General features: G+C 46.1%; 2 protein-coding genes and 4 non-coding genes across 10 annotated transcripts; 3 read left to right on the forward strand and 3 right to left on the reverse strand.

Annotated features, from left to right (window-relative positions):
- The first annotated feature begins 2958 nt into the window (after positions 1 to 2958).
- On the forward strand, positions 2959 to 442591 carry CACNA1E (calcium voltage-gated channel subunit alpha1 E). Of its 5 annotated transcripts, XM_064478060.1 has the most exons (49): positions 2959 to 3216; positions 96976 to 97414; positions 162659 to 162925; positions 189110 to 189215; positions 190106 to 190245; positions 244515 to 244618; positions 245973 to 246125; positions 247231 to 247412; positions 306409 to 306512; positions 355957 to 356072; positions 360459 to 360512; positions 361128 to 361217; positions 362214 to 362423; positions 363182 to 363294; positions 364899 to 365011; positions 365372 to 365503; positions 365963 to 366035; positions 367339 to 367456; positions 369157 to 369224; positions 370696 to 370793; positions 374752 to 374808; positions 375981 to 376631; positions 377031 to 377344; positions 379367 to 379526; positions 380657 to 380786; positions 381459 to 381518; positions 382264 to 382370; positions 395210 to 395306; positions 397636 to 397796; positions 398311 to 398448; positions 399302 to 399503; positions 400320 to 400484; positions 401155 to 401265; positions 404821 to 404904; positions 405619 to 405744; positions 408780 to 408845; positions 413051 to 413142; positions 413698 to 413863; positions 418363 to 418490; positions 423540 to 423636; positions 425711 to 425816; positions 426670 to 426777; positions 427333 to 427433; positions 427727 to 427833; positions 431991 to 432102; positions 434963 to 435091; positions 436095 to 436275; positions 437238 to 437428; positions 438951 to 442591. In XM_064478060.1, the coding sequence occupies exons 2-49, from the start codon at positions 96990 to 96992 to the stop codon at positions 439491 to 439493; spliced, it is 7356 nt and encodes a 2451-aa protein (XP_064334130.1). In that variant the 5' UTR covers positions 2959 to 3216; positions 96976 to 96989; the 3' UTR covers positions 439494 to 442591. The 5 variants fall into 5 exon arrangements, with proteins under 5 accessions (XP_064334130.1, XP_064334126.1, XP_064334129.1 ...); XM_064478056.1 differs by lacking the exons at positions 2959 to 3216; positions 96976 to 97414; positions 162659 to 162925 and having other exon boundaries at positions 188228 to 189215; XM_064478059.1 differs by lacking the exons at positions 2959 to 3216; positions 96976 to 97414; positions 162659 to 162925; positions 434963 to 435091 and having other exon boundaries at positions 188228 to 189215.
- On the forward strand, positions 40682 to 41818 carry LOC116148065 (mitochondrial import receptor subunit TOM22 homolog). Its single transcript, XM_031435650.2, has one exon. It carries the CDS (start codon positions 40711 to 40713, stop codon positions 41134 to 41136), a length of 426 nt encoding a protein of 141 aa, XP_031291510.1. The 5' UTR covers positions 40682 to 40710; the 3' UTR covers positions 41137 to 41818.
- TRNAD-AUC (transfer RNA aspartic acid (anticodon AUC)) lies at positions 74174 to 74248 on the forward strand. The gene has a single exon. It is a non-coding gene; the product is annotated as a tRNA-Asp (tRNA).
- Positions 76287 to 76417, reverse strand: LOC116148269 (U6atac minor spliceosomal RNA). The gene has a single exon (XR_004131786.1). It is a non-coding gene; the product is annotated as a U6atac minor spliceosomal RNA (small nuclear RNA).
- TRNAG-ACC (transfer RNA glycine (anticodon ACC)) lies at positions 263112 to 263183 on the reverse strand. Its single transcript has one exon. It is a non-coding gene; the product is annotated as a tRNA-Gly (tRNA).
- Positions 442592 to 564014: 121423 nt separating the features above from the next.
- Positions 564015 to 564087, reverse strand: TRNAI-AAU (transfer RNA isoleucine (anticodon AAU)). Its single transcript has one exon. It is a non-coding gene; the product is annotated as a tRNA-Ile (tRNA).
- Positions 564088 to 576716: the final 12629 nt, after the last annotated feature.

Raw genomic sequence — 576716 nt, forward strand, 5'->3', positions numbered from 1 at the left:
GCTGTCAGGATTACTGTGTGGAGTGAAAGCAGGGAAAGTTAAGAGGAAATCAGAGCTGGGTTTCTTTCTTTTCCTTTCCCTTTACCTTCTCCTCTTTTCCTCCCTTTTTCCCCTTCCAACCACATCCTGCCTACAACTAGATGTCAGGGACTTGTTGCCATGGCTACTAAATGGCATTCAAGCAGGCTGAATTATTAAACCAGGGTCTTTTCTTTGAAGCCAGGGCCCCAGTATGAAGTCCCACTAAGGAGCGCAGTATGGGGCATAGGTCTGGGCCCAAGAGCTCCCTTGCTGGTCTGGCTCAAGAGAGGAGAGAGTGTCTTGAGCACTGAGCCCCGGCCCTGCGCTGAGTATAGTAGAGGCCTGCGAGTCTGCTAGGATGAAGAGTCGGAGGGACACAGGCTCTGTGTGCTGAACTGAATCCCTGCATCCCAGCCTACTCCCCCCATCCCCTCTGCCTAGAGCAAAAGGCGCTGGACAACAGCCACAACTCACTCAAATGGAAGAAGAACCAAAACCAAAATGTTTGTTATGTCTGAAAGGACACCATATTGTTCTAATTAGTTGTTACTTGTAGCCTGAGAGGCAAGAAGTAAAAAGGCAGGTGGTCTGAGGGGTTGTAACTGGGGCATCTGGGATTGTGATGCCTCCTGGGATAGGTAAGGGGAGTCTGTCATGGAGCCGTCCCGTGGGTGGGCATGGCTTTCTCCCAACAAGAAGAATGGGCCATCAAGGAGGGTCTTGTTTGTGGGCACAATTGTTTTGATGGTGGAGGGGGCTAAGTATCGATGCTCTTCTTTTAAGGAGATTCCAAGCCAGGAAAACCATCAGCCTTCTGGTATCCCATCTCTTTAAACTTTTTCATTAAAAAAAGGAACCCAAACAATGTAGTGTGAATGTTCCTGCTTATGGGCTGATGGAAGGAAGGCCTCGGTGGCTAGAATCTGCCCTGAGTCCGTGTGCACATATGTTGATGTGGGGCGGGGGTCATGAAGAGACCACTTGGGGGTTAATAGAGTCCTCCTTCCCTCTAATAGATTCAGTAGATTCTGAGGTTAGTTTTGTAAAGTGGGAAAATCTCTCCCTTGTGTCCTCCTCACTTTGTGTTCCTTCCCCCCAGGGGAAGGGCTGTTAATTCCCCAGGCCCTAGGATTCTGACCTTCTTTTGTGCAGGGCTCAAGCCCTCCTCCACAAGAGAGGCTCCCACTGCATTCTGGTGCTTGAACTGAAAAAAAAAATTCTTAATAAGGGAAACCAGATCTGTAAGAATTTCCAAAAATCTATCAGCCACTGAAAAACTGATGTATAGCCTGGATTTCCCCCCCCCCCCCCCGCCCCAATGCTCAGCAGGAGCAGTTTTCAGTGTCAGGGCTAAAGGTCTGGTTTTCCAATGTCTAATTCATAGAAACCGGATTCACTTCTCTTCAGGGTTGGTGATAACTTTCAGGACTTACCTGATGTTAGGGCTGAAGTCCTGGATCTTCACAGAGCAACCCTCCCAACCAGACCTCGTGGGGGTGAAGTGGGCACGAGCCAAGGAGACTGCCCAGCCCTTGGATTTCACTTCCTTTCCCCATCCCAAGTAAGACAGAAGTAGGAGAGAGAAGCCGTTGGCCTTGTGGCCATTTTGTTCCCTTCAATGCGTGTTTTCTAAGATGTACCAGGCCCTGGGTAGGTCGGTGTCCAGGGTATAAAGTTGACTAAATAAAATCCCTGCTCTTAGCCAGGGGAAGCTCACAGATAAGTAGGAAAGGCAGAATGTCGTCGTTCAACTCTGGCAACCCCCAAAGGACATCTTCAGAAGGCTTCAGAAGATCTAGCGCCATCTTTCTGTGCCAAGGCTCAGCCTGAGGAACCAGAGCTACAAGGGAGGAACGTTCCCCTTTCTCTTCCTCCTCCTTCCCTGCTTCTGCCTTTCTGTTTCTCTTCTTGGTCCTTTCAACCCTACTGCCTCCTCCTCTCTCTCCTTCTCTGGGGACCTCTGTCCTCTGGTTCTTGGTGGAGGGTAGGCAGCTGAGTATAGCCACCTGGCAAAGCCCCCCTGGGGACCTACTTGGACTGAAGAGATGGCCTGGTGGGACCCGAGGTCTTCACTAGCGAGGGCTCTGGGAGACATTTCTACTATTCTCCAGGAAAAGATGTGCAAAGAGCCAGAGAAATGGGGTAGGGAGAGGGATCCCTCTGAGAGATCTGAGGGATTCAGGTCTAGAAAGCCTTGGAGAGATGCCAATCTGACTGTTTTTAGGGCTGTTAATTTTTTGTTGTCCTTAACTACCCCTGGGGAACTACCCCTTCCAGCCCTCAGCTGGCCCCTGGCCACCCTCTAGGTCCCTTTAGAGACAGCAGAGATGCTCCCCACTTGGGCTGGGGTCTCCTTTCCTTGGGCAGCATCTGGTTCAGGGACTGGTCTCCTCACACTTCCCTCTCTCCCTTAACTTGATCCTTAAAGCACGCCCCCCCCCCCCTTCTGTTTTTCTTCAGAGAGAATCATGCTCTTCCATCACGGTTTCCCCCGCCCAGCGGACCCTGGAACCGGGGTGAGCTCCAAGAGCGCAACCTTGGGAGGTGCCGCTCCCGCCCACAAACGGGGACAGCGTTCTCGAGTGAAAATCGCCTGTGGAAGTTTGAGGTCACTGAACTTTTCGCATAGAAACCCCGGCCGAATTTCTCGCCTCGCGGCGGTTTACTACGCGGAACCCCGCCCTCCATCCAGCCCCCGGCCCCGCCCGCAGCCCGTGTGCGCGCTCCCGCTCTCCTGGCGTCCTTCTCCGCGCCCTCCCGCCTCTCGGTGCTGCCCGGCCGCGCTGCTGTTTCTTCCTCTGTTTGGATACAGTTCCAGTCTTCTCGTCTCCTTGCTACCCCTCGTCCTGACCCCTTTGGGGTACATGTGTGCGAGTTTTCTTTCTGACTGTCAGAAATTTCTTCTCCACCGTGTGGGCAGGAGACAGATTCCCCCCCCCCCCCAACGGTCTCCCTTCTCTTTCATTTATTTTATTTTCCGTTTCTCTCCCTTCTCTCTTCTTGCCTTCCTTCCCCTCTCCCCTTCTTTCTTCTGATTCCTCCTTCTTCCCTCTTCGAATTCACCATCTCTCCTACCCCCTCTCCCAGTACCCTTTCCCCTACCCTTGTGCTCTTTTAAAGCCATTCAATGATGTCTTGGGAATACTAGCATACTCTCCTCATTCAGCCGAGCGCGGGACTCTGCGTTAATTCAAGGTAAGCCCCGGTTCTTGCTGCCCAGGAAATGGTTGTCTGCGCCCTGGCACCCGCTGCTTGCGGGGCTGCGCTGCCCTCCCCGGGCTCCGTGTCACCGGTGCTGCTACCTGTTGGGGGTGCATGGATCGTGGAGATTACTAGTTTGCCCAGACCTTCCACTAAGCTGATTCTTCCTCTCCACGCACTGCTTTTGTCTTTGCAACTTCCGTGTTAATTTCCCGGCGTGGGAAAGCCCCCGGGCGGTTGGCGTTCTGGGGTGTGAGTGGTGTGCCCCTTGCCGGGGCGCCTGGGGCTGGCACCTCGTGCGTAGTTGCGTGTTTGCTCAGCCGGCAGCGAGGGAGGCTCGTGCAGCTCGGAGAGCGCAGCCAGGCTCCGAGGAGCAGGTGCCGGCCGGCAGCGGGGTCTCCGCCAGTCCTGGCCCCGGGAAGTTCTGTGCGAGGACCACTCCACGGGAGGGATGAGCAGGGGCTGAGCAGGGGCTGAGCTTCTAGAGAAGTTTCTGGGAAGGAAACTGTGTGCGCCCTTGCAGGCGTCCCGGGATTGGTGCAGGGTAAGCTGGGGTGTTTCTGGAGCCTCCGGTCGGTCGGTCGAGTGGACCCTTTCCTGGGAGAGGGCTGGGAACTGGGGCTTGGAGGAGGAAGGGGAGTGCGAAGAAACCGAGCTGTTTAGGGTGACTTGCTTTTTGACTGGATTTGGATCTCTCAGCTAGAGGTTGGTTGCGTGTCCTTTTCCAGGGATGAATACCCAGTCCTCTGCGTCTCTTTGCACTGTGCCCCTGCCCAGGAGAGAAGGGTGGGAGACACTACCCCCTCCCCCTGCCACGTCCCCCTGAGATCGAGGCTTCCACCTAACTCTGGGGACCGAAATGGCAGTTTGGCCACTTGCCCAAGGAGGGATCTTTTCTCTCACTGAATCTGTGACTCTGGCCACTCAGAGCAGGTGGTTCAGGCTGTGTAGGTGGGTGAGCAAGATCTGGGGACTGTAATGATTCACTCTTACCTTTGGAGGCCATGGTGTTGGAACATTGATTCTGACTCTTGGTGGCCAAGACACCGTGTCACAGAGACATCATGATCAGCGGAGAGACTGGAGGAACCAAGCAGCTTAGTCCAGAGGAGAGGCTGTGGGACCTGAACCCAGAGGCGTGTTTTCATGAAAGGAAAATGTTTCTGATGCTTGAATAAGAGCATCACTTTACCTCCACTGACATCAGAGCTAGCAAAAAATTTTTTTGTTTGTTTTTACTGGCCTGGGAGCTAAGGTAGACACCAGGGGAAAACTTCTGGTCTACAGTTACAAAAGGAATTACTAATGGAAAATACAGAACTTCCTCTCCTGCAGGTGTGTGAGTCTTGTCAGATTGTGCAGCCTTCTCTAGAAGCCTAGAGGAAGATGACCTTGTATTGTCTGATTCTACTCTGCTTCTCTCTCACCTGCTAAGTCTCTGGCCAGCTAAGTTTTTTTTTTTTTTTTTACCATTTTGTAGTATTGGGTAATCATATAATTTATTGTCAAAGCCGGGACACTTTTGAGCGTAGACAGAGACATTAGTAATAATTAGATGTGGACAGGAGAGACTGTCTAGACAGATAGGGATGAATGAGTGCCCTGCGAGTTGCTACAGGGACACTTCACAAGGCAGCAGGCGATGCTTTCATGTCATTTGGATCTTGCACCTTCCTTCCTGGTGTGCTTCTTCCTGACTCAGATTGCTGATGGACTTTATTTCAGCTCCCTCTGAGAAGCCAGCTCTGAATACAAATCTCTTTCCTTTGATGAACTCCTTTTCCCCAACTCCACTAATCCCTTCCAAAATCCCACTCCCAGAATGGAACTTGATGCTTTGATTGCAGGAGTTGCAAGTAGATGGTGATTTACATGGAAATGATTAACCTGTTTCTATCCATCTGCCTGCTTGCTTGTTTTATTTATGAGCCTGGGCTCCCAGGAGGCCATCCTTTTGCCAGGACTTTTGAGTGTTATGGTGATGGCAGGATGACATACAGTGACCCTCACAGTCAGACAGTTGAGCAGTTGGATCGCTGCTATCATAGCTCCTCAGCTCTCCTGGGGCTGAGGGTGGGATGTGTGTTGGGTGTGAGAGAGGAGAAGGGAGGGGAAGGAATCCTGTATATGTCTGGGTTTCAAACTGAGAAACTCATGCTGGAGAAGCATCTTGTTGCAGGGAAATGCCCGGCTTTTACCTCCGGGCTTGTGTGAGGGAGTGGTAAGGATTCTTAGGGGATGTGTCAGTCACACCTCCATCTCCCTAGGAGCCCATGGGTCTGCTAGACAGCTAAGTCCCTGCAGGGCTTCAAAAAGTTTAGCTACCGTTTATTAAGTGCTCATTATTTCCCAGATACTATAACAAGGAGTTTCTAGACTTTATCATAATTAATCCTTATCCAACCCTATTAAGTAGGTATCCCCATTTTATAGGTGAGGCAATTGGAGATCAGAAGAGTTACATAACTTGCTAGCTGACTCCCTCCATGAAATAGTACCTTCTTGTGCTGGAGTTGATGTGGCCAGTATTTGGGTCACACACGTGGTCCCTAGGGTGATGGATGGTTTCAGGGTGGAGGGGATTGGGCAGTCCACTCATCTGTCCCACCTGCTTCTTGACTCATGTTGTCCCTGTTCTTTCTGTCAGCATTGTCCTTTCTTGGTGTCCATGAAGTTTGTGTCCCCACACCCCCTGCCTGGCTGCCTGGACCATCACTGGGGGTCTGTTGTCTCCTCGATCCCGCTCCAGTGTGAATCTGAATGCCCGGGGTACTAGGATTGTCTCGTGGGCCAGCAGGGCATATGTCACTATCTGCTATTCAGGGTCTGTCTACACCTTAGTTGTTGCAATCGGCCTCTCTCAGGATCACAGTTGACTGAGGCCAGTTGTCTCAGAGACTGACCCTGGCCTAGATTTGGAAAGGGTGGGGACACCCCTTGGGGTACCCAGAAGTAACTCTGCAGACTATCAGGAGAATCAGCTGACAACGTCTAGCTTAGGCCCCTCAGATCTTTTCTCCATCACTGGGCCAAAAATTGATAGATAATTCTAGACATGTTTCTACCAATTGACCATCCGATTTACCCTGTGGCACTGTAGTCAGACCCAGAGCAGCACATCTGGGGGAAAGAGGAAACTATCAGGTGGGCGTGGGGTAGATACAAGGGCACTGGCCTGGGAGACTTGACTTCTAGCCCCAACTCAGCCCCGTTAAGGAGCCGTTGACCCTGGGCAAGTCGTGAACTTCCCTGTGCCTCGTTAAACTTGCTTGAAGATGAAGCTTCGGTAGATGCTCCCGAGGTATTTCCCGGCTCCGGGGGTTGAAGATCCCACAGTTCAGGGTAGCTTTGCTCTCTGTGCTCCGCACATTCTAGGCAGAGCCTCGCCTTTCTACTTCCCCTCCCTGGGTGGGGGTGCACAGGGGGCTGGTGGACAGGAGTTTGATGGAGGGGGTTTGAAAGAGGCATCCTGGGGAGGAGGATGACTGCCCTAGGTCTCCAGCGGGCAGGCCTTAGCCCTGTTCTGGTCTGGAAAATGGGGTGGTTTACCTGGTTGGGGAAGAGCCTTCCCTCCTGCCTGCCTTGTGTTAGCTTGCATCCCCCATAAGTTATATTTCCTTGTACCCCCAATGAGTGACAGACAGTTGAGAAGAGCAGGAAATACAACACTGTGCTAACCAACATCTACAGCATCCCCTGAATGGCGAGCTAAGCACAGGGGGAGGGGTGGGGATGGGAGACAGGACCAGGGCAGAAGGTCGTCTACAAAAAGAAAAAAAAAAAAAGAGGGGACTTCGTCCTTACGGCACGTGCAATGCGGCAGCCTGGATCTAGGCCACTGTAGAGTGGCAGACTGTAAAGCCCTTTGGAACCAGAAATCCCGTTACAAAGCTCTTCATTATAGGACAAAGTGGATGATGTGCAAATCAAGAAACTTCCTGGCAGAAGCGAAGATGTGCGATACCTCCCTCACCATAACCTGGAAAACTTTTGTTAGGGGTGTAATCCTTATCTCTGACATGAGGATGCGAAAGGGGTCTGTTGTCTGCTGTACACGTGTGGACTTGGGGGAATTAAATTGAGTGAGAGTCTACAATAGAATTGGACTTCACCAAGGAGAGGCCTTGCCAGCTGTCTTCAGATAGTGTTACTTGAATGATGCATCTTCTGGAATCACAGAGCCTTTACAACTGTGCCTTGACTACATTTGGAAAAAAAAAAATCTTTCCCCCATGCACGCTAGCCTGGGATTGGGGTGAAGAGAGATTTCCCCAGATTCTCACTGCAGGGTTAGTGGTGGCAGCAGCAGCTGGATGGGCGCTGGGGGAGGGCGCAGGGCTGAGGTGCCGTGGGAGGAGGGCATGAGGCTGTCCTGGGCGCAGGGCAGGCAGCGTAGCCTGAGGCGGGGTGGGGCATCCCGCCCTGCGGGCTTTGGTACAGTTTCTAACCTGAGTAGTGAACTCTAGGTCTACCCTAGTGGGCACACCTTTTATTGAGAGAAGTATCGCTATAGTTGAAGAGGCGTAACCTGAGGTCAAGGCAGCTCTCTGTGTCTTCTGTCCAGCAGAGGGTCTTAGAGTTTATGCCTCCCTTATGTACCTTTTGGGGTCCCCCCTTCTCATGAGTCAAATGTGTACAAGGCCTTGTGTCAGGAGAAACGGGAAGATAAAGATAAAAATGACATGGCTCTCACTCTCAAATAATTGGTTTCTAGCCCTAAGTTCAGTACTTTGAAGAAGTCTTTATTTCTTTTCCCAAATTCTGTGTTATCTGACCACGGCATCGTGCATCTGGTCTTTCTCCAGGCCTCACTGGCTGTAGACCACGAGCAAATCACTTAACCCTCGGGCCTCAGTCGAGTTATCAGGACACAGCCCCAGGACCCTGAGAGAAGGGGCCTGGCCCCGATGCTTGCTTGAGGCCCCTTCTCCTTTTAGGAGCGATGACTGTTCGCTGATTTTGTCTCCCATCCCTTCTCTCTTCTTGTCTCTTTATTCGTTGTCTCTTCCTCTTACCTAGTCATACAATGGAATTTTTTTTGTTTGCTATATTTACTGAAGAGGAATTTTATTCTTTGTTCTTAATTTAAAAAGTGGTAGAGAACATTTTGTATTTCTACCTCTTAAAGTAAATTGAATCTCTCTTGACTTCTTTGGTCCTTGATTAGTATTTTCTTGAGTATAAGGATCCTAAATACAGACAAAGTTCCGTGCCTTCTTTAGTGAAGGGATGTGTAATGACAGGTGAACTCAGACCCAACTCCCTGACTCTATTTTTGTCGGATCTCTGACTCTGGGTTAACCAACTGTTCAGCGCTGAAGTCTGAGCCTTGAGTCCATCTGCCTCTATGCCCAGGCAAGGAAAGTGAGTTTGTCAACCTCAGAACCTGAGTGTTGCCCCAGAGTGGCCACCATGGTGGGCGGAGGGAAAGGAGCCTGGGCTGGCGGGGAAGGGGCAAAGCCCCAGACGTGAGCCTCAGTCCTGCCACTTAGTGGAAAAATCATAGCCTCTCCCAGCTTCCCCCTCCTCCTCAGCTGCTACCCTCCTTCCTTCTGCTAATGTACCCTGAGCACTTTTTCCGGACCAGGCACTCATTTGGGTACTGGAAATAGAGCAGTGAAAAGGCAGACACATTTCCTACTTTTGTGCAATTTTTATTCTACTGCAGGGAGAGAGTGACAATAAATAGACAAGTAGATTTACTTAAAAAAAATCAGACTGCAATAAATGTCACTCAGAAAATTAATATAGGGTGACATGGCACTTGACTGGGTAGCTCTTTAGACTGGATGTCAGGGAGGCTCCCGAGAAGGTTATATTTAAGATCAGAATGGCAAAAAATGGAATAGGGTCCATATCACCAATTCTCATAATATAGCCATTATGAGGAATAAGTACAATTGTAAATGAAAGTGTTTTATAGACTCTCTAATAAATGCAGCCCATTTTATATATCATTAGGCAGAATTCCTTGAGGGCAAGCATTGTGATTAATTAATGCTTGCAATCTCAGTACCTAGCATGGTACTGAGCATGGTAGTAAATGCGGGTTGAAAAAAATTATGTATATAAAACTGGGAGTTCAGAGGGGATTTTTAAGAAATAAAATAAGATGATGTCTGTGACAGTACTTTGTTGAAAGAAGTCTGTGTTCCGTCTACTCTTGCCACTCCTGGGCTTTCCTGGAGATTTCCAGCCACGATGCCCTGGGGAGAGCAAGGAGGGGTCCCAGGACATCAGTAGGGCAGAAAGGGATGCGGAGGGACAGGCAATATTGTGGGTGTAGACTTCCCGAGGAAACTCCAGATTGCTTTTCTTGCTCTTCACAGTCTTCTTAACCCAGAGCAGAGGCTAACTTCTCTGAAATTGTGAAGAGATGCGCAGGCTCCCTCTCGCCCTCCGCGTCTGGGTGCAAGGCTTCCCTTCCATCGCTTCTGAAACATTTGCCTCCCTCCAGCTCTGCTGCCTCTCTCTCTTCTCTCCACTCCAGGGCCTAGCTCATCAGGTGCCCAGGAGACCTCAGTCCATTCTGCTGACTGTTGGCAGTGACTCTGCAGACCTGCTCCCCTCCCTGCCACCCTCCCTGAGGGCTGAGTCAATGCAGCCCACCTACTGAATCTAGTGAGTCATGGCTTTTCAAACATACAGGTGTGAATCACTCAACTTGTAGCCCTTGAGATGTCTTAGGTGACAGCTGAGGAGAAGACTGTGTGCCTGTCCCTGTCCCTCACCTTCCCATTGCTGTGTCACCCTTCCTGCACTGAGAAACTAGATCTCTCCCCCCACAGCCCTTCTCTAGGGCCACAAGACCAGCTTGAGGGGGTACATATGAGTGGATATTCACTCCGATGGTAGGGGTCCTTTGGGGGAACATCCTGTCCCAAAGTGTGGTTCTTGGACCAGCAGCTTCAACATCTTCCCAGACACCCTGAATCAGGAGTGGGGGCTGGGGCTGAACCCTCCAGGTGGGTCTGAGAACCACTGTTAGAGGCGTAGATGAAGGGATGTGTCAGAAACGTGGTATATCCAACACCTCTTTGAGATGGAGGGATTGATACTCCTGTTTTACAGGAGCAAACAAAGGCCTCCAGAGTCCAAGATCACAGCAGGTGGTGGAGCTCAAATTAGAATCAAGCGGTTTGGCTCCAGAGCCAGAATTACTGTGAGGTCTAGACCCCTGATTAAAATGCAGATATTTCTGGAGACATCTGTTACACCTTAGTGCTTGTTGCTTTCCTGGCCATTCACAGTAGACTTCTGAGAAGGGAGCTGGAGCTGCTCAGTCGTGGTGGTGGTTATTTGTGTGCTGTCACTGCTTTGGTAATTTCTCCTCTGGTTAGTTCTGGCTGGGTTCCTCTTCCAGATGGGAATAAGTGACTGACTCTTAAATGTAGGTGCTTCATGGTCCCAGCCCTGGCCCTTTTCACTTCTTTTGGTACACACTCTCCTAGGGGGATTTCAACCCCTCTCTTTCCTTCAGTCACCACATCTGATGATGACTTCCGAATTTGTTTTCCAACCCAGGATTCTCTTTTGAGTGTCCGAATTTCTCTCCAGCTGACTACTGGACATTTCTATTTCAGTGCCTCATAGTATCTCAAACTTACTTCATCCCAAACTAAACCAAGCATCATTTGCCAAATCTTGTCTTCCTCTCATAGAGCCCCTTCCAGCAAGTGTTACCACCATCCATTCAGTTGCCCAACCCAGAAATATGGAGGTCACCTGTGACTCTTCTCCCTTTTTTCTGTGTCCCCTCCCCTACACCTTGTTAGTAAGGATGTTCTGCTGATGGTTCTTCCTTAATGCCACACAATCCTGTCCCTTCTCCCTACTTCCACCACCACCACCACACTCACCATTTCTCTCCTGGTCTATGGCACCTGTCTTGTCTTCCCCCAAATCCATATTCTGTACTGTGGCCATAGCCATCTTTCTAAAATGCAGATGGGCGCATCTCTTTCCTTTTGACATCACAGCATGGTTCCTTTATTTCAGAACAAATTATGTATGGCATGATCTAGAAAGCCTTTCGTGATCTAACCCCCCACCTGCCACTCCAGTCTTGTTTCTAGACATTTCCACTCACTTTCTCCCTGTACTCTGCCCCACTGAACTACTACAGTTACCTAGACGTGCCTTCCTCTCTCAAGCCTTGATACCTTCACCAATGCTACATCAACTTGACCTTTCCTAGCCCCTCCTCACAAGGGATTGGCTCACAGTTGCTTATTCTTCCAAACTCAGTTAACTTCTTCCAGGAAGATTCCCTTGATTCTCCTCAAGCCTTCACTGGGTCCTTTTCCTTTGTTCTCTCTCAGTGTCTTGTGCTGGAGTGTTGTCATTGCCAGTCGCTTCCCTAGAGTGTGACATCTTCTATAGCAGGAATTCTTTCTTTTATCCTTAGCTGCTCAGTGCTTTGCACTTTGTAGGTGATCGATAAGTTTCTTGAATATATGAACAAGTAGAGAAGCCACTCTGGAACCTTCAGAAAATCCTGACTCTTCTTCCCCCTGTTGTGGTGCCATCTTCCCTGTGACTGGGGCATGGTACTCACCATCTGTGACTGTAACAGAGTGCTCAGCGTTAGCTGGCTTTGAAGTGACTGCAAGAATCCATCAGCTCCTCTCAGAGAACATAATTAGTTAACTGAAGGCTGTGATACTGTGGACTTGTGTGTGTGTGTGTGTGTGTGTGTGAGAGAGAGAGAGAGAGAGACAGACAGAGATAGAGAGAGAGAGAGAGTGTTCCCATGAAGCCTGAAGTGGAAAAATCCAGGCAGATTCTATAGTCCTGCCAACTTTGTATATAGTAATTTTTAATTTATGAAGAGTTGGAGAAGGGTTTTCCTTGATTCCCCCATTTTTTTCCCTTTAGGATAAAGAGTGTGTTTCAGGTATAACTGTAGACCCGTGGCTCCTCAGTACATGGCCTGGAACATAGTAAGTGCTGAATAGGCTTCCAGGAAGGCTCTAGCTAATGGGAAAAGCCCTTTGAAAAGTTTTGGATTGGAAGCCTGAGGGCAGGACCCATGAATCCATGGTAGGACTGACTCATTCATGTGACTTTAAGTACCATCTTTATGCTCCAGACTCCTGTATAAGTTTACTTTTTCAGTGTAATAAGTCATCCCAAAACTCAGTAGTCTTAAAACAGTGAACATTCAGTATTTCTCACAATTCTTCGGGCTGGTTGGGTGGTTCATTTATTCTGGGCCAGCTTGGCTGGGGTTGGATGGTCTCAATGGCTTCACTTACACGTATGGATCATCAGCTGAGGCAGAGAGACAGCTGGGATGGCTGGAGCCTCTCTACTCTTGGTTTCTCATCCTCCAAAAGGCTAGCCAAGGGTTGCTCACATGGTCGCGGAAGGGTTTCCAGAAGCAAGAGGGAAGGCAGTCCCCAGGGCATGATCCTTTATCAATACTCTGCTTGGATCACATTTGTTACTGTTCCACTGCCTAAAGCAAGTCACAGGGTCAAGCTGAGATTCATTGTGGGAAGGTCCTCCAACAGAGCAGATGCCACGATCAGATTAAATGTGCAAAGATTTTATTGGGGGAAACTCCTATGAAAGTTAGTGGGGAAGGAGCCGGGAAAGGATGGAAGAGCTCTCAGAGCACCACGTAAGTCTGGCTCTGAGTGATGGGTAGAAGGAAGAAGGTTGGGCCAGTGTCCAACCTGCTTTGCAATCTCAGGATGCTCAACAAAGCTGTCCAGAAGCCCTCTAGCCAAAGCCAGCTGTCAGCGGGGTCTCGTGTTTCGCACGAGTGGCCTACCTTAGTGTCCCTGTCCTACTCCCTCTGTGCAAATTCAGTGATGGATTTCAGAGTCCAGCAGCCGGGGCTGTTGGTCAGTTAAATGCCCTGTAGTTAGATGTCTGCCAGGCACATTCTCACAGCCACCTGCCAGGCCATTACTCAAACAATTTATCACAAAGTCTCCAATTTATGCCCCCAGCTCGGAGTTCTCTTCTAAGATCTGGACCTCTATATCCATCAGCTTTCTTACTGTCTCCACTTGGCTATCTCAGAGGCACCTCAAAGTTAATATTTTCAGACGGAATTCTTGACCTCTACCCCCAAATCAGCTCCTCCAGCTTCCATGTGTTCGTGGAGGGAACCTTTATCTGGCCAGAAGTTCAAGGTCACTTTTGATACTTGCACCTCTACATGTCCTTAGACAATCCCTTATGAATGCTGTCAGTCTGATGGCCTGAATACTTCTTGATCTGGACTCTTCTCTACACCCATCCCCATCCAGACCAAGCCGCCATCATCTCTTGCTTAGATGATCACAGCAGCCTCTTACCTCATCTCTCAGTGGGCAAACTTCATTTTATGGCACTTGGCTTTATTACACTTTGCAGACACTGCGTTTTTTACAAATTGGAGGTTTGTGGCAATCCTGCATCGAGCATTGAGCATTTTTTTTTCCAAAAGCATTTGCTTATTCTTGTCTCTGTGTCACATTTTGGTAATTCTTTCAATAGTTCAAACTTTTCATTACTATTCGGTTTGTTATAGTGATCTGTGATCAGTAATCTTTGATGTTATTATTGCAAAAAGACTATGGTTCACTGGGGATGCATTTTTTTAGCAATAAAGTGTTTTTAAATTAAGCTATGTATACTGTTTTTTTTACACATAATGCTATTACTCACTTAATCGACTCAGATATAGTGTAAACATAACTTTTATATGTGCTGGGAAACCAAAAAATTCGCGTGCCTTGCTTTATTGCGATATTTGCTTTAGTGCAGTGGTCTGGAACTGAACCCGCAGTATCTGGCTTTTGCCTACCACCTCTTCCTGCCATGGCCACTCCTCCCAGCCCTCTCCCTTTCCCTCTTTTCTGCCTGCCTCCAGTACATTATGGCTGAAACGACAGGTGGGGGCATCTCAAATGAAATGTCAAAACAGGCGTTAGTCATCTTGGTGAGGCTGGCAGCCCAGGGAGTGAGCGGAACCGAGTGCCTGGTCAGGTCATCCCGAGGAAGGTGCCTGGGGAACTGGGCACACACAGCCCGGGTGCGGTGTGTGGCCACAGCAGCCAGGTCCCCTGCTTCTGTCACGCTCTCTCCCTCTGGGGGTGGGGCCAGGCTTGCTGCATCCTAGAATGGTTGAAACTGTTGCCCAGGTTGCTGTGACAGGCTTTCCTTGTGGGTGGGTGAATCCAGGGGGTGTCAGATGAGCAGTAACCAAGTGGATGGGGACTCACTTCTGTGGTGGAGGGCTTGGAGCACCAACCTGGGATCAGGCAACTTTCAGAAATGGTCCTTGCTCTCCCATTCATTCCTGAGAGGGTCTGTACAGGTGACTTATTTTCTCTAAATCTCAGCTTCCTTCAGTGTATGTAGGAGTAGAACCCACCTCCTAGGATTTGTGTGAAGTTTGAATCAGTATCAACAAATACTAGCTGGAGATGACTGAGTCTTATTTGGGATCAGGGGATGGTGCTGAGTTCGGAGGGGAGGAGAGAAAAGCCAGAATGGCAGGCAGAGACCTGGGAGGGCACTTCCGTAGTGTCTGTGGCCCCCCTCTTCCTCTGCTATCCTTTGGAATCTCAGAACCTCAAGCCCACTAGGCACCCAGTAAAAGTTGATTAAATGAATATATAAAATACTTGATGGAGGCAAACAGTGCAGATTTCCTCAGATCTCATATCCTTTGAGAAATGACTTTGGTTGGGGATGTAAAGTTGCCAGGGTTTGGGGGCTGCCTATTTGTAGAGGCCATGCAAACCATTAAGACAAAACATTAATGCAAAAACATTAAGACAACATAAATCTGTTAAAAAATACAAATTGCACCCCATTTTATTGCTTTACTCTCTTTTTTGAAGTGTTCATAGCGAAATTCTCAAAGTATAAATATCAATGAAATTAATTTGCTTTGTAAACTGTAGGGCTTGAAAAATACGTATAATGTCAGATGTTATGTGGAAAATAGCTCCTGATAGGCTTGCTATTTTGTTTGGCCTGAAAAGGGAGAGGGTGCATGAGGTCTGCATTGCTAGTAGACTGCCCTTGAAGAATTTTCACTGTTACTTTCATTGATCCTGAAACAGTCTTCTATTTTGAGGGGTAGGAGGACCTTTGAAGAAGCCCCAACAGATGTAATTATACCCTAGACCTCACCCCAAATCTGGTACATCAAACAATTGTTAAACATCTATTAGAGTGTTTCTTAACCTTCTGAGCCATAGAATTCTTTGACAATTTGAGGAAGGCTGTGGACTTGACCTGGTAAAATGGACACCCCAAATATTCACACAGTACCAGGGACCCCGGAGCCTCACGAAGCCCATCCTGCTTGGAGTTGGGGTGGATCATGCCAGATTGGGAGTGTTCCCAGCGTCATGAGTCATCCGTGAGAGAACTGGGCGGAGCTCAGGGGACAGAGATGCCAGGTGGAGAGGCAGCCTGGGCCTTGCCTTTGCTGGAACGTCTGGTGTCACGACTCACCAGGGACGTTTCTGTTCTCATTGTGCAAATTCGCCCTCTCCGAGGATGCTTCCTGCATCTCACAGGGACCGGGACCCCTTCCACAGCCATGGGCCCTGATGCCTGGAAAGCGGGCTGTGGGTCACTGGGGCCCACAGGAAGCAGTCCGTAAGGACACATCAGAGGGAGGCATGTGGGGTAGATGCCATCATTCCCAGCCCCTTCCAGCGTGAACTCTGTAAAAGGGCTTCCCCTCTGGCCTAAGCTTTTGCTCACATTACTTTCCTTCCTAAAATGCACTGCTTTCTCCCCTCTGCCCTTCTTCCAGTCTCACCTCCTACACCAAGTACTTGGTGTCTTTCTCAGCCCTTGCCCTCACCCTCACCCCCATCTCTCTTCTCTGAACCAGAGTATCGCTAAGGCCCTCACATCCTCCGAGCTACACTCCTTGTCTCTTGGTTAACTCTTCAGCTGTAGTTAGACTTGCCCGTGCAGTGAGAGGGCAGCTTTTCAAGGTCAGAGACTGCACCTTCTACCTGGCTACCTGGAGGCGCAGACTTGGAAGTTCAAGGAAGAAATCAAGTATGTTCTTTAGGAGAGCAGCCTGGAGAGGCAAGAAAACTCCAGTGAAAACTTCAGGGACTAAAGGGAGACTCTGGTGATGACTATGTTTTTAAAACTTTTCTTTCCTCCTCCAGAAATCACTTCATTTTGCTTCTTAATGCAGTACAATTCCCAAAATAAAATAAAATAAAATAAAATAGGCAGTACAATTTCTTCAAAGAGTTGCTTGTACTCTTGTACTTGTTGGGTCCAAATTCTCTCCCCTCCCCCCCCTTTTTTTCTGCTGGGTGGGGCGAGGTCATTAGGTTTGTTTGTTTGTTTGTTTAAACGGAGGTCCTGGGGATTGAACCCAGGACCTCATGCATGCTAAGCACTCACTGAACCACTGAACTACACCTTCCCCCCACCATTATTCTCTTCTTTTTAAAGTAGCATTTTATTGTGGAAAATTTCAAACATATGCTAAAGTAGAGAGAATAGTATGATGAATCCCCAAGTGTTCACCATCCAGCTTTCATAATTATCAGCTCATCACCAATTTTTTTCGTCTTAGTCTCCTGCTTTACCTCCCCACTGGATTATTTTGAAGCACTGCATCTGAGGAAGCATCCTTACACCTTAAGTCTCCCTACTTTACCTCTCCAGTCACCATATAATTCCATCCACAGGTATTTAAGTACTGGTCTCTGAAAGATAACGGATTAGAAAAATAACCAAAATAGCATTATCATACTCCCCCCCAATTAACAATAATTTCTTTGTATCTTCAGATATCTAGTTGGTATTTAAATTTATCCAATTGTATCAATTTTTTTGTTAAAAAAGCAGCTGGTTGGTTTGAATCAGAGTCCAAATAAGGGTAACATATCATACTGGGTTGAAAGGTTTCTTAAGTCATAATCTGTAGGTTCCTTCACCCCACTTGGTTTTTAGCTTTACGGTGTATTTGTTGAAGAAATTTAGTCATATTTTCTGTAGATTTTCCCACTTTCTGGAGTTTGCTGGTTGCATCCCTGCCGTGTTGTTGAATGTTTTTGTTCCCTGTATTTTCTATAAACTGCATTTAGTGCCATCTGATTCAGATTTGATTTTTTATTATTTTGTAAGATCACTTCCGAGGGGGTGGTATGTACTTCCAGCAGAGGCACATGGTGTCTGGTTGTTTCTCTTCGTGTGACATTAGCAGCCACTGAGGATTATTGCCTAGATCAGAGTTGTCAAACTTTTTCTATAAAGGACCAGACAGGAAATATTTTAGCCTGTGAGTCATGTGGTCTCTATCACAACTACTCAGCACTGCCATTGTGGTGTGGGGGCAGCCAGAGCCAATACACACATGAATGGGCATGGATGAGTTCCAATAAAACTTTATTAACAAAAACAAGCAGGCCAGATATAGGCCAAGGGCCATAGTTTGCTGCCCCCGCTGCCTGGACTGTTTATTTCGTTGGGGGCTTGCACAATGCTGGTGGTATCTTAATCCTGTCATTCCTTCTTCATTTATTAGTTGGAGTCACTTATAAAAAGAGATTTTCCCTGTACTATTTGGCTGTCTCCCTTCTTTTTGATCCTCCTTTAATGAGGCTCCCTGCTGCCCCTACTCCACCAGAATTGTTCTAAGATCATCAAGTGACCAACCTGTTGCTAAATCCAATGCTCTGTTTTCAGTTCTCATCTTGAGATCCTTGACCTACTGGCAGCATTTGGCATAACTGATCCCTCTCTCTTCTCTGAAATGCCTTACCTGGCTTTAAGGACCCAGCACCCTCTCCTGGTGCTCTTCCTTTGCCATTGGTAACTCCTTCTCAGTAGCTTTTGTTAATTTTTCCTAATCAGTCCATCTGTGAGTCTTAGATACCCTAGGCTCAGTCTTCAGATCTCTTCTCTTCTTTGTCTGTAATCACTTCTCCAAGGCTCTATACATAGATGACTTCTAAATATATAGATATATAGCTAAATATACATGTACAGTGAATAGTAGATTTAACATGATATTAAATATATAGCTCTAGCCTGGTCGTCTTCCTGCACACTGCATGTGTCTATCCAGTTGCCCATGAGACATTTCCACATGGACGTCTAAGAGACATGTCATACCTTCCTTGTCCAAATATGAATGTTTGCTCTTCCCCATAAAACCTGCTTCTTCTTCAGTCTTCCCTATCTCAGTTAATGGAAATTCCATCCTTCCAGTAGCTTGAGCCAAAAAATCTTAGCATCATGCCTGACACCTCTTTTTCCTTCACTCCCCACATCCAATCTGTCAGCAAATCCTCTTGGCTCCATCTTCAAAATATATCTACTTCTCACCACCTCTGCTGCTACCTACCTGGTTCAAGCTGTTGTTGCCTCTCTCCAGGATTGTTGTCGCAGCCCACTACTGACTGCAGCAGGTGGTCACACTGCCCTACTTGGAGTGATTCTCAACCCAGCAGCCCAGGGGACCCTTTAAAAACTATGTCAGGATATCTCACTCTTCTGCTCAGAACCTTCTGATGGCTTCCGCATCTCATTAAGAGTAGAAGCCAGAATCCTTAGTGGCCGATAGAACCCTACAGGATCTGAACCCCAACCCCATCCCTTACCTTTCTGACCTCATGTCCTGTATCTTTTCCCATGTGTCTCTCTGCTCCAGTCACAGGCTCCTTGCTGTACCCATTATGCTGAGCGTACTCTTTGCCTCTGGTTCTTTGCCTTTGCTGTTCCTTCTGCCCGGGATGCTCTTGTGCAGATATTTGCACGGCTTGCCCCTCACCACCTTTGGGACTTTACTCAAACATCCTGATCAGTGAGCCGTTTCCCCACCACACAACTATTTCCTCCACCCCTGCACTCCAGGAAAGAAGAAAGTCAAGATCTCAGCGAGAAGCCCGACTGTCTTTCCTCTGAGACCCTCATAGGGAAGCTGACCAGCTGAGACCACGCAGGAGGGTTTCCCTGCCCTTCCTTTTCCTCTGCCCTGACTCGGCACTGCAGCTGCTCTGGACTGTAGGTGGAGTTCCGATCCAGTGAGAGGAGTCCTGCCTTTCCCTCTGTCTCCATGCAAGATGCACACAAACCCTTCCAGAAAGAGGCCTCCCCCCCTTTTTTTAAAGAACAAGCTCTCTGACTCCTCCAGGTTTCTGGACTAGCTGGGGTGTCCCAGAGCTGGGGGCTAGGATGGGGTACCCGTTTTGGATTCACAGCCAGCTTTGGGGTGTTTTCTTTCCGGTTGTCACTCGCGAATCCTGCTTCAGCCTTTTATTCTGGAGCCTGCACGAGCACAGAAAAAGGCCACGGTGGCCTCCTCTTTGGGCCTTTCTTCCCTTCCGTCTGTCATCCAGGGATGAGCATGCCTTGGTTCATCTCCATGCATCTATGTGGAAATCCTGCCTGTCATTTTGAATTTGAATCCACACCTGCCATCTGGAGACTTCTGGTCCCGGAGTGGGGCGGAATTTGGGTGATGTCATGAGGTGGCGATGTCTTCAAGGCTGACCCCCTGGAGCCTTTCCCCAGCTAGGCTGCTCACCGTCCAGTCCTTGGCCCTCACTTTGTAGCATCAGAGACTCTCTACGCCAGTTGGGGCCCCAGTGATCACCTTATCTAACCCTCTGAGTCTCTTCTGCCACGTGTCTGAGAAGTGGCTATCCAGACTGCCTCCCCACTTTTCCAGGTAGCCCGTCTTGCTTTCAGATAAGTCTGATCGCTGGAAAGCACTTCAGATGTTCAACCTAACTGAGTCTCTTGTTTATCTTCTTAAAGGGCACTTTCATAGTGACTTTTTCAACAGTTAATCCTGCAGTGAGGGCTGAGTGAAGACAGAATCAATTAAGGTCCTATTTACCAAGTGGTGAGATTCTTGAAGGCAGGAATCCATCCTGTTCCTCTCTGTATTCCCAGCACTTGGCATAGTGTCTGAATATAATAGATGCTCAATAAATGTTTGTTAAAGACAATAATAAATGAGGAACCACGGCTCGTTAAGAATTTATGATGTGGCAGGCCCTCCTCTGAGCCCTTTATGTGCCTCAGAACAGCCCAGTATCGCAGACAGTGCCATTTTTTGGATGAGGAAACTGAAGCTTAGAGATGTTAAGTACCTTTCTAAAGTGACACAGCTGAGAAAGGGAGTAGTGAGGATTCAAACCCAGAAGTGTTGACTCTGGAGTTCACTCTTCTTTGTGTATTATCTAAGATTTATTTCTTTCTCTTTATTTTTTTATTGTGGTAAAATATATATAATATAAAGTTTACCATGTTAACCATTTCTAAGTGTACAGTTTAGTGGCATTAATTACATTCACATTGTTGTGCAACCATCATCACTGTCTGTCTCTCTAACTTTTTCATCTTCCCAAACTGGAACTCCGTACCCCTTAGACAATAACTCCTGTTCCTTCCTCCCCCACCTCCTGATAACTACTGTTCTATGTTCTGTCTCTGTCAGTTTGACTACTCGAGGTGCCTCCTAAAAGTGAGATCATATCATATTTGTCCTTTTGTGACTGGCTTATTTCACTTAGCCTAGTTTCTTCAAGGTTTGTCCATGTTGCAGCATATGCCAGGATTTCTTTCCTTTTTAAGGCTGAATAATATACTGTTGTATGTCTATACCACATCTTATTTATCCGTTCACCCATTGATGGAAGCTTGGATTGCTTACATCTTTTGGCTACTGTGAGTAATACAGCTATGGACACGGGTAGACAGATACCTGTTTGAATCCGTGCTTTCAGTTCTTTGGGGTACATATCCAGGAGTGGAATTGCTGGATCATATGGTTATTCTATACTTAATTTTTTTTCAGGAACTGCCATACTGTTCCTCAATATGTTACCATTTAACTCCCACCAGCAATGTATAAGTGTTTCAGTTTCTCCACATCAATACCAACATTTGTTATTTTCTGTTTTGTTTTTTTTTTTTGATAGTAGCCATCCTAATGGGTATGAAGTGGTATCTCATTGTGGTTTTGATTCACATTTCTCTAGTGATTAATGATGTTGAGCATATTTTTCCTGTGCTTATTAATCAGTTGTATATCTTTAGAGAAATGTCTTTTCAATTACTTTGCCCATTTGAAAATTGAGTTGCTTGCTATTGTTGTTTGGAGTTGTATATACTAAGTCCTTATCAAATATATGATCTGCAAGTATTTTCTACCATTTTGTAGATCACCTTTTCACTCTGTTGACAGTGTCCCTTGATGCACAACAGTTTTAAACTTTGCTGGAGTCCAGTTTATCTATTTTTCTTTTGTTGTCTGTGCTTTTGGTATCATATCTGAGAAATCATTGTCAAATCCAAGGTCATGAAGTTTTTTCCCTACGTTTTCTTCTAAGAGTTTTATGGTTTTAGCTCTTGCAGTTAAGTCTTTGATCCACTTTGAGTTAACTTTTGTATATGATGTAAGCTAAGGATCCAAATTCATTTTTTGCTTTTGGACATCCAGTTTTCCCTACACTATTTGCTGAAAATACTGTCCTTTTCCCTTTGAATAGTCTTGGATCCCTTGTTTAAAATCATTTAATCATATATGCAGAGGTTTATTTCTGGGGTCTTTAATCTATTTCATTGATGTGTATGTCTGTCTTTATGCCAGTACCACATTGTTTTGATTATTGTAGTTTTATAGTAAGTTTTGAAATTAGGAAGCATGAGAACATCTCACTTTTTTTTTTTTCAAGATTGTGTGGCTTTCTAGGCCATTTTAATTTCTGTATGAATTTTAGGCTTAACTTTTTTCTTTATGCAGAAACTGTTGTTGGGATTTTGATGGGGAATGTATTAAATCTGTGGATCACTTTGTGTAGTACTGACATCTTAAGACTCTTAAGTCTTCGAATCCATGAACATGAGATGTCTTTTCCTTTATTAGTATCTTCTTTAATTTCTTTTAATGATGTTTTTATAGTTTTCAGTGTCTTTATTTTAAAATTTCTCTTTGTTTAAAAATTCCCCCAGCTACCTAGTTCCCCACCTAGAAAATAACCACTGTTACCATTTTCTTATGTATCCTTCCATTTCCATAGCCATATATATAAGTAAAATTTTAATGTACACATTTCTCAAAACCAAATAGTAACATACATAACTTACTGTTCTGTACCTAGATATTTTTCTACTTAAGAATTGATCTTTGAGATTGTTCCAAATCAGGACACTGAAATCTGCCTCTCTGTTTTTAAAGTCTATGCATATTCCTTAATTTATTTAGCTGATCCTCTTTTGATGGACACATAGGTTTTTTGGTAATATTTTGCTATTAATGCTTTAATGAATAAACATATAAAGATGCCATTTGTACATGTGCAGATATATGTGAAGAAAATTTCCTAAAAGTAGAATTGTGGAAACAAAGAGTGAGTTTAAATTTTTGCATTATAGTCCCACATTGCCTTGCATGGAAGTGGTACCAGTTTATCCATTTACCAGCATGGTGGCTGTTTCCTTGTATCCTTGCCAACATAGTGTGTTATTAGACTTTTTAATCTAAGAGATTAAATGGCATCTCCTAGTTTAAATGTGTATTTCTTTTATTGTGATATTGAACATCTTTTCAGGTATTAAGAGCCATTTGTATTTCCTTTTCTGTGAATTGATTGTTCATATCCTTTGTATATTTTCATGTTAATATGTAGTTCTTTATATATTAAGAAAATTTGTCCTTTGTTTGTAGTATAGATGCAGAAAATAATTTCCTAATTTGTGATTTGCCTTTTGAAGTTGTTTGTGGTTTTATGGCAATTTTTATGTAGTTGAATGTATTAGCCTTTTTATTTGTGTGTTTGATTTTATATTGCTAACAAAGGCCTTCACATCTACAAAAATCACACATTAAAAGTTTTGGGCACTTTTATGGTTTCATTTCTTACATTTAGATCTTTGATTCACTGATAATTTATTTTAGCATAAGACTTGGGGGAAGGATCCTACTTAATTTTTTCCCATATGTCTACTCATTTGTCTCAACATCATTTATTGAATATTCATTTCTTTCTCAATGATCTGAAATATAATATTTCTCATAGATATTTGGGTCTCTTTCTGCAGCTTTGATTTTGTTCTGTTGATCTGTTTGTCCATTCATATGCCAGAATGCATATTTTAATTAATCAGTTTTGTAATGTGCCTTAACATGTGGGGGCTAGATATCTTTCATAACATTTCTTTGTCAGAAGTTTCCTGGATATTCTTGATTATTTATTGTTCCGTATAAACTTCTGATTAAACTTATCTAGCTCTCCCCAAAACGGACTGGTGATTTTGTTGTGAATACATTCAGTTTATAAATCAACTTTCGGGAGAATTTACATCTTTAGAGTGTTAAATTTGTTCAAGTTCTCATTTTGTATCCTTAGGTAGTGTTTTAAATGAAATATTTCTTCATACATCTTGCATATTTCTTATTATATTTATTCCTAGCATTTTAGTTTTGTTTTCATTTGTTGTTATAAGGATCTATCCTCTTAACTATTAGAGATCTCAGTGTGCTTTTAGAAATTTAGTCACTACAAGTGTCCCACCCCCCTTGTCTGGGGTGCTATAGTGTCCCTAAAGAAAAAAATCCTCCCAGACATTGCCTCTTATTCCAAATCTGGCCTGTGATTTACTAGCTGTGTGTACTTTCTGAGTAATGGGCCTCTTTCAGGCCCATTTTTATCATCTTACATTTGTCTAAAAAGCTCCTTTATATATGTGATTTCATGTGATCCTTACACTAACCTTGAGATGTTAACAAAGCGGGTATTTACTCATGTCCATTTTAGGGAGAGTAATTACCAGTCAGGCAGACTGAGACGCTCGCCTGAGCTCACACAGGTGGGCTGGACCGTGTCCCTCACCTTCCCATCCAGGTTCTTCCAATCGCTGTCCTTGTCTTGCAGCCCCATGCTCCTGTTCTGTCTCCAGGAGGAGCCTTTCCATCTCACCTTCAGGGTTGCTCATCCCAGTCCTCCCTCTTGAAGCCCAAGACTGGCTGCTCTGGGTCTGTGCAGGGATGGGCCCCAAGCAGCTTGGAGCACACCCCCCAGCCCAGCTGCGGGCTGCGGAGTCTGGTGCCGGCCTCTGCTGCTCACCGGCTGTTTACTGAGGCAGTCGCTGGGAAAGTTTGTCGTTTCCAGAGGTCGTGTTGGCAGTTTGACAACCCACATTATCTCCTGCTGCCTTGACTTCTCAGGGAGAACAATGAAACACCTCCACCCTCCTCTCCCCTTGTCTCAATGAGGGTTAAAGGCAGCCTCGCCTTTTCTTCTGCTTCAGCAGGGCTTGGCTCATGCCCTGAAGGAGGTTCAGTTTTCCCTCCCTCCCAGGGAATCCTCTACTGGGCTCTGGGAGAAGCCAGGCTGCAAGGGGCACACAGCCTCGGCACACCAGAGACCAGGCTGCAGGGGCGAGACGGAGGCCCTTGGCCCAGGGCGCAGAGCTTGGAGTTTCAATCCTTGTTCATCTCCCAACTCCCTTCCTTCCTTTTTTCTTTCTTCACTGTTTTCAGAAGGATTCCCTGCTGTCTGTCTGTCTGCTTCCTCCAGCTGCCGCCAGACCCTTTCCACTGCCATGTTTCCTGCAGACAGGCTCTTTCATTCACTCCTTCATTCAACAAACTTTTATTGACTGCTTGCTCCACGTCAGGCACAGTTCCAGTTGCTGAGGATCCAAGAGCTCAGGGAGTTGGGAGGAGATAAACAATAAGCAAGTTACCAGATGGGTAAATAAGATGGCTTCCTAGAGCAAAGAGTGCTGTGAAGAAAACCAAACAAGGGCATGTGAAGGAGGGAGACCTGGGGTCTTGGGATCTCCTCTAAATTAGGTAGTCAAAGGAGCACCTTGACTGATAAGAAGCCGACTGTGCTGAGATCTGCAGTCTAGGGAGAGGGGAGAGCACGTGGAAGGGCCCTGAGGTAGATGTGAACATGGCCTGTTCCAGCACCAGGCAGACTGAGGTGGGGACCTTGTGAGCAAAGTGAGGGAGAGAGAAGAAGAGGAGGAGGGAGAAGGAAGCAAGGGCCTTATAAGCCAAGATAAGGAGTTTGGATTTTAAGCATGAAAGGAGATTTTGGAGAGTTTTCAGCAGAGGGGCGACATGGTCTGATCCATGTTTTAAGGCTCTTCTGACACCAAGAGACCAATATCAAACTGGTCACGGCAACATCATTTGTATTAGTTGAAAAACTAGAAGCAACCCAAATGCTCATCAACAGTAGAATGAATAAATAATGGACTGCCATAGAACAGTAAAAATAAACTAGAGCTGTGCCCACAACCCAGAGGAATCTCATAAATAAAATGCTGAGTGAAGGGAATCCAACACGAGATAATAATGCAGTGTGATTCCGTTTATATAGAGTTCAAATATCCACCAAAATCAGAACAACAGCTTTTAGGGATTCGTGGTTAGGTAATAATCTCTAAGAGAAGTCACAGGAGTGATTACCTTAAAAGCCAAGAGAGTGGTTATCTTCGGCGGGGAAGGACCGGCAGTGATGGGAGGGAATGCAGGAGGCTTTTGGGGATGCAACTGGAATATTTTACTTTTCCACCTTGGTGATGATTGGAGGTCTGTTTTGATAAACCACCGAGTTGCACATTTTTGGGTTTTGCACTTTTCTGCATATGTGTTATATTTCACCATGAAAATGTATAAAGACTGCACTTTGGCTGCCATGTGACAGATGGGTTGAAGGGAACCCAGAGTGAAGGGAGGACTAGCCCTTAGCTGACTGCAGACTCCGGTGAGGGGTGAGGGTGCTGGGACGGTGGTGGTTTCAATGGAATAGGTTTGGGATGTGTTTTGGAGGTGAAGTCCATAAGGCTGGTTACCAATAGAGTGGGTGGTCAGTGGTGGTGATGAGGGAAACAGGAATCTGGATGCCTCCTGGGTATTTAGCTTGAGCATCAGATACCATTTCCTGAGAAAGAAGACTTGGGGCGGAGCAGCCTTGAAGGAGAGAGAAAGAATTCTGCATTGTTCTCTCAAATTTGAGATGCTTATTATATATTAGGTGGAGAAATCAAGTAGGCGACAGCTTTCTAAATAGCTTGTTGACCTCCAGCTAGGCTTCCTTCATTGCACTCTTGACCCCATGGTTCAAGTGATCTATTTAAAGAGTCAATGTCATGATGCTGCTTCTCTTCCCTAAATCCCCCCAATGACGATTGCCCAATCGGTGGAGGCTAAATTCCTCACAGTAGCCTGAAGCCATGATGCCCAGCTGGGTCCTGCCTCTCCAGCTCTGCCTCTCTCAGTAGCTCCTCCGTCACCCAACACTGGCCATATCACAGGACAGCAGGCTTTTGCCCGTACTATCCTCTTTTTTTTGGCGGGGGGTGGGGTTGTAATTAGGTTTATTTATTTTTTAAAAAAATTTTTTAAAAATGGAGGTATTGGGGATTGAATCCAGGATGCTAAGCTTGCACTTTATCACTGAGCTATACCCTCCCTCCTGTACTGTCCTCTTTGTCTCCAGCTTCTTTCTTCCCTCACCCCCACCCTTCATCTTGTGCCCACTCTTGAGTCACTCCTCGGATACCTGTTCCCCCAGGCAGCCTTTCCATGTTTCCTAGCCCCCAGGACCTCCTGCATGTCCTCAAACGCTCCTTCATTTGGCTCTCCTGTTGGCACTCATCCCACAGCCCTGAAGTAGCCCTCCGTTTCTATCTCTTCTGGTTGACTGTAAGCTCTTTGAGGGCAATGACCAGGTCCTGATCACAACTGCATCTCATACAGCTGCGCCACACCTCTTAAGGCAATGTCCCACAAATCCCTCTTGATAAGTTAGTGTTTAAAACACACCCTCCCCCGCACACGTTCTGGACACTTGCTCTGTCTCTTCCACCTGCAAAACTTCCTCTTGGACTCTCTCCGCCCCACGACACACTCCACATTGCTCCTTTCACAAGCATCCTGTCTTAGGCAAAAGAGCTGAGGCTCTTGGCAGACAGACCTTCAGGGAGAGAGGGTGTTGGGAGGTAGGTGGTGCCCCCTCAAGTCTTCTGAGAGCACAGATGTTTTTCTGCCTAAGAGTTTGGAAGGTCACCAAGGAGGAGGAAAAAATGTTATCTCAGAGAAGCTGTAAGAAGAAGAAGGGAGAACAGGAATCAGCTTTTCTGGTGCCTTCCCAGGCGAAATGGTGCTTTCCCAGACAAAACTGCCTTGGGGAAAACCCTGGGTCTTAAGTCTGAGGTGTGGGTTAATGCCTTTACCTTCTGCTGGCTTTTAATTGAAGGCTCTTGGGACCATGTTTCCTTCGTGCAAAGGGCTGGACCTCTACTGGTGGGAACTCCAGGCCCAAAGACTCAGAATCATAGAAGGAGGAGGAATATTCTGCATCTCTTCAGCTTGGGAGGATGGTTGGGACTTCCTGGCTCCACAGGCAGGCATGCTTTAGAGATAATTAGACCAATCCTTGGCACAATGGCCAAGGACAAGGCCTGCCAGACCCCAGGCCTCCAGTGGTTTCCTCTCAGATCCTGGGAGGAAATGACTGCTGACCCCACCTGCCACAGGACCCACAGGACCATTGCTAGGACTGCCCTGGGAGTCATTCTATGGAAGCAGACCCTGGACAGTACACTCTGGGGGCAGCCTGCCCGGTACAGAGATCTTTATAGACTTACTGAGAACACAGTCAGGCATCTAAGAAATGCTTGCTGACTGAATGGGGGCTAATCACGGAGGACCACGGCTCGTAATGGGAACTTCCCAGCCTTGCCTTAGAGTTAGAAACAAGGAAATCTTTACTCTCACAAATTCCTTTATTCACATCCCTTCTCCCCGACTTTGGAGAATGGCCACCACCTCCCTGCACAATTTCTGGGGTCACAGAAATGAAGCATCCCACAGGCTTGTCTCACAGCCTTATTTATTTTAGTTCTAACCTGATTTCTCTTAGGATTGGTCTAATTATCTCTAAAGCATGCCTGCCCGTGGAGCCAGGAAGTCCCAACCATCCTCCCAAGCTGAAGAGATGCAGAATATTCCTCCTCCTTCTATGATCCTGGGTCTTCGGGCCTCAGGCCTCGTTCACTTTGCCTGTTTTAGTCATTTGTGGGCTTGTGGAGTCTAAGCTTGAGGACTATGTCTGCTCTCCTGGGTGATAGAGTTGGTGACAGTAAGCGGCCACAGTCTGCTGCGGAGAGAGGGGCAGGGAGGGGCCTCTTCACCCCAGAGGGCTTCCTGGGTATTGTGCTTTGTGGGGATTCTGGTCAGAAGGGCTCTAAGACAGTAAATATTTCCCCTTCTTATCAAGAAATAACAATGTCCCAGCTGAAGGCATAAAAGGCCTTTTGCACAGCATTAATGATCAGTGTTGCAGGACAGCAGCTCACCTCAGGCTGCCAGTCCAGAGGCGGCTGCTCACCTGACAGCCAGGAGAAAAAAGGCAACGCTCGAGGGGACCCTACCCCGGGCCAGGCTGGGGGTGTGCGGGGAGAGAAACAGGAGCTGGGCTCTGACCCTCATCTGCTCATGTGACAAGTAGGTGACACTTGGACATTATTGAGATGGGCTGACTCTCTGTTGGACCAGCTGTTTAGACTGGCAACATCTGGTTACTGATAAGTTGGTGGCAGTTGGAGTGTGGGAGGGCATTGGGGGGGGTCACCTTCTCCAGATGCCGTCCACCCTGGTGACCTGTGGTTCTAAAGTGAACAGTGTCACCGATAGTTGTAATGACAGACTCGGTCGCACTCCTCCAAGTCATGTTTCTGGGAGGGAGGATGTTAATGCCAGGTGTGCCCAGCACTGAGCTATCTTCTGAGCTTAGATGGGGTCTAGGTGGACAGGACAGCCTTGCGGTGGAGATGAAGGGTCGTCCTTGGGCACTCTTGGTCACCAGGGGAAAGAGGGGCGTATATAACTTCGAGCTTCAGAACCTGAGATCTGACTCTCCTATGTGAGGTTGGGTCTCATCATTCCTGCCCCGTGTCTTGTCCATCCCTTATTTCACAGATTGAGGAAAACGTTCGTGATCTGAGGAGCTGACTTAGAGGGTCAGTATGGTTTGTTTGATGGCAGTCCTGCTTGTTATTATCTGAGTGATGAGCCTTGATACCAGGTGCTGGGCCCCAGATCTAATTAACCATGGCCACGCTCCTGGGAAGCCACGTGTGGTGGTGATCGAGTGAGTGTATGTGTCAGATGTCCGTGCCGTCTGGTGATTACTGCACACTCTTTTCTGGGGGATACAAGCCAGATTTCCGAGAAAAGGGCTCTTTTCCTTCTTCTTCTCTTACGTGCCCAGGAGGTTTAAGGCCGTGTCCTGATTTAGCTGCTCTGCTTGTCATTTGTGTGTGAGATGTTGATGTCTGCTCAAGTCATAAAAAAGTACAGGGCAGATGCCCTTTGGGGAGCAGCCGTGAACCTAACATCCTCATCTAACAGACCAGAGCCTGCAGTGAGTGGACATGGGCATGTGGACAGGAGTTGGGGTGGGGACAGGACCAGAACCCAGGACCCAGCCTGAATTCCCCAGCCGGTGCCCATCCACCAGCCACGCTGCTCCTTCCCTCTCCAGGGCAAGCCCCGAGAGGGCACTGCAGGTGGGCGGGGAGAGCGGAGCAATTGTTGAATGTGCCGTCACAGAGTTCGCAGATGGCAGCATCTGGGTGCTTTTGGAGACACGTGGGGAGAACAGGGAGGTGGCAGGTCTGGGCTGGCTGTATGGGACAGAGAGAAGGTGCAGAGGGACATCAGAATGGGGAATAAAGTTGGCTCTCGGTGGAGTTTATGCTCATGTCTGGGCGGGTTGGAGGTGCAGGTGCACTGTAGGGCTTGTCTAAGGCCACAAATTCAATGAAACCTGGACTGGCTTCGAATCCCCGATTTCCAAAGAGTGGGCGGTGATGGCGCTGTCACTGTGGGCTGGGCTGGGATAGGCTGGAATTCCTGAGAGGAATCTGCAGGGAGTTTGCAGTCTTATTGGAAAGATGAGATAAAACAGCTCTACACCAAAGAATTCAGGGCTAAGGTGTATTGTATGAAAACTCCAAATGCTGGAGTTGTTCCCAGAAGAGAATGAAGCCCTGGTGTTAAAACGGAAGACGATAGAAGAGAGACCTTGAACTAAAGCTTCATGGATGGGTGAAATCAGAGAGGCAGGGAAGGGGTGAGGGTTGCCAGGCCGGGGAGCATCTCAAAGAAGAGCACAGAGTTATGGGGTGACAGTGAGGAGACAGGCCTGTGCAGAAAGGATGGGTTCGTGTGTGTGCGCGTGTGCACGTGTGTGTGCATATTGGCGTGTTGTGGATGCGGCTCCAAGACATGTGTTGGAAATGTATTATCCTGATATCAGGACATTTGAATTCTTGATTCCACTCTTACTTACAGCTCTGTGAACTCAAGGAAGTCCCTTCCCTTCTCTGTTCCTCAGTGTCTGTTGTGTAGTTATCTTTCCAGACCTTATCCAGCCCTAACTCATCAGGCATTTTGAGTAAAGGCTGTCAACTCCCTGACTCTCCTGCTTCTGAGACCTTCCCTGAGGATGACAGGCAGGGGACTGAGAGGAAGAGGCTCTCTTATGAGCCTGCACCCTGGTGGGGGAACTGCCTTGGAGCTGCCAATATTTACTGGGAGGAATTTAGTGGCGCTCTCAAGAGCCCGTTGCTCTCAGGCAAACCAGAGCCTGAATTAATGCCTTAATTATCCAGGCAGCCTTCCCTGAGGCCCCATTCTCCATTTTAATTTTGGGAAACTCATGTATGTGATATTCTTCTTCTCTGGGTCTGCAATCAGTCAGGTTGGAAGCACTTCCCTGGAGCCCCCATGGAGGACGTGAGTGATGGCGCCTGGTTCTGGGAGCCCTCCATCACCCGGGGCTGGGAGGGGGCGGGTCCCAGCAGCTGCTCCTTGAGAACAGGGGAGTCCTGTGGCAGAAAGAAGAGACCCAGGGGAGCCTGGCTCTCTGGGCCTTTGAGCATCCCTCCCCTTTCCTCCCCCTCCTTCCTTCTTCCCTTCCCTCATCCCTCCCTTCATATCCAAGGGTAGGGGGGACTCAATCTAACCTCACAAGGACTCGTAGGGCTCAGCTTGCCCAGGAATGAGAGAATCTAGGATGGAATGAGCCCCCACACCTGTCATGTGCCAGCACTGACCCTGAACCCTGGGCATCAGAGCAGCTCTAGGACAACACCCCTGCAGAGAGCGCTACCAGCCAGCTGAGGGGGGAGCAAGCCTTACCACGAAGCAGTAAACCAACGAGAAGGTTCAGTGTCATGTCAGGTGGCCGGGAAAGTGTGTGTGGAAAGAGATCAATGAGGACGTGGCAGTGAAATATTAGGGCTTTTTCAGTTAAAAGAGACAGAAATTCAACTCCAGCTGGCTTACGGTGAAAAAGGAAGGTTTTTATTTCATTTATGTAACTGGAAAGAGTAAGGATGGATCCAGATCCGGTTCCACTGGACCAAGAGTTCAAACAATGCTGTCCTCCGTTTTCCCCTTGACCGCTCACCCTCACTCGTGTTTTCTCCTCTGCTTTGTTCTGAGTACTGACTGTGTTCCTCAGTATTACAAGTACACTTTGTTTGAATGGTGAGGAGGAGGAGATTTCCAGGCCTCCTAATCTGAGTGTAGCAAAAGAGAGAGCGTCTCTCTGAGTCTCCATACGTGAAATCTGAGGGGCCACTCTGGCCCAGGTTGGGTTACACACTCACCTGCTGACCAGTCAGGTCATGAGGATGAGTGACTTTGGCTGGGCCTCCGTCACACGGCCAACCCTGTGTTGGGAGGTCAGGTAGGTTCTATCCTCACCTTTCCCATCAGAATCACATGACTGATGTGGGAGGAGCAAAGCCTCTAAAGAAGACAGGGTGCTGGCCAGACAAGACCACAGATGCCCACTGTGGGTTTCAGTGGCCCAGATGTAATCATGGTGACTCAGCTCTGGGACCCAAGCAGCTGGGGGAGGAGGGAAGAATGAGACTGGGTGATTTGGGCTGAAAGGAACTCCCCTGACTCGGGTCCTGGGGCGGGTGACCAGCCTTCTACATCACAGTGTCCAAAGGGGCCCGATTACCTCGATTCTGGCCTGGGTCCAAGAGCGTCTGATGAGTAGAGGCATGGCAGCCGGAGTTTCTAGGTGGTGGCCGTGCTCGTCAGGTAGGGATGAGTGTGTGCATGTGCTGGGGCTCCGGCGGTCTGACAGCTCTCTGGTTTGGAGCAGGACAGGGCGAAAGTGCAAACCAGGAAATCGAGACAGCCTTAAAAATTATACCCAAGTGAAGAGGGAAGGCTGCTGGTCCAGAGAGCCTGTGAGGCCAACCCTGGGTGTATAAGTCCTTGGTCTTATGATGGCCTTTTTCCTTGAAGCTTCTCTGAGCTTCTCTGTCCTGTTGTGGTCTAGGCAGTGCTGAGATTGAGACTATGGGAGACAGGCTGAAGGGGCTGGAGATGCTGGGAGCTGATGAGCCTTGAAGGATGGTGGGGAGGGTGCAGGGAAAGTTAGAATAGGCATGCAGGTAAGGGTAGGACAGCACATATACCATCCAGACTGGCTTCCTGCCTCAACAGAGTCATCCTCTAAGTCTCAAACTTGGAAATGGTCAAAAATATCCCCCTGTCTCCTTTGCTTTCTATATCCCCATTTTCCCCATCCATAATCTCCACAGCTAAGGGAATTCAACAAGTGTTTATTAAGCACCTACCATTCAGTAACTGTGTTGGTGCTCAGGATACAGGAGAGAACAACACACATGTAGCTCCTGCACTTTGGGAGGGAAGCAACCAACCAACCAAACAAAAAACCCAAGTGAGCAAACAAATACATGAACTAATTATAAATGGTGGTTAAGTCTTATGAAGAATACAGACAGGGAGCTGGCAGAAGAAAACAGGAGGGGAACTCTTTCTGCTGCTGTGCCAGGAAAGGATTCTCTAAGAGGTGACATTTAAGTTTAGATTTGAGGAAGGAGCCAGCCATTTGACGAGTGGGTGAGTAGACAGAATTCCAGACACAGGGAGTGGCTAGAAACACTGGGATAACTGAAGGAGGACTGGTGTGTCTGGCTTCCTCAGTCATAAGCAGTGATGAATTAAGGCATGGGGGGTGGGGCATACAGTGCGGAGGGAACGTGATCGTCAGCCAGGACCATCTCTAGGGCTGAAGTCCCAAGACCCACAAGAAGTGTTCAGGTTCATGGTGTATCGTGGAACAGGGCGGGTAAAGAGTGGTCCCATCCCGGACTCTCCAAGACTGAGGATAACGGCCTCAGTCCTGGAGCTGCAGAAGTTAGAATTTTACTATGGAGGAAAAGTGGTTTTGATGTTGTCTCAGTTTCCCACAGTGGTTATAGCAAATCGCCATGCACTCTGTGGCTTAGAACAGCAGAAATGTATTCTGTCACAGTTCTGGAGGCCAGAAGTAAGAAGTCAGAGTCGTTGAACCAAAATCACGGTGCTGGCAGGACTGAGCTCCCTCAGGAGGCTCCCGGGGAGGCTTTGGTCCTTGCCTCTCCCAGCGTCTGGTGGCTGCTGGCATTCCTTGGCTTGTAGTCACGTCCCCTCCCATCTCTGCCTCCCGATCTCACCGTGTTCTTCTGTGTCACATCTCCCTCTGCCTCTCTCTTATAAGGTCACTTCTCATCCCATTGGGCTTCCAGGACAATGCAGGCGACTCTCCCCATTACAAGATCCTTCATCACATCAGCAGAGTCCCTTTTGCCATATAAAGTAACATTCCCAGGTTGTGGGATATCTGAACGTGGTTCTTTGGGGGCCCTTATTTAGCCTACCCCTGAAGTGATTTGAAGGAGAAGGAGGAGGTGGGGGAGAGTGAGGCAGGGTCCCTGCACCAGGGCCTGGAGTAGACGTGCTTGGTGCCTGATTGGAAGCCCCAGTGAGGACTGATGAAAAGAGTTGATTGTGTCTCCAGCTATGATAGTTTAATTTTTCATTACATCTTAATCCTGTCATTCCCAGGAGAGGATTTGATCAGCAGGAAAGAGATATGAGAAGTTTGGGGTGGCAGAAGCCGTGGGCCTTCTTTCAGTTACATCAATTCTTTATGTTTTAAATACAAAGCCCCCTGACATGGACTGAAAGGGCACAGAGCAGTAGGGAGTGACGGTGCCCAAGCGAGTGGGGGTGATGAGGATGGCGGAGGGTGGGGACTTCTGCTGGCATTAGCAGGGAGGGCTGCTTTGTGCCTTCAGTTCTGAGTTTTTATTGTTAGATTTTAAGAATTCATGGACTTAATTGCATGAGATATGATTAAGTAAATAAAAGAAGAACGCTGTATTTCCCGGATCTGTCAAAGAAACGTTAAGGTCTCCTGCCTAGACAGTCTTTCCAGAAATATTGAATTTCTTTTTATTACTTCTGAAGTTAAACAAGAATAAATTTGAATAATTAATGCATTGGTCTCTCTTCACCACCTCCTCTGCCACTTGCTAGCTCTATATTGTCTTAAGATGCTGAGAGAAAAGACATAGATCAGAGATGTGGCAGTGTGGTTTGTAGATAACAGCTAAATGGCTCGTTCGGCTTGTGGGTGGAGGTGGCAGTTTTGTTTGGAGTGTGAGGGGTCCTCAGCTCTAAACTCGTGGCGGTCTGTGTCAATGTCTGTTCCTGTTGATCTGTCTCAGTGCAGGACTCAGGTTGGTGATCCCTTCAAAATAAGACAGACTTTCTGATGGGGAAGAGGGTGGGGCTAAGTGCAGGCTGGGGTTGTCTTCAGGCAGGACTAGTGAGCAAGGCTCTGACCTGAGGGAGGACAGGACAGGGACTTGGACTGACCGGCAAGGCCCCTGTCAGAGTGGTCTCTGGGGCTTTGGTCATGCTGCCCTGGCTTCTGGACAGCTGTTTGCTGTGTTGGCTGTGCCACTGCGCTGTCTAACGCAGACCATTGCCAGCTACACGTTTTGGGAATTAATGGGACAGGTAGCTATTTGGCTTCTGCAGAACTAATGTCTTCCTCTGTTAACCTGGAAGAGCCTGCGGGAGAGCATCTCTCTGGGGTTGTGTGAAGGGCCTTCATTTATATAGCCTACGAGCAGTTAACAGAGTCTACTCTGAGTCAGGCTCTGGGGATACCACAAAGCACGGTACAGGCTTAGCCCCCAGGTAGCTTTTGTCTAATGGGAGAAAGAGTCAAGCAGCAGGCAATCATAACAGAGTGGGATAAAGGCTGCTACAGGCCCGAGTGCAGGGTGACCTGAGAACACAGAACCTGGTCTTGAGAGTTGAGGGTGGCTTTCTGTCCTGAAGTCTGAGAGATAATTAGGGATTAACCAAGCAAAAGGTGGAGGAGAATATTCCAGATAAAGGGGATACAGGACATTTTTCGCAGAACTAGAAAAAATATTCCTAAAATTTATATGGAATCACAGAAGACCCAGAATCACCAAGGCAGTACAGAAGAAAAAGGATGAAACTGGAGGAATAACCCTCCCAGACTTCAGACAACACTACAGAGCTACAGTAACAAAACAGTGTGGTACTGGCACAAAAACAGACATGTGGATCAATGGAACAGAATAGGCGGCCCAGTTTATTACTTATGGTCAGAGACTTATGGTCAGTTAATCTTTGACAAAGGAGGCAAGAATATAAATGGAGAAAAGACAGTCTCTTCAGCAAGTGGTGTTGGGAAAACTGGACAGCTGCATATAAGTCAATGAAGCTAGAACACTCCCTCACTCCATACACAAAAATAAACTCAAAATGGCTTAAAGACTTAAATATAAGACAAGACACTATAAACCTAGAAGAGGTAGGTGGCAGAGCATAAGCTTAGCATGCACGAGGTCCTGGGTTCAATCCCCAGTACCTCCATTAAAAATAAATAAATAAATAAACCTAATTACCTCCCCCCACTAAAAAGGGCTTGTGCCTATCAGAGCCTGCCCCAGAGGGGCAGCATCTGAGACTGTGGGGGCAAACCTCTGGGGTGCTGAGACCCACTTCATAGAACAGTTAATTTGCATGTTACTTTGTGATCCGAAATGTCCTGTAAGATATGCTGAGTTGGTTTAAAGGGTGCCTGTCTCTTTTTCGTTTTTTGCAGTACCCCTCTTTTTATTGGTACTGTTGGGCACCTTCTACCATGTTCGCAATCCAACTTGCATCTTCTTGTGTCCTTCTCTCTGTCATGCTGTCATTTTAAAACACAGAAGTGTACAGATTGGGAATTGTTCGTTGTCTTGTAAAAAAGAGGTCATTGTTTAGACACTTAACTGTGTCTTGTTTTTCTGGCTTAATAACACCTCCCACAGCCCACTTTTCAGGAACACGTTTACAGATGAACTGAGACACCTGTACCGGCAGGGGGTCCTCTGCTACTTGCAGTGGGAATCCTGTTACGTGATCCATACAGTGATGAGGGCAAATGGGTGTTTTTATGAGCAGTGGGCTGAGCACCTGAGCTGACTCTACTCTGCTGAGGTCAAGGACAACACTCACCTGACCACTTACTGGTCTGTGAGCAAAAGCAGGTGCAGGTGGGTCTTCTCACATGGTATCCCAGAGCTGTCGTGGTGCCCAGTGGTAGCAGGCATGTTGAAAACACGTTGCTACTCTTGGCTCACTGGCCCACCTGTGATTTCCTTCCCTCATGCAGGTGTGCTCCTGTGGACAGATTTATCAAGAATGTCTGGGGTGACTCAGAGGTGCTTGTGGCCGAGTTATTTTCCTTGAACTGTTGGGAAGTGGAGCATGAGGATGCTGGGATGGAGAAGGCTAGCGGGACTCTCTCTAGTCATCTTATTCCCTGGCTGTTGCCTTCCAAATCTGTGTGTGTGTGTGTGTGTGTGTCCAAGTTGATTATGACATCATAGAAAGTGGTTTTCATACCATCTGTTGGCTCTGTATCTAACCCATACTGTCTCCCCTTGCCCTAGTTTAACATGACTTTGTGCCTGGTGCTTGGGGTGCAAAGATAAACTCTTTGTCTGACTTGGTCCCTTAGCGGCTGGACCCACCCCACCGCGCTGCTGTGCCTGGAAGACAGGCGTGCTCTGGCCTTTGCATCACCTGCTTCCAGGCCTTGCTGGGAGAAGATATCCAGGCCCTGCAGGCCTCAGCCTTGTTTAGATTCCCCTGCCACTGCCTTCAGAGCCAGTGCCGCCTCAGAGGCTGTGCCACGCTCCGCTGCTGGGCTCCGTTCCTACCAGGGCGGCTCCTGTGGGGGTTTCCTCACCCCGGGGCTTCAGTCTGGGGGAGGCTGGCATCTCTACCCACTGATCCTCGCATCCCCCATCCCCAGCCCTGGTAGGAGCCCTTAGACACTTGCATGGCTATGGTGGACAAAATAACTGGTTGCTCACATTGGTTCTAAATATACCCAGCACAGCAAAGAGGCTCAGCTAGAGGGAATGGAGAAGTTGTACTTGGATAAACGACTGTTTATTCCTGATTATTTTTCCAATAGTTGGAGCTACCTTCTCCCAGACTGCTTCTTTGCCTCTTTTTTAGCAGCAAATGCAATTGTTTCCATTGAAGTTGCTCCCCTCCTCCCTTCCCACCTGCTGCTTCCTCACCCACCCACTGTTGGAAAGTAGTCTTTACTCTTGTTCTTGTTCCTGGATTAACCCCAATGACTCACTGAGCAGAAAGATAGGCAGGTCCCTGGGAGCCCTGGCCGATGGAGCTGGCGCCCACTCCTCCTTTTCTGGGTTCAGAGTCCCCAGAACCCCGCACGACCTCACGTTGCCATGCTCAGAAGTCCTCAGCAAGGCACTCTGGGGAGTATTTAACGTCCTAACCACTATTGATTCCCATCTCCGTGTGAGAACCGAAGTTGATGCCTAATTCTGACTCTTCTCAGGGCCCCTGGTGAGCAGAGCTGGGCCTCCTGCCCCTGTATGGGGCTCTTGCCTCGGTGGTGGGGACACCACCTGTTCTGGTTTCCGTTTTTATTTGTTTCTCATTCTGAACTAAAGGATGCTGCCAGACACCCTGCGTGAGCTCAGTTAGAGTAGGCTGATGATGGTAATTCCTAGGTGGGACTGCTTGTGGATTACCCAGAGGACACCTCCCCTGCTCCATGGGGCGCTTCAGCCCTGCCTAGCCCATCACTGTTCAATTTGAGGCTCATAAGAGGGTGTTTGGTTTTTCGTGGATTTCAAAGCTATACAGATTAACCCCTGAACAGCTGATATTTGGTATCTTCATGATCTGAGTGTCCAGCCCCTGGGGTAGCCTGGTTAGACACCATCTCTGGAATCCCTACCTCCTGATGCTATGAGGGAGGGCAGCAGAGAGGTCGATTCCACCCCGGTGAGCGGTGTTTTCCTGCTGTTCACTCATGTGAGAGAAGGGGAGGGTGGTGGGCCTCGGACATTTGCTATGGAGGGGACTGGAAGATCTGCCGGTGGAGGGCTCTCTCTGACACAGAGTGGGTGGTCTGGTCACCTGCCAAGTGTAAGGGGAGGCAGTAGAGAGGGCTTGATGTGACTTTCAGGACAGGATTGTGCTGGCTATAAAAACAGACTGTATTGCATCTGCCCACAGCTGGCTGTCCTTGTGGAGGGTGCCATGTCTTCTTCAGTGCATGGCCTGAGCAGTCCTATACTCCTCAAATTTGGCGGAGACCACATGGAAGTAGCCTTTCTTTTGTTTGGAATGGGTGAGAGTTCTACCCACTACTCGTGTTCCTTTGGTCAGGAGCTTTTTTAGAGACTTAGTTAAGACCTTGGAAGCATGCAAAGTCATGCTACAGGTCACACACTCAGTTTTGTTTTGCTGCAAGCTGCAACAATGGGGGACATTTTAAAGTGTGTTTGGTGAACTCTCATTCAATGTGTAATCGTATGAGAATTTACAAGTTTGAAGGAAGAATTTGTTTTAGATGTTAGACAGAGCTGGCTTATTGTGGGCTGGTGAGCCAATGAATCGTGGAACATTAAAGCTTATCTGTCCACGGAGATTTCTTGGAAAAGCCTAGATAGTTGCTTTTTTGGAATGAGTTGAATGTGAATATCCTGTTTTGCAAGTGTTGGTGAGTGGAGAATCTGGCCATTACAGAGCTGTGTGTCAGATCTGATTTATTCATAATGAGTTATCATTTCACATCAGTGTAAAGCAGGCTTCTAGAAACTGTCCTTCCTCAGAAGTACACCCGGCACACTACATAACGTCCTTGTAACATTTCCCCCCATATGTCTCTTCCTCAAATACCAGTCTAATGCATATGCCAGCGATGTTCCCCACTTATCACACTTCCTTACATTTATCATTTTATCAGAAACTCAAGGAAGCAACTGTGGGACCAACGGGAATTTTGCGTGACACTGGAGTATTTACATGAATGCAATTTCTGGCCATTCCTTGGCCATCACCCTGGGTGTGTTGGGTTCAAATGCTGGCTCAGTCACCCACTAACTGTGGGAATCCTTGATCAGTCTCTTACCCTTCTTGGCCTCAGTCCCCTATTTGTCTAACAGACGCTTGGCCTGATTAATTCACTCACCAGGTATTTATGGAACATCAGCTGTGTGCTCAATGCATGGGATGCACAGTCAAGCAATATTCTGCCCTTTAGTGGCGGTAGGCGGCAGGGATTGGAGGGGCTCTAGACAGAAGACAGGGACATATAAGCCAGTAAGTCCAATGCCAAGTGCACAACACGCTAAGGGGCATAGATGAGGGATGGATGAATGCTGCCTGAGAGGGACAGGAAATGACTCACTGAAGGAGGTGACATTTGCACTTGGTCTTAAAGTAGGATTTTTTCAGTGCACAAGGGGGAACAGCAGAAAGAACAGTGTGGGCAAGGACACAGAGGTTCAAACACTCATTATAGGTGTGGGGAACAGCAAGCGGTCCAGTGTGGCTGAAGCGGGAGGTATCGGCGGAGAGGAAGCTGGGTTGCATGGGCCAGTCTAAGGAATGTGGGCTTGCACCCCGCTAAATAAGCACCTTCTAGTTCTGACATTCTACAGATCTGTGCTTCCTCTTCCCTTTTGGATAAATTCCCAGAGGCTTGGGTGGTGGAGGGTTTTACAGCTTCTCATCAGCTTCCCTCGCCTTCTTTCTGAGACTTTTCCAAGATGAGGTTGTGTAGTAGTTACTTACCTCTTTTCCCAAATTTAGGTGTGCAAGAAACGTAATTTTATTTATTTCTCTAAAACTTAACTTATTAATTTATAATTTAACTTTCATTTCTTTTTTTTTTTTTTTTGATAAAGGGTATTGTCTATTTTAAAAATTGTAGTCTGTTGCAGAAAAACGTGTTACAGCTCTGTTGTGACAGCAACCTGGATCTGGGCAAGAGACCAAGCAGCACTCGGAGAGTTGGAGAACTCAGGTTTATTACACCAGAAGGCCCAGAGGAGTTAACATTACAAGCCCTGGACCCCATCTGTAGGTTTACACAGGCTTTTATAGGCTGCCAGTTTACACTTTGCAACATCATATGCAAATAAGGTATAACAAAAGTTGACTAATTAGGAACAAGCTTTGTAGAAATGGACCAATCAGGAGGGAGAGGAATAACCAGTCAGGAGTGAGCTCCAGGCAAATAAAGTACTACAAACGGACCAATCAGAAGTTAGGGAAATGGCTCAGCCATGGCTGCCGCCGCCCCTGCCGCCGGCCCTGGGGCGCCCCTGTCCCCGGACGAATTGCTTCCGAAAGGCGATGCCGAGAAGCCTGAAGAGGAGCTGGAAGAGGAAGACGATGAGGAGCTAGATGAGACCCTGTCGGAGAGACTGTGGGGTTTGACAGAGATGTTGCCGGAGAGCGTCCGGTCTGCGGCTGGAGCTACTTTTGATCTCTCCCTCTTCGTGGCTCAAAAAATGTACAGGTTTTCCAGGGCAGCCTTGTGGATTGGAACCACTTCCTTCATGATCCTGGTTCTTCCTGTCGTCTTTGAGACTGAGAAGTTGCAGATGGAGCAGCAGCAGCAACTGCAGCAACGGCAGATACTTCTAGGGCCTAACACAGGGCTGTCAGGAATGCCAGGGGCTCTACCTTCACTTCCCGGAAAGATCTAGATTGTTACTGCCATAGTTGACCTGTCTTGGTGGAAGAAGTTTGAAAATTCAGTAGTATTTGAACTGCTGATTATTGGATGATTTTTTTTTTTTTAACTTTGGCACACTGATCTATCTAAACTTGGTGGGGAGAACTCTCCCCACATTCTCATGGAGAGACTCCCAACTTGCAGATGTGCCTGCCACGCTGTCCTGACTTATTTCTTCTGTCCTCACTCTGGTACCAGAGTGCAGCAATGCAGATGGTTACTCCAGCTCTGGCCATCCCGTTTCACTAAATTACTCCTGATTAGAAGACCTCCTCACTATTCCATTGTGGGGTAGAAGCTGATGCTATTGGGAAGGATGTACCCGTGACTGTTCACGATGGTTTTTTCTTTTAAGAATAGAGATGCTGGGGAGGGACATGAACACTATAAAATACAAAATGCATTACAGCTGCACTGTGAAGCAGCCACTGTGAATTTCCACGTATGTTGGAACAGGAGGAAGGGCGGGCCTGTAGCAGCTTTAGCCACAGGATGGGGACTGTGGAGGACAGAGCAGGAGCTCATTTCCTCTGCGTATTTTGGCTGTTAGACCTCTGTGTGTGTGTGTGTGTGTGTGTGTGTGTCTAAAAGAGAAAAAAAAAATTCAGTGCTCACTTTTTGTATTTAAATATTAAAAATGATTCCAACCAAAAAAAAAAAAAAGTTAGGGAAATGGACCAATCAGGAGTGAAGGAAATAACCAATCAGGAGTGAGCTCAGGGGATCAATAGAATTTTAGGGGTAGGTTCTGCTTTCCTAGAAGTAAGCTGTTTCAGAGGCAAAAAGTGAGATAGAGCCTCTGAGCCAGGGGACCAGATGGTGCTGGTGGGAGAGTAGTGGCCCTGCCTAGGGATCCTGTGGGTCTTTTTATGGGGCTTCCCACCTCAGTCAGTTTACTATGTTGTGTCAATTTCTGGTGTGCAGCATGTTTCAGTCATACATGTACATACATATATTCCTTTTCAGATTCTTTTTCTTTTTTAAAAATTTATGTATTTATTTTTTATTGTACAGTCAGTTACAATGTGTCAATTTGTGGTACACACCACAATGTCCCAGTTATGGATATATATACATTTATTTGTTTTCAGATTCTTTTTCATTAAAGGTTATTACAAGATATTGAATATAGTTCCCTCTGCTATACAGAAGAAATTTGTTTGTTTTTTAAATCTGTATTTATATATAGTGGCTGACACTTGCAAATCTCAAACTCCCAAATTTATCCCTTCCCACCTCCTTTCCCTGGTAACCATAAGATTGTTTTCTGTGTCTGCGAATCTGTTTCTGTTTTGTAGATGAGTTCATAGTGTTCTTTTTTTTCCCTTTTTTTTAAAGATTCCATATATGAGTGATATCATATGGTATTTTTTGTTCTCTTTCTGGCTTACTTCACTTAGAATGATGATCTCCAATTCCATCCATGTTGCTGCAAATGGCATTATTTTGTTCCTTTTAATGGCTGAGTAGTATTCCATTGTATAAATATACCACAACTTCCTTATCTAGTCTGCTGTAGATGGACATTTAGGTTGTTTCCATGTCTTGGCTATTGTATATAGTGCTGCTATGAGCATTGGGGTGCATGTATTTTTTTGAATTAGAGTTCCCTCTGTATATATGCCTAAGAGTGGGATTGCTGGATCATAGGGTGAGTCTATTTTTAGTTTTTTAAGGAATCTCCATATTATTTTTCATAATGACTGCACCAAATTACATTCCCACTAGCAGTGTAGGAGGGTTCTCTTTCTCCACAGCCTCTCCAGCATTTCTCATTTGTGGGCTTTTCAATGATGGCCATTCTGACTGGTGTGAGGTGATACCTCATTGTAGTTTTGATTTGCATTTCTCTGGTGATTAGTGATATTGAGCATTTTTTTCATGTGCCTGTTGGCCATTTGTATGTCTTCACTGGAGAATTGCTTGTTTAGGTCTTCTGCCCATTTTTGGATTGGGTGGGGTTTTTTTGTTGTTGTTGTTAAGCTGTATGAGCTGTTTATATATTTTGGAAATTAACCTCGTATCCATTTCATCTTTTGCAAATATTTTTTCCTATTTGTTAGGTTGTCTTTTTGTTTTGCTTATGGTTTCCTTTGCTGTACAAAAGCTTATAAGTTTAATTAGGTCCCATTTGTTTATTTTTGCTTTTTTTCTATTGTAATTTCTATAATAAGTTCCCATTCTGCTCAAGAAGGAAAGTAATTTTACTGAATTTGGAGCCCTTTTCTTTCCTTGGGGTTATGGCTAAATTTGGGGTGCCTGTGGGGAGCTGACATATGTACTCACCCTGTTAGTTGCTGAGATGTTGACACTGCTGATGAGCCTTTCAGTCCACTGCTGAGTAGTTTTGATTTTCCCTCTCTTCAAGCCTGGCTCTCTCCATTGACTCATAGAAATTGTGGTTGTTCTGCTGTTTCCATGACTCATTGACTCACTGGGCCATGGGTACCTCCATGGGCTGTCAAGAGCCCTATCTCTGGGGTAGCCTTTTGCAGAAAGGAGTCTTGGCACTTCCCCCAAAGGTTAAGTATAGATGTGTGACTCAGCAATTTCACTCCTAGGTTTATAACCAAAAGAATTTCTGTTTTGTGGATACAGAAAAACTTGTACATGAATGTTCACAGCAGCATGATTCATAATAGCTGAAAAATTAAAACAACACAAATGTCTATCAGCAAATGAATGATAAACAAATGGTTGCCTGTTCGTAAAATGGAATATTATTCAGCTGTAAAAAGGCATGAAGTGATACATGTGATAACATGGGTCTAAACCTTGAAAACATTCTGGTAAATGAAAGAAACCATACGTAAAGGCCATATATTGTGTGATACTATTTTTATGAAATGTCTAAAATAAGCAAATCCATAGAGACAGAGAGTGGCTGAGTGGTTGCCAGGGGCTGGGGGTAGGGGAGAATCGGAAGTGACTACTAGCAGTGTGGGGTTTCTTTGTGGGGGTTGGAAATGTTCTGGAATTAGATAGTCATGGTGGTTGTATATAACATTGTGAACATATTAAAACCCACTGAATTGTAAGTTTTTAAAAGGTGAATCTAATGTGAATTATATCTTTATTTTGAAGATTGCAAAAAAAAAAAAGAGAGAGAGAGAGAGAGAAATCCACTCTCTGTCTGGATACCCTATCCAACTATTTCTTACCTGAGAATTTTTTTGCCTCCTGAGGGCTCTCCCTGGGAAAGGAGCACTCCCAGTGTTCTCAGATTGCTTACACTTGTGGGGGAGGGTGGTCCAGGACTCTCATGGCATGGGGGAGGGCAGGGCAGAGCTTATCCTGTTTTTGGGACCAACTACATCTCGCCATCCTTGCTTCACCCCTGATGTCTCCCGGCTCCCCCAGAGGGAGAAATTCTGAGCTGCTTCCTCATGCCTTTCCCTTCTGTCTGTGGTCCAGGCGCTGAGTCCCCTATGAATCCTCCTGAGGGCTGGGCTTTGAAAATTCCAAAGCTGGGAATTAACTCTTTCTTCCTCTGTGATTCTTCAGTGCTGTCCTTCCCGAGGATGGTCTTCCTGTGCATACGAGCGATCTCAGCAGACCCAGTGAGGGAAGAACAAAGCAGGATAAGGAGATATGGAGCTGGGTTTGGAAACCTCGAGTAACATTTCAGAGTATCATCCTCTCACCTGCCTTGTAGTGTTTACTTTGTGTGGAGGTCCCTGCCTGATGTAGCAGGGAAGATTCAGAGGTTCCTGGGCCAGGAGATTTCGCTGCTAGGTTTTCACATGACTCCCTGGAACTCTCAGGAATTGTCATTAGCAGGGGCTTGGCCTCAGGACATGAGAAGAGCCCTTTGAATGTCCCTGAAATCACCTCATGGAGTTGGCTGTTTACTGTCCCTCCTCCCCTGCAAATGCGTCTACCTCGGTCTCCTGCCGCTCCTGCAGATGTGCGCCTTGGTGCCCACAGGTTGACCTGAGACCCACCCCTGCTCCAGATGTATCTGAGGATGTCATGGGGACAGGAGGGGATTTCACTTGATCTTGAAGTCTCAGAATGACTCTGCTACTCACAAGCTGAGCCCCTTGGGCAAATTTCTAGACAAGACTCAGTTTCCACATCTGTAAATGGTAATTTGATAATTTAATACACTCAGCCTCTCCAGTCTATGAGTTAATTAGGATTGCTAGAATTATTAAGTGTATCTCTTACTCAGCACAGTGCCTGGCATGTGTCAGGGGCTCAATAAGTGGCTGATATCATACTGACTTATGACTAGATGAGTAGAGAGCTTGACCTAGTCATTTACCCTCTCTGAGCGCCTCCTCGTCTGTCACCTGGAGCTAATATTACCTACTTCACAGGACGGGTTTGAAGACCAGTTGTGTGCCAGCATCTGGCGTTCAGTAGCTGTCCGATGAACCTTAATCCACCTTTTTTCATGTTTTCTCCAGCAGCTTCTGGTCCTTCCTCATCAGAGACCAAAAGAAGAGGGTTTTTTTGTCCCCATCATGACCTCCCATCTCTGGGTCTGTTTTACTCCAGATTCTTTTTTCCCAGAGGTGCAGAGTCTCCTGTGTTCTCGCAGGAGCTGCAGATGTGGAAGGACTCCTTCGTGGTCCTGCCTGCTGGGGCTGTGACAGCAGGACCTCCCCACTGTGGGAACTAGTCTTTGCCTGCGCTGCTGTTCCTCACGTGGATACGTTCCTGACCTCGCCTTCACTTTATTGTTTTGTAGGTGCATGGTCTTAGGCAAGGCACTCAATCTCTCTGGACCTCAGTTTCCTTATATGTAGAATGTGGTGATGATGTTCTTTGACTCACGTGTCTTACAGGATTATTACTGGAATCTAATGGAACACTGAATGTGAAAGTATTATGTACTTTGTAAAATACTGTACAGTTGCAGGGGATTATTGTTCCAGACTCCCTGATTACCTGAGGTTTTGCCAGCCCTCTCGAAACACAAATATCTCCCTGGGACAGCTCACCTGAGGCCTGATATCAGTAGGTTACAGCAAAGCATGATGGGAGCAAGATTTAGAAGTGCACATCTAGGAAGGGAACCTGTGGAGTTGGGGAGGAAGGTGGAAGAAGGGGCAGGAGAAACCAAAGACTCTTTCGCCTGTACAATTTGTCTCCAGCTGACCCAACCCTTCACCTGGGGCCTCCCCAGAAACCCCTTTGTAAGTTCACTGAAGAGGTTGGGGGAGACTGAAGAGGTTAAATATCCCATTCCCAGGTCTTGCATCAGGCCCCCCACAGGCCCCCAAAGACCCTGTGGGGACAGTTTCCTTGGGGGACACAGCTGTGTTTCCAAGACAAGGTGAGTGGTGCAGATGCTGGCCTCTTACTGCCTTCTTGGACTCCAGGTGGCCACACCATGTACAGGAGACAAACAGACCTGTGTTTATTTGAATTGCATTCAGTGAGTCTCCAGGGCATATTTTGTGCCTCATCTGTTGCTGAAGGCGATAAGGAATGCCATCGCTGCTCTCAAGGCACTCACAATCTATTTAGGAAGATAAGAAATAGGTGAAAACTATAGCAAAACAAAACCTAAACACACCCCTTTGTGAATTCTCGCCTTAATGTGTATGAGATGTTTATTGCCGTCATTCAGGGCAGAGAGGTAGTACTGCTGGAAGAGTGAAGGAAGTAAGGAGCGAGTCCCTGTTTGGAAGCAGTGGGAATTAACTGGAATGGTGTTTTAGGTCACTTCCTTGGAGGCAGACCCTGAAGTAAAGATTGGTATGCAAGTGGCAATGAGATATCACCTCACACCTGTCAGAATTGCCATCATCAAAAAGACCACAAATGACAAGTGTTGGTGAGGATGTGGAGAACAGGGAACCCTTGTACACTGTTGGTGGGAATGCAAATTGGTGCACCACTGTGGAAGACAGTATGGAGGTTCCTCAAGTAACTAAAAATAGAACCACCATATGACCCAGCAATCCCACTCCTGGGTATATATCCAAAGAAAATGAAAGCACTAATTTGAAAAGATACATGAACCCCAGTGTTCATAGCAGCAGTATTTACCATTGCCAAGATATGGAAGCAACCTAAGTGTCTACCAACAGAGGGCTGGATAAAGAAGATGTGTACACACACACACACACACACACAAACACACACAGTAGAGTACTACTCAGCCATAAAAAAGAATAAAGTTTTGCCGTTTGCAACAACATGGATGGACCATAATACCCTGTGGAGGGTATTATGTTTACTGAAAAAAGCTGGACAGAGAAAGACAAATACTGTATATTATCACTTGTATGTGGAATCTAAAAAAAAAAACTAGCGAATATAACAACAAAAAAACCAGACTCATGGGTATAGAGAACAAACTACTGGTTACTGGGGGTAGAGGGGAGGAGGGAGGGGCAAGATAGGGGTAGAGGATTAAGACGTACAAACTATAAACTACTATGTATAAAATAAATAAGCCACAAGGATGTGCTGTACAGCACAGGGAATATATATATATATATATATAGCCAATATTTTATAATAACTATAAATGAATCTTTAAAAAATTATGAATCACTATGGTGTATACCTGAAACTTATACAATGTTGTAAATCAACTATATCTCAATAAAAAGTAAAATAAAAATACCCAAGAAAAAGAAAGTCCTTCCAGGAGAAACTAGTGTATGAGCAGGTGAGCAGGGCACGGCAGGGCAGGGATAGCACTGAGCAAGGATGCTATTCCAGGTGATAGCCTCAGCTTGGTCCCTTGGGGACTCTGGGGCATGAATGACACGCTGACTCTGTCCAAGCTCTAGGCAGGGACCTGGGCTCTCAAAGTCTCATTTGTTGTCTGTAGGCAGCTGCAGGGGACACGGACCCCAGGTACTGTGACTCTCTGCAGGGAGGTGACAGGGCTCTCCATAACACCCCAGGTACCAGCCATCAGAAACCAGGCGCACAGATTGGAGGGCAGTGCACGGGGATAGTGAGAGGGGTCTGGGTGGAGCTCCAACAGCATCTACTACAGTTGAGGTGTGGGGCCAGGGTTCAAGATTAGGAGTCCAGACTGGGTCCTCTGTTCAACTGGAAGCCCTTATAAATTCCTGAGTAGGTGACTGGCACAAGGAAACAGAAAGCTTAACCTGATGGTGATGCTCAAGGAGGTGGAGGTGGCAGAGCCTGGAGGCTGGCAGGCTAGGCACGTGCTTCCCTTCACACTGGCTATTCCCCAGTGCCTGGAATGTTCTTCCCCCAGAGACTGGTGAACCCCCTGATCTCCTTCAGATTTTTGTTCAGATGCCATCTTCTCAACCCTCCCCTGTTTCCTGCACTGTGCCCTCCTGCACCCCACACCCCCAGTCTCCTTTATCCCGCTCTGCATTTTCCTTTTTCCATTGCACTTAGGAGCTTCCAATGCACTTTGTAACTTACCTATTTATTACATCTATTGTTAATTGCCTCTTCTTGGAGTGGGAGGTGTGTGTGGACAAGGACCTCTGTTTTGCTCACCAATTCATTCCAAAGGGATGAGCAGTGCCTAGCCCAGAGCAGACCCACAGTTCCTATCCTGAGTGCTGTGAGCCAGAGATTGGATGGAGGCTGCCAGGGAAGGAGCTGGATAGGAAGGCATGGACCTCGGAGACATCTCGAGAAAGAAGTAACAGGGATGAAATGGGTCGACACCAGGGTTGAGTGGAAGGAGGGAGCAAGGTTTATGAAGATTTGGGCAAGGAAAGTAGAATGACGCTGTGTGTGGCTCTGCCCCTGGGACGGGATTCCAGGTGGAGCATGTGGGAGGAATACACAGTGCAGTGAGGGTCTAGGGAGCAGGTTTTCTCCGGAGGCGGCGCTGGGGTGGGGGAGGGGAAGTATCCTCTCTGGGATGCCCTGGGGTCTGAGTCTGATGCCTGTGCTGGGGAGAGCTGGAGGCACAGCGGGGCTATGGAGGCTTTTCCCACCCTCCTGCCTGAGGCCTCCTTCCTGCTGACAGGGCTGCTGGGATGATGAGTGGTTCCCCAGGCCTCTCCTCTGCACACAGCCCTTGACACGTCAGCCAAGTCTCCCCGCTCCCACTGAGGGGCCGGTGGGCTTCCTTCCCTCCCGGCATGGTTGGGGGAGCAGCACTGAGCACAGGGCTGGCTAATAGTGCATGTGTGAGTGTGAGGGAGGGTGGGACAGCCTCTACTGGGTCGGGGATCCCTGCCTTGGAGCTGCCTGGAGTTCAGAAGCATCAGGTACATCTGAGGAGTCGGGGTGGGGCAGCTGCAGCCTGTTGATGTGATTTGTTGTTGTGTTACTGAAAGATTAGCCGAGGAGACCTGTGCGACGGTGAACAGTCCAGTAGCCACCTCAGTCGCTGATACTTCTTTCTATCCCAAATCCAGGACCTGCGGTCTGGACAGCAGAGGGCAGGGCGCAATGGGCAGAAGCTCCAGGAGTCGTATTTGCCTTGTTGGCTAGAGGGAGCTTTCCCTCTGTGTCTAGGGGCCCTGAACCTGCTCTGGTGCCCTGACATTGAGCAAGAAGTGGTACCCCCATGCACAGGGGAGAGCCTTTTGAGACAGACACCAACAGTGCTTGCAGCCACGAACATCCTCACTTGAGACAAAGGATGAGGGGGCTGGAATGGGCAGGGAAGATCAGGACAGATGCCCTGCGGGAACTGGCTGGTGGCACAGTCGAGATGGCTCTCGGGGAATTTCCACTGTAACTGGGGAGACCCCATGGGGACCAAAGGCCTGCCAGAGCCTGTGAACTCGGGGTTATCTTTATCACTCTGACTCCACATCCACAGGCTGGTGAAAGCTGGGGGAAGGCTATCAAATGGAGCCTGGGATCGGGGTCCCCAGAGAACAGGCCCTCCCAGTCCCTGCCCAGGGACCTGGTCCTCATTTGACTATCCTCTCTGGATGGTTTGTTCCTATCTTACATCTTTTGTTTTGGTGTCAGAGGAAAGGACTGACACACCTTGCACACATTACAGCTGTTAGGTTGCACCCTCCTTGCCCCCTACCCCTTTTCTTACTACAAGGGTCTCCGATGTTCTGTGGTCCCTGTTATCAGGCCCTGGCTCAGGGCAATACCTTATTCTGGAAGCTAATTGGATCCACTTGGATTGTAGGTTGCTTGGGACCTAGTTATTTCCAGGTAGGACTCAGTAAATCTCTCCAATTGACTGATTTGATCTATGGCACTTTGAGGGTTCCCAGCATAATCTAGTCACTTTCTTCTGCTTTCCCCATTAATCCCCCCTTTTTTTCCCACCACTTGAGAGTTGAGCCACCAGCCTGCTGAGATAGGTCCAAGCCTGCAGGGGTGGCATTCACAGGAGCTGCTGCAGGAGGAGATGGCATCCTGGCATGGGGGGCGGGGGGGGGTGCTGAGGGCAGCCCGCAAAGGCAACGACCCTGCCACTGACTTGCTGTGTGGCTCCAGGTAGCTTGCCTCACTTCTCTGAACCTGAGATTTTCTCACAAAAATAGAAGAGAAAACATACGTCTTTATGTTGGGTAACTGAAGCAATGATAGACTAATAATAGTAATAGTAATTATTATCTAATGTCCCTTAAAGGCCCATTTTGTGCCGGATGCTTACCTGTCTGACCTATAATCCTCACAACAGTCATCTGTGGTACTTTTAGCTCAATTTTATAAGTGAGAGGACAATGGTTTGGAGGCTGGCATCCCTGAAAACTTACTCCTCCATCCATTATGTGATCCTGTGTCTGTGCTGAAGGAGATACCCATCTGTCTAACATGTCCTGTGAGCTCCTTTTGGGGCTACCACAGAGGTGAGCCCCACCTGGGCCTGGGACACCCCGATTTCCCAGGACAGATCTACATCCCCTGCCCCGTTCCTGGAGAGCTGTCATTCAGGAGGATGGTGGGAGCACCTTCTGCCTTAAGGGGTCCTATTGTTCTTCAGGATCAAGGCAGATTCTTAGCAAAATTTAGAATTTGTCAAAGATCTTTGGCCTGCTGCCTGATCCAAAGTGCTGCTTCAGAAACTCAGTTATGAATTGAATTGGCACTGTCTCATCTCTCCCTTCAAATTTTCTTTTTCCCATCTTGGGCTTCAAGAAGTTTTCCCTGGGTTTGTCTCAGGACCACCTGGACATTTATTTTTCTGTTGTGCACTGCAATCTTGAAAACTGTTTAGGAAGCTTACCCTCTCAAAGGGGTACCAGATGTGCAGCTGTAGAAAAAAATTAATAAAAAGTAAGTCATGAATGGACCTAGAGATGATCATACTAAGTGAAACCAGTCAGACAGAAAAAGACAAATACCATATGATATCGCTTATATACGGAATCTAAAAAAATGATACAAATGAATTTATTTACAAAAAGGAAATAGATTCACAATCATAGAACACAAATTTATGGTTACCAAGGGAGAAAGGGGGAGGGGGATAAATTAGGAATTTGGGATTAACATATACACACTACTATATATGAAATAGGTAAACAACAAGGACCTACTGTGTAGCACAGGGAACTACATTTAATATCTTGTAATAACCTATAATGGAAAAGAATCTGAAAAAGAATAGATTTATACATATAGATGTATGTGTGTGTTAACTGTATCATTTTATGTACACCTGAAACTAGCAGAACATTGTAAATCAACTCTATTTCCATTAAAAGAATCAGACTTTGAAGCTTTCCAGATGGACTTGATTTGGGATAATAATTACATTTGTACTAGTTAGAAGTGGGAATAAGTCACCAGCTGACTACTTGAAAGACTGTTTCATAAGGGGTAGATAAAATACGGTAAATTAGTTTTTCTATTTTAATTATATTCAAATGCAACAAATACAATTCTGCTCCAGAACCACAAGAAATATGCCAACTTATTTGTAATTTACTCTGCTTTCCTTGAAAATAGTGCTTTGTTTCTCATAGAGCTTTCAGAAATCCTTACCGATGCTTTTGATAGATAGCCACGTGAAGTACTTGGCAAAGAGAAAATGCATCACAGATCTGCCAGAATAACTAAAAAAGGAGATATTTATAACTAGGTGACAAATGAAAACTGTTCCCACAGAGAACCTGTGGTACAAATTTATTGTTGAAAAGATGTCCAAAAAGTTATTAAAGACATCTGAATTAGAAATAATAAAAGCTAGCTGAAAGTCAAAATTAGCCTGAAATCAGAATATCAGCTTGAGCAAGAAAAAAGTGGTTCAGTTGTGTGACAGAAACAATTTAGACATCCCTATGGGGCTTTCGTAAAAGCCGCTTTTCAAAATACGCGCTTGACGTTTTTTCCTCCTCTGTCTTGCGAGGACAGGGAAAAGCAGGTGGGGGCGGAGACAGGATCAGTGAGGAGGGTAGCGTTTCCCCCACAGTCAGCATTAATAGAGGCCATGAACCAATTCTGAAAACGTTTTTGTATAAAGAAAGCAAAAAAAAATTTTTTTTTGGTCCATCTCTATTTACACTCAATTTGCTTCCAACTCTCCAAGAGGGAGAGAAAGGAAACATCTTGGAGGCAGCCGGCGGGAATGTGTGTGGCTTCCGGGTCAAATTGCTCAGGTCCACGTCGGTGTGTAGAGTGGATCTCATAACACCTTCCCTGTGGATGCTTCAAGGAGTAAAGATGATGTATGTAAAGTACTCAGCACACAGTAGGTTCTTGTTAAATGACCACCAGGGTTTGTATTGATGCTGATTTATCAAGATGATGACTCTGTACTGCAAGAAGCATCATGAGGACGGGTTGAAGCAGAGGCTGTAGGAGAGGGTGGGTTCTTTTGTCTCAGTGACTCCCTAGTTCAGGTTGGGACATTCCTCAATCACGCAGGCCTGTAAGTACACCGGTAAATAGTTGCGTGTCAACATTTCAAACCTGGTTGGCTGCAAGATATTTCTAGCTTGGAAATTTCCACTAATTCAAGCCTTGCACAAAATGCAGCGTGGGAGCTGAGAACTGGAGAAATTACCTGGCTTGCTACCAAGGCTTTTTAATGGCAGTGTTCTTCCGGCTCTGTTTCCCTGAGCTGACTGGGCCACGGGAGAAAACGTGTATTAGGAGCCTTGCTCTCTGACTGTCAATCAAAGCTCCTGTCAGAAGAAAGGGAATTCTCCACACATTAACTAGGGCATCTGGGATGCAGAAGTCACATGAAGCTCAAAAAGCCACCACACAGAGCTTTCCAGTGAATTTGTTGAATGAAAGTGGTCCTGTAGGCCCAATACATAGACCTCAGAGATGGAGACCTCGCACCTGAAGGCGTGTCCTGAGTGACTGCTGCTGGCGTAAAGCCTGAAAAAACCCCGTAAGAGTCAAGAAGTTCTAGCTCCACAGGGCCAGGCTGTACCTGCCACATCACCCTGGAGACCTGTGAAGACCACGGGTCTCTTTGCTAATGCCACCAAGGTGCCTGAATGTGTCTTCCATCTCAGGCATCGTCTGATTAGTAGAGACAGCCTTGGTGGGAAATTCAACCCTGAATTGATTCAGTTTTTGCCCCACAAAATGAGATAACTGAAAAGAAGCCGTTTTCAGTCAGTAGAGTCTTAAAATAACTTGAAATTGCAAGTTAAAAACTTTTCCCCACTACCCAAGGGATTGGGGCTCAATAATACAAATGAATTTGGTTTTTAAAATAAAAAGGTATATTTGGGGGGGAGGGTATAGCTCAGTGGTAGAGTGCGTGCTTAACATGCAAGAGGTCCTGGGTTCAATCCCCAACACCTACATTAAAAAGTAAATACATAAACCAAATTACCTCCTCCTCCCAAAAAAAATGTCTGAAAGAAAAATTATTTAAAAAATAAATAAATTATTTAAAAAAGGTTTTTTTTTACACATCTAACTTGTGTGTATAATTTTTGCACCTTTACGTATATCAAGTAATAAAGATAAAAGACTTAAAAGGATGACTAGAGTGAAGGGAAAATAACACAGCATAGTTAGTTAAGACTGAGCAGAAAATTGGTACGCCGCATACCATAAATGCCTTCACGGTTGTAAGGTGGACTTCAGATTTGGCTCTGACCTTCTCTGCAGCCAGAATAAAAAAAGCAGCATGTTTAGTGACAGGTGTCACATCTTCGTTGCTCTGGAGAAAGTTTCCAGCCGTGGAAGATGGAGAGACCAGAAGGTGCCGAGGGATGCAGTGGACGAACAAGAATACGATGAGCATTTGTTAGTCTGCTCAACACGTGTTTATAGCACGTGCCCAATATGCTCACCATGCCAGGTGCTGGGGAGGAAACCGTGAATGAGACCTGGGCCCTGCCCTCTCAGAGCTCACAGCCCAGTTGAGTTTCAGGGAGTTGTTTCCTCAAGGTTTATCAGTGCAGATGAAGGGGCACAAACCTTAAAAGCAGTTCTGGCAAAAGAGGTTCTGTTAAGGGTCAAATTCATGTCGGTTGCATTTGTAGCTCATTAATAATCTTGTCTGCTATTTAAATTTGATGGGAGCCTCTATTAAACTGAAAAAGAATCCATTTATTTGGCCCTTGAATGTTTATTTGTGTCATACTATGGGAGACACTGAGAATACAAAGGTGAATAGCAGGTGTGGTCAAGACTTTCTCACATGGCAGTGAAGGGAACACACATAGGCAAAGACATCAGAGTGGATTATGGTGGGTGGTACTACAGAGGGGTGAACAGAGATTTCTGGGAATGTCTGATTCTTCCAGGGGGAGTCACAGAGGGGTCTACCAAAGGCAGAAACTCGAGGGCATGGATCGGGAACAACCCCAGGAACAATGGCAAATACTTGGTACTCACTTTGTTGGGAACTATTCCAAACACTGTGTGCGTATAATCTGTATTGAATTAATTCATTTTCGTCCTCACAACAGCTCTGGGAAATAGCTGCTATCATGAGCCGCATCCATTTAACAAATAAGGAAACCAAGGCATAGGGAAGTTAAGCAACATGCCATGGATTTCCTCGCTGGTAAGTGATGTCAAGCCATGAAACCCCTCATCCATCTTGTCTCCTCTGGTGACTTCTCTTGAGACCCTAGATGAGGCTGGGTTTCCTGGCTGCATGCTCTAACGGCGAGGTGTACTTTTTCTTCTTAGAACTCACCATGTTGCATAATCACACACTCATCCATGCAATTCCTATTTAATGTCTGCTTCTCCTGGTAGATTGCGATCTCCATTGGGGCAGAATTTGTGTGTGTGCATTTCTTACTATTTAATCTCTAGGGCAAGAGTTTGGCACACAGAAGGCACTCAACAAATATTCGTTGAGTGAGTGGAGCCAGGGAAGGGCCTGAGCTGTATGAAGAATGCCTGGTACAAACCCAAGGTGGCAGGGAGTGGGAGTGGGGTGTGGAGATATTTGGGACAAACCTACAAATCACGCCTGCCATCTATGTGGATGCCTCTGGTTGTTGTTTGCTTTAAAATAAACCTCAGCCCGGATTACCCACCCAGAAAGGTAAGCTGTTTACTTTTCTGGGGTAGAGACAAGAAACAGGGAAGAAGGTTGGACAGTGCCAGTTTGCATTCTTTGACAGCGTTGGGCTACCGGATGTTTCCTGAGCCAGATTAGGGGCACAGAACCTGCAGGAACAGGTTTTTATAACTTTAAACATTTTAAAAATTTAACTATAGTTGATTTACAGTATTGCGTTACTTTCAGGTGTATAGCAGAGTGATTCAGTTATATACGTATTTTTGTCAGATTCCTTTCCATGATAGGTTATTACAAGACATTGAATATAGCTCCATGTACTATATAATGAATCCTTGTTGTTTATCTGTTTTATATACAGTGGTGTATATGAATTAATCCTGTACTCCTAATTTATCCCACCTCCTTATCCCCTCTGGTAACCATGTTTGTTTTCTTTGTCTGTGAGTCTGTTTCTGTTTTGTAAATAAGTTGATTTACATTAATTTTTTTTTATATTTCTTTTTTTCTCTTTAATTTTTTTATTGAAGTATGGTTGGTTTACAATGTTGAGTTAATTTCTGGTGTACAGCATAGTGATTCAGTTATACATATATATTCTTTTTCATTATAGGCTATTACAAGGTACTGAATATAGTTCCCTGTGCTGTACTGTAGGACCTTGTGGTTTATCTATTTTATGTATGTTCAATTTTTTTTAGATTCCATATTTTTATATCTTAATTCTCTTTTCCTGCCCCATTCTCTAGGAGACAGAGGCGGAATGGACCTCATGCTGGGAGGTGGCCTGTGACTCCCTGCCTTTGTTCCCTCTTTCCCCAGCCTTTTGGGAAGGTCCCTCACAGCCTGAGGGGGGAGGCGCCGGGAAGCAGTCTCCACCCCTGGCTCCTCTCTTGCTGCTGCGGGGATGGCAGGAATGGGCCGGTGTTCCGCCCCGTGACACTGTGTCTCTCTTCCTTTGCGTCCTGAGCTTCTGCTGCCTCCTGCTTTCTATTTCCAGGGGAGGATGGCAGCAGAGTCTATATTTGGTGGGATGTTCTGCTTCCCTTCGGCACATTTGACTCAGTGAGGCTGTGCTAATTAGACAAGTTCAAGAGCCCAGAAACTGGCAACTGAAGCTTTGTGGCCTCTTTGCTACTTCTGTGCCTGCAGGGCTGCCAGGGATAATGTGGCTGTTTTGGGCTCAGTTCTTCCTGCCATTTGCATGATGAGGAGCTCAGCTTCTCTCAGGAAAAACTGAGTAAGGAAGAATTTCCTGCATGGTCCTTTAACTTGAAGGTCCCCATTAGTCTGTCCTCCGAGTCAAATTAATTTCTTTGCTCATTGAGTGGATGTTTTTCGAGTGCCTGCTAGGCAAAGAGGTCTTTACCAATTACTAAAAAAGGAAGTAAGTAGGGGTTCTATGAAAATCATGGACAGCGTTGCCAGGGCCATTGAGAGGACATTGAGATTGAGTATTTTGAGAGTGATCGGGGAGGTGGAGTTTGAGTTAGACTCTTAAGGATAGATAGGATTTCAATGAGTGTGCACTTAGGTGGAGGGGGCTGTAGAATGAAATTCCACGTGGTGGTGATTGTGTGAGCAAAGGTCAGAAGAAAGATGTACTTGGAGTCTGGCAAAAGGATCAATATTCTTGGAGCAGAGAGTTCATGTGGTGGTAGTGGTGGGTGGTGGGGAGATGAATGTAGAGACGACGGCTGGGGCTGGACAGTGGGAGTACTTTGGAGGTTGCGTGGGGAGCCATAGAAGGTTTTGTAGCAGGGATGCATTAGGATGAAACCTGAATTTTAGGAAGCATCTTCTAAAAGAAGTATCTTCTGGAGGGTGAATTACAGGGAGGAGAAATTGAAAGCAAGGAGACCAGTTCAATCAAGTGAATAATACTAGCTAACACACAGTGCTTCTTGTGTACCACGATTGTTCTATGCACTTCACATATATCAAATCATTTAATCTTCACCACAGTCCTCTGTGTTTGATACTATTATTGCCTCTGTGTTATAGGCAAGAACATGAATGCTTAAGGAAGTTAAGTGACTTGCCCGGGGTCATACAGCCAGTGAGTTGTGGAGCCAGGATTTGGACTCAGGCGGCCTGGCTCCAGTATTACATACTTTTAATATTGCACTATGTATTTCCTTTATCTTTATCAAACGCCAGCCATGTGCAAGGAGCTGCTCACAACATATAAACGTAAATAAAATTTCACATAGGTTTGTCCTTCATCACTTAGTTAAGAGGTAGTTATTTGGGTAGTTCAGATGGTAGTTATGTCTTGAACTAGGCCGATGGTAATGGGAAAAAGGAATTATTGACAGAATTTGGTGTGAGATTTGCTGTGGAGTTTAAGAACACTTAATTTGGAATCTTGGGCTGATTCTTCCTTCAATTTACTCGTTTGTAATAAGGGTGTAATAATAAGGACAGATTTTGTTTCTTGTCAAGAATGGAATAAAAGGGACCGTGTTCAGCTTACCACTTGAAACACCAAAATTCAGACATGACATATGAAATGATAGTTCATAAGAATTGGACATCAAGCAGAAAAAGACAGTAATTCTTAACGGATGAGAAACACATGAGGTGAACTCTGTCACTGTCCCAGATTACCGTCCTGAGAGAGTTTCCAGGCCACGTGCGGGGAAGGGAAACACAGGTAGATCCCAGCAGACTCTCTGAATTGAAGAGACAAAGGTGGAAGTTCAGGGAGACCAAGGCAGTTAGATTCTCAGGACAGAGTAACAGAGAAGAGAGAGTTGCAGAGAGAGGGAACTCCAGGGATTTGTAGAGAATCCTTTTTGAATATTCAGCTGAGTGCATGTCTATAAGGCAACTACCCAAGGCTGGAGAAAGAACCACCTGAAAGGATTAGAGGTGACAGTACCCAGTACTCACACAGGGCCAGAAATAGTACCTATTCTCAATAGGTGGACTGGAAACCTCAAGATTTGAGAGCCAGTGCCTTCGACTGTGTGTGGGAGAGCCCCCAGAGAGGACTTCCTCAGTAGTGAAGAACTATGAACTTTCGAGCAAACACTACTCTGATTCTGCATAATAAATTTTAAAAGCAAGACACAAAAGCATTGAACAGTCTCTGAGGAACTGCATCCCAGAAAAGAACTCAAACATACTTATGGGGAAAATTTTTTCAGCATCCAATAAAGTAAAATTTACAGTTCAGCCATCCAATCAAAAATTATCAGGCATGCAAAGAAGCAGGAAAATACAACCCATGATGAGATGAATTTATGAACTGAAACTGACCCACAGCTGACCCAGATGTTAGCATTAGCAGACAGAGCCATTAAAAGTAGTTATAACTGTATTCCATATGTTCAAAAAGATAAGAGGGACATGGGAGATATAAAAGTCCATCTTCTGAAAATGAGAACTACAATGTGTGAGATGAAAAATACACTGGAAGACACTAACAGTATGTTAGACTTTGCAGAAGAAAAGTTTAGTGAATTTAAATTCCTAGGAATAGAAGATATCCAAGATGAAACACAGGAACAAGAGAGAATTTTTTTAAAAAAGAACAGAGCATTCGTAAGGTGTCTGCAACTTTGAACGGCTTAACATACATGTAACGAGTCCACAAAGGAGAGGAGGCAGAAAGGACAGAAAAAATATTTGAAGAAATAATGGGTGAAATTTCCAAATCTGTTGAAAGTGATAAATCCACAAGTCCAAGAAGCTTACCAACCCCAAGCACGAGGAACCTGAGGAAAACTATACCAAGGCACATTGTCATCAGATTGCTTGAAACCTTTGAGAAACAGAAAATACTAAACGCTGCTAGGGGAAAGATGCACGTTGTATAGAGGAGAAGAAAGGTAAGGAAGACAGCAGATTTCTTTTGGAAACAATGCAGATGAAAGGTCATGGCTCATCTTTGAGGTACTGAAAGAAAAATGTCCCTGTCAATGTAGAATTTTATGTCCAGAGAAACTAGCTTTCAAAAATAAAGGAAAAAATAAAGACTTTTTCAGACATGCAGACGCTGGAAGAATTCATCACTAGGAGAACCACAGTACAGGACTTGTTAAAGGGGTCTCTACAGGCAGGGGTACGTTCCCAGATTGAGTGGGGAGAAACGGAAATGTGCTGTTGTAAGTACATCTTACACTGTGTGTGAGTGGTGTGCTGTCACTTGAAGGTAGACTGCCCTAAGGTAACTATGTATACTCTAAATCTTCAAGCAACTGCTAAAATAACAAAACCAGGAGTCACAGCTGATAAGCTAGTAATGGAAATAAAACAGAATCATACAGAATATTCAGTTTATCCAAAAGAAGGCAGAGAAAGAGGAAAAAGGAGTTAAAGAATAGATGAAACTCAGAGAAAAATAAAAATAAGATGATAGATTTAAACCCAACTGTATCAAAAACAGCCCAATTATAAAGACAGAGATTGTCAGACTGGGTGGAAAAGCGAGACCTAACTACCTACAATCTATAAGGAACACACTGAATATAAAGACACAAACTTTTTTTCCCCCAATTTTCAGTTCTCTTAGGTAGAACTGTTACAATTTGACTGCACGTTATACAATATATAGCATGTAAATACGTGTATAAGATATTCTGCACATATTTTTTAGTTTACATATATGTAATGATCATTGCTTCTAAGAACAGTTTAGAGCACTTTATAGCCTTGAACACCTATATGAGAAAATAAAATTCTCAAATCAATGACTTCAGCTTTTGTCTTAAACTAGTAAAAGAAGAGCAAGGTAAACCCAAAGTAAGTAGCTGAAAATAAATAATAAAGATCAAATAAATTTTCTGTTATACAGAAAACAGAAAAATAGAGAAAAATTAATGAAACTAAAAGCTAGTTCTTTGAGGTCAATAAAATTGATAACCCTCTAACCAGACTAATCAGGAAAAAAAAAAAAAAACGAGAGAAGACACAAATTATCAATGTCAGAAATGAGAAAGGTGACATCATCATAGTCTATAGATATTAAAAAGATAATATTATGAACAATTTTCTGCCCATAAATTCAACAACTCAATTAAATTGGCAAATTCCTTGAAAGAAACAGACTGCTAAAGCTAATTTAAAAAGAAATAGATAACCTGAATACCTGCATAGGTATTAAAAAATAATTTTGTTTTTAATGGAGGGACTGGGGATTGAACCCAGGACCTCGTGCATGCTAAGCATGTGCTCTACCACTGAGCTATACCCCAGCCCCACCAAAAATAATTTTGGATTAAAAATATTTCCACAAAGACAACTCCAGGCCCAGATAACTTCACTGGTGAATTCTCATTTAAATAAGAATTCCATACAAACTCTACCAGAAAACTGAAGAGGAAGGAATGCTTGCCAACTCATCTTATGGAGCCAGCATCACACTGATACCGAAACCAGACAAAGACATCACAAGAGAAGAAAACTATAAACGAATATCTTTCATGGATATAGTTGCAAAAAATCTGAACAAAATTTTAGCAAACTGAATTCAAACAAGAGGCAACTGAGCCCATAAAAACCTGCTGAACATCATCAATCAGTAGAAAAAGGCAAATTAAAACTTTGGCAAGGCACCACTGCAGGTCTATTAGAATGGCTAAAATTGAAAAGACTGACGATAGGAAGTGTTGGTGAGAATGGAGAGGAGCTGGAACTCTCACGTGCTAGGGGTGGGAACATAGAGGGGTCTACCACATTGGAAAGCAGTTTAGTAATTTTTTTAAAAGCTAAACATTTATCTAAAATATGAAGCAGCCATTCCACCCCTAGTTATTTACCCAAGAGCAATGAAAGCTTATGTCCATATAATGACTTGCACACAAGTCTGCATAGAAGCTTTATTTGTAATAGTCCATACCTAGAAACCCCAAATATTCATCAACAGATGAATGGACAATCAAACTGGTATATCAATACAATGGAATACTACTCAGTAATAAAAAGGAACTAGTGATCACAAGCTACAACAGAGGATGAATCTCAGAATAATTATGCTGTGTGAAAGAAGCCAGACAAAAATGAGTATATAATGTATGATTCCATTTTTGGAAAATTCTAGGAAATGTGTGCTAACGTGTAGTGACATAAAACAGATCACTAGTTTCCTGGAGAGGCTGGAGAAAGGGGGAGGGAAAAGGGAGAGATTACTAAGGAGCACAAGGGAACATTTTGGGATAATGAATGTGTTCATTATCTTGATTTTTGTAATGGTTTCAAATTTATTGAGTTCTACTTCAATAAAGCTGTTAAAAATAATAATGACCAGTTAAATGATTAAGAAGAGGACATGTGAGGGGCGGGTATTGCCCAGTGGTACAGTGCATGCCTAGCATGCATAAGGTCCTAGGTTCAGTCCCCAGTACCTCCATTAAAAAACAAATAAATAAACCTAATTACCTCCCCCCAACAAAATTAAAAGGAATAAATTAATTAAAAAAAGAAGAGGACATGTAAAAGCCTTTTATGTATTGTACAATACTACAGAAAAGTAGTTATTAATTATATATAAGGAATTCATTAAAGAGACTGGGTGATTATAAGCTTAGGAAATGGGAAGGATGGTGGTAGAAGGAGCAGAAATAAGGGAGAAAGGAATAGGAACTGGTTTGCAAAAGATAGTGATTTCTGCTTTCCCAAACATGACACCCAGGAGCTGGCTGGGAATGTCTAAGTGCAGCTGCAGAGAGGTGGGGGCTGCCACAAATACATGCCAGCAGGCTCGGAGGTGAGCTCTGGAGGCCGGAGAGTGCAGGAGCTGTCTGGAGGGACAGCATGGGGCAAGGGAAGAGGAGAAGTCTGGGACACTCCCAGCAACTTTTATCACAATAGTTGGGGAGGGCGGCTGTTTGGGATAGAGCGATTAGAGGTTGTCTGAGATGGCGACATTTCAGCTGAGCCAGCCGTGTGGTCAAAAGGAAGAGTGTTCCAGGCTGAGGAGTGGCAACTGCAGAGGCCTTAAGATGGGAAAGACCTTGTTCTCAGAGCTGTTTTTGGACACCAGTGTGGCTAGAGTTGATAAGGAGGGAGGAGGTAGCGTAAGGCTTGGTTGGGCTGGAAGGCTGCAGTGAGTTTCCTTCAAGGACACCCCCAGGACTTCTCTTCCAACTGGGAGTGTGTACCTTTTGATCATCTTTACCCATTTTGCCCATCCCCTTCCTCCCACCCCTCCCCCAACCTCTGGCAACCACCCATCTGTTCTCTGTATCTATGATTTCATTAAAATTTTTTTTTAGATTTCATATATAAGTGAGTTCATATAGTTGTCATTCTGTCTGGTTTCATTTAGCATAATGCCCTCAAGTTCCATCAAATGGCAGGATTTCATTCTTTTTTATGGCTGAATAGTATTCCATTGTGTGTATATACCACATCTTATTTATCCATTCATCCATAGATGGACACTTAGGTTGTTTCTATGTCTTGGTCAATGTAAATAATGTTGCAGTGAACATGGGGCTGACAATATCTTTTTGAGGTCGTGATTTCATTTCCTTGGAATAAATACCCAGCAGTGGCTTTGCTGGATCATATGATAGTTCTAGTTTTAATATTTTGAGGACACTTTATACCGTTTTCCATAGTGGCTGCACCAATTTACATTCCTACCACACTGCAGAGGGTTCCCTTTTCTCCACGTCCTTGCCAACACTTGTTACATCTTTTGATAATAGCCATTCTAACAGGTATGAGGTGACATCTCATTGTGTTTTTGATTTGCATTTCCCTGATGATCAGTGATTTTGAGCACCTTTTCATGAACCTGTTGGCTGTTTGTATGTCTCCTTGGAAAAAAAAGTCTGTTCACACTGTGCCTGTTTTTAAATTGGATTATTATTTTTTTCCTATTACATTTTATTAGTTCTTTATATATTTTTGATATTAACCCCTTATCAGATACATGATTTGCAAATATTTTCTCCCATTCTGTAGGTTGCCTTTTCATTTGTTGTTGGTTTCCTTTGCTGTGCAGAAGCTTTGTAGTTTGATGTAGTCCCACTTGTTTATTTTTGCTTTTATTGCCTCCCTCGTCAATGTTGATTCAAGCATCTCCACATCAGGTATAAATGATGGGGTGGGGAGCAGAAAGAAAATAAAGGGCATAAATGGATCAGTTGGGAGTGCTTCGAATTAGGAAAGTATGTGTGTGGTGAAATGCCTTTAGACAGCTATGACTCTGAGCAGAGCCTGACCACTGTCTTAACTCTTCCTTGTTTAAAATTTAAAACAGCCTATAGGGAGGTATTCTCCTTTTAGGTTCACGTGTCTAAATTTATTACAGAACTCAGTTGGGAAATTAAATTAGTTTTTCATTTTAGAGATTTTTGAGAACGAATCCATGGCACAAACTGGCAAAAGCCCATTTCCTCTTCCTCCTGGGTGCTCAGCTTGACTGCGTTCCCCCGTCCCCCTTGCAGTTAGGTGTGGCTGAGCTCTGGCCGGGGGACTATGGGCACAAGTTTGTATGGCACCTCCAGGCCTGGCCCCAAAACTCCTGCATCATCATCTAAGCGCTTTCTCTTCCTTGCTTGCTGGCTGCATGCCAGAGACCCAGTGGACAGCATCACTGTCCAGTGGAACTGTCTACAGTGATGAAATGTTCTAACTCTCTGCTGTCCAGTATGGTCGCTGTGTGCACGCTGAGCATTTAAAAGGCAGCTAGTGTGACTGAGGAACTGAATTTTTAAATTTTATTTACTTTTAATTAGTTTAAATAGCCACAGATGGCAGTGGCTGCTGGATAGCATAGCATTACATGGAAGAAGTCTGGTTCCTGAGTGACTGGGTGGAGCAGAGTTCTAGCCTATCTGCATTGCCCAGTGAGGAACATGAGAAATAAGTATTTACTGTGTTAAGACACTGAGATATAATATATCTTCCATAAAATGAGGAATATTTGATGATTCACCCGCATTCATACAGTGTCCATCGTTAGCTGGGCAACAAGGTCGCTGGACAAACCCAATATGTAATATCAAACCCCATTGTCTTATGTCATTTTTAATGGACAGTCCCATTTTCCTTCACCTCTCCTGAGCTCCCAGTCTTGCCCCACTGTATTTTATCTGGGGGGAATACGGAGCCCTCGAGGCAAATACCATGTCCTCCCCTTGCACAGGGTAGCAGAGAATGCACCATCCTAGCTCACAGGGTGGACTTGGCCGTGTCAGGTCGCTTCTCCGGTTATTGACTTCCTCGCCTATAAAGTTGTGATATCTGGGTTTGCCCCCCCACCAAATGCTTCCTTTAAATATCTGCTCTCACATGGGTGGGTAAACAACATGTGGTCCATCCAAACAACAGAATATTTTTCAGCCTTAAAAAGAGAGGAAGTTCTGACTCATGCTACAACACGAATGGACCTTTGAAGAGTTACGTTCAGTGAAATAAGCCTGACGCAGGTCAAATCCTGTGTGATTCTGGTTATGAGGTACCACAGCTGTCAAATCCGTATGCCACAATGTAGACTAGAGGTTCCCAGGGGCTGGGGCTGGGAGTTACCATTTATGTCTGGACTTTCAGTTTGAGATGATGGAGAAGTCTGGAAATAGTGTGATGGTTGCATAGCATGATATATACTTAATATCAATTTTTGTTCCTAAAAAGCCACAATTAAAAATAAACAAAAAATAGAAAAAAAAATCTATTCTCTTCCTGCACCCTGTTTGTCCTTTGAAATTGTTCTCTGTTGCGTGCTACTGGCTCAAGCCCCTCTCCTGCCCTTCCACATTCTATTCTATGCCTCTGTTTTCAGCCTCAGCACTCTTTCCTGATTCATTGCTTTTTCTTCCTTTTTACCAATGATTGTGCCCGTACCTTCGATCACTTCTGCCTCATGCCTCACTCACCTTCAGCCTCTCCAGGCCATCTTCCGCCAGAACTTCTTTGCTGAGCTGGCTTTTAGGAATGTGGCTATGATGATTGTCCATTCAGCTTCAAAAGGGTGGGCTCTGGGGACAGGATGAGTCTCTTTTGTCTGGGCACTTAATCTCGTCACGTGGCTTCCCCCCCCCCCATATATTCTAGACTCTTACCTCCTACACTCCCTGGGCGTCAGGAGAATTAAATGTTTGTAAATTGCCTTGAGTTCCTTGGTGATAACTAACAAGTGTAAAGAATAGAAATCATTTCATATGAAGCTGTTGAAACATAGGCAGTGAACTGATTCGTAGTCTCCCCCATCGAGCTATGATTATGAGCGTCTCAGATGAAATACCACATTTCAGCAAGACAGGCGATGCCTGTGTCAGGCTGCTAATTGTAATAAAAAGCTTAATTTGTGCTTCTATTTCTTATTCTACTGGGTTGGAGAGTTGGGGGGGGTGGCGAGCGTGGGGCTATTCAGGGAGGCTTTACAAGCCTGCCCTTGAGTCAGTGATGGGAAAATAATTGGTCCAGCATTGTACAGTCAAAGCGTGGTTGCTTGGTGCCACTAGCTCCCAACTATTTTGTTAATAACACCATCATTTTTCCTGTCTCGTTGGCAGAAACTTGACATCCGTCATTTACTCATCTGCCTCTTTGTCTTGTTTTTCTTACTTTCATTTCCCTCTCTCTCCCTTCGTTCCTCTTCTCTCTACCCCTCTCTCCTCTTGTTCCTTCCTTCCCTCCATCCCTTCCTTTCTTTGACCATCATTCCTCAATAATTTTGATCTACTCTAATGAAGAGACTGGAGATAAGGTGGTGAATGACATAAACAAGGTACCTTGTCATTGCAAACTACAATGATCAACAGTGATACAAGGAATTCTGACAAATAATTAATTCGTTCATTCAGATAATTACGAAGCGCTAACTGCGAGCCAGGCAGTGTTCCGGGTACTGGGACGAATTAGTGAACAACTGATAATGGGGCTGTGATGGGCAGAGAACAGACTTCTCTGGGATTGCAAAGCAAGGGACTTTGTCTCATCTACGGGTTCAGGATGGACCCCAGAGAAGGGGTGCTTTGATTGAACCCTATAGGATGAGAAGAAACTAGATTGGCAAAAGGAATCAGGGAAGCGGTTCAGCTAGCTGCTGGGGGGTGCCGCTTGTGAGAAGGATGGAAAGACGCTTGCTCAGTACGTCTGGTGCATGTGGCCTGTGAGGCCAGAGTGACAAAAATGAGTCTTGAGAGCCGGGCAGGGGCTGATCCTTAAGGGCCCTCTAAGCCCCGGTAGTGAGTTTGGAGTTCATTCTAGGGCATCTGAAGGATGCTGAAGCGGGTAAGGACAGTTGGGATCAGAGCTCTCCATTAGAGCTTCCTTTGATGATGGAAATCCTGCTCTTGGCCAGTATGGTAGCAACTAACCACAGTACTTGAAATGTGACTCTGTGACTGAGGAACTGAGTTTTAACTTTCAATTTTTTGTTTAAATTAAAACAACCAATTGTGGCTAGAAGGTACCATATTGGACACACCTAAACTGTCTGCTCATCATATCCAGAAATATAATTGAATTTCTTCTGCAGGACCCCTCTGCAGACCCTCCTCCTCCTCTTAAGCGCTCCCAACCAGAGGCCTGGGGTACTCGTCAAGTCTCCTGGTTAACTGGGTCACCATTTTCTACCAGTTTTTAATGTGTGTTCCCTTCCTCTTCAGTGGGTCTTACACACTCAGGGTGGGGCCTGCTCTTGGCTTTTGTTTTCTTCCCATGGCAGGCCTCATAGCCTGTATTCACTGCATAATTTTTGTTTCATTGGTTGGCTCCTGTTTTCCTTTGTGAGCTGCTGGGTAGAAAGCTCTAAGGATGCTACCAGCTTGTGTCCGCACCCCCACGAGGTACACAGAGGGCCTCTGCCTGTGAACCACATGGCCTCAGGAACCCCTTCTGGGAGCCCCGGAACCTCTCGCTGCCCCATCCCTAGGACACTTCGGTGCCGTGAGTGAAGTCGGGTGGAGGACTTCTCTGTTTCCTCAGGGAGAGGCAAGGTGTCACCGCGTGGGACCTTGTCGCCACCCTAAAGAACTGTGGGACTGCTCCTCTGAAAGCCTATGGTGACAGGAAGTTTGCTTTCCATTCCTGTACTTTCTCTTGACAGTCAAATCACTTTCCCACCGAGATTTACAGTTTTAAAATGATTGGGGAAAAGGTCTTATTTCCACGCTTATGTTTTCAACTCAGCTTGAGGCATAAAAGGCAATGTTCTTATGGTAATTGCTCTCAATCAATCTGAGGATAATCAACGATCTGCCACTTTCCTGGCCTCCCTCAACCATCAGAGCCAAAGATGGTGGAGCTCCTGCCCTGAGGGAGAGCCATTCCTGTGTGCAGGTCTCCATGTGGGAGCACGAGCCCGGTGGCCAGGGCTTGTCCTCCTCCCTCTGGAAGTGCACATGGAGTTGGCCCCTTTCCAGAGGACATGGAGGCTGGAGACGTGGTGATTTTAGGAAAGGAGCTGGGATTATGCCCTGGCAGAATCTCGGTTCCCACTTGAGGAATTTATCTTCACAGAATATCAGACTCTCACATATCCTTTAGTTTGTGCTTGCATTTTCTCCGTGTCTCCTCTGGTTGTTGTCACCTGCAGTGACAGGGACCTCATTATGACATAAGGCTGCCCTCCTATCCATAAGTCTTTATGCCACTGGAACACACGTTGGAATACACGTCACTGGGCTGAGCTAAAATCTGCCTTTGTAGCTTTCACTCCTGGATCCTGACCATCCCCTGGGGACCCTAGAAACCCAGCCTGATCATCGCCCCCTCCACATGAATACCCCCAGATGTTTGATGATAGCTGAATCTTTCCTCCTCCAAGTAGGCTCCCAGAGTTCCTCTATTTCCTAGAGGGTAGGGTGTCAAGCCCCATTGTCATCCTGGCTGACAATCTTTAGTTCCCCCCCCAGAGTGGAGCATCCACAGCTAAAACTTCACAGTCCACTGCTGGAGCTCTGAGTAGAGCACATAGAGTAGAGCCACCTCCTTCCTTATTTTTGATGCTCTCTTTTGTTAACACCATGGGAGTGACACAGCCTGAGAGACACAGAGCTCCAGTTACAGTCAATCCTTGTTATCTGCAGTAGTTATGTTCCACAGAGTTGCTGAATTAGCAACTACTGAAGCATCGTTCCTAGGGGAAATGCAAGGTTAGGATTCCTGTGAGCATCTGGTTACAACTTTATCATCAACCAATCCACACATAACCTTGTTTTATGTGTGTTTCTGTTTAAAGACACCTTTTTAAATACACATTGTTGATTCATTAGCATTGAACTCACACCCAACAGTGCTATAAACTTATATCTGAGTGAAGTGTATCTCTGTAAGTCGTATCACTGCCTTCTTTTGTTTTGGGATGTCAGATAGCACTTTAGCATTAGGAAATCATGAACTGGAAGCACAGAAAATGCAAAAACCATGGCACTAAAGAGGCAGTGTAAAGGACTTGTTTACAGTATGAATGGAAATGAGAAGGCAGAGCATAACTTTGTTCATCTTTAAAGCATGCATGTGGGTGATGCAAAATTTTTGTCACTGTGTGTGTCTGTGAGTGATTGCAGATTGCTTCGAGTAGTTATTTTGGGGTTATATGTACATTTTCATGAATAGGTGAATTCATAAATATGGAATCTGTGAATTATGAGGATTGACTGTATCCTAAGCATGAGGAAGTAGGGAAGAGGAAGTCAGCTTTATGCACAGATGTGGAGAGTGAGTGCTCTGGGCAGAAATGGCATGATGTCCTGGGCAAGAATGTATCACAGGGAGCTGCAAGAGCACTGCTTCGGCCCTTAGAGTGAGTGAGTCTTACTGTTGTCCCGTGTCCTTGGATGGACCCAGCTCGGGGAGGACATGCCTCTCGTTTGCATTAACACTGTCAAGCATAGTGTCTCACCTGGAGTGGGCACTTGGTGACTATTTGCTATTGGGGCTGTGGGGATGTCGTCAGTGCTGGTTCAGAGCAGAGGGACCAAGGAAGAGAGTGAAACAAGACAAAGGATGCAGGTAGGACCTAAGGAGCACTTACCTGGAGTACAAAGAGGTTAAGATTGATTCAAAACATAATTGAAGAGGCAGTAGAGGGACCTGCAGGAGGAGACTGAAGTGGCTGCAGTCACAGAAAGACGATTTTGGGAGAGGCAAACTCTGCATTGGGTGGGGCTGGTGAGAAGCTGAGTGCTTATTGCTTTCCGTTTCCCGGGGAGGAGTTACCTTCTTGAGACTTACCTTCCCTTCACATAGAGGATAGCTGCTTTTCGTGACAGCTCCCTGAGACTGGGCCGGGCTGTTATGCCTACTGTTCAGATGAGCAAAGGGCCTGGGGTGGGGGAGGTTCCTGCTCAATACCTTCCCAAGGGAACAGGATCAGTGATTGAACCTGGGCTCCCACCATCACTGACCTGACCATGGGGAGTAGCTGTAGCTGAATTCAGTGATGGCCAGAGAAGAGAAGACACCACCTTATTTATTTAATTTATTTAATTAGAGTATAGTTGATTTACAACATTGTGTTAATTCCTGGTGTCCAGCATAGGGATTCAGTTTTATATATATACACACACACACACACACACACACACATACATACATACACATATATATACACATACACACACACACATATATATACATATATACACACATATATATTCTTTTTCATATTTTTTCTGATTATATGTTCTTACAAGATGTTGAATCTAGTTCCTTGTGCTAAACAGTAGGACCTTGTTGTTGATCTGTTTTATAGATAGCAGTTTGTATCTCAGAAGTTAGGAAAGTGCAGGAAGTTGAGAGAGCTAATGAAAGAAGACATGCCATTCATGCTGTTTGGTGATGTCAATCTGACTCAGTTCCACAGTCATTTGTTGAGCCTCTGTGTGTCCTTCCTGCTGGAAAGGAGGTGGAATCTTGGGCTGAGCAGAGATGGAATCTGGGCTTGTAGGTCAGTGACAGCTGCCCATCAGCAGGGGGCTGGGTTTAATCTGTGCGCTGGGGAAGGACGTCAAGGACTGTTAGCAAGGGCTCAACGTGGTTGCTGAAAACCACATCTTTATGTACAGCAAGGGACCGGAAACTTGGGATCTGCTGCCTAGGGGCGATTCTGCTCTATTAGGCACCAGCTCGGTGCCTTGTCTTATGGCTGCACATCTGAGAGCCCTAGGTGCTGGGGAGGTCACAGAGAGGAACAAGACACAGTGAGCTGCAGCAGTTACAGTCTAGCGGCGGAAGTAAGTCAGATGGACCTACAGCTCTATAATTACATCTTCCCACCATTGTGTGACTACAAAGGAAGGAAAAAGTACGCCCTACTGGAAGGGCTGCTGGATGCGCCCTGAAGAGAGACGCTTTGACGTGGTATTTGACCCCCAAACTGCCTCTGCCCTTATCTTCCCATCTCTGTGCTTCCCACCCAGTTGCTCCAGCCAAAAGTTTAGAGGAGTCATCACTGATGCTTCTTTTTTCTTCATCCCTCGCATCCAATGTGTCGCCAGTCTGCTTAGCGTCTTCCTCCAGCAGAGAGTTTGAGTCTCACCTTTATTTCTGGTCACTGCCAAAGCGCTGGGCACAACCACTGTTGCTGGGGCTGTTGGAAAGAGCCTCCTTGGGGGTTTAGCATTCTACCCCACTTCCCCTCCTATCAGTAGTTTTGGCAGCAACCAGAGTAATCATTCCAAAGGATAAGTCAAGAGCCTGCCACTCCCCTCTTCAAAACCCTTTTCACATTCCTGTATTGGCAGTGAAACAGCTTTAGGTATTTCCAACAGGGAATGTTAATACAAGGATTTTGTTGCATAGAAACAAATAGAAGATGTGAGGCAACCTAGCGCAGGAAGCCACTGCCAGGCTGGAGGGACACAAGCTTAGAACCCAGAAGCTCCTCAACCACAGTGGGTCCCCTTGGTGGCAGTTGGGACCTCGGAGCAGGGTGCTGTCTGTTGGGAAGCTGTGATGACAAAGGAAACAAGGCTGTTGTCAGAAAATGCCAGCTGGAGGCAAGAGGGGGAGGGAGACATGCTCTGGCTTCTTCCTTCTCCCTATCTTCCGGTCTCTCACTGGGGTTTCCCAATGGCCAGACTTTGCTTGAAGATGGTTGTCAAGGGAGCCTGGGAAATGCTGAAGGGGGAAGCAGGTTGACAGCAAGTGGGTGAAGACTGTGGCCCCCCTGCCCCAACTCTTCGCCAGGCAAAGAGGGGATTCACACCATCTACCCCTGGCTCCCTGGCCACCCTTCCTGGTACCAACCTACCCTTCCTCCTAGTAGGCCTGCTCTGCTGGCCCACGTTCTAGTCCTGGGGCTCATCCTTCCTCACCCCACTGGACAATGCTTTCTCCTTCTGGGAGTATGCATCCCTTAGCTGCCTTCCTGGCTGGCTCCTTTGCATCCTCACTCTTAGCTCAAACGGCACCTCTGCAGAGGGGCCTTCCGGGATCACCCCATATATGATAGTTGCTCCCCTCACCTTACTGTTGGCTGCTCTGCAATAGCACCCTGGCATCTCTTTATGATTTCTATATTATCAAAATGATTTTTTTCCTTTATGTATTATTGTCTCTGCTCCTTTCATTCAGGTCTCTGCTCAAGTGTTGCCTCCAGAGAAAGGCCTCCTGTGACCACCATCACATTCTGTTTCATTGCACAGCTTTATATTCTAATTTCTGTACAGCTATTCATTACAGGGCAAACACACACACACACACACACACACACACACACACACACACACATTTATCTTTCCCACTAGACTATACACTGCATGAAAGCAGCTTATGCACCTTGTTTGGTTGAAAGGAAAGCTCCATGAAGGCAGGGGTTTTGTGCACCCCATTCAGCAGAGCGTGCTGCTGTGAACATTCCCAGCACGCAGAGTGATGCCCGACGTGGCACACACCCAGTGAATACCCGAGGCAGGAATAAATATGTAGTGTTGAAGTTGAGTAGAATCTCAATAAACCGTGATAAGAGAGAAAAAAGGACATTTCAAACAGTGGAATAACAAAAAGACAGGCAGAGCTATTGGAAAGTGTGTATTTTGGGAAAGATGAGTACTTTGGTTTGTTGGAGTGTAAAGAAGGTGGTAGGTGGTTAAGTAGGAATTAGGTCAAGAGAGGCAGATTGAGGCCAGATCATGGAGGACCTTAAAGGCTATGTTAATGAGTTTATTCAGTTAGGTAATAGGGAGCCATGGAAGGTTTTTGAGTAGGGTCATGACATGTTCAGAACTGTACTTTGAAGGATGCATAGAAAGTGTCCAGGGGCAGAGGGTATAGCTCAGTGGTAGAGTGTGTGCTTAGCATGCTTGAGGTCCTGGGTTCAATCCCCAGTACTTCCATCAAAATACATATATACATACATAATTATCTCCCCCACCCAACCCCCCCCCCAAAACGTGAAGAGTTTATGGATGAATAAATCAATATTAAAAAAAGAAAGTGTCCAAAGAATTTCTACATTTTTAACGCCAGTGACTATTTTATAACTATCCTAGTCACAGTTGGTTTAGACAGAGGGATGCCATTAGCAAAACTAGTGAACCTAAGAGGAATTCTAGTTGGGTTAATTGATTGAAGCATTTATTCATCAAGGATTGAAGTGCCTGGTAAGAACCAGGTTCTTTTCTGCCCCTGTAAGAGGAGAGACATTCAAATGTAAAACAGGGTGTAAATGTGAAAACAGGGTCCCTTCCCTTGGGCTCACTGTCTAATAAGGGAGATGAACCTGTAAACAGATGATTACGATGCAGTGTGATGTGTGCTAACAGAGCTCTGCTGCAAGGTGCTGGGGACCGAGCGGGGGTGCAGCCAGCTCTTCCCGGGGGTGTCACGCAGGTTGCTCACAGCTGAGGCCCAGCTTGAAAGGTGAAAAGCAGTGAAATCAGAGGGGCAGTTGCAATCCAGAGGGGTGCAAGAGCATGGCTGTCTGGAGGGCAGGAAGCAGCAGCTCTGTGGGCAGAGTGTGTGGAGGTGGGGGGTGGGCAAGGGGCGGCGGACATGATGAAAGGTGAGAGGGCAGAAGGATGCGAGGGACTGAGTGCTCAAGGCCCTTCTACACCGCGTGAGGAGTTAGAAGGGGAGGACTCTTTTCTTCCGCTCCCTGACTTACGCTCTTAGCAGAAATGGCCTCTTTGTGGCCCTGACACACCCAATTTTCTCTCCTTTGTTCATTTTTTCCAAAAAAACTTTAAGAAGCTTCTATTATATGCCACAGACTATTCTATGCATTGAATATATGGTGCTGAATAAGGTAAACAGGCCTCCCTCATGGAGCTTATAGTCTAATGGGGAAGATAGATGTGCATAGATGTCTGTGTATGTATTATGTATGTGTATTTATTTTTTGCCAAGTAATGATTATTTTTATGAAAACACATTTGTGTGTGCATATATATATATATATGAGTTAATGACTAGTTCTATGAAAAATAAGACTCTATGAGGAACTAAAATGTGAGGAGAGAGGGTTTCTATTTAGCTTGGGAGATCATGGAAGGTCTTTCTGTTCTGTGGGAAGTGACATGTGAAAAAGACCTGAGGTGGGGAGCAAGCCATGTGAATATCGTGAGGAAGAGTGTTTTAGGTAGCGGGAACAGCAAGTGCAAAGGTCCTGAGGCAGGAGATGTTCCAGGGAGAGCAAGGAGGACAGGAAAGCTGGAGTACAGTGAGTGAAGGCAGGGGGATGGGAATGGAGGAAGAAGTCAGGGACCGATCAGGGTGGCTTGTAAGCAACAGACAAGATTCTGGATTTTATTCTAAATATGTTGGGGAGGGAGTAGGTATAGCTCAGTGATAGAGTGCATGCTTATCATGCATGAGGTCCTGGGTTCAATCCCTAGTACCTCCCTTAAAAAAAAATGTGATGAGGAGTCATTGACGAGTTTTGAGCTGGGGAATTGATGTGATGTGACCTACATTATACAAGAATCACACTGCTTGCTTCTGAGAAATAGACTCTAATGGGGCAGGTAGGAGAAGAGGGATGAGTTGGGAGACAGTTGAGGTGGTCCACGTGAGAGAGGATGGTGGCTTGGGACAGTGTAGCAGCAGTGCTGTTAGTGAGAAATGGTCAAATTCCACACATATTTTGCACGTGGAGACAGTACAATTTGCTGATGGATTGAACGTGCTGTGTTAGGGAAAAGAAGAAGTCGAGGGTGGGTTCCTAATGTTTTTGACTTGAGCAACTCAGGTAGAGAGCAGGCAAATGAATTTTCATTTGGAGAAGTCTGTCAGACCCCTAGGTGGAGATGCCCTGTGGGCAACTGGATGCATGAGTTGGGAGTTCAGGGATGAAGTCGAAGGTGGAGGTAGACATTGGGAATATCCAAATATAGATGGCAGTTAAATGCCATCTCTGTGAGTCCTGACCACCTTTTCAGGAACAGAATCAGTGCTGCTTCTTCTGTGAAGCCTTCCTTGACTGCCCCAGGCCTTTCCTTTACCTCCCTGTCATTTCCTCTAAACTGAAGCCCCCCATTTGGGTTGCTCAGGGAAGATGTGGCTTCCGCCTCTGGTTTAGATCTCTTGGGGCCTCACAGAGCCTCGACTAAGTAGGTGGGCCTGGCTCTCTGTGGGGTGAGGATACTCAGCTTCTATGTGTGAAGGCAGGTGGGCCATGTTTCTCAAGACTCCACGTGGTTGGTGTTTTGGGTCCATCAGGCAAGACTCTTCTTTGTCATTAGAGCCTAGACCCTCAGGGTTCTCAACATGCATAAGGATGGATTCAAAACACCATCAAGGAAGCCAAAGACCAAAGGACACGTGCTCTGTTTATATAAAATATTCAGAATAGGCAAATCCATAGAGATAGAAAGCTGATTAGTGGGATGGCTTGGCCAGAGACGCCTTGATGGGTACAGAGTTTCCTTTGGAGAAATGAGAACGTCCCAAAACTAGGTAGTGGTGATAGTTGCACAACATTGTAAATGTGCTAAATGCTGCTGAATCGTAAACTTTAAAATGGTGGATTTTGTGTTACGTGTATTTTACCACAGTGCAAAAAAAATATAGCAAGAAATGGCATCAGAGACTGATGACAGGGCTTCTCATGCTCTTCTCCCTTTTGCAGCCTCCCTGCTTCCACTGGCTCTCTCTGCTTGGGGTGGGGCTGGAGGCCAGGGGCCCGGCACTGGGATGGGAGGGGTTGGATATTTGCGGCTGTTGGCTGGCACTGACCTGCTTCTAGGGACAGTCTGTCCATTTGTAGGGAGAAGCGGAGGAAGGTAGGGTTGGGATTGCTGAGCAGGGTGGATGTATTCCCACCTAACCTGGGTCTAGGGTGCATGTTGGGTGGGATGTGGGTTGACCACCATGTGAGAAACAGCTCAGCTTAGGGATCACTGTGTAGGTGGACACTGAGGAGACCCTGACTCTCAGGGGGCTGAGTTGCAGGTGAACCGAGCTGTCCCTCATATTCTGAAACACCCGCAGGGGTCAGGACATGTGTGGGGGCTGTGGGCCCAGGCAAGTGGCCCGGGAGCTGAGCTGTATCTTGGAGGAGGGGGTGAGGTAAACTCTTGGCTTATGGCATCTTAGGTGCTGTCTGAATTCTTTATGCAGAATGGGTTTGACTCCAGGGTGGAACAGAAAGCTGCTGAGTTTGTTTGTCAGAGAGTGTCATAGCCTAGGAATGGGCTATTCAGATTTCTCTGTGTGAGTGTGTGTGTGTGTGTGTGTGTGTGTGTGTTGTGTGTGTGTGTGTTTGTTGTGTGTGTGTGTGTGTGTGTGTCTAGTGGACAGACATATCTTCTGGGCCAGGGGCTGAGTAAGTGATGGAGAGCCTCTTGTTGGCATCTTACTGACCCTGGGACAATAAGCACAGAATATTATTCTTCCTTTTTCCTGTATTTTTTTTCATTAAAAAAAATTGAAGTATAACTGATTAAAAACGATGGTTAGATACCACGAAGTGGGTGGCAATGCCTTAACTGTATGCGTGTTGTCAGGCCCGAGGGCCTCCTCTGTCCTTGTGGGAGGTGGGGGAGTGCTAGCCTTCTCTCCTTTCATACAACACCAGAATATCATTCTTGAGAGAATTCTGTGGCAGATCAGCAGAGAAAGTGTGCAACACAGGCAGTTTGGCACTTCCAGAATATGATCTCAGTGACTTTTCATTTGGCATTAAGGCCTTTTAGGATTTCATCCAAACTTCTCTCTCATGTTTCTCCAACTGGAATCTTTTCCCTGGTACTTGACTAAGCCTTACTAACTTCCACCTCCTTGCCTTTGCATGTAAGATTCCCTTTGGCTAAATCCTATCCAAGAACAGCTCAAACCTCACCTCCTCCACGAAGCCTTCCTGATTTCCTCCAGCCTACAGGGATCTTTCTCTCCTCCTGAGACTTCTTCAGAGGTTTTAAAGTTGCTTTCACTATTTGGTTAAACCATAGCTTTTCCAAAGAGAGCTATTTCAGAGATGCCACCACAATAGGCAGGCACAGAGTGGGTGTCTGACCAATATCTGGTGAGTGGAAATGTATGCAATTCTAAAGATCAAGTAATCAGTGTTTAAAAGAGAAGAAGGAAGAAAAGTGAGGCAGGTGGAAGTGTGTGTGATAAATGATTAATGAGCCCCCTAAGAGATTGCTTTAGGAACAAGACAGAGCCGCACAACCACTGGGAAGCAGATGTGAAACTGGTGCTTAGGAGAAGGGAGGCTGCCCTTAATTAATGAGTAGATGGAAAAAGAAAAGACAGAGGTGAGAGAGGCTGAGATGGGGAGCAGGCTGAGAAAGCTTAGTGTGAAGATACTGAGTGATGCTGGCAATGTGGAAATGTTACATTTAGCCATGAATAATAGATGGCAGCTCTAGCGGAAAATGCAGGGCTGGTTCTTTAGGAAAGGAAGAATGGGGTCTGTAAAATGATAAAGAAGTTAACTGTGGATAGCTGTATTAGAAGATACAATGTCAGTTTGTTTACTACTCTGTCTGTTGTCCGTGCCCATGAATGCGTTTGCACTGGAGAGTGCTGGAGCTCTCAACAGCCCGAGGTGCTGTTTACGTGTTCCACGTGCTCTCATGCTGAAGTGTGGGGTATCAGTGAAACACAGGCTGTGGGGATAGGCAGCCTGGGTTTAAATCTTGGCTCGATTACTTACCATTTATAGTCCCTTAGGAATGTGACCGAACCTCCCTGTGCGTCTGTTTTTCTCATCTGCAAAATAGGGTTGTTAATAGTACCTTCCTTACAGTGCTGTGTGAATTAAATGAGGTGTGATGTACGTAAAGCATTCAGGAGCATCTAGCATGTCCTAGGAGCCAATATAGTGTTGGGATTACCATCGGTTGTCAGTGTCTTCAGGGCTTTGAGGATGGTCTTGACGGAAGAGCTAGTGTTCTTTTCTGACAGAGGCAGTGACAAGTCGTGGGCCAATGTGTACTTCTCTGGACTCCAAGGCCTGGAAAGCCCTGATAAAAACTGGGAAAAATGTTTGCAAGGTTAACAAGTGAATACCAGAAACCTCTTCCTGGATTTGTGAGTTGGAGGGCCTGGGGCTGGCTGTGTGACTGTCAGTCACCATGTGTCACTGGCGGGATGGGTGCCTGCACATGGGGGCAGGAGGAAAGGTAGAGAGTGGCAGCTGGTCTCCAGACAGGACCCTCAAGGGATGCCATCAGGGCTTGATGCGGTGGATTCTCTGGGCCCAAGACAGTTGTGTCTCAGGGGACTGCAGATCCCTGACCAGCCCAGGGTGTGGCGGGTGTTTGGTGGAGGAGTGGGGAGAGCGGTCGGGCCTCCTCTGCGGTTTTATGTCAGACCTTGTTCACAGTGGGCCTTGTCTTCCCACCACTTATGTGATTTCAGGAAGCCACTTAACCCCTCTGAACCTTGGAACACGGGAGGAATAAATAAGATAGTGCATACAGAGAGTCTGGTGCACGGTGAGACTGAAAATTGTTCATTCCCTTTTCCTTGGTTTCATCATCTGTAAAATGTAAATAGTAAAAAAAAAAATCTTGTGAGGCTTTTGTAATAATTACAGATAACAGTTGTTCATTATTCAACAAAATTTTTTTTAATGTTGACTACATGTCAGGCACCGCCTTAAGGGCTCAGGGCAGACCAGCGAATAAAATAGCAAAGATACTTGCCCTTTTGCAGTTTAAGTTTTAGCAAGGGAACATAGTCAGTGAACATAAATGCATAAAGTTTCTAGTGTGGTAAAAGATGTTAAGTGCTGTGGAAGAAGAGAAAAACACCAGTAGGATAAGGAAGCCTGCGAATGCTGGGGTGGGGGGCAGTGTGCCTATGACGTCAGATGGCCAAGACAGGCCTCGTGGACAAGGTGGTATTTGAGCAAAGACTTAAAGAAGATGAGGAACTTAGTCATGATGGTATTTAGGGGAAGAGCATTCCCTGCAGAGGAAACAACAGTGCACGTGCTGTGGGGGTGTGCCAGCCATGTCCCAGGACCGGTGCGGAGGCCATTGTGGTGGAACAGAGTGAAGGGGAGAGAGGGCGTGAAGTCAGGGAGTAACAGGTACACGAGGCTGCATCGGGCTTTGCTGGCCATCGGGAGGGCTTTGGTTTTTACTCTAAGTGAAATGAGGACATACTGCAGGATGCTGAGCAGAGAGGAATGAGGTGAGCTGCCTATTTAAGAGAATCACACTGCATACTGGCTATTGTGTCCAAAATTGACTGCAGAGAGGCACTGGTGGAGAGAAGGAGAGCACTTAGAAGGCTCCAGCTATGTCCAGGTGAGAGAGAATGGTGGCTTGAACCAAGATGGTAGCAGTGCTTGGTGAGAAGCAGCAACTGGATCTTATATTCCGGAAGATAGAGTCAATAGGATTCACTGATGATTGGATGTGAAGAATAGGAGAAAGATAGGAGTCAAAGACAGTCTGAGTAAGCAGGAGGATGGAACTGCCATCAATTCAGAAGAATGTGGAACAAGTTTGCATGGGAAAGATTTAAGAGTTCACATTTGATCACGTTGAATTTGAGCCATGTAGCAATATGGAGCTCCCTGGAGACCCTGACCAGAGCCATGAGAAATGTTTGATTAAAGATGGTGTAAGAAAGGGTGGGCGGAGAGGAACTGAGACAATCAACATAGACAGCTCTTTTGAAGAGTTTGCTGCAGAGGGGAGCAAGGAAATAGGGTAACAGCTGGTGAAGGAAGTGTTTTCACTAAGATGAAAGAAATAACACTATGTGTGTCTGTGGATGGGACTTGTCTGACAGAGAGTGAAAACTGATGATATGGAAGAGAGAATTAATTACTGGAGCATTGTCCTTGAGTAGGAGAGAGAGACAAGAGCTTGGGTCAAGGAGTGGTGGACATTAGATCAAGGCAGGTTGGGTTCATCGAATAATCAGGAAGACAAACTATGTGATAAGTGGGCAGATGTCGTTGTGGGATTTTGTGGAGTTGTCTTCTGATCATTCTCTTTTCCTCCGTGAAGTGGGAAGCCAGGTCATCACGTGGGCTGGTTAGATGGTATACATTTTTAAAAACTGTGGCTTTGATACCTGTGATGACTTTGACGGTGGAGGGTAACTGTGGCTGCAGTTAAGTCACCTTCCTCACAATTCCTTTTGCCTTTAGTCAAAAGGTAGAACTCAGGTTCTAACAACTTGTTCATATAGTGGAGCAGCTGCAAAGTCAAGGTACTTCTTTGTGAATTAACAACAAAACGAAGATGCATTTAACCCAAAATAAACAGTTTATGCTAAAGCAGGCAAAATCTCCTACCAAGTTCATATATAGACAAGAGGTAGCCAGTTTCAAGAAAAAAAATTTACAGGAGAGACAGCTTAATATGGAGGAAATTCTTTCCATTAACTTTCTTCTTCTGGGAATTGGGAGAAGACTGGGGTCCATTTCAGGAGTAGGACATATCTCGTCAGCCTGAAGGTACCTGATTGGGAAATCTCTGTAGTCAACCTAGCGAATGACTGGCTGAGGTTTTAGGGTAGTTCAGAGCCCTGAAGATAGTCAGGCTTTCTGTCCCGGGTGAGGGGATTATAGAGCTGACGGAACAGACCACTGCTCAGTGCGGGGACCTGCTGGAGTTCTCAGCATGTCTCTGAAGAAGCAGGGCCTCCCAAGCTCCCAGCAGGCCTTATATTACCTGCTCCCCTCCCCTTATTAGATCTCAATGGAACAGACAGTGGTTAGGACCCTGCCCTGGACCACTCAGCAGCCCCACCTCCGGCCAGGCCAGGTGACTTGGTCTCCCCTTGAGCCTGCTAGGAAGGCTCTAGGATGAGGGAGGGCAGAAAGAGAAGCTTCTGAATGGGCCACACGGGTGGTGCTCAGACTCCAGCTTCAGGACCCAGCACCCCTCCTGCTGCCTTCTCCTCGTCCTCCCTTTCCCCAGCCTGGCTCCTTGGCCCCAGGAGCTCCAGGTGCAGGCCTGAATGTGAGGTCGCACTTGCTTCTCTTGTCCTGCAGGCGGTTCCCATGGGCACTGTCCTGGTTCTCAAAAAGCCCTCGTCCCATTGGCTGGGGCAGAAAGTAGCCTTGGAGATCCTGGATGCTCTCCTAGCAACCATGCCAGAGCTGGTGGCCACCTCATTTTTGCAGAGACAGATGCTTCTGTAAGAGGAACAAATCAATTAGCCAGCCCGATGCTAATGCCCCAATGTCGCCTATCAAGCTGGTACTTGGCTCAGAGAAGCTGCGTCTTCCTCCCATCCCTGCTCTGGCACTCAGTTTTCCATCGTTGCATCAACCTCCGGCTTCTGGAGGACCCCACGGGCCACAGGATTCCTGCAGTGGGCTGGCTTTCGACCTCTGTCTATTCTGAGGTCACTTGTAAAATGAAACTGCTGCTCTCTCAACATCTGTGAAGACCACAGGCTCTGCCCAGATGCTTCGGCTGAGGGGAGGGCAACTTAATTCTCATGTCTCATGCTGCCTTCGGAGTGTGAGGAACAGCTCTTCTTTTCCTCCCCATTTCCTGAAAAACAGGAAAAAGGTGTGCTAAAACTTTAGGTTAGATCATAACAGTAACACTTTCCTCCAAAGCTTTACAGCTTAGAAGGTGCTTACTCACTCTTCATCTTGTTTAATCCTCTTAAGTCCTTTGGCGGCAAGCGTATTATCTCCATTCTACAGATGAGAAAACTGAGGCCCAGAGGGGTCACTGACTTGCTGACATTAAGTGGGTCAATGACAAAGCCAGGGATAGAGGAAGGAGAAGGAGGACCAGAAAGGGCGATTCAAGGCAAAGGTAAACTCCGGAGGAAACCCTCCGGGCAGCACGAGCCGGGCAGTGCGGAGGGTGCTTCCTCTCCACGGGTGTTGCTGAAAGAGCCTGGGGTTCCTGGAGCATCAGCATCTCACCCAGCCTGGGGCACCTTTCACTGTGGTGACTTTCCATTCTGTCTCATTTTCAGGAAAGATGTCTTAGCAGCTGGACCGCTGGACCTACTCGAGTATCATTATCTAGCGTCCAGGGGCTTTCATTTCGTTAGGTACAACCAAGCACCTCTTTGAAATCCGTGGCCGCATCCCTACAAATCAGCCTTTCAGCTTGATCAAAGCGCTAAAAGCAACAGAGGGCCAATGAGAGACAGAAGTCCCTTCCTCCCTTCCAGGTGGTCCTGCTGTGCAGAATGTCACTTCAGAAATTCTTTCTACACCAAGAGGACGTAAATGTTAGGAGACTCCCCTGCAGATTCTAGGTGAACCATGATCCTTTGGTGAGCCCCCTCACCCCGCTCCCCAAATCCCTTAAAGATTTGCCCTCGTGCTGTGACCTTTCTGCCCTTCTTCTGAAGTTGTGGGAGCTGACTTTTCCAGAAATAACCTGAATCAAAAAGTCATGGCTTGCAGGAAAGTTACAATTAGCTTTTCACTGGGAAGAGAGCTCAAGGAGATTTCTTTTTAAAGGAAAAAAGGTGGAAAAAGAAAAAGGAAGCAACTGAAAAATCCTGTGGTCTTCTGAGTCAGTTGAGAAAACACTGAATTATTTTTGTGGAGAGCTCTTCCAACAGAAGACACACTGATTCCTGGCTTCTCTTCATTGTTTTTATTGCTGGTTACATCCTCTTTTTCTTGGTTGTCAGCATCAGGTAGAGGTGAATGAATTACTCTTTCTCAGGGTTCATTGATTTCTGTGTTGACACACATCGATTTCGGCTCAGAGTAAGAAAGAAAGATCATCCTAATAGAGCTGTCTCAACTTGGAAGAGTTGCCTTGGGGGCAGTGAGATCCTTGTCAATAGAGGTGTTCAAACATAAGCGGAGTGACTGTGCAGGGAACATTTAGAGCTGACTCAGGCAATGACTTGGAGGACGGCTTGGGCGATCCTTAATGTCCTCTGTCTCATGTGTAGCATTCACCACATTAGGTAGTGCCTGCATGTCTCTCAGGACAATGTTTCCCACGTGGTATTATGCTAGAGGAATCTCACTGATGAGGAATTTACCATTAAAAACAGGAACCATGTAAAGCAACAGTCAGATACCACTACATGCCTATTAGAATAGCCAAAACCCAGAACACCGGCAACACCAAACGCTGGTGAAGATGTGGGGCCACAGGAGCTCTCAGTCATTGCTAGTGGCAATACAGAATTGGTGCAGCCATTTTGGAAGACAGCTTGGCAGTTTCTTGCAAAACTAAACATATTATTACTATATGACCCAACAGTCATGCTCAGTGGTATTTACCTGAAGGAGCTGAAGACTTATGTCCGTGTAAAGACTGGCACACAGAAGTTTCTAGCAGCTTTATTCATAATTGCCAAAACTTGGAAGCAAGATGACCTACAGTAGGTGAATGGTTAAACTGGTACATCAGACAATGGAAAATTATTCAGTGTTAAAAAGAAAGGAGCTTTCAAGCCATGAAAAGAAATGGAGGAACCTTAAATGCATGTTACCAAGTGAAAGAAGCCAATTTGAAAAAGGCTGCATACAATATGATTCCAACTATTTGGCATTCTGGCAAAGGCAAAACTATGGCGACATTAAAAGAGTCTGTGGTTACCAGGGGTCAGAGGGGCAGGGAGGGATGAACGGGGCAGGAGGATTTCTAAGGCAGTGAGAACATTCTGTATGGTGCTCAATGGTGGCTGCGTATCATTATACATTTGTTCCAACTTACACAATCTAGGACAACTAGAGTAAACTCGAATGTAACTCTAGACTTTGGGTGATAATGAAGTGTCAGTGTAGTAACAAATGTACCGCTGTGGTGGGGGATGCTGACAATCCGGGAGGCTATGCTTGTGTAGGAGTGGGAGGTACATGGGAACTCTCTGTGCCTTCGTCTCAATTTTGCTTTGCACCTAAAACTGCTCTAAAAATTAAAGTCTTAAAAAAAAAACTGAAGAAAAAGGTAAAAATAGAATTAGCACATCAACTCATGATTTTAATGGATATCATTGCCTAGTATGAAGCTAAGGCAGTCAGTGCCATGGTAACCCACGTTACGGTTGCACAGATTACAGGTGGGGTCCTAAGACATGACCTTGAACATTTAGAACCTTCATTGCTGAAGTTTAGCCCTAACTGTTCCAAAGGATGAATAGTACGGATGATTCAGATAAATAATATGAAATGGTAGTTAACAGTATTTCTATGCTTTATCTCAGTGGTCTTTTCAGTGGTACATTGTGAAGCAGATTGGAATTTGCCTAGCCACAAAACTCAGAAATATATATATATTATATATAATAATATATATATATAGTTTCCATTATTTTCAGAAACCTGTTTGGTTTCTGAGTCCCCAGCCACTGAATGGAAAACAACTTGATCTTTTCAAATTCATGTTTTTCCTTGGTTCTACTCAGAGATTTTCCAGTTAACTCATGATGTATCATTCTTTTGATTAAATATTACAGTTTACTAATAGTCTGTCTCCTGCCCCTTCTCTCCTGGAGCTTATATGGCCTGACATTGGGGTGGGGTATCTGGCGGTGACTGGAGGGTGTCACTGACCCCCGGCAAGTAGCTGTTGGTGTCAGTACATCAGCTGCTGGAGCCTCTGTGTGCCCTGCTGCCAGGACTTTAATGTCCTGTCTCTTCCTTGCCCAAACCTCATGGCCCCTTCGGGACAGTGGCAAGATGCCCCCACTCCTCTCTGTGGGTAAGAGTGTGTGGTGAAGACAGGACATCTTCAGAGATTCTCCTGCACCACTCAGAGGGCACAGGAGCTTTAGGGGGGGCCATGGTGGTCTCAGGCCCTGACCTCTGTCTCTCCTCAGTCCTGCCCTGCCCCCACTTTTCCAGCAGGAGGCATGTTGACATCCTGCTGCTCAAGGCACTTCACATGACCATCTCTACACAGGGTTCCAGAGATGAGGCAGGCAGGCTCATTGTATTATGCTATAATGGCTTCCAACAATTATAATCTCTCAGTCTCTTTCCCTGCTCCCTGTAGTCTCTTCTCAGCAACAGCCGAGTATGATTGTGTCATGACTCTGCCATGCCCTCCAGTGGCCTCCCATTTGACTCAGAGCAAAAGGCAGATGCCCCCCCACTGTGGGCCCTCCACATCACCTCTCTGATCTCTTGCCACTCCTGTTCCAGCCCCACTGGTCTCCTTCCTGCTCCTGGAATGCGCCAGGCACGCTCCCTCATTGGGGCCTTCGCACTGCCTTTTCTGTCTTCCTGGCGACCTGAACTGCTCCCTCCTTATTTCCCTTCAAGTTTGCTTAAATGTCACCTTCTCAATCAGGGCTACCCAGACCAGGCTATTTATACTGTCACCCATCCCACTCTCTCACCACCACCCCCAACACCCTGTGGCTGACTCTTGCCTCATGTACAATCCTCAGCTTAAAGAAGTATCTCGTCCTCCAAGCAGCCTCCCTGACTCCCCGGCGCCTTCTGTGGATTCCCTAGGCTTTTATCCCCCCCATCTGAGCACTTATCTCAGTGTCATGTCAGAATCTGTTTACTGGTCTGTTTTCAGTCCTGATGCCTAGCCCAGTGCTTGGCTTGGCCTCTGATAGGTGTTCGTTATAATGTGTGGAAGAAATAAATGATTGGATGAATGTGTGAATGACTCCGTTCATTAAAAAAAGGAAAAAAAAAAGATTGTTGACATTAGCTAGAAGGCTTGTAAAGCCTTCAGTATGGGGCCTGGCTCAAAATGAGGCAATTTATATTTATAATTTACATGCTAAGGGAGGGCTTCTTGCCACAGAACTTCCATATTGTGTATAATTCAACTCGTCCCAGTGCAAATGGCACTGATTTTTATAGAGGAGACATCAGACTGAAATGTTTGGAAAATGTGTGTTGGATGGAAGGGGTTGTCCTCCGTTTCTACCGCATCAAGTTTTCCTTACACAGGACGAGCAGAGGCCCCTCTTCTAGTCTCAGCTCCCGTGATCACCACCTGGCTGGCAAGCAGCCTAGCTGCCCTGAACTGGCACCTGAGAATGCGCTAATGTAGTTAAGTGATTTTCAGTTTACCTCTAAGGGCCTGGGGCTGGGAGAACTTAAGTTTAAGGTGGAAAAACGAGGTAGAAGAAAGGCAGGATGGACCATCTTGGAGCATGTGTGTGATGCCTACATGATTCAGCCTTTCTGGTTGCTTCCCAATCTCAGATAGTTATATATTTTCCAATATAGGTAACTATATGGGACATTTCTTATATATAATTTTGCAAATCAGAAAAGAAAAAAAATCTTTTTTTTTTTTCAGGCCAGTTTTAATTTTTAGATGGAAGAGTAAGGTTACCATACATGAAGAAGTTTTTTGGGGGAAGATTATGGTGAAGACAGTCAAGAATTTGGCAACAGTCAGAGTATAAGGACCCTGGCAGCTGGAGGGTTGGGGGTACAAGGTGGCAAGAGAGAGCCCAGGGACCAGGAAAGGAGGTGGGAAGAGCTGGAGGCTCGTTTTTTGCCTTGTTTCATCCCAGAGCAGAGTTACTGCTTGATTTTTGTCAGGTGAGGAGAAGACCACAAGGCATGACTCCCTCCCTCTTTTTCACCCCTCTGGGGAGTCCCAAAAGTCTGCTCTGTGATGGTGCTGCATCTAAACAAGGGGTGCTTGTTTAGAAAGTGCCCCTGCCCTGGGCTCTGCTGCTTCGGCACTGTGCTGGGTGAAGACATCGAGCCAGACCTGGGGGGGGGGGGGCCGGCTAGAATCCGGCACAAACGTGCAGGAACTTATTACTCATTACACACACGTGTACATGCTGGCCCTGAAACATGCAGATGGTCTTGGATCCAAGGGACAGGACCATTTGAGGGCCCACACACTTTCAAAGCACAGCTTTCCAGAGAGAGGCTGGGTGAGGAATTAGATATTGAATTCCAGGTTCAGTGTTTACTAACGATGTGACCTTGGGTGAATTTCCATTTTTAAATGAGAATAGTAATAATACTTATCTTATGGGGGGGTTAATAAACATGAATTTATGGCCATGAATAAGTGTTCAGTAAGTGAAAGTTCTTGTAATGACAACATTATTGTTGTATTATTGCCATTCTCAGAGCCCAGTGCAACGCAGGACATTTGGAGTCAGACGTGAGTTAGAAGCTGTACACTTAAAGACTGTGTGACTCTAACCTTGGGGTATTACTTAACCCTTTGAAGTCTCAGTTTTCTCATTTGTAAAACCTAGTTAATAATAACAGTTGCTTCATAAAATTTTTTTCAAGAATCTAAATGAAAGCTTGAAGGCTCTATTGTATGAATGGCCCTTAATTACAGTATCCAGCATTTAAAAAAAATTCAATGAATATTAACCATTGTATTTATTGATAATGATAATGAGGATGGTGGTGGTGTCTGCTAAGACCACCACATCTTTTTATACTATATTTCATTGCAACAAGTCCTTTTCCATATAATTCAATTATAATGTTCCCTTCTCCACCTGAAACTTACTGCTTGCTCAATTGAATTCAACTTTATTCAGTTAAGTTGAGTCATTTCCCCACCCTAGAATCCCACTCTCAAGAATTTTATGCAAGATTGAAGTCCCAGTGTCTATGTGTAAAAGAAGAACTACAACCAAAAAACATACAGAGATGTGTGAGGTGACTTCCCCCGTGCCGTGACCAAAATAAGTCCATGGTCTTGTAGGCTTGTAGGGTAGTTAAGTCTTGTCATTGTGCCGGTGGGTATGGGGGCTTCTGCAGTTAGTATGCTTTGGGATGCAAGTGACAGAAAATCTAACTCAAATGAATGGGCTTCAGCTACCAGGAGCCATATTGTCTCATACTGCTGGTGGTCTAGAGGTGGGATGGCTCCCAGGCAGACAGACTCTGGTGACTCCATTCTTGTGGGCTGCCTCCTTCACGTGGCGGCTTCGTCCTCTGGATGACAGTGAGGTGATGGCAGCAGCTCCGTGGTCCACATCTGTGCAAGGCACTGTCCAGGGGCAGTTCCTTTAAAAGCCTTCCTTAAAGGCTGGGAGAATTTTCCCCACAACCCCAGTAAGCTTTACCTCTTACTTCATTGGCCCTGAATGGGTCATGTGCCTGTCCCTTAACTAATCTCTGGCAAAGGGTTAGGTTACCTGAACTTGCTCTAGTCAAGCTAGAACCCGCCCTGGTGCTGGAGCCCACTGCCCGGACTAGATAGAGACTGCATGAGGGCAGGGCATGGAAGCATCTGGAAGACGTAACTGTAATGCCTACTCCACTTTTTCTTTTCAACTTGTTGTCGATGTGCAGGCACTTTTCAGTTTAGCTGTAATTGTTGGTCTAATCTCACAAGTGTCATAGTGCACATCTCCAGGGGACACCAGTCTGAGTTGCACACCTGGAATTGCCAACACTGTGCACCGTGTGTACGTACTGAGTGTAAAATATTCAGGTCATATTATCCCTGGAAATGCAAATTTTGTTCCCAATGAATTCTTTGGCTTAAAAAACAGGTTAATTATAATACCATTTTTGGTAATTATGTAGTAGAATACACCATAAATGACCAGAAAGAAAAAGTGTAAATGAGCAGTCAGAGAGCACAGAGATGAAGGTGGGATGAAGGAAAGAGTCTAAAGGCTCTCAGAGACCAAAATAGCTTGGAAGATATAGGTATGTCCTTCCATTTCCATCAGTGCCTGAGTATCCAGCTTGTAAGCTGTGACTTTCCCACCTGCTGGGAGGCTTCTCTGTAACTTCCCACGTATCTGATCACAGTGAGAAGGTAGATGGACAAAGGCTGGGTTGTGAGACCTGTCTGACATCTGGACCTGACCCACAGGAGGGGCCAGCACTGGTAGACAGATGGGATGGAGCTTAGCATCTGGAAGAGATGGTCACCACCGCAGGGGTGCACAGCTGGCCAAAATGCAAGGCCCTTGAGGGCTGTGGGCTTGTCCCTTTTCCTGGGGCCACCTGGTGGAGGCCTCGAATGCCAGGGTCGTGGCTCTGCACTGGATTCACTAGGTGGAGATTCAGACCAGCTCTCCCAGTGCAAACCACGCTCCATGCTCAGAGTGCAGAGTGAGGGGCTGCTCCAGGGCCAGTGCCTCTGAAAGCCTGCACTGGGATCGGGATCCTGCTCAGAGATGAGATACCGTTTGGCAGCACACTTGGTGCCGTCTCCCACCCATCACTTGACTGCAGCAGTAACTCACTCCTCTTTCAAAGACAGCTTCCGGGGAAATCAGTTCAAGTCATCTTGGTCTGCGTGGGGAGGAGGGATGTTATCAGGCACTAGTTGGAGATCCCTGGTGTTCCTGGCATTGACACTTGAGAAGTATTTGATGGAAACAAAGCTATTGGAGGAGTTTTTGCAGCACTGGGGATTCAGTTTTCTGAGCTTGATGCTGCAGTGGTTTGAAAGGATGCCTTTCAGAGAATATATGCAGTCTCCTGAAGTTAGTCTGCCAGCCCTTCTCTGTCCCAGGCCAGACAACTCTGTTTCTGCAAGTCCAGGTGGTGATGATGGTTGTTTTCTTTCCAGCTGTCACCAATCCTGACTCCTTCGAGAGACTGTCCAAAGAACAGTATTCTGTCCTCAGATTTCTACTTGCCCTAAGGTCTTTGGAAAAATTACACATTCCTTTTTAGCTTTGCCTGTCTGTCTGTTCAAGTCTGGGTACTTTAGGGAAGTAGAAAGAGTAACAGAAGTAACAAATTCTGGAAAATCTCCAAATGCTCAAGGAATTTCAGGATACTCTTGTAGAAGTAACCTTTGGTCTATATTAAAAAGCAGTTGCGTTTAAAAAAAGTGTCTAGTCTGGGCCTAACTGCTTGAGTTTCTTTCTGGATTCTGTTGTGGTACCATAAAGAGTTTCCAGTGCCTTTATCACTCCCCAACACGTAGCAGGTGCTCCATAAATGTTTGTTGAATGACTCTATGGTGATTTCTGGCAGAGTGGTGTATTAAGTAAGTCTCTCCTCCCTTATGAAAGAGTCTTCCTTCCCTTCTCTAAGTCAGGCAGGTCCTGTGGAGATTGTCAGAAGCTTCTTAAAGCAGAATCATAAAGGTGAATATTCAAGCAGATTGGAAAATTTCAAGCAACAGCCCCTTAACACCACTCCTACCCACTCAAATGTAGTTGTAAAGATTTCTGCAGAAGCCAGCTCTTGAAGAGGACAAATTTACCACAATAGCAAGATTATGGCATGGGAAATTGCACATTGCCTTCCTTCTCCTCTGCCTCCCTTCCCTCCTCGTTCCCCTCCCTTCATTCCCTCCTTTTATAAATGGTTATTGAATGCTTACAGGGCGGGGTGCTAGGGATGTGGTGCTGAATACGGCTGCTGTGGTCTCTGCCTGCTTGGAGCTTGAAGGCCAGTGTGTGTGTGAAGGGGCTGTCATTCCTCTAAGGACTGTCCAGCTGGATGTGTCTGTGGGGTGAGCCTACTGCGTAATTGGCGAGGACCCACCTACACTTTGCATTGTTGAGGTCTTGTTTTCCAAGTCATCAAGATCCTTTGGTGAATTGACTGTCACAACATGTAGGGTTTCCCCTTTTTCTTTTACATAAAATATGTCTGTTTATCTCTCTCTGTGCACGTTGTGATGTGGCTAATTTTCAGCAATTGATTACCACCCCACTGGACTGGCTGATGTTCCATGTATTTGATGGATTTGTGAGTGTCTGCATTTTGATTCACTTTTGTGGTTATACCCCAGTCCCAACAGTAGTAGTGTGATGCAGATTATGAGTGTTGGTTTTCTCCTCTTTTTCTTTGGCTCCCAGCTAGACTGCATTTCTGCTCTCCTTCGGTTAAGGTCGGGCAGGAGACTGAGTTCTAATGGAAGAGGTGGGGAAGTGATATGTATCATTCCCACATCTGGCCTTTAGACCTTTTGCAAGATCCCCCAAGTGCCTTGTCTTTTTCTTTGTCCCCAGGCTGGAGAGAAGACATCTAGCAGAGGACTTGGAGGCTCTAGGCTCAGGTGTTAACTGCCTGTTTTTGTAAATGAGGTTTTATTGAAACAGCGCCATTCATTTATCTGTGTATTGTCTATGGCTGCTTTTATACTACAAAGGCAGAGTTGAGCAGTTGCTACTGAGACTTCTGCCCTGCCAAGCCTAAAATATTTTCTTTTCAGCCCTTTAAGAAAAAAAAAAAAGCCATCCTTAGGAGATGACAGAGCACTGCATGAAAGAATCTGGGTCCCTGAATGACTGTGTGGAGCAGAGTCTCTCTTTCCCATCTTCTGGGCCAACTTGCATTATTGCTGCGACATGAGAGAAATAAATCTTTCTGTTTTGCGGTTGTTTACTAGCATTGTTTACTCTAACAAAATATGTCATTCACATGATAAAAATGATGGCTAACACTGACTGGGCATTTTTACACGTACTGTTCTACATGTTTCTGTATTCAGTTCTCAAAACAACCTTATGAGGTATCCACTCTTAATGACATTTTAAGGATGAGGAAATGAAGGACTATGTCATGTGCCCAGAGATACATCTGGTGAGAGGGGAGCTGGCTTCAGCTGCTGGCTCCTAACCTCTGTTTTGTCCTCCGTATTTACTTAATGCACATCTCCAAGTTCTTTCCCAGATGCTGTCTTATTTGATTCTCACCACACACTTCTGTAAGACAGCTTTTATTATCCATTCTAATATATTATATGATTACATAATATGCACTTATCATTATATATTGTATAATGTAATGTAAATTATAGAGTAATTATTATCATCATTGTTCAGGAGAGGAAACTGACCTGGAGAAGAGAAATGACCTGCCAAAGCTTGCTTGACTAAGAATTGCCAGAACTGTATCCCGAGCCCTGAGCTGCTGCTTTTTTTTTTTTATAATTGAAGTATAGTCAGTTACAATGTATCAATTTCTAGTGTACAGCATAATGTTTCAGTCATACTTATACACAGATATATTCACTTTCAGATTCTTTTTAATTAAAGGTTACTATAAGATATTGAATATAGTTCCCTGTGCTATGCAGAAGAAATTTGCCTTTTATCTATTTTTATATATAGTAGTTATTATTTACAAATCTCGGACTCCTAGTTAATCCTTTCCTACCCCCTTTCCCCCAGTAACCATAAGATTGTTTACTATGTCTGTGAGCCCTTTTGTTTTGTAGATGAGTTCATTAGTCTTTTTTTTTTGTCCCCAAGCCCTGAGCTTCTGACACCGGATCAAAGCTTTTTTGCCTCCTCTACCCCGACAGACGTCGTGATCATTCTACATTTGAAGCCATGTTTTTGCCTTGGGTCTTAATTTACATTCAAAACGCACTAGCCTGTCAAACTGCTGCTGGACATTAGCCCATCCTTGAATGTCACCATAACAACGCAGACATGTGGAGAGGAATATGGGATGGGCAAAAGCTGACGCCAGCCTGCGGGGGATGGAGTTTTGCAGGGAGTTGGGGTAGGTCAAGGAACTCATCCTGGATGTTTCTTGGCACCTTCATTTCATGGTGTAGCCTGAAAATGGGTGAAAGGGACACTGGCCTACCTACGGGGCCGTTAACATCCTAATGCATCTGGGGCATTACTTCTTACCAACTTAGCACCACCTCTCAGGATGAGACACTGCTTTCAGGACAGTGTTTCTCAAGACATGATTCCTGGGGGTGGGAGGAGGTGCGGTGGTGCTTATTATATATGCAGATTCCTGAGCCCACCCAAGATCTGTTGCATGAGACTCTCTGGTGGGGTTGGGGGCATTCCAGGGATCTGCACTTTAAAACCAGCAATGTAGATGCTTCTGATGTACACTGAAGCTTGAGAACCACAGCCTAGCTGGTCATGGCAAATGAAATAATCCAGCTTTCACTCCTCTTCTGTGGTATGGGAGCAAGGTGACTCAGATGAGAATCCCTAGATGAATACTTACTACTAGGCCAGGAATGTTCCTCTCTGAGCAGGTGGGTGAGGGGAGGAGCAGGGTCATTCCCTGCCTTCCCTTTTGCTGGGCAGGAAGCACATTGACTGTATCAGTTCTCTTCCCTAGAGCATCATTTTTAGAAAAGAACTGAGTGGTATCTCAGTTGTGTAGTATCTTATTTTAAAAAGTGTTTCCCTCTTGTGATTTTTCATTTCTGACAGTTGGGAATTGGGACCCTCCTGCCTTCTTCTAGGGCAGACAGAGGGCACAGGGCCAGCTCAGGGACACCTGTGTGCCCACTGCTCACCTTCCAGTACCCACCAGTCCCAGTTCTATCCACCGTCTCCCAACCTGTGCCACTTGCTGGTGTGCGCAATGGAGACCTTTTTTTTTCTGAAATCAACTCTGTCAGGGTATAAAGGCAGTACATTCACAACAGCATGAGCTTTGCTGACTTCCTGGTGTACCCATTTCTCAGAATGTGGCTGGAAGAGGCACATGTTCTGGAAGAGTCAGAAAGTGAGGGGTAGGAGTGGGCTTGGCTTGAACCCAAAGAGAGGAAGATGCATGTCTTCACCATGGCGGACTCACCTGCTGGGCCTCAGAGGCACTGATAGGCCAAGGGGATGCATGAGCCATTATTTCTAAAACAATCAAAAACAGATGAGTAAAATTCAAACTCCTGATAGGATATAAAGGGAAAGATGGTGCAAGGAGCATAACGTTCCTTTGTGCAGGGAGATCTCAACTTCGGCTCTGGAAGAGGGAGGGGAGAGGGTTTCAGAGGCAGGCAGAAGTGTGATCACTGGCTCAGGCATCTTTGGCAGTGCAGGGTGCTTGGGACAGGAGTGGAAAGGAGAGACCTTATCCTGCTACCCCATGTGGCCTGACAAGCCAGGGAGGAGTTTTTAATGGAGCTGTTGGGTTGCAGATGTGTCCTCTTCCTCCTCAGGGCCCCCAGTGCATTAGCCAGATGAAGCAACAAATAAGAAGAGAGTTGAGTGGAAAGCAAGAGTTAGAGAAATAAGACAGGTGCCCTTGGAGCTTTCATGAGCTCATTCTTGGGCCAGTATCTCAGAGCAGCCGGGCCTGTTTCCTTCTCCTGGGGACTGGGGGTGGGACCACGGGCAGCAGCTTTGCCCTCGGGAAGCTTCTCCCTGGGTGTGTCCACCCTTGATTCTGCTTTGTGGCTCACCGTACCTTCTTTTTTGCCTGTTGCTCTGTAGAACCTGCTCCCGTGGGCACAGACTGAGTGACAGTGACGGTGTCCAAGAGATGCAGTTGAAAGGGCAAAGTTTACAAAAGTGTATAAATAAAGTTTTATCAGAACACAGTCACACTCATTTACATATTGTCTAGCTGCTGGCATGCTACAACAGCAGGATTTGAGTAGTTGCAACAAAGACTGCATGGCCTGTGACATCTGAAATATTTACTCTCTGGTCCTTTACAGAAAAAGTGGGCCTGTCCGTCTGGATGTAGAGATCTTGCACTGGCAATAAACGCTTAGCCCTGAAGTGACTCTCTGGCCAGCGTGGTCACGTGACCCTGCTCAACCACGGGGGCCAGGAAGTGCGTCCTACTCTACACTTCCAGGAGGGGGACAACCAGAATAGTTGGCCAACAGTACCAGTGACCACCACAGCGTCCTACTGTGTGTTGAACTCAGTACTAGGTGCTGGGTATAGAAAGAGAAGACAAAACCCCTGAACTCAAGGTACTCAAGGAACACCAAGATTTGAGGGCTGGGGGTGAAGCTCAGTATAGAGTAGATTCATGTGTCCTTCCCTGGAAGACGTAGACTCCGTCTTGTCTCAGTCGCCTGAGATGGAAGGCGTTCTCTCAGTTTGATGACAGGCAGACCTGGGGACTGGCCAGCTTGGCAGGCAGCGGGGGCGACAGATTCTCCTGATGAACATTTATATCAATAATAGAAGGGTTGTTTAACAGGAATTCTTAAAGGAAAGATGAGATAATTTCATGTTTTGATATTCGTAAAATTGATTCCATTGCAGCGGGAGTGCTGCAGTGCATATTTTTGCTGCTGTAATTTTGGCAAAGATGTGATTCAAATTGGCAAAGTGTCTGGGAAGGGGAAATCCAGTAAAGAGGGAGAGGGAGGGGTAGGCCTGGAAGTGGAGGCAAGGAGCCAGGTCCTGGTGGCCTGGTGATGGCTGGGAGGGTGGCCCACCCTGGAGGGTCCCCAAGGAAAAGGAGGCTGCAGGCGACAGAACGCAAGACTGCTTGGGTTTCTGACGGGGCTGAAGCCTGCGGAGGGAGTGGGAGGGGTGCGTGCATGTGTGTGGTGAGGGAGAGACATTTAAACATCGTAGGAATGGAGGATAAATTTAAAATCCATCAAGCAGAGTTGAGACAGAATGACAACGTGAGGAATATGAATCACTCTTTCGAGGGACCCACCCAACTGCTGGCAGGACTTGAAGTGTATTTTCTCCTTCACTTCTCTCCACCAAGCTTGCCCTGGACCCTTTACCTCCCCTGCCCTTGCCCCCTTTAGTGGCTGAGTATCTAGCGCTCAATGGCACATCCCCAGCGCCCGCAGCCCAGCATCACTGAGGCATTGGGTGTGGTGCTGGCAGGGCTGGGACGACCAGTCCAGATGCTGAAAATTCAGGAAGAGACGTATGAGGAAGATACCTAAGTGCCTACTCTCCAGGGAAGTCAGGGTTTATTTAATGTTCATATCAGGCTTTATCACTTATGTACTAAGATCATCCTGCCTTTTTCTTTTCCGCCAACTTCCTTGGTGCAATGAGGAGGGGGCTCAGGAGGCATCTGTGGATTCTGTTACACATGGTAGAGGAAGCGTGATCAGAATTGTGGGAAAAAACTGAGTTAGGGTTTGAAACCTGAGCCCTCTCCCAGCTCTGCATTTTATCAGTAGTGTGACCCTGGACAAGTCTCTCTGCCTCTCTGGACTTCAGCCCCCCTCACCTGTAAAATGATACGGCTAAACCTTTAGGACTCCTGCCCATTTTAATATTCTTTGTTTTTGTGATTTGCGATTTGACCTGCAGTCCAGATCAGGGAAGGCGGGGGCGGGGTCTAGAGGGCAGCATTCTGGGAAGATGCCCAGCACAGGCTCCTTCCAGAGTGTAGAGCAAATGGCACTTTTTGGAGCCACGGTGGCATATGTGTGCCACTTGTGGTCAGGAGGGGCGTGGCTTGGAATGTGGGTGGGTAGGAGGCTGGGAATTCAGGTGTTGGCCTCTTGGCTGGGAGGGAGACAGTAGTAGAGATCTGGGAAGGTGGTAAGACCAAGTTCTCTCAAGTCAGGACTCTCCCCCAGACCTCAGACTGGATATGGGAACTCTTTCTGACTCCGTCCGGTTCTGTAAATCCTGTCTGTACATGCTCTTCCTTTTGTCTTTAATCCTCTCCCTTTCCTCATCCAGCAAGCTCTGTTTAAACCCAGCCTCAAGGTTGTTTCCTCCGCAAAGCACCACCCCCAACATCCCCAAGTGGGCCCAGGTGCCCCTCCTATGAGCTCACATAACACTCAGGCTCACCTCAGTCATCGTGCATCGTGTTGTGAGGTCACATCCATGCTCTGCCTATTTCTCCCACAAGGAGGATGTGGACTAAATCCAGCTCATCTTGGTGTGCCCAGTGCCTGGCACGTGGTAAGCCCTCAGTCAGTGTTGATTGAATGAGTCTGTCAAGCTGCAGATCCGGCCACATCCTCCTTGGCGTGGAAAAGGAAAACCAGGCTCAAGGGAGCCAGTGAGGCATCTGATTCCACACACGCTCCCGAGCCTGTGGCGGATGTGAATAAGGAAAGGAGGAGGAAATCGATGTGGGGGACCCGGTTCTCAGGAATAGCCTGCCTGTGGCTGGTTCTTTGGGAAAGAGTGTGACAGTTAGGGCAGCAGGTGGTGTGAAGGACCTCCACAGAGGAGCTGGGACACTGGGGAGAGGGTTAGGGGGATGCTTTCACCATAAAAGGGAGAGAATAGCCAGCTAGCTGTGGAGGTCGGGGCAGAGAAGGACAGCCTGGGTGTCCTCCTCTCCTCAAAGCTGCACCCTGGGACATCGATCACGGTTGTGTGTGATTATTTCCTTCACCTCTGTCCTCTGCACTAGACTGAAGTTCCTGGAGCGAAAATCAAGTCCACGTTGTTTAACGCTGGATACCCAGCACTTGGCACCCAGCCTGGTCCACAGTGGATGCTCCTGAGTTCTACGATCATTTACTGAGTTCCTACTGTGGGCCAGTTTCTGGGCTGGGCGGGAAGCCTTGCCCGGGAGGACAACGTCATTAACCTCTTTCTCTTCTCTGTCTCCCTCGTGCCCACCCCTACTTTCCCTGCCCTCCCACCCCTCATCTCTCACCTACCTCCCCCCGGCAGAGCAATGTTCTGTGATGGTGCCCGAGATGCGTGGACTGAGCCCAGGCCGCAGGCTGCCCGAGCCCGCCCTCTGTCCGGCTGCAGGCGGGAGCCCTGAGGCCAGGGCCGCGGGCCGCCGCCGCCGCCACGTCCTGGCCCTGCCCGAGGAGGAGGCATGGCGGCCCCAGCACTGCGCCCTGCTCGAGGCCGACGCCTCGGACGAGGCGGGGATGCTGCCGGCCTCCCCGCGCGCCGCCGCCGCCAGCGGCTTCGACAACTTCTTCCCGGTGCAGGAGGGCGAGGGCCCGGGCTGGGAGGGCGGCTCCAGCCCCTTCCTCCCGATCAGCCCCGAGGTGATGAAGCGGCGGCGAGGGGGTCTCATCGACCAGCGCGACATCATCAAGGCCCACGAGGCGCACAAGATGCAGAGCACCCCGCAGGCGCGGCGCAAGGAGTGGGAGTGAGTACCCGGCGGGGGCGGGGCGTGCGGGGCCCGGCCAGGCCGCGTGATAAGGGAGAACTGGGGCGGTGTGGGGTCGGCGTCTGGGGTCCCGCTGGGAAGGATGCGCCCAGCAAGGCAAATGCATCTGCTTCTGCTGCCACCAAAGAGGGGATTGACTCTCGGAGTGAGATCCCTGCGGTCAGCCCCCATGCATCTCACTAACCAGCTGTAGGCTGCATGGAACCTCACTGAGGTCTAAGGCTGTCCTCCCAAGCACACCTAATTTACTAAGGGCCTGTGCAGAAAGCACAGGGTCTGATTCACACCCTGAGCTTCCAAGGAAAGAGGAGCTCTATGAAAGCATGGAACGTCTATCTCACCTTTCCCTCCAGAATTGCTGCTGACCCTCCTCTTTCTAGTATCACCCTTGAGGGAATGATTACATTTGGGGCAACTCTTCAGTGGATGGAAGAGATTGACCAAGATCTGAGCCCCTCCTTCCCCACTATGACTTTATTTCTGATCTTTCTGTGTAGAACAAAAGGATTTATGTTCTGTCTTGAGCCATCTTTCCTCTGAGTCCTGCTTATTGAGAACTTGGGCTTTTATTCCTAGGAGTCATAAATTAAAGGAAGATAGGATTTCATTTAATTCTCAGTCGCCCTGGATTTGCACCATACTCAAGGACTCTGATTGTCTTCTGGATGCCAGTGTTGACTCTGCATGTCTGCGTGTCCTGTGGTCTGTTTGTCTGTCTCTCCTCTTGCCTGAGACCCTTGAGTTGTTAGATGTCATCAAGGGCAAAGAGACGAGCAGCAGGTGTTTCTCAATGATGCTGGTCATGGTGGAATTTACCTACCTGGACATCCTGGATGGTGTATACAGGAGTGGGTTAGCTGATCTCTGGTGGTCTTTTCCTATGGATGTTAATATGTCAGTTATTGATTCAGTGAGCCCTGACTTGTGCCAGGCTCCTGGGATTCAGAGAGGAGTTGGGCTCCCAGTACTCAACAAACCTTCTCTCCTGTTGATCGTTTCCCAACGCTGTTAGTCTTCAAAACCTTACACAGCTCTACGTACCAGCAACATTCTAAACACCTTACCTATACTAACTCATGTTAATCCTTATCATTATTACTATGAGGTAATATTTATTGTCCACATTTAACCCATGAGGCACAGGGAAGTTAAGTGACTTTCCCAAGGTCCCTCTGATAATTATTGCATTGTAAGTGTGATGTGATATTGGTTAGTGATTTGTACCCTGGAAGTCTGGTTCTAGAATCCATGCTTCTAACTGCAGTGGCACAGTGCCTCATCTAGTTCCCAAGTACTTAACTTTTAATCTCACCTGCCCACTGGGATGCCACAGCAGGGGCGCTGGCTTCGGGGCTGACAGAGTTGGGCCTGATTTCCAGGGTGACCTCACTCGTGCTAAGTTATCTCATCGTGGCTTCAAAAAACGAGTGAGAGGAAGTAGATGGCCATTTGAATACCGTGCAACTTGTTGGCATTTCTTCATGTTCAGAAGTATTGCATTTTTATGCACCTCTTTCTTGTTTTAAGAGGATGCCGAACAGCTTGAAGGCAGAGACAAGCTTGCACATTCTTCGTGTCACTCAGTGCTGTCACATGCCCTAACTCAAGAATCCCTACAATGCTCACTGAAATACTAGCTTCACCATGGCTCGCAATGTGTGACTAACTCTTAGGTCTTTCTCTAAGTTAAACTTTTGCTAGTTGGAGGATGAGGTGGCAGTGGGGATGGTGGGAGACTGTACTTTCACCAGGGCAGGTCCATGAAGCGGTGGAACAGGGCAGACACACCAATAGCATGGGGGATGTGTCAACCTTTAAGAGTAGCTGTAGAGTAGGAGCCCACAAAGGAGGTGAGAAAGGGTGGCCAGGGCGGTAGGAGGAAAGCCAGAGAGTTCAGGGACCAAAAAGCAAAAAGCAGAGTGTGTTCAGAAGGGAGGCGTCGTTTGTGTAGGATGCTGCTGAGAGGTCCTATAAAATGAGGATGGAGAAGGAACCACTGGTTTTGGCAATATGGAAGTGACTTTAATGGGAGTGGTGTCAGTATGGTGATGGGGCTGGGTCCCCAATGGAGTGGGTTGAAGAGAAAGTGGGAGGTGATGGAGACCGTGACATTGCCCCACCCGCTCTGCTCCCCAACACTCCCAGCCTCATCGCTGCAGTCTGCTCAGAGATCTCCGTGGTCAGTATCACCAGGCCCTTTTCCTCACCACAGACTCCCTCCCCACGTGACTCTGTGCATGGCTTCGTCTGACCCACTTCCCACTCCTCCCCGGCTTCCCAAACCCTGAGAATGCACTGTCTAGGACTCATGGTCTGTCATCAGCAAGGTCCTTCTCTGGACATCCCCTTTACCTCCTGTTCCAGCTGGACCCTGCCTCTCCCCTAAGATTCTGCCTGATCTGCAGCTGTCTCATGTGGTGACTGTCCTCTCCCCGACACTGGCATGCACTCTTGAGCCTGGAGGTGGGGTCTGTGCCCACTGGCTCCTCACTGTTGCTTCCAGACCATTATTCCTCTTGCCTGTCCTAACATGCCAGGTGGCGATGCCATCCGGCATTGCCATCTACTTCTTCCTGCTGCAGCCATCTACGGACTCCCAAGGCCACTGCCCTTCATCCCAGGCAGATTTTAGCTCTTGGTTTACTGCCTCTCTCCCCATCTCTTCTCCTGCCTGCAGTTCTTGTTTACTGCCGTATCCACTTAGATGACCCTTCCTGCACCCTGGTCTCGTGGTTCCTTAACCTCTTCTCCCAGATAATGTTGCCTCCATGCTCTGACTGAGACCGCATTTCCTTGGCCAGTCTGGACCATGTCATAATTGCACTGCTTCACAGTCTGTTTCCAGCTTCCCACTGGCTGACCACCACCTCTTTTCTGCCCAGTTCACTCTTTCCGGTGCTCAAATCCGTATTTTTTCATCTTGCCAGCATCCAGAAGACACTGATCATGACACTTAGTCACGGCTTCTTCCCCAACTGTATTCTCCCTTCCTGTCTTATAAAATTAAATTCCACTGAAAGCACCGAAAATACTTTCTGGAGCAGAATGGTGACGTTTCTCTTGAGGTCTCCTCTTGCCCCTCAGCTCTTTCTCCTGCCAGCTTCTAGGATGGAGCCCATCAGCAGCTGAGGGCCAGGGTGCTGGAGGCCCCCCAGCTTGGTCAACAGCCTTTTTCACGCTTCACCATCGTTTTACTCACTTCCTTGTTTTCACCCTCAACTTCCTTGCCCCTCCGGTGCTCCATTATACTGGTCTGGCAGAACTCCGGCTCTGCTTAAATCCTGCTGGCCACCTCTTCTTCCCCTGCACTGGGGCAGCTGAACGTCGCTAGAGCAGAACTCACAGCAGTGCTCACTCTCCTGTAAATTTGTGACCCCCACCTCCAGTGCCCCGCTTTGTCCTGCCTGGAAACTCTACAATTTTCCCCTTTTCATCCACCCTCACACACTTTTAAAGATTATTTCACACACCTTTCCCTTAATTCTCAAAACCCCAGCATCTCCTGCCAGCCTAATCCTACCTCATGACCGCAGTTGTCTTCCTACTTCACCGGGAGCTTAGCAGCAAGTGAAGAGGTTTGCGTGAGCTCCCGCCTGCACTGGCCACCCACTGCGTCTGGACCCCTGTTCCAGGCCCTTCCTCCTGTTTCTGTGGCCTGACCTCTCATCACGCTCCACGTGGAGGGCTGATGCACATGGAGAGTGTGATGTGCCTCTTTGTCTATACGCTGTCTCTAGTTTTTCTCCCGCAGTTCCCCCGGAACCCATTCCAATCAGGCCTTTGCCTAGTGCGGGATTCTTTGTGTCTGTCTTCTCTGACGTGGTGGCAGCAGAAGCAGCTGCATTTCCTCACTGTCACCCTCTCCTGAAACTCTTTTCTCGTCCCACCTGATCAGTCACCCCTCAGTCTCTTTGGCTATTTCCTCTTCCTTTTCCCAATCCCTAAACATAGGATGGCCCAGGGCTCAGTCCCCACCCCTGTTCTGTTCTCACCAACACTCACTTCCTGTTGGTCTCATCCAGCCCCAGACCCTTGGTCACCGTAATATGCTGGTGACTTCTATCTCCAGCCAAGGCCCCTTCCCTGAATTTTAAATGCTACCCACGAAGTCAGCATTTTCCCTTGCATGTCCCTAGGCATCTCAAGCACAGTATGTCTAACAGCAAAATATCAGCTTTTCCTCAAGCCTGCTGCTCCTGTGGCCTTTCCTGCCTCAGTAAATGGAATCTCCATTCTTTCTGTTGCTGGGGCCAGGAACGTTGGAATCACCCTGATTTCTCTCACACTGACACCCAGTTCTTGCCAATTCCTGTCGGCTTTCCCTTCACAGTGTAGCAGATCACACTATCTTCCCAGTCAAAGCCACCTTTTATGTTAATTTTTTATTGCATAAACACTTATCTGGTCCTTACTAGATATCCCACACTGTTCTAAACACTTTAATTCATTTAATCCTTGTAACAATACAGTGAGGCTGGTACTATTTTTATTGTCTGATTCACAGTTGAGCCACAGAAAGTTTGAGTAACATACCCAAGAGGGTGATTGCAACCACCTCTTAAACTGGCCTCTGTGCTACAGCCATCCCCGCCACTGTGGTTAGGGGTCCTTTTTAAATTTTTCTTTAAAGAAAGATTTACAGAGGAGTTGAAAGAGTGCATAGAGTCTCCATGAAAGAATCTTCAGAAACATATCACATCAGTTCTCTGTTTGGAAGCCTCTAGTGACCTCTCACCTCTCACAGAACAAAACCCAGCCTTTAGCACCATCTACAAGGTTCTGTGTGACCTTCCGCCTCAACCTTGACTTTGACCTCTCCCTCATAGATGCACAGGCGTCTTTGACTTTATCTCTTCATCTTTCCCCTAGTCATCTGCTTCAGTGGCGCTGGCCCAGGGCCAGCCCTCAAACCCACCTTACCGCAGGGCCCTCGCCTTTGCTGTTCCCTCTGCCTAGAGTGCCCTTCCCCCCAGATCTGCATGCCTCCTCCCTCACTTCACTGAGGTCTCTGCTCCGAGAGACCTTCCTGATCACCCTCTGTACAGTAGCCTCCACTCCGCCCCCGCACCACGATCACCTTCTCTCTTTACTGTGCTTTATTTTGTATCATATCCTTTACTACCATTTCCCCAACACACACAGGTGCACACACACACACACACACACACACACACACACACATACTTTGTGTGTGTATATGTTTGTCTTCCTGGACTGAAATGTAAGCTTCTTGAAAGCAGGGACTTTCTCTTATTTTCAGGGTATAGAACAGTGCCTCATACATAGTTGGCTCACAATAAGCATTCATCGAATGACTGCTGAAATGAGTGTACGGAGGGGAACTGATAGCTATTCCAATCAGCTAGTTTCTAGGGAAAGAGGCGGCTGAGTTCTCTGGGTCACCTGTGCAGTTGTGCAGGTTGCTGACTGCACAAAGCCTTCTAATTGAACAATCAGCAGAGGAAGTAGGGAGTCTGTTCTCTGCCCTCCTTCAGGGCTGTTCAGGACCTGTGTCTACTGTGCACCTTGGAGAGATGGATCCTTCTCTCTTCTGTCTCCTGCATTCTGGCTTCTCCTGACTTAATGTTCTATAGACAGGATCCTCCTGGCACTAGGACAGGGCAGCCTGATCCTCTCTCAGGGCATGATTTGCTGCAGTAGGAAATCAGGAAGGATTCTCTGTTGGTGGTGGCCCTGCCAGCTTCCTGCTCCTCCCTCAGCTCCAGCCCCTCCCTAAGCCCTGTCCACCGCCCACACAGCTGACAGCCCACAGCACACACCACCAGCTTTACAAATCCTGCCTCCTTGGCACTGACTCAGGACTCTGGTGATGCACGAAGCAGACGAGAGACCAGCCTGGAAGGTTTCCAGCATTTTTTTGCCTTTGCCTGGGTGAGCAAATGCAGTTAGCGGAAGGAGTCAGGAGGGGAGGGTCTCCCCAAGTAAAGGGTCCCCATCTTCCTGTGGACAGACTGTAGGTAGTTTGGATGGAGCAGATTTTCTTGTGCAGAATGTTATTTCCCAAAGAACCTATTAAAAGGTTTCCTCAGGCCCAGGATACAGGTTGTGAGACCTTTGGGTTAACACTAAGTATTCCGTGTGAACTAAGTTTTGTAGCTCTAGTGAGTGCACATGAAACCGTGTTTTACTGATGCTATAATAGAACTACCTCCAGCTTACAAAATGTTTTCACATACACTATCTCACCTGAGCCTCACTGTGACCCTGTGAACTAGCTACTGTTTTTCGTAATTGACAGAAGACAAAAATGAGCCACAAAGTTAGAGGTGGTGCTAAGTCAAAAAGCCCAAGCCTTAATTACGACGGCCACTATCTTTTGAGCACTGGTTATGTGCAAGGTGCTTGGCATGTGTTATTTATTCTAATGGAAATCATAGATACTGTTGTAAAGAAGAGAAACATTTCATATGGGACTATTATTGCATATGGATTTGGAAGGAAGGAAATTATGTGTAACTTTAGAGTCTGTGTAGGTTGGTACAACTTAAAGAGGGAAGCAGTCTTTCCGTAATCATAGTGCTTATCACACTGTATTGTAATTGCCTGTTTACATGTCTGTATCCCCCACTAGACTGCAGAGTGGAGAAATCTGTCCGATTCTCATTGTGTCTCCATCACGTAACACAGTGCCCGGCACATAATAGACTCGTACTGGACATTGGCAAAATGAAAGGGGGAAAAAAAAAGATGTGATTCGACATACTAGGGAGCTCAGGTTTGATGGGATTATGTTAGCTGTCCAGAATCACAGCTAATGAGGATTCACACCAGGCCCTCTGACTTCAACGCCTATCTTGTCCCACGGAGGCATCCTGCCCACTTGCGTATCCCCCGCAGTGACTGCACAACACAAGCAAATGACAGGAGCCCAATTCTGACTAGTTGGGTTGATTCTTGTAATGTTACTTGTAAACTGTGGGGCCTGGGGCTGGTTGTAACTTCTCTGCATTTTCAGAGCAGAGGAGAGCAGTAACACTGACCTTGGCGATCTGTTGTAAATTTGGACCACATTTATTATGTCACATATGCTGGTGTGGGTCCTCAAAACGCTGGTGAGCACCAGGGTTATCCTGAGCCTTTCCTCTGCCCACCCAGTCTCCCTGGGCGACCTCAGCCAGGTCCACGGACGTACAGATGACTCCCGAGTGTGGATTTCTTGACTCTTGAAGCCAAGGCTGGCCTGGAGTCTTCACAGTGTGGTCTAATCAGCGTCGAACCCTTGACATGGCCGAAACGGAACTCCTGATCCTCTCGTGACCCAGCCTGCCCCTCAGCCCTCCCCATCTCCGTGAGTGGCACCACGTCTACGTGGTTGCTGGAGCCCCAAATCCTGTGATCCTTTGTTTCTCTCCTTCCCTGTTCTCCCACTTCCAACGGGTCAGCGAGCCCTGTCAACACATCTCCCAAATACATCCCAGCTCTGAGCGCTTCTCCATGCCCACAGCTACCAGTCTCTTCCGTACCACTGTCACTTGGACCATTGCAATGGCCTCCCCATTGGCCTCTCTCCCTCATGTTTGCTTCTCTGTAATCAGGAATGTATCTGTTCACCCATCAGACAGGGACATTTTAAAAAGATGCAAACCAAACCATGGTTCTGTGACGTAACTTCCCTTTGTACTCAGAGTAAAATCTGAGCCCCTTTCTCGGGCTCATGGAGCCCCACACAACCTGGTCTTTGGGTGGCTTCTGGCCCCATCTGTACAACTCCCTCCCTTCCTCTCTATAGTCTTGCCCACCTGCCTCCTTTCAGGCCAGACCTATGCCTGCTTATGTCTCTGCCCTGGCTCCTCCCTCTGCCTGGAGTGTTCTTTCTCCAGAACTTAACAAGGTTGGTCCATTCTTGTCATGTTGACCTCAGCTAAAATGATACCTGCTCAGAGAGGTTGCCCTTCACCACCTAGTCTAAAAGAGACATCTGGTAACTCTGGGTCACATCACGCCCCACAGCTGACTGCCTTCCCCCACAAGTGCCACACATCCTTGTCTGCTGCGCAGCCGCAGTGCTGGGAGTGATACGTGACACCCAGGCTCCTAGTGAGTATCTGTGAGTGAATGAATGCTCAGCAAACAGTCGATATGGTTGTAATTATGCTCTGATGCTCACCCGGCCTCTGACAGCCCCCAGACATGTTGTTGAATCTAGTCCAGGGGCTCTGAGTCTAGACTGGGGTCAGCCCCCTGGTGAGGAGCCTCGCAGGCTGTGAAAACCCAGGTTGGTTAAGTTGCAGGTCGTTTGGGCATTGTCCGCCTTCACACCTTTGTTTGATCCCCACTGAACCATGTATTATTCAACCTTGGGAAAGATATTCAACCTTTCTGAGCTTCATTTTCCTTCTTTGCTGGATTGCAGGTGAGCACAATGACCTCTCTAAATCCTGAAGAGCATGGAAGGCCTTAGTCCCGTGTTTGCTGTTTTTCCCCTAATGTCGGGTTCCTCACCCTCAGGAGCCATCCCTTGCCATCCTATGAACAGAGGGCATAGAGGTTTGTTGAAGTCTTTGGCGCAGAGGGTGCAGTCAGGGTTGGGGCCAGCTGTATACGTCAGTGGACCCCAGCAGCTCTCAGGTGATGAAATGAGGAAATGCACAGTGCCCGGCACGTGGTGGAGAGTCAGTGCATAGCAGGCATTTGATCATCATCACCATCATCATCACCGTCTGGTCCGGCTGCCTCACTGACAGACGAGGAAAGTGGGGCCCTGAGGGCTGGGTGACTGCTGGGACCTTACATGAGCCAGTCTGCTGATGGTCAGACTGGTGGGCTGTGGTGAGTGAAGAGGCCTGGTGGGCCCAGCCCTGTACATCTTCCCCACTTCTTTCCTCACCTGCAGCCGTGCTCTCCTGGGAGGCAGGGCTGGGGCAGCCAGACTGGGAGAGACGGTAACTCCAACACCCACCAACATTCTCACCAGCTTTCATACCACACTCAACATCCGTGACAGATTCTGTGAAAAAACAACCAACCAACAAAGATGTCTCAACCTTGAGGCTTTCTGGTCGAGTTTTTAAGCCCATTGGGCCAATTTTTCTCTGAACTCTTCAAAGGCAGCTAACCCCATGCAGAAGGAGTTGGACTCAGTGGGGACATCATTCCATATGCTGCCACTTGCTGGCAAAATCAGGCCTCATCTGGGTTGGTTCTTATAATACTGGAAATCTGTAGGCATACCATTTCCAAAAAGGCACTGGGGGCAGAATTTGTTCAGCTGATTTGAAGTGCTTTGTTGAATGATCCGATATCTTAATACAATTGAAATTAGTGTGCTTTGAGGAGGGGCAGGAAGGCCTTAGGTCACTACACTCCCCACCCCTCCCTACTGCCTCTGACAGGGCTGATTTACTCCTGTAGGGGACTAGCTTTGCCCTGCAGACACCTGAGCACGCAGCCCTTCGAAGTCCCCTTGCTCAAAGAGGAGGCATTTCAGGCTCTTAGGACTGAGTATAAGAGACTCACAGAAACCAGAACGTATGCCAGCAGGACCCAGCCATCGCGAGCCTACCACACGCTGTGTTATGTCACTAGCCAGCCACACATTTGGAAACCACAAGCCAAGTGGGGACCTACTGCATTCCTTCTTGGAATTCTGAGCAGCATGGGAGGTCCCCCTCGAACTGACACCATTCTGGTGACTCCTGGAGACTGGCTTTATAGCTGGGCCCTTTGGAGGGACTTCAGCACACATCCTTGAATTTTATTTTATTGTTTTTACCTGTCCTCCAGGGATTAAAAAAAAAAGTCTCTTTCTAGGTCTGTTCTCTAGTGACTTTCCTTTCCCTACATTTTTTTTCTTCTTCAACCTTCCAGCAGCTCTAGAAAAGCTTCCCTTAGAGAACAGGCGGTGAGGGTACCGTGTGGGGAGCGTGAGCAGTAGGGGTCCCCATGCAGACACCCCGTCCCTCGAGCAGCGCCTGGTGACCCTCACCCCTCACAACCTCTCTGCTCCTTCGCGGAAGCCACTGGAGACCCTGCGGGAAAGCAGAATTTGTCGCCTTCTCCAGACACTAGGTGATTAATTAATTAATAAATTAACGGTGATTCTCCGTTGTCCTGGTTCATCCCTTCGAGGCCACGCCAGGAAGGAGGAGGCAGGGGAGAAGAGTGTGTGACCCTGCAGCCCAGCCCTCAGTCAGGTGCCCCAGGTGTCCGTCCAGTCCGTCTGGGCTTCCCTTTGTGGCGCCATCAGAGTCTTGTCAATTTTAAGCCAGTTTCTCTTCCCTGCTACTCCTCCCCACCACCCCGCCAGCATGGTCCATGCCTGGGTCTCTTCAGGAGATGTTCAGCCTCCTGAACGGACAAAGATACGAATCGGTTGTGTTCCGAGACATCTTTTTGGAGAAAATGGGAAAAGGGGCGACCTCTAGTGCCTGCTGTGCGATTTGTCACACTTTTCCTTTTTCTAAAGATAATTTTTTCCTGTTTTATGGTGCCCTCAAGTGGTCATTTCTGTGTAGTGCAGCCATATTCTCACTTGCAAGCATTTCTCTGCGCCGTGTAGCAAGAATGGGCGGGAGCAGCCTTGTGGTCACCCATCATATCACAGGTAAGGACACCGAAGCCAGAAGGCAGAGAGCCTGGCAGAGCTAGGTGAGCACCCAGGGATTCCGGCTTCACTCTGGGAGTGCCCATCTCCCTCACTGCCTTGCACTGCCTTTCCACTCTCAAAGGCTCACCTGGATGCATGGTTGCAGACAAGTCAGGGGTGATTTTCTCTTGGAAGCAGCAGCATGGATAAAGACACACATAGAAGAGGAAATACTCAGTGCTGAAGATCACACACACACACACACACACACACACACACACACACACACACACACACACGGCAGTATTCCAGGCACTGTGATAAACAAGACGTTTAAAAACATCCCTCATTTAATGTTCAGAAGAGAAAGCAGACACACAGAGACAGAAGCGCATCGCCCTAGGCCCTGCGGCCAGTCTGCTGTGAACTTCGGCCTCTGTGCTGTTTTCAGTGGCGGTGCCTCCTCTCAGCACAGGCCCCCATCGCGAGACCTGCTCCTCGACCTGCACCACCCTCCTCCTCTCTTTGTTGTTGGCTCCTCTCACCACCTCGCTCTTCCTCTTTTGCTCTCCAAAGCCCAGAGTGGAGAGGGAAGGAAGAGATGCAGGGTTGGGATCATTTTTTTTGCTTTTCTCCCTTCCCTCCACCTCTTACCTGAGAAGCCCTGTGCAGACCCTCTGCAGCCCCGTCCACATCTCACCACCCAGCAGCACTGCTCATCACCGGCTGATCTCAGTGATGGGAAAGCTGCATACTCCCTGAATTTATAAAGAATACAGGGAGGAGTTAGGTGAATATCCTTTTTGTTCTCAGAGTTCAGAAATAATACACAGAAATACTTACTTGGGGATATGCTCTCTGGTTTGGTGCGTGGTGGCTGGACATGCCTGGCTTAAGTGTGCTGGGGTCAGGTCCATCTTCACACCCCCCACCTCGGCGCTCCCCAGCTGTCATCCAGTGTGGTGGCTCCCTTCCCTTTATTTCTGTGCTGAAGCTAGGAAAACTTGTCCTTCCCTTCTGTCATGAAAATGCAATCGTATTACGGTTCTGCATTTTACTTTTATTCTTTTGCTTTTTAAAAATTAACACTGTATCTTAGATATTGTTCTTTGGCAGTTTCTAGAAAGATGACTGCAATACACAATAGCTCTTTCATGCTGCATAGTATTCCTTAAATGCAGTTTCCTTAAAGCCACAATTTATTCACTCAGCCCCTCTCCATGGGAGTTTCTGGTCACCTGCACTCCAATGACCCTCCCTGATCCAGCCTCTATGACATGTACTTTCCTTCCTTCAGGAGCAGGTCGGTGGAGAGGGCTTTCCCACACTGTGCCCTTGGCCCCTGAGAATGGATGCTTCTCCCCAAATCCCTTCTCTCATCTCAGTCTCAGATTGAAATGTGAACTTTCCCCGTCTGTGTTATCTCTCTGGCCCCAGCGGAGAGGTGCGATGAATTAATAATATGCCAGCAGGAAACAGAGAGATGGAGTCATTAATTGTCAGTCAGTGTGCCCAGCCTCTCTGCTTGCTAATTAGCATGCTGACAGCTTCGGTTTTATCCAGAGCCAGACTGATGCTTTGGGGACGTTTGTGGCCCAGCTTGTGGCATCCGGCGCAGAGTGGGGAACCCTGGTGCCTTCCTGGGTGGAGTGGGGGCGGCCTTGCAGGAGGCTGGCTGAATTCAGAGGTTCCTGCAGGGAGCCCCGTGTGCCTCCTGGTGGGGGTGGGGATAGAAACAGGCCGGGGTAGGGCAGGATTGGGGGGTTAGTGTCCTGTTCTCAGGCCCAGGTGGCAGGTTTGAGCTTCTGGCTCTCCTGGAGGTAAGTGACCCAGCCAAGCTGTGCTGGGTGTAGTAGTCTCAGGGAGGATTCTTGCCTTCAAACCACAAGCTCCCTCTAGGGGGAGGTGGCCCAGGAAGATTCCCTCAGCATAAATACTGTTCTCACCCTGCCATCCTCCTTCACAGCACGTACACTCCGAGGGGGTGTAACATTAAATCTGGCCCTGCCACGGTGCCAGGCTTGTAGAATGTCGCTGAAGAAATGTTTCTACGTTATGAAGTACACCAGAATTAACACAACGTTGTAAACTGTCTATACTTCAATCAAAAAAGAATGCAAAAAAAGAAAAACAGAAATGTATCTATAAAACAGACTGTCACCAAGAAGCTGTGTGACCCTGGCCAAGCCTCTTTACCTCTCTGGGCTCCGTAATGTGGATTAGAGGTAGCCTTTGCTTGCTGTCTGAGGCGGTGTGGTCCGATGGTTCAGAGCACAAATTGTAGGACCAGACTACCATCCAGACTCTGGCACCTGGAAGCTGGTGGCTTTGGAGAAGTCACTTCACCTGTCTGGGCCTCTGTTTCCTCCTCCCTTTTTTACATAGAGCTAATCTCAGTTTGATATTGATGTAAATCCCAGTCTGATGAAAATAGTTTTTTCCCATGTTTGTGGGCTGTTTGACAGATGGACTCCAGATGAAATCTTTTCATCCACCTGGCTGGGACTAAGCCTCTTCCTTCCCAGCTCCCATCTACTCCCCATCTTCCCAAGTGGGCTGTGGAGCCGCTTGGGGGCCACGTAACCAAGACAGAGCTTCATCTTCTGGGCTGGGATTGCAGGTGTCACCTCCTCCTGCACTTGGCCCTGGCTTGGCTGAAGGCCAGGCTCTGTCAAGCCCATCCTTTATCCTCCTGTTCCCAGGACAGCCACCTTTCCTCCCACGCCTCTCTGGGGCTCTGCTCCCACGCCGCTGCAGGAGGGTGAGGCTGCTTGTTGCAGACTAGGTTCCAGGAAACAGACTCTGAGACGGGGATTAACGTGCAGGATGTTTATATGGGGGGGCGGTTGTGGAACAGTGCTCTTGGCATTGACACCTGGGGAAGGAAGGGAAGGAAGCAGAATTGGGCGGAGGGAAAAGCTCGGCTGGGATGCATTTCAACAGAGGCCTCAGTGACTTCATGGGGTGGGACTCTAAAGCTTGGATGATCTTCCACAGTTGTCCTGAGTTGACAAAGAGGGCCGGCCTTTCTCTTCCCTCATGGACCAGACACTGGCTGTGGACTGCCCCCAGGAAGGTGTCATGACCTTGGGCCAGGAGGCCAGCCACAGCTAAGGCATTTCCCGAGGTGGGCTGACCACGCAGGCTGTGTGCCAACAGCATCCCAGCAGCTGGGAGCCAGGGCCTGGAGTCCTGAAGGGAGATGGGGCACCTGACAGCGCACGCTACACTGCCTTAAGGGCCCCCACACCACACAGAGGGCGGTGCATCCCGCCCTCTGCCCAGCGCAGACTTGCCTCTGAGCAGAGGCACAGGGGCTGGCCAGAACCTTCTGAACACCAGCCTGGACCTGGTCTCACATGGATGCTCCTCTCTGGCGAGTGTCTGCCTCTGCTGTGACCACTTGCCACACCCATGGCGATGGCTGGGACCTCTTGGGGGAGAGTCATCTGTCCTGGGGTCTGGACTTGGCTCCACCACCTCAGCTCCTCTCGAATGCTCCTGGCAGCAGCCCTGGATTAGGCAGACCTGTCTCTCACCCAGCAGCCCAGCACATTGTGCCTCCTTTCTGGGGTTAATGACAGCCACGTCTCGGGGTTGTCTCTGCTGTGCTCTTTCCTTGCCCGGAAGCCGCCTGCTTCCTGCTGTTCTGGGGAAGGGCTTCGTCTCATTTCACTCGTGTTCGTTATGAGTCTTTGGCTCGTCTGTCTGAGCTGCTCTAATGAAGAGCTATGGCCTGGGTGGCTTTTAAACAACAGGCGTTTATTTCTCACAGCTCTGGAGGCTGGCAGTCTGAGATCAGGGCACCGGCATGGTCAGGTCCTGGAGGGGGCCCTCTTCTGGGTACAGACGCCAGACTTCTCGCTGTGTCCTCACGGGTGGAAAGACAGTGAGCTCTCTGGCCTCTTCTCATAAGGGCACTGACCCCATTCGTGGGTGCTCCGTCCTCATGACCTGGTCACCTCCCCAAGGCTCCATCTCTCAACCCCATCACATCAGGATTAGGGTTTCAACACACGAACGTCAGGGGAGCACAAACGTTCAGTCCGTGCAGTCTTTCTGGGTCCTGCTTCTCTTTGGCCACAGCCAGGAAGCAGGACCGCCATTTACACAGTGAGCTTCAGTGACCCGCCTACCCCATTCCCAGTTTGTTTTAAAAAGTACAGGTGTCTGGATGCCAGCTCTGACAAAGATTCAGATGCAGATACTCTTAGGTAGAGTCTTGGCATCGCTGCGTGTGTCTGTACATGTGTGTAGGCATGTGTGTGTGTATGTATTGATACACATGTTTCCTCCAGCTCCTCAGGTGGTGCTAAGGTGCAACCAGGGTTGAGCGGTATTGACCCTGACCTGTGGCTGCAGGTGGGCGGGCACCTGGGTCCAGCCTTTGTCAGGAGCCAGTCCCTCGGTCATCCTTCCTGGCACACAGTGGGTTGTCTGAGACTGTCTCCTGAGAGCCCCACTTTTTTTTTCCTGGGGGTAGACTGCTCCTCCAGGTCCTTTAGAAGGCAATTGGAGCATTTCTGAGGGGTTCTGGGCCTCTGTGCATGTAAGATGAGGGGACAGGGCTCACTGGGTAATTTATGTCCTGTTGTCTGAGCTGTGGGATAATAGGGCGGTGGAGGCTTTTCTGAATTTGAATCCGGTTTGAATGCAGCAGTTCTTAGTTGTCTGATCTTGGGTAAATTACTTAGTCTTCCTGAACCTTGTTTTCCTCGTCTATAGGACGTTATAATACAGCATTATGTTTCTAGGATGTTAACTAGTTGACAGAGCACGTTCACTGCCTCATCTAATTTGAGCTTTGAATGACCTGGTGAGTTGTTATGGATAAAAGAAAAGGCTCAGAGAGATTAAATGTCTTACCCGGAATCACACGGCTAGAGTTGGAATTGAACCCATATTTTCACTTCGCTGAAGATGGACCTTGCAATTTCATGTGCCCGTAAGTAAGGAAGGTCCACAGAGAGCTCGGGGACGAGACTGCTAGAAAGGGAGAAGGCCACTGACACCTGCCTTTCTGTCGGTGCAGCTGTTGCTAGTTAGGCCTGGAACTGTGCTGGCCTTTTCAGGGCTATGGGCTCCGCCAAGCGTCCCGGGAAGTCTGTGGACTCTTCCCCACCCCAGAAACACACACTCATACTTGCCTGGACAACTTTGTCTACAGATTATTATAAGTGATTTATTTCACATACATGAAGTAGAAAATGATATTTCAAAGGGTTACACCTCTTCCTCAAGTTTTCATGACCATTTGCTAAAAAGATTCAAATTGTACAAGTAAAACAAAAGATAAGTTTAAGTTCTGCTTAAAAGTAAACTTCAATGGGAGGTTGTCGTTTGCCTTGGCTAAGGGGCTGAAGTTGTGGAGTGATTTTTGATGTGGGAGGGTTACGTCATTTCTGCTCTCTAGTTGCTTTTGACTTGGCTTTGATTGCAGCCTACTGACCCTGAAACTCGGAGGTATGTCATTTCATCATTTTGAAGACATCATATCTCTTGAATTTCCAAAAGGGGCTCCCCAAGAAGGAACTCTTCTGAGATGGCATTGGTGTATTCTAAGCCAGTGAAAGCCAAGGATTGACTGAATGGCTCCATCTCAGAGTTTCAGATAGCTGCAAGTTGAAAAAAAAGGGACATAGCTGTGAATTCCTTCGTGACCTACTTCAGAATGCTAATAAAAATGCCAGTGACCCTGGGTGTGTGATGTTACTTGAAAGAGGCATCAAATCCATTTTTTCCATCAGCACTGAGCCACAAAGCAACTCAGCCACTTCCAGGAAGGTCCCTGGAGCTGCATTTGGCCTCTTTTAAAAGTTTGGCAATTGTAGGATTTTTCAGGACAGGGGTTTTGCTTTGGGGCACCTGAGATTTGGGGAAATTCCTACCTTTTAAAATAGAGTCTTTTCATAAAAATCATTGCATACCATGTGATGGACAGATAGAAGATGCATTTGTATCCTCCTGTTTTAGAAATTGAGTTTGCCGTTTGAGTTCAATGACCTGAAGAACAAACTGAGGTTTTATTTTTCTCATTACATGGAGTCTGGAGGGGCAGCCTGGGGCTGGCGAGGCAGTTCTGCGATGTCATCAGGGTCTTTCCATCCAGCCATCTTTAGTGTGGGCTTGTTGCCTCATGGTCCCAAGTGGTAGATCTGTGTCCAGCATTGTGGGAAATACAGGCAGAAAGAAAAGGAAGGGCAAATGGCAAAATGAAGTCAACTCTCTCTTGAAGAACTTCTCCCCACAGCTCCACCTTGTAACACCAGATTGTATTTCCTGGGTCAGGTTTGTGTCACGTGACTTCCTCTAGGTGAAGAGGAGGCTGGGAAATGTAGTTTTCTTAGTGGACTACTCAATGGTCTTTTATAAAATTGGGGTTCTGTTAGGAAGAGGGAGGAAAATGGCTATTGGGTTAGACAATTCATATTCTCAGCTATGAGAATCTTGTCAAAAGCGGGAAACAGTGCAGCATTGCCTCTGTATGTTTGGCAACGAAAGTAAAACTGAAACATACGTAAGCTTTGTTTTACTGTAATCTTCCAACTTAAGCTATATCCAGTGTAAATGAAGACTACCCTAAACAAAACGGCCAGATCGAGTTTAATTTTTATCAGAGAAAAACTCTTCCAGATCTCATTCCATGGTGATGGTTTTGACTGGCCTCTACCTGATGGTCTGTAGAATGTTGCACACCACGCTACACTTGCTTTGGGTTGAAACAATACATGAATGATAGCATTAAAATTTTTTTTTTTTCACGAAGACAGTTTTCTAAGTAACAGAAAGGACATTGGGGACAAAAAACACTTTGGTTGTTCTAAGTTTACCAAACATCAGATGGTGACAACCTCAATTTTCCATAGAGAAACTAAATATACCACTTCTGTGTCCCTGGAGTCCAACACGGTGTGTGTGTTGGGTCAAGAGACAAGAGGACTGGATTGGGTCGTAGGAACCCTGAGGCTTAGTCTCACCTCTGTCTCTAACTCGCTGGGTGGTGTTCACTAAATAGCTCTAGTCACTCAGCCTCTCTAGCTTCAGTTTGGACATCTGTAAAAAGAAAGACTTGGTCTCTATCAGTGCTGTGAAATCAAAATATTATTTGAGCCACGAAGGTAGGCCACCTGTTAGAAGCCACATTTAAAGAGTAAAAAAAGAAAGAGTTGAAATCGTTTTACTATGTTTTTCCTGCTAACCCTCTGAAATCAGTGTATATTTTATGCATATAGCACATCTCAGCGCGGACTAGCCGCATTTCAAGTACTCACAGCTATGTGAGGCTACTGGCCACTGTTTTGAACTGTACCGCTCTGGGTGAGCTCCAAGTTCTCTCAGCTCTGACCCTTGGGGATTCTCAACTTTCCTTCCTGACTCAGTCCCTGAATGTCACAGCTCCTTCTGCCCGATGGCCATGCCACCTGTGATATTTTGATATATAAGAAAAATATACAGCTGACCCTTGAACAACACAGTCTGAACTATGTGAGTCCACTTATAAGTGGGTTTTTTTTCACTAAATACATACTACAGCACTACACAATCCACAGTTGGTTGAAATGACACAGGCAGAACTGTGGATAAGGAGGGCTGACTGCAAAATTAACACATGGATTTTTCTGTCTCCCTAATCCCCACCCAAGTTGTTCAGGGGTCAACTAGATGTTTGGTAATCCACGTGACCACACTTTATTTCTCATATATATTTGAACTTTGTCCAAGGTTCCTGGCTCATGATGGGTGTCTGAAGTAGGGGTGGGGGACAGTCTTATAGGACTGAACCCTTAACCTGTGGAATCTTAGGCTATCTCTGGGTAGGTAGTGTCAGAATCGAGTTGAAGTGTAGGGCACCCCCACCCCATGTTAGAGTTGGGTCTGGGACCCTAAATGACTACTCTAACTTGTAACATACCTCCCTCCAGTGTCAGGGGCAGGGACCAGCCCTTGAAGCATAACCTGTCCTGTCACCTTTCCTCACCACCCGCTCTGTCCTGTGCTTGCCTCGTTGTAACCACTTCTCTTCCTGCTTTTTCTCAGGTGAAGCACCTGGGGCCTCTTCCTGCATGTCTTGTCTCAGGTTGGCCCCGGAGAAACCGTATTTACAGTCTCCCAATCTGGCTTCTGTGGGCTGTTTAACATTCTACCAATTTTGCATCCCATTGCCTTTAAAATCTTCAACCCTTAAAAATACTGTAATGATATAGACTTTTTTCCTCGCTACAAAAGACATGTTCATTGGAAAACAATTGGGAAACATGGAAAAATGTAAAGAAAAATATGAGAATCACTCATCACCCAATCACTCCAACCTAAACATGGCCAACATCTGGTCTTTTTCAAAGCATTTTAAATACATACCAATGTGTTTTTAATTTCTACCCTCCCCCCCCCCCAGCAAATTGAGCTCCTACAGAATATATAGTTTTCTGTCTTGCTTCTTTCACTTTTCATTATATTGAGAGTATCCTAATAATACCATTAATTATTGTTTGAAAATGCACTATCTAATGGCTAATGATTGAAGTTCACGGAAAGATCTGGGGGCTCTTGTGCTGCTGTTAAGCTGGGGACTCAGATAAACTTGGTTCCTGTCTTGCTTCTTATTCTTCCTCCTGGAAGAGCTCTTGACCAAGGGAACTACAAATGGGAAGAGCAGCAGCCAACTGTGAAATAAGAACTATTTCAACAATAGCTCAGGAACACTTGGAAGCGGCACTTGGATTCTTTTGTGCTCATTGGTCTAAGTGAAGTCTCCTGATCCCCCTTCCTGGAACCTTAGATGATCTAGGTGGACCTGTGGAGCTGACTTGGGCTTGGCTGACTTACTTGGCTCTGTGTGGCTTTGGGCAGATGACTTAACCTCTCTGGGTATTTCCTGGTCTGTGAAATGGGGATGACAATAGTGCTCACCCCATAGAGTTTTGTACACATCAAGTGATGTGAACAAGTAACATGCTTATCACAGTACCTGGCAGATAACAAATGATCAATAAATGTTAGTTTTACTGTTTCCTTATCATTGGGCATTTGTTTTAAAATTTTTCACTATTATAAACTAATCAGTTGATCGGTATTCAACAAATATTTATTGAGTACTTACTCTGTGCCAAGCCTTTCCCTAAATGCTGGGAATTACATGGGGTAACCATGACTAGACAGGTGTCATCTTAAGGAGTTTAAGTTTTAGTGGAGAGACATGACAAATCACTTAAGTCCAGGTGGTGACAAGGGCTGTAAATAAAATAAAACAAGATGATGTACTAAACCAAGGGGTGGCAACTTCAGGTAGGGTGGTCAGGGAGGACTTTTCTGAGGAGGTGACCTGAATGGAAAGAGAAGACCTGGAAAAGGGCAAGTTGAAAGACGCTGAAGTGGGAGTGAACTTGGGGAGTTCAACCAAAATTCAGAAGCAGTAAGTGAGCAAAGAGGGGAAGGGGGGTGGAGTCTGAGAGGAGGGCAGGGGCCACCTCATTGTGGAGAGCTTTGGAGGACAGAGCAAGGACTGTGGACTTTATTGCAAAGTGTGAAGGACACCCTCTGGAGGGTTTTGTGCCGAGAAGAGACACACATTCGGTGGTGTGAGCTGGGCTTGTCTTCTTTTGGGCTTGTGAGAGCCGATTATGCCCATTTCTTCCCGACTAATTGTTTAGTGACATCATGTTGGTAATTTAAATGGCCGTGGTGAGAGTATTTACCTGACAGAAACTTGTAGCAGATGCTGCAAATCAGGGCTCTCATCCTCCAGAGACCAGTTGTTTAACATTTGCCAGCACACCACTGGAACCAACTGACCTAGGTTTTCAAAACCCTTCTTCTGCTGCTCTATGGAGAATGAATTATATGTAGGTGATACTGCGATGAAACATTCTTGAACATATCATTTTGACTGTAGTTCTCCATATTTCCTTAGGAGAAATTACAAGAAGTGAAATTACTGCATGAAATTATCCAATTGCTTCCTGCTGGAAGTTTTCACCAATTTATACTCCACCAGCAGTAAGAGACAATTTTCCTGTATCCTTACTGATATTGACCATTAACAAGGAAAAAGCTAAATTTGTTAAATAAAAAATGGTGTCCTATTTGATCATTAATGATCAGATGTTTATTGCTCATTTGTTTATCTTTTTTGAATTATTTATTCATGTCCTATGCTCCTTCTAAAAAATAGGGTGTTTGTATTTTTCTTATTGATTTGTCACAACTCTTTATACATTAAGAGTTTTAATTTTTGTCATTATGTTAGAATTTTTTCCCTTAGTTTATTCTTCACTCTTTTAGTTTAGAAAATATACAGAAGTTTTTCATTTCTATAGAATAAGATCTACATTGTTTCTTTTAAACTTTTCCATCTTGAAATATTTATGTTTTACTTAGGTTTTTAAAAAAATGCATCCTACCCTGCCATTTTTAAATTGAAGTATGGTTGATTTACAATGTTGTATTAGTTTCTGGTGTACAGCATAGTGATTCAGTTTTATATATACATGTATACATATATACATACACGTATTCTTTTTCATTACAAGTTACTATGTGCCATTGAATATGGTTCCCTGTGCTATACAACAGGACCTTGTTTTTTTTAATCTGTTCTGTATATAGTAGTTTGTATCTGCCAATCCCAAACTCCCAATTTATCCCTTCCTCTCCCCTTTCCCCCGGTAACCATAAGTTTGTTTTCTATGTCTGTGAGTCTGTTTCTGTTTTGTAAATAAGTTCGTTTGCATCATTTTTCTAGATTTCACACATAAGTGATATCATATGATACTTGTATTTCTCTGACTTACTTCACTTAGTATGATAATCTCTAGGTCTATCCATGTTGCTGCAAATGACATTATTTCATTCCCTTTTATGGCTGAGTCATATTCCATTGTATATATATGTTTTTTTCTTTATCTGCTCATCTGTTGATGGATATTTAGGTTGATTCCATGTCTTGGCTATTGTAAAAAGTCCTGCTATGATCATTGGGGTGCATGTATCAAAAATACATCTTTAATCCACCTGGAATTTATTTTGGTTTAAGGTCTTGGGTAGTATTCATTTTCATTTTACTCTAAGTGGTTAACCAATGTTCCAGCACTATTTATTGAAGAAGTATGCCTTCTCCACTGGCTGTTAACATTACCTGGATCATCATCTGCAGTTTTAGGTACAGTAGCGCTTGTTTCTGTCTCTCCTTAGTTAGACTGATCTGTTATTTCCCATTATCATGCTGTTTTAACTTTTAGCTTTATAATATATTAAAATACCTGAATAAGTAAAGTCCCCCTCAGTACACTTTAGAATCACTTTGCAATAATATAAAAAAATTACTAATTTTCTTCATTTGCTCTCAATCTCATCTCCTCATCTTCCTGCATTCTCCCTCCACCAGATCATTTCCACCAGTGTAAATACACGCTATGTAATGTACCACGAAACAGGAACAGACTCGCAGACATAGTAAGCAATCTCATGGCTGTTGGGGGATAGAGGGTGAGAAGGGGTAAATCTGGGAGTTTGAGATTTGAAAATGTTAATTGCTATATATAAAAATAGATAAAAAACGTTTTTTTTTCTGTATAGCACAGGGAACTATATTCAATGTCTTGTAATAACCTTTAATGAAAAAGAATATATGAAAATGAATATATGTATATATATGCATGGCTGGGACATTGTACTGTACACCAGAAGTTGACACATTGTAACTGACTGTACTTCAATAATAAAAAAAATAAAGCCAGCCCTCCCTTGACACCAGACCCCTCTTCATCCTCTGTCCCATTTGTCTGCTGTCCTTTACAAGCAAAACCGCTTCAAAGAGTTGTTGATAGTTGTCTCCACTTTCTCATCAGCTGTTCCCTCCTTAACCCACTCTAGGAGGCTTTTGTCTGCTAAAACCACTCTTGATAAAAGGGTGTCCTTGTTACTGAGTCCCAAGGCTCCTTCTCTGCCCTTATTTTATTTGACTTCTCAGAGTGTTTGTTATAGCTGACGACTCTCTCATTCTTGAAACATTGACTTCTCTTGGCTTTTGTGACAGCATTCTCTTCTAGTTTCCTGCCTAACTGTGGCTGTTCCTTATGGTCCTGTTGCTGGCTCTTCTCTCTGCTATATCCCTAAGTAGGTGTGCTCCAGGGCTGGGTTCTGGCCCTCTTCTCATCCCCTAGGATCTCCTCCATCTTACGGGTTTACGTAGATCTGTATGTGGATGACTTCCACATTTAGAGATCCAGTCCTTATCTCTTCTCTGAGCTCCTGAGGCTTAATCCATCTGCATCCTTGACATCTTAACTCAGGTGTCTAGTGGTCTCTTCCGCTTAACATGTCTGAACCAGAACTTTCAACCTAACCCATCCTCCAAGCTCTTCCTCCTCCATGTTATCCCTGCTCCACGAATGACATCGCCATTTATTGTGTGGCTCCGATCCCACTTTGTGCTAAAAAGTTAAGGAAGGTGTGTGGTGGGAGTAACAGCCGTGTTCCCCAAGGGCACTGTTGCCAGGACTGTCCTCTCTCCGATCTGACCCTCCTCATTTTAGTCCATGTCCTAGAGCCGATGTCTGCAGCCAGCTCTGCCTCCCCGCCACTCCCACTTCTTGTTCCTTCTTCTTAGGAGTTTGAGACTCATAATAACTCTAGAAGCAGAGGTGCTGAAGGCTGGAGTGGGCAATGGTATTCTCTCCTCTCAAAAGTTACACGTGTGCAAGAGAAGGTTGGCTTCCTGGTTTTCTGGGTGGTACAGCCCCTGCACCCCATGATGTGCAGCAGGAATTGTGGATGAGGCGTGGTGCATTTATGGAAATTCTTTTGGACCAGTAGGTTTGTTCTTCTCCAGTTCCATTCTCAGTTGTTTTTTTAAAAAATGTTATTTATTTTTGTCCATTTTTTTTCCTTTATCATCATGGGTATTTTCGTGGGGAGCGGGAGAGTCTAAATCAAAGACAGTCAGTCAGGTGGTTTCTAAGCTAGAAGAACCCAGAGAAAGGGAAATATAAACAATTATGAGAAACTTCTTTCTATCCATCAGAATGACGAAATTCAGAAAGGGAACAGTACCCACGTTGGCACTGATACGGGGCAATGGGAACTTTTCATGGGCTGTTGGTGAGCACATAACTGGTACAATGATTCTGGAAAATAATTTGACAGAGCCTAATGAAATGACACATGTGTCTGACCTGTGACCCAGAAATCCCACTCAGGTACACAGATCCTGGAGAAATTCTTAGCGTAGATCCAAAACACCGTGTGCAAAGATTTCATTGTTGTGTTGCTGGTAATCGCAGGGAGTTCATGGCACCTGGGTGCCCGTTATAAAGAGAACAGATTATTCACATGCAGTGGAAGCAGCTGTGGGACGTGCAGTAGAGAAGCCAGAGCCCACACGCTGCAATACGTGTGAGGCTTTTTTTAAGACTCTTTCTATTTCTTTTTTAGCTTTTAAAATTTTTATTTATTTATTTATTTTTAGCATTTTTTTTTTATTGTGTTATTGTCATTTTACAGTGTTGTGTCAAATTCCAGTGTACAGCACAATTTTTCAGTTATACATGAACATACATATATTCATTGTCACATTTGTTTTTTGCTATGAGCTACCACAAGATCTTGTATATATTTCCCTGTGCTATACAGTATAATCTTGTTTATCTATTCTGCATACGCCTGTCAGTATCTACAAATTTTGAAATCCTAGTCTGTCCATTCCAACCCCCCAAAATTTAAAAAAAAATTTCATTTATTTCTTTAAGGGAGGTAATCAGGTTTACTGATTTTTTTAATTGTTTTTTTTAATGGAGGTACTGGGGATTGAACCCAGCACCTTGTGCATGCTAAGCATACACTCTACCACTGAGCTATATCCTCCCTCCCCCATTTTTTTTATAATTTAACTTTTTAAATTTGTTTTTTTACCAGGGAGGGTTATATTTATTTATTTTTAATGGAAGTACTGGGGATTGAACCCAGGACCTTGTGCATGCTAGGCACACACTCTACTGCTGAGCTGTACCCTCCCCGCAATGGGTGAGTTTTAAGAATAGTGTTGAGTGAAAACAGTGAGAAACTGAATGAAATTCATAATGTAATGTGATTCAAGTAAGTGAAAAACCTCCCTCCCAATATCTCATATTTCATAGATAAATGAATATTTCAGATTGTATGCTAAATGCATCAGAGGGGGTGTCCCTGCTGAGGGAGGGGTTTGAAGGTGGGAATTAGGGATGAAGAGGTGGAAGCCCCGTTGTCGCCTGAGGCATTTCAGAGAGCGGGAAAACCAGCACGCACAAAATCAGACAGAAAGTTCAGATTTGAAGTATTTCCCCCGTGAATTTCAGAAAGCCAGATTTATGTTTCCCAAACGTCATATTTGGGTTTTGTTTTTGGTTGTTCTTGTTTTTTAAAGAACCATCTGTAAAACCAAGACCCGTGACTAGTGCAGATGAGGCAGGCCTATACTGACGGCCATCGGGGGGACTTTGGCTCCTTCCTGCCCCCAGACTGCTCCACTTTGCAGATGGTGTGAAACCCTCTGCAGGTCAGTCACCCTGTTGTGTAGAGGATGGGCCCTGAGGGGCAGGGTCTGCACTGCTCACCCTGGGCTCTGCAGCACCCAGCTTAGTGACTGGCAACGAGCAGGCTCTCAGCACTTGTCAGACACTTTGAATTGTAGCACGTTGTTGGCAACTTTCCTAGTGTACACGCTTGCCTTGCAAGAGGCTTATCCGGGCATTCCCGCCACCAAACAAAGGACTGTCACCCGCAGAGACAGCACAGACCTGCCTGCGGAGAGAACAGCATGCCATGTGGCCACAGGTAAACAGCATAAAGACAGGCTTTCCCGAACGACGGCCAGATCTGTCCCCACAAGGACACAGCATCTTTCCCATTTAGGTGACACCTTTGTGGAGCTCTGTTCAAGTTCGCCCAATCTCACAAATACACACTGAATGCCTACTAAGTACGAGGGGATGGAAGGCTTGGGGGCAATTCCAACGGGATGACCAGGACGGACTAGAGGGAGTGGTAAGTGGAGTGTGGTCCGTGGGGTACAGTCCTTTATGCAATAACAGGAATAATGGGAAATAATCAGGACTTACATTTATAGAATGCTTCATACCTTTCAGAAGCCCTTCCATGCCAATTATCTCAGTGTGGTGTGGCAACCAGAATCTCAGGTAGTGCTTGTGTTCAGGTAGACGGTTTCTTTGGAAAATGGTCTCCAGCATTGGGCCACCTACTTTTTCGGGTTGCGTGAGTGTGTGTGTGGTGGGGGGAGAAGGAACTGTCATATGCTTCTATGGAAGGAGATGAGGGAGCCAAGCCTGAAAAGTTTCCCGTCCCTGAATCCTTATGTCCGTGATTCCCACCCCTGCTTACTGATTCCCCAGAGGTGTCCTGAAATTCTTCAAAGGAAATTAATTGTCATTCACATCAGTTTTTGAAATAACGTATATGCCGTGCAGCACAATGCTATTCAGGGGAGGACTGGGGGGTGGACTGGAAGTTGTATGTGTGTCAAAGAAGCTGTTGATCAGCCAAAGAACAATCGGCAGCTGAAACTCCCCCGAATTTGGGGGAGTGATTGGTCTGCGTTCACACCTGCAGGGCTGGCAGAGGCAAAGGCGCTGGTGTTACTGGAAAAGTTGACGTAACTTGTTGGATGACTGACTGATGTGACTCCTTGCTCTCCACAGAAGATGCCCTGGCTGGGGCCACAGCTGTTAAGATGCTCAGCTCTTCCCAGAGTCTGGAAAAGCGAGCTTCCAGGCCCCGGGGGAGGATGTCAAATCTGCATTGCCCAGTGGGTAGTGAGGCCTTAATTTACCATTATTATTTTTAATTGGCTTAATTAGTAATTCAGTGCTTTTGATGTTTGTTTATTGATCCCAAGGAAGTGCTGTCGGATGGCTGCTTGGTTTAAGAACACTGTGGCGTTGGTCATTCTTTTCCTTCCGTCCCAGATTGGAAACGCCAGGTTTGCTCCACTGGAGCATTGGGTTATGCGGACGCGTGGATCACTGTGTGTCCTCAGAACTTAGAAGGGGTCCTGTTGGATGGGGAGGAGCTCACTGACGCCTGGGCCTCAGAGGAATGGATCAAGTGCAGACTTTGCTCTCCTCCGCCTGCCTCGCTGGGTTTGCAGTGGCAAGTGGGATTCGTGGGATTCGTGTGTTTGGGCTGGAGGCACACTCTTGTGTGTTCTTAGCCTGGTTCCACACAGCACGGCAGGAAAGGGGCCAGAGAAAGTGGCCGGCAGTAGGAGAGCCTCGGTTTGGGGAACGTGAAGCCGCCTGGGAGCGGGTGATGGGAGGGAGGACGGCGGGGAGTCAGGGAAGCCTTAATTCATCTCATCTGACAGCTCGGGGACGGTCGTTGTGTTGTCAGAGCAGCCACGGCATTCCAGAGCCCTCGTGGGCCTTGGACTCTGACATGCTCCGTGATGGCTGTAAAGATAGCAGCCTCTTGTTTTACGGGGGGTGGGGGAGACGTGGGTGCGGGGGTTGGGTTTTGGGAAGAAGGCACAGGTGTGAAGGGCTTCATATTTGCCCCCCATGTTGTTGTCAAGCCTTCTTTTTCCAGCTGGTCGCAAAGAGCTCCCCAGAGGTCTGCCTTCCCACTTCCTCTGTTTGGAGCAGGCTAGCTGCCTGTCACCCCAATGTCCAGGGGCCAAGGGCCTCTTCTAGCCTCTGAATGTCTGGTTCTCTAAGATTCTAGAAGAAGTATGAAGACTTGATTACGTCGTGGTTTATAGTCTTCAGATAGATGTCCTTAATTCTCAGTCCTTCCACATCTTTCTGTCCCCTTGCTCTCTCTACCCCTGACCAGAAGGTGGTGAATGTAGAGGGGAGGGCAATGGGCTCAGCCCGTGATGTTTCACCCTACATGAGAGTGAGTGTCCTAGCCCCACGGTGTCCCGCCGTCCCATCCTCGGCCCTTCCATCAGCGGAAGGTCTATTTCTGCAGACCCGCTCGGCCCCGGGACCGCGGCTCACCCTCCCCCCTCTGGCTCGTGGTGACTGTTCTTTCTCTCGGCACTGAGGGGGCAGGGGAGGATGACTGTAAACCAAGAAGAAGGAAAGCACAGACAGAGATGAGCCCGCCAAGGGCAAAGGGGCAGCCCGACGTAACAGGAGACACGCCAGACTTGGGTTCGAGTCCTGGCTCTGGCTTTGTGTAAGTCTGCACTGGTCCTTTCTGTTTTTAAGACTTCATTTCCTTCTCTGCAAATCATCTCTACTTTCTCCACCTTGCAGAATTAACATATAAAACATGCAAAAGCGCTTTGCAAAATGTTAAATACTAGATGAAAGTAACGTGCTGGACAGGCTTGTACCACCTCAGGCTTCTCAACCAAGACTCCGGGTCCGCGCCTCCATTGGTCAGGGCTTAGGTCCCGTGGTCCCAATCTTAACCTCGCCCTTTAACGTTTATCTCTTCTCTGGATTTTCCCAATGGATGGAAAAATGTGCTCTTCCTTTTTTCTGAGATATTAAAGGAGACTAAGAAAATGGCTTGAACACATTTTGAGTCCTGTCGCTTTAAAACTCAGTCAGTTGCCGAGGAAAAGTATGAGGGGTGTTGCAGGTTCACAACGAGGCAGACAGCCTGTTGCAGGCAGGACCACTGGTCTCATCATCTCACTGCAAACTCACGAAGACAGCAGCTCCTGAGATGGGGTGTCCTACAACATCTGTGAAGGCAGGATTCTTATTCCTCCGGTGGATGTGAGAAAACTGAGGTTCCGTGGGCAGACAGCACTCACCCCAGCGGTAGGTGGTGAAGCCAGGATTTGCACCCAGGTCTGTCAAATGCCAGAATCCACCCTCTTCCCGCTGCAGCCCAAGGTACTTGACTATGCGTGTGATCCGAGATGTGGCAGCTCTCACCCTGCACCCACCTCAAAGCAGGACTTAGCACTTTACGAATCTGCAGAATAAATCCAGCTTCCCAGCACACTGGTGAGAAGTGGGGCTTTTCCTGAAGATGTTCTGGGGCCGGATGAGGAAGGCATTTCACATTGCACATCACTTCAAAAAACTCTCTTGAATTCCTTGAATCCTTTTTTCACATCTCTCTTCTCTCCTTTCCCTCGGCTCTACTTTCAGGGTTGGTCCCTCTGTTTCCTCTCGCTCTTTTCCTTTGGCCCTTGGGTCCTCCCTCCATTGTTCTAGGCAGTTCGTCGCCCACCCTCGCAGCATCCCAGGGCAGCCAAGCAGAATCTCTGCAGTGCGTTGAGCTGACCCCTTTGACCGCAGTCCAGGGAGCATCTGCCATGATACGGCCATGTCCCCAAGGGGCTTGTCAGCATATTCACCCGACGGAGCTGGTGTCCCCCAAGCATAGGGAGGACTATACTTTGAAAAAAAATAGGATTTTTTCTCTATATTGTTTCATGTAAGAGAGTGTGAAGGACAGAGGGTTCAAAGAGAGGGCTTAAGCTATGGGAAAGCCAGGGCAGGGAGGAGAGGAGGAGACAGGAGACGCTGAAAGGTGGAATGGCAGGACGTGAGGACTGCCTGGAGAGGCAGAGAAAGAAAGGGAAGGATGACTCGCAGGACTTTGGCTACAGCAACAGGGTGGTATGAGATAGAGAATTCAGAAAGAGAAACAAACTTGAGGTGGGGTGGGGGGAAGAGGAGTTTAGGGAAGATATTGTAATTTCTGAATGCAGGGCGTCCTTGCTGTCTGCTTGAGATGCTGTCTCCTGGGGCCCCAGCTGTCTGGCCCCAGAGGATGTGCTCGTCCCCATAGCCTTGGGTCGTCTGCCGGGGGGCTCGGCACCAGTGGGGGAGATGAGAGGAGCTGGTCCAGGAGTTTGGCGTGCAGTTCCCCTGTTCAGCTCCTTGAAGCCGACTCTGCTCGGAGGCCCCTGCAATTGCTTCCACCTCTAGGGTCTCCTCTATCATTTTTTTTTTTCCTGGCCATAGTTCCTCTGTCTTTTGTCTCTCTGTCAATTTGTACCCAGGGCTTTAGATTCTTTAGAATTTTCCAACACCTCTGGTTCTCTGATGGCATCCTTGTTTTCCAGTCCTAGTTAGGGATGTTTTCTTAAGCAAAACAAAATGGAGTGAAACAAAGGGAGACGTGTGCTTAGACTGTTCTCCTGATCAGTTCTCCTGAAATTCTATGTTTTTGTGTCCTGTTCCCCTTCCTGACTTTGAATTCCTCGAGGGCAGGAAAAACGGCTTATTCATCCTTTCGTTCCTAAGCTCTAGCCAAGTCTTCTTTTGCATGCACTGGGGAACTTAGTATCCGAGGAATTGTATGTTTGCTTCTTTTGTAAACAACAAAGGGAGGAGATAAAAATGCAATACAACATCTTTCAACTCAGGATTTTATTTTCCCTTGTATTTTCAATTTAACACTATTCCTGAGGGCTGCTTCTGTGTTTAGCATGAATTTAATCAAACGTGAGAAAACTATGAACACCCCAGAAGACCTGAAGCCTTGAAGCTGTTTCCCATGCTCTAGACTCTAGACTTCAGGCCTGGAGCGGAGGAAGGATGGGTGATGGGGAAGAAGGATGGGGTGGCGAGGATGAAGAGGTGCGGTGTTTCTCTGGTCTGCAGGGAGTTCCTGGTGTGGCTGTCTGAGGGGTGGGTGAGCTTGCCCCCCACCCCTCTTTATTGCACACTTGGCCTGTGCTTGGCATACGCCAGGGGTGTGGTGTATAACAGATGATGCTCCACACAGCGGCCCTGCCCTCAAGGAGCAGAGGGATAAGCCTGACACACAGCCAGCAGTTGGGGAACTTTCCAAGTTAGTTAAAAATGGCAGCATTTAACAAATCTGGTCCCAGCCTTACCTCACTTGCTAAATTAGTGCCGCCAAGATCATTCGGGTTCCAAAAAGGGAGACTCGTTGTGGGAAAAGCATCTTTGTATCTTTGTTTATGGCTCCTAAGTTGGTTCAAAGAGAATCCTCAGTAACCCCACTGTCGGGAGCTGATTGCTGTCTCAGCCCGCCACCCTGAGCACCCAGCCCCAGCATTCGTGGCAGAAGAGGAACATACGGATGCACGCTCATTCTTCTTCCTGCAAATGACTGTCACTAAGTCATCCTGGAGCCCACCTGATAGTTAGTTCTCAAGGTAAAATAGCATCAGGCTGGCTCCTTAGATGTTCACCAACAGGGCCGGCCTCAGAGTCTGGGGCAGTCTTACTTATCTTGGTAGACTATGGTGTTCTCTGGAGGGACTTCCAGGCTGGGAGAGGGAGGTCGCAGGGGCCACTGGACCACGGGCCTGAGTGGGGTCTCCCAGCATCTGTGAGGTCACCACACAGGCACCAGCCTGGCCTTGAGCACAGCCTAGATTTTGCCTCTGCCTATGATAGAGGATGAAATGAATCTCAGCCACAGGACACAGGCTTGCTTGATGCCAAGTGCTGCACTCTGAGCACGTCAGTGTGCAGCGGGCCTAATGGATGAAGCTATGACAGATGATCTCATTAATACAGCAGACCGCTGTTTCGTTACGGGGTTTGCAGACCCCCTCCATACACGCTGCTTGGAGTTACTGCCATCAGCTGCTTCTTGTTCCTGGCGTTCAGGTGGCTAATGCACTAGATGAAGATTCAGAGGCATTTAATAAGATGATCAAATGTCATGCTGGGTTAATATTTACAGCTTCTTGGCTTGGGCTCTCTAAATCTAGAATTACTTGGGACAGAGAACGAAGAACTTATCTTTGAAGCACGTGCCCTTGGAGACTCTTGCACCTTGTCGTTTGGTTACAGGGCAGATTCTAACATGATGGGAGACGTGAACTGTTCCATACATGTCACCCAGAAAGCTCTTCTGGTGGCTGGTGGGGCTGTGGCTTCTACTGGATCATTGTGTTATTTCCAGATACCATGTTTGGTGTAAATGGTTTCTGGTTTGTTTTTTCTCTCCAAATCACACCATTCTTCTCTTCTCTTCTCTTCTTTCTTTCTTTCTTTCTTTCTTTCTTTCTTTCTTTCTTTCTTTCTTTCAAGTAGAGTCAATTTACAATGTTGTGAAAGAAAGTCAATTTACTATACTGTGTTAATTGCTGGTGTACAGCATAGTGATTCAGTTATACATATACATATTCCTTTTCATATTCTTTTTCATTATAGGCTATTACAAGGTATTGAATATAGTTCCCTGTGCTGTACAGTAGGACCTTGTTGTTTATCTATATTATATATAGTAGTTAGTATATGCAAATCCCAAACTCCCAGTTTATTCCTTCCCACCCCCTTCCCCCTGGAAACTATAAGTTTGTTTTCTATGTTTGAATCTGTTTCTGTTTTGTAAATAAGATCATTTGTATCATTATTTTAAGATTCCACATATAGGTGATATCATATGCTATTTTTCTTTCTCTTTCTGGCTTACTTCACTTAAAATGATGATATCCAGGTCCATCCATGTTGCCACAATGACATTATTTTATTCTTTTTTATGGCTGAGTAGTATTCCATTGTATAAATATATACCACCACTTCTTTATCCAGTCATCTGTTGATGGACATTTAGGTTGTTTCCATGTCTTGGCTATTGTAAATAGTGCTGCTATGAACATTGGGGTGCATGTATCTTTTTGAATTAGAGTTTCTTCCTGATATATGCCCAGGAGTGGGACTGCTGGATCATAGATAGGGTGAGTCTACTTTTAGTTTTTTAAGGAATCTCCATTAGTTTTCCATAACAGTGGCACCAAACTATATTCCTACGACAGTGTAGGAGGGTTCCCTTTTCTCCACACCCTCTTCACCATTTATCGACTTTTCAGTGATGGTCGTTCTGACTGGTATGAGGTGATACTTCATTGTAATTCTGAAAGTCACACCATTCTTAAAAGTATTCTTTGAAACTGTCCCGGTTGGAGCCTTTCTTACTTCCAGAAGAATCTGGGCCATTGTGTTTTAAGCGGATGCTGTCATCCTGTGCTGTAGGGCGATTTGGTAAGATGATACTCCCAAGGCTCTTAAATTCTTCCCAGATTTTGTGCCTCACTTTCTGGCGGACACCAGGAGGTTTAGAACCTCAGGGTTCAAATATCCAGAATACCTAGGCTTCTCTTAGGAGGCATTAACTGAATAGAAGAAAACCTAATTGTTATTCCAGTTTGGGATTGTCTCTCCTATCAAAATGGAACTCTATTAAAAAGTTAAATCTGTATCTACATAGTGTAATGTATTAGTTTTTCTATTGATGCCAAAACAAATTACCACAAATTTAGGAGCTTAAAAACCCCACAGATTTATTACCTTCCAGTTCTGTGTGGAAGAAACCTAGTATTGGTCTTACAGACTAAAATCAAGGTCCAGCAGAATGTTCCCTTCTGGAGGCTCTAGGGGAGAGTGTGTTTCCTGCTCATTCTGATTGTTGGCAGAATTTACTTCTTTGCCGTTGTCGGGTCATGGCCTCCGTACTCGTGCTGGCTGGAACCTGAGGGCTGTGTCCTTCTAGAGGCTGCTGCCTTCTTGGATTTGCAATCTCCTTCCTCCATCTTCAAAGGCAGTTGGTAGTGGATTGAGTCTTTCTCATGTCACATCTCTCTGATCCAATTTTTTTGCTTTCCTCTTCCACTTTTAAGAGCTCATGTGATTAGATTAGAGGTCATGTGATTAGATTAGATGAGACCATGATAATTCAGGTTAATGGCTCCAGTTTAAGGTCAGCTGATCAGCAACCTTAATTCCATCTGCAACCTTAATTCTCTTGATTTACAGGTTCTGGGGATTAGGATGTGGACATCTTTGAAGGGATATTATTCTGCTTACCATATAGTTTCTTCACAAAGCCCAGAGTGCATTAAATTCTAGAAGTTACAATCAGGAGGAGGGGAACTAGCATCTATTGAGCACCAACGGTATGCCAAGCACCATGCTCAACCTGCACATGTATTATGTGCATTAATTAGGTAAGTCCTATCCTCATTTTGGGAATAAGTTAACTGAGATTTGGGGAAATTAAGTAACTTGCCTAAGATCCAAAAGCTAGTAAATGATAGAGCCAGGATTTGAGCCCAAGAGGGTAAGACTTCAAAGTCTGAATGCTGCTTTTCCATCATTCCATATCGTTTCTCCTGGGAGCTCAACCAAGAACTGCAGAATGAGGCTGGTTTAAATATAAATGTTTCCTCTAGATTCATTAAAGTCTGTTTGAGGTCTGAGCTTGAGGTGGAGTGTAGATTACTCATTCTGCTCGATTTCTGTCTCAGATAAGCAGCAGAACCAATTTTGTATCACTTGGACCTGGGACAAGAAAGACAATTGAAGAAAGTGAGAAATTCTCAGGGCCTTTGGCTGGACCAAGCTCAAAATCTTTTAAGAATAGCTTAAAGTGGAACCAAGAATCTTGTCCCTGTAGTGTCTGACCCTGTGTGTTGGGAAGCTGGTTGAATTCCTTCCTCCGTTCTGCTCGTCTCGGACGCCTGGGGCCCTGCAGGAGGCTGGTCTTTGGCATGCAGTGCCTGCCCCCCCAGTGACCAAAACTGAGGGGCTGGAGTGGCCGTGTCAGCTGCACCAGAACTGGAGGAGGAGCTCTGCAGGAACTGCAGGGACAGAAGGGACGGGGTGGGGCAGAAGGGCGTGCCAGGTTTGGTGTGGCTGTTGGCAGGTCCGCACCTGGAGGCCTCCGGTTCTGTGAGGCATCCCCATGGTGTGGTCGCTGATGTCCTGCCAGTGCCATTGGTTTGGATCTGGGTAGACGGTCGATGCCCTGGCACTTTGGAAGCTCACAGTTCAAGCCAGAGATAATTTGGTTTCTGCCGCAATTAGAAAGATCCTCAGAGGCACACAGTCCCATCCCCGAGATGCCTGCCACAGTGCAACTAGGGGAGGCTGTGGCTATTTCAGTCTCATACACACACACATATGTACACTCACATATACACTTTAAATAATGCCATCAGCTTGTGTCCTGCTTCAGTATTCTTGTTTTTCCTTCGCATTTTGGTGCTGCTCTGACAGGCTGGCAGGGCACCATGATTCTGTCTTTGCACAGTGATTAAAGCGACTCTGACAGATCAGGATTGCAAGTTGCTAACTTGCTTCTGAGTTCTGGCTGATGAGGAACTTACAGGGTCTATCCTAACCTCTTCTCGCTCTTTGCTTCTGCATCGAGAGTCAGGAGCATTGTGTGAAGTGTTGCTGGTGTCTGTTTGCACCCAGGAGGGTGGGAGCCTGGGTAAGTGGACATCTGAGCCTCTTTCTGTAGATGGCCCATTCCTACCCAGAGACCACCTGCAGGTGAAGATGCTGGGCTGTAAGCTATTTTGTTTCATTTCAGCAAACACTGATTAAACATCTACTTTGGACATTCAAAGACAAAGAAAATGACAAACCTCTCCCTTAATTAAAAAGGCAAATGCAATAGAGTGTTATAGATGCTATGGGAAACAGGGAGGTATGGGGTGTTATGGGGACACACAGGAAGGTGTCCAACTCGATCTTGGCAGTGGATGGGCAGGAAAGGCTTCCTTAAGGAATTGACATACAAGCTGGACCTAAAAGCAAACTGGAGATTTTCAGGTGAGGGAGGAGAGAGAGAGAGAGAGAGAGAGAGGGAGAGAGAGAGGGAGAGTGTGTGTGTGTGTGTGTGTGTGTGTGTGTGTGTGTGTGTAGGGGGTGTAAGTCAAAGTAAAGAACAGTTCTAGGCAGAATAAATGATGTCGTGGGCAAAGAAAGGCCCAGAGTCCAGAGAGAATTAAGCAAATGAGAGAATTAGAAGCAGAGATGATGGGTGGGGTTTGAGTGCAGTAGGATTACGGATAGAAAGTGGAGAGAGATTTGATTAGTGGGAATGGGAAAAACTAGGTAATCTGTAGACCAAGTAAAGAAATTTGTGTTTTAACCTCAGGGAAATGGAGAGCTACTGGTCAATTACAAAAGAGTAGTTACAGAAATGAATTTGGCTTTACAGGAGATTATTTTAGCAGTGAGTGACTTGGAGAAGGCAGCGCCAGAGTCAGGAAGACTTGTTACAGTAGTCTTAATGAAAAAAGCTTTATCCTGACTTAAGATCTGGGATGGAGAAGGTGGGTTTATTTGAGGAATATTTAGGAATTGCAAAGGATAGGACTCAGTCATGAATTGGTGATGAATTCAGTGGGGTTCAGGGAGAGTTAGTGGCAACAAGAATTTACCCAGATTTCTGCCTTAGGCAACCGTGTGGATAGTATGGCCACTCATGGCCACAGAGGGAAGAAAGGCAGAGCCCACGTGGGAGGCTGGGGTGGAAGTGATGAGTACAGTGTGGACAGGCTGAACGTGGGAGGCTGTGCAATGGCGAAGATCGAGGTTTAGTTGGTGTTGACTCATTTGGCCAGGTTCATTATTGAAATATGAAATACTTCTGTGCTGCTGACAAAGAGCCACTGCTCTGAGCAGCCCCTTATCCGTGGTCCCCCCTACTCCCACCACTTTGCTTGCCCTAACTCACCCAATCACTAGGACCTTCCCAAGAGCTAGAAACTAAATGGATAATGTGTAGCAGGGCAGAAGGTCTCCTATTCTGATTGGTTAGTGCCCTTGCTATGGCAGTTCAATATTTTTAACATCTCTCCTTGGATATATCTAAGTGTCCTCTGGGCAGTTAATTATAAAAAGTCAGAAGCTCATGAGAAAGAGAGGTCATGGCCAGGAATACAGTCAGCCCTCCATATCCGTGGGTTCTGTATTCTCAGATTCAATCAACTGGAGATTGAAAATATTTTCAGAAAGTTCCAAAAAGCAAAACTTGAATTTGCCTTGCTGGCAACTATTAACATAACATTTACATTGTACTTACATAGTGTTTACATTGTATTATGTATTGTAAGTGGTCTAGAGATATTTTAAAGTATACAGGTGGATGTGTGTAGGTTATATGCAAATACTCTGCCATTCTCCAAATGGGACTTGAGCATCTGTGGTTTTTGGTACCCCTGGGGATCGCGGAACCAACCCCCAGCAGATAATGACAGATGACTATACTCTTTTTTGAGGTTGTCAACCTAAAAGTGGAAGCCTTGGAGCAGGTAAGGGTCAAGAAAAGTGTATGGAATAAGAAGAGGGGCCCCTTGGGCTAAGGAATTGGGACTTCATACTACAGAAAGTGAGAGGCAATAAAATATTTTTAGCAGGTGCACGAGGCACCTCGTGGAACCCCCAGGACGAAGAAGAGTGCCAAAGAAGTCCGATGGGTTGCTGCCCTCAAGGAACTTATGGTCTAACCGGGGTAGGCAAGACAAATACTGTCCTTTTGAAGGAAACTGGTTTACCACTATCCCACAGGAAGCAGTTCTGTCTCACAACATAGCCCGGAGCCCCCAGTGGGAAGGCTCTTCCTCCACCCGATGGTGAGGGTCAGCTGAGTGTTTGGCCAATCAATTTACCTTTGTCGAAATCCTCAAAGTAGAGATGGTGCCTTGGAACTAAATGCCGTCTGAGTTCCCTTTCAAAGCCTAGATTCTCGAATAAGTGGGAAGGTTCTTAATAAATGTAAAAGCACTTGTATGCATTTAGCAGTTTGGTATGTATTACCTCATTCATCCTTTTAGTGGGGAAGTTAGAGGATATTGCAGGGATAAGGAACCGAGGCTCAGAAAAGTTTGAGGTTAATAAATAAGTAGTGGAACCAGCCTCAAATCTGATCCAAGGGTTGGCTCTCTCGGACTTCTCCAGTGGTTTGCAAACTGTGTTCCACGGAGCCCCTCGGGGACTGCGTGGGCTTGCAGGTGTTGGGAGGCATCCGGGAGGCCGGCTCAGCCCCCGCCTACCTCGGCCAGGCTGTCGGGCATTTGTCAGTCTTCTAGGTCGGCCTTCGTGTGAAGCTTTCTCCCAGAGCAGCATTTCCCAGTGCAGGGAACCTACACTCTCCTGTCTTCAGGACTTCCCTGGGCAGGCCTGCCTGTGAACCATCCTCCAAAGTCAGTGTGGGTCACTTGTTCACCACGCACACGACCTCGCAAGCCACTTGCCTTGTTCTACCCTTAGGCCTTCAGTCCCCCTGGGCCCAGGCTCTGTGGTGCCCGTTCTTCCCAGCGGGATATCTGTTTGCTTTCTGTCTCCCTGCTCCTTCCTGTGGATTCCTGGCTCTCCAGACCCTGGAAGAGTGAGTGTAAAAATTTACCAGCTTGCATTCTTTCCTGGACATGCATTGTTGCGGACCCTGTGACCATCAGCAAGATGGTTTTAGAGTCTTCAAATCTTGATGGACTCGTGTTTGGACACTTCATGGCAGTGTTGGCCTGAAACCACTGCCTCTCATGCATTTCAATTTACCAATTTCCTTGTCCTCAGAAAATGCACCTGGGTTAAAACAATCCTTTTTCCGTCAAAACATATATATATTTTTAAAGGCTGCAGTTTGCCTGGAGGTACCTTAAGTAGCTGTGAGTTAGAGGGTAAAGAGAAAAAGCCCAGAGGCAAAGAAAATCATTTTACTTCCTGATTATACAGCAAAATGAAGGATTAAAATTTTTGTTATTTCCATTTCTGAGAACTGTCTAGAGTTGAGTGGCGACTTCTTGACTCATAATTTGTGAAACAGAAACCTAAGCCTTTTTCTTCTTCTCAAATACTTCCTCAGCACCTACAGTGTAGGTGCAAAGCTTAGTTCTAGGCTCTGTGGAGGAGACAGATTTTAGGAGATGGTTTCTTCCTTCAAAGGAGTGAATGGTCCCAGCATGGACTTAGTTAAATAATGCAAGGAGGAGGCAGGAAGGGATGGATGGAGTGAGTCCTGAGGGTGACCTGAAAATGGAAGTAACGTATTTCTAGGTTCTAACGGAGAACATTGCTGTTATGACAGGTGACATGTTTACCTGTGTGGGGTTGATGGCAGAGCTCTGCTGGGACAGAGGGCAGGAAAGGGCCACCAAGGAGAGCTGACACTGATAAACCAACTCCCAACTCTTGGTGTGGTTGATGGTGGAGTGTTCTGGACTCAAGTGAGATCCTTGTGCTGAGACAAACTCAGGATATTTCAATTGTGTGTTTTTGAAAATCCATGTGATCACAAGTGGTTCTTGATTTCTTAGCCCCGGACAGACTGGAGCTGAGGGAGACAGGACCGTGGAACAGCTCACCCACCAGATCCACCCCTGGGAGGACACAGGCTCTGGAATCAGTGACCTGGGTTCCAGTCCATGCTGTCCTTTCCCACTCTGCCGTGTTGGTTGCTTACCTTCTCTTGCCTCAGTTTCCTTACAGTGCAAAGGAGAAATAACGTCTGCCATGCTGGGCTGCCGAGAAGGTGGAAGCTAGCGTAGGGAAAGTGCTTGGCATATAGCAAGTGCTCAGATACATAGTGCTTCTTCACGACTCTGACTGTGAACCCGAGGGCTTCATCGTGGGCTCAAGGGCCCCAGGTGGTGCTGGCCTAGCACAGAGGTTACACTTTACTGTCACAAGTGTCGGGACAGCCACGCTGCCTGCTGGAGTGAGGGTCTAGCGATCAGGGTCCTCTTGGATAAGCCTCTTAAGCTTTTCTGTGTGTTAGTCCTGTTTGTACACCAATAAAATGGGAGTGAAAAAAATCACAACCTTCAGAGTTGGAGAGGATTGTCCAGCACAGTGTGCAGTAAGAGTATTTAACAGAAGAGGCGAAATGGCCCCCCAAAGCAAAGCAGAGAACTGGGCTCTGTCTTGCCTCCCAATACAATGCTTCTCCTCTACTTAGTTGCTCTAAAAATTGGTGACAGCTCAGGGGTTTGGGAGCCCAGTTCATTCAGCATGAACGAACGGTCCTTTTGGCTGGACCACCCGCACCTGTCAGATGTCTCATAGACAAGTCTGTTTTCATCTGCATCCTTCAAGGACTCACAGCATGAAGGTAGCAAAAGGTGGGGGTGGACATGTGCTCTGCTCCCCTCTGTTCTTCCTGCTCAGCTCCTTCCTTAGCTTTGATTCCTTAAGTATTTCCCTGCTCTGACCTGACATTTACTCACTCGGTATTCATTCCATGTGTACAAGCGCTGTGGGGGATACAGAGAAACATAAGACAGGACTCGAGGGTCTTCCCATCCAGCACGTAGAGGAGACATGCACGGTCAAAAAGTTAGATAAACAACAGGAGGGAAAATAAAACTAAGCAAAAGTGCAATGCACAGTATGATCGCGTCAAGGGAGAAATCTCTGCCTGCGGTCCCAGTGCTCATTCATGGGTTGGTGCCTGTTGATGGCAACGTTTTCATCAGTTTGCTGTGCAATGAGAGAAATAGGGCAAGTAGTGATGATTGTATAAGGCTCAATTTACAGGCGCACCTCATTTCACCATACTTCGCTTTTTTTTTTTTTTGTGCTTCGCAGATACTGTGTGTTTTACAAATTGAACGGTTGTGGCAACCTTGAGTTGAGCAAGTCTATTGGCACCATTTTTCCAACAGCATTTGCTCACTTTGTGTCTCTGTGTCACATTTTGGTAGAAATTCTTGCAATATTTCAAATCCTACACCAGCAAAAAGATTACAGCTTGGTGAAGGCTCAGATGATGGTTAGCATTCTTCTTAGCAATGAAGTATTTTTTAAATTAAGCTATGTACATTGGTTGTTTGGACATAATGCTACTGCACACTTAATAGTCTACAGTATAGTGAAAGTATAACTTTTATATGCACTGAAAACGAACAAATTTGTGTGACTTGTTTACCGCAATATTTTTTTGCATTGCTGTGTTGCAATGGTCTGAAATGAAACCCACAGTATCTCTGAGGTGAACTGCGTCTGTTTTACAGGATTTTATGCTGTTATATGCTTCTGAAATTTTACTGTGAAAGTGCTCTTTCTTTTATAAAATGACGGGGCATGAATAGTGTCAATTGTTTTTGAAAGCCCATAGTTACAAAAATGAAATATTGGCCACATAATATGGTTCTCTTTGCAATTTTGCTCATCCTTGAAATCCAAAAGCAGGGGAACCTTTGGTGTGCACCCATGTCCAGAGTCATGGGCAGGAGCAGTTACTGAGTACTGGAGTGTTCAGGGAAAGCTCCTGGGACAAGGACAAACATTGATTTTGTTTGATGGAGGGTTTGCTAAGTGGAGGGGTATATGGGATCTACCCCTTGAGGGAGCAGAGCTCTGGGGGTAAGATTGGAGGGTTCATTTAGGGTAATAATAGGAGGAAGTTTGGAAGCCTTGTTCCTTTACCTGCTGTGCCCATAAAAAATTCACCCAGCTGTTACTACAATAAAAGCAGATCTCTGGCTCCCTTGAATTAACCAAGTCACTGTCCTGAACCACTTACTTGCCCCAGTCACTGAATCGATGACCCAGTCTACCTTGTATTCCAGCCCTGGAATACAAGCCCTACCCTCTCACGGCAAAGGTGCTGATTTTTGACTGTGCCTTAACACTCACATCTGGTGAGCAGTAACTCAGTTCTGGTTCTGACCTCTTGCTTCCTTCCCTGACTGCAATTTGGACTCATTCTTGAGTTGAACAGACCTTGCTCATTCTGACCTTGTCCAGAGATATATACCCTAGGCCATGCTCTTGAGGGCAGCACCCATGCTGAGTTAGTCTCAGCTCCCGAGGAGGGCCTGGTGAGCAGTGGTGTGTAGGATGCATTGCAGGGCAGACCAAGAGAAAGGCAAAAGTCTCAATAGGACATGGGACTGGGTGGAGAGGGAGGAACCAATGGCCGAAGCCTAGGGTCTAGGGCTGGGATGGTCATCATTGGTTAAAATAGGAGGAGAACCTGATTGAAAGAGGAAAAGAATTTGGTTTCAAAGTAGCGGAGCTCAGGGATGGGAAGGGAGACAAACGGAGGCTGGAGGAGAAGGACCAAGTCCAAATTTGGAGCCAAGAAGGATTCATGACCAAGAGCTCCTGGAGAGACTGCGGCATCACGGCTGTGGGTCCAGAGAGCATGGAAGATGAGGAGACTGAAAAGAGTGCAGCCTCCCATGAAGGCTGGAGTTAGGGCAGGAAGGGCTGGGAAGATGCTAGGGGGCTGGGGAGCCTATGGAAGTCAAGATGAGAAACACCTCTCACCCAGTGAGCATAAACTTGGGTCTTGGCAAAGACCCACGCTTTCTGAACTGGAAGTCACCTGTCACCATCGGCGAGCAGCCTGAGGATGAGGGAGAGGCGTGCTTGCTTGGCGAGCCTCTGTGTGATTCGAGGTGTTCCCTTGACACAAACCTCCAGCTCCTTTGCTTGATGTCTTCATGCCGTTCCCTGCCTCCTCCTCCTCCTCCTCCTCCTCCTCCTCCCCAGGAAAGAGGTCTTTGCTTCTGGGAACTGAGTGGCTGCAGGGCTGGGCAGGGCAGCGGCTGAGGGAGTCAGCCTTCTGTAGTCTCCCTCCCAGGCTGCTGAGGCCGGGCACCTGTTGGCGCTTATGTATGTGCCTGGAGCCCATGTTTTGCTTCTTCCACCAGCTTCCCACGCTGCCAGGAAGGTGCTAAGCAGCAGAAATTCATATTCCCCTCCCCACCGCTCTCTTTCACTCTCTCTCTGGGATTCTTCAACTCCAACGGGAGCTAATATTTACCTGCTGCAATAGCTGTGGGGCTGTGGGATGTGATAGCTGGAGGTCGAGAAGACGTTCTTCTCCCTTCCTCCTCCACCTGTCTTTACATAGAGGTTTGAAAAGGGGAAAAATTGTAATTGTAACCTTCGGGACTGCATGGTTGAGAATTCAGAGATTGCTGGGAAGAGTCAGGGGACTTGTGTTTGCTTCTTTATTGAAAGGCAAGGAGGGAGGATGAGTTTGCTGGGCAGATGGCTTTGGGGAGATGCCTAGAGATTGGGTCAGGTGCTGGGAAGCCCAAGAAGGGGAGTAGCTGTCAGTCAAGGGGCACTTTTGGACAGGTGAGGGACTCTAGAGTTGGGGACTAGAGGGTGTGGATGATGGAGTCTGAGACATTCCTGTGATGGTCTCAGTTGGTGCTGCCCAGCGTGGACCCTCCTTCCAGGGGAGGCCGAGCCGACCTCACGTGGCTGCGCACATAACTGCTCCCTACTCTGAGATTCTGCCAGCTGCTGACTCAGCCTGCATATTCACCAGCTCACCTATCAGGGGTCGAACATATGTAGTAAGTTGAACAAATGTCTGAGACCAGGAATAGAAGTGTCTTAGCTCAACATGGCTTGTGAAAGATAGAAAGATGAATAACTGGCGATGTTCTAAGACTTTGATACGTTCCTGCCACGAGAAGGGTTTTCCCAGAGATGCCAGAGGAAGGGACACGCAGCGGAGATGGAGTAGGGATGAAAAGAGGAATCTCAAAGTTGGGAGCGGGTGGGGATGTCATCCCATGTAGATTCTGGACACGATGTGGGTTCATCTGTGTCTGTGAGCGGGCTCCCCACAGCCGACCGGTGCCCCCCTCCACTCACTCCTCCAGCTGCCTTTTCCTGCCTTTCTAGCAGTTTACCAGAAAGCCCGTTCGTGTTCTTCAAACTGCTCTTTTGAATTATGTGTCTTGATTTTCTCTTGCCTAAATTTGTCCTCTCGTTTCCATGGTAGCTGGCTAGGGGTCGCCAGCTGGCTGGGGGTGTCCTGCTGGAAGGGCATGGAGGCAAAAGACACAGGTGATCACGGGCTGGTGTTTCTGGAGCTCCTCGTGCTCCCAAGCCCTCTCTTGATCTCCCCCACCCCACTTTCCTGCAGGTCCCACAATCTATGCATGCCAAAAGGCAAACACGAAAGAAAAAAGGGAAACAGTAGTTACAGTTTTCTTTTGTTCTGGCCTTTTCAGAAACAGCCTGGCAAGGCTTGGATTGCCTTTCTGGGTAGAGCTATGGGAGAGCTGAGATGGGATGGCTGTTTGGGGAAAGAACCCCAAGGGGGGACACGTTGGGTCTACTTGTCCCATCCACAACTAGGAATAGAAAGGAAGGCCGTAGAGAGAGAGCCAGCATTTAGCCTGTAAAAAGCCACTTCTAAGAAACATGTATAATTTGATGTGCTGTGGGCCTTTGATCTCTGTGACCTAAGCAGCCCCTAGCTGAGAATCTCAGAGCCCATGGATACACAAGTTTTCTTATGGATTCTTGGCTTCACTTTTGAGGGTCCTGTATGTTAGCCTTTCTGTCTTTCACTTGGGTTTTCTATCACATCATAGCTATTTTTCACAAGATACTTTTTAAATCACTCATTTACTTATCCATCCATTTATTCATTCATCCATCCATTCACTCATCCATCCATCCATTTATCCATCTGTCTATGCATCCATCCGTCTCTTCAACAATTATGGGAGAAATAATTCTTGAGTACCAACTATAACCATGAACTGTTTCCCCACCACGGGGATATAGTGGTGAACAAGGTTGACAGTATCTGCTCTGAACTAGTTTACATTCTTCTGAGAACAACAAGTAAACAAGAAAATACCAGAGAGTAAAAAGTGGAAGGTTAACATAGGGTGATGTCATACAGGGTCTCTGGGTGGGTGGTCCAGGAAAGTGTCTGAGAAGGTAGCGTATAGTTTGATATTGGAGCACCAAGAAGCAGTTACTGTGGGAAGATGGGGGAGGAGCACTCGCAGCATGGAACAACTAGCTTAGATGCCCTAAGGCAGAGGCAAGCTCGTGTGCTTAGAAATAGCAAAATCAGTGTGAGGGGAACGAGGGAGGGAGAGGGAGGTAGGAGATGTGGTCAGAGCCTGTTTCAGCCCAGCTGCCACTGTAGTGATTGACCAACTCTGTGCATGTAAAATTCAGTAGCCCTTCGCCTCATGCTATGCACCTGCCACCTCTTACCTAGAGCTTCCCTATTGATACTGAACTGTGAGATACTCAGAGCTCTCTTGGGCTGACTGAACTGCCTGAGTGATAACTTTTAGTCAGCAGGAGACCCAGCAGAGGAATTCTCCTCTGACGGACTGTCCGGAGACACAGTTATCTGAGCTTTTAGCAGCGACCAGCTTAGTAATACACCCCTCGTATTGGGTCTCTTTTCCTCATGCCTGTGTCCATGTGATTGCATTTAAACCCTTGCCCTGAGTTTCAATTCCAGCTTGAACAGTTCCTGGTTATGTGGCTTCAGTCTGAGTTTCTCATCTGCAGTATGGAGATTAGTAACACCAACTGCCTGGAGTTGTTGCGAGAATGAAATGATTTAGGTGTATAACCTGCCAGGCACAGGCTCTTTCTGCCTCCCCTTATTGCTTTCATAATAAATCAGTCCTGTGGCAGGTGCAGTTCAGTGAGGTTGAATGCAGGTAGGGGGTCAGCCTTGGCCCCCATCTGGCAGACCCCTTTCCAGGGTTTAGCCTGGAGATTCTGGAGTTTGTGCCTTTAAGGGAGGGAATAGATCCTTACAAAATGTTCCCCTAGTGATATGTAGGAGGCTGGAATCTAGCCCGTTCTTCTCAGAGGCTCCAGGCAGCATCCCTCTACAAGTTACCTCGATGGTGCCCCGTGAGATAGTTTGAGACAAGTGTTGTTCAGTCCATTTTGTGGATGGAAGGTGCTAATACTTTCGGCAGCGTGCCTTCCCACTTTGCAATCAACCTCAAAGGCACTTCCCCCTTGGATACTGTCTTCTTCACTTGTTCAACTAAAACTAACGTTGGCTCTTGCAGAATAAATCTTCAGCTAACAGTGGCTGATGTGAACAACCCTTAGACCCGTCTCAGACATCATAATGTGGCTTTTTTGAAATTACAAAAGTATTTTACGTTTATTTTAGAAAAGATGAAAAAGCACAGAGAAGAGAATTTATGTTATCCACAAGCCCATCATGTACTGTTAATCACTAACATGGGATAAATATTCCTTCTAAGGTTTCTGCCCTGCTCCCACGCATGCGTATACACTCACATACACACACCTTCATGCACTTTATTATACTAAGTGTGGATTATAGTGCACACGTATTGCTTTTGTAACCTGCTTCCCTGACTAATCATATACTGTGAGCAGTTTCCTGTGTCATTAAATATTATTTTACCATATGATTTAGCCTATGATTTTTAATAATTGCAAACTATTTCATTATATGACTGGATGTTATGTTAACCAGCTCCTTATTGTTGTGATTTGGATTGTAGTTTTGCATATTGGCATTAACAGTCCAACGGACAATTTTATAAAGGTGTATCTGTGTGCATGTTCCATGATCTCATAAGGACAGAATTCTTAGAACTGGAATTACTGGGGCATAGGCAATGCATGTTTATGACCCTTGAGAAATACTGCTTCCATCTCCCTCTGGAGAGTTTGTACTAACTACTCCTCTGCCAATAGTGGACGAAACTGCTCAGACCTCTGCCAACTCCTTGTATTTTAATTAGGAAGACGACCTCCTGAACGTCTCTTACACACTTTTTTGAATTATGATACATTTCAGACATTCAGTATAGAAAACAATTCAGAAACTTCCGTAGACCCACCACCATATGAATGGATCGTAATATTTGCCATATTTACTTTATCTCTCTCCCATTTATAAAGAAATTAACTGTTACAGGTGTACGTGCATACTATCCTTAACCCTTGCTCCAGAAGTCACCACTTTTCTGAAACTGGTATTTCACAACCACGTGCGTTTTTGTAATTTTACTGCGTATGCATGTATTCATAAAATATATATGTGCATTTTTGTGTGTTTTAAAGTTTTATGTAAATGATGTATGGAATGTGCCCTCTTGCAGCAAAGCGAACACTTGTTTTTAAGATTTACCAGTGTTATTACACATCCACTTAGTTCATTATTTCACTTTCTGCATAGAACTCCATGGTATAAATAAATCACAGGTTGTTAATTTTCTTCCCTTCTGAGGGGAACTAGGTTGCTCCAGTTTTGCTATTATAAGTAGTGTTAATATGATCAACCTTGTCCACGTCTTCTTGGGCACATGTGTGAGATTTTTCTCTAGGGTAGGTGCAGAAACGTGGAAGCACTGAGTTTTAGAATGCACATTTCCAGCTTTATTAGGTGTCACCACATTGCCTTCCAGAGTGACTGTACCATCTACCCTCCTACCATATGCGGAGTTCCCATTTCTGTCTATCTTCCAGAACACTTGAGACAGTCAGAATTATTAAAGTTTGACAATCTGACGGGTATAAAATGAAATCCAGTTCTTACATTAATTGCACTTCCTTGTTTCCCCCTGATTGCTAGTGGAATTGAGCATTTATTGGCCATTTGGATTTCTTCTTAGATAAATTGTAGGTTCATACCCTTTCCTCATATTTCCATCATGTAGTGTGTGTGTTTTTTCCTTCTGATTTATGAGAGTTCTTACATGTACTCCAGATATGATTTGTGGGTTATAAATATCTTCTGCTTCGCATGGCTTGTCTTTCTCACTTTGTTTATGGTGGTTTTTGTCACACAGAGTTGTTAATATTAGTATGGTAGAATTTATCTGCTTTTTTCCTTGATGCTTTTTTCTTGATGTTTTGTTTTGTTTTATCTTGTTGGAAAATTCCTTCCACATAATGAGTTAAGAAAAAGTCATATGTACTGGTTTTAAATTAAAATTTTTAGTTTTGCTTATCTCTTTTGGCTCTTTTGATTCATCTGGAAATAATTTTTGTGTAAAGCGGTAGGCTCTATTTTCTCTCTTATCCCCCACCCCCACACCCATGCCTTGCCCCATGATTAGTCTTTTGGTCCAACACCATTTAGTGACTAGTCAATTTGTTTCCACTGTTTCTGGGCATCTCATTCCATTCCACTGGTCTAATGGTATATCTCTTTCACCCTTGTCTCACTGACTTAGTTTTTATAGCTTTGTAGCTTCGATATGCTAGGATAAATCCTCCCCACACCCCTGCCAAGTTGTCTTTTGGATATTTGCCTTTAATTCATTCATACTACTTTTAGAATAAGCTCATCATATTTCATTTTAAAAATGGGATTTTGATTGGAGCTGAGTTTATAGTTTTATTTGAGGGAGGATTGTAATCTTCAAGCTGTTTTTCCAACCCCAAACATGACATGTTTCTTCCTAGGCTTAGATCTTCTTTAAAGTCCCTCAAGAGAGTTAAAAATTCCTCTCTGCATCTTTGACTGCACACCTGTTGTTTGATTTGTTTTTAAGTGCCTTACAGTTCTGATGCTTTATGTGATGTTTTTCTTTAATCATGTATCTTCTGGTTCTTTGTGGTAGCTGTATCAGAGCTTGTATTTCCATGTACTTACTTCGTGTCCAGCATCCTGGTAGAACTTTTATTACTTTGAATGCCTTTTCCCCTCATAATATGTCATATTTTGTTTGGAGACATTATCAGCTGTAACTAATGACAGCTTTGTTCTTTCCTTTACAATCCATATGCCTTTTCTTTCTTTTTCTGTACTTATTACATTGACTAGTACTTTAAGTACAAGAATGAATAGAAACATTTTTAATGGGTGTCTTAGTCACATACCTCACTTCAGAGATATGGCTTGACTTCAAGTCTGTACTCCTCCTGAACAATACCTAACCTCTGGTCACCCTCCCCACCTTACACAGCACTGTTGCCTAGTGATATGGCTTCATCTTATGTGTGTGTGTGTGTGTGTGTGTGTGTGTATTCACATTCACAAATTAAACTATCTTATGTGTCATTTATCTGTGTGTCTATTTATTTATCTTTATTTTAGGTTTGCCTTCATATTTACCATTATCTTTTGCTTATCATGCCATTTTCTTGCATGGGATTCTTTTCTTCCATTTGCATTTCCTTCTTGAGGAATGTTGTACAGTAGTTATTTCAGTTGAACTTGAGTGGTAAAACTTTACTGTTCTGAGAAAGCCTTTATTTCACCTTCAATTTTGAATAACAATTTACTGAGTATTTTTAGCACTTGAAGGTGTTGTTCCATTATTTTCTAGCCTCTATTATTATAGCTGCTAATCTAACTATTGTTTCTTGTAGGCAAACTGTATTTTTCTCTCAGGATGCTTTTAAGATTTTCTCTTCATAATTTTAGAACTTTCAATATTTCACTAAAATGTATATAAGTTGGATTTATCGTTGTTCATTCTGCTTAGAACTCTTTGAAATTCTTGACTCTGAGGATTTATGTCTTTCATTAATACTGGCAAAATCTAATTTTTAGCTCTTCAAATACTGTCTTTCTACATTATCTCCTTCTAGAGCTTCCATTTGATGTTATTTGGATCTTTTTGTTCTGTTCTCCCTTTCTCTTAACTTTAACCACATTTTCCACCTGTCCCTCTCTCTGTGCCGTGTACTCGGGGGTTTCCTTGCTGTTTACTAATAATCTCCTTAGTTGTGTCTAACATAATAGTTAACTTATCTACTACTGCTTTTAATTTCAGTGATTAGATTTTTCATGACAAGAAATTGTATTTGCCACTTAATACTTTTTTCATTGTATCCTATTATTGTCTTTCATTATATACCTTTTGTATTATTTCAAGCTCTAGTGCTTGGATTCTCTTGTTTATTATATCAGCTAACTTTTCCTTATGGTAGATTGTTTCTCTGTGTGATTAAAAAGTTTTGATTGTGAGCTCATGTCTGATCATGGTTGTTTTTCCCACAGAAATGCAGCAGAGTCTAGGTTATAAGAGTAGCCTCCTAGAATGGTTGTATTAATTCTCTTACTTAATTCAGGAAAGTTACTAGGGCTGTTTTTACCTTTGGCTTAAGGAGTGACCTGAACTGTCCTGAACATGTAGTATGAATTCAGCTCATAAATCAATGTAACATACACAGTCTTGGGTTTTGATTTCTCAGGGTTTTGCTTTTCTTACTCAATCAGAGATAAAAGCTTCCTTATAATCTTTTTTTGTTGTAGAGTTGAGTCCTTCAAGTGTCCCAGCTAAATGTAGAGTCTTAGTTTCAACCTCTGTTCACATGTACTCTTAAGACCTTATCTCTTGCTTTTGAATGGGTGTAAAACCCATCCGTGAAATCTTCTAAGTTACCGGAACTGATCACTGCCCTGTGGGGCAGCTGCAGTCTCAGTTCACATGCTTAGTCCTGTGTTTTTCATTTCCTCCTAGGAATTTCCTTTTATATTTTCTAAGTTCAGCAATATATGTTTTAAAATATATTTGAAAATATATTCCTGTACTTTATCTAGCTTTCTAGAAATTTTTAGCAAGAGGTTTTTCTTATTCTGCCATCTCACTAGTACTGAATCCTTGAATGACTTTTACAAAGAGAATTCTCGGAAATAGGAATGCATAAGATATTTCCTAGGGGCATACACAGAGTCCTCCAAGACTTATAAGTGTGATTTTCCTAGTGGAGAGGCTACTTAGTGCTGGACTGAGCATAGAAGAAGATTTGAGCAAGACAGTGGGGGAGAAACAGCAGTGCATTAATGAACAATTACTTTCTGCCCCCTCAGATGGTACACAAGTGCTTAGCTAATGGCAGTTCACTTAGAAAAGTGATCATTGACAAGTCCTTACCAGCAGCTTCTAAAAATATCTTGCCTGAAGTGATTGAGTCTTTTTAGGGAATGAAAGATCAGAATCTGGAAGCAGGGAGATGGTTCTCAAGTTGTAGTGAAGACACATTCTAGAAGCAAAGTGGGAACCGCGGAAGGTGTTGGTGAAAGGCGAAATTGAAGGACTCAAGCTCTCCTCTAAATTTAAAAATGAGAAGAGGAAGCAAACAGAAGGAGAAGCTGGGGTGAGGGTGTAAAGGACTGAATTGAAAGCATGAGTGTAGGAGTTTTCACTGAAGACAAAGCCAATTTGAGGGGGAAAACCTATTCTCCACAGGGCCTGGTAACCACATTTCTTAGCATCCAAAGTATCAGGAGAAATGCTACTTGACTGAGATCCAGTTGCTAAGCCTTAAGCAGATGATATTGGATTGCTATCACTCGCATGCTTCAGCCTGAGTTCTCCCTTCTGTCTCCGCTAAGAATGTCTCTTTTCATACCATGTAGGGCTCTGAGGCCATTAGAAAACCAGACCTGCAGCTCTGAGTTTGCTCCGGCATCCAGAGGCCATGTCTTATCAGATATGAGGGAGGGAATTGAAAGATAGGGCTGGTATTGCAAGAGCATTCTATGGGAGTTACTGCATTTCTGGTTATGATGCTGACGAGTTGTGTGATCTTGAGAAACTCATTTAATTATTCCATACTAGTGATCTCAACTAGGGGCAGTTTTGTGCCCCGCACCCCACCCCTTCTCCAAGGGACATTTGGCAATCTGGAAACATTTTTGATTGTCATACTGGGAGGTGCATCTGGTGTCCAGTGGTAAGAAGCCAGAGTGCTGCTAAACATCCTGTAATGCACAGGACAGCCCGTCACGACAAGGAGTTACCTGACTCAAAAATGTCAGTAGTACTGAGGCTGAGAAGCCCTTTTCTCCATTCCATTTTTACATGCCTTTTCTCATCCATTAAAAGGAGGGGTTAGATATGTGTGTGGCTAGATTAGGTAAGCTCTATATTCAATTTACACATCTATCTAACACAGACCACTTCTTTCTGCTCTGTTTGTAGACCCATGCATCAAATGAAATGGGTTGAAAGCACCCCTCCTTTTCTACCAAAGAACAAAATTGTGTTCTCCAAATAGTACAGATTCACAGCAACCACTGTGTTTGCCTCTGCACAACAGGTCATTCATCTTGTCAGGTTATGTTTGCAAGTTGCGTTTGTGCCTGTGACGTGAGAGTCGAGGGTTAGCTTCTTTGAGCTGAACCGATTGTCTCCAGAACAGGTTTATCACTTCTAGCTTTTCCCATACAACTTTCCCATCATGGCACAGATCCTAAGAGGTCCATGTCCTGGCTGTGTCTGGTTGTCTTTGCATATCCTTACCATTCATTCATTCAATAACGTGTGTGTAGTATCCACCATGCCCAAGGCGGTGCATTCGTTGTGTGGACAGTAAAAGGCTGGATACATTAAACCCCTTGCAGTGTAGTGGGGAGAAGCGAGCCATACACCCAGTACCCCAGGCAGGAGGACACGATGTGCCAGCGGTTCTCCGAGGAGAAAGAGATCACAGGATGCTTCGCTGAGAAAGTATGGTGTGAACCGGTCTGGTTTTTTGACAGGTGGATACGGAGGAAGCGGGAAAGAAGGGAGAAAGAAAATGAGAAATGATATGCAGGAGGATTTGCGTTTGTGGAAAGTGTGTTTTTGTGTATTTGTGGACTGGTGAGAATCCTGCTTCATCGGAGCAGGTGGTGAGAGCTAGCCAGTAATAGGAGATATTGCTGGGTGCACAGACGAGGAGGGGGCGGGGCTTTGCGTTCAGTCCTGGTTCTTAAAATAAGGGCTTACATGGGATGACATTTAAGTTTGCTTCTGACCCTAAGAGGATAAGATCGCCTGGTTCCACAGTTATATTTGATAGGCAGTAGAAAACTCATTTATTCATTCAATAAGTAAATTTAATGTTTTTTTTTTTTTTAAGCAGGCACTGCGCTAGGCACGGGGGATGCAACCTTGAACATGCTCTTGCATTCTGCTGCATAGCAGGCTGGGGTTAGGACCAGAGTTGGGCTGTGCAATGAACGGTTGTGGTTGAACCTGGAAGAGGAAGATGGGTTGTGAGGCTCTTCTTGGCTTCCGAGGAGGAGGAATAAAGCTCTGACCTTGTGAGGTGGTAGTGCAAATAGGAATGCAAGGAAAACAGAGAAAGTAGAATAGAAAAAAAAAAAAAAAGTGACAGGACGCAGGGAAGGGTTGGTGGCGGAGGTGGGCGGGAGGAAGGATCCAGGATGAGTCCAGAGCTTCATACCTGAGTCAGTGGGACACTGTGATATGGCCACCAGAGTTAGAGACCTGGGGAGGGGGTGGTTTGGAGGAAAAGATCAGGAGCTGACTTTTCTTTTCTTTTTCTTTTTTGTAGGAGGATGTAATTAGTTTTTTTCCCCTTTATTTTTAGAAGAGGTACTGGAGATTGAACCCAGGACTTCTTGCATGCTAAGCAGGCACTCTACCACTGAGCTATACCCTCCCCCGATGAGCTGGTTTTTTTAAACCAGTTGATTCACAGCTCTGCCAGGCCATTCGGGTGGAGGAGCCCATCTGAGCAGTTGTGAATGTGGGACCAGACCTTAAAAAGGACAGGAAAAGATTTGGGAGCCCTCCAGATAATAGGTTTGGTTGAAGCCATCGGGTGGATGAGATCACAAGAGAGAGTGTGTACACAGAGGAGACGGTCGGAAGCAGGCTCTGAGGGATGTGCGCATTGAGGAGGGGAAGGACAAGGGCAGAGGATGAAGGCACAGAGAGAACAGACTGGAGATGCTGGGGCTAGGCAGTGGAGGGCGGGGGAGGCTGGGAGGCAGGGAGGCCAGTTCCTGCAGAGCCCCGGATGCAGCAGAATGTGTACACACCCTAATAGCCTCCTGGGAAACAGACTCTGGTTTTAAAAATCCCCTGGAATGTAGTCAGCTGTGAAAGTGGTGAGCCACCTGATCATTTTATCACTTTGCAGCGCCTCAGCCAGAGGGTGAGGGGGGAGAGGAGGAGGAGGAGGCTCTCCAGTGAGTCATCCCTCCCGTGTGTTGGGAGCTGTGGGGAAGACGTTTGCTGTGAGGGAAAGCTGCTTGCTTTATTGGATGGGAGGTTCCCGGAGCGGTATGGCAACCAGAGGACTTTAGAAGCGACAGCCTTTGGCCTGAGAGGTAGACCACCCCCGGGAGGACATCTGGGGACTGTCTGTGATTAGTTTTGTCTCTGCCGTCCTGGTCTGCACAGCCTGGGCAGCTGCGTGGCCGTGGGGGGGATGTGTAGCTCACGCAAAACCTTCCAGTTTCCAGGAAAAGGGATGTTTCAGTTTTTTATTTTTGGTGGGGGAGGAGGCTCACTGCCCGAGCCCCCCCTTAACTCCGGAGCTACCCTGAGCTCTGCCACTCCAGGCCGCTGAAACCATTCTCGAACCTCACCATGCAGGCCACGCTCGCAGTGCGGGGCTGGGGCAGTGCGTGACTTCTGGCCTCAGACAGGTCCAGGTCCAAGTCTAGCTCTGCCATTTACTGGCTGTGTGGTCTCAGTTTAGGGACGTCGTTTCTCTGATCTCAGTTGCCTCATCTGAAAAAATGGTTGAAGCCTCTGGAAATTCTCATGCAGATCAAACGAGGTAACGCACACACAGTACCTCTTAGTTAGACCTTCCGCAAATGGGAGGTGGTGTTACTGCTTTGAAACTTTTCCTTTCCTTCTTCTGCTCCCCTCTCTTCTTGTTGAATTGTTTTCAGAATCTCTTTCCCTTTTCTCCAATATTTTTGAAGAAAATTTAATTTGAAGAAAATTATAACCTCACACCCCTTAGCCAGCTCCTGTCTGGCTCCCTAGGCAATTGAAGGGCCTTGAATGCTTTAACTGTGCTGGCATCGCTCCCTTTTGGAAGTAGGGAGGTAGGGAGGTGCCTTTGGGCATCACCTGTAATGCCCAGTGTCTGTCCCTACAGCTGTCATAGTGATACCTCCCTCCGTGGTGCTGACACTCTAAGTGTGCAGGGCATTTTCACACATATCATCTCAACAGGCTCCCCACAGTTTTGGGAGCTGGGTCTTTTACCTCAGAGATCTGGAGATTGTCTTCAGTTTACAGGGGTGTGTGTGTGTGCTCGCGCGCGTGCGTGCGTGTATGTGCATGTGTGAGCTCGAAGGATTGCTTCTTTTCTTTTAACACAAAAAGCTAAAGTTTCAAAGCAGGTGGGGTGTGGGTTAAACACTGTTCTAAATGGCAGGCCTGCTGTTCATGGGGAAGGAAAGTGGCCTGAAAGTTTAAAAATAACCTGAACAGGATAGACTCCTGTGAGTTCTACAGCCCGGAGCACTGTAAGTCTGTGGGCGTCTTACCTGCTGGAGCCCAGGCAGGAAAACAAGTTGAGAGGCAGGAGGATTTAAATGTGCTGAATCCCTCAGTGGCACGCGTTGGCAGCAGCAGCATTCATTAAAGAAAAAAAGTTCCAGCCATACCGAATGATCAAGATCGATATTCCTGAATGGTAGGAACAGCACTACCCCAGCTTTGCTGAACACGGAGCTCTGGGTAATAGCTGGGCCCGCCGTGCGGCGGACCCTCCTTCTCTGCTGCCGAACATCGTCTCCTCTCCTTTCCTCCCTTCCCTCCTTTAGTGACCCCTCCAGAGTCTGGCTGATAACTTTTCCAGGTAGCCACCTAGACTGACCCCCACCAGGGGGCTCGGGGGTTGGGGCATTTGGGGTAGCTTTGACCATTCATTGACTAATAAGCCAATGGGTTGATAAAACCATGTTCATCGTGAGCAGACTTTGCACAATAATATACACTTTGGATTTTGAGAAGTTTTGAAGAGTTTCAACAGTTTTCGAAGCAGGACTCAGTTCTCCTTGCTTGGTTCGTGCCTGAGGACGTGGCAATGCAGAAATGAGGCAGCAAGTCAGGCTGATAACACCAGCATGGATTGGAAATCAGTGCACTTGAGAGTCTGTTGTCATGGTTGGTCTACCAGTAGTCTCCTGCGAGTTAGCCGGCAGCTCTACTGCTGTCATGTTTGCAAGTGGGGCAATAAACCCAACCAGGACTGCGGTGCGAGTTCGTCTTTGTCCCACACTTGTGCTGGTGTCCTTCAGCTCTGGCTATGGTGTCTGGACATTTTCTTGCCTCTTGGAATCATAGGTTCATCATGAAATTAAGTGACTACCCAGATCTCTATTAATGGTATCAGTGAGAGGCCCTGCAGTGTGGTGGTGAAGATAACCGACTTTGGAGTCAAACAGACCTGGGGTTGACTTTCTGTGTGATGTCATTCACCACCCGTCTGACCTTAAGGGAAATTATTTAATGTCTTTCAGTTTTGCTTTTCTTGTGTGCCAAATGCAGACTGTAACAGTGCCTACCACATGGAATTATTCTGAGAAATAAGGAAAGCGAAGTGCTTAGTACAGCACGTTGTGCACAGTCTGTGTTTAACACCTGTTACAATTAACCTGGTTGCCTGTACTTTTCCTTGTAATAATTATTCTTTACTTGTTTGATACATGTCTGTTTTTCTTTTTGTTTTTTACAGTCCTCGAATTTGCCATATGAAATTATGACTTAGTGGAGAACGGATATTATTTTAACAAAGGGAAAACAGCATAATAGGAAGCTTTGGGTGATTATATTAATACATGACCACTTTACAGCCGGCAGAATTTCTTTGGAGAATGTGGATGAGTGATGGAGTGATTATGTGAAAAAGCCAAACAAAAACAAGAAGGGGAAGGGCTGTATCCTGAGTGTGACTGTGTGTGTGTGGAGAAGGGACTGGCTTGTTAAGGGCTTTAGGAGTATTTCACAGATTCTCTCTTTGGATTGAGAATTACATTCCTACTTTTCCCATTTTTAAATGGCACCTTGGGAATATTTAGAAATCTTCAAAAGAGCTTGTAATTCTTCACCTTTGAATGTACTGTGTTAAGCCTGTCTGAAAGCTCCCAACAGCTTAGGAAGATTCCTTGTATATGTTTGTACACTTGACTGGCAGAACGTGAGATCAGATCAGAAGCTAGAGTGTGTCTGCGTACAGTCAAAAGTGTCTGTGTCTCTTTCCCGTGTAATTCTTCACAAGGGAAAGAGGCATGAGGGTGACATTTGCCTTTTTTGCAGAGAGAAGAGATAGAACCGATTAAGACGGGAGTTGGTTTTTTTTTAAAGCAGAATTTTATTCTATGTTTCATTTTCTGTGGAAAGGGATCTGAAAGTATTCTCTATGCATGGATTGGAATGTCTCTTTTAAATAACTGATTCCCCCAACCTTAATTCAACTACGTTTTTAAAGAGCAGGCGATATTCCCCAGAGGAGAATGAACCCTATAATTTATGATGGATAAAATGAAGGTGAGGCTGTTATTATGCTGGAAAAGCTTCCCCTGAGTTAGAGTCACCTGATCTCCTCCGAGAGAGGTAAGCATCCTTTCTCACTAAGGGGAGGATGAACACTCAACCCCGAAACAGCTGGAACTTCGGACAACAGCGCGGAGACTTGGAGGCACAGCGGAATGTGGCACAGGAGAAGGGCAGCCCCTCAGATAAGGGCCAGCTACCTGGTTGATGCCAAAGCTTTTTTCACCAAAAGGAGTTGCATGAGGCTCCAACATTCATCGGTTGACTATGTATTTAGTAAAGGCCTGCTACGAGGATGACGCAATGGAGGCTCTCTGGGTAATAACAAAGGGGAAGTTACGTCTTCTGCACTGGAGAAGCTTATACCACAGTGGAGGAGACAAGGTGTACCTACCTGAAAAATTAAAGAGGTGTGTACTGGTGAGGTTACACCCGTGACAACAATGGCAGTGAGTAAACAAGGTGCTATGTATGAGCGATCCAAAATTTCTGTGAGTTTTTAGGAGGTAGCAATCAAAGTCGGAGTTGGAGAGGCTACAGAAGGCTTCATGGAGGAGGCAGAACTGAAGGGACCCACACCCCTTGAGGGATACCAGGAACTGGAGCAGCAGAAAAGAGGAAGACTGTGCTAGGTTCAGTCTGAAGCAGGAGCTGTGAGCAGGAGTTTGGAGGCAGGTGTGGGTCTGATGTGTTCTAACTATGTTAATACTACAGTACACGGGAAGGTGGTGTTGGAGAGGGAGGTTGAATTCAGATTGTCTTGAATTGTCAGGCTGAGGAGTCTGGCCATGTTTTAGGCTGCGAGGAGCCACTGAAGTTAAGTGATTGGTTGGGAGGATGATGTCACCTGGATAGAAGGTGGAAGGTTTGGAGGGGGAGCCTGCTTTGAAGGAATTAGAATGAATTCACTTTTTTAGAAGTTGAAGAATAGTAAGTTTACAGTGTTGTGTCAACTTCTGGTGTACAGCATAACGTTTCAGTCATACATATACATACATATATTCCTTTTCATATTCTTTTTCACTATAGGTTACTACAAGATATTGAATACAGTTCCCTGTGCTATACAGTAGAAACTTGTTGTTTATCAGTTTTATATATAGTAGTCAGTAACTGCAAATCTCAAAATCACTTTTAATCACATTGAGTTTGAGATGATGAAGAGATGCCCAGTTCTTAACTGCACATTTAGGAATGAGGTGAAAGGGTTTAGAGCCTAGATGTGGAAGTAGTGGGGATAGTTGAAACTGTGCGTAAGGACATGACCCCAAAGGGAGAGAAGTCAGAGAGAGGGTCAAGGGGCTGGGGACAGACCCCTGAGGTGCTCCCACAATAAAGGGAGTTGAGTAAGGAAAGGACCAGACAGTGAGAAACTGGGAGGTGTGGAGATTGGGATGCTTAGAGGAGGGACCTCTGGGAAGGAGGGGAGGTCAGTGGTGCCGAACCCTGCAGGACAGCCAAGGAGAAGGAGGGGAACACAGGGGCCACAGAGGGTCGGTGGGGTCTTCGTGCAATTTCTGGGGCTTGGCAGGGGCAGAGCCAGCATGGTCTGCCCGGATGCACATTTCAAAACTGGCCTTAAGTCCATATCATATGGGACTGCCTTATTCACTCTGATTATTTTATACCAGGTGGGTGTAACCAGCTGCTCGGCGTAGGAGAGAGTGGGAGAGAAAGGGTGTGGTGATGGACAGGTGGTGGCTTAATCTGCAGATGATTCCAACCCAGAGTCCTGCGAGAGGCAAGCCTGGTGGGCGGGGTGGGAGCGAGTTCTCTTCCCTGGGCCGGCAGGGTTCCTCCAGGCTCTCTTTGGATGTGTGCTGCTTTTCCTGCTTCGCTGCAGGGTGAAATATAGGGGGAGAGTGGATGGAGACCGGCAAGTAAGTGCAGGATGCCGCCGGGCACTGCCTCTCCACCCTGGCACCTGACGCCCGGCCTGACACGTGGAAGGTGCTCATTCTATGTTTACTGAATGAATGAATCAGCCGGAGCCCACCTAGGCTGAGCAAGCTTTGCAATGTGTGGGCTGTGTTTTGTTTTCTGAGTCAAGAGGCCAAGCGGGTGGCTGGATGGGCGTATTTCCGTCAGTTGTTCTTACCCTCAGACTGCGATGCTCTGTGGAGCCGGCCTTGGCTGGGCAGCAGGGCTGGCCCCGGTGGTGGGAGCTGAGATACACGGCGATGGGGCGGGGCGCCTTTGCCGTCCAGGGCTGGACACTGACCCCCCAAACTGACTTTCCCAGTAGGAGTTAATGTCTATTCAGTTCAACACATCTGACTTTTGTCCAGGCTGAAAAGTGACCTCATCTTATGGAAAACAAGGGATCGAAGTGGTATTGCTAGGAACTTTGTGATCCTGGATATACTGAGAGAAAATTAAAATGTCGAGTGGTTGGTTAATTCATTCACTGCCTTTCATACCCTTTGAGCCCAGACACTCCTGTGCTTCAGTGCTTCTCCAGGCCTCCAGCTCCGTGTCTTCAAGGAGACCCCACTGGTTCTTCTCTTTCCTGGGGAAGGGGACAGGACCGTCTTGGTCTGTGGCTCCTCCCCCCGCCCCGCCCCTCCCCACGTGCGCTCTCCGGGTTCACACCGCTTTGTGCCTCGTGTTAGGGGTCTTCATGAGGGGGTCCTTCCCTTTCTCTTAAACTGTAAGCACTTAGAGGCCGTGACTGTGTCTGATTTATCCTTGAGCCTCAGAATCCTGGAGAGCAATGCCTGGCACGTTAAAAGGGGTCAATGAGTATTTGTTAAATGGGTTTATGAACTGATGACAAAGTAAACCAGCACGTCTCTCCTAGACATCAGAGCCTTTGAGTTCTTCAGACTCTGGTTTCAAATATTTTGCTTTTTCTTTTGCGTTAAATGGGCTTATTTTATATATTTTTCAATTTAATTTAATTTTTTTACTGAAGTGTAGTTGATTTACAATGTTAGTTTCAGGTGTACAGCAAAATGATTCAGTTATACATATACATACATATTTATATTTTCAGATTTTTTCATTATATATATATTTTTCATTATACGTTATTACAAGAAATTGAATATAGTTTCCTGTTGAATATTTTGCTTTCTTTTTCCTCATTATCTTTCTGACCAAGTCTCAGGCACTTACATTTCTCTGCTCTTCTGTCCATCCTGCACACACCACAGCCAGCCCTGGGCTGCACATCTGAAGTCTGCTTTCAGAAGCAGAAAGCTGTCAGATATGCAGTGTTTGCCTGTGTTACCGTGGTCACAGCTATCATCACTGAAATGTGTTGAAGAAACACTTATGTGGCACTTACTGTATTCCAGGTACTGTTCTAAGAGCTTGACACATATTAACTGACTTAATCTTCACAACAGCCCTGTGGGACAGGTGGAATGCATTCTTAGAAATTTAACCCTCTGGGAGTCTCTCTGGCTCAAGGTCATGGCTTACTTCTCCAAAGTCCAAGATCTTGCCTATGAACAGACTCTTAAACAAGGAAAACATTGCTTGGACATGCAGTATGTAAAGAGTGGCCACACATTGTAAAGAATCCTGATGTTAATATCAGGAGATGCAGCTCTGCTGTTTCCTAGTTCTGTGCACTTGGACAAGTCCCTGAACCTCTGAGCCTCAGATAATAGAATGTGTCTCCCAGTCCTGCAGTGAAGATGCAGTGAGGTAACATTACCACGGTTGGCTCCCGGGAAGTATTGAGTTGTCAGAAATGAATGGTTTTTAAAACTTTTTTTTTTTAAGCAAAATTTGCACATCTGTGGTTGGAGCTGTGGGGTTTCTCAGGCAGAGGTTTGAGAAATGCTGGTTCTAGGGACAGATATTACATAAGGACGTGAAGTTCTGTTTTCATCCAAATCAGGGCTGTAAGGTATTGTGGAAGCCACCAGACTCCCAAGACGTCTGCATTGCCATAATGCTCCTCTGCTCTGCTATGAATTTGCACGTGGTCTCCTGCCAACTTTTTCCTTAAAACCCACTCCCAATTTCTCTCTGCATTATGTTCCTTAGAGCACTGCTTTGCATAAGATTCTATTTCCTGGGAAAGCTCAACAGGGGGGAAAAAAGAACAAAAGGGGCTCTGATCGCTTAAGTTGAGTGGAACTGGCAGGGTAGGGGGAGATGAGGGAGTGGGGCGCCCTCTTTTGGATGAGGCTATGTTTGAAGGCTCCTCAGTGATGGGCTGAATTCTCCTCTGACGATGGCCCAAGGCCTGACAGATCAGGGAAGAGCTTTATGAATGAGGTGAATAGGCTAAGTGCTTCTCCATCCTTGCCACTCACATCTCTCCATTTTGGTACAAACTCCCATGGCCTGCCTGGTCCCGGGGAGTGTGGCCACCTTGTTTCCCTCCGTTCCCAGAGGATGCTGGAGGGCCTTTCGGCCAGTTGCCTCCTCTCCTGCCTGCTTGCGCTGTGGATGTTAAACTGGAGTAGAGGGGCTATGGCATGAAAGCTTTGAAAGTGAACTATCTGCATGGGGTTCCTACTCTAGGAGTTTTCCCCTTGCTTCCTCAGATCCTTTTGGGTTTCTAGTTTGCAGGTCACTGCTAGCAGGAAAACATGTAGAGCATTGTGTGCGTGTATATGTGTGTGTGGTGACCATGTACCCATGTGTGCCTAGTGTGTGGGGCTGCACATTACTATAAGATGGATGGTTGCATTGTTGGTGAAATTTTGGACTTGGGCCTCAGCAGAGTACCATAGGGGACTAGAGGGCTGATGACAAGAGGTCACCTCTTTAGGAATGTCTAGGCTCTCAGATGTGCCTGAGGTGCTGGGCTGCCAAGTACCCAAGCTCACAGCGATGTGCTCACAAATGACCAGTAGATGGCGTTCTAACAACACGAAACTATGACCACTGTCCCTTGTGGGCTGGAAGGGACATGGAAAGGATTTTAGGAAACTGACTTCCAATCAGTTATGACCAATTGCTGATTTTCTCCATTTCCATCTGCGGATCTTTAAGAGGACAGTGGAACTAGGGACACGGGAAGGAGAATGCCCACCAAGTTCCATTAAGAGGAGGACTACGGCAATGACGAGACTAATCTCAGGTTTTTTCCTGAGGATCCTCTAGGGATCTTGAGGACAGTAGATGGGTTCCTAGTTCAGCATCCTCCCAGTGTGGTTCCAGGAGCATGTGGTCACTGATCAAATTCAACTTGAGGATGGTAAGCAGAGCATTCCCATAGGCTTAGCATGATTGTATAGTTTCCTCTCGACGATGGGACAGTTTGGGCACTATTACTACCCAGAAGAAATTGGCCTGAGTATTAGAAAGAGCCAACCAGTGAAAGGCAGATCTATTAAGAAGCCCCAAATCTGCCATTTGTTGGATGTGGGCAAAGTACTTAACATTTCTGAAGCTCCAATTTGTCCACCAAATTGTGGTCATAATACATATGTGGCCAGGCTGACCTCAGAGGTTTAGAGTGAGGTTTATGTAAACTGAAAACTAGGAAACACACAGTCATTGAAATTGTAGCCCTCTGGGGACTGGGAGTAGGCGGGAATTGGAGAACATGAATGAAGTTCACAGATCTCAAAGGTCTCGGGAGCTGTGACAGCGAGGTGGGGGTGAATATGAGAGTGTGCCTTTCTCCCAGCATTACTGCCCCGGGCCAAGTCCATTCCCAAAGCTGTTTATGCTGTCATGTTTGCCTCTGTCCTGGACTGTACCCTCCAGGAATTCTCAGCTTACAACTTCCCTCCAGAGGTGCTCACACTTCCCAGCACACTGTACATTATCCCCAACACAGGCATTTGTGACCCCTGACTCCTCATAAGGCAGGAAGGTAAGCCTTGACTCCAGTGGATCCTCACATTTCCATGTATAACATCCTGTCTCGAGGGTTCTAGGTATCTGAAGAATTACAGCAGCTGCAGAGAACACAGGACACTGTAGAGAGCAAAGGGAATTTGTACCAGATCTCTGCTGAGTGGGTGACATTGAAGAAAACAAGTCAAGGGTTCCTGATCTTCCAAAAACCTCTTCCAGGAGGTAAAAGATTGGTCATCCCTGCTTGCTCTGAGTATGAACAAGCAGGGCCACCACCCTCTAGCCCGTTAAGACCAGGACACAAAGGAAAGGGGTGAAGTTCCAGCACAAGAATGAGGTCCATCAGGCATTCCAGCCAGTAAAGTTATAGATCTAATTCAGTCTAGGAAGTGGATACATAATTTTTGTCATCACCTGTGTTGTTCATTATTGTGTCCTCAGATCCTAAAACAGTGCCTGGTGCTCAGAAATATCTGTCAAATGATTTGAATGAATTTTGTGCTGTGTGTTATGGTCCTACCTCTGAAAGCATGGATTTGATCATTTCTGAAAGTCTTTTCTAATCCTATCTACTTTACAGGAATACTAAGACAGCCACTTGTGACTGGTTCTAAATGGCTGCCAGGCTGATGGGACCTCAGGGTTCATAGTACCACCTTCCCTTTCACTCTGACTAGGGATTCAGGCAGAAAGGACCCTCCAGTTAAGGGAGGCAGAAGGACAGAGTAAGGCTGGAATATGAAATCAAAATGCTAATTAGAGCTGACTCACCTCAAATAGTCATTTGGCTGAAAATGGACTCCCCTGAATGGAAAGTTCAACATTCCACACCCAAGGGCGGCATTGCCTGCTGGGGGTGGATGTGTTGGGACCATTCCTTTGGTTTTCCAGCACCAGAGACCTTCCCTTCATACATACACCTCACACAGCAGCCCCGTGTCAGCGCTCACAGGGCCTTGCCCACACACAGTCACATCCACGGAGGAACGCACGAGCCTCTCACTCAGACGTCACATCAGTTCCCTTCTCACCAGTTTCTCTGGTGCAGAGACACTGCCTTTCACACGCGCGAGGCCACACTCACCCCTGATTTCCAATCTCTGGTCAATCTCTTTGTTTCCTTTCTCTGCCCCCAGGCTGCGTTTCTCCCGTTGCTCAGGTGGGAAGGATTTGGGTAGGACTTTGAGTTCAGGCCAAAGCAGGGGGCAGCTGATACCTGTCTTCAGTTCAAACCTCTGCGCCACCTGTGGGGAATGGCTTGGTTGCTAAACCCAGAGGAGTCCACCTTTCCCAGTTCTGCAGCTCAGATACGAATTGTTTTTTCCTTCACTAATGGGGTAGGTTTGAAGAAGTCAGTGGAGCTGACTTGAAGATAAGATAGGGGTTGGAGGATCTCCTGGATTGTTAAGATTTTGAGAAGGGTAGTTTTAGCCAAGAACTCATCATCTAGGGCCCCAGTATTTATACCACCCTTCCGGAAAAGGACGCGCGCAAGGCTCTGCTAAAGCAGAACCCAAAAGGCCGCCCCAGTTCTTATTTGGAGAAAGAAGGCAGAAGCTCCCGCCGGAGCTGGCTCCAGTGCCAGGCGCGGAGCCCCCAGAGGTCCTAGCGTCCCTCACTGGGCCTCCAGGCTGTTAAGTGGGGACATGGGCAGAAGAGGGTGCTGCCTTCTCCGCGTAAATCGTGAGGAGGCGCTCTCGGAACCTGCGAGGTGCGGAGGAGCGGCAACCGTGCCCTGGCCCAAGGCGCGCAGAGCGCAAAGGCTTGGACTCCCCGCTAGGGCGGCGGCGCGCCGGGCACCGCTCGGGGTCCAGCCCTGGCAGGCGCCACTCGGAGAGGACGGAAGGCGCGAGAACGTGCGCGCTTGCGTGTGCGCCCCCGCCGGGCCTCGGATCCCAGGCGGAGACTCCGCCGCGCCGCCAGCTGTGCCTGCTTCTCTTCTCTTCGCATTAGTTAGGATAAAGCGGCTCCTGCCTGGATCTTTGCAGAGGTGGCCCCTACCCTCTGGTTACCTCAGTCAATAAGCCAAACCAGCCTCGCGTCCCAGGAACCTCCTGCCGCGGTTGGCCGGGGTCCTTCCGGCTGCATCCCGCCCCGCCCATCCCCGCCGGCCCCGCCCCCGCCTCGCCTGGCACTCCAGTGCGCGCCTCGCTGCGCCTCTGCGCTCCGCTAGTTCTGCCCCTCCTCGCCTTCCCCCTCTCCTTCCTCATCTTCTCTGCTCCACGGAGAGGGGCTGCCAGGGTGGAAGAGGAAGACAGTCATTAGTGAGCAAGTTCGGTCCTTGGATCTAACTCCCGTGCCAGGCCACCGCTGGTCTCGACTGCAACCTGTTCCTCCCTCGCCCAGGCGCTCGCCCGCCCGCTCCCGCCCTCTCCCCGGCGCAGCCGCGGATCGCTGTTGCATGCTGATCCGGGGAGGCGGCGGCGGCGGCGGCGGCGGCGGCGAGCGCTCCGGGCGGATGCTGGCACTCGGGTTTCGCTGCTCTCTGGATGCTGCTCAACTTCTCTCCCAAGCGCAGAAGCTTTGAAGTCATTTGTTCCTCTCCGGTTGGATCGACTTATTATTTTGATATTTTGGGCGTTGCGGTTTACGCAGGAACCTCAATACTGCTCTCCCCCCTCCCTCCCCCTCTCTCTACCAACCTTTGGATGCGTCTCTGCTGGCAGATTTAAAGACCCAAGTCTTGGCTGTGGAATTTCTTAGATGGACTTGCAAGGGTTGGCGTTATAAAGCATGTCACCATAACCTCGTCTTTGTCTTTTTTTTTTTTGAAAAGTTCTTTTGTTTTCATTTTCCCCTCCCCCCACCAATAAATTACCAAACTGTTAACCTAGCGGGCCGGTGGCTGCCTCTCTCCCAGAACTAGGTGGTGCGTCTGCCAGAAAAGGAGCTATGTTTGAAGAGCAGCCTACTCCACCCCTCTCCTCTCCAGTCCCTGAACGCCACCACACACTGGCATTTTGAAAAAAAAAATTACCTCCAGAAACTGAGCACCCCCAAGCCCTACCCCCTTTTTTTTCCTCCTTGAGGAATGGAGCTTCGCAGAGGTTGTATTTAGATTCAACAGTTCAGAGCGGCGGGGTTGCTGCTGCCGCCTCTCCGAAGAGCTCGCGAGGCTCTCCGGAGGCGGTGGTCCCCGTGCCTGTCTGGATGCGGCTCTGAGTCTCCGTGTGTCTTTCTGCTTGTTGCGGGTGTTCGGCCACGATCACCTTTGTGTGTCTTCTGTCTGTTTAAACTTCAGGATGGCTCGCTTCGGGGAGGCAGTGGTCGCCAGGCCAGGGTCGGGCGATGGAGACTCGGACCAGAGCAGGAACCGGCAAGGAACCCCCGTGCCGGCCTCCGGGCCAGCGGCCGCCTACAAGCAGTCGAAAGCGCAGAGGGCGCGGACTATGGCTTTGTACAACCCTATTCCCGTCCGGCAGAACTGTTTCACCGTCAACAGATCCCTGTTCATCTTCGGAGAAGATAACATTGTCAGGAAATACGCCAAGAAGCTCATCGATTGGCCATATCCTTTCTTGCCCACCATAACTCCCCTCTCCCCCTTTACATTTCTTCCGGTAAGAGGGGAAACCTAGCATGGAATTTACCCCCATCCCCTCCCTGGTGCCGATTTGCCCCTTTGCTGAAGTGCGCTCTATACTTTGGTGCATCTAAGAGGCAAGCTTGGTGCGGTACAGACCGGTGCGGGCACTAGTGTTTTTCAAGGTAAGACTTGTGATTTTTAAAATTTTTCCTACGTGGAACTCTCCAACATCCCTGGGTGCCTGGTGTTGCGGTGTCTGCCCCTTTCCCAGCTGGGCTTTATTTGATTCCTGGCCCCCTAGTCCCTTCCCAGCTGCACTCCACATAGAACAGGTTGCCCCTAATCTCAGGGTTTTCTTTCATACTCAATCCTTCCTCCTCTTCCCTCCCTTTAAGCCATCCCCTTTGCCCCCATCCCCACCAGCTGGGGAGACACCTACACTATCCGGCTGTAGGAAAGTCAAGGCTCCATGAGGGGATTTATCAGTTCAGAGGCTTCAAGAGCTATGAGCCAAAAACCCTGTAGGCAAATTGACAGATGGGTGAATAACACAGGCATTTGGCTTGGGACCCAGCTTACTCTGGGGACTGAGTTTAAGTTCCACTGAAAGTGAAGTGAATGAGTGTGTCAGGGGAGGCAGTCTCTAATGACACAGCCCAGACAGCTCAGAGTTGGGCTTCTCTTCTCAGCCACAAAAGAGCAGCTCAGTAGGGCCCATCCTTTCCTTAGTCCTCAGTTGGGTACTCCTGCCTCTTAATGCTTGGTCAGCTGGGTGCTCTCCCAGTACCCAGGATCCAGGCAGATATGCTGGGCCTGAATTCCTCAGAGGAGGGCTGCATCAGCTGAGCCCAGAGGTGTGCAAGCAATCTGTCTCCCCCTAGCTCCAAAGGAACTGCTCTCCACAGGGAGCTGGTGGGGGCGACTCTGATGGTGGCGGTGGTGTCAGGGTGAACGGGCATAGAAGGAGCTTCCTTGCAGGTTTAATGAAGTGAGTGCATCAAATGCTGGTTGACGATTTGGCAGCGCACTGCCTCGTTCTTCACTAAGAATATGGACCTCTGGCAAGGTTTTTAGGAATTGGGGGTTGCTGGATGGTGAGGGGGATGCGTAGGGAGCAAGTCCGTGGGATGGTGTTAAATATGGGGGTAGGCTTGGAGACATGGGACTTTGATGATTGTGGAGAGAGATTTCTTGGGAGAGATGCACCTGCAAAAGAGGCCCCTCCTCTCTAGCCTCCCTCCTCCCCACCCCCATCCTCCAGGTGTGCAGCAGGGAGACAGCTAGAGCCACTTTCGGTCTCTAGTATCAGTGAGGCATGAGGCTCAATCCCCTCAGAACCTGGGCATCTCCCTGCTGCCCCCACCCCAGTCTCTGGCCTTCCCCTCCTTCCTCCCTAGTTCCCTGCCTCAGCAGCACAGCGATTGGCTGGCGCGTGGTGCTTCTAGGCAGCACCCCTCATTAGAAACGGAGGAGCATCTCTAAGCAGATATTCTTCCTGCTGCTGCTCGCGTCCTCCCACAACCACCCCTGGCAGGGCTTCCTCTCTCCTCCTCCCTGCACTCCCCTCCCCATTCCACCCCCACAGAGTGATCCTGGGACCAAACTGTGCCTGAGTTAAACCTATCTGGGATGAGGGGCACTGGGGAGGGGGAAGCGTCCAGTCCCTGCAGTCCGGCCCGCCGGTGCGCCGCACAGAGCGGCAGCTCTCATTGTGTTGCGTGCTGCGGCTGCGAACGCTTCTCTAGTCAGGTCCCTACCGATTTTCCCAGCAGGCACCACCCCCCCGCCCGCCCACTCACCCACCTTCCACAATTTCTCTAATTTCCCACCCACCAGGTGCTGCTTTACGGTCCCCTCTCTTAGGGGCGTGTTTACCCAGACAGGCGTCCTCCCATTTCCTGGTGGTAGACAAAGCCGCCCAGCCGCCCTGCGGGTGGCAAAATGTGCCCGCAGCCATCGATGGCACCTCGGACAGCGCCACCGAAACTCCCCGGCGGCCAGGGCTCCACCGAAACCCGCTTTCAGCACCTCGGGCACTTCCGGCCGGGCCCAGGCTCGCGGGCGGGGAAATTAAGCACGTTTCCTACACCACGCGGTCGTCGCTTTTCACCACGTTTTCTCTTCCGCTGCAAGGACACCGCCTTTCTGGCCGGCGTTGCGAGCGGCGCACGGTGCGCCCGTAGGGGTTCGCTGCGCTCTTTTCTTGTCTTGGGGCAGAATGCACCAAAGAGAGAGACCAGGGACTTGATTTCAGCATCCTACTCAGTTCCTTGGCCGTGAGCCCCGTCCCAGGGGTCTCTTCATCCCCACAGTTGGAAGTTTCGCAGTGGTTCTACAGCATGAAGGCTGTTTGTAACCGTGTTCCGAGAACATCTGCTAAGGTGTATAGAGGAGTCCTGTTGGCAAATTAGAAACACCCCACGTTTGCTTTTTATTCCTGGCTGTACAACGTGGTTGACTAATATGTGTCCCCTCTGGCGGTGACCGTGGGGAAACATTGCGCTTCTGTATACAGGTTCGGCGTTCTCTCTGATACCGCAACTAATTTACTTTCTAATTCTTTTCTGGAATTACCTTGCTTTTTCTTACTGGGAGTCAGTGTGAGTAGTGTTTACCAGTAAAGCTTTGGAGCTCTGCTGTCTGGGCTCAACTCTCAGTTCCCTCACCAGCTCTGTGACCTTGAAAAGTTACTTCATTTCTCTGACTCAGTTTCCTGATCTGTAAAATGAGGATGATAATAATGCGTTACCGGGAGAATTAAATGAGTTAATGTATGTCAGGTTCCTGGAACACTGCCTAATTACCCAGTAAAAACTAGCTATCATTACTAATAGAGTCCTTCAGTAATTTCGGCATAACTGAGAGGGATCTTAGTTCTAGGTGAACTAAATCTCCTAGGTTTTTGCCTCCCAAAGACAGCAAAGAGCAACATCTTCATCACCTGGGGGCTTGTTAAAAACTCAGAATCCCAGCTGCAGAGAAGAAACTAGTGGTTCCTGCAGTGGGGGGAGGGGCAGAATAGGTGAGGGTGATTAAGAGGGACAAACTAGCAGTTATAAAATAAGTGAGTCTCAGATATGTGATGTACAACACAGGGAATATACTCTATATTTTATAATAACTTGGTAGGGTGTCTAATCTATAAAAAATATTGACTCACTTTGTTGCACACCTGAAACTAATATTGTAAATCTACTTCAATTAGAAGCAATTCAGAATCCCGAGCCACACCTCAGATTTACTGAATCAGAATCTGCATTATAACACAATGCTCAGGTGACTAGCATGCACGTTGAAGTTTGGGAAGTACTTCTATGCTCTGTGTAAGGGCCAGCTTTTCACAGAAAGGAAGGTTGTTCAGAACACATGTAAAGACCTGCTTTGAACTGTTGTTTTCACATACAACGTGCTTGAGGATTTTGATTATTTGTGTAGCACACTTTTTGAGACATTGGCATCTCTTCCTGGCTGCAGAATGGCATGTAGAACTAGGTGGATAACGTGCACTTCTGTGTGCCGTGTTAGTGGCTTCTTAACACGGAATGTTACTGATCTTTAATCAGATTGGCCTGAAAACAGATGAGTTAAATAAATAAGGGATGATTTAATTTATACTTGTAGGACTCTGACTTGGGCTGGGGGGCTGGTGGTAACCTTATCCAGTTGTTAATGGGGAAGGTCTTGTTCTTACAGGAAGAAGTGCCTAAGATAACCCAGGTTTGGCATGAAGGATGGTGGAAGTGAACAGCCCACTCTGAATGTGTTTCATTTTTCTTGGAAGCTGCATCTGTGTAGGGAGATAATTTTATTTTCTTATGGCTCTCTTCTGCAGTGGATACCATAACCTTTTTGAAAATGCTGATCTGATTTAAAATGTAGTATTACATTTTATAAGATTCCTCCTTTCTTGCCCATCTAATAGATCTAACAAAAGGGCTTCTCTTTTTCTCAGGGAACTGGCTGTTCTGAATGTCATCCCAGGTTCACTGTGCCGTACTTAGCAGCTCTATTCCTTCTGTGCCCAGGGCCAGTGGCTCTGTGGACCTATAGGGTCTCTGGCATGGCTTGTGAGTTGCCCACTGCATGTTTGCACTTTTCCAAGTTAGAGGATAAAGAAAGAAATGGCCTGTCTGACTTGGAGACTCTGCTGTTGATGGGCAGTGGGAGGTTTCTGCCCCGCTGATGGTGTGGGTCATCTCAGCAGGGGACCACATGTTTCATGTGGAATCATTAGGGTCTAAAGTAGGATGATCAAATGTGTTTGTAGCCACGGAGCTGATGAAGCCCGTTATAATGAACCTGTGGATATTCATTCGTGATTTCTTGTTGCAGAGAATTTCATTTTAGCCACAGAGGACTCCGGCTCTGAGTCAGAGGTTATATGGAGAATTTCCCGCTGTAAATTGTCCATTAGTTTTTGGAGGATTTTGGTGAAGATTACTGAAAGCTTTAGTTCCCAAATCTCCCATTGTGGTGTATACTTTTCTCCTGCTTTGGTTGCCCGTAAATATATTGTACCTTGCAAGATAGTAGACTGTAGTCCTGGCAAGAATTTCAGGTTTGATGTAACTCTAATGGCTCATGAGTCAGAGCACCTTGATTAGGGCCGAGGGTGGCTGCTAACAAGGATGGGATCTGTGATTATATCCTGTGATCAGATAATGCAGAAAGCCTTCACATCTTCTGTGTACCTAGGCATGGATTCAGTGAAACGGATAGTGATTGTAACTGGCACTGGGGCTGCAGGATAGAGGTGTTCATTTTCTGAGGCTCCCAGGACAGTCTCCACATTGTCTAGTGGCTTTGCCCTTAAAATCAGGCATGGGCAGTGGTTCCTCTAGAAACCAGGCTGTGACTTGTCATAGGGAACAGTTGTAATTGGGCTGCAGCCTGGAAAGTGAGTTGGAGTGAAGGAGTTTGATAGAAATGGAATGACTTGAGGATGGCGACCAAAATATCTTGGATGTGATCGTTTTGTCTGTTGGTTTACATGCCATTATTTCTCCTCTTTCCTCCACTTGATTTCTCTGCACTAGGTGCAGTGCACACCATGAATTAGGAGGAGGAGGAGGAGAAAAATAACGAGAACAGGACTTCTTTTTATCTTCTTCTGAAAGATCCAGCCTCTGTGATTAGTAGCTCCATCCAAAATTGCTTATCTCTTTTTAGCTGCTGCTGTACAAAATGTAGGTGTTTTTTTCCCCTCAAACTCTACTGCATTTCCCCCTTTGTATAGGAACATCTGGTTTCTTTCCATCTTCATATTCTTAGTTAAAATAAAACCGAGTCAAGATGTGCTAGGCTATCAGAACTCTCGCAGACTTTCTGGCTCTGTGTGTTCCATCCGCGCATCAGCTGCCTCCCTCTTGTCATCTGCAGGGCTGCCGGGAAGCCGCAGCTCCCCAAGCCCAGGTGTGTGGTCCAGCCCATCAGAGGCAACTCTGCTGTTCTAATTTGGCTTATCACTGACCACAAAGACATGAAAGGGGGCCCCTACCCATGACTGTAATTAATACGCTTTTATTCAAAGAGAGAGAGAGACCAGGTCCTTTTCTTCACTTTCTCTTTCTGCCCAGCCCTCTGCCCTTTTCATCTTTCTATATTTCTCCCTCTCATTTTTAGGTTCAGCCTTTGTGAATAATTCATTATATGTGTGGGTTTTTCCTAGGATTTTCAGAGAAGGAAGGTTATTCGCCTTCCTCTTGGTTCTGAGCAAGATCTCTTGCAGAGGGCCAGCTTCCCAAATCAACTTGTTCCTCCGAGTCCTCTGTGTTTTACAACGGGACTAGGACACAAGAGCAAGGTAGCTCTGGGGGTGGGGGGTGGGTCTTTTTAATGTGGTTTTTTTCCCTTGCTGTTTCTGTAACGATTGCCTCCTACCCAGTCCTGTTGCATTTGGGTGACCGATAAACGTGCAGCTACTCCCCTCCCCTGTTCAGAGAACATGGTTAACCAGAAGATAGGTCCATCCCCAAGCACCTGTCAGTCTGAATCCGCTCGTCATCCTAGGGCTTCACGCTGATAAGTGCTGAGCTGCTCAGCTAAGAAGCAGGCTTCCGTTACGTTCCCGTGTCCACTCACATAGGATTGGAGCAGGCACTGAAATCAGTGTGTCACACCCCCCCACCCCCTCCGCAGCATGTAGCTTCTAAAGCCGTCCCTCTCAAAGAGGGATTGAAGTGGTGCCAGGGACCTGTATCAACACTTCTCTTCCCAAACATCCTAAACCTGCACAGAGAGGGCTGGTCTGGGCTCACCAGCCATGTTACCAGCATCTCTCTCTCTCTCTTTTTTTAATTGAAGTGTAGTTGATTTACAGTGTTGTGTTAGTTTCAGGTGTACAGCACTGTGATTCAGTTATACATATACATATATATGTTCTTTTATAGATTTTTTTCCATTATAGGTTATTGCAAGCTATTGGATATAGTCCCCTGTGCTATGCAGTGGGTCCTTGTTTATCTGTTTTATATATAGTAGTGTGTATATGTTAATCCCAAACTCCTACTGCATCTCCCCCCTCCCCCACCTTTAAGAGTGATACCAGCATCACTTGTAATTAAGGACAGAAAGTACAGCACAAAGTTTTTAGGCTCCTCCGACCTAGTGGTCTCTTATCTGTTACGCCTACTTCAGGGAGCTGTCTGTGGTGTATTTTTGCTCACCTAGCACCTCATGTATGTTTACTGAGTTTTCCATTCCCTTCATCTTTGGCTAGAAACTCTTAACCCTATTTATAAACCCCCATACCCCCATCTCTGGAAAGCAAGGAGCAGCCAGAAAGTATGTTCTTAAGAGGCAGAAATGGGCCAGATTAAGGAGAACAGCACTGAATGACTTCAAAAAGTGTCCGTTATCCAGCCCGTCGCCCACCCTGTTCCTGGCAGTGCAGTGGGTAACCCCTTAGGGGCTTCTTTCCTTAGGTATGCTGAGCTCCAAGTTTTTAGGACTGAACAGTTCCACTCTTAGCCTTCTTGATTTTTTTTTTTTTTAAAGGCCTGTAGTGAACCCGTTTGTAAAGGAGTTCATCTCAGAGGCAGGTGGATGGAGCTTAGAAATGGGACTCCAGGCTAGGCTCCTGTGGTCCAGCCAAGTGAGTGGCTTCAGGGAGGGGCCCTGCCTGGTATCTGTGCAAAGTGTGGTCTTTTTGCCTGTGGGTGGTTGATTTGAATCGCTGTGGCAACTCTGCATAATTTTGAGGCTTTTTTTTTTTGGCTGCATTTGGTCCTGCTGCATTTTTGCTGCATCTGTTCCCCTACATCGCTGGAGAATTTGGAAAGCCTGTTTCAGATGTATGCATTGGCTTCATAAAAGGCTTGTGTTATTAAAGCCAGAGGGTGAAGGTGGGGGTGGGGTGGGGTGGGATGGCGTGTCTTTTTCCCTCCTCCCTTTTAGGGGAGATGAAAGGGATGTGGCCAAACAGTGTGGTAACAGGTTAGAGGGGAGCCTTAGTCAGTGTCAGGAACTGAGGTTTGCCAGGGATCAGACTCTGGTATCGTTTCCTTAGCCAAGATGTGGGGGGGCCATGCGTGGCCTCCCAGGCCCAGGGAAGAGGCTCTGCAGACCAGCCACAAAGTCAGTCCTCACAGGTTGTTTCCAGCCTTCAGCTGAGTTGTTGGTTTGCAATGTTTCAAACTTTCTGTGCCTCTTTTCTCACTTTCCACACCCTTGTCTCATGGGGCTGGTCAGAGTCAAAAAAGCATGACGTGGATTTTCACCAGTCCCTCACTAACGTCCTGGCCATTTCCAGCTTTGTGCTGTGGGGAGTGGTCTTGCTCCTGTTGTCAGGGACGTTTCTTTCCAGCAGGTGATTCCCATCAGCATCAAGGCTAATTCTGCAGGTAGTTTCTTTGTGTTGAGGGCACATGTGTGCACTCTGTTCCATCTCCTCAAACTTGAGTGTGTCTTGGGGTCTCTTGAAGGGCTTGTTAAAATACAGATTGCTGGACCTTAGTCTGGGTTTCTGACTCAGTAGGTCTGAAGTTGGGCCGGACTATTTGTATTTGTCTCAAGTTCCCAGGGAACACCGATGCTGTTGGTCTTGGAACCGTACTTTGAGAACCACTACTGTGCCTGGCGGTACCTTTAGAGGGGACCAGTCTTACAAACTGCCCATCCTACATCTCTCTTTCTCCTATAACAGCCTGAAGCCTTGCTGCTAACAGGGATTCTCTGGATTCAGGTAGTGAATCTTTGAGACTTTATCATCTTGGGAGCAGGGACATAGTAAGCTAGTATATGACATTGTTATCCTTCTGACCTTGTAACTAAGAGCAGGCTCTTCTGAGAACAGGCAAAGGCCATGCCCCATTTCATTCCAGCACCTAGCTCAATGCTGGCCCTCAGCAAGCATTCAGTGAACTGTTGTGGAAGGATCTCATTCATCAGTTACTATCGATGAATAGCAAGCATCATTGAAGTGCCTTTGATGTGTCTCGTATTGTACTGACCTGGACCTGTAGGACCAGGTGTGGCCTTCGTAGGGGGAGAGAAAGCTTCTAAGAGATGATGAGGGCACTGGACGGCTGGCAGGGAATTGAAAGATCATTACGTGGAAATTTGGAGGTTGTAAAAGAGCTTTACCTACTTTTCAACTGTGCTAAGGATCACTCCAGCTTTTGTAATATACAGCACAGGCTGTGAAAAAGGGGCACCGTGTCTATTGTTATCTGGCATTTTGTTGTACAGAGCTCTTTGTTAATTGGCACCCAGACATCTATAGTTTAATGACAATTGAGATTTGTACTGATGGCCCCTAGGCACCGCAAAATGCTGTACTGCATTCTGAACATCGCCAACAAAGCATTCATTACGTTATGTCCAACATGGTTCGAATGGTGCGTGTACTTTATTGTATTCAGAGCTTTTACAAATTAGAATCCATATTGATTATATGAAGTAGTTTTTTATCACTTTTTTTTGGTTAAATTAACCAAAGTCACCTTCTTCAGCTACAACAGATAACAGAGAAATTGCTGCATTGTTCTAGAAATGAGCTCTTTTAGTTCTAGCAATACTGTAGGACCTGGAGATAGATCCCGGTACAATGGTCAGAATGTCAGGTGGTGGTGAGGACAGAGTCATTATTTTTTAAATGGATTGATAGCTCAGCAAGCTTTAGATTTACTGGGCAAGTTCTCCGGCTGACAAGCTGGCATTGCGTCTAACTGGGTGTGCTTGGTTCTGTAGGCTCACACTGAAAGTGAACCCCCAGGATTTCCAAGACAGCCTCCAATAGGCATCTTAGCAAGAGGTTGACAGGTGGTACCTTCCCCAACTTGACTGAATTATCCAACGTTTGTGCCTTGGGCTGTTGCCACGCTCTTTTATACTCTTGTCTCCTTTTTTCTTAATCAAGGTTGGAGGATGTTTGGCTTGAAACTGTTCATTGCAGGGTGATGATCTTTAGGTGTGCAAGGCTGTGGGACTTTAGAGTTGGGAATGACCTGAATGGCTGTCCAGATGACATCTAGATGGCTGTTCTTGAAGTCTGGGGACTACTGGAGATTCCTCCAGTACAGTGTTTGCTTGCTTTTTGTATTGGGATCACAAATCCTGTTACAATCTGAGTGATGCTATGGACCTTTCTTCCCAGAATAATACACATACAGTTTTGCATTAAATTTCCAGTGGGTCCATGGCTCACAATTTAAAAATGCTGGCTATGTTAGAAAATTCCCACATTCTGGGATGTTGGGATTCTGGGCCATCAGAAATAGGGACTCCCAACCCAACATTGCATCCCTTGGATACAGGAACTCCACGCGGAAGAGCTACAGCCACGTGTCTGTGTGCGTACATCAGCCATGCTGCCATGATAAAACACAACATTCTAATGGAAGAGCATCAGGTCGATACAGGAGTTCTTTCTGCATTACCCTGATGCATGGCCATCCAGCTTCCAGTGGCAGGGTGCTCTTCCATCATTAGAAAACTTAAAGTGTAGAGAGTTGAACTGTTTCTCCCTATAGTTTCCACCTGTTTGGGGTCCCCCCCCCTCGTTTCTGTTCTGTAAAGCAATACAGACCCAGTCTACTTCTCTGTAACGTAATGGTGCTGTGGCAGTGAGCGGTGCTGTTGGCTAGAACTTTCTGTGATGATGGATTTGTTTTTATCTGTGCTGTCCAGTACTGTAGCCACTAGCCATGTGTGGCTCTTCAGCACTGGATATGTGGCTATTGTGACTGAATGCTAAATTTTAAATTTTACTTTAATTAATTTAAGTTTAACTAGCCACACGTGGCTCATGGCTTGAGTACGGGGCAGCAGAGGTAGAGAGGTTTGATAAGGAGTTGGAAAGTCTAAGTTCCTGTCTGTGTTCTGTCATTTATTAGCTCTGTAATTGGGCGGGTTTTCCTTAGCTTGGTGTTCAGGGCTTCTGATGATTCCCTCTGCACGGGGCACCAGCCTGTCTCAACTGCTTGGATCCCCTTCTCTCCAGCTGTTTCAGGGGGCTGCTGAGGCCCGAAAGGACCATCCTCTCCCATGTCTCTGTGCCTGTGTACTTGCTGCTCCCTCTGCCTGGAACACCTCCTCTCTCTCTTCTCGACTTCCTGGCTTTAAGACTGTACTCAGAGGTCATTTCCTCCATGAAGCCTTCCTTGATTTCTCTCAGCAGAGTAAAGCCAACTCCCTCCTCCTGGCTCCCATACAGCTCCTGGTTTATTACTTCCTTGTAACACTCACTTACCACATAGCTTTAGTATTGGTTTAAAGTTCCAACTATTTATTAGTTTTTTAATAACCATAACATAGGGTGGTGCTTGTTAACACCAGTATTTAACATTTATATTTAAATTAAAAATTTTTTTTAGTTTTTTTTTTTTTTTTAAGAAATGTTCTATTTTTGACTTGACTTTAGGTTGTAGTCCGTTTAAAACCTTGGATCGTTTACTATGAATTGATGGCAGAGTTGATTTTCCCTTGAACTATTCTCATTCTGTTTAATTTCTGAATGTAAGTTCAGAACTCTGTTTATTTCAAGTACATTTTCTGTCTGTGCTTTTGGTCCCACAGTCCATCCTGTAGAGCTCCTTTTCAAGTGGGGACAGGGAACAGACAGTCATTGAATATCCATAAACTTCAGACTCTACATTTAAACAAAATGACAATCCAATGAGCAACATGTTATTATCCGCACTTTATATATGGGGAAACGGAGGCTAAAGATTAAGTCGCTTGCCCAAGGTCATCACCAGGGAACTTGAAGCTGGTGGTCTGTCTCCAATGCTTAGGTGGTTTCCGTTACACCTCATCTCTAGACGCTGCTGTGTAACGAGTAAGCTCTTCACTTTGAGCTCTATGTCGTCTGCAGACAGGATAGCCACGTGGTTTATGTTTTCACTCAAGTAATTGATAGAAATAATGGTTAGAATTGGGGACCTCCCTCCTGCTTACCACTGGTGCATTGGTCGGTGCTCATGAACTGTTCAGCTTTCCTCACATTTTCTGAACTGTGTTTTCGTCAGCTGATCTCTGTTTGGTCTGTAAGGATGTGGTGCAAGATATCCTTGTCGCATGCTTTGCTGAAATCAACACACACTTCTATGCCTATTTCATGTCTCTTTTAGGCTAGAATACAGCATCTTGCTACCTCCAAAGTCCACACTGGGTATTGTTTTCAGAGACTCACTCTGATAATATTTTATTTCTTGACTCGACAGTAGAAGCGTCAAACCCTAGAATCTCAGGAGCTGAGGGGGTGTTAGACGCCAGCTAGTCCAACGCCTTGTTGATGAAAGCGTCACCTTGGAGTTCAGGATTTACCAGTCCCTGCTTGGAGGCTTAAGTGTGGCATAGTTAAAAGCATGGCCTTTGGATTCCCATCTTGGTACCATCTCCACCACTTCCTAGCTGTGTGCCTTGGGGAGCTACTTAACCTTGCTGTGCCTCAGGTCCCCAGACTTAAGTGGAACTCAGAATTTTACCTGTGGGGGTATCTTTCAGGGTCTTTGTGATGATCAGACGAGATAACACATGTAAGATGTTAGAACAACATCCGGCACACAGTAAGCTATGAATACATCTTAGTTGTTAGTATCTGGTTAATTTTGTCTTTTTTTTAAATTTCAGTTTTGTTTTTTTTTAACAGAGATACTGGGGATTGAACCCAACACCCCACACATGCTAAGCACATGCTCTACCACTGAGCTACACTCTCCCCCCATGTATCTGGTTAATTTTGGATGAATCAGGATTAAATGTCTGCAGCTAAGTTTTCATCTTCCAACGATACCATCTACTTTCTCCTGACTCTTGTCAGGCTTCTAACCTGCTCACTGCCAGAGGATGCTTATGTGACCTCCTGCTGGTTTTGTGTCCTCTCTGAGCCTCAGCGTCTTCAGGTGTGAGGTGGAAGTCACCTGCCCTGCTTTGCCTTCCTTATGGGACTCTTGTGAGGCTAGCATCAACTAATATGTGTGAAAGCCCCCTGCAGACATGTGAGATGACTAGTGTTCATGTCAGCGGGCCTAATAGGTAGCTAACGTTTTATTGAGTATTTACCCTGTGCCAGATTACTGTGCTCAGTGTGTCCCATGGATTGTTGCATTTATTCCTCGTGACAGTCCTGCAGAGATGGGCATGTTTGTTTTCTCCGTTTAAGCTGGGAGGATGACAGCGTGGACCAGTTAACTCATTTGCCCAGGATGACACAGTGAGTCAGAGCTGGATGCCTGGATCGGAGTGCTGGGTGGTCGTTCCACCAGCCGTTTTTTGTTCTTCTTCTTGAAGTTATCTGGTTTACATTTTTAAGGGTACATTTCAGACTGTCTCCATCAAAACCCGCCTTTCTTCCTGGGTCTCTGATGCTGATTTTACACCGATATTGTCTCTAAGGACATGTTTGGATTTACAACCTGGAAACAGTCCCTGCAGGAGCAGTAATGGTGCAGAGTATTCCCAGCAAACTTTTGATGGAAACAGATAATATATTCAAAACCATCAGCCTTCAGCAAATTCACTCGATTCTGTTTTTGGCCTCTGGGCAGGTTTTCTTCTCAGGGGTTGTGGGTCTTCTAGCTGACTCCTCCTCATCTGTTTGGGTTTCTGAGTAGTTAGGGTCTCCATCTTGGTTCCATCAGAGAAGGGAGTCAGGACTGGACACCAGGACCTGTGGAAGAAGCTTCTCATGGGTTAGACTGAGGTGACAGAGAGGGGACCTCCATGGCTTGGAGCCTTTGGACATTTACCTGAAGGGCTTGGGGAGGTCGTCTGACCAGGGCACGTGAGGACATTTTACCTGAGGGAACTGGGTACTGGTGCAGATGTGAATGGAGAACTAAGGGGTACCACTTGGCTTCTGGAAATTAGGCAGAAGACTCAAAGGAAATTAGGGAGTGGGCCTAAAACAATTAGAGGAACTGCCTCTTCTTTCTGCTAACTTTGGATTGCTTTTGCAAGGGAGTTTGTGTTTGTGAGGTAACTGAGCCATATGGATGTACAGGGATGCATGTGTTCTCCTGGTCTGCTGATACGAGGAGCAGTTGAAGGGCGTGGGCTTGTCTGGAGGTGGGGTGGGTGGGTGGAGTAACATGATGAGGGGCAGGTCTGGGGAACGTGGGCCCATGTAAATGCAGAGGCTCTGGGCTTTCTGGCTACATCACGCTCCCTTCCTGTAGATGGTGAGGTAGGTAGGTATTTACTTTTGAGATCACCGCCTGCCCCTCCTTCCTCAAAGTTCTGTAGTTAATAAGGATGCTACATCTTCTCTGGGTAACCTCTTTCCCTGGTGGTGATAAGAGTAACAAACAAATGGCCACTCCTGACTGTCCTGGCTCAGAAGGGTGGCGCTCAGTCCTGTCACAGCCATCAGGAGATGGGCTTGAAGGAGCGAAGCGAAGGGAGAGGTTCTAGGGAGTGGGAGCTGTGCAGCAGCTTTGCACACCTCCACTGGGAGCGAGGCCGGGCTCAGAACCACTCTGCGCAATTACGAGGTTTGTCATCTCTTATTTTCCCCTCTTACCTTCATTTATTTTTATTTGCATGACAAATTATCTTCATATCATTTTGTTAACATTCTGTAGGGACCATGATCCAGCCTGGAGAGTCATCCCTTCCTCAGTACGCATTCCTTGGAGTGTTCAGAGGGACTAACCTTTAGTAAGCGCCTGTGGCGTAAGCTGCAGGGACGTACGTCATTTTACCCAATCCTGTGGGAAGTGGATATTACTGTTCTCATCTTGCAGATTATCAGCCAGGGTCGCAGGCGGCTGTGGTCTGACTGACTCCAGTGGCTCTTCTCTGCCCACTGGAGCACGCTGCCTCAGGGCGGGCCAGGCAAGTAGCAAGTGCTCTTCCCTGACAGAGCATCTTTTTAGGATGACACTGTGTGAGCTGCTTGCCTGTACTGGTAGCAGCCACTGGGTAGGAGGCTAAACCCATGGAGGAGTAAAGGATCCACAGATGGAAGAGAGAAGAGCAAGGATCTTTTACCCATTGTCATGGACATCATGACATGGATGGAGACAGCTTTCCCTGTGTCAATGGAAGGTGAGCTTCACTGGGAACTGGGGCTCTGCTCTTCTGTCTTCTCTTCACCAAAAGCACCATTGTCGTGCTTCCTTCATCACTCTACCAACAACCTTTGAGTTTGAAATGCCAATTCTCCTTCTCTTTTGATATAAAGTCTGTTTTCTTGTTTTTACAGCCCTCAGAAAGTCTACTCTCGGCCCTCCCTTTCCCACAAAACCTGTAGAGTGAATGGTAGCATGGAGGAACCAACTTCTAAGACTTTTTTTGAACTTTCAGCGTTTCCTGAATGCTTCTGCCTTTGCAGCTTGTTAAGGAAATAGGGGTTTTGGGGACAGAGAGGCTGCAGGAAATACTTTAATACCTCAATAAGGAGTGTAGAAAAGACTTACCATAGATTGATGGAAAATCTGCCTTAAGTTCACCTCCAGGCCACCATTCTGAGGATTCTGACTTTTCATGAACTGTCTCTTAGAGCTCTTTTTAGCCAACCCAGCTTGTCATGGAGCTGTTGTTATTGAACATTTAGAAATGTTTCTGCTGACTTTAGACACTTGAAAGGTGTTCCTAGGCGTGCCGGGGTTTCTGCTTTGGGTGTTATCGTTGGATATCCTTGTTCGCAGCTTTGCCAAAAATGGCTTCTCTCAGTTGTAATAATGGGTGCTCCTCCTTTCTGTCTCATTCCTCTTCTTATTCTGTTGCCTACTAGCACCACAGAGTAGTAGATTTTTAGAGTTATGGGGACCTAAGGGAAACCCTAATCCAACCCTCATTTATCTATAATTAAGCTGAGAGCCAGAGAGGGTAAGTGACTTGCCACTGGCCTCTCAGTAAGTGACAGAGCCGGGACTAGATTCCAGAGCTCCTCTGAACACATTTCCTCTCTTCTTTCCTCAATACTCTTTCTCTGCACAGTCATCTTCCTTCTGTCCCCTCATCCTCTCCTGGGATATTTTCATCCTTTTGTTAGTTAGCAAGTGTATGATTTTAGTGTTTCTTTTGGGTTGGGGCACAGGAGAGTGGATCATGATTAAGAAGAAAGGACTTAATTAAGAAAAAGTAGGAATGGACAAGAGAAGGTAAATTTAAGAGAAGCCAGTGAGAATGGGAGACAGTGGTTCAGAACAATGGTTAATGTTTTCCTCTTCCAGAAACATTGCTGGAGAACTTGGTGAAGTGATAGGACTCAGTGGGCAGTGGGCTTCTACCCAGGGTGAGGACCAAGGTCACATCTCAGCAGATGGGAGGATGGATGCTAGGCCAGCAGTCATCTCAGAATGTTTTCTGGACTCTTCAGCAGTCCTGAGAAGGGTCAACCATCCAGACCGTCCCTTAAGGGATACACTCTTGAGAACAGTCGAGTAGGGACAGAGCAAGTAAAGTCGATCAGAAGCTCCCTTTCTTTTGGAACCCTGAGTTCAAGCCAAGAAGCCAGGGAGTTGTATTTGGTTGTTCTGATCATGGGACCCTAAGCTTTTCAGGAGTCCAGAGAGCCTTCCAGTCGTACTCCTCCTCCGGTTTCAGCATCTCCCTCTGTAAAATGCGTGTGCTGGAATGGGCAATGGAGCTGTAAGGCGCCTTTCAGTTCTTACTGTGGTGCCTCTGGGATTCTGATTTCCCCGTTGTTGTCTCCCCTGAGCTGAGGACGCCATTGGCCATCATGGTCTCCAGCACTGAAGGCGCCGCTCTTTCCCCTGGCTGCACATTAACATCAGCCTGAGTCCTTCTAAAATGCTCATGCCCAGACAGTGGCTGAGGCAAATGAAATAAAAGTTTCTGGAGATGGGATACCTGTATCCTTAATTTTTAAAAGCTTTCCAAGTGATTCTACTGTTTAACCAAGGCTGAGGTCCACTGATCTCCTGGAATGAGAGGTGAGCCTTTTACCTGATTTGTTTCTTTGGACGGTGCTTTTAATCACGTGTCTTGGTTGGTTCCTCTCCGTTTTCTTTTAGGCTACAGTGAAGTAGGTGTTCCCAGGCCTCCAGGAATTCAGCCTGAGAAAATGGGGTGATTAGTCCTCATGTTTCATGGGGCTGGCAGAACGTTCACCTGGGGCTGCTCCTGGCGCACATCCAGCTGCACAGGTACCAGCTTCTGTGATAAGGGCGATGCTTCAGACTTCGTGAAGGCAGGTCTAGCTAAGGGGGCCACTTGAGTCTAAGGGACAGATTGAGTCATGCTGACCCAGAAGGCCTTTGAGCAAGTGACTGAAGATAGACTTTCTTCCTTCCCATCTGTTAACTCCTTGTGTGTAAGAGGGTTGATCTGGCTTGACGACTGTCCAACACAGGAATCTCTTTCTCAGTGTTCTCGACGGTCTCCCGGAGACGTGGCCCTTGCAGTGAGTGGTGTGCTGGAACTGGCTAGTCCCAGCTGGTGGGTTTCAATTGTGTGCCTCTCTTCCCAGCTCCATGTGCATTGGTGTCAAGTTAGTAGCTTGAAATTGGCCATGGAGAGAGTCTTTATGCTCCGGAAATTGGCACATGCTACACATCAGGGCTTTTTCTTCCTTCAGAGAGGCAGTTGTTAAACATTTATTTGTCCAACACTTAGTTTACTCCTTAACAAAGTAGTCCACTCACTTGTGGAACGGTGGAACTTCTCTGTGTCACCCCAGATCTGCCTTTGGGTGGGCACCAACCCTGAGGTCTTAGCTTTGCCCTTCAGAATAACTTAGACAGCATCTAAGCCCGCTGCTACAAGCCTCCGATATTTGAAAACAGCTATGACGTCTCTCTCGAGTCTTCCCTTTCCAACCTGGGTATCCTAGTGTTTATAAACACTTTCTCCTGCAGTTTGGAGGCCCAGTCTTTGAACCTTTGGGGTGTGGTTGCAGAGTTTTCAAAGGAAAACAAAAACTCCTTCCAGAGATGATCTGTGGGCTCTTTCACAGAAGGAATCTCTGCATTCAGAGTACTGTGTGAACCCCAGCCACAGAGCGGGTGTGGATGTGGAGTAGGCTACAGCCTTGGGTGTGGTTGCTGATTGCAGCCCACGTTTTTTCCCGAAAATGCACGTTGCTGCCAGAAGGCGTGATGGGCTCGGATTCGTCAGAGTGTCATCAAAACACGGGTTCTGGTTTCTGAAACAGGTAATTTTCCCACTGCTGTTTTGTTTTCCATCCAGAAGCTTTTAATATTCCCCTCTTCTTTCTTCCCTTTTCTGTAGTGTTCAATCACTTGTCTCCTGATCACCAAAACTGTGTGTCGAATGACAGCGTTTTTGAGTCCAGGATTCAGTGAGATGCACAAAAAATGAATTTGTTAAGACTTACTGGGTCGACTGTAACTGAGGCAGAAGAGAGGGGGAGCGGGTGCCCGACTGTAACTGAGGCAGAAGAGAGAGGGGAGCGGTGCCCACTGATTTCTGCAGAACTGCCACTCCCTGTCCTTTTGGAATTGGGGCTTGGTTGGGTCCAGAACTGACCTCAGCACTGGTTAGCCAAATTGGCAATAAGATGAACTTCCTTTCCATCGTTTTATGTAGAGGGCAGGGACATGGGAGTCAGATGGGAGTTCTTTGGTCTAAAAGCAATAAAGAATTTGGTGCACTACACAGCCAACATTGCAAGGGTAATGCTAGGGATCTTCTGTTTTGAGTAACCGAGTCCATTGACCTCCCTATGAGAGCAGTGGGATTGTACTGGCAAACAGAAAGCCTTTTGAGGGGTTCTCTGCCTCTGCTATATTCTCACCATTGCTTCCTTTGTCTTTCATTCATTAGGACTTAAGACTTTAGGAGTAGGTGTAATGGCATTTCCATCTTCTTGACAGAGGGAGCGGGAGAGAGGTGTGTTCAGGACTGCCTGTCAGATGGTGAATTTGAACAGAGGCAGCTGTTGTCATGGTGATGGGAGGTTGCATCCCACCACCATGGAAACCAAAGTTAAAAAACTGATGTTAAGGCTAGAAGTCACATGATACATTTTTGTTTTGTTTTGTTTTAAAAAAAGAAAAGGGGTTTGGTTTCTCAATCTGTTTTTTTTTTTTTTTTTTTAAGACCAGTTGGGTGGTGAGAAAAGTTCCAATAAGGAAAGCAATGAGATGATGAAATGGGGCAGCACGAAGTATGCAGAGCCTTCCACTTCATTTTTCATTTTTCTGCTTCTTAAGTGTGTTTCTTCTGCCACGGGGGTGGGAAAGGAAGAAGAGATAAAGGGTGGATTTCCGGATTTGCAGCCAGAATTGTGTACTGTCATGTGGAGAACCCAGGGGATTATCACTCCTGCCCTTGGGTGGCGATGTGTGGTCCACCCTGTGTTGGTGAGCTGAGCACAGAGACTGGAAGCCTAAAAATAAGGACTGAGAAAAAAGATAGAAATGGAGTCGAGGGTGTGACTTGTCCCAGATATGAGAGTGGTTCATACATTGATAAGTTCAGATGCTTAACATTGTTTCTCAGGAAATTGAAACATTTATCTGTGGCCCCTTAGAATCACAAAGAATCCCATTTCTCTGTTTAGTCCCTTTTCTGAATGGGTTGTCTTTGGGCACTCTGTCCTGCTGGGCCAGCCACAGGAGCAAGCTCATAAAAGGAGACTGTCAAGGGGCACTTTAGCTTCTGGGTTGAGACTCCTTGGACCATGACTTTCCTCTTAACCCGGGCAGGGCCGGGCTGAGAGGCCCCGGAAAGCCCTCTTGAGTCACTGTCTTTTTATCTCCTCCTCCTGTTTCATTCCACCATCTGGAGAAAAGGTGAAACCTCCTTCCAGGAAGGAGAGCTGGCCCTTGGCCTACCAGGGCTGATTTTAATGTTCATTTCTGTCTGTGAGGCATTGAAGACCTGTACTCAGGGCCTGTGTGGAAAGGCTAGGAGACAGCTCTTCCTGGGAGAATGTCAGCCCCTAGGGAGGGGTGCAGACACACTCCGTGGTAACAGTGCTGCTGGCTCTAGCCATGTCTGGGTGTTAGGCACCAGGTCCTGTCTCTTCCCTATCACTGGTCCCTCCAGGACAGAGTTATCATCCTCCGCAGCCCAGGCGAGGGGGATGTGATCTCATCAGCATGATCTCACTGCATTTCCATCAGGGTCTGCAGGAGCCAGAGCCGGACTCCTGTGGCAGTTCGACCCCTCCTGCTCTTAGCCGTGGCCTTGGGTGTGATTAATATCCTTCTGGTCATTGGGGGAGATTGCATCAGAGCCATCAGCTGCATAAATCCTCTGGGGACTGGTGTTTGGATGTGCTTTCCATATTCCCAGGAGGTTCGGGGCCAAATGTCTTTGCTCTCTTCCCAGAGGCCCATTACCATCATTTTCTTTTAAATCCTTTATTGCGGTGGGTCTCTTCCATGCCAGCCCATGGCTGTAGCCAGCCGGCCCGCTCCTGGAGGCTGTGACCACTAACAGATGCTCCCCACAAAGCTTCGAGCCATAGCAGATGCTGAAAGATTGATTTAGTAAGATAATAAAAATGACTGTGCATTTGTGTAGCACCTTGCGGTGTTCAAAGGGTTTTCACATTCACGTGTCATCTTAGACTTTGATCCTTCTGGCGTCCTCACTTGGCTCCATGGGAGCGGATGGCAGTGGTTTTCCCTGACGTGGGTTCCACGTCGGGCGGCTTCTGCATCGAGAGCCCCGGCTCAGTCTCCATTGCCAGGCTACGTCTCTTCCATCGTGTTCCAGGTCTCGAGAGAGGTTCCGATTCTTCTCGTAAAGGCAGCATGGAAGTCTTGCATGGCTCTATTTCACTGTCATTTATATTTAAAATATCCCTGTGGTGACATGTTTGAGGGAATCACAGACGAGGCAGGGCCCCTTCCCTCTGACTGTCTTTGAGTCAACATTCTACTTGCTAGAGTGGTATTTCTGTGCAGGTGAGGGATGAGTGGCAAGGCGTGCACAAAGATGCCCAGGGCATCTTGGAGACTTCATCTCTTAGCTTTTGACATCCCCAGACAGGAGGCAGGGATGAGCAAGAGGAAAGAAGACGGACCTTTCCGTGGGGAGAGTGTTCTGGGCCTGGGGCGAGGGGCGGAGATGGGTCCTGAGGCCGAGGCCTGCTGCCTGCCCCTAGATGGGGCTCTTGTAGACTGCCCAGGGGTCTACAGGAAGTGCCTCCATGGCCACAGGCTGCCCAGACAGAAGCATTCTCCATTAGGCCTGGAGTTGGGGAGACAGCACAGCTTTCCATCTGCCTGCCTGTCCCTGATGAGCACTGCCCCTCTGAGCACAGTCAGTCTCCTTGCTGTTCCAGTGTCACACCTCTGAGGGAGGCAGCTGAGGGTAGGTCTAGGGTCAGCATCCCGGTGGTCCTGGAGGTGCATGTTTCCCCGGAACCACCCCATACTCGGCTGCCCCAGGCCTAAGTCCTGTCCGGTCCTCTTCCCGCTCATCAGTCCCTGAGAGGTGTTGATGGGGGAGCCCCTGTGGGGTGGGCAGCGGGAGGGCTCGGCTCCCCAGCCGGGTCCCCAGGGCTCTGTTGACAAGCAGAGCTAGTGCCACCACGGTGGCCGGTAGGGCGGTCCTCTCTGCCCCTTGCCTCATCTTTCTGGCCTTCAGGAAGGAGATGAGCAAATTGCAGGTGTGCAGGCCAAGTCGTGCTGCTCAAATTAGCTATGTTGCTAAGGAAACAAGTCAACCATTTGAAGGAAGGAGCATTGGCTAAAGGAGATAAATCAATAAGACAACCTATTTTTATCATTTCCTTAATGATTGTCTTGAAGCCGCGAGATGGGAAGGGGAGACTTGGAGTGAGACAGGTCCTCATTAGCGGGCTCAGAGGGAGAGCGGGGTGGAGGGGTGTTTGGGGAGATTGCCAAAAAGTTTATAAAACGAGGCCCCTAGCGAGCCGACAGACAGATTCAGCGAGGAGGCATCTTTGCAGCTTTCAAAGAACTTCAGTGGCCGTTTCCTCATTCGGTCCAGCCCCTTTGTTCTGCGTTGGATGCTCTCAGAAAGGTTGTGCTGATTTCCATGACCCTCAGCTTGGGATGGGTTTTGTGTTTGGTTTGGTTTCTTTTCAGAGTAAATATAGCTTTAATTGGTTGTATAAACAAATACATGCTCATTTTAACACTCAGACAATGCATAAAGGAGTAAAGAAGAATGTGAAAATAACCCTGCCACCCCAGGACAACTCATTAGCCTTCTAGCAAGACAGAGTTTTTCCCTTTGCTTTAAAAATTTTTGTTCTTTTTTTTTTTTTTTTTTACATTAAAGGGATCTTCTAGGCCTGCTGGGTTTTTTTTTTTTGAATAGCTAATGCGTGTACAAGGCACACAGCACCGAAGGTTCAAATGGGTGTAGTATGCAGAGGAAGCATGGGTGGCTTTCGTGAGGGTAGCTCTGGCTCTGGTTTTCTTAGGCTGTTCACTTGCCCACTGATTAATTTATTAATGAATTAAAGCCAATTATGGGGTGCCCACTGCGTGCTGTGCAGTCAGGCAAAGCCCCTGCCCTCGGGCTCCCTCACTGCTCCATCAGCTCTGTTTGATTGACATCTCAAAGCCCAACAGTCTGGACACCAGGGAGAGACATGTTCTCCAAAACATGTTTGGTGTCAGGTGCAGAATGTGCTGGGAGTCACTGAATTCCTGGGCAGAAGGCATCGGAGTTGCGGACAGACTTCCATTCTGTTTCATGAAGGGCATTGTTTTTTGAGACCTTGACAACATGGAACTTCCTTTGATCTTTCCAGTCGCATCATTGTCTGGCCTGTGAGGTGCATTCAGTTGCCCCGGGCTGTTACTTACAGTCCAGGCTCTTCGCCTTGGAGATGAAGCAGAGCCCTGGTGATGGGGCTTGAGGTCGTGTTGCGGGAAGACAGGGGAGCAGCGCCCCTGCGTCAGCTCCTGAAAGAGGGAGTGACCACAGCCTGGTCTTTGTGACGGTTCCTCAATGGGGCTGCTGCTCCTGGACGGACAGGGATGCCTCCCTTTCGTTCCCGCCTGCATTTCACACCCAGTGAGCTCCCGCTGTGGACCAGGAGCCCTGCTGAGCACTGCCAGGGGAGAGATGAACAGCATGTCGCCCCAGGTTTCGAGCTGTAGTTTCTTGGAGATAAATATGAGGAGAAATGATAAAGTTGCGCCATGCAAAGAGCTGTGGGGCAGGGAGAAACCTTTACGGGCAAGGTGATATTTCAGCTTGATCTTGATATATGACCAGAAAGGAGGAGAAAGCCCATTGCAGGAGGAAGCAAAAGCATCAAGGTGTAAGTGCCCATTCTTTGTGCTTTCTTCAGGGAGAGAAGCGGACAAGAGGTTAAAGGAAAGGGCTGTAATGGGGAGAGGGAGCAGCTGGGCCTGGGCAGAACCGGATGTTCCCTCCTCCTCGCCTCTCCTAAAATTCCCTTGCCCCCATTCTCTCTTTCACTCAGTCCAGAGATACACAGAATTCCCAGTTTCACTTTTACTTCTGCATCAGAAGTTCATCTCCGATTCTTAATTGCTCTAGACGTGAATTCATCCCGAGGTTGGGTTGCTCTCTAAGGCCTAAGGGGACATCATTCTCAAGGGTATGTGCATTTGAACAGTTTTCAAAATTTTAAGCCAAAGGATCACTGCTCTGAATGGGTCCTCAGATTGTCAGACCATAGGCAGAGGATTTGGATCAGGAGGATGTGGGAATAGGGCCTTCTCAGAACCTGTAAATTCCCAACCCTCACTTTTAGATTCTAGCCTCATGGGCCTTAGGTAGTACCATTTGTTGAGCCCTCATGAATCCTTAGCCATCCAGACACCTGGCTGGTCACAGGAAGTCTGGCTCCTAGCATGGAGCTGGATGCTTAGATGGTCTGGACAGGAGAATGCAGGTGTGAGTGTGGGAGGGAGGAGTGGGGAGCAGAGGGGCTGCAGTGGTCCAAGCAGGCGTTGCTGGGTGGAGAGCCTGGGAGGTGCACGGCCACCAGAAGTGGTCAGGCCTGTAGGTCGGCAGCTAAGAGCTCCTTTACTTTGAAGTCTGTGGTTATCACTCTAAGGTGTTCAGGAGAAGCAGCCCGAACTCCCCGAGCAATCATCGACCCACAACTACCGATGAGAGCTCGAGGCACCTGCAGCTGGAGTGAGAACAGGCATGTCCTGTCCCTGGTCCTGCTTCCCAGGTCGCGTGCTGGGCTCCTTGGACCTGCCAAGCAGCCTTCTGAGTTTATGTGGGGCCTTCCAGCTGTGAAGAAAGGCCGGTTGAGCCCAACACTTTGTGAATGTTTTTGTGAGAGACAAGGGCAGTGCGTGAGGCGAAAGAGGTGTTGGTTTCGCTCCTGTCAGGGCCACCACCCTCGTTCCTCCACCTCGGGGAATGGCAGTGCGATCCGCCCTGTGCATCAGGGCTCCCCAGGTGCACTCCTCTGAGCACCAGCCCCAAGAGAGATGCTCTGACAGAAGGGTTATGTGGTGAAGCAGGTTGGGGTGCTGTGTGCTGTTCCCAGCCCCCTTTGGGGGAGGGGGTGCACTCTGTATACAATAGTATTAAAGGCTCCAAGAGGCCTCGCTGGGAGGAAACCTGCTCAGCTGGACCCAGCGCAGGCTTTCCCTCATTCCTTTGATCGCAACTTCCCAGAGCACTGGCATTCCGAGGCCTGCATTTCGGGAACATGCCCTAAATGCCGGCCACTTCTGTTGCCATTTGTCCGTGGCTTGTTGTCATGTCCTCAGTTCCCTGTCTGGACTCGTCCCCTGGGGGTGTTCTCAGGAAGCGGCATGGGTCAGGAGCACCCCTTCTACCAGGTTCCCATCTTCAGTTTACCATTCGGGTCTGGGGAATTCAAGGTGTCTGAATCAGGCCCGGGATAGGCTAGCTGATCTGGAGGGTGTATGGCACCCCGGGTCGTGGTGTGGTTTCTCGTCATTCTGCACTTGTTCAGAGCTCCCCTAGATGGGAGGGTGGGAGGGAGGGGAGGTCCCCCTGTGATGGGGGGTGCTGGTAGCCCTGGGTGAGCTGTGTGTGGGGACTTGTTCCAAGAAGGTAGGCGTGTCAGTGAGGCGGGTGTCTCTGGTGTGTGTTTGCCGGCATGCTTAGCTCTCAGGGGTCCAGCTTGGTGACTAGAGAGACTGAAGGAGGAATGGTAAGGTCTGCTGGGGGACTCCCTGTGCAGTGAGGCTCCCCTCTGCCTGGGAGCGGTCCAGCCAGCACAGGGGAGTGCAGAGGCAGGAGGCTGGCTATGAGGTCCTGGGAGCCCCGTCCACTTTTCAGATCCGGTGGCTGAGCCCTGTAGGTCAGCAGAGGCCAGCAGGGCTGTCCTCAGGGGCTGGGTCCTGTGTGATTTGGGGTGTGTGGGAAGGGAAGATGACCAACTGCTGGAGGATGGGCTGTGACTCAGGGATGCCTGGGGGTGGGGAAGGGGGACGAGATGTGCAAGGAGAAGGAAGAGTTCTCGAGGCTCAGAGGCAGCTGGCCTTCTCACCGCCTGCAGCCGCCATCCCAGCCCCGGGACCAGAGCAGGTGGGGCGGCTCACACCTGCATATCCACCTCTTTCTGTAACACGCTGTGCCCTGCTCCTCTCAGATGCCACGAATACCCCTTAACCGGAGTTGTTCACGACACACGTCTCCCGGAGGGGACAGGAGGCACTGGGGGCGTGTTTATGATGTGCCCTGCTTGTGTGCTCCCTAGGGAGGGCTCTGGGCCCTGCATCCTACACAGCCAGCCTGAGTGTGTGGGGAGACGAGATCCCTTCCCTTCTCTGCCCTCTGCTTTGCCACATCTACTACTCATCTCTCCTGCCTGGATTCCGGAAGCTGCCAGATCATAGGTTGCTCAGCAAGACCAGTGGCAACAGCTCGCTTCTGTTTCTCACAACAGTGGTTGGAGAATGAAATCCCACATGCGGAATGGCTCTGGAGCCAGTGATTCCCCTCGCTCTCTTTTCTAGCCATGCCCTCCCGCCTTCTCCTGGGCTCACAGCACAAACTTCCTGCAGGATTCCGGGTGCTGGCACTAGGATCATAGTCCTGTTTTTCAAAAGGGCGCAGGGAGCCCCCTCACCTGTCTTCAGAAAAATGCAGTAGAACAAACCTGAACTCATCATCCCTTCACTTGTAGTGTGAATCCTAGAGGCCCCGGCTTCACTGTCCTGGATGTGGACTCCTGATGTGTCTCTCTGTTTCCTGTAGATGTAGACGCTTAGGAGAAAGTCAGGTGAGACAAAGCTAGCTTCTCCTGGCCCTGTTAAATCTTTTTTTTTTATGAATTGGATATTAAAGCAGAAGGGAGCTTGTGGAGAAAATTGGTCATTTTCCACGGGCTCTTCTTCTGGTCGGCTGAGCAGAGGTTCTAGAGGAGAGCACCCCACAGGTGGTTCCCGGAGACAGCCATGAACAGCCACGGCTGGGTCCTTGCTGTAACATTGTAATGTGGTCCAGAGGTTTGAAGACTGAGAACCGGGAGCCTGCGATGGCAGCATCAGTGTTCTTCCTCCCTTCATCCCATTTTCAGTCCTGGTTAATTCCTGGATATGTCGCTGAACTCACCAAGTATCCAGAGTGTCTACCATATGTCTAATATATTACTTATTGGCTACATACTTCCTTTCCTTGGAGAAGATGCTTTGTGTTCAGAGCCTAATTGGAAACAGTTATAGGTCCACATACTTAGAACCATCCACTGTCCTGCCTGCCTGTTTGCTCAGATAAATCAGGCAGACTGCACAGACACCACGTGGGCTGATAAAGTTTGTGTGCTGATGTGCGCAGCCAGCTTGGAGGCTGTGTCCTTCCCTCTTTGGTGAATCTGTTTCTTAACTCCTTCTTTCCCACGCCGTTTGAGTACATGATCTTGGCCACCATCATTGCCAACTGCATCGTCTTGGCCCTGGAGCAGCACCTTCCTGAGGATGACAAGACCCCCATGTCCCGCAGACTGGTACGTGCCTCCCTCTTTTTCATCTCTCTTTCCCCTCGTTCTTCCTCTTCCCTGGTTCCCTTCTCCTTTGCTTCGTCACCTGGCCCCCTCCCCTCCTTTCCTACAGTTCTGTGAGTTTGTTCTTGGCTGCGGGACAAGTTGGTAACAGACCCTATTGGGATTCATAAGGGGAAGAAGACTGACCTCTTAAACGCCTGCTCCCGGAAAGTTCTGAGGGCGCTGCAAACACCTGTGTATACACTGCCCGGCAGCCAGGGAAGAAGGAAGGGAAAGCATGGGGTCCACTCACTTTGCTCCTCCTCCTAAGGGACTTTGGAAGTGAGAGGAAAAGGGAGGGTAAAGGAGAGAGGATGAAGGATGCTCAAAACCTGTGTGCATTCACGGTTCTGAACTTCCTAAATGTTTGTCCATCTTCTCTATAAAGAAATCATCCACCTGTCTAAAGTATTCCCCACTAAAGAGAGCAAACAAAATGCTTAACATCCAGATGGGTGGGTAAATGGCTCCAGCCTGATTACATGTGGATGAGAAGGAACTCTTAAGCTTCCAACAGAAGTGAAGGCCAGCAGTGGGAAAGCCAACACCTTCGAGGCAGAGCCAGCACCATCAGTCATCTTCTGGGAAGACGACTGGTCTAGGGTGTGAGCCCCACATCCATCTGTTTCTGCATCTGGCTCCCCGGGCTTTTCTTGCTCTTGTGCACCCCGTGAGTCCTGCAGCACCCTCACTTCCTGCCTGTGTATGGGGCTAGCCCAGCACAAGTGTCCAGGTGTCCTGCAGGAGAAAGGAAAAGCCAGAGTGGAAGAGGTAGCTCGCCAGGGCATGCCTTGCCCTGTGTCTGACGAAGCACGTTCCCCTTCTCACCAGTACCTCTCCTCCTCATCCCACAGGAGAAGACGGAACCGTATTTCATTGGGATCTTTTGCTTTGAAGCCGGGATCAAAATCGTGGCCCTGGGGTTCATCTTCCATAAGGGCTCGTACCTCCGCAATGGCTGGAATGTCATGGACTTCATCGTGGTCCTCAGTGGGTGAGTCCTCTTTCTGTCTCTTTGTGCATGGAGGGGTCTGTGGGGTCGTGATGCGGCTGGTGCAAGGAACCTGGGAGTGGGAAGATAGAATTCTGAGGATGTGGTGGAGAAGAAAGTTCAAAGATAAGATTCCCACGGGCTTAACCATAGGTGCACCACCTGCCGGGGAGGGCAGGTACTCTGGAGATTCACGTGGCGTTTGGCAGAGGCCATGGAACCGGGGTCCGGCTGCTGCTGCTTCTGGTTTCCGTTCTGTGGTTGGCTAGTGCTGAGCACACGTGTCCCAGTGAATCTTTTCACGGTAGCAGGCAGCTTGCCCTAGCCTGAAGGGCACTCCCCAAATGGGCCAGAAGTTGCCAGCAGGTGCATTTTCTTTTGGAGGCTGGAGAAGACCTCAAGCATAGTTTCTGAACTGATCACTGAGACTCGGGTTCTGCCAACAGAAGTTTTCTGGATTTACAGATTTAGTTATTTATGGATTGATGCACATCGATCATACTAGGTGGCGTGAAACTGCATCACGTGAAAACGTCTGATAACACATCCCTTTGGAAACTAGTGTAGTGATACTGCGTTGTGGCTGATCCAGCGTCATAGGCGGTGTGTGTGATGGCCGTGCGTTTATTTAAATACTTTCTTTTGGAAATGAACATGGTATGCCTACATGGGGGCTGGCCCAGCACGGCTGGCAGCGTATGTGATGGGCCTTGAGACCAGCGATGATGGGTGTGCCCTAGAGGGCTTCTGTGGCTTCTTGTGTGTCTTTTTGCCCTGGGTGCCTGCAGGGGAGAGGAGCGGTCCAGACACCCCCCCCCCCCCAGTCCTGTGTGGGTGTGGCAGCAAGGGATGTGGCCTGGAAATTCCCTTACCCCGCTGCCTGTTGGAGAGTAGTTCAAACCTGTGAGGACAAGATGAGAGTGGAGTGGAAAAGTGAGGAGGGGGAAGGGAGCTACCATCATGATTGACCAAGAGGAGTGGGGAGCAAAGAGACTCCCCTTTCCCAGGGAACAGCCAGAGGGGTGGGGATAGGTGAAACCCAGCGGGAGTGAGAGCTTGGGAGTGTCTGCATTTAGTCGTTTCCTTGTGCCCTAGACCTGACTCTCATATGTTTACCCTTCATATCAATTGTGATTAAGTGAAAGGGGGAAAGTTGAAGGGCTGATGGAATAGAATGTGTAAATGGAAGCTCACGAGCATCGGACCCCTTAACACAGGGAATGGGTAAGTACATAGAGATGACTCTTGGTGTTTAAAAGCATCTGTTGCCTTTACAGAAGGGTTTTCTGAGGGTTACTTTTCTAAAGGAAAATTCTATGACTGCGTTTAAAATGGGATTTAGTGTAGAAAGATACGGTATATACACAGTGTTTCAGAAGTAGATGGTCTTAGACTACAGGATGCCTGGGTGACGGTTTGTGCTTTTTTCTCCAGCTGTATGAAAGTGTGACTGACAGGTAAAAATTGTATATGTTTAAGGTGTACAATGTGATGTTTTGTTATATGTATACGTTGTGGATTGATTACTGCAGTCAAGCTAATTAACATCCATCACCTCACATAGTTACTGTTTTTTTCCGGTGGTGAGGACACTTGAGATCTACAATTTCTGCAAATTTCAAATATGTAATACATTATTATTTACTGTGGTCATTGTGCTGAATACTAGCTCTCCAGAATTTATTCATCTGTAGCTGAAAGTTTGCACCCTTTGGTCAGTGTTTTCCCTTTTCCCCACCCCTAGCCCATGGTAACCATCATTCCTTCCTCTGTTACTATGAGCTTCCCTCTTTCTTTAGACTTCCCACATAAGTGAGACCAGGCAATATGTCTTTCTCTGTTTCACTTTGCATAATGTCCTTCAGATCCATCCATGTTGTGAATGGCAGGATTTCCTTTTTTTTTTAAAGGCTGAATAATATTCCTCTGGAATGTGTGTGTGTGCGTGTGTGTGTTTGTTTATATCACATTTGCCATTCATTCATCGGCGGACATTTAGGTTGTGTCCATATGTGGCTATTGGGAATGATGCTGCAGTGAACCTGGGAGTGCAGATACCTCTTTGAGATAATGATTTTTATTTCCTTTGGATGTATACCCAGAAGTGAAGTTGCTGGATGATAGGGTAATTTTGTTTTTAATTTTTTTTGAGGAACCTCCATACTGTTTTCCACAGTGGCTGCACCAATTTACATTCCCACCAACAATGCGTAAGGGTTCCTTTTTCTCCACGTCCTCACTGACAGTTGTTATCTTTTGATTTTTTGATAATAGCTGGATAATGTTTTAAATGTTCCTAAGATAAATAGTATACACTATATAGACAGTCCCCAACTTATGACAGTTTGACTTAGGATTTTTTTTTTTGACTTTACAATGTGTGAAAGCAATACACTTGGTACAAACTGTACTTTGAATTTTGAAGTTTGATCTTCTCCTGGGCTGGCAATAGGCAGTATGGTCCTCTCTTGTGATGCAGAATTGCAGCTCTGAGATCACGACGGTAAACAGCTTACACACTGACAACCATTCTGCACCCAAACAGCCATTCCGTTGTTCACTTTAGGTACAGTAGTCAATAAATTACATGAGATATTCAACACTTTATTATAAAGTACACCTTGTGTTAGATGATTTTGCCCAGCTGTAGACTAATGTAAGTGTTCTGAGCATGTTTAAGGTAGGCTAGGCTAAGCTATGATGTTCCGTAGGTTGGGTGTATTAAATGCATTTTTGACTTACACTGTTTTCAACTTATGATGGGTTTATCAGGGTGTAACCTCATTGTAAGTCGAGGAAGATCTATATAGTAAAGGGCCTAATTGAGTCTGAGTCATTTAGAGATGTTGTGATTCTGTCTAAAAGAAGAGTACTGTGAAGGGTATGTATTATATGTTAAAATTGTGTGAATCTTGGTCTCACTGAGTCCTAGATGAATCGGAGGGCCGTTTGAAGTTTTTCATCTAGTCCATTTATTTCTACTTTAAATTATTCTACATTCATTAAAGAAAATACGGAAAACACGGAAACGTCAAAAGGAGAAAAAACAGTCACTAATTAAGAAAAATTCCCAATTATTTTGTGGCTTTTCCTTCCAGCCCTTTTCATGCTAAGCAAGCTGTCTTTTCAATGCTTGTAATTTTGCTGCCTTTTCTCAGTGTACTCTGGGCATAGTACATATTCCTCCTTGTTTTGTTAAAACTCTGTCATGACTGAGCAGTGGTTTGTTAAATAGATGTGCACAGCTTGCTTCTCCATTTTTGTGGTTATCAGAGACTTAGGTTGTTTTCTGGTTTGGGCTGTCGTAAATAATTATTAAAGACGCTCCAAAGAACATCTTTTGGATGTCACATTTTAAGAGGTACTTTGACAGGTTGAAGTACTTCTGAAAGAGAATCTGCTTTTCTGTGGTGGGGCCTGGGGACTAGGATGCGGAGAGAAGGTGGAAGAATGTTGGACAGGACGAGGGAGGGCTGGTGGGAGCCACAGGCACTGCCTTCAGATGTAAGTTGTGTAGTTGAAGGAGCAGACTGGTAGCGGTCAATGGGATCCTCTGTCAGCATGGCCAGAGGACCTCTTTGTCCTCCGCAGCAGGTCTGGGGGCGCACCCGCATGGGTGCAGTGTTGAGCCCTTGGCCAAGTCATTGTCCTCTCTTCTCTCTCTCCACCCAGCCCCGGCATCTCCTGTTCTTCGTGGCTCTTCAGACTTTGCTGAAAGGCCACTGCTGTCCATTGGAACCAGTAGGGCTTCGCCCCTGTTCTTCCTCACTTACGCATTTCTCTCCAAGGAAAGGGCTTGGTACTCTTGAGATCCACGCTGAGGGTTGCAGTTCTGTCTCACAGGAATGGCTAATCAGATTTTGTCTTCCATTCACATGGTGCTTTCATCTACCACATCACATCGCTTCTAAAATGCATATTTCTCTTGCTGGAGCATCTCTAAAATCAGCCTGTGTCTTACAATAATGACGTGATATAGTTTAATTGACAGCATTTGTTTTTTTTAGTGGTAAATAAAACCACGCGGCATCTTAGTCGGGGTCTTCGTTGCAGTGAATGTATTGTAATTCCAGCGCAGGGGGGCAGGCAGACCAGGCTTTAGGTACGAGTCGTCCAGCCGTCAGAGTGAAGTGCTCAGCCCAAGACCACCTGCTCCTTGAGAGCAGATCCAGGGGTTGAAACCGTGCCCTTTGACCCAGGGCATGTGCTTCACCCTGCCCGGTGCAGCACCCTCGCCGGGCTTCCTGACATCTGCCCCCACAGCAGCCCACGCTGGTGGCTCTTACTTCTCACTTCAGCTCCAGGTGTCACCTCACATTTGCCTCCAATGCACAGGAGGAGTGACAGGTGCTGGAGCACAACACAGCACCTCGGGCTGAGGCTGTGCAACCTCTCAGCTCTCAGAGTGTAGCGGTGGGGAGGGATGGGGTGCTGGGGTGCCAGACAGCTGGCTCGGCAAGAGACCTTCCATCACTGCCCTTTGCTCAGAGACGGGTAGTTGGGTGCCCTGGGCCACCACATTCTGCCTGTGCTTCTGACCTTCTGACCTTTAGAGTTCTTAGGTCTGTAAGTTGAGGGAGTTCATGGCTCAGAAAGTTAATTTATGTGCATTATTCATCTAATGCTCATAATCCCCCAAATGGGATCTTGTTATCCTGGATTCATAGACGAAGAAACCGAGGTTCAGAGAGGATGTGACTTACTAGGAGGTCCTAGATCTGGGATTCGAGCCCACATCTTCTGACTCCAAGTTCCTTCTTCAACACTCACTTTCCCACACCGTCGGTGACCTCACAACCCCATGGCTCCGTGAGTGCACATTCCTTTGGTCCTTGAGCCGACATGGGATGGGCCCAGGGAGGGACATAACCAGGCAGATGGCCCTGACCCAGAGCTGAGGCTTCACATGTGACCTGAAGAGGACCCAAGGCCCATGTGTCCACCCCAAGACTTCTCTCCATGGATGTGGAATAGAACTAACTCCCTGCTGTGGGTAAGAAGGCACATTTCTTAACTGTCATGGTTTGATGCATAAAAACTAGACCAGAAATTCCAGCTTGTTTCACTAATTGGCTTGTTCTTTCTTTCATTCATTCATTTATTCATCCATCCATCCATCCATTCATTCATTCAACAAAGCTCATGTTGTTGGATATTCAAGCAAATTCTGGGCTGAGAAACACCAAAGTTTATGTATTCTCATTTCTTCTAAAAGACAGTGGATTCTGCTATTTTTTGAAACAAATTATTACCTAACATAACTTGAGATCTCTCTTGGTTACAATTCGGGAGATGCTATTTCTAAACAGTTGTTAGGCCACCTGGAGAATCCTAAATTATTTGAAGTCCTTATTATCTATTAGTTTTAATAAGAAGTCACCATACCTGAACTAGATGGGCAGTGATGCACTCAGAGGCACTTCTACACCATGGTTAGGAACAGGGGGGTGAGGGCCAGGACCGTGTCTTTGAAGCCCGTTCATCCGCAAAGCCCCTGTGCCTGGACTGGAGTAGGTACATTATAAATGCTAATTGAATTGAATCACTTGCTCCATCCCAGGTTCTTCGGTCACCGATAGGATACAAAAGAGAGTGCTGGCGGAAGCCTGGGGCTGGGAGTAGGGAGTAGGGAGGGGTCGCCCACCCCCAGTCCTTCCCCTAGACCTGGCTGAGACAGGCAGTGTCTCCATCTCTCTGCTGTAGCTACGACTCGGCCCAGCTGCCCACATCCTGATCACTCTGTCCGAGACGTGAAAGCTGGGAACTCAGTCTCTGGGTTAATAACAGATTAGCAGGCTTCCCGGCTTTTGGGACTACTTACTAGTTTCTCAGTGTTACCTTTTGGGGATTGCTTCCTGGGTGATGGGGTTGGGGGTGGGGTCAGGGCTGAATATCCAAGACCCAGCCTCCTAGAGGTGGCTGTGGGTGGGGGGAGGGGTGTGGAGAGAGCAACAGTATTGCCTCACCTGGCATTTGCCATATAATGAAAGCTGCCATTTGTCAAACCATATTTCAGAGATGACGTTTATACAAATACTTAACCTATCTACCTGTCTGTCTATCTGTCTATCTATCTACATCTACATATATATAATGCAATATATATATATATATGTTTATTCATTGCTCAGAGCATGCTTTTCTATCAGTTCTGTGAGCTTTTCTGTGGGAGATGATTATTTTGATTACTCTCTTAACTGCAAGTACATGGGTACAAACTTTAAAGAGTGGACAGGTGTATCTGAGCCCAGGACTCTGCCTCCTTTGTCTGCCAAGGTCATCACCCGAGGCCAGGCCCAGGCAATCACCTGTCCCCACGCCCCTGACTTCCTTTAAGTCCTTTTCTGAGGACCCGCTGTGTGCCGGGCATGGGGCTAGATGTGTGTGTGGGGGGGCAGGACTGAGTATCCCCACCAGGAGGCCACATGTCATGAAAATACAGAAGCAGGACATCCCACCTAGTTCTGGGGGGCTGGGGAAAACTTCCTGGAGGAAGTAACACTGAAATTGGGATAGGAGGGTGCACAGTTAGGAGTTAGAAAGACAAGGATGGAGAGGAGCTTTTCTGGGCAATAGAAGGCTACGTACAAATCCTTGAAGCTGAGAGAGAGATCGAGCAAGCAGGGCACTTCTGGGGAGTTGGCCGTGGAATAGTGAGTGATGCTCCCCGAGACGGCAGTGGGGGCCAGTTGAGACCACTCAGAGGAGCTGGTACTGTAGCCAGGAGGCAGTGGGGAGCCACTGAAGGCTTTGAGCAGAGGTGGAATGATGGTTCTAACTCTGCACTGGATGCTGCGCAGGTCTTTTTTTATCCTGGCACGAACACTGAGAAGAGGGCACGGAAAGGAGAGGGGCGCCACCACCCTACCCTTAGCTGCAGTTTGAGAGGATGTGCATGACCCAGCAGAGAGCGGAAGGATGAAGGGAAAAGGGAACGGGGAGGAGATGCTGCAGCCTTGCTGGGAGCCACCATTGTACGTGCCCAACTTCTCACCAGTGGCACAAGCGGAGAGGCTCAGCCTGCAGCCCATCAGTAGGAGGATGGTATCTGGAGCTAAATATACATCAATAGGTATTTTTAGAGGGTTTCTGTAAGGAGGCTGCCCTAATACATGAGTTTCCTGAGCAAAGATCGAGGAAAGCACAATTTTCCTCCCAGAGCACTGATTCTCCAGAGCTGAGAATGTGGGGGAGGTGTTGCAAACGCAGTCCCGGGGCCCCCAGCCCAATTTAAGTCTCAGTGTAATAGTATGACAACACTTGGTGTTTATATAGCATCTTCATGCCGGTGAGCCTGGCGAGATTTTACAGACCTGTCTTTCACTCATCCTCTCTGCTCTGAGTGGGTGAAGCAGGGAGGTGGGGAGCAAGGAGGAGATGGGTAAAGGAGGAGGCATTGGCCCTTGTCGTTTTGGAGATGGGGAAACTGAGGCTGAGTGAGGAGATGTGAAGGGCTGGGGGCTACTCAGAGGAGCTGAGTCCGTAGGAGGAGCTGAGGTTGGCCGAGCCTTCATGCTGGTGTCGGGGTGCTCCGCTCAGCTTCCTTCTCCCTGCAGAGTTGGTGGCCGCTGGTGTGAAAGATCTCCATCTGCTGCCCGGCTCCTTGGTCATTTCTAGCTCCACTTTGGGGAAACACAGGTGCCACTCATCACGTCTCCTTTCGTCAGTACATTATTTCTCTCATAATTGCATTTGCCTCCAGATGGGTGCATGATGGAAAAGATAGTTAGAATATGGCACTTTGATTCAGGGAAGAGGTGGGCAAAAGGCAAAAGGTGGAGCTTAGTGGTCTCTTCTTAGTTCTGTGCTAAATATAAAGCCAGTTCTCTCCAGGACACCCCAACTGAGTCCCAGGTCATAGTTGACAGGCAGTTGAGCTGGGATTGCTCCGTGGGTGGTAGCCAATGTCTTCTTATATATGTCCTCTTTCTCTGTATTGAGATTAATCTTTGATTCATTCAACAGATGTTTATTGAGTATGTACTAGGTTCTGGGTGTAAGACATTGCTGTTGGGATGGTTTCTCTTTCCTGAAAGGCTGCTACTTGTCACCTCCACTGGTTGACAGAAGCTCAAACTGGGGAGAATTGAGTGGGGGCCTGAATTGGCCTGAGGATCAAGAAAGAGGAGGAAAAGTCGGAGGGAGTGGAGGAAGCTCCAGAATCCCCAGGTGGTTTGGTTTGGGTATATTTTTCTGTCTTTCTATTCATTCAGGGTAACAGAGAAAGAAAGGATGGCAAGGTGCTGTCGGAGCCAGACCGGCACCCTGGGCCCGGCACTGCCATTTTAAGGCAGTTTCATGCATGCGCTCTTAGGTGTGAGCGTGAGGGTGGGTGGAAAAGGGCAGCAGGGGTGAACATTCCGAGGCAGGATTGCAAAGCAGAGATGGCTACAGCATAAATGTTCATTCTGTAGATCTACAAGATAGACTGGTTTACGAGATAGACTTGAGAATTACAAGGAGTGTTTACACTTCCATTCTGTGGGTGATGTTACATCTCCGCCTTTGAGGAGAGCTTTTGTGCACGTCTGTCTATATTGTCGATAGAGTCCACAGTTAAGTATATACGCATCAGTGTGAAATGCGAAAGTAATACAGCAGTGCTATTTAATGTGTGTTTCCCTGAAGTCAGGAAATAGCAGATCTGAGAAGTGCTGAGTGGTTCCCAAAGGGAGCAGTGCAGATGCCGAAAGGAAAAGGAGGGTGTGCTGGGCTTGAGGAGAGCGTGCAAAAGAAGGTTAAGTCCAAGGGCCCTAAAACGTAACCGCGAGATTTTAGACCTGGGGGAATGAAACATTTGTCCCGCGTTCCCTTATTATTTTTCACAGAAGAGAAAGCTGAAGTGTAAAGAAATAAATCAGATTTTTTTTATTGGTTGGCTGGAATACATGTATGTGCGACTTACATGGAAACAGAGTTTAATACAGTGGACTAAATGATTCAGGGGCCCTGGGTCCTGGTCCTGACCCTGCTGTACCCTCTCTCTCTCTGATACCCAAGTGTGATACTGGGTGATGCCCAAACCATCCCAGCTCTCCTCCGTGAAATTTCATTTATGAAATGCACCTGCACTAGCTCCCGCACCAAGTCTTTGACAAGCAAATGCGATCGTGACGATGAGGATGCTGGTGGTGGTGGCTCCCATTTTACCAGGCGCCTGCATGTCTTGTTTTAAATAAGAAGCCTTCATATACTATCTCAGCCCTTGCATAAATCATTTTAAGTATAGAAACATAAAGCAAAGCAGATATTATCTCCATTTTACAGTGGAGGAAACTGAAACTCAAAGAGGCTAAGTCACGTGCTCGAGGCCAAACAGTTACTAAGGGGAGGGGTTGGCATTTTCAATGTATTATCAGCAATTCTAAAGCACATGCGTTGTCTGGTGTCCGCGGTACAGCACAGCCGTCTCAGCAGAAGCGTTTTGAAAGACAATGAAACAAAATACGAAGTCAGAGAGCACTAATACTTCCCCCTGGCTCAGAGATCGTATGAAGATAAATGTTAAAGCACATATAAAGCATCTTGAGTACCTTAAAAAAAATAGATGTTTAAAAATGGAAAATGTTCAAAATACGGTCATTCTGTAGGCCTCATACTCATTTATCTCCATAAAACTTGCAGCCACGGAAACAAGTTTCACAGTCACCTATGGCTTTCAAGGCTGTGGCTAATTAAAAATTTCCCATTAGTTGTCATTTTGTTTCAAGACAGAAGCTTCCTCCAAATTGAACATGTGATACAGCTTATTTCCTTTTAGAAAGTATCTAATTTTATCAGAACTAGTCAATTCCTTCTATGGTTATTATCAACAGCAAGGAAGAAATTCCAAGTAAAAGTTGAAACAGAGGCTTTCATTTTTAACCTTATCAACAATGAAAATATTACTACTTTTTTTTTTTTTTAACTAATGTCCCCTTTCTTTGTCTTCGTCCTCTGGCCTCACCCCCACCCCCTTCACACAAACATATGCAAGGCAGAGGCCTCTGGATGCCACAAAGGAGGGCTGAAGAGAATGCCCTTCCCCCAGGAGGAATGTCCAGCCGGAGGGACGGTGCACAGAACTCTGGTCCTCGCTCTGAGGAGAGCTGACAGGAAGGGCTGAGCTCTGAAGGCCTCCCCCTTTGGCTTTCATTTCCTTCCGTCTCGGCTGCCACTCTTCTGTCAGGAGCCTGGGCCTTGGTGACAGAATGGTTAGGAGAGGGGTTCAAGGTCATGGCTTTTCTTTCTGGCCTCAAACTCTGGGACAGTGACTGGGAAGCAGAGTGACAGGTGTGGCTGCTTCACACTTGAGATTGTGTTTATAGTGAAGTCTCATGATGGACGTCACCGTGGTGGGGGGGGGGGGTCCCACGCATCCCCCACCAACCCTCTAGGGCCAGGCTGGTCTTTCCAGAGTCCTTCCTTAGTCCAGGACCACACGACTGGCCCCGGGGAGCTGAAGTTGGTGTGGGGTATCTTTGCTGTTGAGTCTTAATCAAAACTCTTGCCAGGAGGGGGTAGCTCAGTGGTAGAGCGCATGCCTAGCATGCACGAGGTCCTAGGTTCAATCCCCAGCTCCTCCATTAAAAATAAAGAAAGAAATAAACCTAATTACCTGCCCCACCAAAAGGAAAAAAAAAAAAAAACCAAGACACCAGGGATAACCAGAATGGAGCTTCTCTGGGCCCCGGCCCACTCAGGGCTAGGCACACCTAGCATCCATATCGGAAACTCCGAATTATGAGGGAAGACATAGGAGGAGCCAGGAGAAGACAAGGATGAAGAAAGGATAAGGCACCCGGTGTTAACTGAGTGCCTTTAGGTTCCAAGCATCGTGCTGACCTGACTGTGAGGGATACAGCCCCGGACAGAGATACAGCTTCTGCTGCCTTAGAGCTTACCGTCTAGCAGAGAGGACGGATATTAAATCAAACTTAAATTTAATGGTGTAGAAAGTGCTGCCAAGGAGAAGTGTGCCGCGCTGAGAGGGGTTTAAATGGGGGCTCTAACCTCATCAGAGGGGAAGCGGGTCAGGAGGTTGTAGCTGATGCAACCTGGAGATGGCGTGGCCCTTAGCTAGGAAGTCTTCACTGGAGGAAGGGAAGAGGATGGGAAGAGGGTAGGTGGAGGGCAGGGCAGGTGTGAAGGGCTGGAGACAGGAGAGGGCGTGGCAGGTCTGGGGAACAGAAAGAAGGCAGTGGAGCCCAACAGGTAGTGACTGAGATGACGGTAACCTGAGCGGGGTTGGTGGGGGAAAGGCCCCCTTGGCAACACCAGTGGTGTTCAGTGGGGGGGGCCATTGGCCAGTTTGAAGCAGGAAAGTCAACATATTTTCAGGAAATGAATGGGGATGGGGTGATGCTTGCTGAGAAGATAGAACTTCCCTGAATGATTCCAAGTCTGCTCAGAATTAGGGTAGAATTAGTGTCTTCAAAGAGTCCCTCCCATCTCTCTTGCCTCCTCCTTCCAACACTGGACCTCAACTATAATTTTGTTTAACCTATTGGAACTGTACCAAAACCCAGTCTCTAGACCTTGTAATCTAGCCCAGTCTGTGCTAAAGATCTGTTAACCCCTGCCTGGAGCATGGACATGGTCCCTGCCTTCTGGGTTCACCCTCTGAGTATCTCCTGCTGAGTCAAATAATGGGTGAGAATTGATGAGTGTGTGGGCTTCTATTTTTGATGTTCAGCCGAGAAGTTATTATAAAAATGCTTTTCTGAGAACATTGCTGTATGATTATTATGATTTTTATTTTTCTGATAGAACAATAGTCAAAAGATCAGGCCAGCCCACATGCTTGTTTATGGGATGTTTCCCTTTTTCCTGCTCTCCAAGCCTGTGACACATCGTGAGGCTGAATCTGGATCCTAGTTGAACTCTGGTTAACAACCACCATAAATACACCATTTTGTGATTTAGGGACCCCTTCTGGGAGGGAGCTCAAAGTACTCTGTAGTTCACTCTCTTCCCACTTCTCACTTGGGAAAGCGAAACAGAGGCCTCCCTCCTGGTTCCCTTTCTGCATAAGTGTTGTATTCTCTGCTCTAGAGACAGGTCACCCAGATGGAGGGAGGCTTCGCAGCTGGGCTCTGGTGCTAGAGGTGGGGGTGTGCTCTGCTTACCCCAGGCTTTCCCGCTGAGTACTTAAATTCACATCCTCTCTTCAGGTGAGAGCAGTCAGCTCTTTAATGTTCTGACTTCCTCCTCCCTGCTCTTTCTTTGTTCTCTTCTTACTCTCCCTAACCTTTATCTGTTTTCATTTTTCACCCTGGTTCCGAAAGAAAGACTGGGTGAGTTGGAGGCAGGTGCCAGGGAGGGTGGTGTATTTGTGTGTGTGTGTGTGTGTGTGATGCTAGTTTTGACAGACTCCTTCTCAGAGCTCTATTAGAGTGACTGACACTCAACCCCTCTTCTCCAACCAACAAATCCAAGTGTGAGGTGGGTTCTCCCTGTTGGGCATCCGAAAGCTCAAAGCTTGACCAGCTACTGCTGCAAATAAAGGAGGAGGAATTTCCACGACTACTTCAACTCCCTGCAGCTGTGACCCATTGTTACAGATGAAGCGGCTTGGAGAGCTTGAACTCCACCGTATGCCTGGTACCCTTGTCTCTGGTACCAAACCAAAGCTAATGACCAAGAAGTCGCCCAGGAATTCAAAGTTTAGGACCAGAGATAGAAAGTTAAAGCAGGAGTAAACCTTAAGAGTCCCTCGTCATTCCAGTCGTTTTCAGTCTGTGGCTACCCCTGAAGTGATCGCCGTGGGCACGCAGACCCGTGGCCGCACCCAGCCTCGGCTGCTTCCTAAATAGTGTTTTCCACAGATATGTACCGCAGTACCATTTTTCTAAAAAGTGTGTGGGTGGGGTGCCCTTATAATTTATCACATGTAAATACATTCAGGAGCATTGTTGAATAAATAGTGGCATTTTTTTTCTCATTTAGTCAGTACAGCATAGTCGTTAACAGTTTGGGCTTTGTAGACAAGCAAACCTGAATTCCTATTTCTGTGCTGCTGTTTACTGGGGTTGTGTGTAAGTGATTCGGCTTCTGTAAGCCTCAATGTCCTCATCTCTGTAAAAGGAGGGTGAGGTTAGTGGTGGACAATGACACCTACTTAACAAAGTTGTTACGAGGCTCTATTAATGAGATAACTCCTTCGGAGGGTAGAGTGGGTCTTGGATTTTTGACATTAAAAAAAGAGCCTCATGCTTGAAAGGGTAAGAATGGCCGATGCAGTGTGACGCATTGTTACAGATGAAGCGGCTTGGAGAGCTTGAACTCCACCGTATGCCTGGTGCCCTTGTCTCTGGTTGGAAGGGCCCTTGCCTGTAGCTAATGCCTGATTTTGGTCAGCCTGGCAAATTTCTGGTATGCAGTCTGATGGTGTAGATGTGGAGGGGAAGCAGAAGTCGAAGTTAGACACAGTGCTTGCACTCATAAATAGAATGGTTTGACAGGAGTAGAATATATATGTGTGTGTGTCTTTATATTCACATAAGGGAGCTAGGCGCAGTGTAGTCAGGACACAGCCTAGTTCTGGGGTGGGTGGTTCAGCCTCTAGGAGTGGCTAGGAGGGAATGATGTAAGTTGGGCCAGTGACACCCAGACCTCTATCCAAGGTTAGGCATCACATGGTCAGCCTTTGGATTCTTGGTCTTTTCGCCATTGATCCAAGTTAACTTGGGTAGTTAATGCTCCTTTGTGGGTTACTTGGCCATCTTTCCTTGACCTTGTGTGTATATGTACTTTTTCTTACTGCCTTGAAAGAAAATGTATCTTTTTTTCACACATTTTTAGCTTGAATGTAGATCTTGATTTGATTATTGCTTGATAGAGGACAGCAATGTTAGCTCTTTAAATCTGCTCCCTGAAGTTCACCAGTGAAAATTTATAGATTCATAGTAAGGCTGAGAAAGACTTTGTGGGGGAACCGAATAGGACAAGAAGGTATAATCCAGAGTCTGTAAAGAACTCTCAGCATCCTTGGCCCTTGCTGCAAGAGGGTGTGGGATGGGGGAAAAGAAGTTGTTGATCCTTTTTGAAATCAGATTTCTCCTAGTGATATGTCTTTCCCATCCATCCATCTATCCATCCATCCATCCATCTATCCACTAATCCACCCACCCATCCATCTTTCCATCCACCCATCCACCTATCCATCCATCCATCCACCTATCAGTCCATCCATCCATCTATCCACTTATCCATCCACCCACCCATCTAACAAACCACCATGCATTATTTATTAAGTGAGTATGGAATGCCAGGTACTATATTAGATGCTGACTGTATCAGTAATGTAAATGTTATGGTCCATTCCCGCACGGAGCTTACCATCAATCCAGGCTTAGGGAAGAATACAAAAGCTCAGCCTGACGTTGCCTGGACTGTACTTAGTAGTAGGGGGAAGCAGTGGTTTCATAGATGGGTACCCATCCATTACCAACATCAAATCATACCTTAGTGCAAAGACCGAGGACTTCAGTGTTAGGCAGACCTGAGCTTGAACTTCAGCTTTGCCACTCAGATGTTACTTTTGGCAAGTTATTTAACCTATTGGAACCTCATTTTTTTAAAAAGTCTAAAATACCTCTGTTGTAAGATTTATATGCTAGACTGAGCAACACTAATTGCTCTAAGAAATAACCCCCCCGATTTCAGTGGCTTAGCACAGTAGGTTTATCTCTTGCTCCTTAAATAGGCCAGAGTGTTCTTGGCTTTCCCTCTCTTGGTGATTTACAGACCCAGTCTCCTTCTGGTTGGTGGCTTTGCCGTCTTCTAGGCTCTTTTGGTTTACATCTCCCCAATGGAAGCAGGAAGAGAGAGTATGAAGAAGGCATGCTCACTTTTTACATTCATTGGCACAGAACAGACACACATAATCTCTACTAACACCCCATTGGCAAGGACTAGCCATGTGACTCAGCCTGGGTGCAGAGGAGACCAAGAGATCTAGTCTTTGACTGGGCAGCTGCTTCCCAGTAACAACCGTACACTGTGGGAAGGTGAGGATCAGTTTTGGAGGACAGGCAGTGACCTCTTCCATTGTCTATATGAGGGTTAAAAAGAAAATATATATAAATTGTTGGATGTGTTGTAGATATATGATAAATGTTTCTTCTCATTATTAGTAATACCCATTGATTCAGGGAATACTTAACTATGCACATACAAAACATTTTACTAAGTATTGGGACTAAAAAGGTAAATAAGGTGTCTGCCCTCAAGGAGCTTTCAGTCTGATACAGAGGTAGCATCTGTATACTGATCATTTTAATTTGCGCTCAGCACCATTTGACCAGGAGGAAAGCTTGCAAATCTGTTTTGTCCATTCAGCTTTCCATCTATCCGTCTCTCCACCTTTTATTAAATGCTTACTGTGTACCAGGCCTAGTTGTGAGCAGTAAGGGGGACGGTTATAGAGTTAAATGAGGAGGAGATGGAAGGTCATTTTGCTCTAATGCCACAACTGGTGACCCCCAAATTGGATACCGGTATCGGCAGCCCTTGAACACGTTTGCCACCTCTTTTGATCAGGCTTTGAAGATAAGCGGGAGAAGCAAGTAGTTTATTTCATTTTATTTTATTTTTGTGTTGTTTTTTCCTCTTCAAGATAAGAAAGCCCAGAGGTAGTCAGCCAGCTGAGGCTGTTTGTATAACGTCCATGTGGGCCTGGGCCTCCTTGGTGGTTAACATCTGTCAGACTCCGTCTCCTGGCCAACAGGATGGAGGATCAGGAGCCAGTGTCAGAGGGAGAACCAGCGTTTCAGTTTACCAATGTCTTTTCCATCCTTAGTCTGTGCAAAGAAGGTTGAGCAGTCAGATATTTGCTAGTGAACTACGCATGACGACAACAAAGAAATTGGAGTCCGTAACAAACAGTTGTGGGTCTTTAGGGGAGGACTGTTACTGCAGCCAGAGTGATGGAATGGTCCTTGGGGATGTCAGTTAGGTTGCTTGCTTTCTGCAGCCTCTGACATGCCTTGTACATGTGGGTTAGCTGAGCAGATCGAGGAGAGCTGTCTTTTTCCAAGACAAGGGAAGTGGCGAGTTTGGTCTCAAGTTCATGACCCTACGGAAAGGAGTTTCAGGAAGGAGTTGCCCAAATTACTCAGCTTCCTTGATATTCCCTGTGTCCAACTCTGGAAAAGGGCGCCTTCCTTCAGCACTTGGCCCTTGTCATAGCCATGACCGGTCAGGAGGCAGGGAGGGGAAGGCAGGATGGAGAACTGGGATTACCCAGTCATTCAGGACTGCTGACTTTGTTGGCAGCTGACAGTCTTTGCTAGGCATGGCATTTAACATTTTAAATGGTTTTTCTCCTTTAATTCGCTTAACAACCCTATGAAGTAGATACCATTATTATCACCACTGGATGAGGAAACCAGTGCTTAACTGGTTCTGTAATTTCCCCCATATTACACTGCTGGATTGAAATGAGACAGTCTGATTCCAGAACTCATATTTTTAACCATGATGCTACACTGCCCTCCTAATATATATGGAGGTGGTGGCTGCCTACTCTGATTTTTCACTCTAGCTACACTTTAACTAACAAAGGTAAAGGGATGCATCTTGATAGATCAGAATCCATCCAGGGGGATGTGAAACTCACTACTGCTTGGCTTTAGTTCCTGGGAAAATGTCTTTTAATGAAGAAGATGAAAAGAACAATAGATTATTGAATTTTCTATATCACTTTGATCTTGAAATCATTTTAGACGTATTACCCATTTAGCCCTTTAAAATAGGTTAGTGTTGTGATACAGGGCAGCCTGGCAGGATGGAAAGAATGAAGGCTAAGGATTTACATCATTCTGCATTTAAAGTCTGAATCTGACGCTGTGACCCTGAGCAGTACTGAACAAGTTTTGTAACCTGGCAGCCTCAGTTTCCTCACTGGGAAGTTAAGAGGTCAGGGTATTTGAGAGTATTTTACGAGCATCGTGACATGATGTCTGTGAAGCGCTTTGCACAGTACTTTGCACACAGTAGTTTTTCAATTAATAGTTTCTATTACCGTTTGCCAGTTTATTGATGAGGGAAGGGAGGCACAAAATTAGTGAATGCATTCCTGGAAATACTCTAAGCCCCACAGAGATTCTTGATAGAGCCAAGATGAAGTCGACGTCCCTGTATTTTCAGTCTGTTTTTATTTGCATTGGGTCATATTAACTTCTAGCATGTAATAAATCTTGGGTGGGCCTCAGGGTCCTGGAATCATTTTGTATTTGATTTGTATTCACAGCTCTTGGTTTACCTAGGATATGGGTTTCAAATTATAGTTGAACAACTATACTCATCTAATGATAGTAAAGCAGGTCTGTCCCTAACTGTACCCAATAAAGCGCAGTAACTGTTAGCTCCAGATAATGGCAATGCTAGTCCGATGTGTATGGAATTCTTTTTCTCTCCTTAACCTCCTTTTTAAAAAAATTCTCTTTCCAGTTCTGGTTTTAAATTTACCTACTGTAAGAAATCCCTCCGTTTCATTTCCTCTCTAGTTCCTTGTTTGCTTCCCATCCCTTCATATTTATATAATCAAAATCTCACGATAGCTCTGTTTTCTGTGTTGCTTTCCCATTACACATCAAAACATTAACATTTATTGTAATAAATTATTTGTTTGCTTTCATTTATGTATTTGTTATTCATAAGACATCATTATTATTTTTTCATTTTTGTTTTCCTTATTTTTTTATCCTATGTTGATCAGAATCTTTTAATCAGTTTCTTGCGAATATCGACCAAATTATGAAATTCTTGTGGTGGAGAAACTGCTTTTTACCTTTTTTATTTTATATCCCATCACTTCCCCCGCTTCTTTGCAGGCTGTAAGCATGAACACACACACAACGCTAAACTCGATGTCGAATTTATAGTCGATGTTTAAGACTTGTTGTATCACTGACAGTTTGACAGTCAAACGCAGTTAATCCCAGTGAGAGACTGTGTGTTGCAGTGGGAAGCCCAGGCAGATCAAAATTGATTCAGTCCTGGTGCTGGTCCTTGTTGTTGGTATGACGGTAGGGCTGGTTCGTAACCATCCTGAGCCTGAATTTTCTGCTCTGCAAAGAAAGCAGTACTAGCCTTCCACAGGTGGTGAGGGGATGGAATGGAGCGGCACGTGTGAGGGTGTCTGGTACCTGCCTCGCTGCCACGGCAGCCTTCGCCTGCATGGCTTCCTCCACGCCTTCCGCACGAGGAGGCCCCGTACCTAGTTATCTATATTCAGGCCATGCTGCTGCAGAGGAAGGAGCCCATTAAAGTTTGATGGTGCTTCTGGGCGCTGCTGGACCAGAGAGGTGAGATGGAAGAGAAGAGAAAGAATAAGAAATCGTGCAGCTTTTGAAGAAGGTTTCAGGCTTATGGTTTCTGATCTGTCCGTGTGTGAGCCTGCCGAGGGGTTGGGTTATTCTTGCCTGAGGTCGCATCAAAGTACACTGGCATCTCCGCTTTGATCTGTGTCCTCCATACCATACGTTATCCTAAGGGGAACTCTTGAATGCAAGCAGCATGGCAATTGTGTTCTAACAGTTTGCTTTCTTTATCAGAGATTCTGTTAAAAGGATTTCAAAGCCTTTTCTTTCCCATTTTTAAAATATATTTTTAATTGAGATAACATTGATTTATAACATTACCCTACCTTGTTTCTATGAACTGCTCTCGGGATGGATTCCCCTGCCTTTCTGAAAATTGCTTCAAAGGGATGTCTCTTTCCTTCTCCCCACCTCAGTAGTATGTCCACCCCCCAACCCTGACCAGTTTGGTCTTGTCTTTGCCAGGAGGACCCAACCCTAAGAATTTACTGGGAATAAACTCCCCTAGGTCAACATTTCTGGAATGCAAATCCTGGGCTTGCACAGACATTCGAAAATGAATTTGTCACAGCAGGGACAGTGACTCAGCCCTGACTTCTCTCAGGGTTCTGGCCTGCTGTTTGAGAGCAGACCCATTTCTCAACGGGACAAGCTGAGAATATCTTTTCTGTGTTTGTATGAACAGAGGGAGGAAGGAACGCCTGCTAGACGATTTTTGAAGGGCAAGTCTCCTCCAGATTTAATTGTGCATTAGAAACAAAAGGTCAAAGGATTTGGAAGAAGGGTGACTTTTTAAAAGATTGAGTTCAGAGACATTCCAGAAAGGGTAACTTCTCACACTGTAGTTTTTCTTTAATTTTTTTCTACCTCCTGGATTTTCCTTCTTGATTGAACTCTTTCCTACACAGTGGCAGCATTTCCAACATCACTGTTTCTATCAGTGACGTCGGTAGTCCATGTGGTTACAAGGAAAAGACCCTGACGTGTGTCAGGAATACTGCTCCAGGCACTGCCAGTCCCTTCAGAGCGACAACCCCAGGTGCAGCGGATTCACGTGCAGCCTGGAAAGCTTGCATAGATGGGCATTAGGGGTCTTGAATCCCCTAAAATGGTATTCTAAGTTAGTATATATGAACATTTTTCCCAGGGAGAGGGTCCATAGCTTTTATCAAAGGAGCCCGTGACCCCTATTTTAGGACCATTCTATTAAATAATCTCTGAGGAACCTACAAGCTTGAGAATTTATTTGGGTTTTATTATCGTTCCCATCATGTGGACTTCTCTGTTACATTTGACGTCTGCATCAACCCAAGACCTCCTGCCCATTCCCGCTGTCTCTCTCCTCATTGGGATTATCATCAGTGGTTCCATTCCCTACAAGGGCATTGTAACCTGACTTCTGGCCACAGGTTTGCCTCTGAGCTCATCTGTTACCACGGGTGCTGTTGAATCATTTCTTTCTTTGTACCTCTCTCCGGATCAGGACCTTTTGACAGACTTGTCTTTCCTCTTGGATATGGAAAGGCAGCTCTTTAGCATCGCCTCCCCGACGTCCATCAGCTGACTCTCTTCCTTCCCTGATTCCCACTGCCCTTCTTGTGTCATTCCTGTCACCAAGGGCTCCTTCACCCCCACAGGGCAGACTCGGAGGTGCCTTTCTCATCTCTACTTGCTGTCACCTGCTTTGTTTATACCCTGCCTGCCTTTTTCTTTTTCAAAATAATCTATGACATGAAGTTCTGTGGGAACCAGCTGAAGACCTTGAGTCCTCAGGAAGGTAGAGCCCCTTCTCCAGACTCCCTCTGCTCTTATCTGCATTTTCCCTTCAGCAGGCACTTTGTTTCCTCTTTGTTATTCCTGTGGTTCCCTTGTCTCGACACTGAGATGGAGGGTGGGGTCCTGTTCTCCTTCCCTCTTCACTAGGGCAACTTGGGTTTTCTCAGACTCATAATACATGCCCAACAAAGGCAGGATGAAGGAGGAGGTTAAAAGCAAGGGTCTGTTCATAGCTGTCCATGAAGCTGAGTGAGGAGGAGCGGGTAGGAACCATGGGTCCAGCTTAAGCTTTGTACTCCAGCTTCATGATCTGCCCTGGTGTGTTTCCCCATCCTGAGTCCATGTAGCAGGGACGTAAATATAGGCCATGACAGAATCTTAGCTCTGGTAGTGGTGTGTGAGGGATACTCAGCTCCTGATCCAGCTGAAGGTGGAGATCAGGGTGCCATGGGGTGAAGTACTTTGATCAGGACTCTGGGGGAAGGCAGTGGTTTCTCCCCTTCTCTTTCAGAGGCAGCCCTATCCCAAGTGAGTTATCCAATTAACTCAGAGGATGCTGTTTTCTTTCTCCTTGTGCTTTGTTGTTTTTTTATTTAAAATAAATGATTAATACTGCCAATTGTCAGATTGGGACAGATTCCTTTCCCTTCAGTCTTCCTTACCCCTTTGCCCTGCCTTCCTGGACAGTTAGCAAAGTGTTTGGTCTTTGGTTTGGATGAATAATTGATTCAGAGGCTTTGTTAATGATTCATGGCCCATATGGTGGGGCAACAGGGTGAGTGTGAGTGTGTGTGTGTGTGTGTGTGTGTGTGTGTGTGTGTGTGTGTGTGTGTGTGTGTGTGTATGAACAGCACCTCATACAAAGGTCATAGGCTTCTCCCTGACTCGGTGGAGGGGATAGTGCAGACCATCCCCAGGGCAGAACAGACTGCATGTGATCTTTCTCTCTGTGTTGTATTAAAGGTGAGAGGGTTGGAGCTTCTCCCAGGAAAGCAAGGATCTCTATGGATGTGTGCATTTCAGTCCTTCTAGATGAGTGGTTCTGTTTTTGATCAGGTTAATCACTGAATGGGAGTTTAAATTAGCTATTCACTCTTCCCAAGATGAATGGCTAATTTGATTTTCAGAGCATTTGAGAAAAGGGGATACCTTGCTTTCCTTCCTTTGCTTTACTGTATTTCACACCTTCCTAGTCAAGGAACATTTTTTTATTCACCTACAGCTTAACCTAGATACTCCCTGCTACAACACTAATTCAGTTTCCTTGAATGTCTCCCTCACTGGAGAAAGAACACCTGGTTATCATTTGTTTTATAGTTCTTCCTTGTCTTTGAAAACTATCTTTAAATACTCGTGTGCATGACACAATAGGACTGACGCCTAGCTTGTAGGAGCGTGACATTCCCTATTATAAACCCTCTCAGTTTTCATCATTTTATAGGGAAAAATTGGGACTCCTGAATACGCTGTGACCTTTGGAATCCAGCTAAGAAAAAATAATTTTGTTACCCAAACAGAGTTTATTTTTTTCTTAGTCAGTTGGACTCCACGTTTTCTTATAGGCAGCTGAGACAGAGGCAGTGTAGAAGATGCAGGACTCTGTGTAGCTGTGGCAATATGTTTATTGGTCATTTGGGTTTTACAAGAAAGTCGTAACGATATTCCCCTGTATTTCCTAGTACTGTTTTAAAATTACACTTCTTGTATTTAAGTTCTAATCCTTCTTGAATTTATTTTTGTGCTATTATGTGAAGTATGAAGTATACCTATGTGTTTTTCCATAGGTTACCAATTTCATTTAGTGAATAGTACATGTTTTGCCTTCTGACTCTGACGTCACTTCGCTTTCTACGCCAAGTTCCTTTATATGCATTGTTTTTAGGCTCTCTTTTCTAGTCCATCAGTTATTATTTGTCTATCCAATTGGTGACTATTTATAATGCTCTTTGATAACTGATAGTGCTAATCATTTCCTCTCCATTTGTCTTTAAAATGAGTTAATCTTGGGCGCTGTAGTTTCATATGAATTTAGAATTAACTTGTCAAAATCTTAAATTTTGTTTGAAAATGCAATGTACTTAGTGATTAGTTTGGAGAGAATTGACATTTTTACAGTATTGAGTCTTAACCAATATCTCTTCATTTATTTGGGATTTATTTGAGGTCTTATAAGAGTTTTGGAGATTTCTCCATTTAGGATTTGCACATCTTTTATTAGAGCTGTTTGTATGTATCTTATAATTTTATTGTTCTTGTGGCTGAATTAATTTTTTGTACTTCTAATCAAACATTGCTAGTATAGGAAAGTTACTGTTTTTGTTTGTTGGCATTACATTCACCAGTCATGTCAAATCCTTTCATTAATTGAAATAATTTATTTGTAGATTCTCTTAGATTATTTATGTGGGAAATTGTATCAATTGCAAATAACTATTATTATATCTCTCTCTTTCCAATTCACGCACTGTCTGTATTTTCTTATCTTCTTACACTTGCTAGAACTTCTAGGACAGTGTTGAATAGTGGCAATAATAGAAGGCTTCCATATGTTATTTCTGATGTTAAAGGGAATGTTTTTAGAGCTTCACCATCAAAACAGGTAGTTGTTATAGTGTTACTGTGGATACCCTTTATAAAGTAAGTAAAGAGTAATGGTTACTTTCACAAATAGCTCAATGTTTTCATTTAATTTATAAACTCAAAGGTTTTGGAAGTTCATTGTGTAGAAGGCTAAACATTGAAATTATTGTGAATGCTACTGAAAATTTGTTTTAAAATTTTAGCATGAACAATAAATTTACTTTTGGAGTGATAATATGCATATGATTTTGGTGCAATATAGTGTTATTGTATAAACAAAGTTTTTTTTTTTTACTAAATTAAATTAAGAAGCCTATGGAATAGAAATTCATGGAGTTCTGAAGGATACATAATTCTTAATCCCAGCCAGCAAAGTCTGGTATTCTCTAAGTTGAAATAGAAGCTGTAGGCAAATAGAACCAGTAAATAAAAAAGGTAACAAAGAAAATTCAGAAAGTCCATCAGAAAGCAAGAAAGGACAGAAACAAAACAATTAACAAGACAAATAGAAAATATGAATGTAGGGAGATGTGAGTCCTAACTTAATAGCAATCAGAATGAATGTAAATAGGTTAAACTTACGTTTTAAAATAGAGACCCTGTGATTTATTTAATTTTTTCCTTATGTTTAAAAGATTTAGCTAAGTAAAAATGATTTTAGCGAGCTGAAAAATAGAAAGGGTGATAAAAGATATAGCAGTCAAGTGCCAATAAAAAGAACTGTAACAGTTTTTAAAAAACACTAAGGTGAAAGCATTAAAGGGGACAATGATGATTATTTCATTATGATAAAAGGAAAATCATTCAAGAAGATGTAAAAGTTATGTCTTTTTGTATCATCAGCATAAATGTAAGTTAAATATTCAAGTGTAACTGACTAAAGAGATTTCCAACTGGTTTTGAACAAAATGCAACCAAAATTTCTTCTTTCCAGAAAAATTTGATTCCATTTCAACACACACACACACACACACACACGTGTGTGAGCGTGCATGCGCGCGATCAACGTTAACCCATCCTACCATTGTCTTTTATCCTTTGTAATTGATGACAATTCTAGTACCAACTACTTGATTATTTCTTTACAGAACTTTAGCATTTTCCCGTTATTTTTGGTGTTGTGAAATTCACTAACATGTGACTTACGTGATGGTTTATATTCATTTATCTTTCATGCCAGTTTTGGGGACCCTTTCAATCCAAAGATTCATGTCTTTATCGTTTAATCCTGGGAAGTACTTTTGAATTGTTCTTTCTTTCCTTCAAATTGCTCCTTCCTGTTTTTCTCTTCTAAGAATACTGTCTTCTCTCCGTTTTCTCTATTCTTTGTTTCTAGCATTCATTATATGTAATGTTGAGGCTTTTCTATATATTTTCTGTATTTCTTCACTTTGCTTTTTTCATCTTTTTATTGCTCCGTGTTGATTTCTGGGAACATTTCTCAGTTTTATTTTCCAGGTCTCTGATTCAGTGGTCTACTTCGCCATTCAGTGTATTTAGTCATTTAAAAAATTTTCTATTATTGAAATATTTATTTGCACTATCTCTAGCAATATTTAAAAATGCTTGCAATATTCTCACACTTACCCCTAAGCTAGTATTCATTCTCCTTGAGTGTAAGTTCTTTGATTGTTGAATTCGTTTCCTCTCTTTGTGATATTGAATTTCCTCAAGTGTTTGGTGATTCTTGATTGTAACATCACCTGTCACATCTGTTTGTGCAGACTGCTTGAAAGGGACATTAGAATACGAGACTGACAGTCTAGTGAGAGTGTAGGAGGAGTGCGGCCTGTTGCTGGGTGGGTCACTTTGATGGCCGGTTGTCTGTTCTTTTCAGGCATAAAAAGGAACGAGGGCACTGCCCCATTTCTCACCCAGCTTCCATGCCCATTGCCCTGGCTTCTAGGCGGATATTCCTTTATTGCTGCCTGGTCCAAGGAGGTGAGGAAGGGAAAGAAGGACAAGGAGGACGAGTGAAGTGCTTGCTTAGTCTTACTGCGACTACCCAAACTGTCACCCTTTTGGTCACCCCTGGATCCCTTCAACTCCAGTGTCCACCATCTGCAGACAGGAGCCCCTGTGGAGTCAGCCCACATTTAAGGCCGTTGCATCCTCCTCTGGGGACTGGGAGCTGTGTTTTCTTTTAAAAATCAAATTGCATCTATTTCTGTCCTAAGGGCATTCATTACAATCTCCAGTCTACCAAGGGTTTCCCTTCTTACTTTCCAGTGTGGTTATTATACGTATCTGTAAAATGATTTCCAGGAATTTGAAAGAAGAGGCCACGGAGTGTGCTCAGTCTGCCTGTCTGAGAGAGACGCTGGGGCAGCTTATTCTAAGAACCTCGTTTTCTATGTTCAAGATGAGACGGAGATGGTGGTAGTACTGGTGCTGGTGATACTTAGTTAATATTTGAAAGTATAATATATGTCAGGCATTGTTCTAAGTTCACACTTTACATGTGTAAACTCATCTAATTCCTCAACAACCCTATGATATATATTATTGTTGCCATTTTATAGATGAAGAAACTGAGGCACAGAAGGACCAAGTAATTTACTCAAATTAGTGGCTACCTACTTTATAGAGTTAATTTGAGAATTGTTGAATTAATACATATAAAGCACTTAACGTGGTAGTTGAAATGTATTAAAATCACAGTAAGTGGCAACTATTATTCTTACCAGAGCTAACAACAGACCTGCCTGGTAACGGGCACCAATAAATACATGGTGAATGAATGAAAAGATACCAAGAAGTTACATTCCACTTGATCTGCAGAAGCTATTGGAGAGAAATCTCTGTCCTAGTGCTTTCTTTTGTGATTTTTTTAAAAATGGATTTTTGGACATTGGCCCCTTGGTTCCTGCCCCACCAGCTCAGCCTTTTAAATTTGTATTTATTGAATTCTTAGTGCTTGAGACCATTTTAACTTTTCTGCTTTGTCATAGGGTATGATCACAAGTATGTAACTTGGTTAATAAGTTAAAAAAAATCAATCATTTGCAATTTCTCATATTCAGAGTAAAGAAAAAGATACTAACTTTTGCTTTAAGGAAACTTACACACTAGTTTCCTTAGACATATGCATTACAAACACCTTTACAAATACTGCGTGAGAAAAATTCCCTTCATTTAGTAGTACTGTATTGAAAACCAGCATCCAGCACAATGTTTGGCACAGGGAAGATGTTCGATAAAGTACTGCAGAGAAAATGAGCTTGTAAGTATGTGTAAATTAAGTACAAGTCTCTGCCTCCGTGGGACCCACAGTCTAGGAAGTGAGAGACTTGGAAGAGGTAATTGGAGTGCATCTGTGCAGTGATGCTCTGTAGAATGTATCCTAGGGGCACAGAGGAAAGAGAAGGTCAGTATGTTTGGGGAAAAAAAGCACAGGGGAGGTGATGTTGATTTTGGCTGGTTGTTGAAGATGGATACGGAGTTGCCATAGAGAATGTGGGGAAGGGCATTCAATCAGGGAAAGTGGAGGATATTACCCAGTATAAAGCAAACTGAATTGCAACCCCTGAGAACCTATAAAATGAAATCTGGTCAATGATATGTTAATCTGAAAAGACATCTGTTGAATTTTGAAAGAAAGATCTTGCAGAAGATAATCACCATGGATTTTCAAAGTGCAATATGATTCTGCAACTCTTTGCTTAAAGCCTTGCTTGCAATGGCTTGCTGTTGTCTGGAGCAGAGTACAAGAGCCATTCAGGACCCTTCCTGACCTGACCCCATGCAGCCTGCCCTCCAGCTCTACTGGACTACTTGCAGTGCCTTGAATTTTGTGCTATTTCATGCCTCCTGCCTTTTGAACATGCTCTTTCCCCTGCTGTTAACACCATTCTTGCCTTTTAGCTAGTTCTTCATTTCCCTCCACCGTCCCTTCCTCCCTGGCTAGGCTCACTCTGAACTTGACTCCCATGATTGACATTAGTGTCTCCTCCACTAGATGGGTTGCTTGATGGCAGGGGTTCTAGCTTATCCTTTATCTGAATTCCTTGTGTCCCTGGGACTTAGTAGTCATTCAGCAAATATTGCTAAAAACAGATGAATAATGGAACAAGCTAATGAATGAATGAATGAATGGCAGATATGAAAGGAGGAAGAATTTAAAAAGGCAGGCAAATGTTACAAGGATATTCTTAAGGCCAGATGAAGAAATGCCAGGTTGATCGAATCTTTGTCCAAGGATCATCTGCATGGGAGGAAGAATTTATCATTCCCTGTCTCTTTCCCCTTCTCTAATGGTCCTTTAATGTTACTAATGCTGCATGAGCCCTTCCATCCTGTGTCTTAAAGTGTCTGAGACCCACTGAAGCCTTCCTTGAGCTGAATAAAAGCAACCTGAAAGAACTGATAAGCTTTCTTCTTAGTTAATAGACATCCTTCCTCAGGGCAATAACCTCTGAGTATTAGATATAAAACCATTACATTACTTAACAGATAAAACGCCTGTTAAAATTCACCTTTTCTCCATAGAAGATAGATGCAGAGTCTAGACTTGGCTCACAGTCACTGTATGTAAGAAGTGGTATATGGTGAAGTCATGTTATTTGACCAGGGGTCTTAAGTTCAAATAAGACAAAAGTGAAATTAGAAACCAACATTTCTGACTTCATGTCCCCTGTCTCACAACAAATAGAAATGTTCTCTATATAGTCCCTGTTTGACCTCCATCCTTCTTATCATGACTGTCAACAGATACTCATTGAATACCTGCTGTGTGGTCACGATGTCCTGTTGCGTGCTAGGGACACAACGCACAGTTGGCTCCTGTTTACAATGAGGGAAGTGAAGGACCTTCACAAAATCCACATTAATGTGAACACGTCTCCTACGTACCTTGTGGAGTTGGTCATAATGACGTGCACACGCACAGTAAGCACCAGAGGTCTTTGATTACGTGCTTCTTCATCGGGAATCTCCCGTCTCCTCATCCGACTGCCCCTGTGTTCACCACCATGGTCTCCAAGCTCTATGGCAAATGGTGTGTTACATGATTTTATAGTTGGTAGTTTTCATTCCTTGTGCGCATAGCACTTACTCATTCAGCAACATTTGATGAATATTGAACAGGCTAATGAATGAATGGCAGAGATGAGAAGGGGGGGAATTCAGAAAAGCAGGCAGATATTTTAAGAATGTTTTAAGGTCCTAAGAATCCTAAAATTTAACATGATTTTAGGCAAAAATATTATACTTCTGATTTTGAAAGGAGCTGAGATTTATACTCAACATTGTATTGCTGTAATAATAGCAGTTAAAGATACTCCTAAAAAAGATGGAGAGCATTTCTAAGGAATAGGATTTTAGAAGCTAGAAGCTGTAGGAGTTATGAGTCTCCCAATTAGTCAGGTGGACAGTGAAGGGGGGAAAAACAGGGAGAGAGGGGCATGATTTGTAGGTTAGTAGTAGTTGGATTGTGGAAGCGTAAACAGAAGTAAACTGATGCTCGTCTCCCAGATTGGGTAAGGGCAGCCTAATTAGCTAATGATCAGTTCCAGCCCTGTGTTCTGAAGAGCTCGGCTTCTGGGTGAGCTGCAGTGCTCAGCGCAGCTGCAGGAGCACGTGGACACGCTCACACCCAGCAGAGGAACACTTGCTGGGTTCTGACCTGCAATGGCTGGTCTTTTCTGAGTTAGCCATTCTTAAAGGAGTACCAGAAAGCGTGTTGGGTAAGATTACCAGAGAGGCAGCAGGATGGACTGCCTGGGGTCAGCTGCAGCCCAGTCACTTACAGCAGAGTGATTCTCACCTCCTGGTCCTCGTGCCCTTGTGTAGTCACCTCCCACCTTGTGTCAGGATTGATCTCTGTGACCAAGAGAGTGCGGCGGAAGTGAGAGTGCAGCTCTTGAGGCTCAGCCAAGAAAAACATTGCTACTTCTGCACTGCTGCCTTGGACAGCTTGCTCTGGGGAGAGCCAGCTGCCGTCTTGTGAGGACACTCAATGAGCCCCGTGGAAGTTTGCGTGGTGAGGAACTCCCGCCAAAGCCACGTGAGCGAGCCATCTTGACCCAGAGGGATCAGTCCTTCAGAGAACTAACTGTAGCCCTTGCCCACAACTTGACTGCAAGACCACGAGAGATCTGAGCAAGGACCACGCAGCTCCGCTGCTCTCAGACTCCTGACCCGCAGTGTGAGATGACACATCCTTACTGTTGTTGTCAGCCACCAAGTTTTGCTCTGCAGCGAAAGACAGTTGAAGCAAAAGACTTTGCAAAAAGCTAGTTTAAAGGATATTGTTAACAACAGACTTGATTAGGTAAGGAAAAATAGGGGCACATTCCTTCATTTGTTTTACAGAATACTTAAAAAATAATGTTTCCCAAAATAGCTTCTACGGACCAGGAGTCCTGCAAAGTGCTCCCTGTACAAGGGGTTTGATGCTCATTTAAGTTCGGGAAATGCTGCACACTGGATCTCCTTTTGGAGATTCACAAAGCTCATAAACATGTTAAAGAATCTGAAAATTCTGAGTGAAGGATTTTTTGTTTGTTTGTTTAGCGCAATGTTTCCCAAACTTATATTATCAAGAAATTTCTTTATCAGAAAAACTCGGTAAAATGCAGTGGAACATACTGTTAAGAAGCATCATTCTATAGTGTTGATTCTCAGACTTCAGCCTACAACACAATCACTTGGGGAGCTTGCTAAAACGTTGATTGCTGGGCCCTCCTTCCGGAATTTCTTATTCAGGTGATCTGGGGTAGGGCCTGAGAATTTGCATTTCTGATATGCTCTCTGGTGACGGTGATACTCCTGGTGTGTGTAGGGGCAGGGAGGGGAAGGAAGAGACCACACTTTGAGAATCTCTGTAAATTGTGGATTCCAGGCTCCTTGGTAAAAGCTTTAAAGAAAGAGTAGAGAAATGGCCAATAAACACAGGAAAGGATGCTCAACATTATAAGCCATTAAGAAAATGCAAATTACAACTGCAGGGAAATACTCTTCACACCCAATAGGATGGTTGTAAGAAAAAAGACAGTACCAAGTGTTGGGCAGGAATATGGAGAAACTGGCCCTTAAACACTGCTGGTGGGAATGTAAAATGGCACAGTCACTTTGGAGAACAATATGTCAGTTCGTCAAAATAGTTACCATATGACCCAGCTGTTTTACTCCTAGATGTATTCTTAAGAGAAATGAAGACATGTGCCCATACGAAAAACTGTACATGACTGTCCGTAACAGCATTATTCAGCATAGTCAAAAAGCGTAATCACCCGAGCGTCCAAGAGCTGATGAATGGATAAACAAAATGTGATCTATACTCTATAATGGAATACTATTTAACTATGAAAAGGAATGGAGTACTGATCTTGCTACAACATGGGTGAGCCTTGAAAACATGCTGAGTGTAAGAAGTCCTTCACAAGAAGGCCACATATTGTATGATTCCATTTAGATGAAAAGTTCAGAATAGGCAAATCCATAGCAACAGAAGGTAGAACAGTGTTTCCCAAAGGCTGGTGAGAGGCAGGGTGCGGTAGCAGGTAACTGATGAACGGGTGTGGGATTTCTTTTTGCAGTAATGAACATGTCCTAGAATTAGACAGCGCTGATGGTTGGACAACTCTGAGTGTACTAAAAACCACTGAATTGTATGCTTTAAATGGGTGAATTTTGTGATTGTAAATTATAACTCAGTAAAGTTGCTGTAAAAAAGAACGTATATAGCCTCTAAATTAGGATAGCAACAAAAACACAAAATAGCCAATTACAGTGTACATTACAACTCTGTGAGAATCCGTAAGGTGCCAGAAACCTACAAATGGAGGCAGTGGTGGGCTGGTACAAACAGGACGTGTGGATCAGGATGGCCCTTTAGCTCTCTTCTGTTCTTCCTTTCCCTCATGAATGTTTACTGTTGTTTTATTGTGGCTCGGAGTGAGCTGTGGGAGTGATGCGGAAGCAGCAGGCTGACCCCAGACAGTTTGGAGAAAGTGTAAAACCTGCCTCTGATCTGTCATTCACATGGGACAATAAGTGACAGCAATTTAATGAGTTACCCTTCCCAGAGCTGGTTGGTTGGTTTTGGTCATTGTTGCTGTTTGTTCTAAGAAGGCTTAAAGCTCTCAGCCAAAAGAGTGGCTCTCTCGAAGTAAAGCTTGCATTAAGTAAAGTATGCATTGAAATCCCCTGGGGCCCTTGTTAACACAGTGGAACTCTGGCCTTGCCCTGAGAGGATCAGGGATCCACATGTTAAAGGGGCACCCATATAACCCTGCTGCGGATGGTTCATGGACCCTGTTGAAACATCTGAGCTAGAAAAACACCCAGACTACATTGGGAAAGTATAGAAATCTGCGTGCGACTGATAATACACGCGACTCCAGGACAGGGCTTACTCTAGGGAAGTGGGGGAGAAAACGGGTTGGAGTGGAGTTTCAGCTGTGTCTGCAATGTTCATATCTTTAAAAAAAAGAATGATTCGAAGCAAATATCAGAAAACGGCAACCGCTGTGAAATATGGGACTGTGTACGACTACGTCATGTTCTGAGTGTCTGCAAATCTCGTAACAAGAACGAGATCAAAGTACTTTATCATCTTTGGAAGTTTAGATCAGGTTCCTGTGTTCTGGAGGGCTGGAGGCGGGGGCAGCTCTCAGCCTGGAGGCTGCTGGTGGGCCTGGCCCTGCCCACCCCCTCCCACAGGCCTCCTGCAGGGAGGGTTCCCTGTGACCACTCCTCGGTCCACACAGGCTCCATCAGGGCAGGTCGCAGGAGCTCTCGAAGCCCCAGGGTAGAATTTCTGCTGACAGCACAGGAAAGAGCAGGACAAAGAAACCGCAGCCTGCCTGCTTGGTCCCAGGAGACAGCTGTTCAGGGAGTTTGGAAGGATGTCATATTTGGATCAAAATAGTGGTCATTTTTTTCCCTTTTTCCCCTCCTAGGTTTCAAGACCCCTGCCTTCCCACCACTGCCAACTCCCATCTCCAGGAGGAAAGAATTTTTGTTTCTTGGTCAAAGGCGACCTCAGGGGCCCCTTGGTTGATTCTCTTCCTTTGCTGTTTTCTTCAGGTGTATCTCCTTGGTCCCCTTTTACATGGCTGTGCACTGAGGTGCAGACCAGGGCACCGAAGCCCACTCCAGCATGGCCGCTCGCTGGGGAATGGGGCTCTGAATGTGAAACAGCTCTGTCGGGGGCGGGAGAGGCTGCAGGAGGGCTGGGATGGCCAGCCTTGTGGAGAGGGAAGTGGGGGCTCTGCTGAGGGGCGCACGTGCTGGGAGGCAGTCAGCCGGCCTTTGACAGTTTGGTAAGTGGAGAGTCTACCTCCAGACGCAAAGCTTGCTTGGAAAGGGGATATATGCCAAGTCATCAAGTTTTAAAGCAGTCTCAGGCCAGGTGGGCAGCTGGCCAGCGTGTGCCATCCCCAAGGAGGAGGGAGGGCTGGCAGAGAGTGTTCTGGCCCGAGAATTAAGGAACTCAGGACCTTGGCAGCTCCTTCTTTCCCTGAACCTCTGCCCTCTTCTCTGAAAGAGAAGGGCCTCCGTCTACCTCGGATGAGAAGTTAGGGCGCTGGGAAGACTGCTGAAGTGAAATTTTGTAGTTGCTAAAAGACCTGACATCTACCACTCTGCTCTCCTTCCTCCCAACTTCCCACCACCCATGGTCTCCCCACGTCAGCCCCTGCTGGGGCTGTGCGCCCTGTTTTCTGTCTCAAATTGTCCCCTCCCAGATCTGCTCTCCTCTATGTCTGATGGCTCTTAGGAGTTCTAAGGTTACGTGAGGGATTATTTGAGGCTCAGAGTGGCTCTGAGTGAATAAACACCTGCTGACCATCATTCTGTGCCGAGCACCGTGCCGGCCGGTGGCCGTGGGAGGTGCAGTGTTCGGCGGGGCCTCTTCTCCGTAGGAGGGAGTCTGCAGGGCCAGTGCACGCTCACTGCTTCCTGTCCTGCTGCTTCACGCCAACTGCCCGCCTCTCGGGACGTGAGATGCTCTGGCTGGAGGTGCTGGGCTGTTTCAACCTCTGGGGATTTGGGGTCGGGTGTTCACCTGCGGTCAGAAGTGGAGGACTCATTGCTTTTCTGCATCTTGCACACCTGGGTTTCCCAAGGCTTATCTATCCTTTACAGATAAGCCATCTTTTCTTCCTTTCAATGTCATCCTTCCGGCCAGCCGCCCACATCCTCATCACCTCAATGGCGGGGATGATTTAATGGCTCGTTGGTTGGCTCCTTGCCTTCATTTCATCCCCGGTTTCAGTCTGTTGATGTCATGAGAGTCTCCCTACAGCCCCTTCCACGGCAAGGCACGCCGCTGAACAGGAAGCTAGAACGGCTGCCTATTCCCTGCCGTCTCAGGTCTGGCCTCGTCTGCATGGCCCGTGATCCTTCCTCGGTTGGTGATGCTGTCCCCACCCCTGCCCTGACACTGTCGCCACCTGCTCAGCCGTGTTCTCTTAAGCGCACCTACATCCCTCTGGCTGTCATACCCTAACTCAGGATCTGCCTTCATCGGAAATCCCTTCTGTGCGCCTCCTCACTCATCTCCTGTGCACCCTTCTGCCATGATGTCAGCGGGTTCCTCCGCATTCAGAACCACACTTCGTCTGAATTGGAAGGGACCTTGGAGAGCCTTGAGTCTTGCTTGTCTCCCGAGGCCTTGAGAGGGAAAGTGACTCGCCTGTGATACACACCGGGGGATGCCGGGTCCTAGTCTCATCTCCGGTTCAGCCCTCCTGCCATCACACGCAGCCTGTCGATGGAGGGCAAGTGTTGTCTCCCACAGCTAGCTGGGGTGTCGTCATCGATGGCCACGGAGATGCAGTGGAGATAAATACCAGTATCTGCAGAAGATTTCTTATTCACCGCCATTTCCACGCAGTTAGTGCTTCGTTAGAGCCTGATCCCATTCGTATTGACAGTTCTACACATCGAGCCCGTTATTATATCAGAATATAACGCTGTCTTGTTCACTAATTACTTTATGCATGGAAGTCACAACTGTCTTAAATATCTTTTGTAGCTTATACCATGTTGCACAGTTTCAGGCATGGAATAGAACTCACTATTTGTGGATTTGCCAGGTTTCCAGGACAATTGCAGGCAAGGGTCACATTCAAGCTGTCAGTTGTGAGGGGGATCTGCCCGCCCACCCACACCAGTGTTGGCTTGGCCTGAACTCTTGATCTGAGACTTCCCAGAACCACCTGGTTAGAATTATGTGCTTCCCTCCCCTCTGTTCTCATAGCATTTTATTAGTGTCTTAATTGTGGCTTAAAACACATGGATAATTATGAACAAACCCCTGCCTTCTCCTGGATGCTGAGCAACCAGGGACATTAAGAAGTTGCACTTCCTACCTGGCTGTAGCATGAAATATTATGAATAATGACACAGTTAACACCATCTTATCCACATGTGGTCTTTCTGCACAGCCCAGGGCCTCTTTCCTCACTGTGGCCAAACCCCAGGCTGGGATGCAGGCCAGCCCAGGAGGGTTTGGGAAGGTTTCCAGATGGGCAGAGGGAGTTGTATGTCTCTGAGTTTCTCTAACCGCCTCTCAAAGTCAAATACAGAATAAATTACTTTGGTTTTATCCATCATGGTTGTTGGCTAAGTCTCTTCCTCCCTCCATAGGCCCGGATAATGAAGAGGTGACATTTTTATGGTTTACTCTGTGGCACGGAGACTAGAGGAAGCTCCCAGTTAACAGAGCACGGACAGCATTTTCTAAGCACCCAAACTGCAGTGGTTTGGGAAGGAAAGGTGTGTCTAGGGGAAATGGAAGGGAAAGCTGGACAAAAAGAGGATTCCAGCTCTGAGGGCTGGAAGGTCTAACCTCATTTTACAGGGAAAGGAATGGAAAGCCAGCCCAGAGTCCCAAGGGTGGGGCAGGAGGGGTGAGTTTCCCCTAACACCATGGCCCCACCAGGTTAGCAGAAATGTCACACAACTGGGTTGTCTCGTGTCATGAGAACGTTAAGAAAGGAATAGAAGTGAATGGATTAGAGTAGACATGCGGGGAGTCATGGGGTTGAGGGGTGGGAAGGCGGGGAGGTGGCTGCTGGAGGAAAGGGAGGAAGAAGGCTGAAGAGAGAGGGGCGAGTGGTATCTGCTTCTGATTCAGGACACTTCCTGCCTGTGGGAAGGGGAAAAAGGAGAGGAGAGAAAATCATGCGCAAATCACCAGGGTGGGAGGTGTGTTGGGTGTAACAGCTCACCTCTAGGCTGCTTCCAGGTTCACCTGTCTCCTTCCCTTAGAATGGTTCTGCCTCCATTTTAGAGCATTCTGGAAACTTTTGGGAAGTGAATCTGTCCCAAGGGGGAGGAGGGAAGAGGAGGAACTGCCTTGGGTTCTCATCCTACTTGCTGGAGTAGGGGTGCCAGCAGACCGAGGGGTTGATGAGTGGAGCCCCATGGGGCTGGATGTGTATCTTCTAGGGGTGGGAGGAAGGGAGTAGATAATAGTGATTAGATTTCCCCAAATCCCAAATTAAGTAGATCCACAGTCCTAAATAAATGACATGGAAAGGGAGAGTTGTAAAGTCCTGAATTAGGGTTTCATAGTTGAATAACTTGAGAACCAGAGAGCAGAGCTGTGGCTTTCCAGCAACGCACATGAGAAAGAGTAGTGTTCCATGGTTTAACTAATGTTATCTTCATTTGCATGAGTAGAAAGTTCAGGTTCAGAGGAAAGGCAGCCATCATATGTGTGTTCTCTTGACTTCACTCCCCGGGTAAATGATGTGTTAATTTGAGGTGCTTACTACATAAGGGATGCTGACTGTTTGGACTACCCCCAAGGTGAGGGGAGCAGATTACCCCCAGATGAGGGTAGTATGGAGCTCTGGAAACCAGAGTACCTTTCTGACAGCTGTTTTTAAGTGCTTAGTAAATGGCAAAGCGTGTGATGAGTTCAGGACACACAAAGATGGAAGACACAGCCCCTTTCTGCAGGAGTCAGAGCATCCTGGGAAGTTAGACTTAGACTCCAACCATTACAGTAAAGGTGGTGATGCTCCAGGAGAGGAAAGTACAAGGTACTCAGGGAGCGTGAAGGAGGCAGCTTCTAGATCTGCCTGGAGGAGTCAGGGGAGGAGGCCACACCAAGGAGCTGTTGCTTGAGTGGAGACTTAATCAGAAGGGGCTCGTCCGTGCTGTGTCGGGGCTGGGGAAGAAAGGCACAGAGGTGAGAGCAAACATGCTGCATTCGGAGAATGGCCTGCACAGAGTCTGCCGGGGCTGGAAAGTAGGGAGGACGAGCATGGTGGTTCCAGACGTAGCCCAGCGAGCAGATGGGAACTTGAGAACTTGTGTACCATGAAGGCACATTTGGATTTTATTATGAAGGTAACAGAGGGTCATTAAAGCGTTTAAAGCAAGAGAGAGAGAATCCCTGGATAGGTAAACCTTCCAGCTCTCCAAGGCTTAGATTCTTGTCATGGTGCAGGTGAGTGAGTGGTGATGGTTAGGGAGGAAAGGGTAAGAGTCAAGCCCAGAAGACCAGTTAGGGGGCTATTTTTTTTTTACATATTTTACTGTCTAGGAAATAATGAAGGTATGAACCTGGACTGTGTCAGTGGGATCGGACAGGAGGGTACAGATATAATCCAGGGACCTTTGCGTTTAGGTTATTAGGGGGAGGGAAGAATGAAAGCTGAGTTCTAGGTTTGGTGGTAGAGGGAGTGGTCCTTCCCTGAGAGATAACAGGATGCTGGATGAGGAGCAATCTGGAGTGGGGGGTTCGCAAGGATGAGTCTGTCTTTGTTGGGTTGGATGTTTTTGGACCACTGAGTGTGGCACTCTGGTAGAAAGGCTGGAGGTCAGCTCTGGGGTCTGTGTGGACATTTGTGGTTCATCAGTGTGTGGTTGACATTTGAAACCACAGACGTGTGTCACATTGTCCCCAGAGAGTGGCAGAGAGACAGAGGCTGCGGATGGGATGGACTCCAGGGGACCCTGCATTAAACAGGTGCGGAAAACATGGGTGACTCAGAAGGGAGGCTGAGAGGTAGCAGGCAGAGAGCAGGAGACAGATTAGTGGAGACCCTTAGAGGGGAGGAGTTGCCAGAAGAAACCAATGGTTAACAGGGTGAAATATGAGAAAGCACATCCCTGCTGGAGCTTGCTTGAGAAATCCTGACCTTTTTTTTTTTTTGCTTCCTTGCTAGAAATAAGTGCCTTGTCTTCGTAGCAGGAAATAATATACAGGGACCCTGCCCCTGTGGAAGGATTGTTACTGTTCTATGTCTTAGATCCCATACATAAAGTCTGTCTGGGTCTAGGCTTTCGTGAAAGAGTGGAGAGCTGTCACCCTTGGGAAGTTTGCCCCGGGAGGCAGAGGGAGCCGCGTGCGAGGGATCAGTGCCTTAATTTTATCAAGACTCTGAGCTCCTTGGAAGGCAAGCTTTCTTTCTATATAAATAGAAAGTATTATCATTACTACATCTTCATGCTGTATCAGAGCCAAACACTGGAGTCCTCAATACTGTATTTATTTCTCTGGGCTTCTGGAGGGTGGGGAGGAACGGGACATTTAGGTTGCTAAGTGATTGTGCTTCTAAAAATAATGAAATTCCCCAGTGGCTCTCTCTCCCGTTCTTTTGGTTAGAGTAAGAGGATGCCAAGGTCAAATTATGGATGACAGGCTGTGTCTGGAGGTGGCCTCAGGGCAGCCTGTTGGGGAAGGACGGGAGAAACTCTCCCTCTCCAGTCCTTCCTGCATCCCCTCAGGGCTCTCACTGCTTTAGGGAATTGCAGGAAAAACTGGGCCTCCCTCTGCCTGAATTGAAATGCCTTGTGAGGTAGTCAGCCTCTGTGGTTGCTATGGTGATGGTGGGCGGTTGAGGGGAGGTAGCGATGCTGCAGCGTTTGGCCTGTGTGGCTGAGGTCCCCAGTGCAGGCTGTTTGAAGCCTAGGCACCTGATGGTCTCCACAATTCATTCGGGGTTCCAGAGGGTCACTTGCTGTGGTGTTGAAATCTTCAGACAGGCCAGCCGGTTCAGCCAGCTGAATCCATCACTGTTGAATATATATGTCACAGGCCAGCCTTTGGCACGTGTTCATGGGATTAGGAGCTCCACAGTGATCTTGGTGGAGGAAGGGGTGTATGGAAGAGAGCTCTGAGCAGGGCAGAGGGGCTGGAATCTGAGCCTCTGAAAATTGACAATGTCCTTTAAGACTAGTTCATCAAACTCTTTAATAGCATCCCTGACATCTGGTCACCAAGCCCCTGCTTGGACTCTCCCTGTGATGAAGAGCTCACTACTGGGCAGGGTACACGATTCCAATGTTGGACAGCCCCTCTGTTCTGCCCCCACCTTCTCCCTCCCTCCCTCCCTCCCTCCCTCCCACCTTCTCTTCCTTCATTCCTTTCTTCCTGTCCATCTTTCTGTTTTTCTTGGCAAAATCTAGCCCCTTCTGATTTGACCCACTGGCTCAAGCCGTGCCATGAAGAAAAGCAGTGTAAGTCTTCATCCAAGCAATAGCCTCTTGCTACCAAACAGAACATTCCTACTTTGCTCAGCTGCTTCTCACCTGACATTTCAAGACCCCCTGTGCTCCTTCTTACCCCAGCTTCCCAGTTTTGCTCTTAAAAATATGACACCCAGCACTGAGCCTGGTACTGCACCCATCTGACCCCTGCAGAGAGCTGGCGGGTGATGCCACATGTCTGTGAACACAGTTGGCCCTTACTTTTCAGCCCCCTCATCACGCCACTGGCTGATGTGAGACTTGTGATGGTCTGTCATTCTCAGATCTTTTGCATATGAACAGCTGTCACCGTCTTGAGGTTTTCCACCTTTTTGCCACTGTCATCTAGGCTGTTGATGAACATGCTGTAATGGACAGAAATACTGATAACAGAGCTCAGTGGCACACCGCTAGACACCTCCTTACAGGTTGAAGTTAATAACATAAGTTAATAACATAATTACATTAATAGCTAATGTTTGCTACCTATCTGGCTCTCTGTCTGTTATCTATCTAGTCAACCCTTTTTGATCTTTTGAGGTGGTTGCTATTATTATCATTATTTTTCTGATGAGGAGGTGGAACCACAGAGAGGTTAAGGCAGTTACCTAAGGTCTCACAGGCTTTGAATAGCAAAGTCAGTGTTTATTCACTGATCAGTATAATTTGGGCAAGATTTTTCAAATGTTAGCAACTCACCCGGTGGTACTCTTAACCATTCTGATAACGTAAGAGGTTTTATCAAGGGGCTGGGTGAAATACAGGGATACCAAATCTTAAGCATTTTCCTAATCTATTCATCCAATAGCCTATTAAAAAAAAAAAAAAGAAACAAGGTTAGCTTAGTTCAGTGTGTTCCAAGCAATTCTGTGCTAGTTCCTGATAATAAATAGTGATGATCGTGGTTGGAACAGTCCTCACGTTCTCTGAGCCCTCCCCACCGGGGCCAGGCGTGAGCTAAGCTTCCCAGGCATCATCTGGTCATCTTGCTTTTTCCTTGCTCACAAACTCTTCCCTAACGTATTGCCGAATTTCTTTGGAGTTGACAATGAGCTTATGTGTTATCATTCTAGAGTCTTCTTTTTGGAAATCAGGACATTTGCTCAGGTTTCTAAAGCTGCTGTTTTTATCCCCAGTTTCTCACAAGCAGTTTGGATGTTCTTTTAATGCTGAATCTAAATGAGCATTGAGCTGGGAAGCTGGAGACGAGGTCCAAGTCCAGCTCTCCTCCACCTTTTAATCTGTGGGACTAACAGCAGATCACTCGCCCTTCTTGAGCTTTGGTCTCTTCATCTTCAAAGTAGGAACATTAATCCCCTGTAGACTAATTCTAGGGATTTGGCAATGCCCCTGTCAGGGAATGTTTATGCTTCTCCAACTTCAAAGTTCCAGACATATTTGAGCCATTGTTGTTATTTTAAAATGGTCACTTTTCTCTTAACAGAATTTGTCCTACTCTTGTTTAGTTGTTTTATGTATTTATAAGACACACAGAGGTGTAGCAGAATATCAGTCACCAGACCCAGAAAGAGGTACCCAGTAGCCATCTTCCCCACTGATCTGGCCTGAGGTACAAGACCTGGGGTGGCAGCCTCAAGGAGGGAGAGGCTTTCCTGGCAGAATTCTCTCACCCAGATTAAAGCTTCTGCCTGTCCCTAATCAGCAGAGGTCCTCAAAGAAGCAAATCACATTGATCCTGGAAGGAGGTGACCATATGCATAGATTTTCATTTTTCTCCTTTTCCTTCCACCCTCCCCTGTGTCAGCAGGATAACCTAGTCACCCCTGCAGTTTCTTCCACTGTTACTGTGGGAGGGAGGGTTGCTTACAGGGAGTGTCCAGCTTTTCCCCCCTGTGGCACCAGCAGCCTTGTATTCTCATTGGGAAAACTGAGGCACGAAAGGGTGGGCTTACCTGGTGTCATGACCCCAGCAGAGCCAAGGGCTGCCCTGTTCCATCCCTGGCCTTGGCTCTTGGAAGATGCGGTCCACTATAGATCATTAGCTCTAAGCTCTTGAGCATCTTGCTTGCCGCTGCATCCTTGTCTGGGACCTGATACATGTGGAACGTCGGCATACATTCATGCAGGAGGAACGAACAAAGGAATGAAGGGAGGACCATTTTCTATGGAGACTGCATCTTCTGTGGGACATGCAGCCTTCTTCAGCTTTGTGACGAGGAATCCCAGAAAGCAGTTCATCAGGAAAGCTCCACTGATCTTTACTCTTTAAATCCTGTCAAAAAGAATGGAAATGTTCCGAGATGGTTGGAAACATGGGTCTAGACTAGCAGATGATCTTGAAGTGGTGTGGGAGTGCTTGGGCCACTGTCACCAGTGAGGGGCACTGCAGGAGGGGGTTTCTGCTTGGAATGCAGATTCACTAGAGGGTTCCGGGTGTCTTCTTACTGGATGTCTTGCAGGGTAGCATCAACGCCCCTCCTCCCTCTGGGGTGGAAGAAGGGGACTATACCTTCATGCAGGGTTTACACTAAACACTAAATTCCCAGGACCATGAATTCTCATCCATTTTCATTCCACGCTGTCCCTGAGAGAGAGAGTCTTTCTTTCTCTTGTCCCCATAATGGCCACTTCTAAGCAAGACTCTAGATAAGAAGCAAAAAATCAGGCTCCCTCCACAGTCACAGCAGATCTTAACTGCTGGAAGGGACAGAGAAGGGGACACATGTGGGTGGAGCAGCCCAGTGCATCTCCCCCGGACAGCTCAGCCCCCGAGAAGCCCTGCGGGCACTGGTCTTTCAAGTGCACTTCTTCCCATAATAGTGTCAGGACCTTTTCCCCCAAAGAAAGGTCACCTGGAAGAGCAGATCCACTTCCTGGATTGCATTTGCTGGGCGGGTGCATGGCCTCAGGCCACGCTGTGGGGCTGGTGGGCAGAAGTCGGGGTGGATTGGGCGGCAGGGGCACTGTGGTCACATCGGGGAAGTGAAATATTCAAGCTTCTGGGTTGGATGGGCTCAGATTCCTGGTGACTAGGATGGAGACCAGAGTGTGTGCAGCATGGCTGCTGCTACCAAGGGGTGTGAAACGAGAATTTGGAGGGAGAAGCAGAGATAATTTGCTCGTTCACAGGCTTTGTCACAGTTCACACAGAATTTTCAGTTCCCCCTGCTGCCCTGTTCCCCATGTCTTTTCTTTTAAATGTGTCAGAGATGGTGAGGTCAGGCAGGACCATCACGTGGTTTAAGGATGGGGAGGTGCGGCACGCCCCTCCTCAGCTCTGGGAGAAGGGGCTCTGGGAGGGCTGGGGGGTTGTTTTGGGTCAGTTCGGGGGAATGTGGGGTCGACATTCCTGCTGCTCTCCTCTCTGGGATCCTGGTTGCTGGCTTCTGGAAGGGCCCAGCCCATTGGCCTTCAGCAGGGCTTTGAGGGTGTCATACAGGGCCCTGACGGTGTCATACAGGGCCCTCCGATGATGAGGCTGTTGAGAGGAGCAAACAGCAGGCGTGGGGGGACCAGTAGACAGGGGCTGCCCGCAAGGCCCCTGTATTTTGTCCAGGAGCACCTCCTGACTTTCCTGTATAGCCTGTGCTTTCCCCCAGGAAAATGGCATTAGCAGCTCTAACCTTACTGCGGTCACCCTTTGCCATACAGTGGCTGCTTCAATTCTTTCTGACAGCTTTGGGCATTTTAATAGCCCTTCTGCTAACAGCCGTGCAGAGCAGGCATGTCCTGTCCGCATGCTGGGTATTCTGGGAAGATGGGGATAACGAACTTCCTTTTTACCCCAGTTACTGTGACCAAGTTCACAGCCTCCTGACCTCGCAGCCGGGCTGAGGCTGAGCCTTCGCCTTGCTCCTCTGCCCAGGCGTCTCTCCTCTCTCTGGCTACTCTCTGGACCGCCTTCTAAAGGCCTGGGTCTCACTTTGCTCATGTTGTCCCCCTGGTCGAGAATCATCTGTGGCTCCTTACTCTCCAGAGAGGAGGACACAGAGCTGGCTAGCAGCGCGTTGTGGGAAAGGACTCAGGGTACGTGAAGGGAGTGAAATGGTTGCTGAGAAGGGGGTAAGGCTGCCTTGGGGGAGTGCTGCTGCCCCTCCCGTGCGGGCCCAGACAGAGGCTGGGGTGCTCTCAGCCCAGGGGCACTACCTGGTGGCTTGGAGTTTGGGCTTGATGTTTTCTGAGGTCGTGTCCAACTTGAGGCTGATCTCGTCCTCTTCCCTGCAACATGCATCTGTGGGGTGCTTCCTGTGTGCCAGGTACCTTGTCATAGACAGTGTGTCCCCCCAAAATACACATGTTGAAACCTAACCCCCAATATGATGATATTTGGAAGTGGAGCCTTTGGAGGTGATTAGTTAATGGGGTTAGTGTCCTAGTAAGAAGAGGCCCCGGAAAGCTCCCTCACTGCGTCCTCCATGTGGGGACACAGCCAGAAGATGGTAGCTGTGAACCAGGAGGCGTGTTTCACCAGACACCGAATCCACCGCCTCCTCGATCCTGGACTTCCTGGTGTCCAGGACTGTGAGGAGCCACCCCGTCTGTGGCATTACATCATGGCAGTGCAAACAGACTAAGACACACCTTGTTGCATATTGTACTGGAACTCTGGCCCAGGGCTTGCTGGGGAAGACAGATAAGGAAAATGAATTCTTAGATCGAAGACCGGGTGGGGGAAAGGGTGATTTGGGAAGATTTCCTAAAGGAAGTTCACACTGAACAGAGTTTTGAGGGAAATGTTTTGGAGGAGTAGGTCTTACCCAGACAAGGCGGGGTGCCTGCAAGGAGACGGGCACGGGAGAGCCTGACGCCTGTAGGAGACGACAGTTCATTCAGGCAGGTGGTGTGGCCCTGGGTGTGGGTGTGGGTGTGGGAAGAGGCTAGGCTGTATCATAGCATTGTGTGAAAGTCAGTAGGGAGATACTGGAGGATTTAAAATGCAAAGTTGCATCTCAGACTTGAATTTCAGAAAGATCATCCTAGTAGTGGTCTGGGGATAGGATTTTGAGAGAAGGGGACAGGGAGGCAGAGAGAAACCACTAGGTAGTGATGTGAAAAATGATGACATTGCAGTGGGGAATAGGGAGATTAATGGAGACAAAGCTACAGGAATTGCTGTAAGACAGTATCTAGAGAAAGACAGAAGAGGTGGCATTTAGGTTGAGATCTGAATGATGAGGGTAGAACAGCCATGTGAAAATATGGACTGAAGAGAGTTCCAAACCAAAGGACGAGCAAAGCCCTTGGAACAGAAATAAGTCTGAAATGTTTGAGAAACAGGAGACTGGTGTGACTGGATCAGAGAGGGTGGTGGTGGAGATAACAGAGGGTGATGAGGTGAGAGAGGGAGGAGGGCTCAGATTGTGCAGGACCTTACTCTTGGGAAGGTTTGGGGTGTTACTGTAAGTGTGAAGAGATGCTGGTGCATTGTAGGCAAGTTGATCTGATCTATCTACACCTTGGAAAGGTCCCCCTGCTGAGTGACGAAAGCACTGTAGAGGGTACGTGGAGGCCAGAAGCCCCATAGGAGGTGGTGGGACTGCAGGGTGGAAATGCCCAACTGGGGACTGGGGATGCCAGGAGAGAGATCCACCCTGGAGGTAAAGACTGGGGAGTCATTTGCATCTAAGTGACAAAAGCTTGGTTTCACTGAGGCCACTTAGGAAGAATGTGTGGATCAATAAAAATGGGGAAAGAGTGCACGTAGGAAACCTTAGGAAGCATTGCTTTTCAGGGAGAGTGGAGGGAGAGAAGTGGCCAGAGGGCAAAAGTGTAACTCAGAAGAAAAGGGAGGAATTTCAAGGACAAACTATAAGGACAAAACTGAACAGTAGTTGCTAGGAACTGGGGCTGGGCTGGGGCAAGAGGATTGACTATAAATGGGCTTGAGGGAACTTGGAGAGTGAACGAAATATTCTGTATCTTGATTGTGATGGTGATTAGCTGACTACATACCTTTGTTAAAACACACAGAACTGTATATCTAAAAAGGATGGATTTTACTCTAAGTAAATTATATCTCAGTAAACCTGACTTCCAAAGAGATCAGAGCCCTTAGAGTTTATTTTTCAGTTGTGGTAAAACATACATAGCATGGCATTTACCATCTTACCCATATGTAAGTATACAGTTCTGTGTCATTAAGTGCATCCACATTGCTGTGCCACCGTCACCCCCATCCACCCACGTAACTCCTCATCTTGTAAAGCTGAAGCGCTGTACCCATTAATCACTAACTCCCGGTTCCCGCCTTCCCCGAGCCCCTGCCAACTACAGTTCTTACTTCCCGTTTCCATGAATTTCACTACTGGAGGTTCCTCCAATAAGTGGAATCACAACATTTGTGCTTCCGTGACTGCAGCGCAACGTCTTCAGAATTCATCTGTGTTGTAGCATGTGCTAGGCTCTCCTTTCTTGTAAGGCTGAGTAATCCTCAGACTATCAGATAAATAGAATCACTTAGTATGTTGCCTTTTGACGCTTGCTTCTCGCGTTTAACAGAATGCTTTCGAGATTCATCCCTGTCGTTGCATGTGCCGAGAGTTCCTTCCTTTTTACTGGCTGCCTGGAATTCAGTTGTAAGAGGGTATCGCAATTTGTTTATTCACCGTCTGAGGGACAGTTGTGATGTTTCCAGGCTGGGGCAGTGGTGAGTCTAGCTGTGACAAGTAACTTCATTGCGGGCTTACAGAGCAAGTGGATGTTTAACTCTAAGCAGCCGCCAAACTGTTTTCCAAGAGGACCGTGCAACCCCCTCATCAATATACAGGAGTTCCAGTTGCTCCACATCGTTACCAGCATTTGGTATTGTCAGGCTGTTCAATATTCCGTTTCATGTTTTGTTTTAGCCTCCTAGTAGGTGTGCAGTAATGACTACTGCGGTTTTAATTGGCATTTTCCTAGTAATTAATGATGGTGCGTCTTTTCCTGTGCTTATTTGCCATCTGTATCTCTCTTTGGTGAGGAGTCTAATTCACTTCTTTTGACCATTTTTTAATTGGGTTGTTTCTTTTCTTCTTATTTAGTTGTGAGTGATTTTTAAATTTTTTTTTTTTACTGTCATGAAAAATGCTTCAGTGAACAACATCATAGTAAAACTTTGCCCTCAGTTTGGAGCGTGTGCTTAAAATAATTTCCTAAAACTACTGGATTACACAGAGAGTGAGCGTTTTCAATGTCCTCACATACACTTTGTTCAGTAGCTTTTTACTGTCTTTCAAATGGTGGCAATTTGATAGGCAGAACAGGCTCTCGTGTTGTTTTAATTTGAATTTCTTTGTAGTTCTTTGGAACTTTTTCATACAATCATTAAACACTATGTGTGTCTTCTTTGGTAACTTGTCCCCGGCCCTGCTGTTCTCGATGCTAGACTGGCGACATTTCTCATGGTCTGTCTTTGATTATAGAGGATGTGAAGCTCGGTGCCAGGGATGGTGGTTTACAGTAATTTCACTTTCCATAAAATATTAACCAATCTCAGCCTGGCTTCTTTCATGCTCAGAGGCCACGAGCCAATTTGCATAGCTGGCGAGGTAAAAATAACTTCGGAGCTGAAAAGGAAGTTCATTGCCGTCGAGTTAAATTTGGACCCTGGGTGTCAAGCACTTGTACAGGGGACAGCAGTCCTTTCGTCTCGACTCCGTTATTAATGGGCACACTCCATTGTTCTTTAGAAATAGAAGACGGTGCTCTCTTCAGTTCCCTTCCTGAGAAAATGCCCATGCCACTTAGTTCTGCTGGGAGACAACCTCGATTCCTCTAACAACTCAGCATTTTATTTATTCACAGCGGAACTGCAGTTAAAACAACCTACTTTGTGCTTACATACACCATCCCATGGATTTGGGTAACACATAAAGCATTCCTGTATAGAAGCACAGTTCTTTTGAATTATTAAAATTGCTTATATTTTATTGTCTTCCAGGTAGGTGGCATGGGATGTGATATGACTCAGAAGTACTGGAATGAACTTTGGTTTAATGAGTCTAAAAAGTAAAAAGCATTTTGTTTTCTCTGACAGATCGCAGTAGTTCACTTGTGTTCTCTACAGACAAGTGATGTTTTAGAACAACTTCATAGCTGCCTCTTGGTCATGCACTATGACTGTAGGTCTGTCTTCTATGCGAATATGGGAACTTATCTGGATTTTTTTTTTAATCATTGTCATCCTAGAAGACAGAAGGCCTATTCCTGTCATGCAAATCAATCTCTCAGGCTTTGTAGGTAGAACTGGGAAAGTGGAACAATGGACAGATATATATTTTTAAATAAAACTTATGGATCCATGATTTGTCTGAAAGAGTCATTGATTTGAGAATATTTTATAAACTCAGACAGATTCTTTGAGCCATATATTTCCCAGACACTCCCCCTAAAAGGCTCCTTACCCCAGTGCGCTGTAAGAAAGTAGAGTTTTACTACTTAAGCTTTCCTTTCCTCCTACTTTGAAGGACCCCTTCAGGCAGCCCTCCGCCCAGTGCCCACCTGCGCTCATCAACACTTGACACCCTGGGGGGGGGCCTTTGACTCTTTCCATGATCATGAATGTAATTTTTCAGTCTTTCTGAAGCTGAAGAGGAAACAGCGCTTCAGTATCTTAGAAATTAAGCCACTTGCTAAGGTGACATCAAGCAGAAAGCTTGTACATCCTCTAATTGGTTTATTGGCTCCCTACCAGGGGCATGTTTCTGAGTTTTTCCTTGTTTTTCATGTATCTTACCTAGCTTTTGTCTGACCTTGCCAGTTACATCAGCCTCTTCACTTTGGTTTCTTATGCAGATGGTATTGTCTGGACAGAACAGGTGAGTGGGTTACTGTGAGTGACACACATCAAACTTGAACTAGTTTAAGCAGGGAGGGGCTTTTCAAGGAAGGGCTGTCTTACAGGACCACCAAGTTGCAGAAATGTCAGGAAGCAGTCAGGCCTCAGGAACTGTAGGATCAGGGTGCTCTCTCCAGCAGAATTCCTTTTTTCCTTCACTCCTCTTACCTCCGTGGGATCAGCTTTATTCTTCTTTCTCCCTGCAGCCAGCTTTGTTCTGTGAGAGAAAACACGGGCAATGACAGCTTTTTATCTTATGGCTTATATTTTATTTTATACCTGCTTTGGAAGAGTTTGACCAAACTGTGGTCCAAGTCTAAACATCCCAGGGAGCTCCCTGGCCCTGAACCTGTGAACCGGCCAGCAATGTCACATAAGAACGTTGTAGTTTTTGAAAAGAACTGTAGGGTTAGTGTGGTGGTGTTGGAGGCAAGGGAGGTATTGGCTGTACAAACCACAGGCGGCCACTTGGCAAGGGCAGTGCTGAGTTATACTGCTGGGGAAAAGGGTCTGTACTCTGGTATTGGAGTTCGTTAGCGCATTCTTCTGCCGAGGCTGTTATTAGAGGCTTGGCCCCCAAGTGGGTAATTAGCTAGGTTCTGTTCCTCAGCTGGGCTCTCTCCCTGGCTAGCCATCTCACAAATGCTTGTTCCTGGTCCTGAGGGAGACCTGGTGAGAGAAAGTGTGTGGGTGGTAGATCAACAGAAATCCCTCAGCACTACTAGCAAAACAACTCAAAGAACATGTATTTATGTTAGCGAGTTCTTATAATGTGGGATTTCCCTCTCCAGCAATTCTCCTCCTTTGCCAACTCTCCGAAGCACAGTTTTGGTAACATTCATATGATGCTGCGATCGCAGGACACCGTAAGGCTCTGCAGAGAGGCAGCTCTGTGGTCGTCCAAGAGAAGGGCATTTGTCAAGTAGATGTGCCTTTGGGATGTATTTTGAGCTATTAGCCATTATCTTTCGTAGCTATGGAAAAGACTCCAAATTTGGAAACTAAATTTCTGAGTTTAAGTCTCAGTTTGACCAGGTACCTTGGTCTAGCCAGTTTCTCTCTGTGAGCCGTAATTCTCAAACTTAGAAGATGGGGGATAATGGTATCGTTATGGAACAGGGCTGTGTGTGCTGAGAAGTAACCATGAGGGAGGTTTCTTTGTTGTTGTCATCATCAGCTGGTCAGGACAGTCAGAGTTTCTACCCATCGCTTGGCATCTCTCCTTGCTGTGTCTGAGTGGATAATCAGGGACTTTCTCATAAAAAAGAAAGAAACCCAAGACCATTGGTAGGAACTTAACCTTTGTTTCCACTTCACTGAGGTTAAGCAAATAACACCCTCCCTTGTACATTTCTGTGTTCTTCACCTTGCATCATTTGGGGAAACTTTTCTTTTGATTTAAGGCTTCTTTCAGAGACAAAGAGGGGTTAAGCTCTATGTATCCCCTAGGAGATGCTTAAAGATGAAAGCAGAAGGGAATTTTCATCGATGCTGGAGGTCACTCAAAATTACGACTTGTGGCTGGGGGGACATCCTGGCAACCTCTTCATTTCTGCTTGAACGGGGCTGTGTGTACTTCTCCTGGAGTGATAGGAACTGGTTGTGAATCAGGCATTGCCTTTGGTCAGCCTGTTGCTCAGCTTGAAGGAATTACTGTCTGAGGGGCTCTCCTACAGCAGGGTTCCCAACCAGGGGTGCCCTCAGAGAACATTTGTCAGTGTCTAGAGACGTGCTTAGTTGTCATAACCTGAGGAAGGAGGATGGAGGAGGGGATGCTGTTGGCATCTAGTGGTGGAGGCCAGGGATGCTGCCCAGCCTCGTACAGTGCCCAGCACAGCCCCCTACATCTTCTGGTCTCAAATGTCCATACAACTTCCTCTCCTTGCTGTGACGCGGTTTGATTATTGACCTTTCTTTGAGGAAGAAAAGAGAGAATTTTTAGGCTATGATTTTTCTGCTCATCAAAAGGCATATTTTGGGACTCCTTCATATCCACTAAAAATCCTATGAAACTTAATTAGGAACCCCTTTTCAAAATCCAGAAAAGGTTGCCTTCTCTTTATTAAATACACAACAACTTGTTCCCTTCTGAAAACAGGTCTTCTCTATTGGAAAGGGGCAACTTGAGCCTGCCCTCCTTCCCATCCTCCTTAAGGAATATTAGGGCTTCCTGGCTATTATTGATTATCTGTGGACTTAGAAGAAAGTCCATGCTCCCCTTGGCCATAAATTTACTCCAACCCAAGCCAAAACACAGAGCAAACAAACAAAAACAACCAACCAAAAAAAAAACCAAAAAACCAGAAACAAATGGGCTGCCTCAGGATGGTTTTGAAGTCAGCATGTGTGTAAGATCGCCCATTCCCGAGGGCAGCAAGATGCTCTTGCTGCTTCAGGTGCTAGAAAAGGGGAAGGGTCTCTCCTCGAGCCCTGTGTCTTTTTCCAGGTCTTGGAAAAGCACAAAACCTTTCAAGGCAGATTGTTTTATTGGTCTGGGGAAACACCAAGACTGGTGTTATTCAAGCAGCAATTCCTGTTGGTCCATCTTGTCCTCCTTAGAACAGTCTCCTTAGAAGGAGCGTGTGTTTTGGCTGCTCTGTACATCTGGGTTTTTCAAGCTGTGGACCAACCCCATTAGAGGGTCAAGAAAGCAATTTAGTTGATTGCAGCCAGTATTATACAAAAGGAAGAAAGGGAGAATTGAAGATAAAATATGAATGTATTACACACAGAAAGAGTATTATTTTATGAAGCATTATACAATTATCTATGCAGACGACCCCAGCTTATGATGTAAATCATATTTCCCAGTGTAGGCAATGATCAAAAAAGATGTGAAAAGCCTTGCTTCATATGCTTCTACTTTTGTTCTAAGAACACGGGTCAGTTGGCGCCCCACAGCGTATTGTCCCTCGCACTCCAAGGTGTAAGCGTCATTACTTGCCCACTCCTAAGCCAGTCACTACTTAGGACAGTTTGCTCAGACTAATGTGGGTGCACCCTCTAGGGCTGGAGAGGGGCCCAGGTTGGCACGACCATGGAGTATCTCTGTTACATGGGAGGACAACCGTGAGGGAGGCACGCCGCAGCTGCTGCCCCGGGAGGAGCCCGTGGGGCTAGGAGGTGGCATGCATGCAGGTACGGGGACCACGGCAGACACCAGTTACAGCAGCTGGGGCGGGGGCGGGGGAGAAGGTAAAAGACCAGCCGTTAAATCGGAGACGTCCGCTGGAGCTCAGAGTGGCGGCGTGGGAACCCTGATGCCCCATCGCTAACTGTAAGCCTGGAGCTTTTGAGCGCTGCCAGACTTGGTGCAAACCTCTAACATAGCCTGTAAAGTCTTCTTTGACGTTTTTCCAGTCTCTGCAGCCTCTCCACTCTCCTTTCTTCCCTGGATCAGTAGGTTCCAACCACAAGACCCCTTGTTTGAGTTTTCCAAGTATGCCAATCTCCTCTTCTGCCCTTGCGCCTTCCACGCATGCCTTTTCCTGCATGTGTGTACGTGTAGGTACTGGGGCAGTCGTCACCTGCTGGTCCTGAGGGTGACTGGTGACACGTCTGTGGGGGTTGGCCATTTGTGGCCTTGGGATGAAGGAGACTCAAGTTCACTCTCTTGTTTGGGGACCAAACTGTGACCTTGGTGTTTTTAGCAATGCACTGAAATAAGGAACAGTGGAGCTGCCTGGGACCAAGAAGGCATTGCCTGGCGTGATGGCAGAGTGAGAGATGGTTGGCTTTGATCTCACGAGAGAACTGACTTTAATACCTGGTCTTGTCATTTATTAGCAATTTAACTTTTTTCTGAGCCTCAAATTCCTCCTCTCTGAAATGGAGACAATAGTAATATCAGGAGTTTTTGGAGGATTTAATGAGATAACATGTTGGAAGATGCTAGAAGGTGGTAAACACGGGAGTTGTCACTGCAGGGTTTCCCATTCTCACGGCACTTTGTAAGCACCTCTGTTATGACACTCTTCGTGGTGAGTTGTGATCATTCCATTTCTGTGTCTGTCTCCTTCTACTGGACTGAGGCCCAGGCCTTTTCTTACTGTTCACTTTTCCCAGGCCTCCTGCCCAGGGCCTGCTCCAGACAAGACTCAGACGTGTGCCGAACTGGGTGCTCTTTAGTACTTGGGGTTTGCTGGGAGGCATCTTTGAATTTTGAGTCTTCCTCCTTCCCCGCCCTCACTGAAGACTGGGCAGATCCTGTCCTGTGGGATCTGCTTGCGAGCAGGAGTCGTAGCAGTCCGTTGGAAGATTCATAAAATCGTAAAATGCTCCAGTGCACTCCTGGGTGCTCAGACAGGCACGTGTTTGAGTGGCATATCAGCTGTGCTATCCTGATCTTTTCATTGACAAATTCTAGGGTTTCTGCGGGGTTTCCGTCCATATGATCTCTGCTGCAACACGTTTATTACTTCCATCAGTGCAGTTCCATCTGTCAAGCATTTACTGAGCACGTTGTACATGCCAGACCCTGGGCGAGGTGTGGGCACTTCTAGATGAGGAAGATAGTATCCCCAGTTGAGGTGTTCCAGGTCTTATCAGGGAGAGAGGTGAGAAAACAGAGACTTTCTCTAGGATATGGTATGGGCAGCGATGGCAGTGGGCATAGCGTTTTATAGGTGCTCAGAACAGGGCCCTTTTTCTTAATTATCTTTCCCCCCTAAGAATCCCATTGCTCCTGTTTCTAACAGGTGGATGGGGGAGTCGAATTGTAATTCCTGCCTGCAAGGATGAGTTGAACACTGGCAGACACCCAAGGGCCAGTGTGCATCAGTCAGAGGCCCAGCTGACAGCCCTCCTGCACTGGATGAAAGAAACAGTTCCGGGGGCTGCAGGTGCAGGGCCCTGCCTGAAGTGTGTGGGGCTCAGAGGACCTGGGGAGAGGGGTTCGGCCGAGGCTGCACCTGGCGGAAAGGGCACGGACATTTCTCGTGGCTGGCTTTGCCCAGCCCCGGTGCCAGATTTCTGCTGCTTTCTTTGGAGTGAGCTTTACTTTTCTTCCCTCCCCCGTGTGACTGTTCCTGTTTCTCTGCCGTTGGCTTCTCCGTCAGCCTTCCTTTCTTATTTCCCTCCTTGCTTTCATCTCCATGTTTCCTGTCACTGCTCCCTCCCCATCCTCTCCTTCTCCTCCTCCACCCCCTTTTCTTTCTCCCTACACTTGTACCTTCCTGCCTTTTAATGTGGTCCTGGGGCTCCCACCTCCGTGTTCTGAAGTGTACCTGGTTCATTTCAGGGTTGGGGAGGAGATTGTCATTTTCAACGGCCCTTTTTATGACGTGAAAGTGCATCTCGTGTGTATCTGGGTATCCTAGGAAACAGAGCTCTGGTTTCTGAACAGGACAAGTGTCTATCCACTGTGTTTGTAAGACAGTGAACCAGAGAGAAAGCAGCCTCCCCTGTGCCCTCAGAAGACTCAGGGTACTGGCTCCTTCCCCTGTTACAGGAGCAGGGGAGCAATGACCCCGTGTCCCTGGGGTTCTGATTCTCTGTCAATACACCCGTCCTTGAAGCTTCTCTTTCTCTCCTCTTTATTTTTTTCTATTTCTGTCCTGTTTTGTGGTCCTATTTTCCATGTTTCTCCTTGCTCTCTCTTCTCTTCAGTTTTCCCCTACTCCTTAGAAATTATATCACTCCCCTCCCAAATTTCTCTCTTTGACCTCGGAAGATAGAGTCAAAAACAGTGTCAGAGACTCCGTTCTCCTCCAGTCCCTCCTTTTCAGATGAGCATATGGAAGTGTAGCTTGGGAGAGACCGAGGAGACTTGGAAAGCTTGCATAGCTCCTGAAATTCTTTATGAGAGAAGGGTTTCTTTCTGGTTCTTATTTTGAGGTCGGACCAACATTGAATTATAGACTCCGAAAGTTGAAAGAAATCTCTATTGATCATTTAAATAACTTTCAACCCAGTGTTGGAACCCTCTTTACTTCCTAAAAGAGAGTTCTTCTGTCTGTGCTTGGACACTTATATTGTCAGGAAGTCACTACCACATAAAGCAGTCTACCTGGTTGTTGGCCAGCAATCTTCGTTTCAGAGTGACTTCTCAAGACGGGAATGTTCTGGACCTGTGTAATTTGTGCCTACTGATCCCATACCTGCCTGCTGGAGACAATACAGCATAAACCTCTCATTCAAGTTTTTGTTCACACATTGAAGGCACTCTAAGTTACCTTCCTCCATCCTTGAAATATTTCAGAGAGGTTCCACTAAAAATAATTAAATGAAGTAAACCATTCTTGTCACCCTTTGACTATATAGAAAATTCAGTTTTCTGAATGACTCATTCCCCAGTAGTTCCATAGAGCTGAAATTGTCCTGGAGGTTGAAAGGAAGAAAAAGTGCTATCCTACAGGAAGGCAGCTAAAATTAGAGCTGTAAAACCAATATTATTGATGTTTGTGTTAGACATAATATCTGTTTTGCACATTATAGTTTACAGAACACTCTTAATGTTCAATACCATGTCATTTTGTTTCTGTAAGTAGGCTGTGGTACTTCCCCAGTTTGTACATGAAAGCAGTGAAGCCCACAGAGGTTGACTTGCCTCAAGGCACCCAATTCTCAAGTGCACGAATCGGGACCGAAACCCAATTCTTCTGACTCTCAGTCTTCTGCTGTGTCTCTCATAAGTACTTAAGTGTCTTTGTCTCTCCAAAGTACCTGCAATGTCATGGGATTATATGAAATAAATTGTCTCCTCAAGACAAGGTATTTGGTGTACATGATCTAATAGGATTGTTATGGATTTTGGGTGTATGTGTATGTGTTTCTGGATATGGCTGTAGAAGTGGAAACCAAATCCCGGTCATGCAGTGACTTGGGGAGATTATAAAAATACTGTATGGGGACCAGTGAAGTTATTCCCTGATTATAAGCATCAGTGTGATTGATTTGTTTGGTTAAAAATTCTAAGTGTCAAGATAGAGAAGAGTCAATTACTCCTGTACTGCAGTTAACTCAGAGAGATTTCCTGAAGGAGATAAGAGGCAGGGGAATCTTAAGAAAACTTTGAAATTAAAAAAAAAAAAATGCGAGGGCCTTGGTAGGTTGGAAAGGAGGGAAGGAGGTTGGCAAGGGGCAGAGAGCAGAGTAGGGGATGTGGTTTAGGGGAAGGAATAAGACAAATGCTGGGGACCTTGTGTTTTACTGATGATTTGGAACTAGGATTCCAACGTGATGACACGTCTTCCTCCTTTGCAAAGTGAAACCCAGATGTGGCTAAATTTAATTCCACTCGGAACCACTGGTGATTCACCCGAGCTCAGGTGCGCCCACACACAGCTGGCATCAGCTCTGTGCGCTTTCCAGGCTGATCATCTTTAACCCAGCTTCCCCCATGAACAGGGGGAGAAAGCCAGACTGCGGTAACCTTGACCCTTCTGTATCTCCATCTGCAGCATCCTGGCCACTGCGGGAACCCACTTCAACACACATGTGGACCTGAGGACCCTCCGGGCCGTGCGTGTCCTGAGGCCCCTGAAGCTCGTGTCAGGGATTCCTAGTGAGCACCTGCCTTTCTTCTTTCTCCTCTGCTAATAGCTTTACTGATGTGTCCTCAACCGGATCCAGGGTCTAAGAGAATTTGGGATCAACATGAAATAATCTCTTTTGGGAGGAAGCCCCTGCACTAATAAATAGAGGAGATGCAGCAATCTGGCATCCCATTTCATTTTCAAATTTAGCAGATTTTCTCCCCCAGATTTTAAAGTTAATGAAAGATCTTCAGAGAAAGTTTGGAAAGTAAAGGGAACAATACAAAATGAAAGTGAAGAGCGCCCCTTACCCTGTCACTCAGAAATAACTTTGGTCAACATTTTAGCATTTTTTTTGGGTAATTTGGATGCTTTATAAATCATATTATATAATATTATCATATTGTATTTCTATTAAAAATACAGACGTGAACTTGATTAAGAAGTTTATAATCTCAAGTGCAACAATCATCAATGTTTACGATGCTTGGTATTTTTAGATAGTTAACTGTCTAAATCCTCACAACTCCCTGTATGTAGGTTATTAAATCACAAATATAGTAAAGTGGCAGGGAAGGAATTCCAAATGTGGTCTTCTAAGTCCGGTATCCTTATCACCATTAGCATATTTTTTATTCATTTTTTTCTACTGTGCATTTTCATGTAGTTGGGATATATTTGCTTTTGGATTTCACCATAAGCATTTGATTTTCCTGACATTAAAAATTCTTCAAAAAATATGATCTTAGAATCTGTATTATAGTCTGTCTTGTATGGGTCATAACTTATGTAGTCTTTTTCTATGCTTCTGTTCATTTAAGTTATTTCTTGGTTTTTTCCTACCTAGAAATAGTGCTGCAACAGACATCTTTTTACTAAATATTATTCAAATCTCTGATCCTTTTTTAGGCTAGAAGTATAATTTCTGCCTGAAAGGCTGTAGTGTTTTATGAATAGTGGTTGTACTAATTGTGCTCCCCCAGCAGTGGGTGGGAGAGCTGGATTGGAGCCAGAGTGGTGGGGAAGATGAACTTTGTCCTAAAGGGACATGCCCTTTAGGAAAGAAGCCCATTCTAATAGGTTTCATCTTTGAGAGGAATCCGGAAGACAATGTGGGTGAAATAAATGAGGGAGGGGTAATGGGCATGTAAGTGATCAGGAAACGGTGAAGAGGAGGAAGGGACTGGTCCCTAGGGGAACAGGTGATGGCGGTCTTTGCCTTGTCCTGGTTATCCCTTTATGAATTGTCTTTATCATCTCAGGACCAGTGGTGTTTTTCCCTCACAGACCTGCCCTTCTCATTGGAAAGGGTGCCCTGAGCCTGCTGTACCCGGTGGTGCTCAGCGAGGGCTCCGGGGGTCACTCTCTTTCTTTTCCTCCCAGGCTTGCAGATTGTGTTGAAGTCCATCATGAAGGCCATGGTGCCCCTTCTGCAGATCGGCCTTCTGCTCTTCTTTGCCATCCTGATGTTCGCAATCATTGGCTTGGAGTTCTACAGTGGGAAGTTGCACCGAGCATGCTTCATGAACAATTCAGGTAGGGTCGCTGTTTCCTGACCTCTGCTTCTTCCCTTCCTTTCTCCTCTGGTCACTGGGGTAATTTCAGGGCATTTGGAGGCTGGTTGGAGAAGTGTGTCCTATCCCAACCCTAGAATTAGAATCAGAAACTTCCTAGTCAGCAGCACAACCAGCCCAGACGAAAGATCCCCCTTGGGCACTGATACTGCAAAGCAAAAACCTCTTAGGTTTACAGTCAGAGGATTTCAAATAGAAGGTCTCAGCTCCCCCATCCCACAGTACATGGCTATCAGAAGGCATGTAGGAAACTATCTAACTGAAGAATTACCCTTTGTACCATGGCCTCTTTGGCACACAGCCAGGGAGACCCAAGGGTCCAGAGTCAGACTAGGGGCCATCCAGATCTTGGAGACATTTCCCCTCCATGCTCCAGCTCTGACCTCCCCCTCTCGGCTGTGACGCCCCACGCAATGTGGGAGAACTGAGGGAGCCCTGAGCTTGGCTTGGCAGGGTACCTGGGAGATGAGTGGTACACAGGCCCCACATTCTTGTCTCTCTGTATCCTATGTGTTCTTTTCACGTTGAGTAGAGTGCCCTGGGAGGACAGGGCTTGGGGGGAGGTTGAAGGAGCCCAATGAGGTACCATGTTTTTATGAAAAGAATCTTCAAAGGACACCTTCCACATTGGATTTTTATTTTTTACTTTTGTCTCATTCAAGACCAGGAATTTAGGCCATAAGGACAAGGAGTTAAGACCCACAGAAGGGACTGTTGTTTAAAATCGTCCCCAAAGAACTCAGAAAGATCTCAGGGTCTATCCTGGAATCTGAAGTTAGAGAATCAGTGAGATTCTGCCTTGTCAGTTCCTGTGGTACTCAGGAGAAAGTAGAAGATTTGGCCTGCAGAAAGTAGAGATGGGGACATGTGGAGAGGCTCCATTGTGAGAGGAGTTTGGGATATGTTGGGTTGAACACATGGTATGTGAGGAGTTGGAGCCTGAGACAAAGAAGGACAGACCTTTCTGTGGGAAATAGAATTTGTGTGCTTGTGGCTTCCTGGGATCCTTTCCAGCCTGCGCTAAACATCACGTGGTTTATTCCCCCACCCTCCAAATGTGTCTGTAGGTATTCTAGAAGGATTTGACCCCCCTCACCCATGCGGCGTGCAGGGCTGCCCAGCTGGTTATGAATGCAGGGACTGGATCGGCCCCAACGATGGGATCACCCAGTTCGATAACATCCTTTTTGCCGTGCTGACTGTCTTCCAGTGCATCACCATGGAAGGGTGGACCACTGTGCTGTACAACGTGAGTAGGGCTGGCGAGGGGCAGGGGCAGGAGGGAAGGGTCGTGGGATGCGGTCTGGCGTTGTTTTGGGCTGGTTAGTCTCGGGAAGGGAAGGCTAGGATGTGTGTGTGTGTGTGTGTGTGCGCGTGCGCGCGCGCACAGACTCAAGAGTGGTAAGGCTTAGAAGTTCATATCACTCTGGTTTTTGGCCTCTTGTTAAGTATACAGCTTCTTAATATGGTTAGGAAGTTGCATGCCTTATTTGCCGGGTGAACAATGCTAGTTAAATCAGATCGACTCAGCACTTAGAGAGTATGTTCTGCTACTAGTTCACCCTGGTGGTGGGATTCAGTGAGGGGAACCAAGAGGCATAGGTTTCTTGGTTGCTGTCTTCAAAGAGCTTATCATTGGCCTGGGAAGATATTACAGTAGTTCTCAACCCTGGCCACACATTAGAATCAGCTGGGAGCTTTAAAAATTTACACCACCTGGGCACAACTCCAGACAAATTAAGTAGGAATCGCTGGGGGTAAAGGCTTGTCATTGATTTTTTTTTTTAAAGCTTCCCAGCTGATTTGAATATGTAGCCACTGTCAAGAACCAGTGCATGACATGCACACGAGAAACATGCTTAATTGTAAGACTCGCTAGGAATGCTTGTGAAAAATTCTGATTCGCAGGCCCTTTCTGTAGAGGCGTTGATTTCGTGCGGCTTTGATGCATTGGTGAGCTGTAATTTTTTACATATGCCTCTGGTGATTCGTATGATCAGGCACATTTGGAAGGTTCTGAGTTGGTGCACAAGGCAAGGCTGTCTGACTGTCAGGGATGTTAGGGGACCCCTGCATGGGGACAGAAGTCAGACAGGGTGACCACTGAGGTGTTTCCCACCTCCCAGAGTCTGATCTTAACAAGTCATAAAAGTCGTGGTCCAGAGTCTAAGTTCTAAAATGACAGGACAGGGAGGTGTGTGGTTTGATGCGTAGGAGACCTAGGTGGGCAAAGCAATTTGGCAGGTTGTCTTTGTCTAATAGGTGCTTACAAAGGTCTGTTCCCTTCTGGGCAGCCCACCCCGAGGCAGATACCTTTGGGCTTATTATCCCCCTTACTGGCACTCCCACAGCCTGCTTTTACCCGATGGTGGCTTGGGTTTCCTTTTGGCTTGATTCCATCTGGATCAGTGTGTTGGGTGGGACACAGGGTGGCTTAAAAAATGCCTCCTTTGGAAGGACTTCTGGACATAATCTGTACTGGAGGGGTAGGAAATGCTGTCTCTGGAGACACTCAACCAGATTGTCATCCCCGAAGAGCCAGGGTTTGCGTAAGGCATGGGCAGTTGCTAGTAAACGTCCATCACTGACTTGGACCTATTCCCATGCAGCTGGAGCTTTGCAGCAAAGACCTAGAGGCCGTTACGCCAAAGCTCTTCAGGGCAGTGATGAAGTCCCATAGACCAGCTTATGCTCAGCAAGCCCAGGAGTTGTGTGTGACCTAGAAAAACCTTGAGGACACTCTGGGATTCTCACCGGTTGTGGGGGTGGCAGGAAGGAGGGAAGGGAGGCAAGGTTGCTGAGCCCAGTCGCTCCTCATTTGAGATGTGAAAGTTGTCTTGAGGCTGTGTCACTCAGGTTAGCCGGGCACCTCTGGGAATTAGAGCACCGGCCCCACAGTGGCTGGTGTCATTTGTGGGGCTTTGGGAGTGATGTATTTCAATTATATGTGAAGACTCACCTAAGTGATGTGATAAATGCAATGAAAGCCTGAAAGGAGAAGTGTTGCATTTGAAGATACAGGCGAGATCTGTTGGTCCTCTGGAGCCAAGGCTCAGACCTACTGAGATAAGCAGGAATCGCTCATCCCTTGCATTGGTTCCTTTGTTCCTTCCTTCATTCTTTCTGTTCAGTGCTGAACACTGTGCTAGGCACTATGGGAATGGGGAGCAAAAAAGTTCCTTGATCCCTGCTCTCCTGGTGCTTCTTCAAATTCCGGTCACTTTCTGGTTATCTATCCAACATGAGTGGGGAGGGGGGAGTCACGCAGAGACTGTGAACTTGCTCTCTCTAGGTTTGTTCTACCAAGGCAGCAGGGGGAAGAGGTCACTCTGCAGGTCCTCTGAAAACTTTCGTTGCATGGACTCCCAGGGCCACAGACTCACAGTAACTCTGACTGTGAAGCTGATCAGTCACTGAACTTGAGTTTCCCGAAGGCCCCCTACTGCCTACCCCTGTGGCTGGAACCAGGGTTGAGGGACCTCACTGAGCTGTAGGGCTGGTTTCCAAAAAGTGGATGGCTGCTCGTGGGGCAGAATGAACTCATGTCCACTTTGAAATGACATCACTTTCCAAAGCCTTGGATCTTGGGAGAGAGTGTGGAGCCAGGAGTCCATGGGCAGTGGTGAGAGTCACAGTTAGGCGAATAACTACCCCTTAATTCAGGAGAAGTTGGATGAAAAGAGGCATCCAAGTTTCAGCCAGTGGAACAGGGACAAAGTCTGGCTCCATCGGAAGAGAAAGAGCCAGCAAAGCCCAGGCTTCAGTTGAGGGACTGGGGTGTGACATGTGGCCCAGGCAGAGCTCTCTTAACGGAGCTGGACATACATACATCCAGGAGTGAGGCTCGTCTGCTACTGGAGGAAGGTTCAGAGCAGTGGACTCTTCATACTGGTGGGCACAGGGTTTTCAGTATATAGTGGAGTCACATCATACCAACTTTTGTTAACAAAACAAAATTTAACTGAGTGAATTTTCAAGATGTTACTGACTTTATTCAACCATTTGTGACTTGGGTAGCAGCCTGTCTAGCAGCTGGAAAGGAGCTTGGAGGAGCTGTACAAAATGAAAGGCAGAAGGGCGCAGGACCAGCAGGTTACACTAGTCAAAAGCGGATTGGCTGTGGCCAGGTCACTTTGCTTTAGGGCGTGGCGGGCTTTGGTCGGGCAGGTGACCTCACTGGTGCTGACCAGGCAGTTCCTATTCTCGGCTTTAAGATCCCATTTGTGGGAGAGGCCAACACTGTAATTAAGTTTTGGTCTGGTGACATGGGGCTTAGTATAAGTGACTCTGTTCTGGGCCTGTTGTCTTGTTTTTAATACTTTTAATTTACCCAAATTCAGCCATTCACCTTGAACAGGAAAGAGGATCTGGGAGAAGGAAAGTAACAATTTAAATAGTACAGACTGATTCAGCTGCCTCTCCGCTCCCGCGTGCGCCCACTGCAAGTGTGAGATGAGAGATCGTGGCTGACAAATGGCGGATTCTGGTATCCCATGTCAGCAATACCTGAGTATTTCTTTTTCTGCTTGTAATTTTAACTCAAGATTCTGTAATGGCAACATTTTACATATGTATTAGAATGGGTTGCCCACCATTGAATTAACTACGAACAACTAGTCACTCTAAGTACGTCCACATATACGTATCTTTGTACCTAAAGAAAAATTACCCATGTGCCTTTATTACCACCACTGCTAATAAGATGCGCAGGTAACTGATTTCCCTTTCTACCCCTCATTCTGGGTAGGCCCAATCCACCCAGCTGCTGTATTTCCTCACAAAGGCCACAAAGAAAAGGGAAGTCCCCGTTTCCCAGTCCAATGCCTCTTCTATTCAATGGTCGCAACAAATAGGTAAGATTTATTGGCGCCAGTTACGCCCAAATGATCAGGAGAACCTTCAGGTTGACTCTACACAGAAGCTCTCTCACACATGCAGACTCAGTTTAACCTTTTTCTGTGTGACTTTAATGCTTCCCTGGCATTTGCATCCCTTGTCTGCTGCACAGACTCTTCCTGAAAGCATCCTGTGACCTTGCATTGCTCCGCCATTGATTACTAGGAACTTGATATGCATGTAGCTTCTCTCATTATCATGCAAGATTGTAAGGGGTGGGGGCTCCCATTGTCAGGGCAACCTGGAGTCCGTCCTGCAGGCTCAATTTAGTCTCTCCCCAAATTTCAGCTCTGCTTGGTCACACTCCAGCTGTGTCTTGGCTTCCCTCCCTCTGCTGGTAGAAAGAGGCAGAGCAGTCTGCAGTCCTGCTGGCTGTTCTTCCTGTTAGGACTATCTCTGCAGAAGTCTCTCAATGTGCAGACTCTCCCTTATTCTTACTAGTTTGATTTGTTTTCTTTCTCCTCATCTGGATAGGCGTTCCTTCTCCAGTACAGTACCTTCTCCCTCCGATCAGTGCTGTTCACTCTGCAGGTGTTACTGTGGTTCCGGTGTCAATTTCTAACCTTCTTCACCTGGGCTAGACATGGCTCTGAGCTCTGACTTTCTCCTGATTCTGGTCTGAGTCTTCTCTGCTGTCATTCTGGGTTTGTGTTATCTGCTGTTTGCAGTATCGGGACTAGTACACAGATAGCAGGGGTTCCGAGTCCCTGTCTGCAGTTACTCAGATCTCTGCTTTTCAAGTCCAGTATTTTGGACCTGTGTGTCTGTTTCATCCGTATTTTGCATCGAGCTATCTCTTGCTTGGTGTCGATAAGTCATGCAGGTGCGGAAATTTCTCGAAGGCGTGCTGCTTCTCCAGCTTTGCGGGTACCTCGGTTGCATCGATTATGACTGCCTTGGTGCTCTGTGCTGCTGTGGTGGAGAGATTTTTATACGTTTTCCTGGCTTTGGGCAAGAAGAGGCAGCTTGTGGTCTGGATGCTTTCTGAGAGTCTTCCTCACTCATCAGAGGTCCCTTGGTGTATAGTGGTGCCTATAGCTTCTTCTAAGTTGCCTCCTCCCAGCTACACATAGTTAATATTTGCTGAGTGGTTAACAGCTCTTCAGTTTTTGCCTCGTTGACATTTTGCTTATGTGTATTATGCATAAGCATGTTGAAAGTATAACGCCATTTCCCAGGGTTGGTGGAAGACTGCCATCTCCAGCTTCCGGAAGTTTCTCTGACTCTATGGTATCTACAGAGAACGCATTTGGTGCTGAGTTCCACAAGACTAAAGGATGTGTCTGCTCATCTCTGCTCAGTCTTCCTCACCGCCGCCTCCGCATGCCCTGGGAACAGAACATCCTCAAGACTCATTTGACAAATAGGGGGCAGGAACCTACCACCATCTTCTGGTGTTAGAGCAAGAAGATGTACCAGCTGACCTCGACTAAGCTATTAAGCTGGTCAAATCTGTAGACTTCTATAACCAGGATCACCCATGCTCTGGAATAAGCTGTTTTTTCCCCACGTCCCTGTCTGCACAACCCTGTGGCCATGTCCTTGCAGGAGTCTGGGACCCTGTGATAGAGATAGGACCCCTGGAATCTGATTGTGTTCACCTGTGACTTGTCTAATACACAGAGGACTTGATAAGTAGATCCTGGAAGTTAGTCTGCTCCCTTCCCATGAAGACTAAGAGGTGATGTTGATTGGGAAGAGGATAAAGAATGGGATTTGGACATGAATGGAGAATTTGTGATGCTTGTTTTATATGGTGGTGGAAGGAGAGAGCCAGATAGATGAATTCAGGGTAGAAGCCCAGGCTGGAGACAGAAACTTGGGAGTTTTCTGTGTGTCGATGGCATTTAAAGCCCTCAGGCTGGATAAGCCATCACGGAAGGGAGTGTCTAACTATAGAGAAGTGGTGCCAGAGCTGAGCTCCAGTGTCCCAAGCTGTTGGTGAGTTAGGGAGTTATCAGCGAGAAGACTGAGGAGGAGCGGTAGAGAGGAAAGATAAAAATTGGGGAGCGTGGTGTCCTGGAAGCCAAGTGAAGACAGTGCTTCAGGAAAGAGGAAGTAGAGGTGATCGCCCGAGTCGGGTGCTCCCTCTGGTTTAGTAAGTAAGATAAGGACTAAGAATTAATCATCAGAGGCCAGGAGCAGTTTGAGTGGATCCGGAGGGGCGAAAGCTGGATTGGGGAAGGTTTGAGAGAGGATTGGACACAGCCAGACAGACCCTTGTGTTGAGTTTTGTTTGGTCGGGAAAGCAGAGAAAATGGGGCAGGTGGAAGAAATGCCATTCGTTTGCTAATGAGGATGAACCATTCAAGATAAAAATCATTGCTGATGAAGGAGAGAGAGAGGACAGTTGGCAGAGCAACTTTGTAAAGCAGGTGAGGGGGTACTGGGCTCCTGGCCATGAGAGCGCAGGTGGAAGGCTGGGCTCGGACGCCAGCGTCACGGTGCATCCAAGGTTCCAGGAGGGAAGGCTGCAGAGGCTGGACGTGGGTCATCCTGGTGACGGAAGCTTGTGGAAATTCTCCGATTGCCTCTTTTCTCAATGAAATCAGAAGTAGGGTCATCAGCAGGAGGTGGCAGGAAGGAAGTGTTGGAAGTTTGAGGGAAACCGTGAACAGTTTTCCAGGAGAGTGAGGGAGTAAGTGGAGCGGGGATCTGAGCATTTAAGACCCCGGTGGGGTCAGCGGTGCTGAGGTTCAGGTGAGACCAGTGAATGTGCTGTTTTCCTCCGGTCACACTCAGCCACTGAGGTTCAGGCTGGAAGTAGGTGGAGTGTTGGCTTTTAACCAGAGTACTTTTGCCAGGTGAGTTCAGTCAAATGAAGGTTAAGAGAATGACCTTAGCAGAGGGATGGAATTTGAGCTGGAGAGGGAGGAAAGAGGTGGGAGAGAGACTGTCAAAAGGGAGTAGAGGAAATGGATTCTAGGCCCTTTGTCAAATGTTCTCTTGAATCCCCTGGACAGATTCAGTCTGTGGAATAAGTTGAGAAACGTGTGTCATTGCATGGAGGAAGTAGGAAGTGAATTTTGAAACCAAATGTTCTGATTTCTAATTTGGTGCTCGAACTGCCCCCAGCAGAGGAGAGTGAGTGAGTGAGGGGTGTGGGTGCCCATGTGCAGAGTAAGCTGTCACTAGAAGGAAGGGGTGGCACACCTCCCGTACCCTCCCAGACTTCACGCCTGGGCGCCTGGCCCCGCTTCAGCCCAATTCACAGTGTTGACTTGGGAAACATTTGGGGACTGGAACCCCCCTGGCCTGCCCACCTTCCTTGCTAGCATTCTGCTCTGTCATCTCGTTTGCCTCCTTGGAGCATCTCTTTTTTAAAACACACAGACGTTGGTAGCTTCTGCTGCTGCCTTTGGCCGCATGTTCTCTGTGTTTGTCACTTGTCCTCTCTCTACACCCTGCAGAGCCTTCCTCCTGCGCCCTGACTGCTGGGCCAGAGCCCGGGGTCTGCAGTTTCCACTCGCTGGCTCCCTCCATGGGAAAAAATGTGCTTTTCTTTCTTTCTCAGCAGCCCCCCCACACACACATTCTTACCCAGAGCTGCTTCCTCCTTGAAATGATTCCTACTCTTTCATATCCATTTTGATCTCTTAATAATTTGTCAAACCCAAGATGTCACCATGTTTGGGGCTGATTCCAGATATGCTAAGTTTGCCTCCTGATCAGGCGCCTGAATTTCACACCCCACACCAGGCCAGTCTCCAGGTCTTTTGTCTGTGCAGAGCCATCAGGCTGGCGCTGCGCCCCTCGCCTCCCTTTCAGCCCCCTCTAATACACAGTTTGCTTTCTGATCCCTGGCCAGAGCCCTCGGCTGTGATCCTGCTGTTCTGAGGCAGTGCCAGCCTTAGGACTCAGGGGCAGGAGTCAACTGGGGGTGATGTGTGGGTGACTCAGGGGCTATTTCAGGTACTTTCCACTGGGTCACTCTGGAGGCCAAAATCTTATGGAACCGCGGCCAGACAGGGATGGCCCCAGGCCAGCCTCTGGCACCACTGGGCAAGCCATAAAAGTCTCTCTTCATTTTTCCCTCAGTTTCCCACTCACTGGAAAAGTAGTTATTGAGTCGTTTCTTTCAGTGCCCCTCAGTGTGGTCCATCCTAGAATCATCTGGGGGCAGTTAGTATAATTACAAACTCCTGGGCTCCACCTGGATCTAATGAACCAGCAGCTACAGAGGTAGGAGGGAGGAATCTGTATTTTTAAACAAGTTCCCTCTTGGTTCGGAGGCCACAGTGAAGTCTGAGAGGGACTGATGCATAGGACGGTAATAAGCAGGCCTGGGGAGGGTGAGGTGGGCTGCAGAGTGGGCGGGTACTGAAGGGAAAGCCTTCAGCCTGTCTCCTCCACTACGTGGATTTCCACGAGGTAATACTGTACTCAGCATGTGTCTGATATAAAGTGATTGACACACAGTGGGCTCTCAGGAAAGAGGGCCAGAACCGTTGGTGTTTCCATCCTCCCCAGGGCACTTTGCTGGCTGCCTCCCTCTCTCCCCTGCCTGCTGGGTCTCCCTCTCCCTCCCCCATCCCTAGGCCACTGCCCTTTGCCCTGAATCAGGGACTTGTCAGCTGAGATCCATAGATGGACTTCAGTGGCTTCTACAGAACTGTCAGATTTTGTTTTTAAAATGTATCTTTTGACTATCATGCTTCCTTGAATCTAAGCTACGTACATTGATTAGAAGATCTACTAAAAATTTAATAACACCATTTCAAGGGGGGGAAAACCCTACTACATTCTGTATGTTACATAGTCCTATAGTCTGAGTTCTAAAACCTTCCTCTGTGAAGAAAGGTTTATCTTAGAATTGAGGAAGAAGAAAATTACCCCAAAACCCCCCTACTTTATAAAGTCACACATAATCGATGTGTCTTAGACCACATTTTCACGCTTGGAGACTACCTGTGGCCAGGCTGGCTTAATTCCTTTATGTGCAGATCTTGGTTTAAAGCTTCCTTTGCTGTCTCTGTGTTCATTTGGACTCTGTGTAAGTGTGCTATTGATCAGAAGGCTTGTGGTTCTGTGTTAGTCTTTTTAAAAAATTCAGGCCTGAGCTTGTTTGCTCACAGAAAGTGATGTAAGTGAGCACATCATTACTTTTCTGTATGATTCAGGATTTTCTCACTACCGTGAAACTGAAACAAAATACAGAAATAAATTGGATGCCAGAGCTGATTCAAGACTGGAACAGTCATCTCGAACCCTAGCTTCAGATTCTTCCCCCAAACCACCTCATGTTTTGAGTGATTGATTCTACATTAAATACGTGTTTTGTACTATAAATACCTATTTGTATTAGATAGAGAAAACATTACATTTATGCCAAAGGTTCCTTTCTGTAAGTCTTCCTGAATTGATGTTCTGACGACAATCCTGTTTGAAACAGCGATTTCTGATATAGAGGTGGTGTAACAGTGGTTAGGATCCCAGTCCCACCTTTAGTACCTGTGGGACTTGGGCAATTTGGTTAACCTCTGTGCTGCATTGTCCTTATCTGCGATGTGAGGATAATTATGGCACACCCCTACCCCCTCTGTCACCACAGAGTTGTAGTAAGAATTAAATAGATAACTCGAATAAAGCCCTTGGCATGAGCCTCGCACCCAGGCAGCACTAATGGTGGTGTATAATTATTTAGAACATTTTGTGAAAACCACTCACATAAAGGCAACAAGCAGAGCATCTCCTCCCACTGCCCACTCACTGTGCAGACCTGCGCCTCTCCGACTGCTCCCTTCCTGCCTCTCAGCCTCTCCACTTTGTACCTTTCACGTGCGTCTTTGCCAATCTTGCACCCATGTTCTTTGTATTAGTCGTTCCTCTAAACTTTGGCCACCTCCTCCACAGAGCCTTCTGTGACCATCCCTAAAAACTCAAAGGAATGGAATACTATTCTGCCATAAAAAAGAATAAAATAATGCTATTTGCAGCAACATGGGTGGGCATGAGATTGTCATTCTAAGTGAGGTAAGCCAGAAAGATAAAGAAAAATACCGTATGCTATCACTCATATGTGGAATCTAAGGGAAAAAAGAAGGCCACTATAAACTCATCTACAAAACAGAAACAGATTCTCAGACTTAGTAAACAATCTTATGGTTACCGGGGAAAGGGGGTGGGAGGGGATAAATTTGGGAGTTTGATATTTACAAATGTTATCCACTATATGTAAAAATAGATTTTAAAATTTCTTTTGTATAGCACAGGGAACTATGCCCAATATCTTGTAATAACCTTTAATGGAAGAAAAATATGAAAACAAATATATGTGTGTGTATACAAGACGGGAACATTGTGCCCTACACCAGAAATTGACACATTGTAATTGACTGTACTTCAATTTTAAAAAGCAAAAAAAAAAAAAAAAAAAAAAGAGAAAACTCAAAGGAGAAGAGAGCTTTCCTCTGAGTCCTTTGCCCCAGACCTAATTGTCAGTAACATTCATTTGGTGCTTTTTACCAGATTCCCCTATTATGAGTTGTCTTTTAGGTGCCTCTGTCCCTTTTCTCTTTTGAAACACTGTTCTGTCTTCTGGCATCAACCACAGTTCCCTAGACATGGTTAAGTATTCAGGAAGTATCCAACGATGGACTGATTTCACAGAGTGGCTCTGTGAACCTACCAGGGGTGCCGTGGCTTCCAGACTGCCCAGCAGTCCGCATGTGCAGTGCAGGGTCTGTGTTTAGAGGCAGGAGCTGCTATCGGGAGGGAAACCACTAATGCTTGACAGCGGGCTGTCACTGCAGTCTGCTTCTCCTGCCGCACTCCAGATCAGCACCCTGCTCCCTTCTCCTGTGACAGGTAGAAGCACGCACACACACAAGACCAACTAGAGAAAAAGCAGGGGGGCCGTAATTTATTGGAGTGTTTACACAGGGTTTGTGCGTAATTAGTAGTTTATTTCTGTGACACAGTTGGCCTTCCTGGCTAGGAACCTGGCTCTGAAATGCTCTTAAAGAGACCCGGACCTAAGAGATGGCAATCTGAGAGAAGGGCAGGGTTTGGGAACAGAAGGAAGAGATGAAACGTGCCCTGCTTTCTGTGATGAAACGTGACCAAGAACAGCCCCTAAATTGAAGACTCTCTACACACACACATACACACACAGACACACACACACACACACAAAAACACACAGTTTCTGGGATCACTTATTGCTGCTGAATCCATCTTTTACAAGCTCCATTTTTTACCTTTGTGAACATCAGCTTGGGACTCGATGCTTACTCTGAGGATAGGGGAGCAGCCACTGGACTCCCTCCTGCCACCAGCCCCATGTTTGCAGGCAAAACACTCATGTCTTTTTGTAGGTGTCAGATGAATAAACAAGTGTGGGTTCATCTTCTTGTTAGTGACACGGGGCTAGTACCACCTGCTGTTCCTAATCTCAGAAGAGTCTTGTATCGGTTACATGAGATAAAACATAGGAACGTGCTTTGAAAACACCCTCATTCCTTGCTTTGTGAGTGCTCCTGTTAGGATACTTATAAACTTATAAGTGTACTTATAAACTCGGTTTTGCTAAGTGAGCAGTTTTTTTTTGTTGTTGTTTGTTTTGTTTTGTTTTTGCTTATTCAAAGAGAGTATCCATTTACTGCATAGGCACATAAGGGGCACATAAGGCGAATTCTCATGTTTCCTGATCCTTAGCATCTATTTGCTGTACATCTCTAGTCTGTATACTAGGTGCTCTCATGGCCGGTGTTTTTGCTTAGAAATATAGTGTTATTTATATTATTTCCATATTAAAAACATACCTGTGTTTGATGCAAAAATGGCTTCTGAATACCTTTTAAGTGTTCATCCTAGTTTTTACTAACTTGCATTACCTCTGAATAATTGACATTACAGCTGCTGCTAAATTCTCATACCCTCTAGGACTTCCTGCACTTCGCGTTAGGTCAGACCCACCATTTATCTATAGCAGTGTTCCTGAATGGGCCGGGACTCGGCCCGTGAGGAGGTTTGTACCAGTCTGACATAATGAGAAAATAACAGCAAGTCAGTTTTTTTGTGACACTAAATTTATTCGACTTGAAATTGAATTTTAAAAGTTAATGTCTTTTCTTGGCAGAAGAAAAAGTTAACATCCCTCTTGCAAGCCCGTATTCTTTTGTGTTTGTTTTGTGAAAGTTCTCTGATCTGTGAAAGCTGGGGAGAAAAAAAACAAAACTATGGCAATACAGATTTTATCTACATAATAGGTTAACCTATTAATATAATTACATGGATATAAATAATCGTGCATGTACAATACTGCTGATCAGCAGCTTGGCACTTGAGTTTTCTTTTCTGTTCTGGTGACATTGAGCCATTTACGTTAATTTTAACAGGAATTAGTAGTTGCTCACATCACCAGAGAACGAGTATTTTAGAAAACCAGTTAGGCCAGGAATACCATAAGGAAGAGGTACTAATAAACATTGGGTTGTACTCGGAAGATCTGGGTTCGAGTTCAGGGTTTTTTTTTTTCTTTCAAGCCCCTCCTCCCCCACAGCATAATCTTAGGCAAGTCACGTGACCTCAGAAAGACTCATTTGCCTCTTGTGTTCCATTGGAACACTTAGGTCCTATTATGGTTGTGAGAATTAAATAAGAATATATGTGTGAAAGTGCTTTGTGCACTGAGATAGGCTTTATAAATTTAAGGTATTATTAAAATAGTTTAAGGTTATGAACAGTGATGTTCGGAGGCTTTCTATTATTGAGTTTCACAATGCAGATTTTTCACATGTCATCTTTAACTGTGTTTTGACAAATATGGTCAGTGGGGTCCCGTAGAAGCAAGGCAGGATATACAAAATATTGTGAGGATTTTTCTCTTTCCTTTGTGCACAAAACATCATAATACCATGACCTTTTCCAACTGTTTCCTTGATGATGTAAAACAGAGCCACCACTCCCTGAATAATTTGTATAAAAACAGCAGATGAAGTGAAAAAGGAAGGGAATTTGGGAGTGTGAGTCCTTCCCTGGGGGAACCCTTGCCTTGATCTGAATGACTGGGGTGTGCCGCCATCCCCCTTGCTGGGGGGCTGCTGGTTACAGCTGTGCTGTTGAATCAGAGCGGCTGCTCTTCATGATTTAGAAGGAAAAGCAGGACCCAAAGGGAAGCAGGTGATACACACATATATATGTATATTCCTTTTTGTATTCTTTTTTATTATATGTATAATTGAACCACTATGCTGTACACCAGAAACTAACACAACATTGTAAACTGACTATACTTCGCTTAAAAAAAAAAAGGGGGGCAGCAGGCACGTGGACACACAGGTGATCACGGCACTCCCTCCTCACTGCCGGTCGTGATCACATTTGAGTTCTTGGCGGCGCACGTCCCCCAGACCCAGGTGGGGCTTGGGTTGCTGGCCATGCTGGTGCGTCTCTGTCTCAGCCTCCCTTTCTCCCAGAGTTTCCAATCGGGGCTCTCTCTCTTCACCCTCCTCACCTGCTCCAGATGGCAGATTTCTCTTCCTTAGTGGGTTGCCTCTGAGTGGCACGACACAGCCCCTCAGGGGAGCATGTCACCTGAGCAAGTTGGGAAGGAAGAGCAGAGAGGCCCCCAGGGCTAACTAAGTCCCAGGACCACGCTCCCCAAAGAGTGGGTGGCACTCCAGCCCCCTGGGACAACTGATTCCGTGGCCTCGTCCAGCCAGCCGTCTCGGTGTACCCTCGAGGACTCACTCTCCCCAGGAACACGAACCCTGCCTGTCATCCCGCGCTACTAGAAGCAGCCGTGACTATCAGCACGCCAAGCCTGGGGAAGGTTACCTCCCAGAGTAAATTGCCCATCGTTAGTCTGTGTGCGTGTGTGTGACAGTGAGAGGGAGGGCGCGTGCCTCTCTTTTGTACCCGAGTTATTTATTGCATTTGTCTTGACAATTTCCACGTTGAGCTAAACAGGCTGCAAAGTAAGTTATTTAAGCTCGATCTCGGGTGTCTTCAGCAAGTGGGGAAGTGGGCGGCGAGAGGGAGAAAGATGGGAGATTGGGTCAGGGAGATTCAGAGAGAGGGGCCAAGAGAAACACGCTGTGGCTTTGTCCCTCGGTTCAGCTGGGTACAGCCTGGGTGTGCTGCGGCTGGTCTCCCAGGAGCCCCTCTGCTGGAGGGTCTTAGAGGGCCTTCTCTGCTCAGGCATTTGAGAAGCAGCCTCCCCAAGTGAATGTATCTTGATTTACAGTTTATGAATGAAAAGACTAAGGCGTGGCCTGCAGATTGCCGGAAGTCTGCAGTGAGCTACCCCACCTGGAAAAGTCACTCCCCACCTCTTTGCCCACCTGACATGATCACATCCCTCCCTTATGTGCCCTGGCCTTGAGCAGCCTCACCGAGGCAAGACAGGTAAGGGAGAGTGTCCTGGGGTCATATTATAGTCGTTGAACCACATGAGGATTTCAGGGGTCTCGTCTGCACAGAGCAGTGTCCCTCCCCCCATCACGTGCTCCTGTGTGTGCGTGTTAAGGCCCCGGCCCCCTGCTGGCCTGGGGCGCTCTTTGTCATTTCAAGAGACTCTTGGTTGATCAAAATCACTCACAAGTTCTCTTTTGCACAGATTTGATAAAGGGTCTTTCCTGAGTACCAGAAGTACTGTACATAATTCATAACACGAAGCAAGATGAAGTAGAAAAAGCAAAAAAAGATAATAACTGGGGAATTAAAAGTTTTAAGCTTTGTTACAAGCCGGGAGAATGAGTCAGCAGCGCATATGCCTTGAGGGAGAGCTTTACACAGAGCTGATCTGGGGGGTCGGGGTCTGGAGGTTCAAAAACGGAGGAAGAAGGATGTCCCAGAGCCAGAAGTAGGGAACGTGGAGGAGATGGGGTGAGGGGCAGGGAGGAAAGGGGCAGATCGTGAGTGGGGGTGAGTTCCAGCCCTGGCCTGCCTCTCTCCCTCGCCTCGCAGGAAGGGAATATCCTGGGGCCTTGATCATCTCCCCATCTCTCATTTCTCTCCTGGTTTAATTAAATTCCCGTTCTAATTTGGAAGAGCTTGCATATTCTTTCCTGCAGTGACAACTGATCTCTTTTATGAGACCCACCCTGGCCCCCAGGAGCTGCGACCTCGGTGGGGACTTGGAGCCTCTGTGGCTTTTGCAGTCACGGTCAGTGCAGTGGTGGGCAGAGGCCGGCCTGCGGGGAGGAGGGGTTACTTTGCTGTGGTCAGTCATCCTCTTTCCCACGGCTTCAGTCTGCCACCTCCCCTTAAACCACCCGAGTGAAGCCCCTCCCATCCGTGTGTCCTGAGGTCTTTCTCCTTGTGATAGCTCTCCTTTCGAAGTACAAAACTTTTTTCCTGATCTTGTTGGAATCCCTTTGGGTATTCGGTAATGCTGAAAAGAGACATGAAAGACAAGAAACACATGGGTCATCATACTAGGTACTGTGTACCGTACACCTGATGTGTGCCAGGCACTGGACTGGGCCCTTTCCTTGTATGACTTCTAATTCTTACAGTAGCCTTGACATTGACTCTGATCAGTCCTCATTTTACAACTGAGGCATAGAGAGGTTAAGTGACCTGGCCAGGGTGCTTCAGCTATTCAGACAGAAAGTCCTGATTGGAACCTAATGATCCCTAACTAGAAAGCCCAGGGTCTTTCCACTACTCTCAGCTGCCAACACTTAGAGCAGATTAAGAGAGGAGATGGTGGATGATGGGGCGATTCAGTTCAGCTTAATTTACACAACAAACTGAAGATGGCCTTCTGACTGCCAGGACCTATGCTTGGTGCCTGTGCTTGGTGTTAGGCAATAGAAGATATTTTGTGTCTGCGTTTGAGGAGAGGAGAGAAACTTGTGTTCGCTGGATGCCGTGATAAAGTGGTGTAACCCTTTCAGCATTGTGTCCTGAGTGCCGTGGGGGCTTGCAGACGCTGTCTCAAGAAGACTTCATAGAGAAACCTCACACTGGCTTGCTGGGCACAGTAATTGGTGGGTATAAGGAACAGCAGGGGGCTGGAGCAACCCAGGAGGGCATGGAGGGGGGAGGGATCAGAGAGCCAGTCTGGGCCAGACCACACTGGGCCTTGTATTTTTTTTTTAAATGTTGGTACTGAGGATTGAACCCAGGACCTCGTGCTTGGTAAGCACGTGCTCTACCACTCAGCTATACTCACCGCTCATTGGATTTTATTTCACATTTGATGGGCAGTCTTTGAAGCATTTTGAGCAGATGGTGATATGATTTGATATATTGCAGGATCACTCTGGCTGCAGTGTGGAGAACTGGCCGTGGTGGGCAAGGTGGAGGGCCTAGAAGATGACGGTGGTGAAGTCTGGGATGGCCATGCTGGTGGTGACGAGGAGTGGTCAAATTAGGGTGTATTTTGAAGAGAAAGCTGGTAGGACTTGCTTGATGGATGGAAGGCGGGGTGAGAAAGGTAGGCAGGGTCCAGTGATGGCTCCTCAGCTGCATTCATGTGTTAACAATGGTACCATTCCCCGAGAGAGGGAGGCTTAGAGAAGGGGGAGGTTCGCTGACCAGGGCCAGGAGTTCACTTGCAGAGTGTGTTAAATAGGAGATGACTACTGGAAGCATATTAGGTATCCAAGTGCATGGTGTCATGATGAGTGAGTAGCTGGGTATCTAAGCCTGGAGCTCAGAGGAGAGGGCAGGGCAGGAGATCACATTTGAGAAGCATCAACGTACTCATGATTTTAGTTCTGGGATTGGTTGGCTGGTGGCCCACAGGGAGAAGGTATAGAGAGAGGAGAGGGCTGAGCTCCGGGAGGAGCTACCACTCAGTGCGTGTTAACCCAGCAGTGGGTCTGTTTCTAAGGTCCTGGGAACTTCAGGGCTTTCTCTTGGAGCTATTTCTTTTGGAATGTAGCCCAAATTTAGTATTATTACTTCTCCTAGGAAGTTACCAGGATAATAGTATGTCTAGAGACAGTTTACTGATTAGGGCAGAGTCTCCTTTGCCATAGGGAAGGCAGATAGGATTCCCACCGCCAGCCGGTGAGCTGGCTGAGGGCAGACACCGTTTCACGTGTGGGCAAAGCTCTTCAGTCCAAGTCTGTTCTGGTTTGGTTCATTGTCCTTTTGCCTGCTCCTCTTCTCCTATGAAAACTACACCATCCCTCAAGATGAAATTGCTTATGAAGCTTGATTTTTATTTCCATAACTGTACTCCTTTTCATTCAGTAAACGTTTGTTGAGGACCTACTACGTGCTGGACAGTGTGCTAAGTGCCAGTTTTCAGACACGGCGCTCCCCTCACAATTCCTCTGTTGCTCTCAGAGGCATCCGCTCTCTCCGAACTGGTCTCCACTTGTTGACATTCATTACATTTCTCACCTGGACATTGTTATTCAACCCTGTTCCATCATGTATTATTAGATACGGAGCTACCCAGTCTCAGAACCATTCCTCTCTTTTTGTCTCATACCCCACGTTTAATCCATCAATTATTCCTGTTGGCTCTGCCATCCGTATTTCTCCGGATTCTGACTACCAGTCCTGACCTGCAGCGCAACACCCTGGCCCGAGTCACAGCATCTCTTAACCTGAGCTACTGCAGTGTCTCCCCGAGTGCCTCCTTGCCCCACTTCTGTCTGTCCTCGTGTCCCTGGCACATGCAAATCAGAGCATGTCTCTCCTGCGGGGAACCCTCCAGCAGCGGCTCCTCCCTCACTGAGTGAGAGCCGAAGCTCTCGCAGGGGAGCCAGGGGACCCTGCACGACCTGCACCCCTTGCCCCGCTTCTGCCCCTCTCCACCTCCCGCATCACTCATCTCCAGCCACCACAGTCTTGTTTCAGACGCATTGGGCGGGTTCCTGCTGGGAGCCCGAGGTTGGGCTGTCTTGCTGGAATGCCCTTCCGCAGTGGTCAGAGCAGGCTCACTCTTTCCCCTCCTCAGGTCTCTACTCAGTGAGTCTTTTCGCCGCCACCCTATTTAAAGTTGAATTTTCCCTCCCCAGTACTCTCTACCTGCTTCCTGCTTTCTTCTCTCCGGAGAACTTAACCTATTACCGCAGCGAATGTTTTGCCTGTCTGTGTGTCCGGAGGCTAACTCATCCCGCTGAAGTAAGCCTCATGAAGGCGGGAGTTTTGTCTCGCTCACTGCCTTGGGCAGCTGCCGGTGAGATCAATTCCTGGCACAAGGTCGATTTTTGGTAAATATTTGCTGAATGAATGAACAACAGAATATGAGTTCATGGGGGAGGGGGCGTGGTCAGTGCGCTCTGTTAGTTGCTGTTACTCCCTGGCCATTGCGCCAGATCCTCTGGTGGCCGGTGGCGGGCATCTGTGAGATGGTCGGCTACCGTCAGGGACCTAACCTGTGCTCTCACAACATCATTCCCAAGCGAGAAGCCAGCTGGCTGCCATGGGCTTGAGCCAGGTGACCTTAGTATTGTTAGCACTGACCCTCCAGGTTTTTTGGGATTAGATGAATCCACAGAGGGGCTCACTGAGGTCATATTTACAAAAGTAAGTCATTCATTTGAGGGTTCATGAGGTCCATTTTTCTACATGAAGAAAACTGGGGGGTCTCCGGCAGGGAGGTGGGGAGGAGATCGGAATTCCCAAGGGAGTCATCGTGACGCCTCTGCTCAGACACCACCGGGTAGAGTTTGAATCTGTGAATAAAGTGGAGGAAAGTGAACTTTAAAGCCAGGAAGGAAAACCTGCTGGCGTTAAGAATTGGGAGACATCCTGTTTACATCCTTGGGGATATCTAGCGTTGTGGATGGACCGGGGTGAGGCATCACAGCAAACACTTCTGTAGCATATGCTACATGCCATGAACTGTTCTGTGCACTTTGTTGATGTAAATTCACTTGATTTTCTCAACAACTTTTAGATAGGACCATTCCACCCCCGTTTTACAGTTGAGAAGACCAAGGCGGTCTGTTCCCAGAGTCTGCGCCCTTAACCATCGTGCCACAACTGTCTCAAAATAAGTGTGGCTCAAGGGCCCTTTAGGAGAACAGAGGGGTGGTTTAATGTGCTTCCATGTTATGTTTTGATTTGTGATATTGTTGTAGGGAGTAGCCGTGTGTGAGAACTGACATGTTTATGAGGCATGCCTGTGCAAAGACTGTAATTAGTATTTCCAAGAGAGAACAGGGTTATTCCCCCACTGCGCCTAGCTGGAGACATGGCTCATGACACATTTTTTTTCCTTCTGAATTTTCATAAGAGAGAATGCTAAAGTAGGGCTGTCCTTTTGATGAAAGTCCTGGAGGGTATAGGACACTTCAAGACTGGTCAGATGCTATTAAGCATTTTTCACCTTTGATCCTCTGTACTAAGGAATCCTTAATGACCCAGGAAGGATTCTGTAGTGATCAGAGGAGCCAGTTTCTTGTCCTCTCCTGTTTCAGCCTCTGCCCTCCCGCCTTCCTATCCCGATGATGTGTGTGTTGACTCACCCTCAAGTGGCCAGGCCGAGGGGGTCAGGTTTGAAGCAGCCCACCTGTGGACCTTGAGGGCGGTTCAGGCGGCAAGTGATGGTAGAAAACCAGCAACCGTTGGTGGAAGTGGAGCCTGGGGAGTGCCTTCCGCCCCACCCCCCTCTGCACTGTGCCCTGCCCTGTGGGTGACAGCCGGACGATTCGTCTTAGTCTAGAAGCATTGGCTTATTTTAGAAGCTGGGCTTGTGTTTGCTGGGCTCATCCTGATTTGAAAGGCAGGCCCTTGTGATTCCCAGAATGGTTCCCAGATGTCCAGACTTCAAGTCCCGTTGCCTTCTGGGGCCTGAGCAGGTGCGGAGTTCCACCTTGACCCTGTCTCAGACTGGGGCCCCATCTGCCACCAGAGTGTGGGCCTTTGGGGACCCTGCCCCACCTCGGTTGGCTTTTCTTTTCGGGGAGTAATCAGGACCCTCAGTCCCCACTACCACCTTCCAGACATCTGCGTTCAGCATGTCCCACCTGCCTTCCAAGGCAAGCTTGAGACAATGCCTTTCATGGAGCAGGCAGCCATGGGATCATCTGGGAAGAGGAGCCAAGGTTGCCGACCCTTTCCTCGGGATGACACTGGGAAGGAGGGGCACGGACTGGTTGGGCCTGGGCCACGGACGCAGTATCCCCACCATGACCAGTAGCTTCTCTCTGCGCCGCAGCAGGCCTCACACTCACACAATTGGGCTCCTAGTGCCACTTTCTACTGACAAGGGTGAGGCTGCTGCCAAGTCGCTGGAGATGAAATTGGGTCGCCTGTCGTGATTCCTGGGGGACGAGGTGGAGCTGTGCTCACTACACGCCTTGCCCTGCTTTAACCTCCAGCTGGATCTGATCCCGTATCCCGGCCGGAGGGAGGCGAGGAGGCCTCCCCGGGCCGCTCTGATCTCCTCGGCATCGGGACCTGGTCCCGGTTGCCTCCCTTAACCTAGCACGGGCTTCCTTAATGGAGGTCAGGGTGAATGTTTTATCTTTTCCTATATCCAATTTGTAGAGCAAGGTGATGACAGTGACCCCGAAGCCCTCCCGGTGTGGGAGAGATGAGAAGGGCCCTATTCGTCATTCTGAGCGTGGAGGTTGGAGCGGGCAGTTATTTGTCTTCTCTCCAAAAGCCGTGCTGTCTCGTCGAGATCTTGTCTGAGGATGGAAGTCAGGAGGGCTGTCCAGAGATTCAGCGAGCGAGGGAGGAAAGGGGGAGAAGAAGACATCACTTGGAGTGCTTCGACATCCGTGCATTTAACTTAGGAAGCAATTGAGGGGGAAACAGAGAGAAACTTGAACAAGCAGGAAGAACGCTGGGGTGGGGAAGGAGGAGGCAGATCAGGGACAAAAGGAAGGAGAAGGCAGCATGGAGAGGCAGTGAGAGGCAGACGTGGGGGAGGGAGCTCAGAACAGGGGCAGGAGGCGGTGGGGGGCTGGGAGTGGGGGGTGCACACTGGCTTCCGGAAGCTGGCACCACTTTTTCCGGAAGCCAGAGCAGTGCCCCACGCAGCACTCAAACCTCAAGCCAAATCACACGCAAGAAAAGAAACCTTTTTTTATTGTGTTTTCTTTTCTTTATGTCTTAGAAACAGGAATAACAATCAAGGAAGAAACACAGGGGCCAAAAGAGACAGGGAATAAAAAACATCTGTCGTGGAGGTATGAAAATTTCATCGACACCCCATGTTCTTAGCGGTTCGGGGTGAAGCACAGATCTTATTGGGTAGGCAGCTATTTCTGTCACCTCCCAGGGGCCCTCAGAGCAGCACCCGCCAGTGCCCGGAGTCTGGAAGACGCCATCTGGGACTCCATCGTCCTGGCCTCTGTTGTGGGCGGAAGAGATGGTGATCTTGGGACGCTTCCTGCACAGGGAGGTTTCAGGCTTCACCTGCTAGGTGTCTATGCATGTGGAGATTTTAGCACAGACTTTTCTCCTGAGGTGCTGGATATAAACTCAGTGTCACTTGAGCGTTCAGAGCCTTCGGCGTGTGGACATGGACCAGAGTGTCCTAGTTTATAGGCTGCTCCTTCCCTTCCTCCTGAAACTCATGGCTTTAGGGCCATGACATTATCCTGTTTCCTTCCTTCTTTTGGTGGCTCCGTCTCCTTTGGGCCCTCATTTCTCCTCACATACTCTTTCCCTGGGGGATCTTGTTGAAAGTCCCTTGACTGTACGCTGATGACTTGAATTTATATTTCTAGCCCACAACTCTCTCCTGAGCTCCAGGCATGTATATCTAATTACCTACTGCTAGCACCATCCCTAAATCCCTCAGATGCACAAGCCTTAAACGGAAAACTTGACCCCCCCCCCCCACCGCCACTGTCCTTTTTCTCCTGGCTCCCCCATCCCAGTGTAAGAGCCCCCCCCCCACCTATTTAGTGGCACAAGCAAAAGCCTCCTGTCTCCCGTGTTTCCGCCCACTCCTTCACATTCTGTTTCTCATCAAACCCAAGTCCTACGAGTGCTACTCTCGGAATCCATCACAGCCCCCAGGTGTCTATCTCCACTACGACCTCTCTGATCCAGCTGCCGTCTCCTTTCCCCCATCACTGCTGTCGCCTCCTGACTGTCTTCCCACTTTTCTCTCTTGTGCCTCTTCAGTCCATTCTCACTCTGCAGCCGGAATGATTTTTGAACAATGCATGCCCCTCGTGTCACTTCCCTTTCCAAACCCTTTATTCGGTTCCTATTGCTCTTGAAATACAGACAAAAATCTTTAACATGATCTGCGAGGCACATGGCCCCTGTGAGCCTTTTCAGCCTCACTGTACTCTTGTACACTGTACTGTGGCCACGCTGGCCTTTGTCAGAATCACACAGCCCCCAGCTGCACCAACCTCAGGGCCTTTGCACATGCTGTTCCGTACACAGTGGAATTTCTTCCCTCAGAGCCCCTTCCCTTTCTGGTCAACTCCTGCTCGTCCTTTAGGTCCCATTTGGAAGGACATACTCTCAGAAAAATGTTCCCTCAGCATGACCCTACACAGTCACCTCTCACCAGAAATCTCACTCATGACTCTTTTCTGTTTTTGGAGCACTCACCACCATTGTGCTATTCTAGTCATTTTGTAATATTTTAAGTCATGCCATTCCTCCTCCTAAGTGTAAGCCCCGTCTGTCCTGTGCACTGTGGTGCCTCCAGGAGATAGCACCTGCCTCACCCATTGTAGAGGCTGAACAAAATGAACGAATCTGACTTGAACACCTGAGCACCTCTGTGTCTGGGGCTTTGATTCAAGCACAGTGGGGGGGTGGGGCAGGATGTTCAGAAGAGTGTTACAGAGAGTCCTTGGCCTTGAGGACCCTTCCTACCTGGCCCTGTCTGTTTTGTGTTATCAGCTTGTGCACATATGCATTTTCCAAACAAAGTTTGTGTACTCCTCCAGGACTGTGTCTTACACTTTGTGGACACACATTCAATGGGTTTTATTTTCTTGGATGTTGGATATGCATAGATACTTCCCAGCCTCTGTCTTCCCAGATGCATCTCCCTGTATCCCTTCCCTACTGGCCTGTATCCCTGGGCTCCCAGGGCATCCTGTGGTCCAAACCGCCTCCTTTAAGACAACCTAACAGCTGCGTGTTCTCCGCCATGTCTCTTATTCTCTAGAAGCTTCAGCTCTCTGCAAAATGCGAATGAGATTATTAATGGTAATAATACCTTGTCTATCTTTCAGGGTTGTTGTGAGGAAAAGATGAGTTCATTTATGTCAAATACTTTGCAGATCAGCTCCAAAAGAGTGTTGGAATTAAGTAAGGGTGTTGGGGAGTGACGAGAGATGAGCCATCACTCTTAACTGCAGTGGAAAGGAAAGTTTCTTGGAGGGGGTGGGATTGCGAATGAGGCTGGAAATATGGTGTTTCCGGCAGGATCCTGACGGGGAACAGAAGGCACCTTCAGCTGGGGTTGGAAGAGGATTTAATGAAGGGCGTGTTTAAGAGAGCTGGCCAGAGCCAGCAAGTGACGTTCAGATCCCAGGGACAGCTCCAGTGGGACATCATTTCCACCGCGGGGTCCAGAGGAGCAAGACGAGGACTGGGGGTGATCAGAGCCCAGTGAGAGCTGGGAGCAGGGAGGAGGGACCTGTTCCAGTCAGAGTGGCCGCACCAAAGCCCGAGGGTGTTGGGAAAGCCTTTCCTGCAACTCTCTCCTGCTGCTGGTGCCTCCTGTGAGAAGTGAGAGGGCCAGGGAGCCAGACGACGAGCCTTGAAGGGTTACCCTCCCGGGGCAAAGAGAAGGGCCAGGAACAGATGGGGAGAGGCAGGCAAAGGGGGAATAACTAGCACCAGCGGGTATAATTTAGGAAGATGGGAGCAAAGAGCAGTGAGAATGTCCAGGTGAGGACGATGCTGTAAGAAAAAAGCAGAAAGGCTGGAAAATATTTACAGATCAGCTGAAGAAATCAACGGGAAGTAAGACTTGAGAAGTAGGTAAAGTCGACGAAACCACTGCTGACTGTTAGGCTTCGGAGGTTGGGTTTTATCCTGCCAACAAGGGAGGTGAGAGAAGCTGTTTCAGCAGAGAAGATCCATTATGAAAACTGCGTTTGGAGAAATGTTTTAGGCAGAGGTATGTGGGTGGAGGGAAGCCAGGAGGACTGGAAGGCTGCTGTAATGGGACCTGCTGCGAGGGGACAGGGACCTGGACTGAATGACAGCCAAGCAAGAGTGGAAGGAGCTGGGTGAACACGAGGACCATTGGGAACGGATGGGACCTGGATGTGGAGGTTGTCAGGGATGCCCACAGGAGACCCAGGGGCACAGAGAGGCCCCCAGTCCTGCCATTTCTGGGTGGGGACCCTTTGCTCACCCCTCTCCCTCTCTCCCCTCTGTCTGGTCCCAGGCCAGGGTTCTTTGTTTCCAGGGCTCAGGGCACCTCTGTGACAGATGCCTGCTTTCTTATTTCTGGAGGCCTCTTCTGCATCCTGATCCCTGACTGTGCATTCTTACTGTAGGACTCAGGAAGGATGGACTGGGGGTCCTGAGTCTGTGGGATCGGGCGGTGGGGTCTCCTGACTGTGTTTCAACCCTTGGCCGCAGCTTGGACCAGGCAGGCGGCTTTAGACTCAGAGGATACAGTCATAGGTGGAAGTGAGCCCCCAGGGTCTGCAAACTGGGGAAGAAAAATGAAGAGAGGCCACTTGTCTTCCCTGGCCTTTTCCTCAGCACCTGAATGCATGCTTTCCCCAGCAGGGCCACCTCCTGCCCATCTGTCCGGTGCCATTTCTTTATTGTGATGCCAACTCTTATTTAACATCTGCTAAGCGTAAAAGATGAATCAGTGCCACGTGGATACAAAGTGAAGTGCTGGCAGTGCCCCCTGGGCTTAGGCCTGAAATAAGACAAACAAGAAAAGAGAGCGTAGTCCCGGGAGAGGAGGGCCCGGGGGGGAGAATGGCAGTGGGGCTGGCTTGCTGTCTGGCCCCCTCTTCTGTTCTCCTTCCCTTTAAAACCTCTTATTTGAGAGGTGTTTGTGTTTTGTTTGTTTGTTTCTGTATTTGGGTTGGTGGGTTTGGTCCATGGTAGGAGGAGAGAGGCAAGCTGTTTGGAAAGGATGGATTTGGTGGGGGGATGCTAGACAGAAAACAGCCGGGTGTGACGGGAAGGCGTGAGGAATAATCACCCCGAGTGTGGCAGGACAGAAACAGGACGAGGAGAACAGAGTGGGCAGGTTAATGGGGCACCCCGGATTCAGGGCAGCAGGAGGCGCTCCAGGGCAGGGTGGGGAGTCAGTGAGCACTCTGCCTGGGTGCTGGTGTGCAAGTTACAAGAAAATTGCTAATGAGCCAATACAAATCATGATGATCATTTATTCATCATGTCATTAAGCGCTGTATTTAGCTCCTTTATGCATAATGTTATTTAATTCTCAAAACAGTTCTTTGACATGGAACTACTGTTCGCTTCAGTTCATAAATGACAAGGCTGAGTGCGAGGAGCTTGCCTAGGGGCACACAGCTGGCAAGTGGTACAGGTGGATCTCAGGCTCGCGGGGGCAAAACCAGGAGTGTCGAAGGATTGTTCCACCTGGACGTGGGTCCATAGCAAGAACTCTGAACTGGATGGATGGAGTTAGGGAGGAGTTGCCAGGACCAGGCACATCTCCACCCTTGCCCCATCCCCTCCTGTGTGCCGGGAACTGGCCCAGCGATGTCCACACAAGTGTTCATTAGATAGATGATCAAGAAAGGCTGGGAAAAGCCTCATCACTTTGGTGTGTAGAAAGCATCTTCCTGACCTGGAGTAGATCCTCTTTCTCTAAAAGCTGTGATGGTTTGTTCCCCGTGTTGTACAAGAAAAGGGGGAAACCTTTTGCCTCCAGCACCACAGCGAGGTTCTGTGGCCTGAGCAGACTTCCTGAAGGCCAGTCTTCTTACAGCCCCTGCACATAAGTACCAGTTGGCCACCTTTTCCAGCCATTTGTTTTACCCTTATCCCAAACCACAGACCAGTAACCTAAGTGTATAAGGTTGAGAAGAAGTCTCCTTCCAAACATGTCTTTGGGTCATTGGGCGATCTGCAGGATGTTTATGAGGGCTCGTTGGGAGATACCCAAGAGTGTATCTTTCTCTACAGTACTGCTCTACCTTGTCTGTTCTGCAAAAGACAGCCAGCCTCAGAGTACAATATTGTGCCTCTTTGCTTTTGATGGGCCAGATATTCTAAATCATTCTTTGCAACAGAGCAAAAAGCTCTGATACTCAAGTATGCTTTCTCATACTTGAATCACTGAAAGAGCTGGTTGCAGGCCTGATGAACCTTATCACCTTAAGTCTTGCTTGCAGCATTGCATACTCACTCGGGTGCATTATGTCAACACTTATGTTCTGAGGCTCAGAAAAGCCCTACTCCCACAGTGGGGTGCTCCCTAGCCTCAGTGGGGCACCCCGGCCCATTCCAGGGCGGCCCTTCCATGGCCAGCTCTGCCCCGTGCACAGCAGTGTGCCGCTTTGCTCTGATGTAAATGAAAACAATGGAAAATGGCTGTTCTTCTTTGAACCCTTACAATAGGCTAGGCGCTGCGCTGAGGGCTTGAAATCCATTATTTCCGACTCTTACAACAACCGTGCAATGGAACATCATTACCGTTTTTGTAGATGAGGGAACTGAAACTTTGAGAGGCTGGTAGTTTACCAAAGTCACACAGTGAGTAGGCGTGTCTGACGATTCTTGGTCCATGGCTTTTAGCCTCTATCCAGGAATGAAAGACCTGCCTCCTGCTGCACAGTAGCTCCTCTGGGGCATCGTTCACATGCTGATGCTTTTCCATCATCATGCGCACAGAACTGGACCTTGGGAAAGTGGGGAGGTGTGTCTTCTAGCTGCCAGCCGTCCTTTCCTTCTCTGTAGGAACCTTTTGTAAAACCCCCCCACCCCCATCACCACAATCAACACACTTTTGTCTCTCAGTGTCTCCCCATCACATTCTCTTCCCCGTTCATTCTTCATTCCATCAGCTGATGTTTACTGCGTGCCTTCCAGGTACCAGGCACTATTGTGGGCGCTGCTCTAAGGAAAAGTGCTGATTTTAGTTAGTTACACTTTGGATTGATTTCAAGTCAGTGCTTTCTCTTGGAAAACAGTTCACGCTAAGGACTTACCTCTAATCAGAAAACAGAAGATCTTGTTAGTTATCAGCAGGCAAACAGTGAGGTGTCTGGGCAGGTGCATCCCTGCTGTCAAGCCAGACAGTTGCCTTTTTTCCTCAAGGATAAGAGAGACTTGAGGTACACAGAGATGAGTCCACACATGATTTGGATCCACCTCCTCCAGCTCCAGAGGCTCTGCCTCCCTTGATGATCTGCGGATTCAAAAGAGGCAGGGTGTTTCCTCACATGGAAACCAACCCCCAGCCCCTGGCTGCATCCCTGTGTTGGCGGCTGGAAGGAATCAGCGGCGTCACGTTTACTGTCAGAGTTACTCTAATGTGTTAAAAGCCGTAACATTGAAAGACCCTGTGGTTAGCCGGGTTTTTATTGGGCAGTTGGCTTACATTATAATTCTGAAGTGAGGACCACTCTGATCTGGTCATTCTAGTAAGCAACCAGCTCTCTCTGATTAACTTTGGTTGCGGACAAATTCTTCCCTTATTGTTTACAGAAGGTAAAATGAGGTATCTAAAAACACCCAAATGAGACTAGCATCCCTGTGGCCCTTAGAGGCCACCTGTGGAAACAAGGGGAAGAAGAACCCTGGAGGAAAGCATAGGTAGGACCCATCCCAACATCTGTAGAGGGAAAGGCGCTCTGCCCAAGGGCTGAACTTCTGGGTCTGTCTCAGGCTTATGCTCTCTTGGAGGGGAGTGGCTCATGCCCCTGACCTTTCATGTGACCCACTGTCCTTGCTCTGAGAAACACTTCGGTTACAAATTGACTTCACAGGTAGCTTGCTTGTAGGAGGGTGATAGGTTAACCTGAGCGTATGTGGCTCCCGGTTCTTGCATGGTTTGTTTGTCTGTCTGTCTGTCTGTCTGTTTGTTTATCATTGGCAAGCTTAGTGAGTCTGTCCCACAAAACAAATTAATTCCTGGGGCTGATGAATCAGGGTTGTTTGTGGTTTGTGGGCAAGCCATGCCCAGGGCCAGACTCTAGAGTGTGTGGAGTTTACTCAGGGAAGTGTGTCGCTGGAGGCCTCCTAGAAGGCTGTCCAACCCCAAGGCCATATCCTTGGCACTGTCTCTTTCCCAGTTTGATGCCACCAGCCTCTGGGCCTTCTTCAGTCGCAGTCAGTTTGGACCCGGCTGTGGAGGGCAGCCTCGCACACAGGTCACATTTACAACTGTTCCTTCCTGAATGGCCATCACAATCTACAGGGCCAAGCAAGATACCTCCTCGTTCACTTTTTGAGTGCACAGAAAACTGCCCAGTTGACCGAGGAACTTTTCCAATCTCAAGGTCATAAAGATACGCTCCTGTTTAATTTTCTGGACATTTTATTGGTTTATTTTCCACATTTAGTTTTCAGTCCACCCAGAATTGATTTTATATATGTTGTGAGTGGGAGTTAAGATTCCTATTTGTCCACATGGACATCCAATCGGCCTATTTATTGAAAACACTGTCCTTTATTACTCTTGTCACCTTTATCATAAATCAAGTGACCATGTATGTATAAGTCTGTTTCTGGACTCTGTTCTGTTCCATTGTGTCTCTCTGTCTTTGCTCTAAATACCAGGTTCTTAATAATTGTAGCTTTATAAGAAGTTTTTGTATGTGGTAATATAATTCCTCCAGGTTTGTTCTCCTTTTTCAGTTTTATCTTAGCTGTTTTTTTTTTTCTCATAGCATGTTCGTGTATACTCTAGAATTAACTTGTCAATCAATTTTCGTTAAAAAAATTCTTTCTGGGATTTTGACCGGAACTACATTGAATCTGTAGATTATTGGGAAGAATTGGTATCTTTACAATAGCACTATCTTTACAATACTTTACAATATCTTTACATAGTATGTATTATATCTACTCTAATTTTTCTCAGTAATGTTTTCTAGTATGTTGTGTCGAGGGCTAATGCATCTTTTATTAAACAATGTTTTTAATGTTTTGTTTGTAATTGGTATTATTTTTAAAGTTTGTCTTCTAATGTTTTGTTGCTAGTGTATCAGCATACAAATGAATTTTGTTTATTGAACTTTTATCCAGCTATCTTGCTAAATTCACTTATTTATTTTAATAGTATATCTGAAGATCCTTTTGGATTTTCTACATACATACCCATGCCATCTGCAAATAATGGTAGTTCTATTTCTTCCTTTCTCAGCCTTGTATTTTTTATTTTTCTTTCTTGTCTTACTGTAGTGGCTAGGACCTCTGGTACAAACTAAATAGAAACGATGAGAATGGATGTTCCTCTCTTGGTCACAGTCTCAGTGGAAAAGCTTTCAATATTCCTCATTAAACAAGATGATTGCTCTACGTTTTTCATATATACCATTTTTCAGGCCAAGAAAGTTCTGTTCCGAAATTGCTTAAGTTTTGTTTTTGTTTTATCATGAACAGAGGTTAAACTTCCTTAAATTCATTTTCTCTATTTATTGCACCAATCGCATGATTTTTCTCCTATATATTTTTTAATACAGTGAATTACACTGATTTTCCAGTGTTCAACTTTCAGCCCTAGACTAACACCAGTTTTGTTATGCTATGCTTTTTTTTTTTTTTAAATATCCCTGGGTTTGATTTGCTATATTCTGGTGCAGGGTTTTATTATCTATTTTCATAATAGAAGTTAGCCTGTAATTTTCTTTTTCTTGAAATGTCCTACTTAGGTTTTGATACCAAGGTTAGGCTTCCCTCATGAAACAAATGATGTTCTCTCTCTTTTTCTGTTTTTGGGAGAATTTCTGATATTGAAGAATTGTAATTATTTCCTTCCTTAAAATTCATCCATGAAGCCATTTGGTCCTTGCAGGATTTTATTTTTTTCCTTTTTTAAGTTTTATTTTGGCTTTATCCAAATTACAACTTTGTTTGTTTAGTGGTGGAAAATCAATCAATGCAATTCACTATAATAAGAGAATAAAGGAGAAAAATTGTTACCAATGCAAACATAACTAATATGAAAAAGAAATTTAGTAAAGTTGAAGTTTTGGGGTTTTTAGTGATTTTTTAAAATTACAGACAATTTCTTGGCTAGACATTAGACTATTAGCTTTCCTATTTATTCTTGTGTCAGTTGTTTTAAGTTGTGTTTTTAAAATAATTTATCCACTGCATTTTACTTTCTAAATTTAGTTGCATTAAGTTGTTAACTGTACATTTTATCTTATTTGATGTTCGTAGGGTCTGTAGTGATGTCCTCTTTTTGTTTCTTCATTCCTGATATTGGTAATCTCTGCCTTCTGTCTTTTATTTGCTTATTTTTTGATCAGTTTTTCTAGAGGCTTTATCAGTTTTATTAGTCTTCTCAAAGAACCATTTCTTGGTTTTGTTTTCTGTATTGCAAACTTATTTTTCTGTCAATTTCTGTTCTTTGTTATTTTCTTCTCATTTTGGGAGGGGATTAATATGCTATTCTGTTTCAGCCTTTCTCTGCATCTTTGTATCTAAGGTGTATTTTTAATAAGCAGTTTTTGTCTTTTAATTAATGTCTTTAGTGTCTGTTTTATTCACCATGGTAAATTGTACCGGACGGGTACCTGGCATATTCTAAGCGTTCCACCAGAAAATGTTGAATGAATGAGTAAATGAGCACCCGGCTCTTTGTCAAGAGCAGGAGATTGGTTCAGAAACAGTCAGGGATCTGAGTTTGTCCAGCCACAAGTGATTTAGTAGAACTCCTTGGGCACCTTGTTCTCTGTTTAGTTTCCTCTGGTTTAGCGAGCTTTTCTGCTTATCTGTTTCGTGCCTGTTCCCCGATCAAGGACTTCTGCTTCCCTTCTCCTCCCGCTCCATCACTAACAATTAAAGCAGTGAGAGGTGCCGCGGGCTTAAGTATATAGTGTGTTCTTTGCCAGCATTCCCGACGGTCCCTCCTTTTCAGTGTTCTCCCGAGGAAAGATTGCCTCCCACACTGCTCTCCAGTACAAAAGAACCCAAATGACTCTGGGTATTTTAAGGGGCACAACGTTGTGACAGTGACAGAGTGATGTGGTATTAGCACAGTGAGTCTGTTGGAAGTGCCATTAAGGGCTTTTTATGTCATCGAGGTGACTGCTGCTTTGTCTACATTCAGCTGGGTGAGTCCCAGAGCTGAGGGAGTTTATTTTCAGTGTCGGAAGAAAAGCTTCTTGGATCTGGATCTGTGTGGTAGCTCCCTTTTTTTTTTTTTTTTTTTTTTTTTTTTAGAGACTCCAAAATTAGTATGGCTTTTCCCCACTTCCTTGGTCCAGAGGCTCAAAGCTGCAGACAGGACAGTGAGTCCTTGCATGGCATTTAATTGGCCTACAATGGTGTTTTGAATGTAAGAAATCAATCAACAATGAATTGGCTGGGTGTCTGTATTTATATGGATATGTGAGACAGGGGACAGTGTGAACCAGAGAGAAACATTCTTGCGAAGAGTAGGAAGATGCCTTAGAAGGGATGACAGTGGTGTGACAAATAAGGTTCATAGCAGTAGAAGGGACATCAGAAAATCACCTGGTTGAGTCTTCTGTCCTTGGGCAGGTGAAGCATCCTCATCTAAATTTTATAGACAACACAGTTGATATTCAGAGATATTTCATTACTTGGGTAAGATGTTAAAATCTCACTGCAAGATTATAAATTTCAAAGACTATATTTGCTTTGATCTCTCTTATATCCCCATCACCTAGTTCAGTACCTAACACATGGTAGGTGCTCAATAAATGTTCACTGAATGAGCACCAGATACATAGCTGCTGCTCATAAAAATTCCTTCAACGTTACTCTTTAAGATGTACTTCAGATTATCTGTTTAATCTGGTCTTAATGTACTGACTTCAAGATTATCCACTTTTTTGATTCAGAGATACACAGTAGTAATAGGTAAAATAAGTGGCTTTCTGTTAAGTAAATTAGATTTATTAAATGATGCAACACATTTTTATTGAGCATCTATTACATACCAGCCACTGGTTTACGTAATAGGAAGATAGCAGGGAGAAAAGCATTCCAAATCCCTGCCTTCGTGGAACTCATATTCTAAAAAATTTTAAAAGCAAATTAAATAAATAAGCAATATTAGTAATGTTACTATTAAGTAATACATAGTGTGATAAATGGGATACAGTCGGGGGGGCGGGCATGGGCAGTTTTGGTCGGAGGGCCTGGTGGGGTCATTTTATGTAGGATCATTAGGAAAAGCCTCAGAGAGGAGTTGACTTTTGAATAAAGACCTGAAGAAAGCTAGGGCTTAAGACACGTGGGTATCTGGGGGAACAGGCATTCTGAGAAGGGACAGTATGCGTGAAAGCCGTGAGATTGAGGAGGAGCTAAGAGGACAGTGTGGGCGGAGCTTACCAACAGGAGCGCGATTGGGGAGATGAGGTCAGACCTGGGAGCCAGGTCCTGGAGGGTCCTTGTGGAGCCTGACGAGGCTTTGACTTTGGCGTGGGGTGAACTAGGAAGCCTTTGGAGAGCTTTGAAGAAGGCAGTGCTGTGATCCAGCTTACGTTTTACAGGGTCACCCTGGCTGCTGTGCTGAGAATAGACTGAAAGAGGCCATAATCCAAATGAGACATGGTGGTGGCCTGGCCCAGGGGTGGTAGCAGTAGGCACGGAGAAGGAGTGAAATTCTGGACAGATTTTGAAGGAAGGGCTGATAGAGTCACTGATGGGCCAGAAGTTGGATGGAGAGACAGAGGGGATTGCTAAGGGTGATTGCAAGTTTTTTGGCCTGAGCAACCAGTAGAATGGTGTTATAATGACATAAAATGGGGAAACCTGTGTGAGAAACAGACTTGTGAGGAGGATGTCAGGAACTCAGTTTTAGACATGGGGAGTTTGAGATGGCTGTTGGACCTCCCCAGAGGGTCTCGAATAGATGGCTGGACATGTGACTCTGGAGTACAGAGGAGAGGTTGGTGGCGAACATATATATTTCTGGGTTATGATCAGATGTAATAAAAAATTTATTATTATTTATTTTTTGTTTTATTTTTATTTATTCCTCTTTTGTATTTATTATGACATTATTTATTATTGGAGCATCTAGATGGCCATGGACATTTGATGAGAACAAAGCCGATACTGTGTGCTCATTAGTATATGGCCCAGAGAGGTTTTCTTATCTGGGGGGCCATCGATTCGTTTCAGATCCACTAGCCCCAGTGAGCTGTGTTGCAGAAGGGCATGCTACCTCTGCAGGTGACGTGGTGGCAGAGGGGGATGGATCACATCAGCCAGCCTCACTCCTGGGAAAGCAGCCTCACGCGGTTGAGTCAGCCGTGTCACCGTCTTGCTGTGAAGGGAGCACATCCTGATTGCTGTGACAGATGTGCAGATCCCAGTCACCTGGCGAATGGCATCTCACCGAGCTGACACCCCTCATGTTGAGTCATGGGCTGATATGTGCAGTGGAATTCCTTTCTTGTTTTCCTGAGGCTTCATTCATCTCAGAGTGAGACTTTGAGGTAGAGTTGACAAGTGGGCCAGAGACAACGTGGGTCAGAGCCTGCTCAGGACTGGTCAGCAGCAGAGAGCCCGTGAATCTGAGGACAGCTGCTCCCGGCTTGTTGTCAGAAGGCGTCCCCTTCCAAGGAGTCCCACGGGGACGGCACTACATTCATAGCAGTGTGGTGGGGACTGGGCGTGCAAAGACGTAGGAGACTTGGAGAGTTTCCTGAAGGGACTTACTATCTGGTGGACTAACTGGAAAGTTCAAATAAGAATGCAAGACAGAGGGCGCTAGAAGGCACGGGCATGGTGAAGGCAAGATGTGTCCTGAGGAATAGAGAGAGGAGAGACCCTTGGGTACCATGGAGTCAGGGGGCTCATTCTCACAGGAGACGGGTCTTGAGTTGGCCTTTGAGAAATGAGGGACTTCAGGGAGATGAGGTTTGAGCTGGCCATGGAGAAATGGAGGGACTTAAATAAACAAAAGAAAGGCGGGGGGGAAGCCTCCCCTTCGTGGTTGAGGTAACACAAACACAACTTTCAGTGGTACCATATATATCCTAATCGTGTGTGTCATCGTCGGCCTCAAGACAGACATTCCAGGAGGGAAAAAGAGCCTGGACAGAAACAAAAATCGATGCTCGTCAAACATCCATCTCCTTACTCAGTAGATGTTTACCGTGTGACATCAGGGAACAGGCCCCACTGACCACAGTGGAAGATTCACGTGGGAAAGTGGTGACAGATACGCGTGGTTGGTCCTACATTACGTGAGACTGTCAAGCCCAGGCGTTAGAACGGCGCCCTGTAGGCCGTCACTAGCTGACTAGAAGTTTGGGGATAAGAGACTGAATGTTTTAAAAATAGTGTTCTGGAAAGATATCTCGACAGCAGCGTGCAGACTGGCTTGGGTTGTGAGCTGACTGGTGGTGGGAAGTGAAGGGAGAGTATATAGGCCAGGAGAAGAGTTGAGAGTGTTACAACAGTGCAGTAGGGGTTGATGGAAAGACATGGAACCATTTCCAAGTGTGAACCACATGAGCCAGAGAGGTGCACGCAAGGTGCTTCCTGTGTCCCTGCTGCTCTAATACATGTAAAGGGGAGACAGGAGAAGAAACACTGAACATATGGCTCTCTCCCTCAAATGCTCAAAGTCTAACTGAAATAAAATGCATGTCCGCATTGCAAGTCAATCTGCCAATAAAAGAGGACAGAATTTAGCTAAGCAGAAAGAGCCATGGTAAGTAAATTTAACAGTTGTCCGCTCAGCTAGCGTTGGTGGGGCACTGTAATGGCTTAAAACGTGACCATGTGTTATCACACTTGATTTTCACTCCAACCCTGTGAGATTGGTGTTCTCATTCCTAGCTGGTGGTCAGGAAACCAAGATGCCGAGAGGCTGAGTGGCCTCTCTGTCACCCCGCCCGGAGGTGGCAGGGCATGTCTCCAGCGCTTGGCGGCTGCTCCAGAGGTGCTTTCCTACTCCCATGTTGCCTTGTGCTGCGTCTTCTGTGTCTCCTTTGTGGCCACGGAAGGCCCTGTAGAAAGTGTAGGTAGGACTGTGTGTGTGAGGAGTGGAGGGGGACTTTCCACCACTAGCTAGCTCTGTTTTTCTCCCCTCCTGGCCTTTCTCCCGGATGAGTCAGATCAACAAGGGCTCCCCCACCTCTCCTTGGCACTGATCTGTCAGAGCCGCCTCAGGCCCATTTCTGTTCTCAGGTTGTGCTTGGTGAGATCCTCTGCTTCCTTCTCCTGAGAGTCTTTCTTCCACAATCACTTAGAACTCTTAGAAAGCCAGCCCTTGGCTTGGTGGAGGGCTGTTCTCTTTCAAGGAGTCAGGTTTCATTGTTGAACCTTCTCTGATTAAGGAAGCAACGTTCGGGTAGTTGGGAGGTCTATGTGTTTGCTAGGGAGCTTATGCCACAGGCTGGGCGGCTCAAACAACAGAAACCTATTTTCCCACAGTCCTGGTGGCTGAAAGTCCAAGGTCAGGGGGTCAGCAGCGTTGGTTTCTCCTGAGGCTTCCTCCTTGGCTTGCAGATAGGCCCCTTCCTCACACACTGTCCCGTGTTTGTGCATCCCTGGTGTGCTTCGTGTGGCCGTATCTCCTCCTCTCGTGCGGACACCGGTCAGGTTTAATTAGGGCCAACCCTAATGGCCCCAGTTTTAGCATAATCACCACTTTATACCTTATCTCCAAACATAGCCACATTCTGAGGGGCTAGGAGTTAGGACTTCCACACGTGAATTTTGGGGGACACAGTGCAGCCCGTAACAGTGGGGAAGCTTTTACTCCACGTTTCATCCTTCTTTTGTCTCTAACCCCTCAACATCTTTTCTGGGAGCCCATTTGGGCTGTTTCCAGAGGATAGAATGGTGAGATCTGAAGTGGTTGCTTAAAAACCCTGTGTAATAAGTTCCTCCAGGACAGGGGTCACCCTTTATGTCACTTTTTCTGCAAGAGTTTAGCAGAGAGTAGGGTAGGTTCTCAAATGTTTGCTGGGTGATTACATGGTTAGGGGGCTTGTATGAAACACGGGTATTTCTTTGGGTCCATAAACTTAGAAATTTGTCTTTAACCAAATATAGTACTTAATAGACTTACGTAGATTTTTCAGATTATGAATTTTGAGACAACCAAATGGCAATAAAATACATTTTAAATTCAAACAATATAGATCTAATCTCATCTTTCTTAGATGTGTGACATAAAGCAAAGGACACTAGAGCTAAGTTAGGGAGTTCTGCCTCCTGCTCGGTCCCTCATAGGCTTTTGGACCCCAGGCAGTTACTCAGCCTCTCTCAGGACCTTTTACCATCTGCACAAGGGGTGGGTGGAACCCGAGACGTCCGCGAGGTTTCACACTGCATGCAGTTTTCAGCCGATGGGTGTGACTGCCTGGAGAATGATTCTGAGATCATGTCCAAACCCATCTTTGAAGAGAATGTTGAATGGTTAGCCATGTCTACCAAAGGCACAGGGAGGAAGGAGAGATGGCATGAATGGAGATGTTCTCTGAGGTCACTCTAAGAAATAAAGTTCTATGAGTTTATGATTCAGGAGAAAGCACTTCAGAAACTTGCAGGGCCCTATAGTCATCACCAGGAACATTTGCTTGCATTGTACTGTTGATACGTAGGAGTGCTCGTTGGCAGAGATTTCTGGTCAACCAAATGCTGGGTGAGCACATAGTAAGTGACTTGATCTAAATTCAGGAAAACATGCACAGGGCGTAGGACTTCCATACGTAGATTTGTTAAATTGCATTGATGTAAAATGTGCAATTAAGAGGGTAATGAGAGTGGTTATCTCTAGGTGTTGGTTATGGGTAATTTTTACTTTCCTGTTTATGCTTTTTGTACTTTTTAAATGTTCGTGCATTACTTTTATAAGCAGAACAAAATTTCATTAAAAAAAAAAAAGAGCAGCATCCTAGCAGGGTGAAAGAACAATGAAAAATCTCAAAGTCAGTTCATTTCAGCCAACACCCATGTCATTCAGTAAATCTTTATTTAGCGTTTACAACATGACAGGTACTGTGAGGGCGACGAATAATGATGATTCAAGATGGAGAGCTGTTCACAGGATGAATGTTTCACAGAAGAGAGAGCTATTGAACGAGGCCTCGTGGGAAGAGTTAGCAGTTGATGGACAGAGTATGGAAGGTGGGCATCTCTGTCAGAGGAAATGGCATCTGTGTCTGGGAACTGTGGTGTTCTGTGGAGGGACTGTGAAAGGTCGGGTTTAGGTCTGGGGGATGGATCCTATCTGGGAGTCGGGGGAGACAGATAGATTGGGCCCAGCTTGCTGTGCTCATGGCCTCTAATTGGTGACCAGAGTGTCACCAGTGGAGAGTTCTGAGCAGAGGCTCACAGTGGAGCAGATGTTGGCTGCCAGTGGGTGGGAGGAACTCATGGGGCCAGCACAGCAGTTCAGGTATAAAGTACTGTTGTCCAGGGATCCTAGCTTTTGGGAAAGGCCTTTCAAAATGGCGAATACTTCTGTGAGCACCAGGCTTCCTCCCACTGTTCTTAATTATTACCAATTAGGGAGAATAAGGTTTAAGTTATGTCACTAACATGTGTATCCAGTGGGTGAGGCTAAAGGTTGCTAAACTTTTTGAGATTGTGATACAGTAATTTCATTGTTTTAATGTCGTGTCTTGTCAACCCACCTCTGCTTTCTCTGTCTAGCCTTCTTCCATCCCTGTTGGTGACATTTAGTTCAGATTCATTTTAGTACTCAAGTGAGTGAAATTACTTCTGTGTTATGAAATTCACATTTGAGATCATTAGAAATTTTCTGTAATGCTGTAAGCTAGAATCATGGGACTGGTTGAGTCATATTTTTTTGAAAAAAAGAAAAAAAAAAACTAACCAAGAAGCTAGATGGCAGGTTGAGGGTTTGAGATGGGCTGTGTGTCCCCCAGGCAACTGGCCAGTGTCAGTAACCTTTGAGCCCCATCCTAGGTGAAAAGCCCACCTGTTATATTGCAAACGTATGTGTCCAGCTCTGATCCTGGTGGTAATCTCAGGAACCTTCTATCTTCTTAGATTCTTCAGCGTTCTCCAGGAATGGAAACACTCACTCTCAGGGCACACGTGAGATCAAGTCAGGGAGGCATGTCCACAGCACTTTACAGAGAGGAAGCTAGGACTCTCTTTCTGAAGGAGGACTCTGGGTAACCAGATTGTCTCTCTTCTAGTAAAAATTTGAAGTCCTTCCTCCCAGCAGCTCATGGCCGGTGGCCTGCTTTGTAGTCTTAGAGTCGATTAAAAAACATGTCGCTTCTGGAATATGCAGGCTGGATGTATGAATGCTATCACACGAAGCTTTGTTTTTTTTTTTAATCATAGAAAAGTCTTTGGGTGGGGTGTTGATGTCAAGATTAACTCAGAGAAAATTGGCTGCAGTTAGGGCTGAATGATAGTGATCGTTCCAAAACTCATTAAGAGTCTGAGAAATGAATATTTAGACTTTATCCATTTGTCCAAAAAACCACGTGTCGCGGAGTGAAACATGGTAGCTGGAGAACGGCGGCCCAGCAAGCCTGAAGCGTAGGCGGGCCTTTCTTTATGAACCAGGCCTGTTCTTGAAATTTTGTGTGTCAATCAGCTTTTTGTAAATGAAATCTTTTTTTTCCTTTTCATTAACTTACCCTGTAATTTCAGCAATGTTTAACATTCATTCCTGATTGATCTTGAGTTGGCAGTTAACTGCGAACATTCAGCTTTGGATTTTAGTGCTTCTTCCTCCATTCCTTGCTTTTCCTTTGCTTTCTTTCTTTCACCAGCTACTTAAGGAGCAAATACTGTGTGTTAGGTACAGTAACAGGTGTCGGGAATACAAATAAGAATGATGGGTAAATAACTACCAAACGAGAGGTAAGCATAATGCCGAGGAGCGCAAGGAGGCCCGTCATAGCAGCGTCCTTCTGTCTAGGGAGGTGAGGGGGGAGGAACGGATGCTGCCTGAGCTGAGTGTGGAAGGAGGTGGAGACATGAGGAGGGGCTTGCTTGGGTGATGCCCACCCCACGGTGACCAGATTGGAGGCAGGGTGGACTTTGGTGTTGAGTGGTTTAAGCGTCAGGACAAGCAATCAGCTGTTGACGGTCTTTGTTTCGCCTTCCACATGGAGTGAATATTGGTAAAAAGTTGTCTGCAACCTTTGTTGACCTAATGGTTGGGGAGGGGTTATTTTTTACTATTTTTCTCTTGACTTTTCTGTCAAGCACACGGAGTCTGCAGTATGAACTGCCATCTTTCAATTTGTAAGTTCAGTCTGTAAGACGAAAATCTTAATATTCATGGAGCATATTCATGGAGCAGGGCACCTCCAAGTAAAATGGAGGGAGAAAAGAATGTGAGTATTTTAATTTCCGGTGGAAACTCAAATACTTGACTCAGCAACTTTAAGAAATGATTATATAGAAATGACAACTTTTCTGTGGTAAAAGACACCATAAGTAACGTCAAAGGACAATTGATAGACTGAGAAAAATAACACATGAAACAAAGTTCCAATATAACTGATGTACAGAGACCCCCCCAACAAATTTATTAGGAAAAGATAAACAACCACATTGAAAAAAGAACAAAGGATATGAGTAAGGAGTTCAAAAAAAAGGAAATCCAAACGGCTAGTAAATACCTGAAACGATGCTGGTATCCAGAAAAATGAAAAATAAAGCAATGAAGAAAACCCATTTTTCATTCATCAGATGGGCCAACATTTAAAGATCATAACAGCCAGTACCTGTGAGGATGTGGGGGAAGAGGCATTCGTGAAATGTTGGTGGAGTGTTTGGTGGGCTGCTCCAACCTTTCGGGGAATTAATACTGAAAATGTGCATTCCCTTTGACTCTGTAAGTTCATTGCTAAGGTGCCCACCTATTGAAATTAAAAGGCCAGTTGATAAGGATATCATATATAAGAGAGAGCATTTCAGCCTTATTTTATAGCACCAACAACATAACCAAGTGTTAGTAGGGAGATCTGTGGAATGTTGGTTGTGTGGCTATGGTTCTGTGTATGTATATGCCTGTGTGTGTGTGTGTGTGTGTGTGTATTTTAATGAATTTAATCTGCATTTGTCCTAGAGGGACATTCCTGTGTTTTACAGAAGAAAAGCAAGTTACAGGGTAATGTGTGTAGTATGATCCCACTTAAAAAAATAAATAGCAAAATGCTGTATGTGAGTTTGATTGTGCGTGGAGATAGGTGGGGAAGCCTACACGTCAGGACAGGAGCGCTGTGTAAATAGCAGGATAGAGATGGAAGTGAGGGGAAACCAAACATTTTCTTTACACATCTTTGTATTGTTCGGCTGTTACTTATTCCTAATGCACATTGCTTTTGTAATTTAAAATTTCACAAGTACTTATAAATGGAGAACTGATCAAGGCACTTTTCTGCTCCTGTCTTGACATACTGTTGTCCAGACTAGCTGGAACACAGTTCCGTGATGATGCCAAGCGAGGTGAGCGCGCTCTGCCTCCTCCTGGTGGCTTGGGTATCACGCGTAGAATGGAGCAGTGTGAGTGACACTGCCCACTACCCCTCTTTTATTTCAGCCTCTCCACTTTGAGGTCCTATCATTCATTCATTCATCAATTTCTTACCTTGTTATACTTTGAACACACACACACACACACACACACACACACACACACACACACACACAATTGCCGTCTGTCTGCCAGGCTTTCCGCACGCACTGGCTCTGAGCCCTGCTCACCTTCCGAGTGTTAGTATTTTTTCCAGCTCTGACCTGATTCCTCTCAGTCCAGGTGGGCTCGCACCTTCTGGAATTGTGCTCGGGTAGCCAGAAGGCCTGACTGGAAGGAGCCCGGTTTGTCCCCCTCAGCTGGGCGGTGCCTTTTGGAGGCCTGCTCTCCAAGAACAAATCAACCCGGCCTGATGCCGCACAACAAGGGCGCTTGTGGGCCCAGAGCCCAGGGCAGCAGAGCTGCCAGTCAGGTGTGTGATGCTGTTAATGAGGTGATCGTCTGCTGTCCTCCGGCCCCAGCTGGGCGCTCGTGAGTCTGGGCTGACGCCCCTGGAGACCTCTGGCTGAGAATGGACTTCCTCTGTCCAGAGCTCCCATGTTTCAGGCCCCAGGATGACTTGTCTTTGGAGAAAGTCTAATAGGACCACTCAAGCTCTCAGACCCTATCCCTCTCTCTGAGTCTCTATCTTTTTTTTTTTTAATGTATCGTTTATTATGTCTTGATCCATTGCACTTTCCAGTCTCCCTGACTGCATCTTAAGCTGCCTGACTTCAGGGAGTTTCTCTAACCATTTGCTCCCAGGCCCCGTGCTTTGGGCATCGGGGCTGTTCAGTAAGCCCAGAGGTCTAGAGCGTCTGAGGGCGATTCTGGGGGAGGGCCTGCAGTGGTGTTCCCAGGGGCCCGCACAGCAGGCAGGGCAGTGGGGATGGACCTTCCATTGCCGGACCTCCTGCCCGCCCCTCCGCTGGATGGTGCCCCTCAGAGTGAAGTGGACACCCGAGGGGATGCGGAGAGGGAGAAGCGGGCATCTGGGCCTCCGGGGAGCATGCTGAAAGCTTGCTGTTAAAATGACTGTTTTATTCCCTTTTGCTGCCAGCCTAAGGGAGGGTTGAGGAGTCCCAGGTTTGACGACATTTTCTGCTGGGTGGCTCTGGCCGGCCCCGGGGGAGACACTGACCCACACAGCCTTTCCTGGGGCCTCCAGTCTGGCTCCACAAGCCCAGCAGGAGCAGACCCAGCCCTGGCATCATGCAGGGATGGGAACACTGGATCTCCAGACCCCACTGGAGCTCAGACAGAGGGACCGAGCAGCGGGTCTGTCTGGGAGTCCCAGGGGAAGAGCTCGTCCTCCTGCAGCCCCTCGGACTTTAGACCGAACCAGAGTCACCTTGAACTGAATGAGCTGATGGGATACTTGCAGCTACACATCCCTGCCTGAGATGTCTTTTCTCAGCCTCCCCCCATCCTGCAGCCACTACAGGAATATCCCAGAGGAGCAGGGTCAGGGTAACCTGTTCCATGGCCCTGAAAGAGCCAGTTTGTGCATTTCCCTCTTTCTTTTATACCTCCATTTCCGGAGAAGCCAATCACAGAGGGTATGGTGTAGCCCAGGAATACAGGTTTGGGAATAAGGGAGCTTGCTTCTATTCCAAGCGCTGCCGCTGGCTTTTCTGTGTCGCCTTGAAAGGAGGTGGGGTGGAGGGAGCCTTCGGCTGGGGTCAGCCGTCCCCCACGGAGCGCAGGCCTCTTTCCCACGGATGCCGAAGGTCAGCAACACCTGTCTTTACAGATGTGAGGTTTGTTTAATATTTAATAATTAATTTTTAAAGAACGAATAATAGTAAGAGTTCACATAACCTACTTCCCCGGGTTGATTTGTGTGGCCCATTTTTGCAAAGTTATTCTGTCGGAGAGATTTCATTTACAAAGTTCCTTAGTGCTGAGACTCCGTGTGTCCCGGTTATGACCATGTATGTCACCATTGTGGAGCTGAAGTCCATACCCCCGGACCCATGCAGATTGATTTGATTCTGGGCCTAAGAGAAATATAGCCAGTGTAAGTCAAATATGTTTCTAGAGGATCTGCTGTCCTGCGGGTGCCTGGAGGAAACATAAAGACATTTGAGACACAGTCCCGTTCCTTAAAGAAATTCTATAAAGCTTCCAGGAGTCATGTGTACAATATCATAGCCTTTTGAGTTTGAAGACAATCATAACTGCTGTTATCAATTACTCTTTACTGAGCACTCTCTAAGATGTAGATCCTGTCTCGGGCTTTCTGGAAGGCAGCTCTGCACTGGAGAATTGTGTGCAGAATGTTGATTAGGGTGCGCTTTGGGGATACACTTGAGGAAGTGAGGAGGCCAGAGGTGGACCGAGGAGAGGCTGACCCACACCAGCTGAGCTCAGCACCCCTTCGGGGTGCAGGGCAATTCCCAGTGCGGGTGCAGCTGTGAGCGGTCAGAGGCAGATGGTCCCAGCAGCTGGGGGCTGGGCATGTCCTCTCCCAGGAGGGGAGCTGATTGGAACACATGGCAGCCACTTGTCACATGCTTTCTCCCTGCTGTCCCTGGAGCTGCATTATTTCTAATCCAGCCATTTAAGAGATGAGGCCATTGAGGGGCAGAAGAACTAAGCAAGGTACCGAAGATGCCACAGCTAACACATGGTGGGGTGTGGTGGGGTAGGTGGTAAGTGTCAGACTGTACTCCCCACTTCATCTTCCCAGCACTGCTTCCTGCGTGATCGGGATCATCATCCCCCTGATACAAGTGGAGAAACCAAGACACTGAGGGTTGAACTGTTTCGCCCAGTGTCATGGAACTAATAAGAGGTGAGGCTGGTGTTTTCCAGCTGTACTACAGTGTCTCCCAGGGGAGACACCAGTGGGAGACCCCCAGTTCTGGCTGGACAAGGCATCACGGCCCATGGGTAGCTTACAGACCACCAGTTCTCTCTGTTCCGTTACTGTGGGCAGAATTATGCCTTCATTGTGGGTAAAGGAGCATGGTGTTTGAAGTCAGGTGGAGGTGGGTTCGAGTCCCAGTATTTGATTGATGCCTTGCCTGCTCCATGACTTCCCCGAGCCCAATATTCCCATCCAGAAAATGAGGGCCGCGATGGTGACTTCGTTGGGTCATGATGAGGACTAGAAGGGATCAGATAGGAGAAATATCTCAGCACATTCTCCCCTACTCCCCCTCTCTCCCCGCAAAGAAAGGATTCAGGGCTGCACGAGGGTTTTCAGCAGGCAGGTCCCTTGCACAAGTGGTGGTTTATCGATTCAGCTTTTCCTCTTCGGCTTTCTTCTCTCACGCGGAGACAAAGCAAGACCAAGTCTTCCATGCCGTTTGCTCAGAATTCCAACACTAGCCTGTTAGTCTAATCATAACACAGTTCTTCTTGGAAACAAACATAGCAACAGCAATTATATCTTACTTTTACCGTCTAATTGGCTGTAAACTCGCTTTCCCAAAGTTATTTCCATCGAGCGTATGGAGCATGGTGCGTTTTGCCTGTCTCAGTGTCCTCCTGCAGCCTCTGTCTTGCCTTTATTAGGGAAGCCAGCTCAGTGTGTTTGCCTCATAGGTGCCCTGGAAGCTCCAGCTGTTCCCAGCAAAGGGCCTTAATGGTCTCTGGAACCTTCTGCTCCTCGTGACCCCATTGTTCTCTCCCCAGAGCCCCTGGCCTCAAATCGTCCTGTGAGCTCTGCTCCTAGCTCCCGTCAGCATTTGGTCCCCTGCCTGGGGTTCTGAGTAATCCTTCCCTGGGGTCTGAGCCCAGCCCATCCTGCACTCCCAGCCGTGCAGCACCGTGGGCTCTCTCCTCTCCCCTTAACCCACTCATCCTTCCTCACAGCAAGTCCCGCAGGACAGCCGAGCCGCCCTAGCCAGGCTGTGTGACAGTGTGAGCCGGGGCACCTCTGCACGGCTGCGTCTTCACCGCCTGTCGGGACTGGTAACAGCCCTTAGGAAGAAACGGTCTTGCTGGGAGCCCCGCTGGGGGCCGGAGCCCATGTGTAAGCTCTCCTCTCACTGTGCTTTTCCAACTTGCTGAAGTTTAAATCGCTCTGCAGGGCTCAGTGTAGATGTGTCTCATGCCCGGTCATCCTGGGGAGGGGGCGGGGAAGGCACTGGGCCCGTTGCTATGGCATCACCCAGCCGAGATCGTGAACCCGTTTCATTCCCAGGAGATTTTGAGGTGAATCAATCTCTCCTTCTCACCCACCCTCCTTCTCCTCCCTCTCCATATCTCCCCACACCCTTCTGTCATCCTCTTTCCTCCCCACTCAACTGCAGACTTTCTTCTTTCTCAGATCTCTCTCTTTTTTTTTTCTTTTTTTCCACTCCTGGATACATCAGCATAGCAGCTGAGGCTACTGATGGCAGACTTCTTTTTTTCTAGTCTAGTAGTTCTCAAACTTTAGCAGGCATCACACGAAGAGCTTGTTAAAACACAGATCGCCGAACTTCCTGAGAGTTCTGATCCAGAGGTCTGCACCGGGACCCAGGAACGTGCATTTCTAATAATATCCCCAAAGCTGCTGATACTGGCGGGCTAGGGGACACCTTTGGGAACCACTGTTCTAGACCATGTTGGTCCAATTTGATACTTATGGCTGGAGTATTGCTTTACATTTTGATCCTAAAGGATTTGATTCGCTTATTCACCCATTTGTACAACAGATGCTAATTGAGAAGTATTCAGAGTTCTTAAGCAGGTCCGCTCTACAAAGAAACACAAAACCCTGTCCTCCAAGATTTCACAGATTTGTACAGAAGACAGACAAGTAAATCAGTATTATGTGGTGTGATAAATGTTACAATCACCTGTAAATGATGAGAGATTTAGAAGTAGGCACCTATCTCCTTGCACAAGGCAAATAAAATATTTAGATAAGATAAATATAAATCATAGGGATTCATTCATTCATTCTTCCCTTCTTTTCAAGAGTTAAGGGGAACCGTTAGCCTACGTAAATAATATTAATATGTAATGTGTGTGGAGCATTTTCTGCATTGCACTTGTCAGACTGCTGGCTCAGATTTTAGTCGTGTCACTGCCTGTGCAACCTCAGGCTGGTTACTCAACCACTCTGTGCCTCCGTTTCCCCATCAAAGAAAAAGGCTACAGGACTAGTATCTGCTTCAAGGATTCTGGAGAAGATTAAATGTGCAAATGTGGGCAAAAGGTATGCAGTATTTCTCCCCCAAAGTGTTAACTCTCATCATCCACATTGGGTGACCTCCTATTGACTATCAAGTGAATTTGCTTAGAGGCATGTGCACCCTTCAGACTAAATAAATCACCGGGGTTTAGCCAAGAGAATGGTTTCGGACTGGCTCTGAATGTGGGAATTAGAGGATCTCAGAACAAGTCTGAAAAGCCCCTGGAGCACCAGAGGGCCGATCAGGGCATCGGTTCACCAGACAGGGCATAAGAAAGGCCTTGAAGGATGGCCAGGATTTTTGATGGTGCAATTTTTTTGTTTTTTTTTTTTGTTTTTTTTTTTGAGAGAATGAAGGGGAATTGTCAAGATGGAGGCTTGACAACATTCCCAGCTGAAAGAACATCTCTACCCCACAAAGCTTAAGAGGACAGAACACAGAACCTTCTGGCTGGGATATAGAAGGTTTTAAACTTCACTCTGACATTGAGAGAACCGGGGTCACCTTCCCTGAGACATGCTTTCTTCCCCATCACCTTCGTACCCAGAGGCAAAGACGCTGTGTTTTTGCTGCTTCCACAAAGGGGCTGCTCTCTTCCCTCTTAGTTAACCACCTGCACACACACCCTGCAACCAGTCGCTGAGAAGTGTGCTTCTCTGTTCTTATTTCAAGGTCAGGGAGTGGTCCCCTAATCTCTGCCTGGGACCCTGCAGGAGCCGCAGTCCGCATTTGTGTTCAGCATCATCTGTGTTCTCTGCCTCCCTCAAACCCAGCTTTACAGCTGAAATTGTAGCAAAATCTACCAGTTTTGTTTTTAATTCTTCCCTGAGCTCATCAGAGATGAGACTGATAGAGCCTTTCTTCTAGAAGATGGAGAGGATTAGAGACTGAAGTCCTTCAGAGGCAAGAGACACCTGGGAAGGGCTTTTATAAAGAGATAATCTCTGATAAATTCCTTCTAATCATCCCGTGACTGCCCTCTTAGTGATGAAAAAACCTCTAGACATTTTATTAACTCTTTGAGAAATCCTCTTTCTCATCATTGTTCTTTATTTTCTCTCTTTTGCTTGCCTTAGATTTAATCAGAGCCATACATTCTGCTTATTACCTTGGCTCATTTGTTTATTCATTCACTTGACAAACACTTGCTGAGCACGACTGAGAGCTGCCCTGGGCTCTGGGGCAGATAGATAGACAGGTAAGACCTCCTCCTCCTCCGTGAGCAGTAACAGGTCTTACAGAGACTGACGTGCAGGCAAGCAGTGGCTGTGGTATGGAGTTCAGTGGCGTGCTAGCTCTCAGTGCAGGGAGTAAAGTGAGCGACTGACTCTGGGAAGGTCTCCTGGTGAAGGGAACGTTCGATCAAGGCATGCATAGGGGCTTTGCAGGTGGAAAAGGCGGGGAAGGTATTCTAGGCAGTGGGGACAGTATGAGCAAAAGCACAGTGACATGAAAGAAAGAACATGGCATACGAGGAAATTGCAAGAAGTAGGGTGCGGCCAGGTGACTTACTACACGGGGAGGCAGGGGCTGTGAGATGAGCCAGAGAGGTTGGGCTGGGGTTCACTCCTGGTGGGGGATTTGGCAAGGGGCAGTGCTTGGGGGGTTTTGAGCAGAAGAGAGACAGAGTGAGATACATGGGTTAGAAAAGACAGCTTTTCCCCTGCTCTGAAGACTGAGGCCAGCTGTGGCTGGGAATCTCTTCCCACTTTCCAGGATCACCCTGGCAACAGAGCAGCTGTTGCCCTACCAGCCAGGGAACTGCTGTGATGGTCCTCCACCCTCATCAGACCTCCAGGGCAGAGAAGCCACTGAGCTGAGGTGTAGACGTCCGAGGAGCTGGAACAATAACATTCAGATAGGATTACAGTACACAGTTGGTCAGAAACTATTCCTTCTGCAGCCGTGGCTCTTTTCTCAAAGATGTTCCATGTGAAAACATTTTTATTTCTACGTGTCTCTCCCCATCCCCCACCATACAAGAGACAACTCAATGTCGTGTCTTGAGAGGAAGTCAAACATGGGTTTGGATTTTGGTTCTGCAATATACTGACTGTAGGACCTTGGACAAGTCCCCAGCCTTTCTGAGCTGGTTTTTGTTGTTGTTTGTTTGTTTTTTATATATATATATATATAATATGAAATATATTATAATATATATGAAATATATAATATATGAAATATGTTATATATATGAAATATAAATTATATAGGAAATATATATAATATGAAATTTACATGATATATTGTATTATATGATTATTTCATATATACATTATATGAATATATGTTATATGAAATTAAATTATGTATGTTATATATTATATGTGAATAATATGAATTATATATTACATATGAATATATATATGAATTATATATGCATATATGAATATGTTATATATTTCATCTATTTCATACTTCAATCATATATGTGAAATATATATATAAGTTGTATATATATGTATATATATAAGAAGTATAGTTGATTTATGGCACGTTAGTTTCTGGTGCACAGCATAGTGATTCAGTTATACATACATATGTTTTTAACACGTGAAGTTGCAATTGCACCCCTCTTACACATGGCTGTGAAGGTTAGAGTTAATATGTTACGCACCTGGCTCGGTGTTCAGCGTAGAGCAGATGCTTAATTAATTGAAGCCATGATTCTTTTTCCTTCTCAGTTACACCAAGAGCCTTAGGGTATAAGTCACAGGAAAATATGTAGATAAAAATGTTTTAATCAGGTCTTCTTAGTCTTTCCAGAAATAGATCTGAGTGGGTCCATGTTGGAGTTGCCCTCCAACGTCTTACATGGACTCCTGTATTAGTCACACAACAGTTTGTTGACCTCAGGAACACTCCACCCTAATGTACAGCAACAGAAGTTGGGCAAAAAATGAGAAAAGCCAAAAGGGATTTTTTCTAGTGGTTCCCAGATTGGGGAAGTCAGGAAGATTATTGCTTTATTATCTGTATTCTGTTTCAGCCTTGTTATACTGCCCAACTAACGAGAATGCTCAGTTGGAATGAACTGTGTGTCTTCAGGGGAAGAAGAGGAGCCGAGATGAATTTTGAGGAGGGCAGCAGTAGAGTGAACAAGACAGGGGAAATCTAGAGATGAGAAAAGAGAAGGGGATGGGGCGAGCGGTAGAACTGAAACCAGGAATTAGAGTCCATGAGACAGAGGAGAAGCACAGTAAGGAATGTGGGTCTGAGTGGGCAGGGACCCCATATCTGTTGTCTGATGTAGGCACCTACTCAGGCGAGGAATTCCCTCCTCAGTGTCCCTGACAGATGGTCGTCTGGCACAGTGATTCCTATTCTTTTTCACATCATGGCACACTTAGAAAATAATGTTTGTCTAGCACTGGGGTGATTGGACGAGGCTGCCTACCAGTGGAGGTGGCCGTGAGAGGTGAGTGGAATGATGCTTTGGGCACACCTGTAGCCCATGTGCTTTGAGAAACTCCGATCCAGCAGGACCAGAGTGGAGAGCCTCACCCAGGTACTCTCAGACCCTCAGGTGATAAACAGGCACCCAGGACTGGCCATTTCATTATCAGCATTATCAACACTGATGCAGATTTATTGAGTGTGTTTTCCAGAGATATGTCTAAAAGTCTGAAGACACAAAGACTTAAAAGCCAGGGTTTCTTGCTTTCAAGCTGTCCTTACCAAGGGGTAGGAGTGGTTCCTGTGGCCCTGAGATGAATAAAACTAACTGGCCTGGGGCTTCTTCAGGGAACCAGCTGGGCTTACCAGCCCTCCACAGTGTTCGACATGCAATCATTAATTAAAACAGGGATGTTCAATGATAAATTAATTCACCTGCTCAGAAGCCATTGCAGAGGGAACGAGAGCCAAGAAAAATGACTACCTGAAGCTCTTTTCTTGAGTGTTTGCTCTTATGTGCTGTGTTGAATATTGGAGTTAGCTAAGTGCACTTGCTATATGTCAACAGAGATGCCATTTTACAGGTGATGTATTTATTTCCAGAGAAGGAAACTCACATAGGCCTGCAAAGCAGAAGAATGGTAGTGGTGTTAAAATTGCCTATTAGTCAGCAGCGTTATTGAGGGTCTGTTGTTTGTAGAATAAAATTCTAGGCACTAGTAGAGTGAACAGAGAAATAAAAGATGCAGTTCTGTCTTTGAGAAACAGTCAACCTTAGTGGGAAGGGAGGACCAATGTGTGAAGGAGACGAAACACGTATAAAGAGGGGCTGTAAATAAGTGCAAATAAAGACCCAAGTGCAGCGCTCAGTGTTCTGTTTTCAATTGTGGGCACTTACGCTCATGACGTAGCCTTCCTGTGGAGACCAAGGCCCTCGAGGACTGCTTTCCTTTCTCATTCATCTCATGCAGAGTACGCCCTCAAAAGTGTTGAGTGAATATGGATTCTATGGAGTGCGCCTAAGTGCTGGGGAATTCTGGAGAGAAATGGAGCGATGTGCTTAGGGGGAGCCTTGTGGGAACTGAGTGGTGTTTTCCAGTATGAGAGAACTCGTGGCCTGGCAGAGAGAGGAGACGGGAGAGGAAAGGAGAAGGGAAGAGCCCATGGGGATTGAGCAAATCTGGGCCAACATCTGGACCCCCATTCAGAGTCCACAGCCTGCTCCTCCTCGTCTTGCTTTGCTCGCTACTGCCAACAGCAACTCCTCGTGGCCTCAGCATTCCCACTTCTTTCCCTCTCTCGGCCTGTCAGAGTGTCTTCATCCACTGATTGGCCAACCTGCATCCTTCTCCTGCTTCAGGTCCAGGTGAGGGCACCACCCCAGGAAGCCTTCCAGCACGTTTCAACCTGGTTCCTTTGGTCATTGAATCAGATAGCCATGTTCTCAGCTCCGTGCTCTGAGCCTTCAGAAGTGAGACACATCACCACGACCTTCAACTTCAGGTAGCTTCCACGTGACATCGTGAGGCTAGACTAACTACATCCGAAATGACTAGAGGGATCAGGGCCGTGCGTGCTGAGTCTCAGTGTTAGAGTGTGTGGTACAGGAGAGAAGGGCTGTTGCAGAGCAGACCAGAGTTCAGAAGGCCTGCTCCTACCTCTGTGGTCAGCTAGTGGAGCCTCCTTCAGCCGTCACTTCGTTTTTTGGCCCTTGGCTCTTCATCCATAAAATGAGGGGTTTGTGCAAAATGCTGTGATTCCTTCTAGCTCTGTAACCTGCATGATGATGAAGGTTACAGTGCTCATGTCAGACTGAATGGAAAAATAGCGACTGATTAGCTGGAGGGGACGGGGACTCCTAGAAGTGGAATAAATGATGCTAACTAGAAGCGTTGATCCCTGAGGACCGTGGGGATAAAGCAGGGAGCCAGCTAGGGACTGGCCGCAGACCTGTTACCCTGGTGTCATCAGTCCTCCTGGAACACACCGGACCTGACACAGACATCTCACGGTGCAGAGGGCCTGTCACGCCTCAGGCACCCTCTGTCCCTGGGCTTCAAAGGCAGGGTCTTCGAAGACTCGTGCCTTCCCTCCTTCTCTGAGCTCTTTCTGGTGCCTGACTTTCTTGCAAGAGAGCCTCCAGTCTCACATCAGCCAGCTGCGAGGAAGAGGTGACAGGACCAGCAGAGGAAGCATCTTCCTTCATTTCCTCTGTAATAAGTCGCCTCCTTTGGCCAACCTGCATATAGTGGCATCAGAACAACACAGTGACCTTTTCCCAGAGCAAAGGAACATCCCGACCTGGAGGGCTCACCGTCGGGTCCGCTGTCTGACTTCCCAGTGGCCCCGGGAATGTGGGCCTTCTCAGCACCCTCCTGCCGCTGCGGGCCAGGAGGACCTTCTTTTTTGACTTTCCCCCCAGTACACAGTACTCTTTATTTTTTTTCTGACCATAAGACAAAGTAAAAACCACTTAGATACTGCAGAAAAGTTGCAAAGTATAGGAAAGTATTAAAAGATTCTTGTAAAAAAATCACTAATTTCTACCCCTCCAGTTATCATCACTGTTAACATTTTTCAGTGTTTTGACTAAAAAAGGATTTTTCTCCGGAAATCCACAAATGACTCTGAACCATATAAAGAACCTATTCAATTTTATTTGGGGAAAATGTAAAATCTTGGATTATAGAAATTTCCAGACATACACACAAGTAGAGAGAATAGAATTTTGAGCCCCTTGGTAACCCAAACCCAAACCCAGCTTCCGCAGCTCCAAGACCCAGGAAGGCTCTGTTAGCTCCGTTTTGGGCTCTGGGGCCAGAGCTCAGAATGGGAGGTGACAGGATAAACCTCACATTACAATGAGGTTGGAATTAGGATTTAGCCGAAGAGATTTTAAGCCCAGCAGGGCCCTGAGCCGGGCGGGTTTGGAGGCTCTCCCGGAGCGCGGACAAGGTCAGGGCAGCCTTCCTGGTCAGATGCGGCACCGCTCACCCTCCCTCACTTTGACATTTACTCTTGAGTCGTCTTCCCAGGCGTGTGGATGGATTTTCACAGACACGCAATACCTGTCTGCCCAGCATGGGTGTGCTCGTTGCGCACGTCCAGGGCGAGGCCGTGCTTGCTGGTCCGTGATGCTGAGCACAGCTCCCCAGGGTGGTCTCAGCGGCGTCACACTGCTGCCTGTGGACGAGGGTGGGCGTGCTGGGTTTTTCTGGCTCTCCTCGTTGGCAGGCTGGTTCTGCTCTGCTGTTCTACTGGTCAGGGGAGGGGAGGAATAGGCGGTGAGATGCCCAGTGGGGAGTCTCGTGGAGGGGCTTTTGCATACGGAGTAAGCATTGCAGCTTCCTCAGTGCCAGCCGCCGACGGTCCAGGTGCGTGGAGACAGGGGCTGCCGGCACTCAGGTCTGGGGGGCCCGGAAGGACCAGGATGCGTGGAGAGCCTTGATTACTTACCACGGGCCCCTGGCTAAGCCAGATGCTGCCTTTGCAGCTTGCTTGTGTGGGGAGACTTAGCATATTTATTAAATATGCTCCGGGATCTGAGACATCATGAAAGGCTTCGCCTCCAGGACTGGTGGGTTCAGCCTCCGTGCTGGGTGGCAGCAGGCGGCTGTGTCTCACTCGGGGCACTCTGTCCTCACTCTCTCCCCCTGCTCCCCCGCCCTTCTTTCTTGACTGGGGGCTGGGACGACAACTCTCCTGTTCTGGCTGCCAGACCCTAGTGTTGGCTTTATTGTGGTTCTCTCGTGGAAGATGGTAACACTATGGGTAGGATTGCTTTTAAGAGACTTGGGATCAAATGAGATATGGAGAATCAAGTGTTCTTAAGAGACTGATCCTCCTCACACCCAGCAAAGTTGACCCATTGTGGTTCCAGATTGTGACCCCATCACTTTGCTTGTCTAGGCCTCTGTTTCCTTTTCTACCCAATGATGGGTTGGATGGTGGGTTCTCATGATCTTCCAAGACTGTGGCTAGGATTCCTGGTGTGCAGGAAACCAGATTGCCTCGTCCACAGGCCTTTGGTTGCCCAGGGTTGTAGGGTATGCTGTACATGATGTCCTTTCCCTGAAATGTGGGCGTGGTCGAAGGGCAGTGGCTCTGCCCTTAGAAACACCGTCCATCCATGTGACTCACGGGTGGGGTGTTACCTGCTTTGTAAGACTGATCAAAACCCTGATGAGAAAGGGATTTAAGGCCTTAAGTCAGATTCCCTATTCCCTGACTCTGGGACAGAGTTCTTGTGGCAGTGATTTATTGACAGACTGCTTTCAGAAGAAACCCGCACAGATAGGAGGGAAGTAGGTCAGGAGACAACACTAGACAAAGACGTGGTTTCAGACATTTGGGCCTCAGCCTGATCTCCTGTGAACTGCAGCACAGAGCTTGTGCCACGCGGAGGCAAAGGGGCTGGGCCATCGATACCCCTGCAGCAGCCAGTTACCGGTTATAGGTCACTGCCCCCATTGGACAGGCATAAACTCCCAGAGGAGGAGGGTCCTCCTCTCATCAGCCAGAGGCCAACTTCTGAGAGGGATTCAGGTGTCAACCATTAGCAGCAGCCAACACTCATAGCTGCTAGGGGATGGGTACACCTGCTGGTAAAGGAGACCTGTTGGAGGAGCATGGAAGCTGCCACATCCCAGCTGGTGAGAGCTGGGCCGGGCGCTCTTCTGAACGTAAGTCCCTGAGCAGAGAGGGAATGTGGATGGCTCAGGATATGGAGGGAAATGCTCAGATGTGATTTCCCAATTAGGCCAATGTAAGTAATGGTTACAGAAGTCAGGATAATGTTACACTTGAGGAGAGGGAGACGGTGCCTAGGACAGGGCCTGGCGGAGGCCCTGGGGTTATCTGGATGCTGGCTGCACAGCTATGGACACTTCGGAAAAATTCACGGCCGCCCTTGTGACTCATGTGTGTTTCAGTGCAGCAGCCACACGGGCCGAGTGACACTGTTGCAAAGAGGCAGGAGTTTATTCTCAGAGACCATTCCCTGCCCTCATTTTTCTTTTCACGTGTCCTCTACCTCTTGGCACTTCTTCATCCCAACCTTTTCCTCCTTTTTCTTTCAACTCGATAACAAACCTTTTCTCTGCCTTTCTGATCTCCGCTGCCTCAGCCAATGTAGTTTCTTAGACGGTCATGTGATTCTTCTCCCCGAAATCTTCAGCAGATCCCTTCCTGACCTCCTGGGCCAGCGCCCTGTGTGGCCCGGTCACCACACTCACCTGGCTTTCAAGGCGTGCAGGTTGTGTATGCTCGCTTGTTTCATGCGGTCTCGCCATCACACGGGCTCACCAGGGCCAGGACCTGAGACTGTCCGCTGCGTCATTTAACCCCAGTACCTAGGAGAGTGTCTGTTACATAGTACATGGTCCACCAATTTGCTGAACAAAATATGACATTTGGGCTCTGAGACGTGGCCTCCAAGTCCCAAGTCCTCTGGGATAGAAAGGAGCTGCCTACTTGGTACTGGAATGCAGCGGGGGCCCAGGGGAAGTAAGGCGGCCGGGCAGTGCCAGATGCGGGCGTGCTGCCCTCAGGGAAGGTGGTCAGCAGGTAAGTCCTCCTTGGCCTCTGTCCCTTTCCTTTACTCCTCTCTGAATGTCTCTCCCGGGGGTGGTCAGCAGAGGCCATGGACAGATCCTTTGCCGAGATGAATGGCCTGCCTCTTTGAGAGCCTCAGGCAGCTGCCCCAGCCTTCCCTTGACCTGAGCTCAGATGGGAATTCCAAAGCTCCCGTCTTGAGACAGAGCCTCTGGGCCAGCTTCTCTAGTGGAAGCCGTGTTTGCCCCCCAGGGTGTTTGGCAATTCTGGAGACACTGTTGGTTGTCACAGCATGGGGAGTGCTCTTGGCAACCAGTGGGTAGAAGTCCAGGGGCCCTGCAAGTGCCCCGCACAGGACAGCCCCCCAGCAAAGAGCTCCCTAAGATGCCGGTGGTGCGCTGGCTGGGGCGCCCTGCTGGGGGCCAGGCTGGAACTTACCTGGGAAGTAGGTGTGCCCCAGAGACCTTTTTTCCCCCAAAGGACCCCAGAATCAGCATCCCCTTTTCTCTCAGTCCCAACTCACTGTGCCTCGCCACTCAGCTGCATGTAGTTTAGCCTCACTGGTCGGAGCTGCTCTGTGAAGGTGGGGACCTCCAAGAGGAGGCCCTCCAGCATGTTATCTGCAGAGTCCTGTGGAACCCTGGCAGAGACCTCCTTCCGGGATTGGGGGCCTGGCCCTGCCTTTACAGCCTCAGGCCAAGAGGACCACAGGGCCCCCTTCCTCTTGCCACCTTCACCGCCATCTTTCTGTCCAGTCCCACTCTTCCCACTCCTGCCTTCCACCGTCTCCCCATCCCTCTGAGATTAATGTGATAATTGCCACATGTGCCTGTTTACACAGGGAGTGGGTGTGCTCACCACCCCCGATCAGGCAGGTTCCCGAAGGAACACATCCCCACTGTGTCAGGCCTGGTACCGCTGAGCACTCCCTGTGCAGGTGGGCCACCACCCCCGGCTGCTTTCTCTGTCTGTCATCACCCCCGTCGTGCACACGTGTGCGTGTGTGTCACTTGGGGAATCAGCAGGTGAGTGAGACGGAGGGCAGCCAGCCTGCCAGTCTAGGGGCTCGACTGAGTCGGTGGGAGGAGAATCAGCGTCTTGAATAAGAGGACACTGCCCCCAAGAAAAGCGCTCTTCTGCACTGCCAGCCCCAGAGCAGGTGTTCCGTGAATGGCGTGGAAGGAGGCGGCTGCCACTCCTGGTGCAGCCTTCTTTGCAGCGTGGGGCCTGGTGTACACTTCCGCGGCTCCACAGTAGTGTTCTGGGCAGGGAAGCTTCCACTGTGGGACTCTCCTTGGGCCAGAATCCAGTGGAACATGTTTGGAAAGCTGTGGGGCTCCTTCCCCAGGATCTTGCTCAGGGCACTTAGCACGGCCGTCCCCTGTCCCTGAAGGAAGAGTCCCTAGGGCGCACCAGGTGTGATGATGCCTGCATGCAAACTGCTTGGGAGAGTCACAGAAGCCGGGGCTGCGGTGGAGAGAGAAGGAAGCGGAGAGATTCCCCGTCTCACACAGCCTGCCTTCCCCTCTTCCTCCTCCCGCTGTGTCCCAGATACGCATGCCCACCTTGAGAGGGAACTCTGGGGCGGAACTGGCAGCTTTCTGTTTGGCACCCCTGACCCCCAGCTCATGGTGTCAGGGGACTTCCTGCCTTCGGAGTTGTCAGTTACTTTCTTCTTTTCTTGTCTCAGAAGACGCCTCAGTAATTGTCTCTCCTACACTGGACAATCTAAAGGTTTTGGTAATGATGAATCAGGAGGAGACTGAAGCTCTCATGAGCGTCAGAAAGAACCTTGCCATTTTGAAGGAGGGAAGTGTGACGTCCTCGGCGTGCCCCTTTCCTGCTCAGGGTTGTCCCCTTGTCCCGGTGGACTGTGGGTCATTGATCCACTGGCAGGCACGAGAGGTGGGGGTGTAAGGTGCACCTGGAGAGGGAGGGCGAGGAAGAGCTGAGAAGAAACCTGCAGGAGAGGAGGAAGGTGTCGAGATGGTGCAGCAAGTCTATTAAAAGGTTTGTGAATAATCTCGGGAGCTGTCAGACCGCTTTCTCCAGAAGAACCTTTTAAGCTGTCAGTCATCGTTAATGACCCCCTGGGGCCCAGCACCGCTGACGCTGGGTCCTCCCAGGCGGTCTCTTCTCCTTCTCTTCTGTTTCTCTTGTCTTTCCCATCCAACAGGCCCCACTGCCATAGTGGATGATTTTTTTTTGTAAAGCGATTCAGACAAAGCTTGGAGGGTAGTATCAGAACGAATTGGAGGGGGCGTATTTTGAACATGAGCATCATCTTACTCAGATTGTGGTCATCTGCTGGCTGAGTGAACATCTATGTGTTCCAAACTCTCTGTCAGGTGCTAGACACACAAAATGAGCAGACAGGGAAGGTTCTTGCCTTAATGGAGGTTAAAGTGAAACCAAAACCTTCTCCCAATACACTGAGTAAAAAGACACTCTTCTTCACCAGTATTTTAGAGAAGAATTAGGAAGCACATTCCAGACTCTGGGCCTGTGTCCTCCGATCCCTGTATATCCTGATGTGTTCATAGATTTCCATTGAAACAGAGGGTTTTGTAATCAAGGAAGTGTATGGAATGATGGACTAAAAGTTAGTAATGTTGCTTTTGGTGGGTCTTCTCACAGGCTAAGGGGAAAATATAATCTGCTGTATTTCCCAAGCTTCTTTGGTTCCAGAAGCTCATTTTCTACAGAATACATTAACATCTTAAGAGATCTCTAGCAATGGGAATGCAAGAACACAATTTGGAAAATGTTCTTCACTCTACAGCATCTCTGGCAAATAGTCACCCAAACGAACCTGCTCTGGCCATTCTCAAAATATAGCATCACTCCTGGGACAAAAGACACCTTAAAAGTCACAATTTTATCATCATCACTGCTGACACCAATTAATGTTTGTCAGCAACTGAGCCCTGATCTGGGTGCTGGGAGCAGACTCCGTTCTTGCTGCCAAAGAATGATGAGGGTGGGGTGAGGACTGTTTAAGTCACAGAGTAAATGAAACATGTTGATCTGGAGAACCATCAGAGCTAGGCAGTCTTTACAAAATGTCGTGTTTATAATCATGAATTATACAAGGATCATTCATTCTGTTCATATCTCATTCATTCATTCATATCTCAGAAGAAATATCTCCCCATGTTCATTAAAACTCCCTGTGGCCCTTGGCATCTAGTTCTTCTGCATCTTCCTACTGATGATCAGGAGCAGTTTTCCCTGAGGTCTGGCCCGCAGCTTCCCTGCTTGCATGTGACTGACCACACCTGGTTGTACCAAAGAACTAGAAATTAGACATTGAAATTGGTAGGTCTCCGCTTTTGTTCATTCAGTTCGGAAGGTGTTTGTTTTTAACTTTTATTCTGCTTCATTTGCCATCATACCCCTCTGAACAGTGCAGGGGCAAGACAGAAAGACGCAAGGTTGGTGAACGAGGTTGTCTCAGAGGCTCTTTTGAATGGAAAAATCTACTGTACAGTGACAGCTGCCACGGTCAGTGGTAGGCTGTCGTCTGCGGACCGACATGTTTGAAGGGGAAGCAGAAAGACAATGAGATAATTTGGGAGAGAAACAAGACAGAACGCCATAGAAGTCCACGGGAAGCAGGAAGACAGTGAATCAAAATATGTTTGGGAAGTTTAGTAGCGGGAGGGAGAAAAAGGTACATCACAGGGACAAGGAATACTTTGCCACAGAAGTCCCGAGTTCAGATCTTAATTCTGCTAATTTAGCGGGCAGATTTTAGGCATGGCATTTGATTTTGATGGCCTTGTTTCTCTAGTAGATTGGGCATAAAATATCTTTCCAAAAACTGCTGAATTTCAAACAGATACTAAAGTTTGTTTGTGACGGGGTTGGGGTGGAACGGGGGTGGATTTCAAAGCCCTATGTATGTCAGATGGAATTGAAGCAGACTAACTAGGAAGACCTGTGGTTGGTATCATGGGGAGAGACGGTGAAGGCAGAGCTTAGCTGAAAGTCTCAAGTGTTAGAGAGGACTTCTCAAAACGCTCCAAAACTGTTTCAAGGTCCTCACGAGACATCCTGCCAAGAGTTGCTTTTCTGGGGCTACGGCATGTAGTGGAATCCCCCCTGAACCCCCTACCATTCAGGGACCTCACATCTCACTTGTGTAAGAATCCACAATGTGCACTTCTGTGCAGTTTTCGGTTTACTGGGTGTCAGCATCAGAGAGCGGAGAGCGAGGGGTCACTCTTCCAGTCTCCATCTCTGCCTCGTTTTGCTGGAGCCTTCCCGGGGCCAGCCCTAGTCTAGCTCTGCACTGTCGGACCACGATGGAAGGAAGAAAGCCAGAGCCTAGGGTCAAGAACTGAGCAGGATGTGGGTAACACTGATTTCTCCCAAGCAACCTGTCAAAGCCTTGGCCAGTGTCCATGGAATAAAATGATGGGCATGGCCTGCCTCCGTCTTCTGAGAATTTGTCCACTTTAGAGTGCAAAGGCTTCGAACCCACATCACCAAACATGATAACACCAGTGACTGTTTAGAAGAGGATTTGACCTTTCTGGGTTCAGTGATCCATTGAGTGAGGGCTTTAGGTTGTTCCAACTCAGAATGGTAGGTGGGGCTGACAGTGTCCTTCACAGTGTCCACAGGGGGATGTGAGTTCACCCTCCAGTGACGCCGAATTGGGAGTGAAGCGAGGCCGCGTTTCACTGTGTTGCCCTGTGCTGGTTGCATTGCCCTCTGTGTGAAGCTGCGGGAATGGAAGCCTTTTCCTGGCAGAGGGTCTGGATGGAGTATTAAGGAACCGTTTTTCTTTCTTTCAGACCAATGATGCCTTAGGAGCCACCTGGAACTGGCTGTACTTCATTCCCCTCATCATCATTGGATCCTTCTTTGTTCTCAACCTCGTCCTGGGAGTGCTTTCCGGGTAAGCCAGAGCATTCTCTCTTCTCTCCTTTCTGACTATAAACTAATGCCCCTGACCCCTGGCAGATCCATCCACATGCCCTTCATTTTCTGAGCAGCCCCTCTGTGCCAAATACTGCTCTCGATGCTGGGAATGCAATCAGGAACCGTCGTTTTAATCATCTTTATTATTCTTAGGAATTAAAAAATCTTTTGATTGGTACAACATTGAACACGGTATCTAGTGAGTGTCCATTTATCCATCCAGCCTTTCATTTCATCACTCCACAGTCAGAGACCTTCTGTGTCATACATGGTGCTGGTTGTTGGGCATATAAAGTTGAATAAGATACAGGCTTTACCCTCAAAAGATTCTTACTTTGTCATGTATTGGACATCACATTCCATACCTGTGGCTTGAATTCGTGCCCATCAGTTAACAAGCGTGCAGTGTCCAATGCCATGTGAGCACCGCAAGGAGCACACAAAATACAAGCCATGGTTTCTGCCCTTAAGAAACGTATGTTTTGTTGAGAAGACAACACAGACACTTGAAGCAGGGAACGGGAGTTCTTTGACTGACTGACTGATACAGGATACAATCACTTGTTTGGGGGAAGGCGCGGATCTATGTAGCCTGAAATGATCAGGGGTGGTTTCATGAAGGGTTGGGATTTTGCGTGGGATGCAAGATACGTAATAGGATAAAACAGAACCTATGGGAGTGGCTGTTCCAGGAAGGGGGCACCACACCAGAAGCAAACGTGAAGAAATGGGACTTGTGGAGAGGGAGGAGATTTTAATGCGACCTAATTTAACCTGCATGGAAGTTTCACTTTGGGAATTAAAGGGATAAACTAGGAGGGCTAAACCAGCGTCTTAGAGGGTCTTCCATTTTTCTAAGCAAAACTGAACATCGTTTCTTGTCTGAATGGCATCAGCTCTTGAAGTAGAAATTTATAAGGTGGTGCTTCTGTTTAAAACGTTGCAGACCGAACCAAGTTGGTCACCTCTTATAACTCCACTAACAGAGGAGATAAATTTTGAGAAGGACACAGTGACAGAGAGAACACGGGAGGAAATGAAAACAGATGAGAGATGTCAACAACATTTTTGAAGCCAGTAAATGGTAACTGATGTAGTGGCACGGACACTGAGGTTCCATTGCCTACAGCGAGGAATGCCAATGAGAAAGCAAAGTGAGAGCCTTAGAAAGGCCCAGGAAAGGAGGTGTCTGGTATGGCCGAGAGCTGGGATTTGGGGGGTGCTACCACGAGAGGAGTTTTCAAAAGTGCTTGTAACGAATGCTTGCAGGTGTTCTCCCCTGAGACTGCCCATAGGTGTCTGCCCCACCCATCCCCTAGTCCAGCCAAAGTCAGAAGGCTTACTGTCCGCAGAGGCTGAATTGGAGACGCTTGAATGGTAACATCATGTGCCTCTGAGGGTGGGGGTGATATTTTGTAATGAGAATGGGGGTGTTAAATGAAAGTCCACGAACTGAAGGCATCCTCCCAGCCCACTCCTCCTGCTTGGCCCTCAGCAGTGCAGCAGTGTGGCAGGGGCTCCCAGCATCCATCTGTGGGTACACTGTCCACCTGGAGAGAGAAGACCTATGCCCCCTGATATTTGAGGGGGACCAGAGTAACAATTCCCACCCGTCGCCTTCAGTGAGGCCCACTATGGTGGTTCCCTGTGGCCCCCCCAACAAGTTACTGTGAACTGGGTGGCTTAAAAGTGTGAGAGAAATTGTCTCAGAGTTCTGGAGGCTACCGGTCCAAAATCAGGCAGGGCCAAGCTCCCTCCAAGGGCTCTAGGGGAGAATTGATTTCCTTCCTCTTCCAGCCTCTGGTGGCTCCAGGCATTCCTTGGCTGGTGGCTGTGTCACTCCAGACTCTGCCTCTGTGGCCACATTGCCTCCTCCTCTTCTTTCTAGAACCTCCCTCTGCCTTTCTCTTATGAGGACACTTGTCATTGGGTTTATGATCACCTGGGTAATCCAGGATGACCTTTTCATCTCAAGATCCTGAACTTCATTACATTTGCAAAGATCCTTTTTCCAAATAAGGTAACAGTCACAGGTTCCAGGAACTAGGATGTGGACGTGTCTTTGGAGGAGGGGGCACCAGTACACTCACCTTCTACAAGCCCCAACCATTCGCACAGGAGTTTCTCATAAGCCTTTGGTGCCTTGCTCTTAAATATGAACACACATCTAGGGGTCTTCAGCATTCAAACAAAATGTCCAGCACAAAAGACAAAATCAAAATAATAAATAGAGAAAAGCAACTTGGAGGAATATGAATAATGCAGGGAGCCGAAGATAATGTCTTAAAAATATAATTTATGTCAGCAGAGATAGATGAGCAGTTATTTTATCCACAAAATAACAGATTGCTATTAAAAAAAAAAGAGAACATTTAGTAGCTAAGAAGAGCTCTTGGAAATTAATGTAAAGTAATTAATGTAAAATTTACATTAATGTAAAGTGAATTAATGTAAAAAGTGTAATAAAAAGATAATAAAGCTGGTTGGAATAAAAAGTTGATGGAATCACCTAGAACATAGAACAAAAACAAGAAAATCAGGATTGGTTCAGCATTCAACTAATAAGAATTCCATAAAGAAAACAGAGGACTAGAGAGGAAGAAATCAACGAAGAAAAATTACCCAGATGTTCCCAGAACCTATTAATGCACATTGCCAGTATGGAAGATGTGTTGAGATGTGGGCAAGGATGTTCTTTCCAGCATAATTTTTAAAGTAGGGATGTGCACACCTACAACAGTAGTTAGGTGTCTGTTGGATGCATACATGCCATGCCATACTGTGCAGTGCTCAGGAGAACAAAGACCACGTACACATTAAAAACTGAAAACAAGAAGGAAACAATATGATATAATACCATCTACAGAAATTAAAAATTAAAAATACATGTACATAGAATACGCAGTTTGTAAAAATTCATTCAAATAAAAGGTGTCCGCTGCGTATATTGTAATGGTTCTTGGTGTGTCAAGGAGATCAGAGGTGGGTGTGGAAGGAAAAGGGAACAAATGAATTAATAATGAAAATGCCCACTAAATACTCCACACAGCTAATAAGAAGAGACCACACCTTGAAAAGACATTCACCCCAATGTTCATAGCAGCACTATTTACAATAGCCAAGACATGGAAACAGCCTAAATATCCATCAATAGATGACTGGATAAAGGAGTTGTAGTATATTTATACAATGCAATACTACTCAGCTATAAAAAGAATAAAATAATGCCATTTGCAGCAACGTGGATGGACTTGGAGATCATCATAGTAAATGATATAAGCCAGAAAGAAGGAAAAATACCATATGATATCACTGACATGTGGAATTTTTAAAAAAGGCACAAATGAACTTATTTACAAAACAGAGACATACTCACAGACATAGATAGCAGACATACAAATGTATGGTTGCCAGGGGAAAGGGGGTGGGGAGGGCTAAATTAGGAGTTCAGGATTTGCAGATACTAACTACTCTATATAAAATAGATAAAGAACAAGGTCCTGCTGTATAGCACAAAGAACTATATTCAGTACCTTGTAATGGCCTATAATGAAAAAGAATATGAAAAGGGAACACACACACACGAATCACTATGCTGTACACCAGAAATTAGCATGACATTGTAAGTCAGCTATATTTCAATTAAAAAAATAAGAGACCCCACCAAGTTAAATCATCATGAAATGTCACAGCATCTGAGTAAAATAACATTCTGAAAGCTTCTTGTGATTAGGAAGGAGATGAGTTGTATCTATAAAGAATCAGGAATTAGGATGGCTTTGGACTTCTCAATGACACTGAAAGGCAGAAACCAATAGAGAGGTTCTTAATACTTTCTGGAGGGAAAAAAATCATTTCCAACCCAGAATGCCATACCTAGCCAGAACAGCAATTACTTGCAAGGACGGCAATATTTTTAAGACCCTCCTTCTGAAGACGTTACCAGAGAAGGCAAGTCACTGAAAATAAGGAATTCACTGAGGAAAGAGAAGGGCCCGAGACTCATGGCCACAGGGGACTCAGTGGAGAGAAGGAAAGGAGGCTTCCAGGATGACGATGGTAACTGTCCGACGGCCTCGGGAGTAGCAAGTCCAGGTTTCAGCAGAATGACGGAGGGCTCTAAAAATGGTATCTTTAAGAAAAAAATGAAACGAATATATTTCCCAATGTGTATTATTGTATTTAGAAGAGTTTAATGGGTTTCTTCAAAATTACATGTATGCATACATAAATGTTTGTATGCCTTTGCACACACACACTGATGTAGGCAATTAATTCACAAAAGACGAAAGTGTTACCATTGAAGGAATAGAAGCACAGTGAGGCCTCTTTGCCGCTCAGCTGTCAACCAACCAGACTTACCCTGTTAACGCTGGATTTTGAGACAGCCCCTCTGGCGCTGTAATTGCCTTGAGAGGATGGGGAAGGATAAATACGAGAGAGAAAAAGAAATGGCAAAGGCTAAAATCTTAGGTCCCATGGTAGGGAAGTCTTTCAGCCATATCTCAAACTGAAAGGTAAAGAAATAGCAGGTGTATAAGTGTAATGTTTAGAAAATTGGAAATAAGTACTAGAAGGAACAGGTAAAAGAGTTACAAGTGGTCACCCCTAGAGAGTCAGATTCAGGGGTGAGGGGAGGTGAGGCAGCGGGCTGCTCTTTTTTTCATTATAAGCTTTAAAAAATGTTTGACTTTAAAACTTACTGTGCATTGCTTTGAGAAAAATAGAAATGAATTTTTTAAATTGTTGCTCAGACAGAAACGTATAGGACGAAACGAATGTTTAAGACCATTCGTCTAGCATCATGGGGAAGGACTGGCAGGGAGGAGACCGGATTCAGCAAGATTAAGGAGGAAACAACCTTGTGGTACTGAGAGCTTCTGGTGACTTGTAAAACGGTTGTGAAGAGACAACAGGAGACGTTGTGAAGTTCTTAATAGTGTGTATCTTGAATGAAGCATCATAGGATGTGATGGGGTTTCCTGTGTATTTATTCATTCAGGGAGCATTTACCGGCATCCTTTATGCCCAATAGGTAATTCTCTCTGCATAGCCTGTAGCTGCAGCTCACATGCTCTACCTCTGTGACCACCTGTGGGAGGGACCTGACCCCAGACTTCTTTCTTCTTATATTTCTACCGAAGGGATAATTTCTTGTTTGTATAAGCTTATCTGAAGTTCTTTATCCTTTCTTATTTCCAAAGCGTGTCCATATTCTAGTTTAGAAAATTCAAATCAGATTCTCACTGTTGAGTACCAAGTCATAGATGTTCCAGATAAGGTTCCAGTGTGGGTTCAGGGTGTGTCTTAACAGAGCTGGAAACGGGACAGAGCACTGGCCTGCAGGGCAGTTCCTGTGTCTGACCACGCCCACTCTGGCGGACTGTCTCTGGTTCTCCTCCATCCCTCTCCAGACGGGACAGTGTGGCATATTGAGAGAAGCGTGAGCTCTGGCATCTAGCGGTCACGGGTGAGCCCCTGCCCCTGCCCCTTATCAGCGTTGTGCATTTGAACAAGTTACTGTGAGCCCGCCTCCTCCTCTGGGACACGGGACGGGACGGCAAGGGCTGTCTCCCAGGCAGAGACCCCGCCCAGGTCTGGCACGGAGTAGCCATTGGCTCTTATACCTTTGATAATATTGATGTTCATCTTCTCTACCTGTTAAGTGCAGGTGGCTGTCATCTGAGTAACAGCCTGTGACGCTGGGCATGAACCAGCTGTGAGGCCAAACGCTCCTCTCTAACCAGGAGACGGCCTCCTCAGCCTGGGAGATGAAACAGAAGTGGAGTGTCACAGGCCTCCTTAGCGCTTCTGGGGAGGCCGAGGAAGTGGCCGCAGCAGCTGGGAACAGCTGGTGTGAATAAATTCCGACATTTAAAAGAGCGATAACAATAGGGGCCTTATAGGCTGGGACAGAAACGCTTCCGCTCTGGTTGCTTTTTCATGTTCAGATGCTCAACGCATACGGTGTGTACAGAGGGATCGGCAGCAGCTGGTTCTGTGCCCCGGGTGGGGGCGCGGGCTCTCCCTCCTGCCGTGTCTGGCTCTCACACGGCCCCGGAGGGGACGGAGGCATTCTCCTCGGAATGAGGGGTTGGTTGGGAGTTACACTTGAAAGCTAGGGAACAGCTCAGAAGGTTTTATCTCTGAGACACGTGTTCCCAGTGACCTGCAGGCAGTTTGAACATTACGTACCAGGTCTTCCTAAAGCAGAGAGAGAAGGCAGTGGGAGGAGGCGCCCCTGTGTGGGGCAGGTGATGAGAAGAGTCTGATGAGAAGGGACAGGTAGCGCCTACCTGTGACTGAGGCCCCCAACACAGAGGGAGGGGCCTCGGTGGGAGGGAGGCTGTAAGGTGTGTTCATCAGTTTCAGAGTATTTAAAGAGGAAGTGTGGAAGGAAGCTTTGTCACATTTTTACTTGTCTCAGAGGAAATGGGATTTGATGAAAACCATTAGCTTAGGCTTGAAGAGAAGCAGAGCTTCCGGTCTCCATGGAAACAAACCAGAGCTGCATAAGCACGTCCTGAAGCGCAGAGGGGGACGACAGGGCCGAAGGCTCCCGTAAACAGAGAATGACCTCTACCCGACTGCCTCTACCCTCTGCTCCCAGCGCTTCTAGGGAGGGAGGCTTGGGGGAGCAGTGGTACTGCGTCCAGTCAGGGGCAGGGACAGCCAAGCCAGGGACTGCTTCCGTGTGCACACAGGGAGGGGTATGTAAAACAGGTCAGTTTCCTGAGCACCTTGGCTTCCAGGCTCTTACTTGTCCCTTATAACGACTCTCTGCAGTAGGTGGACACTGTCTTTATTTACTAATGGGAAGAGGGGGAGTTAGAGGTGCTAACCCCCAAAGTAGTTGCTGGTAGAGGTTTGGCCAGAGGGTACAATTTCCCACCTTCTAGGGAGGGACTTATTTTAATACAGATACACCAGGTGGACTCCACCCAGGAATTCTGGCGGGTGGGCTGTCAAGAAGGCATAAGGGGCCATTCTGAGTGACGGGAGTGAAGCATGTCTAGGGACGTGGAGGAGATGACACTAGAAGTATGGGCAGTCTCTGTCTACGAATGGCTCCTCCTGTGGGCGGAGCTAATGAGTTCAAACCTGATCCCAGAAGCTCTCAAGTTTTAAGCAGGGAAGACAACCAGTTTGCGTGTGAAGATGACCACCCTGGAGAAGCAAGATTGGAGGCAGAGAGACACGTTGGGAGCACCAGTTGAGGGAAGAAGCAGAGAGGCAGTGAGGCGTAAAGGAGTAACAGTTGCGTGGTGACGGAGAGGATGGACCAGATCCAGGAGGCGTTGGTGGAATGGGATCTGCATGACCTGGTGACTGTGTGGGTGTGTCTGAGTGTGTCTTGAAGGTGAAAATAGGGAAGTCTCTTGGACTGCTTCTAGATTTCTGAGCTGAGCCACTAGATGGCTAGGGGAGAACACAGGACAAAGAGATTTTGAGGAAAAGAGTTTAGGTTTTGGACCTATTGAGTTTGAGACAGCATAACATACTGTGTCCCTTTTGGCTAGCTCACAGCAGTAGGGTAGGGTTTTTTGGGTTGATTTTTTTAAGCTGAAATTATTGAGACTGTGCTGTGTACCAAGCACTGTGCTAACCCCAAGAGATGCATTATTTCATTTAATCAACACAATGACCCTTGAGTTACTACTGTCTTTTATAAATGGGATAGCTCTAACAGGAAGGTTTGGTAATTTGTCTAAGTTCACAAAGCAGCAGGTTCAGAATTGGGATGGAGGTCTGGCCAGACCCAAACACATCTTGCATATAGTTTAAATGTCCTTTTAGCAGAACTCAGTGGAAATGAAGGGGCCCTGAGTGGCTGGCGGGACGTGTGGAGCTCTCCAGTCCCACAGACAGATTTCATGTCAGACACCTGTAATGACCAGAGTACGGTGGGGTTCCCACCTTGCCTGGGGGGACACTCCTGGAGGAGGTACGTGACCATGGGGGTCACACATAAAGCTATGAGAGTGTGGGAAAAGTCTGCGTTTACCCCAGGACACCGTTCTGTGTATCAGTTGTCAGAGTTGTATCTTAGAGTGTGATAAAAATTATTTGAGGCAGAAGGGACTCTAAGTGTAGTTTACTCTTGGCCTCCATCTTACAACCGAGGAAAACTGACCAGAGAGTGAAGTGACTTGCTTAAGTCACACCGAGCTGTTTAGTGGCCGATCTTGACTGGAACCTGGTCCTCTGGCTCCCTGCCCAGAGCCCGTGTTTACTCTGCACAGTGGGTCTGGCTTAGTAGTGAAATACAGACATGGGTTTGAATCCCATGTCCATCACTTGTTGTCTGTATGACGTTACACATGTCCCTTCACATTTCTACAGCTTGGATTACTCAGTTGCAAACACGGTGGAATATTCTAGTAGCCACCAAATAGGATTATTGAGGAAACTAAATCAGCTCATTCATGTTAAGGGTTTAGTACCTGGGGGAGAGTAAATACTTAATCATTGTCAGCTCTTGCTAGTGGATTTCTTCTCTCCAGATCTCTGTTTACAGCTCTGCAGGTGGGGCTGGGAAAGAGTCATTTTTTTACCTGCCGTGTCCCCTCATTGAGTTAGTTAGCATGAACTCGGGTGTTTTCAGATTCCACTGGGAGGGCTGACCATCCGTGACACCCTGTTCCCTAGAGGGAAGAGTAATGAGGGACCGTTGGCTCACACCCCTGTGCCTCCACACGTGGCCACCACTCTCTTGGACGCTCTGTCTCTTGCCCTTTCTTGGAAATGCCCTCCCTTCCTGCCCTCTGCTCCTGGGTCTGGAGTAAGCCCCCGCCCCTTAGTTTCTCCTTGTTGAACTCCTGCTCATCCCTCATGGCCTGTTTCAACTCTGACTTCCTTCATGAGATCTTTCCAGAGCCATGCCCCCTCTCCCATCCTGCCGTTAGGACTGAAGTCTTTCTCCCATATGCTCCTACAGCACTATGCACCTGCCATTAGAACCTATTATTCATTATAACACTATGCAATTTTGCTGTAGAATTTAATAACAATAATGCTAAAGAAAAGAGCTAACATTTATTGAACGCTCGTTATCTGCCCAGTACTATGCAAAATACTTTATATACATTATTTTGATTAATTTTTAAAACAGCTCACAAGTAAGGTACTGTGCTTAAACCATTTTATAATAAGTGAGGAAGTGGAGGCTGAGAGACTTTGAGAGTCTTGCCTAAGGCTGCACAGTTAGCAGGGGGCAGAACTCTCCTGTCTCCCCCAGGATGCACTGTCTTCCTTGCATTGGAGTCATGAATGTCCCTGTCACTGTTAGATTTTGTTTCTTATGTTGGAGATGGCTTTCCCCAAAGTTGGACCTCTCCTAACATTCAGATGCCTTGTTCTTGTGCTCAATACATGATTGCTGAATTGAAGGGAAACCCAGCAACACCAGCCCCCTCTTAGGGGGTTCCTTACCCTCTTGTGACCTTCTGGAGGACAGCATTGCAGAGGACTGAGGAAGAGGCTGGTTTCTTAAAAGTCAAGAGCATAGTCAGTAGCGTTGGAGGAAGTCCAGGTGAAGGCTCCCAAGAGGCTGTTTACTCTGCAGAGTAACGGTCCCCATTTGCATCTAACAGGTGTTACAGACATACAATCATCACACGTTGAACATTTTCTTCCACTTAGCTATTGATTTTGTTTCTTTTAGTTAATTGCTCATATCCTTTGCCCATTTTCCGCTAGCCATATTTATCTTTTTCAAATGAACTTGAAAGATCTATTTGTATAGCAAGGATACTCATCCTTTTACATTACCTGTGGCAAATATTTAGGCAACAATCACTTTTAAAGGATAAAGCTGTCATCCTAAGGGGACTTGCGGGTAACAAAGTCTGTTGGGAGCCCCCCCCCCCCAAACTAAAGCAGTTACTCTTTCTTACTGTAGAGCACTTCCTTTAGAAAGCGTTTCACGTGTGTTCATTCACTTGATTCTCATAGTGATTCTAGGAGGTGTGTTGTGCTTTTACAGATCAGGAGATGGAAGCTCAAAAGGGAACACGTGACATGCCCTCAGTCATAAATCTAAGGCCGTGGTGTCCTGCCCCTTCGTCCAGGTTTCCTTGTGCACAAAGCACTGTTTCCCACTCCGGAGTTGAGTGTTACTGCTGGAATCTTTGCTGCTCAGCTTCTGCTGAAAACGTAGCGGTGTGGTTTGACACGCATGCACCAACACAACAAGGTGCTCTTTTGATTTAGTTATTAGGTCAACAGATATTTATTGAGCACTTACTGTGTGCCAAACACTGTTCTAGAGGCTGGAATTGAATGGTCCCACCCCTCATGGGGCTTATATTCTGGTATTGCCCTCATAATCTCTATTTTCTAGAACATCACTCCCCATTTTAAGACGTACCAATAGGAAAGGAGCATAATCATTGCCAATCCCCTGACATTGCCCCATATCAATAACTATACAGGCTGAGTTTGTGACTGTGCATGTAATGCTTTGGGGAGACAAAGGCTCTAGGCCCCTTTTATTGTTTAAAATTCTGTTCCCTCTCAAAAATCAAGCTTGTAGTGCAGGCTTTTAGTTATCTGGGGGAGCAGGGGCTGCACCAGAATAGGTGGTTCCGGGGACCTGGGCCAAGGTGGGAGGGTCATTGTCTGAAAACATGTCGTGGGGATGGAGCGGGGAAGCCATATAGGATCATACCCAGAAAGGTCAGCTCCGAGAGGCAAAGTCAAACGTTTGGGGAAAAGGAATAGAGAAGTCAGTGAGTAAGAGCCAAGTAACCATCGGCACTGTTTTACATGGACTCATCCCTTTTATAGAGAAATCTGAACCAATAGACCAGGAGTTCATTACGTGCCTTTTTGGTGACAAAGACTACAGCAAAATATAAAAATGCTTCCACTCTCTATAAAAGGATTCTCCTCTAATACACTGATGCCTTTGTTTATATTTGTGTGTACACACATACACACCTCTGTATGCACATGTGTATACTCATTTATATGCACATGCACATACATACACATGTTTCTGCACACGTGCGTGATGCTTTATAGTCATGCTCCAACTGTAGTGCCTGTAACGCTGCACTCCAGTATTTGTCCCTCTGTTAAGTACTTAAGAAACCCAGTAGATGGCTGTACCAGTCTCTGAATTTGCCTTGCACAGTGTGCACTGTATTACACACTTGCGCACTATATTCAAACCTATTTCCAGAATGTTTCCATCTTGAAATCCCATTTAGGTTATCTGTTTTTCAGAGGAGGAACTAATTTTTACTCAATAGAATAATATAATGGGAAGTCATGTTTAAGAAGATGGCTTTACTAGCAGACTGACCTGGATTTAATTTACTTATCTGCTACTAAGCTCCAGAGGGTACGTTTTCACTTGAGTATCCCTTAGATGTCTCAAACTTAGGATGCTCTGTACCGAGTCCATTGCCTCATTCTCTGACCCCACCACTGAACACACCCGTTACTCTTCCGTATTCCCCCTCTGTTATCTTTCATCACATTCATTATCCATGATAGCAACCTTAGTTAATCTTAGTGCTTTCATTTCATGTTTCCTCTGCATCTAGTTGCTCCTCAAGACCTACTGATTCCATCTTTGAGAGATTTCATAAACTGTGTCTTGGACTGTAGAAACTGCCTCTTTAAATGCTCTCCCTGCTCTAATCCAGCCTATTCTCCATGACCAAAGCCATCTTTACAAACTAGACATCTAATTACATGATCTGTGTACCTTAATTATTTATAATGGCTTCCTGTTGTCTAAATAATAGAATAATTTATGTGTTCACTTGTTCAGATTTTCAACAAATAGATATTGAGCTTCTACTGTGTGCCAGAAAGTGCTTGGAGTTTGGGAATATAAAACAGAACAAAACAAACAAGAAGTCCTGCCCTCATGAAGCTTGAATTCCAATACGGGAGAGTCTAAGAGTTGTATATGCTCCTGTAGGTAAATAAGAAGACAAACACTCTTCTTGAAAAAGAGTGCTTCAAATGACAAATACCTGTTTTCCCTAGTTTCATCTCTAACTTCAATATTAATAAACACAAATGAGATTTTTACTTTACTAAATGGAAATGTATCTGAAAACAAGTATATAAGAATATCTGGGACATTTCTTAGAACATTGAGGAACAGGGACTGTCCTTCAAGTAGTGAAATACATTCTAAAGCTGCAATAATCGGAACAGTGTGGTCTGATGTAGGAATAGGAGGACTGGCAGGAGACTCAGATTTACAGTATTTGTGTCATTTCAAATGAGTGAAGATGAATTATTCAATGAATGGTGTTGATAACTGGCCAGTCACTTGGAAAGAAAAAATTGGATTCAATCCCCATCTCTCATATCCTATGCCAAAATGAATTGCAGGTAGAAAAAGTACACATATTTAAAAAAATTAAATTATAAATAAATATTCAAAGAGGTTATGGACAATTTTAAAATCTTCAAAGGGGAAAGCCTTTCTAAGCACAAAACAGTAAGCCATTAAGGAAACAATTGATAAATTGAATTTGTAAAATTGAAAATATGCTGACTACCATAATTCATTAATAAGATCGAAAGACATGAGTTAGTTTTGAATTTTAGATTGAAGGTTAGGGAAGGTGGTTAAAAAAAAAAAAGATTGATTAGTCATAAGACTGTGAAAAAGCACTAGCTGATAGAAAGTGAGCATCTTGGGCACTAATGGTTGAAATGTAAAGGGAAGGCAGAGATGAAGATTTTAGGTGGTAAAATAGTCCCACAAGGGAAATGACTGAATGTAATGGGTGAGAGATCGTGTAGGATGCCTAATGATACACCTGCAGGTGTCTCGGAGAGCTTTGGTTTTCCATTTACTAAGACGAATAGTGTAGGAAGGAAAACAGCTCTGTTCTGGGAGGACGATGCATTCAATTTCAGACTGAGAGTGTTTGAGGTTCAGGAGGGCCAAACACGGAGATAGGATCAGCCAATATCTGTGTTTTAAGAACAGAAAGAGAAAAGATGTGACACTGTCAGAACATAATAGAGAAAATAGATAAGGGGGTCCACGGAGGGCACGTAGAGAAGAGAACAACAGAGCCAAGGATAGAGATTTCTAGAAACACTAACCATTAAAGAATTAGAGTATCAAGACTGGTCAAAAGGATATCGCAAAAGCATCGTGTAGAGGACAAAAAAACACGGTTTCAAAAATGAATGAGAAAATCCCAAATGCTGAACGAGTCATAGAGATGCAATACTAAGATGACTGAAGAATAGCTGCTGAAGTTGTCAGTGTGGAGGACCTGGCTGGCTTTTTGTTTTGTTTTGTTTTGTTTTGTTTTAATTTTGAAACAATTATAGAGTCGCCAGAAGTTGAAGGAAAAAAAAAGCACAGGGAGGACTTGTGTCCCCTTCACTTGATTTCCCCCAGTGATCACATCTCACACTACAGCACAATACCAGAACTAGGAAACTGACATTGGTGCAATCCACAGAGTATGCAGATTTGACTGGTTTTACATGCACTCCTGTGTGTGTGTAAGTGTGTGTGTGTGGTTCCATGCAGTTTTATCAAGTGTAGATTTGTGTAGCCACTGCCATAATCAAGTCGCAGAACTATTTCATTAGCACAAAACTTCCTCATGCCGCCCATTTATAATCACACCCACAGCCTTCCATCCACTCCCCCGCCCCCTCCAGCCCCTGGTAACCACTAATTTGTTCTCCATCTAACTTTGTCATTTTTAAGAATGTTATGTAAATGGAATCATGTGGTGCATAGCCTTTTTAAATTCACTTTTTTCACTCAGCACAATTTCCCTGAAATCCACCAGTCATTGCATGCATCAATAGCTTATTCCTGTTTGTTTCTGAATAGCATTTTACAGTATGGATGCACCACAATTTGTTTATCAATTCACCCCTTGGGGGAGGACATTTGTGGTGTTCTGAGTTTTGAGCTATTGCAGAGAAAGCTGCTGTGAACACTTGTGTACACGTTTTCGTGTGAACATAAGTTTTATTTTCTCTGCTATAAATGCCCAAGAGTGTAATTGCTGGGTCATAGGGTAAGTGCATGCTTAGTTGTATAAGAAACTGCCAATCTGCTTTCCAGAGTGGCTGTACCATTTTACATCCCTGCCAGCGAAAGGGGGAGTTCTGGTCTTTCCTTTTCCTCACGCCTGGTTTTAAAAAATTAAATAATCATTTGCAATGAGCATTAATAAGTATCACAATTAGGTTGAAATTTTAAGGTAGAATAAATCATGTAGACTGATGATTATTAGATATATCACATTTTTAAACATTATGGACCAGTAACTTCTCAGAAAAAAGAAAATACACCAGGACAACAAAACCAACATTGGGTGAGTTGGAAGGATGAATATCGAGTTAATACTTTCTACTTTTAACAGTTGAAGACTTTAAAACATGGTAATTACAAACACAAGCTTCAACTGATAGCTTCCTTATTCATCAATTTATTAAAGAGCCTGAAGAAATGGTCCTTGTCCTGAATGACCTCTCAAAGCTTAGCCCATCTATTTTTTTTAGCCTCAATCCTACATTCCCTCTCCTTTAGCCTTGCCACACACTTGGCATTCCTGGGTTCCCCAGTACACACACCTCCGTTCCTTTGTGCCCTTAGCCTGGAAATACCCGCTGTATCCTCCTTCACACACCTGCCTTATTTGACTAGAGAACTCTAACTCATCTTTCAAAGTCAAATTCCCCTTAAGTTTCCTCATCTGTGTTTTTCTGGCACTGTACGTAATGTTCTGTTAGAGCTCTGGCCTCATATTCTAGTTGTTTGTGGAGGTCTTTGCCCCTTTCACAGGTCTGTGAAGGCAGACCCCATGGTGGGTTCACCTTGGCAAGCGTACTTCACAGGCACTCAGTAGGCTCCCAGTAGGTGCCCTCCCGTGAACAAATCAAAGCCTGTCTTCCTATTTACGGGATGTCTGTATTCGTCAGAAATTTTCCTGAGATTTGGGGCACTGTTTTCTGTGGGTATAATTCCCCTGAAACCCAAGTTGAATATTAGTTGAAGAGCACAGCTCACTGTAGCAGAACTCCATTGTTTTGCTGGTGTTGAGGGCCAACTCTAAGAACTAAGGACAACCGTGCTCAGAACTTACCCATCGCAGGGAGGAGGGAGCGCTTGTCATTATCAGTATGATGGACGTGGCCCAGTGTAATCAGATTGCTGCTGTTGGAGGGGCTCTTTCGTGTTACTGTTGTTTGCTGACATAATTTATCCCCTGTGCTCATTTCATTGTGGCTTGTATGCCAAAATCTTAATCTCTTCACGATTAGGTTTTTTTTTTTTTTTTTTTGCTTGAACCCATGTCTCTTTTTCTGGTCTGTGGCATCTCATATTAATTGATTGCACCACGTGGAAATTCATAATCGTGTTAGAGCCTCACTTCATTCTGAGCTTATAGCCCGTAGTCAAGCCCCTATAATTAGGTATGTTTTCTGTGCGCTTGCAGACGTTGCACACCGAGGTGGCTGAAATAATACGCCCCAATTTCCCCGGCTGATAATCACAGTCGGTACAACTTGGTTATATACTGGGTGCTTGGCATTTCTAGCTGTTGCGTTCCAGTGCTGTTAGAGTTGGAGTCGGGTTAAACGTTCTTTATTCTCCCCTCGGTGTCAAGGGCACCCCTACAGGCGCAACACTCAAGTATCGCTGCTCCCAGATAGTCCCCATTCAGCAAAAACACTGAAATTACTCTTTCCTCTTGGGGAAGCGGACTCCGGTACAGAGGGAGGACATGGAGATGCCGTGCTCCTGTTTCACAGAGAATCCGGGCAGTGATCAGCTATTGAGAGCATTTGTGAGAATAGGAGGGACCCCAAAGCCTGTTAAAGGGGCCTCATTACTCTCACCATATTAAACTAAACTGGATAACTAATCTCTTGACCAGTTGACAAATCCATAGGCTCAAGTTGACCAGACCAGAGGAGACCCCTTAACTCTCACCAGAGTTGACTGAAATGGCCAGAAAATGGAATATGATCCTTCCTCACTCCTCCCATGACCCACTGTGCTGTACACACAGAAGTATCTCTGACATCAGCTGGCGAACACATTCTCACCTTACTCCCTTCCTTTAGCTCAAGGTACCCGGTGGTCAAAGGTAATACAAGGGAGGGATGACCCTATTAGCAGACATCAGTGCCTGAGCCAGCAGACATCTGAGACCAAGAACTGAGGGAAGAAGACACGAGATTTTGTTTTAAGTACTAGAAGAAGGCAAGGAGAAGAAACCCTCGTTTGATGATTTAGGAAGATACTTTTTCAGCAAATGTTTATCAAGCACCTGTATGCTGGCCACTCAGAGTTTAACAGTAGACAGGAAGATGCGGTTCCTCGCCCGCATGAACTTCATGGTCTAATGGCTAAGACAGAAAACAAGCAAATAACACAGTCTTAATGGTAAATCTTAGGAAAAAAATGCACAGGCTATGAATAGCAGCTCTGGCTCAGCTGAGGGTGAAAAACAGGTGCCAGACCCGGCCACCTGCCTGGGGCTGACCTCGGTGTCAGACCTGGGAGCGTGCTTTCCTCAGCTCCCACGACTGCACTTTCTCTCTCTCCCACTGGAGAAGTGGCATGTGTTTTACTCTCGTAGGACAGTGTCCATTATTCTGAAGATGTCACTTCCCAACCATTGACGCTACAAAACATCACCAAGCAACAGCACCGTGAATGGGTTCCTGAAGCTGTGTGGGACACCCCCTGTTCTGCACTGCGTGGGGTTGAAAAGGGTGCCTCTGTGTTCACCAGCAGTGAAAGAGGTCCCAGGGGATCAAGCAACTTAATATTCCTTCCAGAGATAATGCGTTGGCCTCCGGGACTAGGCATTTATTGCTATCTCTACCCTCTGTATTCCCTCTGCATGCACCTATGAATAGGAAAAAAAGGTCTGAAACAGTCAGAGAGAACCTCAAGGCCAAATCATGTCCCAGATTGTCTGCCCCCCGGAGAGGAGGTACATTTTTCATTCAGTCGCTCATTTCTGGCCCCTTTGCTCAGCACTGTCCTCAGAAGCAGTTGCAAACAATTGTCTCTAGGTTGGTCATTTTTTTACAGTTTAGCAAAAATTATCCCTTCTTTCTAGGAATGTCTTGTCCAGCTCATCATTCAACCCTGGTCAGGATCTGGTCCTGGCAAAATCTGAAAACTAGGCATTGGTACTTGAGATCACATACCTTTGTTCTCCCCCAGTTTCACGTCCCCCCTAAAGTTTCCCCATCCTTTTGTCAGGGAGGAACATGATTTGATGGATGAGCCATTTATTCACAGATGGCTTTTTGGTCTGGGTTCCCCTGAAAGAAGACCCTAAGGAAAGGACTGGGTCTAGGTGGTTTATTTGGGAGGTGACCCCTAGCTGCAAAAGGGAGTGAAAAGGGAAACTGAGACAGAGAAGGGGAAAGAGCCAAGTAGCATGCGTTAATTGGGAGGGCAGGCAGAACCGATTGCTGAGGCTTAACCCCTTGGGAGCCTTCTGGGAACAATATAAGATATATTTCAGAATTTTCCACTGAGGCCTAGGACGTTGGATATATAATTTATTTATAATCTCCATTAATTCCTGTCCCTCCTTGAGTGATGACACTTTGGGGCTGCCCTGCTTGTGGGCTGATCAAGCCTTTGGGGGACTGAAGAAATCCCTCAGACGGGGAAACAGAAAGATGCTGGCACTTGAGGTGGGAGCGGTCACATTTGTCAAAGGCTCTGTCCTTGGCAGATGCACAGGGTCTGTCCCTCGCAGCTTCAGGACAACTCAGAGGTGATCTGAGAGGGTATGAGGTGGGGCATCCCGGCCGTACACTGCTTGCTGCCCATTCAGGGACTATTTCCTTCATCCAGCATACGTTGAGCCCCTACTGTGTACCAGGAACGGTTTTTCCGAGGTTAGTGTCCAGCTGAGTGAAAAGAGGCAGAGTGGGACTAGAACTGAGGCATGGAGTGGGCTGGGAGAGCAGGTGGTCCCCTGCCCAGAGCGAGGGCGGGCGTCCGTCAATGGTCCAGGGGATAGACGCTCCCTGGATAGGCGTGCTGCTCAGAAGCCATGGGCTGGGCACTCCAGTCACAGCCCATAAGGACTGCCCACGTCCTGAAAGTTGAGGTCACCCTGACCCCCCTCCTTCCATACAGCCTGGTTTCCTCTCCCCAGCCTCATTCATCAGTCTGCACCCTGTACCTCTCCTGCCAGCTTGAAGTCCTTACCCATTTCTCTCTGCCTTCGCCTCTCCCCAGCACACGCACCATTCCACTTGATCCCAGTGTGTGCTGGTCCTGCTCAGCCTTCCTGCCCTTTTCCCTCCCACCCGCCCGCCCGCGGGGAAGTGCAGGTTTCCCATCATTGTGATGTAGTTCCCACGTAGCGACAGCTAATCCCATTAAGGGCCCATTTAAGCAATGCTAGAGTCTGGCGCTTTTATGACTTAAGCAATTGGGGATCTCCTTCTGTTAATAGTGATGAATGATAGACTAAGTAAGCAGAGTCTCAGTTAAAACACTCATCCATCATGTTTCATGTCACAGAGTCTAATCTCTAACTCAGTAGGTCTGTAAATTAAAAATACTGAGTTTCAGTAGCGAGAGGGTCATTCAGTCCTAGAGCCTCAGGACGCTCCCTGTAATCTGGGTCCGGTCCTGTCTATCAGTTTCACAGAAATCCTGTGTTTTCTGGCCCCGTCGTCTTCCCTCTCCTCAAGGAGAAGAGTGGCAGAGGCGTGAACTGTCAGGAAGAAGGAAGAAAGTGGCTGTGCTTGTCCCAGGAGCCAGAGCAGAAGTCCTTGGGGTGCGAGCTCCTTTGGCAGCTGTGTGGCCCAAACACTGGTGTCACCCGTGAGGGGCCTGGAGCAAGCAGCCGCCTCTCTCGGCTGCCCTGTGCTCAGTGTGGGAGTTCAGGCTCTCTTCCCCCCTGTTTTGGTTTCTTTTCCTTCTTTGTCTCCATCTGATTTTTGATAGCAAAGGTTAATGTTATAATTAAACAATCAATTTAGCAAATTTCTTTGGGGATCTCCTTTCCTTTCCTTTGGCAACTGCAGCGCCTCTGATCTCCAGAGATCCCCTGCGAAGCACATCTGCGGTGTTTTCACTTTCCCTCCTCTGCAGTCGTTGCTGTTTTTTTTTCTCTTTTTAATGCTGTTTTCAAGGGCTAACAAATGATAAATAAGACACAGCATGTTCGTGGCTTATATAAACAGAAAGGAATAGATCTCCTTCTCTCTGCAGGAGGAGAGACAACAGGGGCAAGCTGATGGCTGTTACCCAAGGCCTCGCTCCCAAACATCACAGGATTTGAAGCCTAAGAATATTAATTGGATATTGTGAGAAGAGGGGCAATTTCAAATCCCCAATAGGGACACGCTGTGCTGAAGTGAGGTGTGAGTGAGAAAATTTACCTGGCGGTGATATTGGTCATATTTCCTTCTGTGCTTTGTTTCTCTTGCAAAACATATACGTGGCCAGAGATGGAGGGGAGGGGGGGAAGGGAGTTCGTGGTGGGGAGAAGAGGAGGAGAAATAAACTTTGAAAATCCTGGTTGCCACGACAACGGAAAGAGCTCCAAAAGCGGCATCTCTGAACTAGTTTTGCATGGGAAGGCACGGGAGCCCAGAAGGAAAGAATTAAAATCTCACAAATAATAAAACAGTGATCATGAGGCCGAGGGCACTTCGGAAGAGGCTGTTGGCACGTCTTGCCACTCTCTGGGGACCCGGGCTGTTGGAGCTGCTCGCTCCTGGCTGGCCGTGGCAGGGACTGCAGGATTGCTGCTCCGTGCTAGAATGCGTTTTGCAACCTCCTGGGCTCTGGACAATGCGAGGCTGAGCGATTCTGATGAAAGAGACCGCATTGGGTGTGGAGCCTCTGGTGCGGGAGAAACTGGGCTCTCCTCCTGCTCTGCATCTCCTCCCCACCCCTCCCCCAAACCCCCTCCCTGCTCTTCCCCCAAACCCCCTCCCATTGCCCAGCATTACCCCTGGCAGCCAAGTGCCCCAGAACTGTGTGGGGTTTAGACAAAAGACAGCAGCATTGAGAAACATAAAATGTCAGGGCCGAGATGGATTGTAGCTGATTGTTTGTCTGCCATACTCAAATTGGAAATGCACCTGAAGCATCTTAGAACCGTTTACTCTTAAAAAAAAAAAATGGGTGTGTTTCATTGAATGGAGAACTCCCTTGGTGCTCCCTTGTCCTTGTTCATATATTGTTCGTTTTTTTCCTCGTTAGAATAGCTATGGACATGGCAATACACCTCCTGCCTTCATAGAATCAGCGTTGACCTGACAGCATTTTGAACCAATCCGTGAATTAACACACTTATTCTTAGAACTGGGTGAAGTTGGGGATCCTGCTGCCACCTTGTGCTTGCTCGATATTGGTACCTATTAGTCTGTAGGCTCCTCTGTCTCTACCACCATGCGCAGGATCTGGCACACAATAATTACATAATATATGTTTGTTGAATGAATGAATGAGTGCTTGACTCCAGGTCAGATACCAGGTCCTCCTTATCATACGTGCTCTGGCTAGACTCCAACAAAGGGCCGTGTGACCATAATCCACATCAAGCTCAACAGATGACATGCAGGTGAACCAAGACCCCTAAGGAGGACAACAACTCTGCTGAAATAAGCAGATCACTGAGTGAGTTCTTTGGGTCATCAGAAACTAACCTCCTAATCTCCCTTTCAGATATTAACCAGTCATGTTGTTAGTATTTCCTATGTTTTAGACCCGAGGGGAACCGCCATTTCCTCTGGCTTCATGTGTCCATGTAGAGGAACTTCCTCCAGAAAACACTGGGTTTCTCTTCCTCCCCTTCATTCATTCCTCCTGACTTATGTCTGGTGAGCTTAGAAGAACTGGGTGTGCTTCCCTCAGCCGCTTTCTCCTTTCTAGAGCCGGCCTGCCCTCCAGGTATCTGTGTCCTCTCCTCCTTTTGCTCTGAGCTTACCAGAGCAGCACCCTGCAGTAGGGCGGGCTTGGAGTCATAGGTCGTGCCCATGACTGGGTGGCTCAAAGTGCTGGTGAACATTAGGGAAGGAGCTGAAGCTGTGTTCTCTACTGGGCTGGATCAGAAACAAAGCTGGTATCTTTGTCCTCTTGTATCTGCCTCCTGCATATCCTGTTTCTCTCAGCTGCTTCCTGAATCAGGAAGGGAATAAATGTGTTGATCCCCATAGTACTGTTAGGCTTGATTAGAAAGTCATCTCTTCCTTTAAATGTGCAATTTAAAATGATACAGTACAATCTCAGATGTGATTTTTGGCACATCCAAGGAATCCAGAAGTTTCAGTGTGCATACCTGAAATATTTATATTGAAGGTCAGTTGGAAAAGCATAGTTACAGAACAGAAATTATCTGTATAGCACACTTGACTAGCAGCTGACTTTTTTTTAATTGAAGTATAGTCGGTTACAATGTGTCAATTTCTGGTGTGCAGCACAATGTCCCAGTCGTGCATATATATACATATATTCATTTTCATATTCTTTTTCATTAAGGGTTATTACAAGATTGAATATGGTTCCCTGTGCTATTTTTATATATAGTGGTTAACACCTTCTTTTTTTTTTTTACATTTTTTTTGATTTATAATTATTTTACAATGTTGTATCAAATTCCAGAACACCTTCTGATTACCAAAAAACAGGAGAATGCAAAAGAATTCTGAGAACTGGTTCTTCCTCTTGGGAGTCCTGGCCTCCCGGGGAAGCTGAAACCTCCATTCTTCCATATTGGCCGTCACCGTAGTAGGCATTCTGTGACTGAGGATCAGCTGTGGCTTCTACCAGGGCAGCTTTGTGGAAAACAGGGAAGATTTGAGCTGGGCTTTGAAGGGTGGCTGAAATTTAGGTAAGCAGGGATGGCATGGAGCGGGACTGGGGGAGAGGACATTTTAGGCGGGAGGAGTAGGATGCGCATCAGCTTTGAGGCAGGTCCCAACCTAATTTATTTGTGGGAGAGAGAGGATGTTGCGTTTGAGAGCAGTGCAAACAAGGTTGGCTTGGATGGGTCTGGCCAGGTGATGGAAGGGCTCGCAACAGAGGGGTTAGGCTTGATCCTGCAGGCAAGTGAGTTACTGTGCTTACTGGCTGGAGGATACAGGATGACCATGCAGAACAGAGTATATTAGGAAGACGGACTTGCAGACCTGTCCTGTGGAAAAGAACACCTGCTTATCTAGTTCCTTTGCCACCTCCCCAAATCTTTAATCTTCTGGGAGCTCTGAGCTGCCCCTGTCTGAGGGCTCTGGCTGTGTCCCTCTGTCAGCCCCTCTGAACTGTGACAGCCATGCCTGGCCCAGAAGGTAGACTAGGCTGCTTCTAGAAGAACTGAGAGAGCATTCATTCCACCGAGAATGTGACTTTAAGATTTGAGATTAGACATGAGGATGCACATTGTTTCAAAAGAAAGACCTTTTTTGAGATCAATGAAAGATCAGAAGCAATAGTTACCATTCATCAGCAAATGTACACATCTGGGAGCTGTGGCAGAGGGCTGTATGTAATAACAGTAATAGTAATAACAAAGCCTCTGTTTATAAAGTGTTTCCTGCATGTTCTTAACTGTGTTTGAGCATCCCTAACGTATGTATCTCTAACAAGGTTATACTGAATAGTCATTAGGATTTTAAAGTGCCGGGGTCGGGGAAGTGAAGAGAGAAAAAAAAAAAAAGCAACCCCTTACCAAAGGGGAGGAAGTCCAGTGTAGTGGTTTTGGAATTGGAGAGCTCAGGCTTAAATCCAAAATCTTCATTTTACTGTTGCATGACCCTGGGCAAATTTCCCAACCTCTGTTAGTTCCAGTTTCCCAATCTTTGAAATGAGAATCACAGTACTTCATGGAGTCTTCTTGGTGTTGATGAAATGAGACAATGAATGCAATGAACTTTGCACAGTGCCTGGCACATAATGGATGTTCGATAATGGGTAGCTATTAATAGTAAGGGCTTCCTTAACTCACCTCCTGTGGAACCATAATTGTTCTATTATCCAGTGTATCTCTGAATTGAGGCTTTCTAAGAGCCTCTAAATAACTAAAAATGTGATATGTGGTGAAAGTTACACATTTTCTCCCTCATGCTCCTTTAAACACCTTTGCATGATTCATTTATTAGCACCTTAGAATAACAGAGCCCAGAAGAGAGGTCCCCAGGCAGGACAGGATCATTTTAATAGCTAGGGAATGGAGTTGTAGAAGATGGAGTCTGGGGGAAAAAAATAAGAAAGTTAACAAGATAGAGTGAGTAACCACAATAGGATGGGAAAATTTTTGTCTTATCTATTTAATCCTCACAACAACTCAGAAAGGTAAGCTGTGTTTCCTCATGTCACAAATGGGGAAATCTGGGCCATGAGAGATTAAGTAACTTGCCCAAGGAGCCCCGGCTAGTGAGTGGGGCCAGGATTTGAACTCAAGTCTCTCTTAATCCAAAGCCTGCATGCTTTGCCCTATACTCTCCTGGCCCTCAGAAAATGCACAGAGCAGTGGTGCCTGTTGGAGGAAGGCAAACCCAGGGAGCCAAGGGTCCTGGGGTAGCCAAGGAGAGACTAAGGGCCTAATGTAAAGATGCAAAGAGGTAAACGTGTTAACAGGAAAATGGGAAAAACATGGAGGAAAGGTGTACTTTCACCGTTTCTCCTTCCAGGGTTCCTTAGGGCTGGCTTGGTCTGGGGGAGACACAGACTGAGCCCTGACCACGCTCCTAAGGCTCATTACCTATCAGGACCGCTTGACAGAGTTGGAGGTTCTCAGGGGACTGTTCAACAGCCGTCTCCTCTCAGTGACTGGGCAGAGAGCACGCCTGACAGCAGTGGCTGGGGGAGCTCAGGCTAGGCTGGCCATCTGTTACCCAGCGTAACAGCGTGCACAGTCCATGGACAAACCCATGCCCAGAACGGGACCAAAGTCAGAGAGAGGGCTGCTCTTCTAAAGCTGGGTCCCAAGTCTAAGGAATTCCGGAGAGAGCAGGAGTTAGGACACAGGCTGGGGGGCCCAGTGGGTGGGAGAGGTCGGTGAGCAAGGAGAATCACCATGAGCGGGGGGAGATGGCCCCAGGGAGGATTCCCTGGGTGGATAGTGGGCTTTTGATGTGGTTTCTGTGTCCTTCTTGTGAAGGCGGACTGGGCGCTTTTCAAGCAGCCAGGTGTGATGAGCTGTGATGCACAGACCGTCCAGCCAGCAGGTGTGATTTGGGAGGAGAGCACAAATCGAGGGTGTGACAACCCAGGGGGCTTGAGCAAGTGGGAACTGCCACCGTGAGATGTGTAGGCTGCCTGCCAACCAGCAGGGCCAAGGCAAGTCAGGGAACCCTGTATTCTCTCACCACCCACCCTGTTCCCTAATTCACATGCAGACCAGCCCAGCCCACCCTGCTGCTAGGCTCCCTGCCTCCCAGAAGGAAGAGCCAAAAACAGAAGACTTCCTGACAGGCGATTTCCACTTTTCCAGACGTAGGTCTGCTTGCCTTCCCCCCACCCCGTGCCTGTCTCTGGTGACCCCCAGCGAATCCCCGTTGCCACGTCAGTGGTCTTCTTCGGTCATGAAACTCTTCTGCGTCTTTGCAGCATTTGAAAATGTTGATGCCTTCATGGAGACCTTGCCTCTCACGTTTCTCTTCTCCACTTCCCAGATTTCTGACCACTCCCTCTCAGCGATGTTATAGGTTATAGGTTATAGGTTAACTTCTGTGGCTGAAACCCCCCAGATCTCAGCAGCTCAAAACAATAACAGTTTATTTTTGGCTCAAGCAGCAAGGTCAGAGTTGTGTATCATCGATGCCTCTCAGAGACTGCGGTTACACTTACATGCTTTGGCACAGAAGTGCCACCTAACAGTTCTCACATTTCATTGGCCAGAACTGGTCACATAGCCTTGCCTGCTGTCAGAGCTGGCAGAAGAGCAGCCCTGCACGTGCCTGGAAGTCCAGGAGACCCGTCAGGAACATCTCCCTCGCTCTGTTTGCTGATTATCTTCTCTAGGTCCAGGTGAAACACTGGCTCCCGACAAGGAGCCGTTCTGAGCCGTATTGTCCTGCTCTTCCTGGAAAGTCTCATTTATTTCCACAGCTTATACGCCTCCCATGTCCTTCTGACCCTTGGATTCACATCCCCAGCTTTTGGCTCTCTCCTGTGCTGCAAAACCATGTTTTCAGTTGTGTGGTAGATCTGAATGAATTATTTTAAGCTCATTGCAAACCAAATGAACTTCCTATCCCCAAATCCCCACCTCCTCTCTCTACTAAGACACCCACTTCACCATCTTGGGGGCCTTTGAAATTTCTGGCTCTCCCTTATCTGGTCTACAGATTCCTTTTTATTCGGTGACGTGTCTGTTGGCCCATCCAACTTCCTTTCCATTGTCAATATTGCTGATCATGTCAGGCCCAGATTCTTGCCGGCCTCCCAAATAGTGCCTCTTCCTCATCTTCAGTCTTTGGCCCCAGCATAGCTGCCTTCCTAAAAATAGATCTAATCATGTGGCTCCCTCATGTAAAAACCTTTGAGAATTTCCTCCAACCCACAGAGTAAAGTAAATCACGTCCTTGGGGGAACGGGGTTGTACTTGAACAGAGCCCAACAAGAGTTTGAGTCCTGGCACACCGCCTACTGGCTGTGAGTAAGTTATTTAATCTCATGGACTCTCAGTTTTCCAGCCTATAAAAAGAAGATAATAATACGCACCTCGCAGGGTTGCTTTATTTTCTTGCTCAGGTTGCACGTCCATCACCCAGTTGGCTGGGGGCTCGTTACTGCGCTCCCTCTGGAGCCGGAGCTGATGGAGCATCACTCTCTGACCGCATCACCTCCCACGCCCTCCCTGCCTACGGCACTGCAGCCCTTCCTTGCGCTCTGAGGAGGGGAAAGAGAGCTCCAAGGGCTCTTATCCTAGCAGTGAAGGGTTTGGCCTCAGACACTTTTGCCATATCCAGCCTCGGGGGCTGAGAAGGCAGAGAACCAGACTTGCATGAGTAGCATTAACGACCCCTCTGTTACCCTATAGCAGTTACCTCAGACCCTCGCCCTCTGGATCACCTCCTGGCTGCTCAAGCTCTGACACACAGACTCCATGTGACCACCACTTAATCAGCCTGGTCAGGTTTTTCTTAGCTGCCTTCAAAAGAGCATGCAACGCGTTAATAGTTTTAAAGATGTCAAGGACTTGAAGGCGAGAACTGACCTTCCGAGATGCTCTAACTTGAAGGGAGCAAACTGTCTTTTGGTCAGTTCTACTCCCCACAGATGAAGATGCTGAAGGACCAAGAAGGGCAAGGCATCCCCACCTCGTGCTCCCCATGCCTTAGTCTCAGCATTGTCCGTTCTGAACCTGCATCATCCCTGCCAGCACATCCCACCCCTGTGTTTTCTCAGTGGCTAGTGTTACTATTTACTCTCTACTTATCTTTCAAAACACGTCTTCTTCCCTGGACACCTTCCCTAGTTCCTCCCATAGAACTGAGCCTGTCTCTTCCCTATTTCGTCCATGTCCCATTTATAGCATGTGCCATCTTTTATTGTTTTACTTGTCAGTCTCCTGGGGAGATTGGATTTACTTGAGTACCAGGATGGTATCTTATACATCTTTGTGTTTTCCAGTCTAGCAAGCAGCACTTCAGCCAGTGCCACTGGACACGAGTCTGTGTCTGAATGATTGGAGGGGGGGTTAAAAAAAAAATTCCCACACAAACAGGCAGAGTTGATACCAAAACCTAACACTCCTGATTCTTGTTCCCAATCATTTTCTACTGAGTTTTATTCAGCTTGTAAGTTTTCAGCCTCACGGAATTGTATCCCATGCTTTGTGCTTGGATTTAAGAGACTGTTTCTTATCAGATTTTTTTCCTCTTTTTAGGATTGCTGATTTATTTTATTTCTCATTTGACGATAATACCGCTTTCCCATTCTAGATGGAGGGTCTCCCTAAACTAAAGTTTTTCTTTTTTTTTTTTTTTTTTGCCTTTAGCACATTGATCGCCATGCCACCCAAATCTGGGTGACAGTTGTATTTCCTCAGGGACACCCAATCCACTGTGGGTGATCAACATGTTAATCATGCTACATACATACATAGAGCAATCATATATTTTTTTCACCTTTAGTCATGCAATAGGAAATAAATAGCTTGATTCTAATTTGCAATTTGACAGACTGAATTAAAGGACTGTATATGACTTTGGGGGCTTAATGTTTTGCAGTGACTGAGTTACTCCTGAGATACTCTGTATGAAGTTTTTTTTTTTACCAGCTGCAGAGCAGCATACTATTACCAGTAGTATACCTAACATTATAATGTTATACTTAACATCCAGCATCATGTCTGGGGCGTAATAGATGCTGAATGAGAATTTGATGAGCAGACGAAGACTTTCCCCCAGGTGCGTGCTTACAAAGAAAATGTTTCTGTGCCTAGCTGGGTTGCACATAGCTCACTTGAGCTTTTCAAATCATTTTTATATCTGTGATTTCGTGTGGCCCTCCCAACAAGCTGTTTTGCAGCCTCAAACTGTACCCCTCCAGTTAGTCAGTGCTGTGTTCTGAAGGCCTTGTACAAGTCCCTGGGGGAACTGAGCTGGACACTGGATAACTAACCCAGTGTACTCTTTCTACCAGCGGCAGCCCAGTGCACCATCTTCCTCCTTGGGGGTCAGTCAATGCACCCCTACTGTCTCAGACCCTCTTGGATGCCTCCTTTTTACTTCTAGAAGGGTCCCAGGTCTTTCCCATCATGTTCCAAAGGGCCATGTTTGAGGCAGGTGTTTCCACTTGTGAAAATCACATCAGGAAACCCCTCTCCAGAGGTTCTCAGTCCTGGGCTCATTCATTCTGTAAGCATACATAGTTCCTACTCTGAGCCAGGTGTTGTGTGTTCTGTGGGGAAAACATGCATAGACCTGCTCTTAAGAGACCTTCTCAAATGTTGTCTACAAGACTGCTTAGAATGATTCACCTGTATCTCACAGTGTTATCCTGGTTTCCAAAGTTTACTCATTTTGTACCCTGAATGTTTTATTTTTACATTACGTGGACTGCCTCCTCGTATTCTTCATCCCCTGCATCCTAATTCTCTAAATTTCGCTTCCTGGTAGCATCAGATGTGACTATCTTTGGGCTTCATTTGAGTTATAGCCCTGGGGTGCTCAGCTAGCAAGGCCCTTAGAGAAGGCTTCACAGCTGAGGAAGAGCTGCCTCCACCCCACACATCGTCTTGCCTAAGACCTGGGAGTGGTGAGTGGCCGAGTGAGGCTGGAGTCCAGGTCCCTTGATGCCTAATCAGGACTCACTGTCTACCTGTCTTTGACAGAAGGACCTTTTGATATTTGACCTTCATCCTTGTCAGCCCTTTCTCTTGGTTTGGCACTGAAGACCACAGTTTTCATCCTTTATTAGATCGACTACAGAGTCTTAGAGGCCAGTAGGCCAAGTGATGGCTTCATGCTTCCGAGTGCTGGCCTTTCAGGCCGATGTACTATGGCTGATAGCAAGACGATGAGCCTCTTTAAGTCCTTATTGCTATCTGGATATTGCAACTTGGATTGCAGCTAATCAGAATTATAAGGCCCTCCTAATCCAGTGTACGGGCCAAGGTGGGGGGGCCAGCAGGACTTTCCTGGTGAGAGTTCTCCTGTGTGGAGGTGTTTGGGAAGCAGGCTTGTGGGTGGGAGGCAAAGAGAATTCTAAGAAGACTCTACAGGGGACTTACCTCTAGTTCAGCTCAAAGAGGAGCAGAAGTCCTTGGGTTGCTGGTTTTTATTGCTATGCCTGCTGATGCTGTTGGTGTGTCTTTTGCCGTTTCCTTGGCAAGAGAAATGTAACTGGCTTGATTGGGAACATGAGACAGAGGGGGACTTGCAGCAAGCTCCCTTGATTCACAGATTTCAAGAGAGGTGGATGGTGGGGATATAGAAGGGCTCCCACTGAAAGAAGTTGCATGTCTAACCTCCTGTAGCCAGATGGGAGCGGGGACCCTGGAGTGATCGGGGCAGCAGGTGCCAGGGCAGGGAGAACAGATGGCACTCTTGCACCAACCTTCACAGTCTTCGGTTGGGATTTTCCTGTTTTCCATCTTGATCTTCAGTGTCCTTTAATGAGCCCTGGAATCTGTGCTCTGGAAGATCACTCAAGGTAATACGCTGGGAAGTCAGATTTGTTGCTTAGGGACTTGAGAGGTCTTGGGGTCTCCTCGCAGCTCCGCTGGCTTGTCAAGCCCACCCCTCAGCAGGCTGGATCTCAGCCCTTTGAGAAAGCGGTTACCTGCAGGCTTGGGAGGAAGACACGCCAGAGGGTCTGTTCACATGAACACAGGAAGCTGCTTCTGACAACCCTGACGCTCACCCCTGAACTTGGTGGGGGTAAATATTAAGGTGACTTCTGACTGCTTGATAAATTTTTGAAAGAAGGAGCATGGGGTCAACAATGATAAAAGGATGCAGCTGACAGACAACATTTCTTGAACTCGAAGAAAAATTATTTCCTGCTTGTGTTGTCAGGGCCTTTATGATAGTGTCTGACATTACCATTTCCAGAGCACCTTCGTGTATATTTTATTTTCATTCCCGTTATAACTTCAAGAGAAATTACTATCCCCATTTTGTAAGAAAAAGAGGCTGATTGGTGACTTAGCCAGAAACATATAGTTCCTCTACTTCCTCAGTCCTTTTTTTCTTGTTATTCAAGGTAACTCAGCTCCCTCCTAACCATGGAGCAGTGTGTTTTCATGACTCATGGTTCATTGGCTCACAAAAACCCTTCTGTCTGAAATATTTCATATACACAAAAGAAAATGTATGTATGTGTAATTTTAGATAAAGTCTGTACCGTGTATGTGGTGCAATCATAGATGCATATCCCGGTATTCATAGGGTAGCTTGAGAGGGCGTGGAGCCCAGGGGCCTTTCTCCATCTGCTCCCCCCGACCTCCCCTCAAGGGTAGTGCTTCTTATTCCTTTGCTTTTCATTAGTTTTACTTCCTAGGTATGTCTCCCTCCATAATAAATCATTGTTTGGTTATATTCACTGGAACACGCTGCGTGTATTTTTATTCATCTTGGTTCACTGCTGTGTGGAATTCCACTGTGTAAACACACTGCAAGTTGTTTATCTGTTGTTTCTTGCTGGATCCTTCTAGTCTTTTGCTAACGCAAATATGTTGCCACAAAGATTCTGAAAGTGGTTTTCTGGGGTTATAGGGCATAGGCAGATTCCACCCTGAGAGATGATGCACAAAATTACTTTTTTTTTAAATTGAAGTATAGTCAGTTACAAGTGTCAATCTCTGGTGTAGAGCACAGTGTCCCAGTCATGCATATACATACATATATTTGTTTTCATATTTTTTTCCATGAAAGGTTATTACAAGATATTAAACATAGTCCTTGTGCTATACAAAAGAAACTTTTTTAAAATCTGTTTTTATGTATAGTGGCTAACATTTGTAAATCTTAAACTCCCAAATTTATCCCTTCCCACCCACTTTCCCCAGTAACCATAAGATTATTTACTAAGTCTGTGAGTCTGTTTCTGTTTTGTAGGTGAGTTCACATACACTATGAACACAATTTTTTTTAAAGTGATAGTACCAATGTACCATGTCACCAGCCATTCATTATAAGAAAGCCTGTTTTTCCCTTTCCTTGTTAACACATAAACTTTTTAACTTCTGATTTTAAGTCAGCTTGATGTGTATAAACAGCATCTCATGGTTTTAATTAGCATTTCCGTGATTACTAATGCAGTTGAGCATATTTTCAGATGTTCGTTGCCCATCTGTACTTTACCTGTTGTCCATCTTATGTCTGTATTTCTTTTGGATTGTTTGGCTTTTTCTTTTTCTAGGAGTTCTTTATATACTCTAGGTAAACATTACTTTTTTTGTTGTTAGTTTTTTTTTATCCTTAAGTAACTCCTCACAGTTTATAGTGTGTCATCATTTTGTTCTGTGGAGTCCTAACTATGAACAGGAGTTTGAAGTTTTAAATTTTTTTTGTGCTTGTCTTCTTTTTATGGTTTATGTTTTTTAAATCTTGTCTTAAAAAATCCTTCTCTACCTCAAGGTTATAAATATGTGCTTATATTCTATTCTAAAGTTTTTGTAAAATTTTGCTTTTTACATGTAAGTCTTTAACCTACTTAGATTTCTGTGTGTGTGTGTGTGTGTGTGTGTGTGTGTGTGTGTGTGTATGATTTGGGGTAGGGACCCATTTTACCTTATTTTCCATATAGGCAGTAAATTGCCCAGCACCACTTCCAGGAAAACAACTAACTCTTTTTGGTGCTTTTCTTTTCCATATGAATTTTAACATCCTTTTCAGGTTTCAAGAAAATATCCATTAGGATTCTTATTGAAATACTTTGTATGCTCTGGCGTGATTTAGGAAGACTGGCATGTACAATAGTAAGTCTGTTTACCAGCATATAGATATCTTCATTTATTTCTGCCTTCTTTAATGCCTTTTAATATAACTTTATAACTCCAGAAAGGTCTTATACATCTTTTGTTAGATGTATTCTTAGGTACCACATGATTTGTGTTGTGATTACAAATGATATCTTTTTATTGTTAATTTTCTAATTGCGTTTTGGGATTTGGGATATTGATATTTTTATTCATTGCTGTTATTATACTCTGTTAATTCTATTAAAGTATATATAGATTCTTTGGGGTTTTCAATACATAGTCTTATCATCAGAGAATCACATAGCTTTTTAATTCTTTTTCCCACTTATTTTAATTATACCCTCTATCAGATTTGAAGTTAGCATTTTATTTCTTTTCTTTCAGTGGCTAAATTTTATCTTTTTCCAGGCATTCTAAATTAATGAAATTTCTCTAAATTCAATACCTTAACTCTTTTTAAAAACTGTTTTCCTTCTTTCTAAAGTACAATCTTGAGAGTTTCCTTTAGCAGAGATCTTTTGGTTCAAATTCCTTCAGTTTTTATTTATCTGAAAATATCTTTACTTTGACCTCATTCTTAAGCTTGTTTGTCAGGATTCATAATTCAAAGATGACAATTATTTTGTCTCGGCATTCTAAGGATATAATCCCTGTATCCCAGCCTCCAGCACTGCTCATGGAATCTGTCATCCCTTAATAAATGATATATTTAAAAAAATCTCTTAGGCTCCTTGGAGACTTTGTCTTTGGTATTATAATGTTTTACTCCAGTGGTTCTAGTTACGGATGTCTTTTTATTTATCCTGCTTTTATATGTATGTGCTTACTATATCTATATGAGTATTTGATCAATTCTGAGAAATTCAGGTATCTTTTCAAGTATTTCCTCTCCTTCTATCTTTTTTCATGGAACTCTGACTTGACTTATTTAGATCCTTATCCTATCTAACATTTGTATTAGAATGCTGTGTCCCTTTCATCTTTCCCATGTCTTTATTTGATTGTGCTACATTAAAAAAGAAAATCTCACAGTTACACTGACATTTTTTTCAGTGCTATCTGCTTTGCTATGTAACTTACCTTTGAAACTTAAATTTCAAAGAAAGAGACAAAACACAAATTATCAACATTGGGAATGAAAAGGGGGTCATCACTATAGACCTTACAGACAGTAGATACTAGGGATATAATATGAATAATTTTATGCCAGTAAATTCAGCTACTTAGATAAAATGGCAGGTTCCTTAAAAACATTCGATTTCTTGTAATAACATGTAACAGAAAAGAATCTAAAAAATATATGTTATGTATGTGTGTGTGTGTATGTGTATATATATATATATATACATATATATATATGTATATATAAAAAACTGAATTTCTTTTCTGTATACCTGAAACTAATATTGTAAATCAACTACACTTCAATAAAAAATAAAATTTAAAAAAACCATAAATTGCCAAAACTTATACAAGAAATTTAAAATTTAAATAAACCCGTATCTGTTAAGGAAACTGAATTTGTGATACAGAGCTTTCCCACAAAGAAAACTCCAGTGCATGTGGCTTCAATTCTATCAAACATAATACCAAACCTTCATGAACTCCTTTAGAATATAGAGGAGGAGGGAACACTTCCCAGCTCATTTAATGTGGACAGCATAACCCCAGGACTTAAGCCTGATAGAAAGATCATTAGAAAATTATAGAATAGTATTCATCATGAACACAGATGCAAAATTCCTCAACAAAATATTACCAGTCAAATTTGGCAGAGTATAGAGGATAAGGATGGTTCATCCGCTAATTCAGGGTTGGCTTAGTATTTGAAAATCAATCAGTGGAATATACCACATTAACAGTATTAAAGGGGAAAAGCACATGTGACAACTTGATAGATGCCCAAAAAGAATATGACAAAATCCAATAATCCTTTATGATAAAAACTGACAGTAAACTATTGATAGAAGGGAACGTTCTCAGTCTGATAAACAGGTGTTTGAAAACCTACAACTGATGTCATTATTAATGGTGAAGTAATCCCTTTTCTCCTATGATCTGGAAATGGGCAAGAACTTTGATGACTTCTGTTCAACACTGTTCTGTAGATCTGAGCTATTTTAATAAAGGCAGGAAAGAGAAATAAAGGGCACACATCAGAAAGGAAGAAGTAAAACTCATTTTTCACAGATACTATGATTGCATATTTTGAAAATCTGACAATAGAGTCTCACAAACTACTAGAGCTAATAAGTGAATTTAGCAAGGTCACAGGGTATAGGTCAAATACAAAAATTTAGTTGGGTTATATATACTTGCGATGATCAGTTTCAACTTAAATGAATTAAAAATGAATTTAGAATTTTGAAAGTAAAAACAAATCTAATATCTAGGAATAAATCTGACAAAAGATGAGACTGGGGACGATATTTACATAATAGATATCTTTTTTTAAATCATTTTAACTTTAGAGGTTTCTGTTACTTTCCTGTAAGCTGAGGAGTGCATTAATTACTGTGTGTGCTGTAATTTATCCAGCATCTGGGTTTTTTGTGTCAAGGATATTGCAGAACAGTAGTGTATGATTCAGCCAGAAGTGGAAGTCACTTACTTGACTTTTCAGATTATCTGTAAAATACAGCAGTTTTCCGAGCAGCATTAGGTGGAAGTACAGTTCTAGAATCAGAATAAGGTAACTACCCTGTTTCACACTTAAGCAGAATTGCGTAGCCAAATCCTGTCTAGTTACCCCTTCAGACTATAGAGCGTGAACTTACTCCTTTCCCGGGCAGGACGCATGACTGCAAAGCAGTAGGTTCATCTCTGGAAGTAATGTTGGCTTGGTACATGTTTTCAGGTGTCAGCTTTCCTGTAAGTGGGGCTCTGGCTATCCACGTGTCCTTTTGTGTAGACCCACTGTGTGCATGTACCTTCTCATGACTGTGGATGTGGCCGCATGTATGCATGGATCATGTTTTCAGATAAGATTGTGTTTTCAGGTAAGATTGAAGATTTGGAAATAAATAATATTTTAGCTGAAGCTTAGAATTCATTGTACTATTTGGATGCAAGATATCTGGAAAAATGATTAGCGTTTATTAGCAGAGCATGTTTAACTTGCAAAAGGATATGGCTATAATTTATGCTCTTGAGAATTGGTGCTTTTAATGAGAATCCATTTCTCTTAACTATCATTTAATAATAAAAGGGCAATGTAAATTTGCTACTCTCTGTACACGATGAGAATGTGAATTTTATGTCTCCTTATGGCTTCAACCCCTCAACTGCACAGAGCAGGGTAGGGCAGAACCCTGTAGCAGGGTTCAGGGGCTTTTGCGACTTCAGGCCCTATCCTTTGGGTTGAGTCCATCCTTGGGGATGGAAAGAAGGGAAGACAGAAAATAAAAAGATGGAAAAGAAGAAAAACAAAAAGCAGAGGAGGAGGGCACACAAAAAGAAGGAAGAGAAAGATATGGCAAAATGTACCAATATATTCATAAGGGCATCAAGTGACACCAGTCTCCTGGCTTCTCATTTGCCTCACTAGAGCTCTCTGTGATCAGAAGAATATTCATCCTGTCACGGCTTCATTTTATGAGCTCAAATAGTTTTTTTTAAAAGCATCCTTTGCCCTCTTTTTCAAAATGAGGTGATACCACATCTTTTCTGTTTTTTGTAAAAATTAAATGATATAGTGCTTATAAAACACTTAGCAGACTTTCTGGCACATTATAAACACAAAATAAATGGTAATTGTGATTATGATCTCAATACCACATCTTCTAGTTGCAAAAAAAAGAAAGAGAGAGAGAGAAAGAGAAAGAAAGAAGGAAGGAAGGAAGGAAAGGAGAAAGGAAGGAAGAAAGGAAGGAAAAATTTTCTCCCTGACAGTGCTTCTCCAACTATCTGTAGTGGAAAAATCACTTTTTAACATTCCCAGTCAAGTGTGTATTGATATTTTTGTGAAATGCAATTGTAACAAAAATGGATTACCATAAAATGAGATTAAAAAATACACAGAGACATAAATACAAGCCTTCAGTTTTTATTCTTATCTTGACAAAAATTTCTATCAGATTGTTGTAGAAGTTACTCAGCAATTTTAATTTCTGAATTTATCTTGACCATGAACTAGTAACAGTGTGCAGATGGGCAGTGGTCCATGGACCGCACTTTGAGTACTGCTGCTCTGTGAGGAGCAGATCTGCTGATGACTGTAAATACATTAGGATGGTCTTTGGTAAGGGAAGGGCTTGGAAATTCTTAGAAGTCTATGCTGGGGTGGGGCTTATGGTCTAAGCTGGCAGCACCCCCCCCCCCAATACATTGGTTTATGTACATGTCCCTGATTGTTCCAAACTCTGGAAAGTCTTCTCTAAAGGAAATTCTCATCAGAAGCCCTGTGCACAAGTGGTTACTTCTGAAGGTGGCAGAATTATTCACAGATCTATGAGGTGAGCAGTTAGGACGGAGAAGTAGCCAGATCATCTACTAATATTTGATAACATAGACTTGGTCAAAAGCTATGCTTTCCTCCTCTCTGAATTTCATTTGTGTTCCTTCCTTTCTGGTGTTGATGTTTATTAACACAATCGTGGCCCAATTACTTGATTTGGGTTAGTATCCCAAGGTGATAAAATAAGAGCCATCCACTCACAGCACTTTGGGCTTGAAGAGAACAAGCTACTTTCGGGCTTCAGATTCAACTTGTGTACATGTAAGATGCACCAGGCTAGCACCATGATCAGTGCCTTTGCTCTGTGAGCCCACCGACACAACAACTCAGTGCCATTTACTGGGAAATCGAGCCTCAGAGAGGTTAAGTGACTTTCCCATGGCCTGTGATTCAAAGCTTGGTGTACTGAGTCTTAATACAGCTCCTTTTTTTTTTTTCACTATACTACATGTTTAGTTATCTCTTACAGCATCTTGTCTCTTTAGTTGTGTATGTATTATTGCCGAGTCCTCAGTGGAAAGCGGGTAACCCACAGTAGTCCTACGCAGTAATGTCCAGCACACGCCAGTCTGTCAGGCGGAGAACGTCTTTGCCTATATATCACCTGCTTTTGTAGCATTTGTCTCTAATAGATGTTGAAGCTTTCAGCAAGGTAATAATCAATTACATTTTAATGAAGAACTCCACTTAACTGTAAGACAAGCTGAAGAAGTTGGTGATTTAGTAAATATCCTCAATTTGAGAAAGATTTCTAAATAAAAGATGATAACCTTCAACTTAAGTGAGACCGCGGAAGGATGAGGTCTCAGCTGTAGTGCAAAGTATGTAAGTAGAATACACGAAAGAATCTCCTGCCATGACGATGCTTTGGAGTGGTTTTGAAATTTCATGTTCTACGAAAAGATGCAGATTTTGGTTTTACGTTGGCTTGGCTGAGAATTACTTCTTGTTAGTAGAAGTACTTACCACGGTACCAGTAGACAGGATCGGCCCTGGTCATGACTCATAGCGGGAACTCAACCTCCAGAGAAAAGAAGATATCATTCTGAATGCTCTGTTAACCTTTATTCATTCATTCACCAACTATCTGTTGAGTTCCTTCTAAGTACCAGGCACTGTTCCGAGCACTGAGGATTTAGTGGTGAACATGGTAGAAAAGACCCTTTCCTCATGTAGCTCACACTCTTATGGAAAGACAAAACCCCAAATAGTTGCACAAAGTAATCTTTTAGCAACAGATGTCATTGATTTGACTAAAATGGGTTGTTGTAGAGTGTGACACGTAGTGGGATTATTCATTTTGATTCTGTGATCAGGGCAGATCGAGACAGACAAGGGTCAGACTCACTCTGGATCTCGAGGACAGCTGTGGGAGGCCAGCTTATAACATGACTTATTTTGTATTTAAAAAGCCACTCCTTCTTTTCCTTCTTTGAGGGAAATTGGGGGACTGGGGCAAGGGTAGAAACAAGAAGTGAGTTAGAGAGGTTATCACAAGCTACTGAAGGCAGGAAGCATCCGGGCAAGAGACCAGAGCAGCGTGGCCTGGGTGGCAGCAGTGGGGTTGAGAGGCAGCAGGAGGACTGCTGGGAGTTGCTTACGGATGGGAGCGGGGCTGCAGGGGGAGAAGGGGAGGGCTTGAAAATGACTCCTGGCTCGGTGGTGTTCTCTGCTGAGGTGGGAGAGACTAGAGGAGGAGCAATTTGGGGAAGAAATCAGAAATTCTCTTTGGGCTCTGTTAAGTGTGAGGTGCCTGTTTGACATCCAGGTTGCTGATCAAAAGTAGAATGCATAAATCAGTAGTTGCATAAATGGACGTGCAGCTCATTGGTGCATTGGGGCTGGAGATCTAGACTTGGCAGTCTTTAGTGTAGAGATGATGTTGATCCCGGGGCCTGTATGGGATCACCTTGGAGAAGGGAGAGATGAGAAAACCTCGGCCTGGACGCTGGGATGCTCCATCGTGTCGAGGAGAAGCAAAAGAGACCAGAAAAAGCCTAGAGAAGGAGCTTCTTTCTCCTGGAGGGATAAGCTAGAGTCACATGTCCATGTGTGCAACCCCCCCTCCCCCGCACACTGATCCTGCACATCCAGGACCCAGGACTGAGGCACAGGGCATGTATGTGCCTGACGCATTCCACTGGGCCCGGTCCCGCCTCTTACTGCAAAATCCACCCCTGCTCTTGGTCCGGTGGTTGCCCCTACTGTGTGCCGTCGTCCATTACTTAGTAAATGAAAGTGAACTGTGAATCAGCCCATCTGTGCTGGGACCACGGGTGTAACACTGAACGAGGACAGTTCGACATCGTCCCTGCCCTCACAGAGTTTATAAGATCGTAGGGTCACCGACAAGTAGGCAGTGACAAGGAACAGAAATGGTTGAGGTCCAGCTGCTTCTGGAACAGACTGTGTGACCCGGGCAAGTACAGTTGCTGCTCTAAGCCTTAATTTTCCATCTGAGAAATGGCGCTCGGGTTGAGGGGCCTTCTGATGTACCCTGAGGAGGTGACTGACTGGGTGTGTGAATGAAGACACCAGTAAGAGAGGAGTTTGCAGAGAGGCCGGGTCCGCCTCGGTGTGTGGTGAGCTCACGCTGGGCGTGTCCGTCAACACCAAGTCCCAGCTTTCCCTTCAGGTGTCTCCGCCCCTCCCCACCCATCACCAGTCCCATTCTGTCATGCTGGGCCCTCTCTCTGCTTCTGCTTGTCCCTCCCAAAGCAGAAGAAAGGGTTTGTTTTAACAGGGAAGAATCTTTGGCTGCTCGACCAGGAGGCTTTTACCTCCCTGAGCGGAAGCTTTACTGTTGAAATGATCTGGGGAAGGTGGAACCGAGGCTTCTGGGAAATTCAAAGCACGTTACACAGGAACCACGTGCCCACACGGTGTTCGGTGTGCAGGGGTTGAGGCCGGCAGTAAACGCACAGCCACGCCTGGGAACACAGCCGCACCCGCTCCTCGTGCGCGCCCGGGAACCTCTCTGGGAGGGACCGCTTGTGGCAGCTTCTCGGAGGAGTGCAGAAAGTGTCTCTGAGAAGAACACAGCCATTTGTTCTCTGTGAAGATGCCCCTTTCATACTGTAATTAGAGGGCGCGGGGGTGCAGAGGGGGGAGAAGGGAGACTATGAAATGCTCTTACTCCCCGCCCCCCAGGCTGATTCTTCCCACACCCCAGGGCTCTGAACCCACTGAAATATTGTGACTGAAGTGCACACTGTTATATGTGCAGAGAGAGAGAAGGCCCTGAGTTCCTGCCTCCATGGTGTCTGTGTGCCAGAGGGGAGTGCTGGAGACTGGTGGGCGGCTCAGCAGAGCAGGGAGACCAGAATATCCCGCCTTCCCACCCTGCTTCTCCCAAGAGTCACACTGATCCTTCAGGCCTTTATTTTTCCAGTCTGCAAAATAAGAACAAGCATGTGGAGGTCCCTGAGTTCCCTTCCTAGAAGGTGGTAAGGACAGGCTGGTGAGAACTCCACACTTTCCCCAGTGTTCATGGTACCCGCTCTTCCGTGATCATCTCTGCTGACAGAAGGAAATGATAAAGCTCTTGGAGTGAAAGAGGCCAACATTCACAAATATTTGCAGGGGGTTTGGGTTTTATTTTGAATTGTATTTGCAGCAGCAGCAGCACTAATTTCTTGATTATACTTTGCTGAAAAGTCAGTTGATGTCTTTCTAGCCCCTGCTGGCAGGGGACGAGGAAGCAGGGTGTGGGGACAGTCTAGGTTCGATGTTTCATTCAGAGCAGATAATCCTTGAAGCAACTGGCTCATCTCATGTGGGTAACAGAGAATCGGTGCTATTGGGTCCAACGATCTTTAATATAAATGTGTCGGATATCCAGCTGACTGAACACACAGCTGAACACCGGAGCTTCCTCCCAGAAGCTACTCTCCCCAGTATCTTTTCCATCTCTGGCAGCTAAAAAACCTTGTGGTTGGCAGGGGAGTGGGGGAGGGGGGTCAGTCATCTTTGACTCATGTCTCTCTTGAACTGGACCACATTCAAGGTGTCAGCAAGTCCTCTTGCTCTCCCTTGCAATATATCCAGAATCCTGGTGTTTCTCAGTATCCCGACTCCGGCCACTCTGGCCAAGGCAGCCATGATCTGGAAATAACCTGGAAAGTCTCCCTGCTTCAGCCCTTGGCCCTTGTTGTCAGTCTTCTCAACAGGGAAGTCAGAGGCATTCTTTGAAAACTTAAAGCAGGTCTTGTGACTCCTCTGATATAATCCCCGCCCCATGGTTTCTAGGTCACATCAAGTAAAAGTTACGTCATTGCCCGTGGTCTGAACGGTCTAGCCCCCACGTCCACTTGGACCGTCACCTACTCTGACCTCATCTCATTTGTTTTTTCATCTATTCAGTCCACTCCCATTCGGGCCGTATTGGCTTCTTTGTATTTTTCGAAAACTCCTCCAGCATGTTCCTGCCCCTTAGCTTTGCCCCGGGTGTTGCCTCTTCTGGAATGTTCTTCCTCAGGTAACCCGTGTGGCTCACTCCCTCACACCTCTTCTGTCAGTTCTCAAGGCTTGTCAGCAAGGCCTTTCCTGGCCCCTCTGCCCCACATCCCAGACCCTCTCCCCATACTTACCATTCCTCTTCTATGCTTCGTCTTCCCCTCCGCACTTGTCAATATATGACATACTTTAGATTGCACCTAACTGTCTTGTTTATTGTCTGTCTTCTCCACTGGAATGTAAGCTCCACGTGGCCGAGGGTTTTTGCTTTGATGTTTGCTGCTGTATCCGCATACGCTAAAACAATGCCAGCCACACAGTAGGCACTCAGTATACTGTATTTTGGAAGCAGAATGAGTAGATAGATAGATAGGTAGATAGATAGATAGATAGATAGACAGACAGACAGACAGACAGACAGACAGATAGAGTCTTGATAGTAGGTTGTGTATATTTTGATACATTCTTGAGTGTCAGCAACACTTAAAATAGGCACTTGGAACACCCACTCTGTGCTCGATACTGTACTTTGCACTTTCCATCTATCATTTAGTTTAATCCTCACAATGCCTTGAGAGAGGCGCAGTGTTTATTCTTATTTTTCAAATGAGGAAACTGAGACTCAGAGAGGTTAAGACCGTGCCCCAGACCCCAGCCTGATGGAGCTGTGATTCAAACCGCGTTTGGTCACATTTCAGAGCTTTTAATCATCACGCTCTAACAGCCTGGATTATACCAACTTCAAGGTGAAAAAGCAAAACTGGAAACACACTCCAGCTCCTTCATTATCTCCTTTATGTTAATTGCCAGGTCTTCCCCTGCATCTACTCAAACAAATAAATAAACGAGATCTCAGTGTCAAGAACAAGAAAAAAAAAAAGACTGCAGATTTCGGGAATGGCCTTGGGGATCTTAGATCTTAGTGATATTCCCACCACAGGCCCTCTGACCTCTGTGCCTGGGTTTCCTTGCATAGAAAGGGTGAGACATGGGGAAGTGATTTGTCAGGTGGGTGAGACCCTGGCCTTTCTTTGCTGTGGGTGGGGTGGAGGAGTCGGGGTGGGGTGCAGAACCCTGCCTGAGGCCGTTTATTTGCCTTCACTGCTTTAGGGAAGGACTTCTGGTCCTCAGAGGAGCCCTTCCAAAGCCCCTTGTCTCTAAGGAGAAGTGACATCCTGCGACACGGGGCCTGAGTCAGTGCATCCTCACACCCTCCTGGCTGCCCATCCATTCTGCTTATTGGAGTCAACCCTGGATGGCATTTAGAGGACTGGTTGCTGTTTTGGCCTGTATTTATTGACAACCTAAGCCTCCTTAAATCCTTTTTGGAACAAATCAAGGGATAAGGTGTAAATAATGGTAATACAGCTGAACTGTGTGACCTTCAGTAAGGTGTTTACCTTCTCTGGGCTGTGTTTGCTCTTTTGAAAAATGGGAGAAAAGGCTCCCTTGGCTCCTTAGCACACTGAAAAACTGTTTTATGCCCACCCACCCCCGCCCATGCCATTTTACAGTGAAACTGAAATTAAAACACTGCCAACACACAATTGCCTATTTGACTTCCCCCAGTCCTTTGTTAGTTTCAGAGTGGCTAGAGCCAGAGTTGTTCTTGTTTTTGTTTTTGTTTTTGTTATTTTGATGTCTAACTCAAATTCCTCCTCCCTAAAGCAAACATCTTACAGAAGACTGGCAGGGTTCCGTTGGGGACAGTGAAGCACTTCGCAAATACGGGCTTTGAAGATTAATAAGAACGTGACCATGTGGCCGTTTATGTGCTTGGCAGAGTCTGCCTGCATATGCTTTTGCGTGCCTGTGCGAGCATGTGTGTATCGTGCGCGTGTGTGTGTGATGAAGCGTGCAAGTGTGTACAGGAGTGCGGGTAGACAGATCTTTGCGTCACACGGGCCAGCGCATCCTGGCGGGCTTTGTCTTCCTCTTGGTTGCCATGACAGCAGCGAGGGCCTCCGCATCAGTAAACAGAGCTCCCAGTGGGGACTGAACCGGGAAGATGGGTCTGGAACTAGAGGCCAAAACTGGGATCCATGTCATCCTCCGGCAGAGTGTTTCTCGTCACAGCAGACCTGCCAGAATATCTCCCCTCCTAGATAAATATGGAGACACCTGTCCAGCTGCCCGGTGACTCCGAGGCAGCACAACACAGACAGGAATTTCAGACTGGAGCACGGTTTCAGTGAACCTCACTCCTAGTCCTGGCAGTTACTCGCTTCATGATAAATTCTAGCACAGCGAGTGGCCAAAACCCCTTCTAGCACCCTTTGGACTAAAACCAGTCACTTTCATTTATCAATATACGGATTAGCCGCTTTGTGAATTATCTATGGCAGTGGCTCCTTTATGGGTCCAGAAGTTCATAAAATGTAAATCAGTTTTAATATTAACCTAATTATGACTTGAAATACAGCTCTGCTTCCCCCCAACCCCAAGTCACACATGATAAATGCTTTGGGTGTTAACACCTTGTCTGAGTTTATCTATATCCTCCTTCCACCTGACCTAATTGTGAAGAATATAGAATGGGCTATGTATGAATAGTTGATTTTTTTTTACCAATTTTGCCTCTCATGTAAACTGCTAAAAAACAAAAGCAGTCACAAATGTAAATTCACTAACTCGGATGTAAGAAGAAAATTGTGCTTAACCATGTGGTGTAAGATCAGACTCCTTAAGTTCTTGTAACTGGAATTTAGAACCCAAACTTTGCGTACATATGAGATGACCAGAAATAGTGTCTCGTCCATGCTCACCTCTAAGTCATCTTCCTTCCACCTGTGTGAGAGCTGTTTCATGAGGAGAATTGCAGGTTATCCTCCCAGAAAAGTAAAAAGGCAGCAAAAAATTATAGATAACAGAGTTGGGCACACAGAATTGGGTAAGAAGTATCAGAATGAAATGCAGTGGATTTCCTGCCCAGTTTTATTGAGATATAATTGACATATGATATCATATTCGTTTAAGATGTATACCATCATGGTTCAATATTTTTGTATATTGTGAAATGATCGCAATAGGTTTAGTTAACATCCATTACCTCCCTCACATAGTTACATGTTTTTTTCTTGAGATGAGAACTTTTAAGATTTACTCTTAGCAACTTTAAAACCTACAGCACAGTATTGTTAACTGTTGTCACCATACTAGGCATTACATCTCCAGAACTTATTTATCTTACAACCGTAATATTTACCTATTGACTGCCTTCACCCATTTCCCCCTACCCCTTACCTCCTACCACCAGCAACCACCAAACTGTTCTCTGTTTCTATGAGTTCAGGTTTTTTTTTTTTTAAGCTTCCCCATATAGGTGAGATCATACAGTACTTGGCTTTCTCTGTCTGACATATTTTACTTAGCATAATGCCTTCAAGGTCCATCTATATTGTCCCAAATGGCAGGATTTCCTTCTTTATTATGGATGAATAATACTTCATTTTATACACACACACACACACACACACACACACGCCATATTTTCTTTACCTGTTCATCGATTGATGGGCACTTAGGCTGTTTCCATGGCTTGGCTGTTGTGAATAATGCTGCGATGAACATGCAGGTGCAGAATCTCTCCAAGATGGTACTTTTAATTCCTTTGAATATAGACCCAGAAGTGAAATTGCTTGACCATATGGTAATTCTATTTTTATTTTTATTTTTTGGAGGAACCTTCATACTGTTGTATATAGAGGCTGCACCCATTTACATTCCTGCCAGCAGTGCACGAAGGTTCCCTGTCCTCCACATCCTCGTCAGCACTTGTTATCTCTTGTGGTTTTGATGACAGCTGTTCTAACACATGTGAAGTGATAACTCATTGTGAGTTTGATTTGTATTTCCCTGATGATTAGTGATGTTGAGCACCTTTTCATGTAGTGGTTGATCATTTGCATGTCTTCTTTGGAAAAAATAATCTATTTAGCTCCTCTGCCCATGTTTTAGTTTAGCTTAGGTTTTTTGTTTTTGTTTTTGTTTTTTTTGCTATTGAGTTGCGTGAGTTCTTTATACATTTTGGATATTAACCCCTTCTCAGAATGTGACTTGCAGATGTTTTCTTCCTTTCTATAGGTTGCCATTTCATTGGATTCTTCATTTTACAATTTCTTGTAAGAATCTGTCAGGACTCCAAGACTAAAACATTTATTCCTGCCTCTGGTTATGAGCAGGCAGTTTTTGTGTCCTTCTAATGTCAGTGTTGACTGAAGAGGAAACTGAGGCAGAAAGGCTCAGTGCCCACTTAGTGGTTAGGTGGGTGCCTAGCTCTGAGAACAGACTTGGTAGTATTTATGTTGCATCACATGGGGATTTAGTTTTACTTTCCTGGTTTAGAATTCTGAAGTCTAGACACATCCCAGCTTGAGTCCCATTACATCTACAGGTGTGGAGACGCTGGATGGAGCAAATGAAAAGGAGCTGATTACCCATCTTCTTACCCTAAGCCACAGGCTGATGCCAAGTGGCCTTAGAGGACATGAACACTCTTCTGATGTAAGCCAGATTTTCTCCTTTTAAACTTCCTGTTGCTTGAGCCAAAGAAACTGGTTAGATTGAGATATTCATAGAGTCACTCTTTGGGGCACCTTTCAATAAGAAGTTTGGCAGTGGTCATCTGGATAACTACTGGATACCCAGTCACCTGGATAATGGTTACCATAAGATAATGACCATATACTTCATCTTTGCAAAAGTGTCATCGTGTGAATAACCCCAGGATGATCCTCTGTGAAGAGGAGAAAGTGCTCTGGTCCTCAGGGAGGAGAGAGACCAGTGGGAGGAACGCACTTCCCTTACCTAGGTCTGGCCACGTCTACATTCATGAGACTAGCAGGCATGTTGAATCTGAGGTTAGAATAGTCACTTGTTTTTGGCAGGTAATGGAGCTAAATCCTATTTAGCCATGTGTTCTCTGGAATGCAATGTGCATATAAATAAATGGTGACTGTGGTACAGACACAAAATCAAGCAGCACATCACTAGTCTGACTCATGCTACGAATTTTATCCTGGGTCCTTATCAACCCGACACAGAGCAGTGGAGTTTTGTGCTGCTCTCTCAGTTAAAAAGATGGTCCTTTTAGGAAAAAACCCCAGACTCTGTTTTTATGTCATTATTTTCCTCAACCTCTGGCTGGAAAATAAATGCCTTTTGTAGATTTTATTTTAAATGTTGACTGCTAGATAGCTTGGAAGACAGCTGAGGCCTTGTAGAAACAGCCCTGAATCTGGAGTCAGAAGACATGAGTTTGAATTCTGGCTCTGCCTCGTGCTAATTTGGTCATCTTGAGCAAGTAACTTTCGGAATCTCCCAGCTTTTCTTTTTTTTTTTTTTTTTTTTTTTTTGCAAATATGAATGAGATAACATCACGTGAAAGTGATTTATAAACTAAAAATTTTACAGATGTGATTTGTGAATATTAGCTGTTCTTAGTATTTTATCTGCTGTGGAATCTGCCATGATACAAGGCTGGGGATTAAACTTCCTGGGTCCTTGTTGGACTGTGATACGTACAACGCAACCTCTACTTGGCCTCACCGAGCCTGCAGACTAGTAGGAGCCATGGGCACAAACACCGGGACAGCAAGGGACGGGGTACGAAATACCATGAAAGACACTGGTGCCAGACTTTCTGCCCCTGGCTCCCAGTGGAAAAACAAAACGAAACAGAAAAGGCAGCTTGATAAACACAACGCAGCTCTTCCTCCCCCACTGATGTGCAGAAGCTGCTTGGGAAGTGTCCCCATTGGTGCACACTTTTTTCCTTACTTCTTTTAGCCAAGAGGCTTCTTAAAAAGACCAAGCCAGATTTGTTGGGCTCCGGGCCTCGGAGCCCCAGCTAGGATGCCAGGTGGGAGGGTGGGAGGAAACGGGGGCCTGCGATGGCAGAGGAGAGTAGGGAAGCCAGCTGGTGAGACTGGAGCCCGGAAACTTCCAGATACACAGGGAGGTTAGACTGTGATTTCTTGGCCTCTCCCACCGGAAGTCAAGCCATGTGGTCATTCTAGGGGTCGGATAGAGGTTTCCCAATACATACTTCATAGACTTCTTCTACAGAGACTTTAGGGGACCCAAACAAAGAGAAAACGGTGGTAGCAGCATTCAGGCGTTACCTAGCAACGGCTGCGTTCCTGCTAACTCACCTGGATCCTTTTGGGTCATTGCAGAGATGGGGGCGCCCCTTCATGTAAGCCTTTGCGCAGAGCTATTAGTGTGGTCGTCAAGTCAGTCCGGTTGTTTTTAATTTGGGGGGAAGAAACCCCATTGAACAAATACTGTGTGCCAGGCCTAGTCTAGTCCTGGAGGATGAGAAGTTGAAGAAGGCACAGAATGTTTTCACCGAAAGCTCGCACAGGGGGACAGACACTCACATGTACAACTCGCCACTGTAGAGGTCTGGCTGTCAGAGGCGCTGGCAAGAGAGAGAGGGAAGGTAGAATGAGGTCAGAAGACTGGAGACGAGGAAGGGGAAGAGAAAGCTAAACATTAGAGGTGACATTTCAGCCTGGCCTTGAAGAAGGATTCTAACAGACACAGGCAGATAAGAAGGGATTCTGGGCAGAGAAGCAGTGGGAGCCAAGCCCTGAGAGGCCGCGCTGCTTTTTCAGGCGTTGTGGGACGTGTGCTGGGGCTGCAGCCCGGCCGTGGTGAGGCAGCGGGTAGATGGAAATGATGGGAGGTGAGGTTTGACGGAAAGTTTCGGATCCAACCGTGAAGGACGTTGAAGGCCATGTGACATGTTTACCAGCTCCTGGAGGAGGGGGGCATAGAATAGAAGATGGAATGGAGATCTGAGGGTCATGGCTCCTCTTAGTGGCTCTGTGTCATGGGACACTTGTCCTCTCAAAAGACCGCAGAATGCCCTTTAGATTCAGTTTTTTGAGCTGGAAAATGGAAATGTTGGTCCTGCTGCTCACCCTACTGCTTGGAGCTTGCCTAAAATTGTCCTTTTTCAAGGTCTTGCTCAAAATATTGCCTCTTGCTGAACCCTCCTGGATTCCCCTCGAATGTAGTGGAAAGATGAAAAGATAATGAAAGCGGCATATAAATCTGCCACCGGGCTGGGTGCGTAGGTCGGGCATGGGGAACTGGGGCCTTTAGAGCAGACAGGCCTGAGTTCCAAACCTGCCTCCGTCTCTTACTGAAGCAAGTTGTTTAACTTTGAAATTGAGGTTGAAAATACCTGTTCTAACCTTCTTCTCAGAGTGGTGGTAAAAATTAAATGCTCAAAATGTGTGAGGGTGCTTGGCAATTAGAAAATGGTCCACAGAGGTCACTCACTATGGTGGTTATTTTAGGTTTGGAAGTGGTCAGATTCAGTGCATATTTTAAAAAGGTAACTCTGATAGCTGTGGAATGGATGAAATGAAGGGAGGAGAGACAGGTGGTGGAGAGACCAGGAGGGTGCTCTGGCGGTAGTCCAGGCAGAAAGGATGAGGCCGGACCAAGGCAGCACGGGTGAAGAGGGAGGGTGGGTCCAAGTGCTCTTGCAGAGACAGAGCCAACAGAACAGTGGTGCTAGTCGGACAGGGAGGATGGAAAGAAGACAAAGAACCAACGGTAAGAACTTTGGTAGGTGGTGTCGCCATGAGCCAAGTGGGCTCCTTGTTACTTCCTAATTGCTGAAATCCAGAAGAGCAGGTGAGAAAAGGAGGTGCCTCAGGGCTTAAACTCTATTACCCTGGCTCTCACTGCTCCTGGCTGACTCTTCATCTCTCCTTCCACTGTACCTGTCCCCACACACTTAGCCCGATTGTGACCACTGTCAGGTATCTGTGCCCCAGGAGTCCGTCTCTCTCTTGGAAGGAGGGGCCAGATGAGGCACAAACCGGTGTCTCCCATGATGTGGCAGACTGACACCTCTCTCTCCCCTGCACTGGAAGGGGACTGACTCGTTTCCTCCTCCCTGGACCTGGGGAGTAGCTGGCAGGACCCCCAGCGGGTGCTGGACTCTCTTGTCTTTAGCCTTTAATGACGGGAGCACCTGGAATAAGCAAACAGCTTCTTGGGCAGCAGGAGGTGCGTGAGCCATGGCTGGGGGCTCTGCACTAGCAAGGGGTGCTCTAGCTGGGTGCGTGCGGGGGGTAAGAAGGGCAATGGCGTGCAGGTGGTGTCTAGAGGGGCCTATTAGCAAACGAATGTTTCTTGATCCCCATTTCTCATTCACTGAGTTTGATCATCATCTTTGCCAGGGAACCCTCATACCTCTTCTCTCTCTTTCTCTCATGGGGTTTTAGGTTCCTTTTCTTTTTTCTTTCATTGTCTTGTGCCACAGAGTGGCTCTGATCCCCTCTGCCCATTAGCGAACTCTGTCTGATCCCTGACCCTCATGCCGGCTTTTTCCCCTCTGTCTCCTGATCCCCTCCAGCCCGCCCCACCCCATCATCCCATTGTCTTGCTCCTGGAGCCCCTTGCCCTTCCCATGTCCTTTCCTTTCTTATTTAACCTCAAGCGGCCATCTTCAAACAGCGTTTCAGCCCTTCAGGGCATTGTTGTCATTGGTCTTGGGGGGCAGCCCGGACTGGACACCACAGGGTACAGGACCGCAGAGCAGGCACCGCGGGAGTTCAGATCCTAGCAAGCGACCTGCCTCCTCTAAGCCTTGGTTTCCCGTTTGTCAGTAGGAATTTTAATAGTGCTTGCTTCACAGGGTGACTGTGAGGATGAAGTGAGCTGATGGGTATGAACGGCTTCCTATAGGGCTGGCACTTCATCATCGGTCAACATACGTTAGTCTCTGTTGTTATTAAAAGCATAAACGGTAGCTGGGCCCCTCAGAGGGTTAAGGACTTCTGTTGTAGCTGGAGGGACCTCACGTAGCATTTTGGAACCGAGCTGGTCAGGTGACTATGAAAGTACCTTTCAAAATAGAGCAAACGGAGGGAGTTAGTGCTGAGTGGAGTGACACTAGTCCGGGAAGGCTTCCTGCACGTGGCTGAACAAAGTGAGTATCTGTGCAGCACTTCAAGGAGATCGTAGTTGCAGCCTGGGGCAAAGGCAGGGGGAGACGGGGTGAACACAGTGCTGGCTCAGCCACTCTCTCACTCCTACTTGCTTCACCCTTCCTTGTAGTCATGGCACTGCCCAAACCTGGTGCATCTTCTCTGCCCTGTCCGCAGGGAATTTGCCAAAGAGAGAGAGAGAGTGGAGAACCGGAGAGCTTTCATGAAACTGCGGCGCCAGCAACAGATTGAGCGCGAGCTGAATGGGTACCGCGCCTGGATAGACAAAGCCGGTAAGACCCGAGCGGCTGGTGATGGGCTGGGGGCACAGACATCAGGGACCACCCCCTCCTCCCTGCTTCTCACTCCCAGCGCTTCCATTCCAAGGGGCAGCCTCGACCAGAGCAGAAAGAAGCTCTCGATGACTCGTTCACTTCCCGAGTCCCCTGCTGGTCCTGTTTCCTCCCTCTGGAGTCTGCCCCTGTTCTTCTACAGAACCCCTTTCGCGAAGCAGGCATTTTAGCAAGGCAGACTGAGTGAAAGGTGCCGTGGCCCCGCGCTAGGGCCGAGCTTGGGGTGACGCCCTTTTACACGGCTGCCGTTACTACTAACACTCGCAGTCCGTTCAGTCTGCAAATAGTTATTTATTACTTATTTTTAATTTTGGGTGTAGTTATTAGATTTTTATTTATTTTTTGAATGGAGGTGGTGGAGATTGAACCCAGGACCTCGTGCATGCTGAGCACGTGCTCTACCAATGAGCTATGCCCTCCCCCCTTGCAAGTATCTGTTGAGGTCTTCCTTTGTGCTAGGTCCTGTTCTAGGTGCCTGGGACTCATGCGGAGCTCATTATCCTGTAGCTGGGGGAGGCAGCCATGAACGAAATAATAAATCACGTGTGATAAGGTGATAAGTACAATGAAAACAGATCAAGGTGGGGCCGGGGGTTAGGGGAAGTTGCAGTTTTAAGTAGAGGGTCAGGATAGCCGTATTTGAGGAGAGACTTAAAGGACATGGGGGTGAGCTGCAGGGAGATCTGGGGGAAGGAGACCCCAGTGCCCAGGGAGAGCGGGAGCGGGCCAGGAGGGCTCCAGGAGCAGCAGGGGTGTGAGCGGGGGTGGGGGTGGGGGGGCGGCAGGAGGCAGGATGAGTGCAGCCAGGGCAGGAGCAGGCAGCAGGTCAGGCCTAACCTTGGCGGTCTGACCTTGACGGGCTGTCGTCATGTTTGGCGCTTTCCTGTAAGTAAGGCAGGAGCCACTGGAGGGTCTTGAGCAGAGATAAGATGTGTTCTGCTGAAGATTTTGGAGGAGCACTTGGTGGCTGCATTAAGAACAGGCAGCAGGAAGACAGGGCAGATGCAGGGAGACTGACAGTGAGCCCACTGCACCAGTAGACGCTGGTGACAACTGGTTTTCCCTATTCCCTGAGTTGTCATCGGCCCCTTGCTCTGTGGCTCGACCTCAGGAATACTTCTTGACCAGCCCCGAGGATTGGTCCAGATCTATCAAGCTGTCATGAACCCACAGAACCACCAGATTCAAGTCTGACTGTGGCTCTGCTGCCTAGGAGGGGCATTGACCACCCATATCTGTCAGTGTAAAGGATGCATTTGATTTCCTTATTATTTTAAAGATTACATTGCATTAGTGCTGTATATCTTCATTTTCTCCCTGAGCAAAGAGTAAATTTTTTTTAATAAAAAAAATGCACATGACAGTCAGCATCTTTTCTCTATTCCTGGTAGAAGGAGCACAAAGAGGTCTCGCAGGGAAAATCTGGAATATGATTTGATACTTAGTGGCTTGAACCTTATTCTTCTCTAAGCTTAGGAATGACGCTGTGATTCTGATTCCAACCACACAACACACAAAAAGGCTCTCTGTGCTCCTGAGTCAACTTTTGATTGTCTATCAGGTGAGGGAGCGTGTGATGGAAAGTGCGTGTCAAAGCCAGATAAAAGGCAGATAGAAACAAGCCCTCATTTGGGACTGTCTGCATTTCTTTGCTGCTTCTAGAAGCAAGAGCCATGGGAGTGGGGACCGCACTTGAATTTGACCCTTGCTGCTCTGAGGCTCTTGTGTGGAGGTGAACGTGGACGTCCCCTGCCTCCTCCCAGGAAGGTGACTCAGCAGATTTGCCTCCAGGCCGGGCAGGCAGCGTGAAGTTCCCAACTGTCCTTGGCGTCCTGGGCAGCAGAGCCATCTGACAGCCCACCTCAAGGAGCGGGCTGGTGGCTGAGCCCAGAGAACCCTCCCCGCCCTTACGTCAGGGTCAGGCAGTACAGGATGCTGCCCTGGGTGGCTCTGCTTCTCAAATACACGCAGGATTCCAAGGCTCTACTTTCTTCCAGTTGGCAAAGCCAGCTCTCTTATCCTTCTAAGAAAAAAGACGCATTGCGACGTCAAATTGTGCTTCCTGGCCCTTCCCTTTACAAACGGAGCATGAGTGAATCAGAGACATATGGGTTATATTTCCCTGGAAAGATGCTCTCAAGTTCGAAAGCGAACTTGGCAAAAGGCATTGGGGGAGGGGGAGGCGGTTTCAGCACATCCAGAGCCCACGAGCGCGTCCCAGAGGTACTCAGCAGCACCGCACACCCTCCCTCCGCCTTGGGGGTCCTCCGATCTGCTCACCTTGAAGCCCAGACCCTGCACAGAGTGAAAAAGACCCTCCGGCTGCGGTCATTCTGGCAGCTGTGAGGTAGTTTAACAAGAACCTGACTGTAAAAGGATGCTCTCCAAACAGCGGGTGCTGTCAACGACTTTGAAACCCTCCGTGTCCGCGTAGAGCAGCATTCCACCAGTAACACGTAACCTGGTAGCTTAGTTTTGCCAGAAGGCTGTGCTTACAAAAGAGAGCTGAACGTTATGACTTGGTATGAAGGCCATCCCACATGGTCCCCTCCGAGCCTCAGAATGTTCCCCTCCCTGCAAAATACATTATATACTCTCAGCCTTATAGGCAGGTGGAATTATGGTGATGATTTTACCCTCTTATGTTTGTCCTTTTACTTGCTACAAGTGCTTAAGTTAAACCGCTGCTTAGTAGGGCCGGCTGCGAGCTTTTCCCCCGCAGCTGGGATCTTAGGGGATGATGGCTGAGACCGCCAGCTCACTCGCCTACGGCTGAGACGGGGTGGGGAGCAAAACTCACCCACACCCCTTCCAGGAGGGGGCTCAGAATCTCACCAGACGTGGGACAGAAGGGCTATTTTGTTGGTAAGTTTGGAAGGATGTTAGTAAGACGTATTCTAACAAGTCTTAGCAAAAACTAGTCTCCTGCAGTGATGACACCTCTGTGGAGTGCAGGGCCGCTCCCGGGGAGGCCAAGGGACGGAGGGGTTGCTTCCCAAACACCAACACCCGGATACACTGTTCCCATGCCACCCCGTCCTTCCACTCTCCGACACCAGCGGGGTGTCCAATAATTCAATTCAGTTCTGAAACTAAACACCACCCAAAGTGAGGGCAGACCTCCCAGCTTAAAGGCTCAGTGCCACAAGCCTGCCTCTCCTTCACACGCCAGCCACGGTGGGGTCCCCGGGTGACCTACACTTACAAATTCAGGGGGTTCCAGGACTGGTCATTCTCAGAATGACTTGCAGAACTCAGGAAAAACTGTCACCGGTTTATTATGACAGATACAAGTCAGATACAAATGGAAGAGATACACAGGGTAAAGCATGGGAATGGGGGTTGGAGGGGGCACAGAGCCTCTGAGGCCCCTCCATGTGCATCAGCCTCCCAGCACTGGGACGTGCTCACCAACTCAGAAGCTCCCTGGATCCCTTCATGGAGGGTTTTCATGGAGATTTCATTACACAGACGAAATCATTGGTCGTTGGTAATTGATCTATCTCAAGTCCCTCTCCCCTCCTGGGATCTGAGAAGGGGATGAGACTTCTAATCATGTGGTAGTTTGGGGGGGGATGACCAGCCCCCAGCCTTACACTATCTAGTCCTTCTCATTAGCGTACAAAAGACAATAAATTCTGAGGGTTTTAGGAGCTCTGTGCCAGGAAGGTGGACCAAAATCAATTATTGCTTTTTTTCTTTATATCACAAGGACAAATTCACAAATTCAAATTCTGCTCAGCGAGGCAGGACGGAAGTGGTTGGGGGACAGGAAGCAAGCCCATGAGGCCTGCTTCTCTCTTTGTGGGGGGCTGTTAGCATCTTCCTCTGCCCTTCCCTTAAAGAAATAGGCTAGAACCCAAAACATGGTCTCACCTCCTGAATGAGGAGGGTGGATGTTATGACCTAGGAGCTGCAGACAAGAAACTCAGGAAACTCCTACTGCTGGAAAAGGTTTAGGGAAGCTGGAAAAAAGAAAAAGCAGACGTGGAGATTTTTTTATTCCTATCAATTTAGGGGATTTCAGTTAAAAGAGTAGCTCTTCCTCTCAGGACTAACCCCCTGAACAGTGTATCAGACACAGATGAATTTTGCCAGTCCCCCTCCAACACCCCTGAGCTAAAGAACTTTTTGCTGTTTGGATTTGTCTCAGGAACTCCCTCCATGACCCTCATGTCTTTCTGATGCTGATGCCCGAAACTAGCTCTGAACTCTTTGCTCTCTCGCCATGGCCCTGAAGCCAGAGCCATTCCTGAGGGCTTTTTTTATTTTGCAGAATGATTTCTCATTTACCAATAATTTACTAAACCATTTATTTTCATATAGAGGAAGTCATGCTTGCTGAAGAAAATAAAAATGCCGGAACATCAGCCTTAGAAGGTAAGGAAGGGCTCCGAGGCCTTTTTCCTTCTGCACTTGCCCCCTCCGATGCGGCGGCAAGCTCTCTTGATCAGAAGAAGAGGAAGAAAGAAAAGAGGGGCGCTCTGGGATTTGCAACGCAAGTCTCTCTGTCATAAAACCCCTCATGCTTTAACAGTGAAGGGAATTGAGTCGTGGATTTAAATGCTTTTTTAAAGTGATGCAAATGAAATCCAAGAGTTGCTTTGTTCCAGGGCGTGTGACGGATGATGTGCAATGAAAAGGCCATCCTAAGACCAGTGGCGTAGAAAGGGATCTTCTCTGGCAGTTGGTGGGGATCATCCTGGGACCACTTTTGTTCCCAGGAAGTGACATTGTCTACGCAGAGCCAGGGCCAGTAGAGATGGAGTGCCTGCGTGCCTGCCGCACGTGGGTCAGCTCTAGCAAGGCGCGGGCGCCCTGTGTGTCAGGGGTGCTACTGACCACGGGAGCCAGGGTGCTGTAGACATTTGCGACTTCTCTCACCCACGCAGTCGCCTGTGTCACAGGGGCCTCTTGCCCACAGTCCTCAGTTTTGACCAAAATGGTCCAATTGTCCTTACTCCCTCTCTCTGGCCTCCCCCCTCCCTGGTGTAGTGCTTCGAAGGGCAACCATCAAAAGGAGCCGGACGGAGGCCATGACACGAGACTCCAGCGATGAGCACTGTGTCGACATCTCCTCCGTGGGTGAGTGGAGGCAGTCAGGTCTTCTCCTCCTGCTCTGAGTCGCCCACGAAAGGGAATATCCTGTCTCTTGGGAGACACCACAGAGAGGAAGAGAATCCAAAAAATCCAGAGCTTTGGGATGTCATTAGGAAAAGGCATTGGGATGTAATGTGGTTGACAATGACTTACAGGAAAAAACAGACCAGGGGATACTGTTTTTGTGAAACATGGGGTTCAGGGCCAAGAATCCAATGCAGGTTCTTCAAGTGTGGCAGATGTATCCTGTTTTATATACATTTGGTCTCTCCTGAATGTGATCATGAGGACACACTTTGGGATGTTGTTCAAAGGATCCTGAGAACCTGTTGCTTCTAAGTGACCCCCATTTGAGAGCCGGCAATCATTTGCTTAATCACAGTAGCACCTCCCTGCTTCCATCACCTGCTTCCACGTGACGTTAAAACGAATTCCCACTGACAGCCCTTTCACGTGACTAGTGTTCAGTCCCAGGTTCTCACAGAGATTCTGGCTGATGGCAGATTTTCCCTACTCAGAAGAAAGGGAAGGGTCTGACTTCATCCATGACAGCAGAAGAGGCGTAGAGAGCTGATTGCTGCTTTAGGCTGCCGGTGGTGAAAAAAAAAAAATCACAAATGCGGCAGAATATTTCCGGTGCCTGAAGTATATTTAAAAAGAAAGGCCAGAGAGAAGCCCAGTCTGTTCCAAACATAACCAGGATCCTATTAGGATTCAGGATAGTGGCTGTATGCCTGGTGTCCTGCCCGGGTAGTCGTTCTGTTTCCTAGGACTGAGAGTGCCCGGAGGAAAAGCGGGCAATCTCGGCTGTGCTGTGGAAACTCTTAGCCAATAACTTGGGGATTCCTCGGGCCTGCAATGTGGCAGTCCCCAAGCCCTGGGATTGAAGCTGCTCCCGCTAGTCCTTTGAATGCCCCGTTGCCATTGCAGGGTGATCTGTTTTGCAGCCTCATTCTTCCTCCTTCCTGCTCCCCTCCACAGGCACACCTTTGGCCCGGGCCAGCATCAAAAGTGCAAAGGTGGACGGGGCCTCCTATTTCCGGCACAAGGAGAGGCTTCTGCGAATCTCTATTCGCCACATGGTTAAATCCCAGGTGTTTTACTGGATCGTGCTGAGCCTTGTGGCTCTCAACACCGCCTGCGTGGCCATCGTCCATCACAACCAGCCCCAGTGGCTCACCCACCTCCTCTGTAAGTGAGTGGTGACTGTTGGCTCTCACGGTGGTAGCTTGATTGGGGTGGGAGTGTAAGGAGAGCGAGGCAGCGTGTGGGCCCGGCGGTGGTTCTGCCTGCCCGGAGCTCTGCCCCTCCACCGCGGTGGGAAGGAGCCCAGAGCTGTCATCAAGGGGTGGGGGTTATCACGTGACCAGCCCCAGCTGTCATTCATTATGGACTCATAAACAAATCTTTACTGATGAGTCAATAAGATAGCATTACACCTTGGGTCATCTAAGGCCTTCATTTAGTGTCTCAGTGGTGTAGGGAATCTTGGTCACCAGAGTCCTAGGGAGAAAGTCCTCAGGGAAGTGAATACCTTCAATAGACCGGAGAGGAAACTTACAGTCCACTGGGTAAGGCCGCCACTGGGTGTGAGTGAGGGCCCGGAGGCGGACACGGCTGGTATGTGGGGTGAATCCAGTTCTTCCGTCAAAGCCACGGGGAAGCCCTTTCTGTCTCTCCTGAGAGCCAGCTACCATTCAGGGGACAGTGACAAACCCACCTGTCAAAAGAGGGCAAAGAATGGAGTGTGCCTGGGACTCATTCTGGGTCAGAGCCTGTTCAGACATCAGTAGGTTTTGCCTGGCACCCACCTGGCGTGGTCATCGAGCGTCCTGCATGGGCAGGTCCTGCTGCCATCAAGGGCTCCTCCATAGGTGGGGCATTAGGCTGGGGAGGACTGGAGCCTGGGCCGTCCATGGAACAATTGGTTCTGCTTTTAATGCTTTCAGACTATGCAGAATTTTTGTTTCTGGGACTCTTCCTCTTGGAGATGTCCCTGAAGATGTACGGCATGGGGCCTCGCCTTTACTTTCACTCTTCATTCAACTGCTTTGATTTTGGGGTAAGTGGCCTCCCATCCTTCTGCGTCGTGTGGATCTGCTGTGGTTTGAAATAAGCAGCTCGCACCATGGCTCAGCATGGAACCCTGACATCAGAACTTATAAAAAAATAAATGCATAGGATTAGCGAAAGGGAGTTCAGGAAGGAGTGACTCCTTGCCATACTAGGGTTTGTTTGGGTTTTCTCAATGCTCTTTTATTTTTAATCTTTTTACCGCAGTAGAACGCATTAACCATAGAGTATACACTTCAGTGTAGCTCAGTAAGGTTTACAAAGCTACCCACAGCCCGAGTTTTGAACCACTTAATTATCTTGGGGGAAGCCTGGGAGAGAAGGACAAAAGCCTTGATTCTAGAAGGTGGTTCAGTAAAAAATGAGAAACCTGTATGTTCATTTTTTTAGTTTAGTTGAAAATTGGGAAAATTTCTAGCTGTCCCCTTAAACAAGCATTCACACACGTACGCACACACGCATTTATACTAGCAAGTCCCCACACAGACCGCTTCATCCAGTGTCCACGTCCTCAGTGGCATGGATGTGTACAGGCGGGCATTACTGACAGTCTTCCAGGTGTTTTCGCACACATTTTTGTCCTCCGTTCTCTCAGGAGTCCTGGCCCCTGTGTTAAGTGGTGGGAGTTTGGCTACCTGTTGACACACGAGTAAACCAGGGACACCGTGTGCAAGTCCACACAGCCAGTGAGCAGCAGAACTAGGTTGCAAAACTTTGGGTTCCTGAACCACTTCTCTTTCTGCCAAACCCACTTCTTTTTCTGCCAGCTCTTCAGTTAGGTGCTAACGATTTTGGGCACTTGCCAATCTGCATTTTAACTTGGAACATATGCTCCTGGGTACAGGCAATTTTCAGGCATAACAGTGAGTGAAAGACCATTTTAACCTCAGTTGCCTTACATGCATACTTTTCAGCATCGCTGGGAGGATAAATTTTTGTTGTTTCTCCTAGGGCAGTGTGTAGGATATAACAGACCTTCAGTAAACATATAATTAAAACAAAAAAACAGACTGGTGAATTTGCCATTGCTACTCCCTATAGCAATCAGATTCCATACCCCCAAGTGGTACCCTCACATTGGAGTATGTGGGATGTGAGTGTCTGAAAGTTATTTCGTGTACAGGTGACTGAAATATTCTTGTTAGCAGTGAATTCTAGGACAATGAATGTGGACCTTCTCTGAGACTTTTATATTTGAGCGCAACCTGTGTTAATTTCCATTTGTTTTTCTTGTTTGAGGACCACTCTTCTGCCTGTTTGTTCATCTAAGAACAGTATGGCTGTCAATCTGTGCAGAAGTGGTGAATGACTGTTGCAGCGTTCACGAAGGACAGAGCAGCAGTCAGTAAAGCAACCGACAGTGTGAAGGAGGAAATTTAGCAAGGGGAGTGGAGAGCAGTGGGGAGAGAGGTGGTAGAGTCTCGTTTTCGTTTGGCAGCCTTCACACGTAGGTGGTCCTGCTGGAGGTGGGCTGGATGGGGAGGCGAGAGTTTTCATTTCAGAACAGCCCAGTGAGAACTGTTGATTGAGGAATACCAGATTGCGTCTCTCCCCCTCCCCCTCTTCTCACCGTGGCTGGGTTTGGCTCTCTAGGTCACAGTGGGCAGCATCTTTGAAGTGGTCTGGGCAATCTTCAGACCTGGTACATCTTTTGGAATCAGTGTCTTGCGAGCTCTTCGGCTTCTGAGAATATTTAAAATAACCAAGTAAGTGACCAGAATCTGAGCTCTTCCCAACCACCTTGGAGAGTGGAAGCTTCTCTCTGCTTTATTATTATTTCCTCCCATCTCCCTCCCCCTTACCATGTGACCCCCTTCCCTACCCCACCACCCCACTCTGTTCTTCAGCTTCTCCTCCTTCTCCAAAGATTAAAGCAGAAAAATGCCCACGATGCCAGAATCCCATGCCACATTCCCAAGGGGAGCCACATTATTGCTGGCATCTGTCCTTTCTACAAGTATACAAATGTAGCTTATCTCATAGACCACCAGGCAGATGCCCAGCTGGGCTTGGGGGTAACTTGACATTCACTGTTCCCCGCCATAATGCTGTCTGGGTTTCTGCAGGTACTGGGCATCCCTGCGGAATTTGGTGGTCTCCTTGATGAGTTCCATGAAGTCCATTATCAGTTTGCTCTTTCTCCTCTTCCTCTTCATCGTCGTCTTTGCTCTCCTAGGAATGCAGCTGTTTGGAGGCCGGTAAGTGCCAACGAGCTTTCCATCCAACAGAGCCTCAAAACCTAGTCTTCAGCCTATGAGCACCAGGGTCACTAATTTAATCACCATGTTACCATCTTGTTTGTTCGTGTCCATGGCTCCAGTTAACCACTGAGTGTATGTGTGGAACAAACATCTCTGTACAGGGCTCTTGTTGTGAGGACCCTTCCTTTAGAGCTGTCCCTGAAGGGTACAGCATGGGACCTTGTGACTCAGGATCCGCCCAGGCAGCATCCCATTATCCACCCCCTTCAAGCGCTCAGTCCCCCAGTAGAAGTCACTAATACCATCTTCATAAGTTACTGGAATGGTGGGGAGTGTAGGGAAGGAGGGGAGGTGGAGATGGGAAAAGTAGTGGTGAAAATGGCATTATCTTGGGAAAGGGGAAACTTGGTGTGTGAGATTTTCCTTTCATTCCTCTCTTGGAATTTCCTTTTTCAGGTTCAACTTTAATGACGGGACTCCTTCAGCAAACTTTGACACCTTCCCTGCAGCCATCATGACTGTATTCCAGGTATGAGGCTGTTAAAAAGTGCTATGTGGTCCATCCACATCACTGCAAATAGAGATGATCATATTGAGTGAGGTTAAGTCAGACAAAGACAAATGTCATATGGTATCACTTGTATGTGGAATCTAACAAACAATGATACAAATGAACTTATTTACAAACCAGAAATAGACTCACAGATGTAGAAAACAAACTATGGTTACCAAAGGGGAAAGGGATGGGGGAGGGGATAAATTAGGAGTTTGGGATTAGCATATACACACTACTATGTATAAAATAGATAAACAAGGTCCTACTATGTAGCCAGGGAACTATACTTACTATCTTGTAATAATCTATAATGAAAAAGAATCTGAAAAAGAGTATATATATGTATACGTATAATTGAATCACTTTACTGTACACCTGAAACTAACACAACATTGTAAATCAGCTATACTTCAATTTTAAAAAAAAGTTCCGTGGAGTCCCTCGGTGCACACACTACAAGACAATGGTGTGTGAAGAGAACCTGCCTTTCCTCTCCAGGCTCCTCTCAGGCAGCTGCGTGCTCTTGCTTACTGAGAAGTCATCACCACACTAGTTGCTAGGACTTTTGTAGCTCTGTTCTTACCAATAATAAAAGAGCTCTCTCGTGATGACCTCATTGGCCTTCTCCCTACACTTGTGAGTTTGCAAGAGGTACTAAGTCAGAGACATCCAGTGACATCGCATTTATGATTTTAGGAAATTAGAAGTATCTTCGAACCCACATGTCCTTTTAATAAAGTATCTTTTTCACATACCACCACACCCCCCTCCAAAATTTTTTTAAATCATGGGGGAGAACTCAAAATCGATAATGTCTAAGAGGTAAAGGAAAACGTTACTTAGCCAGATACTGAGGCTGAACCAGAACCCAGGTTTCCAGAACTGGAGCCCACAAAGCATTTTCCAGTAATGCTGCTGTCTCAGGAGCTGTATCTTGGCAGCTCCTGGAGGTGGTCAGGCAGTGAGCAGTCCGCCCACTCTGTGTGACTTCCACAGGCTTGGCCAAGCTGGGGTTTGGAATGGGGGGGTTCTCTATATTTTGAAGAATAGAACCTTTCCTTTCAATGTTCTACCTCCATTTTCAATGCCTAAAATTTTTCAGTATCAGAAGGATGTTTAGGATTATTTACAGGAGTGACTTTTTTTTCCTCCCTGGCAGGATGGTCAAGCAAGGGGGTAGATGGAAAAAGACCCAGGCCCAGGATTTTCCCCTTTACGTGGAGCCCATTTTCTCATCCAGCCCAGGTCTCTAACTTGCCTGTTGTTTGCTGTGTAGATCCTGACGGGGGAGGACTGGAACGAGGTCATGTACAACGGAATCCGCTCCCAGGGCGGGGTCAGCTCAGGCATGTGGTCCGCTATCTACTTCATTGTGCTCACCTTGTTCGGAAACTGTATCCTTCTTAAAATGCTTCTCTTGCACGGCCTGCCTGGACCACCCTGTGAGGAAGAGGAGATGCTGGTGGCGGTGGTGGTGATGTGGGTGATGGGAGAGGTGGGGGCGGCACTGGGGTGGACACTGCTGGTGTGCTAAGAGAAACAAGGGCCTTGATCTTAAGGAACCTGTGCACTAGCCTGGTACAGAAGATGAATATAAACAAGGGTGTGTCATCCAAATTATCAGTGTGCACCAATAAAGACATACGAGGCTCTTACGTTAAATGGTTAGATAGACTGTGAGCTGGGGAAATACGAGAGGAAGAGATCACTGTAGGCTGAAATAGTGACCAGATTATAAGAATAATGAGTTAATTACATGTTAATATAAAGCAGAGCCTTCAGTGCAGTAAGATCTCAAAAATATTAGTATTATGATTAACGCTGTTACTGCGCACAGCTAGCACTTGGTGGATTTGTGCTATTCGTGAGACCCTGTGCTAAATGTTTCATAGGCACCATTTCATCTAATCCTGACCTTATAAGACTTAGAGGAAATAACTTGATCAAAGTCAAACAGTTACTAAATTGTAAAGGGAGACTGGAAACCAAGTGTATTTAATTCCAAAACCCGTGGCTGATCACAAATTCTAGACCAGGAAGACTTGGGTTTTAATCCCAGCAACCTTGCTTACCAGCTGTGTGGCCTTGGGAAAGTCACTTAATCTCTCTGAGCCTCTAGTTTTCACACCTGAAAGAAGGGAATTTTATCTGTGTCCTCTGTTGGTGGTGAATAGTAAATGAGATAATTTGCTTGAATGTACCTTACAAACCACAAACTTCTATGTGGCCATTGGATGTTTGAGGGGAGTGGGATTTGCCTTGAATTAGGGTTGGTAGAGTGAAAGGGGATAGAGAAGAGGTGTTCCTTTAACTTTTCTGCCTTAAAAACATCTAGGGGCCAGAGTGGACTATAAACACGAGAAACCCATAAAAAGCAAGCTAAGCAGTGAGTCACAGAAATGGAAGTCCAGTTTGTCACAGTGGCATCTTGATTTTCCTGTTACTCTGATGGTAGTCAGACCTGGACTTTTGGGCTAGAACCAGTTCTGTGTTCCACAACACATGGGCCTCAAAGATCATTGGAAAATTGGGACTTTGGAGGTTAGAGCTTGACATAGAAATGATCTTGTGTGCCCTGAGACAGTTTGTTAAATAAAATATGGAAGCCTCCCTGGAAAAGAGTGAAAGATGTTAGCATCTCATTAGTGATAAAGCTGTGGAATCTAATTTTGCTTCATCTTTAAGGACAGAATTGCATGATTGGTCCAGGTGGGCTTCAACTCCAGCCTCCCAGAGAGGAAAGACGAACTCCTACGTTAGGCTCCTTATCCGTCTCATCGTTCAGTGGTTCTCTGTATTGCTGGGATTAGAGGCCGTCGCTGTGTGAAAGTCTCCTTGCTCCATCTTGGCCCCCTGAGTGGTTCGATTCGTATGTTTCTTGTAAAAATATATGGAAGGAGAGAAGATATATTCTCCTTCAAACAGAATTACATAACATCTCTCTTCCTCCTCCCACAGTCCCTGCTTAATTAACCCTTTGGGGTGGCTTCTGTTCCTGCAAGCATCCCAGGCAGGAAAGACACGGAGATGCCCTCTCAGCCTTGCTGAAGGCTTTTGGTTTTCTTACTTGCCCATCCTTAACTCATCACCCCAGACACGCTGCTGAATGTGTTCTTGGCCATCGCTGTGGACAATCTGGCCAATGCCCAGGAACTGACCAAGGTAAGCAGTGTTCTCAGGGGATCCAGTGATTCTCTAATGCCTTTGAATGCCTGCTAGGCATTGGGACTGCCTCCCGAATTCTGCATTGCCTGCCTTAGGCCTGCCAGGAAGGCCCCTTCTCTGTGCTTGTGGACACGACCAGGAAGGAAACCCGGTTCACTCTGGTGAGCCTCAGACCAGCCTGGGTGTCTCATGGGATATAGAAGATAGGCACTTAATTGCTGCAGACCCCCAGAGATGTCCTTTGCAGGATGATGACCTGGAAAATACAGAGAACACCAGACTCCTGGACTTAAATCCGACCTCTGCTCTTGTGACCTCGGGCTGTGTGACCTCAGTTGTGTGCCTTCACCCTCCTGGGTCTGGGTGTGAGAGGGGACAGGGGCATCACTGGTCCTAGACTACTCCAGTGGCCGTGATCATCCTGGGGAAGTTTCAGTGAAGCCAGACACTCCATTTCTCAAAGAACTGTTCCTTTCTTTTCTCTGAGTCATTTCTTAAGTGGTGGAGGGAATTCTGGTGGCAGTGGGACAGCCTAGGAGATGAGTGAAAACTTCTCCCCACACTATGCAAATTCGGTTTCGGATTGAGCCCACAGCATCCCGGTGATGTCTCCAAGCCTTTCTCGCGTATTCTCTGATGTGTTGCCCGCTCTTCCTGACATCCTCGGGGGTCCTCTTATCTGCATAGCACAGTAGGGAAATGTACCAGCTCTAGGAGCTGGAAAGCTGGGTGTGAGCCACACACCCACCAGTGCTGGCTCCTTTAGCTGGGGCCAGGCCCCTCATCTCCATCAGCATTGCTTCCTTCACCTGTAAAATAAGAATGAGAGGTCTGCCTTGCAGACCTCAGAGGAGTGTGGCAAGGATCAAGTATAAAATGATCATGTGAAAACCAGAGCAAGCTGTGAAGGTATATGTGTTTTGGTTATTTTCCTTGAATGAGCTTTCCTTGGTGTTAGCACACAGAGGGACATTTATAAGCAAGAATATGGGTGATGGGTGAGGGGATGAGGTCCCTCTGCCTGAGCACCCAGAGTGGGGTTGCTTAGCTGTGCGGGGAAGAGGGCGTGATGGAGGCATGACCCCAGCACTTTGCTTCAGGGGCCCTACCTAGAAGGTCCCTGCTCCATCACTTGCAGACCCTGTGGGATGTCTAGGAGGTGTGGGCTCTGGCCTCTGAGCTCTGCAGCCGTGGCCAGCTCCACTGAGGGTGGGGCTTAGGGTGGGCTCCACGGCTCTCCAGAGGAATTGCGGAGCAGCCCGAGGGGCAGGGTGGAGGAGGCAGCTGTCTTGAGGGGCCCGGGCTCTGGCCCCCTGAGGTCTCTAAGCCAACCTCAGCTCACACTGCCTTGTTTCACCTCTTCCTGGCTTTCCTTACTTTGCTTGGTCTCTAGAACACCTTCCAGGGAGAGCCCCCGGGGCTACTCCTTCCCAGATCCCAGGCATAGCCACCTCTGCTTTGTGTCTAGGATGAACAGGAAGAAGAGGAGGCCTTCAACCAGAAGCACGCGCTGCAGAAGGCCAAGGAGGTCAGCCCGATGTCTGCGCCCAACATGCCTTCCATCGAGTGAGTCGGCTGTCCCCCCACAGATCCCTGGGCTCCTGTGCTAACAGCCAATCACTCAGCTCCGAAAAGCCTTACTCTCGGAGGGCGCCCGCTCCAGGAGATGCCCCATGAATACGTCAGTGAGCAAGACAGGGTCTCTTCTTCCACAGAACTCCCATTTCAGTGAGCAAGATGGATGATAAACAGAAATCGTTTTAGATGGTGATCATTGCTATCAAATAGATAGGGTAGGAAGGCAGAGGAATGAGAAGAACTGGGTGAAGAACCTCCAGGCGATCTGGGAGGGCTTCTCTGAAGAGGTGATATTTAAGCAGAGACCTAAATGTGCAGAAGACAGACATGTGACATGAAGGCAGAGTGCTCCCTAGCAAGGCACAGTGTGGCGGGTGTGAAGGGAGCAAGGAGGACGAGAAGGAGACGAGGCCAGGGAGATCCTGACAGCCCAGCTGAAAGGTTTTAGCTTTTATTCTAATTGCAACCATAGGAGGGCCTAGAGCGGAGGGACAGATATGATATGCTTTACACTTTCAAAAGGTCACTCTGCTCTGTGGAGCATGGATTGTAGGGACCCAGACTGGAGGCGGGGAGACAGAGATTGGCTCTTGGAGTAGGTGAGAGTTGATGGTGGTTTCGACCGTGGGGCAATGGAGGGGGTAAGAAGTCTGTATTTTGGAGGGAGAGCCAGTAGGGTGATCTAATGGAGTAAATGTGATGGAGACAGACGAACAAAAAAAGAAACAAATGTTTCTCCCAGGTTTTCAGGTTTGAGGCCTAAGCAACTGGGTAGATGATGGTGAAATGTACTGATAGCCTAGAGACAGGTGGAAGTCCAGTCTTGTTTGGGCCATGTTAAAATTGAGATACTTACAAGACATCCAAGTGAAGATGTCGAATGGATCACGTGGGTCTGAAGCTTAGAAGTTAGGGTTAGAAATAAAGATGGGGGAGGGGGGCATTTGCACTTGGGTGACATTTAAGGGATCAGCACAGGGAGCTGACCAGGGAGAGTTGGGGTGAAGGAGAAAGGGGCTGAGGAAGAGAGGCTGGAATGCTTTGTGCGGAGGGCAGAGCTCAGGACTGTTGAAAGATCACGTAAGATGAGGCCAGAAAAGGGACTATTGGGTTTGGCAAAATAAAAGCTGTTGGTGACCTTCCTGAGAGCAGTTTGAGTGGCCCCGTGGGAACACAGTCCAGCTGGAGTGGATTAGAGGGAGATGGTAATAAAGTAGAACAGCAGGTATAGACTCTCTTTAAGGATCCAGCCTGGACCTGTGGTTGCTGGTGGAACTAGCAGCGCTCGGGCTGCTGGTGCTGGAGGGGGTGTCAGAGGAGAGGCTGGAGGGAGGGGGCGGAGGAGAGGCTCAGAAGTGACTCCGGAAATTCAGAATTCCTGTTGTCGCTTCTGGGCCTGCGTGAGGACTGTGTGAGGGATCCTGGGGCACCACTGGGGAAGGTCTGAGACCCCTGGGAGCTGGAACTGTATCCTGGCACCAGACCCTGTCGTGTATTACTTGAAGCTGGTCAGGGAGGAGCGCTTCTCTGCCCAGAGCTCATTAATATCCTCTGCCTCGCCTCGTAGGGACATTCTAGAGCTATGTGCAGGGCCTCTCTCCCCAGCTTGGCCATCATCTTGTTCTCACTTTCTACAACTGATGGCTTGACCCCTGGGCTCATCCTCTGTGAGGGAGAAAAACACCCCCCCCCAAATGCATTAAAGATTGATGGAGAAAGGCAGAAACACCTCCTTCCTCTCTAGAATGTTCTCTGGACCTTGAGTAGTTTCTACCCCACTTCCCCTGCACTCATGAGTTTGGACTAAAAATACATACACACAGGTATCCAAACACGTGGGTGGGCAGGGCTGGCTGTCACTTAGGAGTGGGTGGTTCTATTTACTGAGATGAGGCAGGCAGGAGGAGGAGTGGGTTTGGAGATGTGAGGTGGGAAGGATGCTTGGCCCAGAGTAGAAACTCACTATTTATGGGATGAAAGAATGAATGGAATGCTGGTAGGCACAGGGCCGTGGGGACTGAGTGTGTATCCAGGCACAGAGAGGCGGGAGAGGTGCTGTAAGCACCCAGGATGAGCAGAGACGCAGGCTTTGCTTGCTGTCCCTGTGCTGCAAGGCAGGTGCTGCTGGCAGGATGACGCCAGCGTGTGTGTGGACCGCCTGGCCTGCAGGCGGGACCCCTGAGTTCCAGGTGACAGCGTGACTAAGTGAGAACACGGTGGCCAGGGAGAGACATGGGAAGAACGTTGTTACAAACCAAAAGGCCAGAGTGCTGGTCATCGTTCTGACACTCACATGCTGTGACCTTGGAATGAAAGCCACTTAGCGTCTCAGAATCCCTGTTTCCCCGTCTTTGAAATGGGAAGAGCACCAACCACCTTTCCTGATCCACAGGGTTCTTGCAGAGTGTGTGTGAGCTCATAGACACGTGAATCGGAGAGATGCCTCTCCGTGTGGTTTCAGGAATGAAGATATGGTAATGATTCTGACGGGATGTGAATCTGGATCTTTGTCTGTGTGAGTGGCCAAGTGAAGAGGAGTTTGAAGTGTATATCTGATTTGTGTGGAAATTAGAGGTTGGTTCTCTCTTTCACCTGACCTGTGTGTGTGTGTATGCGCGTGTGCACACACGTGAGCAAGTAAGAAAGAGTTCTTCCATGTGCTTACGTTCCTCCACGTGTGCTTCTGGAGGGCTGGTATTTGGATGTTTGAGAATTTGCAAATTGGCGGTGGGAGGTGCCTTTCCTGGTGGGCGCGCCCGCTGCCCGTCTAGAGCGTGTGCTTCGCTTTCTCTATGCTGCCCTTGCTTCTTGGCATGGCCGCCCCGTGCACATCGCGCTGACAATGCAGAGGGCTGCATTCAGTTGGGGAGCTCACGGGCATCTCCACAGTGATGTCTGCATCCCTTCTGTGGGTGCTGGAGTGCTTTGCCCCACTTACAGATGATTCTGAGTGAGGCTCAGACCAGCAGCCTCTGCTCCCAGAGCCCACAGTGAATCTGGCTTCTCTGTGGATGTGGACGTGGCAGTTGAGCCATGCTCGTTTGCCTGCATGCTGTCCATGCATGGGGTGCATTTCATCGGGGAAAGAGCAGCAGGTCCAGACAGGGCCCATAGGTCCAGACTGGGTCCATCAGCCCAGGACCTGGGGCAGGCTCGCTCCATCGGTGTCCCAGACATGTCATCCAATGCCTGAGCTTTGACCTGAGCTGACAGCTTCATTTTTCCTGTTTGCCTTTGTGCGTGATGCCCCACCCTACCACTCTGACCTTCCATCGACCTGGCCTGCAAGGACACAGCATGCATGTGTCTGTGGAAGGGATTTTTCCCCGTGCAAGGCTAGGAGAGTTAATACTGTGCTGTGCCCAGCGGAACAGGCGGGACGGTCAAGGCCTCAGGCCAGGGCCACCCCATGGCACACATGCAGGGGGCACCGCTCACACACGGAAGTATGTGGATGGCAGCCCGTGGAGTGGTGGCCCTGCCTTTGGTCATGGGTTATTTGGTGGCCTCGATGGCGCGCATGGCAGAGCTTCCGTTCCCTGCATGTTGGGTGAGATTGGAGTGATGGGCTGGGGATTCACACCTTGTGAATATCGTAAAACCTCTTCATCCAAGTTTACAGGGTTTCCAAGTTAGGTCTCTGATGGACATTTAGGTGAAAGTGTGAGTGCTGGTGGGGCCCAGTGACTGAGCATCTGAAGCTGTTCCCTCTGCAAAACAATAGACCCTTTGCACCCCTGCATGTTTGCTTGAAAACTAGGTCGATGTGTTTGCACACAGCAAGGAACCAAGCTCACTCCCTTGGAGAGCTGAAGGTTGGGCATCTACAGAGGGCAGCAGGCACGTAGGGGATTCTGTCCCTCTCCCTGGAGGTCGGCTGGTGGCCGTGGGGCTTGCGGGTCCTAGAGGTCGGGGTGAACTGAACCTGTCCGTTTTTCTTCCCCAGAAGAGACAGAAGGAGAAGACACCACATGTCGATGTGGGAGCCACGCAGCAGCCACCTGTATGTGTGTACCGGTTTGCGTGTTTGTGAGTGGTTACGTGTGGGTGCGGGGACACCGTGTCTTCTTTGTCCTTCCCATGGACAGAGTGGTACGGGGCGTGCACTTCCGTGTGTGCCGTGGCGTGTGTGTGTGTGTGCGTTCTGTGCACATGGTTTGTGGATCTGCTCCTCTGCACCATTCGCCATGTGCCTTTCTCGCTGTGCGTCTAAGGTCTGTGCCCCGTGCATAGTTTGCTCTCCTGTGTGACCTGTGAGCGGGCATGTGTCGGCGTGGGTAGTTAGTGCCCGTGGCTGTTGTGGCTGCGTGGGCCTCAGTGAGGACGTGGGTGGGCACATGTGAGTGTCCCCCGCCCGGGCTCTGGGCGTGCGCCCACAGGCACGTGCAAGGGCGGGAGTAGGCGTATACCCGCACTCCCCACTCCTGTGAGCCCGCCCCGTGGGCCCCTCTCCGTGTCATGCTGGTGTGTTCCTGCTGCCCCATGATGCTCATGCAGGCCCCCGAGCTGGGTCCACGGTGGTTTGGAGTCTGAGCCGTTGGTGGTCCCTGGACATAGAGTCCTGTGGTTTTTATTAGTGGCTGTAGAAGAAACCCACTGCGCCCTGATTTCTGGGGGTGATGCTGAGACTTTCTGTACTGTGGGCCCACTCGCCACTGTCACCAGTCGCCCTTGGATAGTGCCTGACCGTTGCACTTCTCAGCCCTGGCTCTCCCAGGGAAAGAAGAGGGAGAGTGGGAGGGAGAAAGGCCTCTGATCTTGAACTCAGGGCCATTGGTGGGCACAGGGTGGGTCTGGATTGATGCCCTGAAAGCAGAGGGGAACAGGGGAGTGGAAACCTGGTAAGCCTGTGTACCATTGCCCTGCAGGCCGTGGGGACTGGGACTCAGTCCTGGGCTGACCCCACGCCATCAGCTACCGCAGAGCAGGGATGACAGTGGAAACCCCATGGGCCGGGGGTCTCCGGTCCAACTTATGCGTGGCCCACCCTGCCCCTCGCATCCTTCTGTGCTTCCTGTCTGCAGGTCCCGGGCCCTCCCGTTTGCTCCCTTCACTGTGTGTCCCTCCCCCGCCACATCCCACGGCCCCCGAAGGCTGGCCCGGGCCCCTGGGGCCGCCCTCCCTGGCCCTTGGCTGGCAGCTTGTGACGTGCCCTCACCCTCTCCCCTTTGGCAGGAGGGAGCGGAGGCGCCGGCACCACATGTCGGTGTGGGAGCAGCGCACCAGCCAGCTGAGGAGGCACATGCAGATGTCCAGCCAGGAGGCCCTCAACAAGGAGGAGGCCCCGCCCATGAACCCCCTCAACCCCCTCAACCCCCTGAGCCCCCTCAACCCACTCAATGCCCATCCCAGCCTGTACCGGAGACCCCGGCCCATCGAGGGCCTGGCCCTGGGCCTGGGCCTGGAGCGATGTGAGGAAGAGCGCGTCAGCCGTGGGGGGTCCCTCAAGCGGGACGGGGGGAGCCTGTCGAGCGCCCTGGACAGCCAGAGGAGCCCCCTGTCCCTGGGCAAGCGGGAGCCACCATGGCTGGCCAGGCCCTGTCATGGGAACTGTGACCCCACCCAGCAGGAGGCTGGTGGTGGAGAGACCGTGGTGACCTTTGAGGACCGGGCCAGGCACAGGCAGAGCCAGCGGCGCAGCCGGCACCGCCGTGTCAGGACGGAGGGCAAGGAGCCCTCCTCCGCCTCCCGGAGCAGGTCTGCCAGCCAGGAGCGGAGTCTGGATGAAGACGCGCCTGCCGAGGAGGAGAGGGACTGTGAGCCCAGGGGCGGCCATGGGGGCAAGGAGCCCATGATCCACAAAGAGCGATCCCAGGACCTAAGGAGGTAAATTAGACCCCGGAGCACGCTGGTGTGAGGGATTCTTCAATATAAACCTTTCTAAGCCTCAGTTTTCCCTTTTGCAAAATGGGCATGATGCTGACGCATCTTTGACAGGGTATGGGTAGATGTGATGGCAGTGGGGTCTGTCCCCCTGAAAACCAGGGTCTGTTCTCCCATTGGGAGTGGGTAATGGAAGGATGGATGGGAGTAAGGCAGTGAACACTGCCTGCAGATCTTAGCTCGTCTGCCTGGCTGGGTGGGGCGGGAGGCAGCAGGTGCCAGGTGCCCTCCAGCAGGGCTGCCCTGGCTCCCCTCACCCTTCCCCCTTGCCAGGAGCATCAGCCATTTTGGAACGGCTTCTTAAGAGCTGAGTACCAGCTGTCTTCTCCTCTCCCTCTGTAGAACCAACAGTCTGATGGTGTCCAGAGGTTCCGGGCTGGCAGGAGCGCTCAATGAGGCAGACACACCCCTCGTCCTGCCCCAGCCAGAGCTGGAAGTGGAGAAGGATGCCGCGCTGACAGAGCAGGAGCCAGAGGGCAGCAGTGAGCAAGCCCTGCTGGGGGACGTGCAGCTGGACATGGGCCGGGTCATCAGCCAGAGCGAGCCCGACCTCTCCTGTGTCACAGCCAACACAGACAAGGCTGCCACCGAGAGCACCAGCATCACCGTCGCCATCCCCGACGTAGACCCCTTGGTGGACTCGACCGTGGTGCACAGTGAGAACACAGTCCTGTCCCCCGTCACCTGCACCACCCATCACAACCAGGGCTGGGGAACTCATGGCTCTGAAGTTGTCCCCATTAAATTGCGTGGAAAACCCCACCTGTCAAACGAAATCATCCTTCAACATGTAAAAACAATAGCGGCACTTTTATCCTAGCTTGCAAGAAAAATAAGTTAGAATTTTCCTAATCTCAGGTTTTGCCCATAAAATGTCCCTTGGCCTTTGACCCCAGACCCTGGAGTCTTCAGAGAGATCACATGTGATTTTATGCCATGTGTATATTCAGCTGTTTGATTTATTGTATGAATATCCGATGGCGTTCTCTGCGACCCCCAGGTGCTCTGCCACCTGACAAGTTAGGGGACTGATGCTGGCACGGAAGGTGGCAGGAGGGCTCGGGCCAGCCCAGGCTCTGCTCAGTGTGTGGCCTCCAAAAAGCCCTGTGTCTCTTGAGGCCTCACTTTATCGTCTGTAACGTGAGGGCGCTGAGCCAGATGAGCTCTGAGATCTTTCCTTGTACTAACATTTTATGAATCTTTCACTCTTACCGACTCTTTTTCTCCCCGGAGCTGCCAGCCATGCTTTCCCTCACAGTCCCCTCAGGCAACGACGTTCTTCTGGGAGACCTCAAAGGGGCACACAGCCAACAGGCACCCAGCCCACATCCATCTCTGCCCGACCCCACTCCTGTCCCTGCATTCATCCCACCGGCCGCCCCGTCGTCACGGAATTGTGACCACAGGATTCCACTCTTGCTTTTTCCCCCTTTCTTTTCCCAAATTTTTCTCTTTTCACGGGACAGTCTTCTCTCCCTGTTTTTCTTTCTTCCAGTGCTCTGTCTCCATGTCTTCACCTTTCTCAAAGTGAAGACTGCTTTTTAAAGTATTCTTCAAAGTGTGACTGCCACTTTAGAAAGGGAAGCCTCGCTTGTCCGGGGCCCACTGGGGCTGACATGGGCGGCCGTGTCTCCAGATACCAGACGTGTGCATCTCCTAATGTCTTGTTTAATTTTATGCTCTTAGAAGCAAGATTTTGGACCTTATTTTATAGGGCACAACTTTAAGGAAGCTTGACCCTCCTCTGTCCCCACTCTGGGGCCAGTCTCTGGCCTTGGTCGTAGGTGAGAGCATGCTGTCCGAGGGCTTGTGGGCACCTTGGATGACTTACCTTTTGGAAGGACCTGGAAAGGGGCAGGACCTCAGAGGTTTGCTGCTTACACAAGGTTCCAGGGCAGAATCAGTCACTGAACTGAGAATGTAGGAGAGGTTGCCCAGATCCCTTGCCCCACTCTGATAGCCTCATCCTCTGTGCCACGTAGCCCGCACTGAGACTTGTGTTTGGAAGAAAAGGGCAGCATCCCAGGAGCCCCACTTGGCCTCTGGTTTCTTCGTCCTCCCAGTCCTGGAATGCAGTCCTGGACCCATATTCGCATGAATATTGCATTCGCATTTCTACATCCATCGTGGAAAAAGCCCAGCCAGAAAGGCTGCCTCAAACAGAGTAACGGCTTCTTAAAATCTTCCACGGCAGTGTGATGTCATTGAAAGGAGATAGGACTTGAATTGGGAGCCCATGCTAACTGTATAACTTTCGGATAGGCCCTTGAATTCCCAGAACTTCAGTTGTCCCATCTGTAGAAGAGGAGTAAAAACATACGCCGTTCAGAGTGTACTGATGTGAAGAATTCAGTAAATGAAAGTATACGAATAATTTGATTTTAGATATAAGTAAACTTTGCAAACTTGACAACAGAAACAACTATTCTGTTTAACCCGAGAAACATAATTATTATCTATATGGCAAAAAAGGCTCATATGGAATTAGGGTGCAGGTAAGGCTAGGAAGAGAGCTTGGGCTTAACTCAATGTCATCTAGCAAACACCCTGAGGTTTGCAGGCATCTGGCCAGGCACATCCCTAGCTGCCTCTCCCGTCTCCTCCATCCCATCCCCAGTGGGAAATGCAGGGCACCATTCTCACATGGTTCTGAAGATGTCCATCTGTTCCTCTTGCAGTTAGCAACAAGACTGATGGAGAAGCCAGTCCGTTGAAGGAAGCAGAGATCAAGGAGGAGGAGGAGGGGGGGGAGAAGCAGCAGCAGCAGAAGGAGAAGCGTGAGACGGGCAAAGCCATGGTGCCGCACAGCTCCATGTTCATCTTCAGCACCACCAACCCGTAAGGCGCCCTCCGTCACCGCCCGCCTTCGGTGCTGAGGTCCACAAGCAGGGTTTGAGTCGGGGCGGGGTGAGGAGAAGGAGGAGGGACGAGGGTCTGGTCTTCCTCCTGACCCTCCCTCGTGGTACATGGCCAGACATCTGAAGCATCCAGGGTACTCGTGAGTTGAGGTGGATCATGGAATTTATTAACAGACTCGGAACTCTGTGCCCAGAGTCTAAAGGGTAATTTAAGGCAGGACAGCAGGAGAAATGTCGTAAGGAAGACCCTTCACCTGCTCTTTGGTCAGTAGGTGCCTGGGGTTGGGAAGGAGAGAAACCTACTTAGAATGTGTCGCCCGGTATTCCAGAGGTGGGCGGGGCTGAGCACGGAGCCTGGGGTAACTAGACCAGCCATTGGCTGCCCTCTGTGTGAATTCCAAAGTGGGCGTGTTCCTCAGAGCAGAGGCAGGACCATGAGATGGGGTCGGCACAGAAGAATCAGGAAGGTTAGATTCAGGAAAGATGGAATTTTGAAAGGGAAGCTGCCTTCTGCCCTGGAAGTGAACAGGACATCCAGGTGGTCCTGGAAGACGGGAGGGCTTCCAGTGACCGTGTGGGCAGCATTCGGCCAAGGCCCTGGGGGGAAGGAAGGAACCTAACAGGGTACGTCAGGCCAGCTGAGAGTGGGGTGCGGTCTGTAGTGACTTTAATCAGAGTCCCCGAGGCTCATGGAAACCTCTTGCTGCTTTCATCGGAAATCTTAGAATCCACGCCTGGTTTTCTGTGTCTTGGTTCTTCTGCTTTCCTTGCTCTGCCCCAGTTTCTGTGCAGTGGGGGGCGTAGACCTTGAGACACAGTGGAAGGTACCGTGTGTGTAGTCTGGTGCTGCTGCTGCCCACACAGCTCACAGGCACTTGCAAGATAATCTATCTTGGCTTGCGTACCGCGGCCTCTAACCAATCTGATTACCTTCCCCACTGGGGCTTTAAATCAAGGGTGGTGCCTCAGAAATTAAATTGCTCTCCCCACGGCTTCCTCCGGCCAGGGCCTGGCTGTCTGGGAGAGGCTAATGTGCTTGGGGGTGGGGAGCGAGGGCGGGGATGGGAGGGAGGGGGCCGGCTCAGCAGGCCCCTCCGCCCCGCCCCCCAGCATCCGCAGGGCCTGCCACTACATCGTGAACCTGCGCTACTTCGAGATGTGCATCCTCCTGGTGATCGCAGCCAGCAGCATCGCCCTGGCAGCCGAGGACCCCGTCCTGACCAACTCGGAGCGCAACAAAGTGGGTACTCAAGGGGCCGTTTGCCAGTCTCCTTAGTGCCCTGGTACCTGCTCTGTCCCAGCTCCCTCCCATCCCGGCACTAGAGGGGAACTAAGGAAGGTTCCTGGGGATGAGGAAGGCTTGGGAAATTGCCCATCTCTGTTCCTGAGGGCAAAGTGTGAAGCATTTCAAGACCAGCCCTCACCCCAACCCTAACTCCCCAATATCACTGCTTGCCTTGGTGCGTCAGCAGCGGGCTTTACACCCAGAGCCAGTCAGGGCTTTGGAAGGGGGGGTCTACGCCCATGCCTGGGTTGGAAGCGGGATCCGACATAGCGTGGTGGGTGATGTGAGTGAAGATGGGGAGCTGAGACATCTCTTGGAGGGCTCCCGGGGGGATGTTGCGAGGTGTGAGAGAGGTGGGGAGGATTTGAACTGACAAGGATTCCAGAAAGGGAGAGATTTGTGGAGCAGTTCAGCCCCAGGATGTTAAGTTCTGACCCCGGGGAGGGAAGGACCAAGTCCTAGCCACAGGGTTGTGCGGCCCCCATGGTTTCCATGGCTCCTCTCCTCCCTGCATCCAACTAGCAGTTAGAAGCTTCTGTTTGGAGGTAAGAATGCCCATGTCTGTGGAGTGCATGGAGCCCACGGTCACATATGGTCCTCTTCCTCTTCCCTTTGTGTGTCTTACAGGTGCTGAGGTACTTTGACTATGTTTTCACCGGCGTGTTCACCTTTGAGATGGTTATAAAGGTGAGAGCCTGTAGGGCAAACCTGGGCGCTGGGGGTTTGGATGGGTCACTGGTCACCTTCTCTAGTACAGTGCCCTTGCCCAGGGCTATCATCTCCAGTGACAGTGGGGCCTCTGCTGACCCCTCCTCTGGCCTCAGATCCGGGTCACGTCTGTCGTGTCATGACATGACTGCATAGATCTGTTTCGAGGAGGGCGTGGCCCGAGGAGGAGGAGCCAGGCCCCCCCTCAGGCAGGCGTCAGGAGCGCCGCAGGGGTGGGGACCGTTCTCACTTCCCTAGCGTGCTTCCTGGTTGGAGCCTGGGTACCTGCCACAGCCAAGGGTGAGGTCGGGCTGAGTCCTCCTCGCCTGCATCTAGTCCCGCCCGCACTCACCGCCCTCCACTGTCCCCCACCGCCCGAGCACGCCGCACGTCAGTGCTGTTCCCAGTCTCACCCGTCTGGGATTCCTCCCATCTGTGCATACGTGGTGATGGTGGTGCTCGGAACCACTCGTGAGAGGAGGGGTGCGGCAGGGTCCTGGGAGCCAAGCTGTCTAGTTGAACCCTGGTAACTGTGAGAAAGTCCTCAGCCTCGCAGTTAGGTGGAGGGAGCCCGTGGAACCCGTCCTCCTGCTCCTCAGGCCCCTGGGTGGGGTTGGTTGTAGAGGCAGTGGCGGTGGAGTAGTTGCCACAGGGAGCCCAGAGCTCAGGGCACGAGTTGCCAGCCCCTCCTGGGCTCATTGGGGGCCGTTCTCTCCTCCTGCAGATGATCGACCAGGGCCTGATCCTGCAGGACGGGTCCTACTTCCGGGACCTGTGGAACATCCTGGACTTCGTGGTGGTGGTCGGTGCGTTGGTGGCCTTTGCTTTGGCGTAAGTAACCCCTTTTTCTCACTCAGTTCCCTTCCTTCCCTTCCTCCTGAGACTGGCTGATGAGAGGTCTTCTCCAGGGCCAGTCTGAGAAATAGTTCGCTCAGTGGTGCCAGCAAACGCTGCCCTGGGGGCTGCTTCCCTGTGGCCCTTGGCTCAGCTCCTAAGAGCCGGTAGCTTCAGCTCACTTGCCCTGAGGGGTAGGGCTGGTGAAGGAGGGGCAGGGAGAGTCTGTAGGGAGAAGTCAAAGCCCTGGAGTTCCCTCCTGTGTGATGAGGAAGCCTGGGCAGGCCTCCCCTTTGTGGGCAGTACCCCCACAGGCTCAGGGAGGGACCCAGGGACAGGTGACAGACCCTTTCCCAGCTTGATTCTGTCAAACAGAGGATCAGCTTGAAAGAAGATGCAGAGGGTAGAGCAGAGCTGAGGATCATAGAATCCTGCGCCTGGGGAGATGCCCTGTGCATGAGCAGGGGTGCCCCAGCGCCATTCTAGGAACGTAAGAACCAAGTTAATATGTTAGTAAGCTCTGGAAGGGAAGACTTTCCAACCTTCCTTGGTAACACACTTAGCAATATCGTCTTAAACCATTCGGGAGACTAAACCATGTTTATTACATTAGGGTTTTTTGGTTTTTTGTTTTGTTTCTTTGTTTATTTTTCAAACATTGATCCAGGCAAGGGCTCTCTTAGCCCTCCGGGATGTAGGGAGGAAGTAGGCCTGTGGTCAGGGCCTTTTCCCTGAGCTAGTGGTTATAGGCCCCAGAAGATGAATGACAGCCTTTGGGGTCTGTCTGTACCTTGTTCCGCCATCAGAGCAACATCACCATCTCCCGGGGAGAGCACAGCAGAATTCCCTCCAGCCTCTCTGAGCACAGAGGGAGCCGTGTCTTCTAGGCAAGGCTGGCTACACCATGTGATGGGGCAGACGGCAAGTGTTCAGGAGCTGCCGTCATCGCTGCAGCTACAAAAGGGAGGAACCAAACACCGCCATAGATTTGACCGTCCCGGATCCAAGTGGTCAAAAAGGGACCATCCATCCCACCTTCTCCCCAGACACTGTCAGCTTCCATCCCTGTCCCTTCTGGTGGAGAAGGAAATGGGGTGAGAGTTAAGGAATGTTCCTCTGTGGCTGGGGGTGGGGAGCCCTCTGTCTGTAAGAGAGATGAGGGGTTCCCTGCTATGTGAAGAGTTTAAGATCTCCCAGAACCCGAAAGTGGACGTGTCCATTGCTGCACTGGCCATGGGGGACCCCCCCCCCAAGAGGAGAGCCAGGCTGGGTGTGACTCGTGACCCTGAGCTGGGCTGGCAGTCAGGACAATTCTAGTGTCCTGTTCCTTAGGCCCACCAGTGTATTAACCCATTAGAGTCACAGGGAGTCACTGTGCCCCTCACGACAAGGAAGCCTCTTACTGGGCGCGGCTGAGCTGTTTGGGAGGAAATTACACAAAAGTATGGACTTTTTCCCAAGCATCTGGATCCTGTATGGACTCTCATAGCAGGGTAAAAATAAAGGTGATTCTCACTCTCCGGAGGGGACTCCCCCTCCTCTTCCTCCTCCTTCATGGAAAGAAGCATCAAAGTTGGCCTTCGTGAGGGAGGGTGTAGCTCAGTGGTACAGCGCATGCTTAGCATGCATGAGGTCCTGGGTTCAATCCCCAGTACCTCTGCTAAAAAAGAAAGAAAGAAGTAAACCTAATTAACCCCCCCAAATTTAAATAAAATGAAATACATTTTTTTTTTAAAAAGAAAGTTGGCCTTCGCCCTGAGAAGGTCCACCTTTTTGGTTAGAGAGAAATCTTACCCCGAGCTTTTAAAGTCAGGGTCCCTTCTCATTTTACCTACTCATTTGCATACACTGTTCACCATACTTTTCTTCTCTGTTATTTTTGATCTCAGTAAAATAAGTTGTCTCTCTTTGAAGAAATAAAGGACAAGGGGAGAGAAGCATGTAGGAAAGAAGCCGCTCCCTCTGGATGAAGAATAGGGCTCGCTGGGCTGGAAGGAAGGGCCTAGGCTGTGGAGTCAGGAAGGCACTGGCTGGAATCCCAGCTCCTCTACTTCCCAGTTTCATGGCCTCGAGCAACATCACAAGATACTAACCCTCTTAACCTCAGTGTCTCATCTCGGCCGTAGAGACAAAATACTGTGTGTCGAGTGCTTAGTCCAGAGTCTGACACAGTGTGAGTGATGCAGGAATGTGAACTCCCCCTCTTCCACTCCCATTCTCCATCACATGGTGAAGTCTGACTAGGGAGCAAAAGGTGTGTGGAGGCATCAGTGGAAGATGAGCACAGGCTGGTTTCCACGCCATGGCGGTTGTGTGTCCAGCACACACCTGGCCTGGGTTGGTGCCGGTGGGGAGGAGGTGTGTGTGAGAGGAAGCCTCTGCGGGCCTGCCCGGGTCTGCAGTCCAGCCCTCTCTCCTCAGATCCGGGGCAGTGACGCTGGGCTGGAGGGCCGTCACCTGTCTTGTTCTTTCTTTGTGCCTTTTGAAACTTGGCGGTGGTAGCTTTGGTGCTGGCGGCAGGGGAAGCCTTAACCGCCCGGAGCCGAAGCCTCTCTGTTGGTGCTCAGACCAGGTACAGTGCAGGGAACCCCAGGAATCCCCTGGTCCTGGGGTCCACGCGTATGTGATGGATTGAGAGTTATGATCCATCACTTGCTTTTAGTCACTTGAATGTTTTTATTCATTTCCCTCTGAGGTGTAAATGGTATTTGCTCATCCTTCTCCATCCACACTCTCTTTTGTTAGCATCCTTCTCAGCTTGCCATGCGCATTTCCTCTCCCCTTTCTCCTGCTCCTGGAGTGGGCTCCCCCCCCCTCCCCACCCCGCTCCTCTGGCCATCCCCACGTTTGCTGAGGTCCAGGTAGTGCTTTCTCTTGCTCATATGCTCATGCTTCCTAACTCTGTTCTCTCCCTCTCCTTATTAAGGGCACAGAGAATTCAGCTTTCCCATGACTTTGGTAGGGTTAGCCAGGGTCTCCACTGCCAGCAGAGCGAAGACCTAGCCTGGGGCAGGTTGACTTCGGAATAAGGCCTACGTCCCACTGTGGGGCACTGCTCAGGGGCTCAGGCCGACAGGAAGCCACATGTGAGTTTTCCTGTAGGCTTGTCAAGGACCTCCCTCCCTGTGGACACAACTTGCATTGTCATATCCCATATTTCTGCCCCTAGGAATATCCACCATTCGGATAACCTTAACTCCTGTCTCTCTCTCTCTCTTGGAAATTGAACCTCACCCTACTGAGGCTTCTGCAAAGGCTGTTGTTCAGTTTGAGCAGAATTGATGGTAATTGCCATGGTAACCCCTTTGCATGGCTCCTCAGGAATCAGAAGTGTCAGCCAGAGCCTTCTCAGAAACCAGCCCATGTCCTGAGAGCAGCACCCCTAACCAAGGGGAGAAAACGGCCTCTAGCTGAATTCTCAGGGAAAGCTGAGCCCTCTTCCTGCAGAGGTCTGCACCTGCCGTCATGTATGTCTTCTAGAAGCATATATGTTGATTGTGTAGTGGCTGAAGAGAAAGCTCTCTTCTCTGTAGCTGCATACATACAGCAAGTGAAGGGATTCTTTATAATGTAAACCCGACAAACCCCACGTGGGGACTTTATTGACTGTTGAGAAGGAGGGGAAGGGGGTTTATTTTCTCTGAGTGTGGGCACACCAGGGGGCAAGAAAATAAATGGAAAGATACCCACATTGCACCTTTCCTGTTCTCGCCAGCCCACTTTTACATTATAAAGCATTTATAAGAACACTCGGGTCTCCCCCCGTAAGCCCAGTACCTGGATAGAGGGGGAGAGTTTGGGCAGAGGTTGGCTACGACTCTCCCGCACCCCACTGCCCTCCCGGCACCCCCCTTTCTGGGCCATATGGAGACACGGAGTGTTTGCCAACTATAAATATCCTGACTGTGCTTTTTCCTCTCTGAGGTTTCAAGAAAAGTCTGGTGAGTGACTGGATCTATGAAACCTTTCTCTTTTATCTTTTTCTATCTGAAAAAGAGGAATTCTTCTGTTTGATAGTTATTTTCCACTGAAAGTGCAGAACCTGCTTTTCCTGATTTCCTCACACCCCGTTGCCATCGCTCCTGCTTCCCGGCCTGCTGAGTGGGAAAGCAGAGATGGGCCAGCCTTGGCATTTCTGGGTATGTGCACATCGGGCACATCCCCCCACTTTGGGGCACCGCCAGAGTCAGCTTCCTTGTGGGGGGGGGGGGGGTCATGTGGCCCTGCTGCAGGTTGAGTTCATGAGCCTTACGGGAGCCTGCACAGTGATGGCGATGCTGTCTGGCCCTCAGGTTTCCTGTCTTCAGTGCTAAGTGAAGGCTTCCAACTTTGGGGAGGTGGGTGGGCAGGGACAGGAGGGACCCCAGGGGAGGACCAGAACGTGTGTGGTTCTGACTCCAGCTCAGCACCCACCCCCCTTCTTTCCCATTGCTCTACAGCATGTTGTTGGATTAGCTCAAGTCAGGTCGCCAGGTGAGCTGTCCCGGGTTGGATTCTAAGTGGTAAACTGACAGCTTATGATGGTTTCTCAATACCAAATGGTTTAAAAGAAAAATACCTAGCAATTCTGCTCCCACCTCCTCCCCAACGTGGGTCTGTGCCTCAGTCAGAATCACCCAGGCTCTGGGCCAACTGATGCCACAGCTTCCCAGGGCCATTTCCCACCGTAGTGGGGCCCGAGGGAAGTTCAGGACTCCCTGGCCCGCGGGGCATCTGGGTCACAGCCGCACTTGGCCATTCATTGTTCAGTCCTTAGCCACAGAAGGGAAACATGGGGCAGTCTGCCTCTTGATGCCAGAAGGAACCGGAAGCCCCACATTAGCCTTCATTACATTCTGTTCGTTGAAGTATGTCACTTTCCTGACACTTGACGCTCTGCCCTCGACTCTAAGATGCGTCAGGTCTCCTGAATGCATTCAGGACCAGCCACAGCGGCAGAGCTGCTTCTGAATTCATTCAGTGAAATACGCAAACACAGACAATTTTAGATTTGGAAGGTCCCTAAGGAGCCCCAGAATATGGTACTCTGGTTCTGGTTTTGCATTTGAGCTTTGTGTTTGCGAAGGTGGGAATGTGCCCATGAGAAGGGAGTCACTGTTTAGAACTGAAGTGCCGGTGGGTGCTCACACACGGCAGAGCGCGGTAACAGTAGAACCCACATCTCACCTGACACCTGCCTGACCCTTCCTCCTGTTCTTCGCTGCCTGCCTGTGTCTAAGGCAGGGCCCGCAAGCCTCAGGCTTTGCCTTTGGGGCTACTTTCTTGACAGCCCCCGTTCTTTTAAAACTGAAGGGGGCGTCTCCCACAGGAAGCTGTGACTACACATTAATCTTATGGGGAAAAACAGTGGACGAAGTCCTGCTTCATGCAAAGAAGACCCATTTAGCACCGCGCCAGACAGTTCATCCAGTTCCACTGCTCTGTGGAAGAGAATGAAAGATGAAAATTAAATTTAGCCATCAGGTAGCCCATTAACTGTGGATTTAGGATGCTGGCTGGGCTGGGATTGGAAATTTCCAGCAGCGAGCACACAGAAGGATGTCACTGCTTGAGACTTCAGCCTTAGGGGTCACCTTGCTGGTGAGGATGACTTTATCTGGCTTTGTGCCCAGGGAGGGACTCTTGGGGTTCCCACTGCTGTATTTTATACCCTAGCTGCCTTGCAAATGGGGTTTGGGAGGGAATAAGAAGGGTCAGAGTGGGAGCCTCATGGAGAGAGTGTCTGAAAGGAAGAGATAAGTTCCCAGTCTTTCTGCCCCAGTGTGCATGTTTTTTGATGGACACTGGAAAAAGCATTGTTTGTTACATGTGCCATTGGTTCTGCTGGGGAACCCCGTGTAGAATGTACACTCAGAAACCTTTATCTTATGGAGATAACAAGTGTGAACGCCCAGGGATTGGCCTTCTTTTAACAAGCACCAGTTTGAGAGATGGTTGGTTATCAGTAGGATTTCAGCCCGTGGCCATAGAACCAAACAAAATGAAAGGGTCCAATCGGAGAACATGGCCCCATCCACATGATAACCAACAATTTGGCTAATCAGATTCATATGCAAAAAGCACCCTGCATAGAAGGCGAGGCTTTGCCGCCGTGGGAAGAGCTCTGTCCTGCAGGATTAGCAGAAACCCGTCACTGTGCCGTCCAGATTTAAAAGAAGGTTTTAGAGTAATTTGGGTCAGAAGATTTCGTGATGGGACTTGGGAAGTATCAGCTCAGATCATGTGGACTGTCAGCCATCTGCTTAATCCACACTCGCAGAGGCACAGCATTATGAATTAGTCTCCAGCTGGGGGAGTGTATTGGCTGGACTGCAGCCGGCACCATGGCCTTCTTAGAAAGATCAGCAGCTGAGGGGGTCTTTGGGTATATTTAGAATATGAAGACTAAGAAGCAAGACAAATCAGGTGACTGTTCACCAGAATGAATAACAGTACTGCTAGGAGACAGGTGCTTTGCTGTCTCTTGCTGTTTCTTAGTGCTTGGACAAAAATACCTTCCAGTAAAAGTATAGTGCTGTGTTTTGCAAAGGAGAAAGTTTGCAAAGGCAGTGATGAGTGTGTACCAGGAGCTCGCTGAGGTCCATATGCAACAAGCAAAGGACTGTACACTAACCACTTAGAATAGAGCGAGTGCTCCGGTCCCAGAACAGGGAGAGATGGCAGAGTTCTAAAGGATTTAGGGCTCATGGGTGGCCCCAAGAGATGCTGGGGTATGGGTCAGGAAGAAAAATCATCCCCACGTCAGCAGCCAGCAGTGACAAGTTCAAAGTGCCGGATTTAGATTCTTCACACAGATGAACTAGCCTTGCCAGCGGGTCCTGAAGAGTTCTGTTTCCAGAGACAAGCATTGCCGGTGCAAAGGGGAAAACTTCCTCCTCACCTCCATGGGTCTTTAGAACTTTTAAAGTGCTTTCACGTTCTGTATTCCACTTGGCACTCAGCAGTCCTGCTTTGCAGGAGAGAAATGGATTGCCCGAGGTTTGACTAGTTTGGCTCATTTGACTAGTTCAGTAGAAGAGCCAGTTCTTAGACCACCGGTAAGTTTGACTTCAAGTTCCAGGCTTTCTCCATTACATTAAGCTCCCTTCTGCCCCTGACGTTCTGCTGAGTTCTAAGTGGCTCACCTCTGTAAACTCAGCGTAGTGGCTTGGTACGGACCTATCCTCATCCTGCAGTTCCTCTGTCTCCACCTGGAGACAGACAAGTCCTAGGGGCCAGAAGGAGAAGGCGTCCTTGACCTTGGTCATCTTGTTCCATCTGTATCTTTTTCTTCCCATGAGCCCTCACAGACCCTAGACTGATAGAGGATACTGATAGATGGGCAGTTGAGTATTTGAGCTCGGGAGCTGCTGGTTTCTTCTGCTGTTTCCGTCTTTGGTTAAAACCCTCCAGTGGTAGGGAGGAGGGTACAGCTCAGTGGTAGAGCACATGCTTAGCATGCACAAGGTCCTGGGTTCAATCCCCAGTACCTCCACTAAAAACAAACAAACAAATAAATAAACCTAATTATCCCCCCCCAAAAAATAAATAAAAACCCTCCAGCGGTGCCCATGTGAAAAGGCTTTGTAATGTTCTAAATAAGAGCCTAGGTTTCAGAGTAAAGTAAACTCAGCACTATTAACTATTAGCTGTCTTATCTCTCTGAACCTCTACTTGCTCATCTGTAAGTAGAAATTAAAAATAGCTGTATTTTGGTCTTGTAAGAATTAAATAAGCTAAAACATACTCAGTGTCCAATATAGTCCCAAACACTTAGTAAGTGCATAAGGAATGGGAGTTCTTCTTGACTACCAAGTCATGGTCCAGACACTCAGCGATGCTCAGGGCTCCTCACGTCATAAGCCCTCCGCCCCCCTTTACAGTCCAGCAAGTCTGTCCTTTTCCCTAATGCAAGAGATTCCTTCCCAGCCCTGTGCTGCTCCCTCCCACCCCGGGGCGGGGGGTTGGGGGGGAACCGGTGGGGGGAGGGCAGAAGGTCATTCCACTTACAAGGAAGGACTCTTCACAACCCAGTGTTCTGGCTCTGTCCCCCATGGAAAGAGAATCAGTTCCCAGCAGAAATCAATTTGAGAGCGTGTCCTTTGAGAAAGGGGGGGCCTAGAAGCTGAAAAGAAAGATTACAGTGAATGCTGAGTGATTACACATGAAAGATCTGGAGGGCAACTCGACAATTGAGCTGGAAAATTCTCATTTTTTAGCTGATGAGGCATAAGAGAAATGTGGCATTTTTCTTCCTGGAGAGCAGCCAAGAACTTAACAAATAAGTAGAAAATAAATGGGGAAAGGGCGAGCCCAGTGGAGCCCCATTAAAGTGGGGCCAGTACAGCCGCGCCTGTGAAATTATTATCCTCAGGTTTTAACCTTAGAATCAACTTGTAAACCTGATAAAACTTCTCTAATTAGCTAGGGAGTGTAAAAACAAAATCTGGTTATATGTTTAGTAGCAAAGACTAGCAAAGTGTTATCAAATGATTATATTTAAATGATTTGTAAAAAGCTCCTGAATTTTTTCTAAATCAGTGTGCCTCAGTTGAAGTCCTTGAAGAGTTTGTCCTCTTAGTTGGAAAAAACGTCTCCCTTGCAATCTTGTTGACTTGGATAGTGGCTTAATGACTCTTGCATGCGGGGGTTTGGGAGAGGACGTCCAACCTAGCCCATGTGTACACTTAGGATATATTTTAATTAATGGGGTCCAAAGCGTTGCAGCTTTTCCTGACTCTGTGGCTTGGTTATCCAGTATTCCATTCGTTTCTAATGGCAGTTTTCAAATCTGTACTGAACATATGTTGGAGAAAATTGAGAGCGTAAGCATTTTCTTTTGTAACCACTCAAAATCATGGCTTTTCAGTGGCCCCTCTGCAGTAAGAGACCTGTTTGAAAGATGCACAGAGCAGTGACTAATTTTTATTTTACTTTTGGCCTGTGTCTGATTACTATCCTGGGCTCAAATCTGTGGGGGTCTGAATGGGACAAATAGCCCCCTACCCCGTACGTTGCCAGCCACAGTCAGCTGTTAAGATCAGAGTGTACCATCAAAGAACTCCACTTTCCAAAACAAGGGACACACACACACACACACAATGGTCAGAGATCCCCTTTGTTCCATAGCATTATATTTTACGAGGCTCCCGGGGCAAAATTAATTGTAGAGAGCAAATTCTGGCCTTTATCCAGGTGTGTCCTTCCTTCCTACGGTGGGCATCTGTGAATGTGAACCTCTGAGAACCCACTAAGATGCTACTGGATGTCAAAGTTTTGGGGTTAAGGACCCAGGCTCAGCAGAAGCTGGACGCCTGGTATGTGTGACCCCGGATCACCTGCCCATCCATTGATTCCACTCTGTTCTCTCATTTCAGGGATATGGAAAGGTCTCCCTTAGCCTTTCCTTGAGATGAATGTAGCCTGGGGAAAAGAAGGTGACCTGTGTAGTTGTTTTGGTAAAATTTTCAATCAGATAATTTCGTTTTTTTCCCATGGCATTTAGCTTGCAATTATACTTTAATTTGTTTGCTTGTTTACTTGAGGCCTGTCTTCCCTACTAGATTAGGTCAGGTCCAAGAGAGTAGGGACCTCATTTGTTGTATCCACAGCGGTGTATCCAGCACCTAGAACAGTACCAGAGACATACCAAGACTCCGGCAACGCTGTTACATGGAAGGGTGAAGCTAAACTGGGCTGGCCTACCACGTGCTCAGTCTCATGCGTAAGAAGACCCTGTTGTAACTCGGCGGAAGATAGGCCCTCTGCCTTCTGCATATTTGGAGATTATCATGTGAGGGACTTAAGGTTTATAAAGCCTTGGGTTTAATTCTCAAACCATCATTCATTTGGCATTTACAGTGAAAGTTAATATGATTTTGAATGTGGGATCATTCGCTGAATAAAATGGTCATTAGAAAGGAGTCTTTGCTGTGGCATATGTTGATGTAACATAGGTTTGTGGTATATTAAACCGTGTAAGGAAAGGAAGGGAGAAAAAAAATACCCTTTTTAGCTACAACCAAAAGCTAAGAAGTGAAGCCTGAATTCTAGTTGCTTCCGAGCAGCAGCCCGTTCACACGTGGCACTGCAGCTTGCGCACCGTGTGATGCACGGCACATCTTCCTGGGGCCGCAGTTTCCTTTGCCCTTAAGTGGATGTTGGGGATCCCTTCCAGCTCTGGTATTTGGTGATGTGTTTGGCAGAGCTTAGAACCAAAACCTGCTGGTGCAGAAGCTTAGTGGTGTGGAACAAGAGCTCTGAGCAGCCTACAGATCTGAGTTCAAGTCCCAGCTCGCCCTGCCTCTCAGAATCTCATCTGTGAGCTCGAGACACTGGCACCTTGGCCCTAAAGTTATCAGGAGGGCCACATAAAGAGTTGCACTAAAAGCACTTAACACAGAATACATATTTTAAAAGTTAGCTCTCATGCTTTCTATCTCAGATGTTTTCTATTTTTGCTCTCACCTTTGTTTTTGTCCTGGGTAAGCCTCACCAGTAGAGCTGAGATGGTATTTCTTCAAGCCGCATGAAGGACAGATGGTCATATAATTTATCAAAGGGCATCCCTTTGGGTGACATCAAGACCTTGACAAACAGCGCCTCCCCCGTATGTCAAGGTGGTTTTATGCCGTGGCCCGTCCACGCTTTTGAGAGACGTCAGAGTAGCCCTCTCACGGTGGTTGCATGTCCCCCCTTCAAATGAAGTCCTTCCTACACGTAGATACTCCGTTAGGACTGGAGACGCCTTGCCCAAGAGGTGGTTTCTGGCCCAGAGATGGCCTAATTCCTCTTGCCTGGTTCTGTATAAATTCACTGCAAACAAAGAGTTCCTCTGAAGACTACCAAGGAACTGGAAATGAAAGCCTACATTTAGAAAACGTCCGTTACACCAGGCTCCGTGGAATAAATGGGGAAATGCCATCTAGTTAGAGGCAGGGTTCCCATGCTTGACTAGGGGCTTTCCAGGTTGGAGGGGTGGGTGTGGAGCAGAGGGCGCGGGCCCTTCCCCTCCCTCAGCGTGTGGACTGTAAGTGCCAAGGCTGTAAGCGGGGTCTCTCGGGCACCTGGGCTTCTCCGGTTTCCCGTTGTCCTTTTCGAGTTCTCATCTCTCCCTGAAGTTTACTGACTATCTCCTTTCTCTCCACTCCTTTTTTTTTCCTAACCTGCTTTCTGCTTGGATCCTCCGTAGGAATGCTTTGGGGTAAATATTTTTTCCTTCAATTTTCTTTGAAGTAAAAAAATATATATATGGGGATGGGTTGGAGGAGGGAGAAAGTAAGATTGGGAGGGAAGGAGCTGGCTCGTCAAGAAGGGAGGGGTGAGTTTCTATGAGTGGTGTGTTTCCATGGCTGTCCAAGAAGAGAAAAATCAGGGGTCACCAAGCCTTCTTGGGAAGCTGATGACTCTCTCTGGTTTGGAGATATATTTGGCTTGGCTGATGCCTTTTTAGACAGGTAGATAGATGAACTTAATAGAGTAAAAGAGTTTTTTAAATATACAAAGCCCATGGATGCAAAAAGCCACTGATATCAACGTGATACTTTGGATTATCTACATGCAGATCTAGGGCTGAGTAAAAGTGACTTGTCGGCCATGGCCTGTAACCATTGAAGAGGGTCTTAAAATTCACGTTCTGGGGAAAGTCAGCATTCTTTGGTTACATTCAGTGTCTTCCTACCTTGCTTTGTATGAAAGAGAAGAGGGCCCCTGAACTCCCGTCGGGGAGGTAGGGATGGCAAGAAGGACAGGGTCAAAAACAGGCGGAAGCCTTGCATCTTCCATCTGATGTCCTGGACGGCTCGCATTTCCTGGGAGAGCTGGTGTTATGGTAATCGGGGCCACCATGAGGACAGAACCAGAGCCTGAGCTCACTATTTAGACTCTCATTTCCTACCATCTGCGTCTTTGACAAATTGCAGTTGTTTGACTTGAATGCGAGGATCTCGGGATGCTCACGGTGGAGAGAGAAATGCAGGCCGATTTATTCATTTCCTCCCTAAAAATAGAGAGCAAGTGTATTTTATCTACTAGGAGAAACATTTCTGAGGGGCTGAATAGGGAGGGTCGTTAGCTGCAGGGCAAGAATGGAGGTGGGCAGGGGCTGCGGTTCGGGCCTCTTCCCGCTGTAAGGCTCTCTGCAGCTTGTGCTGGGTACAGGGGGCTGGAAAAGGGAGGGGACCACAGGGAGAGCCAGCCGCACAGAGAATCTGGGTGTGAGCCAGGTCCTGGCAAGAAGCCTGCGTGACATGCTCTCCCTGGAGCACGCAGCCCAGCACAGCACGAGTATCCTGTCCCCCACCGGGCTTCCTCACCCTGCTCTCCCCTGACCTCATGAACTGTGCAGAGGTGACAAACCTAGAGCCAAAGACAGGACTAGGTTGAGTCCCCTGATGAGACTTGCTCTCCACCGTAGCTCCCTGTTCAATTCAGACATCATTTGGGAGCCTCGGTGAAGACTTCCTAGACCAGGCACCGTGAGGCTCTGCAGTGTGCCATGGTCGTGTTCCCTAGTCCACCTGCCTTGCATTTGCACTTGGCCAGTGTGGTGATGGCTGTTAGGGAGAGGACGTGTTGATTACCGTGTGCGCACGGGTGCCTCTCTATGTGCCTGTGGGTGTATGTGGGTGTGTACGTGCATGCAGGGGTGTGTGTGCATATGAGTGTGTGCACCCTGGGAGTCACTGAAAAATTTTTCTTGGAGTGTGTTTTTTTTTGGGGGGGTCTCCCTAAATGAGTCTCCTCTGGCCTCTTGCCTACCTCTCTCACCCTCTCCCCTGCCGTTGTTAATGCTGCAGTGTGACTGTCACTTTAACTCTCCCCTGTCCTGTGACTCCCCGGGGACCTCTCCCCTGCAGAACCAACAAGGGGCGTGACATCAAGACGATCAAGTCGCTGCGGGTGCTCCGGGTGCTGAGGCCACTGAAGACCATCAAGCGCCTGCCCAAGCTCAAGGTGACGTTCACCGGGGGTCTTCCCGTCGGCCCCCTTCTTCCGTCCTCTCTCTGCAGCCGCGGCTGGCCTGCTCTGGGGGAAGGCGTCCTGGGAATATTCCTTGCGCTTGTGCCACTTGAGCTAAAGGCCTTAGTTTGAAAGGAAAATAACCAATATCCCAGATCTACAAGGAGGTTCTTGCCTCTGAGTCCAAACCCAGGAGGGGTTATACACGCTGCGCCAGGTCATCTAGGAGGAACCCTGTGTGGCATTGTCCCAGCGCCTCCTGTGTCATTTAGGTGGACCCAGAGCCGTGAAGTGGGGGCGGCCGGAGCCCTCCATGGGAGTCTGCACACGAGATCAGACCAGGCATCCTGGGAGGGTTTCTTTCCTCATAATTCTGTAAAACGAAAGGATCTTCTGGCCCTGACCCTTTGTATTTCTGAGGCACAGATAGGTCAATAACTGCCCAAGGACACAGTCATTTTTGGCCGCTGCAGAGAAGGGAAGTAAGCTCACATGAACAAAGTTCTTGTTGCCAAGACAACGTTATCTTGGTTCTGCTCCCAGCCAGCGCCCTCCCTGCTCACCCGCCCCTGGGCGCCTTCCCTGAGCCCCCTGCCCTCAGAGGGGGTGCTTTACCATTCAAGTTGGCTAGCACATTGAACCCGCCTCCCCCCACATCACTGATAAGGAAGCTAAGCCTCACAGGGAAAAAAGTTCCTCCTCCCCCAGATCCTGTGAATGAGAGCCAGCCACCACCAGGGAGGGACCAGGGGCCTCTCCGTGTTCCCAGTTCTTCTTTCCCATTGGGTTTGCACAACCTCTGATCCTCCCCAGCAATCCCTCCCCACCGCCCCTGCCGCCCTTAAGCCCTCTGTTTCTACAGACAGGCGGCAAACCAGCTAGGTTTACCAAAGGCATCAGAACGCAGGAAAGTCACTTTTGAATAGCCCCTCACTGGCTGAGATCTGGCGTCCGCTCAGAGCCCAGGGCCCTGGCCGTCTGCACGGAATTCCGGGGAAAGGTACTTGTGCGCCAAAGGGGGTGTCCTCACTGCCTGCTCTCCACCTTCCACCCTGGATGAGGCATCTCCCACAGTATGGGGGGCCCAACGTAGAGCCTGGCCTGGGTCAGTGCCCATGGATGTCCGTTCCTCTCTGCCTCGCTCCCAGCAAAGTATGGTCGGGAGGCCTGGGGTCTCACCACTGCCGTTGCTGCAGCCCAGGTCCAGTGGTTTCGTCTCCTCTGAGCTAGGCTGGGGCCCCCAGAGGAGCGTGATGAGATTCGTTAACAGGTTGGAGAAGGCGACTCCACCCTGGTTATTTCCAACTCATTAGGAACCACGGGCCCCTCTCTCTGCAGCTCCATCACCTGAGGGCAGTGTCGGTGGCTCCAAGAATTCCGCAAGGCTGCGTGTCACTCGTTCACTGCGATGCTGAACGAGTTAAACGGGCAGTGTTCGCCCAGCGCTGCGAAGAAGCAAGCACACAAGTGTAGCACCACTGTGGGGCTAGACTCGCCAGTGAGCTTAAACCTAAAAACCTAGCAAATAACCTAAAAATGGCTTCAACTGTGTTGAATTCCCACGTAGCTCTCAGCGCTTAGGGCCTAGGATAGCTCGTGCAGCTGGAGTCCCACCGCCTTGACCTGAAGTGCAAGTCCCTGATCCCCCCACGTGGTCCTCCCAGCTCTAAGAGGGGCGGCTCTCACCCCGCTCTGCTGCCACCAGTTGAATCTGTACCCTTCACAGCAGCTTGAAGCTAGAGAACAGTTATGTGAACTGTCAAACATAATTGGAGGAAGTGTATGAACTTGTTACAAGATCATCATTAAAATGAGCAAAGATGATAGTTTTATTTAATTACTCTCTGATCCATTTAGAAAGGCAAAGGGAAAACAAAACCTACTCAGTATATAAATCAAATCTAAGACTATCACCACATACATGAGGTTAAGGATAAGCTATTTAATGCCTGAAAAAGGCTAAAGGATTTCAAGGACCCCTTTTTCTGCAGTAAATGTCTGTGTTTCACACTAAGTGGAGAGCACGTAATGGGATTCCACAGAGGACTCCCTCGGCTGCCTGGTACCATCTGGTCTCTTCTGCCTTGGATTTCCTTTCAGATTCAGAGCGTGTGTTCCCCTCCCGAATGGTAGGTTCCTACAGTCAGGACCAGCTTGGAAGCCGGGGCTGAGGCCCCTGGGTGTCCCTTCTCAGTAGGGTGGTAGCTCCTGGGGCACCTTCTCGGTGGGGCTGGCTGGTGGTGGTCTGGCTCCAGCGCAGCTCCAGGCAGAAACACAGGCCATTCCGGAGGCTCACAGGCCGGGCTTTTGCTTCTGTCCACAGGCCGTCTTCGACTGTGTGGTGACCTCCTTGAAGAACGTCTTTAACATCCTCATTGTCTATAAGCTCTTCATGTTTATCTTTGCTGTCATCGCAGTTCAGCTCTTCAAGGGCAAGTTCTTTTACTGCACGGACAGCTCCAAGGACACCGAGAAGGAGTGCATGTAAGTGCCACCAGCACGGACTCTCACTTTCTGTCATGTGTGCTCCGATGAGGTCCGCTCGACCCTTTGTGGACAGTCTGTTCTTTCTGTCTTCCCACCTTCATTGCTCTTTTGGGGAAAAGGCAACATAAGAAGTTGTTGAATTCTGATTGACTGCCTCTTTTGTGTCAGACGGGGTCCATGGCATTTTACATCGGTTTTTAATTTTAAATCTTTGTAATGACCTTTTGAGACCGGTTTCATTTGCACATCATAGTTGTAGAAGCTGAGGCTTGGAAAGTTGAAGGAAGTTGCTCAGGGTTGCAGTGGGATCACTGAAGGATTAGGATTTTATCTTCCATGCCTGTGAGGCACCAAATCCCATTTTTATCCCACAGTAATACACTGCCTTTAATGAAACTCCTTCCTTGTGTTTGAATGCCGATGGTGACTCCCATCCGTGATCGAAGTCCACAGAGTTTCTTTACTCTTCCACGAGTGACAAGGTCCTCTTTCATTCCTGTGCTGGTTTTAGAGGCAACTACGTCGATCATGAGAAAAACAAGATGGAGGTGAAAGGCCGAGAATGGAAGCGCCACGAGTTCCACTATGACAACATCATCTGGGCCCTGCTGACCCTCTTCACCGTCTCCACGGGGGAAGGGTGGCCTCAGTGAGTGCGGGGCTCGAGCTGGCGCGCTTACCCGGGAGCTGGCTGGGGCCAGCTGCTTGCCTTGAGGAGCTGATTCAAGATGAACAGGGTGAACCTTTTGTTTTTGTTCCAGGGAAAGTGAGTGGTTATGAGCAGGCGAGACAGGCCACAGAGAGGAAGAATGAAAATCCTTCAGGCAGGAATCGAGAGGGAGATGGCAGAGACAGGGAACTATTTGAAACCCTTAATATTTCAGCCAGTGATTGAGGAGTTGAGTGAAGCCCTCTGGCTCCTCTAGAACAAAGGTGTTTCGAACAGCTCTGTGGACCTTAGGAGAGTCCCTGACAACTGTGAGAGACTGATTTATCCTCCAAGTTGGCCCTGGACCTGAGGATTGAGGGTTAAAGAGGAGCTGGCAGAACCCAGAGATGCTTTCTGTGATCATACCTCATATGAAGAAGGTAACAGAATGCAGTTTCTTCTGCTGCCTGTAGCTGCAGGCTGAGTTTTTCAGGGACTTGGCCATTACTTAGATGCCACTTTCTGGTGGCAGCATACTCTGTTGGCAGCAAAACGCCAAGTAGAAATTCAGGAGTCTCTTGGTACTCATTATGACAACCTCAACTATAAAAAAGTCACTCTGGTGCTTAGGAGTTGGCTGCATGGTGGCCCGGGGGCTAGAAAGAGCAGTGGATTGGGTGTCACTGGGCCTCCACCAACTTGGTTATGGAACCCCAGATTCATGGAGGGGCCACAAAGTTTAAAAAGCCAGATAAGGAAATACAGTAGGGGGTACCGCTGCTAACGGAGCCTTGAGTCTGAGCAGCTGCCGAAGTTGCCGATCACCATCCGCACCCCCTCCGTCTGTCCCCAGAGTCTTGCAGCACTCCGTCGACGTGACCGAGGAAGACCGGGGCCCGAGCCGCAGCAACCGCATGGAGATGTCCATCTTCTACGTGGTCTACTTCGTGGTCTTCCCTTTCTTCTTCGTCAACATCTTCGTGGCTCTCATCATCATCACCTTCCAGGAGCAAGGGGACAAGATGATGGAGGAGTGCAGCCTGGAAAAGAATGAGGTAGGACAAGTGGCCTGGAGCGTGGGGCAGCTGGGGCTCTGGAAAGGACTCTCTGGCCAGCCGCGTTAGGAGGAAGACGGAACGTTCTTAACTTTCTTGTCAATTCTAGAGAGAAGATGGGACTAACTAATTAGTCCTTAAATAAACTTTTTTTTTTTTAACTCCTCTGTGTAATGCCCTGGTATGATGCACAGAGACCTGGAAGGGACGTAGGTGTTTAAGATGCAGTCTTTACCTTTATGCAGCGCGAGGTCTGGATGTGGGGGTAAAAGATGTCAGTCAGCGTTACAACATTAAGACATCCGCTTACCTGGCCGTGCCCCTCGATGGCGTGTTTTTCCCGTAAGGGCAGGGAACTTGCTTACTTATTACTGCTCTTCTAGTAACAAGCGCACGGGCACATTGTACTCTGTTTTTATAGTAGAACTGAACTAGACGTCGTTAGAGGTAAGAGAAGTGCAAATAAAATGTTACAAGAATGCACAGGGGCCTAGAGTGTTACTTCTGACTGCAGGCGTCTCCCTGCCTGAATGTCTCAGCCACATGCTGTGTAAAAGGACATTATTAACAACCATTAAGTTCTGACCCGGTGGGACAGAATCCCTCTAGTGTCCTGTGTGTTCATTTAAAGTGACGTCTCACCTGTAGTTTTGTCTGGATCTTTTCTTTTGCCCCTTTTACTTCTGCTGGTCCAGCCCTAGCCCTCCTTCCTGCCCCGTCCTCCGCGTCTAACCGTCTAGCAGAGAGCCCGCCTGCTCCAGAGCACAGGTGGGAAGGCACTCTGAGCTCAGGCTCACAAGTGTGATTCCCCTACAGAGGGCGTGCATCGACTTCGCCATCAGTGCCAAGCCGCTCACCCGCTACATGCCCCAGAACAGACACACCTTCCAGTACCGCGTCTGGCACTTCGTCGTGTCTCCGTCCTTTGAGTACACCATCATGGCCATGATCGCCTTGAACACCGTCGTGCTGATGATGAAGGTGAGAGGACGGTGGCTGGGTGGCGCTCGGGCAGGCTGAACCTCGGTGACTGTTCCCTCGCCGAGCACTCGTGTGTGTGCCCGAGATGCTGAGAAAATACTCCGACTTACCAGTCTGTTTTCTCCTCACCTCCTCTGCCATTGTGGAATCTCTTTTTGATCCTGCCTGCTGCATCCGCCCAGCCTCTGGGTCTCTGGGGCAAAATGCAGTGAAATAGGCAGCAGCGGTCCGGTAACTCTGAAACTGAAGGTTGGTGATGACCGGCAGATTCTGACAAGGGCGGGGATCCCAGGAGATGTGGGTGATCACAGGGTTCTAAAAGAGGGTCATGAGAGGTTTGAGTTACTGACTACAAAATGGTAAGGAAATTAACTGTAGAAAATATTTATGCCCTTCCCACCTTCATCTCTAGGAAGACTGGCTGTTTTCCTAATAAGTGACCTCAGTGGGGCATGATCTGGGTTTTCCTGTCTAGTTTTGTTTTGTTTTGTTTTGTCCTGTTACCAAGGACGTGTTCTCCTCCTTAGCGCTCGGTGACCATCTCTCCTCCTCCGTCGTGCACCAGCACGCCTTCCGAGGGCCGGGATGAGAGACGGCCAGCCTCTGTAACGTGGACACCCTCTCACCGTTAGGGTTTGATTCTTTCTCTCCTCTTTTCTCTTCCTGGTAGTACTACTCTGCTCCCTGCACCTATGAACTGGCCCTGAAGTACCTGAATATCGCCTTCACCATGGTGTTTTCCCTGGAATGTGTCCTAAAGATCATTGCATTTGGCTTCTTGGTACGTCATGGAATTTATCCCAGCATCGTGCTTGTCTTCCCTCCTTAGGGGGGTACGTCCCCAGCCTTGTTGGAAGAGGGGGGTGGTTACCACTGTTCCAGAAACGGTTCACACACCTGCCCATCTAATTGTGGGCTTGTTTCAACTGCTCAATAAACCGCTGTAGAGACAAGACAATGTGTGAGGGTGTGATGAGAAGGGGCAAAGGAAACCAGATCCCCAGCCCCGTACTCATGTAGCCATCAGCTCTGTTGCTGCCAAGTTCTGTCAGTGGTCGAGGGGTGACAGTCACTGGGTCTCACTAGAACTTAGGAAGGTTTGTATGTTGGTAAAAGGAATAAGACAAGGATCGGACTAATCAGCCTTGGGTGCTACTTTACTGGTAGAAGACTGAAGATTTTATAACTCAAATGGGAAAGTATCTGTCCTCCGTAGCCTCGCACATAGCAGATGACAGCGTGTACCTGGTTGTCCTCTTCCCTGTAGTTACGTGAAGAGTAATTTCTGCCAATAAAAATGAATATTTAGTACCTAAGCTTACAAAGGCTAATGACGTCTGAAGTGCGTAAGTGTGTGTGAGAGAGAGGAGGAGGGACAGAGAGCACGAGGGGGGGTTTCTGGAATTGGGTTCCAGGGGCGTTGGGCTGTGTTTCCATGCCGTGAGTCCTCCTTTTACTTCTCCTCAACTACTAACTATAGTTGTTTGGCAAATTCTTGCATCTGCCACCGAGAACATTAAGCAAACCTAGCCCTTTGCTTCAGTGTCCTGGAAACAAAATAATCCTCTGTCCCCAAACCCCTCAACTCTTGGCTCAGCGTTTACAGTGAGATCAGCGGGATGCAGATAAACCCGCGTGACAGCTGTGTCACACCTACTCAGTGTGTGAGCTTGAGCTCCCGTTTCAGATTAGATGTGTGTGTGGCTTTCCCTGCGAGAAGAGAAACTTAGCCTGTTATCTGATTATGGGTTTGTCCGGCGGCAGCTTGAACCAGGACTCTGGCCTGAGGATCGTAAGGGCTGATGGTGGGGCTTGCTCCTGGTCTCCTGGTGGTTCTTTGAAAAGTCACTGATTTGATGGCTTGAGGAGCTGAAGGGAGCCCATTGCTCTGGCTGTATTGTGGGTTGTTGACTCCCTTTTGAGTGTTTTGAGACTTGGGGAAATGACAAAGTGAAAAGAAACCACACCATCAAGGAAGCCTTTGTAATAGCCTAGCCCTGGGCTGGGGTGCAGGGGAGGGGAAGCGGTGCCACGAGGGGGAAGTGTTTCTCTGCGTCTTGATGACGTGGCTGTCGTATTGACAGTTGTCTGTGACTTAAGTCCCCAGTTACGTGTCTGATGATGGCGGCTGCTGAATACATACTCAGAAGCTTAGCTAGATGATTCGGCCCCAGAGTCTGCCTCCTTCCCACCCTCACCCCCATATTTTCATTCAAGGTCTACATGCATTTTCACACCATAAAAGGCACCGCTCACCCTGAATTTTCACTGATACGGCGCTGCAGGACTTCAGAATTCCCTGACGTGTACCGTGCTGTCAGACGTGTTCAGTGACTCTGAAACAGGCCTGGCGGAGACTGTCATTATTTTTGTTGTTGTTGTTATTTTAAATGAGGACATTGACGTTCAGAAAAACTTGTGTCGCTTTTTGACGATTACACAGTAAAAAGCAGTAGACCTGGAAAGTGGAATGGGAATAAAAAAGGAAGGAAGAAGGAAAAAGAAACAGGGAGCGAGTTAACACACATTGGTTGTCTCCTAAATACCAAATGCTTTACGTATGACTCGTTTTGGCTTCATAACAACTCTGTTAGATGGGCATTAGGTGCTTTCCTCCTTTGTTGGTGAGCTCGGGCTCAGGAAGATTCAGTGCTTTGCACAAGGTCACAAGAAGGCAGCGCCAGGGTTCAGTTCCTGGTCTGTCTGACTTCAAAGCCCTCACATTGTCCACCGTGATCTACTAGTCTGGACTGCACTGGGCTGGGCTCGGCCACACCCTATTGTCAAGTCTTCTCAGCTGGGATCCAGGGCTTCTGTCCTCTTGAAGTCTAGATTCATATTCTGGCTCTTGTATTTGGATCTATCCAAGAATTCGGACGCTCACCCCAGGGTGGGATTAGGAGAGCCCTGAGAATTGGGGACCTGGCCCCACTCCTGAAGGAGTAGGTCTCCTCTGCAGAAGTGGGTCGTGAGGCTGTGTGCCTGGTTTCTCTCCATGCCTGGCAGGTGCTCGTGGCTTTGGAATCAGACAGGCGTCTTGAAGCCTCAGTTTTCTCATTCATAGAAGGAGGGTAACAGGGCTGCCCTCTAGCCTTAGATACCATGTGTGTGTCCAGTCAGGGAACATACCAAGGCGTCTGGTCCTGCAAGACGCTCGTTAAGTGTACGTTCTCTCTCCCTACACTCCTTCTCCCTCTCTATTGTGTATCTCTTCCCACTCTTCTTGCCACTCCTACCACTCAGTATTTTATGAGCATGAGGTATTTATCACTACCCACTTGGAGGATCCATGGGAGGAATAAATGAACTGAAAGCATGCCAGGGAAGGACCTGGCCCAGAATCTGGCACACGTAGTAAGGACTCACTACTGCCAGTTGTCAGGATGGGAGAGGGTGTAAGTTGCACCGTGCTCAGAGGGTCTCTTATGGGAGGTGCTCCCCAAGGGCAAGTGGGTAACGTTTCGGGTACCCAATCGTCCAGTTTCTTTTAAGGAATGTAGTCTAAGGTCTGTGTTTGCCTGCACCCTGGAGATGGGAGCAGAGTCCCCCTTCTCTATTAAGCGGGACGTTACCTGGTTGGTGCATCATCCAGGTCCTGTATTTCTCTGTCTCCTTCAACCCACTTGTCTTATTGCCTCTTCCTTGCGTTTTATTTAGTTACACCTCCTCAAAAGGTGGAGCAGAGCAGAGAAAGAGTGGAATGGAAAGATGGGTTTGTTCATCTCATTGCTGATCAGCAGTTGGTTTGAAAAGGCTCAGCAGAGTCAGGAAGAGATTTTTGGTACATCTCTGATTTTTAGTCACTTAGGACGCCTATGTGACTTTTATTGAAAGTTGCAAGTCAGAGCTGTCTATGTGTAGGGTCACACGATACTATATAAATAATTTAAAGGCCACCGTTATGGAAAACCTTAGAGTAATGTTGTAAATCATTCTACTGTCTTGTGGGTGACAATGATGATTTTTTCTTTTTTGGGTGTCATAATGTTCTAGGCCACACATCCCTTTCTTACATATTTTTATGTAATATTCCATTTAAAAAAATCTTACATATATTTTATGTAGCTTTTTAGCGACAGCTTCAAAAACAAGATCTCCGAATAATGACGCAACACCTACCCAAAGGAGAAATCTCAGATTAGTTAAGGAGAAACAGCATTTCTGGTGAGAAAGAGGATATGAAAGCCAAAGCTAGAAGGAACTTGTACTTGAATTGACAAGTTTTAATTCCAAGTGACAGAGTTATGTAATGAAAGATGTCTTTTCTCCATTTTTCCCCCTTGTTTTCTTTTTTTTTTCCTCCCCCGATGCTCCCATGACTGAATCCCCTTCGCAGAACTATTTCCGAGACACCTGGAACATCTTTGACTTCATCACCGTGATCGGCAGCATCACAGAAATTATCCTGACAGACAGCAAGGTGAGTGGCGCCTAGATCCCTCTCTTTAAGCTCGGCCCGGGAGTGGCATTAAAAAAAATCCTTTGCACATTCAGCCCATTTTTAACTCCTCAAACCAAATGCATAGCCCCCATGCACTTCCTAAGCTTTTGCCAGAAAATGCAAATATCCAGGTGGCGCTGGATCTCTTGGAAGGCTTGGTTCCAGTTGCGTGACTCAGGTAGCAGCCCCTAAGGCGGCGAGTGGGACAGAGGGCGCCAGAGAGGCCGAGTGAGCACAGTGCTCTGCTGGACTCTGGGAGGCACACAAGAGGCACGGGATCTTCACCCTCAGAGTGGTGAGACCTGAAATTGTTTATCCTAAAGAAGACGCGGATTGCTCATCACAGCTCTTTGAACATTGGAGGGGTTCTCTGGTCTGCTCTCTGGCATCCAAGTGCAGAGTGAGGACCGCTTACAGAAGATGAGGGAGCCCGGTCTTGTCAGCTGAGTGCGGGGTGCCCTCCCAGGGCACTTTCATACCTTCCTATCTGAGAACTGAGGGCAGGCTTGGGAGGCCTAGAGAGATGGTCCTCCCGGGGGCTGTCGGCTGGAGATGGGGTTAGAAACGAAAGATGGAATCTGTGTTCAATTTTATGATCTGAATGAAGGATAAATGCACAAATACTAGTGCTTAGATTTTCTAAATGACCATAATGTCACTTTTGTAATTATACGTTTTCTTTTGGTCCACCAGCTGGTGAACACCAGTGGCTTCAACATGAGCTTTCTGAAGCTCTTCCGAGCCGCCCGCCTCATCAAGCTTCTGCGCCAGGGCTACACCATCCGAATTTTACTCTGGACCTTCGTGCAGTCCTTCAAGGTAAAGGGCACCAGCTCCTCCTCGCTGAGGGTTGCGGGGGCCCTGTCGTGTCAGACAGCACACAGGCCACGTGGCATCACTCCACAGGTGCCCTCGTCTCTGCACGTGGGTGTTGTCAGAAGCATCCAGTAAACCCAGCAGTCCTTCATTACAGCACAGCTCAGCCAGGCAGCGGGCAGCTCACAGCTAATTGGCTGGAATCTCGCTCTCGAACACCTCATCTGTGTAACTCAGTTGTCTTCTCTGTCCACTGAGTGGGAGCTTGTTTTATGAGGGCTGTTCCCTCTCCGGGTGTTCCAAGGTGTCCTGAGCAACTCCGTCCACGGGCAGAGCCAGCCACCTGGAGTCACACATCCTCTGCGTTTTCAGTCCGTGGCTTTATTCCACAGAACAGCATTTCAAAGGACTCCTTGAGTTGTGTTTTATAGCAGGATTATTCATACCAGTCCCACTCATGTCTTCATTAGTGTGTCTTTCCTGAACCACTGAATGTATGGCATGCTGGTGGTCACCTCTGTGTCCTGCAAACTAATAGGACGTCTGCCCAAGGTTAATATGGTGGGCTTCTTTTGAATGGTCTCATGGGGCCATAAGAGGTATATATGTAATAAGTATAAGTTAAAAATTGGTACCTGAGACCCACGTTAATGGCGGAGACTTCCAGTAAAAGGAGTTTTCCAAACATATTTAAAAATCTTCGCACTCTAGCAAATATTATAATTAATTTTTTTGTAATTAGTTTGTTTTTAAGGTTTGAGGGGCATCAGTGCTTTTTGATAGCCTAATATTTTCCTCTTATAAAAACAGGTTTTCAGAATGTATTTTAAAAATACATTTGGTGAAATTGATTCAAAGATGAGAAGTCATGAGTTCACTGACCTGCCTTCTTTATTTTAATTATTTATGTATTTTAATTACAAATTGAACTAAAGAAGGCAGGTCAGTGAATTCATGGTTTCCCATCATTTGAAAGGGAGTACACCCCACACCTTCATCACTGATTTACTTCTCCATCAAGGTCTGTGGGATTTGAGAGGTGAGACCGGTTGCAAGGATATTCAGGCTCCTATGAGCAATATTGACATTTTTATTGTATTCAGAGTAATTGTTTGATGTGATGACTCCCACAGAGGCCTCACCTCAATGAAAACTATTTTTTCCAAAGCTAAATGACAGAGGAGAAGTCTAAAACCATAGCAGGAATTGACCATTTGAGTCTCAGGAGAATCTGGTGTAGAATTTGAAGCACAAGGTGCTCTTGGACCATTTTTTCACAGCCTACCCAACAAGTTACAGTGCTTAGTGAGTCTCTGAAGAAATCTGTGTCAGCTTGTCATGTTATCATGATCACTGCTTCTCTGTAAAACTGTATACTATTGAGGGCAAGGAAAAGCATGTCAAAAATTGATGGCCAAATGGCTTATTCCAGTAAACAGAGAACAGTGGAGACAGGTGTGAGTCTGCCTCCAGGTGACACTGTGAAGCGTGGGTGTTTCCTTCTCGGAACAGCCCTGGGGCACAGTGTGGACGTTGTTTTCTTGAAGTTGGTTTAGCAAAAGCTGCCCCTGCAAACACACAGCCGAGAGTCGCACAGTGCGAACAGCACTGCCACCGCCAGTACCGCACGCCCCAGGCACCACCCAGTTCTCCACCACTGACCCCGCCTCCGTTCCTCTCTCTCTTCCTTATTTTGTGTTGGAATTTATAACATGACAAGAAAAGAGATCAGGACGAGTCTTTGGTCCTCTCCCCAAGGCTGGGGGTAGGGAGAGACGTACTAGGGGCTGGGGCCGTTGGGGTGGAGACGGTAGAGTAAGGGCAGGAAGTAAAAGGCAGAAGGTGGCAGAAGGGGCGAGGCCTGCCTCCCTGCCCTCTCCTCTCAGCAGAGGGTGTCTTCACGGCCCCTCAAAATGCAGCCACTCCTGCCACAGGCCTTGGGAGTCAGCACGTCACAGAAGACAGGGTCCTCCCGCGGCCTTTCCATTGCATTTTAAAGTTACTCCTTATTCAGGTTGTAGAAGTCTCCAGGGCTCTTCATTTAGTTAGCTCTGCTGATAAGCTCTGCCCTGCTCGCGCAGTCTGCAAGCCTTCAATTGCTCTCCTGGGATTTGTGTTGTGCACACTCAAGGTAGAGTGGAGACTCGGAGTTGCACCGCCTGCCAGGGAAGCTTACCGGTGAAGAATAGGGGCTTCTGTGTCAACACTGAGGTCACCCCAGAATTAGAGTGGCCATGCTGGCCCCCAAACCAAGCTGCCCTATGTCTCCATCCTCCCCCAGCCACCAAGGACCACTCCGCGCCCTCTATCTCCTGCATGGGCCCCCTTCACCTCTGTCATTCATGTGTTATCATCCCCGAGTGGAAGTTAGCTTGCACAGGGTGGAATCTGACACCACGTGGCTTTGTGGCAGGGTTTTGTGGTGGCTCACACTTTGAAAGGCCTTTTGGAATTTTGCAGGACACATAATAAAAGGTCAGGAGGCTTAACCATTGGGAAGAGATGTTTCATCAGAGTTTGAAGGAAGACTTCTAGGAACTGACCAACAACTGAGACCCCAGCTGTTTGATTTTTTTGCCCAGAGGCTCTGTTATGAGCTTCACATTGAGCGAGGGAGTGGGAAGGGTGACACAGGGACTTGGGAGCCAAAGCTTGATGCTTGCTGTGTAATTTGCATCACAGTTGCCCAGGTGATTAACACTCTGCATGCAGAGTGGGATGAACCCCAAGCCCAGGACTTTTCCCCAGCTCTCCCTTGGAGGTTTGGGCTCTGCTTCTGGGTGAGGGAATATTCCTGACAGATGAGAATTTACAAGCCTCTCTGGGGCCAACAGCTTACATCTCTGTCAGAGGACATGGACATCTAAAAAAAAAGCATGGAACCATGAGATAGAACGGCCCCAGGGAGCAGAGTCCTGGCCCTGTGTTTAGCTCAGCCTCAGGGCAAGAGCTCCTGTACTGCCTGGGACTGCAGGTGGTTGATCCTGGAACTGCCTGCCTTGGAGTTCACGGTCCGCTTGTGTCTGCTCTCCTTCCAGGCCCTCCCCTACGTCTGCCTTTTGATCGCCATGCTTTTCTTCATCTATGCCATCATTGGGATGCAGGTGAGCGGGCGCATCGGGGGCCTGGTGGGGGACAGTTGTTGCTCAGATGGTGTCTGGCTTTCCAGCCTGAGCACACAGGATTGAAGGTGCTTTAAAGAATTCCTTCTTGCCCAGTGGCATGCTCCCAAGATCTTGATGCAATGTGACCTTGGAAATTCACGTATGCAGGGTTCCCCGCTCACCTGCCCAGGTGTTCAGGGTGGTCTGATACAGGGGCTGCCTCTGAGGTTGGCAGATCATGGCACTGCCTCACATGCAGCTGGACTTCTGTGGGCACAAAGCAGAACTCCAGCCAAGGTGACACCACTGTTCTTAGCCAGAGGGGTCCCCGGGAGACTGAGGAGAGAGTGAAGCCCTTGACGATCCGGATCTCAGGATACCCCCATGTGTGAGTAACCCTGAAAGATCAGGTGGTTGTTCTCCTGTGTATGGCAACACAAATGTGTGTGAGTTATGTCTCCCAAGGCAGAGATTTATGCTCTTAAGTCCCACCACCGGGAACAACTCAGAGTTCCTGGCAGTGTGCCCGACCCTAAGGAAACCCACCGGCCACATTCCAGCCAGTCCATCTCAAAGGAGTTGCTGGACAACTCCCCTTGGTTACCACACCCTTTCCAGTTGCGGAACTGAGAAGTAGGTAACCAGAGGCCCACTGAGCAGCAGAGGCCAAACAGTCTTCAAAGGCAACTGCCATTTGTGGGGGGTGAACTCCTGTAAAGAGCCGGCAGCACATCCTACAGGCACATCCTACAACTATCCTAGGCGGATACATAGGCTCTCTGCCGGGCACAGGGAGGCAGACTCTCTGACTTGGAGATGTGGAGGCTAAACCCCAGCATAGGGCCTCAGCCAAGTGGCGGTCTCCTGCAGTCAGGCTGCCTTTGGGCTGCCAGCTGCCTTCTCAATGGGGCCTGCCATCTGGAGCCACTGCACACACACCCACCCCCCCCAGCCGCCGGCTGGCTGTATCCGCAGCCCTTTCCAGCGCCTCTCTGAAATGCCTTCTTTTTGCTCCTCTATCTTGCCTGCATCCCCTAATTTTGTTCATTTTCTAATCCCATTACTGGAGGGTTTGGTTCTCCAAAAATACAATAGAATGTCACATGTCAAAGTGTGCGGCTTGGTTGAGAAGTAATGAGTTCTCTTTCACAGAGGATATTTCGGTAGAGATTTAACGATGATGTCAGGGGTGTGTAGCAAGCTGAATCCCAGCAGAAGTGGAAGATTGGCTTGATGACTTCTATTAAGTCCCTTCTAACTCTCAAATATTTGATTCTAGAATTAAAATGTTCTTGAACAGCCAAATGAAACTTGATTAAATTAAGGATTTTTTGGATCCATGCTTAAAATGGTTCTTACCCCCTTTTCATCTTCAAGCAAAATAAACTAGAATAAAACCAACTCCAATACTAACCTGTTCCAAATACTGCTGATAATGAGAATACTATTTACAGTAACTTGAATTCCTGAGTGTCCCAGACACTGTGCTAAATATATGTTCTTACCCACTCCTGCCTCCCTTTCTCTCCCATTCTCTCTCTCTCCCCCACCCCAAATATATGTATTATACACACACACACACACACACACACACACACAAATATGTGACTAACGTATTCAGGAGTGATGTGAATGTTTATAGGTGGGTTTCATTGTCTCCACTGATGCTTACTTGGTTAAGTAACTTGTAACACACTCAGGATTTCAGATAGTAAGTGGGAGAGCTGAGATCTAAAGTCAGCCCTGCCTGCTTGGCAGCGCACGTTCCTCCTGTACTATGTGTTCTCTGTGCTGTCTCCCCTCCCACCCACATGCAAACCCAAGTATTTCTTTGACCCTTTAGTGGGAGGTGGGAGCTGTTATGAAATTGCAATATTTACAATAACTGTAATATGTAATACTTTATTGCCCTTAGACTTATTTCCAAAAAATAAGAGCACTCCTATCCATTCCAACAAGACATGACGGGTGTTCCCACCATGACTTACCTTAAGCTGGCCATCCTCAGCCTGGTCTGTGACAGAGACCCCACACCACGCACAGAGCAGACACCTAGCTTGTGACTAGAACGGCTGTATCTTGTATAGTCATGACAAAGCCAAGGGATCTATACACAGAAAAACAAAGAGAGAGTAGACATGCATTGGAAAGATGTAAGTGGCAACTGAAGTATCTTTGAGAAGAACCCTTGTTCTGAACTTTCTAGGGCTTCTTGGAAGAAGAGAGCTTTGCAGAGGAATCTGAAGGTAGAAGAAAGAAGTAATTTGCTGGGTTTGGTAAAGAGCCCTGGGGCGACAGGTCCTTAGCCTGAAAGCCTCACCTCCAGCACTGACCAGCTGCACAAACTTGGTCAAGTCACTGAGCCTCTCTGGGCCTTAACACCATCGTCAGTGCAGCAAAGGAGCTGCATAGATAGCTTGGCAGGTCCTTTCCAGGTCTAAAGTTCTGTGATCTCAAGTGAAAACGGATTTAAGCCTATACTTCAATTAAGTTTTCTGATGGGTCTCAGCAAACCTTCTTTCTCTTCCATATCCTTTCCTTTTGATGTTAGAGATTTGGGTTAATGTCAAGGACTGAGTGAAAAAGCTTTAAAAAAAAAGGTGAAAAATTTAAAGACCACCTTCATAATAAATGTACATTTCTGGCTTTGGGCTCCTTGACTGTTACACATGTACCTTTGGTAAAATCCCATTGCACCCTCCAAGCTGCTTCATGACTGGATAAGGTATTTGAGACAATCATGACAACTAATGATGGCTTCAGGAGTGTCACAGGGAGAAAAAACACTAAGTTGTGTATATGTGATGAATCAAGGATGAATCATGGATTCTGAGTTAAGAGGGTGAAAAGACAGACGCAGCTATGAAGACAGGCAAGGCTATATGACAGCTTCCACCTGGGGTGTCCAGAACCAGATTCGATGGTTTGGGTGGGATTTTGTCGGCGCTGCTACCTGTCTGACCGGGGCCCCTTCCTCCTCCCCAGCTCCCCCAGTGCTGCCAAGTTTGCCAACTCCATTCTCCCTGAGAGACAAGCAATATTTAGGCTTTGAAAAATAGCGTTGAGAACAAATTCCCCGAGCAGGTGTCAGTGGGAGTTATTTGAGCAAAAGAGCAGAGACTGTTCATCAATTGCACATTCTAAACACTGTTGGCGGGGGGGAAACGTGTTCCATTTAGCATATATTAGAGAAACTGAAGCGTGTTAAACACAGGCTGAACGTTGTCTCAACAGGCTGGAAGGGTGACCTGTAAGCCTTCAGTTGACGTGTGAGAGTAGATCCTGAGATCTGAAATGTGGCTGGGGAGGCAGGTGCACATGTAAGGGCACCCGTGCCATCCAAAGACCCGTGGTATCGACCTTGGCTCGATGAGTATTCACTGCGTATAAAGGTCTCTGCGTTGTCCCTCTTTTTCCATGTGAACTTGCACAGTGACCGCATTCTAAGCCCAGCAGCCAACAGCAGATTAGTTAGCACACTATAGCCAGATCTGCCCAAATCTGTTTTCTTTCTTCCTTTTCCAAGTGTCCAGTTTTGCTGACTTTCTTCATCCTGTTGGCCTGGACTTGGTGGTGTGTTCATTCTCATGGACTCTGGATTACCGCTGTTCCAGACTTCTGAGCTGTGAATCCCTGAATAGGAACACACCCCAGGAAGGCAGAGATGCCCCCTCTCTGACTTAAACTGCTTGCAAATTCCAGGGCAGCATCTGCCTAAGGAATAACTCACATCTTCTGCAAATACAAATGTTCTCATAACCTGAGACATCACATTACCACCCTAGGCAGGGAGGCGGGGGGCAATGCATTCCCTGCACTCCTATTACAGGCTAATATCTCTGACAGATGGCTTTAGTACCATGGTCAGCACCGTGGTGAACAGCTATCATGAAGATAAAAAGACCAGATTAGGAGTGGGAGGAACGACATATAAGCAGGCTGACTCCAAAGATCTTGCCTTCTCTGGTCCCTGCAAGCATTCATCCTCTTTGCTTCGCTGGAAAATGTAACCAGTCCTGCTTATCAGACCAAGAGTGTGGAGTCCCCCAGCCTCTCTGGGTCTGAGTTGTCTGCTTCAGAGTTGGGCCGTCGGGAGGAGCCATGCGTGCAAATTTGCCAACCCTGCAGGTGCGTCTCATACCGCGTGTTGGGCACGTGACACTGCTCAGCAGTGCTCATGGCTTTCTGTTGTTTTCCTCACGCAGGTGTTTGGAAACATCAAATTAGACGAGGAGAGTCATATTAACCGGCACAACAACTTCCGGAGTTTCTTTGGGTCCCTCATGCTCCTCTTCAGGTACCTGGATACGTGACTGCGGTGGCTGGAGCGCTCCTGCCAGAGGGACGCAGAGCTGGCCCACCTCTTCCTCCCATCCGCCTTTGTCTCTTCATTCTGCTGGCTCTGCTCCCATCAGGGTAGATGGTAGGGTGTGGGGGCAAGGCCTCCAGAAAACTGCTCTGATGACACTAGAAAGTTTCTGCCACATCTTTGACTCCAGGGTCAGTTTGTAAGTTGCACGTCAGCATGTCCCACGGGGCTCTGAGAAGGGGCAGGTGAGGATGGATTGCAGACCAAATTCCATTTACGGGCTGAAACCCTGGGTGGCCAGATTTGTGTGGGGTCTTAGAGACCCACCGCTCTTTCTACCACTGCCAACAAAAGATGGAGAAGCGGTGGGCGAACCGGCAGAACCCAAGAGAGACCTCATTGGTGCTCCCCGTCGTGGGGTGGAAAGCACCAGAAGGAGGCTGACCGGGCACAGAAGGCGCCTAGGGCCAGGGTGGGAGAGGGGGTGGGCGAATCGGGAAGGGGAGACCTGCCACCAGTAACCGAGTTGTCTTTTGGGCTCAGGAGTGCCACCGGGGAGGCCTGGCAGGAGATAATGCTGTCGTGCCTCGGGGAGAAAGGCTGTGAGCCGGACACCACCGCGCCGTCGGGGCAGAGCGAGAGCGAGCGCTGCGGCACCGACCTGGCCTACGTGTACTTTGTCTCCTTCATCTTCTTCTGCTCCTTCCTGGTGAGCAGCACTGCGCTCCTGGCCTGAGAAGTGGCCCAGCCCGCCCCTCTGCCAACCAGATGGGTTCCCTTCGGTGTCCGTTCAGTCATACACTCCAGTCCATGTTTGAAAAAAAAGGTCTTCCTCGAGAGAGAGCTCTTGGAGGCCAGAAGGCTTATCAGATGCGCTGGCTGGTGACGTTCCGTGTCTGGGAAAAGCCTCTGCTGCTTCTAGGGAGGGGCTGTAGGAGAAGAGATAAGAGTCGGGGAGGGTTCAGTGAATGGAGCATTGAATGTCACACCGAATCAGTTGTGACCCAGAGTAAATCTTTCTCTTCTGTACCTCCAGCATTTTATCTTACCAACAGGGCTAAGAATATCTTCTCTTTTAGAGGCCTTTGAGCTGTTTGAGAAAACATACCTTGAAAATATAAGGGGCTGATAGCATTGGTAACGGTAGAATCATGATAGCACACAATGTCAGAGATGCGATTCTCTCTTACGCCTCCACGTTTGGCGGCCTTTGGCCAGCTGGATAGACTGTAAGGCTGGGACTGCTTTGGGCACTAGCCAGTATTGAGTGGTACCTGTGGGGCGCACCCCACTGTGAAATGGTAAGAAGCCTCAGGGGCCTTCTTAATTCTTCCTTTGGGAGGAAGCATGACTTAACACACCAGCATCCAGAAATCTCTCCCCTGCACGATCAGCTAGTGGGTCCCTAAATGGGCCAGTCTGGTGTTTCCGGCCACCCTGACACCCTCAGCTCAGCTTCATGGCTAATGCCACTGGCTGCATAAAAATCTAAAACTGAAGCAATGCCACTTAATAGTGGTCAGCGTCTTGGCTGTGCATCAGTGAGCTGTCTCATGTCTGGGTATTTCTCCCTCTTTAAAGTGAGCCCAAGGGGACTGGCCACGTGTCCGGCTGTCGGGCGTGGGCAAGTGGCTTACATACAGACTGCTAAGCATGGCGGCCGGTCGGTGCAGCGGGGGTGAGCGACCAGAGGCACGGGGAGCCCGCACTGTGGCCTTGGCTTTGCTGTGGTTCTAGCCTTGGCCAGGACACCTTCCCTTTTGGGCTTCTGTGAAATGGGAAGAAGAATGACTTAATGATAAGAGTGTTATCTGTCCAGTGAGTTGATACATTTGCTTTAATACACTTCCTTCTCATAGGTGTGAAAGGTTTTTTCTTTTTTTAATGAAAAAAGAACACAAAACCTTATTTATAAATAGGGGAGTGGAATGTATACTGAAAATAACTGAGAGGAAATTTAGAATGATGCTATAAATTGGAGTTTTTTGTTTGTTCATTCCTATTTTCAGCACACTTTTATTGGGTGGCCATGAAAAGGCTTGCACTGACTTAGGCACTGGGGTCAAGCTGTCCGTGAGTCTCAGTCCCTCTGTCACCTGGGATTGTAGGTGAGAGTCATCCAGGAATTTCGGCACTTGCCAACGGGGGACGTGGGGCGTGTGGGAGAGCATGTAGAAATCTCACTTTTAGCCTACATCATTTAAGTGTTTAATGATAAATATTTTAAGAGAAACCAAAGCTATAACTGGAAAATTAATTAGAGACTATAAAGGGACTTTTAGAAGTTTGAGATGGAGGGTAATGCATAATTCACATTGATGTTATTTTTAAAGAGGCTATATTCAGTATGGGAGGATCTGCTTTCAAATCTCAGCCCCACGTTGACTCTGTGACCTTGGGCAAGTCACACCGCTTCTCAGCTCAAAGCAGTCACTCTAGAAAGATTGACCGGTGCTCCCCGATGTATGTGCCCGGGGCCAAGGATACAGAAGCGTGTAGGGAGCACTTGTGTCCTTGACAGGCTGCCGGCAATTAAACCTGCCGCACAGAAGGTTGGAGCAAGCATTAAGATGCATGATAGGCATGAATGCGGACACAACTGTCAAACGCTTTGCAAATATCAGGCAGTAATAATACAGGTTTTGTTAACATTAATCTAACAGGTATCCTGAATGGAGTATAAAGAAAATGTGTGGATGGTTGGCCTTGTTTGCAGATTCTGCATCTGTGGATTTAACCAACCAACCTCACGTTGAAAATATTAAAATAAAAATTCCAGAAAGTTCCAAAACCAGGACTTGAATTTGCCTCACACCAGCAACTATTTACATAGCATTTACATTTTGTTAGGAACTATAAGCCACCTGGAGATGGTTGAAAGTACACAGGAGGTTGTGTGTAGGGTATATGCAAATGCTGTGTCATTTTATGTAAGGGATTCGAGGGACTGCAGGTTTTGGTGTCTGGGAAGGTCCTGGAACTAATTCCCCGCAGATACCGAGGGATGATTGTATATGGAAAACCCTTTATAACCCAGACAGTGACTGAATACATTCCACTGTGGCTCCAGTCTCCACAGCAAAGGGAAGAGCCCATGATGGGATTAGGTTCCGCTGCATTCAGTGGAACTCCTCATTTAACAGTGGCTTAACCAAGAGGGATGTTTGTCTTCCTCCAAGGTCAGTACAGTCTGGAGGAAGGCAGTGCAGGCTTGTTCTGGTGGCTGCACAGAGTGGCTAGGGCCCCAGACTCCTTGCTTTCTGCTGCCTCACCTCCAGGCAGTGACCCTCAGCCTCATGGTAAGAGGACAGCTAGACTTCCAAGCATCCACTCATGTTCTAGGCAGTAGGATATAGGAAGGAAGGAAGAGAGGAGGCTGGTTATGAGGATGCAGCCAGCAGTCTCTCTGTCTTGCAGAGAAGACTCCCGCCAGGGCCTTCCTGCAGACTTCATCCTGTGTATCCTGTCTGCACATCTGGCATCTCCACCCACCCTGCTGCTTGACCTGGGGACCGTCAGTCCTCTCTCTCTCCCCCACAGCCAGTTCATCTCCGTCAGGCAAGCTGCTTTCACCTGCAAGTGACAGAAAGTCCAGCTGCGCTGGACCTAAGCAGACCGGGATTTTGCAGGCTCATGTAAATGAAGACGCCGGCAGGACAGGCTGACGCAGGCTTGATCTGGGGCTCAGATGCCATCCCCAGGACCAAGATTCCTTCCCTATTGACAGATCTCTTCCCCAGCCTTCTCCATGTGAGCTCTTTCTTCATCCTTCCCAGCCCGTGGCTCCAGTCAGCTGCAGCAGCAGCTCCAGACCTCAGTCCCCACACATCCAAGACTGATCAGGAAACCAAGTCTCTTGCTCAGAAAATTCAATGCCATTTTCTCGGCCTTCATTGAATCACCAGTCACTGTGGCCCAGGGGGATGAGATTCAATGGCCGGTTGAGGCCCGGGTCATGGCTGGTGCCCCGCTCAACCATATTGACTGGGAATAGGCAAGGGTTGTGTCCCCAAGAGACCGGGAGTGCAGTAAATGGGTGCCGGGCAGCCAGGAAGCAACAAAGCGGTGCTGTTCACTGTGCTCAAGGCTTGACGAATCCACCTCCTTTTAGCCTCCGTCTAGGCTGGTGTCCTGCCGTCAGCTTGGCTTGGGAGCACCGCAGACCCCTCTCCCCTCTCCTGCCCACCTTCCACAAGGGTTCTTTATGAATGCAGGTAGCCCTTGCTCTCTCTCCTAGTTTAAACCCCTCTAACGGTTCCTGTTGTCTACAGCGTAATCTAGACAAGCGGTCAGCAAGCTATAGCCCACAGGCCAATCCAGTTTACCACCTGTTTCTGTATGGCCCATGAGCTAGCAATGGTTTTGACAGTCTTCAATAGTCGAGAAAAAAATAATCAGAAGATAAGTAATATTTCATGACATGAAAATTATATGAAATTCAAACCCATACTCCTTTCTGTCCCCACTGTAAGCTGCACATGCTTCTTTTATGGCTCTCAAAAAAAAAAATCTGTAACATTTGTATGTTTCCAACACATCCCTGTCTCTACTAACTACTAAGTAAGTTTCAAAGAATATTCAAGTAAGGACATCTAACCAACCCCTATGGTGCTTTAAGCAACGTGCTAGGCATGGAGACAGGACTTGGACCGGAACTTTATCTCCCATCCCCAGCACCTGGGTCTCTCTTTGGAACACAGTGGGTGCAGAATAAATGTTGAACAAATAAGCAGGAGCCTAGGGTCTTGGAAGCATTTAAGGGCCGTGAGCAGCTTCCTGGGAAGCCCCGCAGTCAGCTCAGAGACCTCTCAGCGGTTCTCTTGCTGGCTGCTCTGGTGAGCATGGGCTGGGGAGGGAGGCCGGGAGGGAGACTGGTGTCTCAGGTCCTGACTCCCTCCAGCCTTTGAGACCCTTGTTGCTGCCACTGCTCCCTCTGCAGCTGCGGTAACAATGAAGGAAGTTGAATGGCTTACAAAAGCAACAGGAGAGGACTTCACCCATATAAAGGGGCCTAGGAACGTGAAATAATAACGCTGGTGCGGTGAAAGGTGTGGTGCAGATGATGGACATGCGTTGTGTTCAGCAGGGCCAGCGGTGCTTCGGTTGGGAACTTCAGCCTTCCCAACTCCTGAATTCGTTGTTTGCCTTGAAGCCTGTTTTTCCACTTTGGGTGTCCCCCTCACTCCTCTTCTCCCTCGTCCCCTCCAGATGCTCAACCTGTTCGTGGCCGTCATCATGGACAACTTCGAGTACCTGACTCGGGACTCGTCCATCCTGGGGCCTCACCACCTGGACGAGTTTGTCCGTGTCTGGGCGGAGTACGACAGAGCCGCGTGGTGCGTAGGCCGCGTGGCCACCCCGCTGGGGCCCGTCCCCGGGGCCTCTGCAGCTCTCAAGGAGGAGGCTGGAACTGGAGCCACCCAGCGCTTGCCTGTCACAGAAGGAGAGGACCTTCCTCTTGGCTGTGGCCCATGGAAGAGGCTTGATCCTCAGACACTTCTGGGATCAAGCCATCAGTTACCAGCTACCTAGCTTCCCTGTCTTCCTTCCTCCCCACTTTCCTTCTGTGACAGGCTTTTCCCTTCCTTTGCCAATCTTAGCACACAGTCCTCACCTCAGAGCATTTGAGTTCAGTCCCTGGAGGAGCTTCCAAAATCGTTAGTGGACTCCTCTGAGTCACCAGGGGGGTTGATGGGGTTTCTGGGCCGGCTGGACATCCCGCCACCATGGGCAGTGACACCAGTCTTTTATGTCTCTCATCCCTCTCAAAAGGTACAGTGCCAGGTAACTCTGAAATTCTATAAAATAATCAACGTTTCTCTTCCACCTGACCCCTGAAACACTTGCAGACTTTTGTGGCGTGGCACTGAGGAAGTGGCAGGAATCTGGGGTTGACCTCGCCCAGGTCCTTTTCACTTTGCAGTAGTTCTCCAGTGACCATGTGCCTTCTGGACTTTAGAGCAGAGGCTGGCAAACTATAACCCGTGGGCTAACTGTGGCTCACTGTATTTTTGCAAATAAAGGTTTATTGGAACACAGCCATGCTCATTTATGTATTGTCTGCAGCTGCTTTCACACTGCAAGGCAGTTACAAAGTCGTGACAAAGGCGATCTGGCCCTCCAGTTCAAAAATATTACCATCTGACCCTTTACTGAAGAAGTTTGCCGGTCCCTGCTTTAGAGTTCAAAGGCAGGCTTTTGGCCCTCACTGTTGAAGGTGGGGTGGGAGTCCTATGAGCCCTCACTCCACAGGAACTGTCCACTCCCAAGGCGTCTGAGTTTCAGGATCTTATCTCAGCAATCTATCCATTCTGGTCCCCCTCTGAAAATACTACCAGAAATGCCATCCTTCACAGGAATGGACCACGTTGCTTCCACCTGGAGCCACTTCATAATCTAAGACCCTCTCCCAAATCTGTCCTCCTATGAGGCTGTTGAACTTGGGTCACTGCTTCAGATGCTGGAAGAGTGAGTGAGAGTTCCTCTTCCTCTCAGTAATTATTAATGACCTAGAGCACAGGGTTTTGTAAATCCATTCCTGTTACAATGGCTGAGCAATGGCTGTTACTTTCTGGGCCTAATTTCTAGTCAGATAGGCTGCTTAAACTGCGGTGGGCAGCGTGTTACAGGGGAGAGCAGCTAGCCTGCTCTTCATCAACTCTGTGGCCTTGGGCAAGTCACCTTACCACCCAGAGCTTCCTCGTCGGTGTAATTGTGGCAATGATCCCACCTACCTTGTGAGGTGTATGTTAAATTATATATGTAACTGTTGTTATAATTAACAGTCACCATATGGGAAGGCAAGTAGAAAGCATGGAAAATTAGCATCTGTAAAGCTGGATGGCCATGGGATCAAGAGACCAAAAAGGGGCCTCCTCACTGACCTGAGGGAGGAGAAACCAGCTGCTAGCCAAGGGGTTCACTGCTCACCTAGCCTCACGCCGGTGCCCTTGGCTCTCAGAAACCCCAGCTTCCTATGGCTCCATAGTATTTTGGGGCCCAAATGCTGCTCCCCAGTCTTTCCATCGGCTGGGAAGAAATGATTCCACGGGGACTAATCGTAAGACTCGGACACACGAGCTGTAAAAGAGCAAAAACACCAAGGAGCACCTCTTGTGTCTGCTTCGAAGTTCGCAGTGTAACTTGCCCTGGTTACCGTCTCCCTGGCCTTCTCTATGAGATGAGACGGGAAACCAGCAAAGGACCAGTGAGCCAGCGTCTTCAGAAAGGAGAATGAGGCAGGTTGCAGAGCACACCAGCCCACAGACAGCAGTACCAACTCACCCACATCCCAGCTGCGATAAGAAACAAAAGAACACGTGGTTAAATGAACCTCCTCTCAAGAGTCAGGAGACCTGGGAGTACTGGTGAGCCGCTGTTTGGAAGAAGAGGAAGAATCAACAGCAAAATCAAGAAAAGAGGAGGAAGAATGAAGCTGGGGTGAAGTTGCAGTCTCGACGCAGCTGGTGAGGGTTGGATGCTTGCAGGTGGAGGTGCCTGCTTGTAATTTCCGGCGGAGGCCCTGGTGGGTACCAGGATGTGTCTAGACCTGCAGACCCCTGGCCATTGCTATTTGGCCCCTGATGGAGCAGATGCGGTAACCACTGAAAATGAATCAACTGTTGCTTCTGTCCTGCCAGGATTCTCCAGCAGGCTCTGTGAAAGGGGGTTGATAAGATAGGTCACATTGTTCCTGGAATTCTGACTGCATCTGACCAGGCTGCCTATGGGCTGGGTGTCTGGAGCAAGGCTGGGGGGAGAGTGTGGCGGCCCCCTCTCAGGCTGCTGTCAGGGCACAGATCCCAACGGGCTCCGCCAAATAGAGAAGAGTTTGTCCAAGCGGGACTCGGGGAAAATCTGCCACAAAGAGAAACAAAGCCCTTTGCAAATCACTTCATGCCAGCTGTGCCCCCTGCCAATTAGCCTAACAGGAAATTTCCCTCTGGTCGTCTGTAGGAAGACGCTGACTTCCCACTGCCCTGACGAGCGGGTCTGAGTAACTGACTGTATTCAGTGTCTGTGAAAAGCAAAGTGTTCTGCAGTCCGCTTCATGGCATCCTGGTGTCTGCTGTTGACTGCAGTCAGAGGCATTTGTGAACTGGTGGGCTTTGTTCTTTGAAGTCTAGCTTGAGCCAGGCTCTGTTTCCTGCATCTGGCCAGGTATGGGCCAGACAGGTGCTCGTGGTCACTAGGCATGGAACGGGCTCTGATTTCCTTAGAAAATTGGGAGGCAGTGCAGTTTGCAAAATGATGGTTCTGATGCTTACTGTCCTCCGCCTCTCCTGGCCTGGCTTTGCTGGGCCCAAGGAAAGAAGCTGCCCTTTCTCTTCCAGCTGTCCCCGTCGTGGCTAAGCTGTCATTTCTCTCCTACCCTTCTGTGAATGTCCTATTAACCCACCTGTGCTTCCTTTACAGCGGCAGGATCCCGTATAAGGATATGTACAAATTAGTGCGGGTGATCTCGCCGCCTCTGGGCCTGGGAGAGAACTGCCCCTACAGGGTGGCTTGCAAGGTTTGCCTCCGGTGCCCAGCCGTGACCGTGACCATGACCGTGACTGGCGGTGGGGTGCAGCCTCCAGCCCCCCTCCTCTCCGTTCTGCTCCACCACCACTGCGCCACATGAGGGAACCTTCATGTTGCTTTCCTTTGAGTTTAAAGAGGTCCAAACCCTCCCAGAACCAGCAGCTGTTACACAAGGAAGAAGGGCCCCCTTTTCTGGGGAAGGCAGGAAAAAAATGAGTCAAGGACTTAACAACAGAGGCTGATTTCACCTCTCTCGGTTTACTTCACCTGCACACACTCATTCGTGAACACACACTCTCTTTCTCACTCCACCATAATCTGTGGACTTAACTCAAGGGACCTCTCCCTCCTCCAGAAAAATGCAGAAGTCTTGTTAATCCAGCAGAGTTCTGGTTTCTTTTCACTGGAGACAGAGCGCTTCTTTTTAGGAAAATTGTATGCTTATCCCATATATGATGTAGAAAAGTCTGATTCTAGCCACCCTGGCCTCTGCCCCCACCCCCCAGCTCCTGGGTAGCTTGGCCACAAGCAATTATAAAAGCTATAGGACAGAAGGGAGGTAAAAAGCAGTTTTAAAATGAGAGCAAGAGATGAGGATAAGTAAAGAACGCACAGAGGACAGAGCTGGTGTTGTGGGGGAGGATTTAGTAGCTCAGGGGGTCTGGGAAGGTCGCATGGATGGCGGGGGGCTCTGGACCAGATTCTTTGCCTGAGGGTCCTTCTGTATATTGTTGAGGGGGCCAAGGGGTCACTGCTGAGTCACTGCTTATTTGTGGGACCAAGGACGTTGTTCAGGGCACACAGGACCTCACTCTCCAACTTTGCCAGACCTTGGGGACTCTTAACCCAGTGACTCCACCAAGCCCCTGTCCGAGGCCACACCCACAAGATAAGGAAGCCTGTCCAGGCGCACAGGAGGGAAGCGGGGCTCCCTGGGGCCGGAATAAGACTTAGGCCCAGGAAGCTGCCAGCCAGGGCGATGGAAAGGAGCTGGCCTGGGGTGGTGACAAGTGATTCCCGTACTCGGGAGGCCAAACAGCTGCCTCTGCTAAGACTCTTTAAACTCCACCCTGGTGAAGCCGGCAGCCGCATGGGGGAGAGCCGGGGAGGGCAGCATGGCATGCGAGATGCTCTTCCTCCTCCTGGTTTTGTTTCTTCTGTCCCTGGCGTGCCTGCCGTGGCCCCGGGGCGTGCCGAGGCACACAGAGCCCTCTCCTCCGCAGAGCCAGGTGGAAGCAACGGGCCGACTCTGAGCAGCAGCCACAGCCGCCACTTGCAGCGCCAGCCACCGCCTCCGGCTGCACTCAGCACCGAGCGGGATACACGGCGCTCCGCCTGTGGGTCAGAGCAGGAGACAGGCCTGACTTCCAGGCCAGGGCCCACCCCAGCCGGGGCCAGAAATCCGAGCCCACGGCTGGAGCGTCGTCTATCCGGTTTATACCGCCCGCACACAGCCCTGGGAATGGAAGATAAGCTTGTGTGGTGTGGGGGACGGATGGCACCCACAGGAAAGTAGGGTGATGCTAACCCAGGAGGAGAAAACCAGTCCCTGTGACAGCTCACAGGAGAGTCGGTGGGACCAGAGGTGGCCGCCACATTCGTTCCCGGGTCTGTGTGGGGCGTGATATAAATCCGCACCAGGATGGAGACACGTGTACGATTTTGCCTTGATTAACAGGTTTCCTATTCTTTTCCTGTTTGTCCTTTTTTGTTGTTTTTCTTTTCCTGTTTTCTGTATTCTTTTGTTTGTCTATTTGTTTTGGCTCCGTGGGAATGCCTGTTCTCCTGCCCCCTCCCCGTCTGCATCCTTTCCCTGCCACCCCGCCCCGCTCCCACCCCACTGACCTCCCCGCCATGAGCAGTGGCCGCATCCATTACACTGAGATGTATGAAATGCTGACTCTCATGTCACCACCGCTAGGCCTCGGCAAGAGATGTCCCTCCAAGGTGGCATATAAGGTAGACCACCCCTTCCTTGGTTCTGTTGGGCTAGAGACCAGCAGGAAATGGGATCCAGCTGCGGGGAGGCCAGAATGTGGGGAGGAAGCTGGGCTGGGGAGGCGGAGGAGGGGGACCAAGGGCAAAAGAAATTAGATGAGAGGGTCAGGAAGGTCTTCTGAAAGGATAAAGTCCTGAATCGATACATGAGGTGGTTTGTGATACTATTCAACGTGAGGTTTTAAAATATGTTATTCTGTGTTTAAATGTGTGGTTTCTCGTGAGTGGATCACTAGAAAGACGGGTTAAGTAGCACGTTTCCTTTCAGAGGAGGCAGAGTGGTGGCTGGTGGGATAGTACATATGGGCAAGAAGGAGGCCCTACAGCAAGACAGCTCTCAGAGCTTATTTAAAAAAACCACATCTTCAATCAGAAAAGCTAAGGAAATAATGCAGAAATTCCTCTAAACATGGTTCAAAAAGAAACTTTTAGGAGAGAGGAAAACTCTTAAATTTCTTCATGATGTAGGAAGGAATGATGGCATGGTTCCTTCTAGGTATCAGAAAGAAAGAGGAACATGACTTCTATCCCACGATACATGATGAAGGATGCAGCTCCCTTTCCCCATTAGCCCAGCTACCCATTTTCTCGCAGTACAAGGGAAAGGGTGACCATGGGCACCTGTTGCATTCAGCATTAGATTTGTCTTGTTGGCGTGGCTGAGTTATGGGTGGATTCCCCTCAGCTTGCTTAGAGCAGTGTTGTACCTCGGGTGCCATTAGGCATTGTACCTGCCATTAGGTTGCTCAGAGCCTGGGGGCCTGAATCTTTTCTCCACAGTTACTTACAGCTGCTGTTCATTCCCCATTGCTGTTCAGACTGACCTTGAGCTCTGGAGCTCTTTCATGGGAATTCACTATAACAATGTTGCCACTTCTCCAGAAGCTTAAAGAGAGATAGAACTCAGTCACAAAATGGCTTTACACTCTAAGACACCATGTTTGTGGAAGCACATTAGGCGAGATGCTGCAATGGAGTCTTAGAGAGCCTGCCTTGGGAAGAAACACTCGCCTTCCTGCTAGGCTGGTGGTTCTGCCGGAGGACCTTCTGCTGCTACCTCTAAGTCAATAGCTCCAGAGAGCATCTCATTGCAACGGGGCCCATTGGGGACCCTCACCCACCCCACTACAGGGCTCCTTCCATGCAGTGTAGGGGCTGGCATCCTTTTTGCTCATGATGCCACATCCCAAAGTACCAGGTGGTGGAATGTGGCCCCGAGTTCTTTGACTTTCTGGGGTGAAGCTTGGTGGGAGAAGGGATGTGGGGATTGGAGGAAAAGTTAAAGAATTCCAAAAAGCAAGATACTCTCTGGAAAGTGGATTTGGCCATTTCAGTTTGATCCCCTTCCTTTGGGTGAGGGGCACAAGGCCTGCCCACTCTGCTCCTGCCTTGATCACCCTTCTCTCATTCTCTCTTCTCCGCTCTCCCCATGCCTCTCCCCCTGGACCCTGTTTGCACTCTCCTACTCTTCCATTCTGCTCCGCCTCATCCTCTGGATAAGCTGGACTTCTGCATGTTCAACCATGTGCTGGCAAACTTCATCTTTTAAAGACTCAAAAAGGGGGCATCAGGATGCATCTTCCAAATCAGAGAAGCAAAACAACAATCTCCCCCATCACCATCTTTCCACCTGAGTTTGGGTGAGGGGGCGGTATTCATGGGACAAATGGAAATCCAGGGCATCCCTGAAACAGGGAATGGAGCCACCTCGCAGAGCTGACTCCTTTGCCTGAACCACTTTTTTTCTTTTAAGGATCCCTGTTAAAGACATTCTTAGGACCGTGGAGGAGTCCTACAGAATGACTAGTCCCTCTTCCCTTGGAATTTGGCATCATTCCCTAGGAGAAAAAACAAAACAGCAGCAAATGAGCCTTAAGGGACAAGTAGGGAGAGAGCAGGATGGGGACGGGGGAATCCTTGCCCTTCTTTTTTGTCTCTGCATTTGACCTCTGCACTTACTTTTCTTCCCTTCTCACCAGGGTTTCTTTTGATCTGTTTTTCTTCTCCTGCTGTTTCTCTTCTCTCTTTCACACAGAGACTGGTCCTGATGAACATGCCAGTGGCTGAGGACATGACCGTCCACTTCACGTCCACACTTATGGCTCTGATCCGGACAGCTCTGGACATTAAAATCGCCAAAGGTAGGTAAGCTTAGGAAGGAAAAAGATTCTGGAACAACTCACAAAGAGTGGTGCAGGATGGAGATGTTTGAACTTTCATCCATCTGCCAATGCAGTGACCAGGCAATCAGATAGTGGGGTCCCCGTTTGTCCTGTGAGATGCAGCAGCTATAATGTGTGTCCTTTCCTCCTGATGACGTGAATGGTTTGATAATCACGAAGGCTCCTTTCAGCGTTAGCAGTAAATGATCTTTGGTGTCTGGCACGTGGGAGGCATTTTAGAAATATCTGCTTGTTGGACAGGTGAGTCTTAACTTTGTCCTCTTCTCCTCTCATGGCATCTTACTGGCTTGGAAGGCTCTGGTGGCAGGTGCCATCAAGGCAGCACTTTGTTCTTCTTGATTTCTAGTCCAGTGGTTTTAAGAAAGAAAGGGTTTACTGCTTCCAGAGGGACCTCCAGCGTCCTGCTCTTGCCTGCTCCAAATCCTTTTAAAATCGGGTCACTCCGACTCTGGGAAGAACTGATAATACGTCTAATGAGACAAAGGCGGCCCTCCCTGGCTCCCTTCATTTCCCCTCTCATAGAGTGAGCCCCTGGGAGGTTTGCTGAATGAATGAGGAGGCCGATCTGGGCCCCAGGGCTCAGATCTCTGTGGCAGGATGTCCCTGAGCCACTGAAAATGGGAGCCAGACCGTGTTCTGCTTCTTCAGCAGAAAGGCCCAGAACTGCCAGCTCCACTGTGCCTAAGCGCCAAGATTCCTCGGAGAGCGCGAGAAGCGCACGCTGACTCAGCTCCTCGCCCACCTCCCCCCTCGGTCCTTGTTATTTCCAGGTCTGTTCTCTTTTCATTACGAGCCGTTTATCTGATCCTAGGTGGCGCAGACAGGCAGCAGCTAGACTCGGAGCTGCAGAAGGAGACCCTGGCCATCTGGCCCCACCTCTCCCAGAAGATGCTCGACCTGCTCGTGCCCATGCCCAAAGGTGTGGCGCCTCCTCCCGGGTACCCTTGTCCCGGTGGGCCCAGCGTGCCGGGACTACATCTTTGCGGGGCGGGGTGGGGGGGGGCACGGAGTGATTAAAGAGATAAGGGGCACGCTTTCATTCTTAGGAAATGAAAGTCCTTCGCTTCCTGAGCCCCTTTTGTCATTATTAATTGAAAACAGTGTCTTAAGAGAGGTCACTGTGGTTGTGGGTGAAACTTCTTGGGTGCATGACTGTCTGTCCAGCGTAACACGGGTCCACAAACCTTCAAACGGCTGGGGAGAAAGTGGTGTTACAGGAGCGGGAGTCCTGGACCGGTGTGGGTGGTGCTTACTAGCGTGATGCTGGCCACCAGTGTCATCCCCCTCGCCGGGTGGCCGTGGCGCTCCCTGAGGTTGCTTATGGGGACCCTCAGTGCCTGGCCCGAATGGAACCCTCTGTGAATGCTGGAAGGATGGGTGGTTGAAGGGGCAGGCTTGCTTCAGAGGGGTCCTCACTCTCTCCCTCCCACCTGTCTTCTCCCTGGTCCCCTCCATGCCACATTTGTGTTTCCAGCCTCTGACCTAACCGTGGGCAAAATCTATGCAGCGATGATGATCATGGACTACTATAAACAGAGTAAGGTGAAGAAGCAGAGGCAGCAGCTGGAGGAGCAGGTGATGGTCAAGGACATCATGGCGGGCGGGTGGGCCCCTGAAGGGACAGGCCTGTGCATCCCTGGGGCACGGCACCCTGCAAGTGCACAGAAGCAGAGGTGAGGAGTTGCAGGGTCCAGGAACTTTCTAGGATCGGGGGATTGGAAACCCAGGGGGAGCAGAGGTTCAAATAGTCAAACAAGGCATCAGTCACGTTCCTGTTTTACTCAAGTAAATGGTATTGCCCCCCGCCGCCCCCAGCAGACCCCACAGTCATTTGAGTTTCTTTTCTCTTCTTTCCACTTTTAACACAGAAAAACGCACCCATGTTCCAGCGCATGGAGCCCTCATCTCTGCCTCAGGAGATCATTGCTAATGCCAAAGCCCTGCCTTACCTCCAGCAGGACCCCGTTTCAGGCCTGTGAGTATAACAGGGCCCTCGGGGGCCAATGGGTCTCCCGCTGGCCTCGCCACCCATGCCAGTGGGCAGGCCCAGGAAGTGCCCGGGAAATACTCCTAACTCTGAGATTCATGAATGATCCCTCCTCTGACCTTGAGAAGACAGCATTTGGTACCTTAAAATGGTCATTCAGCAGGGACAGCAGAAAAGCAGGCTAAGCCTGTGTGGTGCCTTGGCCAGCTCAGGAGACAGCGAACTCTGCAAACGGACAAAGGAGGAAGGGGGTGTATTGGCATCACCACTTTACAGTGAGGAACTAGAGACTCAGAGAGGTTAAACTAAGTTGCCCAAAGCCACGTGGCTCATAGGCAGCTGAACTGGAATTATTTCCAAGCCCAGAATCTCCCTGTTACATGGTGTTATCTGTGGTGAACAAAAGGAACCTTAAATCAGGCAAAACAATTTTTTTTTAATTTTCTATATTGAAAGTAAAAAAAAAAACACCTTAATTAAGGAATTTGCCAAGGCCATTAGCCATCATGCAGTCTCCGTTATAATATACACACCTCACTGTAGCACTGTCCTTCTATTAGCAGCGGCATGTAGGGAGTACCCAAAGGGCGTGAGTCCCTCCGCCCAGCGTACATGACTTTTTGTGATTGGTGACTGCTTGCCAGTCCTAGCTCTCATGGAAGCAGTCACCACTCAGTATCACAACTTCGGTAATTATCAGAGGAGTGGAATCCCGGGCTCAGGAATGAGGCTTTGGTCAGAATACCGTTTGGAATCTCTCGCACCATGAATTTCTGCCTGTGGTGTTGAAGACCTGTTTTAGAAAAGCATTGCTTTCAGAGGCCACAATCCAACACAGAAGGAAAGGACCAGAGTCCTGACCAAGGCTGTTGGTCATTTTTACAAACCTGTGGTGTGACAAGGTAGCACGCTGTGGATGCTTTGTCTGTGGGAAGCAAATAGATGATTCTCTTTGATCTGTGCAGGAAGGAGGTCAAAAGGGAAGACTAGAGCAGGACCACTGCCTCCTTGGAAGAGTTCACAGTGCTTTTCAGGGGTCTTTGGCTTAGAAATAGAGGACACCCTCCCCCATCGAGATCTGTTTTATCCACAGCAATTTGCTGTGCAAATTAACACCCACCACTGGACCATCCCAGCGTCTCTCCCACATATTTATTGATTCATTTACTCATTGATTTGACCAACAGTTACTGAGAGCCAATGTGACCCAAAAGCTGGTTCAGGCACTGGGGAGTCAGTGGCCAACATGATCGCAGTCCCCATGGACGCAAGAGTGAGAACAGTTAAAATGTGGAAGGGTAGGTATTGTGATGCCGTGTAAAGGAGGCAGCAGTTTGAGGACGCTTCCCTGAGGAAGTAACACTGGAGCGAGACTCAAAAGCAAATACTTCAAGAGAGGTGAGAGAAAGTGTTTAAGGAACCTAAAAACTGTCAGAATGGTTGGTGCAGAGAGAGATCGGGGGAGATGGCAGGTGATGGGTCTGGAGAGCTACCTAGGGGCCAGGGTGTAGGGACACAGAAGTTTAGTTTCATCCAAGGATAACGGCTGACACGATCATCAGTGACATGATCAGATCTGGGCTTTCTAAAGACCCCTCTTTTATCCAGAGTGGACTCAGTGGATGGGAGGGAGGCAATTTGAGAGACAGAACACCATTTCGTAAGTGACTGCAATTGTGTAAATTACTAATAACTGTGGCTTGGACTAACAGGATAGAAACAAGGAGAGACCGTCAGACTTGAGAGGTAATTAGTGCATAGAATGGACAGGAGTTGGTGATTGATTTGCTACATGGCGTGGAGGAGAGGGAGGAATAAAAGATGACCGCCCGTGTTTCTAGTGCCCTGTATCACTCAGGTAGAGAGTTCACCGGGGGTCCTGTGGACAGGGCTCCTCTCTCATCGCGTTTACATCTGGTAGACATGAAACAGAATTATCAGAAGAAAACTTGTCATTTTTGATGAGTTAGTTACAGTTCTTCTAAGTGCTAGTCTGACCTGAGTGCATGTGAGCAGGAACTCTGCTCAGTTCTGGTGGGGAGAGATGTCAGGATTTCCTTAAGGAAGTCACTTGATAAGAATTTTAAAGGAAGAATTCAAAAAAGAAAGAGCTTGCATGGGCCAGGGAAGTTAGACACATTCTGTACTCTGGGAATAGCCTTTATTCAAGCCCTGAGGCAGAAAGAAGCCCGTAAGAGAGTCCAGCACATTGGCATTCAAGGAGTCAGGGAAAGGGATACAGGATACAGGAGAGGCTGGCAAGGTGGTACCCACATCATGAGAAGGGCCAGGGTCAGGTCTCTGGACTCCATCCGAACAACAGTGAGAAGCCAGACAAGGTTTTCAGAGTAAGAGTTCACTCAGGGTTCCAGTTATTCAACTCTCTGAGGTCACTCAGTGATTTATAGAGCCCTTGCTACCTACTGGGGACCCTGCAATTACTCATTTTCTGTAGGACAAAAAGGGACCCATTTCTTGGAGAGCAGTACTCATCTTCCCAGTGGTTCTCAGGCGAAGACACACTGAGGAAGGTGGTTGTGATACTGACATTTAAGCCGACATTTAAATATCATGTTGCTCTCTTGCAGTTGTAAAAACCCAGCTAAAGCCCTCACTGGCAGCAAGGGGACAGGTTAAGGGAAAAACTTCAGCTTTTTCCCTGTGATCCCAGTCTAAGTAAGCTTGGAGCTATGGATTATTTTTAAGTAACTGGAAATCCTTGCTCATGCCTCAGATTCTCCACTGGATTCACAGTCACTAGCATTGGACTGTGCAGTGGCGCTCTCTGGGACACTGGCAGAGACGGTGTCCCATCTCGCTCTCTCAGCTCCACACCCACTGAGAGCTGCTGCCCAGGCACTGATCCCTGTGCCCACTCCCAGGATCAGGAAGCTGGGTCTGCATTTGTGCCTTGGTCAAAGGGTGCCTGTCCTTGTAGCAGTGAGTGGCAGCAGCTGACAAATACTCGGGAAGGACTGGCTGCTTTTTTTTTTTTTTTTTCCCCCTAACCAGCCCAGTGGATCCCATTGGCTAGGGGTGTCTGCAGGAACCAAATAGTGATTTAATAACAGGTATACTGTGATGACAGCTCTCCATCCTTTTCATTCAAAGGCCTCTAAAATGCCGTATGATATCACTTATATGTGGAATCTTAAAAAACAAAAAGGACACAAATGAACTAATTATTTATAACGTAGATGACTGATTTCTTGAATATGTGCAAGCACATCTGACTGTCCTTTATGACTGGAGTGCTGCGTTCTGTTGATTCTTATTTTGTGGTTGGCTTTATTCCTTTGATAACTAGGTAAGTTTAAAAAGCTAAAGCTCTAAACTGTTCTTAGAAACAATGAAGAGTACATATATGTAAATTTTAAAAAATATGTTCAGTATACGTATGTATTTACATGCAATATATTGATATTTGCAGTCAAAAAAAAAAGTCCTCTAAAGGCTTGGCTAACTTGGTCCCTGTCCTTTTACCGCATCACCATGTAAGCATCCCCCTGCCTAGCCATCAACTCCAGAGGCTGTCACCTCAGCATCACCTCTGAAATCATTCCACCCGGTTCATAAGCCAACAGACACAGCGCCTGGTACAGAGTAGTCCCTTCAGTAAGTGTTCATGGCATTGAATTGTTTAGTTTGGCCAGGGATGTTGGCACAATAAAACCATATTCTTACTGAGAGTGGAGGAAAATTTTTAAAAGACCATGACTGCTTAATATTTAAACAAACTGTTCACTGTTTAAACCCTGGCATTTTTCCGCCAAATGGAGAAACTGAGCAGAAACTGGTTTACAATCTAGCACTGGTCTTCCATATGGCTGAGTGTGACAAATGATGTCATTTGTCACAGATATGCTGGTCGCCAGCAGAATGATGAGTGGTTCCAAGTGCAGGTTGAAAACAGTGGTTTCTCTTTTCCAGTGATGTTTTTTTTGTTTTTTTTTTAATTTTCTATTCTAGGGCTAGCCACCTGTAAGTTACCAGGCTTACAAGCCAGCCAAGGCTAAAGGATGTTGCCTTTGCTGGGAAGGAAGTCTTGTCTGGGTGGGAATTAGTAGCGGCACCTACGTCATGACTGCTTCTCTCTCGCTTGCTCTCATGCACACATCACCTCTGAACCTGGCATTGCTTTGCAGGAGTGGCCGGAGTGGATACCCTTCGATGAGTCCACTCTCCCCGCAGGAAATATTCCAGTTGGCTTGTATGGACCCAGCCGATGATGGACAGTTCCAGGAACAGCAGTCTCTGGTGAATGAATGAGTTACATGACCTCAAAAATACTTCCTTGGTTTCCTGATCCCTCCCACTCTCATTTTCAAATTTTATTTCATAGCCATGATCCACCAGAAAAAGCCTTTCTGATAGTTCAACCAATTACCCTGGGCGTTAGCTGCCACCTGCCCTTTCATAGCGGAGTCTCATGTACTCTGACAAATGCTCCCTCTTCAGATCCTGCTGCCCCAGACCACCCTTACCTGCTGCAGGAACTCATGATGCTTCAGGTCAAGCCCTCTTGATTTACACCCCTGTGCATTACATGGAGGAGCAGAAGCCACAAATAAAATCTTGCCTTTGATAAGGAGCCTTAGGATGAATCACAAGAATGAGTGGCACCAACCGGGCAGCTTCACAGAGAACAAAAATGCCACCCGCCAGCCCCTTAGCTCCGCCCGCCTCCTGGAGAACTCAGGGGTAGCATGTAAGAATCTCGGTCCTCTACTCAGTGTGGGTTCAGGCAGACTGGCCCTTTTGGTCCTAATTCTAAAAGGTCAAATACATTCTGAGAGTTCCCTGAAATCACTCTCTGGAGTCTAAAGATTTTCATGAGCAGAAATGGTAAAATTCCTGAGAACTCTCTTAAATGGAGTTTAAACTTAGAGACAAGAGGGCAGATGGAACTTTAGATTTTGCTAATCCAAAGCCAAAATGTGATTCCCAGAGATGATGGACTTTATTATTCTTAGTTCAGGAGCTAAGGAATAAAGTTCCCTCCTGAGCTTAGCGTCAAAGCCCAGGTGTTCACCGGCCGGGAGAGAGAAAGGGTAAAACCCGATCTTTGCAATAGAGTGTGCAGCCTGCTTGTACTGAGTGAGTTCCATGTCATTTTGATTCTAATTCATCTGTGTTCTTCTCTCCCCTTCTTTTTTCCTGACCCCTCCCCACTGCTACTGTGTACCCCAGAGCCTTCCTGAATGGGCGTGTGGGCGTGGTCTGCTTGTGGGGGGCTTGTCTGATGGAATGGGTACCCTTCAGAGGGGAAAAAGCATTTCAGTCGCCCCAGCAAATGAGTGATTCCATGTCCTGTAGCTGACAAGACAGGGACTTGTGCGTGGTCATGCTGGGGAGACAGACCAGACCCCTTCCCCACCTCGGATGTGAGTAGTTACTTGAGTGCGTTCTTGGTAAGGTGGATAAGAGTCCTTGGAGTAAGTCCCTGCCTTCCTCTCTGCGGAACTTAGCTCCAAGGCCCAGGGACTAATTGGTACAGACAGTTTAATTCTTAACAGGGCCCCTCAGTATTTGTTGGCTTGCCTGGCGATGTGTCTGGTGGGATAAGCCTCAATAACGTGTCCTTTCTCTCACAGGGAGGCTTTACTGCCTCATCCCTTCTGCGGGCTCCCCAGGGCTGAGCCGTAGTGCCAGGACTTCTCGGCTGTGTGTTCATCTCGTTGTCAGTACTGGTGTCTGTAGTTCAATCCCGGTGTCAGCCCGTGCTGCACACTCACCGCTGTGTACTCCTGCCCACCCCCTGGCCCCCTCTCCACGTGCTGGGCCACGGCCGTGGCGCGTGTGTGCGTGGGTGTCTTGTGCCACCTCTGACACCACAGACTGCAGCGTTGTTACCGCGTAAACTGCAGTGTCGCACCTGTGTCGAGTCGCACCTGTGTGCTTTATAAAGCATACACTGCAAACACTGTACCTTCCTCAAGTGCACACATCACATGTCCTGTGAAGGGACTCCTCCCGTTCACGCCAGGAACCACTCAGCCAAATGGTCATGGATGGGTGCCGAGGGGATGTCTCAGGCACCCTTTCCTTTAACAGTCCCCTAAGCTTATGCCCATGTTGCTAGGCTATCATTTCCTAAACATAAAATAGCTTTTCTCTGGTATAATCTCCAGATGGCCAAGATATTCCTAGGTCTCTTTGTTGGGTGGCCATGTACACGTTTTTAAATCAGCTCTATTCTATGGAGTGACACTAGCTATCTAAATAGAGCATGTACATTTGCCAAACTAACATTATTTAGCCAGGAAAATTAAATAATTTGGGTAGGACCTTAGAGATTTCCAATCCAGCCTACTTAAAGCTCTCAACTTGCACAGACCACCAGTACAATAGCCATTGCCCAGATGTGGTGACTGAACTCTTGAAAAGTGGCTAGTCCAAATTGAGCTGCACCCTAAGTGTACAATACATTCCAGTGGCAAAGGCTGGGTACCAAAAAATGCAGCTCATTAATTTTTTTAATATTGATTACATCTCACCATGAGAATATTTGGATAGATTGGGTTAAATAAAATCTATTATTAAATTTCATGTTTCTTTTTACTTTTTAAACTATAACCACTAGATGATTTAAAATTACCTAAGCGGTTTGCATTCTGTTTCTACTGGACTGCACTAGTCCAGAGCATTCCTGGAAGATGGCCACCCACTCCCTTTTTTTTTGGATGCTTTTAATCATCAGAAACCTCTTAAGAATCACGTCTTAAGGTTTGAGAACATATATTGGACATCCGAAATTGGTGACTTCCCTTAAAAAATGGTTTCTATGTAATTGGCAGATGGCTTCTACAGATTAAAAGACTAAACCCAGCACTACCAACTCTCAAAGTAAGTTTCACAAAGCTGTAAAATCTAAAGCATTGCTTAGCGATAAATAAGGTCCTCTCAGACCTGGTTAGGGCTTTCTGTTTGGGACATCTGGTATAGCAGGCATATGCACACCGACACAGACAGACATACATACAACCGAGACCTTAAAGGCGCAAGTCTCTCTTCTAAAAGCCACTCTTCGTATGGAGGAGGCAGAATCACCCACTGGAAGTGAGAAGCAATGAGATGGAACCAAGTCCCACAAGCTTGGCTGTGTGTTTATTTCTAGGAGCCAGAGGTTAGTGAATTAGAAAGCGCGCAGCCCTCTAACCATGGCATCTACCTTCCTTCGGACACCCAGGAGCATGCGGGATCGGGGAGGGCGTCCTCTATGCCACGCCTGACTATGGATCCCCAGGTAAAGAGCAACCACCACCTGCCATGTGCAGTGGCATCCTGGGCTGCATGGAACTGGTGGGTTATGAAGAAACAGCTGACATTTTCAGGTGATCCCTTGACTTGTCCCCAACCCCCTTTGCTATAAGCAAAACCTGGCTCGTGGGCCTTCTCTCCAGAGCCTGCTCCTCCCCATTAATGAGGCAAAATGGCGTCCCTCCCTGCAGATGGGCTTAACATCAAGATTCAGCCAACCATCGCAAGAAGTGTTTCCCAGGACTTTCCCCTGTGTATTTCCCCCTCCTTTTCTCCCCTCCTGGCTCCTCTAGCACGTAGGCAGTTACTTACACACACAGCTCTGTGTCAGAACTGTCTGTCCTAACCGGTGCAGGCCACGCCTCATTTCTTTGTCTGTTTTCCTGGCTTCCTTTTTTTTCTGTCTGTCTGTCTTACGTCGAGTTTTGACAGAGACAAGAAGTTTTTGTGGATCTGTTTGAACATCTGTGGCAACTCAAAGTGCCAGAGTTGAAGGCGGAGCAGGGGTGGGGTGGGTGATGGAGGGACAGCAGTGCGTCCTCAGCAGCTGTTCAGTCAGTTACACGCTCGCCGCAGCTCTAGCGCGCCAGGGCGGGGCCCTCCCCGGGGAGGGCAGACTGCAGAAGGCAAAGCCGTGCTCGTTTCTTGGTGTAGACATTTTGACAGCTGCCCTCACTTAGTTCCAAGTGGCTCCAGGTTCACAGCAGGTTCTGGCCAAGTCTCTGTGGTAGATGGCTCGATGGGGGGCTTGCATAGAACACTCAGCTGCTTGCTTTCCTGAGCCTGAAGAGATGCCCTGCACCAGCCCAGTGACTCTGTTAACAGACATTTTCTGGAAGCGCCTCCCCAGCTGAGGTCTGAGCGAGAGGGACTGGAGGGAGGTTACAGTTTGCATCCTTCAGCAATCCCAGTCCCACTCCTCCCCGACTTTTAGATCCTTTCGGTAATTAATCTGGACCTTGTGTTCCTCTGGGGGGCTCCTGTTTCAGGTGGTGACGGACCCTAGCTCCATGAGACGCTCATTTTCCACTATCCGGGACAAGCGTTCAAACTCCTCATGGCTAGAGGAGTTCTCCATGGAGCGAAGCAGCGAAAACACGTACAAGTCGCGCCGCCGGAGCTACCACTCCTCGCTGAGGCTGTCAGCCCACCGCCTGGGCTCCGACTCTGGTGAGGGCCTCCCCCCTCGCCCCTCCTGGGGGCTGCTTCCCTGGCGGGCTGATTCTGGCAAGAACCGAAAATCACTGGGGTGGAATCCAGATCAAGACCGGGTCGCGGAGAGTGAAGGCTGCTCCTTCACAAAGGGGGTACTCTCTCTGACTCCCATCCTGAAACAAAGCAACAAACCCCCCATCCTCATCACAGAGGCTCCAGAGATGCCTTTCCTCCAGGGGAGGGCCACAGAAATCATTAAAACGGGCAGTTTCCAGCGGCAGTCTACAAAACCACGGGCCACGGTGATGCTCCCAGCGCCCCTGGCGGGGGCTGGGCTTTGCCACCAACGCTACTTCAACCCAGACAGCGCTGCCTGGGATCGCTTTGTCTTTGAGTTGTTGTTTTTTTTTTTAAGGAAAAGGGTCATATAGAAAATCATGAGTCTGGCTCAAACTCTTTACTACATGAGGAAACAAAGATAGAAAAGCAGTGACATGCCCCATGTCACAGCGCCCATAAGTGACAGAAATGGGACTAGAAGTGAAATCCTTTGACTTCAGTCCCAGGGCATTATGGTAACTGTGTCATTCCTTTGTTCGTAGCAACTTCTTAATTCCTTTCTACTAGTGCCATCTTCCACCCCAAAATTACACACTCATGTTTAGGACCCAGAGAATTCCTGGGCCACATTGCTGGCAAAGAGTCTGCTTCATGGTGTCTAGCATAAATGGAAACACAAGTGAACAGTTGCATCACTGGGTGCATGAGTCTCTCCAGTGGCAACCTGCACACTTCCCTCGTCACAAAAGGGTAATATTCCAACCTTCCTCTCCTGCCCCGCTTTCCAATCACTTGTTGGCATGTCCGCAGAGGCCAGGGTCCTGGAGGGGCCTAGTCCCAGGCCGTAAGACCTGTCTTTCGGTTCAGCGGCCAGGGTGGGCAGAGCTATGACCAGCTGCTTTTGTCATCTCTCACAGGCCACAAGTCCGACACCCACCGCTCAGGGGGCAGAGAGCGGGGACGATCGAAAGAGCGGAAGCACCTTCTGTCCCCTGACGTGTCCCGCTGCAACTCCGAGGAGCGAGGGACCCAGGCCGACTGGGAGTCCCCAGAGCGCCGTCAGTCCCGGTCTCCCAGCGAGGGCAGGTCACAGACCCCCAACCGACAGGTGAGCACGGGGAATAAGCGGCGTCTCTGCAGAAAGACAGGAAGGCACAGGCTTTTAACATTAGGTGCAAAACCCGGGCATCCTGCACCCACACAGACCTCAGTGTCCAGGAGACTACGTCCACTGTGCAGAGAGGTTAGCTACTTAATGCCTGTGTGCTCAGAAATACGAATTCACAGAAAAGCAGAGCCCCCCAAGAAAGACAGTGGTGTCTAGGGGAGCATTTCGTCTCTGTCCTCAGATCCAGAGGCACAAAGTCACAACAAGTAAGCTCACAAATACCTCAGGCAGATTTAAGAGGAAAGCTTTGTCTTTTTCTTTTTTCTTTTTTTTTTTTTTTTAGCCAGGAAAGTCTCTTTGACCTTAGTATTGGTTGGAACAGTTTTTCATCCCTCAACATAGGATTCCTAAGTCAGATCTATTTAACTTTTGGGATGGCTGGAAACTAGACAAATGAAAGCCATCTCTCCTTCTGGCCTGTGGCTGAAGCAGGAGCCTGTGTCTAAGAATAACTCCCAGAGCGGAGTGCAAACATTCTCTGGCTCTGTTCTTTTGTCCCCACTGCCATCCCTGCCCGACGTCTCAGAGCCCAGCTGGGAGGCCCCACTCACCTGTGGTGAGCAGTGGGGACGAGTAGCCGACACTCAGAGGCAGTTGAGACGTTCACTTCCAGAGCAGTGGTGTCGAGTTTTAGTGCAGCACAGAGTCACCGAGGGCCTGTTGTCACTGCACATTCCTGGGACCTCAAGGCTTCTGCTTCAGCAGTGAGACCCACTGGAGAGTGGAACCCACAAGTCTGCACTTGGAAAGACCCCAGCATCTCCTAGGCGATCTCGAGCAGGTGGTTCCTAGGTCACACGCGCACCTTGAGAAAACACCGTCCTGGAGGTCCATGTACCCACACCCGAGTCAGGGGCCCTTGGGAATAGCTGAGCAGGTCATGTAAGGCCTGAGCTGGCAGATGAGTGTGTGTCGTCGAAGCTGCGTTAGCCTCAGCAAGCGACTGGCAACACAGATGCGAAAGGAGAAGAGGGAAGCCCTTTGCTGCTCCCTTAGGTCCAATTCCCAAGAAAGTTCCCCAGACAGAGCAACTCTAGAGCCTTCGATCACCTTTCACGTAGCTGTCTTGCCCCAAGGCTGAAGGCTTTCTTTCGGGGTGCCCTGTGCTAGAGAGGACGTCCACATCCTTGCTGCTCAACTCAGCGCGTCTGGCCCGTGGTCCAGCAGTCCCTGGGAGCTCATTAGAAATGCAGAATCTCAGGCCCCACCCAGGTCAGACTGTCTGACCCGCATCCGTGGTTTAACAAGACCCCCCAGGAACATGTAAGCGTATTGAAAATTGACGTGCCCTGGTCTCCATGGCACTGGCTCCTCAGTCTCTTTTAATCTCTGCGTCCCTGAGCGGATGTGAGCGAGGGGACTCTGGTGGCTCTCTGTAGGAAGGGTTAGGAACCTTCACACGGTCCCAAGTAGGGACAAAGCCAAACCCAGTCTAACATGACGTGTTTCTCCCGCCGCACAGGGCACGGGGTCCCTGAGCGAAAGCTCCATCCCTTCCGTCTCTGACACCAGTACCCCAAGACGAAGTCGTCGGCAGCTCCCCCCTGTCCCTCCCAAGCCTCGGCCCCTCCTTTCCTACAGCTCCCTGATGAGACACAGTGGAAGCATCTCCCCACCTGCTGATGGAAGCGAGGGTGGCTCCCCACTGGCCTCCCAAACTCTGGAGAGCAGCGACGCCGGCCTGCCTGAGTCTTCCAATCCGCGGCACGCGCCGCAGGGCCTGCGCCCCTCCCCACAGCGCTACATCTCCGAGCCCTACCTGGCCCTGCACGAAGACTCGCACGCCTCGGACTGCGGCGAGGAGGAGACGCTCACCTTCGAAGCCGCCGTGGCTACCAGCCTGGGCCGCTCCAACACCATCGGCTCGGCCCCGCCCCTGCGGCACAGCTGGCAGATGCCCAATGGGCACTATCGGCGGCGGAGGCGCGGGGGGCCTGGACCAGGCATGATGTGTGGCGCTGTCAGCGACCTCCTGAGTGACACAGAAGAGGACGACAAATGCTAGAGGCTGCTCCCCCCTCCGATGCATGCTCTTCTCTCATGCGGGGAAAACCAAGACCCAAATTGGGAAGCCGGTGCGGCCCGGGGGGGAGGAAGAGGGAGGAAGGAGACGGATGGAAGGACACGGTGCGCTATCAGAGAAGAGGAAGGAAAGGACGAGAGGAACACCAGTCCAGCCCACCGAATCGCTTTGTTTCCCTGTGCAGGATGGGCACTGCCATAGTTCTGCCTCTCTGCTGGGGAAAGAACACACAAGAACACGGAGGGTTAGTCCCAGGGGAGAAGGGACACAAGGATGGCTTTGCTTCCCCTTGCCCCTGCCCACTTTTCTACAGCCCTGGCAGGGCCGAGCCGGCCTGCGTCCACGCCCATTGCCCTGAGAAGCCTGGAAGACTTTGTGACTCTTAACTGAGGAGTCGTGAAGACGCTAGGAGAGGAACCTTGTCCCCCACCAGCTCGTGTTCCTCAGCCAGTGCCACTGCCACCAGGGTGACTGCAGCAGCATCTCATGTGTGACCCTGGGGCTTGCTTCCCCCAGAGAAGCACAGGCTGAGTTCAGGATGCCAGGGATAGGAGGCGGGGAGGGAGGAGGAAGGAGAAGGCCTCGGGCGCTGTGGCGGCAGCAGCGAGGGCTGGTCTGGATGAGCAAAGCCATAGTCCGGCAGCCCACGCCATAGAGGAGGGGACCAAAGAAGCAGCGAGCTGGTGGTGCTGGGCGGGGCCATCCTGTCAGCCACTCAGGCTAAGGAGGGCCCCTGGCGTCCACAGAGGTGCCTGAGGCTCTGGTAAGGGTGATACTGTCAAAGGATTTAACAACCTGTGTAACCAGGCCACCAGCTGATTAGAGTGGGGTCCAGCCTCAGTGCTGGGGTGCCATGCCACGGCGGGCCTGAGCCTTGGAGACGCTGGCCGTGGAGCAGCCTAGGGTAGGGTGAGGCCGTGGAGCAGCCTAGGCACTTAGGGGGCTCCAGGCAGAGTCTGTATTCCAACCAGCAGAGAAGTGGTCCAGTGTGTGGAACAGCATCAAGGCCACCCCAGTACACGCCGGCTGAGTGTCAGCCCAGACTCTGGTCCAGGAGGCAGAGGGCCTCTCTGCCAAGTGGCAAGGCCAGTGCGGCCGAGTGCCCATGGCCTGGCGACCCCCCAAGAGGGCAGCACACATATCCAAGGTGGACTACGCACCACCTGGTAGGGACTTCCATAGAGATGGGAGAGGCCAGCAGATCGAAACAAGAGAAGCTGCAGTGAGAGAGGCGGTCTGCAGGGAGGAACCTCGGTCTGGCAGCTTCTGCAGCTGGTTTGTGGTTGAGGCTCAGCAGGTCAGGGGACTGCAAGGTGATTAGTAAACATACCTCAGCATAGACACCGGCTGCTCTTCTAGCAAAGCTGGCTTGGATGGGCTTCAGCGCACAGTGTGACAGACCTGGGCCTTATCCCTGCCCCGAGTAGGCGCTGAGCAGGAGACAGCCTCAGGACATTGTTCCTAACCCCCAAAACTCAGATGCAGGGAGAAAAAGAGAGCCCTTCCTTGGCTGATCAGCGCTCCTTTTTTTTACATAGATTGTCCGCTCAGTAGACACACACCATCCCCTAGGTCCCTCTCCTTCCCCAGCACCGTCACTGAGGTGGAAGGTTCTCCTGGAGCAGGGACCAGGCAGGGCCCCCCTTTCCCAGCCAGGAGCAGATGGAGCCCGCCTCACGGAGCCCTCCCTGGGGAGGATCAGAGGTCCCCGGCCTGACCTGGCAGGGGATGAGCAGTCTGTACCCTCCTCCAGCCCAGACTCCACCTCTTGGGTAGAGGCAGTCAGTGGCCGTTATTTTTCTAAGAAGGAGCCTCTTTTTTCTTACAAAGTTGGTTTTTTTGTTTTGTTGTTGTTGACATAGAAATAAGGCATAGCTGCGTCAGCTCTGAAAAGTCAAGTTCAACCCTATGGCTGCAGAATCCTTTGAGTTGGCCCTGCCTTCTAGACATTGATGGGGCTGAATTCAGGACCCACCGTCAGCCCCCAAACCAAAGTTGTCCTGGGCCAGGAGACCAGGCATGCAGAGACAGAGGCCTCCTGCTCTCAAAGCCTCTTCCCTTTTCACTTTGCCCCCCGACTCAGCACACTTGGGGTACCCGGGAATGCGGTCTGTGACACCTGAGCCTAACAGGCGTAATGGTTGCACAAGACTCAGCTTCTGGGCCTTGTACTGTCTCAAAGGGTCCCTCTGCTCAGCGTCATTTCACGCCAAAGTGCTGCTTCAGGCTGCTTTGTGTGCGCAGAACTGCTTGCTTTCACCTCGGAAATGCAGCTTTCCCAGGGGACAGGCCGACGACAGGGGGGCCGTTCTGCGCCGGCCAGAGTCTACCGCCTTGTGTTCTGAGCGAGGGAGTGTGAAGTGACACCTTACGCCGTTGCACCAGGAGGAGTTCAGGCTGGCAGAGCAATTACCAGAAATGGAATTTGCCTGCAAACAACATTACAAACATACTACAAACACAAAATTTACCACGCCGGGAAAGCTTCCCGGACACCTGAACTCCTTAAACTCACGCGCGCCGGGGTCCTGAGCAAAGCGGCAGGAGTGTGGGTGCAGCCCTCCGCCACCTGGGCTCCTCTAGCGCTCGTGAACCTATGAACTCATCTTATTCAACTTCCCCTGACCAACAAATCAGGTTTCTTATCCCTTAGCCTGCATTACCCTTCTATTAAGGCCAGAAAAGCAAAGGCAATTTTCTGTTAAGTCACGGAACTCATTAGCATAATCTTATAATGGTTTCCTTCCGCCTCTGAATAAATAGGAACCCCGAACGCCCCTCTAATAGCCGACTGCGAGATCCAGTCCTAGGCAGGAGGTTCTGCCTTTTTCCCTTGAAAAGAGGCCCCCTTAAAACCCCAAAACCTGTGCTTCTCTTTGGATTACAAAGTGTGGCAGCAGCTTGAGAAATTGCAGGCGAAGTAGGACCAAGTACCAGGGTTGGATCTCACACTGAGTACCGTAGGCCCCCCTGAAGAATCTTTAGCTCCAGGCCCAGTTTCCCTTGCTAATATGAGTCTTCAGAGTCCCCTCAAAACCAAACAGAGGAAGGTGGTGCGGAGGGGAGGGGAAAAGAAGGGGGGAGGGGAGGGGAAAAGAAGGGGGGAGGGGAGGGGAAAAGAAGGAAGGAGAAGAAAGCAAGGCAGAGAGACGTTCTAACTAGGTTTGTGTTTAGACAGTCCTCTCTTCCCTTAAGCCTCCGTTCGGACTTCTGGGGCGGGTGGGGGGCATCCATCTTTCTTTCTGTGTATGTGTGTCCCTCTCCCTGTCTCAGTCCCCGCGGGACAGAGTGCCAGCAGCCCTTCAGACAAGGGGGGAGAGCTCCAGGCCAAGGTGCCCTGTGAGCTGGGGTCAGGGTACAATTACCGCCACTGTGAAGGAGCGGTACCCTTGAGCACCCCCCGGACACAACTGCCCCAGGTGGGGCTGTGTCCTTTCTAGCAGGGGAATCTATTTCTGTTGTGAGTTTCACATCTCCCCATGAGGGACTGAGAGCACTGATGCCACGTCTCTGCAGCTGAACTCCAGGTGCTCTGGATTTTGCCTCCCCTTGACTCTGGGACCACAAAGAGCAGACCCTGTGTTCCCTGACTCAGCCAGCACACATCCTGGCTCACGGCCTCCCTCACATCCACTTTGCGATGCACCTGAATGTCCTCTGCCTTCTGTCCTCCCAGCACAGCCCTCGTTTTTGCTGCGTGTTAGCAATGACTCTGCTCCTGAGATGGTTAGATCCACCCAATCCAAGCTTACCTGCCCCGCCTTCCTCTGCTGGGCGCTCTGCCATTGCAGGATGCTTCATTCTCATGAAACACCACTGGGGACTCGCGCAGTGACACTCACAACATGACCTGAAGCGGTGTAAGGTGCAGGACTGTGGCCGAAGTGTGTCTGAAGCGTCCCCATGCTCACTGAAAACCCGCTGCAGGGAAGTTAGGGCCCTCCTGGCATGATGGAACAAAATGGAATAATTTTGGTTTTTTAAAGAGAGTTCTGTTTCTCATTACATCCTGATTGCTAAAGCCTGCTCTGGATGTATTGTTTTTGGACAGAATATTTCTTTAGTGGGTCAAGCCGGGGAGAAGTTGAGAGATTCTTTAATTTCTCAGCTCAAGCTCTAATATCTCTGATGAGGTTGTACTGAAACATGGCAGGTGTGTAACAGGAGGGGAGCAGGTAGTCAGGGATCTTAGGAGACTTGAAGGTTAAGGAACTTTCACTACTATTTTCATCAGCTTCATGTCTGCTATGTTTTGAGATCCTCAGAGGTCTAACGCCAGGGCGTGCAAAGATTCGTGGTGAGGCGAGGCGTTCCCTTGCTGTGGGGCGGAGTCTCACTTCTCGCCCATCCTTTCTGTCCTTCCCGCCTGGATTCCAGAGCATTGAGCACCGTCCGGGAGTTTGAGGAGAGGACTTTATGCTGCAGGAAAGGAGGAGGACCCGGGCCTCTTGCAAGTGGCCAGTGAGGGCACGATGGTTTAACTCCAGGGAGGAAACCGCAAGGAATCAGGTCCAGGTTTGGATAATCATATATCCACGCTGAGACTCTATTTTAACAAAAGCCGCGCGAGATTAACTCAGGAGTTAAGACCTAACCTTGCCATGCGGTGATCAGAGGAGAGTCTTAAACATTAATACACAGCTCTGTCTTTTTGATTTTTGCTCTCCCCTCTCTGGAGGCAGGCGTAGCCAGGTCTAACCTAACAGAGCTGCGGCCGATGGCTTCACTGCTGGCTGCGGGGGCGGGCTCGGTGACACCCCGCTAGGGTGATTTGTCAGGTGCCATGTGCTACCACCCACCCAGTCAGAGAACAGGGACGGACCACTCCGGGGAATAAAGACTGGTAACAGAAAGAACTGCCTTTGGCTTCTGATGGCCATCTTTTTCTTCTCTTGAGCCCTTTCTGCTTTGAGCCTCTGAAGCTTTTGCATCCCAGAGGGATCACGCCAAGCCAAAGATAACAGATTCATTGATCACCGCAACACCCCTAAGGGCCTGGAGAACTGCTGTTAATAAAATCCAACCCAGTTAGTTGAGAAATGTGAGTAGGACTCACAGGAGGGTCTAATCACATTGCTGGTGAGGCTGGGGTGCCCCGCAATCTGCCCTTCTATTTTGCTAGTCTTGTTTCCCCCCGCTCCCTGCCCCCATGCTAAACAGAGGGGGAGGGTGGCATCTTGACCTTCTAAATGCAAGGGGAGACATTATAATAAGCTGTGCTATTATGCAAATATGTTATTGAGACTGAATTCTTATTTCTGAGGCTTTGAGAGAGCTGATTAGATCACGTAAAAAGAGATAAGGGGATTTATTTCTGTTCCTTTTTATTTGGATTTTTTGGTTTGGTTGCATTTTTTGGTAGCAGACCTGCTCTAGAACAGCCAAGAAGGAGAAATGTGGGTTTCTGAATTAGCTTTAAGAATTTATTTCTGTCCAATTTAATGATGTGATATTTGAGTTAAAAAAAAAAAATCTGAGATTACACAATAACAGCTCCGTCTTCTCTCTCTGGTTTCCTTTTTGTCTTCTTTCTCATTCTAAGTCAGCCACAGTCTCTTGTTTCTCTCTGTCTCTTCTCCGTCTTGGGACTTAAAATAGAATCTAAAATAATGAAAAACCTGCCTGAAAATAGCAAACGCAAAGGGAATAACAGAGTGGACATAGAATTTTTAATGGGACATCTTTAACTTATAAATATAAAAATTAGGTCTTGATGAAAAGACAAAAAAAAAATTTTTATGGAGTGTGGTAATTTGATAAATGAAACTTGAGAGTTAAAAACAATAAATTCTGCCCCAGCCTTCTGTCCTGACCTGTGCCTCCAGCAGGGTATTGCATCTCTATTTTCTTTCCCTTCTTAGGAAAATAGAAATACTAATGTTTGGCTACTTCGTGGGTGTCGCAAGTATGTGCAAGTAAGTTAATAATGCATTTAAAGCGATCAGTCTCCTTAAACCAGTTTAGAAAAATCTTCACTCCCTCAATCCCATTCCGGATCTGTGAAATTCTTGGCATTGCTGTAAGCAGTTAATTTTTTTTTTCCTTCATGTGTAAGGAAACCTGAATCCAGGATGTGTTTACATTTCATACTCTGTTCTCCCCATTTTCCCTTCCTCTTCTTCTTAGCTTTCTAGCAACAACAACAACAAAAAGTCCAGGCTTTCTTTTTCATCCAGGAAGGAAGTTGAGCGCTCATGCTCGGAGCTTCCCGCTGTCGTCTCTTTGTAGACCCTGAGCCAGGGTTAGAGCAAATGCTTACAAGCTAACACGTAGGATCCTCACCGAGACCCCTTCTCCTACTCGGCACTGGAAATCTGGGAGAGTCTTCTCTTTCTCTCTCTCTCTTCCCCTGTTCTGCCAGTTTGTCCGAGGTAAGAATGGCTTGTTGTCTAAGTTCTGGACCCAGATCCCAGCATATGTACCAGGCAGTACCACCTCCTTCTTGGGTCACAAAGATGAGGGCCCCCAAACTAAAAGGAGACTAAATCAAAGCTGCCAGATACAACCTTGACCTTGTTCGGTGACTCAGTTTTCTTTCCAGTTCTCTAATTTCTTACAGAGCTGGCCTGTACCATTCAAGGACCGCCACTCAAAGCAAGTCTGTTAGAAATCTTTATAAGGGATGAGTGGGAAAAACACACTCCAAAACTTCAAAGTGCCATTAATCAATTTTAAAAAATAAAGGTAGCAGGAAACGAGGGCTAACAATGTAATCTAACTGCCAATTCAAGTGCACAGTAGTTCTGGTCTTCGCGACATTTGCTATGGAGCTGTATGACATCCAGCAGACCCCAACAGATTTAGTAAAAACATAGGTATTGTAGCTTAATGACTACCAGTGGGGATATGTACTTAGCCTGCGGGCCGAGCTTCCATCAGTGTTTTTCTATCCCAGGGTTTTGTGACCAAGGCAAAATTTATACAAAGCCACCCTTGGAGCTGCAATTGCAGAGGAACTTCCCTCCTGGTGACATTAGACAGCCGTCCAACTGCACTCAAACCGAGTCCAAGATTTGGAACTCACCCAGAAAAACAAACAAATGGAGGAGAAAAACCTAAAACACCAAGCACGCGTGGCATTTCGTAGCTGGGACGTGGCGTAACCACGGTGGAGGCGAGGGAGACGAGCTCCAGAGCAGAGACAGGGTGAGGGCGGAAAACACCGGCCAGTCCCAGGCAGAGGCTGCGTGGCCTGGGGTCCTCATTTACACCAGGTCATGGGTCAGCTTGTCAGCGTGATACTGGGTACACAGGGGTTCTTCCCACTCTAGGTAGTGGATTTGTGGGTCTCGGGATTAGCAGAACCCTGAGAAAATACTTGCCAGACTTGGGAGATGGAGAGGAAGGAGGGTCTTGCTTTCAAGCAGCCTGAAGGCGGTCTCAATGACTGTAGCAGCTCTTCAGTACAGTAGTGCCAGTGGCGGGGAGACTTCACTGACCTTCCTAGTGGTCCAAGCACCTCGGGAGGGGAGGGGAGGGGCGGTGGGTGGGACAGGAGATGAGCTTTGTCAGGAGTGGATTTCAGGCGCCACAGGGTGCGCCAGTACTGGCCTCAGAGGATAGCATTGCGAGGAAGTGGACGACGGGGTGTCCAGGCCTCGCCCTCTGTCCTTTGGGACCCAAGGTCAGGCCATCCCCCATCCTCGTTTGCTCCTAGAGGACAAGCACATCAGATGGGATCCAGAGGGAAACTGAGTGCTCTGCCTCAGGCTGTGAAGACGCTGCCACCCGCATTACAAAACACGCGTGAGTCGAGGCGCTTGAAACGCTCCCTCACAGGCAGCGTCCGCTGCGGTGTGCCAGCCTGACGCCCCGTTGGGGCCGCGTTTGACTGGCAGCCAGTGCTGGCCCGCCCAGAGTATCGGTGCATCTCTCCCAAAGCCAGAGTGCAGCACTGCATGTTGACCAGGTGGATATCCTGTAATATAAATGCTCGTTTGGATCCAAAAGGAAAACCATTAAAAATAAAAGAAAGATGAACAACTTTAATGTTTTTTTTTTGAGGGGGTGGGATTCAAAGAAAAGAATAAATAAAACCTTGTTGTAAAGAATTAATCGGCCTGATTCCCCTCATCACTTAGTGTGTTTCTATGCTCCCACGGAAGAGGGAGATCGTGGGGGTGACGCCTTGCCAAGACTCTGGGGGTAAGTGGGCAGCAGTTTCTGGAGGTTGCTATCTGCTCAGCTACTTATGAGGAATTCCAGAGTTTCCCAAAGTTCCAAGGACATCCTGGTCCTAAAAGATTTTCTTTTATTATAAATGTTCTTTGTCTTAGAGAAAAACAACAAAAACAAAAACAAAAAAAAACAAACCGGTTCCCTAAAAGTGAAAAAATTGAGCAGATTTTTCTGATCAGGAAAATACTATCTCCGATCTCCAGGGGCGGACTTTAAAAGTAGGCATCTCTTTAAAAGTAGGTATCATATCTCTTCATGGGACACAGGGTTTCTAGTCATGAACCAGCCTCCCTCCCGGAAGTGGGGGAAGCTTATGGGACCCCAACTTAGCTGCCAAGCTCAGGACGGAGCGGACTCGCCAAGACTTTCAGAAAATACTGTTCATTCTTTCCTTATGCCCGTATCACTCATTTAACCATCGTGGCTTCCTAAATTAAAAAAAATCAGCCCCTGGGCCAAGTGGTCCCTTTGATTCTCCATCCTGAGAACAATTTTTGTCCCATTCTCCCTGGGGGATCATCATCATCATCTTCTAACTCTAGCATTGGGTCTATTACTTTAATCTGAATAATCCTTTTTATCAACTAAATAAAAACCAGAATTTTAGGATAGGATCCCCTTTCTGCAGCTCCATCAAAGATAGCTTCCCCAGCCCTAAGACACAGTTTGGTTAGGTAAGAATTACTGCACCACATTTTTGGGTGGTTTGGATCGTAGGAAGATGGTCTAGGTCCTTGGAGGCTGTATTGGGAACTTCTAAGATCTTGTCTAGCTCTCAGGTGTGTTATCTTTCCAGTCACAATTTCCTTCCCATGGCCACCATCGCCATTGGAGCCAGAAAGAGACTGAGCAACAATTTTCCTTACCTTCATACTTTAATGGGATGGCTAGTTGGTTTGTTTTGGCAAAGGTTGGTTTGGGAGGAATTTTTACATGGATTGATAGGGTTTTTGTTTGTTTGTTTGTTTACTTTTAGTCCATAGTACTTCATGGGGGTAATGGCACTAGGAAATACATATAAAGGAAAACACACTGCTCTGAAATTCCTTCTGGCAGCTCTGCATGACGTGCCCGAGCAGCTGGTGGTCACCCCGACACATGTCATTTAGCCTAAATTTTGCCTCTAGGACATTACAAACTTGTCTTTGCTTGTATACTATGCTCCTTTGCTAATCAGCTGGGAAACTTCCCAAGGACCAAGATTTCAGTTCCTTAAACAGGAAACACGGGGACTAGTCACAGGCGTGTGTGGCTGTTGAGCACCTTTAAGAGAAGAAGCAGCAAAGAGGAGAGAGAGGCTATAAATGCAAGTGCTGGGGCTGCGGCCAGCGGAGCTCAAGGCCGGGCACCACCGTTCATCACCCGTGTGCCCTTGGGCAAGCCACTCCACCTAAATCTTTCTTCATCTTTAAAATGAGAACGGTGGCAGCCATGACCTCATAGGGTGGTTGTACGGAGTGAACAAGTTACTGCACAGAAAGAGAGGAGCCAGTGTCTGCCCTGTAACAGGCATTCAATAAAAATTCGGTAACACCATCCTTGTCATCATCGTCGCATAAAAGCACACTGGCCAAGCCCCCTAAACCCGAGGAACTGAACCCTTCAGAGACATGTTCTAAGCAGGGGAGTGTGCCAGGTGGGTGTTCCCCTCCTGCTGGAAACACAGAGGACAGTCTGATCCTGACACAGGTTTCCAATGAGAAGAGAGTCTGTTAGCTTTAAAAAGCCAGCAAATCGTTATTCTATATCTGTTTTTAAATAATGCCTCTACTCTTGTCTGAGAAACAGGCCCTAATTTGCTTATGCTTGACTTCTAACTTCTGTATTCATTTAATAACAAAATAGGAGAAACATTAGTGGGAGATAGTAATTGTAAAAGTAGCAATCAAGTCAATGGCAACGTTAAAACTACTGTACATGTATAAACACAGCAATATTCAAGGCAATTGGAAATATCAGGCAACTCACGAACTAACAGCACATGTAAGAGAATCATTTATTCAGCGCCAATGGCCTGATCCTTACTCCATTCAAAGAAAGAAAAACATCAGAGTAATTCTTTAAAAACAAAATCTTTCCTAGGTGGTCAGTAAAAGCTGTCAGTTCATCAGGCATCAGCTCTGGACGTAATTAACTGTGCTGTGCTTTGCAGGGAATGGTGAGGAGACCAAAAGGGCACAGCGATGTGATTTGACAACTGTGACTCCCTCCCAGGAAGGGGCCTCCCATGCCTTGGGACGTTGCTTCCAAATCTCTGGCCTCTGCTTCTTCATGCAAGACTACACATGTGCATAAAAATACCTGTAGCCTCCATCTGCTAACATTTAAATGATTCTATACATGCAGGAATCATGGAACCAGAATTTTAGAGCAGGAGGGAGTCTGGGTGTCCGTTCTGGCCCAATCTCGTGCATAAAGGAAGGGATATGAGATTTAGAAAAACTCTAACATGGATTTTCTGGAGGTCCCTGAGATCTCCTGTGAATCTGGGCAACCATGCATGGTAGGCCCTTTGAAGTGGCCCCAACAACCCTTGCACAACATTCTCGAAAAAGAAGAGGGAAGAAACCAGCAGAGAAATAAATTCCCAGGAGGCCCATTTGCTCAGATGTCAGAAGACTTCTTTGGGTTCTAATGGAAGCTACGGATGCTTTCCCTTGGAAAAAACACCATACCTCAGCCCCACCCCAGAACCTGTTTATAACCCCTGCAGCAAGCCCGGGACGTATTGGGGAAAGAGCAGGCGCAAAACAGAGCTACTCGCATCAAAGGAATTCAGAGGAAGAGCTGTGACACCGAACTACTCAGGCCTGGAAATAAAGGAGAGAGTCCAGGCCCGGCGCCCAGGCATGTCGGGAGCACGGCTGTGCTGGGCCTCCAGATCTGATGGCTGGACCCGGATGGGAGCACAGTGGGAGTGGCTGGGAGGGGCTTGAGGGGGGAAAGGGGCGCCTCATATAAGCACAGCTCAGTAAATAGGCCGACACAAAGCAAGAGGTCAATCTGGGCCCAAATTCCAGTTATGCATCGAGTAGTGACCCTAGTCATGTTACGTAGGCTCTGATCCTTGGTTTTCTCGACTACAGAATTAGGATAAGAAGACCGACCTTACGGAGCTGTATTGAGGGTTAGGAAGTACAGTTAGCCTTTGAGCAGAGCACGGTTCGGAGGTGCTGACCCCTGAGCAGTGGGGAATCTGCAGACCGCTGTCTCTCCCTCAAAAATAGAGGAATCGCTCACCGACCCCACCACAGGCAGGAAGCTGGAAGAGTCTGGCTGAAATCAGGAGTCAAACCTCAGTTCTTTTGATCCCAGATATCGTGATCGCTAATTGAATGCAACCTTCCCCCACACTTAGTTACAGATCTATAAAGTAGAAATACAGCTACTATATTTATTGAAAAAAATCTGCACGTAAGTGGACTCTGGGCAGTTCAAACCTGTGTTGTTCAAGGGTCAACTGTATACACACACACACACACAGTACCTGGCGTGGTGCCTCTCACATAGCAGGCATTCCATAAAAGATGACTGCTCTCATGATGAATCCATTCACCCATTTGTCAAATGTAATCACACACCGCGAGGCCAAGCCCTAGGGTTTTGATAATGAACAAGCCAGGGGAAGCAGTGGCCTTAGAGCTGTCCACCACCTAACGGAGTTACAGACAGCAAATAAGCCACTGCCCCACAGTGTGGTCCTTGTCGGGTGGGGAACTTTCACGACCCTATGGAAGCCCCTAAGAGGCAGAAACAGCTTCCTGGGAGAGCTGGTGTTTGAGCTGAGGTCTGAAGGGTGGCAGGGGTTAGCTGGGCCACGAGGATGGGGAAGAGAGTGCCAGGTAGAGGTGGGGAAGGAAATAGCTTGCAGTAGTTCAAGGGCAGAGCCTTGAGAGGGCGTGTTAAGGGATGAGGCTGGAGCCTTAGTGGAGAAAACATAAACCATGTTCAGAGCTCAGCCTTCATGCACCCACTGTGCTGGCCAATAACAATGGCAAGTATTGAATTATGAGAATTCTAGACACAGACATCGCACGGGTAAGCCTGACTGGGTTTGCTTACCTAAAGGACAGAGTCAGGATAGTCAGTAGACACAGAAGAGAAATAACAATGTCCTGCAAGACAGTCAGAGACACAGTCTTCTGGCCACGAACTTTTGCACTGAGAGTACAGAGCTGACGATGACAATGGAGTGTGGGTCGCATCAGACCCTGTGGAGGCTGAACCATCTCCTACAGGTTGCACTCCCAACATGACGCTGAAGCCGTTCTCAGGGTACGTGAATCTGGGACGCTGCCAGGGGGCATCTCAGCTGGTGAACCTCATCGGTCTTGAAATCACACCATGACGACAAGCCTTGCACACGGCAGAACCCTCAGGCTGGAGGACAGCTCCCATTTATCACCCTCAACTCCACCCCCTCTCCAGCCGTGCACAGTCCCGCGCAGGTACACCCCTCAGTGATGTGCTGCAGAACCCAACAGGGGCCGTCTCCCAGGGGCCTCTGGCAGCCACGATAACAAACCCTCTGACCTGTGCCTGTTTATCCCCAAGACTTTATCCTGAAGTCAGCAAGCAGCTGGTGGGGGTGGTTTGAAGCAGAGGAATGACATGGTCTGATTTGTAAAACCAAACCAAAACAAAAACACTTGGCTGAAATGAGAAGGGGATTCAAAGGGGAGAAATCCATTGCAGGGGAGCAGGTGAGAGGGGCCCGGGCAAGGATGAAGACAGCAGAGATGGAAGGGAGCCTGCTGAGGGGAGGATTAGGCAGGCTTTGCTGAGCGGTTGCAAGGCACAGCGACACCCGAATCAAGTTTCCAATGGGGAAGCGAGCAAGTTAGTTAAGATCATGTATGTCTCCTTCTGCTACTGCAGCAAATTACACGAATTGTGGCTTAAAAGCATACAAATTTATTCTCTTAGAATTCTAAAGGTCAGAAGTCCAAAATCAGTTTCCCTGGACCAAAGTCAAGGTGTTAGCAGGGCTGGTTCTTTCTGGAGCCTCTGAGGGAAAACTTGCCTCTTTCAGCTTTGAAGGGCCACCTGCATCCCTTGGCTTGCGGACTCTTTTCCTCCCTCTCCAAGCATCACACTGCCTTCTCCTCTAAGAAGGCAAGTCCTCACCCCTCACGTAGGAAATGCTGTGAATACATTGGTCCATATAGATTATTATACATTTATTTGAAAATAATGCCTCCAAGCCACAGAAACAAGCCCTGGTTTGCTTATTCTTCACTTCTAATTTCCATATTCATTTAATGACAAAATGGGAGCAGCTCTGCCAGACCAAGGGACTAAGAGGGGGTTTTCAGGCATGTGATTGGTCACCTGCAGCTAGATTTCCTTGAGAGAGGGAGAAAGGTGGGATAGGAGAGGGAGGAAAGGGAAAAAGAATAAGGAGAAGTATTAACACAACCGAAGTGCAGCTTCACCGTCACCCAGCATCACTAGCTAGTCGCCAAATGTGGCAGAAAGGTTTCTCTTGTAATTAGAAAAATCAGCGGGTTAGTCATACACTAATTGAGACCTATTTTTGCTTGAATTAGGTCAGTCTTCGTTAAATGCCTCTCTAGAAACAGGCGGAGGTCGAACTCCCCACGGGTGGTTTGCACTGATGCAGCAGAGATGACTCACGTTCGCTCTTATTACAAGCTGTACAGATGGCTGGGAGCGGCTGGTGGGAGCTGCCCTGCCAACTCCCCCAAGACTGAAGCCCACCCTCCCACCATCCCCACTGCGGGCAAATGGACTGCAGAGGGGGCCGCGGGGGGTTCTGAGCCGACCTTCACGCCGGCGGGGCACAAAGGTTACGCGACCCTTTGCTAACCGAGTGCCGGGGACTGCAGTTTCAGCTAGCTGTGTGTTTGTGACTGGCACAGGGAAGTTCCTGGCATCCTGGTGGACTGGTAGTTCTCTGTAGTGGAATAAATAACCACTCTAGCCAGGTCCCCATGGGGTGACCAGCTCGTTTCAGCTTGCCTGAGAGGCTGGCGCCCTGTGAATCCTCCTGCTCCTGGGTAAACCAACCACTGGCCAGCTTTTTCATAAAGGGTAAGATTCAGGAGCAAATTTGTACTTGAAAGATATTCCAAGGTTCTCCACAGTGGATGAAAAATCATTAGATGAGAAAAAGATCAAGACGAAAGGGCTGCTAGTAACCGCCTGCCTCAGCGGTTCTCAGACCTCAGGGCGCATCCGAATCCTGGAGGCTGGCTACTGACAGCGCAGATTCCCGGGTTCTAACCCCAGAAATCCTGAGAGAGTAGTTCTTGGCGGGGCTCCGTATGTTGCCATTTTATAAGCACCCTTGGATGATTCAGATTAAGGTGGTCCCAGAAGCCATGTGTGAGAAACAGGGATTGATAAGAAATCTGTACTGTGTGAGGCCACACAGTCGGCCAGTTGCAGCCTGGCCTAAAATAAACACAAACACATTCCCTTCCAAGTCCAAAGTCATTTCCATTTATAGCACGTGGGGGTGACACGGTCCTTTCTTCTTGCAAAAGTCTGTTTATACTGTCCTTCCAGAAAATATCATCCACCCGAGAAAATATTTAACACGAAGGAAAACTGAGACTCACTGGATGTAACCGTATTTATAGGGCTTGGCATTTCTTTTCTGTTAGTAGCTGACGTCAGCTTCAAAGGAAAAGAAGTTACAATGTTTTATTTTCCTTCTTGAGTTGTTTCTTAGGAGCGTCAGCTGCTTTGAGCCTGTCTGCCCCTGTATACAAGAGTTGAGATCTCTCACTAACTCAGCCAGGGTAAGCGATGTGGACTATAAAGGTATCTGGGATTAGATTAGACACACACTCACAGAAACCTTAATTCAGGCTCCCAAATTTGCCCTTTGTGGAATCGGACCCCAAGGCATTTCCTGTCAGTGTGGCTCCTCTCCATACCATGTAGAACCAGTCTTTAAATATCAAAGAGTAAACTATTTGGGGGTGGGGGGGTGGGGGGGAATTAAGTTTATTTATTTTTAGAGGAGTTACTGGGGATTGAACCCAGGACCTCATGCATGTTGAGCATGTGCTCTACAACTGAGCTCTACACTCCCCCCTCAAAGGGTAAGCTTTTGAAAGTAGTACTTGAAGGTGGCTCTGACTTAATAGGTGGCAATTTGAGATGAGCCCCGTTCCTTGCCATTTTATTCCCTCTCTGTGTAACTTTCATCTATGACTCATAGACCTGTCCCCTGGAGCTACCTAAGTCTAATTTCTCTCCCAGAAAACAGGTTTTCAAATATTTGAAGATAGTTATCAAGACTTAGCCAGGATAAACATCCCTACTTTATTCAGGTGTCCTCTTTCCAAATTCCTCATTCTCCTTGGGGTGTGATCTGGGGTACTGTTGTCACAGGGGAGGGTGTGGCTCAGTGGTAGAGTGTGTGCTTAGCATGCACGAGGTCCTGGGTCCAATCCCCAGCACCTCTAGTTAAATAAATAAACCTAATGTACCCCTCATCAAAAAAAAAAAAAAAAAAAAAAAAAGAATACCGATGTCCTGTTAAAGCGTGCCATGCAGGGCTGAACCCAGTTCCTCAGCTCCACCTTCTTCCCTCACACCAGCAGCCACCGTTAGAACTGGGCGAGAGAGGTGAAGGGAGGTGACACATCTCACTTGGAGGCTTGAAGATTTCTGAGACTAAGAGGAATTTGTGAAAAGGGACCCACAGGGAATGGAAGCGGAGAGCACCCATGCTCCCACCTGCCACGTATGGACTGGGGATTGCTACAGCAGTGGTGACAGTCACCTGAAGTCACGTGAAGATGTGGACATAATCCATTCAAAATATTGGCATGACCGACTCCCTGAACCGTATTTCCTCCAGGCTGGATTGCATATCATTCAAACAAAAGTATCATGTAATTTTTTCAGTAGAATGCTGTTTATTCATGAATTGCAGAGTTTGGGTTTTATCTTATTTAACAGCTTCAGTGAGATACAATTCACATACCACACAGTGCCTCCACCTACAGCTACCTAAGTCTAATTTCTCTCCCAGAAAACAGGTTTTCAAATATTTGAAGATAGTTATCAAGACTTAGCCAGGATAAACATTACAGTTCAGTATTTTTTTAAAATTATATTTAGAGTTAGACAACTATCCTCACAATCAATTTGCGAATATTTTCATCACCCCCAAAATATAATCAAATTTTAAAATTATCTTAATCAATTTATTTCCTAATCAATTACGAGACCTTCACTCTACGCAGTGACGCTCGATCTTCTAGAGAGGCACTGGGTATTATAAGCCTCAGTATAAAAGAATGAGAAAAAAAAAAACACAGGGCAACGCACTTCTTAGAGACTACAGGACGTGGCTGAGCAACATTAATTACCACCTATTTCACAGTTTTCTACAGAAACTAAGAACTAAGTCTCAGGCCAAACGGGTTGGGTTCACACCCTGGCTTCACCACTTACTGACCTCGGGAGCATCAGTTCAGATGTAAAATGAAGACAGTATTTGTTCCCGCCTCATATGGTTCTTATAAGGATTAAACAGACTAACAGAGAAAGCATTTAGAACAGAACCTGGTTCTGCACCCCCACTTGCTAATCTAATTATCATGCAGATAAGTTGCTGGTATACAGGGTAACCCTTTGTGATGCTACGGGTCGTGAGATTTCATATTTGTAAATCTCACTTGTTAGCAGTTCAGTATGTATTGGGAATCTGTGGTTAGCATTAAAGTCCCTGTGAAATTATTGGTTATTGGGAGGAAAATTAGGTAGTCTAATCTTGTTACATGAACACAAAGAAATTCACACAGCTATGGAATGGCAGTTTCTGGCTTAAAAACACAGTCTTTTAGCTCTCATTCCAGTTTTTCAGTGTCCAGAAAAGGACACAGTACATAATAAGCACTAAAAATGTCTTATTAAAAAAAATGAATGATTCACTTAGAATGCACTAGAGCGATCAAAGAGAGCCACTGCCCTGCTTTAGATTGCTTTCTTGCAGCATGCACTAAGACGCTCATCTCAGGAAGTGAACACACTCTTATTTACCTGGAAAATCTTTCCTGACTGTATTTTGCCTAGCTTCCAACTCAGCCTTAAGGAGGAACTGAAGCTGGGTTGGGCACCTTTCCTATATATTCCCACAGCTCCCTATCATAGCAAGATCAACAATCACCCCAAATCATAACGTGTCAGGGCACTCCACTAGAACGTGGGCTACATGAGGGCGGAGACTGTGTTCATGCTTCAGCAAAGCTGATTCTTGGCCCAAGGACCTAGCACATGATAGTAGTATTTTTCAGATGAACTACTATGTATAAAATAGATAAACAACAAGTTTCTAGTGTACAGCACAGAGAACTATATTCAATACCTTGTAGTAACTTATGGTGAAAAAGAATATGAAAATGAATATATGTATGCTCCTGTATGACTGAAGTATTGTGCTGTACACCAGAAATTGACACAACATTGCAAACTGACTATAATTCAACAAAAAAATATTTTTAAAAACCAAAACTTTGGAGGCCAGAAGACAGTGGGCTGATATAGTCAAAATGCTAAAAGAAACCAAGAATCTTTTATCTGGCAAAACTGTTTTTCAAAAGTGAAGGACAAATTAATATATTCCCAGATAATCAAAATCTGAGAAGAGTTTATAACTGCTATATTCTTTTCCACAAAAAAAAAATGCTAAAGGGAGTCCTATGGGTTGAAATGAAAAGACACTAAGAATATACACAAAAAGAAAGGAGAAAGAAACATAAATATATCATTACAAAAAATCAACTGAACACAGAAGAAAACAGTAATGCAGAAAACTAGGGACAAAAAGGCTGTAAGGCATAGAAAAGTTAGCAAAATAACAGGTGTCATTCCCTGCTTAGCAGTCATTACTTTAAATGTAAATGGATTACACTTTCCTATCAAAAGACAGATTAGCAGAATGAATTAAAAATGACCCATGGTTTGAGAACAATAGGCACTCTCCAGTCCTTGAAAAAAATTTAAAATATATATAATATATGATATGTAATTATATAGTATATATTATATATCATATATACATATTACACATATATAAAATTATATATTATGCTATATTGTTTATTATATATCATAAAACATAATTATATTATATCATATTATACTATATGTTATATATATTACATAATATCATATATATTATTTCAATATATTAATATTATGTATAATATAAATAATATTAATATATTGATATATAATATTGATATATAATATATAACACATATAATATAGCATATATTATATGTTATATTATATATTGTATATATATCATATTATATATATATAAAACCCAAGTATATGCTGTCTACAAGAGACTTGCTTTAGATCCAATGATACAAATAAGTTGAAAGTAAAAGGCTGGAAAAGGATATTATGTGCAAAGAGTAACAAAAAGAAAGCAGGAGTGGCTATACTAAAATCATAAAATAGACTTTAAACCAAAAAAATATAGAAAAGACAAAGAAGGACATTATATATTAATAAAAGTTTTAATACAGCAAAAAGATACAATGATTATAAACATACACTCAATAACAGGTTATCAAATATATAATGCAAAAATTGACAGGATTAAAGGGAAAAATACAGTTCTACAATAATATTTGGAGACTTCAATACTGTACTCTCAATAACGGATAGAACAACCAGACAGAAAACAAAAAGAAAAAAGAGGACTTTAAAACACAATAAACTAACTAGATCTAACAGATATATACAAAAAGCCTCTATCCAATAACAGGATACATATTCCTCTCAAGAGCACATGGGATATTTTCCAGGACAGACCACAGGTCAGGCCACAAAATAAGTCTCAATAGATTTTAAAAGATAAATTCATACAAACTGTCTTTTCTGACTACAACGCAGTTAGCAATCAGTAACAGGAGAAAAACAGAAAATTCGTAAGTTTGTAGAAATTAATGTATTCCTATACAACCAATATATGAAAGAAGAAATCACAAAAGAAATTAGAAGATGCTTAGAAATGAATGAAAACAAAAGCACAACAAACCCAAGAGAATGGAACACATGAAAGCAGTGCTCAAGGGGATATTTATAGCTAAAATGTTCACATTAGAAAGTAAGAAAGATCTCAAATTAACAACCCAACTTTACAAATTATAGAAGAAAAAAAATCCCAGAAGTAGCAGAAGGAAGGAATTAGAAAAATTAGAAAGATGATTCACTAAACTGAGAATAGAAAAATAATAGAGAAAAATCAATGAAACAAAAAATTGGCTCTTCAAGAAGATCAACAAAATTACTAACTTTATATGTACTAAGAATAAAAGATTCAAATTACTAATATTTGGAATAAATGTAGGAACATTACCACCAATTCTATAGAAATAAAAATAATTACAAGAGAGTACTATAAGCAACTGTATAACAATAAAATGGAAAACGACATGAAATTGAAAATTCCTAGAAACACAAGTCCTATCAAGAATAAATCATGATGAGGGGAGGGTACAACTCAGTGGTAGAGTGCGTGCTTAGCATGCATGAGGTCTGGGATTCAGTCCCCAGTACCTCCATTAAAAAACAAACAAACAAACAAATAAAAAGCATAATTACCCACCCAAAAAAGAATAAATCATGACAATCTCTAGGTCCATCCATGTTGCTGCAAATGGCGTTATTTTATTTTTTTATGGCTGAGTAGTATTCCACTGTGTGTGTTACATGTATACCACAACTTTATCCAGTCATCTGTTGGTGAACATCAGGTTCCTTCCATTTCTTGGCTACTGTAAATAGTGCTCTTATGAACATTGAGGTCTATGTTTCTTTCTTTTTTCCATTTTTCAGCTTTATTAGGGAGAATTATAAGTTTGACTCCACATATACAATGTATTGTATGTAAATACATACACACAATATACTGCGTATATTTTTAAAATTTACATATATGTACTGTTCATTATTTCTAAGAACATTTGGAGCTTTAACTTTTCAAACATACACAGTTACCAAAGGAACAAAGCCAACCAGAAAATAAGAACTAATTTAAAAAGACACATACACCCCACCGTCAAGAGCAACGCCATTCACAGCTGCCAAGATATGAAAGCGTCCCAAGTGCACGTCAAGAAGTGAGTGGGTAAAGAAGATGCAGCGTACATGTGCAATGGAACACAACTCACCCATAACAAAGAAGGATATTTGCCATTTGTAGCCCTTCATTCAGTTTTTTTTTTTTTTTTTCACTTAAAAGCCAGAATTTTATAACTGGAGATGCACATATTTTTTAAAATTTGAATTTTCTCTGGATATATGCCCAGGAGTGGGATTGCTGGATCATACGGTAAATCTGTTTTTCATTTTTAAAGTCATCTCCATACTGTTTTCCATAATGGCTGCACCAAACTACATTCCCACCAACAGCATAGAAGGATTCTCTTTTCTCCACACCCCCTCCACCATTTATCTTTTGTGGGCTTTTTGATGATGGCCATTCCGACTAATGAGGTGATACCTCACTGTAGCTTTGATTTGCATTTCTCTGATATTCGGTGATACTGAGCATTTTTTTCATGTGCCTATTGGCCATTTGTATGCCTTCACTGGAGCAGTGTTTGTTTAGGTCTCCTGCCCATGTTTTGATTGGGTTGTTTGGTTTTTGTTTTGTTTTGTTTTGTTTTTTACTGAGTTGTAGGAGTTGTTTTTATGTTTTGGAAATTAAGCCGTTGTCAGTCACATTGTTTGCAAATATTTTCTCCCAGTCTGTAGGTTGCCTGGAGATTGTCATACTAAGTGAAGTAAGCCAGAAAGAGAGAAAAATACCGTATATCATTTATATGTGGAATCTAAAAAAATAAGACAAATGAACTTATTTACAAAACAGAGTCACAGACATAGAAAACAAACTTGTGGTTTCCGGGGGAAATGGGGTGGGTGGAGGGATAAACTCGGAGTTTGGAATTTGCAGATACACACTACTATATATAAAATAGGTAAACAGCAAGGTCCCACAGTACAGCACAGGGAACTATACTCAATCTCTTGTAATAGCCTACAATGAAAAAGAACATATATGTGTGTGTGTGTCTATAACTGAATCACCATGGGGTACACCAAAGACTAACACAACATTGTAAATTGATTATACATCAATAAAAAACAAAATAGCCTGAGAATCTATATCCTTACCAGATATGAACATAACTTGAAAAGGGATAGGAATGGTTCGTGTTGACTGCAGACTTCAGGTGTGGGGTTTAGGGGCGCCGACCTTCTGCACTGTTGGGAATTCACATATAACTTGCAGTTGGCCCTCTGTATCAGTGGTTCCTCCTTAACTGCAGATTCAACCAGCCAGGGAACACTCAGCACTGCAGTATTTACTGTCGAAAAAAAAGGGTGTGTAGCTGGACCCATGTTGCTCAGGGGTCAACTGAATTTCTTTTCACAAGTTAAGAAGTTATCATTGACGCACACAGCAATCCTTGTGAGTTTAGTTCACGTACAGCTACCCCCGAGTAACGAACTCGCTCCCAGAGACCCTAAGTCATTTCCTGGTGCTTAAAACTGATGACCAAAATCCAGACTGAGGTGAAATCACCTGATTAAATGGCAGCCAGTCAGCTGGCCACCCCTGATGCCACCTGACCTTGTGATGGGACTTTTAATTTTACGTAACAAAATGTGGCAAGGCATTTTGTGTCTTTTACACAATAGTGTAAGCTCTGCCTATAACATAAGCCTAAAACCTTCTCCATGGGGTTGTTGTGAGGACTGAGCAGACAGCAAGGATAAAGGGTCTGAGCATCCTTAGTGTGGCAGGCTAGGTGCTCACCAATCCAACTCCTTGTGCACAGAGAAATGCTGCATTTCCCAACCTCTGAAATTAGATTGAGGCCACAGATTCTGGCTAATGAGGGTAGACGTGATGCCCATCACTTCCATGTTGGTTGTAAAGGTCCCCGCACAATATGCTCCCCTCCCTCTTCTCTTTCTGTGGTGCCCTTGGGAGCCACATGTTTAAACAGCAGTTTCATAAGACACAAAATGTACTGAACCCTGCTGTTACTGCCAAGCAGAGAGCCCCCAAGGAGAGCCTGTGACCTGCCTTAGATAAGGACATAAGCAAGAAATAAAGCTCTGTGGCCTTGAGCAGCTAGCATGAATTCCTCTAACACAGAAATTGGTATCTTGAATTGGGATGCTACTGCAACCAAAAGCCCAGAATCTGTGTCAGGATCTAAACACATCAGCACTGAGTGGCCAGCAAACCATTGTTGGAGGCTAAAAAGATTACCTATTAAACAGTGCCGTACATTTGATGAAACACTAGAACTTGAAATAGGATGCTATAACCTGGATGTCAGATCATGAATCTAATGACTTCGTAGCTTTAGGGGAAGGATTTGGAAAACAGGACACTACCAGTGCGTGCTGGATACTCTTGGTTGCATCTGATGAGGTATTACACAGAAGAGGAGAGCTCAGAAAAGAGGCAGCTTGTTTGCAAGCAGAAATGAAATGAATACAAAGTCCAGAAATTCAGGGCTTTGTGGGATTGTAAAATCTGGCTGCTTCTAACTCTGAAGTGTTAGGGTGGAGTTTTCCAAGCCTCTGAAGACAAAACTCTTGTAAAACTTCTCATTTGATGAAAGCAACGAGGGAAAAGTTCAGATTAAAAGATCCAGGTGGTTTCATGATAGTCATATTTCAGCTGAGAGAGAGAGGCATGAGGGTGAGGAAACAATGATTTTTAAAAGCGTATTTGAGAACTACGGGTATGAGAAATCTGGGTATGATTACTGGCATACGAAGTGGACTGGAAATAGATTAGATGCCCACTATGTTTTTGAGGGAACTATGGTACCAAAGAAACCATGATTGTGGATTTTAAAAAGAACTTGATTGTTCAAAATTTAATCCTACTTCCATGAACACAGCAGACTTTAAAGGCTGCATATATTCCCCCACCAAAGGGCACTTTATACGTTTAAGAAAAATTACAGACAGGAGGAGGCTTCTCAAAGGACCAGGAGCCACCACAAACAACGGACAAGAGAACTGTTCCCAGATGGGTATAATAAAGGAACCACCCCAACAAGGACGGGCGCCTTTATGACATCTGCCCGACAGGTCATGGACCAGCTCCAGGCGGGTGCTGTATAGTGTCTCCACTCTTCCCCTCTCCGAAGGCGTGTTTACTGTGAGTCTCCCAGCCCCGTCCCAACAGTGCACTGTTTGTGTGGGCGGGGCAGGGATGGGCTGAAGCATATAAATTTCTTCTTTCATCAACTGCCAAACTAAGAAAACGTACATCTGGACTCGATGGAAAGGGCTGCATAACATCTGGGCTCCTGGGCTTTAAGCAGGATACAGGGACTGAGTGGGGCTTTGAGTGGCCTCCTCCGTGTGTGTGTGTGTCCTGTGTGTGAAAGCAGGAGAGAAAAAGACTTCCGGGGTCAGACTGGCGGCCCTTGGCAGAGGCTTGCTCGATGCTCACCCGTCTTGTTCTCCTCTTCTTGACACCGAAGACTGCGTTTCCCAGGGTACTTGTTAGGTTCGAGCAGCAAGAATGGGCTCTGGTCGGCGGGATGTGGACAGATCATACTTAGCCCCTGTACTGTCTAATAAGGTGGCCACTAAATTGAAGTTTACATAGAATAAAGAATTCATTTTCTCAGTCACAATACATCTCAAGTTCTCAGTAGCCACATGTCTGGTGGACACCACATCGGCTGCCAAAGGTTCCGAGCATTTCCTTCATCACAGAAATTCTATTCAGCAGTGCAGTGACCTTGGCAGTGACCTTGGCAGTCATTCCCCACGTGAGATGAAGGCTCAGAAGGCTCAAATAGTGGGGAGAAAGGTGACTCTAATGATTAGGACAAATTGTATAGATTTAAGTCGCAATTAGAAAGAAAAGATGCCTCTAGTTAAACAAGTGACCAGTGGGTGAAACAGCCCTATTGCTGCCCATAGCAGAGAATTGAGGACAAGGGGAATGATGTCTTTTGCTTTAATAACAATGTTATCTTCCTCAGCATTGAAGGAACATTCAGGATTCTCTTCCTGAAATATGTTTGTATATTTTAATTGCTTATGGTATTTGCAAAGTGCTACAAAAATAAGCTAACAGATTGTCCTGACTTCTAGGCTGATTACCCTCCCAGAAACCTTGTTAGCACACTGGAATTACGCTCTCTATGAAGGGAGAGTTTGTAAACCAGAGGTAAACCTCAGGGCTTGCTGAGACATAACCCTAATCAATAAAGTCCTGGGGTACCTGCAAAAATGCTTTTGGAAAACTGAATATTATCTAAATTATGATTAGGGCCAATGGCTGCCTGTGTGGCCGAAAGATTCCCTGTGAAGTCATATGAGAATTCTTCCCACTCCTCCACCCCAACAGAATCAGGTTCATCGGAGCATTTTGTGAAGATATTCAGAAGGAAATGGATTTGTTTTCTTAAAGAAAACAGAATCCGCTGTAATTTCCAACCTGAATATATTCTCTTTCCTGATTTGGTTTCTTGAGCATTTCTCCAAAAGAGCCTACTGGTAGTGAGCATCCTTCGTGCCCTTAGCTTTCTCTGATGACTCTGACAAGGTCACGTGGCCGCTGTTAGTCTGAGCCACAGGTGCGGTCCATTTGTTTTTCGTGCATGAGTATGTGTCTATATGTACCTAAACGTTCCACCCCTTTGTAAGATTTTGCCTTTCTGCATACCTACATTCAAGCATGTTCCTACACAAACAAACATATCCCACCGGTAGTATTTTGAGGGGAAAGACAAACAGCATGATTCTACCACTATCTACGTGACCACAGGCACAGCCACTTAATTTTTCAGGACCTTGTTTCAGTCTGTTCTCACATGCGTAAATGAATGAAATAACCTCTAAGATCCATTCTTATCAACACACATTATTTGTGACTTTCATGTAAAGGAAAACCAAATAAAAAATACGTCAAGAAATCTCCTACTTAAAATTTCATTGTCCGGTTTAACCATTTATTAGTTTTAAACTTTGCTTAAATTTCCCTAAGTCGTCTTGAATTCACAAGAGCCTTGGCTGTAAGGGCAAACTCTCCCACCAGTAAATGCCAGGATAGAAGGGCTGACCGTGCCGGCTGGATAATCCAGATGACATCTGCTGTGAAGCCAAACGTGTGTTTTTGTCCTATAAATTGAAACCTTGTCCTGCTGACATCGTTTATCTCATGTGAGGCTGCATCCATCCAACTCTGAGTCACTGTAATCTCCCAAGTATCTTTTTTCCATTAGGTACTTTTTAAGCACTGCAAGTAACCATACAGAGAAAATACTAGATCCTTGTCAATGTCCCCTAAGGCCTCCATAGGAAAGGAAAAGGCTGCTTAGTCAGAAGGCAGGGCTACAGTGTGGAAACAGCATCACACTGGGAACCAGAAAAACGAAATTTGAGCTCTGGTTTCCATTTCACATTAAAAAAAAAAAATCATCGAGCAACCACTATGTCCAAAAATGTTGGGCTGGCGTCTAGAGATACAGTGGGGAGTAAGACACAAAAACCTTCCTAATTTTAGGGTGAAGGTAAGCATTAAACATGTAACGGCAGGTGTGACCATCATTTCCAAGGGGGATAGAAATAGTACCACGGGAACATAGAAGAGGTGACTTTTTCTAAGTCTAAGGGATAAGCTGAGATCAGAAAATTAAGTGAGAGTTGTCCAGAGAGAGATAAAGGGGGATTCATCCAAAAAGTGTGGAAAGCACGTGCAAAGGCTTAGAGGCAAAAGAGAGCATCATACACATGAGGAATTAAAGGCCGCTGAGACCAGCTGGAGTACAGAGAACGGGGGGAACTAGTCTGAGATGAAGATGAGGTACGCACGAGCCACAGCGTGCAAGACCCTGGAATGGAACTAACCAGCTGTGATCTTGGAAAGACGTCTTTGCCTCCCCAGGCTGCGGTACTCTGGGAGGCTAGTGGAGGTGGACTGTACAGAACCTTCCAGTTCAGAGGCTGAAAGAGTGTACGACATCTAATTTCCATGTCCCAGAGGTCCACCAGCTTAAATTCAAGGGTTGGGAGAAATGCAGCTCTTTAGAGTGAAACTTAGCCTGATGTTACAAGCGATTATTCACTATTCCGTGGATTTTATGGCCGTCTCTGGATGTTGTCAGGGGAAAAAGCATGAGGGTGTCATGCTGTGTGGTCTAGTCACGGAGTGGAGACCCTGAGAGTCTGAGTCTTCGGTCCTGCTTTGGGTCCGTTGCTGACCCACCCAGCCCAGTCTGGGATGATTATCTCTGTCCACCTTATCACTTCCATCCATCCCTCGGAATTCTTATGAAGTTACTGAAACTGCTTCTCCTAGAATAGTCATGATTAAATTGTATAAAATATTCTAAGTTCCTGGAATGAAAGGTATTGCCAATATAATTGGTTCAGTTCAGCCCAGACAGACAAGTCACCTGAATTTCAGCAACATGACATTCCTTAATATTTTTATGTGTTGGGTGAAGTAATTTGGCCTGGGACAAAGTTTTGGTCAGCAGATTCACGGAGGGAAAACAGTAACTGCCAGGACTGTGTTCCCTGTGAAACTAGGAAAATGTCTTTTTTTGTTCTGCTATATTTAAAATGCTTAGACAGCATCAGGGCCATAGCTCAATAAATATTTATAGAATATGCAAATTAATCAAGGTCTAGTTTATATTGGTAAATTTGCTATTGTTTATGTTGACTCAATTTACTTGGATGGCTATGTGGCAAGAACTCATAAAAATTATCAAGGATACTTACCCACATTTCTGAAGCTAATCCAGTCCCTTTCCTGTTAACCACTCTGATCTGCTTTGTATAACTCTTAACTTCCTTGATTTGCCAACCTTAGTTTGGCTCAGTGGCTCAATGTTAAATTTGCTCTAATGCAATCCTGTCTTTGACAGTCCATTTTGAGCTTACTACTCCAGCTTAAATGGCATCTTACTTTGTACCCAAGGCGAATATTTGACCTTTGGAATAACATACAGTATGACAGAAACCTTTAATTTAATTCTGCTGGTGACACAGAACAAGCCACCTGTTAAAGCCAAGGTCCGTCCATACATCACTAGGAAGCGCTTTATTCCATTGTGGCAAAAGTTGCTTCCTTTAACTTCAAGTCATTTAACTTAATTCTTCCTCTTGGAGAAACAGAACAATAAGTCTACTCCTTCTTTCAACATGACAGTTATCCAAGTAAGTGAGAGTTAGTGATCATGTTCTTCCTCAAGCTCTTCGTCTCTAGAAACTCTTTCAACCATCCTATAGGACATGGTTTTGAAATCACCTACGTTTCTGATCAATCTGAGTACACAGAACAGAAATTGCATGGCAAAAGCCACAATAACCAAAGGCAAAAGGGAACTGCCAACCAGGAGAAAGTATTTGCAGGATATATAACAAGTAAAAGCTAATATTCCTAATGTGTAAATGACTCATAAAAATTAAGAAGAGAGGCACAAACCTCTGATTAAAATATGGGCAAGATATGCAAAGACAATTGACAAAAAATATATATAATGGTCCTCAAGTATATGAACAGACATTCAATCTCACTCATAATTAGAATTTAAGTGGATGAAAATTAAATTACACTGAGATACCATTCTTAACTATCAGAAGGTGAAAAAAAAAAACAACAAAGACAGACATTTTGTCGGTGGTGCTATGCAGAAACAGGCACTGTCACACACTGATGGTGGGAATACAAATGAGTACAGTTCTTTGGGAGAAGAATTTGGGTTTACATAATAAAAAGTATATAAGCACTTACCTATTGAAACCGAGTTCCCTAAAACCGACTTCCTCTGCTGAGTTTATGATAAACCTCTCTATCCAAAAGTTTATTCCCTTTCTTGTCCTGAACCTGTTCCCCTCAAGATGGAGGAGTATCAGAGCAAAGGGGCGTCTGAAACCACATCCAAGTTCCTGTTTCCCTGTCCTTTGAAGTAAAAGGCTTTTGCATTAGTCTCCCGGGCCTCCCCTGAATTTCAAAAGGCTGGCTCAAGAGTTAACGATGGGAAATATGAAGATGCAGAAACAAAGAACACCTGTGGGACTGAACTGGTAACAATTTGGACTATAAGCCAGCCGCAGAGCAGAGTCACTGAACTCTCGGTTCCCAGAAAGATACAGACAAAGGTCTGACACATATTCCTAAATTGTTTTTATGGGAAACAGACTCCTATCAGATGAACATTTCTGACCCCGAGCACGTAGACCCCAGACCGGTTGAAATCAGAAGACCGGTAATGCCTGAACCTTCACCAAAAGCTAGGCCGAGGCCAGGAAGGATCCTGCCCTAGAGTCCCCAGAGGGAACACGGGCCTCCTGACACACCTTGACTTCAGATGTCTAGCCTTCATCACTGTGAGAGAGTACATTTTTATTTTTTCAAAGGAAAGAAAAAAACAAAGGAAGGGAGAGGGCAAGGAAGGGAAGGAGGAAGGAAGAAAAGGGGAGGGGAGGGGAGGAAAGGGGAGGGGAGGGGCGGAAAGGGGAGCAGAAGTGAGGGGAGGGGAGGGGAAATGAAAGGAAGAGAGGAAGAAAGAGGGAAAGATAGAAAGAAAGAGGAAAAGAGGAGAAGAAAAGAAAAAAGAGAGAAAAAGAAAAGAAAGAAAAAGGAAATGATGAGCCTGAGAGAGAGACTGTGATACACAACAAAATGCGGGTGGATATAGCCAGCTGGGAATGGGTTCAGGGGAGCGAGCTATCATTATTTCATGTGGATTGAGCTGTTGAAATGTGCGGGTCTGATGCGTCTGTAAGTACACCTGCCCAAACAGCAGCCAGGTATCGCTCTTTTCTCTTACCTGGATCCATGACACAATGAGGAGAATTAGAAGTCATTTGGGGATACCCCCTTTTTTCCCACAAGTTTGGTGAAGGTGAAAAAAAAATCTCTAACTGGAATTCTAGATGGGAAAGTGATAACTAAAGTGTTGGGATAGTGAGACAAGCTGCTGTATTTCCATCCCAAATTAGAGTCCTGACAACAAGAACAGCATCTGCTGAAGCACTCGCCCAGGCAAAGTTACAAGGGACACCAGTCTCCAGGTCTCAGACTGCACACTGGCAGGTGTGGGTCCTCTCCTAGGAGATGTGTTCCTTTCTCTATTAAAATCTATGGACTCCCTGGAGAACCCAGAGGTTTCCTTGTTAGGTCTGCCTCTGGTTGGGTGGTGGTGCACTATGCCATTCACTGACCCTCAGTTGTTCAGTCTGCAAAATAGAACATCTAATGTAATCAACCTATCTTCCTCAAAGGCTAATGGGGAGCTTTACTAGTAACCAGGAAGTGAGAGGGCAACTTAGAGAACAAAGCAGGCAATTACAAAGACGTCCTAGAATCTTGCACTGAGGGAGAAGAACGTTAAGACTGACTATGCTCTAGGTTAGACAGAGAGCCACAGCAGAAGGAAGGAAGTATCTTCTAGTTTTGGGCTATGGAGGAAGGAAAACAGAAATTCCCTACATTGTATTGCTCATTTGACTTTGGAAAGTCAAGATATTATTTTTCCCGTGGTTATTTTTTAGCCTAGCAGAGGCTCTCAAGCTCGGTTACTTCTCAGACACATTGGTTATGCCTAACCCAATACCTACTGAGAGCGAATCTCTGGGATTTCCACTTCTGGCTAAGAGTAACAGGGACCATGTTTACTCTTCCATTGGAAACAGCCAAAAAAAAATGAGCAAAATATATAAATCAATGGTTTGCAAGATCCCGGACATAAGCAAACAGAGGACAGTGATCTCTGAGTCCCAGGAAAGAAACGAGATTAAGTCTTGTGATCACCCCATCCTGCAGATAGATGGTTTCCAGATTCTGGTATATGACGGAGCACTGTAGACTACTTGAGCTGGGGAGGGAAAGCTGAGATGCTGGTGAAATTAAGTTGGTAGAATTCTCAGGACAGAGTACCAGAGAGAGAGATGCTATAAAGAGAGAGAGTATGTGCTTTGAATAGTTGCAGAGGACATCCCATGAGTATTCATCTGAGTATTGATCAGTGCGTATGTGTAAGAAAACTACCTAAAACCAGGAGGGAAAAAATCTGAAAGGATTAAAGGTAACAGTGCTCAGCACTCATAGAGGGCAAAAAAAAAAAGTGTCCCTTCTCAACACCCTGAATGGAAAACCTCAGGATTCAAGAGGCAATGGGTAGATTAAACAAAAGGTGGGTTTTTGTTTTGTTTTGCTTCAGTGGTGGGGAAGAAGTAGCCTTTAACTGATAACTGCTTCAGTGCTGCCTACCAAACCATACAAGCAAACAGGAGAGAATTAAAGCGTATCCAGGTAACTGTTTTCCAGAACTAAGCCCAAGACTACAGAAATAACCAGCACTCAATAAGGTAAAATTCACAATGTTTGGCATCCAGTAAAAAAAAAAAAAATATTACTGGGCATAAAGAGAAGGAAGAAAATGCAACCCATAATGAGGAGATAAATCAAATAATTGAAAATAACCCAGAGCTGACATAGATTCTAGAACCAGTAGGCAAGGACAATGCAGTCATACACTATATTCTATATAATTTAAAAGTTAACTAGAGATATGGAAGATATAAAAAACAGCTAAAGAAAACTTATAGAAATAAAAACTACGGTGTCTGAGATAGAAATCCACTAGTTGGGAATAACAGCAGATTAGACATGACAGAAAAAAAAGATCAGCAAATTATGAAGACATAACAATATAAACTATTCAAAATGAAACACACAGAGAAAAGATAATTTTAAAAAATGAACAAAGCATCAGTAAGCTGTGGGATACCTTCAAGCAGCCTAATGTATGTTTAACTGAAGATCCCAAAGCACAGGAGGGTGTCAGAATAAATATTTGAAGAAATAATGACTGAGTTGTTCCCAAATCTGATGAATACAATAAAAACACAGATCCATGGATTTCAACAAAACCCTAAGCACAAGAAACTAATAAAATCACATCAAGATACATCATAATAAAACTTCAAAACCAGTGATAAGGAGAAAATCTTAAGAGCAGCCAAATGAATAAAAGACACATTATTTGCAGAAGAATAAAGATAAGGAATAAAACAGATGTCTCATTGGAAACAATGCCAAGCGAGAAGACAGTGGAATCACACTTTAAAAAACTAAAATAAAACAACTGTCAACCTAGAATTTTAGGCCCAGAGAAATTACCTTTTAAAAATGAAGGCAAATGCTTTTTCAGACTGGAAAAAAAAAACAGAAAGGCTTTTTTTTTTTTTTTTTTGGCCAGCAGATCTGCACTATCATAAATGTTAAAGGAAGTCCTCTAGGCAAAAGAAAAGTGATACCAGATGGAAATATGGTCTATAAAAATGTATGAAGAACTGTGGAAATGGTAACTACATGGATAAATATTTATAATTTTCCCTACAATTTAAATCACTTTAAAAGACAATTAACTGTTTAAACACAAATGATAACAATGTGGTGTTTAGTTTATTACAGTTTTATACACATGGAAAGGTAAAATATTTGACAAATATGGCACAAAATTGAGGAAGAAACATACTATTGTAAAGGTCTAGCATACGTGAAGTGGTAAAATATCATTCAAATGTGGAGTTTGATTAGGTAAAGGAGTGTACTATATACTCTAAAGCAAACTAAAACAACAAAGCAGAGTTATAGCCATTAAACTAACAAAGACAATAAAATGGAATCATAAAATCTCTTCATATATTCTGAAAAAGTGGCAGGAAAAAAAAGGAAAAGAGTACAGGGAACAAATATAAAACAAATAACATGATGGTAGACAAATGTAATCATATCAATAATCATAATGAATAGGAGGGTCAAAATAACACACTAAAAGGCAAAGATTGTGTGGTTGTATAAAAAGTAAGACCCAACTATATCTTGGCTGCAAGGAATACACTTAAAATATAAAGACACAAATCGCTTATGAATGAAAGAATGGAAAAAATATACCACGCTCACAATAATCAAAAGAAGGCTGGAGGGTCCAAATTTTATAGCAAATAATATTAACAGGGATAAAGAAGATTTCAAATATAACAACAATTCTAAATGTTTATGAATCTAATAACAAAACTTCAAAATACAGAAGCAAAACCAGACTGAACTTCAAATAGAAAGACAAAGCGTAAATACAAAACAGAAACAGACTCACAGACATAGAATACAAACTTGTGGTTGCCAAGGGGGTGGAGGGTGGGAAGGGATAAGATGGGATTTCAAAACTGTAGAATAGATAAACAAGATTATACTGTATAGCACAGGGAAATATGCACAAGATCTTATGGTAGCTCACAGAGAAAAAAATGTGACAATGAATATATGTATGTTCATGTATAACTGAAAAATTGTGCTGAACACTGGAATTTGACACAACATTGTAAAATGATTATAAATCAGTAAAAAATGTTAAAAAAAAAAAAAGAAGAAAGACAAATCCACAGTTATACTGAGATATTCCAATACTTTTCTCTTAAAAACTGATAGGACAATTAGAATGAAAATCAATAAGAATGTAGAAGACTTGAACACTATCAGCCAACTTGAACTAATTGACCTTTACAGAACATTCCACTCAACAATATCGCAATAAACATTCTTGTCAAGTGTATAGGTAATTGTTACCAAGATAGACCATACTCTGGGCCATAAGGTAAGTCTCAATATATTGAAAAGGAATTAAGTCATACAAAACATGGTCTTTGATCACACAGGAATTAAATTAGAAGTCAAAAACAGAAATATATCTGGAAAATTCCCAGATATTTGGAAACTAAATAACACATTTCTAAATGACCCATGGGACAAAGGAGACATCAAAAAGGAAATTAGAAAGTATTTTGAACTGAGTGAAAATAAAAACATAACAGACCAAAATGCATAAAATGCCACTAAAGCAGTATATAAGGGGAAATTAAATGCCTATATTATAAAAGAAGAAAGAACTTACATCAATGATCTCAGCTTCTACCTTAAGAAGCTGTGAAAAATGAGGGAGGGTAGAGCTCATGGTAGAGCACATGCTTAGCATGCACGAGGTCCAGGTTCAATCCCCAGTACCTCCTCTAAAAATAAACAAATCTAATTACCTCCCCCCTAAAATAAAATAATTAAATAATACAATAATTAATTATTTTTTAAAAAGAAGCTACAAAAAGAAGAGCAAATGAAACCCAAAGTAAGCATGAGATAGAAGATAATACAGATGGGAGTGGAAATTAATAAAATAGAAGGCAAAAAATTGAAAAAAATCAATAAACTTAATAGCTTATTTTTTGAGAAAATCAATAATGCTGATAAGCTTCTAGACAGACTAATCAGAAAACAAAACAAAACAGAAAAGACTCAAATCACCAATAATAGAAATGAGAGAGGATACCTCACCACAGATTCTACAGCTATTAAAAAGATAACAGAAGGATATTATGAACAACTTTATACCAATACATTCGAAAACTGAGATGACATTGACAAATTCCTTGAACATAAACCAACAAAACTCAATCAAGAATTAAATAATCTGACTAGTTCTATATCTATTAAATAAACAGAATTTAAGGTTAAAACATTGTTATAAAGAAAGCTCTGTGTAGGGGAGTGACATCAGCAAGATGGCAGACTACCAGGTCCCAAAGCTCAACCAACCACAGAAACAACAATTAAACAGTTACTCACCAAGAAAAAGAACTCTAAAACAGCTCCAGAGTACAATGAAGAAGCTGTAGCAAACGAGTGAGGCAGAAAAACTGAAGACAGCTGTAGAGAAAATCATACGAAGCATTTCACCTCTGTCACCCCATCCCTCAGTCCAGCACAGCTCAGCATCAAGAAGATTTCCTCAGCTATGACTTTCCCACATGGGGGAAAGGAGAGCAGGATGACCCTGAGCAGCCCCTGCCATTGCTGCAGATGTGTGTAGCTTTCACACAAAGTACCCCCCAGCCCTGCAGTCTTTTCCAATGTTAATCCGAGCTGATGAAGCTGCCTGGAGTCCACATCACTGTCCCCCCTCACCAGGGCCAGGGCCTTTGCATCATCCCCAGCCTCAGTGCCTCTACCCTATGCACACCTCACACTCCAGCTTGGCAGCTACTCCACATACTCATGCCCCAAGCCCCATCTGCCACCATGTACGTGCAAACACAGCAAACTCTGGCCCTTTCACTGCCACCTGCACATGTGCATGTATGCCCTGGACCCGAGAACCACCACTGCTAGGCATGTACCCATGCCTCTGTGCTGCTGCCATGCACACGACTACAACCAAGACACTGGCATCAGGAAGGACCCCTTCAGCTGCAATATCCCACCCTGGGGGAAAATGAGAACATTAGGATCCTAGAAGCCTTCACCAGTGAGTTTCCCAGCAGCCTTCACCAATACAGACCAGACGGCCCTTGCTGATGGTGTAGACACCTGCAAGCTTGGCTGCTGAGGATCCTCATGGTCTTCACTGAATCTGACCCCAGCTGACAAAGCTGCCTGGTGTCTATGTAATTTTGCCCTGCTCCTCACAGAGCTGGAGCCTCTGCGTCCCACCCAGCTGCCATTCTCACACCTACCCACTGGTGAAGGCTTTTCCCACTGACGTCATTCCATAAGATCTGGAAGGGGTGACTGCTCCTTCAAATGTGCAGACATCCACACAGATCTACAAGGATCTCTCTCTCTCACACACACACACACACAAACATGAAGAAACGTGAAATCACCAACAGAACAAAATAACTTTCCCATAAACAACCCCAAAGGAATGGAGATCTGTGAATTGCCTGACCAAGAATTCAAAATAATTGTTTTAAAGAAGTTTAGTGAGAGCTATATAAAAACACTGATAGACAACTCAACAAAACCAGGAAAACAACATATGAACAAAATGTTAAGTTTAACAAAGAGACAGAAACCCTAAAACTAAACAAAACAGAAATCCTGGAGCTGAAGAATACAATAAATAAAATTTTAAAATACAACAGAAATCTTCAACATTGAGCTTCATTAGGCAAAGAAAGAATCTTCTAACTCAAAGAAAGTTCCTTTGAAATTATCCAGTCAGAGGAAAAAACAAAAAGAATTAAAAGAATGAAGAAAGTCTACAGGATTTATGAGATAGCATTAAATGAATGAATATATGCATTATGTGAGTCCCAGAAAGAGGATAGGGAAGGGAGCAGAGCATTTATTTAAAGAAATAATGGAAGAAAACTTCCCAAATCACAGGAGGGAAATGGTCATCTAGATTCATGAAGTTCAAATCTCGAAACTGGATCATTCCAAAGAAGATTACACCAAGATACATTATAATCAAATTGTCAAACTCAAGGACAAAGAGATAATTGAAAGCAGAGAAAGCAGAGAAAAATGACTGGTTATATATAGGGAAACCCGTATAATACTATGAATGGGTTTCTCAGCAGAAATCTTGTCAGCCAGGATAGAATGAAATGATAAATTCAAAGTCCTGAAAGAAAAAAAGCCCTGCCAACCAAGAACAATATACCCAGTAAAATTATCCTTTAAAAATGAAAGAGAGATAAAATCTTTCCCAGACAAACAAAAACAGAGGGAGTTCCTCACCCTAGACCCGTCTTACAAGAAATGCTTAAAGGAATTCCTCAGACTGAAACAAAAACTAAAAAGCAATGTGAAAGCATATGAAAGCATAAATCTCACTGGTAATAGTAAATACGTAAACAAATGAAGAAAATAATAAAACGCTGTAATGGTGATACGTAAATTACTTTTAACCCTAATATGAAAATTAAAAGACAGAACTTTATTAATGGATACACAATATGTAAAGAACCAAACCACAAAATGTAGAGATGAGGAGTAAAACTGTGAAGTTTTCATTGCAATTAAAGTTGTTATCAACTTAAAATAGAGGATTAGAACTACAAGATATTTTATGCAAGCTTTGAGATAACCACAAAGGAAAAGCTATAGCAGCTACTTTTTTTGTGTACTAAACTCACTAAGCAGAAGGCATAGAGCAGCTGAAAGGATAATCAAAAATGAAGATCCAGTGATATGCTGTCTACGTGAGACAGGAGTTATATTTAAAGACACACGTAGGTTGAAAATAAAGGAATAAAAAAGATGTTTCAAGCAAGTGGTAACCAAAAGAAGTCAGGGATGGCTATGCCTATGTCAGAAAAAATATACTTTAAGTCTGTCTCTAAAGACAAAGAAGGTCATTATATAATGTTAAGAGAATAAATTTAATGGGAAGATATAGCAATTATAAGTATATGCCCACAACATCAGAGCACCCAAATATATAAAATATTGACAGATCTGAAGGGAGAGATTGACAGCAATGCAATAATGGTAGTGAATTTCAATATTCCACTTACAATAATAGGCAATACCCAGACAAAAAAATTTATAAAGAAGCAACTGACCTGAACAACACTATAGACAAAGTAGACCTAACAGACATAGAGAACTTTCTACCCAAAACTGAAGAATAAACATTCTTCTCAAGCATAAATGAAATATTCTTCAGTGTAGATCACATGTTGGGTCACAAAACAAGTCTTAACAAACTTGAAAAAAGATTGAGATCATTCTAAATATCTTTTTCCAAATACAATCGAAAGAAAGTAGAATTCAGTAACAATAAATTCAGAAAATTCACAAATAAACGGAAGTTTAACAACACACTCTTGAACAACCATTGAATCAAAGAGGAAATCAAAAGGGAATTATAAAAGTATCTTGAAACAAAGAAAAACACAACATGCTAAAACTTACAGGATGCAGTGAAAGCAGCACCAAGAGAGAAGTTTATAGTAATAAATGCCTAAAATAAAGAGGAGAAAGATTTAAAATAAACAACCCAAATTTACACCCCAAGAAGCTAGAAAAAGAACAACAAACTAAGCCCAAAGTTTGCAGAAGATAGAAAATGATAAAGATTAGAGCAAAAAAAAAAAAAAAATAGAATAAAACTGAGTTGGTTTTTTGAAAAGATATTCTTTTTCTTCAGTATTGCTTTGGCAATTCTGGATCATTTGGGATTTGATATAAATTTTAGGGTTATTTGTTCTAGTTCTGTGAAAAATGTCCTGGGTAATTTGATAGGGATCATATTTTATCTGTAGATTGCTTTGGGTAGTATGGCCATTTTAACAACATTAATTCTTCCAATCCAGGAACATGGGATACCTTTCCATTTTTTAAAGTCATCTTTAATTTCCTTAGTCAATGTTTTACAGTTCTCCACATATAAGTCTTTCACTTCCATGGTCAGATTTATTCCTAAGTATTTTATTTTTTTGGATGTAATTTTAAAAGGGATTGTTTCTTTGCTTTTCTGATATTTCATTGTTAGCATAAAGAAATAGAACTAATTTCTGTATGTTAATCTTGTATCCTGTTACAATACCAAATTCTTTTATCAGCTCTAGTAGTTTTTGTATGCAGTCTTTAGGGTTTTCTATATATAGTATCATGTCATCTGCATATAGTGACAATTTTACCTCTTCTCTTCCAATTTGGATCCCATTTATTTCTAATTACTGCAGTCTACCCAGGCAATAGAAGTAAAATAAAAAATAAACAAATGGGACCTAATTAAACTTATAAGCTTTTGCATAGCAAAGAAAACCATAAGCAAAACAAAAAGACAACCCACAGAATGGGAGAAAATATTTTTAAAAGATGAGACTGACAAGGGCTTAATTTCTAGAATATATAGACAGCTCATACAACTTAATAAGAAAACGACAAAAAACCCAATCCACAAATGTGCAGAAGACCTAAAGAAGAAATTTTCTAATGAAGACATACAAATGGACAATAGGCACATGAAAAAATGCTCAATATCACTAATTACCAGAGACATGCAAATCAAAACTACAATGAGGTATCAGCTCACACCAGTCAGAATGGCCATCATTCAAAAGTCCACAAACAATAAAAGCTGGAGAGGGTGTGGAGAAAAGGGAGCCCTCCTACACTGCTGGTGGGAATGTAGTTTGGGGCAGCTGTTATGGAAAACAGTATGGAGATTCCTCAAAAGATTAAAAATAGACTTATTATAAGATCCATCAATCCCACTCCTGGGCATATATCCAGAGGGAACTCTAATTCAAAAAAATACATGCACCCCAATGTTCATAGCAGCACTACTTACAATAGCCAAGACATGGAAGCAACCTAAATGTCCATCAAAATATGACTGGATAAAGAAGTTGTGGTATACTTATGCAATGGAATATGACTCAGCTCTAAAAAAGAATAAAATAATGCCATTTGCAGCAACATGAATGGACTTGGAGAGTGTCATTCTAAGCGAAGTAATCCAGAAAGAAAGAAACATACCCTATGATATCATTCATATGCAGAATTTAAGGAAAAAAAACAAATGAACTTATTTATAAAACAGAAAGTGACACACAGACATAGAAAACAAACTTATGGTTACCAGGGAGGGGAAGGGGGTGAGAAGGGATAAATTGGGAAATCAAGATTTGTAGATACTAACTAATAAATATGAAATAGATAAACAACAAGTTTATACTGTATAGCACAGGGAACTATATTTAATATTTTGTAAATACCTATGATGAAAAAGAATATGAAAACAAATATATGTATGTATATGTATGACTTAACTATTATACTGTATACCAGAAATTGACACAATATTGGAAACTGACTATAATTCAATTTTAAAAAATGGATTTTTTTGTGTGTGTAAATACTACATAACTTTTAGAAAAAACAGGAGAAAAATCTTTGTGTCCTTGCGTTAGGCAAAGATTTTAAAAATATGACACCAAATGGACCATCCATTTAGTAACAAATGAATTAACTGGACTACATCAAAATTGTTGAAAAAAAAAAGGTTCTCTTTGAAAGATATTGTTAGGAGATTGAAAAGTCAGGCCACAGACTGGAGGCAGAAACACTGGAAGACAGGCCAGATGGGGGGAAAACACTTATAAAGTATATATCTGATAAAGGACTTGTATCTGGAATATATAAAGAACTCTCACAATTCAATAGTAAGAAAATAAACAACCCAACAAAAATGGGCAGAAGATATGCCCATTTTACCAAAGGTATATAGATGGCACATAAGCACATGCAAAGATGAACAACAGCATTAGTCATTAGGGAAATGCAAGTTAAATCCAAAATAGATACCATTATATAACTTTTAAAATGGTTAAAACTTCTAAAAAGTTGCCATATCAAATATTAGCAAGGATGTGGAGGAGCTGGAACTCCTATAAACTGCTGATGGGAATGTTAAATGGTGCAACCATTTTGGAAAACAGTTTGGTGGTTTCTTAAAAAGTTTAAGAATACAACTACCATATGATCTAGCTATTCCATGCCTAGGTAATTATTTACCCAAGAGAAATGGAAGACATATGTCTCTACAATGACTTACACATGAATTTTCATAGCAGCTTAATTTGTAATAGTCCCCACATTGAAACAACCCAAACATCCATCAGCAGATGAATGGTTAAATAAACTCCCATATATCCATCCAATAAAATACTACTCAGTCATAAAAAAAATTATGCTGAGTGATAGAAGACAAAAACAATACATACTGATATAATTTACACAAATTTTTAGGACGTGATTAGTATATTGTGACAGAACTCACATGTGAGGTTGTCTGGTAATGGGGTTAGAGTAGTGGAATGGACTAATTACCTAGGGGCAGGAGGAAATTCTTGGGAGTGATGAACGTGTTCACTCTCTTTCTTATGGTGATGGTTTTATGGGTGTATACATATGTCCAACTTACCAAATTGTGCACTTTTAGTGGGCTTAGCTCTTTGTATGTCAATTAAGCATCAGTAACTATTTTGTCAAAAAAGAGAATTTCTGGGATGGGGGTCTAGGTATACATATTTTTATTATTTTTAAATTAAATTGTAGTTGATGTGCAACATTAAATTAGTTTCAGGTGTACGAAATGGTGTCTGCATATATTTTAAATGTTACATTAACGAGAGGCAAGAACCACCCATTTAAGATGGCGGGGAGGTTGGGAGGGAGAAATAATGACCCTCTTGGAGAGTTTAACTGGTTCCGAACCATGTTACAATGGCAGCCTGGCGGTGTTTTTTTGCCTCCAATGCAGCTCTGAGGATCAGCTGCAGTCCCTTGCCTGGAACCCTGGCAATGCCTTGCGATTTTTTTTAGCATAAAGTTTCTCTGTTTGTTACACTCTCAACTGTAACTCCCCAATTTTAGTCTGTCATAGAACAGTTGCTTAGCTACCTATCCAGCTATCATCTATCCTCTAAACATACCCACTGCAACAGATGACAATACATGTCGAATTGTGAAACTACAAAAAATATTTTTGTGGGAATATCCCGTAAGGCCATAAGATAGGTATCTGCTTCCTAACCCCAGCCCTCACTCATAATTTTCAGGGAAGGAAGATATTGTTTCTTCAGTGGAAACTAGAAAAACAAACCAGTTTACCACCTCGTGGTAAAGATGTAGGCTTCTTTTTCCTTTCAAAGCTATTAAGACAAATATTTGGCCTCCAGTAAGTCTTCCACCAAAATGATTGTAGGAGGAAAGTGCTACCTTTGTGAAGTGTGTTCGGTGTGACAGAGTGCCTGTGAGACCCACTGAAGCCTCTGTGGCCTCCAGCTCCTGTGATTCAGGACTGCAGGAATGACTCCCCTGGGAAAAACTTAGGGACCCATATGTAGGTTTTGTGAAGTTCTTGGGCAAGAAGCCGAAAGCCCAAGGAGTCTGTGAAGAGGGTGTTCGATATGATGAAGCCTGAGAAGCAACTGGCCAGCTGCATCTGTACTGTACTGATTGGGATCTGGGCTTTCTGATCTGAATTTCCAGCCATAACTGGACCCCCAACTGCCCTTCTCCCATCCTACAAGCCTCCCCTCAACAGTATATGAATTTCTGTCCTCCATCCCATGGGAACTCCCTCTAATTCTGGTCTCCAGATCTACGAGGAGCCTGCCTCGTTATTCATTCTTTCCTACCTGTCTCCTGTTACAACAGATGGGGAGGGGTCTCTGGATCCTATGCTACCTCCTTCTCAGACATTTGTACCTGTTGATTACTTCTTTCTTCCCTTGTATCTTAAACCATCCCTCTCTACTGAGTTTCTTGTAGTTCACATTTAAAAGAAGTCAATTCTCTTCCATCTTAACATACAAACGTAACACAGTCTCCCTTTGTCCCTTCTCATTAAGCTGCTATCTTCTTACCTCCTTTTTACAATTAAACTACTTAAAAATAAACTTACCATATGATCCAGCAATCCCACTCCTGGGCATATATCTAGAGAAAAATATAATTCAAAAAGACATATGCACCCCAATGTTCACAGCAGCACTATTTACAATAGCCAAGATATGGAAACGACTCAAATGTCCATTGACAAATGACTGGATAAGGAAGATGTGATATATACATAAATGTATATATATATATACATACACACACATATACACACACATACATGTACATACACATACATACACAACGGAATACTACTCAGCTATAAAAAAGAATAAAATAATGCCACTTGCAGCAGCATGGATGGACCTGGAGAGTGTCATTCTAAGTGAAGTAAGCCAGAAAGAGAAAGAAAAACACTATATGATATCAATTATATGTGGAACATAAAAAAAAAGGACACAAATGAACTTTTCTACAAAACAGAAACAGACTCATAGACATAGAGAACAAACTTATGGTCACCAGAGGGTAAAGGGGGCAGGAAGGGATAGATTGGAAATTGGAAATTTGCACCTCTTGGCGAGTGATGGAAATGTTAGCTGTCTTGATTGTGGTGGTGGTTCCATGGGTATATATATCTAATCAAAATTAATCAAATTGCACATCTAAAATATGTGTAGTTTACTGTACAGGAATCATACTACAATAAAGGTGTTTTAAAAAATCCTGTCTCCTATTCAGTTCTCTACTCAAAGATGCCTTTATACACCAGACAACTAAAACTCCTCTTACCAAGGTTGCTAGTAACTATCTTGTTAAATCTAATGAGGACTTCCCAGACTCTGCAGACCTGACCTTTGTAGTGTGAGACAACATAGTAAGCATAGAGGTTAAGAGCATGAACTCTTTATTCAGAGAGCCTGAATCTAAATCATGACTCTTCCTTATGCTAGCTTTGACCAAGTTATCTAACTTCTTGGCTTTGGTTTCCTTATTATAATATGAGAATGATAATAACAGATTTATTATATGGTATCATTGAGGGGATGTGAGGAGCTGTATGCATACAGCACTTACCACAGTGCCTACTGCCTGGTGGATACTCTGTTAGTCACTATTTTTGACCACTCCCTCTCTTGTTTCTTGTTGTGGAACAAGAATAGAGAGCCCAGAAATAAATGTATGCATATACGGTCAATTAATTTATGACAAAGGAGCCAAGAATATATTATAGGGAAGGGACAGTCCCTGGACGACCACATGCAAAAGAATGAAACTGGACCACTAACGTACAGCATATGCAAAAATTAACTCAAGATGGATTAAAGCCTAGAATGTAATAAAACTCCTAGAAGAAAACATAGATAGTCAACTCCTTGACTTTGGTCTTGGTGATGTTCTTTTGGATCTAAACCCAAACAAAAGGCAACAAAAGCAAAAATAAATAAGTGGGACCGTATTAAACTAAAAACCTTCTGCATGGCCAAGGAAACCATCAAGAAAATTAAAAGGCAACCTACAGAATGGGAGAAAATATCTGCAAATCATACATATGATAAAGAGTTAATACCCAAAATATATAAATAACTCATACAATTCAACAGTGAAAAAGCAAACAATCCGATTTGAAAATGGGCAGATCTGAATAGACATTTTTCTAAAGAAGATACAGAGATAGTCAACAGGTACATGAAAAGATGCTCAGTATCACTAATCATGAGGGAAATGCAGATAAAAACCACAACGAGGTATCACCTCACACCTGTTAGAAGGACTAGTATCCAGAAGACAAGTAACAAGTGGTGGTGAAGATATGAAAACGGAACCTTTGGGCACTGTTTGTGGTAATCTAAATTGGAGCAATTACTACAGAAAACAGTGTGGAGGTTCCCCCCAAAATTGAAGACAGAATGACTACGTGATCCAGCAATCCCACTTCTGAATATTTATCCAAGGAAAACAAAACCATTAACTTAAAAAGATACATGCACCACCATGTTCACTGCAGCATTACTTACAATAGGTAAGACATGGAAACAACCTAAGGGTCCACTGTTGGATGAAGAAATAAAGAAAATGTGGCATATACATATACTGGAATATTATTCAGCCATTAAAAATGAAAGTTTGCCATTTGTGGCAACATGGATTGATCTTGAGGGCATTATGGTAAGTGAAGTAAGACAGAGGGAAAAAAAATACTCTATAATCTCACATAGTTGTGGAATAAAAAAAAACAAAACAAGCTCATAGATACAGAGAAGGTTTTGGTGGTTGCCAGAGGTGCAGGATGAGAAGTGGGCAACATGGGTGAAGGGGGTCAAAAGATCACAAACTTCAGTTATAACATAAATAAGTTGTGGGGATGTAATTAAAGCATGGTAACTATAGTTAACACTATTGTATTGAAGATTTGAAAGTTGCTAAGAGAGTAAATTTTAAAAGTTCTCATCACAAGAAAAAAATTGTAACTATGTACAGTGCAAGTCAATGTATTAACCAGACCTACTGCGGTGATCATTTTGTAATATATACAGATATCAAAGTATCATGTTGTACAACTGAAACTAATATAATATTACATGTCAATTATACCTCAATTTAAAAAATACATATTTAAAAAGTAGGCTCATGTAGAAAAGGACTGCTCTTCCAATCATATTTCCCATCCTTTATAAGAAAAAAGACAGAACTTAAAACTGTATGAAAGTAATCAGAACACACCACCCCCAAATATACTTTGGGGTGGAATACTGACATGTTAATTTGGCATATAGATTATGTTCAGCTTGAAGGCAATTGAGAAACAGCAGATGCAGGAAGGGCTCTCATAACTCCCCCCACCTTCTACCTAACAGCAGGTCATACATTTCCCATGAAAAAGGTATTGTATGCGTATCAGAAAGAGGAGAGCATTCTTGTCACCAGAGATGAGAAGTCGATACCAAGATGAGTCTGTACGAACCTTATTAAAATAACCTTTAGCTTCTATTCGCTTTCCCAATTAATTCCTAGTCATGTTCCCACAATATGCCACCCCTAATCCAAACACCTCTTTCCTTTGTCTTTTCTTGGCTTTATAATGTATCACTCCTTGTTAAAATGGTATATAAGTCCTTGGGTCTACGTCTTTGGGGTTTTCATTCCTATGAAGTCCCCCATCACATATAAAAATATTAACACCCAATAAAATGTATATACTTTTTCTCCTGTTAATCTGTCTTTTGTCAGTTCAATTCACAGCACCCCCTCAATACAGAACCTAAGAAGGCAAAGGCAAAGTCTTTCTTTCCCTGCACATGTGAGTTGAGGAGCTATGAAAGGCTCAACATATTCATGAACACTGCCTTCAAATACAGATGTTCCTTACCAGTCCTGAGCTTCTGCAATTGTGGCTGTCAGGTCCCTTAATCTAAAATCAAGATGACTAAGAGAGTGACAGAAAGCAACGGGTCTCAAATATATTCGCTGATTGATCAAGGATGTTACCGATTGATTGAGGCTGCTTTCTTAACAAAAGGCTGAGTGGCTTTCTTACTCCTGTTAGTGTCATATAGTTTGGATATGGTTTTCTCATTCCTGTTAATACTGCATGGTTTGTTTATAATTAAGTACTGATTTTCCATTTTTCTCAATTCCTTGGAATCCTATGTGGAACAGTGAGGAAGATTCTTCATTGAGCAATTGGGCTTCTCCACTCTCCTTGGGGGAATTAGATTAGTGCAAGGGTGTTTAATTACCTTCCAGTTCCTCTAAATAGGTGTGAGATTCCAAGCTTTATGATCCTTGATAGTTGTAACCAGCTTATGTAAAGCAGCTTAAAGTAGCTCCTATGGTCTATTTCTTCTTTCCTTTCATTTTGAAGTTTTCTGAATGCCTCTAAGAGTCAACATTTGCATACTCAATGGGTATCGAAGTGGTCCAGAACATGCCACCGCCAAATATGCCTCTATTTAGCATAAGGATTATTTTGAACTGAAGGCAATTGAAAAATCATCAGATGCAGGACAAGTTCTCTGCCCTTCCCTCATCTGCTTAAAAGCAGGGTATACATTTCCCTTTGAGGAAGTTGTCCCCCCTCCCACCTCCGAAAGAAGTGCACTCTTATTACCAGAGATGGAGAGTTGACAATGAGATGAGTTTGCATATGCAGATCTTTCTAAAATAACTTTTATTTTCCATTAGCCCCCCTATATTATTTCCTAGTGACTTCCTCAGAATTTATCATCCCTTGGAGAACAAACCTCTTTCCCTGTGTTGAAACGGTACATAAGCCTCCAAGTCTAAACACTTCTTTGAATTTCACTTCTATTTGGTGAACCCCTGTGCACATAATTGAAAAAAGTTTTATTATTAACCTATTAATCTTTCTTCTGTTGGTTTATTTCACACGGTTGAACCAAAGAGGGTAGAGGGAACGATTTTCCACCCTGGCAGTATGCTCAATCCTATAACTGTGATGGGTGTGATACAGTCCACTCAAAGCATGATCTCTGCCCTTGGGGGTGAATTAAATGAGAAACCAGATGTAGTGGAATATTACACTGAGCAGGTGCTCAATAATAGTCAAGCGCAAACGGAAAAGAACTATCTTGCCTTTAGGCTTGATTATTGGGGACCATCTCTAAATATTGGCTAGTTTTCAGTAAGTATAGGTATTGCCAGTGAAACCAATAAAGACAGCGAAAAAAAGCACCTGTTCTCATTCCTTAATCTGGGCACTCCCCTCTTTTTCCCAAAATACTTTGCAGGTCTTGAGTATTCCCTGGAGAAGACAGGATCACAAAGAGTAGGCATAGTCCAGTGTAGTAAAGCTCACGGATCTCATTCGTGTAGAATGAGCAGAACCCTGCAGGGCCCCTCCAAGTACAAAGGCCCCTCCATTTCTCCTGCCTCTTGTTTGTGGAAATGCTGAAATCTCCCAGGCCTCCCTGAGTTATAAAAGAGCAGGCTCAAACGGTCAACAACTAGGACAGTAAAATCATTCAGCATTTGATGCACACTCCTGAGTTGTTTTACAAAAACTAACTGCCGCCAGAGGGAAAAAGCAAACCGCATGATGACCAGACTGCAGCCATGACATAAGCGGCTCCATCTTGGACTGTACCAAACCTATGGCCAGCAAATTCCAAGCTCTGGCCTTAAGAGAATGGAATTAACACTGTTGCTCATAATAATCTATATCTTTGAGGGCATCAGAATTGTAGCTTGTTCTGCCCATATACGTAAGCAGGCAAGTAAAACTGTCAACAGAGGGAGGCTACAGGCCAACATCTTCTACTCTAAGAATATGGCACCCTATGTCAGCATGAAGAAGTTACAGAAGACGGACCTTCACCCCTAACCCCATGGAAATGGGATGATGTTCTAACACGTGGGGCTTTGCAAGCAGCTTTTGGCAGGAAAGAGCTCTTTGCAGGAAAGAACTCTCGGCAGGAGGCCTCTTTGTCTTATCACTTCAGCAAAGCGACCCTGTAACTGAACCTAAACCAGGCACCCCCGTGCCTCGTCATCTCCAACCCAAGCACACCTTTCACATTTTTTGATCACACAACACTCTGCCTAGCCTGTTGGTTCTTTCTATAGATCAAAGAAGTAGAAATGAAGAATAAGTAATTAACAGAGGACCAGATCTTTCCCCTAGCTTCCCCTTCAGTAATCTCATGAATAAACTGTGTGAACAAAACAACATCTAAAGAAAGATCATAGGGAGTTCAACAAGTCTGCATGCAGTAGGAGACGGCTATGAGACTGATGCCCTGTCTCAGGGATTAACTGGGATTACTTCCCCTTTTCCCTTTAAAAACTTCCATGGCTAAGCAGACTCTTCAGAGACGGTTTTGGGACATGAGTCCACCTTCTCCCCAGATTGCCAGCTTGTCTGATTAAAGCAACTTCCCTTTCTACCAACACTTGCCTCTCGAGTATTGGCTTTTGAGTGGCAAGCAACCAAACTCGAGTTTGGTTAACGCATGGGGCATTTGAGAACAAGCAATCTGTCACATCTAACACACAGACTTGGAGATAGATACCCTTGCTCAGCACTGTTTACAAGAAAGTGGATAATTCATTTTCACCCTATGAAAATATATTCCATAAAATAAGACCACAGAAGCCAGACTGGTCAGTGTGATTCCATGGACACCTGACTGGTTGGTCAGCAGACTGATTATTCTAAGAGAAGCCTTTCTCCTGAAGGGTTTCAGGTGCTCCTGATATAACTTAGAACAAATAAGGCCACTTGATAGGAATATACAGCATTGGAACTGAAACCATTTGAATGTTGTGCATTCCTTAAAGTGTAATAATGTCAAAATTCACAGAATTTGTGATCATGTGCAAAGTTGCTATCATGGATTCTCAATATGGTTATACAATATGTTTATATAGTTTATGACATTGTAGGAACCAATAACAGCCACTCATACTTGTTGAGTGCTTACTACGTGCCAGGCAGGGTGATAAGCGCTTATACATCTTACTTAATTATTCTAACAATCACAGAGGGTAAAAAAATTTCCCCTGTTTTACAAGTAATGATGAAAACATAACATTTAATGAACATTTAGTAGGCACCATTCTAAGGGTCTTATGAGCCTTATTGCATTTAATCCCTTTAAATAAAATGATCTAAAACTTGGAAATAAGACAAAAAGATGACATCATGAGTTTTCCAAGTCTTATTGAGCAGTGTCTAACAACCTGACTACAGGTCCTATGACTTTTTAGGGGAGGTAACTTTGACTTCTGATTTACTATGGACTATGGAAATGGACATGTTAGAAATGATTTTTGCAAACTGTTTTTTTTCTGATAGAAAAGATAACCCCAAAAGTCATGGTTGCTTTGGGATATTAACCAGTTTTGTGTCAAATGCTGCAATCTTATCGCAGCATTCTTTCTCTTTTCCAGTGACTATGTATCTGTTTCTTTATTCTCCTTTAAACCAGTTTTGTCATCTTCCTAGTTGCATCAAATAAACCTCTGATATAATCAATCTATCTGTCTAGACACACACACACACACACACACACACACACACACACACACACACACACACACACAAATGCTTTCAACTTTCTGGAAATTATACCTTGACAATACTCATGGTGATCCTGTGAAGGACTTACTATAGTCATTAACCCTATATAAAGTTGAGGAACCTGAGACACAGAGGAGTTAATTACTTGCCCAAAGACACACACACATAGTGTCAGGATGCAAACTTAAGCAGTATGAGAACAGAGCTCACACACTTAAGAATTTTTCCTAAGAAGGCTGAGACATTAGAAGAGTTAAATAACTTCACTAATAAGACCCTGCTCTGTAAGTGTAAGAATCTGGATATTCTGGCTCTGACCCCATGTGCTTAAGATCTGTGTTCTGCTGTGTATCATGTATACATGTTTCATGGTCTAAAGGAGGTGATTCATAAATAGGGTGAAGGGGGATTAAAATAAATCTTAATTCATCTCATCTTTTTTGCTAACTCCATCAGGGTTACATCACAAGAAACCAAAACCAAAATAAGCCAACGAAACAAAAGGACAGTCCAGACACCATGAAAGTGACAAAGTGTTTTTCTCTTCCACATCAGCATTTTCTCCTTTGCCAAGTCAACAAATGAGCTTGCTAATTGCCCAGAGTTCCAAACTCTTGGTTTTGCATTCATTCTGATTTGCACTTTAATGCCATTAGGGAAGATGGCTGGAAATTAATTTAGAGGATGAGACTACTGCCGGTACATATGCCAGTGAGAAAGCCAAGTTTACTACCTAACCAAGTGAATCAGTGTGAGAAGTAACTTACTGGCAGTTACCAAATAGAGATTTCTAGGTATTCAGGAAACATATGCCTTTTAAAAATACTTCTGCTAGCCTGAAAGTTTGGGGGTTATTTGGGAAGACAACGGAGTAGAATCTTTCCACTCTCTACATTTGCTGACCTAGAGAGAGAGAATACATCTTAAGCCAGGGTTTGCTAATGTGAATGCACACTGGAAGGTAAGAAAAGTAGTCTGAGAATTAGGTAGAGATTCTGGGGCGCCTCTCTGATCAAAAGCGGTAGTCATTCCTTCATTCAGCTGATTATTGTTGCATGCTGACAAAAGCCCAGGGTTACCACACTATCCCATTTTTAAAAAGAAACCCAAACTTCAGATTTTTATTTAAAAAAAATCTTGTAAATGTTATAAATGTTGTAAATGTTGGCAGTTATTTCCATTTTTATCACTGTGCCAGCTAAACGAACATACCTGAAGTTCAAATATGTAGCCTAGAGGTCTCTTAACTCCTGATTTAAATAAATCTATTACGGGAAAATATCTAGATTTATGCAGATGTAAAAAGGGGGGCATAATTATTGTTTTAAAAAGACTCATCATGTGTTCCTTTGGAGAGCAAGTTCTTCTCTGCATTTGAAATACTACGAGGTTCAGGGAAACTTACTTGTGGACTCATGTTGAATAGCACATCGATTATGTAAAACACCTTTTTTGCAGAGACGACCAAATCCTGCTTGGCCCTATCCTCCTCGTTCTTTGAATTCAGAACTATTTTAATTAAACTTAACACTTCAGCCATTCAGCAGACATGTATAAGATGGCCATTTGGTGACAAGAAATTCTGAAAGTGCTGAAAATACTTCGGTAGACAAGATTTGGTCCTGGAAGAGCTTACGTTCATAGGAGGGTAGTACATACGGTGGAAAGATGCGGATGCCTTCGGAACTGATGGATTGGATTAAAGCCCTGAATCTGATTTTTTTTTAACTCTATTACCTGTTACTGGCTCTATTAACCTTTCTCAGTTTCAGCTTCCTTATCTGTAAAATGAGAAATAATTATACCATTCTAAGATTTCATTAGGGATATGTGAAAGCTGTAGGCAAATAGTAGGTGCCTAACAGTTAACTAAATTAAGTCTTCTTCAAAATTCATATTCTCTTCTTCTCTTTTAATAAAGTAGGAAATTTTGTTGGAAATGACCTAAGCCCAATTCAAAATGACAAGGCAAAAAGTTGAGTTTTCTGGGTGTGTGTGTGTGTGTGTGTTTGTGTGTGTGTTTAAGAATACAAAATATATCCTGGAAGCAAAAGAAGAGCCATAACTAAACCATAGTGGGGCCAGGAGTGCACCAGGGCTGTCACTCCTCCTCTGTTCTTTCACTGCTTTTCAAGCTCCTCCACACGACAGTGCAGATGCAGTGGACAGTTCCCAAGCTCCACGTTTCACTGCTTTTATTCCAAAGAAGGTTCACCTCTTTTATTTTAGTGCCAGTTCAAAGAGGGCCAGGGAAGGACCCTGACAGGCTTGGACCAACACCCGCTTCTAAAGCAATCATCCGGAAACTGGTTGTGGGTGACGTGAACACGTGAAGTTCCCGATAACCACGTGAGCATCTGGAGAAGAAACAGTTCCGAGAGTAAGGCGAGATGCTGATCTCATGAGGAGGAAAGGCTGTTGGACAGATACAATGGTCAACAATCTCAGCTCCTTAGGACTGGGTTCAAGACACAGGAAACTGGATGCCTCTCCGCCAAGAATATCTACCGTAGGGGAGAACGAGCTCCCCTGAAGAAAATGAAGGTGACTTTAGGAGAAGGGGATGGTTTCTGGATGGTCAAGTGACAAATAACTACCAGTTATTTGATCTCAAATTATGTTCCACATTGATAAGTTGGGTCCAGGTTTTTCACTCTTAGCTATTATAATTCTCCAGTTAACGTGCCTTCTGGAAGCCCTTTCTCTCCCTGTGTTCCCTACTTAACTCTAGGAGTTTCCACCTGATAAGCCCACCAGGCCTTAATCACACAGTCTTCACCTCCTGCTTCACCCGTGCATCTAATGACATCTGACATCCAAGTAGTTATCAAATACGTTCCCAAATTATCTCATCATCTGCTGCTTACAGTGCCTCCAAAAGGAGCAGGATAAGTACTACCATCCTGTTTTATAACTGACGAAATAATTCCAAATCGGATCACAGAATGGAACTAAGACTCAACCTACTACATAATTTTTATATTGAATCATTATATATTGAAGCTGACTCACTTTTCCCACTAGACTCGTAAGTTCCTCTAAGGACTAGAATACCCTTGGCTTTAAACCATGTTCCCATGAGCAGTGAGCAGAGGCCTCGACTGGATGTGTGTCAAGGTAACCCGAGCTGTCAATAGATGATCCCACAGACACCTTCTCCACCTCAAAAACAACCCCAAGCTGCAGGTTCAGGACGCTCTGGAGATGCTCCCATGTGATGCTCCATGAATCCAGAACCCCATGAACCCAAGTATGAGGATAACACACTGACCACCATCATTTCTAACTGTGCACAGAAAAAACATCCCATGGGGTACCTCTCCCAGGCATTTATAACAGTTTAACTGAGATAGAATCAACATGTGATCAACTGTACACATTTACAGGGCACAACACGGTGTTTTAACATTCCAGTACTACTACAACATCAAGCCATTCCAACAGTCAAGAAGTGAAGCCCTCCCTACAATCAAGATAGCAAACGTATGTTTCACTCCTCAGAGTTTCCTCTTGTCTCTCTGTAATTTCTTCTCCATGTCCTTCTCCCCATCTGTGTCTCCAAGAAAGCACGGCTCTGCTTCTGTCACTGCACCATCACTTTGCATTCTGTAGAATTGTACACAAACAGAATCACACTGTGTGCGCTCCTCTGTTCCTGGCCTCTGTCAGCGCAATTATTTTGCGGTTCACCCGTGCTGCCCTGTGTATTAGCGGTTCACTCCTTTTTATTGCCGAGTAGCTCCCCTTGGTATAAATATGCCATAGTTTGTTCTTCCATTCACCTGTTGATGGGCATCTGGGTTGTTTCCACTTTGGGGCTGTTGCAAATTAATCTGACACGATCCGTGAACAAGTTGTAGCATGGATGTAGGCTTTTATTTCTGGGGCAAATACCTGGGAGTAGAAGAGCAGGATCGCATGGTAGGTATATGTTTAGCCTTTTCAGAAACTACTGTATTATTTTCCGGGGTGATTATACCATTTTACATTCTCACCAGCGGTGTAGGAGAGTTTCAGTTCCTCTGTATCTTTGCCAGTACTTTGTATGATCAGTCTTTTCCATTTTAGCCATTGGAAAAGGGTATGTAGTGACATTTCATTTGGTTTTTCATTTGCATTTCCGTAATAGCTAATGATATTTAGCATCTTTCCATGTAATTCAGTGCCATCTGTGTATCTTTTTTGGTGTCAGTGTCTGTGCAAATATTTTTCCCTTGTTAGTATTTGGTTACTTCTTCTCTTATTAAGTTTTGGGAATTCTTTATATATTCTAAGTACAAGTCCTTTATCACATGTGTGCTTTGAAAGTGTATTTCCCAAATGTGTGGCTTTTTTTTTATTGCCTTAACAGTGTCTTTCAAAGAGTCGTTTTTAAATTTTGGTGAAGTGCAATTAATTATTTTATGGGTTGTGCTTTTGATGCCAGACATTTCGAACATTTAGGAATCTGTACAGACTCACAGACATAGAAAACAAACTATGGTTACTGAAGGGAAAAGTGCGGGGAGGTATAAATTAGCGGTTGGGGTTAACAGACACACATTACTGTATATAAAATAGATAAACAACAAGGACCTACTGTACAGCACAGGGAACTATATTCAATTTCTTGTAATAACATATAATGGAAAAGAATCTGAAAAGTATAAATATATGTATGTGTATGTACAACTGAATCAGTTTGCTGTACACCTGAAACTAACATTGTAAATCAGCTACATTTCAATAAAAAAATTAAAAAGAAAGAAATCTGTTTGTAACTTAGAGCAGGAAACTGCAGAGAATAAGGAGAAGGGGAAGACATGGGAGGGAAATGGATTTACTAAAATTAGCCAGTGATTTGGCTGAAACTAACAAGCCTTGTTCTAAAGGGATTATTACAATGCTTTTGTTCTGTGGGACGGACGGACGGACGGACACACACACACACACACAGCTATTGCAGCACTTTCTAGAAAATATGAAAATGTTCCCAAACAGCATTTCTGGCTAGTGTTGTCACATTCAATTGGCTTTAATGTTTGCTTGGGGTTTTTTTTTTTTTTTTTTAATTGGCTTCTCTGCTTTCTTCTGGACACAGACATTCAAAAGGTTAGTTTCTGTTCAAAACACTCATGTCCAAAATATGGCCCTTTTGGCATCCTTAAAAGCATTCAGCCAAGATTGACTTAAAAATCTGTGTCAATGACTTTAAGTGGTTCTGAGAAGCCCATCCCAGTAGCACTGGGCAGGTTGGTTTCTTGGAGCAGCAGAACAGATGCTCCGCTGCTGGTGTGCCCTGGTGGAATCAAGGAAGTTAGATGGTGGTAGCACATGTGTTACCACGCGCACAAGCTGGACCAATGCAGCAACAACTTGGGAGCCGTGTGCAACCCTGCACCGTGGGATCATTGGGTAGCATTTTCATCAGACTCTGGAAGGTAAGGGCTACAGGCAGCAGCCCCCACTGGGGAGCACTCGGATGCTTGGCAGGCACACGCGCTGCCTGGCTGTGTTACAGTCAATCACTCCGCCCTCGTCTGGAGCCCAGAGGCAAACTCAGTGCACACTCAGCGTCTTGCAGCATCTTGCAGCACCATGCAGCGTACATCCTGTGCAGGGTACCACTGCAAATCAGCAACACCACCTCTGCCTGCCAGCAGCCTGCATAAAACTTCAGGCGGAATGTTTTCCAGTTAAGGTCATCCTGCAGGGCTGCTGAGCCTGGGATTACCCCAGAGGCCGTGGCAGGAGCCAGCGGTGTGGTGGCGCAGCCCATAAAGGGAGCACACATCCCATTTGTTTCAGAGTCATCTGCAACGTGCCTGATTGTCTGGAAATGCCCAGGGGCATGCTTACGTCGATTTTTTTCTCAGAGCGCCATTCCCCACGCGAGCCTGTCTTCCTTCCTGGAGTGGAAAACTGATATCTGGCTGAGCAGTGTTCCCCACAGCCAGTGTTTCCATCACCTCTGTTTTACTGGGTTGTAGGTGACCTGGATGAATATATCATGGAAATTATCTGCTGGGAAGAGGGTAGGTGGAGGGAAAGAAGGAATAAGACCCATATTCCTGACACTGAAATAGCGACAGCGTAGCAGGGTGCTGATCTCCACGGGAAGTAAAGAACTTTTTTTTTTCTGTCCTGAAAATAGTTTTGCAGCTGAAATGGTGTTTCATAGGGTCATGCTGTAGCTGGTAAATTTCCTCCCCATCTCTCAGGTTTCCACCAAAATATTTAACTGATTTTGAAAAGGCAGCAGTGGGGGACTTGGCTTTTGGGGAGAAAAAAAACTTGCGGACTCAGAGAATCTCTGCCAAGAAACCACAAGACACTAAGTGCTGGATAATAATTCCAGGGAAGATGTGGCTGAACAGTCTAAGAAAAGTGCCCTGCGTGAAAGAAGGCTGATCTTTGCAGACTCGGAGGACTTAAGGAAAGATGTCCAGTTAGGCTTCTGGCCGTTGGGCTGCAGACCTCCCATGGTGCCTTGGAAGGAAGACTTGGAAACCCTTGTGGGAAAGTCATCTCCATGACGGAGTCCTCTGGGAAGGAAGCAAATAACCCCTGATTGAAGGCTAGCCTGCCCTGGACAGTGAGCAATGGGGGGCATCTGAGCTGAGATTATTCTGCACAAACCACGGCAGTATCTCACCTCATCCCAAAACGCAATGCTGTGAAGTTGGCATCCTTTTTCCACTTTTAAACTGATGCTCAGAGGAGTTTCCTTAACTCATTCACTTTGTCTAACAATTACAGGGCAGCTTCTGCGTGTCAGCACTCTGATGGTCACTGGATACAAAGATAAATGAATACCCTCCCCTCCCTCCCAAAACAAACAAACAAACAAACAAAAGATGAATGAGCCATAATCCCTGACCTCGAGGAGCTCGTGATCAAAGCAGCTTGATTCATGGGGACAGACCGTCAGCAGCAAAATGACACAGTGCTCTGTAACACCTTGCTGTAGTCTCACTCAATCTGAGTGGCAGCGCAATGCCACCACAGTGGTTAAGGCTGGGGAAAGGAGCAGTGAATTTGGACTGGGCCAGTTGTGAAAGACTTCTTGTAGGGAGTGGCCTTGGATCAGGTTCTGAAGGGCAAAGAGATTAACCAGGCAAAAGGAGGAAAAATGCTTTCCAGACAGAGTTCTGAGCCACTGCGCCTCAGGATGGATGCGGAGCTTGTCTCTGTCTGACTGGCAAGGATTTGTCTTTCTGCTCCATCAGCTACTGGGGTCCCAGCCCCGGAGACCCTGGAACTCCCAGGACCTGTCTCCGAGGGAGTGGGAATGGCTCCAGCCGGGGGGAAACCCAGCTTCCAAGAGGCAAGATAAGCTCTGATGATCCTATTTTAACTGTCTCCAAAGTTGGCAGGTGACTCATTTACTCTTAGCTCCTGAGACTCGTGCGGCAGACCCTGAGCACCCCTGCAACCCTGATCACTTCCATCTTTCATGTGAGAGTCAAGGACAGTCTACTCCTCACAAGATCAGAGGAGTGAACTTCTTAGCACCTTGTGGATTTCTTAGTGGTTAATGAGAGCTAACATTTGAGTGCTTACTAGGTACCAAGTATTGCTCTTAATTTTTCAACACATAAGAATTCATTCCATATGTTGAGGCAGTTGAATATACTCCTCATGTAATAGATGAGGAAAATGAGGCACAGAGAAGCCACACTGATCTTGTGAGGACTCGGGTGTTTACTGAGACCATGGCGGCCCACCTTTTGAGACCCAGACCAGATTTATTAAATTCTGAGAAGCTCTAGAAATCAAGATAGGAGACCTCTCAGCACATCATCTGAATCGGAGCTATGCACCAAACTTGGGCAAAGACTCTCATTTTTCAAACCTTGTGTGTTTGAAACCCCCACAACTGCAGGTACCAAGTAGCCAGAAGTGGCAACCCAGAGAGAAAGTGAACAACGGACAGGGTAGAACTTCCACACGACCCAGGTGCCAAGATACTGTGTCTGATCAGGACTTGGGCCGCCTTCGATGCCCTTGACCCTCCAGAGACCCTTGAGAAAACTTCAGCTAGTGTGACCCCACTCTCCTGCCATGTACACCCTGCCAGGTGGGTGTCAGTCCTTTGAGACACTTTCCTCCTTTTTTACCCCTTCAAGGTTTCCCTTAATGGCCAGTGAAATTGGCAAGAGCAGTTTTCTCCAGGCGCCACAAATTCCCCCAAGAGGGCTTTATTATGACTGGTGTTTTGCACTCATTGGGCATCCTGTCCTGGGCAAATTACCTTTAGCATAAATAAGCAGCTTCTTGATCCGCTGACTTACTGACTTCCACCTACAGGGAAGCAACTGAGGCTTCTGCAAGAGAGGGCGGCGTTCTGCTGGGTAAACATTCATGGATCAAATTCTGACCATTGGAATCCTTTTCAGGGTTTAAACCTCATAGGCACCCAAGGCGTTTCTCAACATCCCCCCCTCCCCTAATAGAGACCAGGATGTTCATTCTTCCCTAGTTGCCCTTGCCTCGACTCCTGCTTTCCTTCTTTCCACAGAAAGGTGGTTTAAGATGTTAAGTTTTATCATGATTCAGATGTCAAGGTCTACAGGCCAGAAGATGATTGCCAATGAAGAGACAGTTTGTTATACTCACAGACCCCAAGAGAAGATGGCATGTCACCCCATGGTTGGGGGTGCGGCACATGGAGAAGCACCAGGGTCAGTTAGGGGGCAGAGGGAGCAGAGAACACATGGGCAACAGACTTCATTGTGATTCTATGGGGAAAAACTGGGTGATGCAGGGAAAACAGGCTTAGCATTGGCTAGTTTAAATAATTTCAGCAGGATCTGAGGCATAAACTGCTCCTAATTGTCTGGTACCTGGCCCTGGGGTGATTAGGGCAGGGGACTAACAGCCCTGAGTGTTGCAGCCCACAGAAGAGGTGGCTGGAGGTGAGGGCTCTGGACTGGCTTATTTGCATACAAAAGCCCTGCTTGAAAGCCAGTCTTTTATTACCACTTGGAATTGGCTAACCCTGGGAGAGGCAGTCCCTCCAGGGTCAGCAAGGTCCCCAGATGTCCAAACGTGAAATACAGAAACTAGACAACATCATTTTTTACAGAAGGGAGCTGCTAGATTCTTCTCCGCCACCTCTCTCTAGGGTCGTGCCTTAAGTGGCTTCGACCAGATTGAGAGGTGTTCTGACTCATCCTGGTAACACTCCATTTTCTCTGATCTGCATCTAAAAATTAAAATATCCAAATTCAGCAGTGGATTTGGAATTCACACATCTTTGTATGTGAGGCTGCTTTCCCTGGATCGAACATAACTTCCTCTTTCGAAGAAAGATTTTTCAATCTCCCTACCGAACTGCTGAAAACGGGGTTATGGATCCTTACGTCCTATACGAGTAGCCAACTGATTCAAGCAACTGTGGGTCAACTGCTGAGAAATCAATCAAACCCAGCAGCAGCCAGTCCACACCCGCCACCTTAATAGTTACAACAACAAGGCTGAGCGTCCTTCACACTAGCTGTCAGCTCCAGCTGCAAGTTAGGGTCACCAAGGGAACTTGTAAAACCTACCAATATTTGGGCCCTGCAACAGATCGACTAAATCAGAATCTTTGAAGGTAAGGCCTGGGTAGCAATATTTTTCAAAAATTCTCTATGTTATGCAAATGTTCAGCCAGCACTGAAAACCATTATTCTATATCTAACTGAATCAGTAAACGACTTGACAATGGGTTAGTAGAGCAGCTGGTTAATACCCAGTGGATGTTGTAAAATTAAACCTTTGGGTTAATTGGGAACCACCTTGATTTTGTGGCGTAGAGTTTTTGCCCTAAAAGAGCTTGGTCTGAGGCACTCAGTGCCTGCTGCTTCCTGCTTCCAGAAACTCTAAAATGTGTCCACTTTCTCCCTTATGCTGCCTTGATGGACTAACCAGACTGGACTGAAAGAATACCCTGTTATTCTCTTTACCCCGTGAAAACAGAAGGTTATTGGAGGCTCTGGTAGATTCTAAGAGGCATGTTTTCACTTCCTGTTGCCATTTTGGTGGGAAATTGAAGACCTACCCTCCAGCCATGAGATGCGTCTCAGCTTCTGAGGGAGTTTGAAGGCAGAGCCAAGAGGGAATTGGAGCGTCTGTCTTTGGGCCAGGATGCCTGTTCTTTGTGCGCCTTCCCGATCCCTGACCAAGCTCTTTGTGCTCCAATTATTGGGAGAAGCAACAGCAGGGCTATTTACCCACATCAGCTCAGTCCTGCCGCAGTCTGTGCGTCTTTAAGTACCAAGAAGAGGAGGTTCCTCAAGGATCCTCAAGCTTTCCCTAAAATCCTGGGGAGGGGAGGATGTCTCCAGGGAACTCTTGGCTGCTTTCTTCTAGAAACTTCTGTTTCAGAGATCCCATCACTTAAACAGTGCGAAACTTTATTTTGGCTGAATGTTTAGGGACTGATTATAGAAAATCCCTTCTGAATACTGAAGCTTTCCCTTGCCTTGATTAAGCATCTGAAATGATCATATTTTTTTTTGGAAACTTAAGTATCCAGGCACAAATTAAAAGGGTGTTCTCAAGGTCACTGAGAGGCCATCTTCAGATTCTCTGATATAAGATGTTGTTTGTATCAGTAACGATCTCAATGATCATGAAACAAAAAAATTTTGTATATATATATATATATATATATATATATTTGAGAATCTGTAAAATAATAATGGTAGTAGCAATAGTAATCCCTTAGCATATCATGATTTATAAAGCATTTGTCCACGGCATAGCTAATGATAGCTAAACTTCAATGAGAGCTTACTACATGCTAGGTGTTGAGCCATTTTCATGCATTTTTGCTTTCAATTTTCACCTTCAATTCTTTCACGGAAGTAGGTGCTATTACCCCTCCTTTACAAAAGGAAAGAGAAGTGAGGGAGGGAGGGAGGGAAGGCAGGAAGGAAGGAAGAGGAAAGGAAAGGAAAGGGTCAACTGAAGAAAGGTTAATAACTTGGCAGTTTCCTCACTGATAAATGATGGAGCTGGGTCTCTAACTTGGGTGAGCCTGACTCCAGAGCTGGTAATGTTAACCACCCAAATGCCTACAGGAGCCAGGCAGGAGATATAAAAAGAGAGGGGGCCAGGTATAAAGTAACTCTCTATCTCACTGGTCCATTCTGTTCTTCCAGATCTCCCTGTAGAAGAGCTCTCGTCCACCCATCCTTACTCCACCAGTGATGTTATCCAGTCCCATCTATAGAGCATGGACCACCCCCCCAGCTTTAATGTCAGTCCCCAGCCTCCCCCACACAGAAGCCCACATAGCCAGTGCCTACTGTTCCTTTCCACTCGGATGCCCAACAGGCAACTTAAACTTAACGTGTACAAAACCAAACTCTTGAGTCCTCTCCCCGGAGGCCTGTCTTCTCTAGCCTAGCACTCCTCGTCTCAATGAACAGGCCCAACATTCACCCACGTGCTTAAGCCAAACGCCTTGGAACAGTGCCTCTGACTCTCACACCCCATGATCAATCCTCTAGCAGACCTCAGCCACTCTACCCTCCAAGTCATCCCAAGTGTGACTCTCTCTCCCATCTTCACTGCTGTCCTCATAGTTCAAGTCACTTTCCTCCTGATAGCTCTCCCTGTACCCTCTTCTGCAGGCTATCCTTTGTCCCCAGATGATTTGTGCTGAGAGTAAACATCATTTGGATAATAAACTATCAGCTTAATTGATGGCTTAAGCACTGCTGGTTTTACCAACGTCCTCCATGAGGTGTGGCTTAGACACTCTCACCTCCATGACATCGCTCCCACTATGATCACAGCCACCGCACCGGGTGCCAGGTCACTTCTTTGGCAACCGTGATGTGGAGTGAGTGCTCACCCCAGGGCCGCTGTGTTGTTCTTTCTGCACCCGTACTCCTTCTAATAACAGGGTTCCTGTGCCCAAGCTCCTGAGGCCTAACTCCCTCCCTGTCCCAGTGTCTACACTGTTGGCCCCAGTTTCATGATTGGGTTTATGCTTATTCTATGTTCTTTGATGAGATGGTCAGTCAGGTGCAGCCACAAGAGAAAACACAGGAGAGGCTCCAAAAAAAAAATGGATGATCTTCACGGGTCTTGTGGGGGGGTGCGTTACTTCATGCCACACAGGGTCCCAGGGGAAGAACTAGGTTTTGGTCAGGTGACAGTGTTAGAGCAGGCAGGTAGCTAGAGGTGAGCAGAGAAATGGGGACTCAGGTCAAATGGCGGGAACTGGGCAGGAAGGAGGGACACGGACCAAATGCAGGAAATCATACATCATGTGAGCACCAGAGGTCCCTGGGTAGAGAGAGAAAAGCAGGAACCTCTGGGCTGATAAGTGATCACACATTTTGGGGTGACGAGTGGCCTGGAGGCCGACAAAGAAAGGTGGGAAAGGGCAGGACTCTCCAGTGTCCGAATGTAACCTTTTGCTCATTATGCCCTCATTTCAATAAAACGAGCCTTGCAGATTAGAAGTCCCCATCATGCACCGACGCCAAGACACTTCTGACTAAATAAGGACAAAAATCCCTCCTCCCTTCAGGAAGGTGGAATTGGGACAAAAATCAGAGAATGTTGACTCCAAAGCCTTTCCTCCCCAATGAATATTCTGCGCATTCATTTCTACACCTCATGTAACCAACTTGCCAAAGAAACTCAGGGCAGCCGCTCTCCTGAGCCCGCCCGCTCTTCCCTTTAGAGCATATTATCCATCCCTTGATAAATTCTCTGTTTACTTTCTTAACCTTCTTGTCTTGTCTCTGAATTTTTTCTGGGACAGGACAAGAGCCTGGACACCGACTACATCTACTGGCAACAGCAGGAGACAGGCGTGAGGGGAGAGCCAAGGCCATGGCCTCTACTGGGATTTCTGCAGGAAAGGCAAGGGAGGGTAAACAGTTTAGGACTGGCTCATTTGAATAATTTTGGCAGGCTCCAGGCTATCTGGTAGTCTTCAGTTGCTGGGTGCCTGGCCCTGGAATAATTAAAGTAGAGGAATATTGCTCCCTGGGGTGGGCAGACCAGAGGGGCAGCGTGGTTCTGGAGTCGTGAGCTTGCAACCAAAGGTCTGCTCCTGGCTGAGCCCTTTGCTTTCTGTAAGGGTTGACCAGCCCTGGAAGGGGCAGTCTCCCTCCCCAGTCCGAAAGGTTAATAAGATGTCAAAGCATTTCCATAATATATGGAAAAGTAGAAACAAGTACATGGCGCAGGGCTTCAACCCCCAACCCAGATGCCTCTCCAGGAAGCTGTCTACACCCTCAGACCCCCCTATGAGCAGCAGGCCCTGCCTTCCCCTGGCAAGCATCTCCTGGGGAATCAAGACCTGTGCCTGAGTCCACAGGGAAGCTCATGTCCTATTACTGAGAAAGACATGTCCCCGCTGACCCACTTAGAGCTCCCCAGGGCCCACCCTACTCATTAGGACGCCAGCTCTAGGCCCCTGCCCTGGCCACCATCCGCCCCGGCAGCAACAGTAATACTCCTGACAGGGTTTGAACACTTACTGTATGCTGGACACCATACTAACACAGCGTATTTATTACATCATTCAGCCTTTCAAAACAGCTGTACAAACTGGACACTGTTATCATCCTCATGTTAAAATAAGGAAACAGAGGCTTATGGGAGTTAAAGCCCTTGACTGAGCTCTAAGAACATAAGGGCCCAAGCTGTCCTCCAGACCTCAGTGTGCAGCGGGCACAGCTGCTGGCCAGGCCTTTGGACCATGTGCAACGCTGGCAGCAGTTCTCAGAGTGTAGCCCTGGGACCTCCTGCGTCAGAATCACCAGATGCATCTGTCAAACCTACAGATGCCCCAGAGTCGGGGGATGGGGGCCAGAGATCCGCACACTCAACAGAAGCCCAAAGGAATTCACGAGCACACTAAAGCCTGATGAATGCTGCTCTAAGCTCCACGACCATGGCCAAGTCGGCTGAGAGCGAGCTGGCACCTTCCCCGTCCAGGGGCGACTCGGGAAACCTTTACCGTTCAGCTGAACATGGGTCCCCAGGCTCGCGCCTGACGCAGGGCCTTTCTCCCCTCCGGACGACGAGTGGCCAGGCGGCTCCTCAAGCCCTGCTGGGGGAGGTGGTGGCAGTCACCCTGGCAGGGCCACCCTGGAGGGAATGGCTTTGCAAACGGTTCTTCCCAGTTTGACCTTCAAGGCCAGGCCCTGAGGGGCTGCAGCAGGCTTCTGCTGGTGCTGGGGGGCAACGGAATAACCATGCTGCTTTACAGAGGGCGTGTCTGCCCCCTCAGTCTGGGATGCTGTGTATAATAGTGACAACTCCATCACCCGGGGGACGGAGGCAGCCAGGTCCCCTGCAATCTCGGGTCAAAGCGTTCAGATGGGCACAGCTGAGCAGCTAGGGAAAACAATGGTATATGCTGAACAAGTGTGACCTACGCCCAGAGCCAGAAATTGACTTTAAGAAACACCTTGCATAGAAAAGAATGAAATTTTGCCATTTGCAGCAACATGGATGGATTTGGAGGGTGTTACGCTAAGTGAAGTAAGTCAGATAGAAAAAGACAAATATTGTACATTACGGCTTATATGTGGAATCTAAAAAGAAAAAAAACAACAACAGCAAACTAGTTAATATAACCAAAAAAGCAGACTCACAGGTATAGAGAACAAACCAATGATTACCAGTGGGGAAAGGGAAGGAGGAGGGGCAACGTAGCGGGAGGGGAGTGAGACGTATAAACTATTATGCATAACGCAATATACAAAGATATATTGTACAACATGGGGAATATAGCCAATATTTTATAATAACTATAAATGCAGTATAACCTTTAAAAATTGTGAATCACTATCTCTTACACCTGTAGCTTACGTAATATTGTACATCAACCAGACTTCAATTTAAAATATTTAAAAAAGAAAAGAAACACCCTCAAGAAGTAACCTGATAGTTTAGAGTCTGCAGACCTCCGTCTTCACGGCCTGAAGCTCTCAAAGTGCTTTGAAAAGGGGGTGTGACCTCTGAGGGCAGCCCCAGAGGCCCAGTGAGTCACGCTTCCGCCCCCGGGATCCCAGTCAGCCTGCAGAGAGAGGGTCATCTGGGACTGCAGACAGGCCACCCCAGATGGGAGGGATGAACCAGCCTGTCTGACAGGGCTGGGCTGGGAGCTCTGCCCCTTGGGCACCTGGCACCCCAGGGCTTTTAAAAAACTTCACAAGGCACCCCCACAGACACTGTCTCATTTGATCTTCTCAAAACCCCAGTGGGCCAGGTAAGGCTGTGCATTACTTTCCAAGGGCGTGCCATAGTGAATTACCACAAACTGCGTGTCTTAAAACAACAGAAATTTACTCTCTCACAGTTCTGGGGGGTGGAAGTCTGAAATCAAGGTGTCAGCAGGGTCCGCTCCTCCCAGAGACTCAGAGGGAGAATCCGTCCCATGCTCTTCTCCCAGCTCCTGGGGGCTGCTGGCGACCCCCGCCCTTCCTTGGCTAACAGACGTCACTCCAATCCTACCTCTGTCTTCACGTGGCCTTTCTCTCTGGGCTCCTCCTCCGTGTCTTTGTCTCCTTTTCTGTGTCTTACAGGGCAACCACCTTTGGATTTAGGGCCCACCCTAATCCAGGGTGATCTTAAGATCTTTACCTTCATTACTACATCTGCAAAGACCCTTAGCCAAATAGTCACATTCTGAGATTCCAAGCGGACATATATTTGGGGGGGCCATTATTCAACTCATTATAGGTTGATATTATTCCTATTACATAGATGGGGAAACCCAGGCCCCAGGAGGTTAAATTACCCAAATCACAAAGCTATTGATGGAGACATTCTAAGTGAAGCAAGCCAGAAAGAGAAAGAAAAATACCATATGATATCACTTATATGTGGAATCTAAACAAACAAACAAACAAACTTATTTATAAAACAGAAGCAGACTCACAGACATAGAAAACTTACAGTTACCAGTGGGATAAGGGGTGGGAAGTGATAAATTGGGAGTTCTACATTTGCTGATACTAACTACTGTACATAGAATAGATAAACAACAAGATTATACTGTACAGCACAGGTAACTATGTGCAATATCTTACAGTAACTTATGGTGAAAAAAATATGAAAATGAATATATGTATGTTCTCAATGACTGAAGTATTGTGCTGTGCACGAGAAACTGACACAACATTGTAAACTGACTATACTTCAATCAGGAAAAAATATATATGTATATAAAGAACAAGGAAAAAAAACAAAGCTATTGTTGAAAGTGCCAGAGTTGGAAGAGAGAAGACACGGCATAGCGCGTCTCTGGGATGCCCTGCGCATCACGAGTCCCAGCTACTTGCTTTAGCTGGAAGGGGCGTCCCAAGTTATGTGCTGACCGGAAACTGGAGATGAAGGAAACATCTCTGACTGAAAATGAATGGGTAATGTCAACACCGGGTCACCGTTACATACTTTTCTTTGCCTCGCTGCTTTCAACAGAATTTCCTTCTCAATTTGTAGGTGGTTTCTGAAGCTGCCATCTCTGAGAATGCACTTATTTTCCAGTTATTTACTTATATTCATGTGACCAGCACTTATCAAGCACCTATGATATATGTCAGAAACTGTCCTGGGCAGCACAGATACGGAGATGTGTGAGACACAGCCCCTGTCTGCAGGATGGCTTCTGCCTGGTGACGAACACAGGCGTCTAACAGAACGCTGCAGGACAGAACAGAGATGAGGGTAACAGGAGATGTTCCAAGGACAATGGATGGGGCCAGTAATTGTGCCCAAGGACCACGGGGCAGGGCCCAGGAGGTGAGCTTTTATGGTGTCTGGAAAGACAAGTGGTGTTTCCCCAGGGAGACACATGGGGAGGGGATTCTAGATCAGGAGGCACAAAGGTAATTGTAAGTTTAATAGGGCTGTTTAGGGGAGAGGGGTGTCTATTAAAGGCTTGTAAAGATAATTGGGGGCCATATGGTTACTAGCCTTGTATGCTAGACCTGGAGTTCAGATTTTATTCTAAACCACAGGAAACCACTGATGAGCTTTAAGTGGAGTGAAGTGTGTATTTAAATGATTTGCAGTTTTTAAAAGATCCAGCAACAGAATGGAAAATACACAGGTAGGTTTTGGAGACAAGGAGACCATTAAGAGGCTTTGCAGTAGGCCAGCTGTCAATGCTGAGAGCCTGCTGGGACACGGGCCTTGGGGATGGAGGGGAGGCGTGGGCTAGAAACCTCTGCCAGTGCCCACCTTGAACCCCACCAGGTTGAGTCCCTGTCCTCTTCTGTGCCCCCACAGCACTCCTGCCATAACATTATCATTCACTTACCACATCACACAATATTTTTGGTGTACACGTCTGCTTGCATCATTAATCATGAGTCTCTTGAGGCTGTGCCTTACTCATCTGTGTTTCCCAGAACTTAACAGAGATGTCCAATGAATACACATTGATTGAATTTTTAATGAGGCAGCACCAACAAGAATTGGTGATCAATTAGACACGGGGAGTGAGGAAAGGAAGAATCTGTTATGACGCCAAAAGCCCCGCTTGTCTGACTAGGGAAAAGATGGAGCCACGAAAAGACCGAGGCATCTTGGCTGGCCTGGGCTCCTTGTCACCATTTCTAGTTCTTGAGGAAAGATACCTCATTAGACCCAGCTTGCTGTCGCATGTCATAAATCCACCATCTGATAGCTGAGCATCACTGGAGTGGGATTCTGAGCTGAGTTCTACCACTGGTCCTATGCGGCCACTCACTCTCTCTCTGACCTCAGAGAAGAGGTCCAGCCTCTCTGCCTGGACGGCCATGCTTGCAAGCCCAAGTGCTTCCATGCTTCAGGGGCCACCTCCTCCTGGAAGTCTTCCCTGAGCTTCCCGTTTAATTAATCTCCACCTCTTCAGACAGTCAGTACCTCCCTGCAAACTCCCAGTCCTGAATCTCTCACAGCACTTCATCACTCTCCACTTTTTATTTCGGGATGTGCATGTCCCTTTAGAGGTTAAAACTACCAACAGAAGGATTCATGGCAAATTCATTTACCAGCAGTACGGAGAATAATACTATTTTCAATAATTTTACAGAATAAATGAATGAAACTCATGAAAAGGCAGGAAAATGGAGCTTGAGGACTCCTTCTAGTTTTTACATTTATTTGACAATCATTGCCTGGTCTCAGGGGTGAGCCTGGTGGCAGGGAAAGGAGACAAGGGTAGATTCCTGGGTGAAAAGGACTCAGCCTTTCATTATAAGCCAAAGCATCTCACAAGAAGTCACAGCCATTTCTCTGATGCTCCCCCAGCATAGAGAATAACAGAAAGAGAATCTGGCCCATTGAGTCTGGGAAAAAAAAAAAGAAAAAGTCAAAGACGACATTCAGGACGGTAGGCTGCCTGTTCCCTGAAAGCCTCTGGGGATCTTCTCTTTGGCAGTGTCCCTTCCAGTCAATGAGCTGCTTCCAATTTGCAGCCTACACAAACCTTCAGTTTAACCTGGTTGTTTTGTCAGCATCCAATTATCCGAACAGACTGTAACAAGGATTCTCACAGAGGATTAGGGTCACACACCCACCTCCCCACATGTAAAGGCTTGCAGTCCTGGCTGGAGCCTGTCAGGTCAGCGAAGACGCCCTCTCCGCTGAGGGGGGGTGGCGCACGGTGCGCAGGCTCCACTGTGCTGGGAGGGCCCCCATTTGTAATGGACTGAAATACCCAGGGCTCTGTGACTCATGCCCGCCTGACATTTGCCTAATTAATTCTGGCTCTTAAATTCCAGCTCGCTCTCCCGTCTGTGAAGGCGGGGGAGTGGGAGCCAGGAGCTCCAGGTGGACCTGAGGCAGGGCCAGCAGCAGGCCGGGCAGCCAGCGGGCAGAGGATGCTCCGGGAGAGGGTGGGCAGCCAGCGGCCGGAGCCCTCCCTGCCCTCCGGGGAACGTGCTGGGGCCAGCCCGCTTTCCTGCAGCCGCCCTGGGGAGGCCTGGGCAGGGCAGAGGTCCAGAGGAGGCTGCCGGAGGATGCCAGAGGCTGGGGCCTGCCGTCTTGCTGTTGTTAATCTGAGTATCAACACAGATGCACTTCTGGCCTCTCTGCCGTTGCTAGGGGAAGTTGAAGGTCTGACGTGTCTACACTGGGGGCAGGAGACAAGTGAGGAGGCTTCCCCTCTGCAGCATGACGTGTTTTGACGGGGTTAGAAATGCATCAGGGTGCTGTGGAGGGATTTCAGGCCTCGGAAAGGAGTGGCTTTTAAACTTTTGGATAAATTGAAATCCCTAGACTTCGCCCCTCAGAGGTTCATGGCTGGTGTTATAAGCTGTACGGGCAATTCTGATGCCAGTGGTCCTCACATCAGCTGAGACGCTCCTAGAGGGACAGTCAGGCCAAACGGCCCTCCCATGACAAGAGAGCCCCTGCCAGAAGCACTGATAACCTCTCTTGATAATGCTAATTTCCTCTCCCTTCTCTCTAAACTCACAGGGCAGTACCCCAACACCAGATCGCTCCACTTCCCCCCTCCTTGGTCTCTACCTAGAACACTGAATGCTGTTGGAGAAACACACCCACCCGGGCAGACTGGTGGTCCTCAGAGGTAGGGCCTCCACCTCAGCCGAGCTGAGACCCAACCATCCTACGGTGTCACCACACTAACCTGTGTCCAAGGACAAGTTCACATCCCTTTGCCACCTTCTCCGACTCTGCCCAGACCACCTGGCCACCTTGCTCTTTGCAAACAGCTGTAACTTCCACTTCACAGTGAAATAAAGGTCCTTTAGGTTGGACACACATTCTCTCCCAAACCTGCCTAGAACTGTATCTGTGCAAGCACCCACCCTTCCTCCCAGGCACAGGGGAAGAGATCTCACTGTTCTTCACCAGGGTCACAGTTACTCCCCTGGCTCTCTCGTCTTGTCTGTATTGGCTCTTTCCCCTTAACACACATTCATGTCCAAGTCTCTCCATCTTAAAAATTCTCCCTCAACCCTGTGTGCTCGTTTCACTGCTCTAGGACTGCTCGGCCCTTCATCAGCTTTTTGAATGTGTGATTTTACCTCACCTGTCTCCACTGTTCACCCCCTCTATTTGTTAATACTCCCAAGTGCCCCTCGCCCTCTCCATCTTTCTGAAATTGCTGTCGTCAAGATAGATGATTGGCAGGGAAGATAAATTGGGAATTTGCAATAAGCAGAAACACACGACTATACATAAAGTAGATAAACAACAAAGACCTCCTGAACAGCACAGGGAGCTATACTCAGTACCTGTAATAACCTAGAAGGGGAAAGAATATGTATGTACAACTTTGTTGTACACCTGAAACTAACACAACATTGTAAATCAGTCACACTTCAATTAAAAAAAAAAAGATAGAAATTATTCCCCATTGCCAAATACGATTGACACGTCTCTCTCCCTGTCTCAGCTGGCCTCTTGAACTTGTTTGTATCTCCTTTGAAACTGTCTTCTCTGGCTACACTGCCTACTGGATTTCTTCCTGTCTCTCTGACTCCTGCCTCTCATTTTCCGTCCCAGGGTCCTTTCTTAAGCTGCCTCAAAGAGCACTCTCTCCCTGGGTTCCACTGTCATTCCACACACTCCCATGGCTTCAACCATCCACATCCTGATGTCTCCCCAGTCTGCATCCTGAGCCCTGCTCTGCTCCACAAACTCTGATGTTTGTGGCTTCTTGGATATCTCCACTCAGATGCCTAACAGAGAGCTTGAATGCGGGTCCAGAACAAAACTTACCACTTCCTCGTCTTCACCATTTTTACATCACATCATTCTATAACTTTTCCTGTATTTTGTAACTCAGTATTTCCCTAAGGTTAACATTCATTTTTATGTCCTGGCATAAATGTCACCTTTTCAAAGAAGGTTCTCCAACCACTTAAGCTAAAACAGCAATCCTATCCCACCTTCCATTAAATGCCATCCCCTGACCCCGTGCTTTCTTCACAGGCTGTGTTGCTACCCAAACGTTGTTTGTTGTATATGTTTTGTTTACTCTCACTCTGTCCCACTGGAAGTCTCTACAGAGGCAGGGGATTTGTCTTGTTCACTGCAGCATCCCCAGTGCCTAGAATGATGCCTAGCACAGTAAATACTTGCTGAGGGACTGAATGAGAATCCCCTGGGGTGCTTCAAAAGTGCAGATGCATGGGCCCAGCGCCATCTACTAAATCAGAATCTCTAGGCACGGTGTCCAGGAATTAGCATGTTAGAAAGCTCCTCAGAATAGTTCTTGTAAGACCTATTTCCTAACAAGATGAATATCACCACTCACGGACCTACACATCCTCCCTAACCCAGCCTTCCCCTTTACTTTGCAAATCTGTCCAAAGTATGCCCCATTTCCCTGGTCCTTGTCAGCCTGTCCGATCTATTCTATTGCTCTGACATCACTTAGACGTGCGCCTGCCTTTGTCACTACCTTCACACTTCGTCAGTTACCTAGGGATGTTTCTAACTGATATCTCTACCTCCAATCTTGACCTAATACAATCCATTTTTCTATCTTTCCCTCAGATTGAATGTTCCAAAATGCAAATATCATTACATTACTCCTCTGTTAAAAACCTTCCATCCATTCCTTATTGCCTTTGAAATTAGGCTCAAATTCATTATCATGTTCAGGCTACCACAGTTCTCCAGCGTCAGCCTTCCTGAGTGAACCTCATCCTCTCCAATGAAGCCAGACAACTTCCATGTTAACCATCTCACCTCCTAGTTTTGCATATTTAGCTGCTGCTCCTTCTGTCAGAATGCATTTCCCCCTGCTTTTCCTCCCTAGCCAAACCCCAATTAGTCTCATGCTTATTAAGTTTGGGTCCTCTCTCAGAACAAGTGCACTTTTAGGCCACTGCCAAATTGGAGTGGTTTCTTCCACTAAACTATAGGGCCCTTAAATGCTCTGTCTTTCAGCTCTGCATCCTCAGAATCTATAAGCAGGGGTTTGCTGAAGCCAGCTTGCTTCAGTTCAGGAGGATCAACTGGGCACGTCTTGTCCCAATTCCACATTCACATAGGTAGCTTGTAATCAGCCATGGTGGGAGTATTTACACCACGGAGACTGGCGCATGCTGGAAATCAGGACTTTTCCTGGAGAGCCGGTTATTAAACATTGATCAGCACGCCACTGCCTGCAGGGAAACAGGTCTGACATCAGGGGCACACTCAGTTCAGTCCACGTTTGTTGGGTGAGAGAATGAACATATGAATGAATAAGAGTATTAGGCATCAAAATCATCTGGAAATTTCCAACTTTATGTTTCACATATGACACTTTTCCCACCTATTCTCTTTCATAAAAATGATTTTTTAAATAAAGAGCTGTCATATTTTCCCTTAGTCTTCTATCTTTCATACCAATGTTCCTTGATTTCTTGAGCCATTCATCAGGGCACTCACCACCCTGGCGATGCCCCTGGAGATGTTCTGATGTATCTGTGGATCCCAGATATGAGACAATGCTTTAGGGACAGTCTGATCAGCACTGGCCACAATGGGACCATGAATTCCAGTAACTGGTGTGTAGTTCTTCCATCATAGAAGCCCAAGATGTGAGCTGTGTGAGCACACAGACACACCCCTGTGTGTGAGCACACGTACATACACTCAACTCCATCATCCACCTGTGTCCTGAGTGGATATTGAGACAAAGTGCCAGTTTTCACATATATCCTTATTAACTCTAGCTTATTTTTTTTTCCAGTCTCAGTGTTCCAACCTATCGAGATATTGTTTAATCTTGATTCTGTCATCTCTCATTGTTTTTCTTCTGCTCTGGCATCTGGGTTCTGAATTACTAATCAGAGATTCTTTGGTAGGCAATGGAAGAGGACCCACGGGAAGGAAAGGAACTAACATTCACCAAGGAATGCCTCCTATACACAGGGTACTAGGCAAGATATTTTCATATATTTGCCTACTTTAATCCTAGGAACAACCAGCAAGACAAGTGCTGATGGTACCATTTTAACAGATGGGGACTTACTGTTTCAAGATCCTGTCCAAATTCAAGTGGAGCTGGAACTGCAACCCTGTGTGTCTGTTTGAGCCTGAAGTCTGTGCTCTGTGTACACCTTTGCCCTGCTTCCCAGGAACTATTACTTATGACTAATACTAGCATTCGCTAAATTCCTTCATAGCTATTTCCTCTTGGGATGCTTACAGCTTTAGGAGGCGATTTCTATTTTCCCACTCTCTTAGGGAGACTTATTTCTTTGGCCAAATATAGATAATCTCTGAGTGACCAAGGAATGGTCCCGGCAGCTTGACCACAAGGTAGACTGCCACCTGGGTGGGCCACTGCTGCCATCTAGCCATGAGAGTGGTAACAAAACCAACACTCTCTTTGGAACGTGTGTTGGACACTTCTGTGCCGGGCTCTGTGCACCTTGCTGTTCACGTGGTATTGAGCAACTTTCACCACCAGCCTGTGCGGTTGGAACGGCTATTTTTCCTGTTTTCTAAGTGTATTATCTAAAGCCTCAAGGGGTTAATTCACCTGCCCAGGATCACAGTTAAGAATGTGCAATCATAGGGGGAGGGTACAGCTCCAGCGGTAGAGCACATGCTTAGCATGCATGAGGTCCTGGGTTCAATCCCCAGTACCTTCTCTAAAAATAAACAAATAAACCTAACTACATTCCCCTGCCAAAAAAAAAAAAATGAATATTGAAAAAAAAGAAAAGAATGCAATCATAGACATAGAATACAAACTTGTGGTTGCCGGGGGCAGGTGCGTGGTAAGGGACAGACTGGGAGTTTGAAATTTGTAGATACTGATGGGTATATATAGAATAGATAAACAAGATTATACTGTACAGCACAGGGAAATATATACAAGATCTTGTGGTAGCTCACAGTGAAAAAGAATGTGACAATGAATATATATATGTTCATGTATGACTGAAAAATTGTGCTCTACGCTGGAAATTGACACAATATTGTAAACTGACTATAACTCAATAAAATAAAATATGAAAAAAAAAAAAAAAAGAATGTGCAGAGCCAGGACTCGAGACCAGCGTTCCTGACTTCCACAACCCGTGTTTTCACCCAAGACACCCGAGGGCCTTTCTCACCCAAAGGAGCATAAAAGCTCAGACTGTCTCATAGGTCACTTGGAAAATTCCCAGCCTCTTTTGACCTTTTCTCTAAGATTTTCTGGTTTTCTAAGGGCAGACCATGTATTTGCAATTCAATAACATTCAGACCCATGTCCAAATCTCATTTGTTGTTTAAATCTATTATAAGAAGGGAAATAAGCCAAGGAGGAAGAGAGAGGGGAGGAGGATTCGTGCCTGTCCATTCCAGATCTGCAGTTTTTTCCCTCCCAATGTTGCCGTGCTGGCTGTGAGAGTCTGATTCCTGCCAGCATGTGCATGACCGGTGATGTCAAAACGGTCCATCACCCAGGCTCTCAAGGCTGCCGGGTCCGTGTCAGCATCCCACATCATGTCAGTGCCTGAATAGGCCAACAAGTGCCTGTCAGGTTCACCTCCCCAGGTGGATGTGTAATCCACCCACTGCTAAGAAAATGGTATCTTTTCCCCTTGATTATTTTCTTTTATGTTCTCTCCCCTGCCCTGGACAAGCCCTGCATAAACACTGTCACCGCAGTGAGTGGTGAGCTGTCATGCAGAGTCATACTACACGGGGTGTTAGCGGCTAACAGGAGCCTGAGATCTTAAGAAACAACCCTTCTGAAACCAAAACAGCTAAGCAGAGAGAAATACTGCTAAATGTAGGTGTTCCGTCCAGACCAGCTCCTATAACTCCATCTCGTTCCCTCCTCACATCACCCATCAGGTTAGATGCACGGGACTGGTCCCCAAGTGTGATCTTGGTACCTCTTACCTCTGATTCTGCCACCGAGCCTGGCAGGGCTCGCTCACACTGCCTGGATTCATGCCCCTCCCGGCTTCACCTGCTTCTAAAGACCTTTCCAACTTAGTGAACCTTCCGGTGGTTTAAGCTGCTATTCTAGGCTGACTTTCTACCATCCTGGGTCTAACTGAGGGGTCACAGTTCCAACCTATTAAGGCAGCTACTGGGTGACTTCTTGGTCACCAATGTGAGTTACGTTTCTCAATTTCCAACCTAGTGGGGAAGAGGCAGGCTTATTGCCCAGCTCAGCACAAGGAGGGTGTCCTACACTACCCCTGAGAGCTGGATTCTCAACAGGGACACCCGAATCTGATCTCTGCTTACATCACTGAAGATGCTACAAGTCCTGCTGAAGGAGCTACACCCAGACCAGCTTTGGGTCTCTTCTTCCATTAGAAAAAGCTAGGTAAGTGTGTTCCAGGGCCAAGGAACATTCTAGGAGCTTTGAGAGGAGACAGCACTCACTCCTGATCACATCTCACCCCCCACACAAGAGATGGTGGGCATAAAACCCATCCTTCCAGAACCAGGACACCATGCTTACCCTGACTCACTGACAAAAAGAATCCAATTTACTCCCTGCCCCAAGGCCACCCACTGCTCCAGATGCCACTGCCCTGTTCCTGAAGAAGGTAACCCAACCCGCTGCATGTCCCAAGCTTGAAGGAAATTCCTTTAGGAAGATTAATCTGCAAGTCTACTGTTCACCTTCCCCAGGAATGATGAGCTGGGGTTTAGAAGAAAACCCTCACTTAGGGGCTTTCTGCTCCCAGGACACTGGGCCATGCACCTCTCCAGAGTTGAGTTCACTTATTAAAAACACCATCCAATCTCTACTCATTTCCACATGCAGTCATTGAGCATCTAGGTACCTGGTTCTGTGATAGATCTTGAGGATGTAAAAACAGATAACAGGACTCCGTTTGAGCAGTTTATAATCCAGTCAGAAGATCCAAACTTCTTATGTAATCATGTTATGTAGGCAAGAAAGGAAGGGTGTACAAGGCTCAGGTACAGAAGTGCAATGAAGAAGCAAGCGTTGGCTCGGTAAGCGCGGGGGGCTGTCAGGGAAGGTCCTAACAGGAGGTCATACTGCACAAGGGTTGGAAAAACAGTCGTGTGCTTCCTGTTAAAACCGGTAGACTGAATATTCGTGATCTCTACTACCTCCTGAAATCCTACTCAAAGTGATAACATAGGAATTTTTTTTTTTAAAGAAGCAAATCTTTCAAGACCAAGAGAATAGGGAAGAACACCAAACACATGATTTTGAAGTGGGAAGCCGATGGACATTTGGTCTCAGACTCAACAGAGCTGCGACGGACACTGTAGCTGGCAGCGGAAGTAACCGCATTGCAGAAACCCAGGAAGTGGCAAGACACCCCTAATATCTTGTCATAACCTTCAGTGGAAAAGAATATGAAAATGGGTATATGTATGTATACACATGACTGGGACATTGTGCTGTACACCAGAAACTGACACATTGTAACTGACTATACTTCAATTTTAAAAAATCAAAAATAAATAAATAAAAAATTTAAACAAGATACCTCTAACATTGAAGGTGATGGTGAAGATGAGCAGAAAGAAGGGCTGAAGGTGGTTTAAGAAGCAGTCAGACCCCTGGATACCTTCCACCATCACCCTCTCCCCTCAGCAGGAGACTGTAGAGGGTGGGCTGGAGGGGTGCTGGGTTGGGGACATGAGGGACACCTGAAGGCAGAAGTTCTGTCCTGACCACAGGGGGCTTCGGGGAAAGTCTGTACACAGGATTGGAAGAGCCTTCTACATAACACAACCAGAACATTAGCACCAGGCTCATCTCCACTAGGAAAAGAGACAGTTTTCTTTTTCCTGAAAAAACTGACTAGTCCAAGAGATAAAACTAAAAAGGTTCCACTGTGGGACAACTCAGCCACGTCACCCAACAGTGAAGCCGTTTCTAGTCAATGAACCCCCATCACAAGCTTGGAGCTTTTCGGGACACCACTCTTAAACTAGAAAGGACAGTCAGGATTTCCAGATGTTTGGAAAAAGCCTCTCACATGAAAGACGAAACAAAACAAACAAACAAAGCCAACAGCAACCACAATGAAAGAGGAAAAAAGGAATTTAAAAGAAAACCAAGAAAATTCATGGAAAAGAAACCTATAAAGTTGTATATGCTTTTCAATATCCTTAGAGAGAAGGAAAAGAATTTTATTGGTGAAACAAAAATAGGATCCCCTACGAAGAACAAGGGGCACTTACAGGATCAAAAAATAAAGGACCCTTGGAATAAAAAGCATGAAGCCTCAGTAAGCCCTGGGAAGAGACGTTGAAGAAATCGCCCAGAAAATAGAACAAAAATGCAAAGAGATATAAAGTAAGAGAAAAAAAGTGAAATTAGAAAATAGCCCAGGAATACTAAGGAATTCCAAAGAGAGATAATGGTAGAAACAGAAGTTATCAAAGAACAAACGCAAGAAAATTTCTCAGACCTGAAGGACCTTAACCTCTGGGTGATAAGAGTACAGAGTGGCCGGCACAAAGGAAGAACACGGCCTCATGCCAATGCCATCACTGTAAAACGTCAGGACAGCAGGGACAGAAGACCCTAAATGTTTTCAGGAGGCCATACACAAAGGATCAAGAATCCGAATGGCATACGACTTCCCTACTTTTCTTGCGTTTGCCCCTAACCCCTGGCAAGAGCACAGGAAGCTACTGTGAAAACCTGAAGCAATGCCTTTGACATTCTAAAGCAAAATCATTTCCAGCCCAGAATTCTATCCACGGCCAAACTCTCAATCAAATGTGAGAGTAGGGAAAAAACGCATTTCCAGACATGCATGTTTTCAAAAGATTCATCTCCCATACATGCTTTCTCAGGAAGCTACTTCAGGAAACAGTCTGGCAAGGAGGGGGAGTAATTAGAGACAAGATGACATGGGATCCACCAAACAGGAGATCCAGCACAGGAGAGGGGGGAACAAAATTCTAGGATGAAGAGGAAGAGAAACCAGGAAGACGGCCGCTCATCGGTCCTAAAGTATGGGTCGTCCAGACAGGGGAGGAAACACGTCCACGAAGACGAACTTGATGAAATACCGGATGTGTGTGAATAAACCGAGAAGAAATTTACATCTATGGAAGAACTTCGAGGCAGCAATCAGTTGGTAGGTGAGCCGAAAACTACGCGAATGAAGAAACAGACAATTATTAACGCCGGGGAAGATGAAAAGTTGTACAAGAAAGGAAACGTAATCATGCGTTCCCACACGGGCGTGCTGTGAAGACAGTCATAATTATGTAAACACTGAACACCGACCTAACTAAAAATGATGAGATAAGTCTATGGGGAGACTGAGGAGAGGAAGATTGTGGAGGTGGGCGAGGGAGGTGCTAAAGAGAGCTAAGCCTTCATCCCCCATAGTGAGGATTCAGTAGGCAATTCCTAACACTGAAAATAAGACATTAGGGGTAGGAATGTGTTATTTATCGACGTGGAGGTAAATGCTCAAGGAGCAGCCACAAATGTGTGCCTCTGGGGAGCAGGGATGAAGGAGGGAGAAGGGACAGTCCAAAAACGGCTATTTTTTATAATGACATTTATAACTCCTTGACTTTTTAGAGTACGTGTAAACTAGAGGAAATTTTAAAGAAAGAATAAGTAAAAGTTCCCTGGGTGGAGAGGTAGAGGAAACGCCACGTACAAACACGCAGACGTGTGATGCTGTGCCGTGTCCTGAGAACTGCCCCGACGAGCAGAAGTGATGCACGAGATGCGAGAGGTGGGCAGGATCCTGGTCACAGAGGGCCTCATCTGCCCTGAACCCGGATGGACCCCTTCCCGGGATGCGGGGAGTAATCTGGAGTTAGATTGCTGAACCGTGGTTAATGCAAGAGCTGCCAGGGTCATTCACACAAACCAATGTTAGTCCGGTTTCCAGAAAGGGGAAAGAGTTCGATGCTGCAGAATAATGGCTCACTGGTTAGGTTAAATGCTAGAATGGACTTTCAAATAGATGGTTTTAGAGAGGAAAAGGGTAACAATGAGAAAGCAACATGAGTTCATGAAGAAGTCACATCGGAATCATTTCTCATCTTTATCCAGCATGGTTATGAGCTTGAGAGGCCAAGAAAAGGCTGTGCACATAGGGTCTCTTAATTTCAATTAAGTATCTGTCTTCCTGCTGCCCCCATGGACCAGGCACATGGGCTTGGTGACAGGACAGTGGGGTCACTATATAACTGCCTGATTAATGACAAGCAATGGTGTATGTCATTTACTTAAGAACTCAGAAGAACCAAGGCCAGTCTGCAAAGATATAAAAAGGAGACCTGTGTCAAGGCTGCAAAGAATTACCTTTGTCCTAAGTGATTTTTGTCCCAAGTCAATATTTTCCATCATGAATTGGACGGAGGCAATTTTATCCAGTTCCTGCACGTCAGAACCTGAGAAGGTGGATTAATAGTTGGGATGGAGAGGACTGTCTCCTAAATGGTCTTGAGATGTGTGAAAAATGGACTGAATCAAACAATCTAAGTTTAGCAGGAACAAGGTAAATTCCTTCACAAGGAATATATGACCCCAGCATCACCTGGCCCCCAGTTATCTGTCCAGATTTACCTGTAGCCACAAGTTTCTTAGACGCTGGACACAGATAACCACGTGCAGTTTTGCATGAGTCCCTTCTGCACCTTTGCAGACTGGCCTTGCTTCTTTGTTGGAAATATCCACCCACTCGCCCCTCCCCCTTTACGCTTATTCAACGCAAGCTCAGCGGTCAGATTCAGTTCAAGTCCTCTGTCAACTTCTCTCTTCCTACAGCTTCTCTTTCTACTCCAGTCCCAGTAGAATTTAACATCGTCTCTTTGGGCTCCCGCTGGAGCACTCTAGGACCGTGTTTTCCCTTTTATTGGTGAAGAAGTATGGTGAGGTTGGTAAACAGTGGCTGGAGCCTGGCTCTGTCACTTACTGACTATGTGATGTCTGGTAAGTCCCTTAACCTCCCTGTGCCTCCTTTTTTCCCTCTGGCAAAAGAGGGTGATAATAGCTCCTACCTTATAAGGTAGTTAAGAGGATTAAATGAATTAATTTTAATGATTAGCACATTGACATTAGTTGTTTTTTAAAATACATCTGTCACTTTTAATAGCCCTTGACCACCTTGTCGTCTGCATCTCTGTACTGCATGCAGCATTTAAGGCTGTACATGGCACATAGCGGGGCACCTATTTAAAACCCATCACTAGCTCTCCACTGCCCCCTAGAGGAACAGCCATCAATTCCCAGCCTACCTACTACCTCACCAACCTCTACTCTCCCCTGGACACCCCTCAGATCCTACGCTCCAGCCCTGCAAAATGAACTTTTGGTGGACAAATATCTCAGGCACCAGCTTTCTCCAGACCTTTGCACTGGGACATTCTGTTCGCCCTGAATAGTGAAGTTCTGACGCAGAGCCACATTCACTGCTGGGCAGCTTGGAGGAGAGGGGCAGAGCAAAGACGGGTAGTCAGGCTCACTCACTGGGAGGGAACATCCATGTAGACCAGGACACATGTCACCCCGAAACTGCCACCAGGATCTTCCTTCACTTGGATGGTTTCCCACAGAGCCTGTGGGCACAGTAAGGGACCCCTCGCCCCACGGAGCTTGTTGGTCCTTCAGCACAGCTTTTGCGAACTGTCCCCCACCCCTCCTCAGTGCAGACAGACGTGCCCGATTAGTCCAGTTAGTTCTGGACTGTTATAAAGCTGAATCAACACGGACCGAGCCTGGGGATGTTGGCCAAGAACATCCTGGTTCCTCTTCCATTCTAAGTGATGTGAGGTCAGAGACGCTCATCCCCACATTACTGACCCTTCACATTCTTAACTCAGTCATGAACCTGGGAGTCACTCTCAAAACCTCACCGCTGACTTTGGTCTGTATCTAGGTATGTATACATGTATTTTATTGTGGTATATAGTATCGCTGCTGACTTTGATAAGCTGGAAGCCCTTGGTTTGGGGGTGAAAAGAAAAATATCCTTTGCACTGAGAAGAAATGAGATTATATTACCCTCTAAGGCAACTTTTAATCATGGCCTTATTTTAAAAAATGAAAAAAGAGGAAGTACGGCATAAGTCTTTCAGCTTTCCAGGGATCTGGGCTTCCAAATGCTAGGGGCCATTTCCTAAAGCGATGCTTAGGTCGTCTGAGTGGGGCAGCAGTGCCATCCAGTGGCCATCTTCTGTAATGCATCTTGTGTAATTCCTGTACCCGTATTTTGCGTGATCTTGGACATCAGGTATCCTGCAGTATAGAAACATGTTTTCCCCAAATCATTTGGATATGCTGATTTTCCTTTTCCCTCTTGGTTCTATATCTGTTAGCCTTTTGAAGCATTAATGTTCTACGGAATTTCTTAGAGAAGAAATTCTCTCAAAATGAGGTCCAGGGACCACGTATGGGGATCCTCAAGAGATTTTTCAGGGTTTGACAAGGTCAAAATTATTTCTATAATACTAAGACATTACTGGTCTTTTTATTCTTTTTCTTTCATGAGTGTACATTGAAGTTTTCCAGGAGCTATGTGACCTGTGACGAGCAGAGGCAGATATGAGAACTGAGCTAGAATTGAGCTGTGTATTAAGCCAGATGTTAGAGATTTGCTAAGGTACAAAAGCAATGTCATTTATTTTTTTTTCTGTTGTTTTGAAAGTTATTTTTCTTAAAATTATGTTACTTATATTGACATATAATGGGTTTACTGTTATTTTAAATTAGTTTTTAAAGTTTCTGTTTTATTTTGAATATGTTAAATACTGAGAAATCTTAGCCACCCACACCAACAAAAGCTTTTTGGGGTCCGTCTGTAATTTTAAGGGTGTAGAGGGGATAACCATCGCCTCAGAGGCCTCACTGAAATGTCAAGCTATTAGTTTTCATTTCTGGACTGAATGGTACACGGTGGAGTAGGGGGCACCTGCGACCTCACTGATGGTAGGACACAAAAGTGTGTGGGTATATTTTTTCTGGGGAGGAGGTACTTAGCTTCTGTTAGGTTTCAAAGATATCTGTGACACTGTTTGCCCCCACAAAGGTTAGAAAGCCCTTGAAAGTGGACATAGCCTAGGAGCTGGAAGGCTTGGCGCTCTCATCCTAATCTGCCTGTGCTTTCAGAGAAGGAAGAGGTGGATACAAGATCATTCAGAACTCCTGTTGGTATTACGGAGAAATCAGATAAATTTCCCTTTTCATGACTTTTTGGTTAAAGAAGCAATTACCCACGACCTTTTCAAGTATGATTTATATCATGCCATGTCCATAAAAAGACTTTACCCAATTAATAAGGAAAATGTACTCTACATCCTGGGGTAACAATAGGAGATGAGCCTGAAATTAAAACGCTTTTCCAAATGTTTCTCTATGCTATTGACCTTTCAAAGATCAGGTTATTGGATTTATCAAATTCCATTGTTTTTTATTTTTCTATTCTCTAGTTAATTTTTGTTTTACTTGGTTGAATGTTTTAAAAATTTTATGAATTTTTTAATAATAAATTATTTAACACTATTAATTTTCCCTTTAAGCACAGCTTTGGCTATATCCTGTAAGTTTTCATAGAAATTGTTTTAATTTTAGGAAAATTCTAAATAATCTATGATTAGAGTTTTAAATTTTTTCAGCCAAAAAGTGTTCAAGGGGGAGGTTTGAGAATTTCCTATTTTCTTTTAAAAATACTTCATTATTAATTTCTAGTTCCATTGAATTTTTATAGCAGCTTTACTGAGATAAAATTCACATACCATAGAATACACCTTTTTAAAGTGTACAATTCAGTGGTTTTTAGTATATTCAAAGCTAGATAATCACAACAATCTAACTGTAAAACATTTTTATCACTCCAAAAAGAATCACTGACAAACTTTTGGTCAATTAATCTTTGACAAGGGAGGCAAGAACATACAATGGAATAAAGACAGTCTCTTCAGCAAATGGTGTTGGGAAAACTGGACAGCTGCAAGTAAGTCAATGAAGTTAGAAAACTCCCTCACTCCATACACAAAAATAAACTCAAAATGGTTGAAAGACTTAAGCACAGGACAAGACACAGTAAATCTCCTAGGAGAAAATACAGGCAAAACGTTATCTCACATACATCTCAGCAATGTTCTCCTAGAGCAGTCTACCCAAGCAATAGAAATAAAAGCAAAAATAAACAAATGAGAACTAATTAAACTTAACAAGCTTTTGCACAGCGAAGGAAACGAAACCATAAGCAAAACAAAATGACAACCTATGGAATGGGAGAAAATATTTGTAAAAGATGAGACTGACAAGGGCTTGATCTCCAGAATATATAAACAGGTCATATGACTTCATTAAAAAAAAACAAACAACCCAATCCAAAAATGGACAGATGACCTAAACAAGAAATTCGCCAATGAAGACATACAAATGACCAATAGGCACACGAAAAAATGCTCAGTATCACTAATTATCAGGGAAATGCAAATCAAAACTACAATGAGGCATCACCTCATACCAGTCAGAATGGCCATCATTCAAAAGTCCACAAACAATAAAATTTGGAGAGGGTATGGAGAAAAGGAAACTCCTACACTGTTGGTGGGAATGCAGTTTGGTGCAGCCATTGTGGAAAACAGTATGGAGATTCCTCAAAAGACTAAAAATAGACTTATCATAAGATCCATCAGTCCCACTCCTGGGCATATATCCAAAGGGAACCTTAATTCAGAAAGACACCTGCACCCCAGTGTTCATAGCAGCACTATTTACAATAGCCAAGACATGGAGACAACCTAAATGTCCATCGACAGATGACTGGATAAAGAAGACGTGGTATATTTATACAATGGAATACTACTCAGCCATAAAAAATAATAAAATAATACCATTTGCAGCAACATGTGTGGGCCTGGAGAATGTCATTCTAAGTGAAGTAAGCCAGAAAGAGAAAGACAAAAACCATATGATATCACTTATGTGTGGAATCTAAAAAAACCACAAATGAACTTATTTACAAAACAGAACCAGACTCACAGACATAGAAAACAAACTTATGGTTACCAGGGGGGAAGGTGTGGGAAGGGATCAAGTGGGAATTCAAGATTTGTAGATAGTGACTAATATATATAAAATTTATAAACAAGTTCATACTGTATAGCACAGGGAACTATATTGAATATCTTGTAATAGCTTATGGTGAAAAATAATATGAAAATTAAAATATGTATGTGCATGTATGACTGAAGCATTGTGCTGTACACCAGAAATTGACACAACATTGTAAACTGACTCTACTTCATTAAAAAGAAAAAAGAATCACTGAATCCATTAGCCACTTACTCCTGAAAGGCCTCAACACCCTAGCCCAGCCTAGTCCTAGCAACCTTTAACCTATTTTCTAACCCTATAGACTGTCTTGTTGAGAATAAGTTTTAATATAAATGGAATCATACCATTTGTGACCTTTTGTGTCTGGCTTCTTTCACTTAGCATAATGTGTAAGGTTTATCCATGTTGTAATACAGATCAGTATTTTATTCCTTTTTATGGCTGAATAATATTCCACTGTATGGGTATACCACATTCACCTATTATTTAATGGACATTTGGGTTGTTCCCACTTTTTGGCTATTCATAATGCTGCTGTGAATCTTTGTGTATAAGTTTTTGTGTAGATATATATTTAAATTTTTTTTTCTTTAGTATATACCTAGGAGTGGAATTGTTGGGATATATTGTAATTCTATGTTTAACATTTTAAGGAATTGCCAAAGTCTGTCCTAAAGTAGCTATACCATTTTACAGTCCCACCAACATTTCTTCACGTCTTTGCCAACATTTATCATCTTCTAAAAAAATTTTTAGTCATCTTTGTGCGTATAAAGGGTATCTTATTATGGTTTTGATTAGCAGTTCCCTAGTGACTAATGATGCTGACTGAATCCATTCCATTTTGGTCAGAGACCGTGACCAGATTTTAGAACGTGATTTTGCTTTGCAGCTTAGTATGTGATCAATGAAATGTTCTATCAATTACAGAAGGAAAAATACTACGCCTTTTTTTTTTTTAACACCTTTACTGTGATATGGTTCCTGTATAGTAAACTACACATATTTAAAATGTACAGTTTGATGAATTTTGATAGATGTATACACCAATGAAACCACTTCCACAATCAAGATAGCTAATATTTCCATCCCCCCCCAAGAGGTGCAATTTTCAAATTCTCAATTTATCCCTTCCCACCCCCTAACCCCCTTACCCCCTTGTAACCTATAAGTTTGTTCTCTATGTCTGAGTCTGTTTTTATTTTGTAGATAAGTTCATTTGTATCTTTTTTTTAGATTCCACATATAAATAATATTATATGGCATTTTTCTTTCTCTTTCTGGCTTACTTCACTTAGAAAGATGATCTCTAGGTCCATCAATGTTGCTGCAAATGGCATTATTTTATTCTTTTTTATGGCTGAGTAGTATTCTGTTGTATAAATATACCACATCTTCTTTATCCACTCCTCTGTTGATAGACATTTAGGTTGCTTCCATGTCTTGGCTATTGTAAATAGTGCTGCTATGAACATTGGGGTGCAGGTGTCTTTTTGAATTACACTTTTCTCCAGATATATGCCTAGGAGTGGGATTGCTGTATCAAATGGTAAGTCTATTTTTAGAAAAACTATGTTCTTTTGTAAGACAGGATAGTTTTCTCTGGAGAACCCTGATATATACATAATGCCTGGATTTTAATAGACACATTTAATTGTGTCCTTGCTTATTATTTATCTGTTTAGTTTGTTAAAATGTGAAATGTGTCAAAATCTTTTACTGCTATTATGTTTCTGCTTCTTTGATTCCTAACACCTTTCCCTCAAATACACTGAGGTGGTGTTATTTGTCACTTAAAGATTTATGACAGTTTCAGCTTTGAGAATTATATCCTTGTTTATCAAATGGTTCTTTTGTGTAAAAATGTTTGTCAAAAAAAGTCTTGTCTGACACAGCGTTCACCATCAGTGCACCATCACTGATGCTGGTACTGTTGCTTGTTAGTTGTATTTGCATAAAAATGTCACGTTTGAGAATACATTTTAACGCCCCTTTGTCTCTGATATACCTTTGATTTAAAAAACATACTATTTAACTCAATCTAAATGCCTTTGTTTTTTAATAGAGGAAATTAATCTAGTTTACATTTTTTTCCTATAAATTATAAATTTGGTCTTAATTCTTTTATGGTGTTCTAATCCTTAAAAAATGTTTTCTTATTTGTTTCAAGTCCTTTGATAAGCTACATTTTCTCTGCATTTGTGATTTATAGTTTTTGAAGCATATAAGCAATTCCTAATTATATAAATATAAGCAGTTCTCAGTTATATTATTGGTTTCCAACAAATTTTTCAAAAGCACTCTGTCAACATGTGTTTCATCAACATCAGAGAGAATTCAACAGCATTGCTGAACCCCTCTCATTTGACACCATTTTTCTCCACTCTTCCCTTGATTACCACCAACTTATAGGTCTTTGTTACAATAATCTGGGCATTTTTGATATATGGGGCTGTTACGCTATTTTATATTTTATTTTAGGTTGTTTTTTTAATAGTCATTTTACATTTTCATAAAATCTTATGATCAGACATGGAGCAGATATTCAGACAATCCTGCTTTAACCAGATCAAGCAGCCAGTGCTCCCCCATTCCTGTCCTCATCTCCCCAGCCTTGAACTTCAGTTTTGCTCCCTCATTCATTTGGGATAAATCTCCAAGTAGTTATTAAGAGAAATACACATGAATGGGACCTTTTATGAGTGCCTAAACACCTTAGAATACCCTTATTTTGCTGACATACAAGAAAGCTTAGCTGTGTACAAAATTCTCAGGTTACAAAATTTTCTGGACGTGTTCCATCATTTTCTGAAATTTACTATCAGAAAGGAACAGTGTCATGGTTAAACTTCTTTATTAGGTCAAGTAAATAAAATAACATGTAAATAACATACCTAATGCTTTGATATTACCACTTTCAGATTATCTTATGCCTATGATATTATTTTTAATTTCTCAGATGACATTGATTGTGATGTGTATCATTAACTTAACAATAGCTTTCAGGAGAAAAAAAGACATGAAAGGATACTAAAGTTGTCTTAATTTTATTTGTTAATTTTTGCTAGCAGACAATAAAACACATTGTCCATATAATGTTTTAATATTAAAATCAGAGTTTTCATCTAAGTCCTCTCATCTAAGGTTTAAAAATTATTATAAAACATTTTGGCCATTAGCAACCATATATAAAATGACTGTAATTTTATGCTTTTTAAACCTAGATTCATAACATCAATCTTTTTTTTTTTTTGGCACAATAGGATTAAAAGCATAATTTCAAAGCACATCAAGAAATGCCAAGGTTTTGTCTACATTTCCTATTTGGAAATTTTTATTATTTAAAAAAATTATATTATTTGACAGGGCCTAAGTGATATTATTCTTCCAGACACACGAACTGGCCGTACTTAACTCTTCTGGTTTTGAAAATTCTGTTTAGCACCAGGGATTCGGCTGTACTGTTTTTGTTGTATTGTCTAGCACATGATGTGCAATCCTCTCTTTTCAGGACAGCTTTTTATTCAATGCTATCATCATTCAGATAGCTTTTGAAGACATTTTACACAACTAGAGGAAAGGGGGAAAAAGTCTCTTTTTGCTCAACCATTCTAAGTTCTCAGCCTGTTAACAAAAATGAGATTAACAGGAGAAAAGCACACAGATTTATTTAATGTAAGTTTTATGTGACACGGAAACCTTCATAAGGAAATAAAGTCCCAAAGAAGTGCTTAAACCTGAGTGTTTTTATGCAGGGTTTGATGAAGACTAGAAAGTCATGGGAAAATGTGATAGGACCAAAAAAAAAAAAAAAAAAAAAGCATGAGCTAAGTGTAGTAAGTAAACTGGAGGCAACAGGAAGGCCCGCCTGTTTCTCAAGATTCCTCCCTGCATCCCTGAGTCTTAGGAAATAAAGATGCTCCTTTCCGTCAAGGCAGAGGGAGAGCGCCTCTCACTGGAGGGTCTTATGTCCTGTTTCAGGGAAAGATCAGAGCATTCTTCCTGCATCTACAAAACCCCTTCAGCTTGAAATACTCAATGTGGTGTATTTTGGGTACCGTGTCACAATAGAGGCATCCTGAGTAAGTTAGAACTTCAAGGGATTTGACAGTGTCGTGCCCAGGCAGTGGTCAATGTTACACGAATGCAAATAACTGCATTGAACTGTCATTTCAGGTGAAGGTTACCATCTCTAGTTCAGCTGGCAGTGACAACCACATCATAACTCACTGTTCTACCTGACAACTGTAGGTAGTCTTTTGTTGTTGTTGTTGTTTTTCTTTTTGGGGGGTGGGGAGTAATTAGGCTTATTCATTTATTTAGTTATTTTAATGGAGGGGCTGGGGATTGAACCCAGGACCCCGTGCATGCTAGGCACGTGCTCTAACACTGAGCTACACCCTCCCCCAGTAGGTGGTCTTTTAATATCAACTGCATGTGCATTTAATTTGGAAAGATAAGAATGCCAACATTTAGGGAATAAATTACAAACAACCAGTTGATTTACCACTTTGGCCATTTTTCAAAATGTTGCAATTAGGATCTTGTATATAACTTTATATACCTGTCTAAACATTTCCTTTGGATAAAAATCCTAAAAGACCATTGAGCCAAGAGTCAAAGAACATTTAAAGCTTTCCATATGCATGGTCAAATTCTAGATGGCAATCCAGAAAATTTGTCTGAATTCACTTCCCTGACCAGAAGTGAGAGTGCATATTCCCCTACGTCCTCGCCAAAATTGGTTTTATCATTTTTTATATCGTAGATCTGCTGGGCGAAAATGAAGTCTTATTGTTTTAATTTGCATTTTTGACGTCTAGTAAGTTTGAACATTTCTCGCGTTCTCATTTTCTGAGTTGAAATACTCCGAGTGTGTGTAAAGACTACTGACACTTTACCACATATGTCAAAAAAAAAAAAATTCCCAAAGTCCCGTTTACATTCTGATTAACTCTGATGCTCTGATCATAAAAGTTTTCAATTTTCACGTAATAAAATCCATTCATCTTTCCCTTTATTCTTTTTCTCTGCCATGATCCAGCCTGATTTTCCCCCCATACTGACTTCTTTTAAGATTTTCTCATTATTATCAACCTTTTGCAAATTTGAAAGATCCTGGGTATTTGTATACAAGATCTGTATTTGTCTTGCTTGAAGTCCATGGTACTCCCTCAACATGTGGTTCAAGATCTTTCTTCAGTTTAAGATAATTAACAGCAATTATCTTTTCAAATATTGCCTCTGCCCTCTTTCTCCCTATCTTCTCCTTGGGATTAAAATCACAAGTATGTTAGACCTTTTCGCCATTTATGTCTCAATTTTTTCCTGTGATTTCATGATTTTCTCTTTTATTCTTACCATTTCTCCTTACCTGTCTTCCATTTCAGTGATCTCTAAACCTGTTCAGTTTTCATTACAGTTGTGTTTTTCACTTGTAGAATTTCCATTTGATTTTTTACGTTTCTAATTTTTCTGCCCCAATTTGCCCTCTTGTTTACTTCCTTCAACCTAGCAATCATGACTATTTTAAAGTCCATAAATGACTTCCTTTTGAACCTCTTATCTGGATTTTCCATGGATCTGTTTCTATTGTCTGTTTTAATTTTCTCTTGGTTTTCGGTCAAAGCTTGTGTTTTCACATGCTTGGTTATATCTGACTGAGGGCTGGACACTGTTCATGAAAAATGGTAAAGGTAGTGGAGACTCAAGACGACATTCTTTTCCTTCAGGGACAGTTGGTGTTTTCATGGGCTGCTAGGCTAGGATCACCTAATACCATCAGAAACGCAGACGATGTAGTCTAGCTTTCTGTCCCGAGGGACTAGGTCTGTCCCTGAATCACGCTTTCCCCTAGGGTGTAACCTTTCAGGGTCCCAGCAGAAAACTTGGACCACTCCTCCTGGTTCAGGTCCTAACTCCATGTTTGCTCCCCTACCCGCCTGGGTCTGCATCTCTGCTCAGCATTTGCTTCCCTCAGCAGCTGATTTTGAACTTGACAGTTGCCTTGGCAGGTCCATGAAACTCTGGGCATTTCTCCTCCGCTTTCTTTTACTCCCAGGATCTTAGCCCCACAAATTCTCACTGCTTTGAAAGCTCTCCAGTGCTTTCAAACAGATCAATTTTCTAGATTTTCTTACTGTTCTTATCAAGAGAGAAAGTAACCTAGACTACCATTGCTGAAAATGTAACCCCAAACGAATTCAAAAATACTTTTCCTTGCTGTTAATTCTGGGTTTTGATGTCTGTTGGATTATTTTTAATTTAAAACACTTGATCAAGCTATCTAGCTATGGGTTTCCTCTTAAAGTTACTATTTTTGTCTAAAGCCTGAATGCAAACACAGGCTTTTTTTTTTTTCTTCAGAAAATGGAGATGATTTTATCCTAACTCTTGGACGATTGCATTGAATCCACTTACCCTCATCTTTCATCCAAGAATATCTCTTAAATTCATATACTGGGCTCTCCATTTTCCACCATCCATATCCATCATCATCTTGGTCAGCGTTTTCCTCTATTTATCCTTTTAATCTGAATTCTGAAGATCGTCCCATTCCTCCCCCACCCCTCCACTGTTTCAGTTCTCTACAATCTCAGTTCTGCTTCTTGTGTCTGTCATGGTAAATCTTAATTTGTAATATTTGTATTGCAATTTCCTTACAAACTTCCTTATGTTTCTAATCTCAGTTTACGATTCTCATCTCAGCGGAGTCTCCCTTTGTGACCTTATTCCCTCTTAATTCATAGAGTTCACTTCTCTGAACTTTTTGAGGCTGTTGAATAATCCTGAAATAATCTAAATCCTGCAATAGATTATTCTCAAATGTATGTGCATCCTTTGAGTCTTCCTGATGCTGTCAGATGGCTTTTCTTTATAGTGATTCATAATTCGCATACCTACAATTTCTACTTAAGAACAATTTTAAATGTAGATATACAGTAGTTTGAGTCTTGGAATTTATCAGTAACTCTTAGGGTCACCATTAGAAAATTTGGAGCTAATTAAACAAGAATCAAATTGGAAGACTACATGTATTCTCAAAATCTCAGTAATTAAATGCATCTCAAAGCTACATTTTTATTTCTTTAAATTTTTGTAATACTCAAAACCACCTTAATGCCAGCAGCACATTTTAATTTAAATTACGTGTTCACTATTTACTAATTCCCTGCAGCAGTAATAAAGGGAACCCTAGAGGAAGGGACATGTATCCTAATTTCATATAATATTAGCAAAGAAAAGAGGAAAAGAGGGAAAAGGTACTAATGGAGTAAAGTATATTAGTGGAGAAAAATATAACCTATTTGAAAGAGGTTCGAAGAGGGAACTGAGAATTATCTGACCTAACTCATCCAGAGAAACTCCACGTATATTGCACGGTCAGTTGATTTACTTGAACCTAATCCCAGCTATAAAAACAGTAATTGTTTCAGCTCCTAAATTGCCTAAATTTTATGTGAGCATTAACGTGAAGATACACGAGGAACATCTTGCATTTGATATAAGGAAGTCCTTATTTAATGTCAAGGTAGATTATCAATGCCAGTGTTCTCACTATAATGATTATTCTCTTCTGTGCTTCTCCAGGTCAATAGTCTATTAACTGCAGAGGACCCGTAAGAAAAATACACACACTCTATAAGGATTGATACATCTTTAGAACTTAGTCTGTACACAGATAGATACATTTTCTTTACACTTCTTGTTTCCTTAAATGAGAAGAACAAAAAGCCAGCTGATACTTGTAAAACAATGTTCTCAGGAATAAAATCTCTAAGTTAAAGAATCTTATTTTTTTTATGTTTATGTTTCTTGCCTCACTTTTTAATTATACAAAAATTTCCCTTACGTTTGATTCTCTGCTCTCCCCATCATTAGATATGATTCTGTCCATTTTAGCAACATCAGTACCCAAGATTGGCAGTGAGAATGCATGAGGTAATCATAACTCATGTTTTGGGGGGATCCCCTGGTCACATGCGTGGTCAGAAACACACGAGTGTTCACACACATCAGCATTGTAGAGATGATTTGTTCTCTTAAAAAATCTCAGAGGGACGGTGGGTATAGCTCAATGGTAGAGTATGTGCTTAGAATGCATGAGGACCTGGGTTCAATCCCCAGCACTGCATCTGAAAAAAATAAAAAATGTTTCAAAAAGGCATTTTAAAAAATCTGAGAAGTTTTTTTCCTTCCTTAGGTTCTATATTGTCAACGCATGGGTATGTGGCGATGAAAAAATCACTGTGACAACTGTTATATATTTTTTCCTTGCTTGGGTGACATGCATTTGACAGGATAGGAAACCATCATGTGTCTTGCACTTTGCATTTTCAGTTTTATAGAAATAGATTAGGTGGAAATTTTTTTTTAAAATTTCAAACCCTGACCCCTCTACCCTCTTGAAAAGGTACACAAAGATCTCTCCCCAAGAGCCACTAGCACTGAGTTTTTTGATTCATTTTCTGAAGCAAATTGTCTTCGTAATTGCATGTTTTGGACATTTTAACATAGAAAATAGTCTTTAGTTCAAAGACCTGGAATAATTTCCCTCCCTAATCTGTGACCTAGTGCAACTAAGTTGCAAATCTGCTGATTAAATAAAACTGCTAAAACAGAAACACGGTATTGCACTAACTCAAAAACACATCAGAGAGGAGGCATTTCTGGGAGAGGAGGCTTTCCTTATTTGACCATATCCTCTGCTCCCTCCTCCCTCTAATTAGACCATTTAGTTTATATTTCGGGTTTAAGTTACTGGTCCCTAATTTTTTACTGACCCCTGGTGACCTTTGCTCACCAAGGAATTATTTGAGAAAGCATGACGAGTGCTAACAAAATCCATCATCATGACGAGACCATCATTTCAGCGAATGTCTACAGCACAAGCTGTGCATCACACATCATGGCAGACAGCTCGAGACTAAAAGAATGAGAAAAACAGGTGCACGGTCCTGCGTTTTTCTCAGGGCACCAACTTTTATTCAAAAGGGGGAATTGGGGAATTCAACGTCAAGTCTTAAAGACAAGCAACTAAGCCAAGATGTTAAGGACTCTGGGTTCACAGAGGAACAAGGCTCTGAATCACATGGCAGGCCTGGGGCTCTGAATAATCACACGGCAGGACTGGGGCCCATGTGCTTAAGAAAATGAAGCCATATTCACAGCTGACATTTGGGTAGCACTTTATAACTGATAAAGCTCTTGTGCCTGCATAATTATATTTTATCTTCACGGTGACTTCCCAGCTATATTATGCTGGGAAAGACATTTAACCTATAGGAGACTTAGATTCCTTGTCTGTAAGAATAGGTATTATAATAGTGCCTGTCTCTTAGGGCTGTTCAGGAGATTTAGTACATTAAATATTGGCACACAAAACATAAGGTATTGCTGAGAAAAATTAAAGAATACCTAAATAGAGGGATATACCATATTCATAGATTGGAATGCTCAACATTGTTAAAGTGTCAGTTTGCCTCCAGGTGATCTGTGTGTTAACTGCAATTCCTATCAAATTGCTGGGGGTTTTGGTAGGAATTGTTAAGCTAATTTTATGATTTGTAAGGATATATAAAGGACCGAGAACAGCAAAGAAAATCTTGAAGAAGAGTGAGCGTTCAAGGACCTATTTTAAAGCTACAGTAATATAAACACCCTGTGGTCTCAGTGGAAGAGCAAACAGAACAGTAAGTTCAATGAAGGACAGGAACAGGCCCACGTAGGTGCTACCACTTGATTTATGACAAAGATGCCATTATAAGCGAGTGGGGAAAGAATGGTCCTTTTAATAAATATCTCTGAGTCAAATGGATTTTAATATGGAAAAAAAATGAAACTGACTCACTCCACCTTGCACCATACAAAAAAATTAAGATGGGTCATAGATAGACCTAAACATAAAACGTACAACAATGAAATTTCTCAGAGAAAGCATATGAGGACATCTTCTTAAATCTTGGGGCAGACAAATATTCTTAGGGCACAAAATTCAACAGCCGTAAAAGAAAGAATATATTAGTTTGACTTCTTTAAATTTAAAAGCAATTAACACAGCGAAGAGTCAAGACATGGGGAGAAGACATTTGCCTGTATATACCTATAGCAACAAAATACAGAAAATATAAAGAACTCCTACAAACTAATAAAACAATGCAAGCGACAAAATTAAAAAAAACAAACAAAAGACCTGAACTTCAAAAAGAGGCTATCCAACAGGCCAGAAAACATATGAAAAGTTGCTCAGCATTGTATGTCATCAGGGAAATGTAAACTAAAGCCATAACAAAATACCACCTAGGAAGACTGAATTAAAAAGACAAAAAAATACCAAGTGTTGGGGAGGATACAAAGCAACTGGCATTCTCACATATTGCTGTTGGGAGTGCTAGTTGGTATAACTCTGTTGGAAAAGCACTTGGCAGTCTCTACTAAAGGTAAACATATATAAATCTGATATCCAGCATCTTCCATTCCGGGTATCTACCCAACAGAAATGAACACATGCCCACAAAAAGATTTCACTAGACTGGTCATAGGATCTTTATAAACCTAACAGCAAAATCTGGCAACTATCCAAGTGTTCATTACCAACAGAACTGATAAAGTAAGTGTCCACGGAAAGATGACTGGATAAAGAATCTGTGGTATATTTATACAGTGGAATACTATTCAGCCATAAAAATGACAACACAATGCCATTTGCAGCAACATGGATATCCCTGGAGAATGTCATTCTAAGTGAAGCTAGGTAGAAAGAGAAAGAAAAATACCATATGATATCACTCATATGTGGAAACTTAAAAAAAAAAAAAAAACCAAAACAGAAGACAAATGAACTTAAATATAAAACAGAAACATACTCAGAGACATAGAATACAAACTTGTGGTTGCCAGGGGAGGGATGGGTGGGGGTGGGAGACAGACTTGGGAGTTTGAGATTTATAGATATTGACAGGTATATATAGAATAGATAAACAAGTTTACACTGTATAGCACAGGGAAATGTAGCCAAGATCTTGAAGTAGCTCACGGTGAAAAAGAATATGAAAATGAATATATCTGTATTCACGTATGACTGAAAAACTGTGCTGTACACCAGAAGTTGATACAACATTGTAAACTGACTATAAATCAATAAGATAGAATACATAAATAAACAAATAAACTGATAAAGTATATTCATATAATGAAATCGCATACAGGAATAAAAGGACAAATTACTTCTACATGCAACATGGATGAATCTCACAAACACAATGTTTAATGAACTAAGCCAGAAAAAAAAAAGAATGCATCCTGTATGAGTCCATTGATTATAAAGCTCTAGAATGGGCATAACTATTCTATTACAATAGAAGTCAAATAGTGGTTACCTCTGGAGGCTGGTTATTGGGAGGAAGAGTGCCGATACTGTGTTATATTTTGATCTGGATGGTGGTTTCACAAATGTATTGATGTGTAAAAATTCACTAAGCTGCACACTTAATATTTGCATCTTATGGTAGGTATGACATATATATTTACATACATATATAAACTTAGGTATATAAATATATACACACTTGGCAGTGTCTGGTACACAGTAAGCACTCAATAGATATTAGCCATTTTTGTTACTAAGACTCCATGGAGTAAAGACAAGGAATATTATCTTAGTTCAGAGATGACAGAGGTGAAGTTTGACCACATATTCAAATTCAAGCACTCTTGTAAGGCCACAGAACTGACAAGGGGAGGACCTGGGGTCTGAGTCTTCAGACACTGGATCAAGGTGGGAATGCCTTGTTTCGCTGGTGCTCTCCCATCAGTGACTGCAGCTCCCTCTCTCTGCTTCCAGCCCATCAGGACCTGCTCTCCACCTCCCTGCATGTGTACTGGGAGACAGCTCAAGTTCAGTTTGGCAGATTAGGGAAGGCAGGTGGCAATCAGAGCAAGCACACCTGAACTTTGGACAGGATGCCTCACGGTAATTGGTGACAAATTAAAAATGTATTTGCAACTACGTACAAATTGCTGAGAATTACTATATTCGTGTATTACTATAATTACTCGCAATTACTAACTTGGTATATTTTAAGCCCAGAACATAAGGATTGAGAAATAAGGAGGCTTTGTACAGATGTGAGACATGCCCCGATTTCCCATATTCCCAGCTCTGCAGGTGTCTGTGCTCCAGGCAGAGGAGACAAAGAAGCAAAGGGATAAAAATCAATCCTTTGTAAGATCACTTCTTGATCCCTTGTCTGCGATACCATTTCCAGGTGCTAAAAGTACCGACTGTGGCTACTGCTATTCAGCATAATCTGAGCTGAACAAATCTTACAGGTAGTCATAGGTGTTCTCGAAGTTTGCCCTGGCAGCTCTCAGCGTCCAGGGCTGGAGCCTCCCTGAGGGCAGAGGCCCTGAAGCAGGAGCCTGGCTGCTGTTTCTATGGAGTGGCATGGGGAGCATTAAAGCCGCAGCAGGTGACGAGGGGAGGCAAGGAGGGGCTGAGGTCACATGAGAGCCAGAACATGCACCGGGTGGAGTATTTTAAAAACCACTCAAAGAAAGGACCTTCTGAGAGCTCTCTCTTTTCTGCTTCCAGTGCTTGTAATTAAAAGGTGTTGTGAGGGAGGGGACTAGGGCTGTATAGATGCGAACCCCTGCGGTGCCCCACTGTCTATAAACAAAGCACCACGCTGGCAATGACTTGATGAGCTCTGAACTACTATGGAATAGATTTTTAAAAAAAAATTCAATTCCCCTCCACTATCCAGCCCAAGATCCCTGGGCCTCAGGGCACAGCTGCTGGCTGGTTAAATTTCTGTTCTCACTTAGCTTCAGCGAGAATATATTCTCTCTCTCTCTCCATCTCTTCCCTCCCTCCCTGAATCAGGCAGAGAAGGTGGAGAATTTATTTTTGCACTTTTGTGGCAAGGCTGAGTTATTTTTATCTTGATAAATTATTTCCCATTCTTTAAAAAAATACCTCATTGAGACGTGTTTCTAAATGACTAGGGTTATACATATTTCAGTAGGCGCCCTTGGGGCCATCCGAGAGCTTGGCATGAATGTTTCCAAGTCCTCCTTGCTCCAGTTCCAACTGTGGCCCCAGAAGCCAGGTGGTAACTCAGTCCCGGGAGAGAATGAAGGTGGACACAGACGCACGTGGAGGTGGGACGTTGGGGTGGGAGAGGCACGCAGCCTCCCTAGTCCCAGTCTAGATTGCCTTTGTCAACTAACAACTTTGTAATAGCTAGGACCAAGTTTCCATGGAGCGTGAGGGAGAAGAGGGCAGTAAGACGCCTCTCAGTCCTTAGGCAACAGTTTTCTCCTGGGAGCTGCTGTGTATAGATCTTAACACTAGAAGAAGTTGAACAGGAAACCCCAGGTCTTCCCAGCCAGAGTAAATATTATGACATCTACATCTTCATCATAGATGTTTCCAGTTATGGGTGGAAAACATTCTGATGCATGAGCAAACCTCTGGATTTTATAAAGGGAGCTGCCTTAAATAGAAAATCTGGGGAAAATCTAAACATGGCTTTCTAATACAGAAAAAAAAAAAAGAAACAAGAAGAATAGGAAAGATGAATAAAAAGGGAAAACACTGACAGCAGTGACTAAAAGTAGCAGCTGGCACTTCTCATTACGGCCTGAATCCTGAGCTGCCGTCCTTAACCTGTACCATCTCATGTTACCTTGCAGTAACTGTGAAATGATTATCATTATCCCCATTTTTCATGAGAGAAAACTCTTATTTTATTTTATTATTTTTAATCTGGGGAATATCTTTACTTCACCTTTAATTTTTTTGATTATTTTTGGATATACAATGTTGTATTCGTCTCTGGTGCACAGCACAGTGATGCAGTTATACACACATATACATACATTTTTCATGAAAGGTTACTACAAGCCATTGAATATAGTTCCCTGTGCTCTACACTAGGAGCTTGTTATTTATCTGTTCTGTACATAGTAGTTTGTATCAGCCAATCCCAAACTCCCAATTTATCCCTCCCTCCCCTCCTTCCCCACTGGTAACCATAAGTTTGTTTTCTCTGTCTATGAGTCTCTTTCTGTTTTGTAAGTAAGTTCATTTGTGTCATTTTTTTTAGAGTCCACATATAAGTGATATCATATGATGTTTGTCTTTCTCTGAATGACTTAACTTTACTTAGTATGATCATCTCTAGGTCCACCCATGTTGCTGCAAACAGCATTATTTCATTTCTTTTTATGGCTGAGTAGTGTTTCACTGTGTGTGTGTGTGTGTGTGTGTGTGTGTGTGTGTGTTTGTATATACACATATATCCCATTTTCTTTATCCATTCATCTGTTGGTGGACATTTAGGTTCTTCCATGGCTTGGCTATTATAAATAGTGTCGCTGTGAACATTGGGGTGCAGGTATCTTTTTGGATTAGAGTTTTCTCCGGATGTATGTCGAAGACTGGGATTGCTGGATCATATGGTAAAAGAAAACTGAATTTAAAGAGATTAAGTACAAGTCCAATTCCAAACAGCTCAGGAGCATCAGAAAAGGTCTGTCTGCTCCAAGGCTTAAAAAAAAAAAAGGGGGTGGTGGGAATAGAAGGTAAAGAGATGGGAAAGACATTGGGAGAAGTAGAGAGAACATTACAGGTGGAAAACAGGAAGCAAGTTTTGCATAGATGGTAGGAGGAAGTAAAATATTTGGGCTTATGAAGTATCATACCAGGATCCTCCATGATGTGTATTTTCATATAGAAATGTTCTTTTATTTTTAACTAGTTGACAGGAGTTATATTTGCCCAGTGTTTTAAGATAATGAAACGTAAAAACCGTTCCTGGGCTGTCATCCCTCTGGCAGGAGGGATTCATGGCTCAGAAAGCCAGCTGCTCCTTATTGTCACACTTCTTATCTCCTCTCAGAGAAGTGAAATAACTACACTTCTTATTATCACACTTTCAGAGCAGAGCTAGGTTCCCGGGCCCAGGCGATTATGCGAGCTCGTTGGGTCCACTCAGCTCTTCAGCACTGGAGGGAGGTGACTCTGAATGACCTCCAAGGCTCCTTTCCACCCTAAGGTCTCGTGGTTCCCTCTTCTCAACGTTTCATTTACTTTCTCAGCTCCATCCACCTAGTCTATCATTTATCGTCATCTCTGTAGATGGTTTCCAAACCTAAATCATTGCAGCTCAGAATGGGACACCTGTGAAGCTTGTACAAGCTATGATCGGGTAGAAGACTAAAGTGTGCAGTACTAATATACATCATACTAACACTACTAGAGTGTATAACACAGTTCCGGGATTGAGCGCACCAACCGGCAAGTCTAACTCTCTTACTTGGTCTGCCCCATCCCAAGTTTGCCATCGCTCCACAGGAGGCAAAAATAGCGTCTCTAGGGGTCAGTTTTCCAGAGTTGGTTGTAGGCTGGTGACTCTTGCTGGTGATGTAACGGTACACTGGTGTTATAGCCGTAAGGTGTCCCCCGAGCTTTGACCTCTCTGTCTTTGACTGGGTTGCGAGGCATCATTTTTTAGGGGGCAGATATTTTTATTAGCCTCTTTTGAAGGCCTTCTTGATATTCTAACTTGGGTTGAAGTTCTCAAGAACCAAAAAGCTAAGCCTTAGGTTTGTCTGTTACTAAAGGGGAGAAACGGAATTTATGTGCACTGGAAGTGCTACATAGATGTCTATGGAGAATGAGTTCTCTCTCATTCTACCCTTTCTATTCCCCTTTCTGACACTTCATCTTCTACTCGCTCATCCAAGTACTGTAACTCTTGAAGGCAAGTACACGCAATTTATCTTTGTTTCAGCAAGACACCTAGCTCTGTGCCTGTGACATGTGATGGGTGGATGGATGGATGCACTGAGACTGGACAAAGAGAGGACTGAAAAACCTAACTCTGCCACCCACTAGCTATGTGAATTAGGCAACTTGTCATCTTTCAACCAGAATTTCCTATCTTTCAAAAGTAGAAACTGCACCCAGCTCAAAGTTTGTTAACGAGGATCCAATAAGATAATCTTCAAAAAGCACTTAGCACAGTGCCTAGCGTTATTAACCGGCTCAGTAAATGTTACCTAGTTAAAGAAAAACAGGAATAAATGTTAAGACTGAGAGAAAGGAAACCCAGGAAGCTCATGGAGGATGGCAGTAAGATATAAGGTCTTTTATTCAAGGTGAGGTTTAGAAAAATCTGAGAATTCTATAGGGTAGCATCATTAAGAACCCCAAATCTGGTACCGAGTGAAGATGCAGTGAGTAAGGAGTAAGTTGGGAAGCTGGGATCTGATCACGAGTCAGAAGGTTTGGGCAACAAACTGAAACAAAATAAAACATAATCTTAGTTCAAGAACAAGGACTAAAACTCCTTCTCTCACAACACAGCAGTAAACAAGCGGTTTATCTTTAGGAGGATGGTTCCCTAATTTAGTACTGCCTCCTTTTGCTCTTTTTGCCTTTGACCTAGCATTTATTTGCTGAATACTTGCTCTCTAAGTATTATGTCATTATAAAGAGCTTCAGAGATGAGTAAGAAGCCGACAGTCGTCAGCTTAACGTAGGAAGTGCTTGGAAGTTGTCACTCCTGCCCTCGTGACAAGGAAAAAAAGAAACTGAAAAAAATGAAAACAAATCACTCTTTTTAGAGCAACCAGAGAATAGAGGTCACAGGGAAAACTTCCACCCTGAAAACTGGAAAGACAGGTAAATACAAAGAAGCACAGCTTCCTGGAACAGAAGCTGCTGCAGGAATCAGCTAGGAACATTCAAGAGTAACTAAGTATGAAAACAAATACATGTACGTATATGGGTGACTGGGACATTATGCTGTGCACCAGAGAGTGAAACATTGTAACCGACTATCCTTCACTTAAGGAAAAAAAAGAGTAACTGACTAATTGTTGGAGACTGAATATGGACTAGTTTGAAAGATAAAGCTCCTAGGGTCCCAGCTCAAAGGGCAGGGGGGCCCCACATTTTCATGAGTTTTACCTCTAAAAGCCCTACCAGGTTTTTCGGGTGAATATTAAACAAAAATTTCTCCAAACATCTGCCATAAAAAGATGACGCAAGCATCCAAACTGGACTTATATGGCAGAGACTCTGGAATTGTCAGATGGGATTTTTAAAATAAGCACAATTAATATGTCAAGGGCCCTAATGGAAAAAGTAGACGCCATGCAAGAGCAGACAGATAATGCTAAGCGGAGAGATGGAAACTCTAAGAAGTCATTTAAAAATGCTAGAAATAAAAAAGCACTGTACAAGAAATGAAGACCACCCTTGATGATCATCAGTAAACTGGACATGACCAAGGAAAGAATCAATGAGTTTGAAGACATGTCAATAAAAACGTTTCAAACTGAAAAGCAAAGAAAAAAAGAATGAAAAAATAGAACAGGATTTCTAAGAACTATGGAACAATTTATAAAGGGTATAACTTATATATAATAGGTTTACCAGAAAAAGAAGGGAGAAAGAAACAGAAGAAACAGTTGAAGTAATAACGGTTGAGAATTTTCCAAAATTAATGACAGACATCCAACCACAGGTCCAAGCAGCTCAGAGAACATCAAGCAGGATAATTTTTTTTTTAAAAAAAGCTATATCTAGGTATATTATATTCAAACTGAAGAAAATCAAATACAAAGAGAAAGTCTTGAAGGAACTGAGAAGGGGAGGAAGACATCTTACGTACAGAGGAAGAAGAAGAAGAACTATTCTGGACTTCTCTTCAGAAGCTATGCAATAAGAGAGTGGAGTGAAATATTTTTAGTCCAGAAAGAAGCTCAAAATCTAGAAAGGGAGGAGACATGTCAACAAAGGATTATGGTGTGTATTCAATGATAGGGCAGGGGAAGGAGTGTTTAGCTGTTGGTTGAAGTCAGGCACCTGAGAGGATGGTGACAGCAGGTAGAAGAAATAAGACAAGGAAATCAGGCAAAAAGACCAGCTTGTTAAATGAAAAAAGTTATGTAAGAGTTTGATGTACCCGTTTTTATTTCCTCAAGTCTTTTTTTCTCCAGTGGGACCAACTCCAAGGAACAACAGAAAAGACCTTCTGCACAGTCCTGGATACTTAAGGAGGAGGCTGCAACCCTCTTAAGTGGGGTTAAGTGGGGCCCCGTGTTAACCAGACCAGGCCACCGGGTTGACCCTTTCACAGTCAGTCCCCAGTTGTCTGGGTTTTGTGATTCTGGTAATGCTGGAGAATTTAGGGAGTTACTATGGCTGAAAATGCAGATGGTGATGGTCACAAGGGAACCTGGTGAGCACATGGCATACTGTGAGAAGGGGAGTAAGTGAGACTGGGAGTTGGGAGGATGGGCTGATAGAATTAGGCCAGAGAACTGAGGTCACGATGGGGCACAGAGCAAAGATGCATGTAGGAGAGGTAAAAACATAAAAGGGTTAGAGGCGGGTTTTAAGCCTAGAGGTGGCATTAATGTGAGTAGTGCTGCAGAGTTCAATCAGTTTGTGCATACTAGGCCAAGTCTTAAAGGACACAGGAAAGTGATGGCTATTTTCAAACGCATCTGCACTACTGAATGTAGGCATTGAATAACACGCCCTGGAGTAGAGGGTCAGCCTTGTCATCTTCATACAGTTGCCTTTTATTGTAATAGAGTGACTTTTGATCCCCTGGTGCAGATACTTCCAGTCTCCATGTCTTATCTATTATGTGTGTATATATATATATATATATTTTTTTTTTTTTTTTAATATTTTATATGTATATTATAGCTATTGCTTTTTCAGTCAATAAGAAATGTCTTTTGGAGTATGGAGAAGGGGAAAGGAAAAGAAACACAGCTCCACCTCAGGAAGCCGTTGTGGTAGACTGTCTTGTCACTTGGCTTGAAATCAAAAATTGTCGACTAGAAAGCCAGCGCTCTCTGAAGCACTACCAGTTCTGAGCGTTTCACTTCAGGAGGGAACTGACCACCCAAAGGGCAGAGAAGGAGGGCTTGAGACCCAGTGTGTCTCAGGGATTTGCACGGTCGGCAGCAGAAAGCACAAGGTGATACTGTCTGGTCATGGAGGATGAGGTCTGATGCTTGGGGAAAGTGAAATACCAGGCCACGCTAACCAGGATCACCTAGTTAGTACCACCTAGTTAGTACCACCTAGTTAGTACCACCTAGTTAGCATCACCTAGTTAGTATCACCTAGTTAGTATCACCTAGTTAGTATCACCCAGTTAGCATCACCCTCACTTTAAACAGGCGATCGCCTGTGGTATGGATTGAGGGGCACCATGGGAAAATGTCATGAAATCTTGAGCGATGTAGCTGAGAGGACCCTTCAAGTTCATCTAGTCTGGAAGTCCTCTCCCTGCATGTTGTGAGCATGCCTCTGCCCAGGGCAGCCTTGAGGAGCCCCGTTTATCCCCAGAGCTGCTGCACAATGATCACTTCTACAAGTTCTGATGTGAAAAGCGGTGGGAGCATGAACTGGTCCAACCTCACCATTTCCTACGTGAAAAGCCTGAAGGCAGTGAGGTGGAGAAGCTTGGGCAAAGTCAGAACTGTAACCCAAGCTTTCTGAATTCACTTGTCAAGCCACTGTATCTTAGCTCTTCCTCCACTGGCTTGAACACAGAGACTCTATGAAGTTCAGGGGCTGGTCTGTTAAGACTTCAGTTAGATCATGTCAATTCCCTTTTTAAAACACTCCAAAGGCATCCAGCTGCAATTATATAAAATCCAAACTTCTTAATATGGGTTTCAAAGTGCTCCATGACCTGACCCCAACTCACGTCTCCAGACATTTCTCCTCCTTTCTCCCCTCGCTACTCACTATACAGTCACCCTGTTCTTTTTGTCCCCAACCAAGTTATTTCCACCTCAGGAACCCTACACTATTCTGTTCCCTGGGCCTGGAACACCTTTCCCCACTTTTCTCTTTTTCTTCCTTCAGAAGTCTCAGATGTCATTTCCTCGATGAAACCTTCCCAGCTCTCTCCAGCTCACCAAGTAACTATGTTACTTCGCTTTATTTTCCTCATGCAACTTACTGCTATCCAAAAATCATCTTATTGGTTTGTTTACTTGCTTTCTTTGTCTCTCCCACTTGAGTGTAAGCAGGAACCTTGCCTGAACTGATCCCTAGAACGAGGTCTGGCACGTGGTAGGCATTCCAGTAACTTTGCGAATTAATGAGCTCTCTTCTACTGAAATGTAAAGTATTCGGGGCAAGTAATATGTGACGTTATTACCAGTTACTCACAGATTGTTGTGAATTTGTTTATCAGCTTCTTTCCAGAGCACTAGCTGGCAGGGATTGGCGCCTATCTCTGGCAGCTCAGAGGGGAAACAAAAGAGGATTAAGTAGGATTGCAGACTGGTGAAAAGGTTTTGTTAGGGGAGGCCGGTTAGAGAGTCTGGGGTGGGGGGACGCGTGGCTTGAAAGAGGGTGGAGGACACCTGAAGGGGCTTCTGGAGGGGAGAGGAATTTGCCATCACGACCCCTTTCACTCTCCTCCCTGGCAGGCTCAAAGCTGACCCCAAATGTGCATCCACAGTGGCCAGCAGAGGGGAGCTGGGAAACAGCAGGGCATTTGCTCCCACGTAACGGTGACCGTCTCTCGGTGGCATCACCTGTGCGACTCACACCACAGCCCTGCCTTGGCCATCACGATTCTCCTCATTGTGTATCACATGCTAAGAGGAAAGTCAGAGAAACTACATCAGAAACCACTAGGTGTGAGTTAGAAGCGGAAGCTAAAACAACGAGTTCCTAAAAACTCTGGAGGCCTGACGTTCTGGAACCATTCACAGGGTAAGGCCAGAGAAAGGGAAATGGGAGAGGAGAGTGACCTGCGGGGGGATGAGGGCGAGTGGCAGAGATGCTTTTTCAGGAATTCAGTGAGAACGATGAGAAAGGCTTGTGGCCCTTGTTAACGACCACAACGACAGCTCTGTTCTAGGTGGGGAAATGAGTACATCTTAGAATCACCCCCAGTACCCAGGTGGGACGCACTTAACAGACATCTCTGCCATAGCGGGTGCCTCTCTCAGCTGCATGGCTAGAGACCACGAAGGGGGGATTTCCCCAAGTTTCTCATCTTCTCAAATTCCGTTGGCTTTCTCTCGGTGGTTCTTACGAAATAGGGCTGTGCCCTTCCCATCTAATTATTCTGCAGCCCTGTGGCACAGACTTACGTAAGACATGTGCAAAGAGATAACAGGATTTCTGGGAAGCAGATCTTAAAGGCTTCTTTTTTCAAACTGCATTGCTAAATTTAGGGAAGTGATTCAGAAGACACCCCCACTCCATCACATGCACACCTCTCTGTCTAGTGTTCCGTGCACGTTTAGCTGTTCTTGGCATTTTGTTTTTTATCTACTTTCAGCAAAGGACCTTGCATTTGTCCGTAAAAGTTCTTTCCATAAGGATCATTTACAACCCCCCTCTTTTTTTTTTTTTTTTTTTGGTGAAGTGATGACTTGGACTAACATGAATAAAATATAAAGCAGGGCATGACATCTCTTCACATGGATCAGAAATTTGGGGACTGCATGGTTTATGAGGAAAAATATGCTCCTCCTCTAATGGCCTGAGGAGGTTTGGGGTAATTCTTGACAGCCATAGGGCATTGATCTTTGAAATGTCAAGCTGAAAATAAGCACTTGATATCAGATTCAGGACATTGGCTCATTCATTTGGTTTTTCCCCTGTCACCTGGGTGCAGGAGGGGTGACACCCACCTTGTGGAAAACACACAGTAAGGAGAGTTCTAGATTCTAACCCCAGATGCATAAGTCAAACACTTCTGAGCATGTCATTTCCTTTTTCAGCCTCATTTTCCTCATGTAGAAAAAGAGAGTTAGGCTGAATCGTCCCTTCCCAAACTGATACAGAGTACTCTAGTGGGAGAGACACACTTTTACTCCTTTTCTCAGTGATTCACAAGGTCCAGAAGCACCTTAAAGACTTAGTATGTCCTGTAATAAACACCAACAACAGAAATTTTGCTGATCACATTTCCAGGACGAAGTTGGCCATGAAATGGCCCTGGTTCCCTTCTCTTCCCCCCTTAACCTTTTAATCTCCATCCCTCTGAGCCCCAACATTCTGAGGAACCCATTTTTGGTGATCCTGAACTAGATGACCTTGTGGATGACCTTGCAGGCTTCTGTCCGCTCCGGATTCAGCTCACTTCTGCCGTGAAGGTCTACTTCTTGCCTAGCATGCGCCACGTGCCACGAGAAGAGACAGGCCCTGCCTGCGAGCTGCTTACAGTCAGGGCCTATTCTGGTCCATGTGGCAATAAAGCAGGTTGCCTAATCCGCTGACAACATCACTTGGAAGGATGAGCAGGATGCTTCAAAAGTCAAGGATTTCTTATAGTTCATTGGCTGATAAATGAAGAGCTTGCCCTCCCCTCAATCCTTGGTTCACTTGTGAGTTCATCAGAAATGTGCAGATTCATGGTGAAATACTGATGGGAAACTGTCACTGGCTTCCCACCTAATCCCCTCAACACGGGGCTGAAAGCACCCTCTCCTGGTTCCGGGGGGAACTCTGATGAAGTTATGGGATAAGAAAATGGTGTTTGTGGATGATGCAAACAAGATCAGGAGCTTCTGTCCATGTCTGTCATGCTTGAAATCATTTAGGGGAAATACGATTGAATTGAGAATAGGAAGACTCCTGTTTGATGGTGGGACTGCTTAAAATCTGTTCCAGCATATTTATCAAAACATTTCTCTAATCTGGGATTCTCTTCTGGGCAAGCCAGCTCCAAATCTGCCTCAAGCTTTACAGCTAATGGTACCACCCACCAAGTCTCCATATGGCCCCATGACTAAGGACATTTGTTGTAACTTCAAAGTGGCCTCTAACTGAGCCGTAGGCACAATAGGACATGATACCAGGCTATTAGTGATATTAGTGATGAAGACTTAGGGGCAGAAACTACAGAGGGAAGAAGCTGGCAGGAAGGATGCTGCCTCAGGGTACACGGAGGGTGGCCGGCTCACCTGTGGCACGGGGAGCATCTAAACAACAGTGCGCCCTGAATGAACACTGAACGAACGTGCAAGGACAGGTCTTCTTTGCTCCATTTCTGCTATGAGTTAGCAAAGACGGCATTTGATAGGAAGAGCAGTAAATGAAAAAGCAAAAACTGAAACAAAGATGTGGGAGACCATGAGGGGAGGGAGATGAGGAAGACGACTGCTGAGCAATAGGACACAAGATGATAAAACAGAGCAAATGTAAATTGGAGAGAATTTCAGGAGTAGAGATGTGTTCAATTTCAAATCCAGGGAAACCAAATGCCCGCTCGCCCACCCCCAGACGTGTCGCAGCACGCAAAGAGAACGCTGCTCCCTACCGAGAGGGTGGGGTGTCAGGGAGACATGGGGGAGAGACGCGGCAGCTCTCGGGCCACAGTGCATTTTTCTCGACTGGACGACGAGGTGAAGACACGAGGAGGGAGCGCGCTGAATCCACCCGGGGTAGGGGCTCGACTTCCTAATTAGTCTTTGTCATCTCATGTCCGTGAAGCCAGTGGGGTGGGCTGCTTTATGTCACTGCGGCTTTGTCTTTCAGGCAGTGTCATGTGTTTTAGGGAGAAGGTGGGAGAGCTAGGAGGCAGCCTTCTGCTGCTCAGAACCCGCGCCGGCCCACTGGGCGCTCAGGTCCCTGTGTGTCCGGAGGGCCGGTGAAGGTCCAGAACCCCCTTCTGACCACTGCCTTCTCCCTGTGTGGCCCTTCCTCTCAAAACCTCTGTTTTTCTACCTCGTTGAACTCTTTTTTTCTCTTCCATCTCCCCCTCTTTTGGCCCCACTTCCTCACTGCCCTCCTGAGAGAGACCCACAGCCCATCTCATCGGTGACAGTCTCACCGGCACTTTAAACAACCTTGTGTTTTGTCTTTATCCTGTGATCACTCTGCAAACTTCTAACCCCAAGGAACTCCAGCCATCTCTCACCTTTTTCCTGCTTGGATAGCTGATAACAAGAGAAAGATTCCCAAAGTCTTCTGCTTCAGCCGAGTCTTCTGTCATCCCTGACATTCCTTTCCCTGCGGTGGCGACGTGACACTTTCACCCCCTTTGCAAGCCCTTTCTCACTCCTGCTCTCCCCCACCCAGCTCCCCGTCTCAGCAGATGGCCTTACTTCTCTCTGCACACAGGGCAATAGAAAAATCAAAACCAGACAGCTGGATCTTATTCCGTGGAAGGCCGTTTTAATCAGGGGAGCACCTTAATGAACTTGGATTTGCAAAGGAAGGTGCAAAGCCCAGCAGAAGCGAGTAGGTACTTGCAGCAGCTGCTCAGCATAATAGAATGAAAACAACTTCAGCATTTCCAAGGATATCACAGGAGAGAAGGAGTAAAGAAAGAAAGAAAAGGAGGGGAAAAGAAAGGCTTGAACACACGAATGGCTGAAGCAGGCTGACACCCCCGGGGAGGAAGCCACTGAAAAATCCCAGTGGGGAAAAACTAAAAGGCTTGTAGGGACAGGAGTGAGTGATGTTCATCTGGAAGCTGTTTGTGTTGCCAGGATAAATACCATCTTTGCTCCCCATCAAAAGCCTCTGTAAAGTCTACCACCAATAAAAGCGCTGTGTGAGAATGTCGCTCTGTAGAATTTGAGGCAGGGACATCAGAGTGCCCAAAGGACGCAAGAGGGTCTCTCAACTGAACCAAATCAGGGAAAGCCACGTTTGAGACCCAGAGGAGAGCTCATGAAGACGCCCGCCCCTGGGAACCTGCAGAGATCGGCGGAGGCTGAGAGAATTTTACAAGGTTTGAAATGATACTGAGGCAATCTTATCTCAGTTTAGAGGGGCAGAGAGGATCCCATAAATGGATATTTGGATTAAACAACAATCAAAAAACCCCAAGTCTTCAAATATACATTTCTTCAACTTTGCCCCCATTCTACAAACATCCCTCCAACTCTATTTCACCTCAATTTCATTCATCTCAAGGAAGAGGCAGAGGTGTGATGTGGTAGAAAAGAAGGAATCTCGGTGTCAAACAGACTTGGGTTTTGAATCCTTAGCCTTACTAGCGGTGTGGCTTTGAGCAAGTTGCTTAACCTCTCTGAGCCATGGTCAACTTTCTCACTGTGAGGAATACAACACCTCGTTTAAATATAAAACGACATGATATACAGTAAGTGACTCGAGCATCTGTGGATTTGGTCCTGGAACAAATGCCCCGCAGACACGGAGGGACAAGTGCACATGAAAATTAACTCCACAGGCCCCGGCACACAGAAAGCACTCAGTAAATATTAGTTCTTCTTCCGTCTCACCACCTCCTCAGTCCTATTCCTTCGTCTTCTCTTTGAGGTTGTTTCATCAATCATTCATTATTTTGCTATTCTCTTATTCTCTTTACATCTTCACATAAACGTACGTAAAACTTAATCTTGTAAGACTCAGGTTTCTCATTTGGGAAATGTCTCGTCTCCAAGGTAACCATCTTGACTTAATCGCCTGAGCCACGTCTACTTCCTCAGTGCCTCAGTCCCCAATTCCCCGCCCACTGGCTCTGCCCCAGGACTCCATGGAAGTGCCCTTGCCATGACCTTTAAAGTGGTCTGATCCAGAGGACACTGCTCAGCCTCTTTTCACTAGCCCTCAGTGACTTTTGCCAGTAAGATCACTCCCTCTTCTCTTTGAGACGTGGATCACCCCCAACGCTAGCTGCTAGGCCACTGCTCTGTTCCTTTTCAGTGTCTTTTTGAAAATTGAAGTATAGGGGGAGGGTATCGCTCAGTGGTAGAGCGCATGCTTAGCATGTACAAAGCCCTGGGTTCAATCCCCAGTACCTCCATTAAATAAAAAAAATTAAAATAAATACACGAACAAACCTAATTACCTCCCTCCACTAAAATAAAATAATTAAATAATACAACAATAAATAAATTTTAAAAACTGAAGTGTAGTTAGTTTACAATTATAATATTAGTTTCGGGTGTATAGCATAGCCATTCCGTGTTTTTACAGATCATACTCCATTAGAAGTTATTACGAAATACTGCGATCTATTGAAAGTCAGCCCTCAACACAAGGGTTTGTAAAAAAAAAAAGAAAAAAAGAAAAGAAAAAATAGTTGTTACAAAACAATGGCTATAATTCCCTGTGCTATACAGTATATCCTTGTTGCTTACCTATTTTATACACACTAGTTGGCATCTCTTAGTCCCCTACCCCGAGTCTGCCCCTCTCCCCTTCCCTCTCCCCTTTGGGAACTGCTAGTTTGTTTTCTCTGTGTGAGTCTATTTCTGTTTTTGCGTTCACATCCATTTGTATTATTTTTAAGATTCTACATGTAAGTGATATCATCTAGTATTTGTCTTTCTCTGACTTTCACTAAGCGTGATATTCTCTAGGTCCATCCACGTTGCTGCAAATGGCAGAATTTCATTCCTTTTATAGCTGTGTAATATTCCACCGCAAATGTATACTAGAGCTTCTTTATCCATTTGTTGGTTGATGGGCACTTGAGTTGCTTCCATATTCTCGGCTATTGTACAAAGCACCGCTATGAACATTGGGGTGCATGTATCTTTTCAGATTAGTGTTTTCATTTTTACTGGGTAGATCTATACCCAGGAGCAGAATTGCTGGGTCATATGGCAGTTCTATTTTCAGTTTTAAGGGCCCTCCATGCTACTTTCCACATTGGATGCACCAGTTTACATTCACACCAGCAGTGTATAAGGGTTCCCCTTTTTCCTATGTCTTTACCAATATTTGTTATTTGTACTCTTTTTTATGATAGCCATTCTGACAGGTATGAGGTAAAATCTCACTGTGGTTTTGATTTGCATTTCCCTGATGATTAGTGATGTTGAGCATCTTTTCACATGCCCATTGGCCATTTGTGTCTTCTTTGGAAAAATGTCTATTCAGGTCTTCTGCCCATTTTTTGACTGTTTTTTTTTTTTGATAGTAAGTTGTATGAGCTGTTTGTATACTACCCCCTTGTCAGTCATATTATTTGCAAATATTTCCCCCAATTTCATAGGTTGGCTTTTTGTTTTGTTGATGGTTTCCTTTGCTGTGCAAAGCTTTTAAGTTTAATTAAGTCCTATTTGTTTATGTTTGCTTTTATTTCTTTTGCCCTAGGAGACAGATCCAAAAAAATATTGCTACAATTTACTCTAAGAGTGTTCTGCCTATGTTGTCTTCTAGGAGTCTTATGGTTTCAGGGCTTAGATTTGGGTCTTTCATCATTTTGAGTTTATTTTTGCATATGGTGTGAGGGAGTGTTCTGATCTCATTGTTCCATGTGTAGCTGCCCAGTTTTCCCAGAATCACTTGTTGAAGAGGCTGTCTTTCCTCCATTATCTATTCTTGCCTCCTTTGCCATAGATTAATTGACCTATGTGTGTGGGTTTATTTCTGGGCTCCTTATTCTGTTCCATTGATCAGTGTGTCTGCTTTTGTGCCAGTATCACGCTGTTTTCATTACTGTAGCTCTGTAGTCTGAAGGCTGGGACAGTGATGCCTCCAGCTTTGTTCTTTTTTGTCCAGATTGCTTTGGCAATTCAGGGTCTTTTGTGATTCGATATGAATTTTAGGATTATTTGTTTTAGTTCTGTGAAAAATGTAGTGGATATTTTGATCTGGATTGCATTGAATCTGTAGTTTGCTTTGGGTAGCATGGCCCTTTTAACAATATTAATTCTTCCAAACCAAGAGCATGGGATATCTTTTCATTTCTTTTTATCATCTTCAATTTCCTTTATCAGTGTTTTATAGTTTTCAGTGTATAAGTCTTTCACTTTCTTGGTTAAATTAATTTGTAGGTATTTTATTCATTTTGATGCAATTTTAAATGGGTTTTTTTTTTTTTTACTTTCTCTGACAGTTCATTATTAATGTATAGAAAAGCAAATTTCTCTATATTAATCTTGCATCCTGAAACTTTTCTGAATTCATTTATCAGTTCTAATATTTTTCGGGGTGGAGACTTCAGAGTTTTCTATATAAAGTATCATGTCAGTGTTTCTCTTTTATAGCTTTTTACAGGTTGTCTCTGCCTCTCCCACTCAGAGTTCCATTGTGATCTTTAAAAATTCATATTCTATATTATTGTCCTGGGAAATCTTATTCACCACCAACCTTTCAGCCACCACCCATGCTAATGACTTTAAAATAATTATTTCTCTGAGCAAGAACTCATTCCTAGGCACTACACCAAAATTTTCCCCGACAGCCTCTTAAGGCCACCAGCACCCATGGGGGTGTGTGCTGAGTGCCAGGACTTTCACCAGGGACATGAAGGGGAAGGAAACTTACCCCCCTGGGATGTCAAGAGGGTTGCACGTGCTTGAATTGAGTCCCAACTTCCCCAGACACTCCCAACCTCATTAATAGGGGTAAGAGGGGGAGCAGTTTCAAAGGAGGGTCATCCCTCCCTAAGAGAAGTAAAATTAAGCTCTGTGCCTAAGACCCCAGACCTCTTAACTGCCAAGGACAAGTGCCATGAGAACCCGAGACACCCACACCTCCATACCCCCAAATGCTTACAGCCTGACACTCAAAGCTTCCTATCAATATATGCCTTGAGGGGTTAATATCCAAAATATATAGGAAACTCACAGAACTCATGGGAGAAAACCAAATAAGTTGAATTCTTTTTAAAAGAAGGCAAAGACTCTGAATAAACATTTCTCAAAAGAAGACAAATGGTCAGCAGTGCATGGAAGAGTGCCCAGCCCCACCAGTCACCAGGGAGATGTGCATTGAGACCACAGTAAGGTACTACCCCCACCTGCTAGGATGTCTGTTATCAAAAAGAAAATATAACAAGTGTTGGCGAGGATGTGGAGGAAAGGGAACACTTGTGCCCTGTTTGGGGGAATATAAATTGATACAGTCACTACGGAAAACAATATAGAGTCTCCTCAAATCAAAAGAGAACTACTTACATGGTCCAGCAATCTCATTTCTCAGTATATGACCAAAGGAAATAAGATCTGGATCTCAAAGAGACATGTACACCCATGTTCACTGTAGTATTGTTTACAATAGTCATGTATGGAAACAACCTAAATGTCTATTAACAGATGGATAAAGAAAGTGTGGTGTGTGTATACGCACGCGCACACACACACACACACACACACACACACACACACGAGAAAGAAGGAAAATTCTGCCCTTTGTGACATTGATGGAACTTGAGGGTATTATGCTAAGTGAAATAAACTAGGCACAGAAATACTGAATGATCACACTTATAGGTGGAATCTAAAAAATTTGAACTTGTAAAAGCAGAGAATAGAAAAGTGGTTGCCAGGGGACTGGGGGTGAGGGGAGGAGACAGACTGAGAATATGTCAGTCAACAAGATTAATGAGATCTGGAGGTCTAATGTACCACATGGTGATGAGAGTTAACAATACGGTGTTGTATGCCTGGAATTCACTAAGAGAATAGATCTTGAATCTTCTCACCACACACACAGGTGACCATGTAGAGGTGATGGATATGTTATTGAGCTTGACTGTGATGATCTTTTCACAATGTTTACGATATATATCAAAACATCAACGGTGGGGGAAACAGGAGACACAGGTCAGAGGGTTCAAACTTCCAGTATTAAGGCAAATAGGTCCTGAGAATCTAACGTACAGCATGGTGACTACAGTTAACAATACCGTATCACATACCTGAAAGTTGCTGAGAGAGTAGATCTTAAATATTCTCCCCAAAGGCATGGCAATTATGTGACATGATGGAGGTGTGAGCTAATGCTATGGTGGCAATCATTTTGCAATGTATAAACGTATGAAGTCAACACATTGTACACCTTAAACTTGCACAATGTTATATCTCAATTACAACTCAATAAAACTATAAAAAATCAAATTTGACATATTTAAAATTGTATGTTTATAATGTATAGGCTCTCAAAGTTGTTAAAAAATTAAATATCTGTCTTTAGTCCACCCGAACCAATTTCATTGTGGCTTTTATCCTGGTTTGTGGCAGTTACCACGAAAAGCCTCAGACTCCCAGGTCACCTATCACTTCCCTTCTTCTCATCCCTATGTGACTCTGTGTAACCCCAAGGCTATTTCTGTATCCCACTCCTTCTGAGTTCCCCAAACCACCTACTATGCTCCCTTGAATTCACAGTCCGTCATCAGCAAACATCCCCTCTATCCCCAGCCTCTTCTCTGAGCAGTCTTTTCACTTTCTTGGAAAAGTAGGCTCTCGCCAAGGATGGTGCCTGCAGGAGGGGCTGTCTGTCCTCCCACAGTCCTCAGACTTCCGGGCTTGAAGGTGGGACGAGGTCCTTCTTGCTCCCCATTGCCACTTCCAGACCCCGCTCCCTCTCTCCTCCCAAAAGACCCCCGTGCTTTGAATCCTAGGTCACCAGACTGTCCCTCCCACTGCCCCGCATTGTAGCGATAACTTACTGACAGCTGGCTCACTGTCATTCTTTCCAGTACTACTTTGTCTTAATTTTGGGTGATTTGAATATACGAGAAAGTGAAACTTCAAGCCTCCCGGCCACTCACTTCACCAAATGCCCTACTTTAATCATCTTGCCCTCCACCTTTCCTCAAGTTCTCAGCCCCACGGTGACATCCTAGGTTTTGTCATAACAAATCACTGCAACTCTTCCATGACACAGATCCCATGCTGCCCTCTCCCTGGCCCCTCTCCCCTAAACTTCAGCTCTTCTAGAGCCTCAGATCCAAAAAGGTCTGACCTTACCTGGACCCATAATCCCATGATTCTATCGTGTCTCTACTGTCCCCGCCCCGTTCCCGCCCCCTTCCCTCCTCAGCCAGCTTACACTCCATAGTCAGTCCTTAGTAAACTCTGAGTATATATCATTTTCTGTATCCCTCAATTTATTGTGTTTGCTTGGCTAAACTCCAAGTGTGAGTATTGCTGCTAGCCGCACTGGCCTACAAATTCACTGCAGCTTAAAGCTGCTAGAAACACACACACACAAACACACACACACGCACTGACTTGGGTGCTATAAATTCACACCCCTAACCTCAAGGGAGCCCCGGTTGCCACCCAGCAGGCATGCTGGCTTCCCTTAGCACATCTGCGCTCCCACGCTATGAGATGGTTAGTTCACAACTTCTCTTCTCTCCTAAGTCCAATGCCTCTGCCCTCAAGCTCACTCTCAGTTGACGATCTTGCCTCTTACTTCCCTCACAAAATTGGAGCAATCAAGAGAGAATTTCTACAAACTCCCACTGCCTCATTTACCCACCTCCAACGATCTGCGCCATGTACTCTGCCATCTTCCGGTGATGAAAGACAGACTCTCTATGCGTCTCTGAAGCCAGCCCCTCCCATGGCAGTTAGTACCTGGCTGGGGTAAGGTGTGTGTTTGGCGGATGGGTAGCAGGGTTTTGTTTTTGTTTTTCTAATTTCTTGCTATTATGATAGGCATTAAGATATTCATGAAATGCTTATAATTTTTAACATTGGACTTTTTCTTAGGGTGGATTCCCAAAAGCATAATGATAGGGACTAACTTTATATTTTCACAGTGATATAGTTGGGGTGGGGGAAAAAGGATGGATCAAGGGAATAAGCAGCTTCTGACTCACTACTGGATATGAAGGGAGAAAATAAATGTTATGAAACAAGGACTTGAATAGAACTATGATATAATAAAACAAGTAATATTTGGGAAATATCTCTGAGGCTATATGTTGCAATACAGTCAGTTCATATGATAAGTTTTATATCCATCCCTTTCTGCAAAGGAGTCAATTTTTTTATGTTGACAGTTTTGCTGGGAGAAATAACCAAAGAACAAAGCAATAAAAAGCTAAAATATTAATTTCTGCTTGCATCATTTGTGCCAACACGCAGAAAACAATTCTGGAAAAGGGATTCAGTGATTATGATTTTCTCCTCAATAAATATTTGTGAAATTGAATTCCTAAACTTATTATTCCCAAAATTGCACAAGCACATAACTCATCCATCACTCTGTGAAACCTTTGCTGCTACTGGAGTTAGGAGAGTGGAGAGAAGGTCAAATAAATTATGTACTTTGGCCACATAGTGAGCAGTGTTAGTGATTCCTTTTTATTTTTCAGATTTTTCTGTTACAAAAGCAATGTATCTCCAGGTAAATGAGGTGGCTTACCATTTACTTTTGAAAAGAATTTCTTCTCTGTCCCTAAATGCAATGAAGGAATAAACGTATATAAATCCACAAGGAGCAAGAGACACCAGGAGGAAACTATAGGTAAGAAGATTTGGCAGTTTGGGAAGATCTCATTTCTACTGCGTTTAAAATACCAGGTGGAGGAACAGTGACAGACACTGCAGAGTAAGCTCCAGCTCACGTGCCTGCAGAGAAAAAGGTAACTTGCCTAATAGGTTCTTAGAAAGGCTTAGCATTTGGAGACTATCAAAGACTACCAAAATGCACTGCCAAAGATGAAGGTGAGATGTGTGATTGGAAACCAAGGGCTTGCTTGGAATCTATGTAATGAGCAGTTGGGTTCTCCCAGATCCCCTTTCTAAAATTACACAGCCAGATGACAAATCCCTGCAAAAGACCAGAAATTGATTCTCTGTGAAATTGAATAAGAGGGACCTTAGATGTGGAAACACCAGGCACTGAAAACGGCAAAATTTAGTGAAAGTTTGCACTTTAAACAACAAAACCCTAAATTTCCTTTTCCAATCTTGCTCTCAGAACACAGTCAAGCACATGTGCCATCCCATTTTCCAGACAAGCTATTGGAGGATTCCTCTATTAGGATAATAGAAATGCCCAAAGAAAGATGCTCACATACTGACAAATGTGGGTCTCCCAACGAGGAGCTGAGCCTTGATTGTACCATGGTGAACTCCCATAGCTTGCAAGACCTGTGCATGCAAACAAAATTTCCTATCAAATTCTAGTACCTTATTTAAAAACTGAATAGTCAAAAACTCTAAGACATTTAAGGAAAGCCTCTAACATGAAAGAGAGAGAACAAATGGGGAAAAAAAATGAGTAAGAAGAGAAGCAAAGACTATACAAAGAAAAGAATGATTACAGCATCCTGAGAGAAATATCCTGCATTCATGAAACAAGACAGAGTGCTATGCAAAAGGAACTCTATTAGTTAAAATATAACTAACAAATACTCAATTTTAAGTGTCTTGGGACAACTAAAGTTTATTTCTCATTTATACCAAGTCCAAAGCAATCAAAACCTGTTCTTCTTTATCTGGGACTCAGAGACCCAGGCTCCCATTATTCTCTGATGCCACCATCTTCACATGTGGCTTACATGTGAAGGACATCATAGCAGGAGGAGAGGGATGGACCGAGGCACAGCTTTTAACTGCTTCAGCCTGAGAGTGACATACGTCACTTTGCTCCCAGACCATCAGCCAGAACGAGTCCAGATCTGCCCAAGGCTGGGAAGTGTAGAGAAGCATGCGGAGTGCTTGTTAAGTCCAGCATTCCTGCTACAGGAACCACCAGCACAAGAAAGAGATCTTGAAAATTAATGTGATAGCTGAAATTTACATTTCTATAGAGAAGAATTTACAGGATAAAGTTAAGGAGATCAGGAAATAAATTTTTTTAAAAGAGAGAGAAGTGAAGAAAAGCCTATAATCCATCCAATTGTTAGGAACGCCATGAAGAGTACGGAGAAAAAAGAATGGGAGGAATTTTTCTATGAAGTAATGCCGAAGCCACCTGTAGACTATAAACTGCAACTCTCCAGATTGAAAGAGCCCCCTGACACAGATGTTCATCCTTTGTGCTAAAAAGCTATGATCAGGAGTCCATGATCTAATGCCCAATGATGCTGGTAAAATAAAACCCCTCAGAGGCACGGCCACCACTTGGTCTGACAAAAGGGGGCACAATGGCACACATGAGCTCGCAGAGCCTGCTCCGTTCAATGTATGGTGATGTGTGCAGTGTTCATCACTTAGCATGATGCAGTAATTGTATTTCCATGGTGCTGGGTTATCTCCATGTCTATTACCTTTACTGATTACAAATATTCTATAAAACATATTTTACTTAACCCTTCCACTATACTTAGATTTTTATGATGTTTCTAGTTCTTTTGCTGCTATAAATAAGAATGTCCTGAATATCTTATTGTCTAAATTTAAAATTGGATAATTTCCCTAGGATAGATATTTCCTTAGGATTATTTCCAAAACTGTAAAGACACGAGCAAATTTTATACGTATTTTCATGACCCTTGGTAGATTTTTACAAAAACCAACTTCCACAAATACACCAATACATAATGTATCCAGGTACGCCTGCACATAGATGTGTAACCACACATTCACCAGCATTGTATATTTTTATTGAAATATTGATAAGTTAGGAGGGGGAAATAGCTTTGTGTATATTTTTCTGTGTAATTGTTTCTAGTAATTTCATTTTAATAAATTAGCTGTCCATACACTTTGCTTATTTATCCATTTAGTGCTTAGTGCTTTATTACTTTTATTATTTTACAGGACTTCCTTATATTACCTCTTATCAATTACTTGCCTTTAGTTTGTTTTTTAATATACTGAAGTTTTAAAAACCTTCATGTAAACAAATCTGTTGATTCTTTCCATAGTGATTTATTACTTGGGAGCACATATTTCTATAGAAAGTTGATGACCACTTCATTTCTTGTTTTACTATGTATGATTAAATTTTTATAAGTCCATAGTAAAAGAAGTTTAATATTTATTTAATATGTTCCAGGCACTGGAGGTTCAAGATAAATAGAGGAGGTCCCTGCCCGCCAACAGTTTATGGAACTGATGCTTCCCACAGATTGTTAGACCAGCTCAGCACCGCCACGATGCAGAATGCTTTCTTTTCCCACTGATGGAAATTCCCACAAACTCTTATATGCAAATATATTCTGTCAAAATCCCAATGGCAGTTTTCACAGAAATAGAACAAACAATCCTAATATTTGTATTGAACCACAAAAGACCCTAAACAGGCAAAGTCAAGTCTTGAGAGAGAACCACAAAACTGGAGGCGTCATAGTCCCAGATTTCAAACTATATTCCAAATCAACAGTAACCGAAACAGTATGATATGTTGGCGTAAAACAGACACATAGATCAATGGAACTGAATAAAGCATTCAGAAATAAACCTATTGGTACATGGTCAGTTAATATATGACAAAGGAGCCAAGAATATACAGTGAGGAAAGGACAGTCTCTTCAATATATGGTGTTGGGAAAACTGCACAGCCACATGCAAAAGAACAAAAAATGGACCACTATCTTACATCATCCATAAAAGTTAACTCAAGATGGATGAAACACTTGACTGAAACAATAAAACTCCTAGAAGAAAACATAGGCGTTAAGTTCCTTATTTTAGTCTCAGTGATGATCTTTTGGATGTGGCAATGAAAGCAAAAAGAAACAAATGAGACTAAAACTAAAAACCTTCTGCACAGCAAAGGAAACCATCAGCAAAATGAAAAGGCAACCTACAGAATAGGAGAAAATATTTACAAATCATATTTATGATAAGGGGATAATATCTAAAATATACAAAGAACTCATACAACTCAATAGCAATAAACAGCAAAAACTCCAATTTAAAAATGGGCAGAAGATCCGAATAGACATTTTTCCAAAGAAGATACACAGATGGCCAAAGGTCTGTGGAAAGATGCTCCATATCACTCATCATCAGGGAAATGCAAATCAAAAACCATAATGAGACATCATTCCTCGCACCTGTCAGAATGGCTATTACCAAAAAGACAACAAACAAGTGTTGGCCAGAATGTGGAGAAAAGGGAACCTTTGTGCATTCTTGGTTGCCTTGTTAAATGGGGTGATCTTGGGTCCCTCCAGAAAATTTGATCAGCTAGTGGGCTTTCTGGTCTTATACAGCCCACCCCCTTCTCTGAGCTTCCTGATTCTTTCCTCCACCCCCTGCAACAGCAGTTCTTGCATTGTCACCTCACTTTGTACAGGTCATTGCTTTTTCCAATGTTCTGAGCGGCATGCCAGCAATAATTCAGAGTCATCTCCCAGGCCCTTGCGAGGGTGTTATCTTATGGCTATGGTGGAGTGCTCCCATATCCACGAATTTTCTACCCTGTTTGTTAAGCACTCTCAGGGTCCTCTCTTAGACCCACTCTCCCAGATTCTGCCAATAAATTCTCTAGGTCCTGAGGCTCCTCCAATAGGTAATGCCATCTCCCCCGTGGCTGGCCCAGCACTTTTCTGATTGAGCGATGCTGAGCTTTGATGCTAGTTAGGAGTCTGGTGGCCAGGAGGAAAGTGGAGACACATCCTGAGGAGGGCTCTGCACTGTTTTAAAAGGCCTCACTTGAAACCTCCCTATAGGCTTCAGGAAAGGCGGGGGTAGGAGGCCCCATCTTCAACAGAGGAACAGAACACCTCTACAGGGTCAGGCGCAGGCGAATCGAACTTCAGAGCACACCCACACAGAGAAATCTTTATCCCAAGTCTCAGGGTCACACTTGTTGCCCATTTAGGCTCTAATTCTGAGTTAAAAGATTTGCTTAAGGCTGAGAACTCAGCCTTCTTAGAGCTTTGCACTATTGCAATTAAGTCCCGTGCCCTGTCCTCAGCTGTTTCTGCCCCTGGCTCACCCCAGCTGCAGGAGCTAAGGCTTTCTGATACTCACGTTTCACTTTAAATTTTTGACCAACAAATCCGAGTCTGTAATTTTCTCTCTTCAACTACTCATCCGATTCCAGAGACCTGATAGTCATTAATTCCCCACATCTCTCAAAATGCCGAGACATTGCACCAATCAACACATTGCCTTCCACTTGAATCCCACCCCAGCTCATTAAAAACGGAAATCTTAGCCATCGCACTGTGTAGCACAGCAAGGAATATCCATTCTCCACCTACCTTCAGCTGTGGGGTCCTCACTGCCTTCCAGATGGCAAGGGGGCCAACTCCAGAATCTCATCCTCAGGGTAGGCTTCTTAACACCATTGCTGAAGCCAGAGGTCTTGAATTGGGTTCCTGAGCTGCCAGGACAGAGATGAAGATTCTTATAAGTGATTGGGAAAGTGCTCCTAGGATAAGAGGAGAGATAAGAAGCAGAGGAGGACAGGGGTAGAAAGCTTAAACAAGAGTGTGGTACCTGCTGAAGACAACTTCAGCTCGATTCCACGGGAAGACCAGAGCTGCGTCACAACAAGGCAAAGGAACCAGCCTTTTGTACCACTAGGCCCGCTGCCATTGGCTGAGTTCTGCCCTGGGTGGTAGGGGGCGTTACTTCCTGGGCAGAGACTTCTTTTTGGCTGAGGACGATTTTCAGGGGTAGGGGCAGCTGTGGCTTGTAGACAGCAGCCAGGGGATGGGCCCCCTGTCTATAAAGAGGATTCAGGTGGGGCACTAAGAGAAGCCATCGCACTAACACTTAATGAGTACATGCCATATGCTAAACTCCTTTTCCCCGACTGTTTCATTTAAACGTCACAACAACTTCAGAAGGGAGATTTTAAGATTGTCTCCGTACTACAGATATGGAAAATGAACCTTGAGAGTTCAAATGACTTTCTCATAGTTAAAAAATGTTTTCCAGTGTAATAAACTTGTAGATAAAATGAAATACCTCAGCTTATGTATTTGTGAAATGGGTGCACACAGAACCCACTTAGGATCATATCTTTGGAAATTTAAAGTAGGGACTCTGGAGTTAGACAATTGGATTCAAACCCTGAGTTTTGGTGCTTTTCAATAATATTGCCTCTTGAATATAATTGTGGTTCTTGGCCCCTAAATATGTTCGATCTCATATGTTGATTTTGTGTGTGCGTGTGTGTGTACATCAATTCAGTTGCTCATAATATTTAACTAGTTGAAACACCACCTTTCACAACTCCTTTGGATAATAGGTGTTAAAAATTACTAAGAAATTCTCCATTAAGTAGTGGAAAAGCCAGAAAAATGGTCTAGATAGGAGATTAATAATTTATTTAGTTTTCGGCTATGTGGGAAGTACTTTGTATCCATTTTCTAGTTATGAAACAAGGACTAGAATCATATCTCATAATATAGGCAAGAAAAACTGAAACTCTGGGAGATTTTATTAGCATGCTCCAAATCACGGAACTAGGAAGGGATGGGTCTGGGAATTGAACCAAAACCATCATCAGAACTACAATTGGCCGTTAAAGAGAAAATGGCACATCAAAGACTCACGTGTGTAGAGACAGTTGACGGTGATGCAGAGTTCAGTGTGGGTGAAGGAAATTTTCCACCTTCGCAGCTCCTTTTCCCATAAGCCAAATCTGAAAGCTATGAAGGGGATGGAAAATTTCAAAAAACACTCATTCATTCAGCACATCTTTGAGCAGGAGAGCATTTCTGAGACAAGAAAGACGAATCATTAATAATGACCTGCTAAAATAAAACTATTTTTCTCGAGGCAGTGCCCTGAGCTCACACAGGATCGAGTGGCCTTGACTCCACAGCTTGAGTGAAATCATCAAAGCAGACCCTCTGGCCTGGAGGCGGATGTGGTCTTGTGGCAGGAGTGGCTCTCTATTGCCATGGGAACCATGCCAGCCCCTTGCCCTGGGTGGTGGCCTCTGCGGGTGCTCCTGGGGTTTTCTCCACTTCCTCTCCCTACTCACCACCTCCCGCCCCCAATGAATACATCGCTTGCTGAAACCCTCTATGCTTCGTTTCCTGGGGTCACTCCTAAAAAGGAAGAGAAGTTGTTCCACTGTTGGCAGAAGGCCACTTCTGTTGTCCTTAGACAAGTCACTCAGCCTTTCTAGGTATCAATTTCCTCATTTGTGAAATAAGAATAACCCACTTCATTGGATTGTCATGAGGGATATATTCATTCTATACACAAGTACACTGTGTGTGTGTGAGCCTGGGATGAAACGCTTCTGAATAAATTCAGATACCTTCCCCACACCTCACCCTATTCAAAGGAGAAGGAACTCGGGGAAGGGACTATTACTTCCCTGTTCAAAACTCTAATTGGTTCTTTATGGCCTATGACATTAAGAAAAAATCCTGTCTTGTATTCAAAATCTTCCAGTTTGGCCCCAGATTCCCTTCTCAGCCCCCTTTCCACGTCTCACTAGTCACTGAACGTGCCCTGCATTTGCTCACCTTCCTGCTCCTCTCATGTCCCTTTTTCTACTTCTACTGGTCTCTCCCAGTTCTGCCAAAATCTTATCCATTACTTTAGTCTCAGAAAGTGTGGAAATTCTATGCAAATCACATTTCAGTAAGTTATGGAAACTGTGACCACTCCACTCCTTCACTGTGTCTTATCATTTGTTGTGGATGAAAGTTGAATTTTAAAAATGTTCCTTAGCAGGGAGGGTATAGCCCAGTGTCAGGGTGTATACTTAGCTGGGCGCAAGGTCCTGTACCTCCATGATAAATAAGTAAACAAATTACTACCCCCCCAAAAAAAACCACAAACAAACAAAAAAGGTAATTATAACAATTTTAAAAAAATGTTCCTTAATGTTATCAAGCCACCTATTTTAAGTGTACAACTTGATGGATTCCCATGAAGTGCATACACCCAAGTCACTGTCTCCTGGATCAAGAAACAGAACATTATACATATCCAGGTGGTCTCCTTTATGCTGTTATCTGAAAACTGGCTTTGCCTCTTGGTGGGTGTTGAGCCACAAGCAAGATAAAGTTGGGGAGAAGGAAGGATTTATTACTTGCAGCAAGTTAAGGAGAACACCAGGGCTATTTCCCAAAGCAGTGCCTTCCTGAACTGCAAAATTCAGAAAGTTTTAAGCTAAGAGAACATGCATATTTATGAAGGGGCTGGAACAATGTGTGCATATTCATGGAAGGGCTTGAGAAGAGGAGAATTCAGCATAGAACTGCGGCAAAGGCTGACAGGGCCCTGGCTCTAGTGGGTTGAAGTCACAAGGGGCAGCTAAGGTCAGCATCATCACTTCTTAGGTTCCAGTTAGTCTGGTGGTTGAGTGCTCGACGGTGGTTTAGAGCTTGCAAAACAGGTCAAGAATGTGCTTCAGGTGAATCTTCACCTTCGGAACAGAACTGGGAAATTACAACTGATTCATTGTCTCTAATATGGTTAAGGTATTTCCCTGGCCTGGCTCTAATATGGTTAAGGTATTTCCCTGGCCTGGACAAAAGTAAGCACTGTGGCCAGGCTTACATCACAAAATGGCTTAGGACTAAAATGGCTTCTCTTATGTCTGGAAAGTTATGCCTGTTTCTCTTCCTCTAGGGACCCCTACCCCATCGGCCTACAATGTCCCCTCCTCCAAAGGTAGCTCTTATCCTGATATATAATATCATGGATTAGCTTTTTCCTTTTTTAAAACTTTCTGTAAGTGAATGTTAGCCACTATATATAAAAATATATACAAAAAACAAAAAAAAGACAAAAAAAAAACCAAAAAAACCCCAAGCCCCCCAAAACAACAACAAAAACCCCCACAAACAAACAAAAAATATATTAAAAAAACAAGTTTCTTCTGTATAGCACAGGGAACTATATTCAATATCTTGCAATAGCCTTTAATGAAAAAGAATATGGAAACAAACATATGTATGTATGTGCACGACTGGGACACTGTGCTGTACACCAGAAATTGACACATTGTAACTGAGTGTACTTCAGTCAAAAGAAAAAACTTTGTAGTGATCGCTTCAGCAGCACGTATACTAAAAAAACAACTTTGTAGAAGTGGAATCACAGTTTGTATTCTTTTGTGTATGACTTCTTTTGCTCAGTGTCATGCTCGTGATATTTATTCATATTGTTGCCTGTAGCAGTAGCTCATCCTTTGTCATTTCTTTATAGCATTCAATCATGAATATTCCACTATTTGTTGACTCATTCGCCTGCTGATAGGCATTTGGGTTATTCCTAAGGGGATAAGCAGGATGTGGGCTGGGAAGGTCCTCATCGGAGTCAGGTGCTTGTCATCAATCTCTGGCCCAGAAAACGTACAATGTGACTGCAGAGTTTGGTACAGCGTACTGTGATGTGGACATACACTCATTTTTTCCCTCCGCCACACCCTCTTGCCAAGGTTCACACAGCTTGGTCTGAGAACACTCATTAACTGAGAGTTGCAGAAATACAGTGAGAGTTGGTTATCAAAATGTCTCATGAAGTTGTGTTAATAGGCCCTTAAAATAATGAAATGGTCGATCTGTTAGGTTTTTTTTTTTTTTTCCATCCAATGTTTAATCATGTTTTCAGGAATTATGAGGGTGGGTCCCACATGGAGGAGAGACCTATTTCCTTATGTTTTTCCTAAACCATTGTGACAAATTACATAACTCTAGGATGTCAGACCCAGAAGGGACTTTCAAACTCGTCTATTTTAATGCTCAATTTTCAAATGATTAAAAAAAAAAAGTCATAGAGCTATCACTGATTTTTCCAAGGTAAAATATTTAAGAGGCAGAATGAGGTCTAAAATCTGACTAGAAGGGACCTTTCTTCCACAAGATGGCATCGCAAGCCACTCAGAAGATTTTATAACAGTAACGTGCCAAGATCCCTTCCCTAGAAACATGCAGGGTTCCCCACTGATCGGTGGACAGATGTCCACTTTCCTTCTGGGATGAGGTGAGGAGTTCCACTCTGGGTTCACTTTACATATCACTCCACCAAACGCCAGTGTCTTTCTTTATAGAAAAGCCAACAACAGAAAATGTCCTGTGCTCCAAGACCTGACTAGGGGAAGCTATTTGAGGAGGCAGGAGCAGAAACTGACTGTCCCCCATCATCCCCCTGAGAAATGTTAACAGCAAAGGGCATTTACTGTTTGTTCCCGAAGGACCAGGGCAGCAGCAACAGCTAACCTCGCCTGGGGGCTCATTACGTAAGAGGTGCTTTCTCAGATCTTCACGTGCGTTAGCTCGTCTAATTCTCGCGACTGTCAAGTAGGTACCATGATTACCCCCAGTTTACTGCTGAAGAAACTGCAGCACAGGGAGGCCAAGTCACTTGTGTGTGGTCCCACCAACTCTTATGCTGAAGCTAACTTTTTCTGTCCAGGGGAAATTTGAAAGCCCAGTGACCCTTCTGGAAGTTCATACGGGAGAACTGTGAAGGGCAACAGCCATGGCTTCACAAAAGAACTGTGTCCTCTGGTGGGGTCAAAGGCTCTTGGCATGAAGTCTATAGCTCTGCCAGATATAATTTTTTTTAATTTAAATAATTTTTTTTTAATGAAGGTACTAGGGATTGAACCCAGGATCTCATGCACATTAAGCATGTGCTCTACCACTGAGCTATACCCACCCTCCTATAATATTTTTTTGGTCTACGTGGCAAGTATTGCATTGCCCAGACCAAAAACACTTTCCGAGAAGCAGCGTACTTACTTGGAGCACCCGAGAGAAAGTGACAGGCTGAGTAAAAGTCCATAAGGCTTGCAGGCAGAGACAACATTCCTTCATCACTTCTGGTAATTGAGCCAATGTTGTGGGCAGTTGCTTCTGGAATACTCTGTTTTCCCATATATTCCATTTCCCATAAACTGAAAGTAGAACATGCCAGTGGGTAAATTAACTTTTGCCACAGGAGCATGGAGAGTCCCTTACAATGTTTAGACAAAAAGTCAGCCTTCTCACCCTTTCTCCTGAATGCCAACACAGTCAACTGAATGGCTGTAGCCAGATCCAATTCCTCAGCACTGAGCCTAGGGTGGGCAATTCCTTGAGAACCAAAAGGATGAACTGGAGGAAGTCCAAGGAATCAAGCTAGGACCAAATTATCAGGTGGGAAATATAAAGACAGGCCTCCAGAGATGAGGTCAAGGTCACTAAGCTGAGCGTTGGATCAGGATTAGGGCACCAGCAGATCAGGAAAAACAAGGGCTGGGAATTCCCAGCCCATTTCCTTGAATTCAGAATGGAGCGGGTGGCTCACCCTTATAAACAGGCACATGCATACTTAGGGTTTGGCCACAGCTGGCTTGAAGGTCCAAGGAAGGGTGTTTAAAAATCTCACCTCTGTTTTTGATTATCAGTGAGCATGTTTTTCTATATGTTCCTACAAGAACATTTCCTGTATGTCAGTCATTTGTTTTCCAGTGGAGGCTCATTGACTAAATAATTTCTGAGGGAATCCTTGAGAAATGCAGTGTAGCTTAATATGGAATAAGCGAAAATGTCAGTGCAGGGAGGCCACCCCTGCAATACCTTTCTTTTTCGGTCTCACACTGAGATAGGACAGTGCAGAGAATGCACCCCGGAAAGACACGAGGTCAGACTCCCAGGTCTGCAGTTTATTATCTGTAATAATAAAGCTTTCTGAGCCTCAGCTTCACCATCTGGAAATGAAGATAGCAGTGCCTACTTTACAGGTGGTTGTTACTCAGTAAGATAACTTGGGGAAGGTCCTCACATGATACCTGACCAGTGCCTTTCTCCCTGCTCTTCCTTTAGCCTCCTGATGGAAGGCTGACATTGTATGAAGACAGAGCAACGGGTGAGAGGTTGATCTGAAGTCTGAACCAGCCTGGGAGATATTCCACCGGCATTCAGGGCCTCTTTGCTTACACTGATCGCTCCAGTGGCATCTGACCCAGTCCCTTTCCCAGGTCGAACACTGCTAGTACCAGAATTCCTCAAAGCATTAAATAAAGCAAGGAATGTCATAGTATTATAGGCTATAAACTTAGTGTAGAATTTCACCTAATATATAAAATCTTTTTTGCCCAAACAAAGAGAAAAGTGTTTAAAAAATAGGTGAATATGGTTACTTTGTGTGCCTTCTAAGTGTTGGCATCCACTGCCCCACACTGCAGCTGGGCATGCGTCACACAGTCCTCAGATCTTGAAAGAGCCACAGAAACCCATCCTGGTTCTTCACTCTCTGTCTATTAATACAGCAGGACCAGTTAGGGAATGGAGCATATTACTGGGAACTCTCCTGTGTTTCCTTGAGTAACATTATGGGAGATCACATAAGACATGCTGCAGCTCTGGTCCACCCTCTTCTGTCAAGCAGAATCTAAAGGGCTTAAAGAGATCATAAAGATGGTCATACGCCAGACTCATTCAGGATGAACAAATCATTTTCCTGGGAGCTTCCTGGACCCAGGTCTTCAAAAGTATGTGTAACTGCTGCCTTTCATTATTGATTTGAACTGACCATTGCACGTCTTATCTTCCAAAGCTCAATTTCTTGTTCATTGATTTGAGCAATGACTGACCCTTGGGGCTTTGTATTCGCCTTGTTCTGTTGGGGTCCCTCTCCTCGAGGGACTTACCTGGGATTTATGACCAGACTCTTGATTTCATTTCCTAGATTTTGACCCATTTCCTTTTTCGAGATGTCTCCTCCCTCCCCACTCTCTCTCCTCTCTTTTCCCCCAGGGTTCTTCTCGGTGTTTTCACTCTGTGTCTCTAGGTGCTGACAGAAGTAATCAGTACAGAAGGAGCAAAGTTATTCCCGTATCCTCAAGTAACTGGCACGGTGGTGAACCCGGAAGCAGATAAAGATGCTTCAAAGGACTGGCCCCTACGGGAAAACAGGAAAATGTGAAGTATATTAGATCTCTGTGGTTGAAAAAATAAAATCTAAGTTCAACAGTCATCATTGCTGGTGATGTCCTAAAAACCCACAGGATGGGAGTAGCTTCTCCTAACAGAAAGTAGTGTCTTGTTCCAAATGAAATTAAATTTAGCAAACATTTATTGATTATCCACTACATGAAAGGTATTATTTCACGTAATATCTTTGTATGAAAGTAATGTACAGTCAGCAGATGATCAGCAAGCTAAAGAGCTGCCAGTCCACGGGACATACACCTTGTATTCTAGCCCAGCACTATATTTAGAAATATAGTAGAAATTTAACACAATCCACTTATGTAACTTCAAATTTTCTAGTCACATTAAAAATAATAGAGGTGTGAATTAATTTAGTAACATTTTATTTAGCCAATATATTCCAAGTATTATCATTTCAACATGTAATTAGTATTAAAAATTATCAAAATATTTTTCATTCTTTTTGTCATACTAAGTGTTTGAAATCTGATATGTATTTTATACTTATAGCCCATCTCAATGCAGACACTAAATTTTCATCAGAAATACTTGATTGGTGGATAGATTTCAAAAAATTTACAGTTGAAAAAGTGGATTTATATACCCAAATTGTTTTGAACATATTATAAAGTTTTCCAACAATTGAATCAAGTACCAAAACATCATACCCCCTTTCATACCTGCATTCTCATTTTTAAAGTTTGTTCATCCTCTTTAGAATTTCTTTGATTTTGAAACAAATATACTTCAGGTTCAAAACTATGTTTGTCAAAGTTAAGCAAACTCACTAACTCTTGTATTATTAGCATCAAATTCAAAGAGATTTTATATAAATTAAAAAGCAGCTCTACTGACAGGTGTATGTAGAATAGATAAACAGATTATACTGTACAGCATAGGGAAATAGATAGAAGATCTTGTGGTAGCTCACAGTGAAAAAGAATGCGACAATGAATATATGTATTTTCATGTATGACTGAAAAATTGTGCTCTACACCAGAAATTGGCACAACATTGTAAACTGACTATAACTCAATAAAATACAATTTTTAAAAAAGCAACTCTACTTTTAATAGCCTATAATGAAAAAGAATATGAAAAAGGAACTCTAAATGTATAAATATTAATAAATGCTTATTCAATAGTATAAAGGTAGATATCATATATAAAATATTGTAAAGTCAAAGGACATCTAAAGATGGGGAAGGTAGCAATTTCTTTGAGGGTGATAAAAATGCTTATGAAGAGAATGTTTTAACCTTTAATTCTGTATCTGTTTTGCAGAAATCAGCTGTACACTGCTCAATCATGCAGTGGCATGTTCCCTTTTTTTGGAAAATTATGTTTATTGTACAATAACACAAATTGATAGGATATTAAGAAAGTAATATCAATAACATGGCATGAGATTATTATAGATTTCGACCAATTCTCATTTCACTAATATCTTCCACACTATAGAGCTAATTAAGCATCTGGACAAAAATGTACCCACAAGAACATATGTCACACTGTTGTTAACGACGGCAACACAGCAGAGACGTGTCTCCTGAGTTTTAAATGTGTTCCTTTACCTGTTTGCTTGATATCTCAAACCTGAATGTTTCAAGACATCTCAAACTTATATCCAAAATGGAAATCATTCTAGGTTTTAACACAGTACCTAGCCTGTAGAAAATGCTCAGTAAGTATCTGTTTGGTGAATGAATATCTGTGAGTCTGCCTCTTTTTTTGTTTTATTCACTAACTTGTTGTATTTTTAGATTCCACATATAAATGATACCATACAATATTTGTCTTTGTCATATTTCACTTAGCATAATGCCCTCCAAGCCCATGCACGTTGCTGTAAATGGCAAAATTCCATTCTTTTTAAACTAGTATTCCATTGTATATACGTACACCACGTCCTCTTTATCTGTTCATCTATTGACGGACACTTAGGTTGCTTTCATTTCTTGGCAATTGTAAATAACACTGCTATGAACACTGGGGTGCAAGTGTATTTTCAAATTAGTGTTTCTGGCTTTTTTTTTTTTTTTTTTTGGATATATACCCAGGAATGGAATTGCTGGGTCATTGCATGGGTAGTTCTATTTTTAGTTTATTGAGAAACCTGCATACTGTTTTCCACAGTGGCTGCACCAATTTACATTCCCATCAACAGTGTATGAGGGTTCCCTTTTCTCTACATCCTCACCAACATTTCGTATTTGAATCACCAAATTCTCTTGATTCCACTTTAGAAAGGCCCATTGTCCCTTACTCTCCAAACCATTTCTGCTGCCCCATTCACTCATTATTATTTCTCACCTGGATTGTTGGCACACCTTTGTTGGTCTCCTGCCTCTAGTCTGATCCTGTCTCCACCCTCCTAACCTAATGAGCTTTCTAGAATTCAGAGCCAATCATGACACTTTCCTGCTCAGAATCCCACAATGGTTCACCATACGCAGGACAAAATCTGAAACCATCTGCATGACATATAAGATCCTTCCTATCATTTGACCTCTGCCTGTCTGCCTGGCCTCACCGCTCATCTCTGCTCTCGCCCCTGCCCCGAGCATCTCCACTGCACACTGTAGCACGACTGAACTGATTACAGCCCTCCCAATCTGTACTCATGTTTCCTCTCTTGATTTCTGCCTATCATTTTGCAGCTGCCTCCCTGGAATACTCTCTATGTTTTGTGAGTCTGACAGCAAATTTCTACTTTTCTTCCAAAGCTCAACTTAAGAGAAAATAAGCCCTTTAAAAATACTGACGAAGAGGTCAGGTGAGGCTAGACTCAGCTATGTAGTTCTGGTGCGCAGTTCTGCAGAAAACTTGTTGGTTGAAGCTATCCGGGTGGAAGAACTCTCAGGACAGCCTGAGATGAGACAAGCAGTGCTCCACGTTAGAAGGCAGAGGAAGAGGGGAAAAAAAGAAACCAAGAGGAGTGGGGATGAAAGCAATTTTCCAGAAAGGGAGAGGAGTTTTAACAGAATGGTATGACAAAAACTGTCAAATAGAGCAGAGAAATGGAGTAGGATGATGATCTTAAAGCATGCCTTGATTTTGATATTGAAGAGACTTTTGTCAGAGCAGTTTCAGTGGAAGGTAGGGGCCAAGTCTGACTGCAGTGGTTTGGTCGGAGAAGAAATGGAGTTGACAACTGTAAACTACACTTTCCTCTCAAAGCCTGGGAAGAAGAAAAAGATGGAAGACACCTGAGGGGTAGCTAGGACGATGAAGGAAGGATTTTTATTTTTAAGAGAGAGTGTTAGTGAGCAGAGAGGATGCAGCAGGGGAGGAGAGAGTGATGAAAGATACAGATCTGAGACAGAGGAAGGTCTCTGAGGAGACTGAAAAGGATGTGACCAAGGGCACAGATGGAGGACCAGGTCTCACATAGCAGAAGTGATGGCCCGGTCTCTAAGAATGTAGGAAAAGAGAGAAGTCTGCATGTGATTGTCAATCTCCGTGATATTGCACAGGACTTGTTAAAGTCTGTCAGATGCTCAGCAGATAAAAGGAGGCTTTAGAGGATTTCTACACGCTTCACAATATTACTTCTGGTCAATTCTGGAAGGGAGAGGCAAGGACTTAGTGATATACGTGAATATACGAAATGACAACTCAAAGTAACGCCTTAGGAAGGAAGTGGGAAAAGGTAGTGTTGGTTGGAAATAGTGCCCCAAAGAAAGCGAGGGAAAGGGCAGAATGTGATGAAGGTAAACTAAGGAAAGCACAGTCTTTGGAGCCAGACAGACCTGGGGGGGATGTTGGCTCTACCACATACTAGCTTTGACCTTAAACATGGTTCTTAACCTTCTCTGAACCTGAGTTTCTTCTTCAAAAAATAGGACTAATAATGCTTGTCTTATGGGATTGGAATGAGAATTGGAGATAATATATTTTGAAAGGCGCAAAATATTTACTACTTCTCACCTTCCATTCTCTCATTTCCAGGAAATATCACCTGGAGAATTTTATTAGCTATATTTAAGAGATATTCATTAAGGTCTGTGCTGGAAAAGTTTTTAAAAGAAATATGCTATGTATAGGTAGACTAAGATCATTTACTTAAAACAAACATAACAAAAAATGAATATCATCAGACCAGAAGGGAGTGACAGGTAAAAACTTTATAACTTTGTAGTTTTGATTATAAAGGATAGTATAGAAACATTATTTTAAAAGATAATTGGTAGAGAAGTCTAGAAGAAAAGAAGGAAAGAAAGAAAGAAAAAAGAAAGGAAGGAAGAGAAAGAAAGGGAAAGAAAGAAAGAAAGAAAAAGAAATAAGCAAAGAAAGAAAGAAAGAAAGAAAGAAAGAAAGAAAGAAAAAGAAATAAGCAAAGAAAGAAAGAAGGAAAAGGAAGACACATTGTTCACAGGGAATATTGTAGAATAAGTGCAGGAAGGAGAGACCCACTTTTCTAGTATGAGTCAGTATTTGATTTTACACCATTTCATCACAGTAAAGTAGAAATTGATTGATTTCTACTTTCAAAAAAGATTGATTCATCTCAGTGTAATCAAAAGAGCACAGATTCGGGAAGAAGACAGCCCTGGGTTTGAATATTGACTTTGCCTCACGCTAGCTGGGTGACCTTGGACAAGCGACAAATTCCTTGAGTCTCAGTGTATTAGTTCCCTAGGCCTGCCATAACAAAGCACCCAAAACTGGATGGCTTACAACAGCAGAAATTCATTGCCTCATAATTCTGGAGGCTAGAAGTCCAAAACCAAGGTGTCAGCAGGGTCATGCTCTCTTGAAGACTCTAGGGGCAGATCTGTTCCAGGCCCTCTTCTAACCTCTGCTGCCCCAGGTGCTTCTTGACTTGCAGAAGCGTCCCTCCAACCCTCCGTCTCCACATGGCTGTCTTCTCACAAGGACAATAGTCATATTTAATTAGGAACCTACCCTGCTCCGGTATAACCTCATCTTAAAAAATTATAGCAGCAATGACCCTGTTTCCAAACATAAGGTCACATTTTGAGAGACTGAGGGTTAAGACTTCCAAACATCATTTCTGGGGGGACATCAACCAGTAGCACTCAATATCTTCATTCCCTAGGTGAGAGTAAAAGAACATTTCTTGTAAGGTTGTGATGAGAATCCTGCGTGAACTTAGGAAGAAATACCTACATAATACTCAACACGTAGCAAGTCAGCAAAGTGAAGAGGAGTCGAAGCCAGTCACCACAGCTGTAGCTTGGTTGTCACTGTCACACTCCCTGGGGGTGATCTGCCAAGAAATCTTGATGGAGAGGTCTTACCAGGTTCTGCGACTCTTTGATATTGCATTCCCGGGTGACCTTGATTCAATATTTACTAAGCACTTACTATATGCTTGGCGTTATACCAGGTACAGAGGTACAGGGGAGGAGAATAGAGGCCACCTCTGTGGTTTTCTGAGGTGGTCTGTACTCCAAGACCAATCGGGTAGCACTCAGATCTAGAAGTCACGGTCTAGAGAAGGGGTCAGAAATCTATGACCCGTGAGCCAAACCTGGGCTGCTGGTCGTGCTTGTGTAAGTCAAGTTTTGTTGGAAGATGGCCATGTTAATTTGTCTGCATATTGTCTCTGGCTCCTTTTGGTTACCATGGCAGAGTTGAGTAGCTGTGACAGAGGGAGGCCCACAAAGACTAACATAATTACTCTCCGGTTCTTCACAGAAGTGTTCCCTTTCTCGTAGCCCAGACCTTGACTTGTATTCATCTTCGGCCACAAGCCTGCTGATTCTCAGAGCTTCAAGTGCATCTACGCTGGGGCCCTGACCTCTCTGACAACTTTGATTTGTCCTGTTTTGAGGCTCAAAACCTTGGGGTTGTTCATTGATAATAATGTATCCGTGTTGGTTCACCACTTGTAACAAATGTACCCCCCCCAATAACAGGGCGTGTTCCCCCCACAGCCCACTCCAGGCCTTGCTTCCCTCATCTACATTCTTTCCTCCATCCTATTGAATAATTTGTGATTTCTGAAAAAATATAATACAGAAAAACTCATTCTTTAACAAACATTTGTTGAATACCTATTATATACTTACTTAAGTATTAATGTAATAATACTAATTATAAAAGTACTGGCCCATAATAGCTCAAAACGTTTCTGATGAAATCTGAAAGTTGTATTATTTTGTAAGAGATAGCAGTTTTGCTTAGAATATTTACGGCCTCTCCCAGAGGGCCCCTGCCTAAAGGGATGACACATCTCTGTTCGTAGCAGGTGTGGTCATGCGACTTGCTTTGATCATGGGAAGCTGACTGGAACTGACCACCCACCTCTAAACAGAGCTTTAAGAGCCGTCTTGTGGTCCGTCACCACCAGCTCTTTTCCCTTCTGACTTGAAATTGCTGTTTTAGGGGCTGCTTTTTCACCCTGGGCATGGAACTGAGTCAAGTCTGACTCCAGGATAGATGTGAGAGAAATAAACCTTAGCTGTGAACCACTAAGATTTTGAGATCTTTATTGCCATGTAGCTCAGACTGATGGAAAAACTCACTAATTATATTTTTTCTTCACTTTTTTTTTAGATCAAGTGACATTTAAGAGTTTTTTTTTCTAAGTAGAATATTATGGATGACAATTTTACAACTTAGAGGTAATAAGGCCTAGAAATAATGTCACTTGTGTATTAAAAAGAAGTATCCAGACTTCTAGTTGGCAACTTAGAGTGCTGTGCACGTGGAGCCTAATTAGATAAATGCTATTTGCACTACTTATTTTAACATTTTACAGTAGTTCTTTATTCACGTATCTGTGTGTCCATCCAACAACACATCTTCTTTTTTGAAGTATTTTAAGTAAGTTTCAGGCATCAGTACATTTCACCCCAAAACATTTCAGCATGTACATCATTAACTAGTTTTCAATATTTGCTAATTATTTTTTTTCCTTTTGAGGTCAAATTTATATATAATGTACAAATCTTATGTATACTATTCAATGCATTTTGCTAAACAGATGCTCCTGGGCAATGCGAATCTTTATCGAGATGTAGAACATGACCATCACCCCACAGAACTTTCACTATTTATTTCAGCCCGTTTATGTGATGTGCATATGTGCTTCTGAATGTTGCATAGAGTTTTACTCTGAGCTTTATATTTTTAAGGAGAGATTTAAATATATTCCTAGAATTCACACTAATCTGTCATGTCTGTAGACCTTACACATGATACATTTAAACAAGAACTTGTTTCTCAAAAAAAAAACTTTTAGCATCTGATAATTTATAGATCTTTTTTCCTGCCTGTTTTTCTTTTTGAATAATAATTTTGCTTCTGTAATAACCATTCAATGGAAGGAGCAGCCCTACCACATCCAGCAGTATAATCATGTCCACATAATTGAAGCTTTGGCAACCTCATGTTCTACAAAAAAACATGGTGCTGGGATGTACTTTTCAGATGCTCATCACAACACGGTCACGTTGGGTTAGACTGGCTGGAGCTGAGGCTGGTTAGTAAAAGTAGGGTAACTGCAGATAAGAGAGAAAAAAGGTTTATACAATATATTTGTGTCTGTGCACATAGTCGACTGGAGGAATAAGTAGAAACAGCATCAGTAGATGAGCTGGGCCAGCAGGGAAAAGGCAAGGACAGACACAGGAATTAATACGGGCTTGTTTTCATGCAACCTGGAATGTGGCCTTAATTTTCCTCAACTGCTTCCCTGCTCCCATCCCTTTTCTGGCCTTTAAGATACCACATACCCACATCACACAAAAAACAAACATTGTAGACTTGCAGTCTGTTTACATCTTATACAATACAGATGTAAAATATTCATACCTAAAATCTGGAGATCCGAGGGGTCAACTCATACTGTGTTCACATGGGGAGAGGTTGCTATTACTGGAAATTAGAACCATGAAAGATGGTTTCTACTTAGTAAATTCTCTCTTAAGTGCCATTCCAGTTATCTTTCTTGAGACATTTGTCTTCCAGGATTTAGTCACCATGATTGAAAGGACTGAAATCAGATTTTGCAGAAATTACAAATTAATGGAAACTAATATGCATCTTTTTTTTTTCCAGGGAGTCCTCAGTGGAACCAAGTTTGGGAAGAACAGAATTGTTGGACAATGTACAAACCCTGCGAACCATCGAGTAAAGGAATTCACAGCTGAATTGAGGTATCTCACCACATTTTAGCTGTAATAAATTTTTCACAATGATCTTTCTTGTCTATAATTTTAAAGGCCAGAAATAGAAGAATGGGGAAAGAGATGACAACATGAAAAATCTATAAAGTCATCTAAGGTCTTTCTTTCTGTATGTCCCTGAAGGTTCCTTTTGCCGCAGCTCTCTGTTTTCCCCTCTCCAGATAACTTCCTAGCTTCCTGCTGAGCTATTCCTCGGACTCCCTGTATGTGCGCTCAGCTCAGACATAGGTTAGCAGAGAAATTATTACAAGCTTGGAGTCAGCAATAATCCCTTTCAAGGAAGGGGTTCTATAATCAAATCATTCTCCCCAGCCCCTACTTATCTCAGACTCCATCACTGAGAACTAACTATATCCACTGCATTTATTGAAATACAGAAATGTTTTCATTTGTAATTAGAAATAGATAGTTCTCTTTAGATAACTGAAGAACTGTCATTTCTGAGATGAGATTCTTTTTATGTCTCCCTAAGGTAGAATTAAGACTTATGAGTAGACATAACTCTGGGCCTTTCTAGGGAAAGCATTTCTAATAAGTGGAGCCGTCAGATGGTAGGGTGGAAGATCTAATGAATATGAGAGGTTTCTATGAGTCGAATCACTTGAAGGGTCAAGGAAGAGGTTAGGTGATCACCTGTTTGAGTTTCCTGCATACAGTGACCCTTTATCAAAATTTTTACTTGGAGATATTTAAACGCAAGTACTTTAAATCAGACTTTCATTGATACAGCCAGTTGTCTACATATCCATCACATCAGACTGATTGTCATAGTCAAGGGTTTGCAACTGAGAGGTGCATTTCTTCCTCTCAATAAGCTTGCTCTGGGTTTATGAGATCCAATAAAGATGGAGTTGCATCAAACTGTTTGTCTCATATTATTCATCAATTGACCAGTTGACCATCCATCAAACACATAGTTTAGGCACTGGTCTGAACATGGGAGACAAGGGCCTCAAAATGCTCCCAATATCAGAGCAGGGTATACTTTTGGGAATTAGAGAGAACAGCATATTGCCAATAAGAAACAGTGTGTACGTGATTGCTGAATCCTACAGGTAGTCTTAAAGAAGTTCTCGCTCGATCCAAATGTGTACCCTGTGCTTCATGCAGCTTCACAGTTCCTCCTTAGCAAGGTATTATAAAGAGTTTACAGGAGGACATTGCTATTCTTGTCGACATTATCTTAGGACAGTCAAAGCTATACATTCTCATACGCTTCCTTTTCCACTAAGAAATGACCTCAGAAATGGCACAGCCCAAGCTCTATGCTAAGAAAATTAAATTTCTTTAATTTAACAGAAAAGTTTAATATATGTGTGCTAGATCTGTAATTCATGCTGCTTTGATGATGAATTTGTGGTTATTCTGCTGAGTCTACATTAAAATAATTCCCTGGTTGTATTTATTATGCTCATGAGATTTGGTGATTCATTATTAAACTTCTTAGAGTTAATTATGTTTATTGCACCAGTCCTCTCTGAAGGAGACTTGGGAACTGTCTTTTTTGTCCTTAATTAGGAAATCATAAAATGCAATTCTGAGGCCATGGGCACTGTTTTCCTTTGCTCAGTAAGACTGACCCATTATTGAACAAAAAATTCTCTTGGCACCAGTTAAAAAATTTTAACTTTACTATTAAACTGTAAAAGGATATTCTATTAAATAGCAGATCAGCTGTTCTCCTTAACTCCTGGTTCCTCATTTTACATGTTTAAGGGCAGAAAACAAACTTTTCTTTTAAAATAACAAAGTTGTCTTATAGGGTTATAAATGTCCTTTTAGTGTGCTAGGGCTTCTATAAGAAAATACTGCAAGCTGAGTGGCTTAAACAACAGAAATTTATTGTCTCCCAGTTCTGGAGGCTGCAGGTCTGAGATGGGGGGACTGCAGGGTTGGTCCTCTCGAGGTATATGAGGGGGCGTCTATTACAACCCTCTCTCCTTAGCCTGCAGATGGCTGCCTTCTCCCCATTCGTGTCTGACTCTGTGTCCAATTTCCCCCTTTTTATAGGGACACCAGTCATACTGGATTAGGACCCACCCTGATGACTTCACTTGAACTGTAACCCTCTAAAGACCCTATCGCCAAGTAAAGTCACATTCTGAAGCACTGGGGGTCAGGACCCCAACATTATCTCTTTTGAGAAGAACACAATGCAACCCACAATGAATGTCATCATGGAAGATGCCCTACAATGTGAGTTTCTGGCCCGG

Source organism: Camelus dromedarius, chromosome 23, assembly GCF_036321535.1.
Source record: "Camelus dromedarius isolate mCamDro1 chromosome 23, mCamDro1.pat, whole genome shotgun sequence".
NCBI lineage: Eukaryota > Metazoa > Chordata > Mammalia > Artiodactyla > Camelidae > Camelus > Camelus dromedarius.

What these genes read in the sequence shown, in the direction of transcription:
- CACNA1E (XM_064478060.1), top strand. Translation starts at nt 96,990, where the DNA reads ATGGTGCCCGAGATGCGTGGACTGAGCCCAGGCCGCAGGCTGCCCGAG. An exon ending in GCTCGTGTCAGGGATTCCTA is followed by an intron (nt 244,619 to 245,972) that starts GTGAGCACCTGC and finishes TTTTCCTCCCAG; the next exon opens with GCTTGCAGATTGTGTTGAAG. An exon ending in ATGCAGCTGTTTGGAGGCCG is followed by an intron (nt 365,504 to 365,962) that starts GTAAGTGCCAAC and finishes TTCCTTTTTCAG; the next exon opens with GTTCAACTTTAATGACGGGA.
- LOC116148065 (XM_031435650.2), top strand. Translation starts at nt 40,711, where the DNA reads ATGGCTGCCGCCGCCCCTGCCGCCGGCCCTGGGGCGCCCCTGTCCCCG.